This window comes from Polyodon spathula, chromosome 1 (assembly GCF_017654505.1).
Source record: "Polyodon spathula isolate WHYD16114869_AA chromosome 1, ASM1765450v1, whole genome shotgun sequence".
Lineage (NCBI taxonomy): Eukaryota > Metazoa > Chordata > Actinopteri > Acipenseriformes > Polyodontidae > Polyodon > Polyodon spathula.
Genome location: NC_054534.1, coordinates 69186049 through 69762764, shown reverse-complemented (window position 1 = coordinate 69762764; position 576716 = coordinate 69186049). Strand labels below are relative to the sequence as shown.

General features: G+C 37.8%; 9 protein-coding genes and 1 pseudogene across 19 annotated transcripts in view; 6 read left to right on the top strand and 4 right to left on the bottom strand.

Moving 5' to 3' along the window:
* The first annotated feature begins 98595 nt into the window (after positions 1 to 98595).
* LOC121321725 (collagen alpha-1(XXV) chain) lies at positions 98596 to 300345 on the top strand. 9 transcript variants are annotated; one of them, XM_041260863.1, is made up of 38 exons: positions 98596 to 99321; positions 99574 to 99643; positions 197787 to 197831; positions 202909 to 202916; positions 218790 to 218816; positions 219171 to 219197; positions 231397 to 231468; positions 232434 to 232550; positions 232923 to 232958; positions 238368 to 238394; positions 247016 to 247060; positions 248341 to 248385; positions 249152 to 249178; positions 250791 to 250835; positions 255927 to 255959; positions 256140 to 256175; positions 268516 to 268560; positions 270727 to 270789; positions 274574 to 274642; positions 275920 to 275964; positions 277125 to 277169; positions 278313 to 278390; positions 279499 to 279522; positions 280771 to 280815; positions 282131 to 282175; positions 282267 to 282347; positions 282705 to 282767; positions 283800 to 283850; positions 284367 to 284393; positions 284945 to 285025; positions 287509 to 287544; positions 288298 to 288351; positions 288960 to 289013; positions 289366 to 289392; positions 291517 to 291570; positions 293835 to 293912; positions 296850 to 296888; positions 297753 to 300345. In XM_041260863.1, the coding sequence occupies exons 1-38, from the start codon at positions 99022 to 99024 to the stop codon at positions 297753 to 297755; spliced, it is 2067 nt and encodes a 688-aa protein (XP_041116797.1). In that variant the 5' UTR covers positions 98596 to 99021; the 3' UTR covers positions 297756 to 300345. The 9 variants fall into 9 exon arrangements, with proteins under 9 accessions (XP_041116797.1, XP_041116789.1, XP_041116750.1 ...); XM_041260855.1 differs by lacking the exon at positions 293835 to 293912 and adding an exon at positions 293254 to 293340; XM_041260816.1 differs by lacking the exons at positions 293835 to 293912; positions 296850 to 296888; positions 297753 to 300345 and adding an exon at positions 293254 to 293826.
* A 12652-nt stretch (positions 300346 to 312997) lies between these two features.
* On the top strand, positions 312998 to 325353 carry LOC121321715 (ethanolamine-phosphate phospho-lyase-like). Of its 2 annotated transcripts, none has more exons than XM_041260805.1 (13): positions 312998 to 313101; positions 316197 to 316315; positions 316850 to 317009; positions 317731 to 317805; positions 317933 to 318026; positions 318545 to 318661; positions 320028 to 320110; positions 320821 to 321046; positions 321827 to 321981; positions 322518 to 322607; positions 323605 to 323735; positions 324164 to 324240; positions 324845 to 325353. In XM_041260805.1, coding segments are annotated over exons 1-13 (1470 nt in total). In that variant the 5' UTR covers positions 312998 to 313099; the 3' UTR covers positions 324986 to 325353. The 2 variants fall into 2 exon arrangements, with proteins under 2 accessions (XP_041116739.1, XP_041116731.1); XM_041260797.1 differs by lacking the exon at positions 312998 to 313101 and adding an exon at positions 313683 to 313881.
* Positions 325354 to 361422: 36069 nt separating this feature from the next.
* On the bottom strand, positions 361423 to 365241 carry LOC121321707 (oligosaccharyltransferase complex subunit ostc-like). The gene is made up of 4 exons (XM_041260784.1): positions 364823 to 365241; positions 364378 to 364471; positions 363733 to 363930; positions 361423 to 361875 (listed from the first exon to the last, which is right to left on the bottom strand). The coding sequence occupies exons 1-4, from the start codon at positions 364959 to 364961 to the stop codon at positions 361857 to 361859; spliced, it is 450 nt and encodes a 149-aa protein (XP_041116718.1). The 5' UTR covers positions 364962 to 365241; the 3' UTR covers positions 361423 to 361856.
* A 2200-nt stretch (positions 365242 to 367441) lies between these two features.
* LOC121321703 (60S ribosomal protein L34) lies at positions 367442 to 370008 on the bottom strand. Its single transcript, XM_041260769.1, has 4 exons — positions 369898 to 370008; positions 369724 to 369823; positions 368146 to 368249; positions 367442 to 367564 (listed from the first exon to the last, which is right to left on the bottom strand). The coding sequence occupies exons 1-4, from the start codon at positions 369960 to 369962 to the stop codon at positions 367480 to 367482; spliced, it is 354 nt and encodes a 117-aa protein (XP_041116703.1). The 5' UTR covers positions 369963 to 370008; the 3' UTR covers positions 367442 to 367479.
* Positions 370009 to 377765: 7757 nt separating this feature from the next.
* Positions 377766 to 381007, bottom strand: ppp1r15a (protein phosphatase 1, regulatory subunit 15A). The gene is made up of 3 exons (XM_041260753.1): positions 380748 to 381007; positions 378700 to 379702; positions 377766 to 378102 (listed from the first exon to the last, which is right to left on the bottom strand). Exons 2-3 carry the CDS (start codon positions 379681 to 379683, stop codon positions 377893 to 377895), a joined length of 1194 nt encoding a protein of 397 aa, XP_041116687.1. The 5' UTR covers positions 379684 to 379702; positions 380748 to 381007; the 3' UTR covers positions 377766 to 377892.
* A 3507-nt stretch (positions 381008 to 384514) lies between these two features.
* Positions 384515 to 387510, top strand: LOC121298445. Its single transcript, XM_041225599.1, has 4 exons — positions 384515 to 384679; positions 386208 to 386387; positions 386731 to 386804; positions 386997 to 387510. The coding sequence occupies exons 1-4, from the start codon at positions 384558 to 384560 to the stop codon at positions 387140 to 387142; spliced, it is 522 nt and encodes a 173-aa protein (XP_041081533.1). The 5' UTR covers positions 384515 to 384557; the 3' UTR covers positions 387143 to 387510.
* Positions 387511 to 390231: 2721 nt separating this feature from the next.
* On the top strand, positions 390232 to 407395 carry aco1 (aconitase 1, soluble). Of its 2 annotated transcripts, none has more exons than XM_041260727.1 (21): positions 390232 to 390318; positions 394964 to 395085; positions 395935 to 396103; positions 396216 to 396353; positions 397321 to 397390; positions 397502 to 397685; positions 398163 to 398302; positions 398624 to 398795; positions 399265 to 399365; positions 399891 to 400007; positions 401028 to 401187; positions 401612 to 401747; positions 402216 to 402300; positions 402645 to 402801; positions 403137 to 403261; positions 404011 to 404115; positions 404616 to 404758; positions 405425 to 405572; positions 405659 to 405781; positions 406313 to 406498; positions 406933 to 407395. In XM_041260727.1, exons 2-21 carry the CDS (start codon positions 394977 to 394979, stop codon positions 407047 to 407049), a joined length of 2685 nt encoding a protein of 894 aa, XP_041116661.1. In that variant the 5' UTR covers positions 390232 to 390318; positions 394964 to 394976; the 3' UTR covers positions 407050 to 407395. The 2 variants fall into 2 exon arrangements, with proteins under 2 accessions (XP_041116661.1, XP_041116671.1); XM_041260737.1 differs by lacking the exon at positions 390232 to 390318 and adding an exon at positions 391955 to 391970.
* Positions 407396 to 409849: 2454 nt separating this feature from the next.
* On the bottom strand, positions 409850 to 468225 carry LOC121321695 (FRAS1-related extracellular matrix protein 1-like). The gene is made up of 37 exons (XM_041260713.1): positions 468031 to 468225; positions 443767 to 444186; positions 440648 to 440742; positions 439964 to 440274; positions 438342 to 438538; positions 437936 to 438259; positions 437569 to 437677; positions 437106 to 437237; positions 435589 to 435933; positions 435129 to 435271; positions 434270 to 434466; positions 433798 to 433888; positions 432421 to 432588; positions 431880 to 432088; positions 431331 to 431424; positions 430175 to 430427; positions 429241 to 429435; positions 428180 to 428365; positions 427421 to 427617; positions 426958 to 427183; positions 426534 to 426678; positions 426084 to 426225; positions 425308 to 425503; positions 424561 to 424825; positions 423765 to 424179; positions 421316 to 421517; positions 421017 to 421161; positions 420485 to 420614; positions 419891 to 419963; positions 419346 to 419495; positions 418724 to 418956; positions 418047 to 418094; positions 416388 to 416558; positions 415869 to 416000; positions 415531 to 415646; positions 415023 to 415108; positions 409850 to 413537 (listed from the first exon to the last, which is right to left on the bottom strand). Exons 2-37 carry the CDS (start codon positions 443998 to 444000, stop codon positions 413335 to 413337), a joined length of 6558 nt encoding a protein of 2185 aa, XP_041116647.1. The 5' UTR covers positions 444001 to 444186; positions 468031 to 468225; the 3' UTR covers positions 409850 to 413334.
* An 18932-nt stretch (positions 468226 to 487157) lies between these two features.
* Positions 487158 to 517702, top strand: LOC121323387 (annotated as a pseudogene).
* Positions 517703 to 528057: 10355 nt separating this feature from the next.
* LOC121323312 (sodium/potassium/calcium exchanger 2-like) overlaps positions 528058 to 576716 on the top strand; it is a 138878-nt gene continuing 90219 nt past the window's right edge. Inside the window, exons 1-2 of the mRNA XM_041264342.1 lie at positions 528058 to 528401; positions 531218 to 532297. Of these exons, the coding sequence (XP_041120276.1) occupies positions 531362 to 532297 (936 nt within the window). The 5' untranslated portion in view covers positions 528058 to 528401; positions 531218 to 531361. The remainder of the gene's footprint in view (positions 528402 to 531217; positions 532298 to 576716) is intronic.

The window sequence follows — 576716 nt, the reverse complement described above, 5'->3', positions numbered from 1 at the left end:
CAAAATAAAATAGCACATTTAACACCATTGATTTTCTAGATATACAGTACGTTCAGCCTCCTGCTTTGCTCGATACACGAAACCCTTAATGTAACCTTATAAAACTTTTTCTTTCTTTTAAAACATATTTTCATTGTATTACATGTAAATACTGTTCAGAAACATCAAGCGTTCACGTCCAGCGATCTTTGAAAAAATGCAGCCGTGTCGGCGTGGAGTCATCAAGGGTACAGAATTCTATAGGGTACAGAAATCTATAGGGTACAGAATTCTATAGGGTACAGAAATCTACCACATGTAACACCTGAACTTGTATGCCAAAACACTGGCAATTTCTCTGCTCTTGAGAAAAGGGTATTTTCTTTAATGAAGCAAGTCAGTACCCATCCGATCAACAATAAACAAGGAAACATTATTGACGATTTTGCGTGCAGTAAATTGTAACTTGACTACACAACAATGTACAGGTATATTCGTTTTTTACTATTTATTTTCCGTGGTACTATTTATTGTGGAGCTACCGTTGGTGAACTTCTATATATTACCTTTTTTCAACTTCATATGGTGTTCCTTGTTTTTTTTTTTTTTTTTTAACTGTTACCTTTTTATTCAGTAAATCAGTAAACATTGTTGAGTCGTGCTACAGGATTTAACATAAATTTCAGTTTTTTCTGGGTTTATTCCGAAATTTATTTAGCACACCCCCAATTAAACCCCCTACAGTTAAATTTTCTGTCGGATTCAGTCGTTCATAATAACTTCAAACTGAGAATTATACCTGTTGTAAAAGGGTGGATGGCTAGTTATAAAGGCTAGAATGTATATAGAGGTGTGTCTGTGTCTGTGTGGCTGTGTGGCTGTTTGTTCAGGGGTAGGGGGCCCTCAAGTGTATGCTTGCCTACGGCCCAGTGATGGGTTAGTCTGGCCCTGGCTGCATTAATCCTCTTTTTGTGTCCTCAGTAGGCCATATTTAGCTCTCTGACAAGGGAATGTGCCTTGCTGTAGGAGTCTGACAGGATTCATCCTCTGCCAGATGGGGAGGCTGAGAAATTGGCAAGGAAATGAGTGTCCTTCATTTGAATATGAGGAAAAGTAATGTATATATATATCAGTATGACACGGACTCTGTATGATTTAGAGTCTGTGTCAGACAAACAAACAAACAAACATTCCTTTTAAAGAAGCTTGACAAATCTCACCAATCTCAATAAATTAAAATCATGTAGCAGCATGGAGCAGAGGGAAGGGGCAACCATGTTTTTTTATGTGACCTCTCAAAAAACAATATAGCAACCCCAATGCTCCTACTAGTTAGCCTGTGAAAACGTAAAATTCACTTATTATCAATATGTTGTATAAAGGCATCTATCAAATAAACAACTACATTAGTAATAACAACAACAACAATAATAATATAGTGCCTTGTGTCATACAGTACACAACCAGAACCATTCAGCTTTGTTTTTAAGTTCTTTTTTCTAAACCACAAGAGATAACATCTCTTATACAGTCAGGCACATATATACACAATAACTACATGTGCCTAAAACTACAGGTTTACTGCACCTGGTGCCCTTGGACCCTCTGATTAATGGCAATGTTATATAAGATAACAATGTTCACAACAAAACAAGAACTGACAGCCTTTTACCCTTCCAAAAAGTGTGAATTAGACCATGTACCACCAGTGTCTGATTAAGCCTAAGCAGAACCATTAGCAAACCAGCATTACGAGCAATTGGATTTAGAAAACAATATTCCTTTAATGTTCCTTACACAAAAGCATACTGCGATTACCAGTGTGTGGAGGTTCGTACAATTATGATACTCTTGCTAGGCGAAAATAGTGGTTCCATTCCAACAATGGCACATAACATTGTAGCTGTCCATGTGTGACATATTATCATGGTTAGGGCTGTATATTTGTCACGGTAAAAATGGCTCACAAAAATAGGTATTTCAAGATATTTCACAATTAACCATAAGTAATTAAAGCAGAAAAAATTCTGTTGTCACATTCAAAATTGATCCTTTTTCTCTAGTACAAAAAAACTCCAGTGCTTACCTAAAAAACAATACATTTTAAATGGTAGAATATTTTGTATTTTATGTCCACCTTTTGAAGACATTCTATTTTCACCATCAGTGAATTATCAAACAAAATAAAAACAGAAATACATTCTTTTACTGGATAGAGCAATCTTTACCAGAAATATTTCTGATCTTTGATGCTGCTGGTGTCTTTTTCATTGAAGACATTTGAATGAAATTGTGCTGCTCTATGCAGTGTGTTCAGTCATTTACTGGAAGCAAACTAAACTGGCTGCCAGGTTCCAACATGTGGCTGCCAGGGTTCCTAATACAGGGTAGTAAGTAATGGGTTGTCACCTTTTTCATTGAAGACATTTAAGAAATTTGTCGGCTCATACAAATGTTTGGTATTTATGTAATTAATATGTATTATATAGTGATAAAATAATATATATTGGTTATATATATATATATATATATATATATATATATATATATATATATATATATATATATATATGTGTGTGTGTGTGTGTGTGTGTGTGTGTGTGTGTGTGTGTGTGTGTGTGTGTTCCAAAATTAGAATTTTCATGGGGAACTACATATTTCGCAGCAAAAAATAAATAAAAATCACAAACCATTTTCTTCACCACACGAGTGGAATAGCATCTTTGTCTTTGTTGAAGTGCAGAAAATAGTATTGTAAAAGCACAAGCCAGACTCTAAGGGGGTGATGTAAGGATACGCTCAAATGTGATCTGTGGGTGAAAACCCCCATAATGCTGCCATAAATCGTGTTTAGCACCCATAAAGTCTGATTTTATTGGCCGCTAAAAATGCGGTGTATGTAAAGAATGGTGTTCACCTGGTGTTCTGCACCCGCTGTCAGATTTGCACTTTGCCATCATTAATCCATTAAAATATTGAAATGCATTCAAATTAAGAAAAGAGCATGGGATTGGGCAGGATCTGGATACTAAGCGGGTGCAAACATTGTGATGTAATGATTTTGCTTTGGCAATGGCTGACCCTCCAGAAAGTTTACACCTCTTCTTACAAGGTGCAAACCATTGTAGAACGAGTAACTAAGAGCTGTATAAAAGCACACACCTGCAGAGACCTGTCTTTCCAAAGGGAACGCCGCATTGCCTCTGGCTCTGTAACTGTAGCTTGCTCCTGCCTCCCTCCTGGGACACCTTTGTAAATGAGCATTTTGCAACTGATGTGGTTTTTTCCAGTGAATCCAAATTTTTAAATAAAATGTAAAAAGTTATTCAAAAGTTTAAAAGTGTATCTTTAGCATGTATCTTATATAAGCTTATATTTATTTAATGCTACACCACTAGATATAAACAGTAATTATTATTTGATTATACAGGACTGCGTTTTATTGTAAGGATGCTATGTTTTTTTTTTTTTTCAAGTGAGAAAAATAATGATAGCAAGTAGCAAGCATCACTAAGTTAAATATGTCTTCTTTGTAGTTTCAAACATTCGTTAATTACAGAGGTGGTATTCCTTTATTGAAGTACAGTGGTAATTTTTTTTTTAAAAGCATAGTGTTCTGTGATATGTAAACAAGCACTCTAATAAAATAGAGGATTGCATTCACTTATTTCACATCTTTACTACCTAAATAGAATGCTATGCCACTTGATAAAGAGGACGTACACCTACCCTAGTCGGCTCACCTTTTATTGCTATTCAATCCCAAACAGGATAACTCTTTCCCCTGGAACAACAATTTTGTAGCAGGATGAGATATCTCATTTGGCTGACATAAAGCCTTGGCGGTCGTCACAGGGGATTCCAAAGGGAGCGTTGCATTGCCTCTGCTGCTCCTGTGGGTTAGGGAGGCAAAACTGTCACAGGCCAAGTGAGTTCAGGCACACACCTGCAGGGTGGACCTTTGCCCCTCAGAGGCTGACATCTACTCTCAATTTCCTGGGTGTAAAAGAGGAAGCTGGGTTAGTCGTGAGATTGGAGGACGCCTACTGGACCTTCAGTCATGCTGAGTTGTGTTGGAAATCACTGTGGTGAGGGGCAAAAAAAAATACTGGACATTACAAGTTGGATTTTCAAATCTAAACTCTAGATTTATCATGCTGCTCCAAAATCAGTAGCTCACCATTGTCTTGATTTCTCCAATTTACATACAGTTCTTTCAAGCACACATACACTGTTTGGCTTGTAGTTTCTGTTTAGAAAGAGCACAGGCTGACTGGGATGCAGCATTTCATTTCCTGTGAAGTTCTACACTGGTACAGCTGGGAGGGACGAAGGCACAAGAAGGTCACACACTAAGGTTAAAGTATTTTGGTTGTAACTATTAGAAAGAGCACATTGCCACCACATTTGATTAATGATCTGCATTAAATTTCACTTGTAAACACGGCCATTAAGGTGAAGGATTATGGTGTTTGGAAACCTGAGAATGCAGGTTAAGTATAAGGCTGTCAGCAGCAGGACATGATACTTCCTTATCTGTGCTTCTCAATGCACTGCCAAACACTGGCCAGTCTTTTTTTCTTGGCATACAGCCTGTTTGGGACTGTCAGAGTTCAAATAAGTTGCAGTGTCAATGGTTTTTGTTTGTTTGATGCTGTTGCCAGGCTCAAGATACTGGAGCAAGAAAACATTTCACTGAGACCTTCAGTGTCTGTCTGGGAAAGAAGAAACTTGCACTTACTCCACCATATACCTCAGCAAAGGTGATTGCATTATTCATGAATAATAAGATTAGTATTGCATCACATCAGAAACAGAATCAGAGCATTCCAGAGCATCTCTTTAAATGTAAGACCATTCATTTTTCTGTTACTTGCACACAGGAAAAGGTACTGTTTTTACCAGACCTAGCAGCAGCAAAAATCTATTTTGTTGCAGTTTCCAATACCAAAGAGGCTACAATATGGAGTTTAAAATCCCATGTAGTTTTAAACTTTAGAAAGATCAAAGCTGTATTTTTTTAACTAATGTGTTTGACAATCAATACATTCCAGTTTAATCAATGGTATTTAACAGAATCCATATGCAAATATTATATGCATGCTCCATAAGTCGATGCAGTCACTAATGCTATTTATTTTGTATTAGTCTAACAGGTTTAAATTACACTGAGAGAGTACAGGGGCATGTGACAGGTAAAGATCATTGATTGTAGAGCCTAGAACTTGGCTTGAGACTTCAAAGATACAAATATACAAGAACTGCTACCAACATGACACGCAGGCAGCTGTTTTTGTTGTTGTTGTTTTTTTAATCCCAGCTTCCGTACCAAAACTATAAAGCTTTTATATCTTTAAAATAGTAATTAATACCAGGATTACAGACTTTTTTTTTAATGACTAATTGTTCCCTCACACGACCTGCAGATAGAATGTTCCTAGTGTTTTATAAAAGAAAAGTTATAGTGCCTTATTAAATCCTGTCTTCAATGTTCAGGTACTTAACAGGAATATTACATCCAGCTACCAGGTTGTTATGAACTTGCCTGATCTTAGAATTTACTACTGAAAGAAAAACGTGTTATGTTGATTTCACCAGTTTGTTTGAATCCTGTTGAAGGTGTTCTGCTCTGCTCTGCTCATTTGCAACACCTATGTATGGTGTTCTGAAGCTAATCGCAGAACAAAAGTGCCACTTTTCTCATTAAATTTATCATAATGCTATGAAGCATTTAAAATAAAACTGTATGCAACTTTTCAATTGTGTTTGATGTTATTCTGCGTTCCTGTCTATGCAGGAAAGTGTCCTTTCTCATTGGATTTGTCATAACGCAATGAAGCATTGATTACATTAACGCACCATATCTCCCAAACGGTAGGGCATAGGAAGGTGAAATTGCATATGGTTGTTAAGAGAACCATGGGGACACAAATGCCAGAGTTATTAATTTGTGTCACCTATGATACCTCTGATAATCACAAGTGTTCAATATGTGCACCTCCATGATCCAGAATGAATTGCATTCATGTGACAGTGGACATTACGGGAGCATTACACATCTCAGCAGGTATGCTTGGCCACCTCCTGGACAATGGCATCCTTGAGGTCCAGAATTGTGTGAGGGTTCCCTCGGTACATGCGTGACTTCAGGTAGACCCATAACCAGAAATCCACTGGTTTAAGGTCCGGTGAATGAGATGGCCATTCACAAGGAAAGTGATAGAAAATTATTCTATCCTGAAAGTGCTCCTCCAAGATGCGTTTCACCAGCTATCAATATGCGTAGGGGCACCATCCTGCATGAAGACTGTAGTGTCTATCACATTTCGTATAAGAATGACATGGGTTGTCAGCATGGTGTGGTATTGTTCAGTAGTGACTGTGCATGATTTAGGTCCTCTTGCTGATCAAAAAAGAATGGTCCAATAACAAAGTTAGCCGTGAAGCCACACCACACTGTCAGTTTAACATCATGTACGGGTGTGCAAATGTTGCATGTTGATTAGTCGCTGACCAGATAACACAGTTGTACGTGTTCACTTCCAGACAGGGTGAATTACGCTTCATTAGTCCACAGGATAGTAGCAGATCAGTGGTCATCCAATTCTAGTCGTGCCAAGGACTGCAACGCAAAATGGATACGTCTGATGAAATCTGTCTCCTCCAATGCTTGAACATGATGTAGCTTGTATGGAAATATCTGCAGAGTTGAATGACGAGCCTTACGAACAGTTGAAATCCAGGCGGTGGGCTGCTGTACTGCGTTGTTCTGCTACAGCATGGCTGATCTCAGTGACAACTTCGGTTGGTGTTGGTGGTCTGCCGCTACAAGGTTTATCACAAGTGCAACCTGTTTCCTCAAATTTTTGGATTAACTCGTGAACATCAACTCTTGAAAACTCTTTTTAGATTTTGGGAACTCTCCTGGTCCTTCCAGTTCCTCTCAATTTGAATCAAGCAAGGGAATAGATTTATGATTCTCCGGCCCCTTTATGCTATCACGCATGACCCCTTGGTAAGCGATTGCAGCTATCTCTATTGCTTGCAGCTGCTGCCTTGTTTACCTTCCGGGTCAATACGTTCCTGCAACGAAGACTTGTCTTCGTCAAGGCTGACCGACTTCCCGACCCAGGAAAGGAATTGTCAGGCCAGCCAATCCAAAGACTTCCCCTTTCGCTACTTAGTGCCCTCACAGGTCAGGAGGGAGATTTACAACTAGAACTTATTATATTTCTGCCACCTACCCACAGTACTGTAGCATGGAAATACGTGGCAGTAACAACAGTGGTTAATCCCCAGAGCCAGCATTGCAGCCGTTGTGTGTGCTGATGTGCTGGGGAGGCAAAATAAGCTGATCCCTGAAGCCAGCATTACACTTCAGCAATCAACACCAGACAGAAGGATATCTACATCATCAGATGGAAAACAACACAAGAGGATAGAGATGCAGATGGATCACATTAGGTTACTGTAATAAGTCTTAGTTGGTGCTTATTTTTGTGCTTATCTTGGCAAGAGCCAAGTTCAAATCAGCATAAAGCTTAACATCTACTTTTATGTAATGGAAATCATTAATAATCAAAAAATCATATTTTGTAATGGGCCAGATTCACAAAGCTCCAAGTAATTGTAAGCTTTGGGAAAAAACACACACACAAATACTACATTCTTTAGATGACCTAAAAATGTCTGAGTTGTTTCCAGTTTGATAACTTTATTGAATGCTAATGCTATTTCTGATTTGGGATAAAGATACAAGATTACTAAGCCCAATATGTATGTTCTACTTTGTAGCATTCTCCTATATTACTTTTGGGTTAAGTGAATGCAGCAGCTCAAATGAAGAAAAATGAAAATACAGGTAGTTTTTAGTTCTCTGTGTTCTGTATTATAAATAATAGGAAAGACAATATTATTAGTATTATTACAGTGAAGAATTAATAAATACTTACAAAGGTTGGTCACATTTTATTGTAGTCCTATGGTGTGTTCTGTGTAGGTCATCTATCCCATCTGTCTATTTAGTAAAGCAGGCTGGTACAGTATGTGCCTTATAACGTTACCACGTAAAGTTAAACGAGAAAGTCTTCCCAGCGACAGCGAGTGGGAGAAGTACAGGCGTGGAAAAGTACAGAGCAGTTTAGAAGCAGAAAGGAGAAATTGCATCTTGAATTGCTTTAATCAGAAAACAGAGGACATTGGGGAAACACAGCAGCAGCTCAAAGTCAAACAGCCGCGTGTGTTTTTCTGATAACAGACAAGCTGAAACTTGGAGCAGCTGATTCAAATTCAGCGCCGTTCTGAGACACTGGCGAGGGGAGGAGCCAACAGCACAGCAGAACAACGCAGTTAAACGAGGCAGTCTTCCCAGCGACAGCGAGTGGAAGCGACAGCGAGTGAAAGAAGTACAGGCGTGGAAAAGTACAGACAGTTTGAAAGCAGGTTGACGGTTGCAGAAGAAACTAAACTTAAAAAAAAAACCCTCAACATGGTCTTCAAGCCAGTAATCTGTGACACCTGCTTGATGTGGGAAATCCGCGGAGCTAAACCAAGTGTGCGTAAAGTGCCGCGCGATCCAGGATTTGCATCAACTAGTAAGTATGCTAGAAATGGAGCTGGAAGAAGTGAGACAGCAACAGGATCTTGAGGAACTGGCACACCCACAATTCATGGAAGTCTGCATCACCCCTAACAGACTGAAAGCCACCAGGGAGATAGAAGGTCAGAACAGCTGGGTTCAGGTAGGCACAAGCAGGGAAAAAAAGAAACTTCGTCAAACACAACCACCAGAAATCAAAACAACCAACAAACTTGAGTCACTTCAGAATTTTGATGAGCAGAACCAACAACAAGAGAATGAAAGGAACAACATCCAGGACCCTATTGACAGTGGTGACCAGACAGCAAAAAGAAGGGAGGTCATGATTGTTGGGGACTCCATATTGAGAAACACAGCAAGTTCAATTCGCAGTTTGGACCCCCTTACTACAACAGTGTGCTGCCTTCCGGGAGCCTCGGTCAAGCACATCACTGAGAACGTGGACAGGCTCCTAGAACGAACAGGAGACGACCCGGTAGTAGTCATCCACATCGGTACAAACAACATTGGAAGAGACAGACAAAAATCCCTGCAAAACAAATTCAGAGAGCTAGGAAGGAAATTAAAAGAGAAAAACAAAACTGTGGTATTTTCTGGTATACTACCGGCACCTTGCAAAGGACCATGTGGACAGCTGGAAATAATTAATCAAAATGCATGGCTGAAGACGTGGTGCACACGGGAAGGCTTCACCTATCTTGATCATTGGACCACATTCTACAACAAGGACTATCTGTATAGACAGGACGGACTGCACTTAAATAACAAGGGAACCAGTCTACTTGGACAAAAGATCCTTGAGCAGGTTCAGAAGCATTTAAACTAGAAAGGAAGGGGGGAGAAATCAACAAAAAAACAGAAGGGAGACCGCATCAAAACAAAAACAACAACTCAGGTAAGACAACCATTAAATGTATTTATCTAAATGCTAGAAGTATCAGAAACAAAATTCTAGAACTTGAAGCTACTGCACTAACAAGTAACTATGATGTGATAGGTGTTACAGAAACTTGGTTGAAAAAAACTGAACCAGGTAACTACAGACCAGTAAGCCTGACTTCTATTATATGCAAACTTATGGAAACTATAATAAGATCTAAAATGGAAAATTGCCTATATGGTAACAAGGTCCTGGGAGACAGTCAACATGGTTTTAGGAAAGGGAGATCGTGTCTAACTAACTTGCTTGATTTTTTTGAGGATGCAACATCGATAATGGATAATTGCAAAGCATATGACATGGTTTATTTAGATTTCCAGAAAGCTTTTGACAAAGTCCCGCACAAAAGATTAATTCTCAAACTGAACGCAGTAGGGATTCAAGGAAACACATGTACATGGATTAGGGAGTGGTATTAGGTCCTCTGCTATTCCTAATCTACATTAATGATTTAGATTCTGGTATAGTAAGCAAACTTGTTAAATTTGCAGACGACACAAAAGTAGGAGGAGTGGCAAACACTGTTGCAGCAGCAAAGGTCATTCAAAATGATCTAGACAAGATTCAGAACTGGGCAGACACATGGCAAATGACATTTAATAGAGAAAAGTGTAAGGTACTGCACGCAGGAAATAAAAATGTACATTATAAATATCATATGGGAGATACTGAAATTGGAGAAGGAATCTATGAAAAAGACCTAGGAGTTTTTGTTGACTCAGAAATGTCTTCATCTAGACAATGTGGGGAAGCTATAAAAGGCTAACAAGATGCTCGGATACATTGTGAAAAGTGTTGAATTTAAATCAAGGGAAGTAATGTTAAAACTGTACAATGCACTAGTAAGACCTCATACCCTATAGTCACCTCGCTATAAAAAAATATTTCTGCTCTAGAAAGAGTGCAAAGAAGAGCGACCAGAATTATTCCGGGCTTAAAAGGCATGTCATATGCAGACAGGCTAAAAGAATTGAATCTGTTCTGAACAAAGAAGACTACGTGGCGACCTAATTCAAGCATTCAGAATTCTAAAAGGTATTGACAGTGTCGACCCAAGGGACTTTTTCAGCCTGAAAAAAGAAACAAGGACCAGGGGTCACAAATGGAGTTTAGACAAAGGGGCATTCAGAACAGAAAATAGGAGGCACTTTTTTACACAGAGAATTGTGAGGGTCTGGAATCAACTCCCCAGTAATGTTATTGAAGCTGGCACCCTGGGATGCTTCAAGAAGCTGCTTGATGAGATTTTGGGATCAATAAACTACTAACAACCAAACGAGCAAGATGGGCCGAATTGCCTCCTCTCGTTTGTAAACTTTCTTATGTTCTTATGTTCTTAAAATGTGTATAGTAATTTCACAGTTTTCCGTACTGGCATTCTTTTAAACATTACTGTCTCTGTGTTGTTCTACAAGCTTGCTTGTGTTTGACAATGCTTTCAGTATTCTTCATTATTGCTAAGCTTTTACCTCAGTAAACCTTTATAAGGAGTGGTGAGTGTAATTAAGTGAAACGGCACTGTGGCTGTTTAGAGAACGAAGGCATGGGGACTCTGATAGGTGTGGACCATCGTGGAGTAGATGGCTTCTCTAGCACCTTCAGAGTTTTCATAGTGAAGAAAATGTACTAGAAAGGGAAAGTTCAAGCTATTGAAATAGTACTGAGGCTAAGAAAGTCCGCACAATGTAATATTAAATTGATGTTCTCCAAAAGTACTTCCTGGCAAGATAGGTTTAAAAACATCCAAATATGTTTTACTTAAATGCACAAACCCTTGATAACTGAACAGACAAGAGGTCTTGCTCTTTTAGTATAAATGCATAATAAAGTATTAATCTATCTACAGTAGACTAAAATGCATTAAAATAACAATTGTATCACCCGCTTTGTAAACCTTTTAAAGCCCATTTTTGTTGTATAATTTAAATAGGATTAGAAAACAAGGTACAAAGAGCTGGGTGGTTGTTATACTTGGCAAATGTGAGTGATTACTTGATTGCCAGCATTTTGGATCTTGCATGTTACCCTGTAAACAGAAGTATTCACAAATATCTGGACTGAATCCTTTTTCTAATGACATTATTATTTGCTAATACGCATGCTGTAACATCCATAGCCCTATTTTGAACCAAGTGCACAGTAGAAGTCACTTTCCGGGTACCTATTTAGCTAATTAATTACACAAACTAAACTTTGTTCTACCTTTTCAATCAGACTACAAGAAAATATTTCTAACCACCTTCAAAGAAGAAATTAAAAGGATGACAGGTGACAATTCCTGTGCAACTGGCTTTTAATTAAACTGCTAAATTGAGATACCAGAGTAGGAAAGGGAGCTGCTGCCTGCTTCAGATATTTATTTACAACAGACAGACATATTGGATAGAAACTATTTTAACACTCCCAAAATAATTCACACCCCTCTTTGCTGTAACTCAAATGATTCTTGTTAGTTTTGCAAAAGCCTCATCCCTGTCAGAATACAGTGGCTCTCAAAAGTATTCACCCCCTTGGACTTTTCCACATTTTATTGTGTTACAACCTGTTTTATATTTGTAATTAATTTAGAACAATTTGTAGATTTTATTTTTCACTTTGACATTATGGACTTTTTTGTGTTGATCAGTTGCAAAAACTCCTAATTAAATCCATTATGATTCCATGTTGTAACACATGTTATCCAGGTTGATTCGATCCATGGGCAGGAGATGTCAAGCCTTCATCGATGCCAATAGTGGGTATACCCGTTACTGATTTCTGTTGACCTTGAACTTTTTGACCTTTGAAAGGGACTTTTTTGAATGTCTTAATGATTTATGTACAGGTTAAGGTTCTTTGAAACTATTTTACTATGCAAACTGTCATACAAATGCTATAAAAAATACTTTCAAAACACCTATGTGTTTCTTTTTTTTAATAGTTTATACATTTTTATATATATATATATATATATATATATATATATATATATATATATATATATATATATATATATATATATATATACATACACACACACACACACACTATATAAAAATTTTATTTTGGATGTACAAATGTTTAAATGATTTAAAAAATCATTTATTTAAGAATTTTTTAAGACAAAAGACAATATAACAAGTTTACTGAACTGTTTCCTTTTCATTCTACACAGCTGAAGAAGGGCTTTTGTTCAAAACAAATTCTCTATATAATCTCCTGCCCTATGAGATGGCTATTGACAGTTGCAGTACCTGAAACAGTGATCAAGCTGACATTTACATTTTACCAGGCTGATCAATGCCAAGACACTTTTGAAAATGACTCAACTGAGAGGAAGAACAGGTTGAAACTTAAAAGTGAATACTGAGTGTTGTGTGAAATTTAATTACTTTAAATTTAAAAGGAAGTTGATGTGGAAGTAAATAAGACAATTACTTCACAGAGTAATTTTAAAAGGTCCTTTATTATTTCACACACACACACACGCAGTTACATACACAGATGCTATACTGCGAATAACGATATCCCTAACGGGACACAACCCAACAAGGTTACATACAAAGATTATATTAATCACAGATCAATACAATCCATGAGACGCAACTGAACTAATTCTTACCCTTCCAAGCGGATCGGGAGAGCCCTTCGACCCTGGTAAGAGAAAGCAGCTGTCTCCAAGAAATTACCGAGCAGGACTGCGCGCTAATCCTCACGGCTGACTCTCATCAGAGCAGGGGAGAACCCTGTCCTTTATAACTTACCAAGTTAGATTTTTGCAGGGAAATGTGAATTCCTGAATGGAGAACTTCCCACTGGATCCTGGTGAGAAGCTCTTGCTGGGAATGATTGGTTAACAAATAAGTATCATTTCCCCAGTGCCAAAGATATATGTCTGATAAACACCCAGAATAAGGCACATAAGTAAGTTGTGGATGGGCATGCACCGTACTTACACATAATTTATGAGGGCCAACTTCGTGCAAAATTTCCCTCAACGGCTCACGTCTCCATTCACACAACCCCTGTCCGTCTGTAAAACACGGGTTAGTATATCCTGTCCTTAATAAGCAAACCATGCCTTGGTCTGTCTTGTCACAATCTAGTAAATCATATGTCTGATTAGTATGTGTATCCAACCACATGCCTGTAACCTGAAGATACCAGTGAGCTCCCCCAGCAATGATGGGATGCACATAGTACTTACATACAGGCGTCACTCTCGTTACATTATGCGTAACATATCTCCCTATACACATAGTTTTGTTACACATAGTAGACTCTTTTACCACATTCACCCATAACTCTGAAATATTCCAAATTTTTGATATTCATGATTACTTTGTCGTAGAATCAATGATTGTACTTTGGTACGTTGATGAGATGCATATAACATTTGTAATGTACATTCTGTCCAGTTCATCCACTTGGTAATGTTCTGCCACTGTTGTAGAGTTACGTCAGTTATGTCCATGACCAGCTCGGATGCTACTCGGTCCCAGTACGCTTGATACACATGCATGAGCGCACCGTCGGGCATCCACTGTACAATTTTATCCAGGGCCATCCGAGTATTATAGCCCACATTTTGCAATTTATGTGCCGTTACTTGTCCGTCAATTGTGTTCATGAGTCCTAGTCCAGTCCCTGTTCCCCCCAGTAGGGTATCATACCAGGCACGTTTAGTACGCCAGGTACATTCAGGAAGTGGAGGAAACTTAATCGTAAAGTGCACATGAGTTGAGACTAGAGGATGTGCCATACGAGTACATGTATGTATGAGGGGTATTACATGAGCATTCATATTCTTTGGTCGATCAGGCATAACCCAGATGTCATACAAATATGTGGTGCGATTAGTTATCTTGGTAGCGTTCATTATCCATATCGTCTTATTAGGACATATTTGATCAGTAATGTTTTGTAAGCATGTAAGTGAGGTACGATTTGCCACACAGAGGGAAACATGACTTGATACATTCACACAGGGACCTGCCGTCACCACACACGCCGGTCGATTGTCGACATTGCAATTTTTACAGCACCACAGTGTCCCAGTGACGTTGGCGAATGAACACTTTGTATTACCATTGCAGGTGAAGTTATCTTGGGTTCGGGTTTTGGTGTAGTTATTCCAGCTCAGCGTGACCCGATCCAGCTTTGTTAATTGATGTCCTGGAGACCAGGCCTGCAGCATCCCCACCACTGCCAATATCGCCTTCGTTCACCATACCCAGTGCTTCATGGTGAATCTGCAAACAAACATACACACTCACAACTCATTAGTTTTCTCTTATATAACATTTAGTAGCTGGGACATGTTCCCAGCCCTCTTCACCAGGTTTCATTATTGCTACCGTATTATCTTTTCCTACTGCAATCACATCTGCCGATTGTGGCGGTCCTTCCGCCTGTTGTACCCACACTTTAGCTCCATTAATGTCCGTGGACCCAAACCCTCCTATTCCTCTAGCTGTGTTAGTTAAGGGTTTATTTACTTCTGTGACATCATTCATATTACATGGTTTTATCAGTAATTGTGCTATCTTGTCTCCTTTGTTTAGGACAATTGGGACCTCTGACGTGTTTTGCAATACCACCTGTAGAGGTCCTTGATAATTTCTGTCAATAATCCCTGCCATTACAATCACTCCTTTTAATGCTAACCCTGATCGAGGAAGAACATGTCCGTAAGTTCCCTCCGGACATTCCAATCCTAACCCTGTGTTTATTTTCACTACTTCATGTGGTATTAACGTATAAGTCTGCAAGCTTTTTAAATCAAGCCCTGCTGATCCTGGGGTGCCTCGAATAGGAATTGACGCTTCTGGGTCTATCTTCCACATTTTAATGGCGCCCTGTTCACACTGTGTCATCTTTATCACGGGGTGCACTAAGCGTTGCAATGGAGTTTGTCCTGCTGCCACTGGTCGATTATTTAATATTTGAACTGCTAAAACCAATCGATCCTTCCATCCTCTCAGCGTATTGTCACTACTTAATTTTCTTAATTGCATTTTCAATAACCCATTCATACGTTCAATTAATCCCGCTGCCTGAGGATAATATGGGATATGATATATCCATTCAATATGTTTGTCTGTTGCCCACGCACGTACTTTTCCTCCTGTAAAGCGCTTACTATTATCTGACTGTATTTGCAATGGCGTCCCATAATAAGTCTCTACTAACTTCAAACATGCGAGTGTACTAAATTGATTAGCTCGTCTACACGGAAGGCACACCACAATTCCCGTAAACGTGTCTACTGCAGTACAAACATATTTACATCCTTTAGATTCTGGCAGGGGTCCAATAAAATCTATCTGCCAGATTTGGTTCGGTTCTTTCCCTCGTGCAATTTGACCTTGAATGATCTGTGGTAATCCCTGTTTTCGGAAATGCTGACAAGTATCACATTGTAACACAGCCGATTTTACTTCATCTATTGACAAATAAATTCCTCGCTGTCGTGCCCATTCACGTGTAGCTTGCACTCCCCAATATCCCGATTTTATGTGTGCCCATTCAGCTACATCAGGGCACTCTGTCGGTTTCTGTACTTCAATTGGCATATTATGTACAATAGAATCTACCGTTGCATTGTGAAGAGCTTCTGCAGAAATCGAATGGGTATGTGCGTCTACATGTGTAATTGTCACCTGCATAGTTTGAACCTTCTCCCATATTTTTTCCCACAGTTCTTTTCCCCACACTTCTTTAGTTTTTATTTTCCATCCCTGTTGTTGCCAAGTTGGCATCCATACACACAGCCCATTTGCTACAGACCAGGAATCAGTATAAATTCTGCACTCAGTAATTCCTTCCTGATCTAAAGCCAACACTACTGCCTGTAATTCTGCCCATTGACTGCTATGTCCTCTCCCTACCTTTTCTAAGATCTGTTCTGTTTCTGGATTGAACGCCGCTGCTTTCCATTTTCTTTGTCCAGCGATAAACTTTGCTGAACCATCGGTAAACCATGCATGTTTCTTTTGCTCTTTACTCAATGCATCATAAGGACATCCCCATTTTACCGGTGATTCTACTAAAGGTTTAACCTCTATAGTAAGCTCTCCTGTTTCGGGTATCTCTGCTATCTGTTCATGCAATACTGATACCCCCTTTGGTCCTGGCTTGGCTCGGTCTGCCACATACCATTTCCATTTAATAATACTGCTTTCCTGAGCCCCTCCTATTCTGTGCGTAGAGGGGTTGCTATTTACCCATGTTAAAATAGGTATTTTAGGTCTTAACATTACTTCTCGTCCCACTGTTAATTGCTCAGTATCCATAAGTGCCCAATAACAAGCTAAAAGTTGTCGTTCAAACGGAGTATATCTTGCTCCGGCTTCTGGTAGTTTCCGTGACCAAAACCCCAAAGGACGTCTTTTACCCTGTTGCTTTTGCCATATAGACCAGTTGGCATACTGATTATCAGCAGACACCTGTAATTCTACTGGCCCCGATAATATCTTAGCTAAAGATACCGCCTGCTGTATAGCCTCTTGTGCTAACCGGAACACTGTGTCCTGTTCTGGTCCCCATTCAAAGGTGTTCTTTTTACGCGTTACCTTATATAGAGGCTGTAGGATTTGTCCTAAATGTGGTATGTGATGTCGCCAATATCCAAATAATCCTATAAACCTCTGCACGTCAGTTTTAGTCTGTGGTACGGCACATTCTAAGATTTTAGCTCGTGCTTTAGGTAGGATTTCTCTCTCTCCCTTGTTCCACTGTATTCCTAAAAACTTCACTACTGTTGCAGGTCCCTGTATCTTGGCGGGATTTATTTCCCACCCCTTTTCCCTCATTACAGCAATTACCAAGTTTAAAGCCTCTTGTACCTGCCCTTCTGTCATCCCCTGTATCATTATATCATCGATGTAATGTGATATCAACAACCCAGGTGGTAAGGTTATTTCATCCAAATGTTCAGCCACTATTCGATGACATCGTAGGACTATGTAAATATCCCTGTGGCAATCTAGTAAAAGTATACTGTCTTCCTTCCCACGTAAACGCAAATTGCTCTTGTCTATTTTCTGGTATTGGTATAGTAAAGAAAGCATTTGCTAAATCAATTACTCCATACCATGTGCCAGCATGCTGCTGCACCCGTTCAATAATACTAATAGTATCGGGTACTGCAGCAGTTAACGGGGGTGTATGTTTATTCAACTCACGATAATCTACTGTCATTCTCCATGTACCGTCAGATTTCTTTACTGGCCAAATCGGGTTATTCCATGCTGTAGTACAGGTTTTCAATACCCCCGCTGCCACATAGTCTTTAATTGTTTCAGTAATTTCTGTATGTCCACCAGGAATTCTGTATTGCTTCATCGCAACTCGTTTAGTGGCTATTGGTATGGGAAATGGTTCCATTTTTACCTTTCCCACTAGTACAGGTCGTGCTTGTACACTATCTCCAAATTGAAATTTACCATCAGCTAAATGTAAAGTCATACCTCTTAATATATCCATACCTATAATCCATTCTTTTACTGGAGTAACCAACACTGAGTATTCCTTGGCAGGTAACTGCCCTATTTTTAGTCGAATTATTGTTTGTGTTGCTATGATGGGGCGCCCCCCCAGCCCCGTAACTGTCACTCTAGGTCCTTTAAATCTTGCTGGATTACCATGTATTAAAGTGGCCTCCGCCCCCGTATCAATCAATGCCCCCACTTTTTGTACATTTTTACTTTTCCAATGTATTTCTAATGGTACATGTGGTCTAATATCATCATACGACCATAAAGCTCGAATTTGTTTGTTGGGGGCTTGGCCAACATCCTAGTAGTGACCTTCGCGTTTCATTTGAGCTAATTCAGGGACGTCCCCACACGACAAGAACCCTCGCAAGTGTTTCTAGGTAGAGACGTCCCTTTTTTTTTTTTCCTTTTTTTTTTTCTTTTTTTTCTTTCCTCCCTGTCTTTTTCCTCCTCACCATACGCTTACTTTCCTCATCTTCATCATCCTCATCGGATGCCGACTCCTCTTCCTCTGAGGTGGAGGATACCTCTTCCTTTCTCTTTTTATGCACATCGTGGTTTTGACAAAAACATTCAGCAGTAAAAGGTCTGACTTGTTTAAGTAACCCTTGTTGTTTACACATTTTAAACAAATCGTCTGTCGGTTTTCCGTCAATATTTTCCTTTGGCACCCCTGCTTGTATTAATTTAGACCACAAATCTGTTCGAGGGATTCTTTTACCACCTCCCCCGTTCCCCTGGTTCCCTTAGTAGTTACCACGGAATGTCCACTGTGTATTCTCTTTCTTTTCTTCCTGTGTGCTCCAGTCTCCTAAGTCACCCAGTTCTCTAATTTTAACTACCACTCTCCCTACCTCTGTGCCCACTTCTGATATTAATAAAGCCAGTATGGCTCCCTTATATGGTGGCGGCGCGTCTCGTATTACAGCAGCGCGTGCACCAGCAGTCAAAGGGAACTCATCTACTTCATGCGCGTGTCCGGTATACACAGCTTCTCTCATAGTTAACTCCCGTAAGCGCTGTATGCATTCACTCAAAGTTCCCCATGAACCCCTCATTTCAGGCCAACTTTGCAATGTAGGATATTTTTCATTTGCTCCTTCTGCCATTAAAGTAAGGAGATTAGTATCACCATTATTTCCATCCATTCGGTTATGAAAACCTCTGCACCACTGTCTAATAATGAGATCTGTGCTCAAGTCCAAAAACTCAGAGTAATCACCGACATCTACACGTACATTTCCTGCTCCTGTATCGTATAACCGTAACAACCATTTATCAATTGGTTCACCTTGCTTTTGACGATATCGTTCTCTGATATCAAGACGCTCTTGTTGTGTGTAATCCTCAGTAGACAATTGAGCAGTTATTATGTTGCCTTGTGGACCAGCAACTTGTCTGCGTCTAACAATAGGTTTAGCTTGCAAAGGGGGTGGTTTGGATTCAAGGTCTGGTTCATCATTTGGATCTGGGTCAGGATTATCCGGGTCCCAAATATAGTCCCGGTCATCCGTGTCCGAGCTCCAAATGTCACCATCCCATCGTTCCGGATCCCACCCTGCTACATTTGCACTAGCCACGAACGCACGGATCTTTTTCTTACTCGGCGTTTTCTTTTTTTTAGCATTAACTTTAGCAATATACACCGCAGCCCTCTCTGCCATTCCTGTCGTTTGCTGTAATTTTCCTCGCAAAACATCACACTGTGCCTGTGCAAGGGATGCACGTCCCATTGCATCAGACAATTCTACTATTTGCCGTTCTTGCCTTTTTTTTACTTGTTCCAACTCCTCATCCTTAATGCTTAATCTACGTTGCAATGCTCGTATTGGATCTTTATTACCAACTGGTACTTTCTTTAGACATGTTGTTAATTGTTCAGGTTTTGCTTGTTTCAATAGTTTAAACCAAGATTCTGGCAGCCCTCCGCCCTTTCTTAATTCTTGTGCCCCATCACTATAAATGGTTTCATCCCATTCAGGCAGCACCTCAGGCTCAAGCTCCTTATTCTTGCGTTCAAACATTGTGATTATTTACGTCCAAACTTCCTTTTATGATCCTGCCGACAACGCCAATAATGTTGTGTGAAATTCAATTACTTTAAATTTAAAAGGAAGTTGATGTGGAAGTAAATAAGACAATTACTTCACAGAGTAATTTTAAAAGGTCCTTTATTATTTCACACACACACACACACACACACGCAGTTACATACACAGATGCTATACTGCGAATAACGATATCCCTAACGGGACACAACCCAACAAGGTTACATACAAAGATTATATTAATCACAGATCAATACAATCCATGAGACGCAACTGAACTAATTCTTACCCTTCCAAGCGGATCGGGAGAGCCCTTCGACCCTGGTAAGAGAAAGCAGCTGTCTCCAAGAAATTACCGAGCAGGACTGCACGCTAATCCTCACGGCTGACTCTCATCAGAGCAGGGGAGAACCCTGTCCTTTATAACTTACCAAGTTAGGCTTTTGCATGCGAGAGAGTAATTGGCCAGATCACTCCCTCGAGGCTCGGCCCTCTGAATAAACCATCCCTTTCCCTAGAACATTCTAACAAAAACAAGTTATATAAACATGACAAAAACAAGTTATATAAGATACGGGGTTATTATAGGGCAAGGGCACAGATGAACTCGAACGCATTTCTAGAACTTTCTAGAACACACTTTTGTTTTATTACACTGAGTCATCAGTGCTCAGTCTTTCACTTAAACGGCAAGAGCCTTGAAGCCCAGATTTCAGCATGGCCTGATTAATTTAAAAAGAAATAGGGGCTCCTGAGTATAGCATTCGTTAAAGGCGCTCTACATGGAGTACAGGATGCGCCCTGTAGCCTGGATGTTGCCATTTCGAGTCCAGGCCATTTCACTGCCCAGTGTGGACGGGAGCTCCCAGGTGGTAGCTCACAATTGGCTGAGCGCCACCCCTGATGGCACACGCTTCGGAGGACAGCATGCGTTTGTCTTCGCCACTCCCGAGTCAGCGCAGAGGTGGTAGTAGGGTGAACTGACCTAAAAATAATTGATCTACTATAATTAGATTAGGAAAATAATTTAAAAAAAAAAAAAAAAAAAAACATTGGCAACTACTAAATTAAAATAATAACAATAATAATAATAATAATAAATAAATAAATAAATAAATAAATAAATAACTGCAGCTTTTGTGAAGTGTGCATCATTTGTGACCTATGAGAGAGGGTCTCAATGGTACACTTTCCACAAACACCAACCTCTGCAGACCTGCATTCAGTTATACACTGCAATCAGTGCCTTCAGTACAATATGTCTCATGCCTATTGCTGCTAAGGACTTTAGAGGTAAAAGCATGCAGGGGTTTCTGTGCAAAACTACACCCCTAAATGCAAATGTTACCTCTTCCAGTCATCATGGCGAAGCCATCACAGGCAGAGAAAGTGTAGAAGGTAGCAGGCCTGTGTAAAGTAAAAAACCCTCCTTCAAAAATTATTCAACATTTAAATTTATTTGTTGAAATAAAAGCAAATGACCAACATTCTGAACTAAGACAATGCTTTAACATCTGATATAATAAAATCCAAAGAAATGCAATGTAAAAGACCACTAACACTGTGGCACTTCTTTTTGCCCAATAGGTTTTTGTCTGTAGCCTAATGAGATCCTCAGGGACGGAGGTCTGTCAATCACAGAATTTCTCCTTCAACATTGCAGAACCACAGGGCATAACATAATTAGAAAGCACCAAGTTACTACTTTATTTTACAAGAAAAACTAACTCGGAACACAGGTTAATTTACATGAACAGGTCGTTTTTTTTACAGATGTGGTGTCTGGAACGCTAGGCCAGTGTGTGGAATACTGGAGGTGGAATCAAATATAATTAATCAATCTATTTTCAGGGCACATGGCATTCATAGGTATTGCTGAAAAAAAACACACCCTTCCCTCCCAGTAAAAAAAAAAAAAAAAGTATCTTTTATTTGCCATTAAATGAAGACTATTCATGCTGCTATGGCAGCAGCCTGTGTGCCTCCTCTTCTTGAGAGAAGGAAAAAAGCTCTTGCATCAAGGCTTTGTTAGTCGGGAATTCAGCATGAGGAGTGCTTCAAAGCTGAGCGGATTAGGGAGAGAATAATGCTAAATATTTAGTATTAAATATTTATAGGCCAACTATAGTAAGGAATGGTTGACAAGATATATGGAAAAAAATACATGAACACCCCCCCCCTCCCACACTCTATTGGAAAATCACCAACAAAAAACATTGATGGGATTTAGGAGGATCTGTATTTAGGAGAGTTGCTGACTTTTAAATTCACACATAAAAAAACTAAAAACAGTAAACTTTTTTTTTTTTTACTTGATTTTTGAGGTTACAATTGCGTTGATGTTTATTTTTTATTTATTTATTTTTATTACCATTGGGAGGCTATGTAAGCATTAAAGCAGTCTTGATGCTATTGAAATAAAACCAAAAAAAAAAGGCGAAGGGATCTCTTTGTTTAGTCCTTGTTAGGGATGTTCAATGGGCTGCATCTGCTTTCTTCGATTATATAAAGCTCTTCCTTGTCTACTATAGCCTCATAGTACTGTTAATACAATAGTCTCTGGCTAAAAGACACCCCTTGTGAAGCAAGCAAAGTGTTCTCTAAGACAGAGTTAGCCACCAGACACAATATGAATCAATAAATACACACACACACACACACACACACATATATATATGTATATATATTATGTGTCATGACACATGTGCATCAACATATGAAATTAGCTGAATTAGTAAAAGTAAAACAACAGGCAAGTGTATGTTAATAAACTATAATAATAAAGTTATTAAAACAGACAACTCAACTATAAACGAGGCAGTCTTCCCAGCGACAGCGAGTGGAAGCGACAGCGTGAGAGAAGTACGGGCATGGAAAAGTGCAGAGCAGTTTAGAAGCAGTAAGGAGAAATTACATATTGAATTGCTTTGATCAGAAAACACAGGCATTTGGGAGAACACTGCAGCTCAAAGTCAAACTGCTGCTTGTGTTTTTCTGTTAACAAACAAGCTGAAACTCGGAGCAGCTGATTTAAATTCAGCGCCACACGGGGAGGGGAGGAGCCAACAGCACAACGGAACAGCGCAGCTATAAGCAGTCTTTCCAGCGACAGTGAGTGGAAGCGACAGCGTGAGAGAAGTACAGGCTTGGAAAAGTGCAGAGCAGTTTAGAAGCAGTTTGAAAGCAGATTGACAGCTGCAGAAGATAAAATAAACTTCAAAAAAAAAAAAAAAAAATTTACATGGTCTTCAAGTCAATAATCCGTAACACCTGCATGATGTGGGAAATCCGAGAAAACCCAGCAGAGCTAAACCAAGTGTGCGTAAAGTGCAGCACGATCCAGGACTTGCATAAACTAGTAAGTGTGCTAGAAATGGAACTGGAAGAAATGAGACAGCAACAGGATCTTGAGAAGTTAGCACACACAGAATTCATGGAAGTCTGCACCACCCCTAACAGACTGAAAGCCACCAGGGAGATAGAAGAAGGTCAGAACAGCTGGGTTCAGGTAGGCAGAAGCAGGGAAAAAAAGAAACTTTGCCAAACACAACCACCAGAAATCAAAACATCCAACAAATTTGAGCCACTTCAAAATTTTGATGACTAAAACCAACATCAAGAGAACAAAAGGAACAACATCCAGGACCCTATTAACAGTGGTGGCCAGACAGCAAAAAGAAGGGAGGTCATGATTGTTGGGGACTCCATATTGAGAAACACAGCAAGTTCAGTTCGCAGCTTGGACCCCTTTACTACAACAGTGTGCTGCCTTCCGGGAAACGTGGACAGGCTCCTAGAACGAACAGGAGACAACCCGGTAGTAGTCGTCCACATCCGTACAAACAACATTGGAAGAGACAGACCAAAATCCCTGCAAAACAAATTCAGAGAGCTAGGAAGGAAATTAAAAGACAAGACCAAAACTGTGGTATTTTCTGGGATACTGCCGGCACCTTGCAAAGGACCATATTGACAGCTGGAAATAATTAATCTAAAGCATGGCTGAAGACGTGGTGCACATGGGAAGGCTTCACCTATCTTGATTATTGGACCACATTCTACAACAAGGACTATCTGTATAGACGGGACGGACTGCACTTAAATAAAAAGGGAACCAATCTACTTGGAGAAAAGATCCTCAAGCAGGTTCAGAAGCATTTAAACTAGAAAGGAAGGGGGGAGAAATCAACAAAAAAACAGAAGGGAGACTGCATCAAAACAAGGACAACAACTCAGGTAAGACAACCATTAAATGTATTTATCTAAATGCTAGAAGTATCAGAAACAAAATTTTAGACTTGAAGCTAATGCACTAAGAAGTAACTATGATGTGATAGGTGTTACAGAAACTTTGTTGTTTGAGAGTGATGGGGACGAATATAATATTTGTGGGTATACACTGTATAGGAAAGACAGGCAGGACAGAAGACGTGGAGGGGTAGTGCTATACATAAGAAACAGTCTTGAAGCCCAGGTGTTAAACCTGGACAAAGAAAATAAAGCCGAATCAATATGGGTCAGAATAACAGACAAAAATTCAAAGGGCATAATAATAGCAGCATGCTATAGACCGCCAGATTCAGACGAAAAATAATCTGTTATACAATCACATTAAAAGTGCGTGTAGCAAAGGAGAAGCCATACTATGGGGGATTTCAACTTCGCCCATATAAAATGGAAAAACCCGATGGGGAGCACAACAGATGAAACTGAAATGGTGGAAATGCAAATGACTGCTTCCTAACACAATTTGTCAAGGCACTGACTAGAGGGGAGGCATGCCTTGATTTAGTCTTTTCAAATAACGAAGACAGAATAACTAAAACAGAGGTCAGAGAACCACTGGCAAACTCAGACCACAACATGGTCTCATTTGAAGTGTTTTTTAAAACCTCAAAAGTAATGATTAAAGCTAAGGTTTACAATGTTAGAAAAGCAAGGAAGTTAGAAAGGCCGAGTTAAATAGAAATGAACATCTCTAAGGGGGCTAAAACCAATTCCAAAATGTTTTTCCAATATTACAACAGCAAGAGAACATTCAAAGAGGAGGTTAAATGTCTAATAGATACAAGTGGCAAAATCACGAAAAAATAGCAAATATATTAAACGATTACTTTTCACAAGTTTTTACAAGGGAGGATACGGACAACATGCCCCACATGTCAACCTGTTCCTGGCCAGTTTTAAATAACTTTAGCATAACCGAGGCAGAAGTGTTAAAGGGACTAGGAGCTCTTAAAATAAACAAATCCCCTGGGCTGGGTGAGATCCTCCTAATAGTACTTGAAGAAATGAAAGAAGTTATTTACAAACTGCTAACCAAGATCAGGCAACAGTCTCTTGACACAGAGATTGTACCGACAGACTGGAAAATCGCAAACGTAACACTGATCCACAAAAAGGGAAACAAAACTGAACCAGGTAACTACAGTCCAATAAGACTGACTTTTATTATATGCAAACTTATGGAAACTATAATAAGATCCAAAATGGAAAATTACTTATATGGTAACAGTATCCTGGGAGACAGTCAACATGGTTTTAGGAAAGGGAGATTGTGTCTAACTAACCTGCTCGATTTTTTTGAGGATGCAACATCGATAGTGGATAATTGCGAAGCATATGACATGGTTTATTTAGATTTCCAGAAAGTTTTTGACAAAGTCCCGCATAAAAGATTAATTCTCAAACTGAACACAGTTGGGATTCAAGGAAACACATGTACATGGATTAGGGAGTGGTTAACATGTAGAAAACAAAAAGTACTGATTAGAGGAGAACCCTCAAAATGGAGCGAGGTAACCAGTGGAGTATTAGTCGGGTACAAGTGGAATTAGGTCCTCTGCTATTCCTAATCTACATTAATGATTTAGATTCTGGTATAGTAAGCAAACTTGTTAAATTTGCAGATGACACAAAAATAAGAGGCGTGGCAAACATTGTTGCAACAGCAAAGGTCATTCAGTATGATCTAGACAAGATTCAGAACTGGGCAGACACATGGCAAATGACATTTAATAGAGAAAAGTTTAAGGTACTGCATGCAGGAAATAAAAATGCGCATTATAAATATCATATGGGAGATACTGAAATTGAAGAAGGAATCTATGAAAAAGACTTAGGAGTTTTGTTGACTCAGAAATGTCTTCATCTAGACAATGTGGGGAAGGTATAAAAAAAGTCCAACAAGATGCTCGGATATATTGTGAAAGTGTTGAATTTAAATCAAGGGAGGTAATGTTAAAACTGTACAATGCATTAGTAAGACCTCATCTTAGAAGAGCGACCAAAATTATTCCGGGTTTAAAAGGCATGTCATGCAGAGAAGAAGACTACGCGGTGACCTAATTCAAGCATTCAAAATTCTAAAAGGTATTGACAATTTTAAAGGGACTTTTTCAACCTGAAAAAAAATACAAGGACCAGGGGTCACAAATGAAGATTAGACAAAGGGACATTCAGAACAGAAAATAGGAGGCACTTTTTTACACAGAGAATTGTGAGGGTCTGGAACCAACTCCCCAGTAATGTTGTTGAAGCTGACGTCCTGGGATCCTTCAAGAAGCTGCTTGATGAGATTCTGGGATCAATAAGCTACTAACAACCAAACAAGCAAGATGGGCCGAATGGCCTCCTTATCATTTGTAAACTTTCTTATCTTCTTAACTGATGTTAATAAAACTAAAGCAAAACAGCACAGTCAAAAAGCTTAAATTGCTATGTACTATGAAATTAGCTGACGGGAGTTTGTTTCGGGCTATCACAATGGCAGAAGAAAAAAGAATGGGTGTTACTTATCGTTAACTTAATGTTAATAAGCTAACTGTCAAACAAAATTAACACAGCACCCCTACATATGTCACATAATACAGCAGCACTATACATGCACATTATTTAACAGAATGGTGAAGCAACTCACCAGAACAGGAAACAACAAATTGCTCGGTGACTGGTGTCTGATTCAAATTTTTTTCAAGAGCTTGAACAATGTCTAACTTTGCGTAACTAGATAAACAGCGGCACATTTTGCCATTTGTTTACATGCCATTTTATAGTGATGAGGTGCACTCGTGGAAATCAGAATACAAAACAATTAAATGATATCATGGCGGTTCTGGAAAGATATAATAAACCAATCAGACAGTCTTGTGTTGATAAGTTGTTTTTTTTTACAAAACAGTACTGTATCCATTGTGAATGAATCACTATCGGTGCCAAGAGGGTGTTCTTTTAAGTGAAGTTCCTGTTCCTTTTGCCAGAGCATTTACAATAAGGAAAAATCAGTTTCACCACAAGGGTGGTCCCTTAGGCAAAGTGTTCTCTTAGGATGTGTTCCTATATGCAGAGACCACTGGATTACGAATCGTCAGCTCCACAAAAAGGAAAATGCTAATTTGAAGAAGGATACATTATCTTCAAGCTTCATTTTAGTACCAGAGACCATGGACAAAATAATTTCAGTAAATCTCACCTAATATATATTGTGATCATTTCTTATATCAGTTTGCTCAATGAGAGTCATTGGGCTCTATTCACAGACCTAGCAATATTTTTTTTTTTGGTGGTTTTTTTTTTGTTAATATTGTTAATGAAACCATCAGTAGTCGAGAACAGTTTCATGCAAATCAAACTTGATTTTATTCATTTAAACAGACTGACAAAAATTCTTTAAATGAGCCCATTCTGAGTTTTTTTTTTTTTTTTTATTTCCAAGCAATAAAACTTCCTACTCACACTGAGCACTGATAAGTATGATTTGTTTTTAAATACAAACACAAATCAAATAGTTGGAACAAATAATAATAATAATAATAATATAATAATAAATAATAATAATAATAATAATAATGGAAATGTCCCTATATTGTGTTCAATAGACCTAGCATTCCCTGATGTGTTTCCAAGTCACATTCTTTTTGTCTTAAAATAATTTGTTGGGACACTGAGTGGATTTTTGTATTTCTATAATGAAGATCTCTGCCAAAGCATCTAAGCAGAACTACAGTAGAATCCGTTGATTCCAAAATGCCTTAAAAAAGTAGAAAAAGATCATAGAAACAGGATAAGGGGAATTTGGAAGATTTTGGGGACATTTATCTAGTGCAATTGTGATAAAGGGGGTTCTACAGTTAAACAATACAACCCAGCACTCTAGTTGTACTGTAAGAAAAACTTGTATTATGTATTCTTAATTTTCTGTTTCAGAAATCTCTGAATCCAGTACAACTGATACACTAGACTAGAGTGTAATTATTAAATTATTAACCTGGCCCCTGCAACATGCTGCCTCATGGAGAGGAGTAAGCCTGAGACTTGAAATAGGAATTATGTGCTTGTGACTTTAGGAAGATGACATGAACCAATCGGCCTGCAAGGCTGGGTATGAAGTGTTACTTCCCCCAAGTGGAAAATGAAGAGAAGGATAGCGGATACATTTAAGACTAGAAGTCGCCCCGACTAATAAGGAACGTCTATGCTTAGGGAGATCGGCACGGCCAGACCCTCGAGACAGAGCCATGTGGGGCAACAGGAATTCTAAAAGAGAATGAAATGAACATGCAAAGAAGGGGCCAGAGAGGAACACTGGCACTGATGAAAGCAATTTGTTAGTAAAAAATACAGGGTTTCCCTCTGGCTCAGAGAGAGCTGCCCTCTCTGACATGAGACTGAACTGATTGGCTTCCAAAGCTGGGAGCATGTATGATACCCCCAGGGGGAATCTAGAGTTTTTAAGATAGATTTGGCTGGGAGTCCCCTCTGGCTCTCAGAGAACCTTCTTCTTGGATGTTGAGACCAGTTCGACTGTGATTAAGGTTGGGGAAGTGAACGTCACTTGCCCCCAAAAGAGGACCCCTGGTTCCCTGCATCTGTGTCAAAGCAATAAGAAAAAATAAAGTTTAGTAAAGAAACACATGTTAAGTAGTGACAATCAATACTGGGGGATTAAAAAAATAATAAAATAATTAATGACCAATCTCATTGCTCAGCAAAATGAAATCCTGGCGAGTGAGTAGATGGACCGAGGGCAGCAGCCATGTAATGTTGAGCAGGCGTGAGGAGATTGTGAAGGGATGAATTGTCGAATATCAGATTGCTGAATTGTGTAAATTATCTTTTTCGTGAACAAGGAGAGGCAGAATGAAATCCTGTTTGAAGGGTGCAGGGCAGATACAATCTTGCTTGCAGAAGTTTGTGAAGACACACCAGCCGAATGCGTAGCAATTATGTAAGAAGAGAGCTGAGGCTGAGAATTGAATAAACATGGATCCTGGAGCTTCAGTTTTGTTATGGCGGAGAAAAGTGGCAGAGTGAGGTTCTTGAAGCTGTAGCAAAATGAAGGAGACTGTTCTAGAAGACCACTGGGACAGGAGTTGGGGAATTTAATGCGTCTTCTAAATGAATGTCTGAGAAATGAAGAATGGATAGGTGTAACCTCAGGGAGGCGGTTCCTAAAGGGAAGAGAGAATGATTGATGATCTGGAAGAATTTGAGTGAGTGAGTGAGGGGTGGCTTGAGGAAAACTGGAGATGGCAAAGCACAAAGCAGCAAGGTGTAGCAAAGCATCAAAACAAATTTCCCCAAAATAGAAATAAAATTTAAAATATATATATATATATATATATATATATATATATATATATATATATATATATATATATATATATATATATATATATTTTTTTTTTTTTTTTTAATTAAACATTTGAAAGATTTAAACATTTTAAAATAATTATGTTCACCAAAATCTGTAATGACTGGAGAGTTACACTCTTGGGACAATGGAGAACCCTAGCAGCTGAAACCGGAAACTGCTCGACTTGCGATGGTGAGCTTACAGCTTCAGTTGAGAGTTTACGGACACTGTTGAAGGAGAGTGAGAATATTGATGAATGAATTGCCTGGCCAGGTGCAGCAGATTGCATGGGGAGCATTGTAAGATAGAACGAAATGACATGAGCGCAGAATAATGGCAGCTGCAGTGCCGGACAAACACGGCAAAGGCAAGGATAGCAAAAAGAAGGATAGGACAATCAATCCCATGGTTCAATAATGCTATTCCATGATTCAATGTGCATATCACTACAGACGCCATAATTGGAGCCCACTGAGAAGTGAGGGTAACAAGTATGGGACAGAGAGCAGAAGAAATTGACCTTTCTACAATTTCTAATTTTGTAAGGTAATTTATTATCAAAATTGCATAGGGAAGTATTGAAAGCCAGAATGAGCTATCGTGAATCCACACATGGTTACAATACATCAGTAAGTAATACCACACAGGTAGTGTCTGTGATACGAAGAGTGAAAGACTAGAGGTAACCACAGAACAATTTTATAACATATTTTTGTGTTAAAGGTACTATAATAAAGGCAAACCATTTTATGAAATTGTCAAAAAATATATTAAATCTATAAATGAAAATTATTGTTCATTATTTGAATCCTTGCCAGCTTAATTTTTGCTCTGGAATTTTTATGTGTAGCTAACGTGTTTTATTTAAGCTGCTTATATAAAATTTTCAATATGTAAATGTCAATAGCCGAAGATGAGACATCACTCTCTACAAAAGTGTAAGCCTAGTTGCTTCTAATACAGTAATCCGTTACATATCTGACCTAATCGTTTATCCAACATGATCAATCTCTTCAGCAACGTTAGTTTATTATTGAGCAGAGAAGATTAGTTTAGGGATTGTAGATCCTACCAAAGTTTTTATATCAACTTCAACCTCTCGCTGTCCTGCCTGTCACTCAGCAAATGCACGCACCCACATGGCACACGGCTACTCTGTCACAAGCATTAATACTGTGTAGTAAACAAGGGATTTAGGGGAGCTCCCTAATAAAAGCTGAATTTCAAAACAATAATTATGTGACTATAGTAATTGTTCCAGCTGTGTGTAATGGTACGATTTATCCGCCTTTTTACATATCCTCCCTTACTCTGGTCCCACCTCAGTAAGATAATGCAACAGATTACTGTACTGTAGTTTCTTATTGGAACGTGACTTATAATTAGGGCTTCTGATTTTCGGTTTTAACCGATAAAACCCGATAAAACATAACAAATGAACACCAGAAAACACCGGAAAAACTGTGAAAATGGTTTATCTATTCACGTTGGCTTTACCCTTTTCCCATTACAAAAATAAAACCTACTACAAAAATAATAATAAATACATTTCCCAGTGCTGACTTGTCCCGATCATTGATTCGTTCTCAATACTTTAGACCCACCCCAACTACTGAGTGACAGCACATTCCTAAATTTCTATTGGAGACACAGCTTGCGAGATTTAAAATGAGATTATAGTCAGAAATGGAGGCTTGATAGTGGGATTTAAAGAGGTATTACGTTAAGATATGGAGGATTTAAAACAGAATTGTAGCAAAATGTACAAAAATGCCTACACACAAAAACCCCAGAAGAATGTGCCCATGACCATAGGGAGTTTGTTGTGGAAGACAGCAAAGGAAAGAAGGTACAACTTAAGTGTGCAAGTACTGCCAAATTACTAGTATAACAGCATATAAAAAATGAAAGCCCCGAAAAAAAAGATTTACATAAAACTTGAAAATAGCTAAAAATAAGCAACCAAAAATACAATTAATAAAAAACAAAAAGAACAGAAGCCCTACTTATAATGAACATTACATAGCTGTTACTGACTAAATCCTTCTGTGGCAAAGTGGTTCGTAGCGCACAGGTGTGTAGAGGTGATGCAGTGCTTAATAACAACGCTCTGTTCCTTTAAATAATAAGACTGACTATACACAGTGATCAAAACCACAGGGTTCAGTCCTGAAATAATAACAACACACCCTATGCACAGACACTCTCACGAATCCCAACAGTGAGTGCTCCTTGTGTAAGTGGTGATTCATACATTAACAGTGAAACAGTAGTGCAGTGCAGTCTGGGGTTGATGCTGGCTGAATAGTGACAGCTCTCAGATTTAGTCTTCTATGAACTCTAAGGTGGCAATTAATAGACAGACAGATACAACACGGCAAAACTCAGTTACTTTTGGCTTTTACCATCCTTTATAGGTCTATCCCAACCATAGCAAATGAACAGATCGCTCTGCCACATCCTCTCATATACCTTCAGTCACGGCCCCTTTGGTAGCGAGTGCAATCACGGCTCCTCCAATCCATGATTGACACATCGCCTACCACAGTGAGCAGCTGACTTATAGTATTGTGGCTTCACCCCATTTTTGGATGGCCGACTTCTGACTGACCCTGGATTGAACTTTCAAACCATCCAGTCCGGGGCACACTGTTCCTGTTATACCATACCCTCACAGGTTGGGAGGGAGATTGTTGACTAGGATTCATTCGTTCTCTGTCACACCTTGTCACAAGGATGGCTTGTGGGTGACATCAGACCAGAAAATGGACATTCACAGGACTGCAAGGTGAAGCACTGATGTGCAGATTTATTACAAAATGAAAGATTTAAACAAGGTCTTCTGACATTTCTATTGTTTCAATGAGCCTCCTGATAGCCCATCAATCAGCCTTGACAGCTCACGACGCCCGGCTGTCTGTCTACACTCTGGTTACTATACAAGTCACTCATTTTTCTAAGAAATTCATTGTTACCCCAATACACATTGAAAATGGATCACAGAAGATGCAGGACAGCAAAGCAGTATTTGGAATTACTGCAGAGATTACCAAACAACGATTGTGATGCATCAGAGACGGACAATGACGAATCTGGCTCTGAAGCAAACTGGGTTTACAAAGATGAATCTTCCAGCAGCAGTGACAGTGAGGAGGATGCCAGTGAAGTGCCAGGACCAAGTGCTTGAAGAGGGCACAGGAGATCCCGTGGCAGCCCCTGCAAAGATGCCAGCCACTTCATCTGCATTAGCTGCTACTTCACCTGAGGTAGCTGCTTCTCCAGCAGCAGCTCCAGCACCACCTGGCACTCAAGAGTCTGGTAATGATGGCACTGTTTGGAACACTATAAATCCTTGTTTTGAAGCTGCAGGTAGAAGGGGTGGACATGATATTTTGAGGGAAGTTCCAGGGCCCACGACCTATGCAAAACGCAACATTGATGAGAGCTCCTATTGATTGACATGCATACGCTTCACCGCATACAACGTTGCACCGAAGCAGAAGCCCACCGACAACTACAAGATGATTCCTGGTCAATTCCCTTCGAGGAATTAGAAGCTTTCATTGAACTAGTAAATGCCAGTGGAGCATTTGGTGCCAGAAGCCTGGGTTACTCTTTATAGCTGTGCCAAATGCGCAAAGACAGTCTGTGGTAAGTGCACTGCATATTTTGAAAAGCACAGGATTGTAAATGAAGCCTATTCTGTTCAAATGTTTATTTATTCATGTAATTTTGATTATAGTATGTCTGTGTATAAATGCAGAGCTTCGGTTGCATATATGGGCTTTGTTATGTAGGCAATGTAAACCCTTTTATTTTTATTTTTTGTAATACTTATTTACATCATTTCAGTTGTAAAGTTTTGTATGTACCTGTATATTCACAAATTTATTTTCAAATATTTGTTTGTTTCATTTTTTACTGTTTTTTGAGGTTGTGCTTTGTGTAATATGTCTGTATGTAAACATATCTCTGTTCAAATGTCCATTTATTTACAGTGTTTTGGTTGTGTAGATGCTTTATATGATGTTCCTGAATAAAACTACAGCTTACATTCAATTGTTTGTCCTTTAATTATAATATTTAAGTTGTTTTTTATACGGCAGTCAAACTGACTGGTCTTGGTTGTTCTCGGTATGCATATAAACGCGGTCGTTCTAGTGTTAACCGTTCTTAATCGGTATTTAAAGGAATGAAAGACTGTCGGGTGGTGAGTCTTAGCTAAAAAAGCATGCTATTCTCTGGCACCCTGACACTGTTTCGCTAAACAAACTAAGTATCACCTAAGGTGAAGAATTATTCCCAGTTAATGACTGACGGTGATAAAGTGTAACTTATTGATGAAAGTCTGTTCTGGCACAATGGCAGGAACTAGGAATTTCAACTGAACCGGAGGGGTAGTCTCTGGATGGAAGCATGTCTAGGGCCCTGGGGGCAGCCTGGAAAGAACTGATTAGAGTTAGAGGTATTTTGTATAGTATCTTGTTAAGCTGAGATGCTTTTGGACTTACTTAAAACCAAAAAAAATCTGGAGAAGGTATTTCAACTTGCGCTGACTAGCAGATCTGAGAACTTTAATGCATTTGTTATTGCTTCTGTTAAAGTTTTGACAAAAATATTTAAGTGTATGGGGAAAAAGACTTTTATGTAGACTGCTGTCTTTGAAGACTCCCGTTCACACAGAAGGATTTGATTTGTGACCTGTTGTGGGTCAACAGTGAATATGGTGTACAGTAGCACTGGAGAATAAGGCATACATTTCAAAATGAATCTACTGTTATATACAGTGCTCCCCCTTTATAAGGCAGCCTTTTTTTTTGTACTGTGATATAAAGTGGGAGCACTGTAATATGCACGTTTTATTTGTATGCCACTATACTTACAGTACATTGCAAAGCATTTTGAATCCCTTTAACACAAACATATTGTAGAAAAGCAGATGTGGTGCATATGTAGAAATGCAACATACACTGTACAATGGTGCCCAAAAGTATTGACATACTCACATTGAACTTAGGAAGTGGGGGTTGGTATATACTGAATATGAAAATCACAGTATTTAAAAATTTTCCATTAAAAGACGTGAGTCTAACATTATTAAACATATTTGCTCTGGTTTAACATTAAAATCTAGCCCTAACCTTTTGTTTCATCCACAACTTTCCTCTCAGTTGTACTTCATTATTTGTAATTGAGTTAACACATATTTAGTGACAATAGACAGGAATTTTCTTTAGCATGAAAACTTCTCAAAGGTCTGGGTAAAATGCTTTTTACTCTCCTTTGTTTTGTGATAATTTATATTATCAGGTTGAGATGTGGTGCCACTAGGAGCTTTTATAGTCTTTAAAGCCACCATGGTCCAGGGTTGTTCAATTTGGTCAGAAACAGCATGTAACAAATACCATTGATTGGGAACCAAGAGGAAGGTATCTCTTCCATTTCCAAACACCTCCCCTAGTAGTAATAATTCAGTTATCTGTAAGTTTCAAGCAGTGCAGGAGCTCCTTAGGGATTTGTGATCCGTGTTGTGTAAAAAAAAAAAAAAAACCTGCTCCTCCCACTTGCTATGAAACCACAGACAGGGTGTGGATGAGACTTTACCATGCAATTGCAGGATCTAGCCAGACACACTCTATCCTCTCTTCTCTACTGCAAGAGGATAACAAGAGCATTGTGGAGGGACTCTAAAGTTTTTAAACCCATCAATTAAAACAACAGTGTTGGATATCTCTTGTGAAGCTAAGCAGAGGCTTAGCTGAAACGCTGCAGCACTGTTGGTATAATACACCAAAATTAAATACTATAATGCCATAAATATTTGTGACAAAAATATTTGACGAATCACACCCATAAAACCTACTTTGCTATAAAAATGGTGGCAACATACAAAGCATGTATTGTTTGTGGAATTTGATATTCATGCCTAAAATGTTTTTTTCTTCAGAAACGAAAAACGCACAATAAAAGGTTTGCAAATATTTATGGCTTTACAATATATGAAATACTTTCTGATTTGGAAAAATGTATGTTTATTTTAAAATTTCTCTCTGGCCTGGAGTTTTAGTAGACCCCTGATGCATTGGGAAGGTAAGACAACTGACCCAATGGTCCCAAGGTAATGCCTGGTAATCAGGTGTGTATTGCAATTAGAAACATGTGTATGTACGCAATATACTTGATTATAGACTTAGAAAAGAACAATCTTGTGATGATGTCAGATTTACATTGGTTTTTGAAAGACAAGACAAGATTGTAGTAGAGGATATCGCGTCGTGCATTTCAACGGGGATTTGGTTAATACCAAGCAGTTGGGCAGCATTGTGAATTTTTGTTTTAATACCAAAATTTATCCTGTCTTAGTTAAGGCAGCGCACATAATTTAAACTGAATCTTCTCCTTAGTCAGAATAAGGCTCTTTATTGATCCTTTCAATAATTAAGGACATGGTTGGAACAAGGTCTCAAATATACCAAACTTGATATTACATAAGTTTTCCTTTCACCAATGCATGGCAGTGATAAGTGAATGCCTAAGTGTGCAGTGCTTACATGGATATTACTCTACACAATCCAGAGTTAAGAATTGTATAAACAGGCATATTAAAGCTAAAACTACATTAACTGGATATACAACACAGGTACTATATATCAACTACACTGGTGACTATAACCTTGTTAGATTTTTTTTTTTTGTACATTGATTTTTTATGTACATTATCAGAAGAATAACTATGTTACAGTAAATATGTGTTGTTTGTATGCATTTATAACCCAAACACAGAACTGCTTGCATATTTTGAAATGTGACATAGCTCATTTGTTGTTTAATAGTGATCATTGGGAATATATTGATTAGCTACAGAGGATAGTATGAAGGATTAATTTTCAAACCGCAACATTTTTAAATGCTTTCAAATGCCTATAGAGCACTATTAGTGTCTAATAATTTTGTTTGTTTAAATTTTTGTAATCAACTTAGGATACAATTGACCTTGGCAAGCTACTGAAGTCACTTTTATATGACAAATTAAAGAAGCTGCGTTATAAATACAAAAAATGCAGAGAATACAGCTCCAGTCTTCCATGTTCTGTTTCTCATAGGCCAAGCCAGGCTTAATGGAGCTTCAAACAGCTTGTCTGCCTGTGTCACTGCTCAAGCACAATTGGGTCTTGCTGATCATGTATCCCAGGGATTGGCACTCCACGTCAAGATCTTCATACTTACAATGTCCTAAATAATTCAATCGAACCACTCAAACCTCTTCTGACCTGGTCCTAAAGCAAAGCTTGAAGTGCTCTCTCTTTCTGCACTGGTTCACTGTCTGACTGCAAACTGTCATCCAAACGGGCAGAGCTGAACTTCATTTATACCCTTAAAGGGGCTGCATTCTGTTACTGTAGCTTAGAATCATTACAAATATCTACTATGATTTTACTAAATCTAGATCTTTTATACCTTTGTTACTGAATACCTTTTAGGTACAGCATGTATTTAAAAAAAAAACTATTATTCAAATGTGTTGCCTCTTTAGTTTGTACTGAGGGATTATTCACCTAATATCATCACTTGCTTTCACGATGCAAACAGAGTTCCTCATGGGCTTAGTCATTTTGTATGGTGGCAGCTTTTTCCAATACAGATCTCTGGTCTACAAAACCCTTTCAGCTTTTGATCTAACACTGGCCAACAGTGAAAAGGTACACTGGTGATCTACCATAATCTACCATAACAAAGAAATATCAACTGCCAATATCGGTATTGTGTTATTGCTTAATAATATACACATGGTTTCCCACTAGAGGTGTTGACAAGCTAATCTTATTCATCAGTGACTTAGACTATAATTGCAATTTTTCTTTAAAGCTTTGGTCGTGCTTTCCCCAACAAACTCACGCAATTCTGATGTGGTGGATGGGCGATACAAAATCCATTTGGGTAAACAGGTTCTAATAACATTGCTAGTACTGTACACACACAGAGTTTAACAGTATTTTCAAACCAGTCATCTCCCAGTCACCTATAAAGAATTTCTGCTAGGGTCTGGGGAATCAGAATGTGAAAAATGGATATTAACGGGTTGAGGCTGTAAATTACTGGTATGTTAGTGTGTTACTGTTGTAATAATGCCTTCATTGTTATTTTGAAAGCTGGTGATGTCAAACAAAACCAGGACAGAGAATTAAATATACTGGGATCACAATATTAAATTGCTGAGATGAACAAGGAATAATTTGATTTGCACCAGCAGATAGAACAAGAAGCATGTGAGGGTGTGACATTTCAGACTTTTATATTCAGAGTTATACATTATCAATGAATATGTACGCAGGAGTTATTGAAATAAAACCTGCCTTAGTGTGTGCATTGTACATGCCAGAGTGACCAGAAACTGCTTATTATTTCTCAACGTATTGTCTTTCAATTTGTATACACTTGTCCCAATGATGCTGTAGTTTCCAGATTCAGCACAGCGAGTGCCGTTCCAGCAGAACTGTGACTGAGTGATGCTGTCCAGGTCATGATGTTCTTCCTGCAGAACATGAAGAGAATGGCCACATACCCCTTAGAGCCCAGACACTGCCCCCAAGTGATTCCAGTTTGGTCAATTGAAAGACCATTATTTACCTTGTTTGAAGATGTCATCGTGCTTTTAAAGTATGCTTTCAAGAACAACATTGGCTAGACTGATACATTATTGAGGAACCGAGGGAACTGGCTTGTTGTTTACATAAACATGTTTTTTTGTTTGTTTTTGTTTTTTTGTTTAAATAAAGAAATTAAAAAAATAAAAAACAAACAAAAAAAAATGAAAAAAACAGTAAAAAAAAAAAAAAAAAAACCCTGACAAGGCAGCAGTTTATGTAACTCGTCCACAATTTCCAAGATCTATTATAGGGTAGACTGAGATGTCTTTTATAATTTGTACTATTTGTTTCCAAATGATATGTTCTTCACTATACATATCCGCTAAATTACAGGACATTTTTGTAAGCATCAGCATTTCCAAATATGAGCGAAGCCATAAGTTCCCAGTAATTTTGTCAATATCCTTCCAGTTGATTGCAATGAGTCATTTTGCCGTCACACATCCCACTGGTATTAATCTTTGCACATATTTGTCCCATGACTTGTCACTGAAATAGTTAAGAAGACACATCTTTGGGTCCCGCCGTACTACTCCTCCACTAATCTCAGTTAAAGTATCCACTACCAGGGACCAGCAGCTCAACAATTTTGGACAAGACCACACCATGTTAACAAATGAGCCACTTTCTTGATTACAGTGCCAGCACGTGCCGGAGTCCCTCACCCCCATTATATTTAACCTTCTAGGTGGAAGATGCACTCTGTGTATGAACTTGTAGTGTATTAGTTTATTTCTAACTGATTTTGATATTTTATGCATATCCTTCCATACCCAGGACCAGGTCTCATGGGTCAATTGTTCTTCAATATCTCTTTCCCATATTTTCTGAATTGGGTTACATATCGTGCGGTTTGGGTTTAATTGGATGCAATGTGTGAGTTTCTCTCTATAATTTCCATTAAAGTAATTTCTAATTCTGTAGTTTTTTCTTCAAGAAATTTGGTAAGATGAGATCTAATTTGTAAGTAGAAGTAGAAGTCTTTGTTTGATATATTACATTTATGATTTTATTGTTGAAACACCATTATTGCTTCATCTTCAAAAATATGTTTTAGTTTGGATATACCTTTGGATTCCCAGACAGCACTATTTAACGGCCTGCCATTACATACAATACCACCATTACACCATAAAGGAGTATTGGCAGACTGTGAGCCTTCATACTTCAGAGCTTTATGTAAGTTGCTGGCAATATCACATGACACCTTTATAATTTGGTTATTTATAGATTTCCAATATTTAGGGGTGAACCATAGAGACTTTAAGGATAAGTTACATTTATTTACTTCCAAGACATCCTGCTCTATAACCCCCTACCAGGTCTGATCAAGTTTTGTATCATAAGCCCATTTTAATGGATATCTTGCAATAAGCATTGTGTTTTTAGTATTGCTATTTATTTTATTTTTCTTGTATATTCCACATGTAAAATACATTGAGCTAGCAAAATAATGCCAGTAAATTACTTTCCCCCTTTTCACACTGGGAACACTTGTAAGTGTACTGAGTATAGTACACTTACCAAGTGTGCTTGGCGCTTTTCAGTGTAAACCTCCTCGGAACGTTTCTCTTTCAGACTGGAGGTGTGCTGAGTACACTTCGAAATGTATTGAGTTCACTTCCATCTTTTCAAGTGTACCGAAAATACGTCCCTTTCACATTACAGATCTGCAATTGTACTGAGAACACAAAAAAACAGCTAATAGCTAATAAATAGCAAATAAAACAAAACTCGATACAGTTTGATACATGATACGTAAAAACATATGAATTTAACATTTGCCAGCCTTAATTTAATATAATTTAATTTAATATAATAATAAAACGTTTTGCACTTACTGTTTCTTAAGTCACTTATGCATTTTTTTTTTTAACATATTATATTCTTGTTAGCTGTATTTATCACATACCTCTTCATAGTCGTGCATACTTATAAATCATCTCCTGGTCACTCATTTTATCACCTAACTCCTCAATAATGCGATCCAAGTCATTGTTTTATTACTATAATGTCTGTGATATTCTTTGAGCGCTGGATGCGAAAGCAGCTGTCTTGTTTGTTTATGTCTGTGGTGCAGGGTCTATGTGTATTTCTCAGATCTGCCCCTCCCCACCCCCCTTTTTTCAGCTTCTCTTGGCTCCTATCGGTCTCACTTGGCCAATGAAAGGTTTTCTAGGCTTTTTCCAGAGAAAAATCGACTAGAGATCTATGCTTGATGTCTTTTTGATGATGTCGGACAGGGTCCCACATCAGACCGGAAAAGGGAAAATTGTAATGTCGGACCTGGTCCGACATACCGGTCACTACTAACTTACCTGTAAGTGTTTGAAGAAAGTAGATTATTTTCAATGGCCTTTAATTAAAATGTTTTTAAATCCAATAATAACTGGGAATTGAACTTGTTAAGTAGAATGGGATAAAATCTTAAGATAAGGCCTGCGCTAATGCCTCTTTATTACATATGTTGTTTACTGGTTTGCATTAAGTTGTCGGGGGTATATTCATTCTATAACAGATTAGGCATTCACACCTGAAACTAAGAAATTATTTTCAGTAATATGAACACAATCAAAAACCAGAGGCATATTTAAAGAATTTAGCTGGGTGAGATTGCATATCATAAAGAAAGGACAACTCAGTGTTCATTCAGATGTATAATTACATATAATTTGATGAGACTACAAAAAAAACAAGAAACCAAATCAGAACCTTCCCCCTTCTTGTTTAGCAATGTAGCGTCAGAGTGGGTCATACTATCATTCTGTGTATGAAATTAACAGAATTGAAATATACAAAGAGGGGTCCTAAGCCATTCTCTATGTCTACTTGGTTTCTGGTCACGAACTCCCCCACTGACAAAGAATGCTTTTAAAAGAGATGTAAACTAAATACTAGACAAGTGGCTTATCTCCACCATCAGCTAAATGACAATCTGGAGATCTAGCCTGCGACTAGCCTGAACAGAGATGCTGTTTTCGGACACTCTAATATGCAATAACTATTCTAGTGTTTGCCTTGGTGTGGGAGTCCACTGCATAAGACGTCTAAAATCCTGGAAGTACTTGTAATCAAATCTCTAACTTAGCCCTGATTGATCACCGGAGAAAGAGCTGGATGAACAATTGAAGTTGACATAAATTGAAATATATTCAATTTATTGAGCTGGCAGTGCTGGAGCTTTGCAGTGGAATATCCCAGACATACCCGGACGAAGAGTGCACATATTGGTGAAGGAATTGCTGTTTCAGTGGAATATCTAAACAGTTAATGACTCTTGTTCTTTGCAAAGACATTTGATTCATACCCTGAAGTGGAGACGAAATGCGAGGAAGGCAGACCTGGAACCTGGACCTGTCCTTGCCAGCAGGAGAGCCTCCAAGCGCCTGTCTTGTTGAAGTCACGGATCAGCTGGAGGAGGCAGAAAATGCCCATTAAGTATTCAACGAGTAGTGTTTTACCTCTTATGAACTCGAGAATAAGCAAACCTTAAAGTAAAATTAACATTTTCTTTTAGGTAGAATGTAAGAAAGGTATTATTGCTCTCTATTCATGCTTTGAAGTTAATGAACAATATAGTAGCTGTTTGTACATGATTTATACAAATTGATGTGGGTTTTACAAGGCAATTATCATTCTGCGTTTAAGGCTAGAATCCAAATTTAGTTGATAATAGATAATTCTCGATAGGTTGTCTGGATGTAAAGAGCGTCTTTATCTTGCAAGAGTGAGAATTGCCTTCTGAACCAAAACTATACTGTATATATGAGACTGATTTAACGATGCTTTGATTATCAAATATTAATAAAAGTAAATATTTGTGTTACTAATGATACCCCTATTAAGACTAATCTTCATCTTAAATAGCTGTCAGGAATGCTGTTGGAACCTGTAAGGGAATCTCCCATAGATTGTGTTGGATTGCTGATCAACCAGCGGGAGTGGGGTGTTGTTGTATAAACTTTCTTTTCTGTACTGTTTAGTTTGGTTAATTCTTCCTTTCTGTATTATTTTAGTATAGTTGTTGCACCTTTAACTTTTCTTTTATTTAGTTTTATTTCTAATAAAACTGTTCCTTTGTATTCACTAGAAATGTTGTCTAGTCTGATATTTCGATCAAGGTGGGTTCTACATGACTTGAATTAAAATAAGGTATTTTATTATTACAATTTAAACTAGTCCAATTACAAATATACCTTGCACATTCCAGCAACATGTTGCGATTAGCAAAATGTTGCTTAAGCACAGCCTCTGACTTTCTTTGTGTGAAAACACCTTACTCGACAGCTTATTGAAATTGGCACCATACGGTTCAAAGGCAAACACCATTCAACTAAAGAGTAAGCTGTGGTCAAGAAATATGCGTCTTATGCTGATGTCCGTATTATTAACTCATCAGCTGCCAGAAAATAGAAGGTTTTTTTTTTTTTGTATTGAAAGATATCTTTATTTTGGTTTCTTACAGAGTTAATGTTCCCCGGCAATGCTAATAATAAATAGTTAAAGAATTTCTGTACAATAGGTACTAAAGGCTTATACCTCGGTCGCTGTTGCCAATTGTCTTCAGACAACAAGGGAGAAACCAAATAAAATAAAAATAAAAATAAAAATACAAACGTTCCAGAACTGAAATGTATAAATTAACAGTTTATTAGATTTAATTTGACACTGTCTTGTACCAATCATTTAGCTCCTTCTTCCAACCCTAAGTAAACACCTTGTATGTGAAAAAAAGCAGCCACCCACCTTCTATCAGGAGCCAGTGTGCCGAGTGTTTATTGTCTTATCAAATGAGCAATCAAAAAACCTCACTGTACGGGCCTACGATTAAGCATGACGGTGGTCTAGAGGCAACAAAGCGATCTCTCCCAGCATAACGCTAAGGATTTTGTTTACAGCTTGAAAACGAGCCCTGACAGCCGCTGAAAAGAGGAGGGCTGGGACTTAAATCAGCTTAGTCTACCCCCAGCAAGGTTCTGTGTGTGTGTTGCTCAGCATAAAGCGGGTGGGAGTAGAAGGCCTGGTACTGCAGGGCATGTTGTGCAGCTGTGTGATGTGGAATTCCCTTCAAAAGGATCAGCGCCTTTGAAAATATAGTTAATATTAGAATAAAAGGGATTCGGGCAGGCAAAGGCAAATTACTTTTTTTTTTTAGTCTGCTTGTTTTGTTACATCATAATGAAATGCAGAGTCTCCCTCCTTATTTTAGAAATTTAGAAAATGACCACTATTTAAATTCCTTGATTAGTTTAGATTTTTTTAGGAACGCTTGTCACTAATTAAATACACCCACTACAAAAGGGCCAGATATCAAAAGCACAGTATTCATGAAAAAAATATGCAGTTAAAATATGGAGTGAAGTATTAAAAACCTACTCTGAATCATTAAGCTTCTCTCACACTTCAGTACTAATCTCAGCACACAGTTTTTTTCTATAGAAAGTGCCCCTGTCTCTCATTGCGTTGTATGGTGGAATCAATATCCAGTGCTTTCAGCACATAGTCGACTGAAATAATTTATAAGACTACTTGAGAACGAACAAGAAATTAAATGTTATCAAGGGCTGTTTGGATGTGAAGACATTAAAAAAGGCTGTCTGGTGAAAACTGTAGCATTGATCATTCATCATCTCAAACAGTGCATCCAGGTATTTTAGTGTATTTCTTTGGAATGTATTTTCTGAGGAGTTAAGCTTCTTAACGGACTACTTTCAAAAAATACATGACAAGCAACAGCATTTAGATAAAATGTTCACTTACTGCTATATATGTTTCAATAAATTAAATAATTTAATAATTAAACATGTCATACTGTATGAAAACCATTTAAAAAGCCCCTGGCATACTAAGTATAGTACAATAAGTACACCCACTCTTATCTACTTATCGATGTAATCATTGGTTTTAATTAATGTTTACTACTTATGCATCATAATACATTAAGGCTTGTGTATATTTTGTGCTAAAGAATAATAAGAAAAAAAACACTGACAGAGTTCAACACTGCATTTGGATTCTGCAATGTCACCAGTTTTTCAACCAGTATTTAACATCTAACCCAGTGTCAAATTTGTAACATGAGCTGTTGAACAAATTGATATTCAGAATCAGACTTTAGTTGCACAGAGGAAAGCCGGTGGCACTTGGAGGTAAATGAAAACAATGTTAATCTAAAGGGGAAGTGATCCCCAATATTTGATTTATTTTGTGCATTAGTGGTAACTTGTAACCTCTTCTTTATCTTCCATGTTTATATTGATATTACCCCAAATGAGATCCCGCCTCCTTGTTACAGATGTACCCTGTTTATAAGGACAAACAAAAAAAGTGCTCTGGCTTTAGTGTTCCGTACCACACCATGGGTCGTTATTGCTGTGTTACCTGTTTGAAATGTGGGCAATAATCCTTACACTATCAGTGCACTACAGCGGACATTTTGAAAAGAGCTTTGAAACACACTTTAAGGTTATAAGTGTAGATGTTAACAATGAAAAAAAAATTACAGGCAAGTATTTTAAACAGTTGTAACAGTATGTAGGAATGTGTATTTTATATGTGTATATTTTTCAGAACCCTGCTATTTACTCTTTAAACATAAGTGTAGTGTTAAACCCCTTTTACAGCAATTGTTATAATCACAGCTAGTCAGAAACATCAATCAGAAATCTAGAATTGTATAATTTTGGTCCAGTAACATGTTCATTTAAAGATGTTAATTTTAAAAGGGAAATGAAAGTTTGGAGATTCAAACCTTCTTGGAGGTAGAGTTCACACTTTTATTTTCTAACATTGCTATACAATGGTTAGGTAGTTAAAAAACATATAGGATTTGGAAAGAATGAGCAATAATTGATGTTCAACCAAATTAGCTGTGGGACTGTTATTGTAGTGTGTTAGAGACACTGTGTGTTGCAACCACATGCCTTCATAAAATATATACTATTGACACCTTTGAAAATGTGCCAGATGGGTCACATTGTTTAATGTGGTTTGTTTCTGTCCCACACACTGTATAATTGTCTAATGGAATTGTTAGAAAAGAAGGAGCTTATCTTTCCCTCTATGCAGCTTTTCCTTTTAATTAAACTCCTATCTGTGGCTTTGAAGTTAATTGGTCCTTTTGGATATGTAAAAGAGAGTATGTTATTTTGATTTGGGTTTGATGCCTTACCTTTGATTCTTCTTTTATTATACATATTGTTCATATGGGTATTTGATTTTAAAAAACAATGACTGACTATACTTTGTTCAAACAATTTATATTATAGAAACTAAACAAATTTATGATAAGTTTTTCATATAGATTTACTGGGAATCAAAACTTCATTTTAATACCGAAAACATTATTTCTACTTAGATATATGCCATGGTTGAATCATCCTGGTGTTATGTCACACTCTTGTTTGTACTGATTTTGTCTGCAACCTGGAAACAGTATGCTGGCTGTCTGTTCTGCCAGCATACAGTATACTAGCTGTGCTCAAAAACAATTATGCTAATAGCTTCTGCTAAATGTCTGCCAAAACAACTGCTATTTAAAAGGACTGAAAAGCTATAGGCTTTATTTCTGTTCGTCCATTAGCTGAAAGATAATATGTGCATAAACTAAGTAGAACTGGATGAATCTGTTTACTGGGATTTCTTAATAGCCCTACCATACCACGCAACAAAAGAACAGACACACCATACGTGTCAGTTTTAAAAGGTAAAGTCCAATGTGGAGCTGCACTTGCAGAAGCTCTAGCAGCAATACTCAGCCCTTATCATGTCATGTCATGTTGCAGGGCCTTGGTTATAAACTACACTCCTTTTGATCTATGTTTGTTAGTTATATGCTTTATATTATTGTACTAGATTTTGATAGGATGCTGTCGATAAGAACAAATAATGCATTATTCACTGTAATCTTCTTATTGTACCAGTTCCAGACTTTTTAAAATTATTATTTTGTTAAACTCCATATTGTTTTTAACCCCAAATGACTGCAAAGATATACAGACATTCTAGCTTTCAGTGTGTCTTCTAAATGTGACAGCGAATGACTTCAGGGGTGCAATATTAAAACATCTACACAGGCACAACAGATGGAATGTGATCTGTCATTGACCAAAGTCACTCCAGTTTGCCAAGCTTAAAAATCTCTCTCTTCAAGCTGAAATATACAATTATACTCTTCAAACTTGAGACACACGCTGTTTTATCTTTATCTTTTTTTCAGACTTACTGCATTACATTACATTACATTACATTACATTACCCCTCTGCCTTTTTCCAACAATTTCTTATTGTTTATAACCTACAAGGCAGAGTAAGAATTAAGGCTTCTGGGTTGTTGTTAACCTTCCACTGTTTTTGGGTGTCTGTGCCCATTTCTTACTGGATAAGATCCACATCAAAAGAAGCCCATAACAATCAGCACAAGACTAATTGTCACCATCTCTCGCAGTCTCAGCTTAAGTTAGAACAAGGATCATATCGAGACAAGGACATAAGTTTTACTTAAGATTTTCAATCATTAAAGGTGGTCAAATGGTAATGGAGAAACAAAGTATAGATTCACTTATTTACCTTGATAGTAGTTTTCAGTAAGGTTATTTGGGAGTATTTGGGACCCTTCCAAAAAAATAAATAAATACCGTGTGTTATGACCCATATGATTATTAAACCGGGAAAATGTAATTTGAAGTTACCTACTCTTTAAGTTAGGGACAAACAAAGTCAACACCCTGTGACAACTAACATCAATTCCATGCATTGTTCATATGTGTATAACATTTTCCTAATACAGCACAAAATGTATGCTTGAAACGTATAGTAAAATGTTATTTTAGCAGAAGACCCAAATGTGTCTTCACTTCTTGAACCTTGTATTTGAGAACAGCCAATGTGGAGCTGTGCTTAGAAGACTTATTAATAGAGAATATCTTAAGTGAATTGGGTTTTTTGATTGATTTAGGGTCCATTTGAGGTTAAACCCTTGTGCCAGCATTGTCCCTCATTGAGTTGTAATTAAAAATGAAATTACTAACCACAACACTGGCCGTAAGAGCTAACAGCAAATTTATGTCATAGATGGAAACACTTAACGTTTATGTGTGGAGTGAGGGGCAATGCCATCTGCTATTTGTGAATCCTAGGTTTTCAGTCTGAAATGGGCAAAGGAGGCTTCCATACTTCAAAATAATTTTTGTAAGACAGATGAAAGACAGTTGGCATGGAGACTCCACAGCATCCTTTAGGATGCAAAAGCTTGACATTTTATGCTGTCTTTGCGTGTGTGTGTAAGAGTATACTATATGTAGCACGGCTATTATTTATTTATCATGTACAACAAATTGTATTGCATGGAGTGGCACTACCACTAGGGAAACAGTACATGTATTTACTGTTATTAGATGGCCTCTTAAGCTTTGTTTCAGGTCAATGAGCGGCTAAGTGGTGAGCTTATTGCCAGGTCAAACAGCTCGGGCACGTATAAGGATAGTAACCTTGGCTCAAACACAAGCACATACAGGTGCACATCAGGCTAAATAGCTTTCTTGTGAAATTAATAAAGGCCATTAAAGAAATACTTTGTTTACAAGAGTAGAACAAAAACAAACATAACATTCTGTAAATTGGCCACCGAAACAAGATGTCTTGAAAGTGCTGCCATTTTGTGTTAATAAAAAGCTCACTGTATGTTAATGTGGTGTGTTAACTATGATGCTACTAGGGTTTTTTGTTTTTTATATACATGTTTAAGAAGAAGAGACAGAATGGGTATCTGTTTATCAGAACCTATAGCTGAAAAAAATTAAATCAAAATGAAATTACTAACACTGAAAGGGACTGTAAATTGTAGACCAGTCTTTAGTTTGGCCATTCTGTTATGTCACGTTATGCTTTGAGCTTTTAACTCTGTCGGTGCCACCTGCCCATACTATACTATTAAGAATTAAGTTGAAAGGTCACATAATTACGCTATTTTTTGGAATCAGTTAAAGATCACTTAGTCCAGAACTAGGACTGGGTTTAGCTCAAAAGCTTGAAAGAGACAGCTATCGGAATAAATGGTAAAATCAGACTTTCCAGTGGAGCATCGGAATTCAGAACCATGCAGAATGATTCCAAACACCAATAAAAAGGGCAAGTTAATGTTGTTGGTATTTGAAGGCATCTACTTAAAAAATCTGTTATAAAAAAAGCATGACAGTAAGCAGCATTGCTAGAAACAACATCCCACGGACTTTATCAGAATATTGTTAATCTCCCTGGTGGGCATTATAATGTTGATGCCAGAATGGCCTCCATCGATGGGAGTGTTTGTGATGGAGATGGCATTGTGATGCCCCCAGCTTTAAGCCCAGCAGCACTGGGGCTTTGCAGGCCAGAACTGATGCCATGCGTTTTAGATCCCTTTCTGCCCCAGGGAGACTCCTGGCCTTTATCAGCATTTGGGGAGAGCGGACAGGGCAGTTTGTAGCTCTGACCAGACCTGTGTGTGGATGCCCATACTGCAGCAGAACCCCAATTAGAAGGATATAAACAGAAGGACAGAATTGAGCTCCAGTCTGGTGTCATCCTCTCAACCCTCCAGTGCTGCCAGCTCAGTTCACAGCTAATTTGTTCTGAATGTGCACCACTTCCAGAGGCAAGGATAGAGACAGAGAGGTTCATTACAGGGCAAGTTTGCAATGCAAGACAACCTCCCATTGATGCAGAAGCTGTTATCTGCTGGCACGAAATGCTAACTTTCTATCTGGGGTCTGCTCAGATTTGATTTTCAGAGTCTAACAGGTCAAAGAGTGGGGACAGATAATGCACTTTACACAGTATATGTAAAGGTCAATTGTAGGAAAATAATTGCATGCTATATACAGGATACATCTTATATACAGGGTTTGCAGTGTTTTTGCTAGGGAAGTATACAATAGGCACATGTTATGCACAGCTAGTGCTATATATTTTGAAAATTATGGCAGCCTCTCTACAAATACCCATTCATTTTTATTTATTTTTTTATTTGAGATTATTTTATGCAGTTCTCTTTGATTTATAATTGTGGGTACTAAAGTGCTGGCTTGTGGTTGAACCTATTATTTTTAGAGGTTTTTTTTTTTTTTTAATAATTATTATTTTAGTATAGAATGGCTCTATAAATAAAGACCCAATAAATACAGGCTTTCAAATTACTATGGCTCAAAAATGCAAACAAATACAAATATCACAATCAAAAATATATCAGTGTTTATATACACTCAGCTTTTGCACATATTACACATTACAATTTCTCAGTTGGTGGTAAAACATGAGCAAACTAGTCCCTTTTCTCTGAACTCTAAAAAGTATGTCTATGCTAAAGACACATACTTATTTTTATTTATTTTAAATTTAGTTGTCTTTAATTTTTTACCCTGGTTTTCTCCCCACTTTAGTGTGCCCAATTATTATCTGTATCCTCGGCTCACCGCTTGCAACCCCCCCGCCGACTTGGGGAACGGAGGCTGGAGCACGTGTCCTCCGAAACGTCATTTTTCACACTGCAGATCCACAGTGATGCCACCATGCCTATAGTGCCAGAGGGCAACACAGATCTGGAGGCTCTACTGCAGAACCACAGGCGCCCTATCGGGCGCAGCCATCGCTGATGTGCGGTTAGCAGTGGATTCCCCTGCCGACCTAAGCCCTCCCTACCCAGGCAGCGCTCGGCCAATTGTGCATCACCCCCTAGGAACTCCTGGTCACAGTCAGCTGTGACATAGCCTGGACTTGAACCTGCGATCCCCAGGCTGTAGGGCACAGCCTGCACTCCACGTGGAGCGCCTTTACTGGATGCACCGCTTGGGATCCCCTCACATGCTTATTTCTAATAAACATTTTTAAGAGCAGATGTGTTTTTTTGTCTCTAAGAATAGCCTTTTGTATAAATACTGTTGTGTTCATATTTGGTAAAATGCTAGTGTGAACATTAATAAAGTAACTCTACTTACACAGTTATATAATCTTACTAAAATTATGTGAAAACAATACATTTGATTACCACACTTTTGTTTCTGTGCATTGAGAATGTTTTATTGACAATGTTTTTAATGAGCATATCACTCAGACACGCCTATTTTCAGGATAACTCCTACGTCAGACATGGCAAGGCAATAGGAAGTTCAAATTTCAAAGATTCATATTCGATGGAGTAGTAGACTGAATGCTAATGATTGTAAAATACTGCACTCAGAGTGACGCCACTGCCTTTATCTACAATAAAGGCCTAGATAATAGGAACACATTTTTTTAAACAGCATAGCAACATTTATTACAGCAAGCACAATAAAAAACCAACACGTAAATAAAAATCAGATTATCATGCTAAAGAATGGTCATATTCTCGAAATAGGGGGGAAAAATAAGCAAATTTACTGTGAAAATGTACAACGGAAAAATGTTGTGAGGTAATAAAACAGCTAGCCTTCGCTCCACAGTGAAATTAAACGTCTGATTGTCTCTTTCAGGCTTCAAGCTAATTGACCTCTTGCTTTGTGAATACCGTAGCACTTTCTGTTGTATGACCACTGTTGTACAGAGACTGTTCTGAATTCCTGTCACATCAATGCTACCTGTAACGCTGTACCACTATTTAGATCAATTCCAGCTTAAAACCACAGAACACACCCAAAGGGGATGCTCTTTCTCTTGTTTGCATTATAATAATGTTGTTCTTGGATAGATTAATTACAGGCTGTGTTTTACGCAAGCAGCATTGAGCACAGTGTTGATACTTCCCACCCCCTAGCCCCCAACCTAATCTATCAGCACTCTGGATCAAGCTGAACTTCAAAACTCAAGGTGTGACAGCCTTTGTCTCCAGGTAGCTGGATCCTGGCACACTGCCGATCGTCTGCCTCTTTCATGTGGTGAGGGAATTATCCCTTTTTGTGTGTGCTCTCACCTCACTTTCAAGAGGCTTGCATATCGTTCATCTGGCAACAGGCCAGTCACCTGTAAAGCAGGCCTGTCTCCCCCATCTATACCTCACTGAAACCAGCCACCAGCCCCTAGCGCAAGCAAGGAAATAAAAACAAAGTGTCATAACAAAGCCATTGCCTGAAATAAAACCTGCTAGTTTTTCTCCTTCTGATTTCTGTATTTTTAGGAAAAACAAACACATGGTATTTCTTATGGTTTTTCTATCCAATACAGGGAAGGATTTTAAAGTACTGTTCCAGGACTAATCTGTTTCAAAACATGTAGTAAGGGTATTAATCCTCATTGTGGGGTGTGCAGTACCTTGATTGTGCTTACGTTAGGTTTCAGTTTTTTCCTATCAAATTTGATCAAATGTTATTGTAAACATTTTAAATATGATGAAAAACCAAACATGTATCATGGTTTAGAGAGTGTGGGAAATATAGTTGCCATGCACTACAATAGCACAGCTTCTGATCACCCGACAGCAGTGGCTTTCATCCTTTTTTTTTTATAACTGTACCCCTTCAGTCTGATAGTTTCAGCTCAAATAACCCTTTACAATTCCCGCTTTATTGAGTGGTACCACACAATAAAAGGTAGAATAATCTGATTCACAAATTAATTTTCTTTTCATTTATTTAACATATAATTTATGTTGCAAATGTTTGGGACTGACAAACTGCTGGTTTAGGACAGAATACCAAACAGTACCAGTAATTCTTAAAACTTTTAATTACAAGTCTTTGGAGGCACAGTATATTGGAATCTCTTTGGCAAAATTATTTGAAATAATCCAGAATAGCCTGCACTATAAATGTTTATCATGTTACCATTTACCTTCCTATCTCAACATAATTGTGTGCCATTTAAAATGCTTACAACATCAAACATATTAACCTCAAGAAAAAGACCTTTAATAACTATCAATGATAAACTTTTTATTAAAGCCAACTTATATAACTTTCTGTCGCTTTGCAGTTTCTGTAGACTCTTATGTTTTCTTTTTGCAAGTAAGAAATGTATACATTTTTGACTCAAGAGACAATTCACAAGATAATCTGGATGTACGGTACTGTATCAAACACAGAAAACAAATTCAACCAGTCTCTATTTTTGGTACTAAAATGCAACTGTACCTAATAAGTAAAACAAACACCGCCGAAGTCTGAGTATTGTGATTATTATTATTTATGTTTACCGGAGCATTTATAAAAAATGCAAAAAGAGTGTGCTTCACTAATTAGTATTAAATTATACGACGAGTTGAAACCTGCAAATTTCATGAGCAGCACAAAGGACTCTGAGCAGAGCTGTCCATATGCATTTGAAATCATGCATGTGTACCGGTGGATGCATTTTGAAACTATAGTCAGACTGTAACCGTTGAGCTGCTTTTTCTTTTTGAATTTCTAATTCGTCATGCGTACCCCCTATGACCACTAGAAGTACTCCAAGAGAACACGTACCTCCAGTTGAAAAGTATATCTCCAGTATATCTAGTCTTTGTTACACATCTGTAGTGACTACAGTGAACTAAGACTGTAAAACAAACAAAAAAAAGCAGTTACAGCTGAACATCCGTTCTTAAAGTCAACTCAAAGAACCTTATAGAAAAATGTAAAAATGAATAAAACTCATGGCAATCCATTGATAATTATTGCAAACATGCAAACATGGTATACACTTTGCAAAAAGTGTATACATTTACCCAGGACTGCCCTTACTCATTATCAAACCAATTTTGTAAAAAATCAGACCCATTGTCCATGGACCATGCTCTGTTCAAAGGGATGGCGATATTGTATCCAATAGCAAGGATTACATTTAGGAGCTAAGACTTAATTCCTGCTGACTGCTAAAATAAGGGCAAGTAACGAGCTGACTCCTGTCTGGGATCTGCAAGTCGTTACCAATTAATCTGGGGCTATCTTCAGAAGTCTGAGCAAAGAAAGGTAAATTAGTGTTCCAGGGAGGTGAATCTCTTAAAGGGACTGAACTGAATACTGAACACATCTTTAAAAGAGCATATATATACCGCGGTTCCTCAATGTAAGGAGCGGATTAAGAATTTTCATTAAATGTCAAGGTGTCGAGGGATTGGCAGTTTTAGGGTTAAATTCTGTAGTCTACAAAATAATTAAATGAATTAGTGTTAGCAGTTGCATGGCATACACGGTTGATATGTATCACAAAGGTTTGGGATCAAATCACTTTAAGCTGTAATGTGCTTTGTTTTCGTACTGATACTGATCCATAATAAACAATGTTGGACTGTTTTTGCTTTGTAGATGTATTGACAAACAATATGTATCACTTATGGCAAAACAAGTCAGTACATTTGCTTTACGAATACCTATTAAAATTGAAAAGCATTACTTAATACTTTCCAGAAATGTTCCAAACAGCTTACTTTTCAGTTGCTGTCTTATATAGATTTAGTTTTGAATATGCCACATATTGCTTCAGCGTCTGTTTTGGGACCCTCTTTTGGCTCTATTGAATAATCGGTATGACCTTGATGTCATACCCACATTAGAGTTTCCTGGAGCTATCACTCTACAAGGTGGTTTGCTAACAAATTAATCATACAGTTCGGTGATTAAACATTAATGTGAAACTCAAATATATTAAGATGACAGACACTCTTAAAGTACTGGCAATGCAATATCCAGGGCTTCCTTTGTACAACAGTACATTTCTATGATGGGGTTAAATGACATTGAAGAAGTACACTTGGATACTGGTCAGGTGTGTTCTTTATTATTCTTACCTTAAAAATGGAATGGTGCACTAGAAGCTGTCCTAATGGTACCCAGCAATATATCAATAGGCTACCTTAAAACATAATTTTGCAAAACTATGTTCAATCATACTCGTAAAAACTTGAGCCCTTGCATAAACCTGAGGTGTTTGTTAACATTAACAGTTACATTTTGAAAATACTGTGCCTTGATAAATGTGCTCCCATCTATCCAAATAATTGAAAAACAAGGGTAGGATATATAAATATGTAAGCTCCTCTTCATGTTCATGAAAATAACCTGTTTTCCTAATCTGTAATATTAGCCTTGCCAGCCCTACTGCAGTTTGGGAAATGACAACATGATTGAGAAGGCAGCCTCATTTTCAGTTTGTAAATGTAGGAATTCAGGACTTGATTAACAGCTTTAGAAATCAAGACCAAAACTGATGTTACCAATTAAGTATAGTACTGCAATTTCCTAAAAAAAAAAAAAAAAAAAAAAAGTTTCAGTCAAGGTTCAGGTCAGAAAAAAATACATTTAAAAAAAAAAAAGTATAATCTGTTTCATGTGTGCAATGTCAAAAGATACATTTTTGACTGCCATTGCCCAATCTCAAATGCATGGTAACGATACTGTTACCAAAACATTGTATTTAACCCTACATCCTCTCAACACTATGTAGAAAGTGTAATTAGGGCATGTCTGTTGTGGTCAGATGATGTAGATATAACAACATCAGCTTATCTAGCCAATGCTACCCTAAAAAGGCCAAAACTAGTTTGCTGCAAACAAATATAGTGGGGTTTTTTTTCCCAATGTATTTCAATTCTTCGATTGATATCTGATTTAATGGGTGGGATTCAGATAGCTGTTGAATAACCTTCAATAACCATCCACTGCTAAACATTTAATGTTATTTAATGTTCAGAAAGTTTAGCTAAGCTAATGGAAGATGATGTTGACCATTTTGTTGACATTTCTGCCGGCCTAAACTCTCTTTTATATTTCTGAAGATTGTATGATTGACTAAAGTCATAATGTTACAATTCTGAATGTTATGTGCAGTAAAGAACTCATGTTTAATACTCACATGAAAGCAGATTACTTGCTGACAAACTTACTGTTGGATACAGTGAATTCATATTAGACTTTAATTGATACTTCAAAAACAGCAATTATCTTCCAAGAAGATTCATAAACCTGCTTACTGGTATTCAGATCAGGTGACAGGGGTGGCCATCCTAGACCACCACCATGTTCACAGTAACTGAAGTTAAAATTGGTCAAATGTTAAATTCATTGGGAGCCACCCAGCTCCATTCTCAGAAATGACAAATAAGTGTTTGCAGTGTGCAGGTGTAGAGGTGATGCAGTGCTTAAACAGATGACAGACCACAAAGTTCACAGTCCAAACAATCCGGGTCGTTTGGCAACAATGTGTACTGCACAGTGAAACCTCTGGGCTCAGTCTCGAAATAATAAACACAGTATAAATGCACACAGAACACAAACCCAATCACAAGTCCAGAGTGAGTGCTATATGTGCCGTGCTGTCTGGGTTTGGTGCTGGTCTTTAGCGACAGCTCCCGGTACGTGTTAGCCATCTAACAATGACAGACGAGTACAATTAGAACGACAAACAAACACAAACCACTCACAGTCAGGGACGGATTTATTAAATCCGGGGGCCTGGGCACAAACTTACCACCCGTCACCCACCCACCAATTCACGAAGCCCCCTTGCCTCCTTGTGTAACTTTTCCACATATTAGACATTTTGTTTTGATTATGTATCATGTTTTTAGTGTTTAATTTTATGAACTAAAATGGAAATCAGGAAAAATGCAAAATCACATAGATTTCATAGGACCCTACATCTGCTAAACAAAAACAACACACACACACACACACACACACACCTCAGCATGAAAGGCAACACTATTTGCCCTCAATGCAACAATCACAAACACTCACACAGAGTATGTAACCACATGAAAACACAGCATGCTGTCTGTCTACACAACAACCCAGAGTCTGCAACAAGCAGCGATAACACCCAAAGTGATGACAGTGCACTGTTAGGTCTAAAATGACATGATGCCACTCTAGAGCACATTTTCAATGCTAACATTTAATTTTATCATCACCTGGTGTATCCTCCGGCGAAGTTGCTTTGGAATCCTTCTCCAATTTTCACTTCCTTTTCGTAGAGCCACTCAAGTAACGTTGCCGATCCATTTTTAACTAGCAGCTAGCTTTACTGTCAGCATTTAGGCGCATGCATGCGTCACTGAATGATGCCACGCTAAAGTTTGCTCAGTAGCGAATTGACACTGCGTATAATTAGGTTGGGCGGGTTTATGCAAAATATTTAACGGGACATTTCATGCACAGTTAATATTCAAAGGATTGTAAGCCTAAAATGTGTTCAGGAGAGATGAGCTAGTTACCGCTGGGAAAATAACAGTTGTTTCCATGTGTTTAAAACCTAAAAATTGACAGTATGGTCCAGTGACCGTGATGGGGATTTCTAGTTCAAAGTGGTTGTATATAAAACACACACACCAAACAAAACCTAGATTAAAAGTGTTCATTTTTTATTTGAATCAGCTCAAATTCACATTATATCTACGAAAGGACTGTTGTCGCCACAGAGCTCTTAGGGGCCCCGGGCCCCGGGGCACATGCCCCATGTGCCCAGTCGTAAATCTGCCCTTGCTCACAGTTACTCTGCGGTCCTTCAGGGGTTCTCTCGCAACCATAACAAAGGAACAGTTCGCTTTGCCACATCCCCTTTTGTAGCTTCAGCCACGCCCCCTTGGCAATTGTTAAGTGCAATTGCTTTTCCTCCAATCCATGATTGCCACATCGCCTCCCGTCTGGGGCGTTAACTTGGTGTACTGTGGCTCTGCCCCCTTTCTAGATGGCTGACTTCCACCTTTGCCTTGAATTAATTGCCAAATCCATCCAGTCCGGGGCACACTGTTTGCTTTACACCACGCCCTCACAGGCAGGGAGAGAGAGTTATAACCAAAATTCATTCTTGCTCTGTCACAGTGTGTCATCATGCTATGTGTAATTTAAAATTTCACCTGTTCATTTAAAAAGCTGAAACAGACATCTTCCAGGTGATAAGTGTTAAGTCTACATTCCATACTATCTGAAAAATCTTGCACCTGTCAACAGGACTCACCATATGTGACTATTTGTTTTGTCCTTGCTGCTAACATTACACTAATCCCATCTTCTAAGAATTAGCCTTTATCACCGATACTTTCTTTTTCTTTCACCGATACCTTGAAGCTAGGGCCCATTAAACATGCCACTCTGTTTGTGGAGGTGGCATATTCAGTGTTGCCTCATTGCGAAATCTCCTTGTACTGGTACAATGACAAATCATTTCTCTGAACTGGCACAAAACCCTTTGCATTTCTGTTTAGTATTTCAATATAGTATCAGAACAAATTTTAAGGCACCTTATGTTTGTGAACATACCAAAGCAAGTCTAAATACTCGTGCTAACTGCCTTGACCAATCTTAGTAGCTATACTTTCTTTTCTTTATTTTTGGTTTTATGTTTTGATGTTTTTTTAATATATATATATTGTGTGGTCTGTGATGAAAGGCCTCTTTCCAAGAAAATACCTTGCGCTGTGGTTTGTTTTTTAAGTTCTCCTAGGATTGTTAACTTGTATTATTATTATTATTATTATTATTATTATTATTATTATTATTATTATTATTATTATTATTATTTTACAAGTGTACTATATATTTCTTTGTGGTATTGACTGTTGAGGGAGTCTCTGTGTGCGAACAACCATCTGGCAGGCAGGCGCAGCATCCTACAATAATGTACTGTACAATTGTGTGTTAAAATATGATACGTATTTAAAACCCTATTGCATTCTTCAGTATTTCACAGTTACATTCATTCTAAATCTAAAACAGATTTTGTTCACCACTGAAGAGAAATCAGGGATCACATAATATAAATTAGAGAAGAGTCGTATTCTGGATGAAACACCTTCATAAAAACAGCCTTCATATCCCATATAATGTGAGATTAGAAAGCACACAGAATTATTTTTTTTTTTACCATGGACTCCAAAAGAAACAATCTGTTGAACCAAGCACCTGGGTATGGATGTAAAATAATAATAATATTTTTTGTAAAACATGATCTATATTATGCATATTGGTCTAAACTAAATTGAAATAAAAATAAAAACATAAAATGTGTCTGCTGTAGTGTATTCTATTAGTCAGACAAGGCACGCATTCAAAATCCATTACAGATTAGAGTGAATTATATTGAAAGGGACTTCCCTGTATTCAAACCCACAAAAATGATATACCTTTCCATTATTTATACCTTACTCTATTATATAATAACTGGCTCCCTGTAAGTAATTTGTTTTGAATTGTGCTACTGGGCAGCACTTCAAAGACATACTTAACTGTGGTAATAGACTATAGACATTTATGGTCATCTAGTCATGAAATAATGACAGTAAATTATAGCACAGTGTTCACTAGCAGTAAATCTGAATCCTGCTCTCTATTTTCTGTCCACTTACTTGTCTATTGATGTACCACAGACTACAGTGTACCTTACTTTTATATCACATAGTTTAGTAACCCTTATCCAAAAAACAGACATACACCATGTTCTATTACACACTGCCAAACATGGAAATATTGAATCTACTATGCGGCAAGAAGCCAATGGGTTCATGAGACTTGTTTACAACGACTTCGGCACCCAAAATGGAACTTTTATCATTGTGCTATAGTTTTCTAGATTTTGGAAATGCACGTTCCAAGCATGGAAAGCCTGGAGAGGGTAGGCCAGTACTAGTTTGGTAGGATTAACACTGTTCCATTGGTGAAAATGCATCAAACTCAAGGGACAAATTGAAGAATTTTCAACCTGACTGAGACAAAAATACACTTTCTTACCTCCTGTAATCCCATTGCAAATCTCATGTGAAGAAATGCATATGGTACTACATCGAAACAAATAACGCAAGGGCCAATGAAACTTAATATAACCTTTTTAAAATGGCAACCAAGACATGGCACAGAGCTACATCAGTGCTTCTCCTGAAACTCTCAGGGATTTCAAAACATATCTCTGATCTATCAATGTCAGAACTAGTTCATCTGTTAATACTGTACATGTTTGATACATATACCTTCTAAATGCAATATAATAGTTGACTGATAAATCGCTAAAATCTTAACAAATAGTGGAGTTCTCCATTTAGACCACTCAAACTCTGACAGTAAGTTTACACTCCTTATGATCATAATATTAAATCCAGCTGTTGCAAAATAGTTGATTACAAAATACATTTTTGTGAACAGGCTGGCTGTAGGGTGACGTCAGGCCAGAAAGGAGTACACAGACAGGCAGTACTGGCAGGTGAAACTGAGACGCTGCGGTGCTCAGTGCGTTTAATGAAAATAAAAGGTTTAAACAAAAACAGCACATGGCACTTGACGCCAGAATAAACAGGCAGCTAACCAAAAGGAATAGACACTAACACACAGGGACAAACACTAAACAAACAAGTACCGTGCTGGTCCTCCAGCATGACATAGCAATTGATTTTATTTACCTTACTCTCCTCACTCTCTCCTGTTCTTTCGCCCTGAACACACAACCCCGAGTGAGTGAAACGTGCATCTATATATACTGTTGTGCCGGGATTCAATTACTCATTAATTATTCACTTGTCCCAGCACGGGAACTAATTTGTACAATCCCGTGCTCACATATTATTAAATACTTTAAATGCACATGAAGTGAAGTGCAATCCTTGTGCCTAAATACAACTCTACAATTTAAATTACTTGTTTTGCACAGACACATTTATATCCCATGCACCAATAGCTATACACCAACATTAACACACCACACGCAACAGTTAACACAAAATCCACACATGGGTGGGGCACACTACCACACTCTTTTACCAGCCACATTTTTTATGAAGGTCATGTTACTGCGTAGCGATTCTAATAGTTGCAATGCGGAGTATCCAAAAATCAAAGCACATATTAACTTGCATAGTTTAATTAGTAGTGGTGGTAGTATGTTAGAACAACTTTAGTAATGCAAATAATCCTCCCTTTTGTGCTTAATTGATACTTTTGCCACAGTTAGGTAAGTCAAATTGTGGCAAGTCAAATTGTCATTACAAACACCTTTTTTTGCAGTGCACATTTAATTATTGGTACATTCTTATAGTACATGCTATTTGAAACATTAGAATAGCCCCTCCTTAATTACCATAAAAGGACACCCACTGAAGTTTGTTGTCAGAATAGAAAAACGCAGGGTCAAGGGATTTATTTTCATTGTAAATGTTGCCAATGTCATTCATGGGGAATTTTATAGAATCGAACTGATCCAAGGATGGTTCTTGTCATGTCAAAGGATATCATCTCTGCTTAAAGAACATACTAACAAACAATTTTGCATATGCACCGATAATAAATAATAATTTAGTATCAACTCCCTGTGATTCATGGTTTACTTTTATCTATCAGTCAGTTTTCATTTGAAGATGTGCACAAGATTGTCCTTATCTTTGAGAATTCAGTTCTATACCAATGTGTGAATCATGTAAATCAGAGGTTCCCAAACTTTCTTGTCCCCATGACATTAGGCACCCTGACGGAGGACCCCAGCCCAATGAATATTGCATAATGGTACAACAAGTGGAAACGAAGTGTAAAGTTGTTATAGAGCTGATGTCAAGATGTTAAGTGTTACATTCCAAACAATCCAAATCACTTTACAGCAGCATCTGTGTAAAAGATCCTAGGAATGTTGCTTTCCCAGGTGTTTTCAATTGGCAGACAATGTATAGTATGTTCTGTGGCCCCAGTTAAGCCATCTCATGTAGTAGCTCCCCAGGTTCCTAGCCTCCAGTTTGGGAAGCCCCGATTTAAGTAATTTCGATATTATTGGGTATGGTGAATATTCATCAATATCCTTGATTTGGAACAGCATCAGAAAATCATCCCCTTAACTAACAGTAACAAATGAGAGTGCATTCAATGGAATGTGTTGCCAGGAAAGAGATGCAGTTACCCTTATGTTTTTAGGAAGTTCAGAATACTGTGCTATTTTCAGAAGAAACCTCACAAAAAACTATGTTTTTCATGTTAGAGATGGTTGAGTAATCAGATTCTCCACTTGCTATGGGGTGCCTTTTGAGGCTGGGTTCATTGGATATATAAATCTAATGCTTATAGAGCAAGAATGCTGTACTGAAATACCCTAGTTGTTGTTGGTGAAATTGAGCCCTCAATTTGATGCAAGTGTCTTGAAGCAGCCAGACATCATGTCGGAATTACATGCACTGTAAAATATTATATAAGAAAATAATGTAAGAAGTGTAAGATGTGAAAATGGCATTTCTCATTAAAACTGTTATGAAGGATACATATGTGTAACAGGAGGATGACAACTTGTATTGAACTGGCCAACTGGTTTTCAAATGTGAAATAGCAAAAGGCAAAGGAACCCCTTTTTAATTAATGGTGCTTCCTGATCTTGACCTGTATTAATACCTAAAAAACTGGAACTCAAATTAAGTGGAACCAACATGATATTGCTTAATAAAATAGTGTGGATCGCATTTCAAAAGAACAGAAAGATAGGTATAGACCCCCTTGACCTTACTTGGCCTTAAAGGAACCACTTCATCACTGAAGTGCTGTGTGCAGAGAATGATTCATGTTTCACATGCTGGAGCTACAGAAGGTTGTAAATCTGGCATTAAGTTTAAATTAATCAGACACACTAGCATTATTGCAACAGAGTGATACAAAATATGTATAAGTAATATATGTACTAGGCATGAGGACCGTACCAGATCTTGTGAATGGTTTATTTCATGGAAGACTGGTATTGGTCTGATCCACCTTGAGTAGGCCATATCCACAATTACAAACAAAAGGAGGCCGTTCGGCCTATCTAAGCTTGTCTGGTTCCTAGTAGCTGACTGATCTCGGTACTTTGTCATCGAATCGTAAAGATCCAAGTGTTTCTACCTTAACAACACGCCTAGGTAGTCCATTCCATACATGCACCACCCTCTGTGTGACGTGTCTCCTTCCCTCTGTTCTAAGCCTATCTCCACGCAATTTCCAGCTTTGTCCTCTGGTCCTGGTTTCAGTACTGTGCTTAAAGTAATGGTTTGGGTTAACTATGTCAACTCCTTTTAAGATTTTAAAGACTCCAATGAGAATTCATTATACTGTCATTATATAAGATTTCAGTTCAGAAAGAATTGAGTTCAACTGTGACTTATTTTAAAATATCAGCGTCACTGGCAGTTTAGGAGCTGTAAATACACACTGTATCTAATGTATTGGAAATACTAGCTTCACTTGGTTTGATGTGTTTATTATTGAAAGAACTGATGTAGGAAAAAAAGCAATAGGTACCTACAGTATAACTGGGGAATGTAGCATCATTAGATTATCATGTCATCATTTTAACGTGTTCAGTGGCAGCCTCAATATAAAGACTATTAGTATTATTAATATTTACCATAAAGATTATTAGCATTGTTAGTATTAAGGTTTAAAAACACACTGGATTCAACCAGAAAAATTGACTCAACTAAAACTAGCCTCTCCAAAATTTAAATAAATTGAGACAATTTGAGTGAATACTTTTAAAATGTATACATATCGGTACACACAACATTTATAAATACAAAATAAGCCTTAAAAAATAAATCATACCATATAACCAGTTCACCATAAACAAAGAAGCTGAAAATACAAAAACCCTCTGCATGTATCACTCAGTCATGTATTGTAATATAACCCTTAAGTTAAACCTTAAATGATGAGTATTAATAAATATTACATTATGCAGTAACTGCTGTAGAGAGGGAGTTTTGTTTTAAGATATCCTATAAATGCTCATCCTAACAAATTATACAAACATTTCCAAGTTAGACCATGCACAATAGTGGCTAAAATACACATCTTTTTTTTATGTTCCAGGCACTACTCTTAAAAAATGATGTACTTGACATTTTAATCTCAATGGTATTCTCTGAAATCGCTGGAACTAAAAGTAGAAATGAGAAATTTGGGGGTCATCTTTGATCCTGATGTATCATTTGAGAATCAGATTAGGAAAATTGCAAAAGTATCATTTTATCATTTGAGAAATATAGTTAAGCTTAGACCTTCTATTTCTGTACCTGATGCTGAGAAGCTAATGCATGCCTTTATTTAATCAAGAACTGACTATTGCAATGCACTTTTCTATGGTATCCCAAAATGGGTTGTTTTCTAGCTTTCAGAATATGGCCACTAGAATTTCAGCTAAAACCAGGAAAAGTTAACACATTACCCCTTTTATGGCCTCTTTGCATTGGCTCCTTTAGGAGTGTAGAATTGATTTTAAGATTTAGTTGTTAACTTATAAGGCCCTGAATGGATTAGCACTCAGTTATTTGCAAGAGTTACTGATCCACAGGATGCGAGGCTATCGGTTCTTCCTAGGGTCAACAAAATCACCATGGGAGGGAGAGCTTTTTTTTTTGTAAAGCTTCTAAATTGTAGAATGCGCTGCCTGCATCTGTCAGGGAAGCTGGAACCGTTACATTTTTAAGTCAAGACTGAAAACTTACTTTTACAAAATGGCTTTTTTGTCTTAGTGTGTTTTAATGTAACTTTTATATTGCATTATTATTATTATTATTATTATTATTATTATTATTATTATTATTATTATTATTATTATTATTATGTATGTTTGTATGTAAGTATATTTATCTATGCATGCATGTGTGTGTATATGTGTATATACAGTGGCTATAGAAAGTCTACACCCCCTTGAACTTTTTTCACATTTTGTTGTGTCAGTGCCTGAGAGTTTCATGCATTTAAATTAGGATTTTTTTTCCACTTATCTACACACCATACTCCACACTGTTAAGGGGAAAAAGTTTTTATTGAGAAAAAAATTCTATATTAAAAATACAAAACTGAAAGATCATAATTAGATAAGTCTCCACCCCCCTGAGTTAATACTTGGTGGAAGCACCTTTGGCAGCAATTACAGCTATGAGTCTGTTGAGATAGGTCTCTACCAACTTTGCACACCTAGATTTGGCAATGTGACCATTCCTCTTTGCAAAACTGTTCAAGCTCTGTCAAGTTCCTTGGGGAGTGTTGATGGACAGCAATCTTCAAGTCATGCCACAAATTTTCGATTGGATTTAGGTTGGGGGTCTGACTCTGACTGTTCCTTAGCTGTTCCAGTGTAGCTTTGGCTATGTGCTTTGGGTCCTTGTCATGCTGAAAGGTGAACTTCCATCCCAGTTTCAGCTTTCTTTCAGAGGGCAGCAGGTTTTCCTCAAGAACTTCTCTGTACTTTGCTCCATTCATTTTCACTTCTATCCTGACAAGTGCCCCAGTCCCTGTCAATGAGAAACATCCCCATAACATAATGCTGCCACCACCATGCTTCACAGTAGGGATGGTGTTCTTTGGTTGATGCGCTGTGTTGGGTTTGCGCTAAACATAACGCTTTGCATTTAGGCTAAAAAGTTCCATTTTAGTTTCGTCAGACACAAAACGTTTTGCCACATGGCTACAGAATCTCCTGAGTGTTTTTTTGCATACTTCAAATGGGATTCAAGGTGGGCTTTCTTGAGTAATGGCTTCCTTCTTGCCTCCCTACCATACAGACCAGATTTGTGGAGTGCTTGGGATATTGTTGTCACATGCACACTTTGATCAGTCTTAGCCATAAAAGTCTGTAGCTCTTGTAAAGTTGCCATTGGCCTCTTGGTAGCCTTTCTGATCAGTCTCCTTCTTGCTCGGTCATCCAGTTTGGAGGGACAGCCTGATCTAGGCAGGGTCTTGGTGGTGCCATACACCTTCCACTTCTTAATAATCATCTTGATCGTGCTCCAAGGGATATTCATGGCCTTTGATATTTTTTTATACCCATCCCCTCTGATCTGTGTCTTTCAATAACTTTGTCCCGGATTTCTTTTGAAAGTGCCTTGGTGCTCATGGTTGAGTCTTTGCTTTGAAATGCACTACCCAGCAGAGGGAACCTATAGGAACTGATGAATTTATCCTGAAATCACAATTTAACACAGGTGGAGGCCACTTAACTTGGTGTGTGATTTTGAAGACTTGGTTACACCTGAGCTAATTTAGGATTGCTATTACAAAGGGGGTGGACACTTATCCAACCAAGCTATTTCAGTTTTAATTTTTTATTAATTTTCTACAAATTTCTAGAATTTTTTTTTTTCACTTGGAAGTTGTGGGGTAGGATGGGTTTTAATTTTAATTCCAGGCTAAAAGGCAACAAAAGGTGAACATTTTGAAAGGGGGTTTGTGTTTTTTTTTTTTTTTCTCTCTCTCATACTGTTTGAATATGTTATTTATATGGTATGATTGTGGTAGATGTTTCACAAATGTATTGTGGTTTGATTATTCTAATATGTACTGTACAGTTATTTGAGATATTACTGTATAAAAAGCACTATAAAAATGCAAATAAATAAATTCTTAACATTTACCTTGCAAGCTGGGCCAGTGTTTGGAAAGCATGACGCGCACATACATCTGTATCCCTGACTCACCAAATCTAAAGCAGCACTTTGTTGATCCTGTTTTTTTTATGTTAATTCCACTGTCCCACTAATCCCTTGCCATTTTAGAACATACTGGCAAGGAAATCTGTGCAATACTTTCAAATTTATGTGCACCAATGTTTGTTCAAATATTGATAGTTTCTCCGCACTTAAGAAAATATTATTTCTCCACGCTACTGTTTTTACATCACACGGCTAAAGTCTTCTCTCGCTGATCGACCAATCAGCACTGACACAAAGCGAAACGGGCAGATATTTGTGACGCTTGCCAAAATTAGATCTCATCAGAATGAAAGCTTGGCCAATCAACATGCAGTAATTATACTGACGTTAATGGTGTCCAATAGCAGTGAGAGGAAACAGAATGCAAGCTACGTGAACTGTGCTGAATGAAAGCGCATTTGAGAAACGTTGAGCTAGTAGACTGTGTGAATGGATTGAATGCATCCACATTGGATGAAAAACAGATGAAGTAGGTCCTAGTACAGAGTAAATTTCACCCCTGATTGAATCTGATCAGCCCTGTTGCTGATGCACAAGTTCATGCTTGAATTTTCAGTTCTCCCTGTGTTGTACAATACGAGCCACAGTCTGGCATATTTGCACAATGAAAGCCTTTGCAAAAAGGACCAGTTTTGCTGTGAATATCAACAATTTTACAGTACTGACTGGACCGAAATCTATTTCACACAGTCCATCTTACAGGAGCCCTTAATTCCATTCTATACCTTGACACTGACTTACTGAAGTCGAAATTAGCTATGGCTGCAGGCTCTCTGACCATGGCTTTAATAATCATGATTGGTTTCCATAAGAACAGGGCAGAAGAGTAAAGAAATGCATATTCTGACAACATACACAACCTCCTGAGCTGCAATGTATCATTCCTGAAACACATATAAGCAGCCTCTGAGATGTCTGACTTTACAGCCATTGTTTTTACCTCTTTTGTTCTTTGTTGTATAGCACCTGGAGCACAGTCAAGAATTATCAGTCTCTTCAAACCTTGCTGATAATGCCAGTCCATGGGTGGACACATTTTGCAGGACCACTTCTACTGTATCTGGGTAACAGGGTCTAGATGCTTTAAAACAACAGTTAAAGGTACATCTATAAAAGCCAAAAAGCATGGGATCTAACTGCTATGGTTTGATATAATTTTATATGACTCCTGTGTAATCATATGCTAAATTATTTATAGTTTACCTTTGTATTCTGATTCATATATCAATTTCAAATATCAAATACCATTCTAAATTACTGCAGTTGCATTTATACTGCATTTTCATAGTAGCTTTTCTGCTGTTTGTTTTTTTTTTCCCCAAATGAGGGAAATGCCCTTTCAGTTGTAACATGTTGCAGGATCCATAGTAATTGAGGATGTGGAGCAGTTTCAAAATTATAAGTCTTTGTGTATCCCGATAGTCCAGTATGATCTTGGTTGTAATCCAGTGTCTAACATATACTGACAGCATATATTTTATGAAAGCAGGTACTAAATCATCACCTGCCAGAGTTTGCATTCCACCTTTATTGGAAAGAAACAACCTTCTCAGCTTTGCAGTCAATGGATGTTTGCAAACACCACTGTTTTTGTGCATTTTAAGCAACAGAAGTGCAATTACTTTGCATAAAGCAGGAGCAGTCTACCCTTACAGCAAAGTTATCAAAACAATTCAGATATAATTATAGACACCAGGCTTCATGCTTAATTAAACTTTGGCAGATACACTGGGCTTACAGCACTCGTCTTTTTCTTCAATCTTCACTCACCCAAACCACAAGAAATAACTCAAATTACTTAAATAAAAGGTACTTTCCATTTCACTAAACCTCTGGCAAATTAAACAAATGGACCCCCTTGTAACTGGGACAGAAGCTCAAGCGCAGCAGACACCAATTACATTTTAAGTACTAAATACCATAATTAAAAAGAGATATACTTTTATCCTGTGCAAACCAAATACACAGCTAGATAAAATCAAACTCAAATTATAATGAATATGTTATAGGTGTGTCCCCGTGATACTGCTCATAATTCAACAATTAACATTTAAATAGGCTGCATTGTTTTGCACCACCTTTTTTTTTTTTTCACTTTACCATTAGATTACCAGTAATAAGGTTTTCATCTGCTTGCTGGATTTGGCTACCTACTGTATTTTGAAAACATGTTTGGCATTGGAGACAATCAAGTTTAATGAAAAGATTCAGACAAAATCCTATGTGTAAATACATTTAAAAAAAAGAGAATAACCCTTGGAAATCATTAGTGTTTCTGTAAATGTTACTAAAAAGGCTTAAATTGATCCTGTTTTAAAAGTATTTACATGCAGTCTGCAACAAGGTTTATATGTCTGAAATTGGCTATGTCACTTAAAAAAAAAAACATTTTGTTATTACCTCTGGTTGGCAAAACCCTATTCCACTTAGACCCTTTGTTTTGCTGTTTCCATACTTCATTGTAATTTAACTTTCACCCAAGTAAAGGTCATTTTACTCTGCCGTAGCGTTAAAAGATCCCTTTTCCCACTCACTTTCTGTGTTACATTAAGATCACATAGATTGGAGTTGTATAGACTACAGTGGAGGTCCTAACACATGAAACACAGAAACTGAATATATAGTGCAGTGGCAGGAAACATGACTTATACTGAGTGAAAGTGGAAATACAGTCTCGAAAACAAAGAGATTAATAGACACAATAATACGGTGTCGTACTGTATGTAGGGGAATGTTGCTGGGTAATTGAAGGTAAATATTTATGGGTAAGTTAAAAAAAAAAAAATTTGTTAGACAGTGAGGCTTGTGATAATGAGTAACAAATCGCTTGAATGTATTATTCATTTTTGGGGAACCCTCAATCAAAAGCCTTAACTGTGTACGTTAAAGTGCATCTAGTAGTACAGTGTGTGGTTTCAACTACAAAGCTAAGAACTTCAGCAGTTGCTCAGGAAAGAAAGATGGGAGACATCTATGCCTCTTGGCAGCAAGAACGAATCACATTATAATGATCAGAACCACAAGCAACAAAAGGCCACACATGGTTAAAAATAAAAAAGAGTCCCAGTCATCTAATTGAGCACAATGGAGGTCATTCATGAAAAGACCTGTGAGGGGGAGTAGAAAGTGTGAAGGATGGAAAAGAGTAATGTCTCTGTCTTGCTTTTTGAAAGCAATAGTCTATTGAATACTACTCGAAATATAGTATGGCCGATGAAAAGGCTGCCAGCAGGAAACAGCATGAATTACAGCGGGAGTGCTAAATGAAAACGACAGTATCAGTGTGCCTGCTAAGAGATACATATCAAAGCCATCTATTTAAATCCGAGCAATGCTAGTCCCAGTCTATTATATTTATTTTGTGTTATTCAAAATCAAATGAAAGTGCTGAAAGCATTAGTATGTATGTATGACATAGATTAAATGCATCCATGGAGAATGGAGCACTTCTTATTTATCCACAGAGCAGGGATGGTATAAGCAGTGGAAATGTGAGCTTCTAATACTGTCTGGCAAACATGTTGTAGTTATATAAATGTTATAAAATATCATACCGCCATTACTTTATGTACGGTATATATGAGCACTACTGGAAATACAGTGTTTCTATTTCTCAAAGCTTAGTAACTTAGTACATCTCTGCTTATAAAACACTGGAAAAATACAATTCAAATTCTGCTTAAACAACCTCACTCAACAAGTTAAAGTACAAAAATAAAGCATTGAGTACATTTTTCTCAAAGTTAGCTTACAGTGTTTTTAAAATAAACCCCTCAAACATAAAATCTAAATAAGTCTATTAAATAAATTTAGTCCAGTACATGTCTTTCACACTGGTGAAATTCACAATACAGAAATGCTTTTCAAAGGGATAAAGATTATATTACTTTGAATATATTTATAAATATACCCTCTGGATTTAAATTTGCCAATTTTAGATGTGTCCCTGGGTACCTTTATACAATATGCTGTAGCAAAAACATAACCCAAAAGAGACAGGATTATCTTGTTTTCTGAACTGACATCCTTCCCCTTCCTTGGTACGTCACCCTCATTCATTAAGGCTCTTTTCAAAGCGTATAAAAAAGATAAGGATATAAATGTAGCCTTGTTGCTTTAATCTGGATATTTTTCGTCTAGATGCTCTGTCAGATCAGTGCTGTATCTTTGACAGACTAAAGCAGATCTGAAAGGATTACCACTAGTGATTTTATTTCCTAATTCTGACCTGTAGCCCATTTCGATTGCCTCTTTTAGTCTTACATCCCAAGTAGTGTCCGACTTCAAACTTCCTGTCAGTTGTTAGTGGGCGTGTTTGTTTGCTTGTGTGGTCTTTGAAAAGGTGCATGGGGATGAATAGAGGATTCTCACACGTTCCTTGGTTTAAAGACATGAGGATTAATAATTCCTGTGTTGTAAAAGTGATTTCTAAAGCCCATATTTTACTCAGTTTTGCAGGCGCAGCCACATAGTAAATTCACCACTTTAAAGACTGCACCAAAGTCACATAGAGAAAACTGAGACCAGATTTAAGGTCTCCACACACCAGACGCGTTGTGATTTTTAAACTGGTGACGAGACACTGTCGCAGTGACATGACCATGCACTCCAGAAGTGACACAGAGACGATGCGACAGGTTTGAAAACTGCCACATCTATACAACTGTTCAAAATTGCTATTGACAAAACTATGATCAAGACTGGTACATATTTGTCAACATGACTTGAAAATTACGAATGTCTTCTCTGATGGTATTTCAACATATATGACAATAAATCATAGTACACACCCAGCTTATCCAGTGCCTTCGACATGGACTCCCATATATTGTCTTTCAAATCGGTATCTTTATAATTGTGATGCCCTTTGTCATAAAGCTCTGGGTATTTTTTCAGCGGCAAGTATTATTGTTTCCTCCGTCATTTTAGATACTGCTTCATCCTGATGGACACGTGTATTGAAGCTGTTCTCTGATTGCTCAATGCCCTAGTTGACACATGACACATAGCAAAAAACAGGATTCAATCCTATTTATTTCGCATTGCTCCAGTGCCGCTCCTGCGTCGTCTGTCGTCTCACATGTGGTGTGAAAGATACTTATCAAAAGTATAGGTTCTACTCATTTCGACCCATTGCATCTAGTGTGTACCAGCCTTTACTAATCAAAGTGCAAAGTCTGTTCTAGTTTTTTTTGTTAAAAATAAATATTTCAAAGTCAATTTTACAGAAAGCATCCTATTATTGTATTGTTACAACAAGGGTTAGTCATTTGCCTTGAAAAGGCATACACTTTTGAATCCACTGTGTTGAATTAAAATAAATCTACACTAAAATATAGTTAATAAGCACAGAACTAAAATATTTTTTACATGCAGACTTTTGATTTGTCGAATAAAAACATCTGCATCGATATCCACACAAACTTTAAATCACTTAGTTTTCTGTTTTATTGTTGTTACAGCAGCTTTTGAATGGCCCGGGGGTAGCTTCCCGAGCCTCCGCTGTGATGAACAAAGTTCACATGTGTTTGTATTATGTTATTTTAGAACAATATTTTATTTTAATTTAGTTGTCAACAATGTTTTTTTTCCCCCCAGTTTGCAATGCCCAATTATTATTTTTATCCCGGGTTCATCACTGCAACCCCCCGGCGACTCGGGGAACTGAGGTTGAAACACACGTCCTCCAAAACGTGCTCCTGCCACTCCATCATTTTTTGCTCTGCGGATCCACAGCGAAGTCACCAGACCTATAGTGCCAGAGGACAACACAGATCTGAATGGCTCCATTGCAGACCCGCAGGCGCCCTATCAGCCACAGGGGTCGCTGGTGTGCAGTGAACCGTGGATTCCCCTGCCTCCCTACCCGGGGAAGGCCCCTAGGAATCCTCAGTCTTGGTCGGCAATGACATAGCCTGGATTTGAACTTGCGATTTCAGGCTATAGGACGCATCCTGCAATCCACGCAGAGCACCTTTACTGGATGCGCCACTCAGAATATAATTTACTTTTTAATTTTAATTCCTTTACAAAGAGTTCAAGCTCCAGGGTTGAAAAAACAATAAAAAATATATATATATATATGAAAGTTTAATGGAAGACTGTTATTTTTAACAATTGATAACATTAGGTTAAGAACATATCTAAACAGAATATATACCAGGAGTATGAAATGAAATTATCAGTTTAGTTGTGGAACAGTGGATGCTCCTATAGCAGGTTGTTTAAATGCTGATGTGTTCAGTTTGTGTATAGATGCTCTTGGATCAGTGGATGTTCCCCAAAGCCTTTCTCACCTTTTTGTCAACCTTCATGTTATGCAAAAAATAAATTCCAGTTCAGACAGGAATGGTTTCATCAGTTCTCACCAGATTAATTATTTGCCTGTCATTTATTTATTTTCTGATACAAAAAAAAAGAATGCCATACAGCTGGCGTTAATGACTCACAAGTGGTGTTCCCAAACTGGCCTAGTGATAGCTTGCTTTTATTCTCCGTTGCATCAGGTTACTTTAGTCTACATCAAATGCAATCGTGCCTCATGAAAAGAATGACATTGACAACATATCAATTCTATATCAAAATCTATGATCCTAACTACATACTTTACCAGTTTCTTATTTTCTATAAGCACTGCAATTCGTAATATTTGTTCTCTGTGGAAAATAAAATGTTAATTCATTTGCAATGAACTGACATATTTCCACATTTTTGCATGTGCCTTAGAGTGACCATATGGTTTCATGTCTAACGGGAGAGAGTGTCAAGAAGTCCTATTGATGAGCAGATGCTGAAACCCAGCAAGCCAGGTGTGTGAATGTTTATAGCTCTGGATTTCCGGAGTTGGTAATGCGTGTGAAGTGAATTAGCAATAGGCTGTAAACGAGGTGCTAGCACATTTACAAACATGTATTTCTTCTTGTAATCGAGGGGTCCTTGTAAAACCATAGTTAAAAATCCAACTATAAGATATTCAGCATATTATTCAATAGATTTTGCATGTGTAAGTTGGTTGTTAGCAGCAATGTGTCCTTCCAAATCTCTTTGAGCTAATATACACACACACACACACACACACACACACACACACACACACACACACACACTGCTGTGCAAAAGGGTTAGACATGTTGCATTATGAGCATCAATAATTTACTCCAAGCCTCCACTAGTGTTTCTACTATTATAACAACCTTGACTTGCATAAAGAAGAAAAAACATTGAGTGAAATAACTCGCATCACTCGGTTTTCAAGGTGTGGTATCCGAAGCATTAAGATAATATCCTCAAGGAATAAAAATAAGACAAGCATTGAATTGACAACAGAACGGGCAGAAGGCACTGGTGTTGTTGTCCATCAAATCAACAGTATGAAGTACCTGAAATGCTGCATTTGAGGCAGTGTATTAGGTTCTATTAGGTTTATGCATTTTGATATTCTGCCTCTCTCAACAAGGAACAAACCCAGCATAAACTCTAGAAGAGAGAGTTTCATGATGGTCACAAATGAAGGGGCTTCATTATTTTTATTTTATTTAAAGAAAACAGTAGATGCATGTTGGCTGCCCCACATGCTAGAACATGTCAGGTTTCTTTGTCAAAGATGAGACATTGTATGAATGCATTCATCAGAAACATTCTATTGTGTGGAAAACAGAGCCCTAACTTTTGTTCATAAAAAAAAAGAAAAAATACTGTGATTCTGAAGTTTTCAATAGTTCTTTGTGGTTTACAATTTGTGTGGGTTGTTGTCCTTTAGAAATGTCTGATGTTTAAACCAAACTTTCTCATATGAAACTTCCCAAACAAAAGCATATAATATTTACTTACATTGGCCAGTGTTTGGGTTGTCTGTTTAAAGGTATTCTACATTCATTCCTTTAAAAAAAAGTAAACACCTTTAACACAGCTAATGAGTTGAGTAAAGGATGATTTTTTCTTTGTTCTCCTCTCCTGAAAAGTTTAGGCCATTGCGTAGTGACACCTAGTGTAAATTTCTCGTCCTGGAAATTAAAGCTACAGTGTCCCACACCATGTTCAATTTTACACTAACTGAAATACAATTCTTTTAGCTGTCTGTGCACTTAGAAGGCAGACCTGGTTTGCCATACTGTTTCTACATTTCTCAAAAGTAGATTTAACCCTTGGGACCCAGTTTTCTTCCCCAAAAACTGACTGTCACAACTCACGCACAAGACATGAACCTGCTACTTGTAAGAAGAAAAACTGCTACAGTTACTGAAGTCCCCAGTGGTTTACAGAATAAAAGCACTGCACAGCAAGGCAACAATCAAATGAGGTATTTCAAATGGAAAAGGATGTGGGTAAAAGTAATTAAAATGTGGGTAAAATGTATAAAAATTTGTACTAAAAATAAAAAATAAATCTGGGATTGTTGTTTTCCAAATTGTGTTTTACCATTATATAGGTATCATTTTGAAAGCTTAGAAGGTAACAGTCGTCTTAAGTTTTTAAAACCATTTTGAAGGGGCTCCTGAGTGGCGCATCCAGTAAAGGCGCACCATGTGGAGTGCAGGATGTGCCCCATAGCCTGGAGATCGCAGGTTCAAATCCACGCTACATCACAGCCAACCATGACTGGGAGTTCCTAGGGGGCGGCACACAATTGGCCAAGCACTGCCCTGGTAGGGAGGTCTTAGGTTGGCAGGGGAATCCACAGCTCACCGCACATCAGCAACCCCTGTGGGGCACCTGAGGTTCTGCATTGGAGCCAGATCTGTGTTGTCCTCCAGCATAGGTCTATAGGTCTGGTGGCATCACTGTGGATCCAGTGTGAAAAATGACAGAATGGCAGGAGCATGTTTAGGAGGACACTGTTTCCTCAGTCAGCAGGGGGGGTTGCAAGCAGTGAGATGAGGATACAGAGAATAATTGGACATACTAAATTTGGGAGAAAACCACAATAAAAAAAAAAAAAAAAAAAAAAAAAAAAACCTACTTGAAAGCCATAGAGAGCATAATAATTATACAATTGTTAGATGTAGTGTGACACAATAAACAAAGCACTAGCACATGGCACAATACAGACAACCAGTGTAAAGGTATCATAATGAAAACAGTGTCTGAGATTTTTGAAGACCTGTACATATACCATTAGCTGAAAGAGCTGTGCTATGCCAGCTGTTTTCATCGTCAATGTATTATTAAAGAATGTCATGCGATATAATCCCTCCTATCACATTACTCATATTTCATACCTCGCTGGAAAGTGTATTGAGATCCTGTCTGTGTGTGCAGAAATAATATACTATATTATAGTGAAATTTCAATCAACACCTTAATATCAGGTTTATAGATGCTGATCAGAAGGTACAAAGTATTGTTCTTTATAATTGGCATTTTTCACTCTAGTATACAATACTAGAGTGAAAAATGAATCTTTTACTACATGGCATGAAATAAGTCTGTTATGGTCCCTCTTTTATCATTCACCTTTTTATCATTTATTTTTTCATTATTAAAATAAAACCTGTCCTAATCATGACAAAATATATTTTGTATTATTACACTACGTAACACTACTTTTGTTCCTGGGTAGTAAGTATTATTTCCTAATTGCTTATGCCTCAAAAGTATAGACAATGGCTATTATTCCCCACAAACTTTGCTTTTGTGACCAGGACAGTGATATTTCAAAATATCACTATTTCCAATGGGAAAACATGCAAATGTGTGTCTTTTCGTTCACATAAAGTCAGAAAAAAACAACGTATGAGTCCAAATTAACATGTATTTATACTAAAGTAATACAAAAATGACTACAAAAGATTTAGAAGTGAGTAGTTTTTCGAGATTATACTGTAATTTTCTATACTTTTGAGGCATAAGCAATTAGGAAATAACACTTACTACCCAGGAACAAAAAAAAAAAAAAAATTGTTACAAGGTGTTATTGCTTTGGTCACAAATGGGACCCCCCCCAAAATAAATACTTGTTTGGATTGTGGATTAGACTCCCCTCATTGATAATAATTATCAATATGGTGTATTGTAGCTTTGTTTAATGTAATAATAAATGGCTGCTTTTTACCATGGAATAAAAGGTATCTAGGCATCTAGACTAATAAAGCCACATTTTTGCAATGTAAAAGCCTGTGCTTCTCTTGTTTTTGTATTCAACCATCTGCAAAACCCAAACATTTTGCTTTTTGAAACTCCAGTAAAATCTTTTCTTCTGTTATTTTACAGTCAGCTCATGAACGTCACAGAATCTAAGAAAATGTTGTTGCCACAAAAGTTTTCACTCACTTTCAAAGGAAACATCACATAGCTGCAGAACCTCTGAAGACTAATTCTCACTTTGTTCAATTATTAACAATCTTCTAGTTAGGAAGACTCCCAAAGCTATTGGCTCAAATGTACTGTACGAGTCGGATTGCTTTTTAGAACTCTTTGTAGCGCTCCACATTTGCTATGTGTTTACTACCACTGCTGAATAGCGACAACACCATGTCCTCGAGCATTCAACTCCAACTTTTTTATTCATTCATTATTATTATTTTTGTAAGTAGCAAACTTTTATATTACAAAAAATCAAAGAATTTTCTTTAATTGACAGGGCCTAGTGGGCTTGTAGCTACAACATTACTTATTCTAACTCCCTCCTTCCCTCAGTATTCAAATCATACCAGGCCTATTTTTCTGTCACAGAGGCAAACTATGTCCTTAGACAAGAATGTATTGCATTATAACTATTAAAAATAACACATGACTTTGGTTCAATAGAAATGTGTGTGAAGTCCTGTACTTATACAAGTGTACCTTGTTCCTCTCTCTCTCTGTGCTTTACTGTATAAAAAAGCCTCAATGATCATTTCAGTTGAGTTTGCAGCTAATAGTTTTAATATTTAAAATCTTTGACAAAAGTCTAATATTTATGCCATGGTTTCTAACAGTACCCATTTTTCAATAAACGTATAGGTCGAGCGAGTCTCTATAACAACAAGCTCTTACATGTATCACTAGGGGTTAAAAAAGGATTTGTTTCCATGAATGAAGAAGTAGTTTTGAATTTCTGAGATTATCACAGCTGTTATCATTCTGCTCAACAGAGCAGAAGCTTCAGGAATCTGTAAACTAAATTCAAATAAATTGTTTAGTTGTTTTATTCAACTATAAACTAAGGTGCCTTATACTTCAGAATGTATGATATTTTTATTAAGTGAAGTGTACATTGACAGTAATGCATGTGGAAACTGTTTAGTCAAATAATTCATTCATGACATCCACCACAACTGAAGTCAATTAGGATAAATGCATGGAAGAGATTATGCATGTTAAACTTTACGTTCAATGTGTTTTTTTCTAGACTAGACTGTAATGCCTTTTTATCTATGAAGCTGATGTTACAGATTAAATATGTCCACATCTCAAAACCGGCCCACAGTTGATCACAATTAACAGAGGAAGAATGACAGGGTATCTAATTTTCTTTGTTAAATCATCGTAACCTTTTTACTTTAATCACTGAGAAGGTTACCTCAGCCTGGAATGATACTAATATACTGTAGCTCTAAAACCGACATCTGTCCACACTTTATTAAAACATTAGCAGATGTGTTATTGACTTTTATTCTAGACACTGTAGTAGGGAAATGGAAGTTACAATGTCAGGAGTTATGGGTAGAATGGTGGTAACTTTTATATTTTGACATACCAGCACCAATGGTATCACAGTGGAATAAACTAATAAACATTGACAATTGCTGTATTATAGTAAAATGTCAGGGGTGTTTTACCATACCAGGAACAATGCAATATTTGCTCTAAATCTAGCCATTCGCCACTGCAGATAAAGCTGTGTTCAGCTAATGGTTATTTTTCTTTTTAAGGGTAACGCACTGCTACTGTAATGATATCCCAATGACAAATTTGCAGTCAGGGTATAGAGAGTTGGAAATAGATAATATTTCATAATATTAAATCAAACGTAGATTAAATGGGGTGTATACAATTGTATAATTCTCTGACCGATGCATCATTTGTGTTATTTGGTTTCCAAATCTATTTGTTTACATTTTTATAACATCTTTGAAACTTTTTTTTTTTTTTTTACAAAGTTTGAGCTCAGCATACAGTAGCATTCATAGCAAGATTTTCCCAATATTTAACTCAACTAACCCTTCACAATTGCCAGCAGGGAAACTTGCACAGGGGTAACAGGTCAGACTATCAATTCAATTAGTCTCACTCTCTTACCTTTGGTTTCTCATTAATGATGCAAAAAACCCTTGTAGGGGCTAATTAAAAGGATATTTTAATGGTCTTCAGCAGGGAAAATATTGCAGTGAACTAGGCTGAGCTCAAACATTCAAAGTTTCAAGGATATGATAAAAGATTGAAACAATATAATAATTGTAAACCAAATAACATTAATGATACCTGGGTAAGAAAACCTATTTGAGCTACCTTTTACATGTTGCTACCATGAGGACCTCCAGTTATAAACTGCCTTATGCTTCTGCTATTCTAAAGGTATTATGTAATGGCTTGGAACACCTATTGTTATTGAAGCACATAAACTAAAACAGTTCACTAGTTTAGAATATCATATCATGATTTCAATAAGGCAGGTTACTAAGGTAATTAGAGGCACTAGGTGTATTCCCTTAGAAGTGTGTTCATCAAATGTGTTTCTCTGTTGTCATACCTTATTAGTTAAATAGTGAACCATGTAGTGAAAATGCATACCAACTAGCAGTAGAAAGAAGTAAGTAAAATAAACTCAAATATACTCCTATTACAGGTACAAATGTACGTATATATTAACATATCAGTGAATAAAAATGTTTCTGATATATTAAGGCTGACAGTCTATACATTTACTGGGACCTGAAAAATTCACCTCAACCTGACAAATACTGTGTCACCAAAAGAAATAATATAGTCATGTATAATAATGTATGCGTGTGTGCATGTATATGTGTGTTTATATATACAGTTTTTAACATGGTTTAAACTACATTAAAACACTGAATGTCAAAGAAAGTGTTCTATAACATGCCAGCAAGCCAGCACAACAAAATGAATCAGAACTTTATATATTTTCTGGGTGATTATAAAACACTTTCCACCCACTTTAAATTTAAGTTGCTTATTTTTTCTTTTTTTTTGTTACAGTGCTCCCTATAACTTGAGTGGCTGTCCTAGTATTTACTGCCTAGTATCATTAAACTGCTATGAATGTATTTTTCCAAATCACCAGCATTGTAATAGAATAGTGTTGTCTTTAGGGCAGGATTTCATCTACAACACAAGTTATGGCCAGTTGAAAACTGCAAAACAAATATTGAAAGACTCACAAGATGATCTCGAACGGTGAAATTGCTCAAACACTTTGGTCATTCCACCTCTTACACAAAATAATTGGAAGTGGAAACATAAATGGCTCGAAAGCAGTTTACATTATAAGAAAATGAAGTATATCTCCACAGCAATGTTCAGCCAGGGGTCTTTGTGACATGGTGTTGGGACAACAATTACATTCTTGAGGAAACCTTTTCAGGAGCTGGAACAACACACTGCACTAATGGAATCATAATCCAAAGACAGGTAGATGTGAACAAGAACAAGAACACAGAGCTGATTTATAGATGTAGAAGCTATGTGCAAGAACTTGAGCCTGGCTGTGTGTGGAGCTCTGCCTGGAATGCATGGTTTCACAGGCCGCAACACAACCAGTGCATTCCATGGAAAGGGGACGAAACCTTATTTGACTTAATTGTCAGCAATGCAGGATATTGCAAGTCAATGAGCAAACTGGGTTAGCAGTTTGATATTAGCAAAGAACTAGTCAAGTCTTGTGAGGTTTTTGTCTCTTCCTTTAATGGTAAAGCAGGCGATGCTGATAATGAGTGCTGTTACAAACTCTTCTGCAGCAGAAATCTTCAGAGCAACCAGTTAACACCATGCAGAGCTGCCTTAAAGTAGCACATACAAAGGGCAAGCTACCAGGCTGCCATATGGAGACGTGCACTGGAAGCCAAACCAACTATACCGGACCATGTTGGACATGGGTGACCTGTGGTTGAAAGAGATCTCACTTTTAATTGGATGAGTATCTTGCCTACTCCAAATGCCCTCATGGAGCTTCTCAACTGTGGCTATTCAGTGAACTGTAATGGAGTCTGTTGCTCCTGCATCACCAACAAGCTGGCTTGCACAGAACTCACATTGCCAAAGTAACAGAGAATATGAGGGTGGCATATAACAAATCCTATCTTTGTTTTCCCACCATTGCAATTCTTCCCAAATTGTTTTGTTTTTCATTTGTGACCAGAAGAAATGTAATGCTTTATTCATTATCTGTGTTGTCTTCAGTTCTCACATTGATTTTGTGTGCCACACAGTTCCTTGCTCTGCCACCCTCTCCTGTCCCAGATATAGGTCATCTGCAGTGTTGATCAGTGGTGTCCAGCAGCTTGACCATCTGCCAGATGTAAAGGGAGGGGCTGTTACTGGAAATGCAACCTGGGTATCTCTGCTTTAGAGTCATTCACTGCAAATGGAAAGAGTTGTGGTATATTGGTATCGGTGGTTTAGTTTATTTCCGTCTGTAAAAAAATGAAAAAAATTTGGGAGGTTAGCATTTAAATGATTTATGATGGTGGTATTTAGATATGTTAAGACTAACTGAATAAATACACTATCTCAAAGAGTGCATACACAATACATGGCTACCTATTCACCTGCCTTTGAGTCTTTCAGAGATACACCTCGAATTCTTTACAATTGCTGTCATTATTTATCAATTGTAGCTAGAGGGCCTTTTAATGTGTTAGATTTATTTTTTAAGTGTTTACTTTAGTATTAATTGAATGTCAAAATAATTTAAACAGTAAATCATATCAACAACAAAAAAAAAAAAACATTCAATTATCACAAAAACTGTGCTTAACACAACAGTGACAACAACAAAAAAAACATCAAAATAATTTTAGTAATTATAATGTTAGCAAAACAGGTTCCAGGCAGAGTGCCCATTTATCCTGAGGCTTTAGAAAGCAACATCTCAGTTATCCTAACTTATGTTTTCCTGTTGTTGTTTTTTGTTTCAGTCATCACATGCTGGTGACCTTTTAGAACTTAAATGTATCACTGTGGCCTCTATAGTATGGAAGGCCAACCAGGTCAAAAATGTATTATTTAGTACGCATTTCAAATATTTAGTACACATATTGATTTGGACCAATCAGAATACACAAAATACTACATGTTCTAAATAAATGTAAATGAACTACATGTTTTCTACATAGGGACTGGTCATTTTACAGTCATGCAGCGAAATTACTAGAATAGACAATCACCTTGGGGATAACATCTTTTTAATTTCAGAGTTTCATTAAATAATTTCATTAATTACATTTTAAAAAATAATGAATAATTATAATCACGGCGGCGAGAGATTTTTTTTACGGTGCAAGTATAGATTTGCTGAGTGCTGTCGACTTCTTGAGACAGACAATGTTGACTGTGACACGGTTCAGTTTGTATTAATAATGTACACATTCAGTTTTTCTTTTATTTTCTAATTATATTTATTTCAGTTTTACACTAAAATAGTTGAGTTACTATAGCTAATATTAGATTCAATGTCAGATCTTTCAACACTTGTTTAAAATTGCATATTAGTTACAGTGGGGTTTCCACTGAATTGAAGTGATTTCTAAGGCTCTGAAACCGGTGGTTGATGCTCATCTCGGAGGGTCCGGGTCTATCCACCTTTCACTACACTTTACCCAATGCCAAATCCATATACCACCATGAATTGGGCGGGAATGGCAGATATAAGGCGACTTAATTGGATAATTTATTACATGCACTATTTTCTTTAAATTAATTGGTTCTAATTTCTTTTTCAGGGATCTGATTGGCCAAACTGGTATGTGTAAAAATTTGAATTACAACACATACTAAAGTCAAATTAGAACATGTACCAAATATTTGAAATGCGTACAAAATAAAACGTTTCTGTTGATGCTTCTGATTTGTATAAACTAAGGTACTTGGGGGTGTTGAGAGTGTCTCAGTGTTCTTTTTCTCTGGGACATCATCTATCGGTCAACACAACTATAATTTTAGATGTGCAGCACAAGAATGGCAGACTTTAAGCCTACATGCAGTGGCAACACCACCTAACTGATTCAATCTGTGGAGTTAATTGCCATGAGGATGATGTTTTTCTAGGGCTTCTTAAGGGTAATACATTTCTAGAAACACATACGAGTCTACAGAAAATCAAAGACAAAGCTAACCTTCTTCCAGAGGCAAATGGGGCTGGATCAAAGCTGCCCACTAGGGGACAAACAGGGGAATTGCTGTGCATATCTACACAGCCAGGGCTGGACGTACATTATTATGTTTTTGTATATAAAGAGACGTACAGTACATATGCTACTGTATATTATGTGGGATTATGTAGAAGTGTAAAAGTTTTCCATATGGTTACATTCTGGATGTTGCCAGTATAGCTGATTGAGAGAAATGTGGATTCCTTAGTTAAACAATATAGGTTTTCGGTGTAACTGACAGAACCAGGGTTTGTGTTCTACTTATACAACAATTGTGTCCTTTACTGTGTAATAAATAGGGAATAGACTATGAACCTTCACAGAACAGCGTAGTTATTCACCGCCTGAAGGAGATTGTGGTTATTTTCAGCCATCCTCATCAGGGAAAAAACTAAACCACTCTATAAATGCTGATGCAGTATTCAGTTTATATAACAAGTAGTGCTGGGACAAACATTTTTTTGCATGTATTCGAAGGCAAAAAATAAAATGTCTGTGTCTATCAGAAATCATCTGTGTGATTTTATATATTGTAGTGATGCGTGTTTCCTTCCCCGTATTCCCGCTCTGCATTTCCCTCCCGCCACTGTGTTTACCTCTGTGTGTGTGTAATTCTAGCCTGCTTGTGCGTGTTTGTGTCTCCCCTGTGATTGTTCCTGTCTGTGCGTGTTCCCTTGGTCCGAAGTGTGTGTAAGCTCTGCCCCTAATTTCCATATGGGGGGCAGAGCTAAGTGTATAGGAGGGTCTGTCTCCATCTTTCTGCTGACTGGGTTGCCATGGTTGTTGTCTGGGTTGCCATGGTTGTAAATGTTTCTGTATCCGGTGTTGCTGTTTAGAGCTGTGGACTCTGGGGGGGTCAAAATAAAGGATTGAAAAGGATAGGTGACAGAAAGATGGACAACTGGATCCGCTGGAACCCCAATGCTTCCCAGACCAAGTGGCATGGCGGACTGGAGGACCTCCTCAGTGGCATCGAGGACCATGGTTGATGCCTTGCCTGTGGGGAGTTCGGGCACAAGGTGGTGTGCTGCCCTTTCCAAGAGGAAGAGTGGGAGCAGTGGACGTTTCTACTTTTGGCCATGTCTACTTTTCATTAATGAGAAGAGTGTGTGGAATAAGGCAGGATACAATGATTTAAATAATTTACACAATGCCTGCAAAATTCATTAAACTAGCCAGCAACACCTAACAGCATGTATACAGAAAATGTGAACACGCTTGCTTTGATCTGCAGTTAAACAAACAACGGAGACTTGCTGTCAGACAACACAATGAAAAAGCCCATCAGAATCGTGAGAATTTGCGAAGACTAATTTGTGTTGTATGTCAGAACAAGAGCTGGCATTTCATGGGCATGATGAATATATGACTCCCTGAATCGTGGAAATTATGTCGAAACCTTACAGCTAGTCAGTGAGTTTGAGTCTTTACTGAAGCAGCATTTGGACACCTCTACTATTTTTTTTACACCTACCTGTGAATCAGATTGTCATCAATTCTACTGTACTGTGCTCCAATCCCTGTTCCTGTCTGGATCGAATCCCTTGCCTGTTTGAAGCTGACAGCCTCAGCTCCAGAGCGGGGACTGGTTTGTGAGTAACTGCTGTTAGCAGACCCGCAACACACTGATATAGCTAGTGAAAGAAAACTAAATAAATTGTAAACTGCAACACAGACTCTCCATTATCTAGTAAGAGTTTATTAAAGACACTGATCACATATTTTTTTCACTATCATTGTTTTTCAAAGAAATAGTTTTCCTTTTAGTTTTGTAATTTGTTTAAATGAGACAATATATGAAGAAAGGAGCACAAACCTCAATTTAATACATATTTTGGATTTGTAATTACCAAGATACTGGAGCAATCACCTTTGTTTTGCGGACTACACATGTTTTTCAAGATCACCACTGACATTTTTGGGAGGAGAGTAAAAGTATTTTGAGTGTTATCATTGTGATCATTTGTGGTCTTTTGCTGCCGTCTAGTGGTCAAACCTAAGAAGTGTTCAAAGATTGTATGAGATTGTATAATCTAAACCTTGAGAATTTCAATTGTTAAAAACTAGGCGTGTTGAGACTAATTTTGTTACCAGCTTTAACTGTGGGGAAACAGGATCATTGTTATTTTTGATAAGGGACATTTTTATTTCCAGAAAGAAGGCATTCCTTTAAAAGGGCATTTCATTTTTAAAGTGACTGTGACGTTGAGTAAAGTGTAATGTGGATGAATACAACCTGCATGCTGCATCTCAATTGCATTCAGAGAGTTTGGTAATTAAGTAAAACGTTACCAATTATTATTTCCTGTTTAATGTGTTTAACCTTTTGTATTTTCTTCTGCCTCCCTACCATTTGTAATAAAATAATTATTATCTGCACAGGTAAGTGTTAACTGGAGGCTCCCAAGAGGTGGAAAAAAGCATAAGATATGTGTTTCTGAACCATAGTCTCCTTTAATGTAAAATGATTTGCTGTTTCTTTCCTCTAATCTTGCTAGTCAGGTTCAGCAGAGTGGAGGCATCTCCATTTTGTTCTTGTTGCTTGTATGGTTTGGTTCCACAGGCTACATTTTCAGTTCTTGGGACAGAGAATTTGAAGAGGGAAATACACCACCCTTACCCTATTGCTTACCTATATAGAATCAGGTCCCATAGCTTTCCTTGAAGAGAAAACACAGTCATCTTGGAGAAGTGAGGTCACATACCCTTACAGACAAGTTTGAAAAAAAAAAATGAATGGGATACCATTATAATACCCTGAAGAAGCCAGAAGAACCAGTAACAGACCTCAGTAGTGAGTTGACCGAAAGCTCCACATCTCTACCACAGTTACAGAGCAAGTCAAACTCAATAAACAACTATGAAAAATATTCAATTCTAATACATTGTAAGATAGCAGGGAGAGGGTTAGATTCCTCCCTGCCTAAAAACATGTGCAAATGCACATTGGTTTATTTTAATTAGATTTCTGTTAATTGTTTTATTATTAATTATTCCCTGCACCTGGCGATCATTGTAAATTAGAGTCAGATGCAGGGTATTTAAAGAAAGCAGCCAGTGTGCTCAGGGCTGCTGCTGTATGGAAGGCCTGGTTGATGGTGTGTTCAACCGTAAGGGAAAAAGGGTACTGTGTAAAAGTGTGCCTTTTTGTGTGTTCACAGGTAAACATCTTAGCTGTCCTGTTGTGGTTAGTTATTGCTCAAAACAGAGCTAGGTGTTTGTTTTGTTTTTATTTATTTTTGTAATTAAAAAGTGCGCGGTTTCATTTGAATCCTGTGTGTGTAGTCGTGATTAAAAAAGACAAAAGAACCCGAGCAAGCCTGTGTGGCGAGTCTCCAGTTTATAACATGTTTTAAGCAGTTACCTAATTTTGAATAATTATTAGCAATACGTAACAAAAAAATGAAGAACTATTTGTTGGTGATGACGTTTGTACCAGTTCTAAAAGCATCTACTCATACTCAATTAAGTTTGTGTCCAGAAAGCTGTTGCATACAGTTTTCCACAGCATAAATAATTTAGAAATTATTAAGAAATAATAACAAAGACCGCTCAGATGGATGGAGAGGGCCAATTAAGAGGCTCCTCGCTCAATGAGCTGCCAGTAGGGGGTGATCCCAAGTACAGATCTACAGCTCTTCATCACTCAGACCAGTTAGACCCAATTACCTCCATCACTGTCTTAGCTCCTAACTTCAAAGAGCATCATTTTCTTTCTCCCATTTGTTTTTTTTCCTTGTAGCTGTCTCAGCTTGACATCTCAATCCCCCTCCAGATCCCCCCCAACACACACCACACACACACACACACACACACAGAGAGACCAGTTAATATGAGTCTGACTTATCAAATATACTTCTGGTATTTGATGTACCACCTGTCAATCATCCTCTTCAATCAGAATTTTGACGATAACCATTTTTGCTTCGAGGGGGGAAGACGTATCAGCAAATTAAACTGTTTGTAGTGCCCTACTGTAATGAAAGCGCTTGCTGAGTTTCTCCTAAACATAATTAATTGCAGAGCTTATGTAAGCACATTTCTATTCGTTACTGGAAGTGCACCATCAGGTTTCAGTTCTCAATTAGTTGATATTATTGTTTCTAGGCATGCAATTGTTGACCTCAAGAAAAGTATGTAGAGGGTTGGGGAGAGGGGGGAGTTAGTGATCTATTACCTGTCTTTTAATGATTTTTCTTGAACTCCGCGGTATCTGGTGCACACACTGAAAGTTACGGTAGGCCTGACAGATGTGAGAGGTGTACCTAAAATACATAGGTATCTGTACAGAGGCAAGGGAGTCAAGTGTGTTGTTAATCAAGAGTAATGCACACAGTAGTACAGTGAGACAGTACTCTAGTGTATAGATCTATTTTTATAGTCTTTCCAGGACATTCCAGTAGACTGGGTGGGAAGGTCGAGTGACCAACAGGCATGCCAAGGCTTGGTGATCTCAACAAGTGAGGGTGTATGGTAATGCTAAATGTGCACAGTGAGATGAACCCAGGAGGTAATAGTTTTAAAATGAGCTATTTTAATATATAAAACAAAAATAACAGACACTGTATGAATTGTACAGAGCATAACCCACTGTACTTGCCCTGACCGTTATGACACACACTGTACTACAGTATATCAGGTTCTCTTTTTGGACATCACTCCCCTTCCTCTTGATATGGTATTTGACATGTCTTCAGTAATAGTCGCATCTTCAATGACAGTATCATTACAGGGCTGAAAAAAACTTCTTGACCAAAAGACAAAATGCTAGAAATCTACTTGCCACCTACCCGTCACACAAAAGTAAAATATAACTTGCAGGATTTTGGTTTTATTTAACAGTGAACACAATCAATCAATTAGTGATTAACAGGGGCAGTTAAATTCATGTAAATCATACTTTAAGGAAATGTTTTTTTCAGTGCAGTTTGAAACACATTTGATAGTAAATTTAAGTAACATACTAAGAGTACAACCGTAACAAGCAATACTTGGGAGTTGTTAAAATCTAAAAATAGGTTCCAGTTTTTTCCACTCTTTCTTTTGGTGCGTTCCCCTTTAAGCGAGGTGGGCTGTGTTCATGTCAGTCAGCTACGTCTAGAGGTGACGTTTCAATACACCAGTCGAGAAAGCATTTTTTTTTGTGCAGTGTGTTTATGTGATGGTGCGCACGCTTGCAGGTGATGGCAGCGTGTTGTAGCTTTTAAATGCATTTAAATTAAACAAAGCAAGCTTCATAAACTTCATAAGCGCGGTTTGAACAATTTTCAAACCGAGCTGCTTATCGGCTGTTGACAATATCAAGAAAGAACGCAAAGTACCATGACAGAGATATTAAGAAAGCAGAACCAGGGAGGCAGGGACTTCTAGAGTTAAGAAAGAAGCCATCCGTTGCAGGTTACTGTACATTTACAGTTTGTATTCTTTTTTTAAAAAGCTTTGCGTGGAGATGGCTTATAGCAAACCGCATAGCAGCTCTGTGTTTGTAATTAATCTTGTTTACATTTGCTTAATTTTAAATCAAGAAAATCTCCCCATGTTTAAAGCAATTTGCTTGTTGTTTTTGTTCGCTAACCTATTTATGGATGTGGAAATGCTTTTTCTATAGATGTTTGCAAATACTTTTTAACATATCCACCTATGACCCAGTCCACAGGGGCTCGGATATGCAATGTTGTACTGTATAGGGTTATTATTTATCTTTACATGGTGTTCAGTATCATTACACTATATATCATTACTACAGTATTTACAGTATAATCATAAATCTCAAAAAACTATTCACTTCTAAATCTTTTGTAGTCATTTTTGTATTACTTTAGTATAAATACATGTTAATTTGGATTCATATGTTGTTTTTTTCTGACTATGTGAACGAAAAGACACACATTTGCCCGTTTTCCCATTGGAAATAGTGATATTTTGAAATATCACTGTCCTGGTCACAAAAGCAAAGTTTGTGGGAAATAATAGCCATTTTCTATACTTTTGAGGCATAAGCAATTAGGAAATAACACTTACTACCAAGGAATAAAAAAGAAAAAAAAATTGTTACACGGTGTTATCATTTACTGATTCCTTAGAGTTCTCACCTTGACAGGAGTATGTTTTGAATGTCGCCATAGGTCATACAAAAAATGTCTCTTTCTGTGTGTTTGGAAGTCCACATTTTTCCACAATTTGTGGAGCCCAGATACCTCCAGGACATGTATAACTCTACAGAAAGTGCATCTTCTTCAAGGTCGAATGCTCTTAATGCTTGATGTATCTCTTGCAAATAGGACTTCGTTGATGTCAGCATTTAAGCTTTATTAACTTACTAGAAAATAAACTACATGAAAAGAGCAAATTTCTAGATAATAGGCACACAAATTAAAAACATCTCCCCTAGTAGTAATTGTAAGTAACACAACACCAATCCTACAGAACAATCTAAGGAAAACATAGAAATTCTCCAGGATTTGATATTAAAAGCCACTGTTCAAATAATACAGTACTTCAAAGATTGAGGAATAAAAATACTCCATATGAGGATCAACAGCCAGTGGCTCATTAGTATAATGACTAGTGCAATTATGGTCATCATCATTGATAACAGATTAGTACCCTGGCAGTAATACACTGCACAAAATTAAACTATAGCATAAAAACATAAAAATAAAATGAATAAAAAAGCTTTGGAACGCTATCAATCAATCAATCAATCTTTATTTCGTATAGCACCTTTCATAGTGGACCACCATCACAAAGCACTTTACGAGATGCAGTAACAGCAAGAAAATCCATAATACTTAAAATACAGAGAAATGCAAAATACATGATAAACAATATAATAAAATGCATAATACTTTAAATACAGTGGAAAGTGCATAATACATGATAGTAACAATACATTAAATAGAAGCAGCAACACAGCAGCTAATAGCAGATATCAGGCATAACGAGCATGGAAAACAAAAGAGAACAGGTGGGTCTTGAGAGCTGATTTAAAGCGAGCGACGGTGCGAGCATCACGCACTAAAGTTGAGAGAGAGTTCCAAAGAGTCGGAGCCATGAAGCTAAACGAGCATTCTCCAAGTGTGGTGCACTTTTTCTTGGGGATAACAGGCAGTCCAGAGTCAGAGGACTTCAGCTTGCACTAATACCTAATGTCCCTGGATAAAATGAACATATAGGGGAGGTACTTGATTTGCATTTCCTATTTGCTGGAATTAGGCTATTCTCCAGGACAAAACTACTGCAGTTTAACAGGGGATGCTTAGTCCTAGCAAGGTAAGGTCAAGTTATTTTGGGGACTTGGTTTTACATGGTGGGACAAAAGCCTCTGAACACTTATAGGTGTGATACAATATACCTGGTTTATACACCAACTTTGTGTAATTTAATTAGTCTTTTGTTGCATTTTGATGTAATTTTTTTTAAAGGGTTTCTAATATGAAAAGAAAATATGAAGATATGATTTTGTTATAGGAAAATACAAACTTTTATTCCAAGTCCCACCATTCTGGGTTTTACCCACTCCCCTTGGAGACGACTGTCTCCCTCATTACTTGACATGCATTTTGCCTTGCTCAACCCGGGTCAAAGCGCATCGACGCACATCCTGAGGTTGGTTGCTGGGACCCAGGTTAACCTGGATACGTGGTTTCACACTACGTGGGATTGTGACTTTGGTAGCCAGGACCCAGGTAGGAGTGGTAGTGTGAAAGGGGCTTCAGGCGGTTTCAGTGCTTGTTTTTCAGAAAGCGCAGAGCACTGAATGTCCTCTCAGCACCGTAATAGGGAATGAGGGCAAGAAAAGAAAAGCAAAACTTTAGCCAGAGGCTTGTAGTTCTCTGCAAACTGATACACTGCTAGTGTTGATGGCTGTGGCAGGCTGGCGAGTATACAGAGGCCCAGAGACAGACTGCAGTTCAAAAAAATACTAATTTTATTATAAATAAACACAAAAATAAAGTGCACAAGGGCAAAAATAACAGTATTCCAACACAAATAAAGCAAAAACAAAACTTACAAAAATAAGATTTCCAGGCTGGGCGATGCCTTCACTGGATTCACAAAATTAAAAAAAAAAAAAAAAAAAAAAAAAAATCAACAACAACACACATTAACACCAACCTGCTTCCTCAGCTCCCTCCTCCTCAATGAGAAGCAGAGGCCTCCTTTTATGTCAGGTGGCTGGGCGCTGATTGATCATTAACCTAATCAACCCCAGCCACCTGAACATAATAATCCAGGCAGGTAGGGGAAATTAACCCCATCCTGCCAATTTAAAAAGGGAAGAGCTTTGCTCTGCCACACACCTCCCCCCATGTACAACATACATCGGCCGCAATTGGCCAACTCCCCCCCCCCCCAGAGTCCAATTATGTCCCTTGGGTGGGCTGTTTTGGTGGGTGGTGGTGGGCGGGGTTGATGTTGGAGCCCCCAAGCCTTCTTTGGTTGAGGGGGCCCCCGATCTCCAAGGTAGTACGGCGACGACGGCCCGGCTCCCTCTAGTGGATGAGGTGGTTGCAGCGGACCCTCGGGAGGCGACGGCGGCAGCGGACCCTCGGCAACCCTAGAAAAAAAGGAGACACCAGCAGTCCCAGGCGAAGCAGAGCAGCAGGCAACCCCAGGCGATGCGGATGCGTCATCCCTGAACGGAGCGGGCATGGCATCCCTGGGCGGTGCAAGGCAGGCATCCTTGGGCAATAGCTCCTCCCCTGTGGGCTCTGAGAGCGGCGCCTCCTCCCCTCTGGGCTCTGAGAGCGGCGCCTCCTCCCCTCTGGGCTCTGAGAGCGGCGCCTCCTCCCCTCTGGGCTCTCGGGAAGGCGGCTCACCCCTCTCTGGCTCTCGGGGAAGGCATCTCCACCCTCTTTATTGGAGTGACTGGGGCATCTCCATTGTCTACCGCCAGGTAATTAACCACCATGAGGGCAACCCCTGGGAAGGATGCCAGGTGGTGCTGTTCCTCCCACTGTTCCCACCTCTCCCCATCTCAACGCCACAGAACAGTCCTATGGGGAGATCGTGGACGAGGTCTGCCTCAGGGTGCATCAACCAGTCCCAGATCTCCTGGGATGGTGGTGAAGGTGGTGGTGCTGGAGGTAGTGGGGTGGCCCCTGATGCCCAGGGTGAACACTGCACCTCTTCCTGGGCCTGGTTGTAGGGGCATCCTGCCAGTTGTGGTCGTCCTCCTCACACCGGCCACACCAGTTTGCTGGTGGCACATCTGGGCAGGACCACCAACGATGGTCCTCCTTCCCGCACCAGGAACACCAGGGGAAGAGGCTGGCCAGGTCCTCCAGCGGTGGCTGCAGCAGCTTACATTTCTTCAGCTGCTGCTTTTCCTGCCTTTGCCGCTGTCTGCTCTTCTTTCCCATTTAAAAAAATATAATAATAATTCTCAAAAAAAAAAAAAAATTGTCCCAGGTGGCGCTATCCCACTCTAACACCAAAATGTGGCAGGCTGGCGAGTATTTAGAGGCCCAGAGACAGACTGCAGTTCAAAAAATACTAATTTTATTATAAATAAACACAAAAATAAAGTGCACAAGGGCAAAAATAACAGTATTCCAACACAAATAAAGCAAAAACAACAAAACTTACAAAAATAAGGTTTCCAGGAACACCAACACCAACACCAACACCAACACCAACACCAACACCAACACCAACACCAACACCAACACCAACACCAACACCAACCTGCTTCCTCAGCTCTCTCCTCCTCAATGAGAAGCAGAGGCCTCCTTTTACGTCAGGTGGCTGAGAGCTGATTGATCGTTAATTAACCTAATCAACTAATCAATCCCAGCCACCTGAACATAATAACCCAGGCAGGTAGGGGAAATTAACCCCATCCCTGCCAACTTAAAAAGGGCAGAGCTTTGCTCTGCCACAATGGTGTTGATACTTTTTTTCACTGTGGATTCAACCTCATCCATGGTTTTCATGGAAGCCTTACTGGCAAGAACTTCTCTGTGGGCAAAACAGTGAAACATAAAAAGCTTTTGGGGGCAACTCTCTTGGAAATAATTCAGCATGCCTATTTGTGCGCTTTGCCTAGCAGCTGCTCCGTTGGCTCCATTTTGGCTTTGAGACTCAGAAATGTGTTTGTCACCTGGCAGATCACAAAGGGTTTACCAAACCTAAAACTCTCACAAAAGCAATGGTAACAATCAAAAAAGTAACGCATATTATTACCGGGGCATTCTTTGTGACATCAGTGCTCGCATCAAGACAGTCTGTAAGGGCTGCAGGCAATTTTTTCACCTGTTTCATGTGGGATGAAATTAAACAAAACTCACTTGCTCCTTTGTAACGTGTCATTGCTCAGTAGTGCATCTCTGAAAAGTATATTGCCGCTGGCTTTGTCCCAAAATAAAAACAACTTTAAAAGTAGCCATCTGCATTTGACCCACCTTATCAAGAATTTCTGAGTTGAATTAATTTGAGTTGACAGAAGAGACAGAAAGTGTACGTTTATATTTAACAATAAAGTTAAAGAAAGGGAAAATAATTGCTGAAATACACTACTAAAGCAAAGAGCAAAAGCCTCAGTTCTCTATTCTGCTCACAGAGACAAGGATAATAAATGCAATAATGCAATATTAAATATTTTACATCTTCTCCACCTGACAGCATTTTCAAAAATTTCACAGTCAGCAACATATCACTGCTGTGATTTTCATTCAGTGGACTTACCTACAGATGTTACAGAATAATTACTGCATGAAACAATTCAAAAACTGTTTCAGACTTTCTTATGTTAGGTCTCCAGAGTACACCGATATTTGTAAAGACGTGCCCATAAGGTGGTGCTGTTGTACAACATATCAAATGTATCATGTAAAAATATATCAATAAACCTCAGTGACCCTGTTAGATTAAACGTTTAAAAACGACTACAAAAAGGTTAGATATGTTTTAGTCTGAAAAGAGCATCAGAGTAAACAGCTTAAAAACATTTTTTTTGTTATTGTAATTACTCAATTGTTATATTTTATTTGTTAAGCTGTTTTTAACTGGTGAGAAGCTGATCTTGATGCTTGCTGTAAAATGATGCAACCAACAATTGAACACCCAGCCATTTTTCAAGTTTTAAAAAATCGTGTTTCTGTTTGTATTGCAAGTAGAACAGATCCCGAAAAAAACAGAGGATAAAATCACTATTCCGATATTTAAACAGGTAAAATAGAATGTGACGGACCGTCATGGTCAAACGATTAACCAGCATCCACTGGGGTCCAGGGTGAACGAAAGAGGGACAGTGCATGGGAATAGGCAGATGTGGAACATAAAGAAAACCAGGCTGCACAAGCAAGTGAGAAAGCAGGTTTATACAATTTCCTCAGAAACACATCAACAACAAGCACTTCAATTATAAACTCTGAGGTTGAACTTTTAGGAAACTAAGGGGGTGATGTGGTGTTATATATGTTTTGTATTAAGGGTTTATATGGATGGTTAAGAATTAGGACTGTTTTTGATACTTTCTCTAATAAAAGGAGTGTCTATGCATGGAATATTAAATTAAAAGCACTAAAGACCAGGGAATCAACATGAGACATAAAGCGGTTTTCTATTTCTTGATTAAATGTAGTCATGTGGACAAACTAATGCCTTATCAGTATTCGGACAGAAAAATAAACAACTCCTGGGTTGAGTATATACTAGAAACATTTTCCCCCAAGTTATCTTTCATAAGCCTTAAAAAGTTACTATTATGTTTTTGTTTTTTTTTAACATACACTGCCACCCAAATGTTTAAAAATAGTCATTACAAATAACTGTAATGTTGTAATATAATACCATCAATCCATAACAGGTTCCATGGCAACTTCAAGTAGAAATACCATCAAGACCAGATACCACCACAGCACTATATTAACTCCTCTGTGCGACTCTAAAAATATGGCTATGAATCACTTGTTTGGTACCAATAATATTACTGTATCATTTCATTCTTTTTTAAATGATTTGCTACAGTACCTGAGCATGCATAGATAATAATTCAAAAACATGCTTAAAAAACCTTTTGTGCCTTGGTAGGAAGGGATGAAAAAGCATGACTGCAATGTAAAATTTTTAATCTGGCTCTGAGAGCATCCAAGACAGTATGCCACAAGCAGTGAAAGAGTGCTAGATAGTCAAAATGTACTAGTGTTATAACAGCAACAAGATAGACTACAACTGTAATTATTTTAACTTGGAAAGCATTACCTTGGTAGCTGACCTGGTCTCTCTGATACAGTTGGGTAATGTCTGATCAGCAGGGTTCTATTGCTTAATTAAATTCACTGTTAGAAAGCTAATCTTACCGTACCAGTAAAATAATGCATTTTATGTATTCAAATTTGTGATTTTTTGTTTTGTTTTGTTTTGTTTTTTTGCATCTGTATATGTTAAAACAGTTTTTGTGTTAACAATAGACAGTTATAGGCCCAATTCAATAAACTACTTGTAGTGGAAATATAATTTTAGGAAAATTAAACAGAATGTGGAGACCTTTTTTAATTCGATCAGGACACAAAAAATGTTATTCTCTCTAGCCATTTTACGTATTGCCTGAATGTGCAGCCTCAACCAGCTTAAATTGTGCCCTTTAATATAAAGCAGTAATACATTCTTCTCAGGGTTAACCTCTGTATATTTAAACACAGATCCACAGCAACTGGTTCTCCTCTTTTATTATGTACAATACTTACAATACTAGTAGAGCCAATGAGCTTGAGCACTGCCTCTTGTCAACTGCCAGCATGACATAACTGTTTTAATCTGGTTGGTGTCAATTCCTGAGAACTAGCAAAGACTGTATTATTCACAGTGACGTAAAATGGTGCCTAAGGGTTTTTATTGCAGCATAAATAATTTCTATACTGAGCAGATAATACTTCATAATACACCAATGCAACCTTTACAACCAATCAGATTGTCCCATTGCCTTAAGATTTGTCACGATACACTACAGCTTTTGATTTCTGTAGTTTATGAAATGGAATCTTTTAGTGTGGTTTACAAGGAGGTAAACATTCCAAATTGTAATAAATGATGAAGCTTGCCTTTGGTATGTTTACCTCCTATAAACCAATTCCAAATCCCCATAGAAGTAAGTGGGTCAGATATATCAAGAGTGTTGAAGTGTCATTACCTCAAAGTTTCCCAGAAGAATTATACCACAATAGCCAGGCATCAGATACATCATCATCTATGTACCCCCTGTTGTAAACCCTTTGGTGAAATATTGCTTTTAGACATAAGAAAGTAAACAGAAATGTTGGGAATGAGAAGAGGCAATTTGGCCCATCTAGCTGTATTACTTATAAGCACACTTACTTTCAGAGCAGTAATTATTTTGTTTATTGATCCCAGTGTACAACTTCACCTTTGTAAATTAATCCATACATGTATGACTCTCCTTGAAAAAAAACCCAAAACAAAACAAAAAAACTTTTATCTCGTCTGTGTATCTTCTGGTCCTACTTTATGTGCATCTTTGACCTACCTTATTTATCCCATTCAGGAGTAAAAAAAAACAAAAAACTTAAATTACATCTTCCAAATGTATTGTATTAAATAATAATTAAGTTATGTTTACCATGCAACTGTGTGTTGTCTTTTTCCTTACCCTATTCAGCACACTGGCTTATAAGAACTACCTCTAGTAAAGGCACTACAGCATGGTGTGCAGGGTGACTACAAAAGATTTAGAAGTGAGTAGTTTTTCAAGATTTACGATTATACTGTATTTAGAAATCTTTTGTAGTCATTTTTGTATTACTTTAGTATAAATACATGTTAATTTGGAATCATATGTTGTTTTTTTCTCACTTTATGTGAACGAAAAGACACACATTTGCTCATTTTCCCACTGGAAATAGTGATATTTTGAAATATCACTGTCCTGGTCACAAAAGCAAAGTTTGTGGGGAATAATAGCCATTTTCTATACTTTTGAGGCATAAGCAATTAGGAAATAACACTTACTACCCAGGAACAAAAATTGTGTTACATAGTGTAAACTTTGGCAGACCCCCTATCAGCACTTCACAAGCTGTGATAAGTCTTGGAGTCTTATTTGATTCTACTCTTAGTTTCAGCATCACATTTCAACTGTAGTGAAGTCTACTTATTATCATTTGTGTAAGATATCGCAAGTCAATTTGTATCTTGCAGAATCTAACGTAGAAATTTTAATTCATCCGTTTGTTTTATCCCGTCTGGACTATTGTAACACCCTATTGGCTGGTCGACCTTGTAAACTAATCCATTGCTTACAGCAGTTTCAGAATATAGGTGCACAAAGTCTCTGGAAATGGCCCTGTTACATTAATGATATGCTTTTACCTTGTCCCTGGACGCCAGCTGAGATCTGCTGATGCTGGGCTTCTGTTGACTTCAATGATAAAACGCAGCTCTTGTGGTGGAAATGCCGTTAGTCATTATGCACTGTACTATGGAACAACCTTCCAATTGAAATCCGTAAAGCTGACTCAATAAATGCATTTAAATCAAAGCTTAAAACACATCTTTACGCAGAGGCCTTTTTGTAGATTGGGTTGGGATATATATATATATATATATATATATATATATATATATATATATATATATATATATATATATATATATCCCCATTAGTTTTTGGATGTTTTTTGATATTTTATTGTATTATTATTATTAGTATATTTATTTGTAATGTGAAGCTCTTTGGGATGCCTTGGCTTGAAAGGCACTGTACTAAATAAATTTGATTGACTGATGATATAATAGAGTGAGGCTGGGGTTCTAGGAGTGAGATTGGATTATAGAAATAAATGTGAAAGGTACTAGGAAAAAGCTGACTGTTGAGAAAGGCACCATGAATCACAATTTTTTTTTTTTTAACAATTCGATAATTTGCCAATTCAGTTAGCACACGGTTAGACCATGTATACAATAAATTAGACATACACTTTACATGGCATTTACCAATTCACTGTTTTACAAAGAATAGAATAAGCCGTTCAGTTTGTGATCTGAGTCGTTTCTTTCTAGGTTTTATTTTATTAAAGTACTATTATTGCTCTCTTATAGTTTGCCTTTATGGTTGCGTCATAATAGGCCCTAATATATTACTGTATACTGTGTGCCTAAAAAAAAAAATATGATTGATTTTTATAAATGCATTACTTGTAAAATTTGCCTTCAATGAACAGAAGTGTTACAGAGCTTTGTAACATGTTGTGAAGACTAGGCTATTCACCCCTTGCTAAGACATCATTAGTTGAAGATTCCTTGAATAACCCCAGTGTGGCTTTGCTACTAAAACCTTACTAAATTCATAAAAAAGATATATAAATAAACAATTCTTAAAAGGCTCCAGATGGCTTTTCAATAGATCGTTCAGTTGTTTTAAATACTATATGCCACTGTTTGCTTTAATTTTTTTTTTGCTGGCCACTACCTGACACCATCTTGGAATGGAAGAAATATAGGCTTTCATATTCCTCTTATAAAAGTTAACCATGGTAAACTTGCATGTTAATTTTCCACTTTCCTGTAGTAGGGTTGCGAGCCCAGAGAAGAAAGGCTTCTTCTGTCATTAAGAGACAGTCTGTCAAACTGCTAAACAGTGTAAGATTAAGTGAAGAGGTGAATACTTTGGGAGGCTATTATCAAAGTTTATATACTATCAATGAACCATATTCTATATGCTTTGCTCTATTAGACTATGGTTTACCAGAACTAGCATGAAGCAACTACCATGCACATAGAAGCTGCTAGCTGAAGCTTTTTAACATGAACTTTAAAAAGTGTTTAGTTCATATTTCAGATTTTGTATTAAAAGGCCAATTTTACACAATATTAGAAAACTCTTTTTTTTTCTCCTTGGTTAAAGTCCAAGTCCTCACCTTTTTATCCAAACTATATCTGTAAACGTAGGTTGGCAGTGCAAATGAAGCACTATCATACAATCAGAAGCAACCACCAGTTAGTTCATAATGGCATTTTGAATCCACAGGGTTTTCCAGCTGATTTACCAACTCAGTCTTTCATCAAATACAGTAGTTACCAAATCACTTAACAGAAAGGGACATAATTGCTAACTAAACTGTGATGTATGTGTAATCATCCAGCCTGAAAACAAACAATACTTTGAAAAGGCAAGGACCACATTTACAATAATAATAATAATAATAATAAATACGTAATAATAATAATAAATAATAATATGACATAATAATATGACAACGCACGGTTTGCAGTTGCCAAACTATCTGTGCAAAAGTAATTGGAAAGGGTAAGCCAAACAAGTATTAGCGACAAAGCTCTACATCACTTCACACCAAAACATTAAAATAATTAAATAAAAACGCGCTTGTAGAACGTTCAAAAGGGTGCTCTTCAAGTCTGTTCACAGTGCAGCCTGACGACGACACGCCGTATCGTGCATAGCACGTATATATTATATATATATATATATATATATATATATATATATATATATATATATATATATATATATATATACTGTACAGACTCAGAAGTGCACGAGGTGCAGGCTGTAATAAATTATGTTAATGAGACACTGAGCAGGGGGGACTTGAAGGCGGGCTGCAGTATTTACTGTGGGTAGCGGGGAGACTGATCATCAGTATAGTTACTCTGCAAGAGGAATTGACACTACTGTGTTCGTGTTCTATTCACCTAATAGTAATAGCTCCAGGTCTTTCATTTACACAGCTTTCTGTTTCTTGCTTGTCATTTTGGAATCAGGTGGGGAGGTGCAACAAGTTTGCTCAGGCAGGGGTCTCCCCCCGGTGACAGGTTTTAAATAACATTTATTCTGAGAACTGGAAACGCGCGTGGGTTATTCCACTGGGCATTTTTACAACGCTGCGTGGACTTCCGTCTTTTCATTTTCTTATACATAGTTGTAGTGATGCGTATTTCCTACGTGTAAATGTCGTGTCTAGCAATATCAGTTATTTATCAGTTGGCCTGTTGAAAAAAGGGGTGTTTAACATTCAGTATTTTAAATTTGGTTCTATAATATTATTGAACTATAACATGACGGCTGCAGGATTTAAAGAAGGAGACACTAGACGTGCTGTGGATATGGAGAGTAAAACTGGCTCAGATGGACAGCGCCGTTGCAGCAGGAGTTTCCTCAATGTCCTGTCATTTATACTGTCTCTTCTGTGTGTAGCATACTGTATACTTCTCAGTGTAAGAACCTCAGAGTTCCAAGATAGGGTTTTTGCGTTAGAAACTGGAAAAGGTGAGTTGTATCACCACCGGACCCCCGCCTTTTCAGTGGATCAGCTAAATTATATGGTGCAAGAAAGAGTGGATGAACTTCTGGCGCAGGTACGTAACCATTCTTTCCATCGATACAAACGTATATGGATTATATACGCTGTTATGAATACCTGTTTTTATTAATGACTATTATAAATGTAATCTCGTATAACTTCAGTTGTAAAAATAGGCTTACATCAACTATTCGTTTTAATAGATGGTGGAATGACAGGGGTTTTTATTTTTTAACTCTTTTTCTACTTGATAATGCAAAAAAAAAAAAAATAAAAAAAAAAAATACAGTATATTATTATTCTACAGAGATCATACGAACATTTGGCAAAAATCAGGATTGCACGGGAAGCGCCGCCTGAATGCAGCTGTCCAGCAGGTAAGATAAACATTTTGCAGTCAAGACCTATGCACTAGAGCAGACAGCAAGACGTCACCGCAGCGAGGATACATCAGATTCTAAATTCTGTTTAAAAAAAAACACCCAGAATGTTTCAGCCACTACGTTAGTGTTAGATTTGCATTTGTACTTGTAGATCTTTCTGCTTTACTACTTTACAGCCACTAGAGCCTCGTATTATACCGCTCATCTAGTGAGACAGATTTTATTTTAAAAATCAAAAACATAGTCATAACATGGATTTCCAGTTCTGACAGTGATGCAGTTTACATTGAATTGCCTCAGACGCAAACTGTGCACATTCCTTTTGCCATTGTCTACCTGCCATTGAGATCTTTGTGGGGGAAGGAGGGGGGGGGGGGGGGGGGGGAGTTTGGAGAATTAAAAAAAAAATGCAACATATTACTAAAAATGCCTATTTACATTATATAGAAATTGGATCAATGGAGCGGTGAGCTCATTTTAATCCCCACCAGCATTTTTTTTAGCTTTGATTTTATAATAAGGAGACTAAATTGAAAAACCAAGCAAATTCCTCTTTTTGCATTAATGCCGTTTTTCTAGAATAAAATTACTAATATATATATATAGTCTGCAAAGAAAACTTGGGGTATTGAGCTAGTTGGGAAATGCATGTATTTTCTTTGAATTATTTTGTAAACAAACGCTTTCAATGGCCAAGTATGTACCAAACCTGGTTATGTTCCACCATGTATTTGTATGTGTGTTTATTTAATTAATTATGTTTCTTTTGATTCATTTTTTTTCCATGTGTATTATACAAAAACTGTCCATTATATCTATAAGACCACTAGCGTATACAATACGGAAGTAATAACGCGAAACGTCAGTATGATATATATACCGAGATATATAAGATATATATATATAATATATATATGCGGGACTTAATCTATATAGATATATATATATATATATATATATATATATTAGTTATATAATATATATATATATTATATATATATTACATGACTGTGTAACAGCATGCGGCACTTTGAAACCGGGAGCCATAGAATATGTTGTTGTTGACAGGTAGGAATGCCATTCTGGTGAGGCCAGAATGTTCGGCTTCCATCTTGCGTTGGAACTAACACACACAACAAGCCCAGCTAAGGGTATACTCAAGGAGAAGCCGCAAACTGATGGTTGGTGAAATAAGTAACAGTGAAGCAAGAGAGAGAAGTGAGAGAAAGGGTAAAGAACACTGCTATTATAGCATTTGTGATGTCTCATGTCAGCTGTTAATAGTTTGGAGGAAGCATGAAGCTAGCAGACAGCTGTATGATTCACCACCATTCTTAACAGAAAGTGTAGCATTTATTAGCTAAACATAGCAGCTCTGTGAACTTTTTGTCCAAGGAAAGAGTGGGATGGCTGCTCTGTAGCTTCCTGTATGAATTCTGCTGCTGTCCTTTGTTTTTTCTTTCCATGGGTTAGAACTCTGTGGCTGTAATATTCAGTTGCTTCTACAGAGCCTTTATATATCAGACAGCTTACAGATTATTAACCTGATCAAAGTGCAGAGTTGTAATTACATCCTGTGAAATTTCAATAAGGTAGGCATTCATTTGCAATGCATTCCACCCGTGTTCACGTGAGCAGCCTTATAAGAATGGTTGATTATTGTAAAATGCTACCTATTTACTGCTCATTGTTTCTCTGGTTGGTTTTAAACTTACTGCACTATGAAAGTCTCACTGAAGCGGCATATCTTGTTTTAATGAGCGCCACGGGGTGCAGCAGACAAACGCAAGATACAGCTAAGGGGGATGTATTCTGGAATTGCAAACACACATACAAGTAAAGCAAATAAACAAACAAACCAATTAAAACAGCCTTATGCAGTTTTAAAGAGTATAGACATGTGAGTTGTAAGCATTTAAAAGCTGGCAGAGAATTTAATAGTATAAGGCAAAAATGTTGCAGTAGCACCACAAAACAAAGTCTTGCTGTCGGTACAGTACAGCACTTTAACAAATCCCTTGTAGTATTTAAGATAGAAGTGGGACTGTGTTTGTCAAATAACATTTGAGATTTCGACCGTTATTCATTCCACTGAGCCCTGTTTTACGCTGCGCTGTAATCATTAAGGTCACAATATGATGGTATAGTCACACGTTCTGTAATTACATGTTACTGACATTCCTGTAGCTGCTTTCAATATAAATCACTGAAAGAGTGCCTTGTGGGACTGTCAGGTAATATAATCTGAAGTGCTATCGCTATTGGTCTGTTAGTACACTGGTTTTAACTGATTAACTGAATGCCAATGCTATTTAAAACACCCAATACATTAACAGTACTTTTATAAAATATTCTGCACATTCGTTTGTCTGTCTCCATTTATCTTAACCTGGACCAAATCAATCCTGGGAGAAACGCCTAATCTCAGTAGATTGGGTTTTCTCTGTTACATTAAATAATAGGTCTATAAACAAGTAGTTCTGACTTGGCTGTTTTCCTGGAAAAACCAAAAAAAAGTGAATCCATGGTGGTTAATTAAAAATGGTAAGTGCTCATGAGAGCTGATGGATTGGCAGCACTGTGAACTCAAGCCAGGATTGTCAGTCATTATGGTACAGCATGGGGTGGGTGAACAATGCCAGGCTTTGCCCTGCCAGACTGCCCCAAACCTGACCTGTTACACTTTCCCTAATACAAACACCATTCCTTTTCAGCCCCACTTTCACTTGTTGAACCTATGCAAAGCCAGTCGCATCATAATTGCTTGATGGTGCAATAGCAAATAAACATGAAAAAGCACATCCAGCCAAAATGGTTGTTTTTGCCTAAAAATAAGCTACTGAAAGCTTTGGACATACCTACCTTTGGACATTGCTTCAACATTAAAGGCTGTGTTTATTTTCTATATATGCCTAAAAGATTCCTCCCTAAATCTTATTAATACTATAATTTTGTTATTTTTTAACCTTTATTTATCCATTTTTATGTGTATATTTGTGTTTTGTTTTCAAAAAGTAATAAAAGCCATTATATTGCTCTGAACGCAGGCAGAGACAGCATGGCAGCAGGGGCAGGGGGTGTGGCCCATGTGTGTGTGTCTTTATTTTATAGCAATACCTTACAATATGTAACTCGTTAAAATAGAAAAATATCCCAGGAGCAAAGAATAAATTGTGTAGGACTTACTTTACCCCAGTGAATTAACTACAAAACAAAGGATGCCAAATAACACGCTTTCATAAAGTAATAACGTGCAGTTTACTTGTGCCTTTTTGTAGTTCTCAACACTCTTAGGAGAAATGTAAAAAAAAAGGCAATACCTGTCAAACAGTAAGAGAAATAAGTTGCCAAAGGAAGGGAAAAATGTCCTCCTTTTTCTTTTTTTTTTTTTACAGACCCCAGGCACTTTTATCCACTCATATGTATGTTACAGGACAGTTAACTTGTCAACATGGAAATATACTAGGGCACGCACCTATTGTGACATCTATATCATTTATATTAAATTACTTATTTCTGTTTTAAAATGAAACATTTGCCTGCAACAAATATCTTTTCTTATATAAATATAAAAAAGGTCTGACATGCGTGGGATTTGAAACTATAACCTTCAGTTTGCAAGCGTGTTGTGTTAGTTACTGTCATCAGTGCTACACAATTAGATTGAAAGAGACTTTGTTATATTTTGGAGATTTTGTGAGTCGTCATTCATCCTCCTCCTCCTCATCATCATCGTCATCATGATTATCATCATTGTGAGATTGTGATCTTGACCTTTGAAAAAAGTTGGGTTCCTGTCAGTGTAACGCTCATTGTGGTTACTACTGGCGCAAGGAAGTACATTCATCTCGATACTGGTTGATGAGAGTAACACTATTTGTGGTCCCCACTGGACAAAAAGGAACATACATTTATTTCTGAGAATTAGCTATGCTGAAGGATAGCCTATATATTTGGTAAAAATAAAACATATTGAAATAAATGAATACATAAATCAATACATAGACATTTTTTTCTTTATCTATCTTGATATTTATTTATCTATTTTTCACTATCAGATATAAACACTGCCATTTAATACTGTATGAAAGTAAAGTAAATACTCAATAGTTCTTGTTCAATTGTATATTAGTGAAGATTTTTGTACATAAATGTTGTCGTGCTTTCATATATTTTTACTTTCAAATTAAAAATATATATTGTAACGACCCGGACAGTTGCTTTGTTGCAGGACTTGCTGCCTGTTCATTTTGTCTCGTCTGTATTTTATATGTTACATGTATTGTAAGGGGAATAGGTCGTGCGTGTCATATACTCTATATAATGTCATGGGGTGGGGTATGGGGTATATTTCAAGGCCCCAGATGTAGTGTTTAAAGACAACATATAAAATATGTATAGAGAGGGGCTCCGCCTCTTCAAGGCCCAACATATAGAAGGGGGTTCCATCATGAGGAGAAGAAGGATTACCGTCACTGAGGTAACCTGACACGAAGAAGCTTGTGAACTGAAGAATGAAGAACGAATATAATCTTCAACTGCTGATGAGGTCTAGCGCCCCATATTTTTCATTAGATGCTGGTTGATATTTGCTTTTGCTGTTGATGTGGCTGCCCCTGTTCTGAATGAATGAGGTGTGTAGAATTGTGAGGGAAGTCCTGCTCTGGACAACAAAGTGGAGAGATATGAAGAAAACCAATGCCTTGGTGGAGAATAGTAATCAAGTTGCCGAGAATGTCTATAGAGTTAGGCAGGCGAGCAGGAGATAGAGTCGGAGAGCACTTGGAAATTCCTGACAAGAGGAGATGAACAACTGGGATTGATAGTATAGTTGGACAAGCGATAGACATCAAGCAAGGTGTTGAATTCCTGACCAACAGGATTTGAGTAGCTGGTGCAATATGTAGAGAGTCCTTTTGCATGAACTATGAAAGCCATGATCCAATTCTGGTTACATGGAGTAGAATGAATCCTGCTTTGGGAACAGAAAGTTACATAACAAGCCCAACCTGTAGAGAATGAGGATCTGATCGAAGGGGCAAGTGCTGAAGCCATGTAAGCTTGAGCTGAATTAAGTAGCTTATTGATAGTTGGATTCAGTTGCTGTAGGAGCTGTAGGAACCAGATTGGAAATATTTAAATGAGAAAGAGCATCAGCGGCATTATTATAAATACCTGGTAGATGTCGAGCTTGTATTCGGAAATTGTTGGAAACTGAAGTCCATGCTAGCCACCACAGTAATTGCATGACATTATTTACAATGTGCACTGTAGCTATATTATCACAGTAGAATAATAATGATTGGGTATATTTTGAGAAGAGCTGTGGATTTTAGATGTCCAGATAGATTTTTGATTTCTTGTGGCCATGTACTGGAAAACCATTGATTGTTTAAGAGACTTCCAAATCCTAAAGATGAGGCGACTGTAAACAAAGCCGGTCATGTGGTGCTCAAATTAAATCATCATAGAACATAGATAGACCATTCCAGTGCTGAATAAGAGCAGACCTCATTTTAATGTCTTTCCTAGCTTCTAAGGAAATATTAATGTAAGAGTCCACGTTTTTTGCGAGCACCAGTAGTCGGGGGATAATGTGAATTGGAAAGTTGAAATGACCCAGCAAAGAAAGCAGTGCACATTTCCTAATTGTTTTACTGATCTGAAAGTTATGAATAAGAAAACGAATATGGTTGAGTTTAGAGTCGGGTAGGCTGGATTCAATCTTTTCTGTGTCTAGAATTATTCCTAGAAATGCTGGGGGCCAATTGTTTTTTCTTCTTAAAGCGGAATGCCGACTGAAAATAAACTTTAAAGATTAGAAATTGTTTCTGCTGGCGGATCTGAAGGAGGAGAAATCAATAAAAAATCATCAAGAAAATGAAGCAGAAATGGAACGTGGTAAGCATTGAGAAGTATCCAGCATAAAGCTTTGAGAAGTATCCATTATAACGGTTGAAAAAAAAGTTTTTTAGTCCATTGATTAAGTAGCTGGTGAAATTGGTGTCAGGGTGATTCTGGAGTTTTTTGGATAGCGCCAGAATGTTTATGGGAGTGGAGACTGTGAGCATTGGAGAGAGTCACTTGCGAGCTAGTGGGCAGATTGTATTGGAATGGGCATCCCCGCAAGTATTGCAAATATGAATGCATTTACATTGCTGCTTTAGCACAAACCAGTATTAAAATTTTGCATATTTGTCACCCTCTGGAGAATCATATTGTGTGCCTGTATTTATCTTGCCTTGAGGATAACTCTGCAGGAGTTGAAGCATGGGTAGGATTATGAAAGGAGGCTCTGTTTGGGTAGTGAGACACGGAGGTGCTAGGAACTGATTCGGAGGTTGACCCTATTGTTGCTTTTGGGCAGAGGGATGTTGGATGAGCTGTGGAAGCATAAACCTCACATGCATTGGCTTTGAGAACGCCAAAAAACCCTATTAAATAAATCTGAATCAGGTTGTGCCCAGTTAATTATGTCCTTATCGGATGCCAGAATAGCTGATGCTTTTGCTGAAAAAGCTCTGTGATAATCAGAAAACATGGTACCTCCATATCTGACAGATAAATCCACCATGTAATATTCATAGGAGTCTAGTTCAGCTCTTCGGTTAGGATATGCAGAACACAGCACGTCTCTGTATAGAGAAGGCAAGGATGAATCCCCCCCAATGCTTTTATTAATTTTTAGTAATCTGAGGTCTCTGGATTTTAAAGTACTGAACTTTGTTTCTGCTGTTCCATAGTAGACACCCTTTTATCTGACAGGTTGGTACTGACCGAAAATAGTGTGTCGGCAAAAGGCTGCATAAATGATTTTATTTCGTTAAATATCAGGAAGGCTGATACTGAATTTCACTAGCTGGCATGGCTGGCTGCTGGTTAGAGGTGCTGGCTGTGGGGATGACCTGCTCTGAGACAGACTGCCTGTTGTCTGTTTGAAGACGCTGAACTGGTTCTGCTGAAATGGAACTGCAATAGAGAAGGAAGAGAGATTCTCGATCACTCCCTGCTGGAATCGCATTGCCATTTTTAAGGAGCTGTAGGAAAATGATCGGTATAGACAAGAAATCCTCAGAATCCTCTGTATCAAAAGACAGATGCTATGAGTACTCCATTGTGCTTGATTGATTATAAGTCGATGAGTCTTGAAATCCCCAAACTAAACTTAATAGGTTAACACACACACACACATATATATATATATATATATATATATATATATATATATATATATATATATATATATATATATATATATATATATATAGTGTGTGTGTGTGTGTGTGCGTGTGTGTGTGGAAAAAGTAGCTACTTGAGTAAAAGTACTGTTACTTGGAACAGTATCCTTCTAGAAAACTACTTGAGTAAAAGGACAAAAGTGTCATATCTTAAAAGTACTGTAGTATCAGAGGTAAAAAGTAGCCACCCTTAAATTCTACTCATGGAAATCCGGCTGAAAAAAAAAAAAAATTGTCCTGCAGACCTGCAGAATGTATTCTGTTCTGATGTTATTGACCTTTTCTTGCTTGATGGAAGAAAATCTCCGTTCTTAAGTAGAATGTAGAATATTTTAATTGAATACAGTACTGTGTTACATTGTTATTTACGCTGCAACTGGAAGTACCTACAGGGTCCACCGCCTGGATTAAACAAAAGAGTCTGAACAGACCAATGATGTTTTTTGAGGAAACCGCATTACTAATGGAATACTGCGGTAAATGGACCTCTGGGTTATAAGCCTGTTTCTTTAACCACCAGACCATACAGCCTCAAGTGCATTCTCCGCAGCTAAACGTTGTATTTGTTGATTGGTTATTTTAAAAATCAAAGCGGTCTCTGGTTGGGTATCAACATACTATGTCATCATCAAAGCAAGCAGACACTGCGCATGCGGCTCTGCTTTACCCAATCAGAATCCAGCACGAGTCAGTGTGCTGAAAGAACAAATAACGAGATGCTTCTGAGAAATGTAGTGGAGTAAAAAGTACAATATTTTCTAAACAAATGTACTTGAGTAAAAGTACAAGTATCCCAAAATAAAGTACTTAAGTACAGATCCCAAAAATAAATACTTAAGTAGTGTAACAAAGTATTTATTCTTTGTTACTTTCCAGGATTTGAATCCTAACTAGCGATACTTTCACTCCAATTACATAAAATCTGTGCTACACAGATTCACATCTTAACCCTTTCAACAGGCTAAGCTAATATTTACATTTACCCTATCCAAACAGCAATACATTATTTCAATATAGGTTGAACAATTTTGCTTTTCCCTTAATGTGTTTGTTATTATCCATTAAGTGAAAGAAAAAGTGATATCTGAAACAAAATCACATTGGAAATGTGAAAAAATACCAACTTATCAAAAGTGCCCAGCCATGTAAACAAAAACAAAAACACAAGCCAAGTTTCAAGAAACCATTGAGGCAACCTTGCCCAGCACAAAGCAAATAGGCGCGACTGTAAAAGTGGTGGGGTCAAGGTTGCCCCAGTTGTTTCTACTAACTTGCCTTGTGTTTTTTTCATTAAAATAACCAAAGTCAACTTCCCAAATAATATACCACAAGCCAACGAAACATGCCACCTAATTAATGAATGACAGCTTCAATTTAGCCATTTGTGTGGTTCCGTCAGTGGAGAGCCAATTGAGAGATTAAGCAGGCTCCACACCACAGCTGCTTCTGGTTAGAAGCAAGAAAGTCACTTCTAAACAGGAAAACTCAGTAATATTGAGCATTTTATATGAGTAGACTGAGTCAGACTTAAAAAGGTCAGAATTTCTGAAATGTCCTTCAAGTTGTCTGGAGAGTATACATTGTGATTGTGGTTTCAAATAATGAAAACAAAAAAAAAACTTTGATGTTCATGCTGTGCCTGAATTGAATGTACCAGATTATGCGTGTTACCCTTAAGATGGTGTAGGATTTTTAAATATTGTTTCCCCCTATTCTGCAAATTCAGCGACTCATTGTAACATGACTTCATCCCATTGTAAATTCAGTGCTGAAAGTTTAAACTGTACCATCATGTTATTTTTTTGCTATTTAGGTGCTGGTGAATTTAGTTCTCAAAAAAAAAAAGAAAACGAGCAACCAGTACAGGCTTTCACAGTACCAGTAGACATCATGACTTCCCCTTCTTCTTAACTGAGCAATAACCTGAAAACTCACTGTCATTCTGGACATGTTCCTTCCAAAAAGGAGGCTGCCAACTGTGGGGACCACACTGGGGGCTAAACTGAGACCACCTTGTTCCAGACACGCTCTCACAGAACATCACTGGGAGTAGGTAGCTTTGTATAATAGATTTGATTTGGCATTATTGATTGTTTGTTTTTTGTTTATGTTTTTTTTTTTTTTTTTTTTTTAATGAATTTTAATACTCATGGAAGCTCAGTAATTGACTGAATCACTGGATTCTGTATAGCTCTCCACAGAGCAGGGGTAGCACAAGAAGTATCAGTGTGAACTTCTGGAGATATTAGGAATTAGTTCATTCTCCAGGCCCAGTCAGTCTTTGGCCTCTCATTTTAAAGGGGTTCATTGGTTTTATTCTCATTTTTCAAAGAACCGTTTATTCAAAGAGAAGAAAAAACTGCCGCCGTGCAAACAAACTGTGTGCAGTTATTTAAATGCTGCATAAAATGGCAAAATATCAGTTCATCAAAGTTGTTTATTTAAAAAGTTAATTAAAATGTAATCCTAGGATAAAAAGAGGGAGAAATCAGTCTCAGATGATATAAGTGCAAAATTAAATAGAGTTATGGAGCCCATAGACATTTGCATCATGTGTATAAAAGAGCAAGAATAACTAGCGAGCGTGCTTTTGAGATGATCAAGGGCTTTTTGTGCATTAGCATTACAGTGTCACCCCCCCCCCCCAAGGTTGAAAGAACGAAGACAAGGCATTTTGATTTATGAGAAATGTCACCACCAGAAACAAAAAAGGTGATATAAGCAGAAGTGTGCATTAAAAATGGAAAAAACAAAACCTGTCATAGTTGTCAGAAATATTCTTCAAGTACTTCTGTCTATGCTACCACAGAATGTGTAAGAGATAGTACCTTCTAAACCCGGCTAGCAGTAATTTAATCGCATCCAGAGCCTTACAATTTGACAGGGCAACATTAAAATAATTTAAATTATGTCATTAAATATTGTCCTTCAACAGCAACTGTATTTATTTTTCAATTCATCAACTTTTTTTATGTTATTACCCCTATTTTTCCTGGCTCCACATGCTTATTCATAACTTATACAATATCGCTTGTTTTAGGGTAAATTGATATGAACCAAATGAGTTTGTGGCTATTGAATACATTAAGCATCAAACTTGCAGCAATATTGTAATAAAAATACATGCCATGTATTCAATTGTTACAATAAAAAATCAACACAGTTTTAATGGATTGTGGAAAAGTAACTGATATTATTAACTAAATTATTTGCTAAAGACATTTTGGATATGGCAGAGACTATTTCAATGTACTTATGTTGAAATAAAAGCATAAAGAAATGATTGCATGAAATACTCTGCACAATTGAACTGTTCCACATCAGTCTGAATGTCAGACCATTTCACCCTGCTGTGCATAAATAAACTATCCAAGTTATTTGCCCTTGAAGTTTGACAAGAGTAACTTGATGGCCTCAGGTTTCTGGGCTTACCATAAAGCTTTTGATCTTGACTTGTGGTTCGCAGTATTTTTAGACACATGATCACAAGATGCTTTAGCACTTTCACAATCAAATTCACTAACAAGGGACTACAGTGCAAAGTTTGCACCAGTTTTTGTGGAAGAAAAAAAACGATAAAAAAAAAGGAATCATATATTAACACAATTGAAAATGAGTTTTGTTGTTTGAATTTAAATAAATGTGGATTGGCAAGTGGATTACATAAAGAGGCTGCACTGTACCGTAGAAGACCAGCTCGTCCAAGTAGTTATGATACTGCATTATAAGATTGGTTTGCACAATGAAATGTAAAATAAGATTGTTTTTCCTTATTCTTTTTGCTTGTGGTGGTCTGATTAACACAGATGCTGTGACTACGATTTAAAATAGATTAAAAACTACTTACGTTAAAAAAGCCAGGTTCATTTTTAGGAAACAGACCATTGCAATGTATCAAGTTAATGTCTGGAACAGATGATTATGGTGAATAATTTAGTGTTGGAAGTTGAATAACCTTTGTTTTCAGCACTGCAGAGTGAATATTTTTCACGCAAATTAATGTCACTGAGAAACTGGCATGAAATCTTACAAAGGTAACAGGTTATAGGAACGCTATTATTTTCACTTGTTGTTGAATGGATTGTCTGTGTGTTATCTAGATACTGTAGAACACTGTTACTTTCACATTGTTAGAATGATTGAGCTTGGCTTTGATAAAGGGTGGAGTTTTCTCCCAAAAATTCTGCTTTTATCGTAAATTAGTCTTTGTAGTTATTATTTCCTGATTAATATTGTGTAATATCAATGATAGAAACTATATTTGGAAAGTACTAGACTTGTCATACTGTATTTATTATAGTTAATTAAGAATGCCACATCTCTTGCATATTAATTATTTTGTAAACATTGGGTGTATTTATTGCAGATCATAACAATTCATTGTTTTGTTTCTATTGTCACCTGATCAAAACATGTTAAATGTACAAAAAGCTTATACAGTTTATAAAAATCAGCTATTTCCCTTTTAAACATTATGGGGCTGGTGTACGGATAGGCACAGAGCGAACAATTGCGACAGCAAAATCCAAATTGCCTAGCGGCCAGGCAATTATTTTGGCCTAAATAAGCTCAAGAGCAGTGCAGATTACTCATCACGCACAAATAACGAGCTGCAGTCATGAAAATGAGTCGCAATAAGCACTGCCTGTGAATCGGGGTATTTAGTGGCCGCAGTTACAGCCCAGAGGTGAGGTGAGTTAGGAGTGCAGAGAGCAGTAGGCACTGTATGAGATTTGTGGAGTACGAAAATAAAACCGAACATGAAAAATATGTCACAGGAAGGGCAGCAAAGTCCTCTTGGCACACTGAAAGGAAAAGAGAAGTTTTCTGATGAGGATCTGAGAGTCCTTATGGCTGAGGTCACTCAATTGAGTTATTTGGAAAAGCCTCAGCCAACATCAGTTATCCTACCAAAGAGGCTATATAGTCCTTTATAGTGGAGAAAGTCAGTGCTGTCGGTGTTACCAGGAGGACCGTCAACCAGGTGATGAAAAGGTGTCAGGACCTGTGGCTGTGAACAAAAGCGAAACTCGCAACACAGTTCAGGCATGCAGCAGGAACAGGAGGAGGACCGCCATCCACATCACAGCCGGCACCGCTGGAGAGGCAAGCAGAGAGGACAATCCATCCCAAACAAAATGTCTTCTTGCCTGTCCTAAACAAAAGCCAACCACAGCAGCCATCAGAGTCCAGTGACAGGTCTCTGAAGGTGTGTGGATTCATACAGCACCTTGTGAGAGGAGGTGCAAAGTTTTTAGAGGGTCAGCAATTGCCCAAGTGCAGGGCAAATTCCTACATCTCACCCGCATAGTATTTTAGATCCCCACCCAATTCTATGCTCGTTTCTTAATTTGAATACATTTAAACATCACTTGATTAATGATTAATTTGATAGCTAGTGCAGAACGGCAGGTGAAAACCATTCTTTACATGCGCCGCATTTTTAGTGTAAGTCCCACTTTACGCTAGCTCAACACGTCTTTGGCAGCAATATGGGTGTTTTACAGCTGCAAATCACTTTGCACGTATCCTTACATCGGCCCCTCTATATACACCCACCCGCAAGCATGTAAACGTAAAGCTAATTCCATGGTGTTGATAACTGTCTTGCTTAAGTTACAAAAAAACTGAGTTTCCCCAGAAAATATAAGAAGGGGCTAAAACATGCCACCCCCCCCCCCCTTTAAATAAGAGGGGGTCCTAAAAAGAAGTAAGGGACCAGCCTCCCCTGCCCCCCTACTTAATGCGAGCACTGGCTATGGCTTAACTCTTAAGGTACAGTTTGTCTCAGAACATTTCTCATTATCAAATGGTAGAAATATTTCACATTGTGTTATGATTATTTTTATTAATACTGAAAATCTTTCCAGTGAAAAAAGGCATGCTATATTTAAAGGATTATATTAAGAACGGTGCAAAAATATACTTGCTAAAAGCGAATGATAAAAGTGCATTTTTATAAATTTAAAAACATATACATATATATATATATATATATATATATATATATATATATATATATATATATATATATATATTATATATATATATATATGGTACCCATGTGCAATATATTACTGTTGGATTAAAAGCATGGATTAAAAGTACACTAAAGACATTAAAACAGGGGTTCATAAGTCAAACAGAAAACTTTGAAGGGAGAATATGAAGCAAATACATTATGCAGCAGTTAGTTGCTTTTTAATTACATTTTAACAGCCATATGTAGTCACTTAGTAAGAATAGTCTGCCGCCACTAACGACTGCTTGGGTGTTCAGGCTCTTTGTAAATATTCATGGCTGTATTAAAGAACATTTGTTTCCAAGTTAGAAAAGAGCCTACAACCCCCCACCTTGGAATCCTCTTTCTTTCGACCATCAGAGACAGCCTTCTTTTCTGGATGTCTTCAGGCCCTCTGTGAAGCTTGTTGAAGGACATTACAAAGAGGGTTACTCACATCTTCTGTGTGCTGATTGTGCCCAGACACACTAACCTTTTTGTTTGACTCTGTTTGGTCACCTCTCCCTAAACCCTGTGTCGCATCTGAGTGAAATTGGCTTGAGAGGAACTGTTGGTGACAGATGGACGTCACTTCAAAGCACATTAGGGGCATCGAGAGACTGTAGTGGTCGATGGAGGAAGAGAGGGGGGTGTTTGCGGTGGACTCACTGGGGTTCCTTTCTATGGCAGACGTGGCGGGAGGGTGTTTCCTGTTCCTGAGATCACACAGAATATACAATAGGACCAGCTACTGCATCCCTGCAATGAAACGTCAGTTACTGTTTCTTGATGGAAGTGTAGACTTTTGAGAGGCACAGTGGGGAAATATTTACTCGTCCCTACTGCTACTTTTAGCCGTTTTGTTGGCCAGTCAAGGCTTCCCTTTTTAACAAAGTGTAAAAATAAGTGAAGCTTTCAATATAGCACCAGCCAAAAAAGAAAATCAAGCTTGTTTTATATCTACGGTATGTGCCAAAACATTATCAAATTATTCTGCTTAGTATGGGTAGCAGTACAGTCTCCACCGTTTAGAACGGGCACGTTTTGTGCTAACATGATTTGTCTGCAGTAACCAGTGGAGGGTATAAACTCCCACACAATAACCTGACATTCAAAGTGTCCCCCAGTCACCAGTACAAATCTTTATTAAGACACGCATTACACTAATAAAAAAATGTAAGAAAATGTAAGAAAAAATAAGTGCAAAAAAGTAATGCCAGTGCAGAAATGTACATTACAGGTAGACTACATTACTGCATATTATTTGCAGCGAAGAACTCTGATACGCATCTGGACGGTCTTTTTATTTTGCAAGTATGGAGGGCAAACTTTGTCAGCGTTTTCTAAAATATCTCAATTCAGCTCTATATCCGGCCGCTGCTCCATAGCACGCTGCAGTGTTAAAAGCGCAGCACGCACATACGTAGCCATTCATAAAAGTGTCCCCAGTCATCCAGCCAGTTCTGTTTGCACAGTAAACCACAGCCAGGTGGTGAACTCCTTTAAAACAATGTGGGGTTTTTGATTTGCCAATCACTAGCGGGTCACATTTTTCACTGCCATCCATATTGCAGGAAAGCAGGCCTGAAATGATTTCCTTTTCTCTTTCCAACCCATGCTTGCTTGCTGTTGCAGTCAGTGCTGTTTTTTCAAACTGTCAACCCGACACTGCGTACAGGGATTAAACAGCTAAGGTACAGTACAGGGGTAATCGCTCAGTAACGAAGTGCAAGCAGCTGATTGATCCATCTGTCAAGCTTTTACTATAGTAATGTGTGCTTCCTTTTGTATTGAAATCTATGTGAATGGCAAGGTAACATGGTGAAAACAGCTGATTGATGGATTAGTAAGAGTGATTACCACAGTATAAGCAGTGTGTTTGTTATTTAAATCTATGTGAATGCCACATAACAAGATCCAAACAGCGGAGTTTGCCTGAAATATACTATTATTATTGAAAGCAATTGGAATGGCAAAAGGCAAATTCTATTTGCCTGATGTAAACGGCTGCCCGGAATAACCCTGTATGGTGTAAGTGGTGGATACTGTAGTACCAATGCTTGGATTTATTTGTTTATTCGTAGAAGTTAGTATTAGTCATCTATTTCACCGGCTCTAACCCAGATGTGCTTCATGAATTTAATTTAATTCTTATGATTTTGTCAAGCAAACAACAAAGATGAGATTATTCAAAATCTACAGCCACATCTTTGTTCAGAAGCAGTAATTGTTTCTTATTAAAGGAGTTGCATTCACTGCTGGTTTTCTGTCTTATATCTACAAAAGCATCTGCAATTCCCTTATAAAACAGAAGTGGACAAGGTTAGAGCTGTAAGTGATTAAAGGTCAACTAGCCCATGGGTTTGATAAAGTGGTTATTGATTGCACACCATCAAACAAAATATGACCTTTCCAGCAGTTATTTCCTTTTTATAACTTTTGTATTCCAGACATGTGGTCTATTTTTAATGTCCCCCATTTTAAGTGTAAAACTCTGGAACTGTTCAATTAGTTTTCTTAGAGTGATCTTTCTGTAATCTTTCTAGTAAGTTACATTGAAAGAGTCAAGATTTGCTAGGTCACTTAGGGATAAATCTTTTGAAAACTGCATTAAATTTACAGAAAAGCAAATTGTAAATTTCAATTAAGGCAAAGGTGCACAACCAAACTTTTATCATGGCTTTATTTTCAGTTTAACCTAATGTTTATAGCAGGCCCGATATTGCAAAATAATAATCTTAACCCCTAGCTGCAATATACATGGGCATACGTATAGGCAATTTCCATTAGAATTACTGTTAATGTTTTTATTTGTATTTTCTTGCGAGAAGCCATCACATATGAAAGGATATGTGAGGGACTCAGTCAAGACACTGGTCAACTTAGTGTTAATCGGCAAGTAATTTTATCCTGTTTCGGATTCCTTGTTTTTAAGGTTCTGTCTTCACTATCTGCAGGGTACTTCTTGTGGAATTCTGAATAACGAGACAATAACAAACAAACCTGGCAATATGGCTTACCTTGCTTTTCAGTTACACTAAATAATTTAGCCCAATAACTCTGTTTCATTTTCACTGTTGTCTTTTCTTTTGCTAATAACAAACTTATCCATGTTCATGGCAACAGTGACTTGCTGATTTCTGAAGCGATTTTTATTTTAGCCTACGAGGTGTTCAGTTGTAGCTGGCAGCAATGGATCAAAAGCCACAGGGAAATTATTTAATTTCTAACAACAAGCCTCCTATTTTGGGAATTAGTTCTTTCAATGCAGTGGGTTTGTGCACTTGAGTAAGGGGAGGAAGACTCATGAAATTAGTTAGAGACTGAGGGGTAGGTGTACTAAGATGGGCCAGTCGCAGCGCAAACGTACCACAATTTGCATTTTCGTTGTGACACTTAGCAAAGTATACATTTTATCATATGTACTAAGAGAAAATATGTTAATGAAAAGAGCTGCAATATACTAATTTATATATTTGTTATGTCTTTTTAACGAGGTCTCTGTTGCAAGAGTCGTGCAACATTGTTCAAAGAAATAGCAGGAGTTGAGTTGTGGTTTGCTGCAAATTGATGCAATTGTAAGTGTCGCAACTGCCTGCAGCTTTCGTACATCTCATTATAACTGCACTGTCTCCGCATTTATGCAGGAACGCTCATAATTACATATTCATCTATGGTTGAACCGCAAACAGAAACTGCTGCCACAAAGGTTGCGGGTCCCTACATTAAGGAGTTATAGGTTTACAGTCAATCTAATTTTGAAAAAATGTATTTCTATGGTAATAAGAATTAGGTTTATCTCAAATCAGGTTTGCAGTTATTATTGTCACCTGTACTGCATACAAAGTAATTAGTGATAAAACCACCTAAATTGTAAAATTTAGTTTTGAAAATGTTAGTAGAACTATTCTTCTAAATGTTGGGATTTATTCTAGAGGAAGGGCACCAGCTCTGACTAAGGTTACAGTGAATTGGTAAGGATTTCAGTACCGGTGTGTGCTGTTCCAAAGTAAATGAAATGCTTTGAAACATGAACTCAATCTGTAAATACTTTCTCCTGTGCCACCACACATCATATCACATTCAAACTGTACGTGGAGAAGATGCCTGCTGGTGTCTGAAGAGTTCTTCAGTTTTGTTTCTCAAGCACTTGCTCATGCACATAGGGTAACAAGAAAAAGACCGCCTTATGGTAATACTGAAGTACTACGTCCCTTCCAGCCCAAGACTTTTGGTGAGCTTCTTTATATCAATCAATCAATCTTTATTTTATGTAGCGTCTTTCATAGTGGACCACCATCACAAAGTGCTTTACAAGATGCAGTAACAACAAGAAAATCCATAATACTTTAAATACAGAGAAATGCATAATACATGATATATAGTAAAAAACAATGCATAATACATTAAATACAGTGGAAAGTGCATAATACATGATAGTAGCTTAATACATGAAATAGTACATTAAATACAGTGGAAAGTGCATAATACATGACAGTAACATAATACGTGAAATAGTAGCAGCAACACAGCACCTAATAGCAGATCAGACCCACTATAGACCCATCAACACACAAATGAAGGAAGCTGTGCTGAATATAATATGAAATCTGACCCTTAGATGATTCTAGAACACTAACAACACCAGTTCTAACTGACCAGTGAATTGATATTGGAGTTATGAACATTGTGCCCTTTTAAGTTTTCATTTCGGTATAAGGTTTGAAATTCTATAAATCATGCATAAGATGCCAGGTGGATTATAACCTGGTTCAAGTTCCCAGTTGATTCCCCTGTATATTGTGTCATGTTGCTAGATTACTGAAAATGTGCTACTAAGGATCACCCACCCTGTCCTAAATGTATTAAGTCTCAAGCAAAGACAAAACGCCTAATGATATTAAGCACAATGACCATTACATTTTTGAAGAATGTTGCAGCTTATCTGCGTGTGTGTGGAGAAGATCTTACTGTAATCAAGTAAACAAGATAATGTAGGGTCTTTAAGGGGGGATTGTTTTCATTATTTTAGTTAATGGAGCTGCGTATCTATTAACCTTTATGAACTGTCACCTGGCACTTCATCACCAGCCTGCTGCCGCGGCTCCCTGAATAAACTGGGACGATGCTGTCCTGATTGATGCACGCTGCTGAAGAGCACTGCAGCTATTTCTGTAATGCTTCTCTTAGTACATCTTTGAGTGAGTGAGTGTGTGCACCTCATTGTCTGGCTGATGTGAGCTACAGATGATCTGAAGATATTAAATATGTGTAATTAAACAGTGTCTGTTCAAGCAGAATTTAAAGCTCCTGTGAGTTAGGGGCATTACAGTTAATTAGTGAATGTAATTAAGTAGTGGTGAGAATAATAGCCTTTCACCCTTGGGACCCAGATATGATTATGGCCATGGTGACCTTTGTTGTGTGTACTGGGTCATGTTGATCTTAACTTAACTCCTGCAAAGTTCCACTAATTCAGTGATTGCTCATTGAGATCCTGGCCTGGATCGTACCAAAACGATGGCTCTTCTATAACCATTATCAGCAAAAACATTTATATTCAGATCTAGGAGTGTGGACAAAAAAAAAAAAGTAATGATCCAGACTAAATCAGCAAATACAACCAACATCATGTTAACCCTTTCAAACTTATGAATGTTTTAATGAATACTCTGGCCCATCATTATATTAGACTAAGTAACTATGTAAACAATCATTCAATGACATGTCCTTGGTAATGATCAAGAGCTTGCTGGTTCAGTGAGCCAACTTAGCAACCTCCTCCAACAACAGTGGACAACAGGGACTGCTTTCTGTGCTGCCCTGCAGACGGGAGGTTTTTAACACAGAGTAGCCACATGATTTTCCAGACTGTCGTGTGGTTGTAGCGGCATTTACCAATGACCATTCTAAGGATTCACGCTGCAGTTCTGTTCACACTGCAACTTTGTGTGCTTGGTAAATTGCTTCTGGGTGTGTTCTTCAGGGCAGAGCAGTTTAAGTGGTAGACCTAACCTCTACATTTCACCTGCTCAGCATGAGTTTATTTATTATTATTATTTTTTACTATAATGTAAATATGGTGTAATTCCACACACACCTAAATAGATGCAACATGTATGAGACACATCTGTCTATTAATTGTTCTGTGGGAAATAGTTTAAGCGGCTTGATATTCAAATTTACAATGTCTTTCTGACAGGAACTAAACAACAAATACTGGCATAATGAAAAACGTGGAAGATTATAGTTTATAGTAAATTAACACATGTATGTTGTGGAATCTATTATACCCACCAAAGGGACTGTGTAAAGTGGTCTGATTATCTGGTAGCTTATTGAGTTTGTCACAAACAAGAAGTTTAGTGTTGAAGATTATCTGTAAATCATTCCATATACATACTTCCATGAGAGCCATCTCTTCAATCTTGCTCCAAGCTGCTTTGTTCTTGAGTAATCAGGCTAAAACGATTGGAGAAAACTAGCTATCCTGCTGTTTGCTCTTTCTTGAAAGCATTTGCATTTTTCTGTAAAGTTCACTGTTAAGAACCATGCCAACTCTGATACTCAGTATTGTTACATTTTATGCTCCTTTTGTTGTGGGCTAGAAGATTGAAGGAACCACGCAAATGCAATCAGTGGGCCTATTGACTTTTTTGTTTTTGTGCTGTTTAATTTTGGTAGTAATTGTACACTCTGGTCAAAAATGATGGAGACTGCCCCCCTAGCAGTTATTATCTTGAGGAATGTTCCACTCAGTGAAGCAATTTCAATGCTGGGGGACATTCCAATGACCAATCAGACACTAGGAAAATTGCTACACAAATTACTTAAAATAATTAGGCCTATACCTTTTTAATTGTACCTTTTAAATATGGTAGGTGACTCAGCTTAATTGCAAATGTTGTATAATTTGTATTTTTATTTGAGGTTCACCTAATAAGCTACTGATTATGAAACATTTATCACACATTTAAAGAAGTACCAAAAAAATAAATAAAATACTGTGTAAAGATAACTGACAAAAACTTAATAAATAACCTTGGCATTGATTTAGTGTCAGAATTCACACGAACAGCATACAATTAAAATGCTGCATATTATACCCATATAAATATATATATATATATATATATATATATATATATATATATATATATATATATATATATATATATATATATATATATATATATAGTATCAAACAGAAAAGTCTTGACCCAAAGGCTCAGCATTGCTGACAGGCTGAGCCAGTCTTTGTGGAGGAAGTATCTGACAGCAGCCAAAGTGGCTTCTCATTAACTCACTCTTTTCCTTTTGTGATGTGTGTATGTGTTCCAGACCATTGGTGTCTGGCTACAGAAGGTAAACTCCCTTGTGGAGACAATGGAACAATAGAGTATAATTTAAAAAACGAATCTTATCTTAAAGTCTGTTCTAGTAATAGATACCCTCTGCCTGTTATATTTTTCATTTTAATTTGTGCTTCTGATGGGAATGCATCGAGACCCACTCTAAGCTGGATTTTCTCGTATGGAGACCAGGCAAATTATATTATGTTACTGCACACAGTCTGCCCTGAAGGTGTTATGTGACAGAGAGCAGATAAGTCATGTTTTCTAAGTGACTAGCAATAATAATAAAAACATCTTAAACTGCATAGACTGTACTAAGGATATCGTCTGTCAGAGACTAGAACATTTTCATAATCCTGACCTGCTGTAGACAGTTTTTGTAAGGAAGGATTTCTCTGATATGGATCAGCCAATAATGTTATCCAATCGCATACTGAGAATTTCTTCTGATGGAGGCAAGTGAAACAGTGTTACCCTTTCTGACTGACAATCTTAACTGAGGGTTTTCTTTGATCAAAAGCAGACAGACTGTGATACCTCTTTCATACTAGCTGAAGGCTTCAACTGGTTGAAAATACAAGCACTTGATCTTAGTTTGTGAAGTTTGGTCTTAAAGTTTCCACAGTTGGGGATCAACAAGTTATCAAACATTATTCCATATTACAACAAAAAAGGAAAAAAGGAACCCTCTTTTTTTGTTGTTGTTGCAATTTTTAACTTTAAAATATATTTAAAAATTACATAGTTTATCTTTAATAGACTGAGCACTTATGTAAAGATATATTCTGCATCTCCATAAAACAGTGTTGCAGTGAGTACAACCATACGTACACTCGTACTGTTTTTCATATTTCCCCTGTTGTTCATGTTCTTTTCACTTTTGATGTGTTCTGAAGTCCTTACAGTTTCTCTTTTGAAACATGCGTTCACTCAAGGAGGACGACAGTACGATATACACAGCTACTGTATAATGATACAGTAGCTTAAACCAATATGTAATTATGTAATGATGAATATAAACTTTATTCCAAATATTCACATTTTATGCAAGGAAAAAAAAAAACAGGACAGACTTTGGAGGTTTTCGATGGTTCTCGTTTAAAATAGGAGTCTTTTCTCTTCCGTGGACAGTGCTTATCAAAGAAGAAGAGGACAGGGGCTACTGACCCCAAGTAGCCCTGTTGACTTCTTTTTTTTTTTTTTTTAACAAACAGGAAGACAAAATCCATTACAAAAATCAGCTTGAAGGAGTAGTCACACATATGTGCAGGAGGCAAGGAGAACATGTTTAAATAGAGGCAGGAAGATCTCCATTTAGAAAAAGATTTACTTTCCGATGAAGGGAATTTCCTCAGCGCTGAACACAGATCTGAGCTCCTCTGCCAAGTTGGCTGAAGCTGCCGAAAGAATTTGCTACAGTAGCTGGAGACGCTAGGCAGACCTGCCTTTGGAGACCAGGCGCACACTTTATCTTCACAGAGAGACTGGACCGTTGGGAGGAAGTCATTGAAACCAAAGGCAGGCTGCTGGCATTAAACTTGGGTCAAGTGGCCTAGTTATTAATGTCTCATAAACGAAATTCAGTTTTGTCATGCATTCAATAGATTATTGCAAAACCTAATTTTGGAGGTTCTTAACTTGCCACGTCTGGCGACAGTCCAGACCAGTAGGCAGGAATGTCTATGTGCAGCTCAGTAGCTATTACTGTAATCAGTGTTTCTCAAATGTTTTGTTACCAAACACTGGCAGTTCATGCAGTTTAGAAAGTCGATACTCTCTCTCCACAGTCATTATTTATGTAACGTAGCATGCATATTCCATGTGCTATAGGAAGTGGGAGTCTGAAACATTGAACGACTTTAAAGGGTGGGGAAATCATCTTCTCACGCTAAAAAAAAACATACAATTGACCAAAAATTCAGGTTCTTTTGCATGAAAACATGTCTGGAAGACATACGTTGTGCTTGCAAGACTTCAGCACTGAAAATCCAGTTTGTGACGTAACCTTGCTCAACTTTCTACTATACGTAATGCAGTTTTTTTATGTAACACCATTCATTCGATGTTTGAAATTATTGTCGTTTGACTCATAAAATGATAGTTTTAGTTATTTTAAAAAATACAGAAGCTACTACAAATAAAAAAATAAAACACTTTGCAATAAATACTTAAATAAATAACAAAGCCCTGTACACGTACTTTTGTTATCTTCGTGATTGGTCATGGGGTAGCTGATTGCTTTAGATGAGACTTTTCTGTCCCTTAGCAATAATATGCAATTAATTGTACACTAGCTTTAAGTAGCACATATCATGGGTACCTATGAAGAAAAAATAAATTACATTTATACCAAAATATGTAATAAATTAGTGCATCTGTATTATTTTTACATACCCAGTTTTTAACGTGGTTTAAATTACATTAATACACAGAACGCTCATACCTACAGATTGATTAAAGATTGATATGAAACATGTATGGATTTGTCAGAGAAAGGGTTATTTAATAAGTCAGCAAGCCAGCACAACAAAATGAAACAGAAAACACTGCCGGAGTGCCCAGCGCTGTTGTTCCCTCCACTGAAATTGCTGGACTGCCTCTTTCCAGTGCCTCTGCTGGGAAGTGACGTCAGTAGTAAGCCAGGGGCTTGCACTGTTGCCAGGGCCGACCTCTGGAGAGGAACCCCAAGAAGGGACAAATGGGGACACTGGGTCTAGGGGTAGACCCAGTGTTGAATGGGCACCCCCTTACAGAAGCTCGGGGGTTAAACTGGCACCCTTTTTATCACAGATGCCCAATAAATTAGCTAATGCTGGGGCGGGCTGGCATCAGACGGCAGGGTGTGCGAGTGGTTGAGAGCATCCCTGTCCGTCTGGTATTTGATAGAGGCCGGCTGAGCCCCAGCGTTCCCTCCCACCCACCCATATGTTTACTGGGGAGATTGTGGGTGGAGGGTATGTGGCAGGGCTGAAGCCTGCCCCTGTGAATAATATGTTTTGTTTGGGTTTTGTGTAATTTTGTATAATTTTGTATGGTTTAAAAATAACATTTGTTTAATTTTATAAAAACAAAGAACCAAGGACTGGCAGGTGACCAATGTTAATTGATAATCAATTATGTAATTGATACCTGGCCACCTGCTGCACATTCCATTTCAATTAGGCAGGGAAATCCTTTAAATTATACAAATTAAACCATATTTTAGAGGGGCAGGCCTCAGCCCTGCCACAGTGATGTTAATTGATGATGGCAAAAGGGTAAAGGTCTCTCTCTGCAGACTCTGTGATGCTTCTCAACACTATTAATAACTAAGACCTCAGGATAGACCATACACCCAGCAGTTTGATTATGTTAGGAAGTGGACTAGGGTGCACACCTGGTGCAAAGCTGTGGAAACAGACATCAACCAAGCTGTGGTTTTGTAAATAGGAGGGTGGTTTGGTGAGATACACAGAGAGCAAGCATATTTCAGAGACAACTGCTACTCGACTGTGCATTAGGGCAGTTACCGATAACATAATGATGGTGTAGGCTGCAAATTCAGTGTGGCAGGGTCCTACTGGAAGGCTTGGACAGCTGCTAGTGCTGCCAACATAGAGATTTATTTGCCTTTTCTCTTCAAACTGAAAACAGATGACAGTAAATCAAAGCAAACTGTGGCGACTTGCTGTTAAATGGTGGTGTTGTTTGTTTTAGTAACAAAAGAGATGTGGCACCATACTAAAAGACTGTCTCTCTTTATTTGTTGCTGCCTTAACAATAATATGAACTAAAGGGGAATTTAGACACATGGACACTTCACTGATCTTTTATGTAACTATTCCTTATAAAGCTGAAGGACACAGATCAATCACAGTTACATGACAGCCTCCTTAAGGTATGTCAGTTTTTTCAGGAAAGTACTAGAATTACAGTTCACTGTCCATGTCACAGTATGGCAAAATGCTGGAGTTACTTTGAATAACAACTACCTTCAACAAAATGTATTAATTCCATGCATGCAGTGTGTCTGTCTCAGATTCTTGGCATTTTTACTTGTCAGTGGTCTGTGTGCCTTTGAAAAACTCAGTCTATTACCATACGAGTTTGATTACACTGGACTTTTAATATAATATAATATAATGCACAGGAGAATTATTTCAATTAAGCAGTTTTGTCTTTTGGGTTATGCAACACAATGCATGTTGTAATGTTATGATTTTACTGTGGTATACCATGGTAAAAACATGTTGTAGCAAAATGTAGCAAATTTGGAGAACAGCCCATACCAGGACTAAGGCATTAATCCTCACAGTATGTATGCACACTGAACAAAAATATAAACGTAACATGCAACAATTTCAAAGATTTTACTGAGTTACAGTTCATATAAGGAAATAAGTCAATTGAAATAAATTCATTAGGCCTTCACGTGACTGGGAATACAGATATGCATCTGTTGGTCACAGATACCTTAAAAAAAAAAAGGTAGGGGCATGGACCAGAAAACCAGTCAGTATCTGGTGTGACCACCATTTGCCTCAGGCTGTTGATTGTGGCCTGTGGAATGTTGTCCCACTCCTCTTCAATGGCTGTGCGAAGTTGCTGCATATTGATGGGAACTGGAATACACTGCAGTACACGTCGATCCAGAGCATCCCAAACATGCTCAATGGGTGACATGTCTGGTGAGTATGCAGGCCATGGAAGAACTGGGACATTTTCAGCTTCCAGGAATTGTATACAGATCCTTGCGACATGGGGCCGTGCATTATCATGCTGAAACATGAAGTGATGGCGGCGGATGAATGGCACGACAATGGGCCTCAGGATCTCGTCAGTATCTCTGTGCATTCAAATTGCCATTGATAAAATGCAATTGCGTTCGTTGTCCGTAGTGTATGCCTGCCCATGCCATAACCCCACTCTGTTCACAATGTTGACATCAGCAAACAGTTCGTCCACATGACGCCATACACGCTGTCTGCCCATCTGCCCAGTACAGTTGAAACCAGGATTCATCCGTGAAGAGCACACTTCTCCAGCGTGCCAGTGGCCATCGAAGGTGAGCATTTACCCATTGAAGTCAGTTTTACGACGCCGAATTGCAGTCAGGTCAAGACCCTAGTGAGGACAATGAGCATGCAGATGAGCTTCCCTGAGATGGTTTCTGACAGTTTGTGCAGAAATTCTTTGGTTGTACGAACCCACAATTTCATCAGCTGTACGAGTGGGTGGTCTCAGACGATCCCGCAGGTGAAGAAGCCGGGTGTGGAGGTCCTAGGCTGGCGTGGTTACACTTGGTCTGCGGTTGTGAGGCCGGTCGGACGTACTGCAAAATTCACTAAAACGACGTTGGAGACGGCTTATGGTAGAGAAATGAACATTCAGTTCTCTGGCAACAGCTCTGGTGGACATTCCTGCAGTCAGCATGCCTCAAAACTTGAGATATCTGTGGCATTGTGTTGTGTGACAAAACTGCACATTTTAGAGTGGCTTTTTATTGTCCCCAGCACAAGGTGCATCTGTGTATGATCATGCTGTTTAATCAGCTTCTTGATATGCCACACCTGTCAGGTGGATGGATTATCTTGTCAAAGGAGAAATGCTCACTAACAGGGATGTAAACAAATTTGTGCACAAAATTTGAGAGAAATAAGCTTTTTGTGCGTATGGAAAATTTCTGGGATCTTTTATTTCAGCTCATAAAACATGGGACCAACACTTTACATGTTGCATTTATATTTTTGTTCAGTGTAGTATTGTGTACCAATGTGATCCTGGGCTCATACTGTGCTTATAGTAGAGTGGATCACTGTTGTTGTAGCTCCGTTGAACACACTTTGAACTTGTACACATCAGTATGTAGCAGGTTGGTTATATTTAGGGTTTCTGAATTTTGGTTTTAACCAATTAAAAACCAATAAAACACCCTTGATACAAAAAAAATGAAATCAGTGTATATTCAGTGGACAATGGAAAAGCGCTGGAAATAGTTACTCAGTTCACGTTGACTTGGTCCCATTCCCCTTGAAATAAATTAATAAAACATTTCCCAGTGCAGTTAGGTAATATCCCTCCTTTCTGACTTGTGTCTCGCATTGATTTGTTCTGAATAGTTTAAACCCACCCCTACTACTGAGTGGCAGCAAATTCCCGCATTTCTATTGGAGGATTGTGCACGCGCGCAAGATTTAAAATGAGATTACAATTAGAACTAGAGCATTGTTCTTGCTCGTGAGATTTAAGGCCATATTACAGTTTGATAAGGAGTATTTACACGCTTGTGGAATTTAGAACAGAAAGTGTGGCGAAAAGTAAAAAAATGCTCCATTAAGGATTTTGTTTTGTGGAAGCCAGCAAAGGCAAGAAGGTACAATTGGAGTGTGCAAGTACTGTTGAGTTACTGTACATATTGTGACAGAAGAAAACACCCAAGAATTTTGAAAAGTAACCGAAAACAATAATTTCATACAGTATATAAAAAGCAAAAGCCCGGAGAAACCTGATTTACATAAAACTTGAAATAGTTCAAAATAAGCACAGAGAAATTAAATTAATAAAAACAGAAGCCCTAATCAAAACCAAGGAGGGGGATGGCAGATAATCAGGCACAGGCATTACAGACCTCAGTTATGCTTTGAAAAAGTACACTTAATCTATCCATCAGGCATGACTGCCATGAGGCAAGGTGCCACGAAAGATGCCAGAGATAGTTATTGGAACTGGAACCTAAAAAACAAAATGTTGTCCACTGATCCACCTAATCTCATGCAAGTTTCTACTGTAACTAAAGGCTATACCAAGCAATTCTTTATTAATAACTGAGATCTGTTGAAAGTAGCCCTGGAAGGCTTTTTTGACCAAATAGAAAAAAAATAAGCATACAAGTGGTTTAAAGACCATTCAACATATCAGATTATTGCCATTTTGCAGTTGTTTTAAAAGTAAAGTTATACAAAAATACCGAAGCTACTACAAAGGAAGAAAAAAACACAGCCCTTTGCAAAAATAATATATTAACAATAATAATTCTAACAAAGCCCTTTTGCAAACCATAGAAAGGTATTTAGCTCCAGAATCGCTAAAGATGCCCTTTGGTAGAGGGGGGGGTGTTTAGTAGTTCTATTTTAAGGCCCATTTTAGTGGGACTACACCAGCTGTCCAAAGACAGCTGGAAAGAAATTCAAATTAGCACCCTTAGGGGTGCTAAAAAGGATGGGCCTTAAACTAATTAAACGAAAACCGGTCAAAAAGACTGCAAATTAAATATTCAAAACAAAAGGGGAGGTGGTACAGAGCACGCCCCCTAGAGTCCACTGGTCGACAAACGATGCCATGTCGCCAGCAGACTCCGCGTGGGCGTGCTCTAAATTAATCCGGGAACGGATGAGGGCCCTGAACATGGCTCCGCAGTCAAAGAGACCTTCCCCGCTCATCTTACGCTTCCTGGTCTTGTAAATGGCCAGTTTAGCAAGAGCCAGGAGCAGATTGACGAGGAGGTCTCTCTTTTTGCTGGAGCCACGAACAGGGTGCCCGAAGATGAGGAGGGTGGGGGAGAAATGCAGCCAGAACTGCAGCAGGTTCTTGAGTAGCAGGAAGAACGGCTGCAGCCTAGCGAAAAGAAAATAAATGTGGGCTACCGACTCGGACTGACCGCAGAAAGGGCACGCGGCGTCCGAGTCAGTAAAGTGACGCAGGATCTCTCCTGACGCGAGCGCTCCTTGCAGGACCTCCGGCAGTCGGAGGGTCTCCCGCCAAGCGGTGTCTCGGCGGGAGACGAGGGCTGGGAAATGGAGGGTGTGGAGCGTCATCGCGTACAGGGTCCTCCTCGACGCCGATGGCAAGGGGGTCGAGGAGAACTGCGAGATCCTGCTCAGGTTGTTCTCGAGGGCGGGCCGAGGGGGGGCTCGGGTTCGATCAGCAGGACCGGAGAGCCGGGGGTATGGGGAGGGAGGGTGGCTAGTAGTTGTAGTAATGGTGGTTAGTGCTGCTGCCACACAGCGCCAGGCTCCTGGGTTTGATTCCGGCCTAGGGGTCTGTCTGTGTGGAATTTGCATGTTCTCCCCCTGTTCATGTGGGTTTTCTCCAGGTACTCCAGTTTCCTCCTACAGTCCAAAGACATGCTGTTCAGGTTGATTGGTCAAAATTGCCCTGTGTGTGTAGTGCCCTGCAATGGACTGGTGTCCTGTCCAGGGTGTAGTCCTGCCTTGCACCCTGTGTCTGCAGGGTTAGGCTCCGGCTCACTGCGACCCTGTAAAGGATTAAGCAGGTAATGGATGGATGGATCATAATCATAATAATTTTAAATTCTCTTATTAATAATTTGAAAATGCCTAATAAAACAAAACATTCACTGAATAACGTATATCCATAATTGTAAATAATATTGTTTAAAATTAAATGTGGTTATTGAAATAAAACAAAGCTACAACGTTAATAGGTCAGCATCGGTAGCTATCTAACTTATAGTATCGTACTTAGCTTGACTCATGGGTTTGCAGCGATCCTGAATTTCTAAAAGAGTACTCTGTCGAAACTGATGGGTTTTATCTGTTGTTGTGTTGTTGATGTCTGTAGCAGAAAAACTACTAGAGTGTATTTTGAGCAGTGAAAATATATTTAGCACGCAGGTGGTACAGCAGACATGATGCATTTCAGTGATACTGGAACTCACGTTGACAGTAGTTACAAGTAACCATTTTTCTACCCAATGAACCTTCATAAAGTTAAAAAAAAAAATGTCCCATGCACAAGTCTTTCAGTTTGAGTGCTTTGCTAGATAATGTGGTTGTGTGACAAATTTTATATTCAAACATTGACTACACGCATTCAGTGCTGGCATGCACTAAAACGGCGCTGCAGTAAACTAATTATGGTATGCTAAGAGGGACAAGTCAGGAGTGCAATTAACGTGTGTTAAAAAAAAATGGATTAATTGACTGCGATTAATTGACAGCCCTAATAAATATATATGCAGTCTTATGGAATGCTGGGATCTTGGTATTTGTTTAACGCTATGTCTGGGTTTTAGTTTTGTGCTCCTTTGCTTTTTTATGTATTTATTTGGTGGCCAAATAAGGCAGGCTGCACTTGGTTTTCATCACAGGCAGCTTCTTACCGGAATTGGTGATACAGGAGGTGATGTTCTCTCAATTATTGTTCAACACTCATTTTAAAGTAGATTGGCTCATGATTTCTCAGTTTAAGCAAATTTAAAGGGCTCAAATCAATTAACACAGAGATTTAAGGAGCTGTTTGAGGGAAATTTTTAGAACTTTAGTAATAGAACTTGACCAGAACAACCACTGACAATCTTAATTCAGTGGCAAAGTCTGCATCACAAAAGCTGGGTGTTTTGTGAAATCACATCGTGTTCGGAGATTATTTTGATGCCTATTCATAACCGAGGTTGTGACACAAGTAATCTCTGTGTTTTTCCCCAAGGGCGCCTCGGTTATCCACAGACAGGTGGCCCTAAGCACTGTATCTATTCTCCTGATACCAGGCTTCCTTTGACTACACAGAAAAGAAAGAGCATTTTGAAAAGGAAAGATTCTATGGTTCACTTTCATTGTTTTAACAAGATCCTATTGATAAGTATAAGTAGATACTCCTGATAGTGCTAAGGTCATTTTCCAGCAGCTTAACCCAGTCAAGCATATCAAGCTTAATGCCGGCAAGGTCCACTTTATGACAAAGTGATACACCAATTCACAAAATTGAAAATAATCCAAAAATGATAAGCACCGAAACAAAAAATTCACTAGCCTTACAGTGCTGCCTAAAAAGCAACAAACAAAAGGTATTTATTGATTTAATTTATTTAATTTACATGTTATACTTCCACAGTTCCATCTTTTATACAATCTGCTTCATCACAAATCAGACATTCACTCCTCGGGTTGTTTATATTCCTCAAAAGACCATCCTACTGCAGGGGCACAAGCTCCCTAAATCCTACAACCTGCTTGCCATTACCACATTCTGGGAGATCATACAGTTCATGTATGCATCTGCCACTATCAACATCTGTGGGATGACTACACGTTTCATAAAAAGAAGATTGCCTTTTCACATGCAGTGTTTTGTTATGTAGATATGTGGATAATGTTATGTAGATATGTGGATAATGTAAGGGGACATTTCACCAATCATTCTTGATCAGCTTTACACATATTCTTCCACTCTGCACAGCAGTGTATATTTTTAAAACCATTTACAATAGTCTACGGCCCCGTTACACTAGGAATCTATCTTTGTGCATTCTCAAAATGTTAGATTCAATTTAAAAGTACAATATTAATAGAGTAATATTTTTGAGAGGTTCCTTTTAAAATACCAGCTTTGTGCTTGCGTCCAAGTATAAGCTGGGCAGCTACTGTGAACCGGCTTCAAGACTGTGAAGACAAAGGAAAGTGGACAGGTGTCTTTTTAGTGTTTTTTATCGAGTGGAAGTGGGAGGGGGGTTAGAGTTTAGCCTTTGAATTAATATTTGGCCACAGTGTCTTTTGGTAGATCATCTGTGCAAGTAGGCTGCTTCCTAGACAGTAGAGTATTCCCTATAATGGGAGAAGCCATAAAAGACAGCTTAGCACCTGTTCCTTCCTTAACTATCCACGCACTGTATGACAGCTGCTGTAGCTAGAGCTCACTGTAAGTCTGACAGCATACAGTACTGCAGAGTGAATCTTGATACTTCCCAGCTTAGCCTCACAAAATGCTGTAGTCCAGTATGATACAGCTTTTCTTGTATTGATAAACCACAAATATATACAGTACAGACTATCAGTAAAATTAAAATGAAATAGAAATAGAAATTTTGTAACACACTGGCCAATATGTATAAAACATACCTCCTCCTTTATCGTGCTAGTAATAGTGTTTACCATTTCATCGGGTGATTCTTAAAACCCATTTATCATCAAAAAACTTCACTCATTGCAACGTTAGAATAACGTACCCTTGGAGACCAATGTTCTTATTAACATATTATTTGTCATAATTATTACAACGCATGCTTCAGACCAGGGGGAGAATAAGATGTGTTTTATCAATTTCCTTGAGTATTTTCAGTGTTTAGAACATGTATTTAAGCCAATGGTAATAATTAAAAAGTCTATGTTTAATTTTCCAATAATTAGGTAATTTAAGTATTTTTGTTATTTGTAACACAATATTTAACTCGTCTGAACGGGATAGGCTACTTACTGGTTGGAAAATATAAATCAGGTTTGTAGCCTATTCATTGCTCTAAGAGGAGGAAATGACAGGCTTTAGTATGCTTGTGTGGGCTGTGTATCAAGAGGAGGAAGATGTGTTGGAAGATGATCCTCCCTGAAGAGCGAGGCGACACTGCAGATGTGAGCGACTTGACACTCTGGATTACTCTGGTGATGTGATTCGTAGCAGGTATCCACTTAACAGGAGCACAGTTATTCACCCTTGCAGATTACTTGCAGGAACTGAAGAACTGAACTGCTAGAAATAAAGCTGTTCTCGTATTAATTAAAGTTACACTCACTGCATGACTTCGATTATAATGTGAGTTTTTGAAGGTAAATCTATGTAAATATGATCAAGATAATAGTTATTTTACACTTGGAAACAGAAGTTACAAACAGAATGATGACAGCAATAGGCTCAGAATGAGGTATGCATTTTGCAAGCATGTATGTAGTCAAATGGGAGGAAATATTACTGAGTTAACTAGACAAGAAACCATTGGAATACATAAGATATGTGGATGACATATTTGGCATATGGACACATGGAGAAGAATCTCTTGTACAGTTTCATAAATTAGCAAATTATATCCACCCAAAATTATGATGGTCTTAAATTTTATTCTTAGACACCTTGGTTAAACGTGATCAAGGATTTATAAAAACCTACTGATATGCATCAGTACCTACATATGTCATCTGCTTATCCTATCTATGTTAAAAGAGCAATTCCTAAAAGACTGGGTATGAGGATAGAAATAATCTGTTCTGATGAAAATGACTACACAAAAGAAAAAATGAATTACAAATAAATCTTAAGAAAAGAGGATATAAAGAACAAGTTATTGAGAGAGAGTTGAGAAAAGTTGACAAACTCAATAGGAATGGACTGCTTAATTATAAGAAAAGGGAAGAGGGTTAAGAGTACCGTTAATAGTTACATATTCTAAGTTAAAAAATAGTTTGGAAGCATTTACTTCATAATTCAGAAAAAATGAACAAAATATTTTCGATATTACTGTATCGATCAGCTTTTAGAAGGAATGCAAATTTGGCAGGTGTTTTAGTCCACATTAAACATAAAGGGATCATAGATACATTAAGAGACATTGAAACCTGTAAAAGCTTATGTAAAGAATACAAATGATAAAAGTTAAATTGCAAATAAAGAAAATAAATATTCAGTCTTAAAAAATCCATCATGCAAGGATAGATATGTAGACGAGACAGGTACATCATTATATCGTAGTCAATCAATCAATATTTATTTTATATAGCGCCTTTCATAGTGGAAAACCATCACAAAGCACTTTACAAGATAGTGAGGAACAATGCATAATACATTAAATACAGTGAAATATAGGCGTAGTACATTAAATACAACAGTAAAAAACCATGCAAATATATTACTTATAGGCATAATACATTAAATGAAAGGCTAGGGTGTGAATTCTAAACGTTGTGGATGCATGTGTCAAGCAGAATTATATGAATAAGATGGAGTGAAAAACCTGAAATAACAATTTAGACAACAGCTGATAACAGATACCAGGCTTAAGAACATAAGAACATAAGAAAGTTTACAAACGAGAGGAGGCCATTTGGCCCATCTTGCTCGTTTGGTTGTTAGTAGCTTATTGATCCCAGAATCTCATCAAGCAGCTTCTTCAAGGATCCCAGGGTGTCAGCTTCAACAACATTACTGGGGAGTTGATTCCAGACCCTCACGATTCTCTGTGTAAGAAAGTGCCTCCTATTTTCTGTTCTGAATGCCCCTTTGTCTAATCTCCATTTGTGACCCCTGGTCCTTGTTTCTTTTTTCAGGTCGAAAAAGTCCCTTGGGTCAACATTGTCAATACCTTTTAGAATTTTGAATGCTTGAATTAGGTCGCCGTGTAGTCAGTCAGTCTTCTTTGTTCAAGACTGAACAGATTCAATTCTTTTAGCCTGTCTGAATATAACATGCCTTTTAAGCCTGGAATAATTCTGGTCGCTCTTCTTTGCACTCTTTCTAGAGCAGCAATATCTTTTTTATAGCGAGGTGACCAGAACTGAACACAATATTCAAGATGAGGTCTTACTAGTGCATTGTACAGTTTTAACATCACTTCCCTTGATTTAAATTCAACACTTTTCACAATGTATCTGAGCATCTTGTTAGCCTTTTTTATAGCTTCCCCACATTGTCTCGATGTCATAGATTCCTCCTCCAATTTCAGTATCTCCCATATGATATTTAGAATGTACTTTTTTTTTCCTGCATGCAGTACCTTACACTTTTCTCTATTAAATGTAATTTGCCATGTGTCTGCCCATTTCTGAATCTTGTCTAGATCTTGTCTAATAGAGAGCATTAAAAGCATAAGAGAACAAGTGGGTCTTGAGAGTTGATTTGAAGCGGGCGATTGTGGGAGCTGCACGCACTAAAGCCGGGACAGAGTTCCACAGAGTCGGGGCCATGAAGCTAAAAGAGCGCTCTCCGAGTGTGGTGCACTTTTGCTTGGGTATAACAAGCAAGCCTGAGTCAGAGGACCTCAGCTTGCATGCAGATACATAGCGGTTCAGCATGTTGGGTAATAATTTTGAATATGTAATTATTAATGGTACTCTCTTAACCCTCTCTTTCCCTATATAAAAGAAATAAAAAAGAAATAAAAAATGTAATTAACCAATAGTTCAGCAGTTTACAAGGAACAGTCACACCATGGCTGACCTAAAGTTTGTGGTTTTAGAAAAAATAAATCTAATTAAATAATGTACAGTATAGAAGAATAAAATAAAAATAAATGGATAAATAGACTAGATAACATGATCCCGGAAGGTTTAAATCGAAAAGAACAGTGGATTGTTACATCATTCGCTATATAGTGAATGACATCACAAAGACATTCGATTTAAATAGAAAATTGTGTGGTTACCATGGCATCAAAAGCCTATAAATACCTCCAATGTTTGCTGTGATTATAGTATTGCATGAAAGGCAGGATTTGTCCATTACTGGCCGGTTAAATAACCAGGCTTAGTTTTATTGATCACGTGTTAAATATCACCCAGTAATTGTTTTTAGTGGACGGAAATTATGCATGTTGGCCTATATGTGATGTACCATAATGTAAATGAAAACAATTACCCAGGTGCGAATCCTTCAAGTCTCCTCAATCCAGTACCATTTTAAATTCAAGCAAGTAGTTCTTTGAAATGCGTGTTTGCCCATTCCTAGTAAGGAGAGTAATTTATCTCAATTATCTACAGTATGTTTCTGACTAAATATTTTTGACTTTACACACGTTTCATTTTCTTCATGCTCAATTTGCATTCTGGGAGTCGAGGTTGGGGAGCTTTGGTTAATTGTCGGGTGTGTAGCAGACTGTTCCAGCAGGTGGAAGTTTCTCTTGCAGATTATTAAAATATACTTTTCACATTTATTGTATTATAACAGGGCTTGAGCCAAGTAAACACTGTTTGAATAAAGCTAAAGTTCATGATGATGGGATGGGAATGTCAGCATGGCATGAGTTAACTAATAGCATTAGTCAGCCTTACCCATAAACATGTAGGAAGGCCTGGCAAAGGACCACTGAAACTTGCATGAGGATGTCTGGTTGTCTTTGGAATGGGAGATGGAACATGCAGTGCAGCACTTAGAAAGCAGTTACTGTGTGCAGAACTGGGTCTGTGATTTAAAATGCAGCCTTTGACAGGCTATATTTATGAAGCATAATTGCTCAAGAGTCCTGTCTCAGAAAGTGTTTTTGACGATATTTTCTTTCCTTTTCTGCTTCCTCTTGACTAGAGGTGGTCACTTGGTTAGGTAGTACAAGAAAATCTGAACATGGTCCTCCCATTCAAGAATCAGTTATATTGGTCATCATTAATTCCAAAGGAGCTGTTCAAGCATAAATGTCCAACATACTGTAGCGATCCCTGTTGGATCGATACTAATCTGAGCCAATGGCAATGTATCGACCACTGTAGAGAATAAAAACGTGAAATTGTTTTTGTGTATGAAAGCAGGTTTAAAATATGTGTTTTTAGGTTTCATTTGGTACTCAGTTGCTTTAGGTTGCATGTTTTTTTAGTTCATTTTTTTTTTCACTGGCTGGAGAGAGACTTCTTATCTGTAGATGGCTAAACCAAAAACTGTTATTACATTGCTGGAAATCCTCAATTGCAAAGTAAATTTCCTATTTAAAAATATATGTAACAGTCCAGAATTGTTCAAATGTGTTGCTTCCTTTCTCATTTGTTAATTGTAAAGCTTCATAAAGCTTTAACCCCTTAACCTTGTGAAACAATAGACTATAGTACATACATATTTCTTTTTGTATGGTATCATAGCAACTTCACACTGAGCAATGCTGGTGATATGTAGAGATGGATGCCACCGTTTTATGGAAGGACAATGTTGTCAGTTTCAAGACCTACACAGCTCTTGGCTTCATCTACATTTTTCTACACAATAGTCATTATCAGATTACAGTACTAGTGGCCTCAAACTTAAGATGCTCTGTGACACCTATATACTGTATAGATAATAAAAACAAAAAACTCATGTAACCAAAAAACAGTTTTAAAATATTTTGTTAGTTCATAAAGCAAGAATTTATAAACCCAAAGCAAACCAACTCCCCCTTCAATGACTTGCCGTTCGTTGTTCAGCTTCCGGCAAATATCACATTTCAGTGCATTTCAGACTTGAAAAGCAGATACATCTTCTGAGAGAACATTTAGTCAGCATGTAGTTGACTGGCGATAGTGTTAGCTGCACAGACAGTGCCATGGCACAAAAACCTGCCAAGAACTTCCTCTTTAATTTCAGTAGCTAGACTACAACTTGATACGAAGCACTGTGACCCCAGAATATCGTATATACAACTACTGAGGCAGCTGGCAGTTTGGATTTGGGCACTTTGAAATATTTGGCACATTACCCAAAGAGGAATTTTGCTGTTCGCACAGTGCAAGGGTAAACAGGATGTTAGTGTGGTTCATTTTAGTGTCGAGTGTCAAATTCATGATGCTTATTAAAATCAATAGAGAAAGATCATTTCCTTGACAGTTTTAGGATGCAATGTGATGTGGTGGCTGTTGCCAGACACTAACGCAAAATGTTATGGTTGTCAATCTAATTCTATTACTATTACGGTATAGAGGTCCGGTCACTTCAGATGTTTGTGCTTCAATGCCAGCCAGCTAAAAGAACTAATACAAGCCAGTAAAGTCCATATGTCACCTATTTCACATTACAAGTTGATTTATATTTTTATTAAACTACACTATAATAGTGTTCTTAATATATATATATATATATATATAATACCTCCCACCCCCCTCCCGGGCCCCTCACCTGCCTGATCCCCTTCTAGCCGGGATATATATATATATATATATATATATATATATATATATATATACACACACACACACACACACACACACACACACACATACTTTTGTGCTGTAACTGTAATTAATTTATCTAAAGCTTGTTTTAAGTGTTTCTACCAAAAAGCACTGATTTAGAATCTTGACATCTGTGATGTCACTAGGGGAAACCACGACCCATAAACACGCATGCACATGTCTATGGCTTAAACAAAACGTTCATACATACAGGCCTATTTCGCAATGGTTAAACGATGTCAACGATACATTTCACCTCAGATAGGCGCAAGGGAATGCATTGCATGAAAAAAAGTAAAATCAACGAGTTCGTCAGTGCACAATGCACGATCACTTCGTACAACATGGAACACGGAGACTAAAGCTTTTGTTTGTTGGTTTCTGGCAGGTACAAATTTGATTTTTTCTCTTTTGGAAGACACTGTTACACAAGTTCACAAACACACGCAGACCATCATCAAGTGACCATTGATTCATTTTCCCCCGACAGTAGCAGAACCATTTAGAAACAGCAATTTGTTTTACCAGCCTTAATTAAACAATGTTGTACCGTTTACGTTTATATCAAAAACACATTTAAATAGCTGCATCTGTAAGACACTTCATACAGATATAAAAATGATTACTAGAGATTTTTTTATTTTTTTACCCTGTGCACTAGTGCTCAATATTACTAGGCTATTCACTGCACATAATCAGTTCTCTGCAATGTTGCATTTGTTTTTTCAGACGTCAGATATTATTATTATCATAATAATTATTATTATTATTATTATACAATGTACACACCACACTCCCACTGTCCGTATTGTAATACTGACTACTAAAAACGTCAGAGAAATTTGTAATGATCGCTTTCAAGCCATTTATGTCCCTCAGCTGTTGTGTATGTGTTCCCCTAGTGACGTCATGCCAACGTTGTGCATCTCTGGTGCATTGTCGGTATTTTCTGGAATTATTGATAGTTTTACGTCTCTCAGTGCTCTAAAATTGAGCATGGAGATTTAATTTATTGCTCATTGTGAAAGTAAACCAAGTATGACCCTGTGGAAAAGTGGTTGACAGTATGCAGGTGCAGGTGATTAAAGAACGGACAGACAATTGTAATCCAGGTGAAAAGGTTTGTTTTATTTGTTTTGCCCCGTGCCTGATGGCGAAACATACATTAAATAATAATGGAGGTGAGTAATACAGCAGCGTATATTAATTTATAATCCCCGTGTTGCCCCACAAATAATCCAGTTTTTATTGTACACCCACACAAAACACATACACAAGTCTCTTAGTGCGTGAATTAGTGTTAGTGGTGCAAATACAGTTTTATTTGTGAAAAAGGTGCAGTGTTGTCCAGTTTCATGCTGGCCCCTGGTGACAGCTCTAGAACTGTGTTAACTGTCTGGTAACGTGCAAGACAAGACTAGACAATTGCAAACAAACAAAAACACAACACTCACTGTTTTCAATAGCAACACACTTTTACTGTCCTTCTGGCTTTAACTCACTACAAACCAATGCGAAGGAACTGATTATGATTCTCTGCCCCCATTATATGCTCTCACGCATGACCCCTTGGTAAACGAATGCAGCTGCCTTTACAATCTGCGGCTGCTACATTGTTTCATTTCCAGGTCAATACGTTTCAGTAACGGAGTCTCGCCTTTTTCCAGACTGACCAACTTCCTGACCCAGGGAATGAACTGACCGCAAAGCCAAAAAATTATTTCCTATGTGAGATATGGACTTAAAAACACAGTTTACTATTTATAGGTAATTTACCAAAACTATAATTATTATTGTTTTTTTTTAAAAACTAATTTACTGTTAAAGGAAGCATTTAAAAGAGAAAAACAATCTTTATCAGCAAGGTACAATCTTTATCAGCAAGGTGTTCTGCCAAGGTTTTTCAATTATGCCTAAGTAGGACCAGTAAATTCATTCAGCTCCATAGACTAGATGACACTAGTACTTGACATTGCTTACAAGCTCAATGAAACAATTGTTGCAGAGATAGGAATTCACTTTCGTTATTGATTCGTGCAGGACAACAAGGTTCCTTTTTCCACAAGAGGAAGATCTTGAATACGTTTCTGCTGATCCTGACTAGAGAACTTTCTGATTTAAAATGAAATTGTGTAAACAAACTATATTCAAGTTTAGTTCAGTATTGATCACCAGTGCTTAAGGTTTGAAAAATGTCAACAAAGAAAATCACCATCACCCCCCAAGATGTTATATTGTCTGGTATCTTTGAAGTCTTTTCCATCTGTTATGGTTTACACAACCATCGCATGACCCCTAACTCAATGCGAAACATTAGTAAAGCAAGCTCAGTGACTTGGCCCAGAATGCTTTGCATCTAGTGCAGGAACAGGTGTTTGAGCTGGCAGCCAGACACTGTACATTTGCAGTGTCCCATTTACAGTACTCAGTGGCTACGTTTACAATGAACATAGAGGTAGCACACAATGATTGTCACGCTATTATTCCAGGAAAAAAAAATCCCTTGACCATGTCCTTTTTTATGTTGACATGGGTTTACAACAAACATCTAAGTGCTGTGCCACTGGATGTTATTTTATAGTAATTAAGGAGGGTCTGTGCTAGTATTTCATAGTGCTGGGACAAATATCCAAACTAATATTTTTTGACATGTATTTGGATATAAAAATCAGATGTTTGTCTTCGCTACAAATGACAAGAATGCCTTGCACTTATTTACTATATAAACAGCCTGTTTTGAGATTATTCAGAGAAGTCGGTTGGGAAAGTACTAGCAGTGTACTTTTAACTCTGGTGGGGGGAAGCACTGATGCAGCTCTGCGGCCTTTCGCTGGTTGGCTTTTTTCTTTAATGTCAAGTTTCATTGGCTCTTGCATTGTTTGCTCTGCAGTAAGATAACTGATTCTTCAAACAAGATTTGCAACAGGGTTACAACAGGAAAGGAAGTGTATTTCTGTCTTCAATTTGTCCCTTGAATTTCATACAATGTGACCCATGGAACGATGTTAATCATATCAAATTGGCACACTTAGAACACCCATTTCCAAAATCTAGAAAACTGTAGTACGATGATGCTATGATGACAATCTGTGGGCCAAAAGTCATTATAAACATAGCCAGTGAGGCCAATTTTAAAGACAAGATATATTGGTAACTGTCATTTATTATTGCATTCAAATGTGTCACAAAAGTAGTTGGTATTACAGTAGACTCCAGCTAAGAGAACATCCCTCGAGAAGCAAGCAAGAGTGTTCTTTTAGCTGAAGTGTTCTCTGAGATGGTGTTGACCACCAGAGACGATATGAATCAATAAATAAATAAATATGTATTACTTGTCATGACGCACATGGATCAACATATGAAATGAACAGAATAAGTAAGAGAAAAGCAATAGGCAAGTGTGTGTTAATAAACTATAGTAATAAAGTAACAGACAAACAAACCTTAATAAACTATCAAACAAAATAACACCCCTAAACACGTTAAAAATGCAATTGGTACAAATTCCAATATCCATTAATGGCAGTTATTAAATTTGTTCCAAGGCATCTATAAAACATATTAATTCCCAATCTTTTTTTTTTTTTTTAATACACATCACTTTGTAAGGTATCAGTGTACAACCAAGGGCAAGCAGGAGTTAGCTGGACAGTTTTATACTTTTGGAATCCTTTTCATTAGAACTCATCCCAGCAGAGATTTTAATCAAGACTTTAACATAGCTTTTTATCCTTCTGTATTCAAGTACAACACATGAAATGCAGTATATAACCTGGTTTATATTATGTATAACAATGTGTAACTTCTCTTAAGATAGACAATATTTATTTGTACTCCTGTGCACATACCGGTACCAGCATTTGGAATATTATAATAAACTGAAGACTATTAGCCATGAGGCTCCCCGCACCAGTTCCACAAAGCACCTGTTTTCTCGTGGGGTATTGAATTATGTATGTTCTGATCAATCATTATATAATAGTTAAAAATAACCCTGCGTAGCTGGCTGAACCTCTGATCCAAAGGACAAAGAGAGAAATCTCAGGTTGTAGCAGCCCACCTGTCCTTCACATCTGAGCTGACGTTTTGGTGCTGGCATCTCTCTGAGTTAATTTTGATGTGATTACATCAGAGAGGTGGCCTGCTTGCAATGGTGCGGACATGGGGAATGAAGGTGAAAGCTGCAGAAGAGACACACCTGTTGAAGGAAACATGTTTACTTGAAAGAGTAAAAGCTGTTCTGGAACGATCATTTCTCTTTCAGCAGCTACTTGACACTAGTTCCCTCTCTTCTTCTCACACGGCAACTGCTGACATACAAGGAATATGTCATCATTGGGCTCTGCGAATCGTTGCTTGCTTAACCAAGATATATTACACACAGCAGCTCCAAGAGACTGTTGAGGAGAAGTGCTCAGCACTGGTGAACAGCTGCCACTGGCCAAAACATGGAATGACACAAATTAATTTTAAAAGAAGACCGCAACAAGTAGCTCACCTCGTAAGCCATTTAAAAGCTCCATCTCGATTCTGAATACTATTTCACTCACAGACATTTGGAAGACGAATCAAATGTGATCCATAGGACTTTAATCCATAATTAACTTTTTAAGAAGAGTATGCCATACTTTCTGAATAGCCTTAAAACATCACCTTAAGAAAAAAAAAAACAATGTGATTTTAGATCTTAAATTTGATAAAATTTGATATTTTTATACATAGTGGGAAATTGACCTGCCTTGAAAGCAAATGATCATGTTGACTGTGGCAATGATGATTAAAGAGTACATAATTATCAAATTGTTTTTTTTTTTTTCACTGTTTGCCGTTTGAGAAATAGCTACTCTATTTTTTTTAATGTTTGTAATAATTCTTCGTAGTTCTTAGTGCCAGTGCTCTAAAATAGCTGATTTGATTTTTACAACCTCATGTTATAGTACGTCAAGGCCATGTGTTAAGTTGAAACTGTCTGGCCAGCTAGTTGTGCAATCTTTCTAGCTGCTACCATAGGTGCACACCAGGTACAAGCCACCTGGTGAGTCAATACAGCCAGCAGCTGCCAACGCCGAATCCTGGACGGTGGTTATTTAACCCGGTAAACTCGGTATCTGAGTTTGGGGTTGTGGAACCCTTGGTGGGGAAAATGCCATCAAAAGACATTTCAGGCCATCCACTGCATCCAGTACCATCTCCAGCCGTCTCGACTATGTCTTCCTTCACCTAAATCCAATTCAAAGCATGAGTCATAACACCACTGCCACTGTCATTAAGATTCTAACCATTCAAAGTCCTGTGGCGATGGGTGAACGACAAAGTAGTAGGTGTGGATACACTGGGAGCTGTAGCCGTGGACCCACACACAGGCAGCTCGGGCTATAGGGTAGTTTTTCACTGGATTGAAGCAGCAGTGGAATTCGGCAGTCCCCTGAACGTCTGAGCAGCCCTATTTAGGATTGCACTGCTCAACTCCTTACTATGAGGAAGGGGCTAGAAAAGGTACCCTAAACATTGTCTGCTTCGCATTACCCTGGCCAGCCTACCGCAGCTGGCGGGGATTCCACCACAGCGGTCGAACAAAGAAAAGAAAGAAAACCAAAGTGACACCACTCACTTTAGGAGCTTGGAATGTGTGTACACTGTTGGACACTGCTGGACCAAACAGACCAGAGAGACGCACTGCCCTTGCGGGCAGGGAACTTGCAAGATACAATGTTGACATTGCAGCCCTGAACGAGACCCGTCTGGCTGAATTGGGTCAGATTGCAGAAATTGGAGCAGGTTACACCTTCTTTTGGAGCAGGCGGGGAAAAGAGGAGAGGTGTGACGCTGGCGTTGGGTTTGCTGTAAAATCTCACCTGGTCAACCAACTGTCAGGGTTACCTAAGGGTATAAATGACCATCTGAAGACGTTGAAGCTCCTCCTCCCAGGCAAAAATCTTGCAACTATCATCAGTGCCTATGCTCCGACCACGACTAACCCTGATGGGGTTAAAGATAAATTCAGTGCCGATTTGGAATCCGAAATGACTGCTGTTCCTAACACAGTGAAACTCATAATTCTTGGCGACTTTAATGCCAGAGTTGGTACTGAACACGACGTCATAGGTGCACATGGCATAGGTAAATGCAACAGCAGTGGCCTTCTTCTACTAAGAACATGTGCTGAGCATGACCTACTTATTACAAACACGATCTTCCAACTACCAAATCGCAAGAAAACGTCATGGATGCACCCAAGGTCCAAACACTGGCACTTGATTGATTATGTCATTGTCAGGAGGAGGGACAGGCAAGATGTAAAAGTGACAAAGGCCATATGTGGTGCAGAATATTGAACAGTTCATCGACTTATCATCTCCAAATTCAACATTTGGATCAAACTTCCCAGATGTCCACAAGGCAAAAAACCCTCCAATATACTCAATATCTCTGGACTAAAACAGGAGAGCTTACAGCAGCACTTTGCTGCAACTCTTCATAGTCGCTTGGATGCCCTAAGCCTCAACTCTGAAAATGTAGAGGAAGACTGGACTTCTATGAGAAATCTGATGCACTCTACAGCACTTGAAACACTTGGTGCTATGTCACAAAGACGGCCGGAGTGGGTGACGTCAGAACCAGGAAGGGAATACACCAGGACAAAACAGATGAATTGAAATGATGAGACGCTTGCTTGCGCCCGTTTATTGTAAATATAAGGGTTTTAAACAGACAAAAGGCAGGACACGGCACATTCGCCAAAATAAAGAGATGAACAAAAAACGGACTACACTTAACAACACGGTGCATGGACAGACACACTGACAAACGCATTGAGTTTTAAAAACACAAGTATCTTGCTAGTCCCACCAGCACGTAATAGCAATTATTATTAAATTTCTCCTCCTCTCCTGTTCTCCACTCACCGAACACCCAAAAACCCTGAGTGAGTAAAACGTGCATCTATATATACTGTTGTGCTGGGGTTCAATTACCAATTAACTATTCACTTGAATTAATTATGTGCAACCTCGTGCTCACATCTTAACTACTTTAAATGCACGTGAAGTGATCTACAATCCTGTGCCTAAATACAATTATACATTTCTAAACATATGTGAAACACAGACCCGTTTATATCCCGTGTACCAATGACTATACATCAACATTTAGCACACCACACGCAACATATAACAGATAATATACACAGGGGCGGGCACTTTGTCACATGCTACCACATGCAAACACCAAGACTGGTTCGACGTAAACAACGATGAGATCCAGGCACTCCTAGATGAGAAACACCACCTTCACAGAGCCTACCTGAACAACAACAGCTCAGTGTTTAAGAAAACTGCTTTCCTAAACATCCGCAGAGCTGTTCAGTTCAAGCTTAGAGTCATGTAAGATGCATGGCTAAGTCAAAAATCAGAGAAGATTCAGTCATATGCTGACAGCAATAACACAAAGAAATTCTATGATGCACTCAAGTCTATGGTTCGCAAGCCTCAGGAACTTCACCTCTTCTGAGTGCGTATGGAACTACACTGATCACAGAAAAAGACCAAATCCTTGCAAGATGGGCCAAACACTTCAACAATATCCTTAATCAACTGTCATCCATAAAAGGTGCAGCTATCAGTAGGCTGCCTCAAATAGAGATTAACACATCTCTTGCCAAACTACCCACCCAGGAAGAAACCAAAAAAGCCATCAGTCTCCTTGCAACCGGAAAAGCTCTGGGACCTGGCGCCATACCAGCAGAAATCTACAAGGCTGGAGGGCCAAGTCTGGTTGATAAGCTCACAAACTGTTCCAGTCAATGTGGACACATGAAGCTGTCCCTCAGAAGTTTAAGGACGCCTCAATCATCCACCTTTACAAGAGGAAGGGCAATCGTCAAGCATGTAATAATCATAGGGGCATCTCGCTGCTCTCAATTGCTGGCAAGATCCTTGCAAGAATTCTTCTGAATCGCCTAGTAGAATATCTAGGCCATGACCTGCTGCCAGAGAGCCAGTGTGGCTTCAGAAAAAATCTTGGAACCATCGAAATGGTGTTTGCAATCCGCCAACTCCAAGAAAAATGTCAAGAGCAAAACTCTGACCTGTACTTGACCTTTGTTGACCTGACAAAGGCTTTTGACACGGTCAGCCATGAGAGCCTCTGAAAGATCATGGCAAAGTATGGGTGTCCAGAGAAATTAATCACAATGGTGCGTCAGTTCCACAGTGACATGATGGCTAGTGTGCAGAACCATCTTGAGTTGTCCGACCAGTTCCCAGTCACGAATGGAGTTAAGCAAGGTTGTGTCTTAGCACCAGCCCTCTTCAGTATGATGTTCTATGCTATGCTGCATGATGCATTCTGCAATGACAATATTGGGATTAGCCTCATTTACTGGTTTGACGGAGAACTGTTCAACCTGCGAAGGTTGCAAGCAAAAACAAGTGTCCAAAGTCACTGTTCGTGACTTCCTGTTTGCAGATAATTGTACACTAGCTGTTGGCTAACATGCTGACCTGCAGTTTAGCATGGACCACTTCTCATCAGCCTGTGACAACTTATGTACCAACCTTCTCTTTGACAACTGTGGCCTTACTATCAGCACAAAAAAGACTGAAGTTATGTACCAACCTTCTCCTGGAAAGCCGTACGTGAAACCAACCATCCTTGTGAAGGATCAGAAGCTGTCTGTGGTGAACAATTTCACCTATTTTGGCAGCACCCGTTCTCTTCACATTGATGATGAAATCAACAACAGGATTGCCAAGGCAAGTGCAACCTTTGGCATTCTGTGTGATACAGTGTGGGATAGGAGAGGCATCATATTGGAAACCAAACTCAAGGTTGACCAGGCAATCATTCTACCAACCTTCACTCATGGCTGTGAAACCTGGACAGTGTACAAACACCATGCCAGAAAACTAAACCACTACCATCTGAACTGTCTCAGAAAGCTTCTGAGGATCCTGAGGCAGGACAAAATCCCTGACTCAGTAGTCTTTAAACATGCTAATATGCTGAGCATTCACTCATTTCTTATGAAAGCATAACTCAGATGGGCTGGCCATGTGACCAGGATACCTGACTCTCGTCTCCCAAAGCAAATCTTCTTCGGTGAACTGAAGGATGGGAAACGATCGCAGGTGGGTAAAAGAAACGCTTCAAGGACACCCTGAAGATGTCCCTCAAGGGCTTCAAGATAGAGCTGAAGTCTTGGTAAGGTCTTGCTCTAGAGTGTCTCACCTGGTGTAACCTTATAAGGGATGGTGTAACCATCGCAGAGGGCAAAAGGGTCAGCAATGCCTTGTTGAAAAGACAGCCGCGCAAGACAAAAACCTACAACACTTCCTCAGGGAGCACCCCTACCAACATATCCTGTCCAGTGTGCCACAGAGTGTTCCGGGCTCAGATTGACCTGGTCAGCCATCTGCGACTCTCACTGTACTCCTGAGAAATCTTAATGTAAATGTGTTATGGTCTTCAACGACTTATGATGGACGAACCGATGATGACAACAGTCTTTTCCTCGTTCCTGAGTCACAGTTGGCTGTTTGAAATGTGGTTGAGACTTCCTTAATGACAAATAGATGAGAGATTACTTTTTGTATGCCAAGACTCATTTAAAAGACAGCTATCCATATAAAAGCTGATTCTCTTACAATTCAACTCACATTTCACAGGTTTGTGAAGTGCTTGACAAGACCAGACTGTATTTTATTAGGGGGAAAAAAGAAACTCCAGTGTAATTCTTTTTGAAATCCTTTTGACTCTCAGCTGTCTGATATAAAGATAAAGGCCATTTATCTCGGTACAGCTCAAATTTAGCTAGAGCAGAATAGTGAGGTATTATATTCCCACTGCTCACTGACTCTTATTAATGCGTCAGAGCTTTGAGATGATCAACCCAAAATGGGAGTCATTTTTGTGCTTTACCCCTTGAGTGCTTCTTTAGTTCCATTTAAATCAGGGCGCTATGATTTAAAATGCACTGTTTCTTTTGACCGTGCAGGAAGGTGGCAATAAAAAAAAATAAAACAATATGGTCCAGCATTTAATCTAACTACCAGATCTTAATTCTGGTTTATTCACAGACGTGTTTGTAAAGATAGCAACAATACAGAAAGATCACTGCCCAAGTCTGAACAAAGCACTCGAATAGAATGGATATGTAGAGTAATCATTTAAATCGGTAGAATTTGTTATGAACTGATGTTGCAGAAGGCAGGCATCTCCACTTATACCGCATGCACATCACTGCTTCTTACTAACAGAAATAGTCATATTGATTGTTAAAACAGAGGTAACACGATCAAACTTTTCTCAAGAGCAATTGGTCTGCCATCTCACCTAAAACAGACAGCAAAGAAAACATGTCAAGCTGTTTATCACAGAGTAATTTACCTTACTTGTTGTTTGAACAAGTTTGTGATGTCTTTTAAGAGTTTCCTAGAAAGTGGCACATTATTCCACCAGTGAAATAAAAAAAATAAAAAAACTTGGCAGTTAATCTTGGGGTTTATTTTTTTGCTGCTCAGACGATTCTCCTACCTGCTCTACCTGTAATTTTCTTTGAACGTTGACTTCTTTCAAGTGTTTCAGTTGAATTTGTTCTGTGGTACTTTATTATTGTTCTGATTGTGGATTTTGGTATTCCATATTTCTTTGACACTGTTCTGCAGCTATTTCATTTGTGTTTAGTACGAGTGCTTTTCTCAAACATGAATCCAGCTCCTTTGCCTTGACCATCATCTGCTGTATTATCAAAACGTTTTTTTTCAACAGATGTTAGTTACTGTGCAATGGTTTTCACTCAATTAATATATATTTATAATTAGTTCTATTACATTTTTACAGACTTTTATTGTAAAGGTGCCAATACTTCTGTCATGAACAAATATTTGAAATTGCTTAAGTGCTTTTTTTTAATGAAGATTGCTTGTTAAACTACTAGGAATTGTGTATTTTGGTCCTTGTCATATTAATTAATGGCTTATGTTAAGTGAATGATTGTATTTAACATGCTTTCTTAGGTGTAAGGTCTCAGTACAGTCTACCACTGTATATGGTTTCAGTTAATAAATGGTAGACTTAGCACTTGTCCACAGGCAATCTTCACTCACAGTTCTGCGTTACTCGATTGGACCAAACCTAGCTGATGAAGATCAAACAGTTGTAAACAGTAGAGGGATTATTTTTCTGTTGAGAAACTACTATAGTTTCAAACCATTAGTGTGTCTTCCAGCAGCGTATCTTCTTCTTTTGTGAGAAATGTGTATTCAACGTCACTGTTTAAGAGGACAGGGACGGCATCCCACGCTCAGCTGTTACAACTTGTCACCCTGGTCAGATATCTGAGATTCTATCATGGAGGAGCTCTCCCAGGCCTATGGGGTTTCCCTTGGAGATGCACCGCTAGGGTCAGAGGTATAACTTTCAGAGGTCTCTAATAACATGCTCTGCCAAATTATTTTCTACCAGGAAAACAGCTCCAACATAAATCATAGAGGATATTTTTAATCACCTAATTAACACCAGGGATGCTGAAATAAGCTTAGTGGTCCCAATTAGTGGCTTCCACTGGCTGTAAAAGCATGCTAGCTTACTGATCTCAGGTTATCCCCAAGGAAAAGAATGCCTCAGCCTTGTGTACTGTGTGCTATGTTTATGTGAGTGTGTGGAGGAAGGTCTGCAGTACCAGCATGAAGCCCTTTTCTTCTCCAGAGTTCAGCATCTAATATAAAGAATGTATTGCACATTGACTGCGTGTGAATTGAAAGAAACCAATAGATTAATGATAGTTACTTTAAGACTTAAATTCAGTCTTTTAATTCTCAGTTGTTTTACAGTATATCAGCATCCTACCAGAGGCTATAAAATAACCAAGATACTGTAGAAATAGTTTTTAAAACACTAGTAAAGGGGAAGAGATTTTTGCCCACCCTTATTGGTAACTGATGACAGGATCTTATTGATTATATGACTACATACATTAGAAACAATGATTTGGTAAACTGAACTTTTAACTTTGTACTTTATTTACTTCACCAGTGTATAACATATTATAATATATAACTTTAAGTAAATGTGCTATTAATTATCAGTTAGAATGCTAAAGGCAATGTGAATTTGAATGCTTGCTGATTAACTTTTTGCTGAACATTCAATGTCTGACTGGTTACTGACTCCACAATTAAGTCTGCCTTACAATTAAGTACTAGTCATCACCAATTTTTTCTACAGGATGATTATTTTTGTTGTATATATATTATATAATGTACTGCGCTAAGCACAACAAAGTCTGTTTTAATTAGGGTTAAGGTCTGAACTGCGCTTTGTCAATTCATTCAGAGCCAAATGCTCCAGTGACATTCACACATCCAGATCCATTTATACGTAAACCTAATCCTATCCCTAAATCGCTATCATATTACAAAATTGCTGTTCAGTCCTCCAGCAAGATGGTTGAAATATTATTTAAAAAAAACAACAGGTGTTATTTAAAGTGCCCAGAGAATTTAGTACCAGCCGAATCGACAACCTGTGTCTGAATAACATGCAAATGTAGCCATCTTTCACTAGAAGGGGTTGTTGCCATAGCTGCTCTACAGTTCTTAATGACAAAGAAGAGGTTAAGTCTCATTGCTCGTTTGCCTTAATAGTAGAAGGTGCTTGTAGGGCTGATTTGACAGAACACACTTTAGTTGATTGACCAAAGTAATTTATTTTTGTTAATCTTCAAATTAGATTGTAGATATAGTAGTTGTCAGTTGGTTGGAGTCTTCTGTATATCTTTGGAGTTTGGATCAGACCTGATTGTCAGTTTCACACTGGCAATTACAGCCAGTGTGGTCTATTTCACCTGATCCAAGCTAGTCCCTCGATCCGAATTTACTGACATCTCCCAGCACCGTGAAGAAATTATATGCTAATTCATCATCTGCCCTAGTTGGCTTCCCCATGAAACATTTCCAGTGTTGTAAAAATATTGACAATATTTTTTTTCATGTCTTTCTTTTCCCTTTTCTGTGCTGTGCTTTTACTGTCTGGAAAATCAATTGCTGTGCTTCCGATTACTGTGGGTCAGGTATGTGACACCTTTTTCCTTTCCTTGTACACGTGACAGTATGAATCTGGCAAGAGAGCCCAATGTTGTGGACTAACTATTTTAAATACTCTTTTTATTTATATATCTTATAATGCGTCATTGTTCATGTATAATAAGTTTATTCCTAGGTTCTGTTCTACTGTAAGATAAATGTTTGCACGCATCAAATGTTGTTATTTGCATTGTGTTTCTGAACTCTTCGCAGAACACCAGGGGATGTGGAAATATATATATATATATATATATATATATATATATATATATATATATATATATATATATATATATATATATATATATATGCACAGCAAATAACTTTAATTGGAAAAACTTCCTTGGCAGTTTAGTAAATCTGATCTACTATCTAATGGATGGACATTCAAGTAGATAAACATTTCAGTCAGCAAGCTAATAAAGCCACTAGCCAAAGGGTTTGTCTACTTGACTTGTTTCTTTTAGGTTTTACATTAAAATCTTTTAGTGTTTTTGACACTGGAACTGTATCCTATGTATTTCTTAATTGTTTCTATTAATTTGATGGGTTGAGATAAAACAAGGTTGCGAAACATCTCATTCTCTGGTTCACAACAGTTTTCAATAATAATAATAATAATTGTATGGTGACAATAATTCTTACTTTTACTGCTTGCATCTGTAAAATGGATCTAGACTATTCTCACTGACTACAAATTTCTTAAATGTGGACAGTTATTCGTTTCAAGTGACCGATAAAGTCTTTCAATGAAACGGCTTCTATAAGATTTAGCATATGCTGAATTTTTCAGAAAGCATGCTCACCCCAATGACACTGATCAAGTCAATTAGACGGTGGTAACTGAGTATCATGTGTGGATGTTAAAACTTTTTTTGCCCACAAAAAAAGTTTATTTTACAATAATAGTGAAAACTATTGTTAAAGTCATACTTAGCAGACCTAAAAACCACAAATACTTCTTGCCACCACAAAATATACAATCGCTATGAAAATGGGTTAGGCAGTTGATAACATAATGTTATTAGCAACATAATTCAAATAGCAGTAGAAAGTTGTTTTAGAATGATGGGCATATATGATTGATAGATGTTGTTTAAAATCCACGTCCTATTGCTGATTGCAAGGACACGTTTGGATAACGTGCTGTGTTACAAAAAAAAATGCAACAGCATTAAACTACAGTAGTTTAAGAACCTTTAAGATGTTAATTCCTCACCAAGGTAAATCTGCTCAAGATTACTTACATCAGTCCTTTTGGCATCCCGACACATCTCTCTTTCAGCAGTGCTAATGAATGCCACCTGTTGGACTTGGATACACATTACACCCTTTGTAATAAATTGGTGGTCGACCCTAAAACACAGTATGGCAATCAGACAAACTTAATTGGCAAGGCTTGTGCATTTCTTGGCGCCTGGCACTCATAACTGACCCAAGTTGGCCTGTACAAGCAGAATACCGAGGACGAGACAGCAGGAACTAGCAAGGCCAAGTTTATGTATCACAGACTAAATTTATAATGCTGATATAGCTAACACATTTTTCCTCAGAAATGCATCTCAATAAGAAACAGTATTTCTAAAATATCCAAATATCAGCTACCATTAATAGGAATTAAGTAACTTATTTTATTCTAAAGCCCCTTTTACACTGGCATGCTCTACACGGGTCAGAACCTACCAGGGTCAGGACCCGGTGTCATGCAGGTCGGGTACATGACTTCACACTGCTTTTGATAAAATAGGGTTGATCTGGGTGACAGTTGCAAGTACACAATGCACTTATCAATGCCCCAGAAGCAGCTTATTACTGACACTTCCATCCAAGCTTCTCTGGATTGAACCGTCTGCCCAAATGTTGATTTATAGGAAATGTTTCTACATACCTATTGAAATCTGGCTCATGCTGTGTCTCAATCAACAAAAATATGGCTAAACTGAATAAACAAATGTTCCTTGCGGAAGTGAAACCTTGACGCTGGCGCGGCTGTTTGTTGCCTCGGCGCACGAACGGCTGTCATGCATTTTGTCTCGCTCAACACGGGTCAAAGTGTATCAACCCACATTCTGAGATGGGTGGCTGGGACCCGAGTTAACGTGGGTACAATCCAGGTACGCAGTTTCACACTATATAATTGACCTTATAGTTTCAATATAGAAAGTGAATAGAGTGAAGCAATCTAATGTGGTAGAATCAGGTCCCTGGCTGTGTTCATAAATATAGTAATCCAGTAAGTAAATGTATCACAGACCATATGCTAAATGAATAAAGCTAAATGCTTGGTATTATTTGTTTGTAAGTTATACCATGATTAAAGCATAGTAAAGAACTGTAAAGCACAGGTCAGCTTGACTGGGCATAGAGGGATGTTGTAAAGTATTGTAAATGCATATTGTGAGCATGGGGAAGCATGGCAAATTCATGGACAAATTACATCAACTTAATTGGTCTAAAAACATAGGTGTTTGCACATAAGGCCATGTATATTATATATTACTGACTGAACTAGTTAATTCAATATCAATGGAAGCGAACGGATTAGGAGGTAAAAGTCAAAGCAGTGTAAAAAACCCCAAAAAACTCAATGACAGCAATGAAATCAGAAATTTAAAATGACCATACCAGACTGAAAGTGAACTCATCGACTGTGGGTCAATTCTGCAACAGGTTGTATGGAAGGCCACCTGATGAAAAGATCAGACTCCCAACTGCTTGTGCCAAAAACATAGAGGAATTCCAGGATCATCTGTTTTGTACTCCAGATCTGGAATGTGATCGGGGGGGGGGGAGTCTATCACCTTTGGTGGCCACTAAAAACCAACACAAAGAGTATATAACAAACAGAATACTAACAAGAATGTGTCAGTCTAAATATTCCACAACTTGGGTGGCGTACAACAAAATTGATGAACAAAACATGTTGGAAGCAATAGACTGCATACATGTGCCGCTAACCCCTACAGCGCATTCTGAGCATCTGTATAGGAATAGGAAACACACCTATTCTATTAATGTGCAGGTGGTTTGTAATTTTGCACAATTTAGCACTGCACCCCTGACTAACTTAAATAAAAACAGACAGCATTTAGCTTATAGGCTACTAATGATAATACGAATTAGTGGTATTATGCAAAATGTATTGCTGGTCCTTTGAAATTCGTATTAACAATGCAACAGCATAGTTTATTTTGTGTTACCATACCGGTAGCTTACAGGCTAAAATAAAAAGAAAGTCTGCTAGGTATTCATTTGATTTTACTACTGTACTCTGTACTGTATAGCTGTACTGTACAGATTCATATTTTTGTTCATATTGTAATTTGTAGCCTACCCAAAACACATCACTGTTATTTCAGCGCACTCATTTATACATTTAAAATACATTGAGCACTATAAATGTATGTGTGTGCGATTTTATTGCATTTTTTTAAACCTGACACCTAACAAAAATAATGTTGTTTTGATTTTTGCACCCTTGCATGCATAGACATTATCCTTCAGGCAGCCTTTGCTGCAGCAAACCACAACTCAACTCCTGCTATTTATTTGAACAATGTCATATGGCTCTCGCAGTAGAGATCTCGCTAAGAAGACATATATCAAATATTTAAATTAGTATATTGTGACTCTCTTCATTAACATATTTTCTCTTAGTACATGCGACAAAATGTATATTTTGCTAAGTGTCACAAAGAAAATGCAGATTGTGGTGTGTTTGTGCTGCAACTATACACCTATCCCTTGGAGTTTTTGCAGCTGTACTGGAAATACAGTAGTTAAAAAAATTATTATGGGCATTTTCTAAGAAAATGACTGATCAACACATAGACAGGGTCTATGTAGACTTTTCCACTCTTATTAATTAACCCCCTTGGTCCCACAGAAGCAACAATTAACTTTTGTCTTCATAACTGTTGCAAAAGCATTTCAAGCCTGGGTTTAATTATGTAAGTAAAGTGTGCCAACAATTTTTTAGGTAGTGGAAATCATAGCATGCTACACATATCATACAGTTCCAAACTGGACTGCTTAAAGTATGGATAATTTCGTTGAAAAGAAATAGCCAAGGTTTCTATCTTCTGAAAATATAAAATGTATTAAATTTGCAATTCTTCACAAAGTAGCCCACATGAATTTATAATGATCAAGCACTATACAAGTACAATATACAGGTAGTGGACAAAACATGGAAACACCTGGGTAAATGAGGGACACCAAGTATATTGATTATATTCCCCAGCATGCTTAGCGTCATGTATAAAAATGCTACACTGGCCTGGTTGCCTATAATTATAGCTAGCATGGCTGCAAGAGGACACCTCAGTGACTTTGAAAGAGGAGTGATTGTTGGGGCGCATTTGGCAGGAACTTTAGCGACCAAGACAGCTCAACTTTTTGATGTTTCACAAGCAATTGTGTCTACGGTGATGTCGGCATGGAACTCCGAGGGAAAGACATCAGCAAAGGGCAACAGTGGGCAGAAACGCATACTCCAGGATTGTGATATCTGTGCTTTAATTGGAAGTGCAAGGCAAAACAGACGAGCAGCTACAGATCAATTGACTGCAAATTTCAACCTGGGGCGCGAGCAGCCAGTTTTATCAAAAACGGTCAGCTGAGAACTCCACAGAGCGGGATACAATAGACGAATTGCAGTGCACAAACCACTCATCACACCTGGCAATGCACATTTGTGAGTCCAGTGGTGCAAAGAGCACATGCAATGGACTACTGAGCAGTGGAGAAATGTGATATGGTCAGATGAATCATCCTTCACCATGTTCTCGAGTGCACGTGTGGTGCTAACCTAAAGAACTCTACAGCCCTTGGTTCCAAAAATGTTTCCGGTGGTTCCAAATGTTGTGGGGCGCATTTTCCTGGCATGGTTGGGGTGCACTCATCCCTTAGAAGGCAAGGTCAATAATCGCTACTTTCTTTCCTGTCGGGGGGGTGGGGGGGGGGGGGTTGTGTTCCAGGATGACAATGCCCCCAGAGCATGTGTGGTCGCCCAATAGTTTGATGAGCCTGACACTGATGTTATCCATATCTCACAGCCTTCTCAGTCATCAGATCTGAACCCAATCGAGCATTTATGGGATATTCTGGAACAACGCCTGAGACAGAGTTTTCCACCTCCATCAACCAGGCGTGAGTTGATTGACTTTCTCGTGGAAGAATGGTGCTGCATCCCTCCTGCAGAATTTCAGAGGCTGGTAGACTCTATGCCACGGCGCATACAGGCCGTACTGGCCGCACATGGTGGCCCAGCACCCTATTAAGTGACTTTACATTGGTGTTTCCATTTTTTGTCCACTACCTGTATGTTGTTAATTCATTTAAACAGATAATCTGGTATAGTACTACATGATTGTAGAGCGACTGCCTCCAAATGTCTCTAGCCATATCTTTTCTTGGTTGGCACTGCTGTAAAACCAGTTTGAATTCAGACCCTTGTTCTCTGTATATTTACAAAATAATGTAAACTTTAGAAGTTTCATTAAAGATTTGGCTGCCAGCTATTTGCGAATAGATATATATGTTGACTTCTGAACGTAGAAGGTAGCTATTGGCTTTGGTCCTAAAAGGCTTGTTTTCATGATTTGATTACTTGCATATTTTCTTTGAATTCAGTTTCTGTGAGCGAGTCACATTTGATTTTAAAAAAATCTATATTGTTGCATGCTTTCCTTAGACTATCAGCATTTGATTGCTCACCTTTACTGTATTTATTTGTGAATGTCTCAACTATCCACTCTGTTTTATTTTCATCCGATTATATTACATCTATATGATGTAAATCAGGTGACTAATATGCATCATACAAGTATAAAAAAGTTAATCCCTCAGCTGTTTTTTGTAGCACATGATGAAAGTGCACTTTCTCTTTTGTTGTGGTCATCTTAATTTTGTTTGCAGCCAGTCAAATTCAAATGAGTTTGACAGCAGTGCCCCAAATTATTAACATCTTTAGGGTTTTGGAGGTCCATGCAGATGAATTCAAGAGTGATTCTCTTAGGTTGTTTCCTGCATAGTTCTTCTGCTAATTTCATCACAAATGAATAAGGCTGGGGTGATGCCTCATTTTTCACAATCAATATATTGATCTCCAAAAAAAGCTGATGGATCAATCCATTGACGTTCTGGTATAAGAGCATCTTACCAGTTGACTCTCAGCCAAGAATTCGGACAAGTAAAGGACATGCTAAAAAAAAAAAAAAAAAAAAAAAAAAATCATAGTTTTAACCCTTTGCTGTCCATTTATTCAGCGCTTGTCAGGCACATCAGGTCCAATTTATTTTCACGTGCGCTGTTTATTTTACACGCGCTGATAATTTTTTTTTTTTGCAGAGTAAAACAGGTTTAAAATGCATTGCATGGCAAAACGACATCAGTACTGCATCTCCAGCCAAGCCCGACCCTTTGTTTGCTGTATTTTTCACATACTTCTTTATAGACTGATAAATCCTCTCCTGATCACTCGTTGTATCATCAAACTCCTCAATAATGCGATCCAAGTCATTATTTTATTACTATAACATCTCCAAAAAGATCTGCAAATGTCTGTGATATTCTTTGAGTGCTGGATGCAGAAGCAGCTACCTCCTTTGTTATGTCCGTGTTAACTCTGTAGTTGATGGGGCTCTGAGGTACGCCCTTTTTTCGGTTTCATTTGGCTCCTATCGGTCTCACTCAGCCATTGAAAGGTTTTCTTGGCTTTTTCCAGAGCAAAAACGACTAGAGACCTGTGTTTTTCGTCTTTTGATGATGTTGGCAGGGTCCGACATTGGACGGGTAAGGGAAAATTGTAATGTCGGACCTGGTCCGACATAGGACGGCAAAGGGTTAAGACCATGGATGATGGCTGCAGGGTTTTTATTGAGAACTATTCTGACATCTTTCCTGCTTTTGCAAAAAACTTGCAGCAATTGCAATTATGATACCTGTATCTTGTGTACCAGCAGAACAGGGTTTTAGCTGAGAGTCAGAACAGAGTGCAGACCAGCAAACACTCTAGTTTGTGTGAGGATCATCTAAAACATGACAATTTCATTGGAAGTTCCTGAGAATATTTACGACTTTGATTGGAAAGCACAAATCATTTTGGACTTGGGTGCTAAAAGGAAAATTTAAAGAACCTTTAAGCAGTAAAACTGTAAATAGTTCTGATGTTGACAGCTACCCGCAGAGACATTGGTACATGTTTTACAACATGTGTTGTGAATGGGAGATTTTCAAAAGAAAACGTTTCATGGTAAGCTTGTCTATTTCTACTGCCTTTATTTATACTGTGTACTCTTTTGCATGTTAACTTCATTAATCTGAAATAGTTATAAAAGATGGTATGCTTTTTACAAATGCACATTTTTAAAGACTAGCATGACCTCTTCATCTCATTAAATAGTCATGCAAATTAGTTGTGTTACTGGAGTATCCCAAACATTACTTACTTTTCTTTCTTGCTGTCTTACTTTAGAAAATAATGTCGATACAGTATTTGTAATTCTAGCACAACACTCTCAACCTGCTCTGTTAACTCCTGCACAGATCCAATCCCAGCAGTAAACACTCACAGGGGTCGGGGCAGGGGGGAGAAGATGAGCTCAATTGCAGGCAGATTCAGTGAGCCAGACCTTAGGGGAGCAGAGAAGCTCTGCGCTCAATGCAAAAAATAAAAGCTTTCCTTTGCTTAAATCCTTAATACAAAAAAACAATGCATAGGCTTAACTATCGATAGTTGTCAAACGATACGATGCATCGCCTCAGCCTTACAAATGAATCATTACCTAACTATGTCCCCGTTTTGTGTTGCTTATTTAAATGGAAGTTTGCATTGAAAGAAAATGAAGCTTGGTCCCTGTGCATTCCTAACTGTTGGACTACGATTAAAATGTACTGTACAGTAGTTGCAAATGAATGCCCTTTCGGTTCATTTTAGTCTAGTTCTCGGTTTCAATAGTTAACACTCAGCTGCAGTCTGGCTACATTCCTTGCATGTTTTTCCCAATGCAGGTTAACTGCAGCTAAGAAAAAAAAAAGTTCATTCATAATGCCTGGGCCACTTAACCTCTTTCAGAAACAAAAGCAGGATGCTTCTGTGGCTTCTACAAATTATTTCCCTGCCGCAATACTAACCTGTTCTACTTGGCTTTTGTCCTACAGTAGCTCTACTAAGAGAAAGAATGTATAGGTGAAACAGTATGAAAATGATCGTCACAGAAAATGACAAAACCAACGAAATTACATGGGGAGTGAAACCAATTATGAGGCTAGGAAAGTAAGCATACAAATAACTTGTATACATGCAAAGCAGTAGAAAGTCCAAAACTGATTAAACTAATGAGCTCCTATGTGTTTATCAGCATGCTATTATTTGATGATTATCCTCAAAAATATAGCTTATAGTGTTTTATGAATTATTCTTTAAATTTACTTTGTTCAAATTCACTGACATTGGATGTTTAGCTGATGCATACCTGCAATATAATTTACACTTCGATGTAACAATCTCGTATTTTTATGAAGCACATGGTTCAAATTCAGGCTGCGAGGACAGCAATTAAAGAAGTGATATGATGCAATGCATGGGGCTTTGATGCTCTAAATTATTTAAAAAAATGTTTTTGTTATGAGCCAGAATATCCTCATTAACATGGATCTGGTCAGCCGGGTTAAGTCAGCCATGCAGAGAAAAATGCAAAATCTGCAGGGCTTGTCACCTCATGTTAAGTCAGAACGTAAACTTGACCTGAAATGGAGCCCAGTGCTGAAATGTGTGGACAGTACCAGTAACAGATGGCCCAGTGCTCATTTGGCTTGGAGGACAGCCCCATAGATTCCCTTGTTTAGCCGACTCGACGGTTGCTATCAAGATGAAAGGGAGATTTGCTAAGAGGATCTTGAGAATGCATTAGCAAGACTGCAGTTATCTGGACCTGTAGTTCATTGTAACCACTCACATTGCATGTTTTTGCCAGACAGCCACTACTAATGCATCGTGTGGGTATGTTCCAAATTACCATGGATACCAAAAATGACTCTGAAGTTTGTTTGAATGGAAGATTTCCAGAGTGGGTTAATACAGTATCATCCTAAAGCCATGTACAAGTTTTAAATCCAATCGAAACCAAAATCAATCAAAATACTTGTGATCCTGGTGCACAAGCACGTATTTATAATATATTAAATATAGACTGTTGATTTCCATTTCATCCTTTCTTGTTGCGTTATATCTGTTTGACAGTGTTGATTAGGTTTTCCACATTCTAATCTGTGTACATTGTGTGCTGGTGATTCACGGCTGCATTCCTAGTTGTCATGTACCCATGTAAACTAACATTGTAATTACAATCACATACACCTGCTCTCATTGACCTATCCAGGCTGCCTGTGGCTTTTGGAATTGATGTGAAATTGTTCTCTTGATGTGCAAAATAGTTCAGGGGAATTGACTGTCTTAAAATATAGTATTTTGCATTCCTTAAATCCACATTTTGCTGTCCTATTGATAAGATGCTGTGGAAGATACTGTGCCCAGGCACTGGCACTTTTTTCTTAGGCTGATAAAACCAGTTGTCCTTAGTATAATATACAATTACAGAAATCAAATTTCTTTTTGTTATGTAGAGCAGGGGTTCCCAAACTGTGGTCCGCGCTGCGGGAGCAATGACATTCTGTGTATTATTTTTTTTCTATTAATAGTGAAAAGCAGGCCCCGGGGGCAGCTGTAACTATAGAAAAATGAAGTGTAGCAAGGGAGTATTGTCAGACTGTCAGTCAAAGCAGAAATTCACAAATCAGAGCTAACAGATTGCCTACCTGTAGGTGAGATGTAGAACGAGAGCTCTGATAATAGGACAGTGTTAGGGTCATGTGATCGCTCTGCGGGAAGATGTAAAAAAATGTGTTCAGTAGTATTAATAAAATTACGATATGTCGAATTCGATACCAAAGTATATGTTTTGCAAAGTATAAAGAACAAAAAAGGCAGCTACAGGAGTTTGAATGCATTTCTACTGCAGGATCGTTTCCTTCTGTATTGTGTGCATTTGTCTTGTTTATGTGAGAGGTAATGGCTGGACGTTTTACAGTGTTCAGAAATTAGGATTTAAGAGTTATGTTTTTGTGCACATTGTACTGGTTTCACTCAAAAGTGTTTCCTGTTCAGGTATTTATGAATGGGAATAATAAGAGACATGCACTTCTTTCTTGTTTGATGACCAAGAAAAATAATTGCATTTCTATTCAATTATACAAAGGTACCTAATTTAAAGGTTTGATAAAAACGTCTGTTTAGTTTTTGCAATTGATTTTATTTACTAAAATTAAAGTGTTTATAAAATGTTATTTTTACTCCGTGCATATTCTATGTGATTTCCATCTTTATCAATGTTTATTCAAATGAATAAAGGACAGTTTGATTAGGTTTATTTATAATGTTACAGGTTTAAACGTATGAAATGTTTTTAATTTGACATTTTCCCAAGGAGTGCTAATAGTGGGCCACAGTGCCTTACAGCTGAACAGGTGGGCCTCGGGTAAAAAAGTTTGTGAACCCCTGATGTAAAGAATATTGAACGGGCCAGGAGAAAAACTACCTCACCAACTTAGACAGTGGTAGCTTCAGGCACGTTCAGCACAGCTTGTGCTGCTAATGCATTTGCCATTGCATTAAATCTTCCTAGTGCGAATCTCCAGATAAAATTTTTATCATCTGTTCCACCAAGACCAGATTCATTCACTTAACAGAATGAGTGTATTTTCACAGACACATATAAAGACAGTTTAAAATGCTGGTATGCAATGAGTGAATTTAGGCTAAACTGCAGTTTTGATTATCAGAAATATTGCTTTATTTGAAAGATTTGGGGTTCAGTTTTCAAACTTAACTATGATATATTTACAGAAACTGTGAAATAATTGCTATGGGGCAGTAGATGGGGTCATGACCTTTTGCTATGCACCACTTCTGAAAATACCTACTCTTGTAGAGGAAGCCCTAGCGTTCTGCAGTGTATTAATGACCGCATCTGAGATGCGAACAGACGGTCACGTTCAGGGGCCAGACCCACAGCTGGTCTGCCCAGTTCTGGATGCCAAAGAGTGCCTTGCGTTTGACTGAGGAGATCCATGCGCGATCTCCCAGGGCTGACCCTGCAGCAGCTGGAAAAGGTTTGAAAACCAGATTCTCCTGGGCCATCTGGAGGCCACCAGGAGAACTGTCGCTTTCTCTCTCCTGACTTCTCGAGGAAGGCAGGGAGCAGCAGGGTCGCTTGTTTCAGCACACTGGGCGCTGAGGCCGGATGATCTCAGGAGGAACGTACCTCCTCCATGAAATCCTGGTACGCTGGGAAGGGCTGAGGATGGGGAGCCACAGCCTGCGTCCTGAACATGGACCAACATGGACCAGCATTGCTCATCCGTTTGCAGTGCGTCCCATCAGGGCCAACATGGAGCTTGAAAACAGGGGCGCGCTAGCCTCTGAGGCAACCTCGGAGCTGGGCTCTGCCTCAATAGAGTGCGCAGGCTACTCTCCTTCCTCCATCTCGGTGGGAAAGGAGTCCTCGTTCCAGGAGGCCGATATTGAGAGCATGTCCTCATCCTCTACCATCCATGCAGGTAATTCCAGCTCATGCTAAACTCCCCTGGGGAGACAGAGGCTGTTACGCTATCAGAGCAGCGGCAGTCTGCTGCCACGCCAATAACTTTAGGACCTGGGCCATCTGTGCCTTCAGGTCCATGATGTCCCTCGAACGCCTCGAGCGATTGACCCGCTTCGCCGTCTGTGTAGATGGGGATCTGCTATGAAAGGGTGGCAGCTGACCCTGTGTGCATGGAATACCCTGCGAGGGGCTCTGGGACAGTTGGAGGAGGGGGAACTGTGGCTCCTAGTGCCTCTGACGACTCAGTCAAAGGGGACAAACATTTCATCCCCATGGACCTGTCAAGCCTTTTGCAAAGCACCCGGGACTGGAAAGCCACACAGATGTCGGAGAACGTCTCATCCCCTAGGGCTGAAGTTGCGTGCAACGACAGCCGGCAGAGTCACTCAAGGGCTGGGGCGGCAAGGAACTGTCCTGAAGGTGTAGACTGAAAGACAACACATGCGCACACCAATACTGCACAGGCAGTCACACTCATTCAACGGACAGCCGAGAAAAGACGGCCTGCGTCACAATCGAAGCAGACCTTAAAGAAGAAGGAAAAAAGACACTCAAAATGGAGCCACTGATTCTCAGCATGAATGCAGGAGAATTGCAGTTGACTCAGAGGAGCTCTTTCACAAAACACACTTGAGTTAGTCACACAGAAGCACACCTTGCAAAAGAGGCAAAAGAGAAAGGAGGGGCCTATCGGCAGCTCTGACATAAAATGCTCAACGAATACCTACCTAAGGCAGACATATCCCAAAACTATTGGTTGGTGGTCATCTTCGAATTGAAAGGGACCAGTTAGGACAAATAAGTTTAAGAATTTGATGTGAATAGAAGCAGATTAACAGAACACATTGGAAAACAATTGTGTTGTACAACATTCATAGTTATTTTTACTAACATAAAACAATTTACATTCCTAAAATATACCTTTGTGTGTGTATAATTAGAAATTGTTCAAGCATTGAAACCTTAGTGCTTTCCTAAACTAGATTGAATGTGTAACCTGGTCTATAAATGTTCAACTGTTTAGGACAGAAGTACTGTAGATACTGGCAGTTGCTTAAAACCTGGTAAATATTATTAAAACAAATATAAAGGAAACAGTCGGTGTCACGTGTTTGACTTATTTGTCTCCAGGAGCCAGAAACAATATAGGATGAATCTGTGTCATGCAATTGCATATGTAAAAATTAAGAAGATAATTGGTACAGAGAAAAAATAAAACCATGGCAGTGTAATTGTTTAAGGCTTCAACTGCAGTGCCAAATAAAACACTTTGTTAACATTATAGGGAAAAGGCAGGAATGGAGATGGTTATGTTATATTAAATCCTTATGCTGATGGTGAGTTTGTATAAAGTATGGAATGGTCATCTGGAGGCAAGTACTGTAGAAATGGTGAAACACAAGAACATTGTTTCTTTTTGTTTTATATTGGTGAACCACAGAACCGTAATGTCTTCCACATACTTTCCCATTTTCATACTAGCCTTAGCCAAGGCCATTATGTTTAATGTAAATTAGAAACAAACTTTGTTTTAGTAGGATTTTGCTAACAACTTGACTTTAACATTCCACAACAAAGCAATGTAAAAAGAATGATCACACTGGAAAATAGAAAATACTGGAACACGGGAAGGATATCCATCGCAATTACTTATTTCTTAACCACTTGTAACTATGACCCACAAAGTTAACACGAAAGACATTTCCCAGTACAAATTCCTTTGTAATCTACAGTCTAAACTTCAGTCTGAACAAAATTCTAAAACAATATTTTGGATCCTTATAAAAAGGTAATATCTTGTAATACATATTTCAGATGTTACACAATTCTATTTTGGCAAGAGGGTCTCAAAGCTTAGACACCCTACACAAGACGTATTATTATAAATCACAGAAATTAAGATTGTACTCAGGAGGTACTATTAAATATAAAAAAAAGTATCTTTACATTTTAAAATTGTTTCATATGTACCATTAACAAGATCTGTACACCGGATAAAATGGATGGATTTTTTTTACAAATCCTTAACAGTGATTGGTGTATTTCTCATATATTACATAATGGTGCAAGGTGGCCCTTGGTTGCTATTTTCTCATTAGTTTGCCTGAATGTTTATATAGTTATATGAGAGAAAATATGTTTGTGTTCACAGGAATACTGATATTCACAAACATGTCCAGTACAAAGCTTCACACCCTGCCTCCAGCCATTTGCACATGCTCGGTCAAAACTATTTGAATAGCCTGGTATCTGCAACCTTACATTTCATTTAACCTCCAGTGATAAAGTTCCCCTGTATTATGGACACCTTAACCGGTGAGCTTTTGAGATTCTTAAGTACAGTGAGGCTGCTCATTTTTTTAAATTATACAATAAACAGGTTTCTATAAGGCTTTCTATCACATGGAGCAAGAGAACTATTTCCCCCCAGGCTGTATTACTTATTGGCTGAGTTACAGTGAATTGATTTGGACTGGTTAGCAGTGATGTTCAATGTGCTTTGTTAAGACAAAGACATTTGATATGCTCGTGTTAAATTAGACCATTATGGTCATCTACAGGTCATTAAGGTCACAGGCAGGGAGCTAAGGGGTCAAATATCGTTCAATGCCTCATTCTGCAAGTGTCAGTCAGGTTAACAATAGACCACTCATTTGGTAATTATAGGAAGTCTGGCCCATTTGCATTGAGTTGGTGAAGGTCAACTATTCAGGAATGTACAGGTGGCATTCTTGCCAATGACAACCAGTACTTTGTGCAACAATAAGAGTACTAAGTGTGAACATTTCCTGTTTTTTTATGAAGGTCTTTATGTATTTGGTGAGTTAAAGAGTGTGAAATGTGCATGTCTTACCACTCAAGGAGCAGCTGTTATAATTACATTTATAATTTGTTTTCCAGAGATTCAATGGGAGTTCAGTTCAGTATGAAACTAAAATAAATGAATCAAGCCATGTGTATTCAAAAGGAAAAAAAATAACTTTCAGAAAATACAAACAGGGTACAGAGTAGTGAAGAGATATAATTTAGTGGTGTATTAAAATATGCTATTCTGCAGCATGTTTCTCTAATTGAAATGTGGAACTTGCACAGGCGCTGCTTGGAGGAAGGGCAGGGTAAAACAGAACCATGTTGGTAGTACTAGCACAGGCCAGAAGAAATATACTTGGCGCTTGGGAAGGATTTTCTAGTATAATAATTAATTTGCTCTGTGACTGAGGAAAGAGAACTGCGTGGGTTCTTTACACCATTATAATGTTGCATTCATTAGACTGAACAGAGGGAATGGTGGCCTTACAAGGACTGTGATTGGTGTTCTATAGTTGGACCAAATTCTGACACATTACAAGCTATAATATTTAAATGTATCGGGAGGCAAATGAAAACCATTCCTTTGATACCACCCTGAAACACAGAGAATATCATTTTAGCAATTTCTGGCAAAAACTACCTTACCGTGGTGCTCAGATTTAAATATATAGTGCGTATAGAAAGTCTACACCCCCTTGAACTTTTTTCACATTTTGTTATCTCAGTGCTTCAGAGTTTCATGCATTTAAATGAGGATTTTTTTTTCCACTTATCTATCCACCATACTCCACACTGTTAAGGGGAAAAAAGTGTTTATTGAGAAAAAGATTATATATTAAAAATACAAAACTAAGAGAGCATAATTGGATAAGTCTCCACTCCTAACGCTTTGAATTTAGGCCAAAAAGTTCCATTTTAGTTTTGTCAAACCACAAAAACTTTTGCCACGTGGCTACAGAATCTCCTGAGTGTTCTTTTGCATACTTCAAACGGGATTCAAGGTGGTCTTTCTTGAGTAAAATACAGGCCAGATTTGTGTAGTGCTTAGGATACTGTTGTCACATGCACACTTTGACCAGTCTTGGCCATAAAAGTCTGTAGCTCTTGCAAAGTTGCCATTGGCCTCTTGGTAGCCACTCTGATCAGTCTCCTTCTTGTTCAGTCATCCAGTTTAGAGGGACGGCCTGATCTACGCAGGGTCTTGGTGGTGCCATACACCTTCCACTTCTTAATAATCGTCTTGGCTGTACTCCAAGGGATATTCAAGGCCTTTGATATTTTATTATACCCATCCCCTGATATGTGCCTTTCAATAACTTTGTCCCGGAGTTCTTCTGAAAGCTCTTGGTACTCATGGTTGAGTTTTTGCTTTGAAATGCACTACCCAACAGAGGGAACCTATAGGAACTGCTGAATTTATCCTGAAATCATGTGAATCACTACAATTTAACACCGTGGAGGCCACTTAACTGTGTGTGATTTTGAAGGCAATTGGTTACACCTGAGTTTTTATTCAGTTTTTTTTTTTTTTTAATTAATTTTCAACAAATTTCTAGATTTTTTTTTTTACTTGGAAGTTGTGGGGTAGGATGTGTAGATAAATGAAAAAAAAAAAAAAAAAACTATTTGAATGCATTTTAATTCCAGGCTATAAGGCAAAAAAAGGTGAAAAATTTGAAAGGGGGTATAGACTTTCTGTACCATGTTACTTATTGTCAGTAGTTTTAGATATTGATTTAAGAGCAGGCAACACAGAATATGCTGCAGGAATGACTGAGAATAGCCTCTGAAAAATGTTAAAATCTGTAATAACAATGAGTGATGCATATCTTCAGAAAAGACTAAATATTTGTATTGTCTCTTTCTTCATTACAAATGCTAGGAGTGCTGTACAAAAATCATTCTGGAAGTTAAGCCTCTGAACGTCGCCTTTCTGTCAGCTTATCTGTATGCGGCTGCACATGGGATTGTCAGTCACAGTCAGTGATTGTTGTCTTTGGCCAGGCCACAGTTGGAGATTTCTTTTGGAATGTGTGAGACTTGAAGAAGGAGATGAAATGTGTGTGAAACTCCCTATGCAGAAGTACCAAAAAGTCCGACATACTGTAGTGATTTACCTCCCATGACTCCTTTTTGTAGATGGATGGTGGATGAATGAGTGCCCTGGACTTATCCAAGTTGATTTCAAAGGTTTTCTACTCTGTAATCGGTGTTTACTAAACCCCCATATCCCATTGTTTTGGAATATGACTGGGATAACAGAATTCATGACACTGGAATTTACTAAAGACAGAAATACACAACTGAGATACCCAAGGCCCAACTCATGAAGTATCAGCAAGCCGGCAAATACACAGGACTGCAATTCTGTTAACTTCTAATCTTCATTGTCAAATTAGTTCTAACTATTGAAACATAGGCGTATTTAGTTGGCCGATGACAGACAGAGATCAATAGATTAACTAGAAAGCTCTAAAGAATGTATTTTTTTCTCCATAACTGTTACTTATCAATTGGTCATTTTAGGATGTTTCTTTGACATGTTTTTGGAACTCACCTTTGTTTCCCGCTCAAGAGTAGCTTTCAGGTAAATGCACAGGTAACAGCTGAACAGCCCAGAGTAGAATTGTGATACAAGCCCAGTTGGAGCCATGGCTTGGATTCCCTCAGATTAGGTGCTAGGGGAAGAGTGTAACTGGCAGTGCTGTGTGATGCACTGCTGTCAATTAGGTATGCTTCTGACCCTTTAGACAAGATAAGGTAATGTGGAATTAGCTTCAGAAAACCACTCATCCAAGAAGTTCAATATTTTTCTATTTTGGCTAGCAACCAGCCTCTGCCTGTTACACCTGGAACAGATATTTGCATAATTCAATACAGTTGTAGTCAGAGACTGGTCAGTGTGTATCCATTTTCTCACCAACAAAACGTCTTACAAAAAAGATTAATTTTTATTTTATTTTTTATACATACAGTACCTCAATATAGCATGAAGACACAAATGTTTTTTAACCCTTTTATTTTTTTAAACTATATCTTTAATGTAATCATTTTGTAGTTTTTGTTGTTTACTTGATACAAAATAAAATATTTAAATTATGTTCATATAGTTTTTTGTTTTTTTTTAAATGATGTCTCAATCCTAAGTTCTAGGTGATGCAAAACTTTTGGCAAAGTGATGTTGTATGTGTGCATTTTTATTTTATTTGAGCGATTTTGCCATCAAAGGTCCTCCGGTCTGCTAAATATGCATCATTCCTTAAAAAAAAAAACACACACACACTTAAACTCAACACACAGCAGGGATACTATAATATATTATTAAAAACTATTACACTGTTACGTGATTGAAGGGGGCCTTCACTGTGGATTACATTTCCTTAATTACATTACATAAAAGTAATTCTCATACATTAGTATTAAATGTTAACTGCTTTTGCCAATAGTGATTGAAAGTTTGTAAAGTGTTTGTCACACAGTATTGATACATGTTGCTCAACAGTTGTTTTTTCTTTTTTATTATTTTATTTCTTATAATGCAGCTCAAGCCTATAGCTGCTGGGCTTCAAAACTTTTTTGACAGGAAATATTCCCTGGGGTAATGTCCGTGCATCCTGTACTTTAAAATGATTGGATGTCCTTAAATAATTAGTAGAGTTTAAACTTCCACTAAAGTAAACTCACTCAACTAGGTAATAGCCATTCCTGAGTCCTGCAAATTAGAACTCCATCAGTTATGAAGAATGTTTCAATATGTTCTTCAAATTAGCAAAATGTTTCTTTTGCCGCAATTATCACATTCAAGTCCAATATAAATCAAAGAGAATGCTTACTAGTTATAATTAAGTGCGTTCTCTTGGGGACTGTCCCTTTTTTCTGCTGTTTGATTGACATTTGTAGCGGATTGCTGAAACTCTTTAAAATGCTTTTAGAATGCAGAAACAAAAGTAGCAAAGTACCTTTATTGTGTTAGCTATTTATAAGGTAGCTTAAACAAATCTCAAGTTTTATGAAACTAGTTTGCTGTCTTCCAATTACTTGATCTGTAAACATACATTTAGCAGTATTGTTTTTAAAGCAGTTTTTGGTGAAATACTTAATAACCATAACTTAGTGATTTAAGCAGAAACAACAGTGGAGAATCAGACACAAAAAATATGCTCTTCAACATGTAATAAGTAAACTATGCAGAAAATGTAGATGATATGAGGAATCCCTTCAAAATTAAGTGTTTTAGTATTTGCCTGAAGCTTCCTTTGATTTCCCTGGGGTTTAAAAAAAACTTTTGCTTGTCTTTTGTTTTCATTATAATATTAGCAGTAGGTCAGGCTCCAAATGAGAGGGCAGTTGCAGAACATACCTCTAGCAAGAAACCACTGTTTCACAAAAAAAGAAAAAAAAAAACATTACTTAAACTAATACACATTTCATGCTGAAAAGCCTTGATTGACAACAAATATATATTCTTCAGCACAGAAAAAATAATTCATGTTCTCCCAATGGTAGAGTTTAAAAAAACTATCATTGTTGCTGTTGACTTGGCCAGCTACAGAGTGATCATGTACACCTAATTACACTTTAGGTGTTTTTTTTATATTCTATGTCTCCCAGGGTGTCCATTACTTCCCATTATTTTTTAAGTTACTTTGAGAGCAAAAGCAAAATGTCCTGTCTGATGCTTAACATAGATAAGCGCAAACTGATTTTTTCCAAAAAGCTTGTTCACCGACACACATGGTGTCCCAGCCATCCACTGTATGTCATTCAACTTTTATATCCACCACCAAGCCCTATAGGAAGGGAACTGGACTATTGTTTATGTAAAATGTTTCAAATATGAGTGAAACTACAACTAAAATGTAAGGTAACCTTAACATGCATGTACCTGTGGCATCTCCTCTTTTCAGCATTTCTTGTTGAGGTGTTTTGACATATACAGTAATCCGTTGCATATCCGACTGCAGTGGGACCAGAATAAGGGCGGACGTGAAAAAAACTTGGATGAATGAATCATGTTTTAAATACCATTATACACAGCTGTAACAATTACTATATTCACACAATTATTGTTTTGAGATTCAGCTTTTATCAGGGAGCTCCCCTAAATCTCTTGTTTAGAAAGATACAGGGTATTAATGCTTGTGACTGGGTAGCTGTCTGCCGCGTGGGTGAGTTCATTCGCTGCTGAATGACAGACAGGAGATTGAGATGGAGGTTGAAGTTGATATGCCCCACAGGCAAACAGGATTTATTTATATATCAATAAACTGAACTGCTCACATGACACTACCAGCAATGGCAGCACACTGAGGATATACAGCACAGTGTACAAAAACTTTGGTAGGATCTCAACTAATCTCGGGGGTGGGGAGGGTGGGGGTGTGTTGTTTTAATGAAAAACCCAAATTCCTTACAAATGAATAGATTGCACAATATTTGATGCTCACTTTGGGAGCACGGAAAAAGGAAGTGAATCAAGTCTTGTATAAAACATGTCTTTACCTTCTTGAGTGCAGTAGACACTTGCATGTATATTATATTCTAAAAACCTCTGCAATGCTATGCAAAAAGCTTTTGGGCATATACTGTACTGTAGCACTTTAACCTTTTTAAGGTTTTTGAAATTAAGTGGATAGGAAGTGAGGAAATGATCCTATCACCGATAGGCTAATTATTGTGCTTCTGTGAAACTGCTTGTTCTGTACATGGAACACATCACTGCCATTCCATGACAGGAATGCCACGGAGAGAAATGAATCAGGTGCCTTCAAATTGCTGGTTTAAAGCTAAGAGTTTGACCAGGGAAACCTTTGAATGGTGTTTAACGAATAAAACGAAAAGCACAGGAAGCTGTAATTGGCAAATTAATCTCTGTTATTTAGTTTGGCTTCTAAATTGGAAATTACGATAATGAAAGACTTTGTGGGACCTGCATTTGAGCATAACCAGGAGTGCTTTTGTGGAATTCCTATTTAATGAGATATATCTGCGTGACATGCTGTAGCATTTTTACCCATCTCTTTATATTAAATAAACAATGTACAGCTATGGCCAAAAGATAACTAATTTTGCTTCAAATGAAACCTGCTGAATAATGTTACATTAAAATATTGAATTATATACTTGATGAAAAACTGACAAATAAAAAATGTGACATTTTGAAATCTAACGTGAAATACTGTACTACTATTATGGCTTCAGGTTAACTTTTGCAGTATCCTTTAGTAGATTCTTTGATAACATGATGTTAAATAAAAGATCACAGTATTGTTCATATAGCTTATTTTTGTGTCTCAATCCTAAAATTGAAGGTGATGCAAACCCTTTGGCTGTAGCTGTAATTATGTGGTTGAAATGGTTCCCCTCAAAACTTTCCATGCTTTTTACACCACCTTAGGAACATCACTATTTCTCAGACAGTACTAAAATAATTTTCTTGTTGCACATATGGTTTTAGGAGTTGCTATTCTCATTTAATTTGTTTAGTGCCAATGATTAGCATGAAAATCCTATTCAATGAGTTAGTGTTAAATATTTCTTAAAGCCTACAAAATGCTAGTTTTAAACCCTAAATAATGTATTCTCCTGTGCCAGTGTGGCAGGGTGGAAGCCCTGCCAATGTGTGTTTGTGTGAGGAATGTTGGGTTGGCAGGGAGGGGGTTAAATTGCTCCCTGTCAAAATACATGGGAATGTGTCTGGAGCCAAAAATTGAATAAATTAATAAATGATTAATTAGGCTCCAGCCACAGGTGTATACAATAGGTGTTCACGGGTGTTAGTTTAGGGTTAGTAGAATTAATGTTGGTGATAGAGGTGTTGGTCCGTGATGTGTTGAGTCTCTCTCCCTGCCAATACCATCTGGACCATGATATCCCACATCCCCTTTAAAGTGTTACAGAACCCCCTGCAGTATTTACAAGGAACACATTTCTTTAGCTTTGCTGTATCCCATGTTGTTATAGCAGCAATTTTTTTTTCAACAGATTCCCAATTTGGTTTAGTATTTTAATTCACATCATAGGTAAATCAACTGGGGGATTACTTTTTTTACAGCTTTCTTTTGGAAGCGTTCACTTTTTCTTCTAAACAGTAGTCAGTTCATGCTCCCTCATAGCAAACAATGTTGGTGCTCTGATTGCAAGAGGGAACGTGATCTGGATAATCTGCGAACCTTAGAAGACATTAACTTTGGCTAATGCACCAGGGTGAAATGTATGAAGTTGAATTATAATAATCTTTATTTTTATATAGCACCTTTCATAGTAGGCCACCATCACAAAGCGCTTTACAAGATACGAGACAAGGGCGTGCGAGTCAGCTGTAAAGTCACTTACAAGAACACCTCACCCGAAAGACAGAGCACAAGGAGGTTAAGTGACTTGCTCAGGGTCGCACAGTGAGTCAGTGGCTGAGCTGGGATTCGAACCCGGGGACCTCCTGGTTACAAGCCCGTTTCTTTAACCGCTGGACCACACAGCCTTCTATGATCCATGATATGTAAGTCACTGTAACAGAGACAAAAGAGACATAGAGGGTTTGCAGTTGAACGCCTCTCAGGCATCCACGTTTTATTACAAATCACAGAGGTTGCAAGCAGTTGCAGTGGTTGGTGGCCGCCACTAGGGTACTTGTGAACTTATTTAACTTACTTAACTTGAACAATTGAACTTACTTAAAATTATGTTAACATTTGCAAAAATATAACCAACATTTGTTTGACGCTCGGTTTTGTAATGACGTTTCAATTATAACTTGCAGGACCATTCCTTGCATATGGCTCCTATCAATTACAGTGATTGAGAGTTAGAACCTTAGAGTACGCAATGCATTATTAAAAAATCATTATCTTGCAATCATGACTAATCACAAATGTCTACAATGCAACAAAACATACACAGTTGGTGCTTCTTATATAGCTTGGTCCTCAAATTTCTGTCTGGTACACAGTATGGCATAAAATACAAAGAGATTGGCTTGGCAATCTGAATTGTAACTGAATCTTTATTATTATTCAGAGCCATCAAACCTTGTTTATTGCATGTTTTCTCATATTTCTCAAACAGTTGTTATGACTCATATTCTCGACCCATGTATCAACTCCTGATTTTAAAATTCTTCCCAACTGCCTTGCTGTGTTTTAAATACATTTTACAAGTTATTTGTTTCCAAAGATATTCTACAGTACACTGTTATGGATATCTAAAGGGTTTAACATTTTGTTTCAGTAGTGCAGGTGCACTACCTTTGATAGTACAATACCTGTGCTGTGCTGCAGCACATGCTCCCTAAATGTGTAAAGTGGTCCACAGGAGGGCAATTGATTATTAAGATTCAAGTTAAAAACAGCAGATGCAAGTGGGGCTGGGAGAAGCTAAGCATCTGAATCCATAACATGCTTCAACGAAAAGTCCCTGAGCATGTGTAGATGAAGTCTTGATTTATTTTGGCTATAACTGTGTCTGAAAAGCATAACGTTTGCTTGCTGTGTATGAGAAAGCTGATTATGTGCTGCCAGGGTACAGCTGTCAACACTGTTCCAAATGAATCCATTAAGGAAGGCTTGAATGTCATAATAAACCTGAAACTGTCCATAATATTAATTGTTGTTTGAGTCCATTGGTTTCTTTTGAAGCAGATAGGGAGGTATCCTTCTTTCAGACATACTTAACATACTCTGGCGGCACAGTCTATGTTTTGAAGATTTCGCTTTGACAGTCAGAAGAATGTATCTCCCCTTTACATGTGTTAACTCATTAATAAAACTCCATGACAAGAAATCACTCAAAATGTATTCTCAATGGAAAGTCTCAGTGTCTTCCTAAATACTGTCTTACAGTCCTTTTTAGCAACAGCTAGTAGTATCTGAGCTGAAGGTTTTTTTTTTCTCAGTCTCAGAGTTATCTACTGTAAAGCAAACTTTACTGTAGGTATTGGAGCCCGAACCAGTTTTTTATGTATAATTTGGGTTTGGGATGCTTAAATGGTACAAGTATTTTATCTATAAATTTGCCTGTAATATGTTACAATTGTACTGTATTTGTGATATACTGGTAACACATATGCTTGCTTGTGACTGCTTCTGCTTGTTGCCTTGTCAGAATGTTTCAATATCTACTTGTAAATCAGGATGAACTCGCAAATGAAATATCAGTCAGGCTTTGGCTTCGTGCACATGCTTCTGTACAGTATCTATAGCCTCTGTGACACTGGCATGCTCTACCTGGATCAGAACCTACTCAGGTCAGGACCCGATGTCATGCGGGTTGGCTACGCAATTTCACACTGCTTTTGATAAAGCAGGGTTGACCTGGGTGACAGATGCAATTACATAATGAGCATATCAATGCCCCGGAAGCAACTTGTTGCAGACTCTTCCATCCAAGCTTGAACCATCGGCCCAAATGTTTCTTTATCCCTGCTGCAGTCTGGCTCATTTTTACTCACATTGAATTGTGAATTGTGAATCATTATTGTGATTGTACAGTAATGCTGCATAGTAAAAGCTACAGTAATATTTCAGTGTTTCAATTTATGAGCAGAGACAAGAACTGCAGCGGGATAACATACTTATTGTCAAAGTAGTTTTTTTTTTAAAAAAAATTTCCATTTGTTTTGCTGTACGTATTTGGGTCTGTGTCAAAACCAAATAATGAAATAAAGATGGTGGATTTTCACAAGGTAAACCAGGGTATCACATTCAGTCTCATTTATAGAATTTTTTTTTATATATTTCTGGTATCCTGTATTTATTAGCAAAATAAGAAGCTGGACATTCTAGTATTTAACTATTAGCATGTTTTTTTGAGGTAGGTTATGTGTAAACCACTGTTTAGAATGATTGTGGTGTGGCAATAATATAATAGGGGGGAAAAAGTTACTAAACAGTCCACACTCGGATAGACAACACTCAGATACACATTTCTACAGTTACATTTTACCGTCCTTTTATTAAAAATAAAATCAGTTCCCATTACAAGTCTATTTTAAATCAGAAATAATATTTCCATCTGAGAGACTTTAAGGTTAGGGTTATTCAAATGGTGTGAGGTAAAATTGTGATGTAAGGTTTCAATTGTTGATGTGTATGTACTCTTGGAGGTCTGGATGTTCCGTGAGCAGTTGGCACTAGATGAAGCAAGGACTTGCACATCCAGGATGGCCATTAGAAACACCCAGAATTGCTGTCTGTGCTTGACAGTGTTTTGTTTTCTTTTAACGCAGGATGAGTCTTGCAAACTTGAGAACTGCTTCAGTAACGGTTGCAGGTGGATATTAGCAGACTGCACTAAGACATTACTGTTTTAAAAGGTTGTGGTCTGGATCTCCTTCTCCCCCGCTGTACAAATATAGGGAACGGCTTAGGCTGGGTTCAGTCACAAACAAAGACTGAAACCAAAAGCAGAGCTACGAGAAATGTTGCTTTAGCAGAAGCTGAAAAGAAATTTAAAAAATGTATTTACCAGAAATATATGGTAAATGGAATTATTATATTACCCTTCAACAGTGTATCATTATTTATCTGTGATCAGTTTGGAAGCTGCAGTAAGATGTATCCAAAACAGGGCCTAATTAAACATCTTGACCTTTTTGACAGGCCAATTTCAAGTTACTCTAACAGAGTTGTTGCTGAATATGATTTTCATGTTTAATATTATATGTTGATTTGCCAAAACCAACACATTATAATGTGCAAAGAGTCATTGAAGCAGAATGCTTTTTTTTCAGCAGAAACATGTTTTTTGTTAATGCAAGACATTTTTACCACTATTTTTTTAGTAGTTTACAGGACTTTTTACCATGATAGTAATATGGTGTCATGTTTGTTCAAAATCTCTTGACTGATTTAAAGAAATATAGTTTGGTATGTTTTTGAAACTGTTCAAGACTGTTTTAAAACAGGCAACAACAGTCTAGAACAGTTTCATAAACAAAAGCTAAAGCTTTTTTTTAACTTTTCACTTTTACAAATGCTGGGTAAACAGTACAGTACTACAACAGTGGCTCTATATCAACTCAGTCAGTTGCCTAAAATAATAGAAGTCAATGTTTTTTTGTTGTGTCTTTTTAAAAACTAAAAAAATATACAACATTGTAGAACAAGAAAACTCAACAATATTCACTCCCCGTGGGAATGACATCCCAGAAATGACACCCTTGCACTCCTATACCTTTCAGTGTTTTGAGTTACACAGTAACACATATACCATTTACAGAGCTGGAATTCCACTACAGTGACAAAAGCTTTCTTCTTGTCTGACTTAGAAATAGCCTCCCTTGGCTCAGGCCTGGATATCCATTCCAGGCAGACCTTAGTGAGAAAAGGAAGCAGTAAAAGGCAGAGTTTTCAAATATTGCAGCAAAGTAGTTAGATTGCCATGATCCCTCTAATGTTTATGTAAAACCATACATCAGTTGCCAGCACACGGTCCTGTACATCCGATGGTCCGACAGCTGTATGCTGTAATTGCATTTAATTCTGGGGATAAGAGCTGTAATGAGACAATGTGCCACTGTGGCGGGCAGGGACCACTAAAGCCTCCAGCCCCTGATGCTGTGTCTCTACCACACATTAACCTCAGAGAAACCAATGCCTGTTAGCACCATAACAGTGTGTGCCCTATGACCTGGTCATTTTGACTGACACAGAGGAGAGATGGAGTGGCTACAGGGGGGGTGGGGGGCTCATTTGTTGCCACCTCTTTCATTACCACCGGCTTTCAAAATAAGGATTGCTTTGTTTTTTAAGAAGAATAAATATCACCAATGAACCAATTGCTTCTTAATCTTTTCACCCCTTTTGTTATTATAAGGTTCAAAGATTCTGGTCTTGCCATGGCATTGTCTGTACGCAACAGTGTACTGTTGTAGACATAAAAAAAGTGTGCAGAAAGCTTGAGGTGCTTTAAAGGAGCACAGCAGTATACCATTGTGGACAGACAGCTACTGTGCCTTATTCTGTTATGTTTTTTTTATGGTAAAGCCTTGAAAATAATGTATTTCATAGATTGTACTTCCTTTTGGCCAAGTGCAGACACTTTGCAGAAGAAGTTTGGTTGTTATTAGTAGTTTTACATTAGCTATCCAGTCTGTTATTTTTTCTTGAAAGTGACTTTTAAGGGCCGTCATTTTTTCTGTTGTTTGAGAAACATAAGGCCCCTAAGCTACAACAGAAGACCTATGGGTGAGATCCCCAAGTAAATAGTCTTCATCAGCAATGCAGTGACACAACAATATCAATACAATTATAAGGGACTGCTGTATGATAGCACAATTGCAGCTAATATCATAAAATTATAGCACAGTATAATTTTACTATTGCATATCTTGACTTGCCAACAGTGGTAGGAACCAATAGCAATCCAATACAGGACTGTATCCTGAGCAATGTGCAATAGTCACGTCAAACCCATTGTGTTGCCATTTGTGGTAAAACACTGTTATTATACTGGAATTTTTTGTTAAAACTGCTGTCTAGTAAAATGACAATGACTACCTGTTGTGTTTCTTATGCCACGGTTTGAATGATAGAAATAGCTGTATGAACAGCAGGGAGAGTTGATGCCACCTTTGGGAGCTGGTCACTAATCCCCAGGAAAGGCCCTGGACTTGGCCATTATTTCATGATTGATGTAGAAAAAAACACTTAGGATGTAAAAAGGGATAATGCTTTCAGAGTGTTTTTTCTTCAGTTGGTACATCTCCAAATAAATGTGGAACTTTCCTAGTAATTTTCCAAAAACAGTCAGGTATATATTTGGACCAGACTGCTTTGGTGTCACATTTTCATTTTCTTTCTTCAGTCCTTCAGCCTCAGACTGTGAAACACACAGACGGGCATTAAGGATGTAAAATAGAAACCACACAGAAATGCAGTTGTAAAAACAAGTCATGTTATAACACCTGAACTTTTCAGGTTCTGTTATGTGCATTACTGGCACCTCATACTGGTGGAGACTTTTTTAATAAAATATATAACTTTGTTCTGGAATCCAGGGGGTTAAAACAACAACCCCCCCCCCCCCCCCCCCATTCTGGCACTGTTCAAATGACTTACAGCTAACTGGGGAAATAAACATCAAGCTTAAGGACTGTCAACAAGTCCGGCTGCTGATTCAATGATGGCATCTTTTTTTTTTATTATTTCCACACACCAGGCCATCCTTTCTGACACACATTTCATTCACCCTCTTGAACAGCTTTACATTAGCTTATCCTAGCCTCTCAAGCTAAAAGTGACTGCGAAATGTAGTGAACAAAGATCTATAAAGGGTCGATTAAGGCCTCATGAAATCTAAATAAAGTTGTAAAACTGAGGTTAATGTATTTTTTTTTTTTGTTACTGTCTGGTTTTAAGTCCAGGAAGGCTTTTTTGTTCCCTGCTGCACTTTGTACCTTCACTTGAACAAGCTGATGTCTAAAAAGTGTTCTTTGTTCTGTCTCAATAGAACAACAATTCTCAACAAATGCAGTATCTATTCTGACTATTGCTACAGGATGCTAAAACAGTCTAAATATTGCTCTCTACCAATAAATTGTTTTCAGTAATACTAAAGATTGTTCATGCTTTCTTCTACTCATGTCTATTTAGAAAGGTATTGATATTAATTTAGCTTAATGATTGGCTAACTGTATTAGCAAAAACTAAATAAGCTTTGTTTGAACTTAAATACTTCAGACTCCCTGAATGTGCATTATATATATATATTATAATTGCTTCTTATCCCACAATTGGCAGGATTTTCAAAAAACAGTGTTATTGTATCGAACTCGTGGTATAGTAACAAGAGCTTTAGTAGCCAGTGATTTTCATTATAAATGTGTTAATTAAATCAATTCATTAATGCTTTCAAATTGAGTCGATGGGGTTGTTAATAAACGTATTTCTTGTTAAAAAAAAGCTTAATTGTCGCAGGTCACGTACATCACTTCCTGTCTTAACGACTTGATAAGAGGAAATCGTTAATCAAAATGCATGTTAACGAGATCAACAAAAATGAATGGAAGCATAATTCGCTGTTATGGAATCTACAAGAGTACAGAAAGATAGCTCTCGCACCAGCGAGCAGCAGCCAAATGTAAATAAAAAAGAATGGGAATGTCTATGTTGTATATAATTTCTAAACTTAATTTAAAACTGTGCATTTTGTCATGCAGAATGTACATTTATTTAGAACAGTACATGTCAAATGCTGATTTATGATTATCTGGCGTGGGGGTAAAAATCGGATGGAACGGATTTTAATAATAATAATAATAATAATAATAAAATAATAATAATAATAATAATAATAATAATAATAATTAAAAACCCCATTAGTCATTTACCCTCATTCTGGTGGATATTTTGCCACAGCTTACTGTATACAACTCGTTTAATGTGCATTTTTTGGTTAAAAAGAAAAAAATACCATACACCATCTATGTATATTGGTTGGAATTTATTTATTTGGTTGGAATTTATATTTATCTGATGATGACACCTACTTCCATATGTATTTTAGTATGTACTCCAGGGCCATTGGTGTTTGTAGTTGTTAGTTATTATACATGTATACCATATATGTTACACTTCATTATATACAGTGGCTGTACAAAAGCATTCACCCCCTTTGGACTTTTCCACATTTTATTGTGTTACAAAATGGATTTAATTAGGAGTTTTTGCCACTGATCAACACAAAAAAGTCCATAATGTCAAAGTGAAAAATAAAATCTACAAATTGTTCTAAATTAATTACAAATACAAAAACAAAGAAGAATTGATTGCGTAAGCATTCACCCCCTTGAGTCAATATTTGGTTGTTCAGGACACTTTTATCTCTCCCATCTGTAGTTTCATCTGCAAAAATGCAGACTGGTGTACTTGCTGGAAAACTGCTTGCATGTGTTTCTAGTATACTCTGTACAGATAGAGTTGCCTTAGTTAGAGCAGGGCTCTTCAACTATTTTTTTTTTTATTTAAGGGGGCCAGATTGGAAAGAAGTTAGGAGTAGGTGGGCCAGAGTATTTTACCTTGCACAGTTTTAAGCAATAATATATATATATATATATATATATATATATATATATATATATATATATATATATATATATATATATATATATATATATAACTTAATGTTCATATATTGAACTAGACTTACACATTTTACCATATGAATAGTACTTTAATAATAGAACAGTGTGTAATTAAGTGATATAGCCTGTCGACGAGGACTCTACCATGTGGTAGATGACCACGACTGGATATGCATCCCGAGCCGAAGGCAAGGAGTGAGGTCAAGGATTTTTGTCATTACGTTGCATCAGTCAGTACACTCCAGAAAGAAAAACAACAAACACGTCGGGCAGCGAGTGCGATTAGAGAAAAGTACAGCCTTGGGACGCAGAGAAAGTGCAGGTTCTAGTTTCTCTGGAGGTCTGGAGTCGTGTGTCAGAAATGAGAACGTTTTTGCCCGAATTTCTGATGATTTCAAGCAAATGGAGTTAAACCGCGAATGCGGTACACTTGACTCACATACTCAAGTACACAAAATTCTACCAAATTTCTCATCTTTCATCTTTATTATATTAATATATATATATAAAAAAAACATAGACATACAAGATACAGCTGTACCGTTGGTCTGTTAATCTTTGAACACCATTTGTTTGCATCTTTTCACAAACTGAGTTAATTAATAACAATAATTAATAACAACTGTCTTTGGTTGCGTATGACATCAATAGCACGGCTCGGCTCTGCAGTGGAAAAACAACCCAGGCTCCCCTTAATCACACCTCGGTACAGCCCCGGCGTGGCCTGGTTGTACGGTGGTAAAGAGGCATAATACACTTTTTTTTCAACAGGACATCAGGCACAGATGTTCAGGTAACACTATTGCAAGTTGATAACTGTGTGGTACAGTTTATCATCATGGCTTAACCCAATGTGTGTCAGCTTCGGGGTGTTCATTCATTACTCTTTAACAGAAACAGAGAGAGAGTAAATGAATCATGATACAAGTTGCTGACAGGTAAATTGACTGTGCGTAAGCCAGCCTTTACAGTAAGATCTTCAGTGAAAAGAAACTTAGCTTGAAAAGCTGATATTTTTTAAAAGCATTTTCAATATGTGGCCAAGGTTGCTTTCCTAAAATCTAACCCTTGACAGATTAAATATTTTTCTCTAACAGGAACTGCTCCCCCCACCCTGCTGTTTATATGGGATAGACTTGGAGATAAAAAATTGAACATACCTAACAGTGCAAACGTTTCTGCCCAAATTGGTAACCTGCTCTTAAAACACATACGGGTAAATATAAAGGCAATATATTTCGTTAAAACTATATGAATTTAAGTGTGTTTTTATTTTTGAGGATACACAGTTGAGTAACTTTTTATTTTAAAAAGAACAAACATTTGAAAATAAATTACTTCTGACCAAACTTAAAAACTTTCAATTTTTTCACATTCCATTAAAGATAACTGACCACAAGTAGACGTTTGCTTGTTTTTATTATGTTGGTCTTGTTTAAGTATTCTCTCAGGAGTTAATGATATATCAGTATTGCAATAAAAACATAATAGCATTCGGTGTATGCATAGGTGAAAAAAAAGTTACATTCTCTCAGATGGATATAATTTATTTTGGAATTACCTGAAAATAAACTATTTTCTTAATCGCCATACATTTGTTCAACTTCACACAAACCTGAATGTCATTTTACCTAGGCTGCTATTCATTAAGGCTGCTATTTATTTTAAAATAAATTCATCTTGTAATAACCTAATCCCTGGAATTTTTATTCAAATTCAGATAATCCTAAATTTGATAAATCCCCATCTTATTTCAGTATGAGGGTAGATTTTTAAAAAGATAGTCTCCTGTTCTATGACACTATTCAGTTGGTACACCTCTGTGAAAATAATACAAAATAAAAAAAAAAAAAAAAAAAAACATATGTAAGTTTGAAAGCAACATCTAACTGTGCCACATATTTGTGGCAAACAGAACCCATAGAATTAATCACACATCTAAGGTGACTAAGAGACTTATAGAGGACACCAGCAGAGGATTCTGATGTCTACTGAAAGGCAGCTAGAGGTTTTTAATATCTTGTTTTGTGTTGGCTTCTTGAGCTTGATGCCAGGGGCACCCCACCTTTATTTCTATTAAGATCATTTCTCTTTTACTATTAAAGACCAACACAAAATCAGAAAGGTAAGTTGTTGATTACAGCTCTGCCCCTTATTGTTACACCCCTTATTCAACAGCCTATGTAAATCACACTGAAATGAATAAAACATTACTTAACATTTACTGCTTTAATATATTTTGACATTCCAATGGTATTACCGTGGTAACAACCAGTACCGGGGACTGTACCACATATATCGGCACAGTTACCTGCGTGGCACGGTATCAGGACTACTGTGTACTATTGTGTTTGTTACAAATCCATTTTGTTGCCATTTCTGGTAATGATGTCATTCTGCTAAAGTTTTTTTTTTTTTTTTTAAATGATATTACAATGGTATCCAAATTGTGTTTTCAAACTTATCTGCAAGTGGAGACTGGGCAGTTCCATAAACAATATTTAGAAACATAGGGGCACAAAAAAAGGTGATTTGTCCTGTAGGGTTTCAACAAAATAATTGAAACATATTGGCCTGATAGCTTTTAAACTGGCTACATACAGCAGCAGAATGTTCCACATATTTGGATGCTGCTAAGTGAAGTATATGAAGTTGTAATTGCCCACCAATAAACTATAACTGATGTTTTACGATGTGTGCAAAGGCAGATGGTGAAATGTGATTCTGACACTCCCAGGGTATTTAAGAATAGGAAATGATTGTGCGTATTGCCAAGACGGGGATCAAAGCAAACTTGAAGCAAGGATGCATATTATTTGCAAGGTCAAAAACCAGTGATAGAAGTCTGCAAGAACCACTCAGCTGTCTCACCCAAACTGTACGAGATCTCTTACACATTACAGTAGGTCAGTAACATGCAAGCTAACGGTGAGATGAGAAGGTTGATGACCACGTGTGACAGGACAGCGTCACTGGCAATGGCTCGTTTACCTGGAAGGGAGACTCAGACACAGAGAAGGCACGTTGAAGCGCTAAAGCACATGTTTAATACCAAATAAATAAACGAACTACTAAACAGACACAAGGAAAACACATTAGCAAATAAAATGGCACACCGGTCAAAATAACAGGGTATACAAAAACTCACATAATACAAGACGACACAGAACACGAAAACACACACCATGTACTTCTGACACCAACATTAACTCCAAAAACTAACCCAGCTAACACCCCTGATCACCCTATTTATACGCCTGTGGCAGGAGCCTTAATTAATCATTTAATTAATTCCTGCCTCCAGCCACATTCCCACATGTTTTTGCAGAAAAGGATTTTAACCTCCTCCCTGCCACCCAATATCCCCCCCACCCCCCACCCCCCACACACACCGGTGCACCAGCAGAGCTTTCCCTGCCACACCATGGCATATATCAACAGTATGTATAGAATAGTATAGAATAAGAATGAATAATTCAATGTTTAATCACAGTCTATGAAATAAGTATAGACAGACATACAGTATGGACGGGTGTATGGACTTAATGGGGGATAATAAGGGACATCTCTGCTCACCACCTTTGAACTTATTCCAATTTATTATTGCATACTAACGTCAGATACAGTGTAATACATGGTTTCAAAGCCATAATGTGGTCTCTTTAGGGTGACACTGGTACTGCATTATGATGCAGTTACATAATATATGTTATAATATATTCTGTTTCGTACCTTGATTTACATTGATTTATAGTACATTATATTTTAAGCATGCAGATTCTGATTTTTAAATATTTTTAAAACACATACTCTATGGCTGAAAAGTCTACAATGTGTTTAAAAATAGGTACATTTAACTTCAAACAACATGACATGTACTGTTACAGTGATGAACTACCTTCCGTGCTGCAGATGCAGAGGTAGATCAACAGATGATGCAGCCTTGTTTGTACATTGTGTCAGTAACCACCTCCGTAAATGAAATTCTTTTTTTTTGTTGTTGTTGTTTATTGTACATAAGGACTGAAACTAACGAATCAACGTTTACATATCTTTGGGGAATATACTGTACTGTTCCCCTTTTATCTTCCTTTAAAGTGTCCACAAACACTACTTGAACTGATTCATCTTCATAGAAAGCTGAAAAAAAAAAATATATATATATATATATATATATATCTATATATATTATATATATAATATCTATATATAGATATATATATATATATATATATATACTGATATTTATGTTTACCCGTTTCTATATGTATAATCATCAAACACCACTTCAAGTTATCGATTCCTAGTCTAGATCAGATCTGCTGTGTTTGAAAGAAAACCTACAAGTTTATATTTTATATTCATATAAAACGTAAGTAATACCGATGCAATGTCATGGCTATTACAGTAAGATATTCTGTAATTAAAAAAATCACCTTGTGGAACATTTGACTCGTAGAGCATTTCTTTTAACTTTGTCAATTATATATATATCTATATTATATATAATATATATTATTATGAAAGAGATATATATATATATTATAATATATATATAATATATATGAATATATGTTACTGTGTATCTTGAGCTGAATCCAATGTGTACCATGAATCTAATGCATGTTAAGCCCACTTTATTTGACAACAAAAAATAAATCGTAAGTGGTGTATTTTGGCACCACAAAAAATTCAGGAAAATGTTGTGATCTGAAGATTGAGTGTACTGGTTTTGGAAAAATACACCCCTTTTTCCCTTCCGTAAAATGCCATCTGCCCGGTGGTACCTACTAGGGTTACATCTTCAGTTTTTAGGTTTCACTGTGTGTTGTAGAGAGGCTATTAGTTTAGTTGTGAGATGGATTCTAGGATGTGACTTTGCTTGCTGTGAACCTTGTCGAGTTGAGTATCTCCTTCACATGATTAAGTGACCCAGGGGAGCAAGTAGCTGCTGAAGACAAAAGGTTGCTAGAATTGAAATAACTTGAGGCCATGAATAGGTCATCATGAGCAGCGACGTTCAAATCTGAAAAGTGTTGAGTAGAGCTGTCTTACACATCACTTCCCGTGTTTGTTATTGTATTTGCTAAATAAAACAACCACTCAGTGACTTAAGACTCTAGGGCCACATACAGTGTTGTGCTTTAAAAATCTAAACATTTCATTCAGCACCTCAAACTGGCTAAACTAGTGAGTGATATGTTTATTACAGTATTCTTTCATTAGAAGTGCTTGTTGAATTTAGTTTTATTCTGGTTTATGGCAGCGTTTTACTGTCCCTTCGAGTTCTTTGTGAGGCTTTGCATCAAGGTACGTGGCAACAATGTGGTTTCCAAAAACAGTATTGTTCCAAAAGTGGTAATTGCATTTTTAATTGCATCAAATTACAAAGCAATGGTAATTATGCCCAATTATTTAATGCTAATACTACATCTGCATGACAAAAACCATGTCAGAGTTGTTGTTGTTTTTGTTGCTAATTTTGTTAAGGGGTATAGTGGCGCCATAATTACATTCAAAGTACAATTGGGAAATTTTATATTACATACTGCAGATATATTACTAAATAAAAAAAATAAAGGCATATGGCATGACGATACTGTAGATAAGAGGAGATCTGTACCATTTTATTATATACTCTTCTATATGAACCACAGAATTAAACTTTTTTTTAGTCCCCAGGACAATTGAGTGAACTTGTTTGGTTGATCACTTGAAAGTAACCCTACTGAAAAGGTCATTCGTCATGCAAACTCCAGTCCCTGCCTCAATCTAAAAGTTATTTGCAGCTCTATTGACTTTAGTAAAAGCAAATTCACTCCAGAAGGGCATGATCTTCTCAGTGTTATTGGTATCATTGAACTTACCACTGCTGTGGTAAGGAGGCTTGCTTGAATTAAAGAAAAAAAAAAGAAGAATTGGGGTTTCATGATTTGTAATCAATTTGCAACCCATTGACAGTTCAAAGTGCAGGACATTAGAGTTTTAATAACTGTTTTATGGACATCTTTCTACTAATGTTATAGCGAGGCAATGAGGAGTCATTAATTACATATGCAAGAGTCTGGAACATAAAATGGAATAAAATGCAAGCTCTTTATTGGAGAAACTGCTAAACATTTAAAACCCAGTCTATGCCATCATGAATAAATAATGATGGGTTGTAATATGCATGCCTTATGACGAAGCATGACCTTATAGGTACAGATTTTACAAAATCTGTCATCACTGCACTATTAAAACCTAATTTTTCATAATGTGTCTAAAATTATGTCTTAATCTGAAATGTTAAAATAACGTGGTCCCTGTTCAATTTGTTTTAGGTGTTGTTTGCAATTTCAAATTAAAAAATGTGTCCTGCTCTTGTACCAAAATCTTAAGTTCGTGAAATGAAGATTTTAAATGTTTCCGAAATTATTTGGATAGAATATACAATAATCGAGATTACTGGATATATATATATATATATATATATATATATATATATATATATATATATATATATATATATATATTGATGTTGACTGGTTTGAAGCTTTATTCTGTCATTTAATTAAAACCAGGGTCTATAGGCAACATTGTTTAGTTGAAAGCATTGCCAAGTCCACCTTGTTGGTAGCATGTGCAAGAGCTGATAAAAGGTACTTTTATCTAGTTGATTACGTTATCTGAACTCATTAAATCTGGCATCAGGTATTGCCGTACAGAAGCAATGACATTTTTTTTTTTATGTCACAAAGTTTAGACTTTAATGCCTTTTTGGATTCAATTGGAATCATTACCTTTTGGCATACATAAAGAGATGGTAAACAGTTAGGAAATTGTAAATTGAGACCATATAGAGTACAGCAGAGCATATATCTTTGATAGTAGCACAGGTCTACTCTTTGAAGTAGGGGTGGTAATTAGAAATTAATTGGCCTTGAAAAAGATTACATATTGTTCTGTGTAAGTAACATAACACAAATAAATAAATAAATAAATATATAAATGTAATTATGCTTCTTGTATACCAGTTCAAGATGAAAGCAGTGGGCCAGTTTTCTAGGCAGGATGAACAAGAGGATCTATAAGCAAAAGCCAGGTGTATGCATGTGTGGAAAGGAATAACATAACAGGATTAATGGATTGCAGTGTTTAGATCCATCACCTGCTATCTGTCATCTTTATAATAGACCCCATTGTCTTGAGTATGTTTGATATTTCAATACAGGTAAGTGGTCAATAGAAATGCACAAATTGAAGAAAAATGATGTATGGTTTATCCATTCATAGTAAGTTCATCCCAAATCGGAACTTGGGCCTCACCAACAAATAATTGAAGGTAAATTAGTATAAGACCTTAAACACATCCACAGAGAGCTCCAAAGTTCAGCAACAGAAGGTCCTCTGGCAACTGTAGTGAGAAAGGTCATCTGAAATCCAGCAAGGATATATGCTGCAGTGTAGGAGCTTAGCAATAGCACACCATCATAGCCCCTGCCAAATAGTTATATCAAATGCACACAAGATAACGTAATGTGTTAATGTCAGTAACTGATATAATGCCAGTGTTAAGGACAGCCAATAAAACTATATGAAATTTATGGAAACCAGATTGTCCATGATTTATATTACATTTACTTACTGAATGTATGTACTTTGACACAATATATTAATAATTTCAAAGTGGAAAACTGGAAAAGTGCAACTGTATAGTCTTTACTAAGTTAGTATACAACTGTAACTTTTTCAAATGGGACTGCCACACTTTTCCACATAAAAAATACAACACAAAATCTTTTGCTCCGTAGCATATTGCATACTTTCATATTCACATTAAAAAATGAGAACGTTGGAGATGGAGGCTGAGAGTTTTTGACAGGGTAAAAGTAAAGAAAAGTGTCTTGAAACATACACTGTAAAAACATATGGTTTTTGTCTTTATACTCAAAGGGAGCGTTCACAACACAGAAATTGTTATTTATGTGGAATATCTTTGTTATGAATATTAAAACTTTTTTTAATTATTTTTTTTCTTAGAAATAATTATTTGCACTTGACAGATGCACTATGCTAACGTAATTGGCATGGAACATAAAATAATTAAAAATAGGAATCACTGTCTTATCTTTTCTCAGTTAAAACAGCCTGTCCTGTTGAATAATGCATTATAATTGTCAATATCTTTATGCTTGTCAGGTTGAATGCAATGTTCTGTACTGAGATGTTTGTTTTTTTTTTTTTTTTTTTTTTTTTTTTTTTTTTAGTAAACCTAAAAGACTAGGACCAAAATGTGTCATCTTTTTGACGTGGCAGAATGTGTCTGTTATTTCTTGGAACTAAAAATAAGATCAGCAGTAAATAAAAGAACACTTTCTTGAAATTCAGTCTTCACAAAGAAACAGCAGACAAAATCTTAAATATTTTTTATTCATTTTTTTACATTTTGGCTGAATTGCGTAGCTCACTAATTGGGATGTGTGGTAGGTGCAACGATCGAATACAGAGTCCTGGGTTTAGGTGCAGCGCAATCATTTACTGGTGACAACAAACACATATTTACAAAACAGCACTGTGTCTCTTGTCGCCTTCTCTTCCTGGTCTTGGATTCGCTCCTCAGCAGCACTCCGAACCCCCTTGGTTCTCTGTTCCGTGGCAGTGCTTATTCCTCCTGGGAAGGCAGTTGGCAGTGGAAGACGTCTGTGGTTGGTTGGTTGGTTTGTTTGTATTTTATCAGGTTGCATTGCTCCGACTCCCTCTCGCACCAAACTCCCCTGGCTGAACCACCCACTCAGGTACACAGTTTCCTTATATGTAGCAAGTTGCACCCTGTTAACTCACTGCAGCCAATCGCTACTCAATACAACTGCCACTGAAAACTCGGTCTTAACTAGTACAAAACTCAGTACATCTGTATAGCCGACCTCCCCAGGATGGCAGCTACAACCAAGCTCTATACCTACTGTATGCGCCATCTTGTTGGGGTAATGACCGTCAGTCAGCCTTGTGCCTCCATCTGTCAGGAGCCCAGTTTTTCCTCCTTCCATCTTCCTTTACCCTGTTACAGGATGCAACATAAAGCAAAAGTGTGTACTCTTTAGTCCTCATGCATTATTATACAGCATTTTACTCTAGGTGTACGTCATGGAGACCATCTTTTATTCTTAACAGATTTGAGAATTACGATTTAAATGGGAACAATTTATCTTTTTTTAAATAGAAATTTTGAATCGGCAATTATTTTTTCTCATTTTCTCCCCAGTTTGGAAAGCCCAATTCTTTTTTTTGTATTTCAACTCAGCCCACCACTGCCACCCCCCCCTCTGACTCGGGAGAGACGAAGATGGCCACATGCGTCCTCCGAAATGTGTGCCGTCAACCATCCTCTTCTTTTCACTCTGCAGGCCTTCTTTGGAGAATTACCATAATCACCATATTTTTCCAGCCTCAGCTCAGTTTCCTGCAGCTGCTGTGCAACCCCCTACTCCAGCCCAGTTCCCATGTTTTCCTCAAGGCCTAGCGTCGCTAACACTGTTCTCCGGTCTTTTAACCTTTCAACAGCGGAGTTTACTTCCGTTCATGACACCTCATTCTGGCTTGCAATAAATCCACATGCAATGTTGGCAATAAATTTTCTTTAAAAAAATAAATAAATAAAATAAAATAAATAATAATAATAGTAGACAAGTCTGTTTCAGCTGTCTGTCTAAAGCTTGTTTACCTGGCATCCATAGCAATTGTAGTAAGTGTTTACAAAAATTGTAGGGAAAGTCTGTTTATTGAGTCTATTTATTATATTATCAAAACAGCAAAGTTAATGTCAAACAGTGCCATCAAGCAAACAGTGTGTTCATCGTACATACAACTATAGTAGTGACACTTGTTCCTTCAGACCTCTGCTTCTCTAAACATCAACCTCTCATTGTTCGTATCCAACCTTATTACCTTCTATATTCCTCGGTAATTACAGTTCAGCCATGCTCTACCAGTGCAAAGATGCCTTCTGAGGTTAATAATCGTCTCTTCTTGCCGCGGATTCCTCCGGTGCAGTGAGGTCACCTTCCGGACCCGGGCTTTCGATCCCTCTTCTGACTTCTGCATCGGAGACCACCATTTTCATCCTGAGGTCACGTATTCCATACATTTAAAGCATACATATTCCTTACATTTTAACAAAAGAACGTTGTTCGTCTTTCTCTGCTCTTTCCAGCTGCTTGTCGATGCGCCCAACGCCAGCTCATCCGAACCTCTCTTCCACACCCCAGAAGAATCAGTCGGTTCCAGGGATTGATCATGCAGCCTCCTACATTCGTCTCTCCTAAGCACTTGATTTCCTCACGATTTTTAATTCCGGACATTCTTTCAGATTGGCGCCGCCATCTCAGCAATCTTGATTTCATTCCCTTTGAATTTGTGATGGATCCAGGATAATCTGTCTACTGTGTCAATAATTAACAGCAACTGTTATCGGATTCCATACTCAGTCATATTTGTCGGGTTGCATACTGCAAATCTTATTGTAGAATGCTACTTTACTCAATACAATTCGTTTTTTGTTTGTTTTTTATGATATACGCATCAGGCTAAAATATCACTTCATGTCGACTACTCAAATTCTTCTTAATCGATGGCTTCGCTAATTAATGCAATCATGTCTCCCTACAATGTGCATAAGTAGTCGGTGCCATATCACCTAGCTACTTGCAATCAATGTAACCTCTTCCTCGGATAAATGTCGCTGTGGGACATTCAAGACTTGTCCAACCTTCATCTCCAAACCACCCATCCTACAGCCTGGCAATCGCCACCGAAACCGGTTCCTGATTCATTATCTGACCCCTCATCGAAGACCTTAAAACTTCTAGCAGGTCACAAATCATATACGTTTTAAAGCACCTAAAATATTGTACTAATTGTATTAATTGCCTTTCTGCAATAGGCTACTGTAGCTATCGAGAGTCCTGCTGCAGTTAATATAGACCTCAATGTCAATCAAAGTTACGTATTTAACATATATTTTAAAGCATGTAAAATATCTTACAATTGTATTTTCCTTTTCTGTTCCCATTAGCCAAATAACTAGGTCATGTTGCAGTTCAAGGGGAGTTTCTATCCTAAACAAGTAAATCTGCTAAATTTAAGAGAAGGAGAAACCTTGCTCATTGCTAGCACTAATTCTGTTTTGTGTTCCCACGCTTCCATGCTGAGATCTGGCCTGCAGACCCCAATCCGCATCTCCAGACGTGTTGTTTCTATGACCTTCCTTCATCAAACTGTTCGTTCCATGTCTTCAGGATCGGAGTTGTAACCAGCTGCTTCAAGGATCAATTCACCACACCTGATCAAGTCACTGGGGCGATGGACTTCTGGGGTATATGAAGTGTACATATGGAAAAATGATTCAGGCATTTCAGAGCAAAAATAAAAAAAAAAACTTTAGAAGCTTGTCAAAAAGCATTAGAGGATAAACTACATAAATAAATACCAAGAGCAGAAGTGTTGAACATGATCAACATAGTTTTAGAAAACAGTTATTTTACCTTTGTTAATAAGAATTACAAACAAAATGATGGTACAGCAATAGGATCTAAATTAGGAATGCATTTTGCCAGTACATACATGGGGAAATGGGAAGAACAATTACTTAGAAAATCGGAAAGAGAACCTTTAAAATACATTCGGTGTGTAGATTATGTTTTGGGGGTTTGGACACATGGAGAAAAATCACTTTTCCAGTTTCATAAAATGGCAAATGAAATACACAGTAATATTAAGGTGGACCTTTGATGGACAAGAAAAGAAATATAATTTTTAGATACCATGGTAAAACTTGGAGAAGGTTAACTGAGACTGACCTCTTTGTAAAGCTACTGACATGCATCATTATCTACACATTACCTCAGCACATCCAATACACACTAAAAGGGCAATCCCAAAGGGTCTAGGAATAAGAATATGAAGAATATGTTCAGATTTAAGTGACTATTGTAAAACAAAGAAATGTATTTAAAACAAATCTTAAAAAAAAGAGGATACAAAGAAAGAATTGTAGAGACAGAGTTAAGTGGATAAACTAAAAAGAGATGATGTACTAGATTATACAAATAGAGATAAAAAGGTCAAGTCCCATTAGTAATGACTTACTCTAAACTTTTGCGTAAAATTTCTAAAATAGTTTGGAAACACTTGGTGATTCTACAATGTCATAAAAATTGAAAAAATAATTTGTTAAGGCCCCAGTTGTAGCATTAAAAAAAATGCTAATTTAGATTATATTTTAGTTCACAGTAAACATAAAAGAATAATTGACAGAATAGGTTCTACAAATACTTGCACTAGTACATGTAAAGTGTGTAAATACATGGACAAAAGTAAAAATATAATTAAACATAAGAACAAACATCCACTAAAAACTAATACCTACTGTAAAAATAGCAATGTTAGTTATGGAATAGCCTGTGAAAAATGTGATGAAATAAAATATGTTGGAGAGACTGGAACAAATTTATATAAAATAATTCAGAACCACATTTTTTAAAAATTATAAATAAGAAAATTAATTAGCCAATAGTACAGCACTTCACCAGTCAAGGACATGACATAAATTATGTAAAGTTTGTAGTATTAGAACAGCTAAAATTAGACAATGCGACATAAAGAAAGTAAATGGATAAATAGACTGAACACGGTTATCCCAGCAGGACTCAACAGAAAAGAATGATCTAATTAACTCCAATAAATATATAACATTTAAATAAATAAATAAACAAAATTCATTCAGAAGTTGTGCTTGCTGATGCGCTGGGGAATGCCAGTTGGGGAGTAGAGTTTTTTCTTGAGTGCAGAGAGGTTTCATTCTGCGAGGGCAAGGAGGACCAACTTGGGCAAAATTTTAAAAAAAATCTTATTATTGCTAATAATCTAATTGAGCAAGCGATTATAGTAGTACAAGTTAGGCTGGGCAGCGCTGCTGTGTTATTTTTTTTGGGGGGTGGGGGGGTGGTAGGTGGCTTATCGCCACTCTCCGTAGCTGATATGATATGTTGGGCATAATCTCATTAGACAGTCGCAAGCCTGGGGTGGCATTGTCCTTTTTGGGGGAACGTGGCCCTGAGTGACACTGGTCCCACGCTGGCAATAGCTATCATCGAGAAATGATCATTCATCTCAGCCAGCCAGCACACAGGCAGCTCTAGAGCTCAATGGACAAGGCCACGGGCCAAAACATGTTATGTTCTCTGGTCCTTTGTCAAAACACAATAAAGATTTGGTCAAATCAATCTTTGGTGGATGTCTCCTTTCTGAACCTGAATTTCGAAATATTTTCTAAACAGTACTGTTAAAATGATTTTATTGACCATCCTATTTTTTTGTCCGAAAGCTCAGAACAGGCTTGTTTAAGATCTGTAACTGACCGTCGGCTCTTATTTTAACCTCAGTTGACAGCGTCTTATACTGATTTTTACCATTGCACTGATTTCCGTCATCACAAGGGCCCTTACTGTATTGTTAGATAGGCAGATACATTAGAGTTTCTGAACTCAGATCAGAGCTTTATTTAAAGCAGCTCATATTGTTGTTGTCTGTTGCATAATAGATTGAATATGTAAACAAATTATTTTAATAAAGATATTTACTGTATCTTCTCTTGGCAATGCCCCAGGGGCCATACATTGTATGTTGGTATGACAAGAATTAGTGTTAATATCATGCAATATAATAAAGATTGTTTTTAATTACTGAGAGAGGAGGGCATAATTGAGGAGGGAGGGGTAGGGGACACAAGTTTGAGGGCTTTGACAAGAGGTATATTATTTAACAAATGTGGTTAAAATGGTTATTTTCTGTTCCTCTTTACATGCATGACTATAAAGCCGTGAAACTGAAAAAAAAATAAAACCAATAGTAAAATAAAAGGTGCTACACTATTCCCCTACTACAAATTTGCACATTGCACTTTTCTTGTTATTACTGTATATGTACATTCTATGGGTAAATAACATTTCTGATACAAATTCAAGATCTGCTGCTTTAGTGCACAGCATTCAGCACCTGTTCCGTAGCCTATGAAATGCCAGAAGGAACATTATACGAATGTGTGCTCAAGGTTGCTGTTAATTATGGCTGTCAGAGACAGGACTATGCCATGGTCTTGGCACATTTTTCCATGCCTTTCATATGTGCTCAAAGAAAAAAAGCATCCACAGCAAGCAAGTAAGCATAGCCCAACAAATTTAAACCCATCAATGACATCTAGGTAGCAGGACATGACAGGCCAGCTTGATCTGATTGAACTGGGCATAGACCCAGGCTGTAGACATTTCAGTCATTTTGAGGGGCAAATGTTCGCGCTTATGTTTGGCTCTGAAGGTGACCTCGATATTAGATAGTATTATGCAACCTAAAGTTCCAGAAAATATGGTGTTATTGTGTTTCACATGGTGTCTTTTATAGCCTAAGAGAGTTCAGGAGCTATCGAGTTGAAACAAACAAACAGAATGCTAATACAAATCACTTTGGGACAATTACATTTTATGATTTTTTTTTTACCTAAAGGAAACAGCTCTACGCCTAGATTTGCATCCACAAACAATACCTGGGGACAGTGACTTTGCTGAGGACAAAATTATACATTAAAAATGGATTAGGAAGTACAATCTCTGCACCAGGTCAGGAGTTGGCTGTGAAAATTACTGCACTGGAAGTCATCCGAGCCTGTGGAGACTTAGTTGGTTAAATTCCAATATTGATAGCAGGAACAAGTTTAAGATTATACAATATAGTAGTATGCATGCTTTTTTTTGCCTTACATAAAACTCCCTTTATACACTTACTATAATAAATCTTTTGAGATTGAATTATACTTTAAATGGTTGAAGTCTGCAAGTACTTATTTCAAGTGAAAATGACAAAGGTCTGCGAATGTGGTAAACTGTTTGGACAAAGCAGCTGACATTAATATAAACAAAGGGTTTAGTGGCTTAAGATTCAAATTGAATATGGTAATACTAAGTCGAGCCTGCTCGAGTTCACCACTGTTTTTACAGCTGCGGAAATTATAACTGGCGAGGCAGAGAACTAGAGTTATCCCATAAACTTAGGGGTGATTTACAAAGCATTATTCGGGAACATGACACCTTGGTAGATTAATGTCTTGATAGTATATAAAAGTGCTGCTACACATTCTAGATCTTATTACAGCAGGTACAAGACAATACAGTTGTTCACATTGTTAGCCTTTTTTTAAATTTTGGAGCAGTTGGATTTTGGTACTACTCTGGTTTACCTTGTATAGGTTCAGTTCTCTTTGGCCAGAGAAATATCTAGGGATCAAACATTGTTCACATCGAGATGCTCTTTAGATAGATTCTGCACAACATTCAAAAAGTGTACCTTCAGGGGTAACAATGGGGTCTTATCCAATTCCCCAGAAATGTACTGTACATAGTGAGCTTTTACTCTTTGAGGAAAGGAACACCACATAGCATAGCGGTTCGGGTACGCCCCTGTGAGTGCACTCCTAGTAGGGTTGGGTGTACATTAAGAGACAGTCTTAGTAAAAAATAAGACTGTATTGAACAATCTATACTTTTTATTCAGAATCAGATTCAGTGTTTGTGTCACTGTGCTTGTTGGTTGACATCTTTCAGATATACTTTAACTTTCCTCGTCAGCCTCAGAACACGTGCAAATGGATCAGTTGTTTTCTTCTAGGTTGTGTGCAATTCCTTATAGCTGCATTTCAGTGTTTTTTTTTTGGTGCAGTGTGAAACAGAAATGCTTCAATAACATTCATTGATAATGACCTTCAGTTTTGCTTAATTTTACAGGCAGCTAACAACAGCTATCATGCACGGCGACACAAGTGACGCTCGTCATGGTTAAGCTCATGATGTGCCTACTTTAGTTCTTAAAATTCATGATAAAGTGGCCACCTCCTGTACATTGCAGCCACCACATATTTCTATTACTGGGAGTGTCTTTGATCCAAACACATCTTTAAAAGGTATAAAGGCACCTTAAATGCTTAACACTTGTTACCAGTAAGTTGCGCACCTGTTGTTCATTGCAGTTTTTTATTTTAAACCAGACTTGGAACGTTGTAAGCAGGTAGCCTTTAGCATGAGGCTGACCATTATGATGTCGTTACATAATTCTTTTTAGAAAAGCAAGTGACCCACCACCCATTTCTTGTAACCTCTATCCGTAAACGATTAAAAACTCAACAGTTCTGAATTTAGAAACCTAATAAATTCAATGACAAACATTGCACATTTTAGTCAAAATGTTTGGCACTGAATTTAAGTTTCTAGAAATTTTACCAGTACAAACCATTTGTGTTAAAAATGTTTAGATATCATTAAGCTGTGTCATTCCAAATAAATGTGTTGAATGTTATTCTATGCCTTGTTGTTTTTGCTGTTTGTTTGAATTCCAGAAAGGTGGTTTCAGCTTTCCGTACACAAGTCTTCTCAATCTTTTTGTCACTGTTACCTCGTAAACTAAAAAAGTACAGGTAGCAGTAGCTCAGTAAGTTTATTTTTTGTTGTTTTTGTTCTACTGGAAACATACCACAGGACAACATCTTACAGTATACTGGATTTTCATAATATGTTCAGTTGTTCTAACAGTGATTTCTGAAATTTGTAAAAAAAAAAAAAAAAAAAAATCTGTATGGGGCTGTGCTGCTTTAACAAGACACTAAATATTAGACTTTAATGAACTCACACGACCCGGGGCAGCCATTGTGTGTTTGTTTAGTGGAAATGTTAACGAGAATAAAGCGTAGAAAGGAAAATCATAACAATTACAGGAAATGCTTATTACATTTTGGAATATTTTTATGCACATTTTTTCTCTGCCGGTGTGATCCCTCTAGTGGTGGAAGGATGAAATGTAGCACAATGAATCAATTCTGGAAATACAATTTTATAAAGATAGTGGGGTTTATTCAATAATATAAACACTGTCTTTGTTTGAATCATTATTAGAAGGACTCTTTGTGAAAAGCAACAACTCCAGCAATAACTGACATATTCAGAAGCAACCCATACGTGTTAGTGCTTACGGTAACTGTGCTTTCTCAAAATGAACAACCATTAACTTCGGATTAAGTACTAATACTCAAGGGTTGTTTTTGAATATGGACATATATAGTAGGTGACTCATTGTCATTAAATGTTAGTAAAATGCTAGGGCTGGTATTGAGATCCAGTGCCATTTACTCTATCAATTCAATTGAGCCCAGTTTCTTAAAAAAAATATAATAGAGAACAAATTGGTAAACTTTATTAGAAAATAGTTTTTTTAATGTTTGAATAAAATCCCCCCTCAAATGTTAAAATTAATTAACTGGCTGTGACAAAACAGTAGCTTTTAGTTAAACAGGAATTTGGAGTGTGAAATTGAAATCACTTTAATAATAATAATAATAATAATAATAATAATAATAATAATAATAATAATAATATCTTTATTTTTATATTGCACCTTTCATAGTGGACCACCATCACAAAACGCTTTACAGAGGTAGGCTGCGAACTGTGCATTATATGCAGTCACTTACAATAGGACTTTAGTGCAGGCTTCCAAAGGGATCTTTAGAAGAGGGACTGTATAAATATATTTAATTAACATTAAAAACTTTGCACTGGTTATTTAACATATTCGGTCAGAAAACAAGCTGCCGTCAGGGAGTCTTTCATTTAATAAAAGTAGAACACATGACCTTTTTCCCATTAGGTTTGTGTAGTTGCTGCAAGACATGTTTCCTTTTTTTTACTTTATGCTGCCCTTTTGGAGCCACCAAATGGCACTGAATTGGCATCCTAGGATTTTTTTGTTTTGTTTTCTTATAGAATGTCAAGATTGTGTCAGCTTGGCCTAACCAATTTTATACTTATAGTTATAAGTTGTTTTGGGTAGCACTGGGACAAATATTAAAATATTCCAAAAAAACATTGCTTGAAGTGACTTGAAAGACAGTGAAAACAGATAGTCAGTGCGTGACTAGTCAAAGAATCTGCATTACAGACTGTGAACGCAACCAGGAGATCAAGGGCCCCTGTGTCACATCCTCTTAAAGCATGAATCCTGGAAGAAAACTGTTTTGAGAAATGTCTTTCATCAATCGATCAATGGATTACTACAGTAACCCAAACACTTAATGCAGGTGGTGAGCACGATTCATAGACAAGTGAACAGGGAGCTTTCTCCAAGTCCTGAGTGAACTAAACAATGTTGTTCCTTCTTGACTGCACTTTGAGTGCAGTTGGTTTTTTTTTTTTGTAAAGTTGATGTTGATTTTCTTTCATTTCAGGCCCTCCAGGAAAGCGAGGAAGAAGGGGCAAAAATGGTGAATCAGGTACATTTTAAATCTTGGGATTCTTGTACAAATTCCCGTAAGCTTTATGATTTGATAGTTTCCTTAACTGCATTTTTTGTTTGTCTGTGGCTGGTGCCATTCATTCAGTTTTATGTGTGTCTTTGGGCAGGACTAGTATAACATTTTCAATGTGTATCTTACAGAGGAATTGTATTTCTTGGCATTTAACGTTTGGTTGTACAGTGCCTATAGGAAGTATTCACCCCCCTTTGGACGTTTTCACGGTTTGTTGTGTTACAACCTGACATCTTGATGCAATTAAATGGGATTTTTTTCCCTTTGATTTACACAACTTACTCAGCACTTTCGATTTGTGAAAAAAATGTGTGTGGGGGGGACGGGATGACAAACCAATTAAAATAAAAACCTGAAAAGTCTTCATTAGATAAGTATTCACCCCCTTTGCTATGACACTCTTAAATAAGCTCAGGCTCAACCAATTTCCTTCAGAATTCACACAATAAGTTAAATCTGTGTGCAATAGAAGTGGTTCACATGATTTCAGATTAAATACATCTGTCTCTGTAAGGTCTCACAGTTGGGTAGTGCATTCAAAGCAAAGATACTACCATGACGACCAGGGAGCTTTCAAAACAACTCCGGGATGAAGTTGTGGAAAGGCACAGATCTGGGGAGGGGTATAGAAAGATTTCAAAGGCATTGAATATCCCATGGAGTACAGTCAAGTTGGTCATTAAGAAGTGGAAGGTATACGGCACAACCCAGAATCTGCTTAGAACAGGCCATCTTCCCAAACTGAGCAGCTGGGTAAGAAGGGCATTGGTCAGAGAAGCCACCAATAGGCCAATGACAACTCTGAAAGACCGACAGCGTTACATGGCTGAGATGGGAGAAACTGTCCATGTGTCAACAATAGCTGAGGTACTCCACAAATCTGGCCTGTATGGAAGAGTGGCAAGAAGGAAGCCATTTCTGAAAAAAGCCCATGTAAAATTCCGCTTGGAATTTGCAAAAAGGCATGTGGGAGACTCTGAAATGATGTGGCAAAATATTCTGTGGTCTGATGAAACAAAAATTTAACTATTTGGCCTAAATGCAAAGTGTTATGTCTTGCACAAACCCAACACAGTATATCACCCAGGTAGCACCATCCCTACTGTGAAGCATGGTGGTGGCAGCATCATGCTATGGGGATGCTTTTCATCGGCAGGGACTGGGAAACTTGTCAGGGTAGAGGGCAAAATGGATGGAGCTAAATACAGGCAAATCCTTGAGGAAAGCCTGCTTCAATCTGCAAAAGACCTAAGACTGGAATGGAGATTCACCTTTGACAATGATCCCAAGCACACAGCCAAAGCGACACTGGAGTGGCTTAAAAACAAGAAAGTGAATGTCCTAGAGTGGCCCAGTCAAAGTCAGAACTTGAATCTGATTTAGAATCTGTGGCAAGATTTGAAGACTGCTGTCCACCAACGATCCCCATCCAACTTGGCAGAGCATGAACAATTTTGCCAAGAAGAATGAGCGAATATTGCACAATCCAGATGTGCAAACCTGGTAGAGACTTACCCCAAAAGACTCACAGCTGTAATTGCTGCCAAAGGTGGTTCTACCAAGTATTGACTCAGGGAGCTGAATACTTATCTAACCAAGACATTTCAGTTTTTATTTTATTTTTATTTTTCATTAACTGTTGTTTCACAATAAAAATGATCTTGCCTCTTCAAAGTGTTGAGTAGGTTGTGTAAATCAAAGGAAAGAAAATCCCATTTAAATGCATCAAGATTCCAGAACAAACTCAACAAACTGTGAAAACATTCAAGGGGGTGAACACTTGTTCATATTTAGAACTGGTATTGTTATATTAATATGCTACACAGGACTTGACTACCATTCTGTAGCTTCTTTGATTACACAGTATTCAGAAAACTACAGAGTGTTATGCAATTCAATATGTTAACATAACATTATTCAGCAGGTTTCATTCAACTTTATGAAGCAAAATTTGTTAATTCTACAGGGTGATGCAAATTACTGTGGACATTAAAAATGAAAGGTTCTTCAGAACATTACCTCAGGGTACAGGCTGCATTTAAAAAGGCTCATTAAACTAGAAAAATGTACAGCACATGTTGAGCTGTCGCATGCCGCCAAGCAGTAAGCAAGAGACAGAATTGCCTTCTGAAAGCTTCAATCAACAACAAAGCAAGCCTGAAACAGGCTACTCATGGGCAGCACGCCGCCACACTGCACGCCTTCCACAGGCTTCACACCTCACATGGCGCTTACCACTTGCCATCAATTAAGATTCTAAAATTACCAGGTGCTTTTCAACCCACTGTGACCCAATGTTCTTCTATATAAAGGTGCACTAACAAAGGCTTTGAAATCATTTCACTTCTTTATTTTCCCTTGTTTTTAATATGCAATACCCTTCTAAAATGTAGCACTGTCTCACAGCTGGTTCCTGGTAGCTAATCACTTCTTGTGCTGTAGCAAATCTTACATGAATTCATGAATGTACAAAAAAACAGAATGAATGAAAATATCTTTGGCATAATAAAAGTAAAGGTAGACCAATGCTAATGTTGCTTATACTAAAACGAGGTAAGAACAGCTGATTATCATTTAAGAACAGTATTACATTAAATTGTTACAGTAGGAGTTCTATTCATGCATAAAATATAATTAATACCTGTCTATTGGCCTTAAGAAACCCTAGCAGAACAACATCATTCACCAGCAATGGCTTAACAAAGGACTTGAGTGATCTAGCTAACCACTGTCACATACTAACGGTTTCTACTGTCTAATCTTCTTTCTAACTGCTAATTAAAACCCCACACCCTGGTCCTTTCTGGGTATTCTTCATCATGCCCTATTATAAAATCCAGCAATGGGCGTACTTGTTTTCTGTTGGCTATGCAGATTTAAAAAGCCAATAAATGTACAATCTCGTTTGTATGAAAACCTCATGCCAGAAAGAAATTAAATAAATATGTGGTTTTGAGAAAACAAAAGGAGTAAGCATGGTATCTGCCACAGTGTGACACCTTGTTTCCATCTGAGCCTGGTTATACATGTGGGTGATTTTTTCCTTCATCATTTAAATGTTGTGTTCTAATTTTGACTAATATTTGGTGACCTGGAACTAATCTCTTTTCTGGACTAGAGAACATTGTGGAATGCATGGCTGTACTTCTTGTTCATTGCAGGTTCATTGTGGGTTGCATGCTGTATGTTATGCACATTGTAAGTTCTTTACAGTTTTTGTGCTGAATGTTCATGGGTGTATGACATCATGCTTCACGCCAACACTGGAATACATTAATCAAACACTCATCCAAATCTTTACACACACTTAATAAGTTCCAATGAGATGGAAACTGGAAAATGTACTGATTATAAATCCAGGTTGCACCTTGCTTGGCACCGCATCCAAAGATGGTCAGTTAATGATCAAAGGGATCGGGGTGCACATTTCATAAGTGTCAGGTGAAGAGAAATACAACAGTGTATCTCTTGGAACCTGTTGCTAGTCGTACAAAAATCTGTGACTTGTACTCAAGCAGTAAACTATTGCAGTCGGGAACCAGCCTATTGATTTAGATTTTTTTTATTTTATTTGACAATTGCATAAACGGAGCCAAGCAGCTCCAAATCATTTTACAAATTAAACAGACTGGTATGAGAAAACTGGCCTTGGCAGAGATCATCCAGACAGAAGTATCACAGATGGTGCTATTTTCTTTTTCCTGTCAGTCATATTTTTGGCATCCGAATATCAGGTTGCATGTATGGATTGTGAACGAGACATCCCTCGTTCTATGGTGGACTTCAGAAAGAACAGCAACCCAAGGAGATAATCTGCTTCTTAAGAGAACTTTCTTACTAATCTATTTGATTGGGGCTGGCCAATGCTGCATTTGCTAAAGCTTATCAGTTGGATTCGTGCTTAATGATACTACAAAAAAATAATGTACTGCCTCAATAAATTACCATTTTAGTTAAGAAAAAATATTTTAATAATTATAAACTGAGTTGAAATAACAAATTAATATTGCTCAGTGTTCACCCCAATGTTCTTTTTACCAGCTGAATACTCACAGTAGGTCCTTAATCTTTTTTTAGAAAACTAAAACCATGGAAGCTCTATTAGAATGGAATCAATCACACCTCCATGGTTAGACAACTACATTCATACTGTATCTAAAGACTATCTAGATGTGGAACGGTAGTTTGGCAATTTTTCTTTCATAGTTGCTATTGAATTATTTCTTAATAATTATTTATTAGGTGGGATAGAAGGTGCCTTCCAGATTTTACAACCACCTGAAAGAAATGTCCCAATATAAAAAAAAGTCACCTTACTTGGTGAACCGTAAAACAGTGAACTAAAAAAGAAACTTTGACAGATTCAAAATTCAAATCTAAAGTGCAGCTGTTGAAATTTTTTACCCATTTGCACTTCACCTTACCCAGAAGTCGAGGGCAACCATAAAAACGAATCCAGAGCCAATGGTTTTAGGTGCAGCAGCTGCTTTGGCTGATAAGATTGAAATATTAGATTTGATTTGCAAACTCTTTGATAGTGTTTTGAAGCAATACCATGCAGATCAGACAAATGTGGCAAATGTGGTATGACATTTTTAACAAGAGATGTACTTTTAACTGGGGAGTTAGACTGTAGTGATACATTTGAGGTTCTCGAATGGTCGGGTTACCATTGTGCGGTTTCATTTTTGGCAAAAAAAGATGTAACAAGATATAGATAAAAACATGTTGTCCTTTTGCCAAGGTTAAATGCCAAGGGTATAAATAAATCTGTAATTTAGCAGTCTAGTTGGAATTTAAGACTTCAGTGCATTGGCAATTGAAACCCAAGATATTTGTTTGTGTCTGTATGAAGTTAAAAAAGAAATGGTGTTTATTTTTTGGTTAGACATCGGATTGCGTGGGAAAGAATAAAGAGTGTGTGGTCACTCTTCATGCACTAGGTATATAAAAAAGCAATGGCAAGCATTTAATTGGTTTTTTTTTCATATGTAATATATTTTATTAATAATCTTTTGTTTCTTTTTTGTCTTTTTTTCAGGACCACCTGTAAGTACACATTCCAAGTAAATCATCCCTGATAATTAATATAACCTCTGTTTATGCTGGGCTGCTGAACAGGTTAACAAATATGGTAATTGCTAATTGTGGTGGAAATCAGCACCATTGCATTGGTTAGCAATTCTGGTAAGTAGGTACTGTATACTACAGCTGTTTAGTTGCGTGTGTGTGTGTGTGTGTGTGAATGGTATACCCTTTGACACAGATAGTCTTCTGACTGCAATTGTATTTTATTTACAGTGAATGCTATAGTTCCCATATGGAAACACACTTCAGGAATACCTGTTTTTAACCAAAAATAATTTGTTATTAATCTCATTGTACATTTAAAATAATCTTGACTTCTTTACGGACAATTTCCATTCATCAGAGGAAATCTGTTTTTCCAGGGCTTCATTACCAAGACAACTTTGTTGCCAGTTCTTCTATATAAATGTCTCACTTCGTTAAAACTGGAAGATCACACATTCTGAAACCATTCTTAAAAAATAAATATGAACATTTCTGGATTTCTTCCCACTGACAAAAAGTTTCATGTATAAGTCAAACATTTGACTTTGGGGCTGCAGAAGTAAAAGGTCAAACAAGCCTTCCGTGCACTGTTAAAATAATTTATTGAGTTTCAAAAGAGTATGATTAAATAGGTATAACTGCACATGCCTCCAGAGCTATAAAAGCTGTAAGTTAATCCGTTCGGCCTCTTTTGGTTTCCAACACACAGCTCCATGGGTCAGATCTAAGTGTTTATAGGTGGTCATTGCTCCAGCACTAGACCAGGACTTTGTTATACTGTCACAAAAGCTGAAATTGCCCATTTTGTTGCAAAGCAATTGTCAAAAGTGATTTTTCTGCAATGCTAATAGATATCAAAATGAAAGGTTGTTGATCAGAATCCACTTGATGGATGTCTTCTTAAGAATATCTGATAGAAAATAATAATCACACCAATCAGACACACAGGGGACAGGTTTTCGTTATTTTTAGTACAGGTTTAGCTTGTCAGCCAACATGCTGTTTTGCTGGTGAATCAGGCAAGTGTGTTTTTAATTAGAAATCTAGCATATGCCGGTATGCCATTGGAATTGAACATTGTTTTTACACTAAGGGAACTTAAAAGAATACGTTGTTTTTTTTGTTATGTCTACAGTTTTTAAAATGGGCATGCTTGAGGCTGCATGGCTATTTTTGATGAGAATTGTAGTCAACTGTAGTCATACCAACCTTTATAAAAGTTCACCACAGGGGTTCCAGAGAGGTGCATCCAGAAAAGGCCTGGACCCTATAGCCTGGACGTTGCCGACCGAGTGCCGCCTGGGGGGGGCGTTAGGTTGGCCTGGCTGTCCGTGGCTCACCGCGCACCAGTGACCCCTGTAGTCTGTTTTTCAATCTCTTTACATGAGAATACAATCGTGGCGTATTACTAGTTTTGTAAGTTGTATGCAAAACAAATATGTGCTACTGTTTAGAAGTCAACCTGTCATATTTAATTTTCCTACCTCATTACGTAATTTTCTTTCTATTGTCTGAGTAGTTTGTCTAATATGATCTATATAAATAGAGCTTTAAGTGGATGCTCTATGTTGTCTTTACAAAGTATAGTCCTGATGCATTTCTTCGGGTAACTTGCCATACACAACTGGCTTGCCTGTAAGCTACAGAGCTGCATTGTCCTCCGACGCTGTAGCTCTGGGTTGGCTGCATGGTGGGCCTGCAGTGTAAAAAGAAGCGGTCGGCTGACGGCACACACTTCTGAGGACAGCGTGTGTTCGCCTTCGCAGCTCCCGAGTCAGCACTGGGGTGGTAGCGGTGAGCTGAGCCTAAAAATAACTGGCTGTTCCAAATTGGGGTGAAAAAAAATTATGAAAATGAAATGCTAACTAATGCTTTCTAACATTTTGCTATGGTTTTACTATAGTAAAATTTTATAAGGGAAAGCTTGAAGTTAGGAAAACATTGTGCTCAGCAGCAATCTGTTTAAAAACAGTTGCTTTTGTAAGTCAAGCATTCTAACACTGAAAAGTATAACGTGTTTGTGATGTACAGTAAAAAATAAAAATTCAGTTCAAAAGTAATCATATCATTGTACGGTAATAATCCAGCAAACTTTCTTTAAGTCCTTTTGTAATCAATTCTTTTGTGTAGCATTTACGTGATAAACTGGAGTTCAGACCCTTTCAGTCTTTACACTTAAATCAGATTAAGGAGGAACCAACTGGAGAATTTTGGAAACCCACTCCTTTTGAAACAGCAGTTGATATGAGTCACTGAAAAGTGGGTCTCTAGAAAAATCCTTACGTGTGGCTGTCAGACATTGTAATCGCAGGTTTTTTAATCATAGGTGATAAAAAGAATTGCATTAAAACAAGTAACACAGTGCATGAATGACTTACAGTATGAGAGAGAGAGAGAGAGAGAGAGAGAGAGAGAGAGAGAGAGAGAGAGAGAGAGAGAGAATTACCATTCTTTTCCATGGCATTCATAATGACAGACTATTATCGTTGACACAGGCGAAGGCATCTGTGACCATGTGCAGTGCACTAATAGGATGCCTGTTGCTGAGTAACTTGCAGCAGAGGCAGATTATCACATGGGTGCAGTACAAATGCTTGTATAGTGTTACAGATTAACTGAGTCTGCATCACATGGACACTTCCTTGGCTGCAGCAAGAGAAATAAATAAAATGCACGTGTACATTTACAAAAGAATAGCAAACATTTTTTTCAAAGATAAAATCCCATCAAGATAAGTTACTGGTTTTGAAAGGTTTTTTTTTTTTTTTCACATTTTGTTTAACAGCTGAGTTTGATGGATGCTGCGTTTCTCAAATCCCCCCTGTACCACCTACTGCATTTACTTATTCCAAATGGTGCGAAACAATAGCATTACATAGCATTACATGTATTGCTGCTTTGAACACAGCCTTGAGTATAGCTGTTGGATTAGCCTCCAAATACATCAAGGGATTAAAAAAAAGAATCTAAGCAGTTGAACATAGAAATATAAAACATATAAGCAAGTAATATATAGCACTAGTATATCCCTATTATTGATCCCTTATATATTTTTCCACAGGAAATTCTGGTTTTCATTTGCAGACCATTTGAAAATTGCCTTGAATAGATTCCTTTGTGGGAAATATAGATTGGTACTTTACAAATTGCAACAAATATGTGCAGCATGCTACATGCAATTTAATAATATGAACTGAAGCGTAAGCCTTTCATGGTCACTAAAATACAGATGTTAGAGCCATCTATAGAATGACAAGGTGTTTAAATTGTTCTGGATGGTTATTGTATCTGACCTTTCCTCAGTGGTTACCCCTTCTAGATCTTTTCTCAAATTCCTTCAATCCCCACGGAATTATACTCTGGGCTACAGTTATTGATAAAGTATTATTTGATATTATTCATTTCTAAAAAGGTACTACTCCTATATAACTTATGAGCAGGGATCCTTGGAATCCGTTTGCTGCGGAATAACATGGAAAAACAGGGATTTCATATATGTGGTCGGAGATTTATTTGTTTTACACTTGCGGGGTGGAGGGGGCAAACAACATGCGAGGCTTTTTTTATTTATTTGATAATAACCAAATCAATACACATATCATATATAAACAACAACACAGGCAACTTTGCGTTAAATTTACGTAAACATACTTGTCTAATAAAACTGCTTCCGGTATTCAAGTATTCAGTTTTTTTCAGTCAGTAGCCACAGCTGTTCAAAAATGCTGAAAACAATAAAAATCAGCCCTGAAGATCGTGTCAAGGATTTTGACAAGGACGAATTTCACATCGATGGTAATGTGCTGTTTTGTATTTCATGCAGCAAGGCTGTGGATTACACTCGTAAGCAGACTATTGCAGACCACATGGGAAGCACTAAACATAAATTGAATGAAGAGAAACATAACAAGACGAGGCCGAAACAGCAAGGCCACCGAAAACACTGAAACAGACCACGGTTCTAGAAATATATTATAAGGGTAATTCTCATCCTGCTCATTATATCTGCGTTATGCCACACTCGCTCTAGTTCTGTTGAATACTGAGCCACATTTAACGCATTAGAAATGATTGGTTAAAACTAGAAATCCAGTTGAAGTAGGACATAGTGATGTATCAAAACCTCACTTGCAATTACATGGATGCGTAAACATTAGTGGTGCAACAATTAATCGATTATTGATCACCTGTCCTTCATTTTTCTGAGCTTCGATTATATATTGGTGAATCGATGCATCAAATTAGAACCCAGTTTGAAGTCTCATGTTGCTGGTTTGCATTAAAACCTTGAGCGAGCTTCTTTTAGTGCTATTACTGTAGATAAATAACGTCAGCATGTTGCTAAGACACACACTTTAAGCTGCATCCACACTGGACGTGAGCGAATCATTTAGAAGTCACTGCAGTCAAACGGGAGTATTCACAACAGCAGCGAACGATGCGAGCGACGTCGCTTTGAGAACATTTTGCGTCACTAAAATAGAACCTGTTTCTAATTATTTATTTATTTATTTTTTTATTACGCGACTGGAATGAAACTGACCAATCAGAAGCAAGGTTAACACCCTTGACATACGTCAAGCACACGCCTCAAAATACATCACGCCTCAAAACAGAAAAGTTATTTTATGAGGCGCAGCAGTATCCATTATTATATGACGGCAAATTGAACTACTACAAAGAAGACATCCAGAAGAAAGACAATGTCTTCACTTTGCTGGCTTTTAAAAATGACACAAAAAAGGCCCACATTTACACAGCTTACACATGTGACCTTATTTTAAGCTATGTTTTTTTTTTTGTTTTTTTGTTTTTTTGTTTTTATGGTAAATAACGTTTTGTTCATTAAATTGTTCTGTGCCGTAAATCCGCGGTGGTCTTTACATACACATACATTGAAGGGGTGTGGAGGTTTCCCAAACAAACAAAATTATTATCGAGGTCCTGCTATTCTATACGTTGTAAAACAAAGCCAGCAACACGTTTGTATTCTGTGACATCCCAGCATTACCAAGCTCCTACATAGTTTTGAAGATTACAAGCCATTTTCTGTCAAGTACACTGGACCGTTTTAAAAAGAAAAACTAAATACAAGTAAATAATAATAATACAAAGTAAGTGGTGACCAGTGCATAACACAGATAATAATAATAATAATAATAATAATAATAATAATAATAATAATAATAATAATGCACTTTAAAGTACTTAAAGTTAATAAACAAAAAGGATTAAAGAAGGAATTTGTAAAGAAACACAACTGAGATTGCAGTAAGTTGTGTAAATGTATAACAATAAAATACTTTTTTTGAAAATATCAGTTCAGCTATTCTACTATTGTCCAGCTGTCTTCTGACAGCTGCAAATGTACCGGGCTACAAATCAGATTACTACTACCACTACTACCATGAAGAAATAAATACTACGACTACATCTGTACAATTACTATTAATAATAATAATGATAACAATAAAACTGTTGGCTATATGAGGGATGTTCAATAACTCTAATCTGTAGATTTTACAAGTCCAACATTTATTTTACAACAGAGTTGCCAGAGATCAGGGTGGTAATCTTTTATCAAAACAAAACCTGCAGTGGAACAGCCCATCTCTAGTATGTCCAATAGGAATGTACGGGCGGGGTCATATATTTATTTCCAGTATTTTGGATCGTTTCCAAGTCGTGTCTGGTGTAGATTGACATTCGACGATTTCGCTTGCGTCCGGTGTGGATGCGCCTTTGGGCCTCTGCATTCGCATAGGATATAGCTTGTGTAAAATGAGCTGAGTTGCTTCACTGGTAACAAGAACACAGTATATACCGTTATGTGTAATCATTTCAAAAGAATTCCAATATTAAATCTACCGATTTACCTTATTTTGTTTCAAAGTTTGTTGTGTTTGGATTATATGACAATATTATATAAAAATAGGCCGAATTTAGTATGGTAGTTAAATTAGTCAGGATTCATAAGATTCATTAAAATGTTTTGCTTTGGATATAAAATGTTAACAGTAATGAACAGCCATAGTTCAGATAGAACTATTTTTTTCTTTTTAAATGTAGTTGTTACCAATGGTTTTTACCCTGGTTTTCTCCCCAATTTGGAATGCCCAATTATTGTTTTTATCCCAGTTCATTGCTGAAACACGTCATTTTTTCGCACTGCGGATCCACAGTGAAGCTGCCATGCCTGTAGTGTCGAAGGACAACACATGGCTCCACTACAGAGCCACAGGCGCCCTATCAGCCACAGGGGCTACTGGTGTGCAGTGAACTGTGGATTCCCCTGCTGACCTAATCCCTCCCTACCTGGGCAGCACTCGGCCAATTGTGTGCTGCTCCCAAGGAACCATCGGACACGGTCTGCAGTGACATATCCTGGATTCGAAACTACGATCTCCAGGCTATAGGGCGCATCCTGCACGCCACACGGCGTGCCTTTACTGGATGCTCCACTCAGGAGCCCCAGATAGACATGACTTCTGTTAAAATCTAGTATTTTTTATTATTACAATTTTTAAAGAACTGATGCAGACATTATTTTCAGTTGTTAAAAACTCAAGTCGTTTGTATTTCTTTTTTTTTTTTTATAGAATTGGAAGTGTTCTAATTTGAATGTAAGTTGTGCCTTTTTGTTGAACTATTATGCACAACAGTGTTTTTAGTTATTGGATCTTCTGTTGAAAAAAACAAATGTCTCTATTGTCATTTATGAATGCGCTAATTGAATAACAAATTTAGGTTGCCAATTGCACTATTAATAAACATAGCAATATTAAACACAATAAAGTAGATTCCTGTTAATCCGTGTTTCAATAATCTGTGTTTCGATAATCCGTGTGGTTTAATACAGTACACTATCACAATGTGTTTGTGGAGAAATCATCTGATCTATGTGGAAGCGGGTATTCAATCGCTTTGTAGCAATATAAGCAGAACCTATTGTTATGGATAGTGTTTCCTGATTAAAGGTTTCTAGTCTTAGCAGAAGAACTGGCTGTAGAAAATAAAGTGTTATTTGTTATTGATTGCAGTCGGGAGTTTGTCTACTTACTACCTGTGTTATCCCCATAAGCTTGAAGCATGCTTTATTAGTGCAGAAATCAGCATATCTGTGTGGAAACTGATGGTCATCATTTAATTGAATTCAGTTAAATAGAGTACACAGTATAGTTCAAGCCAACGTACAGTGCTGTATTGTAGTTACTGAAACCAGTGACAAGCAAGCAGAAAGCAGATTTAATCTTAGTCAGGCAGTCTGAATATGAAGTGCAGTTATGACAATTAAAGACATTGCAAGATCAGCGACTTTTTTAAACCAGCTCTCTCTGCCTCTGAACAACGCTGATTATGTATAGTATACATTTTGACTGTTGTCAGGACATTGTATTTTATTTGTATTATTACATTTTTTGAGTTCTCAATTAATAGCGCAAGGATTTCCCAAACAGTAAATTTTGGCTAGTCCATGTTTTTCACTAATTCAGGCTCAGGACGGTCCCAGTCTGGGTCTACTGCATTAACAAGTGTTTATGATGACCGAAAAATGAACGATAAACCAATGAAAAAACTAAAGAAAAAAAAATGCTGTCAAAACATTTGCCAGCTTGAGTGAAAGTGGGAAGTTGTAACATACAGTACAAAGTTGGTACATACAAAAATGCAATGAAAGCTTCCCTAAAAATAACATCTTACCATTGCATTACAATAGGATGAAAAGACATTACGCATTGCTGGTTATTACACTGTCGTAACTATTACATTCTTAGATCTTACCCCTTATATGTTTTACAGGCAATACAGTTCTAGCTTAATTTGTCAAGGCAATCACTTCCCAGATGGTTCTTTTCATATGCCTTGAATTAAAACTCTGGAAACGAATGTATGGAAAATGGCAACTTATCAAAGTGTCATTCTACATCAAACACTCAAGTAAAAGTGACATTTGCATTCGGTATCCATAGATAGGTTAACCATGTGTTTACTTTTTATAGGCTGTATTATTTAAAGTCTATCTGACTAGAATTATTTTCTGTTTATTTTGTGTAGAAACATTATTAGAATTGCATTCACACAATACAGGTAGCTGTATCTATAATTTCTCCAGCCATTATTCTAACTTGGCAGGTCTGAAGTGACTAGAATTTAAAAGAATTTTCTTGTAGGTTTTACATTTTGATAATCATGAAACTTTTCTAGTGACAACTTTTGATACTGTACAGTTAGGTGGTTTAATTATGACAGCAAATCCTTCGTTTGAAACAAAGTATAATTTTACAGCTATTTTAAAATGTAGAAAAACCTGAAGTAATGGAATGCGTGCAAAATATTGTTTTGTGATTTTAAAAACACCTTTCAGAATGCACAGCTAAATAAAATGAACTCAAGTTCCCTTTTAAACAAAGTGAAGTTCTGTTTAATGAGCAAATGATCAAGCCCATCCCATTCTTTTCCAAATTAACTTCGTTCACTTTCATACACAATGTCTCTGCTGGCAGCTGCTTGACCTGAATTTAAAAAAAAAGGAACAGCTGAGATTTTGAAGAATGAGGTTCAGGTGAGAAATATCAGTGTCTGAAAACAATTAGTCAGTCGATCATTAAAGTATAAGAACTGCAGCCTATATTTGGCATTTAAAAAAAGGAAAGTACTGATTTGAAACTAATAAAGGACAACATAAATAGTAGTGTGGTTGTAAGTGTTGAACCAGTGAATCACCCATTCAAAATGCATTGATGTCCCTTAAGCACCAGGTTAGTATGAACATCCCTCAGAGCTCAGCGATTGCAGGGTTAGAGTTCTAATTGTGTCACCCTGTAAAATGCAGACTGCTTAAGAGTTTGATGAGAAGCTGCTGCTGAACGTTACAACTGGAATCTCAGTTGAACAGAACACTACACTGAAACCATGTTATACTGACTTAATTGTTTCTCAGCAATATGAAACAGATGCATTATTTCATGTCACTGTTTTCCACTGTGGTATTCTATCCCTAGATAACCTTAGTTCCAGATCTCGTGTCAAACACCAGCTACTGGTGGTAGTAGTGGCTTTCCATATTGCTTTAATTATTCTTCTATAAAAATCTATTCCTTTTGCTATTTTATTTCTTCTTGTGTCAACGATATATCAAGAGCATTGTTTAAAAAATATATATAAAAGAATGGTTTCAATCAAAGATTATATTTTCCAATATTTCACACGAGCATGGGTATTCCTTTACTGGCTCTTATAATGTATAATAATGTTCCAGTTTTGTATTGTGGTTCATCACCATTTCAAAGTTCAAGTGCAATTGGAATAAGCATTAAATACCATTTGGTGCATTCATTTAAGGAAGAATGCCTTAGAAAGTCAAATAATAAATATTAATTAACTTAAGCTTTCCTGTTAACGTTATTAAAAGAAAAGTTTGGACAAGGTTAAACACATTTTGCAGTGAGTAATATGTTTATCCAATAAGGCTTGTTTTGACACACCTTTTTTCACCCTGCAGAATTAAATGTTTATTTATGCCACGTCTTTTTTCAATATCTATCCTGCAATTTTTTGGGGAAATTATCCCATTTATAATGCTCTTAGCATTAAACTACATTTATTTTTGTTTTATTTTGTAATATTTTCAATCTGTGGTTCTTATTGCAATCAATGAAATGTTGTGTTTAATTACTTTCTTGATAAACACGGTGCTAAGGTGGCTTGATCTTAATTTAGGAGTAGTTGTAGTTGTCAAATTCTCTATCACCATAGAGGTATGTTACAAGCTATATCATCAAAGTGTTTGGGTTTAAAGAGTAAGTTTCGGGGTTCCAAAAAATATAGCGTTGCATGTCCCCATGTGTTGTTAAAATTGTTTAAATAACGTACCTGTGATTTTTTTTTTCATTGTTAACATCCTAAAAACGTTTTACCCTTATAACTGTAAAGCCTGTTTCAGAGCTCTTTTCAAAATGGCTGCTCTAGTGCACTGGGGTTTGAGATATGTCCTCAATCACTGCAGGAAGAGCGATACAATTTAAAAAAAAAAAAAAAAAAACATAACAAGTGCTCTGGCTTTTCTGTTCTGTACCACATCATGAATTGTTATTGCTGTGTTACCTGTTTGACAAGATGGGCAATAATCCTTACACTGTCAGTGCATTAGAGCGGCCATTTTGAAAAGATCTTTGAAAGTTATAAGGGTCAGGATGTTATCCACTTCAACTCCAGATGTAAAAATGAAACCCCTTCCCAGCTACCAGATTTTGAAAATAATAATAATGATAATGTTTTCAGACCAGTAATTGCTATAAAATGTTAACATATGACGAATAAAACACAAATAACTGATCTAAACTGTGTTTTTCATTAAATAGTATTTCATCAGAGCACTGCTATTTCAAACCAAACAGCTTCCCTTTGCAGCTGGCTGACCTGTAAAGTAGCTGCATGCTCTTTTGTTTGTACAGTTTGTACTGTTCTTGGCTCCACGTCCTCCTCTTCATCATCGCTGAGTGATAAGTCAGCATCACTGTCGCTGGTATCGAAATCCTCCGAACCCGCTTCACTCCCGTTGCTTATTATAAAAAGACCACGTACGTTGCCATGTTTAGCTTTCGCTAAAAACTATATAAACTACAACTAAACAAGTAAAAGTAATAATAAAACTAGTGCATCAAGTAGATACTAGGAAGAATCAGGTAGATAGCAGAAAGGACAAGTCTGATGTTTGATTTGCTCACCAGCAGTGAACTTGAAAAAATTATAGATTAAAAATTAAAGCATAAAAAAATAACAAGCAAAGAATCAAAAGATGTTGCTAATGCTAATAATAGGTAAGAAAATATATTTTGAAACTGGTTAACATATGGTTAGAATTCCTTCAAAGAAAATAGGCTTATATTTGTTTAATAAAAAACAATCATTACTTACACAGTTTACAACAATTGTCACCCCTCGGTCAGCACTGGCTTAGAAATTATATTCTGCTTCCTACATCTTAACATATTTAACAGTGACCAGCTATTGAGACCCCCGGTGTTGCAAATTCAAAGGCCCTTTTTGAAGCGGGTAACCTTTCTTATTGAAGCGTGCCAGGCATATTGCTCACAGAACACATTCCTTTTTTTATATTGATCCTGAGCTTTTTATATTGGTCTTATACCCCCAGAATACCCCCTGGGCCAAAGGGGACTCAGATAAGCGTGCTTACACTTTCTTTCACTCCCCTTGATCAGACAGCTTTGCGGTGTCTTTGGTTGACATTTTTCATAGAATTATTAAGGAAAAAGGTAGAAATTAGATCAACATAAAACAAGTTGTAAACTGGTAATCATTATAAAACACATAGACCAACTATTATCCCAGGAGAGAGAGATTGGCTCCACGTGGCTGCTTGAGATCATCAGCTGTTGGTCCAGATGGAGATTTTTATAAGGTACCCAGGGAAACGCAGGTTCCTAACTATAGCACAGAGAAATAGGTTAGCTAAACGAGGGAACGCCAACTAAATTGAAGTGTTTTAACAAACACATCGTTTGTACCTGTTAGACAGCTTTGTAATAAAGCCAAATGGGATATCACAGGCTTGACTAGGCTAGTATGAGAACTTTGACACTGTTACTGGAATCAAAATCAGGTTTGAGAACAGAAAGGACTTCCATACATGTGGAATCAGTGAAAGGTTGCCAAGTTATGTTAGGCCACTCTTTGTTTTCCACCTAGAATGGGTAAATCAGCTCTGAAACAAACTACATGCAACTGCAGATGTGTTACAAATTAGTTTTTTTTGTGTTTCCTTGTATAATCAATAAATCAATAAATAGTTTAGTAAGAACAACCCATAGTGACATCTAGTGACCAGGAATAGACAGTACTTATTGCTTATTGCATCTGCACTGCTTTTGTTTATGCAAATGTAACTACCATTTAATATAAAATCCAGCTATTTCTTTACATTTTAACTCCCTTTATATTCCTCTTTGAAAGATTTCAAATATGTCATTCAATATGTATCGCAGACTTTAAAAAAATGATTGTAGCCAATTACACAAAGGATTCCATTTTTTTTTTAAGTAGAGTCTTCTTTTTCAATACACAAACAGTACAGTACATAATGTACTGAAAAAGTTATAAAACCTGCTCTATATTCAACTGTGCATTGCACGTCTGACTGCTTTGTTGTTAATAGAGGCAATTTCATTTTGTGTAATTTCTTTCTTCTGTGAATAAAATCCACAAAAGGACTTCCCTGCTCCCTGTAGTTTTACAATGTGCAGTTTTGCCAGCAGTTTGAAACCTGGCTTTCCTGTTTTATTCAGGTTTTTCAAGGGTTTGCACTGTTGCCTGTTAGCTAATGTAGACCATATGGAGAAATCAGCAACCTGCATCGAACCCCTGATTACCTAGCCTGCTTGGTTCTGCTGATAAAGAATGTTACACTTTTTTGTATTATAATGTAAGGGCCATAAAAATGTCATCATAAAATGCGTACAAAATAACAAAGATTTTTGTCCGACAAGGAGAATGAAATACATATCAGGTTCTTAACAGCCCATTTTTTCATGCCTGCCTACCTACCTTCAGATTTGGGTAGACCTGTACTTCTAATGACACCAAACATGGAATAATAACTCCATCTATACTTATGCTACCCCCACATGCACCCCTCTCAAGTCACCTATTAATTAAATACCACCTTGATGTTATGATTTACATTGTGAGTTAAAAAGGTCATAACCAATGTATTAAACATTTTCAGACCTTTATTTTCACTTTGACACTGAAGGAGTCAATTTATCCTACAACCACAATATACATTGACTTCCTGGCATCAGTTAAGAGTATAAAAGCCCTAACTGAGCCTCACGCTCTCTTCCTGTGCTGCACACATTTATGTGGAGTCTTAATGGGTCTTCATTTTCAGACCTTTATAACATAACATCTGTCTTTCAAGACTGTTTTCACTTTGACATTGGAGAAGTCCATTTATCCTGCAACCATAATATACATTTACTCTGTGTGTAGCAGGTACAGTTTTTGGGCTGCACAACATTACGTGAGTTCTTAATGCAACCTGAACAAGGAGAGAATCCACAGTGTGCAGAATGAAACAAATAACCCCCAATTTTTTCATGCCTGCCTACCCCAATAGTACCGTCTCTGCAGAGTACATAGAAGTCTGTAAGGTAATGCTTGTATGGTTCAGAGATCTCCATTGCAGTAAATAGTAGGCAATACTCATAAAGTATGGCACACGAAGAAGTCCATTACAGTCATTTCACAATGCTGTGCTAATGCTTTACGAATAAGGCAATGTTAGTACTGGCGTAAAACCATAGCCATATGTTTACACTTACAGTAGCCCAAAGGATTGGAAACACTATAATAAAAGACAGACATGTGCTTTTAAATATACTACAGATAAATGTTTAAAAAATGTCGGTTACTGGTTGGAAACCATTATCAAACCCTACTTGATTAGTGGTTGTGTGCAAAAGTATTTGTTAAAAATTTTTTTTTTTAAATGAAATGTATTAGAAACTACAATGTTGATGTTTTTTGGGGTTTTTTTATAACCCTGAATGCTATTTCTGAAGACAATTTCACAATCTCTTTTTACCATGGTCTTGTGTACCTATATGGTATAAATAAATACTAAAAAACCACAAACATTTGCGAGCCTTTTATTATGCATTTTTCGCATATGAAAAAAAACCGCAAACATTTTTGGCACAAATATCAAATTCCACTAACAATACATGCTTCGTGTATTGCAACAGGTCGCCAACATTTCTGGCGAAAAATAGGTTTTATGGGCATGATTGCGCCAAATATTTTGGTTGCAAATATTTATGGCTTTACAGTATTCAGAAATTGTTCCTCTTCCCTTTTGAACTTTTTTTTTTTTTTTTTTAATGAGTTAAAAATGATATGATGGTCTTTTTTGCTATGAATTACCTGCATTTTCACAGGCAATAGCATGCCCAAATATAATCCTGTGTGCCTGTTAATTTATATCTCACCAGGATAAAATACATTTTATTAGAGCATTTTACAGTACTTCATTTTCCTGGGATAATGACTAATAGAGATGGATGCAACCCAGGGTGATTCCCCAGTGCTGTTAACTGCTCTTATAAAATCTTGTTATGTATGGCTTATCCCAGTGGGATATAGATTGATCAGTTGGCCCCAATGCGTTATAGATTAATAATAGCAAAATGGATTTCTACTTTTACAGTATCTACTAGGATGAACTCCAGTTGTGATTTAAATTAGTTAAATTGGTGCAGACATGAAGTGGTTTAAGACAGAACCTCAAGCCTACTAAACCACAGACTGTCTGTTGGTGTAATTGATATGATTGACAGAGATGGATGGCTACCATAGGAAAAGAGGCAGTAAAAAATACATTTGTTGTATGGTGACACAATGCTTGACACATCAGATTAATAAACTCATCACTTTAAAAGCAGTTAATTTTACAAACTCATCATACTTTCAAGATATACGTTTGGATATGTTGACATTTGGGTATAATTTATGAAGCCAGAGCAGTTTTAAAGGCCTTTGAGCAATGTTTACTTGAAAAAAATAGAACTTCCTATTGATGTTTTAAAACGTGTTCTGCTTAATGTTTCAACAAATATGACTCTCTTTAAATCACGTACCCACACAGTCACAGGTCAATGCACACAAATATGTATATATAATCAATAGCCGCATTACAAGTGACAAGCAGAGTTAATCTGAAATGAAGCCTAGGCCTTCTATAGGCCGACATTTGGGTATAATTTATGAAGCAAGTGCAGTTTTAAAAGCAATGTTTACTGCTTTTGAAAACCACAACATTAAATCTGAAATAAATTAAAAAAACAACAACAAACCTCAAAGGACTGAGCTGTTAGAAGGAATCGGAGAAAGTTGTTGAACTGTTAGAATTATGTGTAGAGTCGCAGGTGCCCAGACGCCTGTGTGTCTGCATCATGATGCTTTACTTTAAAAAGAGCGGCAATTAACTGCTTATGAATACAAGTGTTACATGTGTTTGTGTTTAAGAGCTGTTATGCTCCCTTAACTTTCCTATGGCACTCTTTTAAAAAAAGTAGTTTTGGTTTATAGTAATTTCTAAAATATTAAGCTATGCATTTTTCTTTTAAGATATTACGTGCAACACATAAGAACTAGCGTTGGGAGACTACAATTATTTTTATTGTTAATGTTTTTTTTGGGGGGTTTTTCTGTTACATTTACAGTAGCTGTGCCAAAAATAATTACATGAAATCAAATAGGATAAGTTTTCCAACATGCAGGAGTGCCAAGGCATTAGCTATTGGTTACAGCAGATGTGTGAACTAGAATATTGCTTGGCTAACAAAATGTCAGCATTGAAGTCAGCTACAGTATCAGTAGTTTACCTTTTTATATAAAGGAAGAACACTTCAAAGTTATCTACTGGTAAATGCCCACGGTTTGCCACCGTGTTTGGTGTAAACGTTTATTGAAAAAAAATACCATACACTCTCAAACATTGTCACTATGCATAAAAGCAAGTAGGATTCTGGTTGTATCAGAATAATGCAATTAGTATCTCTTTCCATCCCAGCAATGCTTATTATTAGTGCAGCTGACTGTTACAGATAACTTCCCAATTAGGAACCCACCTGCCAACGATGAAGCGAGCGTCCACAAGGGCAGCACCTGGAGCTGCCAGTTATTGTTCCAGATAGCTACAGCACTGAAGAGTGGGAAAAGTCAGAGCTGCTTGCTGATTGTGGACTGTTGTATGGGTGCTTTACTGACGTGTTACCTGTCAACTGTCATGCAGTAATGTCTCTCTTTCTCTTTTCTTTTTTTTAAAAGGGCCCTCCTGGTCCAAAAGGTGATAAGGTTAGTAGTCGAAGCATATTCTTTTTTTTTTTTTTCTTGATGTGTTACCTCACTTTTTAATCAATGCAATGTAAATATCAGCATTTGATCAATCGTGAGCCGAAAGCCTTGGTCCAAGGGCAGCTACTCATCCAGCTTTGTCCCCAGTGCCCATGGTGCACCTTCTACCTTTCAGTGTCACTGTGTTATAAGTAATTTTATTCATAACCACATTGAATATTTGAGGCTTGCCTATAATGTAAGACCATTTTCACACCAATGTGTTATTAATTGTGTCAGTTACAGTGCGACAATGGTACTTTTTTTTGTTTGTTTGTGAAAACTGTTTAAAATGTATTTTCTGGTTTGTTACAGGGGGATCAAGGTGACCAAGGTCCACGGGTATGTAATTTATTATTACTATATTTACTGTTACTACTATATTTACTGTTATTAGTACTCAGGCATTTGTACTCATTTGTAATTGTTACTCATTCATCAGTATCCTAGAAAAGTATACTGCTCAAAGAAAAACAGTAAATATTATTATTTTTTTAATAAGCCCCAGTATAGTTGCCTATATGGTTAATACTCCCTTTCCTTACAAACAATTGTGTATCAAATTATAACTAATACGGCTTAGACAGTCTATAGTTTGGAAGTTTTTTTTTTTTTAAGATTATCAGACTTCTTCCCCAAATTAGGGTACTAGCTGCCGACTTCAGAAAAATCCTCTGAAAATCCTAAAATATTGAAATAGTAATGAGTAGGATAAAAGTTTGACCATTTTCTTCCTTTAGATATATTTTAAAGTGAATAAACACAGTGTGTTTATTTGGTATTGAAGCTACTTGGTGTTTAGAACAGCTTGGCAGGGCTTCATTTGAACAGTACCATCACAGATTTCCTGTCCCATAAAACTGTACTTTTTGCTTCACAAACTATTACAAGTTTATAAACTCAGTTCAGAGCATATGCCAACCCATAGATAATCAGTGTGTATGCCATATGAGAAACTTGCTTGATAAGTGATAATTGCTTCTGGGTTTTATTTTTTTTGTTTATAAAATCCTGTGGATTTTATAGTGCTTGTCTCTCCTGCACCAGGAGTATTGTTTTGTGAAAGCTGTTGTCCTTTTTCATTGGTGTCTCATTACAGAAACCCTAGCTGATAGGCGAGCATGCTCAATTAAATTACAAACCTCTAAATTCCACCATGCTGCTTAAGTTTTATATCAGTGATATAAATTATAAATGATGACACCAGACAATTGAATTAAAAAAAGAAAGCATGTAACTATGATTTGTAATTTATTCTTCAGTGGTTATGAAACCATTTACATTTATATGGAAACACTTTAAAGACACATCTGGCTGGGTGAGGAAAATCCTTTATTACAGAGGGGTGGGTGGGAGGTTGGCAACCCTCAATAGAACTTTCTTTTTTCAGCACTCCACCATGAAACGTATCTTTATTATATAAGGGAAAATTCTATTTACAGTCCAAAAAAGAATGGGCCTAGTTTTTTCTATGAGTTTACCTAAAGTGTAGGAGATTAAGATGACAGACAAACAAAAAAAAACACACACCTCTAGTTGCTAGAAACACATACAAAAAGAACCTCCTTAAAGTACACTGGGATAACAGAATAATTCCAGTAAATCTTAAATGTTAATTAATGTCATTTTGTAAGTTACGTTTCGCTCTATTAAAAAAAAAAAAATCACTATTATTAATTAAGAGGTTGCATAAAATACCTCAAAGAAAAAGACCCAACTTTCTTGAAAAGCAAACAATTTAGCAAAAACACATTAATGCCACTGAACAACCATCACTGCTATTGTTGCATGGTATTTTTGCAATTTTCCCACGCTTTTCCCATGGTGATGCCATGTGTTTACCATAGTTTACCCTGGTTTGCCATGTTTATTGATATACCATGTCTGACTATTCTTTATAATGCTTACCTATGCTTCACCATGTTTTCTCTGTGGGTTATTACACTTTGCTATGCTTTTATTATGGTAAACTTATTAAGGTTATTATGCTAAAATAAAAAATGCAATAAAAAAACACAACAATTTACAGCCATGTCATGTAGTTTAAAACAGTGTGCATCACACAAAGGATGACAAGTGAAGTTGTCGATGCTATAACTGCAGTGTTAAAACTGATTAACAAGTATCTTTTTAAATTATGTTTGACCACTTTATAAAAAGTACTTTTCAGTTTGCTTTGAAGAGCTGTTACTAGTTGTACATACAAGTGCATTCAAAAAGTCAGTTTTTTACATCCAGTTACACTGCATCATTTCACAGAGTTACTCTTAATAAATGTGGTACAATTAATTGCTTCTTGTTGATCTTTTCCCTGTTCATTTGTATTTCTTATACTATGAAGTATAGCTTGTGTTCAGTAACTAATTTATTGATTAACCAGTTGTAATGCAGTTTACAATGACCAGAAGAAATACTTTATTTTATTTCATTTTTTTTTTAGTCTTTGTTGTTTACTGTCTCCTCAGCAGAATGAAAAACAGAGACACTAACTTAGGTAGACAAGTGATTTAGCCAATGAGAAACCCAGTTGTCTTTGTTGGGACAAATCGGTCAATCAGTGATACTGGAGGAGGGTACTACATTACTACAGTAATTCCAGTTGTCCCATCCATCCATTGTAATACAAGTGTTGTTAAAATGGCGACCCAACCATCTCGGTTAGGCAGGTCTACAAAGTCTTCAAGCAGGCGGTGATATCAGGAAGTCAGGAAAACAAGAAGTACAGTTTATAGCATTTTAGGGTTATTTTGGTCTACAGTAGAGGGCATTTTTCTTAAAGTTGTTGAGTAAAAAAATTATATATATATATATATATATATACACACACACACACACACACACACACACACACACACACACACACACACACACACAGTGGCTTGCAAAAGTATTCAGACCCCTGACCAATTCTCTCATATTACCGAATTACAAATGGTACATTGAAATTTCGTTCTGTTTGATATTTTATTTTTAAACACTGAAACTCAGAATCAATTATTGTAAGGTGACGTTGGTTTTATGTTGGGAAATATTTTTAAGAAAAATAAAAAACTGAAATATCTTGCTTGCATAAGTATTCAACCCCTGTGCTGTGGAAGCTCCCAGTTTGCACCGATGAAAGAAATTGCCCTAACGAGGACACAATTACCTTGCCATTGGCCTCCACCTGTGAACCATTAAAGTTGCTGTCACATTTTCTGGATAAAAACCCCACTGTTGAAGGATCATTGGTAAGGCTGTGAATCTGAAGGAAAATGAAGACCAAAGAGCATTCTACAGAAGTTAGAGATAAAGTAATAAAAATGCATAGATTAGGGAAAGGGTACAAAATAATATCCAAGTGTTTGGATATCCCAGTGAGCACAGTTGGATCAATAATCAGGAAGTGGAAGCTGCATCACACCAATCAGGCACTGCCAAGAAAAGGCCGTCCCTCAAAACTCAGCGCTCAAACAAGAAAGAGACTTGTGAGAGAAGCCATAGAGAGGCCAACAATCACTTTGAAGGAGCTACAGAGTTCAGTGAATTGGAGTGGAGTAATGGTGCACCAGTCAACCATATCAAGAGCTCTGCATAACACTGGCCTGTATGGGAGGGTGGCAAGAAGGAAGCCGTTACTCAAAAAGTACCATCTGAAAGCACATCTGGAGTTTACCAGAAAGCATGAGAGTGACCCAGCTGCGATGTGGGAAAAGGTTTTGTGATCAGATAAGATCAAGATAGAGCTTTTTGGCCAAAACTCAAAGCACTATGTGTGGCGCAAACCTAACACTGCCCATGCCTCAAGACACACCATCCCTACAGTGAAGTATGGTGGTGGCAGAATCATGCTGTGAGGATGCTTCTCATCAGCAGGGACTGGGCCTTTTGTTACAATTGAAGGAAGAATAGATGGAGCAAAATACAGGAAAATACTGCAAGAGAATCTGCTTCAGTCCACTAAAAAACTGAAGCTTGGGAGGAAATTCACCTTTCAGCATGACAATGATCCCAAGCACAAGGCCAAAGCAACACTGGAGTGGCTCAAGAACAAAAAGGTGAATGTCCTACAGTGGCCCAGTCAAAGTCTTGATCTCAGTCCCATTGAGAATCTGTGGCACTATTTGAAAATTGCGGTCCACAAAGGTCGTCCAACCAACCTGAACAACCTGGAGCAAATCTGCCAAGAAGAATGGGTCAAAATCATTCCGACACTGTGTGCAAAGCTGGTACATACTTACCCCAAAAGACTTAAAGCTGTTATTGCAGCGAAAGGTGGCTCTACCACATATTAATGTGTGGGGGTTGAATACTTATGCAAGCAAGACATTTCAGTTTTTTTTTATTTTTCTTAAAAATATTTCCCAACATAAAACCAATGTCACCTTACAATAACTGATTTTGAGTATAAGTGTTTTAAAATAAAATATCGAAGAGAACTAAATTTCAATGTTCAATGGTCAGGGGTCTGAATACTTTTGCAAGGCACTATATATATATATATATATATATATATATATATATATATATATATATATATATATACAATACATACATACACATACATATATATATATATATATATATATATATATATATATATATATACACATACATACATACATACATATATATGTGTGTGTGTGTGTGTGTGTGTGTGTGTATGTGTGTGTGTGCCATGTTTTATGAACAGAAGCCTCAGTATCTATAGTTAGAAAAGCATTGAATTAATCACAAACAAAAGGTAGAAAATTACAAAGACAGCTGACAAAAGACCCAGTAGAATGCTCACTTGAAAAAATGGACACATCTTCATCGTGCACACAATCAGTCATTCAGCACCAAAGAGCTGCTAACTTACATTCCTTTCTAAGAACACTGAAAATGTATTTCCTTACAGCCGCAGACAAAGCCAGGGGGTCTGAAAAAACAAAGTAGTGAAATTCAGAGAGTCCTCTCCTTCCGCGCTATCCATCATTTATGACAGGCTCTCGTTCAGAAATCCAAAAGTGAATCTAATTGACTGAGGGACCGCATGCCCATGGAGAGGTTAAGCCTTAATTAATGTACATAAGACTTTATAGTTTAATTTCAGATGCTATTAAGCTGCAGTGAATTAACCTAATCAGGTTTAATGCTATCATTCCCTTCATAAACATAAACTTCATAAACATCTCCTGTTTATCTAAACCGTGGTAATTTAGTCTGGTTTGCAGAGATTTATTATGTATTATGTCAAAGTCCTCAGCCAACAGCTGGTAATAAATTAGCTTTGTGATCTCAGAGCAATAATCAGCCACCCAAGCACCACCGTTTTCTACTTCTCCTTTTCTCACAACCTGCCTAACTAAATTTCCTTAGCAGCTAGAGGTCTATGAATTGGATACCATCTCGGAATACATTCAGCAGATTTGATCAAATTGGCACATTCAGATATTAAAAAAAACAGCAAAGTTTAGCACTGTTTAATTGGTTACATTGATTACAAGGCAGAGTTTAAGGGGATTATGTTTCTTTGTTATTTTACTTTTGACTTGCCGTATTCTTAAGGACATGAAAGTTATCCACTGTGACTCTACCAGTGTTATACTCTACTTGGAATGGGTTTTACAGAGAAATGTAACCAGACCCCCAAAACAAGCATCTTTCAGTCATATTTTACTTAGTTTCACTGAGGAATATCTTGTGTTTTACAGAGTTTACTTTGTATTAAACACGACAAACGTAATCAATTTGAAACAAACCACAGAAAACACATGATGTAACTGACCTGAGACTGAATTGTGGCAGGATGTGCAGTTCAACAAATGAAACTGCCTGCCAAAATAGTTATTGACTTTGCAAATGTAATATGTAGGTAAATGAAGCATTTCAAAATGGCATATTAGCATCCCTGTTCCCCCTAATATTTTAACCTTCAAAAGAACAGGGTGTTTGCACACTTTTTCTGTATAATTATTGTCTTCCACAAAGTGTTCTGTTGAAGGTTAAAAAGAGGCGAACAAAAAGCACATATTTAAAAAAAAAAAAAAAACATATTTTAAATTGGGAAGCATCTGCATTGAACCCTGGTTTCAGTGTGAAACAATGGGCTGTATAATGAAACTGTCCCTTGACATGGTTCATATTTTATGCAGAGGCAAAGGCACATTTTCAGAGTGGTACAATAATTATAGTGGTATAAATCTAGTAAGAAGCAACTCACAACACTTTATTTTACAAGTTTTATGCCATTACAATTGTTTTATTCCTTTCAGAAAATTTGCATTTGCACTTACAGTGCATCAAAAAACATCCCAAACTCTCTTTTCCAGCAGCATACAATAGTGTATTTCTTGTTACCGGTTCTATAGGGGAAGCCACTATGACAATGGCATTACCAGGAAGCCGGGATCTCCTAGTCTGTAGTCTGATAATGTCTTCTAACCACTAGGCCAGATTCAAAGTTTCAATAAACACTGAAGGAGTTTAGACCAGTTGCTGAACAGTATACTGCATTGAGTGAAACAGTGCAAAATAAAACCTGCCTTTTGTTAATGCTTTAAGCAAGCAATAATATATATATATAAATTACTGAGCAATTACCCTAGCATTATCCTGTCATTTTGTATTATTTCAAGTACTTGTTAAGTAAGGTCCTCATTAGATTAGGGCTAGGTCAAAGGGAAAGAAAATAAAACTGAAATGATACTTTGTAACACTTAAGTACTGCTAATTGTTGACCACTGAGTTATTTATTTTATTATTTTTTTAAATGCTGACTGATTTTTACTTACTTGACAAACAACTTTCAATGTGATCCCTGAAATGTTGTAAATAAAAGAAATAAAGAGGATGTAATAGGTAGCTTCTGGAGAGAGCAGGGTGGAGGGACGAATGAGAGGGAATCCTGCACACACATATAAAGAAGCCCTTGTGTTGGTCAGGGCCATGCAGTAATTGGTTGCAGGTCTCCACTCCCGTGGATTAATTAGAAGGCAAGCCGGGGGGCACAGTGAGTGTCAGAAGCACTCGAGCACATTCGATACAGTGTGAAGTAGCAACAGCCCGCAGTAACCCTAAGGAAGTGGCAGTAAGCAGCAGGCGGTAATTCCTTTCCCAATTACCATGTCCGAAGGGTCGCTGGCCTGAGTTGCCCTGTGGAGTTTAGGTCTCTTAGTAGGTCAGGGTGCAAAGTGCATTTAAACAAATATAGTAAAATAAACAGAAACAGCCACAGCACTGCCTCTCTCATAATTTATTAAACCAGGATTATTTGACACAACTGCCTTGTAAAGGTGTGTGGTCTGGCGAAGGAAGACATTTAGTTTTTTGTTTTTATTTACAAACATCTGAAACATAGTACCTTTACTTCTTATATTTTTATTATTTTAATACAAGAACTAATAATTACATTCCAAATGGTAACCATCCCTCTTCAAAGAAACAGTTATTTTATATTGAACTCTTTCCAGATGCAACAAAATACTGTAAGGTGTACTGTTACTTTAATTACTATAGTGCTATAACTCCACCTTCATACAGTGAATGACAAATATATGTGCCTAGTTAATGGAATAGTAGGGCTACTGTACTGTCAACAAGCTATGCTGTCTAGCTGCTCAGTTATATGATTAGCTACCTTTAGCTGTATCAAGGGAAGTTATCCAAAAACTGTAAATGGTCTATGACTGTTATCAGAAGACTGAAGGATATATTCTATGTGCCTGTTTAAATCTATGACACAGTGTCAGTACATAAAGCCCATTTCTCTTTGGATTACAACTTGACTGGACTTTGTTAAAAACGTTTATCTCCAAAGTACTGGCGAGGTTTCAGCCATGACAGTACCTTATTGGACTGAGTTTTGCAATATAAAGACCTTTCTATCCACAAGCAGAGAACGTTTCATTTTGCGTAAGAGGCAGCTGATCTCTGAATCTGGAGACCAGGGTCTGAACCTCAATCGTTACATCCAATATTGTGGTAAGTGCAGCTGCAACCTTAGCTCTTCCATTCACAGGGCTTCCTGAAGATCCTGTAAATAATTGGGGCCTGGTTGCAACACAGTCTTGCAATAACCTAGGCTGTGAGAGGCTAGGGTGCCTAGCCCTGGTAAAGGGACAGCATTCCTGCCTTTTTCTATTTTAATTAACTGCCCCGGGTAGAACAAAGCCATTGAGGTCTGTAAAGGCCAAAGTAAGTCAGTCAATCTAATAGCCAACACTTTGCCATTGGCCTATCTTGATTTTAAATAAGATATTTGTTTATATTCTCAATTTTAAGAATGCACATACTGTACCAGTAAATAAAAGTACTGTATTCCTGTATTCTGCTTCTTAGGGAAAAGGTCTTGGTATGGCTCTTCTGTAACAAGCAAAGTTTTCCAATCCCTTTGACTGTCCTGATTTATTTGTTTGATGAAAACACTGTAGTTGAAAATCATGCTGTGTTCATGGCCTGACATTTTGGATTATACTGTATTCTAATGATACACAGATGCAAGTATTAGCACAATCATCCAGTGACCTTTGTTAATTCCTAAAACAGTCCAAGAAGATTTTTTCTTACTGTTATGCTTTATATAATTGCGGTACCATAAATTATATAGACTTGCCAATAATTCTTGCATTTAAGATTAATATGGCAAAGTGCAGGGTTAAGGACTAAGTAAAGAAAAGTACTCTGAAGGTACTGTGTGAAATTGGTAGCATGAATACCTACAGCTTTTAAAGTTTTTCATGTTATTTTTTAAAGGAATTCCCAGTATGATTAATCATTTTAAGATAAGGGTTTCTTTGGCCAGACATCATAATTCTTTCCATGGCAAATTGCTGAAAACAAAGTTCTGTTACCACCAAAAAGAAGAGTTTTCATTGCAAACCCATTTAAGTTGAGTGAGATCAAAATATATTGTTAATCCAAGGTGCAACTGAAACAGGCGATATACTGGGCTTTAAAGGGCTGCTGCTAATTTAGTAGGTATCGGAAAGTAATTTCAACTGTTTTTTTGTTTTTTCCTGTCCCCTGGAGTACATTTTGAATGGAAAGTTTTTGCTTAGGTTGCCATTTTTAACCTCATGTCTTTAGGATTACTATATGGATAATTACTGACCATTGTTTCACAGACAGCTGAAAATCGATCAATCAATCAAGCAAATCTTTATTTGTCTGTAGTGCCTTTCACAAAAGTTTGACTCAAAGCGCTGAACAAGAGAAAATTAAATTAAAAATCATATTTTTTAAGAAGAAATACAGAAATTAAAATACTTAAACAATACAAAAAAGTAATAAATAAGTAAGTAAATAAGTTAATAATTAAAGAGCAGTAAAAAAAGTGATACAAATACATAAAATTTACAGAACTGTAAATTGTATTGTAAAAAATCAATATAATTCACAAGACTGTGAACGCTCTGTCATAAAAGTAAGTTTTCGGTCTTACTTTTAAAACAGCAACAGATGGTGGCAAGCCATTCCACAGTTTAGGGGCTCTGTAAGAGAATGCTCTGCATCCTGCATTTTTTTTCTGTATCCTTGGAATGTTAAGCAAGGCTGCACCCTGTGATCTAAGTTGCCGACTAGGAGAACATGGAGTCAGGAGTTCTTTTAAGCATAGGGGACCACGACCATGGAGAGCTTTATATGTCAGGAGCAGGACCTTAAAATAAATCCTGAAACGAACAGGAAGCCAGTGCAGATCTGCCACAACAGGTGTGATATGTTCATATCTTTTCATTCTTGTTAAAACTCTGGCCACAGCATTTTGTACAAGTTGTAATCGTGAAATAGCGCAGCTAGAAATACCAGAGAACAGCGCATTACAGTAATCTATCCGAGGTTATAAAACCATGCATTAGTCTCACCGCATCAGACTGAGAGAAAATGCATCTAAGTTTAACAATATTTCATAAATGAAAAAAGGATATCTCAGTGACATTCCTGATATTTTGCTCAAAGGAAAGATCTTGATCAAAATAATGGCTAAATATCTAATTTCAGACTTCCAATTAGAGGGGAAGCCACTATTAGCTAAGTCAGATAAGTTTGTGTTACTTCGGCAATTTGAGGGTCCCAAAAGCATTATCTCAGTTTTATCAGAATTTAGCATCAAAACATTTTTGGTCATCCATTTTTTGATGTCAGCCAGACAACTAGTCAGAAAATGCTATAACTCCACAATTAATTGGTTGTGAGGATGACAGTCATGCCACCAAAAACATGGGGCCTAATCTTAAAATATTTCTAATCTGTAATGTACTCAAATGTTCCTTGTTAATGTTAAATAAAACAAAAAAGAAAAAAATTAAAACGTGTTTTTAGCCTTTCAAAAAATAATAAATTGCAGACAGGATTCAGCCACATTTTCTCTATTTAACGTTTCCTTGTGTAAAATCAAATGATGTGGCAATTAGTGCCAGAGTTGGTTTTGTGATAGGAAGCTCTGGGTTGAGATCACTGGAATTCATCTCACTGAGACATCAGACAGCCGAACAGTTATACATTTCACAGTCACTACTACTTGTACCTAATTCCAACCTCAGTCTCAGATACTGTATGATAATGCAAGGCACAAATTCCTAAGAACAAACATCCAGACTGCTGCATATATTTATTTTTTTGCATCAGAAATACATGACGTGTCTTTGAATGAGATGCAGAGTTTCGGCAGGCTAATCTGTTGTGAAATGAACAAAACAACTGGCCCACTGAAAATCCTTTTAAAATATTGTTGGCCTAAAGCTAACATTTCCAGATTTTGATTCAATACAAATACCGTGTTATCTTCCTTAATAACGCACACTTATAGTTTAATAGTCAGCTTGGACAGTGTCTGATTTGCTATTGAATACGTAAGTAATCATAAATACTTCTATAACAAAGAGATGTATTTATAAAGCTCTAAAACAATGAGATGTATTTAATTGCATCTGTGCACTGGTGGATTCTTAAGACTTCAAACATGTATTAATAAGTCCCAATGTTTCTTCAGTAGTAAAAAGAAAATCGGCTCTACATTCCAAGAGAAATGCCTGGAAATAATACTGCACCGGCACCAATATTCAGTTTAACAATCACTGCTTCCTTTATATGATATTGTCACTGGCCCAAGTTGTACATCATTAAATTGTAGGTGTCTGCAATATGTTTGACAATTCCAATGCAGTTTAGAGCTATGTTGTACTCCCAGTGTATATATGTCTTGCTGTGTATTGTGTTTGCCTTGTTGTTATGCTGTGTTGTGTTGCGTTGTGTTGTGTTCTCAGGGTCTGCCAGGCTTTTCTACTTTGGCGGCTTTGCACAGTAATCAGATCCTGACTGTCAAGGTTTGTGGGTAATGTGAAGATGCTTGGTCAGACCAACACCAGCATAGTCTGAAACACTGGCACCTCAGCTATGATTTGATTGCCCTGCTAAAATAGCCTTGTCCATTCAATATCAGTATCTGGCAACATATAGGATTCTGGGGTGTATTCATTAAAGTGATGAATATACACCCCATCATCATTTAAATCAACAAAAGGACTGTCAAAACCAAAATCCCTGGATATCTGTATAAAAATGATATATGAATACGAGCAGAGGTCTAGTACCCAGAAAACATGGTTGTATTTCTGTAAGAAGAATCTGCTCACTAATCAACACGTCGTGTCCAAGTGCCACAGAAACTCAGTGTGGTTTGCATTCATGTCTCTTCTTTTTTTGGGGCCTCCTCCTCCCCTGCCACCACCTTGCAACGTGCTTTGTCTATCATTAATTTGTCTGTTCAATTGCAATTTAAATCATCCGCATTGCGGATTCTCTGTCCTGAATTCTCTATATAGCTTAACTCATGCCTATAAACCTAATAAGAAGAAATGCTTGGGCAAATATGAACTTATAAACCTATGTGGTTGAACAATATTCCACTTATAAAATAGATATACCAGCTGTGTTGCATATAATATGTTTTAGAGTTTTCCAAAACTATTTATATGGGCCACATGTCCTGGAATGCATTATTTTCTTGAAAATAATGAATGATTTGTAACTGCAACTTGAAATGTATTCTTCTGCACAAAGAGAGACCTGTAAAATAATCTTGTAAGATAAAGTTTAGTTGGGTATATCAAAGACAATCACCTGTAAACAGACAGACTTAAAAAACTATGTTTGATTTGGTTACAAAACTTGCATTCTTTTCTAAATATGGTATCCAAACTATGCTGGTACCTGGGTCTGACGAAGCAATACAGTGTGCTCTTAAAAACAGTGCTTTTGTTGCAGAGGAATCTGGGCTTGCTGTAACCATAGGAACATTTATGCTCATTATGTAGTGTGCTGCACAATTTCACCTACTGGTGATATGCGCAATTATTTTAATTATTTTATTTTAAGTATTATTTTTAATATTTTTTAAAAAGAAAAAAAAACACACAGAACCCAAGTAAGCACAGAATCCACAAGAAAACCAAAGCACTGCATTTTACTGTATTAGTTCTAATCTGTTTTACCTTTATTTCTTCCTTGCGGGCTCTCTGGTATCTCTTCTCCACCTCTCTCACCTCTGAACTCCAACCTCTGACCTCACCTGCCTGATTAGATGGTCTTCCCTAAAATCAATCATGGGTTTCTTTCTGCTGATCAGCAGCTCATAAAACGGCGTCTCATTAAGGTAGTGCTAACCCTCACGGGATTCTTCTTGTGCCTCTTGCTAAACTACACTTTCAGTTATTCTATTCCTTGTTCTTATTTCTCCTCATTAAAGCTGTTGTGAAAGCATTCTATCTTAAATTAGTAAGTCATTGTATTAATGTGTTGTTTTTTTTTGTTATTATTATTATTATTTGAATACCTCTAACAAAGGCCTAAATGTGGCCCTCGCAGTTAAATATTAAAGGATTTCTATAATACCAACTATTTTAATGTAGGCTAATTTACTTTTCTAGTTGGTCAAATTAAGTATTTGGCAAAGTGGCTGTTGTGTTAGAGATATCCAAAGGTAAATTGAACTTGTGCATCTGGTTATTATTCATAAGCTGACAAAATACTTTATCTAACAGTAACTTTTCTAATTTTGGAGCAAGGCCTGAACTGATCTTCCACAGAGTTTCTCCCAACATCTTTAAACAGTTTTTTAACACCTCAGAGACTAATAAAAAAAACCTTCTGACGCAAATTTCTCAGATGCAGCAACCCTTCACAATATTCCTGACGAGTAGCAGTTATTCAGTTTATGTTATGTAGGGCCAGTAGTGTATATTTGTGTTTTTTAAAGCATAATTAAATATTAAGGATTTCAATGCCTGCCAATAATTAACAGCAATAAAAACAGTGCAGATGTCCATTATTTAATTTGCCTATGAAAAAAAAAAAAAAAAAAACCCTTCGCGAGTAAGCAGCCAGAGCAGGTTTCTGTTGATTTGGTTCACTGCTGGGTGACAAGAAAACATAATGACAATCTCTCTTCTTTACTCTGTGGAAGTCAGTACTCATCCATAATCCATTGTCATCTGAGAACGGCAATGAGACATACAGTGAATTGCATCTTAGTTTTCCCGTTATCCTTCAGTGCTATAGAGGGATTAGGGGGCAGCTGTACCTGTTTACAGCACCTATTTTTTTTCCTTCCTTGTGCAGGGGGATCAAGGTCAGGCTGGTCCTCCTGGCCCTCCAGGGCCCCCAGGACCACCAGGCCCCCGTGGCCCTCCAGGAGACACAGGAAAGGATGGACCCAGAGGTGTGCCAGGCCTGCCGGTAAGCATTGACATAGAGGTGGGCATCCCCCTAGACAGGGGCATCCTAAGTGAAATAAACAGGTTAGTAATGAGCTATCTTTAATTTTCCAGATTGGTATGCTCTTGAGATGGTTAAGTTAAATCAGCAATGCAGCCAACTGTTGCTATTTTTCAAGTAGGTTTCAAGTAGGATAAACATGGAAATGTGGTGGCTGTGTCTAGTCCCCACCACGTCTTGAATCCTGAGAGACCAACGCATATGCTTCAGATGAAGGAAGTAGTATATTATGAATCTGCTCCATCCATTTAGCTGGTAGGGATACAGTACAGGAACCCAAGTGGATGTGGTGAAAAAGCTGCTGATTTATTTATTTATTTTTTACCATTCTAGGGAGAACCAGGAAACCCAGGGGATGTAGGACCAATGGTAAGTTGTTAACTATTTTGAACCTTTGCTGATCATTTCTGAGTGGAAATACATGTCATCGCCTACTGGCCTTGTGCTTTCATTTATATACACACTAATAGGACACTGGCTATCACCTGCAGCTAGCTAGTTATGTCACTTTTGTAAGTTTCACTTATTTCAGGAAAACAGCATATTTAATTGTGATTCAACTTTTTGTTGAGGATATTCTTTAGCTCTAAGTTATTTAAGAGTATCAGAATCTGGGATATACGATATGGATAAGTAGAAAAACATATTTGACTTGTATTTAACCCTCCTATTAGGTTTCGGGTCTATTTGACCCGACTTTATTTTCCAATTAGCTTAAATGCTATTTTTCTTTACATTTTCTGTATAATATTAGATTTTTCCTAAGTTGGGGTCATGAACTTATACACAGAAAACAGAACCTTTGAGATGTTTATTTTTTTAGTCTGTGACAATGTGCTCATGTCGTGTGTGGGTAACCGCTGCTTGACCCTTTGCGGTCCATTTATTCAGCGCTTGTCAGGCGCGTCAGGTCCAGTTTATTTTCACACAAGCTGTTTATTTTACACGTGCTGCTTAATATTACAGGTTTAAAAGGCATTGAATCGCAAAAGGACTCTCAGTACTGTATCTCCAGCCAAGCCCAACCCCTTTGTTTGCTTTATTTTTCACATACCTCTTCATACTGATAAATCCTCACTAGTTCATTATCACCTGATCACTAGTTTTATCACCAAACTCCTCAAAAATGCAATCCTTGTCATTACTTTACTACTATAACATCTCAAAAAGCAATTCAGATCTTTGCAAAGAATTTCAAATCTTTGCAAAGAATTTCAATCTTTGAAATTCTTTAAGTGCCAGATGCAGAAGCAGCTATCTCCTTTGTTTATGTCCGTGTTATCTCTGTGGTGCATGGGGCTATCAGATACGCCCTTTTTTTTCGGCTCCTATCGGCTTCACTTGGCCATTAAAAGGTTTTCAAGGCTTAGTCCGGAGAAAAAACGAGTAGAGAGCTATGGTTTGCATCTTTTTGATCATGTCAGACAGAGTCCGACATCGGACTGGAAAAGGAAATTTGCAATGTCGGACCTGGTCCGACATAGGACCACAAAGGGTTAAGCAATAGAGAGACACCTGGGAGGTGGAGTTGAAACGCCGGCACAGGCACGCAGGATTTATTCATACAAACAGAAAGTAAAAAAAAAAAGTGGTCATGTGACATTGCCAGCAATGGTAACGCACAGAGGACACATGCAGCAAGCTGTACAAAAGGCAAAACAAAAACATAACAAAAACTACAAATAAAAGGTGTATCACAAGGCGAGCGCTAGTCTTATAAACGAGGCGTCCCGCTTCAGGAACCAGCTACACTACGTAACTCTCGCTATACATTACATAGGATCACTATCCCCTAAACTAACCTACTTATGAGCCAGTATTCATATGATGACTCCTGCTGCTTCATACAGCCTTGGCTGGGCATTGCCTTCACAAGCACGGCTTGCAGTTTCAGGATTGTGTAGCTGTCGTTCCTGCAGAGAGGACGCTCTCCTCCTGAGTATTCGCTGCTCCCCTCTGAAGCATGGCGTTGCAGTCTTCACGAACCATCTCCACTGGATGTTTTTATGCTGACGGACACTCATCAAGACCCGCCCATCTGCTAATTGAGGACCAGCACAGCCAATCATTTGCTGTCCTTCCCCTTAACCAAGCCTAGCAGGCAGCAAGTCTCAATTGAGCGCCTATCTGTAAACAATAATTTAATCACACATATCAACTCCACAAAGACACACAGTAAATGCATTTCCACATACAAAATTACACCAACACTAATTCCCCCATTGTGCAGGCGATCTCCTTGCCACAAGGTCATTTACACAAATAAGATGTTTCAGGTCACTGTGACCTGTGGCATTTATCTATGTAGATTTGTGTGCAAGAAAAAAACTAGACTTCTTTAATTTGTTATTGTATTATTATATTTGTATTATTATTTCTGGAACTGGTTGCACCTGTCTGGAGATATTTATAAACAAAAAAACAAACAATATATATCTACAAGGCAGAGCCTAATTTTCTCTGTCAGTATTGCAACAGCATCTCACTGGTAAAGACATTCCAAAATGAGGAGCTCCTAGTTTGGCAGTCAAAGAAGTTTTATCACAGCTCCTGGACTAAAAGAGCATAAAAGAGTAAAACCTTTGCAAATAAAACTATTTAATCAAGTGAAGTTTGTATAAATTAGATTGAAATTGCATCAGGTCATTATGACCCAAAACTTAACAGATATACCTAAATTTTGAACATAATAGGAGGGTTAAACAGCATTTGGTTTTCTAAGAAATAATACTCAACCTCAATTTATCACCATAATTTTAACTGCTTTTACCATTCAGTGATTTATAATTGTAAGCATATGTGTGTGTGTGTGTGTATGTGTGTGTGGGGGGGGGGTTCTTGATTGTCATAAGGATCTACAGCATGCTTACTTGTGGTAGAATTTGATAGAATTGTGTGTTTTTGAGTGTGTGAGTTAAGTGTACACTACCCGTGGTTTATGTCCGTTTGCTTCAAATTGTCAGAAATTCAGGCATAAACTTTCTCATTTCTGATGCACTACTTCAGATCTTCCTGAACACTTCTAACTGCCCACAGTGAAACTAGAGCCTGCACTTCCTCAGTGTCCCAAGGCTGTACTTTTCTCTCATCACATTCGCTGCCCGGCATGTTTGTTGTTTTTCTTTGTGGAGTGTACTGACTGATGCAACGTAATGACAAAAATCCTTAACACCGCCCTTGGCTCGGCTCAGCTAGGCTCACGGCCTGATTTAGATGTCTTGTGAGGCCAGAGTTTCACCGTTTGATTTTCACTCGGCTCGACAGATAAGCAGTGGAGAACCACCCATGCCCATAATGTACCTCATGGGTCGGATGTGCCAGTGGAGAAAGGGCAAAAAAACTTTGGTCAGAAGATATTAATGTATCTCTCCCCAGACTCTCTTACATAAGGACTTACAGAATATATAAATACTGGTATATATTTTGAGCAAAATTTTTGATATGATATAGGCACTCAATTTGCTACTCTCTTTTAATCACACACATTTGACTTCTATTTCTTTTTATAGTTCTACTCATTTTTCCAGCTGCCTGCAAAGATAACAATCTGCAGTAATTATGAAAAGAGAACCAGTGAGAAGGTTCATTGTACAGACATTCATCAAGATATCTTTAAAGTAGCAACGGCGCTCCCAGCTAATTTTAAGAGACATACCGGGGGCTTGCATTTCTCAACCGTTTCCCAGAAACTGCCACTTAGCGCTGCTGATTTGCCGACTTTTTAAAGTAAAAAAAATAAACGCTATTGTTAAAAAAAGCGAATTCAAGTTATCCAGACATGTGTTAATATTTAATATAATGTTCTTGTTTTAGTGCAGAGCAAAATAAGTAGAAGTTTTTGACAGATATTACTGGGATAAATTAATGATCTTCTGGTTACCGCTCTCTGTGAAGATGTCTGGCAGCAGTGAACACTGATCACTTTGGTGCAGTTGGAGGACAGGCAGCATGTGATGCTTCTATTTTACAGCAGGACTGGGATATCGTTTTAATTCCTGTTTCTGCACTAGTTCGCTAGACGTGGCGGTTCTGGCTGCTTAATAGTATTATTGCTGAGCCTAAACAGATAATATTTCATTCAGAGCAGTCTTCTGCTGCTACTGCTGCAAAAGCAGAATGACGTATATACTGTTCTCTATGCCATCAGTACAGTATAGTCAAAAAGCATTACTCACACATATGATTAATTCTGGATTTTGAAATCCACCTGACCCAAATCATTTGTATTGCTGTCACATACGTAATGTTAAAAGTAGAGTTATGGGACATAGGGCAATAAGAGGACAGATTATATTAAAAACTTTTTTTTTTTTTTCCCTATTCTGTTCTATCCATTAAATCACAGGGGCCCAATTACATTTTTAACAATGAAAAGTGCTTGATAAAACTGAAATTAACACAATAAAAGTTTATTAAAACATTATCAGTGATATGTGAATTAATATTCTTTCATAATGCCTTTTCCCTGCAAAAGTGTAACTGAATTGTGTCCAGTAGGTTCACATTTTTTCTTTCTGTCATTTCATACATGTTGTTTTCTTAACAACCTCCATCCTTTTATACCATTTCCAATTCTGTTGTTACAAAAACCAAGAGGCACACCGGGCCTCAAGGATCGGGAGCAGGGTTGGAGGCCCCTGATCTTGGGTGTTCCAAAGCGTTTTGCTTTCTAGCCTCTGCTTTTCTTTTTGTTAGCTATTTCTTCACTCACTGAAACCCTAATTTATCCCATATTACTTCACATTGTTTTAAAAACCAATGCAGCCACCCCTGAACTACCGTACAATGAATACAACAAATCAGTCATTCTCCCATCCCAAGTGATGCAGGAGATGCTACTAAAGATGCTACTAAAGTAATGTTTCATTTTGAGTTACTGGCCTTCTGCTGTAACCTACAATCTGCTGCACTAGAGTCCAGTCCACTAACCGCGGAGCTACTGACATCCAGTTGTAAAGCTGCTACTCAAATTGAATTGAACTGATTCAATTTGCCGGTGGAAAATAGTCATTATTGGTTATAACATGGTGAGAGTTTTGTTAGTTTTTTCCTAGATATTTTGGCGCCATGCAGAATTTCCAGTACGGGACTGAAATGCATTCAGTATCTCAGTGGGCCTATACTTCTGGCTTTTCCAGCAAGAACAGTTTTGGATCACTTTCACCCACCCTGTTATGATTCTTACCTCATTCCCAAATATTGACAGAATTAAATGTTTCTCCAAACGGAAATTAGAGATAGGCGACTGCATTCATAAAGCGCTGGCAGACCTCTCCCCCAATGTATTTCTTTCAGCACAGTTATAGTATGCAGTGTATCCTAATACAGACATATTTAATTACTATTCAGTAGTTGCTAGTACAGTCATACGGTTGTCTTCATGGGGCATGTATACGGCAGTAATGTGTGTCTGTCTCCTGCGTTAACCTTGTATGCAGCTGCAAAAGAGAAAGGTATGTGTTTCTGACTATGACAGATTTCTCCTGTTCTTTATAAACAGACAGCGTGCTTGCACCAAAACACTTCTTTTAAAGGATGTAATTGTATGATGGATCTTTCCACAAGTACTAAAAATAATACATAGATCCCATTGACAATGCTGTTCTTTTCACTAAACAAAAGATTGATTGTTCTTTTATGCTATTTGTTTAATCCAAAAATCTTCTACAGGATTTGAGCACCATGTGAGTACACATAAAAACAGCAAATGCTTTAATTGATCACTTATGCCTAAATTGGCCTCAGAATTGTGCAAATTACATTATCTTTCAATTCCAGGGACCTGAGGGACCTCCGGGACAAAAGGTACAGTCAAACAATAATTGTAAAATGATGCTGCATGTTCCCAATTCTCTGCTTGGACAAGTGAAGATAGTCGGCTTCCCTTGATCATAAGCATAGCATAACTGAGGCAGAAGTGTTAAAGGGACTAGGAGCTCTTAAAATAAACAAATCCCCTGGGCCGGATGAGATCCTCCCAGTAGTACTCAAAGAAATGAAAGAAGTAATTTACAAACCGCTAACCAAGATCATGCAGCAGTCTCTTGACACAGGGGTGGTACCGACAGACTGGAAAATTGCAAACGTAATACCGATCCACAAAAAGGGAAACAAAACTGAACCAGGTAACTACAGACCAGTAAGCCTGACTTCTATTATATGCAAACTTATGGAAACTATAATAAGATCCAAAATGGAAAATTACCTATATGGTAACAGGGTACTGGGAGACAGTCAACATGGTTTTAGGAAAGGGAGATCGTGCCTAACTAACTTGCTTGATTTTTTTGAGGATGCAACATCGATAATGGATAATTGCAAAGCATATGACATGGTTTATTTAGATTTCCAGAAAGCTTTTGACAAAGTCCCGCACAAAAGATTAATTCTCAAACTGAACGCAGTTGGGATTCAAGGAAACGCATGTACATGGATTAGGGAGTGGTTAACATGTAGAAAACAGAAAGTACTGATTAGAGGAAAAACCTCAGAATGGAGTGTGGTAACCAGCGGTGTACCACAGGGATCAGTATTAGGTCCTCTGCTATTCCTAATCTACATTAATGATTTAGATTCTGGTATAGTAAGCAAACTTGTTAAATTTGCAGACGACACAAAAGTAGGAGGAGTGGCAAACACTGTTGCAGCAGCAAAGGTCATTCAAAATGATCTAGACAAGATTCAGAACTGGGCAGACACATGGCAAATGACATTTAATAGAGAAAAGTGTAAGGTACTGCACGCAGGAAATAAAAATGTACATTATAAATATCATATGGGAGATATTGAAATTGGAGAAGGAATCTATGAAAAAGACCTAGGAGTTTTTGTTGACTCAGAAATGTCTTCATCTAGACAATGTGGGGAAGCTATAAAAAAGGCTAACAAGATGCTCGGATACATTGTGAAAAGTGTTGAATTTAAATCAAGGGAAGTAATGTTAAAACTGTACAATGCACTAGTAAGACCTCATCTTGAATATTGTGTTCAGTTCTGGTCACCTCGCTATAAAAAAGATATTGCTGCTCTAGAAAGAGTGCAAAGAAGAGCGACCAGAATTATTCCGGGCTTAAAAGGCATGTCATATGCAGACAGGCTAAAAGAATTGAATCTGTTCAGTCTTGAACAAAGAAGACTACGTGGCGACCTAATTCAAGCATTCAAAATTCTAAAAGGTATTGACAGTGTCGACCCAAGGGACTTTTTCAGCCTGAAAAAAGAAACAAGGACCAGGGTTCACAAATGGAGTTTAGAAAAAGGGGCATTCAGAACAGAAAATAGGAGACACTTTTTTACACAGAGAATTGTGAGGGTCTGGAATCAACTCCCCAGTAATGTTGTTGAAGCTGACACCCTGGGATCCTTCAAGAAGCTGCTTGATGAGATTTTGGGATCAATAAGCTACTAACAACCAAACAAGCAAGATGGGCCGAATGGCCTCCTCTCGTTTGTAAACTTTCTTATGTTCTTATGTTCTTATGTTCTTATGTTCTTATGATCACCTTCAACTGCTTCACTTTAGTCTGGACTTTACACAGTTTGAAATTCTGTATAATTCAATGTATGTCTGATTTCCCATCATAGGAAATACTGGCAGTCTGTTTTCAATCTCTCTTGTCTGGAAGCTTGCAGGTTAAGACAAAGTCATTACAGTTCTCCTATCCAAAGGTTGGCAAATGCATGAAAAACTGTACATAAGGAATATCACGCAACGACAGGATGGAATTTCATATTCACTGCACATATGTAAAATCATAGCCATCAATCTCATATGAATAGGGAATGCTGTTGAATGATGTTTGGCTGGCAGTAATGAGGTAGCCAACAGTGTCTTCCTGTTTCCGTGGTTCCCTTAGTACCAACTTCCTTCCATGCCTGTCAACACTACTTACAGACTTCTTAACCACCTGACGTATATAAGTGAGGCCTACAATAAGAGTGATAGCATTGCAATGCTTTGGAAATTCTGTGCGGTCAACTGTCGGTCTTTCAATGTTACGTTAGGGAATTTATTTATTTAAAAAAAAAAAAAGGTTTTGTTACGGCATGTTTATCTCTTACATGAGTCTTATGAATACCAGTTGACATGGCTCAAGGGTATTAATAACAAAGGCTTTAAAAACAAACTATCAACAGAAGAATGTTAAGATAAAGTTGCTAATGAAACATACAAAGTTGTTTTTCAATTTCTATTTGCATGTGTGTAACTTTCAGCAATGTCTAAAATTACAGCTTTCTGAGTATACTGTATACTAAGAGTTGTGCATGCGCAATTATGAAGTTTGGTGCATGTGCAAAATTGCAACATGTACAAAATGGAAGTGCACAGTGCATCTCGAAAAATGTGCGTGTGCAGATTCGTAACGGAAACATTACACCTCTGCAGCAAGCTCCAGGGAATATGCAGCATCTCGTTGGTCTCCAAGATGCTCCTGATTACATATGCAGACCAGATGCGCCTGTGCTTAATGATATGTACTAAAGTGAGCATCTAATCGATCCATTACTTGCACATGCTTAACTTAGGACTTGGAGTAAATGATGTGACAAGGCTATAAAAAGGTGTGCTTGTGTAAGTGTGTTCTCCAAACAGAGATACAGTAAGTCATGAAAAGCAATGACATATGGTATTCCTGTCATGGGCAGATAACGGATGTCATGTCATGGGCAGATGTCATGTGGCAATAACATAAAAATGCTGTATGTCATGGCCTTTAATGATACCAAGAATGCATATATCAATAATATACTGTATATACATATTTAATTTTGTTTTAAACAAATGCCTTTGGGGAAAACAAAAGTTGAGTGCCTGCATTTGTGTGGCTTAATTAGTTATGAAGGGCTATATTAAAAGAAAATTGTATATTTTATTGTAATGTAGTCAGTGTTTTTGCTGTTGCTCATCACTCTCGCCAATTCCGAATGTTTTTTGACAGTGACAAATAAAAAATCAGCCCAGTAGTCACAAGTGACGCTGCTTCTGTTTTGTATAATTTGTTTCATAATTGTTTAATAGAATATTATTAAAGCACAACCACACAAGATGATAGAGAGACAGATAAAGCGGAAGATCATTCTACTTTTTAAAGATCCATTCAAATTTGTAAAAAATTCACCAGTAAGAAAAATGGCACACTAAAATTATCAAAATTTGAGCTGGAGAGATATTTGGAGGAAACACATACAGATTAAAAAGGGCAGGAGCCTATGTCAATTCCTTCAGACATACCACCTATCAATCCACCAGAATGCCAAATGGAGGACTGTGCCTAGTGGAGTTCTGTACAGAGTATACAAGAGTGTTTCTGGAGTTCTGCGAATCCTGTGGAAATTGATGAAACTGGCATGGAAAAACATGTTGTACCAAGAGCATGGTGCTAAGCAGGTGGAGTCTTTATACCAAAAGAAAAAGATTCTACAAGAATCAGCCAGTTTTGCCCTATTTCCCTATTAAATGTAAAGGGCAAGATTTTCTTCAGCATTATTGCTCAGAGATTGTCAACTTACCTACCTACAAAGAACTGCTTCATTAACACTTCAGTACAAAAAGCGGGCATTCCAGGTTTCTCATGATGCTTAGAACACATCAGCGTGAGCTGGCAACAAATTCGATCAGCTAAAAAAAAGAGGAAGGAGCTCCATGTGACATTCCTGGATTTGGTTAATGCATATGGTTCAGTGCCACATGAACTTCTTTGGGCAGCATTTGATTTTTCCAGTGTACTGATGACAATAACAAATTTAGTGAAAGCCTACTTTGGAGATTTAGCAATTTTGTTTTTCAACTTCAGAATTCAGCACTACATAGCAATGCCTATAAGTTGGAATAATAGCAGGATACACCATTTCTCCACTGGCTTTTACCATGGCAATGGAAGTAATTATTAGGGCATCAAAATGGGTAGTGGAAGGAGAGCGCTTGGCTTCTGGAATGCGGCTACCACCAATTCAAGCATACGTCGATAACATGACAACCATGACTACAACAGTAGCCTGCACTAATCAGTTACTGGAGAAATTAACCAATAACATTGAACGGGCAGGAATGCAATTAAAGCCAACTAAACCAACTCTATAATTAAAGTTAAAGTAGTAGATAAAAGGTTCTACATTAATGGTGAGGCAATACCAACAGTGTCTGAGAAGCCACTGAAAAGTCTTGGGAGATGGTACAACGCGGAACTAAAGGACACAGTTTGTGTGGAAGAAGTTAGACAACAAGCAGTGGAAGGGTTAAAGAGCATAGACAGCAGTGCTTTACCGGGCAAACTGAAACTCTGGTGCTTTCAGTTTGGTCTACTGCCAAGGCTGCTGTGGCCACTGACTGTGTACGAGGTTTCATTGACAACAGTTGAGAAGTTGGAAGCTTTAATCAGCTTTAAAAGGGTTAGGGTTAGGATTAATGTTAGCGAAGCTTTAAAAAACTGGAAGTGGGTGGCAAAGAAAGCCATGGAAGATGCAAAGGCTGCCCTTCGAATCTGTGATATTATAGGGCAAGTTAAGCATGGAAGAGGGAGTCTTGGTCTCAGTTCAGTTCCTCCTACATGGCACAAGGCAACACCAGCTCAACGGAGGAAGCTGGTAGTCAACAAGGTGGAGGAGAGGATGAGGTGTGTAAAGGCCGTTTCACAGGCCAAGCAGGGAGAATGGATGAGAGTGTGGAACAACGCAAGATTGGCTGGCAAGACCTATGGACAGTGGAACAGAGCACGATCAGTTTCCTCATCAGATCAACGTATGATGTTCTCCCAACACCACAGAACCTAAACCTCTGGGTGGGTGAGGATCCCTCATGTCCTTTGTGTTCATCACCTGCAACATTAAGGCACACTTTGACAGGTTGTAAGGTGAGTCTTAGCCAAGGACGGTTTTCTTGACGCTATGACCAGGTGCTGCGATGTTTGGCCTTAGCATTGGAAGACAAGTGTAACATGACCAATAAGTTGCCACCAGTTCCATCAAAGCATTACACACAAAAGGCAATATTCCTCCATACAGGAGAGCAACCACCAAGAAAAGGTGTTAAAACCAAGCCTCGCCCAGGACAACTGGAAGCTGCTAGAGACTGGAAAATGCTGGCAGATGTTGGTCAACGGCTTATTTTTCCACCTGAGATTGCCACCACTAACCTTCGACCAGGCATTGTCTTGTGGTCTGGATCACCGTGTCTTGTGGTCTGGATCACCGTGCCTTCATCTGTTAGAGTTAACAGTGTGGAATGAGGATTATGAGAGGAAGAAACTTTGGTATGCTCAACTAGCTGCTGAAGCGGAACAGCGAGGGTGGAGGTGGGTTGTCGAGGATTTGTGGCACGCTCTACAACCCAGTTTCTCAGAGATGTCGGGTTCAGTGGTCAAGAGTTGCGTCGCACAGTGAAGAACTTATCTGAAGCAGCATAAAGGAGCAGCAACTGGCTGTGGTTGAGAAGGAAAGATTCTGACTGGTGATCCTAAGCACAATAGAAAGAAAGCAATGCTGAAATACCGGTAAGTAAGCTTGGCTGAATTGAGTGGAGGACGGATGGGGGTGATGCTGGGACTCCAGAATCACTGTCGAGCCCTCTTGAGATGTCGTGGGCTAGTCAATGAAACACAGAAGATTGAAGGTGCCCATTTGAAGACCCCAGAGATGTACTCTATTTAGCTCAGTCCATACGGTTGTCATGCAGATGCGCTGGGGAGACCGCGCTGTGGTTGATCCCCGGAGCAAGCATCGCAGCAGTTGTGTGTGCTGATGCGCTGGGGAGGCAAAATAGGCCGATTCCTGGAGCCAGCATTACACTTCAGCCATCAACACCAGGCAGAAGGATATCTACATCATTAGATGGTGCTAGTACTAACCATATTCCATAGTGCTCAGTGGTTCTTGCTAATTCTGCATTTCTGTCATTTGCTAATCTTAAAGAGAGTGCATCTACATGCAGAATGTATCTATTTACTGAAACAAGTTGTGTGTACAGTTCTGTAGTGACTATATCTTCCTTGTAGGGAGAGGAAAGCAAACAGTTTTGTTAAAGGAATGTATAGTTCTTTTTATTAATTTTTTTGTACATTTTATCATCGTCTAATATTCATGATGTACAGTAACTGAGATGGTTTAACAATGGCAGTGACAAAATAAAATAACTATGCCTGCTATTTTTAGCTTTTGTTAACCGATAATAGCACACTGTGGGCTGAATTGTATGGGTAGTTTGATATGTGAACTACTCTACTGAGAAACAGTTTAATGCAATCTAGCTCATTACACTTGTGGTAACACAAAGCGATAAAATGCTAAGGATAAAGAACTGCAAACTAGCTTGCAAATACATACATTTTGATAGTTAAATGATTTTATGCCAATAGTTGCAAAATGTATTTCATTGATTTACAAGTGGTAAATTACTACAAGTTGTAAAGTCTGTCAAAAACGATGGCAGTGGCATGTTTACAATCGCTGTTGAAATAATTTAGTATATCTACAGACTGCGGTTGGACCTGAAGTCTAACCAACCCATACTTCTGTTCTATTGCCAACTGAGTCACGGATTATTCTGTATAGTCTGTATACTTAAAAGCTGTCCCATTCTGTAACAGCTAGCAAAGCACAGGTCTCAGAGACATGAACAGCAGATCTGCATAGTCACAAATACATGTGTGAGTGGGCGTGTTTCTGCACATTTTGTGAAAAAGAAGAGATGTAAGCAGTCTCTTTATAACCTGTTAAATGACAGTTCTGAGTTGTTTTTCTGTTCTAGTGAATTTGAAATGAATGTCACTTGTTTTCCATTTTATGAATGTGTGGTGACATTTGATGGATGGCATCAGCCTTATCTCCCCCTCCTGTGTCTATTCATCCAGATCTCCTAAAATAATAAAACAATTTCAGTTATCAGCTGGCACACTTCGGTTGATTAATTGAACGTGGAATTGAATTTGATTATAGTACACCTGAAAAGCATTCCGAAATGGAATTGAATCGGATTGGTTCTAAAATGACTTATTCCTGTGAGTGGATTGATAGCAACATATTTCGTCTGTTTTGTTGAAATATTTTTGGTAGATACTGAAGTTCACCAGTGTAACATACATCATTCCTTTTATTACCTCTTCTCAAATGTTAATATAACTTTATCCTTAAATGTCTCTGAAAATCCAGCAGTGGCGAATAAGTTTATCACTTTTAGCTTACCTACCTTCAGAACACCTTTTTATAGCTTATATGTAGATATGACTTATACAGTGCATCGACATAAATTCACAGGACTAAGTCACAAAGTACAGCAATTTGATAGGAAAAGTTGCCATAAGATGTGCTCAGAAACCTACACTATGGCCCATAGGGGGGTGCAAAGTGTTATCCAAATGTGTTTTGTATGCAGCATGACACAGCTTCAAGTAATGTTTTTAAAATCAGGGAATAAAACATCAAACATTGATTTGGGAGAATGCTTGCACCATTCCCAGTTCCTTCATTTCATTCAGCTCCTGCCAACTAACCCAGATTTAGAAATGGGGTTACATTACAGTGCAGAGAAGAGTTTGTTCGGTAAGATGTGCCAAAATGTATTGGATTAGAGGGTGTTCTTAAAATGATGAAGATCACTGAAGTTGAAAGATTTGGACAAGGTTATTATAACAATGAAAAGAAATAGAAAGGTGAAGAGCTGGGACTCTGCTGAGAAACTCTTAAAGCAAAGCCTGTAAAGAAATGTTAGCCTTAAATACACAGTTGTAAGATTTGTTGGGGTGTGGGGGTCAGCATACCATAGATGTCAAATGACACTGGAGTTGCGATGTAGACTAATCTAAATAGACCTATTTGTAAATTAGCCATCGATGATATGAAGGAATCTCAGGGTTTGGTCTGCTTTGTAGCTGTGCTGCAACAGTGGTGTTAGTGCAGGGGTCTCCAACCCTGGTCCTGGAGAGCTCCTATCTAGCAGGTTTTATAGGTGTCTTTACATCATCAGAGGCTAAAGATCTGGAACACCTGTTAATAATAATCTTGACTAATTAATACAATAATTGGTTCAATTAAGTAACAGAGATTGGTTGAAATGAAAACCAGCAGCCAGAGTAGCTCTTCAGACCAGGGTTGGAGATCCCTGTGTTAGTAGCTAAGTTGGATGGACACTTTTGGAGGTGCCATCTTTATGAAGAGACATTTTACCCAGCGTTATATCTTGGTTTTTGACATTTAAGAGCAAGTGGCCTTATATTTAGTCACACATTTCACCAGTCCCAGAAAAAAGGAAAAGCCATCACTGGGGAGGCTGTTTATCAGTAAATCCACCCCATCTAAGTAACTTGTGATACATAATAAATAAGCTGATGCAATACAAATAAACATTTTACAAGTGGTATTTACGCAGGTTCATGATTCAGTATGAAATTGTGGATAATAATGTCTCTATTTTATTCTACTCCGGTGTTATAAAGGGCTCTCTTGGATCCCCTGGGATTGCAGGTGCGGACGGCCACAAGGTACAGTAGAATATTACTGCAGTGGTCTTTTTTTCATGCTCTTGGTTTTCAGTTTTTGTTCTTGGAAGCTGTTATTTCTCAAGCATTTAACAACACCTGGTAGACATGGCTCCAGCACAATGATCCATCTGCCTGATTAGCCTTTATTTTGCTTTTTTCCAACAGGAAATTATTTGTACCAAAAGGAAATATGTAATTTCCAAACTACTGTACTGATTGTATTTGGTCAGCAAATCAGAAATGTTTCTTAATTACGGTTACCTATCACCTCAGAACCCGTCAAACTTCAATATTAATAGCACTTTTCAAGAAACATTTATTTTCATGATATTTTCATAAACTTCATGATGAATTTGCAGGGTGTCTGTGATTTTCTCAGTACATCCCTAGCAGTCCCTAGCAGTTGTTCATTATTTCATTTTTTTCATACACTAATAAACTTTATTAAAGTAACGTTAGAGCTAAAGAAAAAAAAAAAAGGTGGTTCAATTCCCTTTTAAATTAAAAACAATATACTGTACATCACTGTCCTTTCTACTACCATGGTTAAAGTTTCCATTTTCCCAGCTACGTGCCTAACATCCTGGTCTTTTAGAGTTAGTTATTTACTTCAATTTGAAATGTGGATTTAATGAAAACCAGTAACCACTTTAACCCAACACATTTTAAACAAAGGTTCATCTTTTACTATGCGTTATTATATATACACACAGTTGACCCTGTCTTCTTAGGTGAGGGGGAATCGTGAAGTGTAACTGACTGGTTCTCTCACCCAAGTACAAAGGAGAGATTTTTATATAGCTTTGTCTGTACTTTACAACCTATTATAAATCATATGTAGTACAAGGACATGCCAAATCTGTTTCTTGTTTAGCAAAACAGGCTTATTGTGCATTTGTTTTATATTGTATGGAAAATGCTCACGCTTCCTATTTTATATATTATCGTAAGACTTATTCAACTGTTACTGGTGGTGGTCTACTGTGAACAAGTTCTGGCCTCTTTTTGTTTGTGATGAGGCCCAAATTGCTTGCCTCAATTTGAATGGAAATTATTTCACATCTTTCAACATCTACCTAGTGTTGTAATATAAATGCAGTCGTGACTCATTATTCATTCAAAACACACCCAATGTGGTTGTTGGTTGCAAAAAAAAAAAAAAAAAGGAATACAACTGAACACGTTGTCTCAGTGGCTACCACCAGTAGCTCAGCATCAGTGGCTGAGAGTTGGTCACAATACATATTGCTGACATATTCTGATTCTTTCTTACCTATTAGGGGGAACCAGGTTTGCCAGGGATAGATGGAACACCTGGAGTCAAGGTTATTCACACTTCTCCTTGTCTCATGTTCTTAATGCTTTTAATATTTGGGGAGAATGCAAAATAATTGAATTGTGCCAGTGTTGCTGTTACTGAAATCCAACACAATTTGAGATAATTGTCAGTGAGCACTCGAGTACAGGAGTGAATGTTTCTACTGTAATAAACAGTAGAATAAAGCTAAGCAATGATGACCTCTGTGAAGTGTGTTATTATTTCTTCACTTGGGAGGCTTTGTTCTGCTCAGGTATTTAAACACTTTCATGTGAGTTGAAAACATAATGTGTACAATATTTAGACCAAGAGGCTCATACAAGGAATGACAGACTACTGTGTGGAAATCTGTGCACCAATATGTAGAAAGTGTGCAGTGTAATTTAAGTTTGTACTAAAAATAAGAGAGTCAACATTTATTTATTTTTTCATTATAGTGAATCTGCTATAATTATTGTATTTCCTGCCGTGCTAAGGGAAGAATGATGTTTTGTAACATCAGCAAGACCCTGTATGTCAGGGGTTATCAAGAGTTAATCCAGTGGGTTGGATATGGTTTGCTGGATAGTGTATGTCAGATTGTGTCTGCATATGCAATTATTTATTTTAAATTACCAAACAAAAAAAGCTTTCAGGGGTTATTTCAAAACATGAGGTCCTGATATAATAGACCCAGACTTTAATCCAACAGATAGAATCTCTTCAGGATCAACAGAATGTTTTCACTTTTCACACTGCCTTTTTTAATACTCATTGTTTTGTTTGTTTGACAGGGTGAAATAGGAGAATGGGGTGAAAAGGTAAGATCTGCTTAATGTCTTTAAAGCAACTATAATATTAAAGTAGTGATTTTTTTTTTTTTTTTTTTTAAATCAAACATTTCTTAATACCATGTCTACATTCAAATTCAGAATTTGGATGTTTGCTTGTTTTGTAAATTATATTATCCCTGTCTTTTGCTTCTGAACTTGCTTAATAATAGGGCTCTATGGCTAACATTTATCATAAATATTGATATTTTTGACTATGATGAAACAGTTTGGCAAAATTATTGTAAAACTTTAAACACTTAACACTTGACTAATGCTGTTTCTCTAAACCGGTGGCTGTCATACTGCTCAATAGAATGTAATATTCAGAACTGCTGCCTGTATCCCTGATCGAAAATCTATCATCACTGGGGGGAGGGCACTGGTTTCTGTCCTCAAATTAGAGAGTTTCCAGACGACATCTCTCACACTGCAACACAATGTATCTATGAGCTATGCCACGTAAAGGCTGCATTTTGCTTGGGATGTGTAGCTGCTTACATGTCTGCTTTGAAAATTCCATTGAGCAACGAATGAGCAATTAAACTTACCAGATTCTGCTCACATTCATTCAACTCACTACCTTGTAGTGACATTTTGCAGAGAACTCCACACAAAGGCATGACAGTCATGCTTGAAGATTACGTAAAAGTCACTCTGTATTGTTGAATTCCTGGTCCAACATAAGTAAAGAAGAGCCTATTCAGGATCATTCATTTTTTGTAAATTATTTAAATGTATTGTAAAATGACTTTGCATTAATGAGCTATTTAAGGTATACATTTAAAAAAAAGAAGGGGCTCCCAAGTGGCGTGGAGCTCAGGATGCGCCCTGTAGCCTGGATGTTGCTGGTTCGAGTCCAGGCTATTCCACTGCTGACCATGGACGGGAGCTCCCAGGGAGCGGCACACAATTAGCTGCGCATCGCAAGGGTGGAGAAGGCTTTGGTCAACCAGGGTGGCCTCAGCTCACCGCACACCAGCGACCCCTGTGGACTGGCTGGGCGCATGCGGGCTTGCCTGTAAGCTGCCCAGAGCTGCGTTGTCCTAGCTCTGAGGTGGCTGCATGGTGGGCCTGCAGAGTGAAAAGAAGCGGTCGGCTGACCGCACACGCTTCAGAGGACAGCGTGCGTTTATCTTCGTCGCTCCTGAGTCAGTGCAGGGGTGGTAGCAGTGCGCTGAGCCTAAATAATTAGCTATTTCAAACTGGGTGAAAAACGGAGTAAAAATCAATTGGCAAAAAAAAAAAATGTGATCTCATGGGCTTGGTTTGTTCATTGTACATAATTAAAATGACTCTAGACTGGATGAGGGTAAGGGAGAGTTAAGGTTATTTGAATTATACTCTGTGGAACCTCAAGCCAATGGGGTTATGTATCTGCTCTTGACATACATCTAGTTCTGATTGTATATTGTATTAGAAATCAGAAGCTATAACAGTGAGTCATATCTTATTTGTAAAATATGAAACCACTTTTTATACACTTTGTTTAATACTTGCTTTGATTTCACTGCTGAGAAAAGGTGTGCAGCTGCATGATGCGCCTTAAATCTGCAGCAATAAAACATCAGATTCACAGAAGCAATCCTGTTTCCTTCCTCAGGGCGACACTGGGGAGCCTGGCCAGAAAGGGGACATGGGCGCAAAGGTAAGATGTTCAAAGCAATCATAAATTTAAGGGTCTTCATGCGATGCAGTCTTTTTTGTTCTTTAAAGCCATCTTAAAAAGCTGGCAGTCTTGCAGCGAGCTGTTTGATTTAATCTAAAACATGTGACCTGGCTACAAGATAAAAAAAATACAAAAAAACTAGCTGATGAAAAGTGCTGCTTATGAAATATAAAATCTAGCTGGAACAGGTTAGATGAATTTCAATATATGTTTCTAATTCCTACACTCTACTGTGGACCGATTTCTTCCTGATAGCCGTTTATTTTTCAAATTTTATGGAACCCATTTATCATTTAGCCTTTTTTAATGCTAAAAAAGAAAATGACTGTATTTTGCCATTAACATAACAATGTTATGTTAACTTAACATAAATGCATAACAATCTGGTTGTCGAGATATACAGTAACTGTAGTTTGGAATGTTAATCCATATTTTGGTTATTCCACATTCCTAATCTGGGAACATGATTGAACTGTTACAACCATCATTACGGATGATTTCAGACGATCATTTTTATTTAAATTTGGGTTTGATTACCAGTAAATATTTCTTTCCAGGAAAAAAAAAAACTAAAAAAAATGTACGCTTCAGTTTGTTACTTCCCTAAAATTGTCACTACTCATTTTCTCTGTAAATTCTTACTTACCCAACTTTAAAAATCAAATGAAAAAACAGAATAATAAAAGCTATTTATAATTCAACCACATGTGCATGTTTATATTGTGTACATTATCAAAATAATTTTGGTTATTTATTTGTCACACCAGCATTTTCAATAATGCTATGCAGTTAGGGACACTTCAGGGATGTGATATTACTATTCAAGTAATTTTATATTGAAGTATAGTTTATATTTCAACAAAATGATTCTTACCATTGAATCACACAACATAAAAATAAAAAAGAATAAAACAAAATTACACTGCATGTTATAATAGTGCTCAGATTACATTTGATTGTATTTTATTTTAAAAAATATTCTGGGGTGGAAATAGATAAAGCTTATTTCACATGGACAGCACTAATTCAACTGGAAGAGCCATTTATGATGAGAATACAGTACTTGCTTTGGCTTAGTGTAAAAACTTTTACACTGCATCTTGATATATTGAATTACTCCAGGCTGCCCCTTTGGGGGATTCTTGAACAATCTGATCTTCACTCATTCCCTTGTACGAGAAATTAAGATAAAATGAGTCAAGTACTTTTGAATTCATATGGCCAGTTTTCTGTTTAAACAGTGATCATTGAAGGAAGTGCAGGGATAATCCGTTTTAATACAAATCTGCAGTTATAGACATGACAAATAATGGTCGCATTTTCCCCAGGGATAATTCATTAGCCACCTATACATCACTAAATACATTGGAATAGATACAAAAAATTATCTGAAACCATGCACATGCATGTAGTATAGTTACTAAAGCTGAAAGCTAATACTCTGATGTTTTATTTAGTGCTCATAAGTAGACTTAAGTTGTTTCTTATATAAGATTTGTATATATCAAAAACAAATGTCCTTATTACAATTTGTAAAAAAAAAATATATTTAAATGCAGCTCAGTGAGTCATAGTCAAAAATGTTTTGTCTGGAAGTATAGTCTAATTTGATTTACATACACCTAGGCTTTTGTTTTATTGGCCTTGTTGAGCCCTATAAAAAATAAATAAATACAAAACAAAGTTTAATAGCATTAATGTGTTAATGGTTGACTCATGTTTTCCCATGGCTCAGACTAATGTTATATAGCATAACGATCAGCAAGGCAGTCATCAGAGCATGTTGCTGCATTTTTGACATTTACCTCCTGTGGAAAAACAGTCATAATAAAAGTCAGGTCAATAAAACTGCAGTGGTAATAACTTTGGTGGGCTTTACCTAGATGTACATTGTAATGAATGCAGGGATCCTGCATTCATCACAATCACTAAATTATTAGAACATTCATAAAAAAAAGAACTTTGAGATTCTGAAACCCCTGCAGAGAGCTAGATCCTAGAGTATATTTTAACAGTAAGCACTTATCTGAGACCAAGCAGTCAGTGGAGACATACAATTAGTTTTACAGTAGCAATAAAAATCTTTTTAAAAAAACTTCACAAGAAACTGTAGCATGCCACCCTGTGAGCTTAAATAAGCAACTTGAATTTAACCATATATATATATATATATATATATATATATATATATATATATATATATATATATATATATATATATATATGTTTGCAAAAAATAACCATTATTTTAGTTTCCCCACACTGAACATTTCTGTTCCCGTGTTGAACAAAAAGAAAAGAAAAAAAGTTATGGATTTAGTTTGCCAACTTGGGAAACAAAGCAAAATTACAATAAAGCTTACTCTGTTGAATTGAGTAATTTTTAATGCAATTTGCGGTAACTCGTGCATTGAATTTACTACAAAACATCAGTGGCACAATTGAAAGTGAATTATAAATTACAATGAAAAAAGATTAGCCACAATTAAAGAAGCACATTTTTATCTAAAAGATAAATCCTGTCCAGAATGCATTATAAACTATACACTTTTCCCAAATTACAATATTAAAATCCATATCTCTCTTTCTAGACATTAAATTATAATACCTATTACAAGAATTATAATACAAATTGTAAACAATTTTACGAAACACAATAAAGGCTATATAAAGGCTTTTATCCAAAATGTTGCATCACCAGCTTCACTAGCTCCCTTACTGACGGTACAGTCAAACTCTTACACAGTGCAAAAATACTTTCATCATTGTGCACATTAACATATATCTTATGAACTAGAATTACATTTTATATATGGCTTCAATTTCTAACAGTGGCTTTAAAAAAATAAAAATAACTGCTGACTGTTTTGCATTACCATAAAATCATTTTAAACAGTTATCGTAAGTTTTGATTTTTGCCTATTTTTAAAAGCTGCCTTAAGGAGAGTGACATTGTGATTAAAATGTAATCCTAGAGTAAGTAGTTAATTATCTGACCCAAAAGTTGCACATCTGGAAATAAAACTCACTGGGCTAAAGTATTTTGGCTTCAGAATCTGTTCACTCAGGACCTTAAGGCCGCTTCTGGAAAAAACAGGAACATCCAGCATGCTATAATACACAGTCCAAGCCATCAAATTTACCTTCAAATGCAAGTAAAATGTTAAGTGGTGATTAAAACTGTCAGCTGATGCTGTTTCATTTTGTATTTTTTTTGTTAGGTGTGTTTTTTATTTTTTTTTTACTTTCTGGACTGTAAGGCCATGACATTCCTGAAATGGGACAGGGTGGCAGTGCCTGTGTTGTATCAGTGAAACATAATTTATACATCTCTGTCTGTCATAACCTGAACTACCTCCAGGCACTATCCACATAAATCAACGACACTGTCAGCAAGGAGTGTGTAGATGATAAGCTGTGTCACTTGGCATGGGAGGCCTTCTGACTGTGAATGTCACCAGATGGTTCTGGCTGATGTTCTGTAATTAGAACATTTGATTATGTCACCAAAAGCTTATTGTTAGGTTCTTGTCATTGACGAGAATGCATATTAAATAAACCTTAAGAAGCGTTAGTGTCTCATTCCAGCTGACTATTCCAACATCTTTATTCCATTAATTATAACATAAGAATTTTGTAAAGACAGTGGTTCTCTTTATAATAAGTATATATATATATATATATATATATATATATATATATATATATATATATATATATATATATATATATATATATAATTGATTTAAAAAATATATGCAGCAGTCTGGGTCTGATGACACCTGGGAATGGCTATCGAGCAGTGGCTTAGAAAGCTTGTGTGAATTTGACAATTAGCTACCCCTGCTATTATAGCTGCTAATCTGTCAACCATTTCAGCTGCATATATTCAGTCTTATATTTTATGCCTATTTGTTTTTGTTCACAAAAATAAAATCACATTTCTAATGTTGAGCTTTGAATGTTTAACTTTTGAGCTCCACTTATACATTCAGTTCATGTAAATCTTTTGTTGAATACTGTATACATATTGTACCTTCAACCAAGTGTCTGTTTATAGCTCGAGTTCCCAGTATAAAAATATAGAAAAAGCCAGAAACAATCAACTTGACTCTGATATAAATCACAAGAGATAAATAATTTCCATCATTAACCTCTTTCTCCTTTAGAGAACTATTTTAGAAAAAGATAAAACCAAACGGATGGCAGATAAGATTCCAAGAATACCTCTTGTTTTTTTTGGTCTGCTGTATTTCATTTAAATTCTAATCCCTGTGCATTTTTTTTAAAGCCACGTCCCCTTTACACAATCACTGTGTGGTTTGTTAATGTTAACGTGTGTGAAATTATCAGTAACTAGAAGCTGAAATCCTACTGTGTATATTCTATTAAAATATGAAAGTAATTCTTGGTTAGACTTGGTTCCACTTTCAACTGGATAAAAGGATGGGAAACCTGTTGGGGGCTAAGTGGAGGCTTCCAAACTCAATTTTTCATAGTGGGCATTTCTTGCTAGGTCATGCAAATGCAAGGCTTGACAGATACAAGCTAGTTATTTATTTTGCTGGTTTGGTAGCTCAACAAGGGTAAGAACATCTCTTGATATCAGAAACCTGTACGTGAGATCTGAAACCACAGGATCAACAACAGACTGCATCTCAGTCTTGACGTCTGTATTGCCTAGATCTTGCTATTTTCCCACCAACAAGTTCCAAGTAAAACATTGATGAAGACAATTATTATTACCTTAAAGTTGTATTTATTTTTCCTGCTTAGTTGCTGATACACCTCATTAAAATTGAAGTTATTTTAACAGTGTAATTACAACGTTTAAGGTAGTGTTGATACTGCTGTTGCCTAATTTCAAAACAGTTCTGCTTAGCTGACACTATCTATAAAAATAGTTTTGTCCTTTTGCCAATGCTGTTAGTAAAGTGCAAGCACAGCAACAGATGGGAGTAGGAAAAAGCAGAGGAAATATAGCTATTAAATATCCACCCCCCCATCCCACACACACACACACTTTTTGTATGGGATAAATGTTACAAGTGTTTTTATCTGTGTTATTAGGGTGAATCTGGCTCATCTGCTGCTGGGATAAAGGTTGGTATAATTTTTGCTTTGTTTTTTCCCCATTTGTTTAATTATTATTTTTTTGTTACTGCCATGTACTGTATATTTGAGAAGAGTTGCTGTATTATTTCAGCTAATCAGGTTACCTTTTCAACCTGTTTTCTTTGTTCCAAACTTGATGTCCATTTGCTATCTCTGTCTTTCTCATAGGGTGAACCAGGAGAAACTGGGCGTTCAGCGCAAAAGGTAAAACATCCAAGCCTTTTTTTTTTTTTTTTTTTTTTTTTTATGTTTCAGGTCATCTAAGGCGGTTTTTGTTCATGCATTGGAGTTGTGTGAAATCTTTGAAACAATAGGGAATATTGCTTGGTCTTCAGATAAAGGATCTTGTTCAAAGATGAGAATCACAAAGATATAAACAAAAAATATACAAATAATAAGGAATTAACTAGACAGTCTAATAATTTTAAAAAATGAAAACATGCATGAAAATGAATAATAAATACACCTGAAATATACTGCACATTTCAAAGGGTTTTACTCCACAGTGCAAATTACTCACTAAACTAACCTAACCATATTTACTTCAGATACCACACCTTGAAAATCAAGTGGTGCGAGCTATTTCACTCAATCTTTTTTCTTCTTTATGCAAGTCAAGGTTGTTATAATAGTAGAAAACATTGGTGGAGGCTTTGAGTAAATTATTGATGCTCATAATGCATCAGAGTAGAAAAATGCAACATGTCTAAGTCTTTTGCACAGCAGTGTATATTGTATGGTAATATTATTTTCTTACAATAAGCTACAATATATTCATTATGCACATATCCGTGAGAATTGGTTATCGTTAATGTTTCAAATATATGAATGTGCCGATTATTATGTATGAATATGTGTTTCAGAGATTTCATTTTGATATATCCTAGATCTGTTTATTTTCCGTATGGGAGAGGCTTACTAACATGCTCTTTGGAAACTGTACAATAAACATGTTTGACCTTTCAAATGTTCTCACTTTTTCTGCTGCTTGTTACTATTTAATTTTAAAGCATTTTCTGGAAAAACCCTATTGTGCAGTTTATTAAAGTCATGCAAGTGGGAGGCTATGGGTTCATTTATTACTATGGAGGTTGCTGAACAGTCAGTGTCTGCAACCAACCACCTCTATCTTAAAACATTTGGGAAGTAAACAAACGACTAGCAGGCTGCCAATCACATTTCATTTAATTACACAATTTAAATGAATGTGCCACACAGCATGAATTTTATATCTTTAATTAGTTCAGGCAGAAAAGGGGCTTGTGTCAGCTTTCAGAGATTCGTCATGGAGACATGGAGTGTGACACTTGTAAGAGGAACACATTGAAGTTAATAAAACAGTTGTCTGTTGTATCAAATGACTAGCAAGAAATCAGGAGACGCAGAAAAACTTTTTGGTTTTTTTTCAGAACAAAGGTCAGTTTGATGTAGCTGAGTCATACATGTTCTGTCAGACTCAATATTATCTCTCGGAGCTGCTGATAGGTTGAATTAGCGAAGGGATAATATATTAAGAACTTGCAATTTGATTATGTTTATATCCATGGTCTGAATAAAATTGTTGCAACAAGGTTAAGTGGATTTAGCACTGCCTGCCGTATCTGATGTTTTGCTCTTAGCGCTAGTTAACAGACAGCCACCGTAATGCCTCAAAATTAAAAGATGATATTATGAAGGGAATATATATCTGAAGTGTTCTGGTTTTGTTCTGTAATCCAATAGATTTGCAATACCCTAATAAAGTTTATATATACACTGGTTCAAGTTGTTGTTCCATTGCAGCATCAAAACTAATCTTTCGGTAAAACAACCAAAGCACTTTGACCAAGGACAGTTGCAGTGAACTGTTACTTAAAACTGCTGTGAAATCAGAATGCATGTTTCTAGCTAACGTGTTACTGTACTGCAAAGCCCTCCTTTCTTCAACTAATACTAGAGATGTATAAGAACCAAGGCTGAAAGAAGTACCCAGACACAATCTGCATGGGTGAAAGTGTTCCGTCTGTAGACAGAATTCTGTCAAAATGGCCTCTCCCAGGTCTTAAGATTAGCATAGAAATGCCATCTGTGCAAAACTAATTTTTTACAAGTTCTTTAAATTGAGGTGCTATCCGTAAGGAAATTAAATGTAGTATCAGATGTCTCCATACGACAACAACAGAGACAGGTTTGGTAGCACAGTATATTTTTCTTCTGTTGAACTGTAACTTGATTGAGACCATAGGCACCTAACCCATAGAGCACAGGGGAGGCAAACTATATATTTTACCACTCTACTTTATCTGCTCAGTGTAAACACACTATTATTCTATGTTTTGTTATGGTTTTGCCTTCAAACAGTTTAAAATGTAAAAAATTAAAAATAAAATAACAGAAAGTCATTCAGAAGACACCTTAAGTCCAACATTAATAAATAAAATAAACCCAATGAAACGGTTTGGCACATAGTCCGCTCTGCACTATTTACAACAGCTAACGTTAGCAGAGGTGTGACTGCAACAAAAGATGCTGGGCAGTTTGTGGAGACTACAACAATGATTAATTAAACGTAGGCTAGGTAGTTGTTAGTGTAGTTTATTTTTATTCTCTATTCATTAAATTATATTCAGACGGTTATTTTCTTTTCAAATAAGGAAGTTAGTAGGTTCGTGTTGCTGCAGGGCCATTAACAGATTTAAGTTCAACAACACCACTAAATAAAATGTCGTTATTGTTATTAAGCACTGGTAATAATCTGAAGCAGCGGTATTTCAAAATAACAGAAGCGTGTTTTTACTTTAGCGAAGTAGGCTAGAATGTTTTGTCGTTCTTTATTGGAATACATTTTCAGTTTTCATATTGAAGCTTGCTGTATAGGTGACTACTCATTCAATCAAAGCAAGTAGGAATTTGCTTGCACCTTTTAAGACATTTTTCAGGTCAAGTAAGCTTATTTGTGTATTAAAAACAACAATAGTTTCATCTTATTTTAAAAGGCACGTACCTGAAATCGCAAGGTAATTAAAATGTTTGCTTATACTCTCCCCATCGTTCTGCTCACTGTCAGTCCTTGTTAAAGTTTTAAAATAATGTAACCGATTCGAAGTGTAAATTTATATTTAAAAAATATAAATGTTAAAGCTAGCAAGAAATGACTTGGTTGCACTAGCAGCAGTTGCATTATTGTTTTAAGTTATTTTATTATGTGCAAACTTTGCCCTCTAACTCAATGGACCATATTTAGAAGCAGGCACAAATGCAGATACACAATTTCTTAGAGGAATAAGACCATTTTTAATTTTATAAAACAAGAAACACCTCGACTGGTCCTTCATTGTTTTATTCAGCAAAAATAAATAAATAAAATGTATTTTGCATTTGCTTCATAATTAAGTCTTTTTTAATATAGTAAACAAGTGCTTCTGACAAGGCAAGTATTTTAACTGCTTACTTGGGGAATAATTACTGTCAAAACAGTACTTGATTGTCTTTGTTTGTTTAACACTTTCCTTAAATAAACTACATGTGGGAATGCCATGTTGCTACGTGTGCCGCTGTGCAGAGCTGCCATTGCTACTGGTTGTGCCATGTGGTGCTCCTTGCATGTATTTGTTATTAACGCGTGCTCAGTAAGTGCATATGGAACATTTTATGCTGAAACTTTAGTAGGCTTGCAATTACTAAAACCATAACTTCACAAGAGCAAGGTTTGCTTGGTTTATTAGAGCTGAATTGTAAAAAAAAATTAAAAAAAAAAAAAAACAAGAAAAAAACTAAAAAACAATTAAAAATAAATACATTTGGTTCTCTACGCTCAGCAGTTAGTCCATCAGTTTGCCCCCTTACTTTTTAATAAAGTTAGGCGCCTATGATTGTGACACAGAATTATATTGCTTCTGACATTGATTAAAACACAGAGGCCCAGATTTGTAAAAGGATTGTGAGTGTTTTACGACAGTAAAACAGGTGCTGAGGGTTCTGAATTCTTGGATGGGATTTATAGAACACACGCAAATCTGCATAAACACGCAATTAAGACGTGATTTGCGGGGGCAATGTCTAGGGTTGCCACCTGTTCTGGTTTTGCCTGGATTGTTCTCTTTTTGAGGCAGCTGTCCTGGGAAATGTGAAAGACTTCTAGGGACATTATGTCACCAAAGTATATGTATTTTTTTTTTTGTATGCAATGACTCTGGTGTCCCAGTTCTTTGTAAATCAGAGGTGGGAACCCTAGTAATGTCTCTGCGCTTTAGCCCTTGATGCATATGTAATTCTGGGGAGTTTCTGAACTAAACCTAAAAATTGGGAGGGGATTTTCCAAATGAGGTCTATTAAATATTCCATCTAATTTAGAAAAGGTGCAGGTAATTGCGGGCCTCATATTTGCGTGATTGTTTTAAGAACTCTGAAAAGCAGGTGTTAATTTACTGCAGTCAGACAGTAGGCTATACAAAAGGTAAGGTGATGTGGGAGACTGCAGCAAGGAGGAAACATTTAATAACATTTTGCAAGTGAGTTTGTAAATTACGGTTTGTAATACCGGTACCATATTGTTTTGCAAACTCCAATTTTCAATACATGTTTCATAGCATACTTGACAAAACAGAAAGTCTGCAAATAGAGAATATAGAATCCATGTAAAAAAGGTTTAGAAGCACCTAAAAGGTCTTCCCACAGTGACAAAGCAAGGTTCTAACGAGAGCCTTTACTTCTAGAGTGTAGGCATTATTAGAAGAATGGTGGAGGAGATTAAGAAAAGATCGAATGATATTCCGAGGCGCACGAAAGAAAAAGACTCATATACAATGAGGGCTCATCCTCCACTGTTATTTTAGTAATGCCTACAGAATGTATTTTTTGTAATGTGGCATTCTGGTATTTAACAATACTGGTTCAGGCAGTATTGTTAAATTTGAGTTGGAAAGAAAACGGTAAAAAAAAAAAAAAAAAAAGGACAGCGGGACAGATCACGCAGTTAGTTTGTATCGAGAGCAAGTACAGTTTTTTTGACCATATACACATGCTTTAAAATCATACATAGAGTAAGAAATACAGACAAACATAACAAATAGGAGAGTTGTAACTGCGTAAGACTTTAAGAAGATATGTCGTAGTTAAACTGAAGACTGTTCGTACAAAGCTGTATGGACTTATTGTTGATAAACATATTGCTGTACAACAATGGAAGGATTATCCACCCGTTTGACTGCCATGGATGTAAGTAAATAAAACTTACTGTTTCTGAAGTTTGAAAAGTCTATATGTCTGGAATTATTCTGTACGAAATAAGAAGTTGAACTAATATGTGAAGCACAGTAACTGGATGATGTGTCGTAATGTATAAGCAACCTGCTACAGACTCTGAAGTCGTACATTTGTTTATTAAGAAGCCACCGCACATTCCATATTTTATTAATTTGTCCTGGTGATGTATTTCGACCTTGTAACACATCTTCATGTGTTTCAAGTACTGCTTGTACCAAAATCTCCACATCCATATTGATAAATTTCAGTTTTCGCTTCCGAGCATCCTCATCACCGCGGCTAGTACCAGGCTGAGGTCTTTGTGTGCCATTCGTTTCTTTTGGAATGCGTAGCCTACACATGCAAGATTGACCCAAACACGTTATTTGTTGTGGTAGGTGTGTAATTCTCCATTGCTAATTGCGGTGAGGGGTATTTAAATTAGTTGATTGCTGAATCGCCTGCTTTACCCAATTAGTCTTATAAAATATGTTGTTATTTTGACGATGAGTGTGGCTGTACTGAGCACGCACAGCAGGTGGCTTTTTGCGGTCGGTTTTTCCCCTTTAGAAATTTGGGACTGAATTGTTGTACTGCTTTTAGAATGACTGTGTGTTACTGAATAAGAAAGGTACTGGTCCAGAGCTTATCTATACTCAGAGTACAACTGAGATTTGTGTTATTATACAGTTAAATGTACTGTTAATGCAAAAGTTTTATTTTTTTTACAGCTGGTTATTAGTTATCAACATTGAAAATGGTCAAACTCCTTAAATTATATCTTTGAAAGTGGTCCTTTAAAAAGTCCTTGAAATTTATACAAACCTAATATTTACGGCATACGATGGAGGTAAGCAGATATTGTATGATTTTTGCAGTTTAGTTTTTACAAAATTATTATGTGAATTGAGCATACATGTAAAAGGTTTGATCAGTGACATTTATAAAAACTATGTCTCGTGTGATTTATCATGTTGATCCATCGAGTAAAATGACAAGTTGTTAGTGAAGTAATTTCTGAATTTCTTTTTCTACAAAGTCAAGTTTTGAATTATAAATAAGTCGACTGGAGGCAGGTCTTTTTCCAAAAGTAAAAAAACAAAAAAAACACAAACAGTTCTTAGTAGTCTTGCCACAATGTCCACAGGCTGCTGTTCATTCACCATACCTCCAGTATTTCTCTTCCAATGAGATATTTCCACGTTTATCTGGCATTTCACCACTCTGTACAGATGAGCCAAACCTTTCCCCGAACACAGAAAACTAACCTTTTATAAAGGATCTCTATTGTGACCCAGATAGGCCACAGGTGCTGACCAAATGAGGCAATTACTAATTAATAAGCCAACCCTATGTCCTGTGCTAGCAGCACCTGTTGCTTATTCAATTAACTCCTCAAACTCATGGCAGGCTGATTCCAAGCCAGCCAAGGATCATTCCAGCTGTCCCCTGTTGTGTGGACCGGCTTAGTTTCAGCCTGCCACAAGCACCTGCTGCTGGTTGTTCTGTGAGCCGGATCGCTCGATCGATAGATTTTTTTTATTTTTTAATATCCTTTATTTCAATCAATCAATCAACATTAACAGTACAAAATAAATAAATAGCACAGATGTCCATACAAAACTCTCTATTACAATAATTACAAACACATTCTTAATTTATTATCTTCCACCAAACACACCACCTCCTCAATTGCTCAAATTGTCTGAAATATTTCTAGCTGATGCACCAATTTATAAAAAGTAAAATCAACTTTAATCCTTGAGGTTACCGACACTTTAAAAATAGGGACTACTGCATCAGTTAAAACTCCATTCATTTTGTTTTTCCTACTTTTCAAAATTGCCATTTTTGCCTGGCCCAGTAGAAAATTTGTCAATTGACAAAGATTTTTATTTCCTTTAGTGTTCTTCATCCCAAAAATAAAAGTAATTTGAGTAAAACTCAGACCCAATTCACTAAACAAATCATTCAGTAACTCAAACAAAGGCTTTAACTGACGACAAAACAAATAACAATGAAAAACCGTTTCCCTAATCAAGCAAAATTTTCTCCCCCCCGGCAGAATAATGGAGAGGAATTAGTTGGTGGCCACAGTGGTGTGCAATATTCTCCACTGCAGATCCCCCACTCTTTTAGGAACTGGTGATCCATACAGATTCCTCCATGCAGGTCTGATGGAGTCCTCTACCTGTAGCCTCTCTCTCCGACGTGTAGCAGGCAAGTTTTTCAACTTTTGAAAATGCAACACTTTCACACACGTCCGATATATATCTTTTTTTTGTATTCCCCCCCCCCCCCCCCCCCCCCCCGAACTGAACCTTATATCCGCACTCTATTGCAGGTTCAATTTGCAGGTCCAACTCTGGCGGTTCTATATCTAGCTGGCTTTTTCCTAGGAAAAATTGACTCAACTGCTGCAACCCATCTGCAGGCAAAACAGCTTTAAGCTGCACTAAAAAAAAACCTCCATCACACGTACTGACTTGACACCCAGCTCACTTACTAGTGATTCTGCAGTTTTCCAGGCTTGGTTATCAAAATTAATTAAATTACCAACCTTCACTAATCCACTGGAAATTAAAAGTAAAACAAAACTCTTTGATTCTAAAAGATTTAATTTTAACTCTGAGTTATAAATTAGGGGCTCTTCAAGCAACCAATACAACCCTACAGACTTCAAATCTCTGTTAATTCTATAAACCTTCCAAGCATTCAGCATCCCTCCTATAAGAAACAGGTAAGACAGAGAGATTTAACTTTCCAGCATCCAATAAGAACAGATGCCTATCAAAATTCAACCTCCCTACTAAACGAAGGAAAGCAAAAGCCACTGTTCTCCAGGGTACTGATTCGTGAAAGTACAGCAGCCTCTGAAGTGACTGGTGTCTAAAAGCTGTTATTCTGCTTCTTATGTCCATCAGTCCCTGTCCTCCTCCTTCTACAGACAAGTACAGCACCCCCTGCTTTATCCAATGCAGCCCATCCCAAAAGAAACTTAGCAGTAATCTCTGAATTTCCAACAGCAGAGACGGAGGGGGATCCCCACACATTAATCTGTGCCACAGCATTGACGTGACCAGGTTATTAATAATTAAAACTCTTCCTCTATAGGAAAGTTTAATTAGAAGCCACCGCCATTTATCCAATCGGGCTTTCACCTGATACAGTACTCCTTCCCAATTCTCTTTAGCCAGTCCCTGCACTCCCAAGTAAACACCCAGATGTCTGAAAACCTCCCTATTCCATTTAAGCCCTGATGATAAATCTGGTGGTCTGCTGCCCTCCCACTTTCCAGTTAAAAAGACATTACTTTTGTCCCAATTTATCCAAGCTGAGGACACTCTTTCAAATACCCTCAAGCTCTCCTCTTTGATCTGAATGTATTTCTTATTTGTTACTAAGATACAAAGATCATCAATGTAAGCCACCACCTTAACAGGCTCCATTGTCACAGTAGGGATAGACAACTCATTCAATATCTTTCTCAATTTTACCATCAGGGGTTCAAATGACAGAGAATATAACATTCCTGATAGGGAACAACCCTAGTGAATTCCCCTTTGGACTTTAAAAGGAGAACATAATACATCATTTATTTTAAGTACACTAAAAATGCTACTGTAGAGCAACTTAATTTTTCCCAGAAACCTGGAACCAAAGCCAAATGACCTAATAACATCAAAAAGATACCGGTGGTCTACCCGGTCAAAAGCCCTCTCTTGTTCAAGAGTAAGGAAACTAGCTTTAAAACCAAAGAGCTTGGAGGGAACTATTAAGTCCCGCACTAAAAATTTATTGTCAGCTATTGTTCGGCCAGGTACACAGTACATTTGGTCTGAATGCACAATAGTGCTCATTACTCTGCTTAGTCTATTTGTCAATACCTTTGACAAGATTTTATAGTCAGTGCAAAGAATACTTACAGGTCTCCAGTTCTTAATAAGACACAAGTCCCCTTTCTTAGGCAGCAGAGTCAGTACTGCACGCCAGCAGCTCAGTGGCAGTTCATTTTCCACAGTGCATTCCTCCGTCATTTCCAAAAGGTCACTTCCCACCTCAGACCAAAAAGTCTTAGAAAACTCAACAGGTATTCCATCGATTCCGGGCGTTTTGCCCATGTTGAGCCCTTCCAGAGCTTTAGAAAGTTCTTGCAATGTCAGTGCACTCTCCAGCTTCTCTTTCTCTTCTTCTGGAACCTGTGTCAGCCCCTGGAGGAACTGCTCAGTTCCCTCAGATCCATCCACAGCCTCCGTCGTATACAGCTGTGAAAAGAAACCCACAGTATGCTCCCTGATAGCCACAGGCTCACACAGCAACTGACCATTTGCTGTTCTAAGGCAGTTTGTATTGTTTTACTCTGAGTCACTTTCTTTTCCAATGCAAAAAAATATTAAGTTGGAGCATCCATCTGAGACAGTTTTAAAAACCTTGAACATACCAGTGCTCCCTGTACCTGTGAGTCCAACAACTCAGCCAAACTCCTCTTTTTGAGCTTCAGGACTTGATAAAGCCTGTCACTGTATGTAGCCTCCAGTGCATTATGGAGTTTAGTAATCTCCTCCTCCAGCTCTCTCATCGTGCTAGTGCTCTTTGTAGCATTCATAGTGTACTGTTGACAAAACGGTCAGGTCTGAATTTTACTCACGTCCCACTATTGCCTTATTGATAAAAACGCTTTTTTCTGCCTCCTCCACTGTTCCTAAAAGAATCTAAAACATTTTAAAAAATGACTATTTTTTAAAAGTTTAGTATTAAAATGCCAATAAGATGATTAAACTTGTGCAATAGGGATACTCATATTCAAACTGACCAAACTATGATCAGATAGACCTGTGGGGTGAATAGTACATTTAGAATAACAATTTAATTGATGCTTAAAAACATAAAATGTATCTAGTCGAGCTAAACATATATTCCCATCACTCCTCTTAGTCCAGGTATACTGCTTCACATTAGGATTCATTACTCTCCACACATCCTCCATATCCTGTGCTGTTAGAACAGTAACCAGCTCCTTAACTGACCTGGGGTGAGGCTCTGGGCCATTTCTGTCTAGCTTGTCATCAACTGTACAGTTAAAATCACCAGCTAATAAAATCACCTCTTCAGCCTGACTCTGGGCAGTAACTCCATTGAGAGTCTGAAAAAACAGCACCCTCTCTCTCCCATCATTTGGTGCATACATATTAACAAATACTAAATTTCTACCTTCTACAGATACTTGCACTTTTAACAAGCACCCTTTAATGATCTAATTTACATTGATAGAGTCATACTTAAACCCCTTTGCAAATAATATGGCAACTCCAGCACTAAAATTCATTCCATGACTAAAAATAACCTCCCCTTCCCAATCCTGAATCCATTCAGATTTATTATTGTCATCTGTGTGGGTCTCCTGGAGCAAGGCAGCGTTAACTTTCTTTTGATTTAAATATCCAAATAGAGCTGCTCTCTTTGCACAATCTCTACCTCCATTAATATTTAATGTTCCTTTATTTAGAGTCTGCATTTTAGGGTTTAAAGGAGAGATACACTGGAATTTACAAACACCAATAAAAATGCGCACAATAAATAATGCTTGTGTAGACTTATTTATCATTACTTTTTTAGAGAGGCACGAACTTTGCTTATTATATTTGTTAATTTATCTCTTTCTGTTTGCTCCATTCCCAATACAGCTGCATTACGCCTAATTTGCTCTGCCGAACTTAAAAAACAATTTTAAATCAGGGAAGTACTCAATAACTTCAATCACTCTTTTCCCTTTAATGGAGCTTAGAAATGCCCGAATGCTTTCAGCACTATACCCCCCTCTCGCTTGTTGACTAGCCGACATATCAGAGCTAATCGAGGAGTCAGTATCACTGCCCCCATCTTCACTAAAATCACCACCACTGACTGCTGTGCTGTGTGTTTGAGCACAATCCACTCTCACAGGTAGCTCGCTCACTGATTCACCAGCCTGACTGACTCCTTCCTCAGAAACGAGGCTGCGTTTTGCTGCAAAACTGTGTCTAATTTTAGCCTTTCTTTTTCCTTTGGGGAATTTAAACTACCATCCACTTCCATCTCCTTTTCTAACTCTAAAACTGCACCCTCATTCTGCTTGGCGCTTTCCTCAATCTGCTCTCTCCCCTCACTACCCTGTCTGTCAACTACCACAGGTATCCCTCCAGCCTCAGCTTCAATCACAGCTTCTCCCATCTTCCTGTCTATTTCGAATGATTCCTGCAGCTCACTCTCCCCATCTACCCCACCAGACTCGACCAAACCAGGTTGGAGCTTTTCAGCCTCTCGCTCTGCTCTTCCTTTTACAGCACTATGATCCGAAGGACCATCAACCTGGCTCCCCGGTTCAGCTGTGCTCTCTCTCGCCTCAATGGCTTCTTCCCCCTTGCTTTCAGTTTCTCCTACAGTCGTGCAGTTCTTCGCAATATGCCCTTTAGTCACATTTAATACATTTCATTAAATCAGAAGAAGCAACATATTCACTACCATCCACCCGAAACCTAAACGATACATTTAGCTCTCCAGTCGGGTCATTCAGAAGTATATATAACTGTCTTCTGAAAGAAACGACGTGCTTTAAATCCGGTGATTTACAACCCAGAGGAATCATTGTAATGCTTGACATTATTTGACCATGATGTCTTAGCTCTCTCTCTATAAGTTCATTTTTCAGAAAAGGCGGAATATTTGAAATTGTTAATTTCCTGGCGGGAGTCGCAAGAGGAAATACCAGTACAGCCTTATTCATATGTGACGCAGACTTGATATTCTCACACCCAATTACTTTTCCAAGGTCAACCACACATTTTTCAACCAGGACAGACACATCCACTACAACTTTTATGCCATTTCTCTGTGTTATATTTTTAAAGTTAGGAACTTAACCCCTCGGGATTCCCCCAACTTTGGCCATCACGGCCAAAAATTATAAGAGACCCAACTATTAAACCTTTTTTGTTTTTAAACAAAACCTAACACATAAGAAATAAAGGATGGAATGTGAAAAAGAAAAAGAAAAAATAACAGGGGAGAAAACCCCTCACTCACGCTGAGCTCCTCACTCTACACACACGCTGCAAGCACTCCCATCACACACAGCGACAGCCAGACATCAAGAGTAGATAGATAGATAGATATTTTTTGAGTATATGAGAATTATATTTGTTGGACATTCTTTGCTATTTAATAACAGAATGTCCTCCCTTTTACATCTTCTACTGGTACCTTCTGGAAGAACCCTGTGAGTCCATGCAGTACCACAATGCTAGAGTAAGATTCTGTAATGTTTTATTCTTTTCCTGTGTAGGGTGAACCAGGTCTACCTGGGCTTCCTGGACTTCCTGGCATAAAGGTAAATAACACTGCCTTCTTTATCATGCAGGCCTTTCTATGAGAGACCCACTGGAAGTGCTAGTAACTGAATATGCAGATTATTAAACTTTAGAAGTAAATACTGTATGTTTCACCAGTTTGCTCAAAAAAAAAAAAAAAAAAGCTAAGCAAAATGACATTGTTCTAAATACGATAGATTTCATTACAAATATAGAAATGTTCTCTTTATGTCCAGCTCAGTTTATAAGTCTGTAAATCACGAATATGGATTCCAAAATTGTCGAATAGACCAATTTTCTGCAATTTAATCCAAACTACTTTACCTTACTGTAAGAGTCAAGTATCGCTTATTGTTATGTTTAATATTCAATATAGTCGAAAGAAGTTTGACATTTTCAAATTTGCTGCACTCTTATGTTTGAACACGTAATAACTTCGCACTAGACATCAAAGTTGCCAGTTTGTTTGATGACAGTTACATTTAAAATACACAACAGAATCTGCTTTATACTGACATATTAAAATGTTGCCATTTTTCTTTAAATAGTGTATGATTTACAAACTAAATGTTGCCAGAGTGTTATGATTAATTATTATGGTAAATTTTGCATATGCTTTACTATCTTGAAGGCACATATTGTGCTGACTTGAATTTTAAAGCCCCTTTGTCTGGAAGTGCAGTGTGGCTAATGTATGCAGGGTCACGATGTATCACATCCTTTCTCTCTCAGCATGGTAGCATCATTGAAAACAGCTCTCATGCTGCAAATGTTTTTAATACAAATAAGACACTTTGTTCCTGCAGGTTCTAGCATCAGTAAAAACAATCACATTATAGAAGCTGTCAAAGAGAATATGGTTGTGATCGTTTTAGAAAAGAAGGAAAATCACATCAAAAGTTCCCAGTGCACAACTTTTCTAATCTGTCCAAAGCTGTGCTAGCCAAGCCTATGAGGAATCATCGTAGGCCTTACTTTTAGCATGTCCTAATGATCTGGGAGCTGTAACCCCAGAATATTGAAACCTGTTGAAAAAGAGCAGGCACAATGTAGACAACCCACTCTGGAAACTAATATGCACATTCTAGTTACTAGGTTTAGAATTTAGTATGGCAGAACAGTGTCTCTTTTGTGGAACACCGATTTATGTCTTAGTAATTTATTACCTTAAACAGGCATCAAAAATAGCCACATATTTCTAGGTACACATAGTTCAAAATAAAACAAATCTTTGTGGTTCTGTCTGTTTAAGTATTTCACTCTTAACACTCTTTTAAGTCCCTTTCACACTGGCACTCGGGTCATACCCGGGTTAACCTGGATCCCATTGACTCACCTCAGGGTTTGCAGGATTTGCACTTTGACCTGGGTTGAGCGAGACAAAATGCTTGACAGCCGTTCGTGAGCTGACGCAATAACAAACAGCCACGCCTGCGTGAAGGTTTCACTTCCGCAAGGAATGTTTCTGTTTATTCTGTTTAGCCATGTTTTTGTTGTTTGAGACACAGCATGAGCCAGATTGCAGCAGGGATGTAGAAACATTTGCTCTAATCAACGTTTGGGCAGACGGTTCAATCCAGAGAAGCTTGGATGGAAGTGTCTGTAACAAGCTGCTTCCGGGGCATTGATACACGCATTGTGTACTTACGTCTGTCACCCAGGCCAACCCTGCTTTATCAAAAGCAGTGTGAAGTCACGTACCCTGACCCGGTAGAGCATGCCAGTGTGAAAGGGGCTTTAAATATGTAATTGCTATTGGAACTTGGATTCATTGAATTTTAAAAACATACACACACACAAAAAAAAAATGTATTCATTTTTAAAATGGTACAGAAAAGCAATCTAATAGAAGTGAATTATAATGTTTCCTAAGATCATGAAAAGCTTAAATAATGCACATCGGAATGAGTTTGCTGTAGGTTGCTGTGATTTGATTTATTTTCTAGTGTGCTTGCTATACTGGTTTGCTCAATCTGTTTTTAGAAAATCTATATTATATTTTCTTAGTTCAGCCCTATACTTGGATGCTTGAGTGCTAAACCAAAAGGCCATAATAGTTGTACAGGTTTAAAGGATTACTACACCAGATAAAGAAATTAGAGATGGTGGTCAGGGTCTGTTTTGTTATGTATTATTTGTAAGCTGATAAATTTAATATATCTCTTTCTATGCTTTAAATCTTTAAGGGCGAGCCAGGTTTTATGGGTCCTCAGGGCGAGCCTGGGTTACCAGGGTTACCAGGAACAAAGGTAATCAAATGTATATAAATCTAATAACACAGTTATGGCTCATACTCGTAATTGCCTTGAAGAAGTATTCATCGGAAGGTATTAAATAAATCCATTAATGAATCTGTTAATTTCAAAACAAGGAAAGCAGTCCTTCCGTCACCTTTCAATTGAGAACTAATCAATGGCAGTTAAGGTCTGCACTGAGTGTTTTAAAAGGTGATTGGAAGTGAATATTCCTCTTAACGAGGGCGCTAACATTTTTACTGCCGTACTACCATACAGAGGACATAAATTGGTTTTCATTGTCAGTCTAAGGCCTCGATACAGCCTGTTTCTTAGACAAACCCATGGAGCATCATTTTGAGAGTTTGTTTAAGTCTCTCCACCAACCCATCCATCTGTGGATGGTAGTGAGCAGTGTGTATGCCTTTTACATTAAGCTTTTGCTTATGGCTCGTGTCTCATCGTCTTTCTAAAATTGTGTGGCAATTCAGTGTCTAGCATTAAGCCAGATGCCAATTTTGACTGCTTCATTGCATTTATGACATTCTGTCTAAGCTTTTTAGATTTATGTGCTTTACTGGACATTACCTCCAGGTTAGCCTCTGCAAATGGCAATTGAGACCAATCCTGCTTCTGCTTTGCCTACTTCAGAGCTACCACAGCATTACACTGACCTTTCACCAACTCAATCAATATGGCCATATCTTGCCCCAACACAACTTCATATGGCAAACTTTCTACAACTCCCACTGTCACAATATACTGCTGCTGTTTCCCAGTTAAATAAACCTCTGCAGTTGCATAGGAGTGTTCATCACCATGTACACACCTAACATTTAGTCTTGGCTCACTTATTACCCCACTATCAATTCAATCTGTCCTCCAGGGTCCAGCTGCTACCGATATCTATGAGGGCGTGTACTGGCGTACCATTCAATAACACCTCACACATTTGTTCAGTGATATAAGCTACCATACCATTATGCGTTACTCTAGGCACATAACACAGATTACTAGGTCTATTTTGCCACATTCTGCATTGAGCCACTAGATGGCCCTGTTTCCCACAATTATAACACAATTGATACATCCCTGATCCGACTTGATCTATTATATTGACTGTTTAAGCACATACATATTACCACCACGTACCACACAACTTACGGCTCCATGGTTGGTGGGGGGCCTCTGGAGTGGTATTCACATTGGCTTCTCCCTCTGTCCTGGGTCCTAAGGTAGGTATCAGTCCATCATCCTTGGATAGCTGAGCTAACTTTGGTTAAAGGCCTGCTGCCTCTGCGGACTCTCAGGTTCCATTCTTGCTCTTATGAGATTTGTATTCTCCTAGTCTGGGCACCGGGCTTTACTGTCCACCGCTCCCTGGAGTTCATTAGCATCATCAAATCGTTTTTCCAAGCCTTTCAACATCTGTCTTGCTGCGCCATTAGCCATTCAATGCACTGTTCTCTCCTTTCTTGCATGTCCTGTTGTTTTCTTTGTTGATCAATTTGTGTTCTCTGTACCTCCATAAGTGTCTCCATCATAGTACTAACTTCCACCATAGTACTTTTTTCTGTTGCTCGACTCACTGTTGGGGTAGGAATTGTATGCAGTAACGCTCGGACAGGTGTATCATGATCCAGCCTCCTGATCATCTCTGGCAGGTGTACTGCTGCAACCAGTGTCTGATCTCCCATCTCTGTCCTGCACATCTTCAGCTTTGCACCAGCATCCATTCCACGGCTTAATTTCTTGGATCTCTCCTTTATGCAAGCCACTATCACTAGATTACCGGACAAAGTTCAATCAAAATATTTTCTTTAATTAATAAAATTCAAACTTTATTCTTTTATCCCAAACTTCCCTTCAGGCAGTCAGATAACAACAGCAAAAAGTCACTTTCTATACGTTACAACAGTGGTGTTTTTTTCTCTCCCATTCGGACATACAATACCTGTTAGCTTTATTATTATTTGTTTATTTGGCAGATGCCTTTATCCAAGGTGACTTACAGAGACTTAGGGTGTATGAGCTATGCATCAGCTGCAGAGTCACAATAACGTCTCACCCAAAAGATGGAGCACAAGGAGGTTAAGTGACTTGCTCAGGGTCACACAATGAGTCAGTGGCCAAGCCGAGATTTGAAACGCGGACCTCCTGTTTACAAGCTCTTTTCTTTAACCAGTGTCTAACTAACCTGCTTGATTTTTTTTGAGGATGCAACATCGATAATGGATAATTGCAAAGCATATGGCATGGTATATTTAGATTTCCAGAAAGCTTTTGACAAAGTCCCGCATAAAAGATTAATTCTCAAACTGAATGCAGTAGGGATTCAAGGAAACACATGTCCATGGATTAGGGAGTGGTAGAAAACAGAAAGTACTGATTAGAAGAGAAACCTCAGAATGGAGTGTGGTAACCAGTGGAATACCATAGGGATCAGTATTGGGTCCTCTGCTATTCCTAATCTACATTAATGATTTAGATTCTAGTATAGTAAGCAAACTTGTTAAATTCGCAGATGACACAAAAATAGAAGGAGTGGCAAACACTGTTGCAGCAGCAAAGGTCATTCAAAATTATCTAGACAAGATTCAGAACTGGGCAGACACATGGCAAATGACATTTAATAGAGAAAAGTGTAAGGTACTGCACGCAGGAAATAAAAATGTGCATTATAAATATCATATGAGAGATACTGAAATTGGAGAAGGAATCTATGAAAAAGACCAAGGAGTTTTTGTTGACTCAGAAATGTCTTCATCTAGACAATGTGGGGAAGCTATAAAAATGGCCAACAAGATGCTCGGATACATTATGAAAAGTGTTGAATTTAAATCAATGGAAGTAATGTTAAAACTGTACAATGCATTAGTAAGACCTCATCTTGAGTATTGTATTCAGTTCTGGTCACCTCGCTACAAAAAGGATATTGCTACTCTAGAAAGAGTGCAAAGAAGATCAACCAGAATTATTCTGGGTTTAAAAGGCATGTCATATGCAGACAGGCTAAAAGAATTGAATCTGTTCAGTCTTGAACAAAGAAGACTACGCGGCGACCTAATTCAAGCATTCAAAATTCTAAAAGGTATTGACAATGTCGACCCAAGGGACTTTTTCGACCTGAAAAAAGAAACAAGGACCAGGGGTCACAAATGGAGATTAGACAAAGGGGCTTTCAGAACAGAAAATAGGAGGCACTTTTTTACACAGAGAATCGTGAGGGTCTGGAATCAACTCCCCAGTAATGTTGTTGAAGCTGACACCCTGGGATCCTTCAAGAAGCTGCTTGATGAGATTCTGGGATCAATAAGCTACTAACAACCAAACAAGCAAGATATGCCGAATGGCCTCCTCTTGTTTGTAAACTTTCTTATGTTCTTATGACCACACAGCCTCCTATCTCGCTCCCACCACACTCTGGTAGCTTGGGAGCTTCCCTTTTAAACTCCATACCCCCTCCTTAACAGGTAATCAATTTCCGGATGAGAGGAAAATTCACTTCCAATCATCTTTTAAAACATTAATGTGGAAGTTAATTGACATTGATTGGTACTCAATTGTAAAGGGAAGGGAAAACATATGTTCTTGTTTTGAAATTAATACATTGATAGATTTATTCAATACATGCTGATAAATACCTTTTAAGGGATTGTAATTAAATGAAAAAAAATGAGTTATTGGAATTATGATAGTTACATTGTTAAACGGTCTTTATCCCAACTCATTCCTTATGACACCTCCAGCATCTGATATCACATGTCATCTCTGTGCTAACATCTTGTGTGATTCCCAGGGAGAAAGGGGAGAATCTGGCCCACCTGGGATAGGGGAGCGAGGAGAAAGCGGTCCTCATGGGCCAAAGGTCAGTATGCTGGTCAAACTGAACAACACACGGGCAGTGGTTGTTCTAGTGAGGGAGATCATAGTCTCCAAGTACAGGTGATGTGCCCTGTAGTTCTAGCTACACCACCCACTTGACATGTCGCGGGTTTCGGGGTCCAGTGTAAATCCGCTGTATATCAAGAGCCGCGATATATTGATAGACCCATAGAAAAACAAATAGGCTAATAACAAATACTGTACAACCACTCCCTCATTTTATCGGGTGTGTCAGGCTCCAATATAAATCCTCTACGCAACCTGGTTTTTCTCATTTTTCATATAAAAAGCAGCACACCATTTTACTAAATCTTTGCTCTTTACCTTCTTTTTCCTCTATTGTCTGTTAACTTACATAGAGATAAGACCCTTGAATCATCGTTCAGGCCTGCTAAAGGACGCAGAGCACATATATAAAACTAAACTGAATAATCCCTCTGGTTTTGGTATTCTGTAGGAAAGGGTTTAGGGCGAACCTAAAAATTGTATATTCATGGTATTCCGTTTTATGTATGTGCTGAACTTTGTTTTTCAGATGAAAAATAATTAATTCTAGAGCTTTATCTGAAACATAATCAGATGTGTTGTGGTATGTTTCAGATACCGTGTAACGGGAAATTTTGATGAGGATTTTATTTTGGCTTTTATTTGGCTAACTAGTTTTAAATTTAAATAATTTTTGTTTTGTCTTTATTGTTAAAGATTTCACACGTGCAATAATGTCCTACAATTACTAAATGATATTGTGATCATTCCACTGTGTTAGTGAACCATTACTACACTTTAAAACTGAGAGTTAGCAAATTCCTGTCGTTAAAGTGTACTGCAGCTACTAATCCTTTCTAATTAAGGACTATATAACGATAATGCTGTAACTCATTTTTAGAAGGCCTTCTTTGTTCTTATCCAAGTAGCTGCAGTGATATTGTAGATGCTATAACGAGTTACTGTAAATGAGATACTGTTTTAGACAGATTTCATTAAGTAATCATGTATTTTAATGTTTTTGAAATTAAAAGTAGAAATACAAAACTGGCATTTTGTGAACGTGCCAAGTGAAAAACGCCAATTCAAAAACCGTCAAAATCTACAAAGGTAGCAAATCCGTCTTATTTAATTCCAGCCAAACTTTCCCATTATATGGTATAGAGGTCATTATTTTTCATAAGGCTATTCCTGAATCACCTGTCTGTAGTTTTAAACCTCCGTTCTCGTCCCTGTGTTTCCCTGTTGCTTATTTTCCTCTCCTCACTGCTGCAGGGGGTTCCTGGGGAGGCTGGAGCCACAGGCCCCAAGGGGTCAAAGGTCAGTTTTCACTATTGGTCTTTACCTGAGTATTTGTGAGTCCAGCTACTCTTATATGTTAATAAATACAAGTGACCCTATCAGGTGCAAAGCTGTTTTCCGTTAAACAACAGTACTGTATACAGTGTATATGTGTAAAAGCTTTAGGTAGATGGTGAATAATTGCTCAGTCGTTAAACAAACAATTTCCAAGGCTAAGCAGCAGGTTTATCAAAACCATGATGCATTGTGGGATTAAACACTGTTTCTGAAAGCAGCGTTAGAATGCATTCAAGTTAAGGCTGGTTCCTGCTTCAATTTCCTGATTGATTTCTAGTCTAATGAATTGTTCTCAGTTGGCTAGAGATTTGAAGCCATCAGTGCATGTGCAGGTTATCTCGAGTTAGAAGTATCTTAACTTCCTATGCGTTTCAGCACCAGTGCTTCAAGAACATGATATTGTGTATGTTTCTTTTATTTTTTTCACATTTAAACGTTGACAGATCAATCAATAGAAGAAAAAAACAAGCATATTAATAAAGTGTAAGTGTATTTGTTTTCAGCTTGTAGCTTATCATCTTTCAAGAGAAGTTTCCTCTGCACTTTACTCTCCCTATGTCATATGGATGCCTTTGGTGACATCAGACCAGGAAGAGACAGATACTGTACTGGGAGTGAAGTGCTGAGGCATGTCTTAATAATAAATAAAAACATTTAAACACAACAAAAACACTTGAGCTCAAAACAAAAGGCATGGTTGCCAAAACAAACAGACAAAACAGCTACAAAACAAACAGTGAACAAACAAGTATCGTGCTGGTCCAAATCCAGCACAAATAACAATTGTTTATCTTTCTTTTTAACTCGCGTCTCTCTCGTTCTTAAGCCCTTAACAGAGCCTAGACTCCCTGCCTCTTTTATGCAGCTGTGCCCGAGCTCGATTGCTTGTTAATTGGGTTCAGGCATGTTCTGCATGTGAAGTGATTTGGCAGGGAAGGCAATTAACCCTTCTGTGCCGACCTAAAACAACAGTGCACGAAAAACATTGAATTCATGACACAGTAATACATAATACAAACACAAAATACGCACAGGTGCAGGGTGCACTCCGCCACACCCTCTAATTAATATATTAAGAAATATCCATGTCTGACAGCTGCCCCTTGTTTTTTGTGTTACAGGGTGATTCTGGAGAGACTGGTAAATTAGGAGCCATGGGGCCCAGGGTAAGTTGATAATTATATCAGTCTTTTGCTTATCACATCAATTCAGTGCCCAGTGGCCCTTCTTCACGTCAGAACTACAGTACAAAGGCTAAAGCAGTGTTTTGATAGTTACTGAAATAGTTTGCTGCAGCACCGACAAGACTAAAGGTCAGTTACTGCAGCCTAAGCTATCAGAACTCTGTTGTATGTTTTCTGACTCAGAGTGAGGAATGTTTGCTTTGAAAGAAAAGTCAATGACTGCCTTTAGCCTTCTGAGGGCAGTGTTTCCCCTAGTAAGATTAGAGTATGACTAGAGCAATGTTAATCACTCAAAGCTACAGCCCATTAATGGGTATCTACACAGTACATCAACCAACTGTTCAGGAGACCATTTAAAGACCTTTACATTAAGGTCATTACTGATGGCAAGTCCACTGTATGTGGGATTCATCAAAATGGTCATTTGACAAAGTTATTCTATTTATTAACTATATTTATATGACAAAAAGTTGCAGCACTTACAGTTAATATAATAAAAGTGTTTTTGATTGATTACTTTTGACGTGTACTGTCTTTTTTTATTTTGATGTTTATTAAATAGAGAAATGTATGCCAAACCTTAGCGCAATGATACAATAGGAGAATTACCAACACTGAGTCATAAGCCAACTCGCTAAAACGCCTACTACTACAGCTATGGCTAAAAGTTTTGCATAACATGGAATTTTAGGATTGAGAGATAATTTTAAATAAAAACTAGATCATTTAGATTTTTTATTTAACACAGTGTAATCAAAGAACTATCGCAACAGTCAACAGGACGCCATAATAGTAGCACAGTATTTCATGTTAGATTTCAAAAAAGTACATATTTTTCAATATGTTTTTCAATAAGTATATGGAAAACTACAAAGTGCTATGTAATTCAATATGTTAATCTTTATTCAGCCGGTTTCATTTGACTTTATGAAGCAAAATTAAATAATTCTATAGGGTGATGCTAAACTTTTGGCCATAACTGTACAGTACCTTTACTTTAGAGGTCAACGTGTTTAGATTTTTTGATACATGAAACTGACACAAGATGGTAAAATGTTTGTGTTTATTTTACCTGAATTGTCACATAATAGTTTTTTTTTTCAATCTTTTAATGCTACAAAACAGGGTCCACCGGGGCAAAAGGGTGACCAAGGAGCCACAGAGATAATTGATTATAATGGAAACATCCATGAAGCACTGCAGGTATGCATAAATAAGGATAGCCATTATCATGACCTGTCCTTCGCCTGCAACCACTGAGCAGACATCCAAAAGTACTAAAATCCTTGCTGTGCATCAGTCTCAAAGGATGCAGTGTGTTATGTGAAATAGCCAATGCTAATAACCCATCAGACCTACACATTTTGCGTCAAAAGCCTTGAGAAACAAATTAATAAATGATGGTACTTGGCAGACTCTAAAAAGGTCTTGCTTCTCCTCATTCGGAAATAAATATTTGTCCAATTTTATAAAAAAAAAAAAAAAAAAAAAAAGGTAGGGGCAATATTTTTATTTATAGGCAAAAAAGTAAAAATTTCCAGCTATGATAGTTATAAAAAAATGACTCTGACTTTCAACGTTTAATAATTAAATGTGAAAGGCAACCTCCAGATAAATAATTTCACTGTGCATATCAGCAAGTATCAGGTGTCTACAGTAGTAAAGCTAGCCTCCGGTTTCAAGTTAACAGCCAATGCTTGGTAGATTTCTGCAAGCTGGATAACTGCTTCACTCACCCTGTCTTACAGGGGAACAATAAGTGCGTTTGAGGGGCCTGTGCAAATTGGTATCGGCATAATATTTCCTGTATAATCTGTTAAATATCCCATAATGCGTGTCCTTAATTATCCCTTTTTACCGTTTCTGCACTAATGTATGTTTGACATGTGTAATAAAGTCATCAACATATTTTACCTGAGCAGTTTTGAGCAAGGTGGATTTCTATAATGAAAAAAAAATAATAATGCACTTCATGATTAAAAACACATATCATGGAATAATAAACAGATACAAAATAATGTTATGTGCATTGAGAAGGTATATATTATTATTCCATGCAACTCACACACCAATAACAATGTGGGTGATCTATAACAGCTGTTAGTTATGCACCCCTGAAAAAAGTGTTTTCTCAGACCGATCTAAGGGAGTTTTTATTACATGCAGCAGCATAATAATCAAATAGTCCATGGTACAGTTAATACATTAAAAAAACAGTTATGTGGATGCTTTTATGGGACATGTTAAAACAAATAGATATATTGATGTGTAAATTGTAATCTCATCTTTCACTATTACATTTTGCCAACAGAGGATTACCACTCTAACAGTCACGGTAATTCACATACTCAAGCTGCATGAGTGATGTTTTTAGTGTTTTACCTTTGTACTGCATGGTACATTCTATGTTCTCATTATGTAAGCAGAATGCAAAGTTTACTGTACTTACAAAAACATACAGTAGCAATCTGTCCTGGATAGGAAATTAGCAGCATATGAGATGTCAGCAACCAAATTAAGATCTGTGCCATTTTGTGTAGAATTGGCACTTTGTAACATGAATCATTATGAGTAAAGTTTGTCTATATAAATAGTAGTGCTTCTAAGTATTAGATACTATTTCAATTAATTGTTTATCTGAATGTACTACATTTCTTATTAAATTGTCATTGACCATGCATATTTCTGTTATCATTAGTTCAAAAATGGAAAGGAAGAATAATATCTGTAGTACGTTCAGTGTCATCCAATTACTTAGTAATTTGGTATGACCTGCTTTGACTTCATCATAACTTCTAAATGACAATTTTGTCATGGCACGTACAAGCTTTTTGCACAAGTCCTGTGGATATATTTTGACGCTGTTCTTAATTGATCAGTTTCAGCTGCCCAATACTTGAAGGGGACAATGTCTTCTTTTCACCCCCTTTTTTTAGATCAATCCAGCTATGCTTGATTGGATTGATAACTGGAGTTAGTCTGGGCCAATGGCCAAGAACCACAGTGTTAAAACAATCAATCAAATCAGCATTTATTGCATGCTACTCAGGGCAATTTAGTGTTATATTTGTGATTGATAATCAACAAAATAATCTTGTGGAAAAGTATCTTAAATTGGATAGACAGCATATAACATTCAATACATCACTAAGTAACTAGTAACCCATAAACATAACCCAGTAACACACCATTGTGTTGCATGTGCATTCCCAACCCACTGTCTCTTCTGCCAAAGCAGAACAAACAAGCAGAAATGCCTCATCCAAAAGCTATAAATTAGCCCCCTCAGCCAAGCTGGTTGGCAGCTAAATTCAATACATTCTTATTCACTCATGGGGTTGTCCTGAACTTTTGTATTTCACTTGTTTTGGGCAAGTAGGCATAGGCATGATTACAATGGGGTTGTTGTATGTTTTGCTTTCACTGTCAATTTTTCCACCCATTAAATATTTGTCAATAAATAATGCCTTAATTGTGTAGTTTATTGTGTCTGCTGTCACTTGTAAGTGTCTACAGTACTATGCAAATTCACTACAGAAATCTGAATAGTTATATTAATGCATCTTGTTTGTTTCATAACTAGGGTCCCCCAGGACCACCAGGACTGCCAGGGCAGCAAGGAATAAAGGTGACCAAGCATCGTTGTACATTGGGAAATGAAGCTTTTAGAGCCTATGGCTGTTAGAAACCAATTAAACAACATAACTCTGGTCAGTGGTCATTACAGTGTAGTACAACACTGAGAAGGTGAGGGCACACACAGAGGGTCAACTGCAAAAGTTATACCAGCTAACCAAGTTTTTATTACAATGATCCTATTATACTGTATGTAAAAAAAATATATATATATATATATATATATATATATATATATATATATAATATATATTATATATATATATATTATATATATAATTATATATCTATAATTTCAAATTAAAAACATTATTTTTTGGATTGAGGTAACATTCTTTATATTTATATATTTCACTCCATAAAATGAAAAGCTAATATGGTAATTGACTTTGGTATTTCCTTTGTAAACCTGTTTACAGTGACATCTATTTAACCTGTAGTTAGTTAGCTAGTCTGCAAAGCATTTTTTACAGTTTTACCATGCTTTCCTCATGGTTATACTGTGCATTTACCATAATTTACTGCTGTTTGCCATGTTTATTAATATACTTTATCATACCTTTTTATCACGCTTTCACCATGCTTTATTACACTTTGCTAGGCTGTTACTATTGTAAACCTTAATAAGGGCCTGTCACAAAGACAGCTGCAGTGGGTGACGTCAGACCAGAAACAGGAACCAACACAAAATTAACAGAGAGGTGGAATTTAGATGAAGCTGAGCTGTGCTCAGCATTTAATAATTGAACGGACAGAAAATAAAAGGTTGTAAAGACAAACAAAACACAGGACACGGCACTGGCAGCCAAAACAAAGTGACAAACAAAAACGAACCACACAGACAAACACGGTGAGCTTCTATTATAACTACTGTTACCTCCGCCTCCAATCCCGTTCTCCATTCACCGAACACACAACCCCAAGTGAGTGAAAACATGCTGCTTTTATGCAGCTGTACTGAGACCCGATTGCTAATCAGTCGTTCAAATGGAGTCTCGGTACAACTGCACACGAATTAATGAAAGTGCAATTCCCCGTGCTCACATATTATTGCATTTTACTTGCACATGAAGTGCTGTGCAATCCTCGTGCCTAAATACAAATATACATTTTAAACGCTTGTGTTACACAGACCCATTTATATCCCGTGTACCAATGACTATACACCAACATTAACACACTACACGTAGCATACAACACAAATAAATAGCCTAGGGGAGGGGCACTTTGCCACAGGGCCGTTACATGATAAATGTATTATCGATACCATTAGGCCATATCATATCATGTGATTGTCTTGATTACAGGGAGAGACAGGAGCCCAAGGGAAGCCTGGGCTGGATGGTGAGCAGGTATGATACTCTGAATCAATGTCAAATGCAAGCAAATGTAGTGTTATTGATGATGTTTGAATCTAATATGATTCTGTGATTAATATTTCAGGGTCCCAAAGGCTCAAAAGGTGACATGGGTATCCCAGGCATGTCAGGAGAGAAAGGAGAAATAGGTCTACCTGGATTGCCAGTAAGTGCATTTGAGAAGTTCATTTTTGTTGTGGTGTACATATCTGTCTCACAAGAAAGTAAAAAAAAAAACATGCGAGTACAAGAGATAACAGGAACAGTAAATGTCAGTCAAGGAGAGGTGGAGATAATAACACCACCTTAATATTGTACTCCATTTATCAAACCACTGGAAAATAATGTAACTCGCTTTATTGTGTCTAAGCGCATCCATTAGTCCCTGTGGCCTACCAGTGTGGTATTCTGCATTAATTCTACAGAAAGTTTTCTTGGGTTCATGTCTGGGCTCTTAGCAGAGCGTTCAGCTACAAACTAAGTGGGACCTGGTTTAAAGTAAACTGGTTTACTTGTGTTGCAGGGCGCTAATGGCATGAAAGCAGAAAAGGGAGATTCTGGTTTACCTGGTCCTCAAGGTCAATCTGTAAGTGATGGATGCGATCTTTCCTTTAGTTGCTTTTGGGGGCTATGGATAAAAACAAATCTAAAAACTCATTGCCCACCCTTAAATGTTATGGTGTATGGGCGGGAACAGTAGAGTAATATTGCACTGTCTAACTTGAAAGCATTGCTGTTCACTTAAAGCTCATGCTGGGATAATAAGAATATCATTGCTCCAATATATATATATATCTCAAGACTTTTTTTCAGTTTGTCATTTTTAGTTATTTGTATCACTCAGCGCTAGTAATAACGCTGTTTATTATCAGTGTCTAACTATCCTTTAATAATCTATATGTTAAGTGTAGGGTTGCAAAATGAAGTGCAGAGATGATCAGAGACAGTCAATCACACCGATCGTTGCATCAAAGGTTTATTGCAGTGGTCATCAAAATACAGAGCTCTCTGGAGAATAACAGTCACTTCATCAGTAACTAGTGTATTCTGCAGGGGTAAAGCATGTACATGGGCTATATAGTTTCTACATAAAATCCCCTGCTCCTATCAGAATTTGGCATGCCTAAACCCCCCCCCCCCCCCCACACACACACTCCCCCCCGTTGCATTTGATATATTCATTTCAGAAACCAGTTAAGATTAAGCAAGCATTTTATGGTTAAGCAAACATAGCACTTCTCCTTCTACCCTTCTTCTGTCCCCAGTCATCTAGCTCTGACTCAACCTAAGGGTGTGATGAAACATTCTGTCCTTTCTTTCACCTTTCACAAGTTCTTCATATTGCAAAACTGCACCCCAATGATCGTTGGTTGATCCTGTTATCCTGTTTGGTTCCTTCATTAAGTAATGTACAGAATTCAACTTGTAAAATCTGCTACAGATGAGATAGTCATAAGAAAAGGAATAATTGAAACAGACAAATAGTATTTTTTCCAGTTTAGTAGCTAAAAGTTAAGTGACCTGTTTTAAATGTTTTTAACACACATGAAAGGGAACCATTCTCTGTGGGTGGTAATGATTTTTAAGAGCAGTAAATCATTCTATGTGTTTCACACAGCTTATTGGTCCTCCTGGAGCGCCTGGCCCCCATGGCTTACCAGGCCCAATGGTGAGTGTTCAGGCATGCAGGGGATATACTGTTTGTTCAATTCTACATGCAACCTCATTACTGTCACCCTCGAACCAGCTTTAGTGAAGAGTCGATGTACTAGCCTGGTTTGGCGACCTCAACCAGACTATTATTGATTAGTTGTCCACCACGCAGTTTGGCACAATTGCCACTGGGTACCTTATTATACCTTTTTATCAGCAGTCTCAAATGAGATGGAGACTGAGGAGGGAACTGTTCCCTCATCTTCTTCAATAGGATTTGTTGTTGAAATGGTGCAGGGCTCAGGTGCTTGTTTTCATGGAAGCAAACTGTAATGTGGAATTCCAGTGTGTGTTGGGTGTATGAACATAATTGTAGTTCAATTATGGTTCTGGTGGCAGGTGTGCAGTTTAAAGTGCTGGGGAGTTGCCCTATTTTTCATGGAATGTGTATTTTAAAACTGGTTCAGCTAGTTATCACAAATTCTTGTTAGGTGATTTTTACTAATTTGCCTTTTGCATTGTGTTCTTGCAGGGACCTAATGGTTTACCTGGACCCAAGGTAATTTTTTTAATAACAAATACAGTGGATTATGTTGCATCCTCTGTGTTTATTGCTGTTATTAATTCTGCATGCACCAGTCCATTTGTCTGTGACTAATAAAGTTAACGTGAATGGGTCACTTTTAAACATATAAGCTCAGCGGTTTAAAAAAAAAAAAAACATGAAACACTTTTTTTCTTTACAAATCAGAATAAACAGAACAATTATAAACCCATCGCTTTACTTCTGAGCTTCGTGGTTTAAAAGTACTGTAATAATATCATTAAATAATTCACTGCACAGTTCCAGTACGTTCAAGGAAAATAGATATTTGATGATTAACACAAAACCTTTAACACTGACTTAATTAAAAATCAAACTCATACACTATAGTGCCACTGTTATGTTTACCTACATTTAAAGAACCTATCCTACAATTTTATTGTGGCTTGCCATAGCCTTTTTTCATTGCATGTACTGGAAAATGCATTGGGTTCCAAGATGACTTAACTATCTGAAGTTTAACAGTATTTGTAGTACACAAGGTCGAACTTTGCTTTTACCTTTAGGGTGAACCAGGGTTGCATGGTGTTAAAGGAGTGAAGGGTGAGCCAGGGCATAAGGGTGACAGAGGACCCCTTGGTCTCCCAGTAAGTACAGTAAAAGATTTTCAATGCCAATCACATACATTTTATTATTTTCATCAGCTGCCACAAAACTCTGGTTTACTCGGTAACTAAGGCCCCACCCCCCATCCCCCATCATTGTACCGGTGCTAAACCTCATTCAGTAACATGCCATATTTTCCTTTGTATAATGTAGTAACGTTCATCCATTGTTTGTTTTGTTTTCATTTATTATTTGTCTACATGATTACTCTCATGACATCCCTGCCTTGCCAGCACTTCTAACAATTCTCCGACAAGTCTCTTACAGTTTGTAAGAATATTCACCTTATAATCTTTTATCTGATGATAAATTTCTTATTTGTAGACATAGTGCAAGTTTTGCATTTTTAGACAGATTGGGGGGATTTTCAAAAAACAGTGTTATTGTATCAAACTCGCTGTATAGCAACGACAACTTTAGTAGCAAGTGATATTCTAACAGAATTTATTAATAAAATCAATCCGTTAATGCTTTCAAATTGAGTTGATGAGGTCATTAATGATCGCATTTTTTGTTAAAGTCTAATTGTTGCAGGTCGTATACATCACTTCCTGTCTCAACAACTAGATAAGGGGAACTGCATGTTAACGAAATCAAGGAAAGTGAATGGAAGCATAATTCGCTGTTATTGAAACTACTAGCGTACAGGGAAATGGAAATAAAAAATAATGAATATCTATTTTGTGTATAATTTGTGAACTTCATTTAAAATTGTGCATTTTGTCATCCAGAATATACATGTATTTAAAACACTTCACATATAAAATACTAATTTCAGATTATCTGGTGTGTGTAAACTCCACTAGTCATTTACACTCATTCCGGGGGATATTTTGCCACAGATTATTATATACAGCTCTATTAATGTGAATTTTACAATGTTGTTTGGAGCCATTAAGTAGGCCTGGTTAGAATTTATTTTCTTATGTTGACATCTACTTTTGTATGTATTTTAGTACGATTGTAGGCTATAAATAAATACATTTGAAGTGCTGTTTGTGTTTGTAGTTGTTAGTTATTATACATGTATACCATGTATGTAACATTTAATTATCTATTTATTGAGCTTTTAAAATTACAATAGAACTCCCTAACAAGGACGCATTGCAAATCCACAATCAAGTGTAAGGACACTTTATTGTAAATAGAATGCCATTTTCTATACTAAGATGTAATTATTTACTCTTTTTATTTGTGTAATTAATATAAAACCTACAGTAGAGGTCAGCTGTCACATAATGTATGTATCCAGAGTTCAGACTACAGTTGCACTGATAATTTCTTGGTAGTAATGGGGATTACGGCATGGACCCTTTTTGTAGACAATTTAAGGTCCTCTCGCGGAGTCTGACAGAGATCAATAAAATGCCCTATACAGAAGCAATCAAGTTTTTAGATCGTCATCTAGTAAATCTAAGGCATTAACCCTGATCCGGTACATTCTCTCTGTGTATCGTCGGCGTCGCAGCCAGCGTCTGTTCATCTCTGGCTCGCACTTAAACTCAAATTAAATTTGCTGCTGTATCTGCAGCCACTCCCAGCAAACCCATACTGTAGTTAGTTTATTCTGTCTTTTGTTTTTTGTTTTTTGATCACCAAAGAACTTAAATACTGTTTCAAGGTGAGTTATATACTTTTTCTTTAAGTAAAACCCTCATTTTCCAAGTGCAAATTAACTCCTGATAAATTATGACAATTAACATAGATTTCTTTTTAAATAGTTGTAAGAAGCACTGCTCGTTAAGCTATTAACATTATTTCAGAAATCAACATAATTTCAGAAATCACATTAAAATGTAATAATAGGCATGACGACCATTTGAAAATGCCAAAATCAGTGCTACATACCGATTTGTTCATTAACACTGGAGTTATCAATTACAAATTTTTGAAAATCCCCCCATCATTTTTTATTTAAGACAGTCCTGTACTATATAAACATTTACTTGCATCTGCATGTTTGCTGTGTGAGCTGAAAGAACTTTGAAACCCAGTAAAATCTGTCTAAAAAGTGTAGATATACAATATATAGCTTAATGTTATTTGTTTATATAAATAACATAGTTGTGAAGTAGTGCCATGCATTTACATTTAATGCATGTAAATGCCCCAAACGCAATGACTTAAAACAACATATTAAATTCTCACCCACTTACTCTATAAAACTATATAACTAGATTATTCTGCTCAATACATGACACATATCAAATACTTATTTGTGCCCTCTTAATATGTGCTAATTGAGGAGTGATGCAAAACCTAATGTAATTGACAGTCACAGTAGATTTAATGTTGTATCTGTAACTGAAATTTTAACTGTAAACCATAAGTGTGTTTTAAGAGAATGTGCCCCATCCCAATAAACACTTTTGAATAACCGTGTCTATAATTGTGTCCATTTCATTGTTTCAATGTGTACTAATCCCATATTCATCTCACTCATGTTACCCTCATAACCACACAGGGAGCGTCTGGCTTAGATGGCAAGCCAGGACCCAGGGTGAGTTCCTTAAGTTGCACCTTCTGCACTCCTTTGAATGCCATCCTCGCCACTTGCTCTCTCCTTTCTTTTAAGTATTTAACATTGGAAAGTGATACCTGGATTAGATAAAAAGCTTAGAAGATAAAACTCTTTGTGTGATTATGTTTTTGCCAACTGAACAGGGAAATTTCAGAACAAACATAAGAGATGTATTCAATGAATCTGAACAGTGACATATATGAATACCACCATCTGGCATCTTATGAGAACTAACACCTCTCAGTTTTGTCCCAACACATGTCTGATTTTACATGGCTGTGGTATTTAGATTCTCCACTGTTTGGATCAGTTTAATACACCCCAAGGAGTCATAAATAATGGCATTATTAAAATTAGCCACTATTAGGAACATGTTTTGAGAGTCCAGGTTTTAGGCCCACAGAAGCCTGCCCCTTATTGGTGGATCTATCTGAAGTTGTTCTGCACAGTGTAAATATAGATCATTGTGACCTACAGTATTTTTTCAAGGCATTGTCACATGATACAGTAGCTGAACTTTGAAGTTATTGGAAGTTATATCCTGGGAACAGCTTGTCCAGTTCTGATGAAATGATGTATGGGTTGTTATTAGTAAAAGTTTAGTAAACCTTATGTTACTTAATGTTGTATATATCAGTAATAGGTAGTTCTACTATTATTGAGCATCACAAGTCATTTGAACTGTTTAAAATGGCATGCAACAACATTAACTGGACTATGTTCAATTCACAGGGTATGGATGGTCCAGTAGGTCCTTCAGGCCCGGCTGGCCCAAAAGGTGACAGAGTAAGTACAGGAAATCCATCCTTCGTCCCTTCTCAAGGTGTTCCTGAAGGGCTATCCATGCATCTTGACTTGATGAACTGTAAAAGTAACAGTTAAGGTGGTAAAGAGACTCTATAAACTACTATAGGGAACATTTGAAAATGGTTAGAATATGACATTACAGACACCAAATTATATTACTGAACATGATAGCAGGACACTTTATAACAGTGCTGGCCTAATGTATTTCATTTATACATTGTGTGATACAGATCCAAGTCACAAAACTTTAACTTTCTCTTCACATCTATTCTTGTTGTAGTCTAATGTTTCAGAAACAGTTAACAATAAATACTTTATATATATATATATATATATATATATATATATATATAGATAGAGAGAGAGAGAGAGAGAGAGAGAGAGAGAGAGATATTTTAAAAACTACTCAGAAAGAAACTGTTGTAAAAAGTCAACTTATGGCTTGTTTCTTGGAAAAGTCAGAAGTCAGCAATATCAGAGAACATAAGCAGCCTCTTATCCAGTGACGGATGGCTTGTAAATCTACTGTACTTCCTTGTGTTCTGTAGAAAGTTCTAACTGAGTGTGTTTCCATTGTGTTTTCTAAGGGTGAAAGGGGACCAGCTGGTGAACCTGGGCCAAGAGGACCATATGGATTACCTGTAAGTATTAACTGATGTAGATTTGCTTACCTACTGTACACACAGTACATTGTTCAAAGATATACTATACTCTAAATTAGAAGTTCGTTTTTTTTTTTTTTGTTCTGAAGAAAGTTAAAGTAAGCGTGTTTTATGGCTGTGACATGAAACCAACAAGATGAAAAACTGGGTGTATATATTTTATGACAGTCATATTTAGATAAGGAACTATAAACTACTCATGGAAATGTGTTGCCAAGTCTTAGTACAGTGTATTCTGCTGTGTCTGTGCTATGAAGTCCTACATAAGTGGCTTTAGAGTAACTGCAGCTATAGCCTCTGACAAGGTAATGTTTCTTTCTTTCTTTTTAAGGGCACAGAGGGGGCACCTGGCTTGGATGTAAGTATACAGAGGGTCCTTTTTATAATATACAGAATGCCTCCATAGTCTGTCTGAAAGAATGTCCTTAGCAAGTTTCAGCACAACTGGACGAGCAGTTCTCTCTCCATATATATATATATGCAATCCTCTATAGTGTTACATATAGCATGTACATGCAACCATTTTAAATGTGCGGTTCTTAAGAGCGGTGTTATTGTCATTGCTTGCGCTCCGGCACCTCTTTCTTTACAAATTAAGCCCGCAATACAACTACCTGCATGATAATATGCATCCCCAGCAAGGGGATAATAGGTAAGAAAATGGCCTCCACCCTGTTAGATCCCAGTAATATTTTTATAGCCTTAGATATTCTTTTTTTTTTTTTTTTATAGTGGTAATGGTTATACAAAGAAGTCACATAATAATACATACAGTTGTAGTCAAAGTTTACATACCCCAGTGGAAATGTACAATTTCAAGAAATTTCTAGAAAACAAAGAATTTTAGGAAAAAATATTTTGTAGAAAAAGTTTTGCTTTTGTGGATGAGGAAAAAAGTTACAAGAAATTGATATGTACAATTATTTATTTCAGTTTTTTTGTTTTTTTTAAGCAAAATTCCAAAAATGCAAATTTTTTTCCTATGATAGTATTGTCTTCAACATGATAATGCAGGACCTAATTCTAGAAAAGTCTCAAATGCTGGATTGTAGATGATTGTTCTTAGAGAGTATAAATGTTCCTTTAATTATTTGTTGATGAGAAATTTCTAGAAATTATAAATTACCATTGGGTTATGTAAACTTTTGACTACAACTGTATGTATAAGAAACCAGTTAATTACAATTAAACTTGGCTGCTGCATTCTTTAACTGTTATTGAGAGTATCCGAATTTAAAGGTTGAGCAAAGAAGAGGTCAGAATTAATACTGTGCACTTCCACTGTACACTGCAATCAATGGGCCTAATTTTCAAAACTATACAGTAGTCTCATCATATAGGAACACCTGCTAAGAGAACACTTTGCCTAAGGGAACACCCTAGTGGTGAAATGGATTTTTCCCATTGTACTGTAAATGCTTCGGCTAAAGGAACAGGAACTTCACTTAACATTAGAGCCGCCACAGCTGTCATTTTGACGGTTCTCACTTTTTAAATTTTATTTACTCTGTGCGTGTGAAAAATACGCTATTGTTCATTCTTGACTTTTCTTAAATACCTGCATTAAATACCTTGATGGCGTTTTGAAAGGCAGGATCGCAAAAATAAAAAAATTATAATCCCCTCTACCAAGAACCGCTAGAGCAGTCATTTTGACCGCCTTTTATAATACATGTTTGTATTCTGAATATAACCTACAATATTCTATTTTATTTTTATATACAAGCCTGTTGTTATCTCTGCTGGACCTGGCAGCCATCAATTCTTCATTTTATACAAGGAATGCCCCTGGGAAAATATCATTAGGAGAGATTTCATCTTGAAGCTAGCCACAGCGCTTCGGCAGAAACATTTTGATGAGAAAACTGCAAAGCAGCAGGCTGCAGTAGCTCAGCTTGGAGTCTGTGCTGCACCGAGTGACAGACGCAAGAGAAAATATATATTACTTTCATTTTAAATTAAAAACTAGTTTCATTTTTACAGTTCTGTATGTGCATATACCTGTTGTCACACTAGTTTCTAGTTTCTTTTGAAATGTTTATTTTATATATATATATATATATATATATATATATATATATATATATTATATTTTTTTTTTTTTTTTTTTTTTTTTTTTTAAGTATTGCTTTATATGTGGTAAGCTAGAAAATAAACCCTTTAATGTTTAATTGTTCATTTAAATATGTTGTTTAATGGGGGGGGGGGGGGGGGGGGGGGTGTAGTTATGAGTATAACGGCTCTAGTGTTAAAAGAACGATTCATTCACAACGGATACAGTACTGTTTTGTAACCTGATAACTCGTCATCATCAAATTTTAAATTAAAATGTTTTTTTCTGTATTTTCAAAAGCAACTTGTTATCGCTTTAATTATTATCATAGCTTGAGTTAAAATCCTTTGTACATATAGTTCCAAAACATGTTGATTACTCACAAGTTACTGTGTACTCTGTATTGTCATGGCTGTTGTTGTTTTTCAGGGATTACCAGGCCTGAAGGGAGAGAAAGGAGATCCTGGTGAAAGGGGAGAAAAGGTGCAGCATGTTATATTAATTGAACAGGCTCTTCTATCTGCATGATAGTGAACTTTTCACTGTCAGGTACCACTGGACTCAACAACACACCCACAATTATTTATTAATTACTTTATGATTGTAAAAAAAAAAAAAAAAAAGTTCCACATAAATAGGTAGCTATTAACATAAATGATTGTTTATGCAGGAATATCTAATGGAAAACCAGTTAAACAAGCGACATTTGAAGGGTAACCTGGCCTTCCATTTTTAGTACTCATGTCTGTTTATTACAGAGGTGTTTTATGATGTATGATTCAAAGGCTATGGGTGTTTAGCGCCAATTGTTTCTTGTTTAACTTAGCCCTATTGGTAAGATTGTGTACAGATTTTTAACAAAGCGCAAGAACTGATGGTAAAGAGAGAAAAGGTGTCTGAACCTTATAGTAGCCTTTAATTCCCAGGTATGTATTTAGTTCATTGGTGCCTGACAGTGGATATTAATGTTACTACCCTAATATTACTAACCTATTATATAGATTTTTTGTTTGTTTTTCATTTGTAGTTATTTTTAATAGTATGGATCTTTTAGCTTAGGTTGCATGTTGTTTATTTTCTCTAACTTGACTATAAAAACATTAATGAACACTAACCCAAAGTTCTAGAAATGATATCATCCCTTTTTTGCTGATGACCAAACATTCTCTCCAGCTGAAGCGTACATCGGTAAACATATTAAGAGAGCAGTGCAGCAGTTCTGAAATGCTGGCAGTTGGAGAGTGTTTTGAAAAGAATTAACTCTGAATACCCAAAGCAAGTAACAACAACAAGCGCAAAACTAATTTATGTTGCACGTTTAAATATTCTGGAAATTTGAAAGCTGTTGCTCGCATTATCATTTGTTAGTCTTTTCTTCACGTGGAAAAAAAGGGATACAAACATTTTACTTTTTTCTGTGACAGAGGCATGTTCCCTGCTACTCCTTCTCTTCCCTACTGCCCTCTGATAAACTTTACACACTGGCTTCCTCCTAATCCCCCTTTCCCTTCTCTCTTAAGAAGAAAATTCCTTCAAAGTACAACCTGTGTCATCTTGCTTTCAGTCACTTTCCCTGCTTAACTGTCCTTGTATCTTATCACACATTCTCTGTCTCCTTAAAACACTGAAGACAAAATCTCCTTTAATCCAACCCACATACAGTACAGTGAGGACGCCCTTTAAAACCTGCTTACCACTATGTGCTTTGAGTTATGTGATACATGGTCAAAGTCCATGCTGCCTGCTTACTTTTAAAGATTTCTTTGATAGCAGTGATGTTAACATTGAAAGAACATTTTTGATTGCCCATCTGTATTGAGAAACTGCTTTGCTGTACATGTAGCATAAAAAATACATTTTGGTACCATACTAAAAGACTGTAAACCCTACCCAAACTAAAAGAAATAAAAAAAAAAATTTAAAAAAAGGTATCTTATTCATGGCTTAGGCAAACACCTGGCTAAATTCCTGTTTCCTTTTATGTATTATTTTCTTTTCTTTAAAGGGAATGTGACATCCAGATTTGTTGCCCCCCTACTTACAATTTCCAAACACCACCTGCCCCAAATCGTTTTCTGCCTCATTGTACCTGATGGATATTTGCTGCAGGTGTCCTTTATAAGAAGAGAGAGAAATGTTGTTCTCATCACACCATTGTGTCCACAGGGGGAAAAGGGAAAGAAGGCCAAAAAAGGGCCTAAAGGGGAGAAAGGAGAACAGGGTGCTCCTGGATTAGATGCACCTTGCCCATTGGTATGTCAGCTATGCTCTAAAGACTCATCTCGTTATGATCCAAAACCAATGGAACCAAAGAGAGGAGCAAGTCACTGCCTTTACTGATTTGGAATATGCCCATCTTTAATCCATCCTTATTGAGGTCTCTGACTGCAGTCAAAAGCAAAACAAGATCAAAGTGTTAATGAGGCAATAGCTGGCAAGAATTACAGAGTAATTATCTTAGTAATGTAACCTGTGATTTCCTCTGTGCCAGTAAATGCCAGTACTATATATCTTCCTAGATGCATTTCAAAACTGTAAACAAAATCATTGTCTATAATAAATGTCTTGCACTTTAAGTCACTCCCACAAAAATTGAAGTTTGACCAAATGCTGAGATTTCACTAGAAGGGCTGATGTCTAAATCAGTGATGCCAGGGATTGCTCCTCTACATGCTGTGTTGCTGCCCCGTTGAAGAGCCATACTAATGCCTCTCTCAGTAACAATGCCAGTTACTCTTTACAAACAGGGATTCCGGGGATTTAAGGGTGAAAAGGGGGAGCCAGGTCAGCCTGGCCTGGATGGGCTGGATGCCCCCTGCCAATTGGTACAGTATTCTCTTTCCTTCCAACCCTGCATGCACATTCTTCCTACCTGACAATACAAAGAGGGCTTTGCCAAGCAGCCAGCCTTGTATTTCCATTGATGCATGACCTATGCATGAATGAACATAACATTTCTAATTGTACATTGCCCATCTTAACACGATAGCTTCTGAGACAGACATGGTCTCCAGTCATAGTCTTTTTTAACAAATGCCAGCTGATTTTTTAAAGAGAGACTATGGTGTTTAACTAATGTGATGTTAGTCCTTTATTCAGGTTAGAAGAAAGCCTTTCCTTTAAAAACAAACCTTACCTAAATCTTCTGGACCCTTCTTAATACAATACCCTACAGCCAATGCTAACACTTCCTAGCTATTGGTTCAAATGCCATTGTATTGATTGTTTTATGTTATTTGCAAACAGTCTGTGTAGGTGCAGTTCTATTGCTCCAGTGTTGAGTTTTATTAATTTTGACAATGGCTCTGTTTCTATGAAATTTCTACTCTGTTTCTACTAAAGTTGTTGAATAGGAAGGTTCCCCAGAACTTGTGTTAGGTTTCCTCAGTCCACCTGCTCCATACCATTCTGTAGGTCAGAAGGAGCCAATTGAATTGAACAGTCACTGCCTCACATGACTTTGTGGAATGAAGGAATCAAACACTATGATAAAGCACCTAGAATTCCACAATGCTCCGTGAATTTAGCAGGGAAAAGACTCAATTATTACAGTAAAAGAACTCAACAAAATGACTCCATGATTTGAAACATCATATAAAATTTGATGTAAACAATAACATGGTGTTTGAGGCTGCTTACTTTTAAAGTAATGTAATCTTTCCCCCAAAGTAGTCCCTAATATTTCTTCTCACTGTGTGCCCCAGATACAAGCATGAACCTCCTTCTCTAATGTGTACTAGACCTCTGCTCCCAACCTTCTCCCTTGTACCAATTTGGCAGTTTTAGTTTCAATGGCATATTAAGGTAAAGGTGTGCTATACGCAAAAGTGGTTGACAATTACATATCCACAGATTGTTTTTTATTTGTAGTCTTGTAGAGAATAAAACTATAATTTTAGTCGAAGGAATTAGAAGCTCCAAGTACAGTAATGAAAATATATACAGTCAGCACTCGGATATCCGTTACCCAGATGCGCGTTACTCGCGTTTTACCACCCTTGTATTAGAATAAAATCAATCACACATATATATATATATATATATATATATATATATATATATATATATATATATATATATATATATATATAGTATGTAACCCGTCACATGCAATTTCCACCTCCGTCACCAGTTTTCTGATACAAAGCCCATCTCTTCAACGCTACAATGTACTTGTTTATCTGTCACAGCCTGCGTTTTCTTTTTTTCTCGCATGCCAAATCAGTGTGTTTATTGTACAGTTACTTATTGTGCAGTTACACAGTGCTTCCTCCAATTTCACATGACGAAAATGGAGCAAAAACAAAGTGAACGAGACAAGCTACGGTAATGTAAAAGTTAATCATTAAACAGTTTTAGATACTGCGATGCATTTTTTTTTTTTTTAATCAGTGATCTTTAGTTGCTTTTGTGCATTTTCATTTGCAAGTGAACTGAGACATTAGGGCCTTATCGAGCACTATATTCTCCTATTTTGAATGCTGACTTTGGATACTGTTTTAATTCTGGAAACTGGTGTTTTTTTTGTCTTTTTCTAAATTGCATTGCTTTTTACATTGTACGCAGTTCTGTGCATGGGTAACAGTTTGATTTCATTTTGCTGTTGGGTCGTTAATGGGGAATTTTACATACTGCTACAATACGTACCAGATTTAAAAGTATGTGCTGTAATAGTTCAGGTGTCCACAGTTGTCTCTTTTGCCAATTGATATTTTCAGACTCATATCGTTCTGAATTAAAATACTTGTGTTGAAAATATAGTACTGCACCAACAAAACCAGCTGCAGTACATCTAAATGGAAGTGTATTTATTTTAAAACGTAGTCCTTTCACGTACATATTTTTCACATTTTATCTTTTTTGTATTCCCTGAAAAAACAGACAAGGGTTACAACAGGCCAAAATGAAATAATCACATATGCGTCACGCTCATTTCACCGTCGGTGAAGACAAAGGTCGGATATGTGCTGACTGTACTGTACATTAAGTAATGTATGATTGTACTCCATTCTTAATTTCTATATGCTTGAAAAACCTGTATATTATACAAATGATTGGAGTTCAAGGTGGGTATTATTGTGATATGTTGGCTTATTTTTTAATTCATCTGGTTTACCTCAACGTCATGTTTTTGCATGGAACACATGAAGGTTTATAAATATGACTAGATCACAAGATGATTGTACTTAACTACTATTGAACCAGAAACTATATGATAATAGAATACCACCGCATGATAAAGCATTTTTGTATTTGATCTGCATGGAAATGGGTATTACTTAATGGGTATTATAAGATTAAAAAATCTTTATTACTTTAATGCATATTTTTCAAGTACCACATTGTTGCTTTTATAGGTTTAAACCACAGCTTCCTGGTAGTCAATCACTTCCTTTACTGAAATTTGCCTCCAGGTGATATGGTATCAAGAAGTAGTTTAAAGGGCAACTCTGAAGTGTTAATGTTTGCCTACTGAAACTATTCACTCCTTACTGAAGAAATAGACGTTTGTTAACTTTTTACATTCAGAAATATCCACACCCTGGTATTTAAAACACAGTGTTCTTCTAGTTGCTGTTTTGTTCCCTGGAAAGTTACAGAACAGATATGATAGTACCTTGGCTTTTTTTTTTTTTTTGCAATCACATTGAAGGATGTATAGTCAATGAGGAATACACAAATGAATGACATTCAGAATTCTATTTCTAATGTAAGGGTTTCAAGAAGATTCTCAAATGATATTTCTCTTTTTTTCATCCCAGGGTCCAGATGGACTACCAATGCCTGGATGCTGGCAGAAGGTAAATGGAAGATCAAACCGTTCTAATTCTAGTTAATTAACATAATTGATTATTTTCCTCGGCGCTCATATGATACTAATAGCTCTGATAGACAGAGAACATGTGTAGGGATCAGATTAGGGTTTAGGTTAGGGTATAACCTGTTGCACAGAAAGTTAACTTTTTCAGAGGAATAAAAGCATTTGTAACAATATAAAACTAGCAAGAAACAATGTTTTGTTGCGGGAAGGAACAGTTTAAAATAAATGTATTTAGGTTTGAAACTTGTGATAATGTTGTTATGGAAACGAGAAGTAACCAAATGTTGCAACCAGCATCATCAGCTCTGAAAGCTGTTAAAGTGACAACACAGCTAAATGTTAACTGTTTACTATACTTATGTTAATATTTAAATTCAGCTGTACAAACGGATCATAATATATAGTTTACTATTTATTCTTCACAGCAAGGAGCTTAGACCAAATAACATTGTCTGTTAAAGAGAACTGTATGGTTTTCTATTGTGGTTCCTGCTTAGATCATTATTCCAGACAAAATGCTTCGGGTGTTGCACTATGCACTTAGATCCACTGGTAAAGCCTGAAGCCTGTGCAACAATGATATGCTTCCGTGCCTCACTGCATAAAGTCAGCCTTGACAAGTCTTTCCAGAATTATTTATTTATTTATTTATTTATTTTTTACTGGAACAGTCCAATGATGATCGAAGCAGAAACAACAACAAATTATTTTACAGATCACACATACTAGGATATAGAAGTTAAATATTAAGAAAAGGCAGGTGCCATCTGTTTTTAAGTAACTGTACAGATCCTTTAACAAGATTGTAGTTGTCTGATGCCTTGTCTTTTGTGTTTTCTTGCAGTAATGCGTCTAACCCAAAAGCATGGAGTTTGTACATAATGCTTCATTTTTTTTTTTGTATTTATAGTTTTGTAAATGTAAAATATAAATATATAAATATAAATAAAAGAACAACGAACAAATGTTTACATGTAGCTGCTTCAACTCACCTACAGTAACAAAGTGTGTACCATCGCATCAGCATTATGACTTTGTAACTAAGAGGAAGAAACTGTAGGCTTGTGTCAAACACAGGGATCAACCTTGTTTGCTTTTTGCATGGACAGAAGCCGAGCAACAGTAAGAAATTGTGCCCAAAAGGACTAAAAACCATTGGAATCTTTGGAATGTACTGTACTTGATGTCATTGGATATTACTGGTGTTTGTGTTTGTGTTCATCTCAAGTCTGTCATCCATTCATGCTGTCATACAAACTCTAAAGACTAAAAACAAAGAAACAAAAAAAAAATCAGCATGAATAATGTGCCAAAAAATAATAAAAAAAAGTTATCGCTTGTGGTGTGCTAGATTTATGGCTTCAGACACTAACTGGCTGTTGGTTTATTGCAGTTTTTTAAAACACAGATCACTGAAATTATTTTCTTTTGTCATCTTCCAAAGGGAGTCACACCATGGCTGGTGGCTTGAAAAGATATAATCCCAGATTTTGTAAAATCTTCAGCAATTTAAACCTGCAGTTCTTCAACTCCAGTTGTGTGGGCCATCTGCCCCCATCTGCATTTCTTCCTTTATGCATGCCTAGCAGTCAAGCAGATGCAACAAGCAACATTTGTTATTTTGGCAAGGATACAAAATGGGTGCTGACCCTACAGTATGGCTCAGCAAGGATTGATTTAGACTCAAGAGGATTTGGAAGAGCATCTGCAGTACTGAAGTGGAAGAAGATCCGCAATGGATTCACAATGCTTGAGTTTCACAGGTTTGGCCATGGATTGCATGCATCACAGACCAAAAGAAGGGTTTTGCTGTCACTTGTGAAGCAAATGTTAGGTTGAAAGAAATTGAAACGAGTAGTGTTTACCAGCTTCTATGAGAAACAAAAGGGATGGTCTTACTTTTGTCACTTGTGAAGCAAATGTTAGGTTGAAAGAAATTGAAACGAGTAGTGTTTACCAGCTTCTATGAGAAACAAAAGGGATGGTCTTACTGCCTTTTAGGAGTGAGGGTTGAACTGTTAAAATGAAAAGGCCTTGAAGGATTATCACAGGATTGCAGTGGTGCATTTTTTTATTCATGATGCATAATGGCCTCAAGGACGTGTAAGTCTTTTATTTTGTTGGAAACATACAGCAAACTTCACAAACATTTCTGTTTGAGGAATGGTGCTTTTTATTGTATAACATGTTACAGTATTAAACCATCTAAATTTACTGTATTATGTTCTTTAAAGACGCTCCGATTTAAAAAAGAAAAAATATATTGATTATTAATCATATTATTATTTCAAGCTTTGACAGAAAATGGTGGAGCTGCAAGGAACTCTAAAAGGAAGTGTATAGCAGTGGCTACCAAGTAGTGGTGGTTACTGCAGCTTCAGCTCTCTTTACAAGAAGATTGGACTGAATGCACACTTAAGGACTAAAAGAAGCAGGTGCTGCTTGAATCGATTTAACAGCCAGCTACTCTGAGATTTAGAACGAATCAGCAGAAATGTCAAAGTATCATAGGCTTAATGACAGGTATTATTTTTTTTCTGTTTACACATTTATTAGCCTATATTTGCTTTCCTGATTTCCCATATGGTATGCATTAGTCAGGCCTTCTTCAATTGACCACTCAGTGCACCACAGAAAAGTGGTATCTATACAACAGATAGGCTAGCTTTTTATCCAGGTGATTCAACATAGAAATTCACTATAGACAATAGATTGACTGTAATTACTGCATCATTTAAGTCATGCTTGTATTGCTTTATTCCCAAACTAATAAATCGTATTTAGTAAATTAACATTTAGAGAACAGGGTTATGTTGTTCAGTGATTGAGTAGAGCTAAGCTTACTCAATGGCAGTGTTTTCATTCCTATCTCATCTGAGTTAGTTGAGAGCTGTGCTATCATAGATTGGAAATGTAACTGGTCTATAGTGTATTTCAAAACGTGGGAATAGAAAAACTGAGTGATTATTAGATCCACGGAAAGGGAAAGGCAATTGTCATGGGCAGTGCACGCACAACACTTTCAACACAACTGTGCATTTAAGTTGTGCCTTCGTAGTCACATATCTCTGGACTTTTGTGAACACTAGCGGTGACAGCACCCATTTCTTAACACAACAGGAAACAGACAGAAATTTTTAGTCAGTCAGTGAGCATTCTAGAGTCAAATCCAGGCAAAAATTAATGAACAGGCCTGTGTATAAATACACTAAAGAGATTGAACAACATTTACTGTTTAGCTTAAACAATGCACTTCTCTAGAAGCCATTTGGAAAGCTCGCTGCAGTCAGACAGGGCCCTTAAACCAGGGAAACAGATACAGATTAGTGTTGGTTTTTTTGGGGGTTTTTTTTGTTTTTTTTTAATTACTGGTATTTATATATATTTGGGGGTGTTGGGTCTTTTTTAAATTTGCGAACCATGTTGATTATTTTTTGACAATTACCATTGTTAATGTATTATTTCAAATAATCATTCCTTGTGACTTTTAACATTTCTTCATATTTTTGAGAAAGAGTGGTTCAAATACCATCTTTTCAAAATTACAAACCAAAAGGTTTTAACTTTTAATAGCATTATTTTCTTGCATCTTGATTTTCTAGTACTTTTCAGCATAGGCTTTATTTATAACATCTGTTTTCCCATTTAGGAATCATTATTAATCACAGCTACTTTTAGATCACTAGTGCTTATTTAATAGTTTGTGTCACTAAAAGGAAGCACTGTACAGTACATATGCTTACACCTTTAAAAAAAATCTCAGTTCCTACATAGTGTAGTTTTGAATTTGTTATTTTAACTGAAGTTGCCAACCATTTTCATATTTGATAAATATAATTTTTACAAAGTATGCTTGTATTTCAAAATGTATGCTGTGCGTGGTATATTTAATATAATTAGTGCCACTCACATGCATTAACAGTACTCCATTACTGCGTGGCAGACGACATTATAAATTGAATACAATAATGTTTAAGTTTATTATTACCCAAGAAAAACAGGTTGTCATACTCAAAATGAAAAGCAGTCCTTTTGGTTTTGAGTAGTAGAACATAGTTATTAAAATGTCGATGTTTAATAACCAAGGCTGACTTTAAAAAACACAGACATAAATCAAATGTGAACCACTGCAAGTCAGGTTCTTACCTCAGCACTGTTTCTTAACAGCTATTTGGTTTCATTTGTATTCAGGTTAGAGGGCTTGCTGAGTTATTTTTTGTGAAGCTAAAATTATGAACATGTTTCAGTTTATATTTTTAAAGCTTTTTATATGTACTTTTTTCTTTACAATTATGATGGTTCTGGCCATCTTTTTTTCATATACAAGGAAGGCAAGAGGAAAACAGTATTTTAACCAACATAGAAGAACAGTAACTTGCATTTGTGTCGCAATGTAGACATGGAAAAACAAACATATCAGGTACCATTTTTTGTAACATCTTTTGTAATAGTGTTACACAGTTTCTTTACATAATCTGATAGGGTTTGTCGATCTGTATTTTAAGGAATTATAAAATGGGTTAACAGAGAAGTATTTTGTTCTACACTTTTTTTTTGTTTGAGTTTCTTATTTGTATTGTCTTCAGTCAAGTTTATTTTTTTTATTTCATTTGACTGAAGTCTATCCTCAAAACATGTTTTACACCATGTACAGCTGTTTTCATCACAATGTGTGTACTGTTACAGCTGCTTTTCACTATGACTTGATACTTATAATTATGTTGCAAAATGTTCTGTATTGATGGTGGTTATTATTCAAAACACAGAAAGCAATTGTTTGTATCCCATTAATCCATTGGCTGCTGAGTCTAAAATAAATGCACTGTTATGTCCATAAATTGTACTCACAGCTGTATTCACAATGGAAAGAAATGGAAAGCATTGCACAATGTTATTTATTCACTAAAATAGGAATGTAAGCACAGGGGTGTGCAAAGGATAGGGCAGTTAACAGAGTGGTGTCCAGTTTTAAGTGCTTTTTAATCACTATGTATTGTGGCTTTGCAGCAGCAGTCAATGGAGTTTTGCTCATCCTGTTGTAACTCTTTGGATGACCATATTGTTTTCTGATGTCCAATAAATATTACTCCAAACCTTTTTTTTTCTTTATTTGTTTATTGTAACACCTTTATCCAAGGCAACTTACAGAGACAAGGGTGTTTGAACTATGCATCAGTTGCAGAGTTACTTGAGTCGGAGCACAAGGAGGATAAGTGACTTGCTCATGGTCACATAATGAGTGAGCCAGGATTTGAACAAGGGGCATCTTGGTTACAAGCCCTTTTTTTAACCACTGGACCACACAGCCTACTTTTGTTGGGACTGTTTTAATTAAAATTCAAAACTCATAAAAAACAATAGAATGATACACTTCCAATTTTACAAGTCTAATGCCCACAGCAAACATACTCTGTATATGGATTTATTTATGCATGTTATCTGAACCCTTTGCGATTCATGGCTCTTTTCAGTTATGGTTCTGGAAGGAAGCAACAGCACACACCCAGTGATAATGTACAGAAACAGATTTTATTTAATGAGAAAAAAGCATCCATATTGAAAATACTGTTATCTCACAATAAACTAACACTTATTACTAGTAAGTATACATTTCATGTAAGATTCATGCCTAACATTCCCAACCTCCCCCCTCCTCATCCTCCTCCTCATCCCTATCCTGACCATCACTTCCATGGTGTAACATTACCATCACTTGGTGATGCTGTGTATGTATTGTAAAATAGTGGGACTTTAATGTATTTTGATAAATTCAAATTTCTACAAAGGTAAAACAAAAGCATTTTTAAAACATCTGACAGTAGCCATATTTGGTCACATTGTAATTGCCAAGATATGTGTCATATTTAAAAAGATACAATTGGACAAGTAGTTCTCTAAATAAATACATACTTAATTTATGGACATACAGACATATCCCCACTTCCACCATATTCAGTAACCAGGGATATACAGGGGTAATAATTAGTATTCAACTAACAAATAGCAGGTAGCTAATTATATGCAGCACAATAATGTGGCAAGTCATGTGGTTCCTTTACATAAGAACAAAAGAAAGTTTACAAACGAGAGGAGACCGTTCGGCCCATCTTGCTCGTTTGGTTGTTAGTAGCTTATTGATCCCAGAATCTCATCAAGCAGCTTCTTCAAGGATCCCAGGGTTTCTCTGTGCGATTCTCTGTGTAAGAAAGTGCCTCCTATTTTCTGTTCTGAATGCCCCTTTGTCTAATCTCCATTTGTGACCCCTGGTCCTTGTTTCTTTTTTCAGGTCGAAAAAGTCCCTTGGGTCGACATTGTCAATACCTTTTAGAATTTTGAATGCTTGAATTAGGTCGCCACGTAGTCAGTCTTCTTTGTTCAAGACTGAACAGATTCAATTCTTTTAGCCTGTCTGCATATAACATGCCTTTTAAGCCTGGAATAATTCTGGTCGCTCTTCTTTGCACTCTTTCTAGAGCAGCAATATCTTTTTTATAGCGAGGTGACCAGAACTGAACACAATATTCAAGATGAGGTCTTACTAGTGCATTGTACAGTTTTAACATTACTTCCCTTGATTTAAATTCAACACTTTTCACAATGTATCCAAGCATCTTGTTAGCCTTTTTTATAGCTTCCCCACATTATCTAGATGAAGACATTTCTGAGTCAACAAAAACTCCTAGGTCTTTTTCATAGATTCCTTCTCCAATTTCAGTATCTCCCATATGATATTTATAATGTACATTTTTATTTCCTGCGTGCAGTACCTTACACTTTTCTCTATTAAATGTCATTTGCCATGTGTCTGCCCAGTTCTGAATCTTGTCTAGATCATTTTGAATGACCTTTGCTGCTGCAACAGTGTTTGCCACTCCTTCTATTTTTGTGTCGTCTGCAAATTTAACAAGTTTGCTTACTATACCACAATCTAAATCATTAATGTAGATTAGGAATAGCAGAGAACCTAATACTGATCCATGTGGTACACCGCTGGTTACCACACTCCATTCTGAGGTTTTTCGTCTAATCAGTACTTTCTGTTTTCTACATGTTAACCACTTCCTAATCCATGTACATGTGTTTCCTTGAATCCCTACTGCGTTCAGTTTGAGAATTAATCTTTTGTGCGGGACTTTGTCAAAAGCTTTCTGGAAATCTAAATAAACCATGTCATATGCTTTGCAGTTATCCATTATCGATGTTGCATCCTCAAAAAAATCAAGCAAGTTAGTTAGACACGATTTCCTTTTCCTAAAACCATGTTGACTGTCTCCCAGGACACTGTTACCATATAGGTAATTTTCCATTTTGGATCTTATTATAGTTTCCATAAGTTTGCATATAATAGAAGTCAGGCTTACTGGTCTGTAGTTACCTGGTTCAGTTTTTTTTCCCTTTTTACGTTTGCAATTTTTCCAGTCTGTCGGTACCACCCCTGTGTCAAGAGACTTCTGCATGATCTTGGTTAGCGGTTTGTAAATAACTTCTTTCATTTCTTTGAATACTATTGGGAGGATCTCATCCGGCCCAGGGGATTTGTTTATTTTAAGAGCTTCTAGTTCCTTTAGCACTTCTGCCTCGGTTATGCTAAAGTTATTTAAAACTGGATAGGAACTGGGTGACATGTGGGGCATGTTGTCCGTATCTTCCTTTGTAAAAACTTGTGAAAAGTAATCATTTAATATATTTGCTATTTTTTTTTCTTCATCTACGATTTTGCCATTTGTATCTCTTAGACATTTAACCTCCTCTTTGAATGTTCTCTTGCTGTTGTAATATTGGAAAAACATTTTGGAATTGGTTTTATCCCCCTTAGCAATGTTCATTTCTATTTCTCTCTTGGCCTTTCTAACTTCCTTTTTGACTTGTGTTTGCAGTTCCGTGTACTCTTTCTGTGTACTTTCTTTTTGGTCCCTTTTTAATGCTCTGTAAAGTGCCTTTTTTCGCTGAATATTTTTTTTAATTGATCTATTAAACCATTTTGGCAATTTAGTTTTACATTTAGATGTGTCTACTTTAGGGATGTCATTGTTTTGCGCCTCTAGTACTACATTTTTGAAGAACAACCATCCTTTTTCTGTGGATGTTTTCTCTATTTTACTCCAATCTACTTCTGTTAGTCTCTGTTTCATACCTTCATAGTTTGCTTTTCTAAAATTATAAACCTTAGCTTTAGTTGTTACTTTTGAGGTTTTAAAAAACACTTCAAATGAGACCATGTTGTCATAACTTTGCATCACTCCTGTGATGGGTTGACTTTTAAATTCTGCTTGCTGCTTCTACAGTCTTTCATGGTTCGGGGCCTTTATATTTACTGGAACTGTTAGTACCTTAGACTCCTTGTTGCACCTTGAGATCAGTGAATGCTGAACTATTGGTAGTTCCAAGAAGTCATCTAAAATCGGGAGTGGCAAAGGAATGCTGGCACAGTCGAGTCATTTGTTATCATAAATTTATAAATGAAGAAAAAAAAATTAATAAATACAGATACATGTAATAATTATTGTTTTATGCCTAACCAAAAAATGCTGCATATATAAAATGCATTGGATAAGATAACAATTTTATGATCAAATCCTTGTTCTAAATAATGGACGGGTCACTTTTGAGCTGCACAACAGAAGAAGCATTTTGTTTCAGAAAAGCAATTACTTTCAGACAAATGTTGGACCTGTCTTTCAAACTAATAATGTGTTAAAACCTTAGACCACTAGGTGACTCCAAGTGACTTTTCAACTTGAGCCCCATATGATTTATTCTGATGAATTTATTTGTCAAGAAATTTAATGATAAACATTAATTCAAAGTATATGAATGTCAACTACAGAAGAAATTACATACTTTTAATATGTTAATCTTGCTGTGCCACAACCACAAACAATAGTGTGGATGAACTGTAGCCATGTGTTGAGACATAATTAGTGCAGTCTGCATTGCACCACCATAATAAGCAACAAACATTAAGTAATTATATGGATAGAGCTATTATGAATGACTATGTAGCAATTGCAATCTCCAAGTGCCTTATGTAATGTTTCATCATGGGAGATTTTTTAGGGGGAGTGATTATAGGGAAACTCCTAACATGCATCACCTGGTCATGGTTTACTAGAGTACCCTCAAAATGATATTAAGATTTGCAAGTCGGTGTGTTGTAGTATTGTATATATTCAATATTTTGGACACAGTGGCTGTATAAAGTATAACTGTAATACAATGAGATAATAATACTGCAGTGCCTTGTTACAACTAATCAACTACTAGTCTACAACAGCTGGCGCAGCACAGTCAGGGTGCAGCTAGCGGGCGATACAATTAAATTTGCGTTGCGTTTGAACACCTCTCTCTTCCCAGGTCACGTTCTTCCATTCTTGGGCGAGTTGCAGAGCAGTCTGTAGTGATCGGGGCTTTGCAAGGTGCAGGTACTTGCGGAGCTCACCAGGTCCCATGGATTCAACGAAGTGGAACCGTGCTTGCTCCTCTTGCTCTCGGGTGGCAACGTCTGCGTACACCTGCCAGGCTACCCTCTCCAGATCTGTGGCTAATCGGGCCAGGGTCTCCCCTGTCATCCGTGTATGCCTTTGGAGCCTGGCCCGAAGCAGTTCTGGTTCCCCTGTGTTGCCGAACCAGCGTTAGCGGGTGGCCAACAGGATGAGGTAGTTACTTCCTTGGCCAGGTTCAGCAGCACCATCTGGGCTTCCCCTCTCAGCAATGCCATCAGCTGTTGTGCCTTGTCCTCTCTGCTCCACTTGCACAGTATCTGGAGCAGCGCTCTGTAGGACCCAACTGGGCCCCATACGCTCTCCCTCCAGCGACCGCTGCCTCCCAGCATGGCTCTTGAGTTGTTCTTCCAGCTGGGAGCTCCACCTCGCGTTCCTAGATATACCAGCACCCCCACTCTCAAAAAATAAAAATAGGGAAGCGAAATCGAGCTTAAACATGATGCATGATTTTAACAATTTTTATGTAAAGATTAAGCTAGGTTTCTATCGTTCATCACAAACAGTTCTACGCCATATTGTCACAATCAAGAGAGCTGCAAACAACACTTTACAGACAAGGATCTCGTTTATCAACAGCTGCACCTGCACTAACCTGAGCGTTTGAAATGGAAGGATCGTCTCACACTCATGCTTTAATAACATTCCTGACTATGCCAGAGTTAGGTTTGGGTTTTGTTGATGTCTCTGGCGTTTAGCTTTTTTGTTGTAGATAAACTCCAAATGTAGCTGTCTTTTTGCCATTGTACAGGGTTACATCAAATTCATTCCGTTTTAGCACATATTTTCGCTGACTGACACTCTTTGGTTATGTTATTAAGGGGTGAAAGTTTGAAATAAACTGAACACTTACATATTCTCTACCCACTTACGAAAAACATAAAAATATATATTTTATTTTTAAGTAATAAGCCCTGGCAGCAGTGGCGTAACCAGGATTTTTTTTTTCGGGAGGGGATGAAAATGGTAACTTTAAGGTGAGTAATCAGAGTCTTGCAATTGGCAACCTGATTTCTTATTTATGTATTTTCGAAAGAACAATTCTTTTTTTAACATTAGACCACATACACCGTTGTGCAAAATAGTTAAAAAAAATTATTCAGTTTAGAACACTTATGATTAAAAAAAAAAGGAAATACAAAGCAAATTACTCGAACTTTTAACATGTGCATCAGATTTAAACTTCACATTATGATAATAAATAAAAATAACTATTTTATTTTAAACTTCACATTATGATAATAAATAAAAATAACTATTTTATTTTCCTTAAAGTATATCACACTGTGAATTACTTTCATCAGCTCCGTGCATTTGGTTACTATGGCAATGTGGTCAAAGAAATACCGATTTCATGATTGGTGTTCGAGTCATACTGTACAATGACCTAGTGAGTCAACAATATGTATGATGTTACAATTTATTAATAATTTGAAGGTATCTGTGGTTTTAAAACTTCATAATTATTCTACGTAGTAAAGCTATACAAAAACTTGTGTTTTGTTTTTAAAGTTTGCCGTTAACTTTTCTCCCTTGTATAAGATTTATGGAAATTGCTTCATTAGCGTGTCAACAGAATTTTAAAAGTTTTACAAAACTTGAAAAATGTTGCTGAATTTGTCACTTAAGGCTGTTTTTAAAAACAATCTATTTTTGTCTGTTACATTTTTTGCAGCCAACGCAATATCTTTGTTTAGCTGTACCTGAGAGAATGCAGTGAAAACGAAAGCCAGCCATATTTAACTGGAAACGATGTATTCTCAGCACAGCTAAGATTTCAGTTTTGGTTTGAAGGCAGCAAGAGCTTAGCCTGATTTTTCATTTTTGCTTGTCAGACTTCCTTATGCAAGGCGAGTTACAGAGGTAACAAGTTATTACAACATAGATAAATGATTACAATACAGCTAAGAAAAAAGCAATAGAGTTTTTTGTTTTGGGATTTTTTTAGTTTGTTTACACTTTTTTTGTCAAATATGTGCTTTGTATTTGTAGTGTATACGTGCAACTACTGTTCCCTTTCAATTCGAATGACAACCATTACCGAATGGGAAAGAGCCTCACTGACCGTCAATCTCTGAGCAAATATACAAAAGCTGCCCTATCAGGGCTCTGCTATGAGGGGGAAGTCCTGCCCACCTCCTGCTGAAGAGGGACGTCCTCACAGCAGCATGTTGCCATTTTCTGTCTCATATCTCTGAGACAGGTCGTGAATTGCTTCGGCGCTTGCGTCTGAATTTGGCTAACCCTAACCCCCCCCCCGTTGCATTTGTTATATTCATTTCAGAAACCAGTTAAGATTAAGCAAAGCAAGCATTTTCTGGTTAAGCAAACATAGCACTTCTCCTTCTCCCCATCCTCTGTCCCCAGTCATCTGACTCTAATTCAACCTAAGGCTGTGATGGAACATTCTGTCCTTTCTTTCGTCTTTCACAAGTTCTTCATATTGCAAAACTGCACCCCAATGAACATTGGTTGATCCTGTTTCGTTCCTTCAGATGCAGCATCATGCTCATGCACTCATGCTGTGGGGTATTTGGATTCTAAACTATCTGGACAATTGGTTGATTTGCGCGCAGTCAAAAGCACGCTCAGAGGCGCACACAAAACAGGTCATAGATCATGTGGCGAAGTTGGGGCTCTCAATACATCAACAGAAGAGCAACTTCGTACCTTCTCAGTCCACAGTGTTCCTAGGGATCAAACTGAACTCTGTGAGCATGCTTGCCTCACTGTTGGAAGACAGGATTCGGTCGTTGGAGACCACACTCTCCCTATTCAGAGAGGACGCACTCCTACAGGTTAAACTATATCAAAGGTTGTTGGGGATGATGGCAGCTGCCTCGAGAATCCTTCCACTAGGGCTGCTGAGAATGCGCCTGCTTCAAGCCTGGGTGAATACGCTCAAGGTGCACCTGGTTCGAGATCAGTACCAGCTGGTGCAAGTGTCCAGACAATGCCGGAAGACACTGGACTGGTGGCTCCGTCCCGGCAATCTGCGCCTCTGATCTCCCCTCGGATCCCCTCACAGAAGGGAAGTGATCACTACAGACGCCTCCAGTCTGGGATGGGGGGCAGTCTGGAACGGGAGAGGAATAAGAGGTCAGTGGAAGGGACATTTGCAGCAAGCGCACATAAATGTGCAAGAGCTACAATAAGTGAGCCTGGCGTTATCACATTTTCACCAGGAATTAGCGCACAAACACGTGCTGGTCCGGACAGACAACACCTCAGTGGTAGCCTACATAAATCACCAAGGCGGCCTGCTCTCACCGGGCCTTCACCACACAGTGCATAGACTCCTGTCCTGGACGCACAGAAACTTGCGTTCCATCAGGGAAGTTCACCTCCTCGGTGTGGACAACAAGGCAGCAGACCTGTCCAGAGGAGCTCCAGACAACTCGGATTGGAGGCTGCATCCTCAAGTGGTGGAACAAATTTGGGAAAGGTTTCGGCCAGCATGAGTCAACCTCTTTGCCACAGCCGAGTCCACTCGTTGCCCTCTATGGTTCTCCATGGAGAGAGGTGGGGGTCCTGGGAGTAGATGCGCTAGCTCACCCCTGGCCGCAGGGGCTCTTGTATGCGTTCCCTCCGCTACCATTAATACCCCTGACACTAGAGAGGATCAGAGTGGAGAGAGCACAGGTTCTGCTGGTAGTACCCAGATGGCCGAGACGCCCCTGGTTTGCTCTCCTCTCCGACATGTTATCGTATCAGCCGTGGCAGCTCCCACTGCACAAGGACCTCCTGAGCCAAGCGGAGGGGCTATTATGGCACCCGAACCCAGCCCAGCTCCAACTCTGGGTCTGGCCATTGAACGGAGCCGTCTATTTAGACAAGGTTTGCCAGATGCTGCAGTAGAGACACTACAGTCTGCTAGGGCACCGAGCGCTAGAGCCCAGTACTCATATAAATGGAAAGTTTTCCAAGACTGGTGCCTATTGAGACGATATTACAACACTTGTTTGACGCAGGAAAATCAGCGTCCACTTTGAAGGTATACCTGGCACCAATATCAGTGTGCCATGACAAAATTGACTCAGTATCCCCTGGGGCACAGTTCCTGGCAGTGCAATTTCTTAAAGGGGCTCGGAGGCTTCGTCCTCCCATGAAAAGTATGGTCTCTAAATGGAATCTAGAACCTGTACTGCGGGCCTTTATGGGTCCCCCATTTGAGCCTATGACGTCAGCAGAACTGCGACCTGTTTCATTAAAAGTGCCATTTTTAATAGCTATTAATCTGCCAGACGAGTAACTGAGCTTCATGCGCTGTCCATCGATGACACATGTATGGCTTTCACTGAAAGTGACTCGCGGGTAACATTAATAACAAATCCATCCTTTTTGCCAAAGGTGGAATCCTCATTCCATATTTTCCATACTTTCAGACCTCCCTCGCACGAGTCAGAGTAGGACCGTAGACAACACATGTGTCCTGGAGACACTCCAGCCAGCTGTTTGTCTGCTATGGGTGCCACTCTAGCGGTCACGCCCTATCGAAGCAACGTCTAGCGCACTGGGTAACAGATGCGATACTCTTGGCATATGAACAGACAGACTCCCTGTTACCGGGGGACATTACGGCCCATTCTACCAGGGGCCAGGCAACTTCGTGGGCTTTCCTTCATGGCGCCTCCTTAGATGAGTTATGCAATGCTGCTACATGGACAGGTAGTCAGACATTTGTGCATTTTTACCGCCTTGATGTGACAAACCAAAGAGACCCTCTCTGGGCTCTAGAGTTTTGCAGGCGGCATGCCCTTAGGCGTCATGTGGTCTCTGTTGTTATTGCCGTGGTGCTGTATAGTTGATAATCTGGAGCCACAACAGCTTTGGTACAGCTTTCCCATTCAGTAATGGTTGTCATTCGAATTGAAAGGGAACGTTAGGTTATGACCATAACCCTGGTTCCCTGAAAAAGAATGACAACCATTACCCTTCAAGGTCATGTCCTCAGCTGACCTCCGATTTCAAAAGAAAATGGCAATCTGCTACAGTGAGGATGTCCCTCTTCAACAGGAGGTGGGAGGGACTTCCCCCTAACAGCAGGGCCCTGATAGAGCAGCTTTTGTATATTTGCTCAGAGATTGACAGTCAGAGAGGCTCTTTCCCATTCGATAATGATTGTCATTCTCTTTCAGGGAACCAGGGTTATGGTAATAACCTAACGTTATAAACTGCAGAAAATGTTTGCCTTGCTTCTCTCGACACCATACATTTTCAGACTTGGCTACTTTGCTCTGCTCAAACCCAGCGGAGATATTTGGTGTATTCAGAGTTTTAATTGATTTAAATCATGTTTGTAATGTAAACTATTTCCTGTGACGTCAGACCTTATGTACTTGCCCGTCCACCCGAAGTTGGGGCCCATCCAAATTATCATTCTTAGCTAAGACCCTGGTAGGAACACAGTACAAAACATAATTGCAGAGATCGGTACAATACGCTTCTTTAGTTTGACGTCACATCGGCGGTGATTGTTGCAAGGTGGTTCCAAACAAACAGACGAGTCTATAGTAAAATAAATTAGTGCGTTTTACATTGCATAGTAAAAGGGTCCGTGTTCATCCGGCAACTCGTTTTTGCATTCTAAATCGGAAAACCAGAAAACGACTCGTTTTTCTATTTCTGTTTTTTATAAAAACAAAACTCGACCCGTTTTCCATTTTCCAATTCCTGAGTTTAAAGTACAAAAACTGATTCAGGCTTGTTTTCCCATTTTTCACATTGCTTTTTTGTAACAAAGTATTCGAAATGGAATAATCTGTAATACAAAAATAAATAATAGACCATTAAAAAAGAAAGTAATAAGCCCTGCTCAACTCGTATCGAATGTGTCTCGGTGTTATGACATTTTCTGCATCATACAATGAAATATATATTATATATATATATATATATATATATATATATATATATATATATAATATATATATATATATATATATATATATATATATGGGATACAAATTGGGTACCCGTGAAAGGGGAGCTCTAAAGCGCCCTGGACCTGTTCCTGTATTATGCTATATATATATATATATATATATATATATATATATATATATATATATAATATATATATAATATATAATATAATCCAGTTAAGTTTTTAAAGCCAGATATAAATACCTGGATTTCACGCCTTCCCCCCTTCCGCCTCTTGTGTGTGGAGGCTTATTATTTTTTGTATTATTATAATGCACTGAGTGATACAAGGGTGATTATATTAACTTAGCGTAGACCTAAAGCTGTGTTGTAGTACAGTACTTTGTAACAACTGCTAAATTAATTACTATATAAATAATGTTGGTAAACAGACCGTACACTTCTAAGACAATAAGTACCGGCGTGAAATTATTGCATCTTCCTAACAACGGGACACAGAGAGCTGGTCGTGTCTGACATTTTTTTAAAGGTCTTGATGGAGCGAAATCATTTAAGATATTAAATGTTGTGGTGTTTTCATGCTGCAGTGGGTAATGAGGGGGGGGGGGGGGGGGGGGTCTTTTGTAACAGCATATGGTGAAGGGTGGGGGTTAATTCTGTTTACAGTTTCGTACTGTGTCGCAGTTCCTTCTTTTGTAAGAGCTGCAAACCGCAGGGAGAGGAGATGTTAGCATCTTAGAGCTTGCAATAGGATGACTAAAGGGGGCTGACGCGCTTGGTTGAATTGGTCTGTCCCTCTTCCGATATGTGAGTATATCTACAATTGTTTAAGTGTGTACCTGTCAGAGAAACATTAACAGATTGCCGGTGAAGTGTTGTCTCTCCAGATACCTGCTTGAATAAAGACTACCTTCTTTATCACCGACAAATGGAGATTGATTTCATTTTTCGTCACTACAGTCTATTATTTATTTTTGTATTACATATTATAGTATTCAATTTCGAATATTTTGTTGCAAAAAACAGTATGAAAAAATGTGAAAACAAGTCTAAATCAGAAATTGTTAAATGAAAAACGTGTCGATTTTTGTTTTTATGAAAAACCGAAATGCAAAAACGATTGATGTACACGGAACATACTGGCATAAACTGTGTACTCTCATGTAAGAATGGTGGAAAATTCTCTCATTTGAGAGAGTTTTCTCCCTTTTTAATTAGATGTTCTTCCCTTTAAAAAAAGTGAGCACTCTGAAAGTGCTGTGTTGTTTGGAACCAGGTAGCAACCATAAGTGAGTGTCAGTGACGAAAGCACTAAAGAGTCGTATGTCTTTGGTAAAAGGAGCATGTATCAGGGGCGGAGAAGAGGTGTGCTTCAAGCACGTGTTAGTTACGTTAACACGACAGCTGTATAAACCGGCAGGACAGTTGTAGTTTCTATATCTGAGCATTAAATATATATTCCAGACGGAAATTACTTCTGATACAAACTGAACAACCAAACACCGCTGATTCAAAACCAGAGTTTACAATGGCTACTGAAATTTTTAACAAAGACACAACCATTCAACTTAGGAAGAAGCACATTGGGTAAGATTAGAGGTAGCCTTTTAGGATGATCTAGTTGTACCCGACCTTTTAGTTTTTTGGTAGATTGAATATGTTTTATAGTTCAAAAAGATGGAAGCAGGGTTTTGGGATAGCCAACTTAAATTACTGGGTTATTTAAAGTGACAAGAATTGTGGAAATTTATTTTCTATTAATATTTAGCATTAGTATTCATTTACATTTTATCTTGGTCAGAATGGTAATGTGTTGGCCCTTCTGTTGTATCGTGTAGTGTTATATGTATTACAATATGTTATACTGCCGTACAGAGGGAATTTACATGCAAATAGTTGCAGTACACCAAGCAACGACGTGGATGGATTGTTACATTAACAAATTAGTTAGGCTGCATACTGTCCTAGGGCTTTATCTATCTTGACTTGTGCAAATTCAGTAGGCTACTTTTTCTAACTTGAAACACATTAGAAAAAAAAAGTTTACCGGTACAGTACTGAAATTGATTCATAAAAGCAGACAAACAGTAAACAGATCTGACTTGTCAATGTAGCATATTTAAAACTGTTATATGTATGTGCTGAATTTATAAATTACCATGGTGTGAAAAATTGTTATAAAGAATTAGCGATATGCGCGATTAGAAACAAGCTTTAGACGTCAACAAAATACTTCACTATTCTATGCCAGTGAATGTGCAGGGTGTTTTTGCAGTTTTCCCGTGCTTAGGTTTGCCATGTTTTTAATATACTTTACCCTAGCTCTCTGGGCTTTTACTATGGTAAACGTGTATAACACAAAGGTCAATGTCCTGAATTTGTTTGCTGTTGATACGAGCCAGCAGTTTTCTAACAGATGTGCGAGTTATGGGAATGATGGGCTTGCAATCCTATATACTGCAGACAAATATGTAACGACAGTACTTCTGTATTATGTTTTCCTGTATTAAGCCTAGAAATGAGCAGGTGTTCTATCCGGTGTCATCTGGTTTAAGGCTTGTATTGTACATCATATGGACATAATATAACAGCATTCGAATACATCATGTACCAAATACTGTCTGTTATATATAATAAAAGCCATGCACATGGGTAAAAGTATCTGATACTAAATTGAAAAAATAAAGGAAAAAACTTTTTTTTTTTTTTTTTATAGTTTAAAAACCCATCTAACCAACAGTACATCAATACCTAACAGTGAAATACAATGTTATTCTGTTCAACAGTGTTCCAAGTTTCTTTATATATATATATTACAAATATGCCAGTTTATTTTAGGAATCCATTAATAATAACCTCACAAATTCAGGGTGAATTGCTGATTTGCGTAGGTTTTATGTACACTGTTGATATTGTCCCAATTTGTATTTGAACAGATGACGCTAGCTGCACGTATACAGATAGTAATCTGCTTAGTGTACATGCACAAATGGTAATCAGAGTACATTGCTTCAAGTGTGTTTTTAATTGTGTTTGCATCAGTACTTTCTGTAAAAACAAACTGTAATTAATTGCACTGTAAGTACAGAGATGTATCCATTACCAAATGATCTTCAATGACAATGCATGGTTCTGTACTAAAAGACAATGGTAGCACAAGGGCAGGTACAGTGATCCACTTTTAGAATTATACTACAGTGGTGACATTGTCAAAGTTCGTTCATGAATCTGTACCCTCTGCAGTGCTACAATACTAGAGGACCACTGTAACATACCCTATATCTGCACCCGATCCATTGCATTGCCATTGCTGGTGATGCTGTGGCCTGCATGGCCTGCTAGGATTTCACAGTGCTTGGTTACTGTAATTTTCCATTTACCTTTTTTTGTTTGAATGCACTTTTTCAACGAAAGCCCTGTGTTGTTACTGATTTAGCACTTGGTTGCATAGTTGTTCTTTGGTATTTTAAAACATTTTTCATTTCACTAGTAACTTTTTTTTTTTTTTTTAAACTCAGTAGTTGAAAGAACCCCTGTAGCTTCTCAAACATATCTTATCTCCAAGTACAGCTGGCACAAAGTGTAACCATTAACCTGCCCTGACATTAACCTGACCAAGTTGATGGATGATACCACATTTTTTCTACGTGATTTTTCTTATGAAGGTATTTCCCAAATCCACTTGGGGAAGAGTTTTGCAGGGGGACAGTTACATGATGTACCAGCTGCACTTTGAGAGAAGACATGAAGTCACCAGGATATGATGACTGAAAAAGAAAACGATATTATATCTAAAACAGAAGAAGCATACATACATTATTAGTTCATATCTGTACCAATTTGCTTATTTTTATTTAAATGACACCACTATAATACTTTTTAAAATGTTTTGGTCACTTCAGGCCTTCCTGCAAGGTGTTTTTCGGCAAGGATCCCATTAAGATAATCCGTGCCAAAGGCCAGTACATGTTTAATGAGAAAGGTGAAAGGTACCTGGACTGTATCAACAATGTTGCTCATGGTAAGAACCTAAATATAGTAAGTTTTATAGTGATTAAGACTTGAAGTGTCAGTTTAATGAGATGATTGCACAAGCACAGCCACTGGCAGAAATGTGTCATAATGGTATAAAAACCTACACATGGTTACCATTGCAGTACCATATCAGCATTTTTTTCTTTTAACTGTATCAAGAAAAAACCCTGCTATATTTGTTCCATATCCATTATGTCGTCTCTGTTGTTATTGCTTTGATCTGTTAATAGTTTTGGTTGGGTTTTAATTGAGTTATAATGATATTCTGATGTAAGTTCAAAATCATATATTCTCTAATGTATACTGTAGAATAACAAACTATTTGAACACTACTGTTCATATGTCGATATTTTCCAGTGCTATCTCAAAAATATGGAGTGTATACTGTACAATTACACTGTTGGTTATTTAACAAATATGATTTTCACACACATTTTTAATTATTCATACTATCTGTAACAACTAAGCAAATGTGAGCCTAAGCAGGAGATGGTGCTTATTTTCTGTGTTTGTTATTCAGTGGGACACAGCCATCCATATGTAGTGAATGCTGCAGTCAAACAAATGGAGATGCTGAACACCAACTCTCGCTTCCTGCACGACAACCTTGTCCAATACGCCCAGCGCCTTACAGCCACTCTGCCAGAGCAGCTCTCTGTCTGCTACTTTGTGAATTCAGGGTATGTCCTTATATGCTTTTTATGTGCTTTCTGCCACATGTTGTAAAATGGCAGCTGACAGTGACAGTAATGGCTATATTTTTAAAGTATTTACTGCAGTCTTCAATTTTTTTGGATGGAGAAAAATAAATGCTAAAAAGACAAAGCTAGAACCAAACCAGTTAGATTTTTTTTTTATCCTTTCTAAAAATACAGTCGGAGTTAATGAAACAATGGAAGAAAAGCTTTGAAAATATGTTCCAAAATGTCTAAAACCTCCAATGGAAATGAAATGTGACGCATTCAGAATTTACAGAGACAAAGGCTCAGAAGTTCTTCTAATGGGGAGAGGACGTATATTTAAAATAATCAGTGACTATATAACTAGTCATCACTGTATAACTAGTTAAAAACAGTCAAGAAGTTACATTTTAAAATCAAAACCCATGCATAGGTATTCATTAATCTTTGTTTGTTTTGTCAGTTTTTTTTTTTTTGCTTTTGTTCCTGCTTGTCTTGTCTTAAGAATGTTTATTCATGAACTACTTAAGATTGCTTTCACAGATTGTTCACATTTTCTGCCCAACATATTAGTCATGAATTCACACTAGCAGTTGCTCCATCAAGTATTTGATCCAGGTGTACTGGTACTTGTTTGTGTGTTGAATAAGGAAACCCAGCTTTATAACTTAGCAAATTCCTTGGCTTTTGGGTCCTGGCTAATAAAACACTGTCTTTGCAGCTCTGAAGCTAATGATCTTGCCCTTCGACTGGCTCGACAGCACACTGGTAACGAGGACATCATAACACTCAACCAGTAAGTGATGAAAAACTCTTCTTGAACCTTTTCCTTTACTGTTTATTCACCAGAAATGCTATTGAATTTTATCATTAAAACCTTAATTATACAAATTTTAACCTCTTATAACTTTTTATTTTTCAAGTGCATACCATGGTCATGTGTCGTCACTGATTGATATCAGCCCTTATAAATTCCTTCAGCTTGACAAAAGTGCAAAGAAGGATTTTGTACACGTGGTGAGTGTTTAATGACGTCGACATGAAATACTGCATGGCGTGAGATAAGGTTTACAACCATCTATACACACACTTCTTATATTAACTTTAAACACTCAATCATCAAGAAGTAAACAAATGTTTCAGCTGATGTCTTTATCAATGTAATGCCAGCCTTAGTGTAAATCATGTTTTAAAATGATAGTAAAGCCTGATTAATGTTTACTGTTTATTCTTTTGAAAAAGTATGGTAAACTTTTATTATCCCCTGCTGGTGAGGCATAACCCAGGGGAAATAGTGGATGTCACGATGCCTGTACTGCTATCACACTTTGCTTTGCATATGCATTGGGACCCAATTGTGATGAAACTTGTTAAGGAACCTCTTTATCACCAGTGATTGAGCGTGTCTGATCTGGGAGTACGTGGTTTCTGACATGCTTGTTTTGTATGGTATTTCTCGCAATAGGTTGAGACTAAACAAGCTGCTGTTCAGATTTGCAATCCATACGGAAATAATGGAATTCTTTTTGTTTCAGGCCTCTGCTCCTGACATATATAGAGGGCAGTTCAGGGAGGACCACCCAGACCCTGCTACTGCTTATGCAGATGAAGTAAAGGACATTATGCAGGAAGCCCACAAAAATGGTCGAAAGGTTTGTTTCTACTCCTACAGTATTTTTTTCTAAAAGCCACAAATGCTGCATTCTCTGCGGAAAACAAAGAGAGCTATCAAATGCCAGCCGAAATGGAAATTATAGTGCATTACAAAGCATTTGCGTAAGTATAATACATACTGTGTATATTGCTGAGCCTGGGCTTGATGCCATTTCAGATGTGTGGTTTTGGGTCATTGTTTTGTTTTTGTTTCTTTGCTAAAACAGATGTTATGCAGCTGCCATTGTCCTTTCCTGTGCACCTTTGCAGTACACATCAAACTACAGATACCTTCCACATTCCAATCCTCTGTCAATATATTTTCATCCATACTTTGTGTTTCTTAAACATGATTCATTGACCTTTCACATTCCTAACCAGTTGGTATCAACTCCATTAAGTAAACACTGTACGTCAGAGGCTTCTAAGTGACATTTGAGTAAAAAATAAATCAAAACTACAAAGACAGTTTGATGCCGTTTTATATGAAGCAGCACTGTTTTGTGTGTGTTTCATTATTCAAAATTGGATAAAGCCAATGAAGTGTGATGGTTCAACTTTAAATGGATTAATAATCTTGTCTTTCAAGTAAATTATTTTTTTTTTGTACTAAAGTACAGTTCTTTTTTTTCTTCTTTTTCTCCCACTGTTGTTTGTTTTTGCAGGTGTACCCAATGTGAAAGGCTTGTGCTAAGGGCTAGCGAGTGTCATTAACAGACACCCTGTGGGGGTACCGCGTGCGGATTTGTTGCAGCGTACAACCCCCAGGTGTTGTGTAACTTCTTTACCAAGGCCGCAGACACTCCAGCTAACCTTATTTCCAGGAAGATGGCAGCGGGCTAACCTTCTTTCCAGGAGACCCTTGTTGAATCGTTCCACATGACACAGATATTTTCTGGGCAGGGCTATTTAAGCTTTGTGGGAGCCACTGTGATAGCTAACCATTTTAAAACAGACAAGCTCTGTGGACATTGTCAGTAGATTGCATCACAGTGGTATTTTCAGAAACAAATGTAAGATTTGTGTTCAATGAAATCCAAACTCTTGTTTTTGTTTTTTTATACCCCACTTGACATGCACTGGGTGCAGTGACTGTATAACTGTATTTCCCTTTCCAGCTGCTTTAACTACCAGTAGACTTGTCTTAAGTGAGTCTACGCCCAGGATGGAAGTTCTATAAATCCTTGAAGACCCCGGAGGAAGACTTGAGAGAGCGTCCGTTTTTCTGGTGTCCATTTGCATCGCTCCCTAGCAGTTGCTGAAGTTTTTCTCCCCCCACCACCAACCCCACACCCCGTCGTACATTTGCGCACACTTTTGTCGTTTGAGTTGGAGATGTATTTGATATCGTCTTCTTTTGTGTAGATTGCTGCCTTTATTGCTGAGTCCTTGCAGAGTTGCGGAGGTCAAATAATTCCACCAGCAGGCTACTTCCAGAAAGTGGCACAGTACGTACAAAATGCTTGTGCACGCTTCAGATATGCTGCTTAATTCCTAGCCTTTACTTCCAGTCTTCTACAAATCAATACCTTTGGCACTAAAAAATGGTTTTGTCAACATTGCTATGCCAGAGCTGAGGTACACTGTTGAACCAGTGTGAGGGGAAGCCCAGCATTGAGATCAACCTGTGCTGAAGCTTGAAAGGGATTCAGTCCCTCTAGTGCTGTAATGCACTCTACCTCTACCTCTTACTTTGTTCATCATGAATTATGCAATTATATTCACTAAATAAGTTGGAAAAGCCAGTATTAATGCATATTATGATTATTTTAAAAATGTAGGTTTAATATGGCTTTCTGTTTCTCTTTTAAAACTGAACTACTAAAATTTTCCTGTTTTTGGTGCAAGCAATATCTTCTAAAGTGGGTACCCAGTAACGCTACTTTTGGTATGTCTTTGGATTTCCATTAATTGCCAAATCAATTTATTAACAAAACCTAGCTTCCCCCAACACCCTGAATCAATATTGTTAAACACTAAGAAGTTACATGTTTTAGTTCATATTATAATACATTTTAACAAAAATTATGTGATATATAGATGCCAACAGGTGGAGATGAATTCATTTCCTATCCCACTGGATTCTGTGATATTCTCCCTGTTGTGTTTGCTGTTAGGTCCAGTAGATGGATCTGTATACTCTTGCTCTTGTTTCCAGGCACGTGCGTAAAGCAGGAGGAGTGTTTATAGCAGATGAAGTACAGGTTGGCTTTGGCCGGGTCGGGAAACACTTCTGGGCCTTTCAGCTTCAAGGGGAAGACTTTACACCAGACATTGTCACCATGGGGAAACCCATCGGCAATGGTCACCCATTGTCCTGCGTGGTCACCACCAAGGAAATTGCTGAATCCTTCATGTCGTCCGGGATGGAGTACTTCAACACAGTGAGTGTCTGTCTGCCATGGTAAAGTGCTTCTTATGCCTTTGATTAACAGGATTTGTAACATCTAGTTTAACTTAAGCCAGACATTTAGCATCCAATAGCTTCAATTATTTTATGGTTTGCCATCATTAAGACCAGCAACCAGATTTAAGAACATAAGAACATAAGAAAGTTTACAAACGAGAGGAGGCCATTCGGCCCATCTTGCTCGTTTGGTTGTTAGTAGCTTATTGATCCCAAAATCTCATCAAGCAGCTTCTTGAAGGATCCCAGGGTGTCAGCTTCATGTCTACCAGTTAGCATGAGTGCCTTCTGATAGAAAACAGGATTTAGTTTAAACCTTTTCCTCTGTCATTCTAAAAGTTACTGTTGGGACATACATGAGATAAACTAACATTAGAAAGTGGAAACAAAATGTATTTGTGCCAACACAAATTGTGAAAGAAAGATAAACGTCTTAGATATATTTCCTAAAGCTGGTCGTGTTCGTTTAAGTAATTTACATTAAAAAAAAAAAGAAAACATTACTCCAGCTTTTGAAAACCACTTGAATGACCAGGTATAACAGAAGAGGTTAAAGAAGATGTGTACACCCCCTGTAGCACAAGCCTATAGACATTTAATGTTCAGTGCACCCCTGTGAGATGAAACGGTATATGATCAGAAAAAAGCAAACTATGCAGTACAGAAAGCTGGGAGGACAAGTTACTGTTGGACTGAGGTATACATATATGTATATATTTTTTATGTATATACTTTTCAGTATTGATTTGACTTTCAGTTTGGAGGGAACCCAGTGTCCTGTGCAATTGGGAATGCCGTTCTGGATGTCATTGAAAAACAGGACCTCCAGGGTAACGCAGACAAAGTGGGGAATTACTTAATCAAGCTGCTGAACGAGCAGAAAGAAAAGCACCCTCTTATTGGAGACATCAGGTAAGCAAGCAGTCTCGCCAACCAATTAGTTTATTTTATGTAGCTTGGTGATGCTGGCAGCTGCATCTCATGTTTTTATCGTGCGTGATATTTTCAAGGATTGTTTAGAAGATCATCCACTAACAGTCCAAGAGGCAGCACTGAGATGACTATTGTGTTTATGCACTCCAAGTTTGCTTGGTTTGGGATAGACAGTGGCTTGCTATTTGTTATGATTAATACTGTACTACTATTAACCCAATAAGAAACTTTAGAGATCTATCATAAGTTTGTTATTAAGACAATAAAACCTGATACAGAGGGGCTTACTGTTTGTTTGCTACAAGTTGTGCCAAAGTCTGTGTTTCTCTTAACTGACTGAAGCAACACAACCAAATACACCAACATCGAGTGTCTTATTGCCATTGCACAGAGGAATGGCACTAGAGGAAATCTATGTCTGTATATGAGGCGATCAAACCCTGTACCTTACTTTACTTTATACTTATACTAGAATGGCAATCCAGAATTCTGTGAAACTGTGTCTTGCTTTTCAGGGGTGTTGGCTTGTTTGTTGGTGTGGATATGGTGACGGACCGAGTGAAAAGGACTCCTGCCACAGCAGAAGCACAGCACGTCATTTACAAGTACGTATTCCATTGAAAACTAGCTTCTGTCCTCAGTTGGGCCTTATGTATTTATCCTTGCCATTGACACTTCTATAAAGACAATAGGGTATATCCAAGGTTGAGTACTGGTTAAACAATCTTTGTTTCCCAATGGTATGAAAAACATAATCTCTTAACAGTGCATTGGATTTTCTGTTGTGTATTTTTGTAAAATGCCAGGGAAGGCCCTATTCTATTGAATAAAATCAGCAACAATATTTAGAATCAATCTAGATAATTATACAGTAAAACCTGCACAATCCAGCGTTGTTTGAGTCCCAAAGTTGTCCCAAATTAGAGTGTGTTTTTATACTACCAAATGGTGGTGGATTGCACATTCAGATTTAAATTGATTTTAGGCAGAAGAGACTTAAAAGTCATGCTGGAATCCAGAATAGACAGGTTCTGGATTGTAGAGGGTATCATACAATTCATTGCAACAAGGATTTGTTCAGGACCCAAAAATCACGCCAAATTATACAGAATGCTGGTATGTAGGGGCTGGATTAGACAGGTTTTACTGTAGTAGACCTCAATGGCTCTAAATAAGTTTAGTCAATGCTGAATTCCAAGTGAAAATAAAATACACTTATTTTTACCGTTCAGACAGTTTCAATGACATAAAATGTTGCCAACTGAGAGCAGCCCCTGGTCTCCCTCACTTTCTTTTTAAGCGATTGTATATTTAAAATCTCAAAGTAAAGCAATCTTTATTTCAGTTTTGAGGGGATATAGAATGGGTATAATCACCATAAGGCAGTGACATTTTTTAGTGAATGTCTATTGTAAATATCCTTTGGTCTTTTTTAATCATATTGGATAAGTTTAGTCTTGTTACATACTGTGGTATAAGACAATGTGAAATTGCAATGTGAAGTAGCTGCTCTGTTTCTGCTTTTTTTTAAAACATGAGTGAGGCACATAAACTGTTCTAAGGAAAATGATACTGTGATGGAGCACTACATCTGTTTTGCAGGCTTAAAGAACAGAATATCCTCCTGAGTGCAGACGGTCCTCACAGGAACATCTTGAAGTTCAAACCGCCTATGTGCTTCTCTGAAGAAGACGCCAAGTTTGCAGTGGATAACATAGATGAGATTCTAACAGGTATGCTGGATATTTCTGACTTGTGAAAGTTAACCATGGTAATTTTCAGGGAAATGTATCAGTCTGCCATTGTACACTACGCACTTACCACAGTTTTCGCTCTGTGATTTACCATGTTTTCAGTCTACTTTTACTGTGGTTTACTGCACTTCCTATGCTATTGCATGGCAGTAAACTTTATAGTGGAGTTTATCGTATGTACTTACTGTAATTTATTGGCACATATCCCATATCTGCAGGGGCCAATGTCTTTCCAATGGAGTACAATGAGTTCATAATCTGTACAGTTTGTTTTCTTCTTTTTGGTCCTATTGACTGTTTAGAATCATGACTTTGCTTGAATTCTGTAGCACAGTTTAAATTAATTCTCATTCTTAAAACGTGAATTCTACAGTTTACCATTTACATTCATTGTATATTATTTATAGCTATTGAAAGTGCAACCATGGTGAAAACAGAGAACATGGATTCAAATGCTGCTGAAAATGGAGCTTGCAAGCGAAAGGTAAGGGTAATCGCCATTTCCAAAAAGTACTTTTGTGTGGACTTTTGGAATTGTACCATACTTTTTTTTTTAAACTTTATTATAAGACAGAGTGTGGTTGTTAAGTCTAAATATCTTTGCACAGCTGGTTTTGTAGCAATATGTTGTCACAAACAAAATTATTTCAGATTGCTTTGTCTGACTATCAAAACCTCCAATAAAAAAAAGGTGTCATCAGAGCCCAGTACTTCATGCAGTACAACTTACACTGCCCAAGTTACATAGCTTTATGTCTCTCAGGATTGGGAGCAGGGGCCATAAAGCTCCACCCCCTAATTTGTTAATTGAGCGGATCGACTAGAGTAAACCTTGAAGGCTAGACTTGTACACCACTTAACTAGATTTAAGCACCAACATTGAATTCCCATGTGAAGCTCCAATAAATCATTTAAACTGCAACTTAACATATTGTCAAATTGTACCAAAGTTACATGTATGTACACTGACACATTAGATATATATATAATATATATACATATAGAATATATATATAGATATATATATATATATATATATATATAAATCATTTACAAATGCATTTACCAGAAACTTTGCTGGTTTGCAGATGGCTTCTTATGATAATGAACACAGCAGTGGAGAAAATGGATACCATGAACACGCACATGGAAATGGAGCTGCATGCGGACAGCAGATTGTATATTCCCATGACAGCCACAAAGTGTCTTGCAAAAGAATTAGAACGTAATATATATATAATCTAAGAACTTTTAAAATATTGTTGTCCATGAGAGTATATAGGCATGTATGAAGTTAAGAATGCCAACTTTTTACATGATGTAAGGTGCATTTAATTTCAGAGCAATGTGTATAACATTAATTACATTTTATTTCCATGTGTTAATGGTGTTACAATATGCAATTTGACATTTTGTTGCATATAATTGGAAATTAGTACTTCATTTTTTATGTATTTTACATAAGTTTTTAGTTTGACCTGCTGTATAACCTCCATAATCTTTTTACATAGTATGTCCAGTAAGATCACAAAAAATGTATGGCACAAAAAAATTGTTATTTAATGGTTTTGAATAAAGATGTTTAAATTTTTGTCCATTACTTGCCTTATATGTGCTAATTTTCAATCGTAAATGACAGCATTCTTCAAATGTCATTTCTATGTAGCTGTTCTTTTTATTTCATTTGAAATGAATATTGACCCAGGGCTGGATCATAGATTGTCAGTGTTTCGAAGGGTGCAACTTTTGACACTCAAAAAATTGCATTGGAAAACTTTAGAAAACGCTATATTATTTGATTACCTGCCCACCAAAACCACTGCGGTCTCCTTTGGGGGTAATAAAAACAAAATAAACATTTACATACAGTACTGTGCAAAAGTTTTAGGAAGGTGTGAAAAAATGCTGTAAAGTAAGAATGCTTTCAAAAATAGACATGTTGATAGTTTATATTTATCAATTAACAAAATGCAAAGTGAGTGAACAGAAGAAAAATCTATATCAAATCAATATTTGGTGTGACCACCCTTTGCCTTCAAAACAGCATCAATTCTTCTAGGTACACTTGCACACAGTTTTTGAAGGAACTCGGCAGGTCGGTTGGCCCAAACATCTTGGAGAACTAACCACAGTTCTTCTGTGGATTTAGGCAGCCTCAATTGCTTCTCTCTCTTCATTTAATCCCAGACAGACTCGATGATGTTGAGATCAGGGCTCTGTGGGGGCCATACCATCACTTTCAGGACTCCTTGTTCTTCTTTACGCTGAAGATAGTTCTCAATGGCTTTCGCTGTATGTTTGTATGTCTGCCTGTACTTCTCAGCATTGAGGAGACCATTAATTCTGACCAAATCCCCAATTCCATTTGCAGAAATGCTGCCCCAAACTTGAACCTCCTCCATGCTTCACTGTTGCCTGCAGACACTCATTCGTGTACCGCTCTCCAGCTCTTCTGCAAACAAACTGTCTTCTGCTACAGCCAAATATTTCAAATTTTGACTCATCAGTCCAGAGCACCTGCTGCCATTTTTCTGCACCCCAGTTCCTGTGTTTTCATGCATAGTTGAGTCGCTTGGCCTTGTTTCCACATCAGAGTTATGGCTTTTTGGCCGCAAGTCTTCCATGAAGGCCACTTCTGACCAGACTTCTCCAGACAGTAGATGGGTGTACCAGGGTCCCACTGTTTTCTGCCAATTCTGAGCTGATGGCATTGCTGGACATCTTCCGATTATGAAGGGAAGTAAGCATGATGTGTCTTTCATCTGCTGCAGTAAGTTTCCTTGGCCGACCACTGCATCTGTGGTCCTCAGCGTTGCCCGTTTTTTTGTGCTTCTTCAAAAGAGCTTGGACAGCAATCTGGAAACCCCTGTCTGCCTTGAAATTTCTACCTGGGAGAGACCTTGCTAATGCAGTATAACTACCTTGTGTCTTGTTGCTGTGCTCAGTCTTGCCATGGTGTATGACTTTTGACAGTAAACTGTCTTCAGCAACCTCACCTTGTTAGCTGGGTTTGGCTGTTCCTCACCCAGTTTTATTCCTCCTACACAGCTGTTTCTGTTTCAGTTATGATTGTGTTTCAACCTACATATTGAATTGATGATCATTACCACCTGTTTGGTGTAATTGTTTAATCATCCACCTGACTATATGCCTACAAAATCCCTGACTTTGTGCAAGTGTACCTAGAAGAATTGATACTGTTTTGAAGGCAAAGGGTGGTCACACCAAATATGGATTTGATTTAGATTTTTCTTCTGTTCACTCACTTTGCATTTAGTTAATTGACAAATATAAACTGTGTCTTTTTTAAAGCATTCTTACTTTATAGCATTTTTTCATACCTGCCTAAAACTTTTGCACAGTACTGTGCATCTACCTTAAAACTATAATAATGTATTCATTTATCTGCAACCGTTACCTTGTATGAAAACCAGTGCAGGCTCATACAAAGGGTTATCATAATCACGCAAGTGAAAGAGTACAGTCAAATGCAATCCAAAATGTATATACAAGTCTAGGATTGAATAATAAAATAAAAGATTGGTACAAAGCCAAGGCAGCTCTCACATGCTTTCCATCACATGAGAGTAGATGTTAAAACTTCATGCTGATTTGAACTCGGCTCTCGCCAAGGCTCTCGCCATCCTTCAGCCTGGTGTTGATGGCTGAAGTGTAATGCTGGATCAAGGGATCAGTTTAGATCTGCCTCCCCAGCGCATCAGCACACACAACAGCAGCAATAATGGCTCCGGTGATCAACCACAGTGCGATCTCCCCAGCGCATCAGCATGACAACCGTCTGGATTTAGCTAAGTAGGGTACATCTCTGGGGTCTTCAAATGGTCACCTTCCATCCTCAGTATTTCATCGACTAGCCCACGACACCTCAAGTGGGCTCAACAGCGATTCTGGCATCCCAGCATCACCCACCTCCGTCCTCAACTCAACCCAGCTTACTTACCACTACATCAGTGCTTCTATTGTGCTTGAGGTCCCTAACCAGAATCTTTCCATCTCAACCACAGCAGTTGCTGCTCCTCTCTGCTGCTTCATATAAGTTCTTCACTGTGCGATGCAACTCTTGTCTCTTGTCCACTGAATCTGACGTATGTGAGTACCGGGTTGTAAAGTGTGCAGCAAATCTTCGACAGCCCACCTCCACTGGGTAAACCCGGACTCTCCATCCTCGCTGTTCCGCTTCAGCAGCTAGTTGAGCATACCGAAGTTTCTTCCTCTCATCCACAGCATCCTCCCATGGCACTGTTAACTCTACCATATGAACAAGGCGTGCTGATCCAGACCACAAGACAATGTCTGGTCGAAGGTCAGTGGTGGCAATCTCAGATGGAAAAATAAGCCGTTGACCAACATCTGCCAACATTTTCCAGTCTCTCGCTGCTTCCAGTTGTCCTGGGCGAGGCTTGGTTTTCACACATTTCCTTGGCAGTTGCTCTTCTTGGCGGAGGAATATTGTCTTTGCGTAATGTTTTCATGGAACTGTTGGCAACTTATTGGTCAGGTTACACTTGTCTTCCAGTGCTAAGGCCAAACATTGCAGCACCTGGTCATGGCGTCAAGTAAACCGTCCTTGACTAAGACCCACCTTATATCCTGTCAAAATATGCCTTAATGTTGCAGGTGATGAACACAAAGGACTTGAGGGATCCTCTCCTACCCAGAGGTTTAGGTTATGTGGTGATGGGAGAACATCTTATGTTGATCTGATGAGGAAACTGATCCTGCTCTGTTCCATTGTCCATAGGTCTTGTCAGCCGATCTTGCATTGTTCCACATTCTCCCATCTCATCCAGTCTCCCTGCTTGGCCTGGGAAGCGACTTTTACATATTTCATCCTTTCCTCCTGCTTTTGCACCTCGTTGACTACCAATTTTCTCCACTGAGCTGGGGCTGCCTTGTGCCATGTAGGAGGAGCTGAACTCATACCAAGACCCCCCCTTTCATACTGAACGTGCCCCATGATATCACCGATTCAAAGGGCAGCCTTTGCATCTTCCAGGGCTTTCTTTACTGCCCACTTTCTTCCAGTTTTCTTCTAGTTTGTCTCCCTTACGTATCTGTCGCGTGACTCTACTAATGTAATTTCCAGTCGGACCTTGGCGCACTTGAACTCCTCAGTTAGAGCAGAGATTGGTAGCTGCAGTATCCCTTTACCATAAAGTCCCACTTTGCCAAAGCAGCATGGAACTCCCAACCATTTCCTGACATATTAACTTATTAAAGCTTCCAGCTTCTCAACTGTTGTCAAATAAACCTCGTACACAGTCAGTTGCCACAGTAGCCTTGGCAGTAGACCATACTATTCAAACCCCTGACCGTTGTCCTCTTGCTGCAGCTGAAGACACAGACCTGGAGTTCCATGTCTTTGCTAACTGCACACTGTAGTGTGTGACAGACAGACAGTTAAATAATGTAATGTTATGTAAATTATAGTAAAATTTAATATATGTCATACTAGATACTGAACTTTATAAAACATTGATTCTATCCATGTAAATTTCAGTTTAGGTGCTTGTGGCAGGGCAGAAGCCCTGCTGCTGTAAATAGTGTGTGTGGGTGGAATGTAAGGTTGACAGGGAGGGGGGTAAATCTGTCCCTGCCAGCTGTAGGGTCGCAAAATAAAGTGCAGGGATGTTCAGAGACAATCACACCGATTGTTGCATCAAAGGTTTATTGCAGTGGTCATCAAACAACAGAGCGCTCCGGAGAGTAACGGTCACTTTATCAGTAACCAGTGTATTCTGCCGGGGTAAAGCACGTACATGAGTTATATATGTTTCACACAAAATTCCTCGCTCCTATCAGGATTTGGCACGCAGCACACAATTCCTTTGTCTTTACCCCCTAAACCTGTCTCCTCTCTCAGTTTAACCAATGGATAGCAACTGTAGGGCTTGATTGCCCCCTCTGTTGCGCTTGTTACGTTCATCTCTATATGCCTTAGTCTACCTGTGTGAGGAAAGGGTCATTTTAGTATTATGCACCCTGCTTTGTGGGGTCTGGATAAAAACTGTCAAGTCAAATGTATTAAACTTTACAGAAATCAAAAGTATACAGTCAGCACTCAGATATCCGTTACCCAGATACACGTCAGTAGCATTTTACCACATATATAAAACCAATCCCCGTAAAATACATATATATATATATATATATATATATATATATATATATATATATATATATATATATATATATATATATATATATATATATATGCACTTACCTGTCACACACGATTTACGACTCCATCACCAGTTTTATGATACAATTTGTCTGAATATCCTTCATAGCCTGTGTTTTTATGTTTGTTTTATTTTTATTTTTGTCTTGTGCAGTTACACAGGGCTTCCACCAATTTCACACGATAAAAATGCAGCAAAACAAAGCAAACAAGACAAGCTACAATAATGTAAAAGTCAATCATTAACAGTTTTAGATACTGCGATGCATTTTTAAAAAAATCTTTAGTTGCTTTTGTGCATTGTCATTTGCAAGTGAACTGAGACATTAGGCCTTATCGAGCACAGTTCTGAATGCTGACTTTGGATACTGTTTTAATTCTGGAAACTGGTGTTGTTTTTTAATCTTTTGCTAGATTGCATTGCCTTTTACATTGTACGCAGTTCTGTGCATGGGTAACATTTTGATTTCATTTTGATGTTGGGTCGTTAATGGGGAATTTTACATACTGCCTCAATACGTACCGGATTTAAAAGTATGTACTGTATTACAGTTCACGTATCCAGAATCCAGTATTTTCAGAATCATATCATTCTGAATTAAAATAATTAAAATATTACTTCTGTTGAAAATATAGTACTGTACCAACAAAACCAACTACAGTACATCTAAATGGAAGCCTACTTATTTTAAAGTTATGTATTTTTGACTGTGGCAGAGCAAAGCTCTGCCCTTTAAATTGGCAGGGATGGGGTTAACTTCCCCTACCTGCCTGGGTTTATTATGTTCAGGTGGCTGGGGTTGATTAGTTGATTAGGTTGATTAACGATCAATCAGCGCCCAGCCACCTGATATAAAAGGAGGCCTCTGCTTCTCATTTGGGGAGAGGGAGCTGAGGAAGCAGGTTGGTTTTTTTTTTGGGTTGTTTAGAAAGTTTGAATCCAGTGAAGGCATCGCCCAGCCTGGAAACTGTTATTTTTGTAAGTTTTGCTTTTTATCTTTTTTGTGTTTAAATTGCTTTGTTTTGGCCCTTGTGCCCTTTCATTTTGTGTTTATTTATAATAAAATAGTTATTTTTTTGAACTGCAGTCTGTCTCTGGGCCTCTATCCACTCGCCAGACTGCCACATTGACATTGTATCTTTTTTGTATTCCCTGAAATACAAGCCAAAATGAAATAATCAGATATGTGTCACACTCGTTTAAGCATCACTGAATTAAAAATATTATAGGGTGGGAAATGTGAGTGCTGAATGTAATAACAATAGGACTTCACGTTTGTCACAGTTTATTGGTGACTTTTGAAAGCACAGCATGGACAAATGACTAACTATTCTGAGCTCTGGTGCACATGTAATCTGCAAGGGCTCTGCAGTGCTACTAATTAAGGCTTTACAAAGAGGTTGCAGTGAGGTCATTGTACAGCAAACAGTTTTCCATTACAGGACTATAACGTAGGACAGCCAATTTGGCTGGGGAAAATGTTTACCTCCCCCTGTTAATATCCATGCCAATTACTGATACATTACTGTTAATGCTGATATCAGCAGGCTAGAGCCTTCACATTTACTAGAAAGGAAAATGGTTTCCAGATGGGAGTATATTATTATAAGGAAGAAAAAAAATTGCATTAGAAAAAAAATGAGAACGTCGATCCCGTAGGTTAGCAACAGCACCATACAAACGCACCACAAATGTTCATACAAATGTTAATTACAATTAGAAATGGTAAATAAGAAACTTTGTCAGTTGCCAGAATTGCAGAGGTGGCAAAAGTTATGGTTTCATACACTTAGTGGTCATTTGTACAACCACCTCACTTAAGAAATTCAGCTTCTCCGAAGTAGCAGCTGTGGTTGAAAACACATATTTCTTGCAAAATTGTTCATGAAACACTAGCGCATTTCTTAATTACTCCTCCAGTACCTCACACATCTCTAACATTCCCAAGACATGTAAATCTTCAACGGTAAGGATCACCTAAAACTAAGTAGAATTCAGAAGACTGAAGGTGCCCAGTGCCAATTTGGTGGTAGCTATGTGAGATAAGTAACTTTCCCTCTAGGGCTTAATTGAGATCACCTAGCAAGATGGTTTCACTTATGTACGAAGCAAGATTTGAGACCAGGACTCGAAAGTAGGCACCTTTATTCTTTTACCAGGTGTAATGAACCCCATATTATATTTATATCTCTGCCTATAAGAAGGAATCTGACCTGCCCAGTAAAGCAGTACATCATGGCCAGAGAGAGTAGGACCATGTTCACAATACTGTGCTGGCACAGGGCCGTCTCAGGGGCTGCCTCAGAGCTGCCCCATATTTAGGTCTGCAACCTCGTTCACATTTGTGTTTTAAGGCGCCTTTGCCCGTTCACATATGAAAAGCAGGCCTAAAATGTGGCGAATTGCTTTATTTTATTTTATTTTTTTTAATGGAACGATAGCCTGCAATCAGAATGGAAGTAGTTTCTTATTAATATATTTTTTTCAATGCAGCACAGTTGCAATTTTATGGCATTTATTATATTATATATATATATATATATATATATATATATATATATATTTTTTTTTATTATTATTGGCTATTTTGACTTAATGTTATCGTGCATCAGCTATCTTAATATTTGTGGATGAGAACAGCATTCTGTGTGTGTTTAAAAGCAAACAGCTAAAACAAATATCTCCATTTTAATGTAAAGATGCACACTTCTGTATATCGTTGCGTGAAAGTAAACAGTGGTGGCTGAATATGCCAAATCGCTGCATTAATAATTATAATTGAGATCGATGTTGTTCTTATATTTATCACTTAGTTACTAAACAGAAAGAAAAGGTAATTGTGATAAAATAAGCTTAATTATGAATGCATTGCAACTCATATATTTTCTGAAAGAAAGAACTTGAACGTTAACCCGATAGACTTTTTTTCATTTCGGATTTTTTATAATTAAAATATTACAATTAAAGTTTTATTATATAGAAATAAGTACCATTCAATGTTTATCCAGTGGCATCATGGCTAGCACACCTTTTTATTTACCCTTTGCGGGCGTGGAGTTTTTGTGAGTACTGAGCTACGTAACCAAATTGGTCATGTGACACAAAAAGGCGGCCCTAAGTCTGCTTTGCATTCATATATATGTAAACGCCGGCCCTGGTCCTGGATTGCCTTTTCTTTTTTGGAGTGTTCACACATGATAAAAATAAATCGCAAGTGTGAATGGTGTCTAAGAGGCTGGTTGAGTGTGCAAGATAACAAAAAAGTCAAGGCTTTAGACTTTTACACCAGCACATGTTTACTTAGATGGCCATAAGTCGATGTATGGTTACTATTGTCTCTCTTCATCTAACCCTAGATACTGACTAAGAACTCCTTGCAGCCTCACATTTTTTTGTTATTTGTAGTAATAAGTATGATACAAAAATGAAAGTGTTCATTAAAAAAAAAAAAATCTGGTTTGTGCTAGATTGAGAGGAGATTATTATAGCTGAATAAACTGTTAAATACAGTTAGTTTCTGTGTCAACAGCCTCCCACCAACTAGGCCAAGGACAGTGTAAGTTGTAATGACCAACAAAGAGTCCTGTGATTCTCATGCATTGATAAAGGTTATGTAATGTGTAGCAGCTTTACTGAAAGATTGAATGATGGAGATTTTTTTATTTAGTTAAAATTTTCCTCATGAAAACACATCCACCTTTATTTAAGAGTGTATGCAAACTTTCTCTTATGTTAGAGAGAGTGCTCTGCAAATCAAATCATGTGCTGTGGCCAATAATCAGTGCACATTGCAGACACGTGCAGGTCACGTGCAGAGCCAGATTAACCCATCACTGGGCTCTAGGTAAGCATACACTTGCGGACCCCCTACCCCTGAACAAATAGCCACACACACATACATACAAACATACATATACACGTACATACACACACATCTATATACATTACAGCCTTTATAACTAGCCCTCCACCCTTTTATAACAGGTACAGTTCTCAGTTTGAAGTTATTATGAACAACTGAATGACTCTGACAGAAAGTTAAACTAGGTGGTGTACTAAGTACATTTCAGAGTAAAACCAGAAAAAACTAAAACCTATCTTAAATCCTATAGCACAGCTCGACAATGACTGATTTACTGAATAAAAAGGCAACAGTTCAAACAAACAAGGATCACCATATAAAGTTGAAAGAGGTAATATATAGAAGGGTGCTCAAACTTTTTTTCACTAACGGTAGCTCCCAATAGTCCACGAAAATAAATAGTAAAAAACTGTTGCCTGTACGTTGTTGTGTAGTCAAATACGTTACAGTTTACTGCACGCAAAAACTTCAGTGTTTCCTTTTTTTTTTTTTTTTTTTGTTGATCGGGTGAGTATGGACTTGCTTCATTAAAGAAAATGCCCTTTTCTCAAGAGCAGAGAAATCGCCAATGTTTTGGCATACAAGTTCAGGTGTTACATGTGGTAGATGTCTGTACCTTATAGAATTCTCTATACTATAGAATTCTGTACCCTTGATGATTCCACGCCGACACAACTGCATTTTTTCGAAGATCGCTGGACGTGAACGCTTGATGTTTCTGAACAGTATTTACATGTAATACAATGAAAATGTGTTTTAAAAGAAAGAAAAAGTTTTATAAGGTTACATTAATTAAGGGTTTCGTGTATCGAGCAACGCAGGAGGCTGAACGTACTGTATATCTAGAAAATCAATGGTGTTAAATGTGTTATTTTTTTTTGACACAGAATTAGTTTTGTCTTGTTCACAATATGTGTTGCAAGCTGCAGCAGAACTCCATGGAGAACACAATGCGTCTTGGGCACAGAAATATTGCGCGTGCACGTTCAGCGATCTTTTAGAAATTGCATTTGCACAAGCATGAATTAATGTGGGGATGCATAATTCTGCCTAATACCTGTCAGAACAATTAGATTTTGAGATACAATTTGATTTTGAGATTCCAGTCAAAACAAAAAAAACTAAAAAAACAACAACTTATAACAGTTTTGGCCTCTCCTCCCCCACCCCACCCCACCCCCCTTTAGTTTGGGCCCTAGGCACATGCTTAGTTTCAAAACTCAAACACATTAATCTGCTATGCATTTGTATTTCAACTGAAATGTAATGTTGTATACTCATTATACTGTTTAAGTAAATACTGTATATTTAAGGTTAAGGGTCACCCCTTCTCCAGTCTCTTAAATATAAAAAAACAAAGTTTGTAATCACAGGTATCAGTGGGTTGTCTACAATTACAAACACTTTCTTATAAACATGTGCTTTTAATTGAGACACGTAGTATAGATGGAGGAGTGGAGGAGAAAATTAGTTTCTACCACAGATCACCATACCAATACTCCCACATGTTGCCAGTTTGATAAAGGAGGCTCTGTGGTCTGGTGGTTAAAGTAAAGGGTTTGTAACCAGGAGGTCCCTGGTTTAAATCCCAGTTCACTCATTGACTCACTGTGTGTCCCTGAGCAAGTCACTTAACCTCCTTGTGCTCTGTTTTTCGGGGAAGACGTTAACTTATGGTGTTCCCTTTTAAGTACGAAATGTAACCATTACCATATGGGTATTTACCTCCAGACCCGAAACCTCCGAAACCTGAATATTGTATAAGCTGCTTCATAAGTGCCAACAGTCCTTTTATGGTCAGGACAATCACAATTTTCTAGCAAATGTCCCGCGTCCTGATGCATAGGAAGAAAGTCCAGGTATTTACTTATAGAAAAAAATCATTTATTCTATACAGTAGAGTTAGTGAAAAACACCATTGTGCTCTTTGTGCGGCTGGCACATCTGCTAACTTATACAAAGGTAAAAACGCTTCATTATGTCTCCGAACTGGTACCAAACTGGCCTGGTATGATCCCAGTAATGATGCAGTGCTGACCTGGTGCTACACTCACCGAACCGGTACCGACCCAGTCCTACACGGTGGTCCGCTACCGACCAGTGCTCCAGTCACCAGTCCGGTACCAAACAGGTCCCGCTGGGGACTTGACCTGCCCTATTGATATCTATAAACAGATTGAGGCATCAGCTATACAATTGTATATTGTACACTGCATTGCTTGCTCCTTGCATCATGCCTGTGTGTAATCTCTGTGACACATGTTCTGGGGCCAGAGCACGCCAAGGAGGCACTGACTGATCACAGTTTTTGCGAGTTTTGTGCACCTTTCTCCAAGTGCGTGCTTGAGAAGCAGCTATTCTTCAGCTCTACGGAGCACTCTGTGTCCTACTCCTGCTCAGCGCTCTTCCCCATTACCCTCTGTTAGGGTGGTGGCTGCGTCCTCACCCTATGGCTCTATGCCAAGAGAGAGTGGATAATGCACCCTGGAAAGCCCAGGCTGAAGGCTGTCCTCCGGGTCTTCCTCATCCTCCTCTGCTTCTCCTCCCCTGAGGAGGAAGAATTGTCACCGTTCCATGTGATCGGCATACTCGGAGCAATTGGAAAAGCCTTGGGCAGCTGTTTCCCACCAAGGAACTGTTCTTGCAGAATTACAACGAGAACGTTCAGCACCGCCTGCCCGTCTGTCCCCTTGGGGCCTGTGATCCAGGTGGCTTGTGGGTGATGTCAGACCAGGAAGAGAATGGAACAACACATATAAAGTACTGCAAGGTATGAAGTCCTGCTGCGGTGATTTATTTTAAATAAAGCAATTAAACAAAACAAAACCACACAAAACAAAACAAAAGGCACAATAGCCACAACAGACATCGAACAAACAAGTATCATGTTGGATTTGGACTAGTAGCAATTGCTTATATTTTATAATTTTTAGTTCTTACTTTTCTTTGAGTTCCACCTCTCTTAACAACCAATGTCAAAACAACAAAAGCTGCTTATTTTTATACTGTGGTCAAGGGATTAATTGTCTATGAATTACCTAGTTTATTCCTCAACCCCATTTGGCATGGGTTTTCTCATACTCACGGGCAGCAGCCAGTTTGTCAATAATCACTCGCTGCTTACCACGCATTCTCATGATTTTATCTGGATGGGGCATTTGCACTCCATCCAGGCTGTAAAACAATAACAATAAAACAGTGTTTAAAATAAACACAAAACAGCACATTTAAATCATAATAATATAAATGCACACATGGTCACACGGCCCCAGGGGGCTACTAGCGTAGATTGGCCACAAGATGACATGCAGTCCATCACCGCCTCTGAGGAGGAAGGCGAACAGGAGCTGGCGTTCCAGTCTGAGGACATGAAGTCTGATATCGCATCCCCTGCAGTTAAGCTCTCCCTGTCGGCAGAGCTTCTGCTGCTGATCAGCAGGGTCACTGCACTATTGCAAGTGCCCTGGCCTACAGAAGATGAAACAAGGCAGTCGATTTTCAATGATGAGTCTCTCCCATATCCTCCCAACCCAGTACGTCTTCCTGGGATCATCCGGCAACAGCTTCTGCTGTTTCTCAGTCGATGGATGTCGCATATAGGGTGCATGATGTGGAGAAGCTGGGCCTGGCCCATTTTCCTTGTTAACTGAGCATGGTTAACAAGAACCTGCTCTGTGTGTCTAAGCTCAGTGGGTAGGAACCTGGCAGTGCTGGTAGCTGCACGTAGCACCTTTGGATTTCCCAGGCACACGTGCCAGATGGGGACAAAGCACCGCTGTTACATGCTCCGATTACACCAGGGCATACGTTCGGTCCCGCAGTGGATGAGATGCTGCAGTGTTCACACAGCTTGTGGGAATCCACGAAGCTGGTTCACCTGCTTCCGAAGTGACCACCTCCAGTGTGTAAACCAGCAGCAAACTGGCAACCTAGGCCCCAGCAGTGTACTGGCATCAATGCACCACGGACATCTGGGTGCTTACTATCATTCAGACCAGCTATTCTTTGCAATTCAAGCATGGTCCCCCTGCAGTTCGGGGAGTGACTACAACATTAGTCACGGACCCGCAAGACACCACTGTGGTGTCTCAGGAGGTAGCAGCTCTGCTGCAAAAACAGGCATTATAGACCCACTTCAATGGGAGGAGGGGTTCTACTCCAGGTACTTCCTAATGCCAAAGCGGCATGGTGGCCTCAGACAGATCCTCAACCTCAGACAGGTCAACCTGTATCAGCCGAAGGAGGTTCAAAATGTTGACGATGTAACAGCTATTGCAGTCAATTAGGCCAGGCGACTGGTTCACTACAGTGGATTTCAAAGATACCTCTTGCCACATCCCCATAAAACCAGTGCAAAGGAGGTACCTGCAGTTAGCCTTTCAGGGAACAGCGTGAGAGTTCTGTGGCTTGCCATTTGGCCTCTCCCTAGCTCCCTGTGCCTTCTCGAAGAGCGTGGAAGCTATTCTGGCCCCATTGAGACTCAAAGGCATCAGAGTGCTCAATTATCTGGACGAGTCGCTCTTCTGTGCCCAGTCTCCAGCACAAGCAGAGGCCCACACGGAACTTATTACTGGCCACCTTTCATAGTTGGGACTTGAGGTGAATCATGCAAAGAGCCAGCTCACGCCTTCTCAGACAGCCTCTTATCTAGGAGTGTGCTTGGACCAGGTCCATGCTGTCCACTCTGTCAGATGGCAGAGTGCAAAGAATATAGCCACTTGTTTGAAGTTCTTTCATCTCAACAGAGTGCTCATGGTAGTGACATTCTAGAAACTTCTGGGCTTGATGGCAGCAGCTTCCCAAACCCTTTGCAGGCCTGGTTCAAAGGCAGGGTTTTTCAGCCTGCGTTGTACGTGTCCCATCACTGTCTAAAGGAACTCTCTTGGTGGAAAGAGCTGGCCCATCCAAGCCTTGGCAAAGTGCTGGGCAGTGTCACCAGAAGGGAGGTTTGTCGCGTCCAGCCTGGGCTGGGGATCTGTGTGGAATGGCAGGGTGTGTAGAACCCCCTTGGCAAGGTCTCCACATAAATTGTTTGCAGGAGGTTCGAGGGAGACATGTGCTTGTCCGTACAGACAGCACAACAGTTGTGGCTTACATCAACCACCAGGGCAGTCTCAGGTCACCCTGTCTGCATCGTGTGGTCTGCAAGCTTGGCTCTGGGCACACAAGAACCTCATTTCACTAAGGAGAGTCCCCAGCAGCTCAGTGTGGAGGCTTCACCCCGAGGTGGTGAGCCTCATAATAGGAAGTGGAGACCCGCTGACAATAGATGCCTTGGCACACCAGTGTCCGAGGCAACTATTACATGCCTTCTCACTGCTTGCCTTGCTCCTGCTGCGTCTGGAGAAAATCAGGCAGGACTGGGCCAAGGTGCTCCTAATATCCCCTTATTGGCCCAAGAGACTGGTTTTCAACCCCGATGCAGCTCCTGAGCGGCAGCCGTGGAGACTGCCGAAGCACTGTGACCTGCAGCTTTAGGTCCTGCCCCTGAACGGCTGCATTTGAGCCATCTGAGGTTTTTAAATAGGGTCATTTACACCCTGCAGAATGCCAGCGCACTGTCCACGAGTTCCCAGTACGAGTACAAGTGGGCTGTTTTCCAGATGTGGTATCGACCTCACAATATCAATAAAATGAAACAATAATGTTTTGTAACAATTTTTTTGTAAGATTGTAGTGCCGTGCTTGTTTTTTTTTTAGACACAGTCTCTGGAAAAAAACAAACAAAAGCTGTGGTTCCTGCTTGGACCTGAAGTGTGACAGGGTGTGAACCATAGTTGAGTGAGAGCAGTAATTGTTGTCTTTATCTCTATCACCTGCTCAGAGCCTGGAGCCGCAGTCTGCCATGCCACTAGTAAAACTGGTCCAACAGCTATTTGCACACTGACTGGGGCTGTAGACATGGATGGATACTCTACGTTTCACAGAGGGGAGTCTCCACTCTGGGTCTTTGTAATTATACACGTAAAACAATCACATTTAGATAACTTATTACTAATAATTTGGTGTGTAGATATATATATATATATATATATATATATATATATATATATATATATATATATATATATATATATATACAGTGTGTGTGTCTGTATGTGTGTATATGTATATGTATTATATATATATATATATATAATTTGACAAGTACTATCCTGGGATTTACAAATTGAGATCCTGACATTTTGGCAAAGTGCTATAATAAAATCATAATCATTATTTACTTTGGCAAATAAGTGATACATAATAATAATATAATTATAAACATATTATAAAAATAGCTTATCAATAAATAAAATTAAAAAAAAGGTTACTTACAACTCCTGTTCATCAGATGACAGCAAATAATTGTCAGAACTGTCCCTTTCTGACTGGTGAAAAAGCATTTTTCTGCTGTAAATTGCTGTCCTGAAGTGCCAGCTTTTGTTTTCTGGGCTTGTTTTGAAGCCATGGTTTCAAAATAGGAAATTAAGTTCTCTGTGCTGTTTACGCATAGTGTCTCACTGAACACCATTTTTCGTCTGCCTATATATTTATTATATGGCAACCTTAATGTATTGACCCCATCTGTCTATTTCCGATGTTCCTATCCTGAGCTATTGAAAGCAATGTAAATGAGCACCAGCGGTCAAAATGCAATGGGGCAGAGTGTAAAGGGTTTAAAGCAGCTTTCTTGCTTGCTGTCAGCTCCGCAAAGCAGGTGAGTGAGATGCAGGCATTCTCCATTATGAAAGCTTGCTTAATTTTTACAGAGGCCAGGACAAAGGTCACGCTCCATACCAATCCTGCCTTTTTGCCAAAGATGATCTCGGCATTCCATGTCAAACAGTCTGTGGAATTGGAGGCTTTCCATCCACCTCCTTTCCAGTCTATCAGACAGTGGCAGCTCTATATACTCTGCCCGGTGCGGGCCCTGGTGTGCTACGTTGACAGGACGGAAGTTGGAGGCAGTCCAAACTATTTTTTGTCTGCTTTTGGGCGAAGTCCTATCGTCAAGCCCTGCTTAAGCAGCGTCTGTCCAAGTGGATAGCAGACACGGTCAGGACTGCTTATGAGCTGCCAATTCCACCAGGGGCATGGCAACTTCGTGGGCTCTATTCAAATGCTGCAGTGTGGGCTACTCCCCATACCTCCACTAGGGTCTACAGGCTGAATGACGTAGATCCTAAAAATCCTGGTTTTGGAACTAGAGGGTTAAGGGCAGCTTCTCAGTCAACCCTTACAACACAGACATAGAGATGAGTTTCTCACTCAATTTTTTAGCCCTAGCTATTTGTTACTGGGGTTCCGTATGGTAACACACAAGTCAGCCTCTCGACTTATCCTTGTAGCATTCCAGTCGTTCTGCAATATTGTCCTTGCGATGGCTTTGGTACACTCACCAATACGGTAATACACTGAAAAAAAATATAAATGCAACATGCAACAATTTCAAAGATTTTATTGAGTTACAGTTCATATAATGAAATCCGTCAATTGAAATAAACTCATTAGGCCCTAATCTATGGATTTCACATGACTGGGAATACAGATATGCATCTGTTGGTCACAGATACCTTAAAAAAAGGTAGGGGCATGGATCAGAAAACCAGTCAGTATCTGGTGTTACCATCATTTGCCCCATCAGCGCAACACATCTCCTTCGCATAGAGTTGATCAGACTGCTGATTGTGGCTGTGGAATGTTGTCCCACTCCTCTTCAGTGGCTGTCTGGTGAGTATGCAGGCCATGGAAGAACTGGGACATTTTCAGCTTCCAGGAATTGTGTACAGATCCTTGCGACATGGGGCCGTACATTATCATGCTGAAACATGAGGTGATGGCGGCGGATGAATGGCACGACAATGGGTCTCAGGATCTCGTCACGGTATCTCTGTGCATTCAAATTGCCATCGATAAAATGCAATTGTGTTCGTTGTCCATAGCTTATGCCTGCCCATACCATAACCCCACCACCACCATGGGGCACTCTGTTCACAACGTTGACATCAGCAAACCGCTTGCCCACACGACGCCACACACGCTGTCTGCCATCTGCCCGGTACAGTTGAAACTGGGATTTATCCGTGAAGAGCACACTTCTCCAGCGTGCCAGTGGCCATTGAAGGTGAGCATTTGCCCACTGAAGTTGGTTACGACGCCGAACTGCAGTCAGATCTAGACCCTGGTGAGGACGACGAGCACGCAGATGAGCTTCCCTGTGATGGTTTCTGACAGTTTGTGCAGAAATTCTTTGGTTGTGCAAACCCACAGTTTCATCAGCTGTCCGAGTGGCTGGTCTCAGACGATCCCGCAGGTGAAGAAGCCGGATGTGGAGGTCCTGGGCTGGTGTGGATACATGTGGCCTGCGGTTATGAGGTCGGTTGGACGTACTACCAAATTCGCTAAAACAACGTTTGAGGCGGCTTATGGTAGAGAAATGAACATTCAATTCTCTGGCAACAGCTCTGGTGCATTCTTGCAGACAGCATGCCAATTGCCTGCTCCCTCAAAACTTGAGACATCTGTGGCATTGTGTTGTGTGACAAAACTGCACATTTTAGAGTGGCCTTTTATTGTCCCTAGCACAAAGTGCACCTGTGTAATGATCATGCTCTTTAATTTGCTTCTTGATTTGCCACACCTGTCAGGTAGATGGATTATCTTGGCAAAGGAGAAATGCTCACTAACTGGGATGTAAACAAATTTGTGCACAAAATTTGAGAGAAATAAGCTTTTTGTGTGTATGAAAATTTCTGGGATCTTTTATTTCAGTTCATGAAGCATGGGACCAACACTTTACATGTTGCGTTTATATTTTTTTTCAGTGTAGTTACATTTCATTCTTGAAAGGGAACATTAGGTCCATGATTGCAGGAGGCTTGAAGGAAAAGATCTGTGAGTGGTAAGAAAGTTTACAAACTCGGCCCATCTTGCTCGTTTGGTTGTTACCAGCTTATTGATCCCAGAATCTCATCAAGCAGCTTCTTGAAGGATCCCAGGGTGTCAGCTTCAACAATATTACTGGGGAGTTGATTCCAGACCCTCATAATTCTCTGTGTAAAAAAGTGCCTCCTATTTTCTGTTCTGAATGCCCATTTGTCTAATCTCCATTTGTGACCCCTGGACCTTTTTTTCTTTTTTCAGGTTGAAAAAGTCCCTTGGGTCGACATTGTCAATACCTTTTAGAATTTTGAACACTTGAATCAGGTCGCCATGTAATCTTCTTTGTTCAAGACTAAATAGATTCAGTTCTTTTAGCCTGTCTGCATATGCATGTCTTTTAAACCCGGAATAATTCCGGTTGCTTTTCTGTGCTCTCTTTCTAGAGCAGCAGTATCCTTTTTTAGCGAGGTGACCAGAACTGAACACAATATTCTAAATGAGGTCTTACCAATGCGTGGTAAAGTTTTAATATTACTTCCCTTGATTTATCCGAGGATCTTGTTGGCCTTTTTTATAGCTTCTCCACATTGTCCAGATGAAGACATTTCTGAGTCAACAAAAACTCCTAGGCCTTTTTCACAGATTCCTTCTTCAATTAAAGTATCTCCCATATAATATTTATAATGCACATTTTTATTGCCTGCGTGCAGTACCTTACATTTTTCAGTTCTGAATGCTATTTAGAACATTTTGGTACTTCACTGGTTACCATTTTGAGGGTTCTCCTCTAATCAGTACTTTCTGTTTTCTACATGTTAACCACCCCCTAATCCACGTACATGTGTTTCCTTGAATCCCTATTGTGTTCAGTTTGAGAATTAATCTTTTATGCAGAACTTTGTCAAAAGCTTTCTGGAAATCTAAATAAACCATGGCATATGCTTTGCAATTACCCATTACCGATGTTGCACCCTCCAAAAAAATCAAGCAGGTTAGTTAGACACGATCTCCCTTTCCTAAAACCATGTTGACTGTCTCCCAGGATACTGTTACCATATAGGTGATTTTCCATTTTGGATCTTATTATAGTTTCCATAAGTTTGCATATAATAGAAGTCAGGCTTACTGGTCTGTAGTTACCTGGTTTGCTTTTGTTTTCCTTTTTGTGGATGAGTATTACGTTTGCAATATTCCAGTCTGTCTGTACAGCCCGTGACAGGAGATTGTTGTATGATCTTGGTTAGTGGTTTGTAAATAATTTTTTTAATTTCTCACAGTTTGGTTCAAGCCGAGATTGAACCAAACTGTGAAACTCCAGCTGATGAGGCGAGCCAAGCCAGGGGCGGGGTTACAAATTTTCTTCATTACGTTGCATCAGTCAGTACACTCCAGAAAGAAAAACAACAAACATGGAGGGCAGCGAGTGTGATGAGAGAAAAGTACAGCCTTTGGACACTGAGGAAGTGCAGGCTCTAGTTTCTCTCACAGAGAAACTAGAGCCTGCACTTTCTTTAGTGTCCAAAGGCTGTACTTTTTTTAAAAACAAAACATAGAGGTCCAATGAAGGCGATTGCCCAGCCTGACCTAGGTTTTGATATTATTTTTGTGGTTATTTTGGTTTAAATCTTTTCTTTTGTGCTCTGTGAGCAAAAGTTTTCTTTTTGAGTATTTTATTTATTTTTGTTCTTTAATAAACGGTGCACCACACATCTTTTGCACTGCAGTACTGGTGTCTTTGTTTTGGTTCCTGCATCTGGCCTGACGTCACCACTCGTCAACCTGTCACACACCCAAACCAAAAAAATAAACTACTAGAAAAAACAACAATCCTTAAACAAAATACTTTGACATATCATATTTTTAAAACCTTATTTTTTCCCCTTCAACAGAACTAATTTAACTTTGGTAAGTCAATATTATCAGTAAAATTTGTTGATTATGTTGATTATAAAGACATTTCGAAATCTATTTACAAAATCTAACGATACAAGATACAGCTGTACCGTTGGCAAAACGAGCTAATTAATAACAATAATTAATAACAACTATCTTTCATTGCATGTGACGTCAGTAGCATGGCTCAGCTCGGCAGTGGAAAGACAACCCAGGCTCTCCTTAACTGCACCGTGAGGGCTCGGTACGGACCATGTGCGGCTTGGTTATACAATAAAAAGAGGCATTTCAGACCAATATCTCAGAATGCCACTAGCTTTGTAATTGTCTCCGGTCTTCTGTGGAGCAACACCACAGGCTCCTCGCCTAGCCCCTTTGCAGACATAAGGTGCACAGCAAGGCAAGGCCATGTGACTCCATCCTTCTTGTTTCCAACATGGATTTCACATTCTTGTCAACTTGAAGACATTTGCTCAGATACTGTATAAAAAACAACAGATAGCTTATGGAAAAAAAAAAACTTGGAAGCTGTTCACGACAGGCTGCTTATATAACTCACAAAAGAACATGTAAAGTATTGAATCACGGTTTGGGCAAGTCAATCGCCATAACTTTGTACACTTATGTTTAAGTACTACCTTTAAAGGGGAATTCTGTCTGAAAACTGATTGGTCAAGAGAGCTGTAAACATTTGTTAAGGTTTGCTACATACCTATATTGACAAAAGCTGTTTTCAGGCAACACACAATAGTATTTATTAATTCATGAATTATTAAAAATAATTTTCACCACAGCTACACCGTACTAGAGAAGTCAAAATCATGTTGGTTTTAGTGGACTAGGATCATAAAAAAACATGACCTTACAATTTTACAATATTTTGTTTTTTAAACAGGGCTGTGGAAAAGAAACAACATATAATCTTTTCTGTTTCATGTTAGGTGGCATGGGGCCTTGTCTTTGTAAAACAAATTATTTGTTATTTTAAAAGGGAACAGACAGAGCACAGATGTTCCAATTATCTATGTGTCTCTTTCTGTGATATCAATCTTTTTTCTTTTAAGAATTTTACTGGGAAACAAGCTTGGTACAGTAGTCGCTTGATATAAATATGCCGCCACCTTTGGTTATCTTGTCAGATGTATTCTTTGGCATGCTACACTCACTTCACTACATATACGTGACTGTTTCTAATTTTATCAGCAATCCCTACTTGTGGAACTTGATCACTTCTGTCAGCAAGCAAAAGGTTAACTAAGATGCTCAAGTTCTCCTGCATTTAAAAAGCAGCCATGAGGCTATTTATGGTCTGCAGCTTAATCTGCTGTGGAAGTAAGAGGATGCATCAGCTTTAAAAGATAATGGGTACTTCAAGTGAATAAGGCTGAAATATTTGTGTTTTTTTTTCCAGAAAATAGTTTTTGATAGTAAAATTTAAAAACCCAAGAATATTTTTTCTCTCTTTTTGTATTTGTTGGCAGACAGGTGTGTTTATTGGAAACCAGTTCCTGCAATTAAATAATAGATGTCTGAAAAAACGAGTTTAAAATGCCTTCTTGCATAATCCACAAAAAAGGGAAGACTTTAAAGAGGCTGCCTGTCTAAAAATTATATTACTGATTAATAGTGGCATATGTTAAATCAAATGGGACATATTTCATACTCTTAACTTTTATAGTATGCAATTGTCTAATATCAATTAATAGGAATGGAACTTGATTTTCAAATCGAAGCATTACATATATTTTCTGAAACATGTACATGTAGAGTGTTGAGTTGTTTATTCAGAATTACATCTACTGTACTTGTATATTATGTTACACTCACCTTATTTGGGACAATTCCACTTAAATAGAGTGAATCAGCACCACCCCAAAGGTATTTCTACATATAACTACACTAAACAAGGTGGCTGTTATAATTGGCATCCAATTTATTTTCAATATCTCTGCACTGGAAATAATTCACTCCGGAGCAGTTGTCCGAGGCTAGATATAGCATATATTTCAAACACATATATCAATGAAAACTATAGCAGAACAGAAAGCAATAACTGTTGTGTTCAGATTTTCATTTTCACTTGATCTATTTTGTTTTGATTTTGTTATACTGTTTTGATGTCTAAAAACTACACAAATGACAATAATGCAAAATACCAAAACCTCAGTGCACTAGCGTCTCAGGTGACTCATGCAATCCTTTTATATCGTATATATTTAGAGACTAAAATTAAAGGTAGACTAATTTCAATTAATCTAACATGTTTTGCAAATGTTGGTAACCTATGAAGTATGTATTGTTATTGTTAAGTATGTATTGGTACTTTTTAAACCTCAGAACAGTATAACAACATGAAAGCACAACATAGAAAATATAAACACATCAGTTATTGCTTTCTGTTCTGCTATAGTTGAAATATACGCTATATCCAGCCTCAGATAACTCATGTAATTTAGCTTTGCTAGCTCCTGCTCCGGCGTGGCCCCAGCAGCTCCACAGCCACTAAAACCTTTAATCAGTAATGTATGTAATCCACTATCATAGTAACTTCCTATTTAAGTTTTTTTTTTTTAATTGCTCAGTCAGGCGAAGGTAGGGCTAAGGAAATACTTAACAAATAATTAACAGCTAGAATTTTTTTTTTCCATTTTCTCACCATTCATTATCTAAAATGTCTAAAGTAAATTACCAGCAAATAATTAAGACTGGATCATTTCAAATGCATTCTGGGACCAAGAAGTCAAAATCCAGGGTAATGCATTTTAACAAGGCCAATTACAATACGTATACCAGTGATTTTTGTCTGAAAAACTTGACTGTACATTGAATTTTGTTTTGTGCCCTTTTACATACACATCCAAAAAAAACAAAAAAACACAAATTGCCAAAATATTGCTTTTTTCAACTGTATTGCCTCAGTTTGCACATAGTGCATAATTAATCTGAAATATCTTTTTACAAATCGATGAAATCTCATACAGTACACTGTACTATACAAAAAAAAAAGCGTTTTGTATGCCCTCAAAAAATACAGCAAGGTAGCAAAATCCTGCCTGTCATGCAATACTACTCGGTTTCATTACAAAATCAGCATAGAAAACATGACGTTTTTCTTGCAGTTTATTTATAGTTGCTAAAATATAACCTCTTGAACTAACTAAGGCTACAAGAATACAATCCCGTTTGACATTAATATGTATTTTCCAATTTAAATAGTAAACACACTGTAATAAAATGTAATTTACCTTAAAATGACTATTGTAATTACATTTTGAAAACCTAGGGCCTACTTCTGATGTCAGCATTTTATATATGGATGTCATTGTCACACAAGTAGACTCATATATAAAGATTTTGAGAAACTTCAGACTTTTGAATTGCAGGTCACGGTAATAGAATACTAGCCTGTCTTTTTGAGGGTTTATATGCCACTTACCAAAATATAATCACATAGAAATCTTTCACTCACTTTCCTCTTAAAATGCGATTATGAGGACCCTCTCTCTATTAAAAGGTAATGGCTGCAGATACCAGATTACATGACTAGTTGATAATTTTGGACAACCCTTTATATCAATAGAAAAATCATGTACATTAAAGCACTTCTGTATTTACATTTAGGTATTTTATATACTTATGTATTTTGTTCATTCAAATGTTTGAAATGAATAATTACTTAAGAACTTTTTAAAATATGAAAGGCAGGAAATAGTGGAGCTGCTCTGGAACCTCAGCTCTGGGGTGTTCCAGTGACCCAGCTTCAGCTCTGCTCTGGCTCCAGCATCCCCATCTCTAGCTCTGCTCGGGCACTGGAGCTCAGCTCGGAAAACTGGCAAACATTTTCCAGTCAGGTCTTGGACCCCCTGATAACCTTGTCCTGCCCCTCTAAGGGGGATACACCCCCCAGTTTGAAAACCTCTGTTCTAGTTTGATATGAGCACAACTGTTTTTATCTAAGAAAAAGACCCTTTGCACTCACTTATGTAACTGTCATTTTGCTCAATTTCAAGAGGTATAGGTCAGGCCAATGTTGGAGAACAACATAAAGAACATACAGAACTTTCAATGTTGGTTATTAACCCTTACTGTGAGTAATTTACAAGCTTTGGAAAAATCTGATCCATTGTGTCTAAATTGGAAAGTAAATTATTCAATTACCCAAAACCTTATCTGGAACGTTGACTACACATGAAGGTCATGAGTTGTTTTTTTTTTTTAAGGCAAAATATTATCTAACAAAACAGGTTGAGCCTTTCCACATAGCTCAAGAGGGAGCATCAAAGTGAAGTATGAGGTGTGACACATGCCAGAAGCCTCAATGAACTATGTTGCACTATATAATTCTAACAAAGTAACAAAAGTAACATATAATTTATCACGCGTGTGTCACTTGCAGCACAGAATCCAGAGTCTTGTGTGTGTGTGTGTGTGTGTGTGTGTGTGTGTGTATATATATATATATATATACAATGCCTTGCAAAAATATTCAGACCCCTGACCAATTTTCTCATATTACTGAATTACAAATGGTACATTGAAATTTCGTTCTGTTCAATATTTTATTTTAAAATGAATTCAAATGAATTACTGTAAGGTGACATTGGTTTTATGTTGGGAAATATTTTTAAGAAAAATAAAAAACTGAAATATCTTGCTTGCATAAGTATTCAACCCCTGTGCTGTGGAAGCTCCCAGTTTGCACCGATGAAAGAAATTGCACTAACGAGGACACAATTACCTTACCATTGGCCTCCACCTGTGAACCATTGAAGTTGCTGTCACATTTTCTGGATAAAACCCCACTGTTGAAGGATCATTGGTAAGGCTGTGAATCTGAAGGAAAATGAAGACCAAAGAGCATTCTACAGAAGTTAGAGATAAAGTAATAAAAATGCATAGATTAGGGAAAGGGTACAAAATAATATCCAAGTGTTTGGATATCCCAGTGAGCACAGTTGGATCAATAATCAGGAAGTGGAAGCTGCATCACACCAATCAGGCACTGCCAGTAAAAGGCCATCCCTCAAAACTCAGCGCTCAAACAAGAAGGAGACTTGTGAGAGAAGCCACAGAGAGGCCAACAATCACTTTTCAGGAGCTACAGAGTTCAGTGGCTGGGAGTGGAGTAATGGTGCACCAGTCAACCATATCAAGAGCTCTGCATAACACTGGCCTGTATGGGAGGGTGGCAAGAAAGAAGCTGTTACTCAAAAAGTACCATTTGAAAGCATGTCTGGAGTTTTCCAGAAAGCATGAGAGTGACCCAGCTGTGATGTGGGAAAAGGTTTTGTGGTCAGATGAGACCAAGATAGAGCTTTTTGGCCAAAACTCAAAGCACTTTGTGTGGCGCAAACCTAACACTGCCCATGCCTCAAGACACACTATCCCTATAGTGAAGTATGGTGGTGGCAGCATCATGCTGTGAGGATGCTTCTCATCAGCAGGGACTGGGCATTTTGTTACAATTGAAGGAAGAATGGATGGAGCAAAATACAGGAAAATACTGCAAGAGAATCTGCCTCAGTCCACTAAAAAACTGAAGCTTGGGAGGAAATTCACCTTTCAGCAGGACAATGATCCCAAGCACAAGGCCAAAGCAACATTGGAGTGGCAAAAAGGTAAATGCCCCAGTCAAAGTCTTGATCTCAGTCCCATTGAGAATCTGTGGCACTATTTGAAAATTGCGGTCCACAAGTGTCGTCCAATCAACCTGAACAACCTGGAGCAAATCTGCCAAGAAGAATGGGCCAAAATCACTCCGACACTGTGTGCAAAGCTGGTACATACTTACCCCAAAAGACTTAAAGCTGTTATTGCAGCAAAATATGTCTCTACCAAATATTAATGTATGGGGGTTGAATACTTATGCAAGCAAGATATTTCAGTTTTTTATTTTTCTTAAAAATATTTCCCAACATAAAACCAATGTCACCTTACAATAATTGATTTTGAGTTCAAGTGTTTTAAAATAAAATATTGAACAGTACGAAATTTCAATGTACCATTTGTAATTCAGTAATATGAAAGAATTGGTCAGGGGTCTGAATACTTTTGCAAGGCACTGTGTGTATATATATATATATATATATATATATATATATATATATATATATATATATATATACACACACACACACACACACACACACACACACACACACACACACACAAGACTCTGGATTCTGTGCTGCAAGTGACACACGCGTGATAAATTATATGTTACTTTTGTTACTTTGTTAGAATTATATAGTGCAACATAGTTCATTGAGGCTTCTGGCATGTGTCACACCTCATACTTCACTTTGATGCTCCCTCTTGAGCTATGTGGAAATATATATATATATTTGAATATTGTAGATTATATTCAAAGTAAAAACATGTATTGTAAAAGCCAGTTCTAGTGTTAATGAAATGTCATTTTTAGATGATCCACAAACACACACAAACATAAATTCTATGTAGTAAAACTCATAGAAATAATTTTTTATATAATTTTGTGTGTGTGTGTGTGTGTGTGTGTTGAAAAGGTAACCAGACTAACAAATAGCTAATGGCACACAGGAGATAAAATATTTTCAACTTTCGCTGTGCCGTGACGTAAACTACCAGCAACCAATCAGGGGAAAGTAGGAGGCTCTTTTGCGAGGAAGAAAAAAAGAAAAGTACAAGAGGAAAAGCTTGTGGTTCTGATTTCTGATTTTCCAGAGTTGTATAATGCAGCTTTAAGTAGGTTTGAAATCTACTTTCATCAAACCGGAGCTCCTGTATCAGCCGATGATATTCACTGTACCTTTCTCTTTTCTTGAGGATGCCTTTTTTCTTTCTCCAGTAGAACAGGGGGATCGCAGTTATCTCTCTTTTTTTTTGTTTGCTGTTCATTGTTCCAGGTGTTGTGTTGCTGATGCACAGCACCAATGATTGTTGCTACGTTTACAGTCGCCCCCCCCCCCCCCCCCCCCCCCCCCCCAAAAAAAAAAAGTTTGATATGATGGGATGACAGTAGTTGCATTTTTTAATTGTGTATAATGCTCAATAATATCAATGCATAATGATGCCTTTAACTCACACTGTTTTTGCCTATACCCAGCAAACCAGACAAAAGTCACAAAGAAAGAAAATCAACATGTTTTTATAACATAACCTCTTACAGTACAGAACCAACCACGATAATGCTTTTTATTTTGACAGTCACTGCTTTAATCTGCCGTAATCATCAAAAGGGACATCTCGTACAAAAACACTTAATTGTGCCTCTAAGCTAAATCCATGATGGGCATACAGTATAAGGTTTGGGAGCTTGTAATTGGAAGTCAGTTTCTTGTTATCTGATATACCCCGCAAGCATGGTGTTAGATATTGGATGTGACTAGGTAATGACAGGTAGAGATATTCGTAGCACTGAAGATGGGTATGCTTTTAAAACATTCTATAACATGAATAAGAAGAGGAAACCTTTTCATGCCATCCAGCTGCCTACCAACAAGGAGAAGCAGCATCATTTATGAAATTAAAAGGTTTTGTTGCATCCATGGCCACTCAATTCTTTGACGTTTGAACTCTACTGCATGGACTTGGTGTTGGGTACTGTCCTTGAGCTGTTTATGGAGATGAACTCAAAGCCCACACAGTCTTGTAATAATCATTTCCAGGAGCTGTAACCTAAGCTGTTTGTGTCAGGCAGTTTGTGAAGCTACTATGATGTAAAGAAAGAACAGTTCAAGGACAAACCACCGTTGGGATACAATTGGAACACCAGAGAATTCCAGCTATGGCCAAACATTTTGCATCACCTGGACTTTTAGGATTGAGACATAATTTAAAAAAAAAACTATATGAACATAATTTAGTTTTTTTAGTTAACACCATGTAATCAAAGAAACTACAACATAATATTGTAAAAGTCTACTGGAAGACATAATAGTACAACATTTCATGTTAGATTTTGAAATGTAAACTTTTTTCTATTTATGTGAGCTTTTTGTAATGGAAAACTACAAAGCAGTGTATAATTTATTAAGTTATCGTAACATTATTCTGCAGGGTTTTTTTTTTTCAACTTTATGAAGCAGAATTAGTTCATTCTACAGGGTCATTCAAAAAGCTTGGCCATAGCTATACATCTGATGAAACCTTAGCAGAACGTCTGCATTCTAAGCAGTGATACCACAAGAATTTGGAAGAAATATAGCACGTTGCTTATGGTTGACACAATAGCACACTAGTACAGATAAGATTTGTTGGAACTGCAAAAGTGTACTATGTATTGCTCCCTAACATTAGCGTGTCAAAGTATGAAAATGTTACCACTTTTGGGGCCATTCCACCAAAGATTCATATCGTTGTACTTTTGTTTTCATTGTTCGAACAAAACTACTGCATTACCAGTAAAGAACATTTGGAAATGGCACACAGACACTTGCATTTAGATTTCAGATGCTGATAGGGATCCTTTTTCCAGCTTAAATTCTAAGTGAAAAAAAGGAATACTGCTCACCACAGACTACCTAAGGTAGCCCACAAAAATAAAAAATAATATCAAACATTTTCAAACACAGAAAAACATACCAGTAATACAAATATTTGCAGACTTTGAGTTTGAGCAATTGCAGTGTTATTGGGAGCTACTGTAAAATACAATATGAGGACTGCTCATTGTATAACACAATTAAAATGTAAGGTTGGTGTGTTTTTATGTGACAGTTTTCATATGAAGCAGTTTCACTTTCACAAAGCTTTTACGCAGGAGTTTTCTTTTTTTATCCCTCAGCTGTTTAATGTGCAGCTTAGAAATGTACTGAATCTCAGGCTATGTGTAGCGTGCGAATGCTCTGGGGCACCACGTGGGGATTGTTTCGTAACCATGAAGATACTTGGAACACGCTCTCAACATGCCAGCACAGAGGTCAGTTTAGTTGAGTAATACTGTATGGCCAAATCAGTTCAGCCATGGGGTGGAACCCACTGTCCCATTTAAAAAACATTTTCCACTTAACCTGCAGAAGTCGTGGGATGGCATTTCTTTGTTACACAGAGAACGTAGAAAAGTTTACAACAAAACTCTAGTACGGCACAATGAAAACATGGTAATCACAGACAAGAATGCACAGTAAAAAGCACACTTAATCATATTGAAGCATTCATAGCAAAAGCATGAGAAACTGCAAACCTACTCTGTAGATTTATGATGGTAAAGTGAGAACGCAGTTTAAGCTACCTCTAATAGCAATTAAAATCTGTTATAAGTTTATAGGTTTGGGTGTTGTGCTCCATTAGGTTTTATATAGCAGAGGCTGCAGTTACAGTCCTAACTACAACTGTTTCATCTATCAACATTCCTAGCTGGAAACAATGGCACACACATGCGACAAAAGCACAGACACTGTTCTAATATACATTTCAGAATTTCATATGGGTCTGTTAATTGTGTGCTTGATTTGCCAGCCATTGCTTTCACGCAGGGTACATCAGAACCCTGATAAAAGCTAACTGTGGTATTCCATGGAAGAAGCATAAGGAAAACAAAGGAAAAGACAAACACATAAATAGTCAGAGAAATATAGTAAAGTCAAAGATTGTTACATAGTTTAAACATGGAAAAACATACAACATGTTTGTGCAAATTTACAATGGCAAACTTTTATAAAGAAACAATAGTTAAAGACTTTCTTCCATGTTTTGTAATGGTGTCCAGAACATTTCATGAGCAACACAGTGAAAAGAAAATAAGCAAAAGCAAAAAAAAAAAAGTCCAGCTGAAACAAGTCTTTTCTTTTGCGTGATATGTCTTCAAACTGTAAAACAATGTGTGTGTGTGTCACTTCATAAAGCATACAATATTTACATTGATCAGGGAACACAAGGCTTTTTCCAATGAGATAACACGCTGTGGATTACCCACCATAAATTTAAGGTCAGTGCCTGTTCTGTTATCGTTTACTTTACAACAGAACAGCTAACAAGCGGGCTTCCATCACAATCCTAAGGTCAACACAGAACTGCAGTTTACATGATGGGGTGTGAGCAGGTAGCTATGAGTCATGTCACATATTTCAAATGTGATTGGCCAAAAGAACGGGTGTATCAGACATGCTTCCTTGGCTTGGACAAACATATTCTGACACTGAGTATCTCAGAAAATAAGAAATTATTAGTCAAGAAAAGAACATAAATGAGAACAATTGTTAACCTGGCATACATGGTTTAAATATACATTATTACTGATACTGTAGTTTATACTCACCATTCTAAGACTCATTTAATTAGAATTTTACATGGTGTAAGCTTGGAATTAAAAAAGGTCATAAAATTGGGTTTATGTGTGTATAAGGGGGGTGAGAAATAGGAGAAAAGGAAGGGGGGGTTTATGGTTTTGGGTGTAAGTGTTATGTGATTTTCTGCACGTAGGCTTAAAATGTGGTTGTAAAGCTGGCATATATATATATATATATATATATATATATATATATATATATATATATATATATATATATATATATACACACACACACACACACACACACACATATATATATATATATATATATATATATATATATATATATATATATATATATATATATATATGCATACAGTGCCTATAGAAAGTCTACACCCTCTTGAACTTTTTTTCACATTTTGTTGTGTCAGTGCCTCAGAGTTTCATGCATTTAAATGAGGATCTTTTTCCACTTATCTACACACCATACTCCACACTGTTAAGGGGAAAAATGGTTATATATATATATATATATATATATATATATATATATATATATATATATATATATATATATATATTAAAAATACAAAACTGAAAGATCGTAATTGAATAAGTCTCCACCCTCCTGAGTTAATACTTGGTGGATATTTTTTTTCATTAGAATATTTTTTGTAAAGAAGAATGGTCAAATATTGTCAAATCTAGGTGTGTAAAGTTGGTAGAGACCTATCCCAAAGACTCACAGCTGTATTTGCTGTCAAAGGTCCTTCCACCAAGTATTAATTCAGGGTGGTGGAGACTTATCCAATTATGGTCTTTCAGTTTTGTACACTGCAATTAATTGAGGCTAAAAAGACCTATTAATACTGAACATACCAATTCAATTAATAACAAATTATAGAACAAAATAAGACGAGTCAACCCAGATTAATTATGGAGCGAGTGAGAGTCTTAACTTCAGCTATTGCTGTATCTGTAAACACGTGTTCCTTGCAGCAGCGGGGGGGAACTTCTGGAGGACAAGGAAAACTGCCTGCAACTCCAGCATGTTTATGTGCAGGGATGTCTATTAGCCCGACCATTATCTGCAGACTCCTCTGCATTCCCAGCCAAGTTAGGGGTGTCCATCTTCACCACCTGCCAGTTTAACACCACTCCCATCTGCACACCTTTGTCGTCCTCAACCAGTGCAGGGCTGCCGAGCATGTATGAGATGGTGTCTGTCGTGCTTGGGATGTAATCGAAACGCATTGAACCCATCTTGCTGCGGGCGCATGTGTAGTGTTAAGGAAATTCGTTGTTAAATTAATTTTAATATAAGCTTTTTCCAGATATTTAAGTCAGACTCTTGTGTGTGTGACATGATGTGGTGATTGGGTTGTTAACACCAACTCCAGCACATTCTTAACCAGATCTACTTCAAAGCTTATAAATTAGACCAAGGCAAAGGCCACAAACTGCGTTAACTCTTTGAAGCTCGCCTTCCAAAATGCTATCTGATTATATCTAACTATTTTTGAATATTATCCTTTGATTGTATTATGATGTGCTTTATATGCTTGTAATCATAATTTCGTATAGATAATGAAACTGAAATGTATATGCTTCACTAATGAATGGCACTAAAGTTATATTGAATAGGAGGTTTAAATGATAAATGTAAAATCCTTTGACAACGAAATGGGTGGATACGTTGCATTTCCAACACACCGTTTTGTGTGACATGCAACTATCTATCAAATACTGTGAACCAATGGAAGGACCGACAAGGATTTGTTTACAGTACAAGGGAACGCCTATATATCGTGTTATTTAAACTCAAAACAAGGATTTTCGTTCTCTGTGCTGTCTTTGGAATCACTCTCTGGATTCTTCAAAGCTGTGCCAGAGAAAATGGGCTCCCTCCGGAACGATGAAAGCTTTTGCCTACAGACTTCATGGAGATACTGTACTGTGCTGCTGCACAGCTAACCTCCACAGAGAGGACGACTGTGTTAAGAAGAATTTGTTAAACATTGCACCAACAGAATAAGTATCAAACTTATATTGTGTGTTTACAAGTAACTGATCTGAAGCCATTCTATTGAAATCGTCACAATATGTAATCATGTCTATTCAACTAGATGCTGAACATTGTACATGCGTACTTAGCCATATGGAAGCTAGTGCATGTATATGTAATACGTGACTGAACCAAACAATGCATGATGAACAATTAAGACTTCTTCACTAATGCAGAACTCTATGACCAGAGAGCACATCAAGGATTCATTATGAACATTTAACAATGCATTACTTTTCCTTAAATGTTTTATTTAGTTTCTTCTTTATACACATGTTTTTAACTATGAAGCTTAACCTTTATTCTTCTTCCATTGAGAATATGAATAAATGTAATAATAATTTGGATTGTTAGGTTTCTTTTTGTGCTACAACAAATATACATTTATGATTGATTTGAAATACTTAAACATACATAATATTAATTGTTAATCTTTTCATCATGAATCTAGGGATAATTAAGCCAGAATTGTTAGTTCTTATTGAGGTATTGTGTTTATTATGGTTAATAATTACATTATGAGCTATAATGGGTATTTTCTTTAATGGTAATTGGCGAGGACACAGTTGTAACATAAATCCTAGCTATATAACGTAAATATGCATGACAGTAGTAAACCCAGCTCGATAGCTGACACGGCTGCGGCCATCAGAACCAATAGTTTCTGGCTCAACACCAAAGCAACCTCCAGTCCCTGTCAAAACAGGGAGAGGCGACTTCAAATAGCTGCCACTCTGTCGTCCGACAGGCATGCACGCATCGTACTGGAGTCCAGCCAGAGCCTCAAGTACATCGTGCACTGCACCAGTGTAAGCCAACTCTTTGCATCGTTGATGGTGAGGCCCATACTCACCTGATGCTCTGTCACAACCACCATCTCGGCCACTGCTCCCTTGCGACTGGGAACAGATCAACCAGTCATCGAGATGGTTCATTACTCTGATCCCCTGCAACCGCAAGGGGGCCATGATAGCGTCTACGCACTTTGAAAATGTACGAGGAGCTAACGTGAGGCCAAACGGATCGTAAACACTTTGCTGAAAGGCGAAGCAGAGGTACTTCCTGTGCTCTGGATGAATGGGAACGTGAAAATACGCGTTCCGTAAGTCCACGGTGGTGAACCAGTCACACGGCATCTGGAACCTCCTTTCTTTCAGGAACCCATTGTGGAACCTCAAGTCTAGGATGGGGTGAAGCCCATTATCATTCTTGGGCACCAGAAAATACTTTGAGTAGAATTTCTCTCCATGGTTGGGGTCTACGAGACAGATGGCTCGCTTGCACAGCAAGGTGGCCACTTCCTTCTGAAGTGCTGAGACCTGGAGAAGGTCTGTCACGAAAGTATTTGTGACTCCTCGGAAGGGAGGAGGTCCCAAGCGGAACTGAAGTGCATAACCGTTGTGCACAGTGGCGAGCACCCAGTTGTCTGAGGTGCAAACATGCCATTAATGCAGCTGGTGTGAAGAAAAGGGGTGGGTGTGAGGCCGCAAGCCTTCAGGGCTCCTGCTGGGGTTGCCCAGGGCAGCGGCCCTGGAATCACCTCCTGGTATGCTGCTGCATGGACTCGCCACGTCTACGGGAGGGCCAGTTGCTTGCTGCTGCTGTGGCTTGTAGGCAGCACCTCAGGTTACCCAGCAGAGTCACGGGAACTGGAACTGTCCTGGTGATAATCCATGCCAGAGGAGCCAGCCAACGGTTGAACCTGCTCCGCGACAGACCTCAGGGAGGAAGTAACGCAGCAACTTGTTGAGATCCCTCACGTTCTCAGAGGGATCACTGCACGATCTCCTTCGTGACTGGCCCAAAAGTATCCCTCTGGGATATCGGTGCGTCAAGCAGCGCAGCCTTATCTGTGACGGTGACCCTCGCTTGCGACAGCCACAGTTATCAATTCAGTAGCCACCAGCTCCGGGAGTGAGGCCTCTCACAGTATGCCATCCATGTAGGCTAACAGTACACCCATCGTGTTTGCCAGGTGGGTTACCTGTGCCCTTCATATGCCTACACTTCATATGTCTTTCTCAGGTGTGTCTCCATAACCCTGTATTGCGGATTTGGGCACACAAGGTCTTTGCGCAATCCCCCCACCGGCGGAGCATTGACCAAGGCCACGATGGTGTCTACTGGGGGAAATTCCGCCAGGCCTAGTTTCTTCACACCTTCCAAAGAAGCAAGCTGCGAGGCTTGCTTCAGCACATTTGGCACCGAGGCCAGACAATCACAGTAGGAGCATAAAGTGAAGTCCATGGAAAGGCTGAGGGCGAGAAACCACACCCTGCGCCTGGAACACAGACTGGCATGGTTCGGCCACTGTTGTCCAGGGGACCTGCAAAAACGTTGCAGTGCGTCCCATCAGTGCTGACGTAAAGCTCGATTATGATGGCACACCAGTTTCTGAGGCCACCTCGAAGCTAAGTTCAATATCTTATTGTGCAAATGTCTATAAAGCTGAATTGTACAATGTGAAATGTAATGCATATTTTAGACAGGGCTGAGGGAATTTAGCTACAAAATATTTTGATTATGATGTCATTTATAAAAATTAATTAATTTAGGCTGGAAATAGTCATATAATCATGTTCACAAAATATGAGGACCTCGTTAAAGGATTGCACTTAGATGACAATAATGTATCTCATTTGAGAATTTAGGGAACAGCACCCCCTTCTGATCCTTTAGCTTTTATCAGGGTTACTGACTGTAACGTGTGCCTACTTGTCTTAAGTTTTACCTGTGATGTTTTCTGTATGAAGTCATGGGGGTTGTGTGGCTGAAGGTTAATGCATTCCTTGGGTGTTGCTTGAATTGGTGATTGAACAAATAATGGGGACTTTGTGCCATCTGTTTCAATTATTTCTTACTTTAACATACACAGAAGGAACCAGTTCACAATCAAAAGGAGAAGCTCATAATTGAAAGTGTAAATTGCAGAAAGCCAGCCACAGAAACATAAACTGCAAGCATAATAATTTCAACAGAATGAATGTACCCGTCTTTGTGTAAAAAAGTACAGCAAAACGAGAATTAATCTGTCAGCAAACGGGCTGAATATCTGTGTCTACTTATAACAGGTGGCTGCTTATTCAACATACTTTACTGCTATTTTTTTTTATTTAAACAAGGGTGTTTACTCTGGTCAGAGCAGTTAAACATTTAGTACAGAGGCTGTAAATAAATGTTTTTCTATAAATCTGTAAGATTGGAGCCTGCTAAAATGCTGGCGTATAGTCTCTTGAAGTATATCCAGTATGTGACTTATCTAGCCAGAGTAAACTACTGAATTTCGGTACTAGCACAAAACAAGCAATGGGGAACACAATCATCACTGTGTCACTTTGTTCCCCATGACTTGATCTGCGAGTTAAGTAAGTCACGTCATGTGTACATATAGTCCCAAGATACAGTCCCCATGTATTAATTTTAGTTTAAACTGTTTCAATAATTGTATAGCTGAAAATGTAGCATTTTACATATAACATTAAAAGCACCTCAGTTCTCGCCCCTGTTGTATTTGTATGTCCTTTTTCTGTATAAAATTGAAGATTATTTTTCTATACTGTAAAATCAGAGGTCAGCTAACAGAGACATCTTGTGGGCACACAGAGCACAATCAGCTTGGTGAACATGTGAACTTGTCTGAACAATATCCAATGGCTGATGGTTTTGTTCAACAAAAACTGGGCTCACCATACTGTGATAACACGAGACAACCACCATGGCAGTGAAAATAGACACAATGAAGCGTTCTTACCTTTGTATAAGTTAATGATCCGCAGATGTGCCAGCCACACGAAGAGCAGTGTGTGGTTTTCACTAGGGCTACTGTGCGGAATAAACTAATTTTTTTCTATGGGTAAATATCGGGACTTTCTTCCTATGCATCGGGACACAGGGCATTTGTTAAGAAATCGGGACTGTTGGCATGTATGTGTGTAATGCATTTAATTGAATATGGAAAAGACACTAAATAAATATTGAATATGAAATAAATTAGCATACACTTTACATTTACTACTAATTTTTACTTACCTTGAAACTTGAGATGGATTTGAAGATATTAGCATAATTTGGTGTGCATGAAGAAGTGTTCCACTGCCTCTTCTGCAACTGTAGAAATTCTACAATTCCTGTCATATCGTAGCTTTAGTGTAAGTTGCCTTTGCTCATGTTATGCATTTATTTTGTCCACAAAATGTGTCAAATACCACAACATTAAAACACAAAAAAACAGCATATTCTGCATGGCTGTAAACAGTTTAACTTCCCACCTTGCACTTCACTGAGATCATGCGTTTTTTGTTCTCAGTACTCTTGCTGATGTGTAGTGTGAAAAGGACATGTTCTCAGTACACTTCAAAAGACTTAAGTGTATCAGAGCACATCCAGTGTGAAATAGAGTACAGTACTTTTACTATCAATGTACACCTACAACTAACTAATTTTAGTACAGGACACAAGGACAAAGTATTTCAAGTAAAAACTATTTTATTTCTGTTTTTCTGTACAAAAAAAAACACCCCTTTATAGTACACTATATTTAGGCAAACCCTTGGCTCTATCTCAAGAATGTATAATTCACAAACTTACTAAAAAAAACTGCCCAAAAAAACTTTTTAAAAGATGATATACTTACATTTTACATCACAAGTGTTCAGCGCTCTCATTTTTAGTAAACAGGCTAGTTATTTCACCTATTCCCAAAACATATTTTCAATTAATATTAATTTTACAGTTTAGCACTAACGTCTGAATAGCAAAGTTAATATTAAAAATTACATATTTTGGGTTGTTCTTTTTAGGGTCTAATCAATAACTGATTTTTTTGTAAGGTTTTTTTTTTTTTTTTTTTTTTTTTTAATACACCCCTGAAATAAAGGGAACTGGGTTTGTTTCTACAGGTATCCGACAGTTGTTTCTTCTGCCTCCAAAATCTCTTTTTCACGATTCAAGTGCTTCCAAAAATGATGCTCATGTTAATTTTCAGGAAAGGAAATCTTTAACCCATTAGGTATCCCCTGAAAATTTGAAAGAAAAAAAAATATGCATCAAGGTACAAAACAGAGCAAGATTTTATATTAAATTGCATACATACAGTATTAATTGTTACAATCGCTACCCTGGATGTTTAATTTGCTTATAGCAAATGTTTCATTCAGTATGTTTACAAGTACTCAGAATATTAAGTATTTGGAATACTAGAATATTTTCCAAATGCTCTGTATACATGCAGGCAGAATTCTCTTATTCCTTTCATATTCCGTATTTATATGGTAAACAGAATATTCCTTTTTCGCCATTAATGCATGCGTACCTTGTTTCCCACTGCAAATCAAGAGTGCTGAATGTAGTAAAATAGTTTGTTATTTATTGTAAAGAGCTGGTGGTGTGGGTGTATATTTCTGTTATTTGTTTTTTCAGATATGGAATCTGATATTTTGAGATTGTGTAATTCAGTGCAATGTGTTCACACAGATATGTCTTTACATTGAAGATGAGTTGCCCGTTTAGCCAAGCACATCACCAACAGAGCCTACAGTAAACAAAAGTACAGTAGAATAACCAGAATATATAAAGCAAATACTGTGTGTGTGTATATATATATAGAGAGAGAGAGACAGAGAGTAACACAGCAGGGAGGGGGTTAACATTCTCCCTGCATAAAACGTGTATTTGTTTAATTTTTTTTTTTTTTTTTTTTGTTAATTGTTAATTATCACCTGCACCTGGCTATCATTGTAAATTAGACCCAGGTGCAGCGTATTTAAAGAAAGCAGTCAGTCTGCTCAGGGCTGCTGTGTGGAGAGCCCGACTGACAGTGTGCTAATTCATAACAAAAAAAAGATAATGTGTGACGGACTTGCTCCACAGTTCTCTCAAATCCCCCTTCATGATTTTGTCCTCCATCCTTTTAAACACTTCTACACATCTCTGTTTCTTGCCATCAAGCTGTTTTACTAAGAAGGGATGCCTCCTCATCAGACCAAAAGTAGCTGTGTTTTCTCGCACGTGCCGTCACGTTTACGGCTGTATTTGTTATTGTGCGCGTCTGTTGTGGGTTACGCTTCAGTCGGAATATGCTGTTTAGATGGCTTTAGATTCCACATACTAGTGGAATATGCCACCTCCAATATTCCAAATATGCAGAGTTGGAATATTCTCCTTTATAATCCGAATATGCTGTTTACATGGTGGAATATATATTCTGATTATTCAGTATTCCAAATACTAGTGGAACATTACTGGCCATGTAAACGCACTGAATGATCCTAAAGTCTTGTGGGCAGCCGATCCGGTGCTGGAGCTATTCCATGAAAAATGTGGTATTTGTTACTGGATAAGTCATCAATATCAGACTACTGGTAAAACATTTTGACGATCAAACTTACATAGTGTACTAGGATATACCCATCACTATATAAATCTTGCCATTACTCTAATATTTCTCCCTCATTCTATATATTTAAGATGGTCTTAATCAAGGTTCAGCCTAGTGTCCATACTGTAAAAGAAAACACAACAATACTGGTACCACAAGTGTCAGACTTAAGAATTATGACCAACTGTGCATCAATTCACTGTGCCATCAGTTATTAATTTTTAACAGAGTAACGTGCATAATATAAAACGTTCACCCTTATTTTATGATCCAGAAAGATACAAGTCACATGATCACTGGCAAGTAGTCAATTGTATACACATAATCTGCATTAACCAAGAGATCTGATCTACAATGTGAACCACGGCAATAATGAAATGCTAATAGAAGCTGTAGAAACAAGGCATTTTTAGTAAGGTCCTCTGAACAAGTACAATCTACTGTAAACGTTTTGCTATTTTTACACTGACAAATAAATTACAAAAAAGAAACTTACGGCAGCTTCATCCTCATAAATACTCTGGCCATGAAAAAACTGAGCAAGACACTGACGAATCCGATAAACAGGAGCAGGAATCTGTTTAGCTTTGGAATGTTTGGTGCATTGGAACGGTCCATTACTATAAACCCAAGCCCTCCCATTGTGAACAGAAAACTGGAAGCAAGGCCTTCCATGATGTACTGCCCATTCACTCTGAAAGAAGACATTTAAAACTATATTAGTTCCAAACAATATGAACAAAATGGTCACTTGACCTTGAAACACATTCAAATTGGCCCCTCTAAAAGACATAAACGGGACTAAAAAGACCGAAATTTTCTTTATATCTATCTTCAGTACATAGTTCTTTAATGGTCTTTTTAATGTCCAAATAAAACGGTATCTAGTGCAGAAAAGAGTTGCAACAAATTAAACAAGAATGTACCTAACTCTGTTTAAAGCACGTTGCAATAATGTATGAATATGTGCACTGTATATGTATATTTGCTTGATTAGTTAAACCACACCTCAGTATTATTATTATTTTCTATAAAGGGAAGCAGTCAACAGTATAACCTCTGGCTGTCATCATGTAGTAATATGTGCATTCACATACTACTGTATAACCTTGTGTAGAGTGTAGGTACAGTACTGTCATACCTGTATGCCAAAAAGGCTACTGGTCTCTGGTGACCATGTTCGTCAGTCATAGAGCCAACACTTGGGGGTTCCACAATTACATCGTAAATGATTCCTATAAAAGATTAAGTTTCAGTTATGTAGAAAAATGTATTGATACAATAATAATACATAAATAATCCTTGTAAATATTTACATCCCATTAGGACTCACACAGATATGTAAATTTAAGAGGTGACTCGCACATCATTTACATTAACACTGCATACTTCTGGTGCTCAGGTATTTTCAAGTAATATATGTATTTGTACATTCGCTATCGTACAGTATTTAACTAGATACCTCAATTCGTCCCCTTATAAAAACATACACTTAATACATGACCGTTGTTTTTAACTCAATTTTTACTTCTGTAAAAATCAGATTCTTTAATTTTGTTTTGTTTTTATTTGAACTGCATACTCACCCCCTGTGATGAGAAAGTAAGAGACAATAACTAAAGCATAAACAGTCATTGCTGAGGGCATATGGAGCCAAGACGGCTTTTTCAGTTTTATATTGGCGCATTCCAGCACCGTGAAAGGAATTCCGTACATGGTCTCCATTTAAAAAATTGTACTATACAAGCAAGAGATACAGATAGACTTCTTTCCCTATCAGACACACTGCATTCAATGGGACGTGTCTCGGAAGTAGAGGAAATCTGGTGGTTGGTTTTCCTAAAAATAACAACTATTGTTCAAATGTCTTCAGGAAAAAAATCTCAATATTGAAATAGGCGTTACCAGTGTATTTAAATTTTCAAAAAATTGACAAAGAAAGCATGCTTTGGCATTCATATTTTATACACTAGACAGGACCTTTTGTTTCGGACGTGGCTAAATTAACGCCTGCCCGCTCTGTGTTTACCATTTTGGCTCAAGATTACAAACCAGTTTCACAATTCTGGGTCTAAACTGGAGCCACAATGGCGTCCGGTCAATCTTAATTGAACGGATGGGATGGGATTTCAATGGAATTCGTTTCCGTACAACTGTAAGTCTATTTCACTTTCTGCTGTCAATGTTTTCAGTGAAATGTTCGGGCTAATTAGCATCTTCAGGAACCGTTCAGAATTGCGCTTTAATTAATTGAAATAATAATAATAATAATAATAATAATAATAATAATAATAATAATAATAATAACACACGTATGGTAAATTTGTATTGCTTACACAATTATTCAGTGTTTAATGTTCAGTCAATAGTGAAATATAATTACTGCATATATGTTTGATACATTATTACATGCTTTACACATTTCCTCTATTTAAAACAAAAACAGCTTGTTGGCTGAAAAGTTTGTTTATATTCTTTAAAAGCTAGTTCCAGTCACTTTCCCTCTCCAAGGAAATTAATTTGTTATTTGTTTACTTTTAACAGACGCTTTTATTGAAGGTGACTTACAGAAACTAGGGTGAGTGAAATATGCATCAGCTGCAGCCACTTACAACGTGTCACTCGAAAGACGGAGCACAAGGAGGTTAAGTGACTTGCTCATGGTCACAAAGTGAGTCAGTGACTGAGCCTGGATTTGAAACACGGACCTCCTAGTTACAAGCCCTTTTCTTTACCACCGGTTCCTCCAAAAAATGACTAGTTAAAAGGATATTCAGCTGGTTCCACAGTATCTAATATACTACTTTACCTGTTATAGTGATAATGTGGGTCTGTGAAGCCAGATGTAGGTGTACACTGCGGGGGGTCAGGCTTCACCTCAGGTTCCCTTCATTACCATGTCATGAATGGTTCTGTTAATGTTTTCTTATTTCTAATTATCTTATATTGTTTTGACAAATACAAAAACATAGCCCCATCTATTCATAACATTCATTTTCCTAGATAACGGACCTCTACACTTTTTTTTTTTTTTTTAAATGTGTTTCTTCCAGATCATGTCAAGAAGAGTCAGGATATATAACCCCCTTGCCAAGGCTGCAATACAAAACTAGAGCTACTAAATAAACATGTAGATCCCAATGACGTACACCTACAGTAGGTAGAGAATAGAACATTAGAAATAGCCAATCCCATGGAGGTCAGTACCATGAAAAATATATGCACTGCATGCAGAATCTCGAGTAAAGAGGCATGCTCTTCATTATGACAACAAAGGTCCAGAAGTCATGCCAAAGCAGGTTTCCGTGACCTCGTTATCAACTGCACATGGATCAAACTGTAAATGTGGAATTTACAGATGTCTCCGTACAACTTAAGATTCTTACTACGACAATGAACAGTTTTATGAACACTTTATGATCAAAAATCCTGTAACAAGTATTACATTTTAAATTTCTGCAAATATACCCTATGGTAGTTGTATTAAATATGAACCTCCTATTCACATCCTATTGTATATACCCTTATCTTTTGTTTACCTACCATATAGGAAGCTATACCCCAAAAAACATGCTTACACATACCCCCAATGAGCAATAATCTTTGACAAAATAATTAACCAGTACTCCAAGTATTAATTGAGGGAGTCATTGAAAATGTAAATTCAAAGACACAAGGAGCAGCAGGACCACGCTTATTATACAGCAAAAACTGCCTTTGGGGATTGGAATAAAACAAGGTCTGCTTACTAATATTGCATGCAAAGAGGCCTCAACCTCCCTGCAATGTCAGGTCTGTTGCTTCATTTTAAATGGGGTCACCCACCTGAACAATTACGAAGCACAAGCTGTGACAGTTGCATTACGCTAAACTTCAATAGTTGTATGTTGTGTTGGGACTGTAAACTTTACACAAAAGTTAAATTCCTCCAAAAAAATGTAAACAAAAAAATGCCTCTTGAATATGAAGTCTTTTAATAGACCCAACTTTGGTTTAAAAAAAAAAAAGAGTATATCCACGTTATCAAAGTGGATGGTAAGCACATGGCTAAAAACAATTACTAAGCTTAAATTAAGCAGTTTCCATGCAAAAAGACAAAACTTCAATGTCAATTTAATGATAAATCAACGTGTGTAGGAAATCTGAAAGGCCAAGGCACAGTTTCACTAACAATCAGGCTTATTCAAAGACGCAGGACTCAATCCTCTTTTTTATTCATTTATTGATGGTACAAATCAAACATTTATTTAGTTTTTTGGCTTTGTGCCTGTGCCTTCAGTACTTTGACAACAATCTTCTGCTCTTCAATAAGGAAAGCACGCTTGATCCTAGGAGGAAAGAAAAAAAAAGGTAGTGGTTAAAAACATGTTCCACACATTCACACACATCCCCAAACTTGCTTTCAAGCTTCAAGGTATACTTTAAAAACAGAAATGTACTATATCCACCTGCACCCCCATTCCCAGTAACAAATGCAGAATTTCATTGTTTCAGGTTTCAAAACATGCTTTCAGAATGTGCACACTATGCCAGTACAAGTATTTAATATTTTGAATAGCAGAATATACATCTTATTCAGAAAATGTAATGCAAATACTGTTCACTATGAATCAATATGCACTTAAGATTTTAGACTAGTTATGTGCAAACCTTAATTCAATACTTGCACTTATATAAAAACAAACAGAACACCTTAATTTCAGAGAATGCTTCAATCAGAATATCATGCTACCTAATGCATCATTCACAAAATAGGTTCTAACGTTATTTATCCTGAACAATGGAAAACAATGTCCATTTGAAAGCCTTAGTAAATCCCTTGCCAGTGATCACTTCATGTCAGATGAAGAAACCCTAAAAGTTGCATCTGTCCCACCCACAAAATGAGTACACATGCTGGTCTGCTTACCGGTCACGCAAACATTTAGCGCACATGGAACCACCATAAGCTCTGCTAACATGCTTCTTTGTCTTTGAGAGCCTCATCAGGACCTTGGGTCTGACAGCACGCACCTGAAGAGAAAGCAGTGCAAAAATGACATGAAATTGAATGGCACTGCCAAAAAATAAATCCACATATTATAACAAAATTCCAGGAATTTAAACAAGCTTTCCAGAAATGGAAATAAAGTAACAAATGTTATTAACATACACCCCTCCTCCATGTTCAATGTGACTTGCAGTATATACATAACACGCTAAAGATCTTACCAAATCACAGTAAGTCCAGATGTGAAAATGAAAACAACATTGTTCATACATTTGTCAATGGGATAAAAATCAGTGGCAACACATTATCATCTAAAGTCATGTTATACAGTACTGTCTTAGTTCATACCATCAAACAGACAAATGTTGGCTTATGCCACCACTGATGATAAAAGCATAAATGACCTTGCAATCATAATTACAAATGTGTAACTTGAAAATGAATTGAAAAACTAAGGCATTCTGATGTTACACCCATGAAATTCTGTTGGAATTTACAGCCACTGTAAAAAGTTTAGTTAGTGGATATGAACTTGAGATTTGCCAATTAGCTTTTACCATCAATTTTTCAAAGGGTGCCCTTCCAAATATTCTGCACATCTTAGCCCAGGCTCAAGAACACTACCTGAACCACATCCCCATTATATTTTCAAACTAACTTTGAAAATATGTTAATAAATGATTAGCACATGATATCTGTACTGCATTAATCCATCAGTAACATTTGTGGATAACTGAGTATTTCACTAGAAAATGAAAACATTTAGCTTCACAGCTCCAACTCTTTGGAAAACTCTCCCAGCTTTGGTGTGTGATGCTCCCACCGTCACTCGCTTTAAATCAACTCTCAAGACCCACCTGTTCTCGCTTGCTTTCCATGCTGTTTAGGCCAGATATCTGCTATTAGCAGCTGTAAAGCTGCTACTATTTCATGTATTATGCTACTATTTTTCATGTATTATGCACTTTCCACTGTATTTAATGTATTATGCATTTCTCTATTTAAAGTATTATGACTTTCTTGTTACTGCATCTGGTAAAGCACTTTGTGACGGTGGTCCACTATGAAAGGCACTATATAAATAGACTGACTGATTGATCATATTATCCATACTATCATGCGATTAAATAATGCATTCCTACAGCAGCATTACAATGAGATGATATAACTGTGAGATGTGTAAAACATTTACAATAGGGTACTAGTGATTTGATGAAAAACAAAAACTCAAGACTTAACTATTCACAGCTTTTTACACATAGTAAACCTTGGCCTGACACTTGTCAAATTTAAGGTGGTATATTACACATGGCAATACTTAAAGGGTCTATTCCTAAAACTTCTTAAAAGGATCACCCCAAACAGAATAATTCAACTCTGTCTTTCAGCCAATAGTCTATTGGTATTTATTGTTTGCCAAAACAAACCAACAGTGTCACTGTTCTAATGCATGATTACAACACATACACAGGTAAAATGTGAAAAACCAACACTTACACCACGGAGTCTTCCGGGGCAGATGCCACAGGCAGACTTGGGAGCTTTGCCAACCTTCTTGGTGTACAGATACACAATCCGGTTACCAGGGGTTCGTGACCTATTAAAGGGATACGTGTTTGTATTTGTCGTTTGACATACACATTCGATTATTTAATAATGTAATGTACTTACAGCCTAGTCTTGTTGGAGGTTGTGTTGTAGGACAACCTGCGACGGTATGTCAGGCGTTGAACCATGTTTAAACCTGAAACAAAGTTCAGATCATCATACAGAACCCAGATATTTTCCCACATTTAACTTGCACCATTATCTATACGTGGTCTCATCGACATAGATTATTGACTTACAAATTCCATTTATCCCATCACTTAAAATTAACAACCGATACTGTACTTCTGCCAAAGTAAAAAAAACGCATTGCTCTGTTTTGAGGCCTTATAAAGTGGTGCGTCTGTCTGAGTGACGAGCAATATATTTGTTTGTAACACAGTTGTTATTCATTTCAGTTTGCGGTCCTAATTAGAGTTGCCCAATATATCTGGAACACATCTCTATCCCTTTGTAATTGCGCGTACTGTCGTATTTTCTACCAACCAGCATAAAACACACAGTAAACCCAGTTACTAGTACCTAGAGCACCCGCTAGCTTTATGTTACAAAGCCGATCCATTTGAAAAAATACAATAAACACGGAAACATAACTGTAATGCTTTCTGTGGCCTACGTTATTTATGGGTTTGGAGCCCCTCTCGCATGAACCAACTTTTAACCGATGTATCCCAAATGTAATCCAAACAATATAACAAGAAATATGCCTATAACACTTCATAGATACAGACTTAAAAAACACTAATGTAGCGGGAATCGTTTTAATAACAGATTAAATGGGATTTTTGCGCCTTTAAAATCTCCCGGAGCTTCAACCACACTTCCATACCTGGAGCCGACGTTAACCGGAAGAGAAAGAACGACAGCGAGGGTGAGAGTTGAAGTCATCTGCCATCCGGAAATGGAACGACACTATAGACACCATCTTGTACGGCAAGTGGAAGCTTTTCTTAAGTACACATCCAGCACGCGTCCAAACACTTAATTTTCCTGTTGGATAACAATATATACATTTTACAACTCGTAAACGAACTTGAAATATATGTTTTCTTGGACCAGCTTACCAATATTGAACCAGCACGACCAGTTGAATACCTGCAAAATGCCAGCTCTGGCCAGGATTGACACCAGATCATAGCTGGATTTTTTTTAACATTGACTGCATGCAAGTTGTTATTTTTGAATAATTTGAGAGATCAAAGAAAGAAAGAAAAATCTTTTGTCAAGTTTCTTTTTAGAAATGTGAGTGATTAACTGCTATATTTTGTTGTTGTTGATATTGTAACCATAAAGCATTAGATTAGATGGTAAAAAATAAATAAATAAATAGGATGATGTAAACAGATCTTGTCCACATTTTAATTTCTTCAGAAAGTGACACATCCTACAACATACCACCTCCTAAACACACATGTTCACATTTTCTAATACTACCTGGTAAGTATAGTTTCAAAAGGGGTGCATCACACACACTGCTTGTTACAACTGCTGTACAGTAGAACCTAGTTACATAACTTCCAACATTTGAGAGATGAAAATAGGTCCACTTGTGTGGAATTAAGAGAGCAAGCGACTCGTAGTGTGGTAGCGAGGGACCTGCTTCCATGGGGTCTGGCGACATGCCCCTCTCAGTGAATCTTTTAAATGTTAACTTTAAAATATATGTATGTTTCATTATGTCTCACTAACAAATAACATCATGCTGAATAGCCTTCCCTGTCTTCTTAACCTTGAGCTCAGTTGCCCAGTCCTAGCACACACTTAATTTGTTTTTAAAGTAGTATAAACTGACTAACTACTCAGTAGGTTACCAATTTCTGGCTCCTTAAACTGTAGAGTTGACATGTGATCTGAATTTCACTTAGGCCCTGTCCACACTACATAACTGATCTCGAGAACCGTACTCAAAAACGTTTTATTTAATCCAGCTCAAAGCGTCAACATTAAAAGTACAGGTTCATGTTTAGTCTGGCTTAATGTGTAAACACACTATTAAAATAGTCCGGGTACAGACAGTTCCTAGCAGCACAATGGACTGTGGGACTTGACATGACATTATCCCATCATGCACTGGATTTTATGTTTACAACCCGGCAAATATGGAGCCCGTGCCCATGGAAGACACAGCGCTTCTAGCATATACACAAGGTACATTTTATCATAATGTCTGTGTTTTGTTTTGAACTCTGATGTTGTCCTTGACCGATTTCATCGCTCCAGATATCAATGTGCCTTGATTTCGGCATCTGATCACGTTGCTCCATGATCCACCATTTTACAACAAGCCTTAGAAATTGTATACAATACAGCAATATTGATAGTCGGAAAGCATTTGGGGATATTGGAGGATACACAAAAAATGTAGGTTTACAGCGTCCATACTTCTGACAAACCTCACTACCTGGAGCAATCTAATTTAGAACCGATGTCACGTAATTTTCTGGTATATCGCCGAAACTGGTATACAAACTACTGCACTTGCCCAGTTACCGGTCTCACAAACGCACAAATCAGTTTAGTGGCTGAATACAGGGACCGCCCATTTGAAATATGGTACATCATGATTTTATTGAACTTATTGATTTAATTATGTATTGATAAAGATGTTTATTAAATGTACATTATGTTAGAATTGTTTTCTATAGTAAAATACAGCCAATGTTTAATGTTGGACTAGTCGACGGCTAATAAAAACACATTTAAAAAGTTGTTTTGGATTATTTTTGTAAATACAAGACAAATCATGAGAATGTTGCCTGCCTACTACTCAGGGGGAAAAAAATCCTACCAGAATCACGTTGTTTTAACTTATTGAATTACACTTATATATATATATATATATATATATATATATATATAGATATATATATATATAAAGTTTCTGGCTCAGCTCTGTTCACAGTCATCACGACCCCAGCCAGTTTTTACAAATCCCCAGTGTTTATTGGCAGCTATGAAGTGTCAATCAATAAACCCTGTCCAGTTGATAAGCTTTTTTTTTCTTTTTTCATTGAAATAAAACAATTGTCACACCAGGTACATATACTTGAATTGGACTTTAGTGCAGGGGAAAGTGGTTTCAGTTGTACAGTATAATGCCTTCAGAAACATTTTGTACAGAAGTAAAATGCAAAGCAGGTATGCGCTAAAGGTACTGTAACACATTTTTGTATGAGGAGTAAAGCCGTAATTTTCTGTTTAAGAAATTGCAAAAATCATTAATAAGACACTTTACCAAATATGTCAAATGTGTAGATAAATGCACTGGATAAGCTTCCATTTAGTACAAATTGGAGAATTTAAAAAATCTAAACTGTGCTTAGTTGTGTTTTAAGTTAAAACTGCATATGATTTTTAGATAGATAGGAAACATAATTTAAAGTGTGTTTATTTTGTTTTTACATTCAGTATAACAGATGTTTGAGATGGGCCCATCTAGACTGCATTTCCAAGCAAGAAACTTCAGAGGACTTCAAGCAAGAAAAAAATCACTACACCTGTAATAAGTGCCGCTGGAGTTCAGTCTAGGTGTGTGCCAAATCATACAAAAATATGTATAGTTGTAGATATTTGTTAAATTATAAATATTGTTTCTCTTGTTTGTCCTCATTCTATTACAGCAGTATATAAAATAGTATTTTAAATGGAAGCACACTGTACAGGCACCTTAGAAACACCCATCAGCTCTCTTTTGACAGTTGTAGAAACATGTACATGCATTAGAAATGGTTCAAATACAAATATACCACTTTTTATACCACAGGGTACTCATCAGAAACTGGTAAGTGTATGAAAATTGTTTAAATGTAAATTACCAATTTTTGACAGCAGTAAAACACTCATCAGAAACATATGCACATAAAAAAATGTTTCAAACATACATGTATTGTTTACTTGTCTAGATTTTTGTGTGACCTTATTGGTATCCTTGAAGTTAATATTTTTCTTCATAAACATACATTTCTAGTTGGCTTTTTTGGGGGGGTGCTAATATGTGTTGTAGATGATAGATGCCTCTTTTGTTGGTGGATGCTATAGAGCATGGTTTCCCAATCCTGACTGACTGTTGGTTTTAATTCCAACTGAGCTTTCATTTACTTAACTAGACCCTTAATTGAACTGATAATTTGCTTAATTAGACAAGTTTAATTGTTTTCAGCTCTTACAATTGCAGAGTTCAAGTTAGCTATACCATTTTATAAGTAACTTGAGCTCTGCAACTGTAAGAGCTGAAAACAATTAAAGGGTCCAGGGTGGAGAACCACTGCTATAGAGAACAACTGTACTTCTTCAGTACATACAGGACTCCAGATGAATATTATAATAATAATGCTTCAAATTAGCATAACATTTGTGAAAATGGCACGTTAGATTTTGATAGAACATTGAACATACCTGGATAAAGCTACATTAGGAAAAATGCTAAGTGTAGCTCTCTACTCTAGTTTCTGATATGTGATAGGTTAAACTTCAGCAAGTAACAAGCTTGTGGACTGTGAGTGAAGTGCAGGTGTTCCTGCAATATTGAGTCTGTATTCCTAGGCTATGCGTGTGCTTGAAAAATGATAATCACCTACACTACCTTTCACGTAGTGCCTTAAAGTTATGCCTTTACACAACACTGTGTGAAATGATCCATGTTGCTGGTGCTCCTTCACTTTATGAGTGGCTCCTCGCCCCCAACACTATACATCCCCTTTTGTCCAATTACTTTCACTATTAATCTGTATGTGCCTTCTTGTGCAAACTTTTTCAATTGCTTCAAAACAATTACACCTTATTCAGCAAGGCAGGGCTCACAGTTTAGTTACACATTGACTACCTGAGTTAATAGTCACAGTAAATAGCAAAAATAGGTAGTAAATAGAAAACCTCTTAAATCGAAAAAAAAGCAGATGAGATTCAAAATACAAACAAGTGAACAGGTTAATTCAACTTCTACGAATGTAATAAACATTTCATTTCAGCGTCTAAATCACTTTCCACACATAACTTTTTAACTGATGTTGTATTAATACTTTTAATATTAAAATGCACAGCCAATTAACTCATCTTTTAGGGATCATGGTAACAAAGAAACTATCCAAAGGAAAAGTGCACATGCAGTTTTAAAACATTTTATACAATAACAATAGTACTTTCATTTCTGTACAATTGCTGGTCTTGTAATTTGGTAAATTATTTATTTTTCTTTGCACCTGATATGCAGCTTTTACTTAGAAAGCCAAATCATTTAGCATGTTGTAAATTTACATGCTCAATTAATTTGAACTTGCAGTTCTTCATTGATCATTTCATATTTACCATAGTGTTGGCCTCTTCAATTCCAAAATTCTATCTCGATTTCGGTAGAAAAAATGTTGAAATTAATCCATGTAGTGTATCGTTAACATACAAACAATAACATGAATACATAATTACATAATAGGGCCTTGCTTTCCTCCAATACAAGATAATGAAGAAAAAAGGTTTCTGTCCTAGAGAAAGGGAGGAGCAGAGCAACGCCTTTGCAAATCAGACTTTAAGTCTACTAAGAAAGTAGGTAATGTACTAGAATTAGTTTAAATATAAATGTACCACTTCTGTAGCACTTAAACACCTGTTAGAAACTTTAAGTGCTGGAAATACAAACATACCCATTTTTGAAGGCAGAAAAACACCAGTCAGACATTGGTACATGTCATTAAGTACTTGAAAAATAAATTCACTTCTTTTTAACAACAGCAAAACACTTATGATAAACTGGTATGCAGATGTAAAGAGGAATAGTTTTACAGCAGTACAACAGCCACCAGATCTCTATTTGTTACAAACACCAAAATATGACAACATACCATTTCTTGACATTACATGGGTCATGTTTTGATACACATACTGCATTCCAAGAATATAACAGTTTCTAACGTTACACCGGTGTAGTGTTAGAAAGTGGTATACATACCAAGATCTGACCTGTGTATGTCATAAATTTTGGTACATGTGCAATCAATTGTGATCTGACGGGTGTTTCGATAATGTGAAAAGAAGTCACATTTTTCACTTTCTAATGAGTGTTTTGCAGCTGTGCGTAAGTGGTAAATGCTTATTTAACCCTTTCAGGACCAAGCATTTTTCAGTGGGATGCTCCCCCAGGACCAGGCATTTTTTGGCTGTATTTGACTCTTCCTATAAAATTTCACTAAAAATCTACATTTTTACAGTAGCATCTTGGAAATGGCATCCTTTTTTCAGGACACTCTGGGGAATGTATAAAGTACTTCAGAAACCACACAAACATTTCGCCCCCCCCCCCCCCCCCCCCCAACAATATTTTTTATAAAATATTTTTTTATTATGTATTCTGCTTAGAGATACATTGATAAAAACATGTTATTCTGTAAACCGACAGATGTTACAATACTTCCTGAAAGTTTTGTTGAAAATTATTGATGTCTGGGCAAATCACAAGACATTATTTAAACTGAGCGATTGCAATGACATACACGTTTATTCTTAGGGTCTTTCTAAACAATAATGGACACTACTCTTGATTTATTTTCTCAAAATAAACATTCATAAATAAAATAATAGTTATTCATTCCATTATTATCAGTAGTAAGAAAAATAACATAAGAAAATAAGAATGTTTACAAACGAGAGCAGGCCATTCAGCCCATCTTGCTCATTTGGTTGTTAGTAGCTTATAGATCCCAGAATTTCATTAAGCAGCTTCTTGAAGGATCCCATGGTGTCAGCTTCAACAACATTACTGGCAAATTGGTTTCAGACTCTCACAATTCTCTGTGTAAAAAAGTGACCCCTATTTTCTGTTCTGAATGCCCCTTTGTCTAATCTCATTTGTGACTCCTGGTCCTTGTTTCTTTTTTCAGGTTGAAAAAGTCCCTTGGGTCGATATTGTCAATACTTTTTAGGATTTAGAATGCTTGAATCAGATCGCCAAGGAGACAATCAATCAATTTCTCCAAAAAGAAAAAAAAAAAAAAACAATTCACGACCACTGTCTTGCATATAACAAATATTTGCACAGAATTTTCTTGATGGTAGAACAATATGATAAATTAAATTTAAAAAGAGGAAAAAGACCGAAACCAGGATAAGGTAGATTTGAACAGGCACTTCTGTGTTTTCAAAGCAGAAGTCGTTTATAAGTTGTTTAGGCATGCATGTGCAAGCGCAGTGCACTGCGTACTACTTTTTTCCCCCCACGCACCTGAAAACACTACACCAAGGTGGTCTTGAGTACGGTATTAAACACTGCGTAGTGTAGACAATAACCAGATTTAGCACTTTTAAGCTCATTTAAAAGGCAACTAATATGGTTTAAAGGTATAGTGTGGACAGGGCCTATAACCCAATAGGTACTTATTTAAAATACTGTTTCATTGCATTCCTCTTTCTTACCAATGATTTGAACGTGTGCGAGTGACGGGTAAAAAACAAAACAAAGTAAAAACAACTGATACATATGCAGGAAGCACCGTGCTTGTTTGGTGGCGGTATATTTTGTTTAAGATTTGTTTTTGTTTCAACTTTATTTTGCTCTGTGTGCGTTGTTTTTGTTTAAATAAATACATGTGTTTCAGCGCTTTCACTCGCATGTACCTGTCTGCCTCGGTCAGCTTCCTGGTCTGGGGACCTTATGACTCAGCCATCCCGTCATGTAAAGAACACATTCAAATGTACATAAGGCTGGTATATCATTTTTATTCCATATCCAACTACACAGCATATAAGATGGTTATGGATCTTTAGGTCCTAGCAAAACATGTTACCCTGGCACAGAACCTTACACACAAATCAAGAATAAAACAAATACTGTGATTTAAATTATTTTATTTACATTAAATATTTTTGGAAATAGAAAAAAAAAAACATCTTGTACAAAAATTAAAGAATTTCAGAGACTAAAATACAAACAATAACAAAAATAGAGATGCAAAATGTTTAATTTATAGCAGTGCTTTTAAACAGTTATAAAACTAACTTTAGTGTTTGTTTAAACATTAAATTAAAGCATTCTAAACTGAAGCAATTTTGACCCATCGCAAATCAGAATTTTCACACAGGGTTTGACTGCAGCCTCTTCCAGACTCTCTCTCTGTGCTCTGACTGCAGGCAGCAGTCAATCTGCTCGCTAATTTGTTGGACTCTTCTCTGAAAGCGCAGGCGGTCTCTTGCCATCTCTTCCCAGCATGCTCCACTCCGAGCAGCGTGATCAAATGCACACTCTGGCAAATGGTGCACCTGAACCGCCAGACTGAATCTCACCTGAGAGATAGATACGGTTATTCAAATACTGGATAATACAATTTAACTACTGTCTTTTTGCCTATATGCATCTTCAAATTTTGGTTATGCCCATACAATAACATTTTCATGGAAGTTAAAACATGTATTATTGCAGTTAAAACACTTCTACTCCACTAACAGTTTAAAAAAAAAAAAAAACCCTAAGTATTTCGTTTTTATTGCATTTATTGGTGAAGACCTTGCCAACATAATATGCTGGTTGTTAAATCTGTTTGGTTATTCAAAAAAAAAAAACACACACAACTAAAAAAGCCCCCTTTATTTTAGGATTTTGTAACTGCTTGTGTAAACAGAAGCCTGTTGCTATGGCAGCAGGCTAAAATTACATTCCATGTATGTTTCATAAGGAACAAGCTGACTCACTCCCCACCAAGATTACATACGTCATCCTCCCAGGATATCCATTCATATTATAGACCATTATTAGCACCACACTCAGATCTGACTCAGACTCCCCTATTCTCTCTCTTGCATCAGGATTGCAGCAGAATTACAACTGTGTATACATTCATCATGAAACAACACTTAAACCCCCCGTTCTCTTACACCCTTTACCTTTTTGTGTTTGCACTCTCTAGGCTCCTCTTTGTCATCTTCAACCTTTGCTCCATCGGTCTCCAGTCTCAACTCTGGTGTCTCTCTCCCCATTCCCCTCTTTTCTTCCCTGGAGTCTTGCCCCATTCTACAGGGTGCTGAGAATCCCATGGGGTTATAAGGGTCATCGTTGTGGAAGAAAGATTCCCAAAGCTCTGAATTCCTTTTTGAATCACCATTTGTTATGGAGTCATCATCCCAATCTGACTCCTCAGAATTGTCTGACCAATCAGAATCATCATCTTCCTCCACCTTATCCTCCTGCTCAGTTGAAAGAGCAGACTGGCTGTTCTGAACCCTGTGAAATGAATCTTTTTCCACTGGTGAGGCACAGACTTTAAACACAACTGGCTGAATTTCCCAGTCAGAATCCAAGTCCAGTTCATCTTCAGAATCAGAGCTGTAACAGTCATCTTCCGAGTCTACTTCCAGCCAATCACAAGTCTCTTCAAGTTCAGAATCTGTATCCTCTAGCCCAGATTCCCACTGCTTCTCTCCCTCCTCCTCCTCCTCCTCGCTGCGAAAATCCCACCTTACATCTTGTAGGCTGAATTTATCTTTGCAATTCATGGACTCTCCAAGGGGATTTCCACAAAAAGCATAACTACGATATTGGGGGAAAAGGTATTCTGGAATGTGGTGGGCAGCCTTCCCTGATGGGAAGAGTTTTCTTCCTGATATGAACTCCATGGCAGTCGTCCAGTGGCTTGCAATGGGAGAAAATGCTCCTCTAAAGAGGGACATCGCTAGCTGGAAAGGTCGGAACACCAGTGTACTCTGGAATTTTCCTCCAGACTTGTTTCCAGAAAGGAGGGCATCATTCATTTCTACTGGGGAAAGGGAGCTATCTCCCTCACTCTCAATCAGATTCCTGCCTGGCATTAGCAATTTCAGTGGGCAGAGATGTGAACCCGGACAGTGCCAAAGAGTGGTGTATGGAGTCATGGTCTCCAGCTAGATCATTCTGATGGAGAAGAGCAGACAGATGGGGAAAGAAACGAGAGAATATTAACAAAAACATTCACAATTCTACTCTACTCTGTTATTCCAGTTTTTGCCACTTTATTTTCCACCCTGTTAAGCATGTAATATACAAAATATTTATTGAGATACACAAAAATTACAGGCAATTAGTTTTTTGGTTTTTTTTTTTAAGTATCTGTAAAGGCCTAAAACTAGCCAACTTTGTTAACGTATACAGTATATTAGGGCTGCAACGAAGTGCACATTTTAACCTTCGAAGGTTCGGAACACATTACCGAAAAAAGGTTCGAACCTTCGATGGTACTAATTTGCATAATTTCCATGCCTACCTGTTTATCTGATTGAAAATCCTATTATTTTACAGGTAAGCTATATAAATGTAATAAAAACATGTACATGTAGTTTAAAAATGCATTATGTAGAACATGAATCATGTTTTTATAATGTAAATAAAAATACACGTTGTTTACTTGCACGTAATTGATGCTGCTTGTGAGTAAACTTGCATGGCAGCACTAACTACAGCGGACTAGGCAAAACAAATTTAACTTAACAGTCACCGTTCCAATCAGGTATCAGTCAGACACATTTAACTACGACTACGACTAATAATAACATTTAACAAGTGTTTTGGATAATACCCTGCTCCACACACGGCAGCGGCACACAGAGTTGCTACGTATAAAGATTTGGGTGAATTTTAATACAACAACTTTTGTTTAAGTAATATGGATTAGGCAAATAAAAATGTTGCATGTGAGCGACATTTAATGTGTGATTTACAGTATTCACACATTATAAAACGATTTCTGTTAAACAGTATGTGAATGGCGTCTGACAAACCAAAAGGTTTAAAACAATCCTATCCCTGGCTAGCGAACGAACCTTCTAACACAGCCCTGCAGTATATCGTGTGCAAATATAAATACCAATCGCTTAGTTTTTGTCTCAACATATAATTACAAATACATTTTTTTTTAAAAAATATATAAATAATATAAAAAAAAAAAAAACACAATACTTACTATTGGTTAGCTGGTTTGAATGTGGTTCAAGCGTAGATTTGATGCCTTGTTCCTGTTCAATGTTACGTCGAACACAAGATCAACAAGCTGCTTCTTCTGGGTAAAAACTCGTTCGTCCACTCTTTCAGGCGAAAACACCATTTTCTTCTCTTTCTCTGCGTGGCTTCTCCAAAATGACATTCTCGGGCTGCTAGTTATTACTCTCGTCTTGTTCAGTAAATCTTAATGTCGTCTTTCAGCTTTGCATATAAAAAAAATGACTGCTCGCCTTCCCTAAGAGTTTTTATAGCCAACCCGTCAACGCTCTTACGTCATAGGTACAGTATGTACAGGAGGGATAATGTGAAACCAATCAGAGTATCGAGGGGCGTGCACTTTCGGGATGTTTACGTGCAGGTCGTGTGGGAAGTACAATGACGTAACCTGTTTTTAGGGGAGGAGGGAGATAATAGAAAGTGACGAGGACAGTGATTTTTATTTGGGGATTTCTTTGTTTAGTGAGTAACCAAATGTGATCACGTGTAACCCGCAGTGGAACTTCCAAAAAGTTAGTTGCTTGTACATGTCTAAAGACTGGAACCCAAAACACCACAACTGGGAAAGTTACCTGTGTTTTGTTTTGCCCCACAAAAGTGCTACATTTTCATTTATATGCCCTATTGTTAATTTAATTTATTTTAATATACCTCGCTTAAAAAACGTAATTTGTTGAAGCAGTATGTATGTTTGTAGATCGTAATATGTTTGTTATCGTTTTTATTGTATATAATTTTTGTCATGTTTACAGGTTATTTTTATGTTTTTTTTTTGTTGTTGTTGTTTTTTTTTTTAAACGTGAAAGGCAATCACTTGACAATACAGAAACTGCAATTCATGATCTAAAGTGGAAAGAAGAGTGGGGTCCTATGCAGAAAGCAGAAATGGACCATTTCACTTCTTGGTCTGTTGTTTGTTCAGGGTGTTTCAGTGATCTGGGAAAAAAAAAATATTCGCATAAATAATTGACACCTAAAATTGAAATCTAGTACAGCCTTTGAATTATTTATTTATCTTTTTTTTTTTTTTTTTTTTTTTTTTTGCCTGTTTAGTAAATACAGCATATGGAAATGTTTATATAATACCAGAGCTGTCAGTTGAAGGTTGTGTAGATAAAATATAACATAAAGTGATCTTGTGTAACAGCCAAAGTGGAATTTCCAGAAGATTCTACTAGTTTCATCATAAATGTTTAATGGCTGACACCCCAATCACTTTTTTTTTTTTTTTAATATAGCACTGGGTTTATGATAAGGATTTGGTATTGTTTACTGCACTGACTAATTTGTTATGCAAATAGTTTACCTCTTGTTTCATCCCTGTAAACAGTGATTTATGCCAGCCCTGTATATACAGTTACAGTACACAGTGGGGAATCTCCCTCACTTATTTCAGTCCTAATCCAGGGATAAACATTTCCTGGTGCTGTAAAAGGTTCCAATAAAATCCAGTTGTGGCATATTCTGGCTGGATAGATTGAGTGCATCAACCTCCAAAAATAGAATTTGCTCTAACACATACCCATTGCTTTTAATTTATTTAGATTTTTTTTTTTAACTGTGAATGGAACATTTCATTGTTTTGAATCCTCTTCTAGAAAATGTTGTGACTGAGTTACCCTTTGTTCCCATGTGATTTGTTCGCATAGATCATGTTCTGCATGAAAACCCCTAGGGCTATCTGTTGTACTTTCCTCCTACAGTAGAATATATGACAGCTTTACTTTCCTCCTACAATAGAATTCTACATACAGTACTTGAGTATAAACTACCACAAAAAGGTTTAGGTTAATTGTACAATATGTGCTCCTCGAATAGGCTAATAATCTATAGCTTATTCTCCTGTTTCAAAACATTTACAAACAAAACAGAACAAAAATAAAAATAAGAGACCAAAATGTTTAATACATTTCTTGTACCTCAGTTGCAACATTTTATCCTCTCCCCTTTTTACTAGGACTGTGGAAAACTTAATTTTATTTTAGTTGTTTAGAATTAGCCAGGACATAGTTGTGTTGATTGTGTTTATTGCTCTTTTTTTGCAAAACACAGAACCTCCTTGCAGCACAATGTCCCCTAACACCACCCTGGAGTACTGGCTCAGAAAGAAGACTGCTATCACCCTAACTCCTTTTTACTTGCAGATCCTTAAGCAATATGAAGGATCAAATTCAGTGAAGGCAAATCAGAACCAACATATACTGTGGGTTTCTTTGTTTCTGTGACTTATATTAGAATATTATATATATATATAATATATATATACGTATATAGATATATATAATATATTATATATATAATAATCTAGCATAGAGTGTTAAAATAGGCAAATAGAAAATGTTGCTGTTAGTAAACATCTGTCATATAGAATTCCAATGCCTTCCTTCCCTCCTACTCCATCCCTGCAGTATTCAGCCTGCATAATAGCAAGGGTTAAAGTGGAATTATCCAGATCATGCTTTCTACTTGTGATACCTCTTCTTGCCATGAAAAGCTTTAATTTGCAGCAGAGGGTTACCCCGGGAGAGAGCTGTGCACAGGAGACTAGGCTTGTTCTTTTCTTTCCTTTGAAACTTTTAAAAATAAGGTGGGGTGGGGTATATATATATATATATATATATATATATATATATATATATATATATATATATACACACACACACACACACACACTGGTAATTGTTTTACTTGTTAAACCTTTACATTGACTTATTTTTGTATATACCCTATTACCATTACTGATTCCTTATTTAGGGGTAAGTGTGTCATACTGTAGTAAAAGAATAGCAAAATATAGTAAAGAACAAGTAAATAAACTCTTTCAAACTATGGCAAACCATGTATTATTTTTTCTTTAATATAGATGTAATATACTAGTGAGGTTGTTGTCGTAACGCAAGCCATTTAAAATTGATCAAAGTCATGGGTTCTTTGCTAAGCCAAATTCAAATCTAAAATTATTTCTAGTACAGGACAAACCAGACATAATCGTCAAACCAAATCTAACAAAATCATTCTGTACATTATAGAAAAGTAAATTTTAAAAAAAGTAACGGGAAATTATGTTTGAATTGTTCTAGTCTAGTGTTACAGTCAAGCATACAAAAATGCAACATCCCCCCCCCTCAAAATTCCTGATGAAATAACATTTTCTGTTAAGGAACTAATTGCATGATTTAGATAAATTCTGCCTCGTTGGATGTGCTAGCTATAGGTTTCATTACAGTAGATACATTCTAACAGATCACACATTCTCACAGCACATTTCAGCTTTACACTGAGTGACTATGATCACTGGAATGAATCAAAACCAGTCTCCTTTAAGTCAAGTTTGTTATTATGGTATAAATTATAGTTTTTTACATAAAGTCTGACATGTGGACAGGGCTTTGTTTCTATGGTCATTTAAAGTGCAGCTTGGTAGGAGTCTGAAATATCCTAGTTATCTTAATAATTGTAATATTCATCTCGCTATGATTCCCATTGCATATCATTTTCTGTTACTGTCATCATATTCAGAAATTTAAAACACTCTTGTGGCTTGAGTGTCGTTTTTAAGCATGTCTTCTCTCTAAACACAGTTGGTACACCAGAATGAAATTACAAAATATGATATACACAGCGATTTTAAATGGCAGGAAGAAGAATTGAGTCAATTAAAATGTTTAACTGAGTACATAAACCTAAAGGAAGAATCCGCTAATGAATATATATAATTGTCTTTTCAGGCAGTTTGTGATTGAGGGCTGTAGGCTGTACTTGTCTGGTTTCCTACATGTTGGGATTGCGGTACCTGTCCTTTGCTTACCAGGACCTTGAAGAGATCCCCTACAGCTCAATACTCCAGCACCAAGACACCCTGGAAGTACTGGACCTGAGCTACAATCTCCTGGAGGAGTATCCTTTACATACCTGTTAGAACTATATTTTATATTCATTTGTTACTTTTTTCTTTATATAATTTTAGAGTGCCCAATTACTTCACACCGATCTCAGGAGAGCTAAAGGTCAGTGGGTGTCCTACTGGCCACTGGAGGACAAAGGCCAGACTTGCAGGTGTCCGCTCTGGCCAGCAGTGTCTGCTGTTCTGCATTTAGAAGAAAGAGTCCGATTTTGCTTTCCTAATATGCAAGAGCACCACTGCCAATCTGAAGCTCATTGTGGAATCCCCATGGACTTGAAACAACCAGCATTCAAACCTGTGTTCCTCTGACTGTGACTCACTTGTGGTCGTTCCTTTAGCAAGGGAGCCGCTCGAGGATCGTATTTTAGATTAATCTCAACATTTTGGTTTGGTTACCAAGGCTTCCTCAAGGAGTGTGTGTTAAGTGGTCTTCGGCGATGTCCCTAATACAGATGCAAGCAATCATAGCCATTATAACTAACAGATAACTCTAGGCCCTAACAGAACACGGTCCAACTCCTGTGCATAATACAATGATTTATTTCTTTTCAGTTCCTAATAAAATGGTGTGACAGGCTGGCATTGTGGTGACGTCAGTCCTGAAGCAGGAACAAAAATACTGACATCAGTACTGCAGGAAAAAAGACGCGCTGTGCTCCGTTTATTCAAACAAAAATAAATTGAAAGGTTTTACAAAATCGCTACTCCCAGTGCAAAATAAACATTTAAACAAAATAAATCACAAACTCGAAAACACAGGTCAGGCTGGGCAGATCGCCTTCACTGTTCCTGTTTTTACTTTAGGTTCTCGTTCTCGTTCTCGTTCTCCACTAGATACTCCTCACAATCCTCCTCTGAACACCCACTCTGAGGGGGTAGAGAGCTGCAGGCTTTTATGCAGATGACCATCTCCCGATTAGCAACAAATTAATCACTTAATTAATTCGGGAGATGGCCACCTTCTGCACAAGGTTTTTTAATTATTCCTGGTAGAGGACAAGCTGATCCCTTGTCTCTGCCAGAACACACCAAACAAAAACAACAAAACAACATGGCGCTTCGCCGTCATATATACATAAATACACAGTAAGACGGCTTTCGTCATCATAAATACAATACATAAATCACAATAAACAAACACAATAAGACAGGGGCGGAGGGGGAGACCCCGTTCTAACAATAAGCAAACAATACTGTTCCCTCGCCCTGTTACAAATGGCCACAGACTATTTGCTACACAGTGGCGCCAAAAAAGGCAGTTATTCTAAATTTCAATATACCTCTCTATATATATATATATATATATATATATATATATATATATATATATATATATATATATATATATATATATATACAGTCTAGCATGTCAAACATAGCATGTAAAAAATCAATTACAATTTTAGAGGGAACTCTTGTTTGTTTAAATGAATTGTCTATGACTATGGGAAGTGACGGGGTCTGAATACAGTTTCAGGTCAATGCAACAGTTGTTATTCTTTAGTGGCAATATCAACGGAGCCCAGCTCTACTGGGAGAGCTGGAGAAGCTCACCACGTTGATTCTGGACTGCAACAACTACACGTCACATGTGAAATTCCCATTCATGCCCAGTGTCACGACGGTGTGGGTAAACAAAAACAAAATAAAAAACCTGCCCACATTTGTCGAAGAAGTAAGAAGGAAGTTCCCTAACATCAGGTAACCAGTGGTATCTAGCTTTAACATCTCCATGTATGGGGTGCTTTATTGGATTTAGTAGAGATGGTGCATTCGAGTAACATTTGAGAACTGGTTTGTATAAAAAAAAAAATTAAATTTGGCTTTCTTGCTTTGAGGCAATTTGAAATCTTGTAATACCCAAATGAAAGCCTAGTGGACATTTGTTTCTGATCAAAATCTGCACCGCAATAGAAATGTCATGTCTAGTCATTTTTTTTTATGTTATCTCCCAAATTATGGTTATAGTTGTCAGAATTGCCATGCAGTGAAAATAAATTCTGTGGTATGAATATTTGAACCAGCAAGCTCTTTCATCTTTCAGAATTCTCAGTATGATGAACAATGAAGCTGCACCAAGTTATTTTAATGGAAGGAGTCTGCATCAGTCATCTGATAATGTCCATTACGTATGGGGTATCGGAAGTCAGTACCCTTTCAGTAAAAATTTTTCAACCCCCCCCCGCCCCCCCCCCCCCCCCCCCCACCACCACCACCACCACCACCACCAACTCGAACTTGACTAGATTAGATTTCTGGTTCTTTGGTGATTGCATGACTGTAATGACTGTGTGTTTTCCTGTCTCCCACACAGACAGTATGTTATCAGCCAGATCCCAGGTTTGGAGGTCCTGGATGATAAGGAAGTTTTGGAAGAGGAGCGCGTTGAAGCTCAAAAGGTATATAAGCTCCAGAGGTCAAGTGTGTCCAAGAAGAAAAAGGACATAAGAAAATAACCCCACTTGAGGCTGATCTTCGCAATCTTCCTACTTCATACATTACACTGCCCTGCAGCCTGCAGCAGCCATACAAAAGTCTGGGCACACCAGTATGTATAAATAGTAATGGCACCTTGTTTGTTACGTGCAACCCCTTTGCTGTATTGTGCTCTAAAAAATTTATTTGAGACCTAGCCTAGCAGAGTATTAATTGATCAAACCAACCCTTTACAGCTGTAAACTTTTAACAGCTCTTGCATGCTTTTAAAAAAAGGAGGTTATTTTGCACAATCTATTTATTCATTCCTTTCTTTTCCCTGTTTTCCTTAATTTATCTACCAAAAGTTTGGCTTTAGATATGACGTTAAAACAAGTATCGACTTGGAGTGGCCTAAATTTTTATATATATATATATATATATATATATATATATATATATATATATATATATATATATATATATCAGTTAGCTGGTTTACAATTTAGAGCTAAATGATCTTTCCTAGACCTGTATACAGGTCTGCAGTGTTGAAAGAGTTGAATGTTGTTTGTAAAAATGTGTTTTGGTAGATTGAGTATAGCTTTACTTTTATAAAATGTTTTTAAATAAATCATGATATCACTCTTTATTGTATTCTGTTCAAATAGTTCCTATGGATGTACTGATTCCTGCCTACTGGGAACCATCATTTGGACTGACAGAGTCTCAGTTCTAATATTTTATGATGGAAACTAACATTGATTCAAATCAGTACAAGTGGTAGATAGAAACATGTCATTTCAGTTTAATTTCCATAAATCTCACTTATAACTACATGATAAACAGTGTTTTCAAGCCTGTTCTTTCATGAATTAATTTTGAATACAATTTAAAAAAATGCTAACGGTATATACAGTGGCATCTATATGACATCTATTTGTTCATATTCAGTATATTCATATCAATTTTGGACTACAGCATTAGGTTCAGAGTTTACAAGGCTGCATCGTACCAGCAGAGGGCACTGATGGATGCGAGACAAGAACGTTAAGGTTGCTGAGCGATGTGTTTATGTTGCTTATATTTACAATGTTTAGGTGCTGAATACCTTAAATGATATATTTCCACCTCATGTGCTACAATAAAGACCCTCAACCCTCTTGAATCAGTTTGTATTTCTAGTGTGACATCAAATTGTAAAGTATGAACCTACAAGATATTCATCTAATACTTGTCCAGTAAGTAAGCAGAGCTCATACCCACTGAATAGACAATCACACCAGTCATTATTTCCTAAACAGTACTGGCTTTGATTGGACAGTTAGTTGCAGTCTGCACACACCCCAAAATCAGAGATACTGCAATCATCACAGTTGGAAGGCATTAAACACATTGTGCAAGACATCTGATGAATTGTGTGCTAAGGTTGCTTTTTGTAAGTCCTTGTTTTAACAGTTGCAAGTATTCCACAGGATCAAATAACCCACCATTCATGTATTCATTTATTCAGCACTTTCTCTTCTCTAAAGCTGGTATGGACTGCTGCTTTTCTGTTTTTGCCTATGTTGCTTATGTGCTAATGGCACTCGTGCTGATTCTTATTGGCAGGCAGCAGGTGGGTTCATCATTCTGTACATTAAGAGAGTTTGTATGAAATCTAGCTCTGTAAGAACATGCAATTGTATAGAAACATTTTCATGTTTATTGCCTTAAGACTATTTGAAAAATAATAAGGGCAGTTATCCTTTTCCCAAATTTTGTCACAGTACAGACCGTTAGCCTAGTGCAGGCCACCCATGTTGTACAGCTCCAGAAAAACTTGTTAATGCAAGCATAAGTGAAGAAAATGGCATACAGGAGTTAAATACTTGTTAGAACAGGCCAACCCGGTTTATATACAGACTGTTCCACAAACAACAATAACATTAAAATAGTGATGTACATTTAAAACTGGGCTGGGCCAAAAGGCTGACTTTAGCATCCTACTGGGTGTGCTGTGGAAGAAATAGCAAAAATAATAATCTTTATATAGCACCACCATCACAAAGCGCTTTACAAGATACAAGATTAGGGTTTGTGAACTATGCATCAGCTGTACAGTCACTTACAACAACATCTCATCTGAAAGACAGAGCACAACAAGGTTAAGTGATTTGCTCAGGGTCACACAATCAGTCAATGGCTGAACTGGGGACCTCAGGGTTACAAGCCTGTTTCTTTAACCACTGGACAACACAGCCTCCTAAAATGTCTTGGGCTGAAAAAAGGCTGCATAGATGATACACTTGGATAATACAGCAGGAGATGGCTGGCTTCAATTGATTTATCTCTCAGCACAAAGATAAACCCAGAGCAATTACTGAGACACCAACACCTAATTTTACTTGGTCATCCATCTTTGTACTGGATGCCTCACCTAGCTTATTAAAGCTGAAAAGATTAAATTACATTGGAGCACTTCAACACAGCACAGTGTGTTTACATTCCAATGGCTCCAAATCTAGTCCAGCAGCCTTGTTCATTTAATTGCAAGAAAGTGCAATATTTCTATTTACATTGAGCAAGCCTTGCAAACATGCAAAATATCCACGAGTGCAGAGACACTAATACAATGTAATTAGATATACATCATTGCGTAATAATAAGATAACATAATGTCCAGCAAATTCAGAGGGTATAACTTTTATGTAAAGTGTTACCCTCACTCAATTAATAACTTCTGTGACTCATCTGGAAAAGAATTGAGTGTAAACGTTACATTAGCGTTGAACTTTGGTAGAGTTTCACCATCCGCTGTTCCATAAAATCGTAAGAGCTACAGCTGAGCTTTTGTGTCTATAGCAGTATTAGCTGAATCATTACCACATTATTTAGAATATAGGTTCAGCAATGGGATCGAAGCTTGCAGGGGACTTTGTAAAAGTCCAGACCTTTTTTTGATGGTGAATTATGGCGGAAAAAATTATAAGGTGATGTAATATTCGTGAGTGACTACTTCTGTAAACGATAAGACTGCATTTTTAAAAATGTTTTTATTTCAATTAATTTACGCACATTGTTCATGTCTTATTCAAGAAGTTAGACAGTGGGACACTGCCCCTTTAAAATATTCGATTTGCCCCTTTACCGTATTACTGCGTATAGAAAGAAACCGACTGTGTGTGTTGTGCACCACTCAGAAGTCGCCTGATAGAAAACAAGCAGACAGTCGCTGGTAAGTGTTGACAATGTGAGATTATTTTAAACATGAAAACATTAAAAAAAAAAAAAAAAGAAATAGTAAACTGCTGTTATTGGACTCTATGGAGAAGTGGTTCTAGTTTCACGAAGCAGAATAATACTGTGTGTTTTAACAAGTTGTTATGATTGATTTTGAAATAAAAAGTAGGCCTGAGAGTAACAGAAGTTACCTACACGATATATTAAATGTCAAATTAGTTTCTGATATATATATACACACACACACACACACACACACACACACACACACATATATATATATATATATATATATATATATATATATATATACGTGTGTGTACATGTAAAAATGACTGCGCCTTTTATTTTTATTTCATTGATTAATTGTACAATAACATAGGTCTGTGAACTTGAACTTGATTTTATTAATTAATTTATTTATTTGTTTTATTTTTATACACCACCAGCATAGTAATCTATAGCAAATACAACAGGTCTTTCTTTACCAGGTTCCTAAAAAAAGTTGTTCATTTAGATTTCAAACGAAACGATAGAAGTTTAAATTTTACGGCAATTCAAGTTTTAGTCCACCACGGGACAAGAGTAGCGATTAATACTTAGTTATTTGCTGATTTGGTAATACAGCAGAAAACCGTGTAACTACGCAGAACGAAAACAGACATGCTTTGCGGGTAAAGTCCACAATGAATCTGTGAATCGTCTACGTTAGCTTTGCCAGGTAAACATACCAGATTTGTAATTACCTCGAAAGTTATTGATTTTCAAATATTATTTTATTAGTTTAACAAATTTATCCATTGTATCTTAATATAACAAGTATATAAAAATAAGTGTTTATTTATATATATATATATATATATATATATATATATATATATATATATATATATATATATATATATATATATAATACACACACACACACACACACGTTTGGTCACAGAAGATGGCCTACAGACGTATTTAATAATAATACTAGACCAACGAGGTGGCTGGATAGTTGTTAAAGCCAGCCGCATCTGTTGAAAAACTACTGCAAGTTAAGTTTCTTTTGAATTCAAAGGGTGTTAATTGGATTGGCTTTTGAGCTGCATAGAAAGTTTGCTGATCTAGGGCAGCAAATCAGAAAGTGAAAAAACACAGTATTTGCAATATAAACCCATTGCCAGGTATTAATGACCATATTTTGACTGATCAGGTTAAATGAAGTCTCTGATCCATTTACAATAACTGCACAAGTTCAGGGTTCAAAAATAAGACGACTTTGATATGCTGATATTTATTTATTTATTATTTTTTTGAGAATCTACACAACCCTCATTCATTATTTTCAATGTAAGGTAACACTCTTCTGAAAAGACTACTTTTTAAAACAGTTTGGGGCACTAGGCCTATGTCAAAACTTGCATGGATAGAGAAAAGCAGCCAATGGTTTCTGCTGGAGGTTTCATTTAAGGTGAAGGGGTGTAATCGCCTGAGACTCACTGAGAGATTTAGGCCAATTAAATTGATGTTACAGTAATGTACTGAGTAAATAGAAAAACACGTGATGATTGCTTCAGAGTCACTATCTGTCTAGACTGGATACAGAAATTTTCATTGCTCAAGATTATTGTTAAGCTGTGCAGAAGTGCTTGATAATTGGTAAGAAACATCTAAAATATGATATTGTTGGTATTGTCAGTTTACAAGAAATTAAATGATCTCTGTGGTTAGCTATACATTGTTGTTATTGGCAGTTTAGTAATCTAATATAAAAGTAATGCATTTTATAGGTTTCTCCTTCTAAATGTGGATCACTGTAATCAGGTCCTCTACATGAACATTACTGACTTTTTCTTCTTTTAAAGCTATTATGGTTGCATTTGGATATAATCCAATAAACTGTTGGTGTGAATGACTAAACTACTTTTTAACCTATAGATGAATGTTGTCAGAGATTACAGGAGTCCCTCCCCGTTTATGAACTGTTTTTACCGTGTTATGTGTTGTAAATTACTATAATTTATGCCAGTACAGGATAGTGAAAGAAGCAAAGGTAGATATATTTAAGTAATAGATCCCTGGTTAGAGGGCATTTGTTCTTGGGTCCTTTCACGCATAGTTTGTTTTGAGAGGATAATTCGCACTAGAGTTAAGTTGACGCCTAAGCTCGGTTAGTTTGTGCAGGTGTGAAACATCAGAAATATTAGTTTCGCATCAGAGTGCGCAGTAAAGAAGAGGACTAGGATTCACTTGAAAGGGTGGTCTCGGCTTGACTGAGGGGGAACTGTAATGCGTTTCCCTCAAAGTCGCCCAGTATGAAAGCAACAGCGTTAGAATTCACAATGCAACGAACTGATTGGTGGTGATGTAATGCATAATCACTGTATATATTATAACCTATAATTATTATTTTTACATTACATATATAAATAGCTCAGTCTCTCGCATAATTGGTCTTTCTTCCTTGACACACTTTTTGTGCGTTTGTGTCGTTACAATACAATCATTGAGATGAGAAAGGATGATAAACAGGGATTGATAGGGACAGCTTACATTTCGTCAATGTCGGGATAATGCCACTGGCAACGCAACAGCAGACAGAAATTGAAAAAAGAAAACATTCCTACTCATCATTTAGCGGCTTACACTTTGTATGCTGTCAGCTGTAGTACACATACGGATTTGCCTTTTATTCTTTATTTTGGGTATTCAAATACATGAAAATGCTGGCCCCTGTGTATTCGAATAGGAAACTGTTCAAAATTCCCATCATTAAGCAGTACTGCATAGTTTCCCTAGAGAAATGTATTGCAGTGTCAAAGTAGTTCAGTGGGGTAAGAATATTGGGCTGGCTATTCCACTTCCCCTTATTAGGTAGTGTTGAAAATGCCCCTGCATTGAAGTTAAAATATTGTAATTCAGTGTTACAACTTTAAGTCAGTCATGCTTTATTGCAGTACATTGGAAAATGGCGCCCAGTGTACCCTGACAGATAACGTTATTAAACGATAGACAAACTGGACAATTGGCAATGCTTGTGTGCAGATTGCTGCAAAATGTATTTTTGCAGTAGTAATCTCCTCGGTAGTACGTTCACTATTTCTCCACCTCAGCTAATCCGGTTCTGATTATGATGGTCTTTATCCTGTGGGTCTAATGAGACTTGAAACCTGCATTGTACAGGGAAATACAGGGATGGAAATAAGACTGATATTAATAACAATTTCACCCATTGCAGGTTTTACACAAGCTTGATCAGCCCCAGTGTAGGTAACAAGCTCAGATGTGTTCTGTTACTCGGATTGGTAAAACCAGGAATGGATCAAACTGCTACGCAGTGGAAGTCCTGTTTCAATCCCTGGGAATGCCTTTCAAGCAGCCTGACTGATCCAGTCCAGAAAAAAACTAAAAACAAATTCAAAATATCATGGTTGATAATCTGTTTGCCCCATGATGCCATTACACTTAGCACTTTTATTTTTGTTATAAAGCTGCTGTCTACAGCCTTAAAGGGGGAGGGCTGTATTTGGTTTTGACAAAACATATGTGGTCAAAAGTAATTGTTTTAGACAAATTATTATTTTAATTTGAGACACTTAATATTTTACATTCCACTGTATGAAGAAATAAGGCTGTCGCCAAACTGTTTTATTTGTTCTCTTTTCAAAGGAAGGTAACATGAATGGTGCCAGTGAGACTAACCTACTCTACAGTTTGTTCTACAAAGGACTTTTTTTTTTTTTTTTTTTTTTTTTTTTTTAAATTCTGATTTGGATCTTTTCCTTCTCATTTTAGATTTTTATTTTCTTTCACAACATCCCAAAATAAACTATGCTATAAAAATCTTCTTTTCCCGGATGGCCTCTTGCTATCTGTGATCACGCAGCTTTCAAAGTGGCGCGTACCACAGTTGGAGATTCTGGCAGTTTATCAAGAGCTTTAAGTTAAATAGAGACCGAATACAGAGGCGTCTCTCACAGCCTCTGGTTTGTTTGCATGTTTACAAGAATTGCAGCACCAAAGCAAAAAATATATATATAAGATGCTGTGAAGTAGAGCATGTACAGTAATATCTTGGAGAAATGTTTTCATTGGCTGTACCAGTGTATGCATCTTTACCTGCTGTAAATTTGTATGTACCAACATGGATGGAATTAAGACTCCTAATGCATAGCAGTTTCACCTATTCCAGCTTTTGATGCAGGCTTGATCAGCCCCAGTAGGTGGCAAGCTCAGGTGTGTCTGATTAAAGTCCTAGTACAGCCATGAAAGGATCAAACAGCTGTGTAGTGTGGTGGTCTTATTTCCATCCCTGTTACCAGTATATGTAGGTAGTGGGAATATAAATAAAATTTCACATGTGAAGACCTGCAGCTTCAGTGCACTCACGTTTTCTACTTCAGTGGCAATTTTCAAGGCGCGCTGTTTTATTATCAACCTAGTGTATGGCATAACGACATGGCAGATGTTTGTTTCTAAGCAACCAGGTTTTATTCATGGTTTAAATTTAGTTGTGCTTTGTTTAAACCAGATTGAATGTTAATGGTTTGTGAATGTGGAGGTTATGTAGTAAGCTGGTGGTAGTGATATTTCACCTGCAGTTAATCCGGTTATTGTTCTGTGTGGTTTGATATGTTTCCCAATTCCTTCAGGTGAAAGAAAGGGATGCCTCAAACCATAAGCAACCCGTATGCACACCTTGTAGAGCCCCTGGACCCCAAGGAGCCAGAAAAGAAGTTCTACAATCTGTGCAAGTTGGGAGATCCCAGATATGGTAAGATACAGTAAATTGTTCATTATACTGGTGACAAAGTGTGTTTTTTTTTATGGTACTACTGGCATCTGTAATGCATTTCTTACAGTAATCCTCCCTTTTCTGGGAGTTTGACTGCACAGGCAGAACACCAGGCAGACAAGCGGGAATCACACAAATAAATACAATAAGCCCGGTTTGTGCAATTTTATTGGTCTACCAGAATAACAAAAATCGAAACTAGTCAACAAAAGGTGGCCTATAGTGAGTGTAAAACATAAAAAGGGAGTAGGCTTAAACAATTCTACACAACAATGTACTACAATTGTCCTTACAATGAGCAAAGCAAACATAAACAAAAATAAATTGTCCAACATTGTCTGCTTTTTACAATGTACCATCTCCTGCTGTAAATCCATCTGAATTTTGCACGCAGCTTCATACCCAGTTTCAAAGCCACGATTCTACACGAGTCTACCAGAAATCAGCAGTTGTGAAGTCAGTGTGTTATAAAAGCTGCATGAGGTATGCGCATAAATCATGCAAGTGCGCTCTGTAGCACTGGCAACTAGTAATAAAGTTGTCAATAAGCAGCGTGCAGTTGCTTATATCAGAATTCCATTAACATTAAAGTCTATGGGGCGGGATTGGTTCCTGGGAAAAAGTTGTTAATAACCAAATGTTGCCTTTATCACGGTTGCTAATAACCAGCATCTAGTGTGTGTGTGTGTGTGTGTGTGTGTGTGTGTGTGTTATATATATATATATATATATATATATATATATCACCCATTCCATTCATGTTTTAAAATCCACCTAATTGAGAGGAGTTACTGTATCGATGCTACTGACACAGGCTGCTTTCTCCAGGCCGCCTCCCATTCTCCGTCCGGGTGCTTTTGGAAGCTGCTGTCCGAAACTGCGACGAGTTTCTAGTGAGGAAAGAGGATGTTGAGAGCATCCTGAACTGGAAAGTGACGCAGCAGCAGAGTGTGGAAGTGCCCTTCAGACCTGCGAGGGTCATCCTGCAGGATTTCACGTGAGTGTAGCAGACTGCGAACTGGAGCATGTTCTGTAACTGCTTGGAAATGTCAGGTGGCTAGCTGGACAGGGAGTAAAATTATTATTATTTTTTTTTTTTCTACTTTCAGTGGGGTGCCTGCCGTGGTGGACTTTGCAGCCATGCGAGATGCTGTTAAAAAGTTAGGAGGAGATCCAGGGAAGATCAATCCTGTGTGTCCGGCTGACTTAGTGATTGACCACTCCATCCAAGTGGATTTCAACAGGAAGTAAGTATACGGTTATCCATGACCTTTAAAACACAAATTAAGCATGCCTCGCTTTGAGATTCAAAAATAAATTAATAAAACTAATGTCAAAAACAGAAATCACATATGGTAAATTCTCTCATACAGCTGTACATATTTAATTGTAGAGAATAATACAGAACACACATAATAGAATATATAAATTAAAGTCAAGACATAAGGAGTGTGCTTACAACAGCTTTGCATTACCTTAGCCTGTAATGTTTGGTGACAGTAATACAGTGTGTGTATAAAAGGTTAAAGTTACAGAATTTGTTGATTTTATATTTAGTGTTTGTTTCAAAACTCTACGTGACTAAAGTCCCTGTTTCGACTAACAACATTCTCCTTCAGATAAGGGTCTCCTTTCATGCTGGGCCCCAATCTTGTGATAAAACAGGGTCAACTGGGAAGCAAAAGGACAGGAAGTGAGGCGTTTCAATTATCAGCAGTGGCTGACAAGCATAACTAGGCATATCTAGATTTGGAGGCTTTACAGGAGAAACAAAGATCTGTTTAAAGTTGAATTCAAGTGCAAACATTAAATAACGCATCAACAAATTAGCAGTTGTTTGCTAGTGCTGTCTGTGAGCTATGCTAATTAGCCAACATTAATTGGTCCATGTACAGTTATCGGAAATGCTGAAGAATAAAAACAGTAGGGTTAAATCCAAAGGTTTCGTGAATACTTTTATTTATTTATTCCTCTAACTTTACCCGGGCAGGATGGAAAATTGCTAGTTAGAAAGCAAGGTTGAAATGTGTGTCTCCTCCAAAGGTCCCTAGAGATTCCTCGCTGAAAAGGGAGCTCGTTAATCCAAACCAGGGTCATGTGGGTTGTGGGAGATTTCTGTTGTGATACGTTTTCAGAAACTGGTCTATGTTGTCATGAGCATCTTATTTGAAACTTCTGCTTGAATATAAAAACAAAATCTATATTATTTTGCAGGGCTGAAAGTTTACAGAAGAATGAGGAGTTGGAGTTTGAAAGAAACAAAGAGAGATTTGAGTTTTTAAAGGTAGCTTTTTGCTTATTAAAATAAGGCATTTTTCTGTAAAGCTGCAATTGCCTTGAATAGTGTGAGTTTGAGGCCCAGTTGTGTAATTTTGTGATTCTGCTTGATGTCTAGTGGGGATCTAAAGCTTTCCGCAATATGAGGATTATTCCCCCCGGATCAGGAATCATTCACCAGGTGAATTTGGAGTACCTGGCGAGGGTGGTGTTTGAACAGGATGGCTTCTATTACCCAGACAGCGTTGTGGGTACTGACTCGCACACAACCATGATTGACGGACTTGGTGTTCTAGGCTGGGGTAAAAACATTTCTCAGACTTTTACAATACACTGTGTTGATCAGAACTCATCGCTAAAACCTACCAAAATCATTTACTTTCTCATAAAACCAGCATATTTAATCTGCACTCATGGTGCAATTTGTGTTATATCAAAATTATATTTGAATTATGTCTGTTACCATACCTGGTATTTTTCCTTTTTTCAATATATATTTTAGATGATGATGTGAAAAGTCATGTTACTCCAACTGTGCCTGAGAAAAAAAAACAAAAGGACAGTACCAGATAAAATTTCAAAATAACCAGACCGAGGCTTACCTAATGCATCCAACTTTTTCTTCCATTTATACAAAAATGTGTGATCATGAAATCCTTGATGGCACTTGTAAGATGCAACCAGAACTGATTGGTGAATACTATTGTTACAGTTGGATATACCTGAGCGGTCTGTTCTCTAAATAATGCGCAGCCATGTATCCTTCTGTAAACGTTTAGGTGTGGGTGGCATCGAAGCTGAGGCAGTGATGTTGGGGCAGCCAATCAGCATGGTGCTTCCTGAAGTAGTCGGGTACAAGCTGTTGGGAACCATTGACCCATTGGTCACGTCGACTGACATTGTCTTAACCGTCACCAAGGTAGGAACTTATATAGACACACATACATTTTATTTATTTACAGTGTCGTAGAATTTTTATTTTTGTATTAGTGTATTTTGTTTAACATCCAATATACAGGACAGTTGTGAGATGTCCAGTCTACAAACATTGTAACCAGTTTCATCCAGTGCATTTCCACCTTTACGTACCCCTATAACACTTTTTTTTTCTCAACCAATTCATTTTTTTCTGTCATTTGTGTTGTAATCTGGTGTATAGTTTGAAAATTAGTGTTGATCACACATCTACTAAAGAATTATACATGTTGCTCATGTTGAAATGGTTGCTCTTTCCCTGCAGCATCTGCGACAGGTTGGCGTGGTTGGTAAATTTGTGGAGTTCTTTGGGCCCGGAGTGTCTCGGCTCTCTATCGCTGACAGAGCCACCATTGCTAACATGTGTCCAGAGTATGGAGCGACTGCAGCCTTCTTCCCAGTTGACCACATCAGCATGAAGTATCTGGAGCAAACAGGTGAGGACTGAGAGACATATACTATAACTGTGCCTCACTGCTGCTGTCTTATATAATTCAATTGGAAATGGTAGGAATTTGAGTATTCCAAATTCTCTGAATGTTTTGTAATCCCGTACTCTTCCCTCAAGTATGTCTGCAGGACTAAAAAAATAAGATGATTAGGGACTGTATTCAGAAAGCATTGAAGTCAAGTACAGTAAGCACGCTTCTGCCATGTGAAATAGGTTCGTTTACTTTTAGAGATATCTTTCACCTTTTGTAGAGTCGAGTAGCATTTTTTAGTAATATTTATTTGTCTTGTGACACTTTTAAACTGTATGAGCCAAAATATCACTATATCCCTGGGACCTGTGGTGAACAGTGACCTTATGTGGTAGAAAATGGCATTTTAGTAAAAACCGTTATATAGTAATGATTTAATGAATAAGCTGTAATGGTTTTTTTTTTTATTATTATTTTGCTTCAGGAAGAGACAAAGACAAGCTAAGTTACATTACCAGGTATCTCAAAGCGGTCGGGATGTTCAGAGACTTCACCGACTCTTCTCAGGACCCCGACTTTACCCAGGTACTGCTGTTAAACTGCTAAAGGTGCTTCCTGTTGCATTGATTCTGATATGACACGTCAATGCGAGCTTCTCCATAGCATTCCCTGGAGAGCCCAAGTAAGCAGTTCATGCCTCTCCTGTCCTGGGTCTCTCTTTTTCAATCTGCCTGTGAAGCCACCTAATCGTGATGAATTGTTTGGTTTTGTGATTCTTGAAACCAGTGAAATTGTTTCAAAGGATTCAAATACAGGCCTCCAAAGGTAAAATCTAGTTTTAACATTTGGTCATTGTACCAGCTATGTTACTTTCTTGCAAGTGATGCTGTTACTCTTATAATCGCAATGTACGTTTGAACCAAATGGTGTTGCTGCCATGAGAGCTTCAAAAACTTTCCTTGTCACTTTACAGAAAAAAAACAAAACAAAAAAAACAACAACAAATGGAATAAATCATGAATACTTTATGTACAGTTTAATTTAAAAATAATTTATACCTTTTGAAGCGTCCAAACAGATCCTTATTTTATCTTCCTTGTTTTCCTCCAGGTGGTGGAGTTGGACCTCGGCACTGTAGTCCCCTGCTGCAGTGGCCCCAAACGACCCCAGGATAAAGTAGTTATTTCTGAAATGAAGAAAGATTTTGAAAGCTGTTTAGGTACAAAGGTAAGAATCTGGAGTAAGTGCTGTAATCACTAAGAAGAACACCTGTGTGTTTTTCCAAGATAAAGCAAGCAAACAAGAAAAAAAAAACAGAGCTGTCAAGGAGGTAAAACAACCCCAAAATAAACAAATTGGTAGAAATATAATCTAGACAATTGTAAATGTAAAAGCATTGTGCTGTCCACTATTTACTTTGTATTATTAATAGCTATTGTGTTGGCATTGTTTACAGTTAGTGTATAACTTTTTTTTCTGTCAAACTACTTTTTTAACCAGCTCCATACAAATGGAAAAACCTGTAGTACAATTGTGATGACTAACCGTGACCACAGACGTCCTTGTTAGTGGGCTAAATAGCTATTCACACACAACTAGTGTTTATTTATTTGGTGGCTGTCATTTATCGTTTTGTTAAACACCCACCCTCTTCTATCAAACAGCTATGTGACGGCTGACAAATGATTAATAGGTTGGACGTTCCATTTAACATAACACTTGTTCTTCCAGTGAGATGCTAGTCAGAACTGTAAATGTTTTTAAAACCTTTTTTTGTGAAATATTCATTTCTAATTTTCAAGTTGTCTGTTCCATCACTATATGTGGCCCACCTATCTTGCCCAGAGATCTACAGTATTGAATTTAAACATTCAGGACAGTTAATTTCAAGACAACTGACCTGTCAGCCGTAGTAAGCTAATTAACAAATGAACACTGTTCTCAATAATGCCTTCACATATAGTACCGCCAAACAGTCACATTTTTTATGGTTGTTTTTTAGGGATTTTAAAGTTGGAACATTTCACAGAAATATATGCAGTACACCCTTGTTATTCCCAGATTGACGAGTCATAAATTTGTTTAATTCACAGTTAAGATATGTTTACAGCAAATTTCTGTCCTTTTTAATGAATTTACCCTATATTAGTGCAAGTCAGATATTGAAATAACAAGGGAGAACTTATTTCTAATAGAATAATAATGTTTTATCTTTTTTTTTTTTTTTTTTTTTTTTTTTTTTTGTAGCAAGGATTTAAAGGTTTCCAAATCCCACCTGAACGCCATGCAGCCAAAGTCAATTTTAAATACAAAGACCAGGAGTTTGTCCTCTCCCATGGGTCTGTGGTGATAGCAGCCATCACCAGCTGTACCAACACCAGCAACCCATCCGTCATGCTGGGCGCAGGTATCCATCCCCATTTCACGTGCCCATTGTTTTAAACGCTCATAATTTCCCATTCAGCACCAAAATTTTATACCACAAAACAATTATAAAAATACTCAAATTGGTATTACAAGAAACTATTAACTTAGCAGGGCTACTAGAGGGGAAACAAGTAAAAGCAGATCAACAGCTTTTGCAATAAAAATAAAAATAAAAATAAATTTTAATATTTGAAATTGCTAGTTAATTTTGTCTTCTAATTTTCAATACCTTGGATTGAAACATGTTTTTTTTTTTAAAACCCCTTTTTTAAGTGACAAGAAACATTTTTAAAACCAATACATACATACTAGAATGTCAGAAGACCCTGACAAAAAGATGTAAGTATCAATAAGAGTCAGAAGCTGCTTGTAGTGATTTTAAATATATATTTTTTCTTTTTAAGGATTGTTGGCTAAGAAGGCCGTTGAAGCAGGACTCAGTGTGAAGCCTTATGTGAAAACCAGCCTGTCGCCTGGAAGTGGGGTTGTCACTCACTACCTGAAAAAGAGCGGAGTGATGCCTTTCCTCTCACAGCTGGGGTATTTGTACTTGTGAATTATTCACTTTATCTAATTAATAAACCTCTACCAGAGTTTAGTCTATAAAAGGACTGAAAGCCAAAATGCACTTATGTATAGCTTTTCCAGATTGATCCTTTGTATTTGATCTTTTTTTTTTATGCTGACCACTGCCCTTAAATCCTGATAATTACAAATTTGACTGCGAAATGGAACAGTGTGTACCAGCTGAGATTTATGGGAGTCTGTCTCTGTAGAAGATAATTTAAATTTGTGGAAATATTATGTTTTAGTTTAATTTCATGTCTGCACATCTTGTGACTAAAGCTAAAATTTGTGTGATGATATGTGCGTTTGCTTGAAAAAAAAAAAATTTATAATTCCACCCTTTGGAAAACACAAATGACAGATGTTTCCCAAATGGCCTTGCAAAAGCTCAAATAACATCCCTCTGTGACTGCCCGTTGTATTTTTCACCCTCCCCAACAGATTTGAAGTGGTCGGCTATGGCTGCATGACATGTATTGGAAACAGCGGGCCTATCCCAGACCCAGTTGTGGAAGCCATTACTAAGGTAAATTTGTAACAAATACAATAAAAACAAATAAATGAAAGTTTTCAACCTGCAAACGCTTTCTATAAAGGCCTTTTAAACCAAAATGCAGTTTCTGTGAAAGAAAAACAATCTGTTAATATTTTCAAATCTAACAACATCTTAAATTAGCCTCCTGAATTGCTTGTCACTAGCTTTATAACATTCATTGTTGTTAATGTTCATTCTTTTATAAATTAAAAAACATTAAAAAAAAAAAAAAAAAAAAAGTATATAATCCAATATTTAGTTTTATTCTTACGGTTTCATAATTTCTGGAAACACATATTGGTGTTTCAATATGTTTTATCTATCGGTGTATATAGGGGGATCTTGTGGCTGTGGGGATACTATCTGGAAACAGGAACTTTGAAGGGCGTGTCCACCCCAACACCCGCGCCAACTACCTAGCGTCTCCTCCACTGGTCATTGCTTATGCCATTGCTGGGACCGTACAGATAGACTTTGACAAAGAGCCTGTGGGTAAGATGCCTAGACACTATGGGCACTGGGTAACTCTGTGGTTTGGCAATGTTGTTGTTTGACAGTGTCTGGAAGCCTGCTCTGCAGCAGTGTAGGCTCTACAGTTGGAGCACAATGTAAATCTTGTTGTCTTCCAGTAGTATTCAGATTTCTGTTTCACACATTTACACTTGAATTGGGCTGCAGAGTGTAGATCGATACTGAGTTTTAATTAAGAGCCTATTTGAATGGTACTGTGTGTTCGGTGTAGTGACTTAGTGTCCGAGAGCAAACTGTTTGTATTAAAAAAGTTGAATCCAAATTAACCATAACAAAAAATACGTCTGTGGTTGTAGGTGTCAACCCCCAAGGAAAAGAAGTCTTTTTGAGGGACATCTGGCCAACCAGGGAAGAAATCCAAATGGTTGAATGTCAGTTTGTCATTCCAGCAATGTTCAGGGAGGTTTACAAAAAAATCGAGGTGGGTTACTTGAGAGTTCTCAGTATGCAGCTGAAGTTAATTGTAGGCGGAGAGGGAATTGCATTTGAGTTCTACTTTAAATCCACACTTGTCCAATCTCTGCACATATTGTTGTGACAGTACATACTTGAGCCTACCCATTTGATGTTCTTGGGGTGTTGTGGCACATACTCATTTTACTCAAGTTTTGTTTGACACTGACCTATATATAGGCCTAGATTGGCCCCTTTTGGTGGTCAAAATTTAGTATTTGTCATTTCAAGAGAGATCATAATATCTAAATGTCCCAAAAGAAATTAAATCTAAGTTATATGCTCCGCCTTAACTAAGGCAGGATAATTGTTGATATGAAAACAAAAAATCGAAGCGTTACACAAGGGCGTGAGGTGTGTTGTTTTAACATGTTTATTACCTGGCACAGCTGTCTGGTCCCAAGCGATGTCTTGGTTATATATCTCTTCCCATTTTGTGCTTTTATTTTTACATTTCAAAAATGGTTTGCTTTGACCAACCGTAAACTGGAAAACTGCACAATTTTCTCAGCTTCTCAAAATGCACATGCACCTTTTATGGTTAGATTGAATCTATACTCATGTCCTGGCACACAAATGGACACCAGTAAAAACACACTGGGGTTGGTTTTGCAAAAGCATTTTTACTCTTTGTGACAAAGTGAACAATACAAATAATAAGTACATTGCTAAAATCTGGGCTTTAATGAAATTGTTTTTTCCGGTCTTTTTCTGTAGACAGCCAATGAACGTTGGAATGCTTTAAAGGCACCCTCTGATGAGCTGTACACCTGGGACCCCAAATCAACATACATCAAGTCACCACCTTTCTTTGAAAATCTTGTGAGTACTGTATGTTATTTTCTCATACGTCAATATTCTGGCACCACTTAATTAGTAAATTAGCTTAACCTTATGCGATGATCAGGCAGTTTTACATCTTCAGTTAACACAAACAAATAATCTAGTGTGTTTTTCTAAACTAATTGTTTAAATTAGATTAAATCTGTTTAGTTGTGTTTTTTAAATCAGTTTCTGGAAAATACCCCATATTTCTGCCTATTGGATGCTACCTGAAAATCTTCAAATCAGTTTGGCTCAATAACATTAAATGTTTTCCCAGAAATGTGTCTAATGTCAGAATGTTCAATAACACATGAGGCAGGAGTCAGACATGGTATATCCCCTTCCTACCTCTAATCCACAGGTTTTGGAATTTGTTGTTTTGTCTTTCCCCATTGAGATAGTTTTGGGAATAAGAAACTGTTTTGTTTTGTTGTTTTTTTTTCTCCTGAAGTAGTTTTTATTGAAATGTTTCTAACGACCTAGTTTTACTTTTGCAGACTTTAGGTCTCCAGACCCCTAAGTCGATAACTGATGCATATGTGCTGTTAAACTTGGGAGACTCTGTGACAACAGACCACATCTCCCCTGCTGGGAATATTGCGAGAAACAGCCCTGCAGCACGCTATCTATCTAGCAGAGGGTAAGACGGGTTTCAATAAAAAGTATTTATTGAACCTTTTGTTAACAGATTTGGAATATGCTTAATAATCTTTTACTGTTTTTTTGTAAGCAGAAAAATATGTACAGCTGGTAACATTAGGTCTGGTCTGTCAGGTAATGCTTCAGAAATAGCAAGTAACAGCTATGATAATGTTATGAGCTATGGGTTCAATATTATTATTATTATTATTATTATTATTGTGATCTATTATTTTTTGCTGTTGTTTCTTCTTAGATAGTTGCCAACTACTCCAGCAAATATGTCCCTTTTAACATTTTAAAAGCTGAGTTTCTAAATTGTAATTTTTTTGCCTTCTACAACTGTGAGTTAGTAAACTGACAATCTCTATTGGACCAAAGTTTTGGGGAGGATAGAAATTGCAGCCATTGTGGTCATTTTTTAAATTCAGCTTTTGATTTTGGATAAAAAGGGTCTTTTTGCATGGTTAATTAATGACCTAACATGAACAATAATACGAGTGATAGAGAGCACAATGAATAGGGTTTTAATCAGGTAAAAAATTTAACATTAGGAAAATATAGATGGTATTTCTTTTACCGTTTTCCTTTTAGGGGGAAAAAACAAATTCTTAGTGAATTTGGTCCCGTTTTCCATTAGCATCTTTTTCTCTCTGACCTCTTGCAGTCTTGCATCCCGAGAATTCAACTCCTATGGGTCTCGTCGCGGCAACGATGCAGTCATGGCGAGGGGCACTTTCGCAAATATCCGTCTCTTTAACAAGTTCCTGAGCAAACAAGCGCCACAAACCATTCATTTACCTTCTGGAGAAACGGTGAGAAAACCTTCTCTTTTATTCAGCATGTAGTGATGTGTCGCATACAGTAGAATGTCATGAATGGTTTTATTTCCTCCTGACAGCTTGATGTGTTTGATGCTGCTGAGAGATACCAACAGGCTGGCCTTCCTCTTATCATCCTAGCAGGGAAGGAGTATGGATCAGGTAGCTCAAGAGACTGGGCAGCAAAAGGACCATTCCTTCTGGTAGGACACTTTAAATAAAAAAAAAAAATAGAGATTAAATTGGTGCATAATGTTGTTTAGGGAACTAATGGTATTATTTGACATTTTATTCTATCCTTATTTTTTTATGTTATGAATTCTATTTTTCAAATATTGAGTTAGCATAGATTTTTTTTTTTTTTCTCCCATTATTTGTGGGGAATGTAGTCTATACCTTTGCCACCGACACCCCTTCCTAGATGTTCTTTTTTTTTTTTCTTTGGATTTCACCCATCCAATCTTGCTTAGCCTTTGAGTCCCCTTACAGATACTGTATACATATATACAGAGAATTGTTTTCAGTGCAATTCCCTCGGTCGGACTGAATGATTTTGTGTATAGCACACAGTGCAGTTATGTGGCTAAATGCTCAATTTGTGGCAATGATCTTATGAAAAAGTACCTCCAGACATAAATATTAGCTGTCTTTACAGTGTGACATAAGTGCAGCACTTAGATAGCTGCTTATCTGCCTAATTTAAACTTTTCTCTCTCTCTCTCGTTCGCTCTCAGGGAATCAAAGCTGTTCTGGCTGAGAGCTATGAGCGTATTCATCGCAGTAACCTGGTAGGAATGGGAGTGATCCCTCTGGAGTACCTCCCTGAAGACACTGCAGAATCACTGGGCCTCACTGGCCAGGAGCGCTACACTATCATCATTCCTGATGAGCTCACACCCAGAATGATGGTTGATATTAAGGTAAAAAAAAAACAGAAAACACACACTTACATAGGTTTTTCGCATGATAAGTCCTGAAACTTTGACTTCCACTGTCTCACGAACCAGTTCTAAGATAATTCTGTGAAACTAAGTGACCGTGTAGATCAGGAAAGTATGAGGTGCGACATTTTTTAAATGTCTTTGTTATGTTTTTTTGTTTTCTTTGGTCCTTTGTTTAGCTTCACATGCACTTGCTTCACATTTACTAACAGCCACCATGGAAAGTGAAATAGAAAAGGATGACAGGATGTTTTGAATACTGGTGTGATGTCACCAGCACAAAGAATAACACAATTTAGCTCCAGTACAAAGTGTCCCTGAAAAATTGTATACCTAGCAAAGAGTCCACCTAAGTAATTCCTCTAGCTTTTAAAGGGAGTGACTTGTGTTCTGTTCTGGTCTTATTTACATAGCTGGACACAGGGAAGACCATCAAGGCTCGGATGAGGTTTGACACGGACGTGGAACTCGCCTACTTTCGCAACGGAGGCATCCTCAACTACATGATTCGCAAAATGCTAGAAAAATGATTGAATTATTCAGATGGATCGTTGTTGCCCAGTTCACCCGGTGTCTCTCAAATGAAAATGCACATTAACCAGAGCAAGGAGAAGAAAAAAAGGAGAGAGAATAATATTTATTATTTATTAATAATAATAATAATAATAATAATAATAATAATAATAATAATAAACTTTATTTTGTATGTGATCTAGATTTAGATTCAGATTCAGTGATAAGTGGAAAGGCATATTTTCTGAAATAACCATTTTAACAAGAAAACAAGAACACACATCAAGAACAGGACTTACTGTATTTACAACTAAGCTGTTTCTTACTTGGTTTTATACCATTAAAGTAGTTGTATTCTTTTCAGAAAACCTACCTTTGTCTTTTACTCCTTGCTACATAAATAAGGACCTCTGTATGAAGATCCACAGGTCTCTTTTGTCATTGATTTTATTTCAAATTCAGCTGTACATAACTTTTTTTTAAAAGAGATGACAAAATGTAATTAGTATGTATGCAGTTTAGATTTACAATACATAAATATTTATTTGCATTTTTTTTGTAGTGGTCCAAAATGCAAACCATGGCAGTAAGCCATGAACACAAGCAGACAGATATTTCAAATGGAAAATAACTATTTGTCATTCAGTTTTAAGTACAGTGGGTACAGAAAGTGAAGTGTGTATAGTATTTACAATAATAACAAATTTACATAATATCAATATAACGGCAATTAAATGCCTAGTTTACAATTAATTTCAATACAACACCTGAAACGGTGTTTGAAATTGTGTTTACATTGTTTACAATCTATTTCTTAATATACGGAACATTTAAGCACAGTAGTTGAACTGCGATGTGACAAACAGAATATAGGTTCAGGTTCTACTGCTAATCCACTTCTGCTTGGTTGGTGAAGATGCCTAAACTCGCCCCAGCTGTGGAGGTTGGCCTTTCTGTGCCTCGCACTGACACTTCCACCAGTATGACCAGCTTGGTAACGCTGACTGAACCCTTGCAGTTCAGTTCCACTGTCTTCGAGGTGAACTTGGTGGGGACGCAATAGGAACAGCTGGTGTAGGTATGGTCTTTGTTTCTGGGAACATGGATAGAGCTGCACCTCCCGAAAGACAGGCTGTTCTTCAGCACTACCTTCTCACAGTTCTCATGGACTACACTCTAGTATTAAGAAAAAATATTGATTATATTAGTAATTAATGCATTTAATTACATAGGCGTACTGTATTTAAACTGCATATTAGTTACCAGAGGAGCGTATATCTGAACAGCTGAACCACAGGTACCAGAAGAACACAGATTAGGACTACAGGTTGGTTATTGGACTTTAATAAAATAACTTAAACCACAACATTTTCACATAACCCATTTCATGCAAATATAGTCAGTGGTTATAGGCTACTTTCTCCCCTAATGGTGTATATTGGTTACACTATACCTGAAAGTGTAGAATATGCACACGTGACCATTCGTAATCCTAAATGAAAGTAGGCAAATGGCAGGATTTCTATTAGTGTTCTTACCTGTAAAAATGGCAACGCCTTACAAGTTTGCTATTGGATCTCTGTGGTTTTGATAGGCACGATCGCTTCTTGGGGGTCTGGCCTTCTCTTGAACGCGAAGTGGTTCCAGAATTGTTTGGCATGTTTGAAAGGAGGAGGGTGTGGCGCCCTATGAAAGCTATCTGGTACCTGCTAAGATGGTGGTGATCGCTGCGTAATTCATGGTTTCTCTTATTCCACGACCAGGACCACCGTCCAAACTGAGTTCCTGGGGCCAAGATCCAGATAAGGGGATCCTGGCGAAAGTGTGCCTGCTGTCTTCGTTATTGTTGTTCTGTGTTTGGTTCATGACTGTTTCGATCGCTTGTTTCAGTTTTAACTCTAAGTCTTCGTTAATGCTCATGTCGGTCAAATCCATTGCAGTCACACCAGCAGACCTAACCTGCCGCAGTCGGTTTTCAATATCCGAGGCAGTTATATTCCGCCTGTGGTGGTTGCGTAAGGTCCACCCATGACTTATTGTTCTGGTTAGGACGCTGAGCACCAGCAAACGAAGCAGCATCAGACACGTTTCTTTGCATGACTCTGTCGTTGTTGTCCTGTTGACTGGTCAACTTAGCTGTAGCAAGTCGGGTATGAAAGTGAACCTTCAGTCAGGGTATCTGGCTGCTGTCAGTGGGGTGGGGTGGGGTGGGGGGGGCTTAGCCTGCCAAACTTCACAAACAAACTTGCTAGACATTTTAATTATGATAAAGTACGCGCTAATTCAACTCAGATGTCACATCAGTGCTATTAGTCAGAAACCCCATCATTTGAAGTGGCTGTCCCCATAGAGAGCAATGGAAAGCAATATGTTTATTGTGATGTCTGAGACTCGTCGATGTGTATTTCCTAAATTAACATCTTCAAAGAAAACTACCATTCGGAGCTCCTTGTCATAAATACAATATTTGCGTTGGTAGTTAGACGTGCTTTAATATTGTCAATGTGGTTTTAGTGCTTTGAAAATTTAGGGATAGTTTGTGTTTTTATGATATATATATTATATTATATATAATCCAGTGTGGATTTTGACATAATCAGTTTCATTTAAAGATTTAGATTTCTAAATCTTTTGTAGCCATCTTTGTATTACTTTAGTATAAATACATGTTAATTTGGATTCATATGTTGTTTTTTTCTGACTTTATGTGAACGAAAGACACACATTTGCCCATTTTCCCATTGGAAATAGTGATATTTTGAAATATCACTGTCCTGGTCACAAAAGCAAAGTTTGTGGGGAATAATAGCCATTTTCTATACTTTTGAGGCATAAGCAATTAGGAAATAACACTTACTACCCAGGAACAAAAATTGTGTTACATAGTATTATATCTGTGTATTCCTGACGCTTGCATTTTCCAATCCTAAGAAAAATAACCAGCTTATTTCTAATAATATTTCTGTTTAGCACTTCATAAGTTTATGAAATCATATCATACAGCAAATATAAAAGTCATGGCAATACATATTGGGCAAGGCGCATTGTAATGCAGCGTTAATGTAGGAGACGGTCGTTACTCTGTCTAGATGTGGAAATATTTGACTATTTTCATGCTCTTGCCTATCTGGCCTACAAACGAAAATGTACGTAAAAATACGGCCCAATACTTTTTAAAAGCAATTTCTAATGCTTTGCTGCACACTGTCAAAACCAAAAAAGCAAGTAACAACACCATTTACAAATATCAAGTTGTATTTATTGTTAAGGTTTGAAACAATGTTTTTTTCTTTTTTTAAACCAGAAAACAGGCTTATTGTTGGTACATCTTTTGTTAATGCAATGTAATAAAGACACTGCCATTTATAGCGGCTTTTAAAAGGTACAAAACTAAGATTGGATATAATTATGTAATGCTAGCACTGTATAAAATGTCCACAACCATCAGTGATCACCATCAGTTGTTTGTTTAGTTGGTTGTAACTCACATTGTTTGTCTGTTTCTTTAAAGCTTTCTTTTTAAGACATTCAATAAGGATTGTTATTCATAAAGTTTTTCTCAGTGCTTTTTAAAGGGGGGGTTGGAGGTTATGCTCCTGTTTCAAATTACTTTGTGCTTTGAGAAAGTTTATAGACACTGAAAACACTTCTAAATAAAGTGAGACTTTAGTTCCTTGGGGGAACATCAAAGCTCTTTAACACTGATTTTAAATGCTGCATTTCCATGTTGTGTTTACTGTGCAGATGCAGATCCTAGTTACATCAGCCAATAAGCTGTTACTGAAGCAGTTCCTATTTAACAGCAGGATTAATTAATTTATTAAGCTAAAGGCATTAATTGCTAGCCTGAAGCAAATGGATAAGTGGTTTCTTTGTTGTAGCATACTAATTAAAAGGTCAAGAACATCGATAGTCAGTATACTGTGTTATAATTTAGAACAAATTCCATTGTCAAATACACACAAACATGGTGTTATAAATGAAAAAATAAAACAAACAGAAATTCACACTTTTTATAAAATTTAAATAAACCGATGTATGTATTTATTTATTTATTTATTTTGGGGGGGGCTGCTTCAGTTTGGGTGGTGATAATACAGACAAAACTATTGTAACCCAGCAAATAATTCTGTTGTGTCTTTGTTTAGTGCAAAAGAGAAAGCTGAAACTACTGTACCTTAAATGTAAATGTCCTAACCAATTTTAAAAGGAGACTGTGGCGTTAACCAAAACCTCATGTCATAAAATGTCATGACTCAACAGTCAGTATTGAGTCTTCTTTACACTCTGCAGAGCATATCTGAGCCCCATATCAATCAGGCAAGAATATATGGAATAAACTGACAGGAAGACTGTAAACCCATTATTTGATAAAAAATATAATGGAGATTAAATACACAGAAAGCCTGGTCCTTAAGTACAACTACATATACATATTGCATGATTAAAGTTAGGTTGTCTCTCTCTAATCTAATCGGGGGTTATCGTGCGCTTACACATGTAATCAAATTCATGAGTGACTGTCCCCTTGACTGTTTTACAAACTACATAAAACACCAGAAACTAGTAACAAAAATGTATATAAAAACAATATTAACACACATTAAAATATTTTTGGTTTAATTACATTTCGATTACATTCTTAAACATTAATACAGTGCATATTTATACATAACTGTAATATAAAAGTAACATAGAACTTTGATAAATGGACAAATAGAATAGAAAGTAAGCCAACATAGTAGTTTTGCTGCAGAGTTAAGTTTACCACATTTGATTAAACAAATTACAAATGAACCTTTTCATTTTGCTACACTGACAAATTTTGCACTGAAGCTAAAGCTTAGTGAACTGGACACATTATCTTTGGCAAAACCTGATGAAAATGTAATTAGTTTAATTTAGCACCATGTTCAGTTTCAATCTGAAATAGAGAAAAATGAAAAGGCAATATACATTTAGACAAAAAATTGCTCTGGGAATACCTGGTTCTATAGGACAGTATTGTTGAGATACTGTACACATTTCATTTCTATTGGGTCCAAGTAACATTAGCCAGGCAGCAAGTATAGGCATGTTAACAATGGCACAAAAGCGCTATTATTTTAGTTTTTATTCATAGATCAAAAGCACATCTTCATGAGCTATCTGGTTTAGGTCACAAGTGTAATGTCTTGTGACACGTATGAGAATGGCATTCCATGAGAAATTTGTGACTTTGCTACTCGTGTTCGTGAGTCATCCTCACTTTGAGATTGTGTGTTATTATGTATTGAGCCATGCAGTGTCTGCAGTTAATCTGCAAGTCAGACATCACACTATTTTTTTTTTATGTTTTGCTGACATTATGCATCCTTGTATACCGTGTGTATAATATCAAGCCTATGGAACAATGAAAATGTAAATTTCCAATCAAAAAGGATGATTTGGCAAAAGTACCATGGTAAGTTGCCAAAGAGATTTGTCCACAGTGAAATGGTGTCTGTTCAGAACCAGTTGTATGGGATACGAGAGGTTCATGGCCCTTTGATACCAAGCATTACAACTTAATTCAATTACAAACATACCTTTATAATATATTGTGAAACCTGTATAAAAGACAAATGGTCTATAGTAACCACCCTGGTATTTCTTGTGTTAAATAACATGATTATGTTTGACACACACAAAAAAAAAACTTTTAGTTAGTACATCACAAATGCGGCCTGCAAAGTATTTTAGACTTTCTACTATTGTAGATGTTTTACTACTTTCCAATCACAAAACATAAAGCAGTACTGGACAGTCACTCTTGTCACAGTGTTAAAACATTTATGAATGTCAAAGGCACCAGAATCACCACCATGTAAAATGTAGTTTAACAAACACACTAGTTACACAAAGCTCGTCTTTTAGCATTGTGTGCTTGATTAAAAATAAATACAAGTAGAATAAAATATATACAAGTAACAGTTTTTAATTTAACAAAATATTCTAGTTACCTTTAACCAAGTAGACCATGGCTACATAAATAGTTTGGGTCTTTTATTTAAAGTATAAACCCATTTCCTTTTTCTAAAGGATGACACTGGACACTTCTGGGTACTGCTATACACAGACCTAAAAAAGGTTCTTCTTTGGTTATGGAATTAGTAACCCTGTTCAAAGTGTCATACAGTTTATTACAATAATCACAGATAGCCCCCTAACTTAAAGGGGTGCCTGTTTTATTAACAAACCTTCAGGCCGCTGTTTTATACTAGATCCCTGAATTGTATTCTTAATGTCCTTTTTGTGTCCCACAGACGGTCAGGCTTCCTCATTTATGTTTTCACATAGCAGATGTAGTTATGGCTTTTTCCTTTCTTGCAATCTTTCTCTTGCCACTTCCCTCTTCTCCAAGCTAACACACAGTTCTTTGCGGCCTTCCTTGATGCCCGTGGGGGTCCTTTCCTCCAGTTCGTGAAGGACACTGGCTCTCCACCAAGCCACTCCCACTTCCCTGCCTTCACTCTGTCATTCAGGCCTGCGGGAAATGTGAAAGCATTCATTCTTGATATTACCGACAACTAATTTTACTGGTGCCAACTGCTGGAGATTGTATTCATTCAAATAATTATCAATAACAGTCTTTATTATGTTTTGGTAGATGGTTATAAAATCTCTTATAGTTCAGTCACAAACCACTTGTAAAAATATACATTTTATGGTTTAGATGATGCAGTGTGTTCTCTGTCATTATCTGTTGGGTTTGTTTTCAGCTTATACCATATTGTAAGATATTTTACAAATGTTTCCAGCAAAAATGTCCTTTTTCAACAACTTTCAAGAGCAGTTTCTGAAGTGAGGTAGTTAAAATCTCTCATTTTTAATGAGAGATTTTCCATATACAGTCATCGCCGCCTAATGGGGATAATGTGCTTAAATGGGTCAGCTCTGGCAGATGGTTCTTCCCTATGCTATTTGTGTTGTTTAATTGGGATATAGTATTTTCAAAAGCTGATCGATTTTCAGACAAGACAGGTCGCGTAGCACGGTGCAGTGAGTACGTGATTACGGTGTGACTTGCCTAAACCACTGTGCCTCTCCTGTGGCTTCTCAGGCTGCCGTTGCAACAAAAGTTGGCGTGTCAACATCGCAGCTGCCTCGCCTTGTGAAAAGATGTGATTTCATTCTTTTTCATTTCATGTAGAAATAAAAAAACAGCGATTAATTTTGTTTCGGAATAAAAAAAAAAAAACTTGTATTTTAAATGATGTGTTTAACATGTAATCATAATGTGATGTGATTTCATTCTTTTTCCGTTCATTAAGAAACAATAAAACGAGGCAACAAAAGGTCTCAACTGCCTCTCGTTTAATTGGGATAACTGCTTATTCAGGATATTTTTCCTTCTCCCAAGGAGTCCCGATAAAGCAGCGCCGACTGTACTGTCTCAGTGTTGTCACTTGGGAATATAATACAGCTGCACACTCCTAATGGTCATTTCTAAATGTTCTTCACTGCAGCTATTCATTACAATTTGTTGAAAAAGGACACTTGCTATAACCCTGATGATCTCATCAAACGCAGCAATATAGACTGATACAGCACATGCAAAATAGGGTATTAAACAGGTAAGAAATGAAATATTAGCTAAATGCTGAAGATATAAAGTATTCCTTTAATGAACTAGTTGATTACCACTGGATATCTGGGTTCAAAAGTGGCTCACTTTGTCACTGCTTATGCTAGTCATTTTTCTGCTGATAAAATGCTAAAATTGGCAGCAAATACCAGTCCTCCTTAACAGTACAAAATTTAATTATAGATGGGATCGCATGAATTTTAAATCATAAGCTTGTGAGAGCCTACAAGAATTCTTGTGTAATTCATGACAAAGCATTTTGCAGAAAAAAAATATTCTGGCTTCATAATAATGTTGTGATTGACACAATATCTATTACAATTTACTGACACAGTATCTATTACACACTACTGTATATTACACTCCATTGTCTAAAATCCATACCAATCCAAAATGGCTTCCTTCCGCTGAAGTCCCACAGCCACATCATGTCAGGTTTTGAGAGAACACTAACCAGATTGCCACGATGTCTGTCCAAAAATAAACAATAAAAAATAAAGATTCTCCTCCAGCCACATAAATAATAAATGTTCAATAACTTATTGCAGCAAATATCCATGCAAAGATTGATCAAAATCAGACAAACTATCCCTGTGATACACTGTTTCAACACAATTTGATAAGCAGTTTTGAAGGTATGTAAAACCTCTATTAACCAAACAATCACTAGTCAGAATACGTAGGGCACCATGGCCCTAAGTCTGATACTCTCATGAACTGAATGACTGGTTGTCCACACATACCTTAAAAACAGTGCCTATTGCATCTCTGTTGCTGGAAATATACACCCCGAGCAGGAGTAACACAATACACAATCATGCAACAAACCAAGAGTATAACAGCTTTTCAGAAGGATATAGTATTTGCATGATCAATACAATGCTGCCCTTACATTTCTTTGCAAGCCCTTGCAGCTGAATTCCATGTTGATTTGTGGTCAGTGCTGATGTAGTAGCAATGGGTTCCATGGTAGGTCCATCCAGGAGGACATTTATTAGCACTGATGTCCTGAAATAAAATAGTCAATTTCTTTATAGGAAAGTCACTAGAATGAACTACCCTGTATTTTTAAACTAAAAACAATCCCATCAGTTTAAACTGATCGTCTTAATTGAATAATCTGTCCAGCTGTTTATAAAGCATGCTTTAAGGGTGCATTGGAAACTGGCAGCAGCAAATATAATATACTGCAACAAGAAGGCAAATCATTTAAAGCAGAAAGGTAATTACATCATTGGTTGGCTTCCATGGTTTCCAAGAAATCCCATCACAATCAAATAGTTTTTGGGCACTCTGGTCAAAATGAAGAAGGCCTTTCAGGTCAGGTGTGCAGGGCTTGGGAAAGGATCTGCTGTAGTCATCCTACAAAGAGAACCAATATCAGCTTAACTGTATTCCAGTGTGTAATCAGTAATACATTTCTGATCTCATCAGATGGCTTTCAGTTTTAACCATTCTTGATACACCACCAATCATAAGTAACTACACTTGATATGTGTATTTGTACTATTGTGATAACATTTGTCTGTCAAAACATGAAAAGACTACCTCTGTGGTACCAGTCTAACAAAGTCTCATACCAGTGTAGCTGCATTGTGTGACCACTGTCCCTTAGTACAAGACCATTGCCATACAGGATTTAGTAAGGCATGGCAATTATACGAGTTTGCAATAAAGAAGTAATAAAAAGTATAGGAGTGGATTTTGTAGTTTAATTTGTGCTTAAAATGACTTGTTGTGTTTCAGTACCTGTTTTGTGGAGTGGGCAGCTGCTCTGTCAGCATGGAGGAGCTCAGTTGATCGAGGAGAACCAACAGGATGCCTCTGCTGCCCTCTCCTGGTCACCAGTACCTTGGCTTTTTTACCAGAGCTAGATGTAGAGGTATCATCCTCCACTCTGAGTGACATGATCCCATGGTACTGAATTCAAAGAGGAAAACCCGTTCAAGGGAGAACAAAACAGTTAGAATGATGACAGTGAATCAAGCGAGACAAGACAAAAATACAGGAATAGTTACTTGATGGTAACAGCGGAAAGATTACCTGGGGGTAGCAGAAATGATCTTGGTTGCAAGTACATTACAGAATGTGCCTTGAGATATATGTACAAATCTCCTGCAACAATGTTTATTGTTTCCTCAACAATGTACACATTTCAATCAGAGCACCAGAACACTGTTGCAGGAATGAGCACAATCTGGAAACAGTAAGATGTGTGAATAAAGATGTCAAAGCACCTGGCCAAAGCAAGAAAAGTATCTTCTATTTAAATTTTTGATTTGATTTGATTTTTTAACTTTTTTTTGTATTTAATCCTGACTTCCTGGTAACTTGGGGTCCAACCAGACCCCAGCAATAAAACAACATATAACTAACAACTGGAGTAAATGAATGAATGAAAATGTGTATATGAACACTATTTAGCTTTTCCTTTACGTCTAGTCATCGTTTGGTATACTGTTTTGTTCATGCTATGCAAAATGGATAAGACCCCCAATGCCCACAGCTGTCTCCTAGCAAGTGAAGGCCCCACTGTATTCTGCGTGCTGTCGTTTACTCTGTTCCTAGCTCTTCCTGTTTTTGAGTTACAGGCACTTGAACACACCTACCGATTTGCTGCCCGTCACAGTACTGGAGCACTGAATGAGGGGGTGGTAGAATGTACGCATACGGTCATGCCTGACATCGGTGGAAAGCGCAAAGTCTGCACTTTTAAATGACATTGAAACCGGCATGCTGCTATCTGTTGAAGCAACCGAGTAATAGGTAACAAACGAAACTTAGGAGACGACTTACATCAAATGACTCAAGCCTCAGATTCGGTTTGCTTTTGATTTCGCTTAGGAACGTCTGTTCAGGACATACGATACACCACTGGAAAGCTCTAATTCCATACTTTCAAACCAGGAAGCTAGCTATTACGGTGCCTGAGATATTCACACGAGAAGGTCGGACCCGCTGATACACTACGCCTGGGGTCCTTATGGACCCCAAACCTAAAACAATTTGGGAAATTCAACCAGGCTACCTGGACTAGAATGATCCTTTACATAGTGTAACAGGATGGGTGCCTAACAACTACCTAAAAGGAAACAAAAATCAAGTTGCCAGATCCACATGATAACTGATACTAAAGCACTGTGAGGTCTGAATGGACCCCAGGTTACCTTATGAGTGTTAAAACATCTGCAGATTAATGTTTTAGTAGTTAATCATGTAGAGCCCTGATCTAATTTCAATATGGTTTTGTATTGTACACTGTAATGTATTTTGGGTTTTTTTGCACTTTTTCAAAAGACAATAATGCCCTCAGACAGGGCATGGAAAACTTAGTAGTAATTAGAATGAACCTTTAGCCAAGAGCATGAATAATGTAAAAAAATAGTGTTACCAAAGAAATTAACTTACTGTAAACACTGCATCTGTCCCATTTTGTGCAGCATATGAAGGACGGACCTGTTAGAAAGAAATGAGTACTTAAGTAAGATGCTAAATAATGGAGGCAAAGAAAACATTTGTAATCATTTCCAGGTGTAAGTTTAGTAAATCTAACTTTTTTAAAATTTAAATGTTACAGTATGGCCTTTACCAATATTGTACTCCAAAATCCTGATTTTCTCAAAAATTGTTTTGTTTTTAGCAATTTTCACCCACAAACAACACAATCCATGACATTTAATTAGTAATAGTTGGTGGAATTAGATGTAGGCTTAAATAATGCATTTGTTTGAATGCTATATTACAGGTTTTACAATTCTTCTTAAAAGCCGTGAGTTATGGTTGATAAAATGACATAAAACCTGTACATTCTGGTTTCCTCACAGTCCATCGAAAATTGTAGAAATATGCAAGCTTCTACAGCTTCATTAATATCTTGACCATTTTCCCATTCACTCTCAATATCTCCCCTCCCCATGCTTACCTAAGAAACACAATCGTTGTATTGATTTTGACCCTTTCTTTATACAAGAACATCTCACCTTGAAATACAGTAGGATTTGTCACCGTTTGCAGTCACCCAAAACGCTTTTGAAAAATCACATACATTATTCTTAATGCCATCAAAATTGTTGCCAGTTGCTTACCGTTTTCCCATTTCCGATGACCCTGAGTCTTTTCCTTGGTGGAGGTGGTTCGTATTCCTGTGGTATGTCGCCTCTTGTCCACCCAGTGCCCTCCACAGGGGTAAGTGGGATTTTTTCCACCTGAATTACACCATGGCTGGGGGGAGGATACTCAGCAGAGACTGGGGTTAGCTGACCTCTTAGTTGAGGGATAGCTGGGACCTGGCCAGTGTTTCTACTGTTACTACACTGACCTGTGTGCAAAAAATAAGATCCGCTTGGTTCAGAATAAGGTTCAACACGCATTCACATACTGATTTTATTGTTACCCTACAACCCAGCTCCAAAAAACACATTGGAGATGCGATACTTCCAAATTAAAATACATTTCGATTTATTTATTTTTTTCCCCTAAATAAAGATGGCTGTATTGTGCTGGCAAAAATAAAGTGTTAAAATAGAGTTCATAATGGAAACTAATTACACTATGTAGAACTACATGATAAAAATGTGGTGGTATTAAGATCGACCACTGTTTTGATCAACTGCATACAAACCCCATTGTCCTCTATACTGTGCACAGACGTTTGCAGTCCAAGCTAGTTCACAGTCAGGGATGGGTGCCTTCGCATCCAATTCATACCTTTCTTTGAGTCAATGATTTTCACCACTAATTTTGTCTTGCTTCCCAGCACAGTGTTAACAGGGGAGTTGAGAACCACCTCAAACACCTCCTCAGCTTCTTCCAGTCTGTCACTTGTAATCCCTATGTTCCAAGTCCTGGCTGAAACCCCTGGGAATGAAAGAAAAACACATCTTTGACTCTCAGCCACATCATTCCAGCACTACCTGTAAAGACTGGAGGTTACTGTAATTGTCATCTGCCAGCACTTGCTGTGTTCATCGTGAGAGAATCTGCTAGATTGTAGCAGCAACTTATCTTAAAATTCAAATACTTTTTTTTTAGATTTGCATGACATTTGAAGGAAAAATAGTTGAATGAACATCTAAACAGCAATCCCACTGCTAAGCCTCTTGACTCTGAAAAACAAAGGCCAGCCCTGTAGGAGTCCACTTTGAGCTCAGCGGGTGCCCAAGGAGAGAGACTGCTGACTTTGCCTCCCAGATCCAGTCCTGCAATGGACAAATTTACTCTTGAAACGAAAGGGAAACACATTAGTAACGTACCAGGATCAAACTGGATCAAGCTGGAGGGGCTGATAGTAAAATCCTTCCCCTCAGAAGCAGAGATCTCATTGACCTGAATAATAAAATAGCAACACAATAAGATTAACAAACAAGAGCTCTATGTTCTCTGTCCATCTACAATACATACAGCCACACCTGTAATGTGTTTAAGGACTGCACACGAGCTCTGTGAAAATCACATTAAGAGTAAGCAGATTGAGTTGAAGTAAGATCTCTGAAGTCAAGATGGAAAGTCACATTTGTGGATATGATTTCCCTTATTAATGATAACCTGCAATTACACTCATTATCCACTAGAGGAAGACACACACTATTGATGTCTGCATTCTCCATGCAATTTCTGTAAGAATGTGAAGGCAGTGTACATTTTCATATAGTAACAGCTTCTAATTTAAATTCCTTTCATGAAGGTGTCTAATGTGTGTCTTTTGTCAAGCAATTATGAAGCTCATTTCAAATGTATGTTGAAGCAAATGCCAATTGGTTGTCACATTAGTTTTGTATTAAGATAACAAATTGCACTGAATTGAAAACATTCTCTTGAATTGTGAGACAGCCAAGATTAGCATTTACCTTGATTCCAATGAAAGAAGAATCCATCGCATAGCCCTCTCTAGTGATTGGCAATGAAAGTGTCCCTACATCTTCACACACCACATACTCAGACTGGGAGAACTCGATTCGAGACCACTTCAGTTCAAGCCTGTAGTAAATTCAATTTCATGTGAAAAATAAGTTTATACAGTTTCAATTTTATTATTGTTAATAATTAGTGTAACAAACTCATTTTAGGATGCTGTCCACCAAGCCTCCACAACCTGCCTTCATACTGCAGCAACGACATGGTGATTATGACTTTGCCTTTAAATGTAATTTCTGTTATATTTACTGCTCTTAAAACATTGTAGACCGAAGTCTCTTTGTCCACAGAGCAGGGATAACACAAGCAGTGACAATTTTTACTTCCTCTGTCCTGGAGGAATACTATTGGTGACTGCCTGCAAATGGGCTCAAAAACCAATCATAAGTAATTGTTTGGTGATTTAAGAGTGCTATATTCAGTTTTCATTCAGATAGAAAAAAAAAAAGAACGAAAGTGTCTTACGTTTCTGGAATGCCAGTATTTCCTGTTGGGTCTGAGATCAAAACCTCCAGGCTGTCAGACAGGGCCTCCAGGGATGGGTTGATGACATAAAGGATATGTCTTCTGTTTAAATCCTTCTGAGTAAACCGCTGTCGAATAAAGTCTCCTTGAAACCAATAATAGTTAGAAAGTCTGTCTCACACCTTTTAATATTTCATCATACTTCCTTTTCAAAGCTAATTTAATTCTTAATTTGTTAGTGGTTAGTTTCTGTGATAACAGCTGATGCGGAGAGGTGGGTTTTCCTGTTGCAACCTTACCCTTTGTTGTGTTTTCCAGGTAACCAAAAGACGGAGGCCGTAGGATATGAAAGATGATCTCCTCGTCCTTGGTATCAGCGTCTGTTGCTTTTAAGTCTCTGGAGGAGATGTAGCTCCCGTAACGGCCATCCTTCAACAATTCCACCTTTGATATGCACTGGAGGTGAACGATTCTAGGAGAAGACTTGTCTAGTTGCTCTACCTAGATGACAAAAAGCAAATAAGCAGCGGACTGGTGGCTTGGGACTGACTGGGTGCTACATGGCTTTAAATACAGAATTTACATCACTGGACAAATTATAGGTAATTAGAGGTAGTGTAATTTGTAAATTTATGATGCAAATATGAACTTTTCAAATGATACTCAAAATGTGCAACCATTATTTTATATTTAAAGAAAGCTATAATCAATTACACTGTGTAACAATTTTTTTTTTTTTTTTGGTTCCTGGGTAGTAAGTGTTATTTCCTAATTGCTTATGCCTCAAAAGTATAGAAAATGGCTATTATTCCCCACAAACTTTGCTTTTGTGACCAGGACAGTGATATTTTGAAATTTACCTATTTTTCAGAACATTCCAGATAGATTCAGTGCTGAGTAAACTTGGAGTAACTTCTAGAACTTTCTAGAACTTTCCAGTAATATAAATAGTAGTATAAATACAGGGGCCTTAAGCCCACCAGTTCAGTTTAGTTCCAGCTGCCTAAGTGGATACATATCTGCATTTTTCTGAGATGGCATCAAGAAGCTGCAATGGTGGCATTCCTGATGGGTCTCCAAGGCGGTTTTACCAAGTTTCCCTGCTATCTTTGCCTTTGGGACAGCAGGGACACCAAGGCGCACTACCACAGGCGGGACTGGCCAGAGCGAGTTCTCTGTGGGGAGGAACAACGTCAAGTGGGAGCCACTGGTGGACCCCCGGAAGGTGCTGATGCCACCACTGCACATCAAATTGGGCCTTATGAAACAATTTGTCAGAGCTCTAGATAAGGAGTCGGCAGCCTTCAAGTACCTTCAAGACTTCTTCCCTAAGCTGTCTGAGGCAAAGGTCAAAGCCGGTGTCTTTGTCGGACCACAGATAAAGAAGATCCTGGAGTGCAATGAATTCCCCAAGAAGCTCACTAGTAAGGAGAAAGCGGCTTGGAACAGCTTTGTCGCAGTGGTTCGGGGCTTCCTGGGCAATCACAAGGCCGAAAACTATGTGGAGCTGGTTGAGACTCTGGTGAAGAACTACAGCACAATGGGCTGTAGGATGTCCCTCAAAGTCTATATCCTTGATGCTTATCTTAATAAATTCAAGGAGAACATGGGAGCATACTCGGAGGAGCAAGGCGAGCGCTTCCACCAGGATATACTGGACTTTGAACGCCGCTACCAAGGACAGTATAATGAGAACATGATGGGAGACTACATTTGGGGGCTGATTAGTGAAAGTGATTTACAGTATAATCGTAAATCTCGAAAAACTACTCACTTCTAAATCTTTTGTAGTCATTTTTGTATTACTTTAGTATAAATACATGTTAATTTGGATTCATATATTGTTTTTTTCTGACTTTATGTGAACGAAAAGACACAAATTCGCCTGTTTTCTCATTGGAAATAGGTAAATTTCAAAATATCACTGTCCTGGTCACAAAAGCAAAGTTTGTGGGGAATAATAGCCATTTTCTATACTTTTGAGGCATAATCAATTAGGAAATAACACTTACTACCCAGGAACAAAAATTGTGTTACATGGTGTTATAAAAGGTCATTGGTTTTACAGAAACTGATATTATACCGCAGACAGTAATATGAATCCTGCTTTTTTTGTTTGTTTACCATTTAATGTCTTCAAGGTATTATTTCTTGTGACCCAATATATTTCTGTTGATTGGATTTCACAAGAAGGATTATAAACTTTATTAAATTTAGTAGTCTCCAATTGTTTTTATCATTTTCTCCCCAATTTGGAATAGCCAATTATTTTTAGGCTCAGCTCACCGCTACCATCCCTGCGTTGACTAGGAAGTGGCAAAGACGAACACGCGCTGTCCTCTAAAGCGTGTGCCATCAGTCAACCACTTATTTTACACACTGCAGGTCTACCATGCAGCCACTTCAGAGCTACAGCATTGGAGGACAACACAGATCTGGGCAGTTTACAGGCAAGCCCGCAGGCTCCCGGCCAGACCACAGGGGTCCCTGGTGCGCGGTAAGCCGAGGACACCCTGGCCGCCATAAGCCCTCGTCCCCTAGGAGCTCCCATCCATGGTCGGCAGTGGAATAGCCTGGACTTGAACCGGTGATGTCCAAGCTATAGGGTGCATCCTGCACTCCACATGGAGAGCCTTTACTGGATGTGCTACTCGGGAACCCCTATAAACTTTATTATGTCATTGTAGTACCTCTTTACCAATACTTAATGATATATTGCTCATTAAAATGATGGATTTGTGTTAGTACCTGAATAGTGAAGAAGACTGGCTCTGTCTGCTTTTTCCCATCAACGAGGAAACCATGGTTGGTCCCATCAGATGCCACAAAGCTGAAGTGGTCGATCTGGGAGTCCCCTCCAGCGTGTTTGTAGGCCAGGTCCATGCTGTTCACATCGAGCTGGGTGAAGCTGTGCTGAAGAAGCGGGGAGCCGCGCAGGGAGAGCTGCCCATACCGGGGGAGCTGTGCCAGCTGGAAAGTAAGGCTGTGTGCTGGGGTGTCTGGGTCAGAGAGCTGCAGGGCCTCAGGTGGAATCACCATCATCGAGCCCTCCAGCACGTGCAGGCCCGCGTTGCGGGAGACCGTAGGCAGGACACGGTCAGAGGTCTCAATGGTAATCTCCACCGCCCCATTTCGAGTGGACATGCCGTTGCTGACAACGAATCTGGCAAGGAGACAGGCAAGGCATGCCTTCAGCATGTGTGTATGTTTGTTTTTCACTGCATCTACCAAAACTAAATGATAATGCACACCTATTACTACAGGGGGTGTCTGCCATCTAAATTCTCAAAACAGTCAGGGGCTTTGGCCCAGTCCTGGTCCTTTTTAATAAGGCATATGATGTGCTATGCCATGCTAGTACTATATTAAAGATCTTGTTTCTAGTTAAATTATTTAGTATCTCAAACCTTTTAGTAGGTCATGTGGACTTAAACAACATTTTAATGTTAATAAATACACCTTTTTATCTTTACAGTATTTTGTCAGTAATACCTTTCATTTTGACAGTGCCTTTAAATTCCAAGCACATACCTTGCAGTCTTACCTGAACACCTCCTTCAGCGAATCTGCTCTGTTGTCATGAACAAAGCAGACAGTCTGTGCGGCGATATCCATCTGACTGAAAGTGGTGATGGGCACCCTGGGGTAACTAACATACTCGATGTGGCCACCGGCAGGCGGAGAGGTAATGACATACATCAGCTCTTCAGGCTTGTCAGTGCCATCCATGGAAAGCAAAGTATCAGTGGTCAACATGACCCGCTCTCCTTTGGAGATTTTGAGGGGTTTAACAAAAATCGCAATGTCTCCTAGAAGGAAACATAAAAAAGGGTCACAGTGCAGTTCAGCAGTGTTTCTGTTGCACAGAAAAATGCTAAAGTAATCTGTGCATATGAGACCCACAGTAAATGTTCCCAACATTTGGAAGCAGGATTCACATGAAATAGATGTGTCGGCACATCACAGTATATTCAAGGCAAACTTTAGGACATTAATTAAACTGAAACTTGTTAATACAAAATATATTTATATTTGATTGCTAGGTGGATGGTGTATGAATCTGTCATTCACTGGAACTCTTGCACAGTATGTGTACTTTTTACATTTGTTATTTATGAGGTAGACTAGCATAGTCCAGTTATCATTTTGGGCCATGATGACCACACAAGTACATTCCACATTATTATTGTTGCTGTGGATTCATCAGTTTAATACCAATATCAACACACATACTAGGCAGGCTGAGAAGGACTATGCTAGTCTATTTAAAAGGCAAGATACATTTTTCTACCTTTTTCCATGTCCTTGACTGTGATGTAGAAGTGCTGAGCTGGAGACTGGTTGCTCCCATCCCATAGATGAAAGCTGAAGGAATCCTGGCCGACGGATCCTACAGTTCCTGTGTGCAAGTACCTCAGGAGGTTCATATCAATGTCCTCTTGAGTGCAGTTCATCCCAGCAGAGACAGTAACCCAGTCAGAGCCTACCTGAGACAGCGATAAGAAGAAATAGGCATGTTGCTATAATAACAAAACTACACAAAAACAGCACCGGGTTGGGGGGCTTGTTTATTATTTTGGATGGATCAGTTGAGATGTAAAAATAGAAACAGTAACAGTTTTTTTTTTTTTTTTGTGGGGTAGGGGATGTCTCGTTCTTGACACCTGCATTTCCCACTTGTTAGCAGGTACCTTAGTCCAGCTGAAGACAATATGTAAAAGGAAAACAAAGGGGCGAATTCAAAGCTTTAACTCAATAGTTGGTTTACTCCCTGGTCCCACCTTTCATGATCATATCACTGAAAGTGGGCTAACTCATTCGCAGGTTTATGTTTTTCAGAAAAGTTTCTGCTATACTATAAAAAGATTATTGCCTTCTGCAGTGTGCTAAATTATATAGATCTGAATAATATCTCAAATATTCTTCCTTAAGGATGACAATGATAAATCTACAGGAATAGTTGAAGACAACAGTAATGTTGTGGCAGACCCCTTAGAAAACAACATCACATTTTCTTAATTATACCCTTGAACGTCATACTTTGTATAGTTCTCGGCATCCACTGACCTTCTTCTGGAGTACTCCTTGCCCTGGAATGCCATCAAATACAAAGTAGAGATGTTCCCCAGGAGAATCATTATCTTCTGCAGAGAGGGTTGCACTGGAGATAATCCTGGACTCTCCCATCACCACATCCAATCCATTATTCCTAAGCAAGTCAAAACAGTGCAGTTGTTTAGCTATTGCATTAACTAGACAGAATATTATATTATACACATTTACAAGTCAAGTCAACCAAATGTTTTAAGTAGACCAATACCTGTATAAATAAGTTCCTAGTATTGTGGACCAAAGTTTCTTAAAAAGTTTTTTGATATATTTACAGTTATGAAATCATGAGATGAAATGTTTCCCTACTCGGGCAAATTGTACTGTCATGTGGCTTTTTAAGTACATTATTAATTATTAGGAAACAAGATTAAACAAAACTAAACAGAGAATATCAAATAAATGTACTTTATAACTTGGGGCTTCTCGTCATTGACGGGAAAGATCTTGACTGAAATAAATCTGCGGACATCGTGTTTTCCATCCGACAGCTGAATCGTGAAGCCATCATCCATGTTCTCTGAGTCATCATGTATGTACATGAGCTTCATTCCTGGAAAGTGAAAATGAAAAAGTCTGTTTTTCCAAGCCTAGACCAACAATTGTTCTCCATTCTATGACAAACAAATACTTGTTCTAGAATGTTTGTCCTAGAATTTTAAAGTGTCTTTTGGTATCACTAACTATATAACTGGAGTGTACAATACAATATTTAAAGGGGAATGAGATCCAGATTGTGTGTCTATCTCTGGTTAAAAAAGGAGTACTTTGCCTACTAATGCCCAGTATGTTGAGTATAAAGAAATCTAGGACGCTTGCTATTATACAGTACCATGCTTCAGGTTGTCCATTGTGAAACCATGCACAGGAAGCTCATGATTGTGGTGACCATGGATATGTTGTTTATAGCGTGTGATGTCATTTTCATAGATTCCATTCATAATCATTCCATGCTGTGGCTGTTGAATTATGGTGAATTCCAGGTTGTCTTGGGGGATATCTAAGTCCACTACGTTAATTATAGATGGGCCCAGTTCCTTCATTTGGCCCTCTTGCACCTGCAGGGTAGTAAAACAAGCATGTCAGAAATATACATCCTCCGCTGCTAATACAAAATAAGAGCTATCAGTAACATGAAAAAATTACTTGCATCTATTTTCTATACATGTGAACAAATGACACCGACAAATAGACATATACCTCAACAAACCCGCATAGTATGAAACATAATAACCTGTCGCATAGAACTCCAGTCACAATAAGTAATTTGTTAAAAAACAGCCTCTCAAACTTACAGTGATGTTCCTTGCCAAAAAATGTGGGACTTCATCATTAGCTGGGTTGATTATGACGTAAAAGGGTGTTTCAATGGAACGGTGTTTGCCATCCGTGACATAGAGCAGGAACTGGTCTGCAGTGGGTTCGGTCCCCTTGTGTCGAGACTGCACATAGTTAATCTGGAGTTCCTTCACGTGTTTCATGGTAAATGAGCCTAGCAGACACAACAACAAACCAATATGCAGCAGTGAGTACCTGCACTGAGCTGTGAAAGCCAGGAGATCCTGCGTTTCAGTCCCAGTACAGTCACACGGTTAGTGATTCTGGGGCCCCTTCCTGTGCTTTGGACCCACTCCAGCAGTAAAATCGGTTGCATGCAGGACTTAGCAAAATAAATAGACACAGTTCCTACTTTACATATAATGTGAGATTATAACAGATTAGAAATGGCAGGATTTCAAAATGTAAAAGCTTGTAAAATAAGTGGCTACTGAGGTTTATAGTAAAGTCATTGTAGCTAAGAAAATAATGACATGAATCTTAGCCATTTCCAATGATCCGCTAATATGTCTGGAATATGCAGTTTTAAAAGAAACACATATTACTGTGCATTTGAGACCTATAAACTGAATAAATGTGCAAGGCGGGTTCATTTTTTTTATTTTGTTAGCTACAATTACTTTAAGGGTTATAATATTAGGGAATATTCATTTATTTAATACTCCAAACACAATCCTAACTAATAGTTCACATCACATTTTTTTTAACACACTTACCTATGCTGATGCCCATATTACTCTTTTCAAACCCTGGAGTTGGCAGAATGTTTTCTATGTAGCCAAACTGTGGAGGAGAAGCCAGGACACACTCTAACTCTTCCAGAGGAGTATCAGAATCGCTGGCGTTCAAGTGATTGATAGATATTGCGGCTGAAGATCCTTCATCAACAACAAACATTTCCCCTGTGGAATACAGAGTCACAAGGGTTTATCTACATGGCCGTTTTCAATACCAATGTTGACTGTATGGTTGCTGTGCACAAACCAGAGCATTTGGAGAAGTCTCCACTAGGTGTCACTGTTTTGAGTGTGCAGCTAAATGACTCCTTTTATAGCAAAGCCTGAAAACTGACCTTGAAATGTTAAGGTTTATATTAGCAGCTGTTTCGCAATCTATATCCCTATATAAATCACAATAAACCCTGTTGCTCATTCATGGCCTATTTGGTGATCCTCAGCTCTTAATTCAACCCTCAGGCAATTTTTTTCATGATGGATAGTCAGACATTGTTCTTATATATTATCAAAGCATTTGAAATGCAGCTTCAACTTAAAGGGTACATAAGGACCTTTTTATTTTATTGTGCTACATGTTCCTATGTGTTGCTACAACTGTTTACGTAAGGTGCATGTATTGTTTTAATTAATTTATTTATTTTTTACATTTTGACCACTTTTTAAAACTTTTACATTGCATTCCCTGTCTCAAGATGGCTTCCCATGTTCCTGCATGGTCCTCTCAGAACTACATTTCCCATCATCCTCCTGCTCACTGGTAAATCAATCTCAGTTACATATGTGAGCAGGAGGATGATGGAAAATGTAATTTTGAGAGGTCCATGCGGGTACATGAGAAGCCATCTTGAAGCAGGAAATGCGATTTAAAAGTTTAAAAAAGTGGTCAAAATGTAAAAATAAAAAAAATGCACCCTTTAATTATGACACGTATATTATATATACTGTATTGTAATGTTAACACCTTTGTTTCTTTGTTTCTGGTTCTTTAGATACACACAAGACCATGATCTCCCAGGATATGTTCAAATGAAGACACTTACCAATGATGATGGTGGGAGGCTGGTTATCAACAGGTAAGACAGTGATGTTAAGGTCGTACACAGGAAGCAAATCATGAAGCCGTACTGAGGGTGGAATAGGCCCGTCATAGCAGCAGCTCTGATGCGTGCTGGCTTCCTCATCAGAAATAACAAAGGTTATGGAGTCAAACCGGGGACTCAGTCCAATCTCCCCTCCTAGAACAGGAAATTAACCAATAAATATCCACTGTATAAACTCCTGCCAATTGTGGATAGATTTATAATGGTGTGACTGCTGAGTGTGTATGCACATTTGTTTAGCTTAATTATTGTTTTATCATTAATTATCCCCTGCACCTGGCTGTCATTGTAAATTAGAGCTGGGTGCAGGATACGTAAGGAAAGCAGCCAGTCTCTTCAGGGCTGGTGTGTGTGAAAAAGCCTGACTGCACGTGTGAACAGCCGTAACTAAAGAACAAAGGTAGTGTGTAAACCTTTTTTGTTTTGTGGGTTAAACTGTATTTGTTTTGTTTCATTTGTGCCGGTAAACAGAGAAGGTTCCAGTTTGTGTTTTGAAGTGCTCATAAGAGCTAAGTGTTTGTTTTTGTTTTTCATTTTATTTTTATAATTAAAAATCGCGTATCAGAACTTTAAAACCTTCAAATTTGTGTCTGGGTCTGCATTCAAAAGGGTGAAATGAACCCAAGCCGCAAGGCTTGTTTACTCTATATATATATGAATGAGTATGCTTTTATCTGGACAACAATGAGGTAGAAAAAGAAAACTTTCATTTAAAGTTTTCACATTTTCTCACAGGGAGTGACCACCAAGCATATTGCAGCATCTCAATTATTTTTTATCTAAAACAGTGATTTAAATGTTAGGCAACTGAAGAATAGAAGCTTCATGTTTCAAGCAACAGTTTCAGTCCTGATACTTGCCTATATGCTCCTACCTGTGTGCCTGAATGTGACAGCCCCAGCAACAAGATCAGCCTGGATGAACCGATCCACAATGTTACCATTCTTCAGCACTACTCCGTGGTATGGCTGACGTGCAATCATGTACGTGAGCTTCTGGTCATCACTGTCACTGTCGGTGGAGTAGATGTATTCGGAAGTGATAATCACTTCCTGGCCCTCTGCGCAATGCAACATGGGATTAAGGCCTGGTTTTACCACCGGCACTTCATCATTTACCGGGAACACCTACAAACAACATTAACATCTTATAGAGATATACATGCCAACAGTCCCTATATGGCCAGGACAGTGCTGATTTCCTAGCAAATGTCCCGCGTCCGTATGCATAGGAAGAAAGTCCCGATATGTATCCTTTGAAATTCTTCACAGCTAGTCTAGGACTTATTGTCCCCCCCCACCTCTCTTTAGCAGCTGCTGACCCTCGTGCCTGCCTGGCAGGGATTGTGTTCACATGACTAGATCTCAGTTTATTGATAGTGTTTAAATGTTGGCATGTATGATATTGAGATGAATTTTTCTCCCATTAAGCTGTGTGGAAAATTTTCAGTTATTTATCTTAAATATTCTAGTTTAAGTGATTTAGGAGTTTAAATAAAATATGAATTTTTTTTTTTTTACCTTACCAAATTAAATAAGATGTGCCTTATCATTATAGCACAGTGAGAAATAGCACAAAAGCTTATTTCATGACTTAATAACTTCATTTATAAAAGACATAACAGTAATAAGAAAAACAACAGGAGAGTGGTGTTATAAAATTCCCTTGGTCTCACCTTCACATATTTTACAGTTGCCAGGATCTTGTTTTCGGTTTCAAAAGGTGTCTTTGGTTGACAGCTCGTAATTGTGGGGTTTGAAACTTTGAGTAATAATAAAACAACTCTAGGGTAAAACTGTGACACAATTTGATATTATGAAGCTGTATCGGATCATTCAAGGAGCTCAACTAGCTGTGGGCTTACAAAGAAAATCCAGATCATGTTGAGTTCTGACACCTGTCTTTATTAATCATCTAAGAGACTTTAACAAATAATATACCATTCATGGGGTTCCTCTCATAAGTTATACAATATTGGACAGATCATTCACAAGTTAACAGGGATTAAGATACAAGAGTCTTGAACTGACCTTGACTTGCAGAACAAAATCTACAGAATTGATACCATCTGAAGCAACTAAGAGAAGGTCATCCTGAAGCGTCTCAGAGCTGTCATGGCGATATCTGTGAGAGAGAAAAAAAAACAGCCCTTAGAAAAGATTGACAACTTTGCCTTTTAACCTTCATCTGGTCCTTTGGGGTGTAAATGTAGACATTGACAACTAACAGTTACAATATGTCAACAATCACCTGTTAACTTCTACACATTAGTACTGCATCCATTTCCTAAGGATTGTTCTTTGCACACAACACACGTCAGCAGGCTATCAGCATCTCCTCCAAGAAAACTTGACTATAACAGTTTTTTTTTTGTGTATTTCTTAACATCTTATCTGTACAGACTGCAGTAGGAACACTATTATAATCATATTTCAACGTGTCTTCTTCATTGACCTACCCTGCAACTGGTCATGAATATATCTGAAAAAACATTCCCATTCCAGTAAACAACACATCTTATAAGCTCTACAAAATGTGCATAGAAAGGAAGAGGTCTGAAATAAGCTCAAATGTCTGACCTAACTTTTTGGTTTTTGATGTCCTGCAAAGTGAAGGTTCCCCCCTCCTTGATGGGGAAGCCATCCAGCTCCATCTCCCCGTGATGGGGCTTTCTCTCCACTCGAACCCGTATCTTCTCCTCTCTTGTATCCCGGTCCGTTACCAGCAGGTGGTGCACAGATACTTGACACACCCCTCCTTCCTCCACCTTCAGCTGGTTGGTGAACACCTAAGAAGACAACCCCCAGGTTTGGGGGTAAGACCTTTACACAGGGAATATCCACAATAAACGTTGTTATCCGGTCCAAATGTAACAAAATAAGAAAACATTTTCTAGTTTATTTCTATTTTTCTTTCAAGAAAAAAAAAAATGCTTACAAAAAACCTCATTGTATCATAATTGTACATTGTTGTGACCCTTTTTTAAAAATAAAATCATTAAGAGAAATACATTGTAAATTTCCTGTTACCAGTTCAAAGCAATCTGTAGTTGTTTCTGGATTTGCCAGCAAACCCTTGTAAAGAGCCTAATGATATAGTTTGTGACCTAGACTGGAGTACCTCGGGTGGCTGGTTATCCACTGGCAGGACTGTGATGTTGAAGCAGATGCCAATTATTGTGCCTCCATGTTGGTTAGTGACAGAGAACACAAACTGTATGTGCTGAGGGTCGGGTCCTATATCCTGGATTGGAGGCATGTAGGCCACCTTCATGTAGTTCACAGCATGCTGGAAACAAAAAAGGAAGCACACGATACAGAGGTATTAGAGTTCAAAAAGAGTTTAATCGCTTCATATGAAAGAGATTGGTCAACAGTATCTGAAAAAAACTTGAACTGTAGTGTCAAAGGTGTCTTTGTTGAAACAGATTGTTTTAGTATTACTGACAATCTCATAATTAAGTATTTAATATCATGGTGTGGCAGGACGATTGCCCTGCACAATGGTAAACTAGTGTTGGTGTGCTTTTATATGTGGGAATGGGTTTGTTTTGTGTCGTTTTGGGAGTTGATTTGTTTGATTGAATTATTGTTTACAGACGGGCGCTCTATTGAGACTTGCTGCCTGCTATGCTTGCTTGAGGGGAAGGGCAGCAAGTGATTGGCTGTGTTGGTCCTCAATCAGCAGGTTGGCGGGTCTCGACCGAGTGTCCGTCAGGTTAAAAACATCCGTGGGATGTTTTCACGGCACCTTTTGATTTATAGTTTGTTGTACTGTGTTTTATTTTACACTTTTTGTACAGCTTGATGTACTAGTCCTCTGTGCGTTACCATCGCTAGTAACGTCACATGACCACCTTCTATTTACTTTCGTTTGTGTTTGTGTTAATAAATCCTGCGCGCCTGTGCCGGCGTTTCAACATCAACACCCCGTCTGTCTCTGTGTGCTTGAACAGTGGCGACCCACACGCGTGACACAAGGAAGACCCTGTCACACATGGATGTAAAAGATTATTTTTATTTACACCTTATTTAATGTTCCTCCTACATTTGTTTTATTTATTTTTATTTGTATGCTGTTGTTTTTTTTCTTTTTTAATGTATGTATTCACACACAAGTACAGCTAAGTAAAAAGACACATTTCAATACACTATGGGCCAAATCATATTGTCAAAGCTATTTACTTCCAAATTGCCATTAGAATTATTCAGGATGGAAAAAAACTTCAATTACAATTCTAGAAGAATTAAAAAAAAAAAAAAAAAAAAAAAAAAAAAAAACATAAGATTACTAACAAGCCCCCAAACTGAAATGTTTGAGTTGTTTATTTTGGTTTGGTAACTTCATTAGTTGCATTTTTCTTTTCTGAAAATAATGTGCGAATAATGATTTGGTGTAAAGAGTTTTCAGAGTCTAGCCCTGTAAGTTGTCTCTTCTCGCTGAGTAATTCTGGGGCTTTTGCCTGTTAAACTGCAACTAAAACCCAAAAGCACCCACCTGTGTGAACGACCTCAGCATGGCAGCAGCCGGATCTTTTGTAAATTTAGAGATGCTGTCTACTAGGAACAGTTTCCCAGCATCCGGTCTCCTGCAGAACACAAAATCTTGAAATATAACCAGAACTGTAAAAGCTAAGCACAATTTAATTAAAGTAACAAAAGCTCATCTTTAAAGGACTTATTTGAGATGCAACCTTCAATTTTCAAAATGTCATTCATGATCATTTGTACACATTTGTATTACCAGAAGTTGCAAAAAAGAATAAATATAGGTTTGTGCTTGGGGCTTGTGTGAAAGGTTTGTACTTGCAGGTACAGCAGCCAGTGCCCTATTTACAGTCAGCTCTACTCTTTCTGTGAAATTGGAAATGTAAAACTCCCAAAGAAATAAGCACTGTTTTGGATAAGCCCATTTTATGCCCAGTGACCTCAAGCACTTTTTTATGTTGCTAAAATGGTAAAAGACCCACCCATAAATAGAGATAAAGAATGGCGGCGTGGTGATGGTGTAGGTGAGCTCTCTGTGAGGTGACTCTACATTTGTGAAGTGCAGCTGCTTCTTGGTCAGGTGCACAACCTCTGTCTCCTTGACAACCAGATACCGGACAACCCCAGGTACTTCTTTAGGCAGCTGATCATCCACAGGAGTTATGTGCACTATGACAACCTGGAGTGAATACAAATAAATAAATATAAATATATATATATATATATATATATATATATATATATATATATATATATATATATATATATATATATATATATATATAAAAAAATGCTATGCTATTTGAGTTGCATGAGGTTGTATCATTTTTTTTCGTCTAGAGTAGTGCCATTAGCATGTTTTAAAATGAAAATACATGTTTGCTAAAACGTGTTTATTTCAAAACTGCACATTTGAGAGCTTGGCAGAGAACATTTCTGAAACTATTTTCTTAGCTACAAGTACTTTTATATTGAATAAACATCAGGGGTCTGTTGCTTCAAACAGTATGTAAAAACCTTGAGGACTGCTTTGAGGACTTTCTGTAATTGACAGTTTTTTTATGATGCAGTGCCATTTGCACCCCTGTAAGTGTAACAAGGTTATAAGCTTTATAACTGCTCGTGGAAACAAGCCTAACTCTTTTGTGCAATGGCCAAGACACTCTCTCTGGGAGTGGATGACCCCGTCTCTTGTTGTTACTGTGTATTCAGCCATTAATAGCTTGGTAATTCATTTTGTTATTGTATTTGATTATTTCAGTTTTGTCTGAATAACAGTACTTTGTGTGATGCAAAATCCACAACTGTAGTAAAAACAATGTTTTTGTGCCGTCGGTGTACCTGTGGTTCTGATAGATTGGGTGGGTCATGGCTGTCTGAGAGAATAAACTCAAAGGAATCCTCAAACACTTCATTTCCCAAGTGCCGGTAATGCACAATGTCATTGAACAGATCTCTCTGAAGGAACCGACGCACAGGATAACCTGGTCAAAAATAAAAAGGAAAGTCAATTCAACAGTAGATAGCAATTAGGGCTGAGCCTGAACCCTGATTTGTTTCATTTCATTTAAGAGCTTTGTTGCATTTCCCTTACTGTTTTTATAACAGCCTCCATATAATCCCAGATTATGACACACACAATGACTTGTGCTAAAGAATGTCTTTGCAAGAACTGGCCTAGAGGTATGTGAGATGCATGCAAAACTATTGTGTCTCCACTATATCCACTCCATTATATCCCCCTGCGTGGATATGCATTCCTAAATGAAATAATAATAGAAAGCAGTCCTCTGACTCTTGCCTATGAGGTCAGGGCCTGGTTTCTTCAGGATCTCCCCGGCCTGTGGTGGGCGGGTGATGTTGAAGACAATGTAGTCATCGCTGGAGTCCATGTCAGAAGCCTGCAGCATGGAGCGCTGGATGAGGGCTGTCTGGCCCTCACACAGCTCCAGCACCACATTGGTGATGAGGAAGGGCGGGCTGTCATCCTTCGGCAGGATGTTGATGGGGAACTTGTGGCGCGTGCTGTGGCGCCCATCAAATATCCTGAAGACTACAAAGTCTTTAGTGGTGTCACTGTCATCATGGTGGTAATGCACAACTCCATCTTTGATGTCGCTCACGGTGAACATAAAGCCTTTGCCCCCTAGAAATAAGCAACCAGTATGAAATATTTTCTCAAAAACAACATTTATGCTTTTTTTCAAAATATGCCATTTCTTGCCAAACAGCTGTATAAGCAGAACTGCAATCACATGTACAATCATCTGCCAAGCAAAAGCGGAGTAAATAAACATGTGATTATTAAACCAAAAAGGAAGAAAGATACTACAAAGGATGGATAGAGTTCCGACTTAATTATGATTTCCCTAATGACTTGGTTATTTCTGCATTACTGGCACTATATTCTATGAATAACGTACTTTCAAATCAATACTTGTAATTTGAATGAGTTTGCTTTCCATAGACAGCTATGCCTAAGACACAATTTGCCAATTGAAATAAGCTGACTAAATGTTTGTGACAAGATTTATGACTCATGTCTTTCATCTAGCCTTAAAGTGAATGGTGTCTGTATCTTGAATACATTAAGGCAGGACATTTCAAAGATTAGCTGTAAATGGACAGGTAATTGTTAATGACATGCTGCTCTCTGCTTACATTACATTTGATATAAATGTATGTATGAATCAGTGCTGGAAATTTCTGGCCTGTGAAAAAACCTCACATAGGAGCAAAAATAGATTTTTTACTATTGCCCTAACTATTGCTCTAACTATTTCCCTAACATCCTTACACCACTGGACAATAGTCTCCCTGTGAAATATGACGGCCAGAATCTGAACTGTAGTATGCAGCAGTCAGCAAGCCAGACAGAGAGAAAAAAAAAAAAAAAAAAAAAAACATGGATAACTATGCTGTATGAACTTCAAAAACATTTTCTGTTATTTATTTATGTTATTTATTTACTTACTTATACTGTATCAGTTATGTTTAAACAAAATATATAGTCATATTTACTATTCAACCTTGCCTCACTTATTTTCTTGATTGATTGATATTTTAAATATGTACTGCAGACTCAACCAGAGTAGAAAATTAAATGCCCCTCGGGAAGACTATTGTTACCTCCAGATCTGTGGCTTTAGGCATTATAGCCCCCTGTCGGTAAAAGGGCAATCACTTATCAGTATGGTCCTGCTATCCAGTCCATATTTACTATATATATATATATATATATATATATATATATATATATATATATATATATATATATATATATATATATATATATATAAGTGAATGTTAAAATGTTACCTCTTACAGTAAGTCTGCCATGCTGTAGCCCATCCACAGTGATCAGCCAAACTGCTTTAATATTATCATTGTCTACAATCTGAAACTGGTCCCAGGTGATAGGCCTGGACTGTCCTTCAAGGAGATCAAGACCTGACAGGAAAAAAAATAGTTAAGCAACAGAGATATTAATAAAAGTGAAATCTGAATAATTACATATAGATAAACTGTCCGGTTAATCACTTCCAATGAAAATCAAGGTTCATCATGCTCTGTATTTTACAATGACAATTGAGCTGCCTCAACCTGGACTTGGGCTTGAACCATCATGACGAAATGTCATTGATCTTGAGGTAGGGCGTTTCCAGTGAGTGGTATACAACTAATGAGGTGAAATGTAGAATAAAAGTAGAACACATACATTCCAATCACATAAAAAAAACCAGTAAAAAAACACTGCAGGAATGGAGCAATAAAAACTCACCCATGTTCCAAGAAACTCTGGGAGCATTGGTGTCTGCTGTTCTGATTGAGATATGCACTATAATCGGTGAACTTCTCTCGAAGAAGAAATCGTGGACCTCAAACTCTACCTGTTTGTGAGATAACACAATAGTTTTGAGTTTCTCGGTACTTGAAAAGAAATTAAGTAAATCCAACCTGGATGCTTGACTACTTTGAAATGTAATATAATTTTGTAGCTCCCATCATCCCTCATATCCCTTGTAAGACTGCGCCCTGGCTAGCTGTTGTTTTTTTTTTTTTATATATACCTGGCTCTGAATAAAATCTATTGTACCATCTTAGCATCAATAAACTTTCCTAAAAGATCAGCACTATTTATTTGCTACCTCATAGTTCCTCCGCTCTGTGTGACTGCTGTTTGGGGGCTGGTAGGCTATCAGCATTTCGTTGAGGTCATTCCAGGTGAAGGATGAGATTGGTTTTGTGTGGTCAGACAAGTGGGTGATGTAGCCCTGAGGCGGAGGCCTGGTGATGTTGAAGATGAGCAGAGACTTGGGGGTCTCGCTGTCTTCAGCGTCTAGTGCACCTGTAGTCAAAGGGGTGAGAATGAACTGATCCACCTCCAGGATGAACATGGACATGAAGGCCGGTTTGGGAGGCTGGTTTGGGATTGCGTTCTTGATGTGGACAGGGATCCAAGCATGCTCAGACTAGAAAAAAGAGAACACAAATTTGAGAAACATTAACAGGAAAATCAGGAGAAAGAGTACAAAACTAGAAAGATAAGATTACCTTGTGAATATTTCTGCTTCTGGTGTCAGTGAGGTCCAGCCTTATAGCAATATAGTCAATATCAGGTGAGGGTGGATCCAGGTGCTGGTACCTCAGGCCCATCAGTAGGAAGTCGTCACAGTTCACTTTGGTGGTCTGAACCAGTTTCAGTCCCTGCCGGCAGATCTCATCTTTACACTTTGCTCCTGCCCTATTCACTGTGGAAAGCAGGAATACATGGTTCAGCAGGAAGTTTTTTTTTTTTCCCAGTGTCAAGTATAGTCTGTTTATCGGGACACCTCAGGAGAAGGAAAACTATCCTGAATAAGTGGCTGTCCCAATTAATCAAGGTATTTTTTTTTTTTTTAATGATTTGTATTAATTTTCCAATTTTCTCCAAATTTAAGAATGTCCAATTATTATTTAACCTGGCTTACCGCTGCAACCCCTGAACTGACTCAGGAGAGACGAAGACGAGCACTCTCATCCTCCGAAACAAGTGCCGTCAGCAATCCGCTTTTTTTTTTATCTGTGAGCCAGACGTGCAGCCATATTCTGAACTTAGAGAGTCAGAGGATCACACGGTTCTGAATTGTGTAGAGGCCGGCCTTCACACACAAGGGTCTCTGGTGTGTGGTGAGCCAAGGACTCCCCAGCTGACCTAACCCCTACCCCGACTTGACCAATTGTGTGCCGCCCCCTGGGAACTCCCCTCCAGCTATCTCCAAGCTATAGGAAGCATCCTGCACTTGGGGCTGAGTGCTTTTACCTGATGAGACAACCTTAGTCACACTTTTTGGCTCCTCGATGAAAAGAAAAAGAATGAAATCACATCACATTAGGATTAAATGTTAAATACATCATTTAAAATATGAGTCGCTGTTCTTTTTTATTCCTAAACAAAATGAATCGCTGTTTTTATTTCTACGTGAAATCACATCTATCACAAGCTGAGGCAGCTGCGATGTTGACACCCCAACTTTCTTTGGAACAGCTGCCTGAGAAGCCACAGGAGACTCCTGGTTTAAGCAATTTATGCTCGTCAATTTACCTTGCTACACGACCTGTCTTGCTCTGAAAAGCAATCTTTGTTCATCATCAAAATACTATATCCCAATTAAACAAAGTGATGTCCCAGTTAAATTACATAAACAGCATTGGGAAGAACCGTCTCCCAGAGTTCTGTCCCATTATCACTATCCCAATTAGACGGTGCGGACTGTATTTCAGTCTTTGCAGTTCAATTCCCCAGATTATTATGCAAAAAGATTTCCAAAGATTTCTACAAGTCTATGTGACATAATCGTTTCTTTAGACTTTAAATTATTATTATATTTTTCTTACATAAGTAGTAATCAGGGTCTGAGAAAAACATACTTAGGTACTTAGGAATGTTTGTAAAGTTTACAAAATTATTTTTAGAAACAGGAAACAGTAATTATTATTAAGAGTTTATCTGTAAAAAGCATAATGTCTTGACCATTTTCCACAGTATACTATGTTTTCATACTATAAACTGTAAACAGTAAATAGTCTTATTATTATTATTATTATTATTATTATTATTATTATTATTATTATTATTATTATTATTATTATTATTATTAAATTGACTTGTTTTTACATAAAATCCAAGCACTTACTTATTCTCTGGCCTATGGGGACAAAACTGTGTGGCTCGTCTCCTCTTGGCTCTGTCCTCTCGGGTTCCCCGATGACTAGCTGTCCGTGAACAGGAAGAAGGGTCTCCTGAGTGGCCACCCTGACTGTGCACTCTAAATTCAGCTTCCGGTCATAGTCGAAGGACAGCAAGTTCCTATCAATCACGTTGGAGATGCCATAGAACTCTGGCACCTCCAAGGACTTGGGTCCAAGCGTGATGATGTTGCAGTCAGGTTCAATCAGCTTCACGTGCAGGTGGAAAACTTCTGTGAATGTTGCTGTCTCAGTAAACCTGAAATTAAGTCCACAAGTTGATGAGGTAAACTCTGATTTGGGTCACACTTTCCTTCAAGGCAAAAAATATGTATGCATCCTGCAACATGTGTGAAGAAAATCTTAAATTTTAATCTAAAATTTCCTAAAAGATATAATTCCTTTCTTGGTTAATATCCCATTATGTAAGTAATGAACGATGCTCAGAATTATGTATGCATTGAACGATTCTCATAATTATGTGGATATTGAACGATTCTCTATTGTTTTTGCTTAGACCATTATTTGCTATGCTTACTAACATGCATAAAATCTTTTCAGGATTGATTATTGTGCACTGAAGCCCTACCCAAATCAAAAACCTATATTTTTATCCCTGTTGTATAAAATACCTGTATAGCCGAAGTAAGATGCCATCTTCATTGAGAATTGGACAGCCATTGTGGACATATTTCACTTCATCTGGGAGGAAATGACAATCAAACACCTGCAAAGTAACAAAAGAAAACTTCAGGGCACTACTCAATAACTCACCTACCGTGAAGTTACCTCACTAATATAACTATAATATTATCTATCCAATACATGAAAACAGTGCTTTCGTTTCTAAAATGAGAAAAAAAATCTACCACCTTTATATGTGTGAAATTGGTGTCTTTTTGGAAACTAGACTCCATTCAAAGTTAAGTCAAATTTCAAATGTGCTAATTCTGTTACTACTGCAGTAGAGTTGTCCCCACACGACAGAAAAACAACAAAATAAGTGTCGGTCTTGCAATTCACAAAAATGTAGGCTGGTTTGAGGTTGTACCCAGAATTTAAAAACAAAACAAAAAAAACAGACATTTAAATTGTTCTCTGTGTAACCAAACCTATTAACATGAGCCCACAGTCCACTCTGTTCTGTCTTGATCTAACATTTTAACCATTGCGCAGTGTTGGTAGTGGGTTATAAAGAATTCTAATTAAAGAATAATCAGATTCACATGTAACTGTATTTCCTGTTAAAGATGTCCCTATTGTATGGTGGTTGCAATCATTAAGAGTGGTTCTAAGTTCTGTTGTTACACAATGGCTTCAAATCATATGACAATATGCCAGTCCCACAAAGATTTTTATAGAGAGTAGGTGGGTCTGGAGGTCACATTGTCACAGACATACCCCCCATAGAGCCTAAAAATTGAATACTCAGTATCTTACACTAAATAATGTTAATCGGGTAAACTGTTTTCCAGGTACAGTCACAGACGAAAGTATTGGCACCCTACACTTAAAATAAAATAATTCAAGAAAACTACAATTCAACCATTATCCATGAATAAATATGGCAAAAACAAAACATACATTTTCTGGTAGTTTAACAAACAATCTTTATAAAAACAAAAACAAAAGTACTTAAGAAATTTCAAATATTTGTTCATGACAGAAGTATTGGCACCTTTACAATAAAAGTCTGTAAAAATGTAATATAACTCATTAAAATATATTAATTGATTGAAAACCTTTAGACAGCCAATGGCCAGAAAAAGAGATAGTTATTTCCAACATCTGTTGAGGTAGAACATTTTGGCAACACAATAGGCAATGATTAAGACAAAGGAGTTGGATTCACGTCTGAGAAAAGCATGTGTAGCAAACTACAACAGAGGAAGTAGCTACAGAACAGTATCAGAGAAATATGGAATACCAAAATCCACACTCAGAGCAATAATCGAGAAGTACCACAGAACAAATTCAACTGAAACACTTGAAAGAAGTGGATGTCCAAAGAAAATTACAGGTACAGCATGAAGGAGAATCATCCCAGCAGTTAAAAGCCAAGGACTCAGAGAAAGATTTAGAAGTATCAGGTTAATAGTACATGAAAGAACTGCACAAAGGACACAGAACACAGAAGAGTTGCATACACGTAGACCTCATTGCAAACCACTTTTCAACAAAATTAATCAGCCAAGAAATATTAACATGAACCTGTAGCAATCTTCCACAAAATTCTCTAGTCTGGTGTGTCTAAAATATACATTTTCCCAAAAAACGGACCACAGTATGTTTGGAGAAAAAAATGGAAACCCTTTAATGAAGAAAATCTTGTACCTACAGTTAAACATGGTGGTGGTTTGATTAGGTCATAGTGGTTCTCAACCCTGGTCCTGGGGACCCACTGTCCTGCTGGTTTTTGCTCCTACCGATCTCTCAATTACTTAATTGAAACCTTAATTGAACTAATAATTTGCTTAATTTGACTTTAGATTGATTAGCTTACAAAATGTTGGCGAATTCAAGTTCTTTATATAATTTTATGTTTAACTTGAAATCTCCAACTTTTAAAAATAAGTAAAAAGCTCTGATTAGTTCCATTAAGGCTTCAATTAAGTAACTGAGGATTGGTTGGAACAAAAACCACCAGGACGGTGGGTCCCCAGGACCAGGGTTGAGAACCACTAGATGAAGATATTGGGGTGATCTAGCACAGGAGACATTGATGTGATTGAAGATTGAATGAATGCAGCCATCTAGCAAAACATTCTATAAAATACAATAATGCCATCTGCTCATAGGTTGTTTGGCTGGCAGTTTACCTTCCAGCGCGACAAAGGCCCAAAGCATTCAGCTAAGTCAACACTGAAATTCTTGAAGAAACAATGTTTTGGACTGATCTGAAAAAAATCTGTAGCGAAGCACTGTGTATCCAATCTGTCTTAGCTGAAGGAAATATGCAAGACAGAATGGGCCCAGATTTCCTCAACATATTGTTAAAAATGATAATAAACGTCTCAAAAGCAAAAAGAAGACACAAAATACTAAAGCAGGGGAGCCAATACTTTTGTCATGAACAAATATTTGAAACTGCTTAATTGCTTTTGTGTTTTTTATAAAGATTACCAGAAATTTGGTATTTTGGTCTCTGTCATATCAATTAATAGATCATGTTCAATAAATGGTTGTATTTAACAAATGTTCTTGAATGATCTTATATTAAAGGTAGGGTTGCCAATACTTTTGTCAGTGACTGTCTATGTTGTAGTAAACATGTTTTTCTTTCTTTGTTTTTTTTTTAAATGGTGATATATGTAACTCATTTTCCATGCAATTCTTTTAGTCATTTCACCTCAGCCTTATCTTCTGAGTCAATGCATACTACATGCTGAAAGTAAGTCAGTCAATAGGGGATGCAGCTGGTTGGTTAATAGCAAAAAAGGCATTGAAGGGGTGTGGACAATTTTACTCTTGGGGTGAAATGACCAAGGAAATGCAACACTACCAGCAAATAGAGATGTATTTACACTTATGTAGCACCAGATATCTGCTTTTAAAATAATAATAATAAAAAAGCTTTTTGCTTTAACATGTTTTTCTTTCAAAACTCCACATAAGAATGGAAGTAAACAACAAGTTCAATAAATTACTTTGAGCAGCCACAAATGAGCAGTCCTTTTGTGATAAAAGCTGAGGTAACTGAAGGGACAAATGTATCAGAATGAAGCCTTGTAAGAAGAATAAGAAGACGTACCTGTGGTGTTAGCCTGCCCACTCGTTGGGTGATGGGCTCATTGGTGACCACCTCTACCTTGCATGCGTCCTTCTCTTTGGGGATGTCAAACTGTAGGTCTTCCTCTGCCAGGAAGGCTGAATGCCCTTTCATTACCTTCAGCCCTTTGTTGACTCTCAGAAAGGAGCCCTCCGCCCAGCGTGTGGTGCAGAGCAGACACACCAGCACCTCTAGGCTGGAAATCAGTGTCACCATGTCAGCTTCTCACCAAGTCTCCTCATGCATAGAAGATAGTTCCTTTGCTGTACGCTCCCTTCCAGTTAAGGCTATATCTAGCTGAGCATGTGTTTGTTGCTCGTGTGGGGTGGTGTCATATGCTTGTAATATCAGGGCTCTGATTTACTGGTTGATGAGAATGCCTTTCGAGATTCAACAAATAGTCTGCAAATGAAACAGTAATCTACAATCAGTTCTGCTTCATCATTCCAAACATTTTACTGCATTCTGGATTTAGCAGGACAAATTAACTTATGATGTTACTACCCTAAGATTGTGCACGTACCTAAATTCAACGGTACTGTTGAGCGTTGTCACACAATTACGGGTATTTTGAAAAGCTTTGTTGCATTCCCAAACTAAATGGCAAATTTAAATTGAGCGATTGTGCATATCAGCCTGCATCTTCAGAATCTAAAAAGAATATTACAAAATCTGCATTACTTCGTAATATATATATACACACACACACACACACACACACACACACACTCACACATATACAACACAATATGTTGTAGTTATTTGTCATATTTGCTGCATAATATAAATAATATATATATATATATATATATATATATATATATATATATATATATATATATATATATATATATATATATATATATGTGTAAAGGATGTAGCAGGACAGGGGGCCTGCAAACTGAAAAATTTTGTTTATGGCAGGGACAGAGTTAAAGCCTCCCTGCCAAGGTAATTGTTTTGTTTAACTGTTTAATTATCACCTGCACCTGGCAATTATTAAAAATTAGAGCCAGGTGCAGGATATAAAATGAAAGCAGTCAGTCTGCTTGGGGCTGCTGTTGTGGAGTGTAGAGCCCGACTGGAAGTTGTAAAGGTCTGTGAAAAACATATGTTTGGTTTTATAAAAATCTGTGTTAGTGTTTTGTTTTGGTGTTATATGTCAGGTAAACAGCTTAGCTGTCCTGTGTGTTAGTCAGGGACCTGCATATGTTTAGTTAGTGCTCCAAATAGGATCTAGGTGTTTGTTTTGTTTATTTCATTTTTGTTTATTAAAAGTGTGCATGAGCGCTGTTTCTTTCAATCCTGTGTGTTGGGTCTTTACTTTGAAGGGAAAAGAACCTGTGCGAGCTTGTGTGGCAAGCCGCAAGTTCACTATATGTATGTGTGTGTGTGTGTGTGTGTGTGTATATTAACAATTACTGTTTTGAAGACTGATTGTGGTATCAGTATCTACATTTAAATTGCATTCTATCATTTTTTTATATAGCGGCTTGATCGCGGTTGTGATTGTCGTTATCTTTCTGTTGAGCAGCTCAGCAGCTCTGAGAGTCGGTGAGTTCGTTGAGTCCGCGTTGAGCCAACTCGGCACGTCACTAGCTCTCAACGGTGAGTTTAGGAACAATTGTGGGAGTTGTTGCTTCTCAGCGTTGAATTTAGGAATGCAGCCATTGTGATTATTATAAGTTATTTTGATGTCGCCACAGCAGAAACCTTTCAAATCTGCAATACCACTTGAAAATAGTTGATCAAGGCCTACAAAAATGGAATAAACTTATTGTATTTAACAAATGAAGGGAGGCAAATTTGAATTTAAAGCTGTAAAGTATGTAAAAACAAATTCACACCCAAAAATGCCTTTTTTTTTTTTTGATGGCAATAAATTTCCCTGTTGTCAATTTGTTTTTAATTAATAAGTGAAGGAAATATGTAGAGACATGGATTCAAGAATGTTTGAACAATTGAAAATCTAACTTTATTTCAATAGCTATTCTGTGAATGTTCCAAGAGAATGTGTGATTTATTTCACACACAGTTTTACTACCCTAATAATTATATTATAAAACTAGCAAGCAAACACAATTCTAAACAAGATTGTTTCTTTGCCTAATACTACAGTTATTGTAGGTAACTTTCTTTTGTTCTCCCTTAAATCTAATTTACTACATTTTAATTAATTCATAAAATGTGACAATAGAATTTCAGTAGGGGTTTCCAATAAAGCACAAATGGACGCAAACCTACTTTTCACCTACATTGGTGTAGGTATGAAGTAATTACCAGGAGAAGTCTTTACATTTTGATACAACCCCAAAACATATACATTTCATTACTAACATTTCCAGATTCTTGGAAGAAACAAGAACATCTTTATTGCACCCTCACGGCACTGTACTGTAAATGAAAATGTACAATACATACGTTATCTAAATGCAGTAGAACTGAACTGAGTGCTGTGCACAGGTATAATGCACCTTTTCATTTAAAGAGGGATTGAAGTGCTAGAGAGTAACAAGCCAGTGTTATTGCTTGGATTTCTTTCCCCTGCCCAGTAACGTGTGTATGTTTTAAATGAACTGTATACATTGTATGTGACAGGTGGCAGCAGAGAAGACAATGCTTGTTTGTCTTTTGTTATGAGTCATTACAAAACTGTAATGCAGTCTCCTTGTGGGTTCCACTGCAGTCTCTCAGGTTACCTCCATAGCATTTTAATTACATTCATATGAAGTTATATTAAAAAAGCAACTCTTTGTGAACCCACAGGAGAAAAAGATACTTGGATAGACTGCACATACTGTAGGGGTTCAATACTGTGTACTGAAGTAACGTAGAGTGTAACACTAATCATAAGGCCACTCTGATAACCCCTCATACCCCAAAAGAAAGGCAGATGTTTCTGAATGAACATCTATCAGTGTACAGAGCTAGGTACCTGATGAAGCATATTTGTTATACACACTGGTTGATAAAAGCTGAGCATTGCAATAAATGGACAAAACACTAAAATAATGGGTACATAATATAACTTAATTAGACTCTATTAAACTACAAAACACCTGCAATGTGTCATGTGCAACAGGTTCAGCCCACTTCAAAGCATTATTTTTCTCAATAAACAACTTGGGTAAGAGCAGGTTTAGAACATTTTGACCTATTGCTTTGCTAGTTTTATATTAATGCAATTAAAAATAAAACAAATTAATTTGAGGAATGTGTGATCAAAATGACTAGATCCAGGATACTAGACAAGGTTTTTTTTTTTTTTTTTTTTTTTTTTTTTTTTTTTCCCAAGGAATCTCAAATGTTCATCTAAAAGTATTACCGCTGGCTCAGACTGTTTGCAAAGCCTAGTCATTTTGTGAAAAAGGTTTTCAGTATGAGACTATGGCAAATAGATTTTTCAATGGTTATAAACTGAAAAAAAACAACCAAGAACCAGAGTAAGAGGCACACTTATTAGCATGTATTTACGTCGGTAGACTACCAGAAAAATCTTGTGTTGTAAAAGTGTGCCCTGCAGACACAAAAATGTAAAGCTATTAAATTGCAATTATTTTTTTCCACTGTTGTCTCCAACAGACACTTATTAGTATAGCAGTCTGTTCTGGGTGTTTGTTTTTTAATAGGGCCAACAAAAAGGTTCCAGGTCATTCTGGGGATTCACAATTTGTTTCGCATTCGGTTTAGGAGTGTTAAAAGCGGGACGGATATATCTCATGCCTCTCTCGAGATATTTACAGTCTTTACACCCATGGTTGTAAAAAGGTTTGGTTTACTGCAGCTTTACTCCTACTTACTCATTAAAGAGTCAATTAACCAACCTCACAAAAGTCTCACGTCCATTGATCTTTCCTTTTTGGTTGGTGTCAAGGTAGAATGTGGTCAGGTCATCCAGTGCACTTCGAGTGTCTTTTCTTTTTGGTTTGTTTGTCTAATCCACGAAAATATCAAAGCAATTGCAAAGAAAAAAAACTCAGAATTGGTACCGTCACTGACCTCTTAAACCATTATCAAAATACAGTGATCAGTTTGTAAAAATGGATTGTACTCATTTAAATAAACTACCTATCCTCCTTCTAAAGGCAGGATGCACAGGGAATAAAACCCAAGTATGTTGTATGAGGCAAAGCAAGACACCAACAATATGCAGTGAAAACTGTGATTTCTGGAAATGCTGCTTTTCTTTCTTAAGGATTTTTAAAAAGTAAAGTAAAACAGAAGAAAATAAGTTACTCACACACAGGAATAGTCCCCAGACAACAGAGATAGAGGGATCCCAGTGATGAAAGGATAAGTAGCTACCAAGCAGTAATATGTGGTTTGAACAGTCTTGCAAAAAATGACAGAGAAGGGAGATTGGCTATAAAGAAAGCTGGAATTCCAGTCTTTCTGGACAGCTTGGTTTTGAACCTCCTTTGTGCTTTACAAAACTGCTTGTTATCAGTGTCTGTGGGACGGGTGACTTGAGACTTTCCAGGAGGTTGGGGGTTCTGAACTTCCTCAGATAACTACAACATTCTGAAGATGTCTTGGATTGCTTGTTTACATAATTCAGTGTCTCCTGGCAGACACCCCTAAATCATGGTTATGGATGGATGTTTCCCACTACTGTGAATGGCTGTGGGTGATAATAGTTTAGTGTTTGAAGGGGTGAGGGGGTAGGGTGCTGGGAGTTACTTTTGAAAAAAAAAAAAAAGTAAAATATTAAACACAGAGGCCCAGATTTATAAGGATTGAGCATGTTTTACGACCATAAAATAGGCACTGAGGGTTTTGAATTATTGGATGGGATTTATAAAACACACACAATGGCATAAACACACAATTAATATGTGATTTGCGGGGGCAATGTCTCTGTGTGCTTTAGCCCTTGATGCATATGTAATTCTGTATATGCATACTGTATGTAATTCTGGGGCGTTTCTGAACGAAATAGACAATATAGAATCCATGTAAAAAAGGTTCTTAAAATCACCTAAAAAGGTCTCCCCACAGTGGCAAAGCAAGGTTCTAACGAGAGCCTTTACTTTATACTAGAGTGTAGGCACTATTAAAAGAACGGTGGTGGAGATTAAGAAAAGATGGAACGATATTCCGAGGAGCATGAAAGAAAGTCTCGCATACAATGAGGACTCATCTTCCACTGTTATTTTAGTAATGCCTACAGAATGTATTTTTTGTAAAATGGCATTCTGGTATTTAACAATACTGGTTCAGACAGTATTGTTCAATTTAAGTTGAAAAGAAAATGGTACAAAAATAAAAAGGACAGAGGGACAGATGATGCAGTTAGTTTGTAACTAGAGTAAGTACAGATTTTCGACCATATATACCATACAGATATGCATAGAGTAAGAAATATAGGCAAATATAACAAATAGGAGAGTTGTAACTGCATAACACTTGAAGATATAAGTCGTAGTTAAGCTGAAGACTGTTCATATGCAGCTGAATTGTTGCTGAACATATTGTTGTACAACAATGGAAGGATTATCCACCCGTTTGACTGCCATGGATGTAAGTAAATAAAACTTATTGTTTCTGAAGTTTGTAAAGTCTATATGTCTGGAATTATTCTGTACGAAATAAGAAGTTAAACTAATATGTGAAGCACAGTAACTGGATGATGTGTTGTAATGTATAAGCAACCTACTACAAACTCTGAAGTGGTATATTTGTTTATTAAGAAGCCACCGCACTTTCCATATTTTATTCATTTGTCCTGATGATGTATTTCAAGCTTGGAACACATCTTCATGTGTTACAAGTACTGCTTGTACCAAAATCTCTACTTCCATATTGATAAATTTCAGTTTTTTGCTTCTGAGCATCCAACAAGACACAAATGGAGCCAACAGAAATGGATCCTCAGTAACCACCAGAGGTGCTGCTGAGGAAAATAGAACCTGTGCTGCTGGAGCATGCACAGCTGGAGCCTGCAATAATGGAGTACCCTTAGTTGCTGCCAGCACTTCCACTGCTGGAGTACCCTGAGTTGCTGCCAGCACTTCCACTGCTGGAGTACCCTGAGTTGCTGCCAGTACTTCCACTGCTGGAGTACCCTGAGTTGTTGCCAACAGCGCCACTGCTGGAGTGCCCTTTATTGTAGCCAGCATGACCAACAGTAAGCCTGGGACTACTATGGAGCCCCAAGAAGGGACAAAGGGGACAATGGGTTTAGGGGGTAGTCTGAGGGTTAAAAGAGCACCTCCTTATTGAAGCCCAGTAGAAAACGTGGTGCTAATGTTAGGGTCAGATGGTATCAGAGGGCTGGTCTTTGATTGGGGCTGGCTGAGCCTCAACATTCCCTCCCAACCACCCAAAATGTGCAAATTAACCCTTTACAGTCCTATGTCGGAGCAGGTCTGACATTAGTTTTCCCTTTCCAGTCCGATGCCGAACCCTGTCAAACATCATCAAAAAGACGTAAAGCACAGGTCTCTACTCGTTTTTCTCTTCGGAAAAAGCCGAGAAAACCTTTCAATGGCCGAGTGAGACCGTTAGGAGACGAATGAAACCAAAAAAAAAAAAAAAAAAAAAAGGGTGTATCTCATAGCCCCATGCACTACAGAGATAACACGGACACGACAAAGGAAATAGCTGCTTCTGCATCCAGCGCTCAAAGAATATCACAGAATATAAACGAGTGATCAGGAGAGGATTTATCAGTATGCACATTTATAAAGAGGTATGTGAAAAATACAGTGAACAAAGAGTGAAGCTTGGCTGGAGATACAGTGTCCTTTTACGATTCAATGTCTTTTAAACCTGTTTTACTCTGAAAAAAAATATTTGAAACAGCGCGTGCGAAAATAAATTGGACCTGACGCGCCTGACAAGCACTGAGTAAATGGACTGCAAACGGTAAAGGGGAAGGGAGGTAGCTTTGTAATGGCCATGTGTGCTGAGCGCAAGAGGGAGGATATGTGGTAAAGTAGGGGGAAGATGTGTGGAGAGCAGAGGTTCTGCACATTAAACTTTTTAACAAGAAATGCGTTCATTAATGACCTCATTTCAAAGAATGAATGGATTTATTTAATTAACACATTTCATTTGAAAATCACTGGCTACTAAAGCTCTTGTTACTATATCATGAGTTCAATACAATAACACTGGTTTTTGAAAATCCTGCCCTTCAAATCTTGTGTCTGGGTCTGTTTTTAAGGGTTGACAAACCTTAAATTACGTGAACTCTTTCTTTCAGACTGTTGAACTCTTATCACTATATATATATATATATATATATATATATATATATATATATATATATATATATATATATATCCCCCAAGGTAAATCATCAGTGAAACACAGTAAACATTGACATTGAAAACTCCTGCGGTTTTTCCATTCTTTTAGTGTTCTTCTTGACATTAACAATCTCTACAGTCCTCGTTGCTCAAAAAGCCATTGTTTATTTATTCCAATTTTGGAACATTTCCCTATCCTCTTCAACAACCCCCTCTCTTCCTGTAGTCTAGAAGGATGAGTTGATCTTTCATTTGTAAGGCCTGCTAGTTGTCAGTGCTTGTGTTGTCTGTCTCATTATCAATTTGTGTTCTGCTTCCAGGAGAGCCTTGGCCAAAACTAAACAAGTAAAAGAAGTCATTCTTCAGACACAGATAAAATTATGGTACCGTTGACATCCATCTTTCTATTTAATCCAAATTGGAGCAGTAGTAGTTTCTTGTATGCACAGCATACAAGAAAAAAAGGGAATATGTTTTGCTTCATGCTTCTAGGAACATTTTGCTGACATAAAAGATCCTTTTAGTATGTGACTCTTTGATCATGTGATGCATGCATGATGGATACATGATGGCAACTCCCACATGGCTTTGACAGCTCACTGGAATATTATTGTGTATTCTGGGAAAAGAGGTAAAACCTCCACCACCTATCTTTAGTTGACCTCTGAGTAATCTGGGTATCACTTAACAAGGCTCCCATCAGGCAACAAAGAGTGAGATGCAGGGAGAAATTAATAAATATCATTCTGGATTTCAAATGACTGGATGCTTCTGTTGACTTTGCAATGTTGACTGTAGCCCACTGAGGGCTAAGGTAAAACCTCCAAGCCAATTCTAGATTGAAACCACTGTGCCACCAAGAACCCTCCACCCATCTAAAATATCTTCAGCTTGGTCACTATGAAAAACAAATGCTGAACAAAGTCCTTGTTCTGGCTCTGCACTGGCTGTTCTTCATCATCTTTAAGGTTCTTCAAGAACATGCAAAGCCTTCAGGACTGATGTCCCAGATACAAACAGGGTTTAGCAGCTTCCACTTTTGGTTAAAGGGTTGTTCCTCATATGGATAAATAATTAATTATGTAATCAACATCTCTGCTTTGTATTTTGTAATATATAAAAGTCTTCTGTTACACTTGCAGCATACAAGAACTGCATCTCGGCTCCTGAGTGGTACATCCGGTAAAGGCACTCCACCCGGGGTAGGGGTTAGGTCAGCTGGGGAGTCCTTGGCTCACTGCACACCAGTGACCCCTGTGGCTGACTGGGCACCTGCAGGCTGGCCTACACGCAATTCAGAACTGCGTGGTCCTCCAACGCTGTAAGTTCTGGATATTGTTGCACGTCGGGCTTGCAGAGTGAAAAAAAGCAGACGGCCGACGGCACTCGTTTCAGAGGATGTGAGTGCTCGTCTTCATCTCTCCCGAGTTAGTTCGGGGGTTGCAGGGGTGAGCCAGGTTGAATAATAATTGGACATTCCGAAATGTGGAGAAAATTGGAAAATTAATAATTGTAAAAAAAAAAAAAAAAAAAAAAAAAAAAAAAATGCAAAAAAAAAATACCTTGATTAAACTGCATCTCAATTATGCATAGCTATAGGGGTGTAGCACTGTAGAAGAATTTGGTTTGATTTACTATAAATTTCTATTCTAAACAAAGAACTGGTGGAAAAGGGAACTGGGACTGTTTACTTTGCTCTCTCGTGCAAAGCTTCTGAAAATAACTGTGTAATACCACACCCCCCCCAATAACGTTCCTATTTTTAGCTTCTTAAAAACTGTATCCTGTTACACTGTTGCTTGTAGTCAGATACATTCAAATGAAAAGCATTAGAGTATTGTGTAGAATCTGTTTTCATTATACAGTGCCACTCATTGCTAGCATTCTCGCTTTCATGTCCCTGTTCAGTTTAGTTGTACACTAGAAATATAAAATTAGTCAGGCAGGGCAGGTTTAGCCAGGATCATTAAAAAAAATAAATAGATCTGGGGTAGACCTGAACCTAAACCTGAATTTTGTTTTCGGACTTGTAAAGAATATGATCTTTTCAGAATATTTTACAATAATTATCATCACTGAATGATCCCTGTACCAGAAAATTTGACTGGAAGGAAAGAACGACTGGACTGAGTCACTCAATGGGATATTGAATCAAAACCCAGCAGCATACTACCCTTCTAAAAGTTTACCATGGTAGAGTTTTGATGTTTACAATGTGCTTTTTGGGGTCTTTCCTGCCACATGCTTTCCTTAACACTGTAAACATACATAGGGTAATACAAATTGCAATGTACTAAAATCATAACTTTCAGTTATGTGCTGTTTGTGCTCTGAGTCAGACTTCAACCAAATCAGTTATTTGGCTCTGCAACAGGCTGCTGTCGCTATGGACCATTGCTTGTCGAAATTGTACATATGTCACAATGAAAGTGAATGGTTGGGAGATTCTGCTGAAATCAAGAGATTGAGTCATTTTCTTCTTTAATGGCTTTATTAATAGTTATTTTTATAGCAATTTTATAGTCAGGGAGTGGGAGAGCCCTATATGAACACACTTCTATTTTAGTCTCCTGTTACTCAAACCTTATTGAATAAAATGTCAAAATAAGGTTCCCTGAGCACATTTCATGTTGTGGCATTGTTGGAGTCCTGTCCCAGAGTACACATTACTGAGCACCCAATACCAGTTACCCTTTTAAAAGTTTACCACGGTATTTTTGTGTGGTATATTTGCAGTTTTACCAAGCTTTCACCATGGTTATACTATGCATTTACCATAGTTCACCCTGGTTTGCCATGTTTATTAATATTCTTTATCATACCTAGCTATTTTTTATAATGCCCATCTATGCTTTACCATGATTCCACTTTGCTTTATTACACTTTGCTTTGCTTTTACTATGGTACATTTTTTTTATAAGGGTAAGTAGACCTGATATTTCTTAATCCATCCCAAGTATTGACCAATCTTGCTTGGCTTCTGAGGTTTAAAGTGATCAGAGCTGATACACTGCAGCCATGCAGTGAAAACAATTCCAGGAAATACTTCCTGTCACGTTGATCTTTGGGATATGCAACACCACAGTAATGGTTGATAAACATCATGAAAACCCTGCTCCTTAATGTTTATGTTTTGCTCTTTTGTAAATTCCACCCTGAGGGAACAGATTTTCTTTGGATGTCTATGTTCAATGTTTGCTATATAAACACAGAATTACTCCTTCTAAACACCAGGTCCAACTTTTGATCAGCCATAGACCAGTTGTTTGGAGGGATTCACCATGCTTAAAAATGATAGAAAGGATGAGTGCTTTGAAAAATAAGGTAGGTATTTATTTATGAAAATACTTTGTAGCGCTGGTAGTGATAATGTTTTTCAACCACCCTCACCCTCACGGATGCTCATGCACATTTGATCTTATTTTATTCTACTCTTTGAATGGGAGTCTCAATCACGACCAGGCATTTTAGAATGAAAAGTTGCAATCTCCTGTTTTACAGCATTACATTTATCTTAGCCTGTAACAGAAACTAATATAAAACTTTACAGGAGATGATTGATGTGATTATTCTGAGATCAGAGATGTTTTTTTTAATGTATTTTCACTGTAGTAGCGCCTGTAGTAGAGATAATAGGCAGGCAAGCTTCTGATGGCTAAGGGTAGTAGTAAACTTTAAAGCTCCACTATAATGTCTCCACTTACTAGCTTGTCTTATATTCTGGGGTCATCCATGCAAAACTGTATTATTTCAACATCTCATGGTCACCCTTTTCAATTACTTTAACGAGAGGTTGTAGCAGCATCTTTAAATGACAACTATCCAGCCATGTGTGGTTCCTTTTTGATCTTATTGGGAAAATGAAATCTTGTGAGGCAGGTTTAAAATGGAGAAGGGAAAGGTAACTGTAAAGGCTTATCTGAGGACTATTTTCCAGAAAGACAATACTGAAAATAATATTAATTCTTATAGTATAAAGCACACATTAAAAATCATCGTTCTTACAATGTAATTTTTTATATAAATATGTCCAAGTGGAATTGATAGCGCAGTTTCTAAGACTGCCAGCACATACAGTCATAAACTTCTTTGTTACAACAGAGTTCTGATTGTCCTTTCAAATCTATATCACAGTGTTTTCTTTTATATTATATTAAACATTTTATGTTGTGTGTGTGTGTTTACTTTAACAAAGATTTTAGTAGAACAATGCCAATTTACCGTGGCACAGCAGGAACACAAACATTCTATTTGCTTGGCATGTAAATGGCTATGGTTGCCCTGAGGATAGATCCAAATTGTTAATTTCTTAAAGCATTACATACAGTACATGGCATTTTAGCCAAACAATGAATCTTTATCCAAAGAAACAACAACTTACTGTTCTACTGTATACACTTCTTTGAGAAAGACAGTGCCACTTGTTTATATATGAAAGTCTATCTGTTTTTTGAGCATTGTTATATTAGATAGTAAGCCTTTAAAAAAAAAGAAAATAATAATCTAATATTCCTAATTTCAATAGTTTACTGTCACAAAAACATGAATTACAGTATACAGATTTTTTTAACAGACTCCAGTCTCCTGGGGACTTGAAGTTACAGAACATTATTGATAGCAGAACAGAAACAAAATGGCCTTAGACCTTGAGTTTTGTCAGTCTTGGAACAATTATAGTGCTGCAGCTTCATGCAGATGTTTAAGTGTAAATATGCCACAGGCTTTTTAATTTTTTTTTACTTTCTGCGGAAATGTCAAGCACCCTTTTGAAGCATTGTGTCAAGCTCAAGTTGGGTGTTAGGAAATATAACAAGAGAGATCAATGGTTTACAGCAGCTAGATCCACTCAAGTGTAATGCAGAATGACAATCAATTAGCTTTAAAAGATACAGAAAATGGACTTTAAACGTTTTTATTTTGCATTTATTTAAGCCACAGCAGGAATTTTTAACTGTCTGAAGCATACAGTTTCATTTATGTGTGTTTTGTGTTGATTGTTATGCGCTACAGCTCCTTCTGGTATGACCTCAGCCTTTAAGACATGATGTCAAGGAGATTGAGGAGTAGGCATGTTTCCTGCATGTTATCTGCTGATGATAGTCGCACAAGGACAGCCCAGGTTAATCAAAACATTTAGAAAGAACACAGTGGTACCTTTGTGAATGTTAATGACCATAGCTTCAGGTTCTCAGGTCCTCACTCAGACTGGCAATGAAAATGCAAGGATGCAAGGAAAACGTCAAGTCCTACATCTGAGGACTTTTCTTTTTTTATTTTGTCTACATAACTCATACACATCAGAGTAGCCATAATGATGATTTGCAAGGTATGTATTTCTGATATAAAAATTAGGCTACTGTACTATCTTGTAAAAACCTCTCCTCTTCAGTTTCCCAACATTGACAGAATTGTTAAATGAAGAAGCTAACTATATTTGAAAGCAGTCTTGCTTCAGCAAAGACATTTTCATATAAATAAAATACACAAATGCATATTTGTATCCCCAGATTATGAACAAAGACTATACTTAATTTTTCAATCAGCAATTAGCTTCACCCACTTCCCTTTTCTCAATAAACAAGTGCCAAGAATATAATTTGCCTGCAAAAAAAGATAGCAGCCACTTGGATAAGGCATTGGAGAAAAAAATATGAACATCTCTGTATTGGAACAACAGAAATGAATCCATTTAAAATAATCTATAACATAAGAGAGCTTCAAATCATTTTCAAAGCACTTTTTTCTGAAAGGTTCTTATTGATTTTTTTTTGTGCATTTTCCAGTCTTAGTCAGTTGGTTTTGAAACTGAGATCTGAAACCGTCAGTACATACGTTGTAGCGTGTTAGCCAGCGGCTGCAAGCCAATGGCTACATTGAATGTAGCCATTTAATGAAATACCTTTATGTAAGATTATTGAACTCACATAACCTTGTGTATTTTCAATTAACAGATATATAAGTTGCAAAAAGTAGGAACTAGGAGAGATAGTGTACGGGAACGTTCCAGGTCAAGCAGTAACTGGAGAGATACTAATTGTATCTGTTCACTACATCAAATGAGGTCAACAGACTCAAAAATATGCAGACTGCATGTTTACGGCATGTAACAAGAAATAACAAGCACTTAAAGGAAAAGTAAAAAGACAATGGAATTTGAAGCTACTTAATCTTTAATTTTTATTATTTCTTATTTGTTTCTAATGTGTTTTTCATTCGCTATGTGTGGCTTATTGCTTCAGGACAACAACATGCTGTGCCAGGTGAAAATGCTTTCTGTGTAAATCCAGCAAAAGACAGGCCTAAAAAATGTAAACATTACTGACCTACATGAAGTTTTGACCAGTGGCTATCTCTACATCTCAAATATACTGTAACACTAAACTTTCCACGCTCTCAGATGGAGGACCGTAAAGTTGACAACAAAAAAACCCAAAACATTTCCAGATCCAACGGTTTGAACCTGCGGGTCCTGCTATTGCCCAAGAGGTGGACTTTGTCTCCATTCCCTTATCATTTCAGATGGTCAGCCTTCAATCTCAATGAATCCCTCAACAACAAAGAGCCCCCTAGGAAAACATGAATCTGGAGCGGATCCAGATACTTTGCTGTCTGGCATATAATTTAATTAGGACAAGCTGTCAGTTTGGATAGGGAAAAAGACCTTCCATATGCTAGCAATCAAAGGCTCTCTGTTAGCTGTTTCCTAGTACTCTCAAGGCCATCTTTCAAATACATCCATCTTTCCAATTGGTTTATTAATCATATGCCATAAGATGTTAGATTTGTATGATTGATGGCAGGGAAGCTTTTTTACTCAATGCATTCTTCAAAAGGAACAAAGGTCAGGGATAATGTCAAGCAGGAAAGAAATGATGGATGTAAAAAATGTTCTGGACATTGCCCCTCGAAGGGATTGGACCAAAAACTTTTTTTTTTTAAAGTATAATTTAATTATCGCCTGCCGAAGATGCATATCTCTGTCAGGGGATATAGTGGAGAGCCCTACTACAGTATGTTACTGTTTAAAGTTTTGCATATCTAGAGAAATGCTTGTCCATTTGTCAGGAAACTTGCTGAGGATCTTCTTTAGCACAAGTTATAAAATGTGTCATATTCTCTGGGAATACAGAGGCTGTTTGTCAGTCTGTCCAGCTGTCTTTTTCGTATGTAAATTTAAAATTTTGCATTAATCTAGAGAACTGCTTGTCCCAATTAGCATAAATCTTGCTAATGACCTTCTTTAGCATAAAATGTTGCGTGTATCCCAGTCCCACGGTATTCAGTATAGAGGCTCTGTCATTTGTCTCACACTTACGTATTATCTTGAGAACTGCTTATCCTATTGTGATTATACATAGTAAGAGTATCAGAATCTGGGGGTACTGTATATTGAGGCTCCATCTGTCTGTATATCCCATGGCTGATGGCTGTAATTTTCAATTTACAGTTGTGATTAATGTCACTCACATGCTTGTTCAGTGAGGGCCCTACTCCACAATGCTCTGCCAAACCACAGATACAGGAGATCAAACTTTCATGTCTCTAACCAGACTCATAGTGGTAGTCAGAATCCATAACGGTAGTTCATCACACAATCGAAGTGGGCTGAACCCCTTTTTTGGGATATCACCATTCATTCAAGCTGTTTTTTAATTATTATATTAGAGTTCCACAACTACTTAGATGTTGGGCATTTTTTTCTTTACTCTTTGTTGTGATGACACACTCAGAACAACAAGACGAGTTCACATGACATATTATAAGTTTTAGAAGTAATTATAATAAACAAAATCTGCTGTAATAGACATGAAGATGTTTAGTAAAATGAAAACTCCCCTTTTCTGTTGAATTGGTTCAATCCGCTGTGCAGGTATTCAAGGTAATCAAGTCTTCAGAAGGAGGATACAACTAGTACACAGTTTGATATTATTTGTTTTATTGTGAAAAAATGCCAAAAGTTTTTTTTTGAATCTCCATTTATGTTCTGGAAATTTAATTAACGTTTTTTTAAGCTGTTTTTTTTTTTTGTGGAATATTTAATGTATTAACCTTTCAGGTTTTTTTTTTTTTTTTTTTTTTTTTTTTTTCAGTGAAACTCTACAGATGACTGCAAAAAAAAAACACCCCTTTCGGTTCCCTCAAAGACTCCCAGGCAGCCAGTGTATTTTGATCTTCTTCAATCCGTAGACAGTGCCAAGAGTAATTACATGGAAGGGAGTTACACAGAGCATCAAAGAGCTCTTACCTGTGTGACAGAGAAGCTCTAGCTGAGCTCTTCTAATTATAATGTGCAGTGAATTTCATTGCTCTGAGGCTTTAATGCCTATTTGCATCTTGGAGGGGAGGAGGATTAAGAAGTGTGTGTAATAAATTCAAACAGAGGCTTCTTGAAGAGTGATGGGCTGGGGTGTGATCTTATCAAGCCCCGGAGGGGTATGAAGATGTAACCCCATGCTTGGTAACACCATCCCTTCCTGTTAACAAGGTGTGGTACTCAGATTTAATAGAGATTTACTAGTTTCTATCTGGGATTTGTTTCCAAGTTCTGTTCTGCTGGAGCGAATCAATGAAAATGAATAAACTATTCCATTTAAACCACCAGTATTTTTTTTTATTGTTTAGCTGCTAACCAAGGTTTAAAATCAGTGTTCTTACCTCCTATTTGCACCATGAGATTCTTAGTATATTTGATACTACAATTTGGGAATATGCAGATATATCATGCAATAAGCTAAAAAGTTGCAGCTTATTCCTCATATCGAATCATTTCATGTTCAAATTTATTCTAGCTGCAATCAGACCACGAGACCTAAAGGAAAGGTACAAATATGAAGGAGTTTACTGTATTTGAGAGATTTTCATATACTGAATTGACAAGGGAAGAATGAAACAGTAAACAGGGAACAGTAATAATGTCAATATAGCTCATTCCTTTTAAGCACTGGTAAGCAATTCTTTAAAAATCATAGTCAGAAAAAAGTAATCACTTTCAACTCTTGACATCAGTTCGTAATTTTAACAGGTGTATAGTGTAGTGATGATCTTCCTGTTCTCTTTCATATGTACAATGCGGCAGGGGGCACAGGGCAGGCATTAACTCTTTCAAAGTAACGCATTAAATAAAACTCCCTTGTGGTTTTGTAAAACAAGCTACTAAACTTACTTTAGTGGTTCCAGTGTAAAGAGGATTAGATATGTTTAAATTTATTTTTTCAAACTCTTGAAGAGATTTACATTGAATCCTTTCCCACAACTTTCCCCCACTACCCCAACAAAAAACGACACCTGACATGATGCTTGCATGCATGTTCTGGCAAAAGATCAATGAAACATCTGTTTGTGTGAATGAAGTATTAAAGAAAATATATATCCAGGCTAGATTATATCAAAAGTGACAGCTTTCTTTCCAGTTGGAAAGCACCACTATAATATAGTATCCTGAACACAAATAAGACCCCAGTGTAATGTATGTGATTTGTGCTATTGGTTAGGAGCACTACTCCTCGTGGCGTGAGGTTGCCACAGATCCGGTCTGAGGTTCGATAGTGTAATGATACAGTATGAGTGTTTTGTGGTACACAGGTTTTGAGGAATAAAACAAGGATTCCAGTAATCAGCGTGTCCGTCTCTTTACTAAAGTACAATCATATTAACAGAGTAACATACACAACACCCAGCATTACCAACAATAAGAAGTTTACATGTAGGAGGTGCAGTTTGACAAAGGGTCATTCCCAAAAGCGTGTATACAGTTCTGTAGCATCTACATTTGTCCAGTTAATGAAAACGAAAAGCACAATAAAACCTTTTTTTTTTTTTTTTTTTGTAATTTAATAAAGCCTGAATAGCCATTGCTCCAAATTATCTCAGTCGTCTGTTTTCTGTATTACAAATCACAATTGAGAAGACTGAAATACCACGGCGAGGAGCGGGTGGAGAACAGATGTTCCGAAATTAGCAAGGCACTCCAATGCAGCAGATGTGTAGAGACACTCAATCTCACCTTGCTCAGCAAGTAACTTACTAGTTTATTTACCAAGAGATTCAAGCAGCTGAAAACATCTCAACATGACATATAAGCTGCCGGGGCAAACAGTAGACGGGACCAGAAATTAGAATCTACAGATCAAGCAATCACCATAGATCAGGGAACAATGGATTTGAAACCCCCAAAATTACACTGACTAACCCTTCCTAACACCTATATTAAACAGGCAAATAGTGTATATAATGGATTCTTTCCACATGCTGTTTATGTAATAGAGGGGGACTGTCATCAAAAAATATAACACCTTGTCTCGTCATTATCAACAACAAGGGGGGGCATTACCAAGCACGACACAATCTGTTACATTCTACAAGCCAAATCGTTGCACTTTGCAAACTTTTAATCTTATTTTTTTGTTTTGTTTTCCTAACCTGGTGTTTACCACACAATCTTTTTTTTTTTTTTTATGATGGCCTGCCCTAAACCTCTGGTACACACATGATGAAAGATGTGCCTGTATCTGGATAGCACTCAGTGATGGGGGTTGAATAGTACAAAGTGATATAAGAGAAAGTTTAAGGTTTTGCCAGTAAAAAAAACACCAGAACATTTGCAGTGGTCTGGTTCATGGGTGGACTTTTAACTGTAATCTTGACAGCAAATGGTCTGTACCTACAGTTCTGTATTATATGTGTATTGACAATATTTGTCTTGTTAAGGTTGGAAATACATGTTGTACTCTTGACCTACACATCACACTACACAACTGAATTCTAGGCTTTTGCTGAGAGAATTGATGAGGGTTTCGTGCATAAAACAAGACATGCTGGAATGAAAACCTGTTAGCTGTAAATTAAAAAGGCTCAAAGAGAAATAAATGACCCCTCTATATATGTGGCAATCTATCTATCCACCAAAGTTTTTTTTGGTGACAAAATAGTGTAGCACTTGGGAAATGACATTTTGATTACCTTTTTCAAAATGTAATGTAATACAAGTCTACTTAGCAGCACATGGTAAATTAAAAAAAGAAAATCGTAATGAAGCAAAAAATAAAATAATACAAACACATACTCCCACCAAATGAGACTTCTTGAAGGATACCCTACACTTTGGATTGGAACATTTAAAAGGAGGGTCAGTGGAACTGCAGGGAACTTTCAACCCCATAAGATTCAAAAACACAGACATCTACCAAACTAAACAAAGAATACAATGGCTAAATCCTATGAAAAGTCTCATCTTTCACAGCTGTAAATCGTCCAGTTGTTATTGCAAACTCCGTAGCCCTAAATCCATGACTAATGCATGTGTGACACTAAAACACTATTTAAGCATTTTGATAACTGGCGTGACCTTGAAAGAAGAGCAATTAACTCTGTAAAACAAACTATGAATCAATGAATGTATTATCCTGCCTGAACACATAAATGTTATCCAGTTCAGCTTTTCCTTAGGCTATACATTTTTCCAAAACAAGTAAGTAAAGAAGCGAGCCTCAATGCTGACAAGTCGCTTGAACATGCTGTCTCTCCTGTCATTTGAAAGAGACCTGTACGATTCTCTGGAGTATGAGTCTATATTTGCAATATTAGCAGGAAGCCTCGACACTGTACCCTGTTACTAACTAGGCAACGGTAAGTCATTTTACTAGCTTTCTCTTTATTTAATAATTGCTTACAATGTAATATTGCTGTGTTCTCGCTGGTTTGGTGACACTGCCCGTTTGGCTTTTTAAAGCACATTCGCTGCGGATGTATGTAAATGTATTTTTGTGTCTACTTCAAACACTTTAAATGGATTTACAGGGGAAATATTTGATATATTCATGGTTTTAATGGATTTAAATAATTTTTGCAAACTATTTCCTGTGACGTCAGACCTTTGGTCATTGCCCGTCAGCCCTAAGTTGGGGCCCACATGCAATTTCAAGCCTAGCTACGCCACTGGATCAGACCCCCATATTTTTCGACATGCCAAGCAATACTACAGTTCACAAATTGGGAGAAAAACAGGTGTGAGTAATGAGAAGCAGCACATAACTGAAATGTTCGGTGTTATAGCAGACGGACACAAACTGTTTCCATATGTGCAATTGAGGTTGTATCTTTGTAAAACCATATTTATTTGATGTTTTATTTTTTCCTCAAATTGAGGGTGGGAAATTTGGGCTGCGTCTTAAATTCGAGAGCATCTTAAATTCAAAGCAATACAATATTCGCCTTTAAAAATCCGATGATTAATGACAAATCTTACTGTCTTTATATGAACAAAGTAAATCTTCTCCAAAATACTAAAAGCTAAAAATGCTTAATTAATTGTAATAGAAAGCTTTCTACAGTACATAAAAAAGTAGTGCCTTATAAATAACATTTTTCATCATTACTTTTGAAAGGTCATCCATAATCTTAAACATTGATGAATCATAGGGCTGCATTAAAAATAAACATTATTTGTCAGTGTCTACATTGTGGTTGTATTATAACACCAAGCAGCCTTAGAATCATGCTCCATTTCTTTTTTTGAGGGGGGGGGGGGGGGGGGGGGGTCTGTTTATCTGAACATTGCCTTTAGGAATGTTGAACTGACAGATCCTACTTGCCACCACTGTGAAAAGACATCTGTTTCTGACCGATAGCGACAGATGTTTGTGCCAACAGCAGCTGCCTCTAGTCGAGTACATCGAATGCAATCAAAAAAAGGATTGTTTTCAAATATTCTTTGAGCTGTTTTTTTTTTTTTTTTTTTTAAATTATTTAGATGTTTTTATTAATATTATTATTATTTGTATGATATTGGAATTAATCTTCTCCAGTTAATAATACTGACATCATCTCAAGACACATACTTCCCACTCAATGACAGAGCTTGCTCTTTAGTTGAATGGTAAGGCATTTGTTTTTGAACCACATGGTCTCCAGTGATTGTCCAGCCCTTGCCTTTCCATTCAATTCAATGGGCTGAGGTGCAAATTCATTACAATATCATGAAAGAAACCCTTTTTAACCCTAAAAAATCTAACAAAAACCTGATGAATAAAAAATAAAGCAGCAGCATTGTTTATAAATGAACTGGGACGGGTTCAGGCACGATCTAAGCCTGCCAGTGTCCAATCCCTAGGGAAGCACCAGAGATATTTTTGATATTTTCAGCATTACAGTGATTTGGAAATCCAATTCTTACCCGATCACATTAGATGAATTTAGATTGGTAACAGCACCAATCTTCACAGGAGGAATAAAATATTTTGGAAAGTACAAAACCAGCAAGAAACTACACATGACAATAATTTACAAGCCAGTTTTATGATGTTACAAGGTTGTTTTATTCTTCTCCGAAACAAATGCATTTCTTCAAGACACCGTAGGGTTCTAAATGTTTTTTTTTTCATGTTCTAAATCTTTTTTTCATGCTCTAAATGTATTTTTCATGATCTTTTTTTCTTGTTCTAAATGTTTTTTTCATTTTCTAAATGTATTTTTTATGTTCTAAATCTTTTTTTTTATGTTCTAAATCTTTTTTTTTTATTTTCTAAATGTTTTTTTCATGTTCTAAATCTTTTTTTTCATGTTCTAAATGTTTTTTGTTGTTGTTGTTGTTGTTGATTTGTGTCAATATGTCAATTCCAAACCCATGAACCATAAAAAAAAGAATGAAAGAGGCTGTTAATAAATCTGCTAATTAGTACTGCCTTCAGTCAGTGATGTTCCAAGTCACCTAACACAGGAGATACACAGTACTAATACTTTTTGGGACGGTGCAGTATACATTCATCAATGAGTGGCATTCCTAACTCGTTGGAGCCGTTTGTAGTAGAAATCTGTGTGCTGAGAAGGACTTGCAAACTTGTAAACAGAGACAAGAATGTTGCAAGCAATTACCAAATCTTTCAACCAGGGAAGGGACTATCAAGATGCAATTCACAGAGCAGAGCGAATGCTTGGCCTAAAGTAGGCGACTCTTATCTGGATTAATTCAAAATGACTGCTCTGCAATGATTGTGTCTAAAGAGACGTGGATACTGCTGTAACATTCTATGAATAAATATATATATAAGGAAATGCAGTTGCACTAAACAATAAGATATGTCTTTCTATTTGTACATTGTGCTTTTTTAAAGTATCATATACTGAAAAGGATATCCATCTCTACAAAACAAAATTATCATTAGTTTTATTTAGACATGCAATCTACATTGATTGTGTCATTTGATAATGGCTTTGATAGCCCACACAATGAGCAGCTTCCAAAACATTATGCAAGTCGAAACAGGCGTGTCTTGTTAGGTATTGAAGGTTTCTGTAATTTAGGTCACTGTGGCCCACCTACTGCTTGTCATTGAAATCATTCTGCTTCCTCGGTATTATTGCTGAATAGTTGCACACAACGCTTACACAGCATATGCAGGTCAAGTGAATCGCATACATTGCAGGCTTTGGGCTTTTCTATTTTTACTTACATTTTCCAATTTTTTGGCCAGTAAGTTTGGACAGTAGTTTCTAGTTAATGCATTTTTTCCCCAGGGGATCTGAAGTACTCAGGAGGCAATGTGGTCTTTAATCTGGCTTCTTGTTTCACCTTTGTGGTTTGGAAAACTTGGCTTGTACTTTACTTCCTTATTGGAGAGAAGACAAGAGCTGGATGGCCTGTGAAACAAGACATCAGATCTAAATCTCCAGTAAGCAAACTAAAGGAATCCCAGCTGTGCATCAGGCTGTAGTTAAAAGAAAATCCAGTATATTCCTACTAGACCAAAATTGTATATCCCAGAAGTGTAGACTCTACGAACAAATGGTGGCAGCGGAAATTATGGTTTTTCAGTTCTAGCTTGCTTTGAAGCACCACAGTAATTATTAATATAATAACAAGCGTGATATGTATCATCACAAAAGGATTTGACTTCATGTTCTTTGCTGAAGATTTTCAGTAGCTGGAGGAAATATCAGAGAACTAATCCTTCTCATCTTATGCTATAATCAGTGACGGTAATGTAAGAAGTATCCTTTGTAGATAGTGGTTGTTATCACTTAGTTTTCTCCAACATAATCTAATGAAGAATGGTATGCAATGTTCCCATTGCTGCTTCCAAACAGGATGTAATAAGTGTACTATGCAATATGTAAACCATATTGATTTTAGATCACGGAATATCAATAATATATATGTTTACAGTTGAATGTATAGGGAGTTTTGTATTTTACTCATTTTTTTTTAATAATGTTTTCAGTTATTCCTAATGGTTCCAAGTTATAATACTGGTGAATTGAGACTTACTCAAAGGAGGGTCAAAGGAGATATTCCAACCCAAACCACGGACAGATTTAATCTCTGCAGTGCTGGGCTCCCACCCAGAGCCCACCCACTCTGAATGTTCCAAACCAGGGCTTTGCTGGGCCTCCCACCGTGAATGTCCTGAAGCCAGGGTTAGACAATACAATACACTGATGGAATCCACCAAAGTAAAATGATTTTGCACATTCAAGCAAAATGAAAGAAAGTTAGTTGAATATATTTTTTTTTTTTTAAACGGAAACAAGATACTATATATGTCATTTTCTTTCATACGAAGCCATTTTAGAAGCTATTTTGTATATTTAATTTTTAAATTTTATTATTTTATAATTTGCAAAATAAAATAATGATAATAAAATTACTAAACACCATTGGTGCATCATAATGACCAGTTACCTGATGAAACCCTAGCACATCCATTGACTGAACACAGCATTGCCAGTAATGGCACCAAGTTTGATTTACTGCAAGTAACTGCAGAAAATATGTATTGATTCATATCAATGGTATGTGAAAATATGACTAATAAGACTATTGCAGCACTGCAATACTGTTTTACAGACCATTTTAGCATTGCTTTGCACAATCATCAAAATTATTGCATCGCCATTACAACTGCATAGCAACTAATGATATGCGATCACTACTGAAACACTACTGAAATTACGGACCTCTATTCAATTGATCTAAACACAGCTGCCATTAAAATAGGACAAAATCCCAAACTTTAGCTTTTAAAGTCTATTTTGAAGCAGTTGTATAAAGGGGTTAAAATAACTTCTACATAAACTTGAACAACAATGCAATGGTTTATGACCAAAGTTATATTAACTACAAATATTGTTAAATGGCAATTCATACAAAAGTCATTCTTTAAATATCTGTCATTATTACTCGTATAACATTTCTACACAGCCCATAAACCACGCAAAGCTGCATTAATACCATGGTCGTAAAAGAACATTGTATGAGTAATATATATATACAATGAAACTAAATAACATTTTACAGGGATCTCCTATTTATAGAAACAACCTTCTTAAATATGTAAACACATATGAGACACTGCACATTTCAACAGGCAAGTTATCCAGTATTAAAATGCATGAAATCATATTGCACCTCAAAGAGAATCGTATGTAGTGCAACACTAATCAGGAGCAAACAGACAAAGAACTTAGCATTAAGTAGTTTGTATCCCTTACCTTCAATAACCTTCCACTAATATTAAACAGTAGCCTGAGGGTACATCAAGTTCACAAAGTAAGATCCATCTCTCTAGAGAGTTTGTACCATTCTGTATCACAGATGACCAATTTGGAATTGCCATAGAATGAACTACAACAATGATCCACTAGACTAGACTCGCTTGCACTATAAAAAGACCCACTATACTGTATCATATAGAAATATAATATAATACATGACAACACATACATGTGGTGTATTCTGCTACAAGTCAATAGTTAATAGAAATAAAAGTTACAAATGTTTTTCTCGTCCTACATAAACATTCAAGAGGTATCAAAACCAGTACAATAAATTATTTGTACAGAATACATATTCTCTATATGAGTACCTCACATTGAAAAATAATTCGTCAAAACACATTCAGTATGTACTGGATAGTATAATGATAGATTTGCTTACCAGTGTGCCACACTAATAGCTATAATACACAACCATTGATCTATGCAGTAACTACACTCTTACCTGATCAGTGCACAGCTGCCACAGGAAAAGCATGAATAAGCCCACACTCTGTTTTTGAGAAGAAAAAAAAAAGAATAAAGCTTAAGGTGCAGCCTCTCTTTCTCCAAACCTTGCTTGTTATCACAAAGCCTTGCCCTCACTCAGAGACCAAAATAATGCATGGGGGCTTCCCACCCTGAGTAAAATCTGAGTGGAAAGAAGTAAAGATAAACAGCGAGGCCCCAGATCAAAGGCTCCTCCTTCCTTTCTTTGAGAGCTCTGGGTTGTGACAACACCTTCACCACTCCATAATTAGAGGCACACGGATGGTGACTTCTATCTGATTAAACTAGAGTTAGTTTATGGGTCAGGAGGAGGAATGGGAGCCAGCATAACTGAGACAGCTTTTAGAGTGTGTGTGGGTGTCTGGCTTAGAATAATATTCATTTTTTTATCCCAGCTCTTTGGTGAGAAACTGTTGTTCGTTTTGTAAATGAGATAACCCTACTTTGTAAAGTAATTATCTACTTAACCCCCCTCCCAAATGATCTTACCTGGCATTGTTTACAGATCGGATCAGATCAGCAGCAGACAGCGAGTAAAGCAACCACCAGGGTAGAACCTATTCTTTTCAATGTTTTTTTCAAAGTAGTTTTAGCTTAAGCTTAAGAGACAATGCTGAAAGATGAGGGTGTGAGCCCCCAAAAAATGTATATTACTGTGAGCTTTTGAAATAGAATAAAATATTACTTTTAATCGGTTATTTCTGTGGGTGTCCTTTTGGACTAGTCTGTATTCTCAGTGACACACTCCATAACTGTTTTATCTCTCTCTCTCACCAGGGGTTTAAGAAAGGAAGTACAAAGATGTTGTGAGTCAACTTGTTACTTTATGCTACTTCTGTAGATGGAGATGTTGAATCAGAGGCCCTCCTCCTTTAAGTATACTGTGATGCACAGTTGCATACACATTATGTTAAAATGGTATCTAAAGGTATGTCCTCGTATTTACCAAATACACATATGAAGACGTTGTCTGACTGAACACAGCCACTGCAAGTGTCTAGTGGCCCGCTGGGAAAAAGTACTTGTGCAGCTAAATGATCCAGTGTTTTATACAAAAATGTTCCATAGGCTGGAAGACCTCCTCCAAAGGAACGGTGCTCATTTTTTTTCCCCATTTTTTTACAAGAATGAGCTACAGCACCCCATACAGCCATAGTGTTACCCATAGAGTTTTGTTATACATTTTCCTGGACTTTCCTATACCTTTTGTTGGTAGGAATTTGCTGGACATGACTTTGCTCTAACCTGTATTTTATCCCTGACCAAGACCTGAAGACTTTCTTTTTCAGGGGGAAATATAAAACTATCATAAAAGTAAGTTGCATGTATGTATTATTATTAAACACACAGAATGTCGTGAACATGGAATTACAGGGTTCTAACTAACAAATTGGTAGAAATTTAAATATTGTTGTGGGAAGCTTCTAGCTAAAGTTTTTGTCCTGTACAACATGTTCAATACATGGGATCTAGTTTAATTAGAAGGTAAAATGTATTTGTAAAATGCTCTAACTTCATATCCCTCTCTAAGGAGTTTGAATTATAAGGGTTTATCTGGACCTGTCAACTCGGGAGTCTCACATATTTTGGACCCTTCTCCCAGTCATCTCCCTGGACAGATTTTCTCCCGTAGTTTGCTGTTAAACCCCCTTATGTCAGCAAGCCTTTAATATCTACAAAAGTGGCTACTGCAATCCAGTCTGTACCTAGCAGGGTTTAGGACCCAGGGGAGCCCTGTGGCAGGCATGCATTCAGTGCACGAGGCATGTTCACATACCTAGCCCCCCCCCTGGTAATAAAAGGGATCACAGACTGAACACCCCTCCACCCCGGTTTTGTATTTTCAAAAGTTGATAGGTATGTTTATCTGCTCCACCAATCAGAAAGCCCCTTAGAAGCTCAACAACGAATTAACTGAGTTTTTAGAAAAGTGCCACCAGAAAGGATCTAGCAATCATGTCGAGCAGTCCACAACATAATGCTGCCCTGTAATGCAGTTGTGAACACTGGTGAAGCAGTTTAATAGACTACAGGTACAGGGAATGCATGAAGAGATGGGTTGGGCTGTTAGAAGGTCTGGAAAGGGTGCTTACCAATTAAATTCATGAGTTTAATTTTGTCAAGGCAGAAAATAACAGCATGAGTAAAAGAGCCCCAGAAAACTATTTAAATCTTAGCATGTTCTCAGGTATGTTTAATAAACCTGACTTATTGCCTTTCAGGTGATGAACACACAGGGATAGAGTAGACAAAGATGTTACATTCAGATGTGGTCTGTGAAACCTTTTGATGACTCAAAACTATACTTTTGACAGTTAGAACCCTGTAATTCCAAACTCACAATGTGTACAATATTTATACGTAAACGTATAGTTAAACACTTTTCTGATAAACACAGCAGGGTGTTCTGTACTACTAATTTAAAGTCTGAAGTCTGTTTTAATGGCAGTCGAATGAACCAAGCAGCTGTAAAGCCTTGCTGAGCTTACATATGGTAACAGTAAAAGAGGAAAGTTTGGATTGAAGAGGGTGTTTGTTTTGAAGATGAATATATTCTGGTTAATGGTCCTGTGGATAAAGAGGGTGTTGGGGTGGAAAGGGAGAGTTGACAGAGTGTGTTTCTGCTGGGGATTCAGCTTCCAGGGCTGTTTAACATCTGGGAGCACCTTGCTGATGAGACGTGTCAGATAACCTCTGGGAATGAAGAAATAATCCATAGTTGGGACTTGAAGTCATCCTCATTCTGCATAACCTCAGTCAGACGAGAATGGACTGCTAGTGTATATTTGGGGTGAAAGAAGCTGTGATGGGGAAAAGGGGAACATTTCACAAGTCGGATATGGCAGAAAGAGAACTGGAATTGTACATTCACAGATTTCACATTTTGTTGCCTTATAGCCTGGAATTAAAATGCATTAAAATAAATATATTTTTAAATTTTTTTTCCACATCCTATCCCACAACTTCCAAGTGAAAAAATATTCTAGAAATTTGTAGAAAATTAATTAAAAATAAAAACTGAAATAGCTTGGTTGGATAAGTGTCCACCCCCCTTGTAATAGCAATCCTAAATTAGCTCAGGTGTAACCAGCCGTCTTTAAAATCACACACCAAGTTAAGAGCCCTCCACCAGTGTTAAGTTGTAGTGATTCACATGATTTCAGGATAAATTCAGCAGTTCCTGTAGGTTCCCTCTGCTGGCTAGTGCATTTCAAAGCAAAGACTCAACCATGAGCACCAAGGCATTTTCAAAAGAACTCCAGGACAAAGTTGTTGAAAGGCACAGATCAGGGGATGGGTATAAAAAAAAATCAAAGTCCTTGAATATCTCTTGGAGCATGGTCAAGACGATTATTAAGAAGTGGAAGGTGTATGGCACCACCAAGACCCTGCATAGATCAGGCCGTCCCTCCAAAGTGGATGACTGAGCAAGAAAGAGACTGATCACAGAGGCTACCAAAAGGCCAATGGGAACTTTGCAAGAGCTACAGGCTTTTATGGCCAAGACTGTTGAAAGTGTGCATGTGACAACAATATCCCAAGAACTCGACAAATCTGGCCTGGATGGTAAGGTGGCAAGAAGGACGCCATTACTCAAGAAAGCCCGCCTTGAATCCCATTTGAAGTATGCAAAAAAACACTCAGGAGATTCTGTAACACACACACACACACACACACACACACACACACACACACACACACACACACACACACACATATATATATATATATATATATATATATATATATATATATATATATATATAGTACACGGCAGGGAGAGGGTTAATATCCTCCCTGCCAAAAACATGTGCAAATGCATGTTTTGTTTAAGCATTTAATTTATTTGATTGTTCATTTTCCCCTGCAGCAGGGAGTAATTGTAAATTAGAGCCAGGTGCAGGGTATATAAAGAGAGCAGCCAGGCCCTTCCTGGCTGCTGCTGTGTGAAGGAGCCCAATTGAAGGTGTGCTCAATCATAATAAAAATAGGTACTGTGTAAAAGCCTTTGTTTTTGTGAAAATGTAGTTGTAAAACTGTGTGTGTTGTTTTTATGCCAGGTAAATAGTTTAGCCATCCTGTGAGCTAGTCAAGGACCTGCATCAAAATGTAGTTAGAGCTCCAAACGAGCTAGGTGTTTATTTTCGTTTTGTTTATTTTGTATAATTAAAAGTGTGTATCAGCGCTTATTTTTTCAAATCATGTGTGTTGGGTCATGATTTTAGAAGGGGAAAGAACCTGAGTGAGCCTGTGTGGCGAGCTGGCTTTTACATATGATGTCAGAAGTGCCCTTCTGACTCAACTCACAATTTAAAAATGGATTTGAAAGATCTAATAGAACAAATAAATAAAAACACCGCTGCTCAGAGCAAAATGAAAAGTGGAGACTGGAGCAAGGGCTACCAGAGCGGAAGTCAACAGAGCTGGAGCTGCTGCTCCACGAGTGGGAGCAGGCAAAAGAAGCCCTGCTGTCTCCAGCGACCGAGGAAGAAGCCCCGCTGTCTCCAGCGCCTGAGGGAAAGGCAACAAACAAGGGGGAGGAGGTGAAGAAGATACCTCCATCTCAGGCGCAATCACCACCCCAGAAAGCATGTCCTGCACAGGTCCCAGTACAGGTCCCTCAACCCGTACTCCCAGACACCTTGCCAGAGTGCCCTGATCTCCAGCCGCTGGACCTAGAGATCAGGCCAGAACACCATCAGACATAGTCCCTCACCTGGTCTCCTGTTCCGCTTCCCCTGAAGCCCCAGACGCCGCGTCGCGGTGGACAGACATCGCTTGGGCTCCCCCTGCCTGTTGCTGTGTTCCCCCTGGAGACTTGTTACACATGGAACAAGCCTCAAGCCCCTGCCTGTTGCTGTTCTAGCCAGCTCACTGGCCTGCACACCTGTCACCCCTGTCACGCTGTTTGGTTCCCTCATCGCTGGGTCGCTGTCCCTATCCTGAAGCGCCAGAGGGACCAACCCATCCTCAAGCCCACCCGAACGATCAGTAGAAGATGGGACTTTATGGACTTGAGGGTGGGTGGTTGTGTTTTGGGGGTGGGGGGTGGCCTTGGAACAGCCGATCAGGAGGATGTGTAACACGGCAGGGAGGGGGCTAATATCCTCCCTGCCAAAAACATGTGCAAGTGCACGTTTTGTTTAAGTATTTCATTTATTTGATTGTTCATTTTCCCCTGCACCAGGGAGTAGTTGTAAATTAGAGCCAGGTGCAGGGTATATAAAGAGAGCAGCCAGTCCCTTCAGGGCTGCTGCTGTGTGAAGGAGCCCGATTGAAGGTGTGCTCAATCATAATAGAAAAGGGTACTGTGTAAAAGCCTTTGTTTTTGTGAAAATCTAGTTGTAAAACTGTGTGAGTTGTTTTTATGCCAGGTAAATGGCTTAACCATCCTGCGAGCTAGTCAGGGACCTGCATCAAAGTGTAGTTAGTGCTCCGAACAAGCTAGGTGTTTATTTTCTTTTTGTTTATTTTGTATAATTAAAAGTGTGTGTCAGCACTTATTCTTTCAAATCATGTGTGTTGGGTCATGATAGAAGGGGAAAGAACCTGAGCGAGCCTGTGTGGCGAGTCAGCCAGTTACTAATATATATATATATATATATATATATATATATATATATATATATATATATATATATATATATATATATATATATATATATATATATATATATGTCAAATGTGTGGGGTGTAGTCTCACTATCATATGAGTGATTTTGCAAAATACAAGTGTTGCATACAGCTTCATGTTCTATATTTTACTCATATCAGGTCTAAATATGTTCTCTAAATAATTACTATTAAAATAAAAATTGGTCAGCATTTACAGAAGGAAAGTGAGACAACGTAATAATGATGTCATTGATTGTTAGTGAATAATAAACACACACATGCATTGTCACCAATGTATAGTCTATCCATTCTATTTCTTTTCCCACAGGCAATTTTCACTTGGCACAAATACACACTGCACACTACAAATTAAACACTTGATAAAAAAAATCCCTTCCCAGAATTATAACATGTGTCCTGTAGTTTTCAGGTGTTTACTTAGTGAATAAATTCAGCTCCCTTGCTGGTTACTGTTGGATACAAAGCAGACCTGTATGAGCCTCACAGGCAGCATATGAATAGAAAGGTAGTGAAACGCTAAAAAACAAAAACGATTAGGTTGAAACACAGACAGCCCCAATATGTTGCTGTTAATATAATATTTTAGCCCTGTCAGTACCGTTTAAAAACATTTACCACATTAAATTAACAAAGTAACCTTGCTGTTTTTCCACAGTTTTATTAGGGATATACCTGAAAAAAAATCACATTATAACTGTCTTACTCATGTGCAAAAATATACGATACCATGTCAGTGTGCCATTGTCAAATATAAATAAAATATAACTTAAAATTGTAAAAGTAGTTCATACAAACCAGAGGGTAACAATTTACTGTTTTTATTCCTGTAAAATATAGTAATAAAAATCAATCAAACAATAAGCATTACCCTTGATGACCCATGACTGCAGAATCTTAATGTCCATAAGCATTTGGGGACTCCATCTGCCGAGCTTTATTTATTTGCAGTTCTGATGTTGGCTCGGTTACTGCTGGTGTCCTTCAAGGCTCTGTCCTGGGTCCTTTTCTATTCGGTATCGATATGCTCCCTCTTGTTGAAATAATTCATCGTCATGGCATTAGTTTTCATTGCTATGCTGACGACACACAAATCTACTTGCAGACTAAACCTGATACTGCTTTGGCTGTTTCTGTTCTTAATAACTGCCTGACTGAAATTAAAACTTGGATGCAGCAGAATTTTCTGCAATTAAATCTTAGCAACACAGAGGTCATGCTATTGGGTTCTCCAAACCAGCTGCATAAAATTTTTGTTTAGTTTAGTCATTGATGGGCTTGAGATTAGTTTTACATCTGAGGTTAAAAATCTAGGTGTTAAACTCTACATTGTCTCTGAGGCCCACATTAGAAATATCTGTAGAGTTTTTTTTTCAACTACTAAATATCGTTTGCCTTAGAGTATCTTTGTCAATGTTTGATGCGAAGAAACTGAATGACTTTATTTCATCGAGAATTGACAACTGTAATGCCTTGCTTGCTGGTGTTTCCACTAATGTTCTTAATAGGTTGCAATACATTCAAAATTCTGCTGATCGAGTTTTAACAAGAAAAGAAAGCATGACCTCATAATAGCAGTTTTAGCATCTCTCCACTGGTTACCGGTTAAATATAAAACTGGCTCTAAGATCTTGCTGCTGACCTTCAAGTTGAATAGCCTGGGTCCATCTTACATCAAGGATCTGCTTTGCTGCTGCATTCCCCAACGCAACTTGTGGTCGGCTAAAAATTATCTCCTTTCCGTGCCAAGAACAAAATTATGAACTATGTGAGATCATGCCTTTTGTGGTATAACATTATTTGTAGAATCACTGAATTTGTGGACCCACATGCTTCTTAAAATCTAGGAGAAGATATGGATGTTCTATACTGTATATTTAGAGATACCATGATATTTAGAAGACAGACAGGACAGACATAACTCTCACTTCTCTGAGGACCTAGATGAGCTTCCTCGCTCGGTCTGGAAAACAGATACCCATGAGAGCACAGAGGTTCTATGTGGTTGGAACCGAAAACATATAGGACAGGGAGAGCCCCTATTGCTTGGAACACCACGTTCTAGTGGCCTGAGTAGGCTTGGCTTTCCAAGGGGCAGAAAGGTCTTGGACATGGGAACAGAAAGAGGTCGTGCCAGGCATCTGGTGAGCCCCAAAGGGACCTGAGAATAAGATGACAGTGCTGGCCAGGCCAGAGCTACGAGAGTTGAGCTTGGCTAGTAGAGACAGGATTAGGATACAGCCTATGTAGAAGCAAGCATATGAGCTGCGAAAGTACTGGTGTGGCTGGGGATCCCCTCTGGCTTCTCGTGACAGCCTCTGTTGTATTGGCATATGGGCGGTGCGGCCAGAATCCGAGGCTGGAGGAGTGAGCTTCACTGCTTCCCCAAACCTCACCATGAAAAAAAGACTGCTTGCTGCACACATAGAATAAAAGTTAGAAATAACAACATAAAAGGTTAGTAAAGCGACTATGGATTGGAGGCCATCTGCACTGTGGAGAGGAAAAAAAAGCTTTCTTAACTTTTAAAATGGGGGAAAACCTCTGGTGGACCTGGCAGAGAGGCCACCCCCACTCCAGGCATGCTAACAATGAATTGCTGGGCTACTGCAATGTCTGAGGGAGATGTTCTGATGTAAGTCTCTACAGCTGCTGAAGACCAGAGCCCCTCATGTTCTTGATAATGTGTTGGTTTACTCCTGTGCTTGCTGCTGAGGTAGCTGCTCCTATCCGAAAAGAGTGTGGTGTATAGAATTGAGGGGGCAAGGCTGCCCTTGAGGTGAGTACAGATAAATGAGAGGAGAACCAGTGTCTTGTGATAATTGTTCTGGATACATCTGTGAACAGTGGGTCTGATGGGAGAGCATAATTCCTTGTGGCTAGATATTTAGATAGGGATGAAAACGGGCATAACGGAGTGTCAATTTTTGAAAGCTGAATAAGCTGCCCTTGCCAGAGTTGATCAGTCTTAGATATTCTGAGATATAGAAGGAAGCAACTGTCAGGGACCAGTGACAAGTCACAGTGAAGCATGCCTAAAGATGGAAAACTGTTCACTGATTGAACTGTGAACGCGCCACATCGTATGAAGCCAAAAAATACAGTTAAATAGTGTTTCTGTCAAACCTTCTTTATTTTGTTTCACTGTGTGTTTGTTTCTTTTTGTATATTACTTCACTGTGTGTTTTCTGCACGAGTGAATCTGCTGCACCAAAACACTCACTTGTTTTCTCTTTGTTGCACTATTTGTTTCTGCCACTGCACATTCACCAAGGCTGATGGCGATGCGGACTCTTCTTGGGATCAAGGATTACCTATGCAGGGCTATTAATAATTCTATTTGGCCACAAAGGTCCTTGACCTTTTAAAACACAAAGTGGTGTAGCCAGCACTACAACTGCAAGCATTTTTTTTAACTACCTGTTTTGTTACCGCTGTCATCCTACCTGTGTCTCTATCGTGAGATCAACATCATTGTCTGTCTAGTTGGACAGGATGCAGGCCGGCTCTTTTCTATCCCTCAGAGCGTTAGGTGTACTGCTGAAATTGAAAACAAGTGTGGAGATGAAATGGACTTGAGGTGGTACTGGTACTGGATGCTGGAGATGTATGACCAGACTGATGATGGAGCCAGTTTGAGAATGTCTCTGAGATAGACTATAAATGCTAGCAGGATTTCTTGATTGAATGAATTAAGAGGGATCCAATTCTGAGCACAGAAGTTGGGGAAGGCTGCCCATTCTGTCGCGTAGATAACTGGTAGATGGAGCCAGAGCTGCAGACATGTATTGGTGCACTGAGTGAAGCAGGTTGGATAGAGTTCAGTTCATCGGAATGTCAGACAGCTGAAGGGCGGGCTCTTGGAGTGGTGACAGATCTACTGCTGGAACCAGGCTGTGGAATTTCCAAATCTGAAAACGGGACAAAGCATCGGCAGCATTGAAGATGCCCGGTATGTGGCGAGCTTGAATAATAAAGTTACTGATATCCAGACTAAGCGTCTGAGTAGTTGCATGATTATCTGTGAAGAGGAGCACACTTTATTGAGTATGTGCACCGTGGATGTATTGTCACTGAAAAACAAAACTGATTTCCAGGACCGTAGATGACCCCATAGAGAGGCGGCCACGACAATGGGGTATAATTCCAGCAAAGGTGATGATTTTAGATGAGGTGGGAGCTATTGAATCACCTGTGGCCTTGAGCCGAAGAACCATTGGGACCCAAAGAGACTATTGATTTGTAAAATAGTGATCGACCGTTCCAGTTTTCAAGCAATGTTATCCACATCTCTATATCCCTCCCTGCTTCTGCAGAGATATGGATGGAGGCGTTGATTTTGTGTGGTTGTAGAGAGGGCTAGGAGACGTGATATGAAGGTCCTGCCTTGGGGGATGATGCGTATCGCATAATTGAAGTGTCCAAAGAGAGAGAGGTGTTCTCTCTTTTTGATTGCTTTTGCTTTTTGGTCTCAAACTTGATTGTGTCAAGGGTAATTCCTAGGAATTCAAGGCAGTTGGTGGGTCCAATGGTTTTCTAATCTGAGAGTGGAACGCCCAAGGTGGAGAACAGCGTTTTTAGTGAGATAGCTTGAGTTGGAGGGTGCGATACTGGAGATATGAGCAGGAAATCATCCAGGAGGTGCAAGAGAAACGTTATGTGGTTGGATCGAGCAGAGCGCTTCCGAAAGTGAATCAAATATTTTGGGGCTGCTGCAGCAGCCGGAGGTGAATTGTGTGGAAAAGTAATACGCTTCTTGTCAGAAAATTCCGAATAGGTGTCTTAGAGAGGGATGGATGGGCATCAGTTTAAATGCGTCTGTGATATCAGCTTTTGCCAGCCATGTGCCGTTCCCTGCTGTTTTTATGAATTTAATGGCATCTGATAGAGTGATGTATTGTAGTGAGAACTTTTCATGGGGGATTAGTGCATTAATGCTGCAGGTGGATTGACCACAAGGATCTGAGAGATCGATCATCAGGCGCTTCTTTCCTGATATTTTCGTGTAGCTATTCCAATTGGGTTGATTCTATATTCCGGGAATAGTGGGGGGGGGAAGGGGCCCGACATAAAGCCCTTTTTGATTTATTTTTGAATGAGGGTGGAGACGACTTGTGGTTCCAAAGTGGCGGATGTTAGGTTTTTGCAAATGAAAGAGGAAGAAGGGAGGCTGGTAATACCTGTGTGGAAGCCGTGTTGTAGCCTGTTTATTAGGTGCTGTGTGAACTACTGGTTGGGGTGCGAGTGGAGAGCTTCAGTGAGAGCGTCTGTGTTGATGGGTGTGGAAACTGTCAGTGCAGATTGTCATTTTTTGCAGAGGGCAGATGATCCTGGAGTGTGCGTCGCCACAGAAATTGCATATATGCAGGAATCTGCGGTTGGAGTTAAAACTGGTCGACCTGTTAAACCTGTCCTCCATATTTGTCCCTGTTATATGAGGCTGTGGTAGGAGGGGTTGTGCAGATGTGTGGATCGGATTTGCGGCTGACAGTCTGTTACTGAAGTGAGAGGGGGTCCTAGGAGGTTGGGTAGTGCTGGTACCAGTTGCAATGGCTGATTTCGGGAAGAGGTTAGTAGGGTGTGCTGTAGATACGCAGACCCCTCATGAGTGTGCAAGCCTACAAAGATCCGGTTAAATAATGTGATCAAGTGCACCCCAGTTGCTGATGTTGTCCGATGCAAGGAAAGCTGCTGCCTTGGCTGAAAAACTTTTATGACATTTGTAAAACATTGTTCCTCCGTATCTCATTGATAGCTCTACTACATATGTCAAATATGAATCTAGCTCCTCGCAGGTATGGGGAAATGCAGTGCACAAAATGTCCCGGTATAAGGAAAATGCTAAAACAAATTCACCCAAAGTGAGATCTTTCAGCAGACGGGGATCACTGGATTTTAAGGTGTCAGATATGTCTCCGCAGTTTACCACCCAGTGTTCAGTGAATCTGGTTGTTGCAAAGAGAATTGATACAAGATTAACATCCTTACCCTTAATGATTTGGCGACGGAGTGGAGCAGATATGATGTGGCGCCTGGGAGCAGAGCTTAGCTGAAATCCTGCATCAGTAGCAGATGACAAGCTGAACACTGGTGTAATCTCTGGTTCATTGGTAGATGAGGAAGGAGTTCTGCTTGAGGGTAGGAGGGAGCTGAAATGGTCATCCATGGCATCAAGATGAGTATTTATGGTTGAGGTGTTATCTGCAAATGGCTGCATAAATGCTTTAATGTCCTTGAATATTTGCTGATGAGATATGTTGAGTTCTGCTGCTTTGGCTGTAGGTGAAATCTGTCTGGAGGTTTGAATCTGAGTCGGACAGGTTGATTTGTAGTTAAATTGGGGCTATATTAGCTTCCATTGCTGGACCTGGAGCAGGGGTGGCTGCTGGTGCTTGGATGGAGGTGGGTAGATGGGCTCTGCCTCAATGCTTTTGCACAGCGTCAGGAGTAGAGCCTCACTTCCTGAGTTCGGGGTTGTTTGGGTCCCGGAGTCAAAGATGGCTTTCAAGATCCTGGCGACTGGCCAGTCTTTATACATGAAGTGTTTTGGCGCTGGAGCCAGCCTTTGCCTGGAACCCCATCATTTCGGACAGGACAGAGCCAGATGGGGTTTAGTATTGCAGGTGAATGATTGTATTGGAGCAGCCGCAGCGTTGAGTTGCAGGTTGGAGATGGCTGCTTGGGCTGAATATCCTCGGACTCTGCCAAGGATAGATCAAACAGGTTGTCCATATCACTGTCTTGCTATTCAAGATGTTCTTCGATAGGAGATGTTGTTTCAGCTTATTTTTCAATAGCTCAACCGGTCAAGGCAAATTTAACTGCAGAATGCTAAAAGACAAAAGCAAGACGAAACCCAGTAGTTGCGATCAAGGAGTCAGGAATAAAAGATGGGATTCAGGGATGCTGTGGACCTTGTTTCTGGAACAGTGCACATCAACTTAGCCAGAGTGTTTGGGAAAGGCTGCATCGAACCAGAATTGAGGTAAGGATAAGAATCATAGTGGGAAAGAGGCCCTCTCCTGCGCTCCCTGAATTATGCCTTAATTCTGACATTAAGCAAGAGGACTGAGTGAAGTAAAGCCGGTAACAAATGCCCTACCCCTTCTTTTTTTCTTCAAGATTAAATTCTACAGAATTTCTGTAGTTATGGAAAGTGTATATATGTAAGCCATTTTCATGAGCTTTTTGTGCCTTTATTGCATTTTTAAAGCAAAAAAAAAGTTATAAAGATTGTGTGATACATTGTGATTTTAATAACAGTTAATAGGTTATACTGCTCAGAGGGATTTGATATTTTGACACATTACTAAGCCTGCCTTTTAAACAAACTACTTCAACAATTTGGGCTATTTTTTTTTTATGTCGGTGAGCATAAAAAAGGATCTGCTTTAGAAACTCATTAAAACTTATAACATCCCTTTTATGTTTGATGTGTGCTGAGCAGGCAATATTACGGAGCAGAAACAAACATGTTATTTTGACAAGTTCCAGTGGGCCATTTAGTCATAGTGGTTTATTATTCCTACTAACTGGTAGGAGGGACAGCATTTCATGAACAACCGAGACTAATTTCAAGAGACAGATCATGTCAGGTCATTCCTTCCAGTAGTCTGCACTTGGTGCGCTAAAACAGTGTATATGCATTCTATAACATGTGAAGAGAAGTTTAAAAGGCAGTTTTTCAAAGATCATGTCTATCTGTAATTGTTTCCTTTTTAATTTAGGGCTTCTTGTTCCTTGAATTGGCCTCATGTTTGTTTCCAAGTAGGTATCCTTAGCAACCCCCTGGACCAATGTTGAGCTCTGAAGCAAGGCTAATCCCTCAGCTGTCTAATAAAATAATGCAGATTAATGATTAATACGGATTTGGTTAATGTTCATTTTTGGAGACAAGTATTTTTTACTCTTTATTTTAAATATACTACAACATTTATCTTTTTTGTGTTATTTTCTATACCAGTACAACTCTGAGCTTTACATTGTAGAACTGAATGTTTAAGAATTAAACACTACCAATGTATTGTAGGCCCACAAAAAAAATGCAGCGTTATTAAAATAAACGTAACAACATAAATACTAAAAGATGTGTTTAAAATCTGTTGCCTAGGTTTATGTTTAATGTTTACTAATGGAGGGTTTTACTCCTGTTCTGTTGAAGCTCACAGGTCACCATTTTGCAAACAGAGGGGACCTCACTTGTCAACTGTATGTAAATGTATATCTACGGCTAGCCAAAAGTTTAGCATCACCCTATAGAACTTTATCTAATTTTGCTTCATAAAGTCAAATGAAACCTGATGAATAATGTTAAGTTAACAATTTGAATTACATACCACTTTGTAGTTTTCCATATAAATTGACAAAGATTGAAAAATGTGACATTTCAAAATCTAACATGATGTTAAATAACAGATCTAAATTATGTTCTCATAGGGTTTTTTTGTAATTATGTCTCAAATTTTAAAATTGTAGGTTGATGCAAAACTTTTGGCCATATATTTATATATATATATATATATATATATATATATATATATATATATATATATATATATATATATAACTTTTAGCTTCAATTAAATATTGGTGTGGAAAACTTAATTGTTGTATTGTGTAACAGTGTTCAAGAAAGGTGCAGTTTTGATGGCACTGGAAACTGAAGACCTTCCTTATACACACACTACCCCCACCCCACCAATGGGCTTTAAACCTGCCTTAGTTAGCCTCCCTGCCCAACCAAACTGCATGCTAAGGTACATAGGCTATATCTGTGTGAGAAGTGTGTATCTCATTTCGCTGTGTCGATATGACTTTTGCTCACTACAACCTGATAAAAATCCATTTATCCATCAAGGGCACATATACTTTAAAAACAGAACTCTGTGCTGTTACAGCACATGTACACTAACCATGGAAGCAGCCAGTTAAAGAAAATGTATTGTACTGTAGATGAAGGAGGTATTGCATGCATGTTATTTACATTTTTCTTCTAAAGGCAATAATCCTTTTTTTTTTTCCTCTGATGAAAGCATACCACAGCTGTTGAAATTTGCCTACCCTGCGATTGTTACCCAACCATTAGACCCTGCGCTTGCTTCACAGCCTGTTATTTGTCTGCTTGCGGTGTTGAGGAAAACATTTGCTAAACATCTGCTGCTAATGGACAAACAAGACAAGTACTCAGTTCATAATCTTATTACATACTGTATAACTGAAACAAAGTAAAACTGGTGCATTTAATCTCTGTGTGTTATTCAAGGAATAAGGACTGCAATTTAGACCATATTTTGCAGAATTTGAAAAGTGCATGTTTCAATTTGTTTTGTTACGTTAATTTTCATAATTTCATATTTAATAGAGTATTTCAAAATGTGGGGTTTGGAAACAAAACAGTTAATAACTGCCAGGTAAAAAGGATCAGAAACGTGTACACTCAATGTGCTGATAAACTCAATGTAATCTCACTGGTACAGTCTGCCATAGAGTTGCTTGATTGTGTTCCTGTATTACAATAATAATATGAGACATTGCAAATGGTGTCAGCTGAGAAGTAAATGGTTCAAATTGTCATGGTGTTGTGGCATTTTTACAGGAATTAGAGAACACCCCCTTGCTAACAGCATACTGTTGGATACTTTTCTTTCAGCAGGACATAAAATAAAGCAAACTCAGACCAATTTTCTAAGCAGTATGCGCTGACTGAGATGCTTTTGCAAATGTAGCACCCGGGAAGGGCCCTCACTCTTTTCGATCTTGGTGGGATCAGTCAGGCAGAATACCGGAAGGGAATAAACTTAGACCGCAACAATACGCAGGGCAATGAACACTGTCTTATTAAATACAATACAAAATAATACTTTAAAAACTCCCAGTCTCCAGCACTCCTCTAAAACCCCAATGCCTTAAAATACTAATTTCTAAAACTGTTAAAAACACACACACATACATGGGGAAAAGGGAAGCACAGCAGGAGCCTCACTCTAAATGCCTGTGGCTGTTTCTTTCATTTTTCTCCCCAACCCACCGCAGAACACAAACAAGTCGAATTCCTTCTTTGCCCCTGCTGGCTGTGCGTCCAACCTCCACTCCAGACAAACCCGGGCTCATGTCACAATGACAAAATTCAATCTCTCGAAGGGATGAAATCAGGAACTTTTATATAACTGCTCAGCTTCTTCAAATTTTTCAATTATTTAGCACCAGTGGGGCTGAGAACAGGAGAGCATCAACGTGCCAGTGAGATAGATCTGTGCAATTCTACAAGAAGTAATGTGCCAAAATTAAACGTGTTTTATAAACGTGTTAAAATAAAACAAGCTCACTACCATGAAACCAAATGTGACAAATCAAAACGTGAATATACTACAATAACAAGATCAAACATAAATAAAGTGACGTGAGTCACCCCGTTACACAGATAAGGAAGCATTTATTTTTCAATTCTAGCGGTGTATTGAATGTCTTGTGTATGAATGTAATCACTGTTGGTAATTTAGGCTGCATTTCTCCCCACTGGGTTTTTTTTTCATATTGGTTTTTTTTGGGAGCACCTTTTTTTTTTATAAAACACACAACACTGCTGGTCTTCCAAACCTAACTCTTATTCGGCTGAGGAAATGTGCTCTTTTTATAAGACTAGGCAAGGCAAGACCAACCCTAATCCTAACCCCAACCCTGAGCCGCTCTTTCACTAGCTAGCCTCTGTCATTTGTCCCTGTGATATATTGTTCCAATACATTAGAAAGGTAACAGACAAATGGAGGCTATTTAGCCCACATATTGCTTGCATTCATAGACCTATTAGTTGACTGATCCCTGAAAAAAGTATTCTGTTATTAAACCTCCTCACTTTGATTTTACACTTGGTTCAATAATATGTCATTTAAATCTTAAAATACACACTGGCCTTTATATATGTTTATCGATACATATGAGTCATCATGAGGTCTCCATTTTGCAGAGGATGAACACAGCCACTCAGAAGTACTGTACTTTGCCACAGCATTCATCAGTTGGACTACACTGTCCATATTGCCTGTTAATAGGCCTTTTACCAAAGGGAAAGTCTCATGTACAGTATCATAGTATTATGTTAGATATGTAGTATATACATATATAGTATATACATATATATATACTATCCACGAGGTCAATGTGCTATTAGCTGGGGGTTTAATATTTTCATAGAAATGAACTAAATACATAGCCAAGGACTCTGGGTGAGTATTAAGAGGGATACTAAGCAAATGATCTTCTACAGGGAGGGAAAATCACAATGTATTTGCCACTTAAATTAAAGGTAAATTGGGACTGTGGAAATAAGTTATGAATATGCTCTCATAACTGTGGAAACCGCTGTTAACAAATGTTACAGTGAACTTTAAACAGCTAAAGAAATACGCGGCTACAGTATGGATTGCTGCACAAACGCAAAACAAAAGTTTGAAAGGACAAGGGAAGAACTGCAAGCCGCCAACGACTCCATCTAGTGGTAAAAGGCATGTAGTGCAACACAGTGATTCAACAAGAAAGTGAGCTTCATGGAGTAAATAGAATACAATTGCAACACAAATACATTTCACCTATAACAATACTAATACCAATGCTACCACTACTAGTTTTACTACTAATAATATTAATATTCAAGATTTCAGTTTGTAACATATCCTAAAGGACTATTGTTAATATAATATAACGGGGGGGGGGGGGATACAATATATCTCATATATATATATATATATATATATATATATATATATATATATATATATATATATATATATATATATATATACCTAGATATATATATAATATATAGATATAGATACCGAGGTTATATAATATCTGTGGATAGAGGTTACAAAAATATAGTTATTTGCATTTTCTAATTTTCTGTGACAGAAATGTAAGCCTTTTTATACAGAGCAATTGCCTGGGGTCGTACCATCATTTAAACCTGCTGCAGAATTTTGTAGACTTAAACTGGAAAAGGAAAACTAAAAGAATCAAGCATTCAAAATAATTTTTGAACATATGAGGCATTCATCAGTATGTCATGTTTTTAAAAGACAGTTCTGATATTGACCAGTTCACCGGTGTCTGTGAATGTCAGTGCAGGTTTACTTTGGTAAATATATTTGATGGCCACAAATACAAAAATAAAATAAAATTGTGATATATTTGGTTAACAGTGTTTAAAATAGACCCCTTCGTTTGTATGTGATTTTAAGCATAATGGGACTGATCTCCAACATCATGAGACATGCATCCATTTTCTCAGAACAGTTCTGTGCAGCTGATGTTTTCTTTTCTGCCTTTTCCTAATATAAAAAAATCTATTCCATCATGAATTCACATACAGTTAACAGTGAAATATATATGTAGTACAGTCTATACATTTGAATTTAAGTTTCTCTGGAGGACACGGGGACTGTTTACATGCACTTTCTCTATTTCTATATAATGCCTGTGCACTAAACTGGCAAATGAACTGTAAACCACACCAGCATTCCCTATAGTTATAGGGTAAAAAACTGCAAAAATGTTAGGAAACTATTTAAAGACAGACAGATAATTAAAACACAGACAGCCAGCCAGGTGCAAGGTTCAGTAGGTCATTCTAAGGCATCATTGTGAAATAAAACAAAATTTGTAAAAATGTATTTTAACAATGAAATAGGCAACCATTTTCTAAGTGTAGGAAAAAAATATGAACCACTCCAAGTGCAAACAACAGTCTGTAGGTCACTATACATATTGGGAATTTGAGCCCAAACTGACAATAAAGGAGGTTGATTAACACACACACACACACACACACACACACACCACACACACACACACACACACACACACACACACACAAACACACACCAGCAGAGATGGTATTTATTAACCCCCTGAACTCAATAAGCGAGGCCAGCACCTCAGGCCCAGCCTCTCACCCAGCACGATTCATCTTCAGTCAAAACACAATACAAGGGTCCCCACCCCCCACTCCCGCAGTATATTGCTTTTCATAAGATACCATAAAAATTTTTAAAAGCATGTGACCTTAATTGTCTTCATTAAAAAATAAAAATTAATAAAAAAGAAAAAGGAAAAGGCTGTCATTGTTTGGTGAATGGAGTGTGAAATTCCAGTAACCTTCTGTTACCGGTAATTGGTTTTCCAATCCAAGCCAATGGACCTATAAGCATTTACAACAAATTAGCAACAGCCTCCTGGCTCAAGATTATGATCCCCCCCCTCCCCCAGTCAGCTAGCCAGTCATGAGGCACACATAGGGAATCGGCTCAGAGGTCCTCAAATTCCACAATCAAAAACATAAACATGGGTTTGGGAAGCATCGTTTTATACACCCATTCAGGGATTCTACTGTTTCTCTATGGCTCGTTTCTAGGGACGATGGGAGATGAAATGAATGGTTTTGGGGATTACCAGCTAAGCAAGGCCATCCCGGAGATGCTACACATTAACAAACTGGCAGTACCTCACAGGACCAGGCCTCACCCCTATATGAAACTAGTATACCAGTTCCTTGACTCGCCAGCTACCAGGGATTTCACAAACTCAGAAGGAACCCTGGTCCAAAGCTTCAGAAGTATCCAAGGTAGGAGATGCCTTTTTCGGGGGGTATAAATCTAGACCATAACAGAAACATTAATGTTACCACCAAGCATTTTAAAAGTCAATGGGGAAAAGTAAAAGAATAAACAAGAAATGCTTTATATTATAACAGCCATCAATAAAGTTTGTAGAAACTGCTTTTCACAATGCTCTCTCCTGAGGTTTGGACTGTATCGTTTTAAAAACATACTTTCAAACAAAACTCATTACTGAATTAAAATGGTTCACCTGAAATGTATAACGGCCCCCATTAAATGATGCATTTTGTTCAAATTAGCCAAAAACTTTGAAAAACACATTGCAAATAAACACTGCATGTGAATTGTTGCAGTTAGGAAGAATGCAAATATTTTACTCCATCTAAAATAATATGTGTATAAATTGTTGTACTATTAAAACAAACTTTAATACACTAAACACTAAAAATAGGCTTATATGAACTGTATTAGTCTAATATAATCTTAGTAAAATGTTTTGCTTTTACTTGTTTTTTCAATTTATATAAATACCATTGACACTGTGACCTGGATTGGAGTCTGTCAGAATTCTTTGGTGTCCTGTGTATGAAAAAAAAAAAAAAAATCAGTTCCTCACCGCTACCTTGTTATGCTTTTAAAGCTTCAGAACATCCTTTGCTTTGCAGATCAAAACTATGGTACCCCAGGCTGGATTTGGCTCAATGTCTCTTGCCTGAAACCTTCAATGAAAATTGCAGAGTTGGTGCTGTTGCGTAAAACAATCCACCCAGAGCCTCTGACAGTCAACGTGGCTGTGCACAGCATCTCCGTGGTGGGCAACGTGACAGTAAGCAAGTCCCTGGATGAAAAGGTATTGACACTGGACGAGCGTCCCTCATCCGGTTATGACATTTTCAACGTCTCTGCGGTCCTTGCTCAAAGAGTCGATGACATGGTGGGCTTTCAGTAACGCTACACTGATGAAAGTGGGAGCTTGGTTTTGCACGAGGCTTTAACCCAGAGCCTTTACTGCCTGAACACAAGTTCTCAGAATGAACCCCTGCAGGTTGTCTACCAGTTTCATAAGCATGACCCTAATGGAACCCCAAGGACTCCTGACAGGAGGCAGCAACAGCATTGCAGAATTGCCAGAAGAAGTAGAAGACAGCTGCTCCAAGAGCCTGCTTATAAAGAGACCTCTTCCCTAGAGTGCGGACTCCTTCAGCACTATGTCAACTTCCATTCTATGAGGCTGGATCGCTGGATACTTGAACCGCCTGGGTTCCATGCAAGCTTTTGCAAGTAAGTGGATATGTACAGTATATACTTAAAGTAACTATCAAGAACAGTTAGATAATTTGCATTTTAAAGTAGGGCCAAGCTTAAGAGCATGTGGGTGTGAAATATCAGAGTAATCTTAACTAATGCATTTTTTGTTAACAGTCATCACATCTTGGAGACTTTATAAAAGTTTAAAGCACCGCTGTGGCCTCAACTTAAATACTTCTGACACACTATGCTCTAACCCTTAATATTTTCCCAACACTGACTCTAGTGGATGTACGAAACACGCCAATAAGAAATGCACATAGAACAAATGTGGTATTTTTTAGATCCACTAGGGGTCAGTGTTGCAGGAGGACAGGTTAATGGTTGCACTCTTATGTATCAGATGTACTTGGAGTGTATGATTATGAGAGTTATATTGAGCCCACGTGGGTGTTTTAAACATTTCAAAAATGACCAGGATGTAATGACTGAAATTGAAAATAATACAAGTTTGTTATGACAACTCTAATATTTCACACCCATACTAAGCTGCTCTTTTAGAAAGAGTTTTAGAAAGATAATTCAGCTATAATTCTACTTCAAAAAGACTGCATAACTAAACAAAAGCTTTATCAGTAGAGATTGCTCCATCTAAAATATTTGTTTTATGCTGGGCCAGAAATACACTTTTTGTGTTTTTGAGAGGCACTCTTCAATTCGAACAGGATAAAAGGGATAAGGGGTATTTGTAGTGTGAATATAAACCCTCTTTGATTAGTCTGTTTAGGAGGGATAAACATCTGGCAGACAGTATCTGAGCATCCTCAGTTCCGGATAACAACATTTATTTATTTATTTATTTCATTTATATAGCGTCTTTGATACCGGAGTATCACAAGGCACTGTACATAAATACACAAAAATATAATAAAATACAAAATATGCAAATAATAATAATAAAGTAATCATTAAAAGCTAGCAATTATGTTGCATTAAAGCCACTAAGATAAAAATGCCATTTTATAAAAATGTGTTTTAAGTTTAGACTTAAAAATACCCACAGACCCAGCTTCCCTAACACAAGGAGGCAGGGCATTTCATAGTTTAGGGGCTCTGAAAGAAAAAGCCCTCCGTACCGTATTGCTTTTATTGACTCTGGGAACAACGAGCAGCCCGGCTTTCTGTAATCTAAGAGTGTGATTTGGGAGATACGCGGTCAGTATCTCCTGCAAACAGCTAGGTGTGGCTCCATTCAAGGCTTTACAGGTCAGTGATAAGATTTTAAAGTCAATTCTATATTTAACAGGGAGCCAGTGCAAAGAGGTTAAAACATGGGGTGAGATGTTAATTTTAACATCGCTCCATAAATTGTACCCGTTTCTCACTTCCGTGAGTTACATAGTTCTGAAACATGCTGTTTTTAGTTTATATGCTGTTTTCTCATGATACCTGTCTCACTTGCTCTTTTTGGGTAATTTTACCTGTATCTTCTGGTTTAAAGCATGTTACTGGCTGAAAGCCTGTCATTCAACAGGGGAAGCAGCTGGTTGGTTAATAACAGGAAAGAAGCCATTTATGGGGTGGGGACTATTTCACCTACCAGGATAAAAGACCAAGCAACTAACTGAAAGCATTGTTTGCGAACAAAGATTTCTCAAACCTAATACAGATAACATGTTCACCATTTCATTTGATTTCAAAACTGGACATCTAAGACCTATATAGTCTAATGATTGGAAATGCACAACAGGTAGGATTTATGGAATGATTCTGTTACTGTAACTACAGTAATTTGAAATACTTAATGGACCAGAAAGCAAATTAAACTGATCTGTATTTCAATGTCTTTCAGAGGTTTTTGCTACCCCAGAAATCCTGTAGCAAACCAAGGTGCTGAACAAGGCACCCGCAGGACAGCAGGCAGTGTAAATTGGACTGCCAATGTGTAAGTTGTACATCAATTAGCATGGATTATGTTATTAGGTGTAATAAGCAAAGATCTTTCTTTTCTGTGTATCATTTTTTCCCATACCTTATACAAAACATTAGGAACACCATCCTAATATTGAGTTTCACCCCCTTTTGCCCTCAGAACAGCTTCAATTCATCAGGGCATGGACTCTACAAGGTGTCGAAAGCGTTCCACAGGGATGCTGGCCCATGTTGACTTCAGTGCTTCCCACAGTTGTGTCAAGTTGGCTGGTAGTGGATCTCTACTCCGAATAGCTCATTTCATCTCATCCCACAGATGCTCAATTGGATTGAGATCTGGTGACTGGGCAGGCCACTGGAGTAAGCTGAATTCACTGTCATGTTCATGGAACCATTCCTGGAAAATCCTAGTTGTGGCATGGGGCATTATCCTGCTGAAAAAATCCATTAACAGATGGTTTCACTGCTGCCATGAAGGGATGTACCTGATTGGCAATGATGTTCAGATATCCTGTGGCATTCAAACACACCCCACACCATCACACCACCACCACCAGCCTGCAATGTTGACACGCGGCATGATGGATGCATGTACTTATGTGGTTTTCTCCATACCCTAGTCCTCCCATCAGCGTGAAACAGCAGGAACCAGGATTCATCAGACCAGGCAATGTTTTTCCAATCCTCCAGTGTCCAGTGTTTTCGTTCTTTAGCCCACTGCAACCGCAGTTTCTTGTGTTTTGCTGAAAGAAGTGGAACTCTGTTAGGTCATCAGCTGCCATACCCCATTCGTGTCAAGGTCCGACGAATTGTGCATTCTTTTATGGGTCTTTCGGCACCAATATTGTACTGGACTGTCTGTTGACTAACGGTAGCCCGTCTGTTGCTCTGCACAATTCGTGTCAGCCTCCTTTGGCCTCTTTCTTCAATGAGCCATTTACGACCACTGGCCTGCCTTTGGCTGGATGTCCTTTGTGTGGTGGACCATCCTTGATACACACAGGAAACTATTAAGCGTGAAAAACCCAGCAGCGTTGCAGTTCTTGACACACTCAAACCGGCATGCCTGGCACCTACTACCATACCCCGTTCAAAGGCACTTAAATCTTTTGTCTTGCCCATTTACCCTCTGAATGGCACACATACACAATCCATGTCTCAGTTGTGTCACGGCTTAAAAGTACTTCTTGCCTGTCTCCACTTCATCTACACTGATTGAAGTGGATTTAACAGGTTACATCAATAAAGGATCATAGCTTTCACCTGGATTCACCTTGTCAGTCTATTTCATGGAAAGAGCAGGTGTTCCTAATGTTTTGTACACTCAGTGTATATGTTTTCACTCACTTTTATCTTGCTATATTGCCACATAACTGCCACTGGGACAGACTTGAAAGCCTTTTGAAATAATTTTGTTAATTTCCATCAGCAGCAGATCAAGATAAAAGTGGTTTCAATTTGCACTCTTTTATGCCTAGTTAAGATTATGGAATGTCCAAATCTGATCTCTCCAACTGATGGTGGAAGTTACCAAATAAGTGTCCAATGCAAAGGACATGAGATGCAGGTTTTAAATGTTGGAGAACCGGAAAAAAATACATATGTTGCCAGAACAGGGAAATAACTGGACTGTAGACTAGCAGCAGCCCAAATTTGGTATTAGAACAATATGAGATTGAATCTTACAGTGTGCAGATGGAAATGTATCGCAACTTCTGAGCATTTCATATGCAATATGTTTAGCACCTCACCTGACCCCAGTGCATTGTACTGCAAACAAAGTGGGCGAGTTTCTAAAACCTGTTCCACATGATGTGTTTTCATTCCATTTAATTTTGTGTCAGGATGAATACAACTATAATGTCATGTCACCCGTGGTTAGCAACCCATACCCCTAAAACCCATATAGCAAGGAATGGCATTTCTATTATTTTAATTGTGTCACTTCAACTACAGTACAGTCACTTGGTTCAAACACAGTTAAAAAATTACAATATGACTTGATTCCTCAGCAATCAGGAACCAAAGACGCCTGGTAAAACAGCTTACCCTTAAATGCAGCCATTTAGATTGAGCAACAGAAAAATATAAATCTCAACATTGGAGCAACTGGACCATTGAGAAGGACTGTAAACATTATAAAATGGTAAGGTGTATATATAAAGGTTTTTAAAAAATGTACCTACAAAGTTTAAAAGATTAAAAAATATTTTATTTTTAGGATGTTTTGGGCAAAAGCCCTTCTTCAGCTGTTTAAAAAGAAAAGTAAACAAAGTGCAGTAAACTTCTTTCATATGCCTTCAATTTTGTACACTGCAGTATAAATCTAAATAACAAGGATGCATTAGTTAACATAACTCTGATACAGTGTTTGACATCCATCCCAAGCTTCTCTTACTGATGTTTATCGTTCAAACAAGGGCTAAAAAAGAAATGCTTTCTTCAATTGTTTGTATCTGTCTGTTTTCTTATTTTCAGGCCTCACTGTACCCCACAGGGATTAAAGCCAGTAGGTGTGATGTATATACCAGAATCAGAAGACATCGTCATTGAAAACCTCAAAGATATGAGAGCAGAAAGCTGTGTATGCAAACTACAGCCGCTTCAGTGATACCTGAGGACACTGTGTAATGACTTAAAAAAAAATGACAAGTCATTCCTTTAAACTAACTAGACAGCTGTTCTTAAATTTAGAAAATCAATTCTTTGTTATGCCCAAGAACTTTCGATTTTCCCTTATCGTATACTTTCCAAGTCTACTAAACATAAGTAACAGTATTATGCCATTGCATTTAACATCATGAGTTATAATCTTCCACGCATCTGCCATGTGTATTCCTGACAGTTTAAATACTGCATCGGTGTATTCCTGACAGTTTAAATACTGCATCGGTGTATTCCTGACAGTTTAAATACTGCATCAATCTATTTCAGTTTATTACATCATCTGTCTAAAGCATTTTAATTTTACATATAACCACACAATCCCCCCCACTCAACATTTATACTCACACTTTATCATATTATAGAAGCTTAACAATTTTGGAGCATGTTATGCAGTATACTGTAAAAACAGCATGTTATATTATAGTATATTCTTCTGATGCCTTTGGAAAGCCGTCTTGAAAAGCTCTGCTCCTTTGTTAAATAAATGTTCTCTGGTATAAAAAAAAAAAAAAAAAAACTTCAATATATAATCTCAGTACAACAAGAAGTGGAGAGTAAATGATATGGTATACAGACAGTGTTACAACAACATTAACTGAATTGGCAAAAATGACAGTGCAAAGTCAGTGGGTGGTCAAACTAAATCTAACACTCATATTGTGTCTAAAGTATATCTTCTTTATGGGGATGCTGCTGGTAAAGAGAGTGTCTTTAAAAAAAAACAAAAGCTCAGAACTATAGAACGATTGAGAATGCCATGAAGCAAAAAGGGAAAGTTTTTAAAAAAAAACTGTTAAAATGTCATTTTAAAGGCAGTATGTCCCTGGATCATATGACAATACTATACAACTATAAATAAACCAATCCAATAATTTCTCTTCCATTTTTTGGTAGCTTTAGTTGATAGTAATGTTACAATATTTGTATTCCTCTCAAAAAAAGTGATCGTGCTGTAACTTCAAATTAGGTCTTTGCACCTCACAACCCCACAATAGAAACACAATGTAGTATCTTGATCATCACTGAGCCTTAGTATACAGCATGATGCTGCAGGATGAGTGATAACAGTTACCAGTAAGTAACACTGATAACACTGAAATAAGTATTACATTGATATTCAAATACCCATTTATTGAAGTTCAGTTACATGTTAATACACAATCAATAGATATGAAATAGGAGAAATGAAATTGTGTGCATCCAGTATTATTAAATGGATAGAAACAGTTAGTGAAAATACTAGATTCTGATTGGCTGAGACCTTCTCCCTAGCCATTAGATATCTGGTGATAACACAACAGTGTGGAACTTCTTTCTCCGAAGCGACCTCATCACAGTAAACAAAATTAATACGCCAACTGCAACTGTATGCCTGGGTAAGCAAAACTACTCAAGTCAGTCAGTATGACAGCAATCCCAGAGATTAACTACAAAAATGCCGCAGCTGAAAACATTGAACAAGAAAAGATCAACATCTCACCATACTGAGGTAAATGAAGCAGATTCAGACAACTTAGAAATGAATGCAACTGAAGAAAACACCAAGCGCCAGACAAAATGGACTATGAAAGTTTTCAGTGACTGGCTAATTGAAAAGAACATTGACATTGATTTAAAAACAACATTTCACAATAGCAGCAGCAGCTCCGTCTACAGGACAAAACCCATAAATGCATGTTGAAACAATAAATGGCAACATCCAGTTCAACATCTACAAAGCCTAAACAAGAAATTATTATCAAAGCCCCAAAAAAGAAAATATTACACAATTAAAATCAAATGTTTTATTGTTAAGCTAACAATTGTATTTACTGTAGAACTATTTTTTCTCTCAGTGGAAGGTTACACAAATAAAAATTATTAAAAAAAAAAAAAAAAGTCTTCTTTATTTACCAACAACAACACACTTTCATAGACACATATAATAACAGCAATAATACACTTCAGTGTCTGTGTGTTATCATGACATATCACCACTTCTTGGGTGGTTGAAGGCCCTTGACTTTGTCTCGTGCCTCACAACGCACCCAAGGCGTAGTGATATCTCATGGTAACACACATCATGTTGTGTACTATTGCCACTACACATATACCATGTATAAGAAGTATGTTTAGTAATAACAGTAGTTGTCTGAAATCAAATATTTAAGAAATAAAAAGACATCTATGTAAAAACAATATTAAGATTTGGGGGTTTCCAAGTGGCTCACCTGGTAAAAGCACAGGGTGTGCAGGGTGAGCCATAGAGTGCCTTCTCTGGGGATTCTGAAGGGTGCGTCACATTGGCTCTAGCACTCACGTGGGTTAGGGAGGCAAAACAGGCAGGTACTGTTTCTCTTCATCGCGCTATAGCGAACCCTGCTGGCCAGGCAGCCAGGGAACTCAAAAGTGCACACCTGCAGGGCTGGTCTTTGTCCTCCAAAGGTTGGTAGCTCGCTGGTCATGCCCACTGAACCTTCAGTTCTCCTATGTGGGGAATTGCTGTGGTAAAATAATTGGGCACACTAAATAAACAAATTAAAATAAAAAGATTTGAAATAATACTGACAAATCTATTGACTCTTTATTAACATGTAACAGAACTTCAATAAACGGGTATGTATCAATTACACTCTTATTAATGACACATAATATAAAGTGTTCCAGTAGCATTTGACACATACAAATATATTTTTATACAGAAGGGTATATGGGTTGTCTAAACGTTCAATATTGAGAGGTCCTGGCCTCTCGCTGCAAACAGCCTTGCTATATAGTTCACAGAACTGAATTAAGAGAAAAGTGGCTGAACATATGTTTTTTTATTTACTGTTTAAGGAACATTTGCATTACTTCAGCAAGAGAATAATGTAAAGCCTGCATTTGGAGGCAAAGTGCAATCCAGAGTTCTTGTCCGGTCAACAATTACTGTGCGGCTGACATTGTAACTATTGATCAGATTCATTTCACACTTGGTAATTGCACACCCAATATTGATTATAGATAATATGATCAATCTATATCCATCACATGCCATCTGAGTATTAAAAGTCCAAAGTTATTTTGTTCTTGATTGTAGTCTTTCTTTTACATGCAGTCTGAATGACCAGACAAACCCTCTCCCCCTGTGCCCTATCTCCTTTCTGCTCTCTCCTCTCCCCTACATCCTTCTCCTCTCTTCCCTCTCCCCCATGGTAGGGAATGTACTGCAGTAGGGATTATTTTAATGATTTGTAATTTCATACAGTACACAAAAGAAAGTAAATGGGTTATGTGTGTTTTTTTTGTTTTGTTTTTTTTTAAATATCAAAGGCTTTGGACAAGTTCACTCTAGGGTGTATTTTCTATGCATATTATACTTGAGAATAAAACAACAGATTTTTTTTTTTTTTTCTAGAGCTAATCAAACAAAAATGACATGTTTTCCACAGGGTTTCATTTTGAGACCCCTCGTCCTCAGCATCTTTGTGAAGCGTGTACTAGTATGAGTGTGGCAAGAATTACATTTTAACTTGGGTGTTGTTTTGAAGTATATAAATAACAACTACAAAACTATTTGCTATAATAAAATTTCTAGCCTGTGTCGGGAACTTGTTTATCTCCAGATGAGTTACTGTTGTCCTCTTTTATGGTTCAATGCCTAAGCAATTTTTCTGAAAAAGGATTGTCAACTATCTGGTCATTTTTTTTAACTAAAATATGTTTTTTTTTAGGTTACAATGGTGTTATGCTTAAAGTGGTCAGGCAAGGCACTTTCAGTAGTTTTTGGTTTTGAAAAGCATCCTGGTTATTTTCAATGTGAGGGTTATTCAGTAAAATACTCGCCATTAGTTACTTGAACTGTAAGTTTAATGTAGTGACAAAAAAATAACAAAAAAAATTACCCAAGCATTGAACCGATGATATAGCTCAATGGAAAGGGGTGGAAATCAAGCTTGTGATGATGGTTGATGATGAGGAAGAGTGTGGGGATGTAATATTCTACCTGGACATTTCCTGGGTAACACAGTTAATTTTAATTTAGACTACAGCTCAGTGGTTATCATCTCCAGTAGGTAAGAGTGGTTTGCCACTAGATGGCACAATGCACATGCACATACCGATGACTTCTGATGAGTTATTTTATTTAAAAAAAAAGAGTGATTTACTAATGTTGCTTCATAAAGTCGAATGAAACCTGCTGAATAATGTTACATTAATATATTGTATTACATACCGCTTTGTAGTTTTCCATATACTTAACAAAAAAACTGACAAATTCAAAAGTGACTTTTTGAAATCTAACATGAATTTAAAATATCTAAATTATGTTCATATAGTTGTTTTTTTTAATTTTTTTATTAATGTCTCAAGCTAAAAATTCTAACTTTTGGCATAGCTGTAACTGTAGATAGTGTTGTAGTAGTATTAGAGTTATAAATTGTTCAGAACTCCTTTGTGAAAACAATAACATCTTCTTCCTGTAGTGCAAAATGCAATGTCTCAACATGTGCACCTGAAAATTGGTAAAGAGATTCGTGTTTTATAACCTGACAGCTAATGTGTGGCCTCATTAATATTTTGTATACAAAGTACCTGTAGCAAAAGGATTTTCCAGAGATTCTAAGCAGATTTTTCCAAACCGAATCCATATTTATGGAAATTTTGATGGAGTCATATTACGTGTCATTGAAGACAAAAATAAAGATTTAGCTAGTCACTTAGGGACATATTCTCAAAGGACTTACGCGAATCATAAAGGTATTAAAACGCATGAAGAATGGTTAAAGGTAGAAAATGCGAACGCGGGCCAGGAACCGAAGCACTAAAACAACTAGTCAAAGACACATACAAAACTGACGAGGTTGGAAACAGTAGCTGCCTCTTCTCAGCTTACTAAACCACACGGCCGTGTGATATAGTGCTATTTGAAGAAAAAGAACTACCGTCGCATCCAAAGAATGGGAAAGCCAGGAATAGCGATGTATTTTACTCTCTCGAAAGAGAAAGAGATTCTCACGATAACGGAGCAAGTGGTTACACGTTCTCTCAGGTTGGAGTGAGAATCAAATGGCGAAGGTTGCTGTGTGGCATAGTGTCTTGTTTCAGGCTGTAAGACATGTGGTCACACCAGGCCAATCAAGCAGCTTTTTAAATATGTCCTCAAGTCATGTGACTCATAATGGTTGAAATTTCAAGATTGAAAGAGAATGAGAGTGAGAAAAACATGCAAACATCTGGAGCACTGATACTCGCTTCGGGGCCCGCTGGATTAAAAGTTGGCGTGGCTTAGTGAAAAATAGGAGTTCCCACAGATATGTGGAAGATATTCTCATTCTGAAATGGCAAAAGACGAGGTGACATCATGGCCTTAGAGCAGGAGTAAGGGGCACGTAAGAGCTTCAACCTAGAGGCCATGAGTAGAAAACACAGTTGAAGACAACCAAAATGAAGACTAAAACACAAACGTTGGATGGACACTTCTGTGTTGTCTGTTGATGTATTTTATAGCAATGTACATGTTTACTTATGTTTTAAATGTTTCAAACTCTGTTGACTTTTGTATATGTTTTTCGGAGCTAGCAAAAAAAGTCACGTCCATTCATTCTTATAGTGAAGCTGCTGCTATCGCCTACTGAATATGATCAAGCCTTATACTTCACAGGGATCCTTTTGTTTTTCTCCAGGTAAAGTCAGCCATCATCATATTACAATCCAACATGCTATATTTGTCATTGAGCCAAGGGCTAATTACTAAACTAAGGTAGGGGTGTTATTATTATGATTGTGAAACTAAAGCTGATAAGTGTTTGGTGTATCAAGTTTATCCATTTTTTACAAGCGCTAATGTGCATGCTTAACTGTGAATTATATTGGGGTTTTTTTTCACTGGAGGGTTGCATTTACCTTTACATAATGGTGCAAAAGTACTATGATACAAAACTGCAGGATTTCTTATCCGGAAGAAGCCACTTGTTCTGTATTCAAACGTCGCCATTGTGTGAAATCAACAGAATATTTTGGGAGTGTTATGTTAACCCTTCTTTGAGTGATGACGTTCGCTTTGCGTGCTTGCCATTACTATTGTTAGTGTGTTCTTCTGTGTAATTATAAAATTAAATACATCACATTCAATTTAAGATGTTACAAAATAGTACTGGATTGTTTTTTTATGGGGGTTTTCTAGCATTGCTGATACAATACTGTAAAATCCTCCAAAATGTATTTTTATTTGTGTATTTAACCTACTTTTTCAGCATACTTTCAGCAAAGTATATTTTTTTGGCCAGACTTATGTTTGTTGTTAAAATGAATTTTTCTTTCGAGCTTTAAAACAAATGTTATAGTTCAAAGTATAGTTGACATGTTAAATATTATTAGTTGTGTGAGAAATGCTAGTCAAACGTAAACTCTGGGCACATTTACTTGGCCATTCAGAGGGGTGTCTTTGTTCAAGCCATATTTGTATTCCAGAGTTCATGGAGTGGCACTCCCCAGCCACAGCTACGAGGTAGAGATTTCTGTATGAGAATGCGTGTATTGTTGGGGTGCGTATCTCACGCACAGCAACAAGCACGTAGATCCAGGCTACGCGGATGAAGGAATAAAAGTCAGAGATTGTCTTTGGGTATATTCAAGCAGATAGGTCTTTCTTTATTACACACTGCTGTATGGAGTCTACGTCTGCTTGCTAGGCTCAATAGAGTAGGGGTCAATAGGGGTCCCATAGGAGGAGTGAAGCGACAAGGTGGGAGTTCTTGAGCCCCTGGATAGGTTCTAGCAGCAAGACAACATGAGCCCACAAGCCAATAAACTACAAGTTACAATAGTGCTCCTCCCAGGGGCAAAACAGTAAGCCAGTAACATGTGACAGACAAAGGTCTGATTTGTTCAGGTCTGGAATTCTTCCATCTGCAAAGGAGCCAGCCATAGGTCATCCTCCCAACCTCCCTATGCCACCTGTGACCTTGTACCTTGAGAAACAAGCGTTACACCAGGAAAGGAGAAACACCTTATCTTCCATGGTACCAGAAGGAGAGAGGCCACCTGCAAGAGAACCAGACATTCCAGAAAGAAAAAAAAGCCATGCTGCTGAGAACAGCATAGAAAGATTCATTGAAGGCCGTTACTATGCCAACGACAAAGTTCTAGGGAGAAAGTTTGAGAATGACGTGAGAGAGTTTAACAATATTAGGAATAATAAGAATTTAACCCTTTTTGAGAATAGACCCCTTAGTGAGGAGCAAGCTCATTCCACCATGACCTGCATACGACCAGGGTAGTGACGGTGGTTGTCATTCCCGGAGCTCCCAGGAGACTGTCCTAATGGACACTTTGAGTTTGCGTTTTATATTGGTTCGTTTGTCCGCAATGATTTAGGAAAACTTTTTAAATCTGCATGGCTTTATTCAAGTTCAGTGCATTGCCCAGGACACAGAACATAACTGAAACTCAGTCTGCTTAAATGTTGCCATTTATAATAATGGGAATTCGACAGAACATGTGCAATGCAATGCCTTCTTCACAGGGATTTCTGCCTCACCAACCCATGCCTCATCCACTGTGGGAGTCACGAAAGTGAGCAGATGATATTCATAACCTCCCCCTGGTTGGAATACATTTCAGGTAGTAGCAAGGACCTGCCTGTTCAGTTCAGTTCAGTGACAAAGTTGTAAGAACATTTTGCAAGGGGCACAAGGCTTGTGTGTCTACAACTCAAACTAGCGTACCTTTAAAACTGGGTAGCAAACAGTTTGCTTTATGATAGTAACTAAGGACAGTGCAAAGAGAAGAGAGCTGTGAAAAAATGTAGGAAACAGTCAGACAATTAATTAATTAATTAAACAATTATTATAATTATAATAATTATTAGTAACTCATTAATTAATTACACACATCTAAACTGAATGCCTTGTTATAGTTGACTATTTTTCTTTTAATACCAGTAAATACAGAGTAACAGCAGTGTTTTCGACAAATAAATATGCAAAACTGCAAAATATTACGAATGTGGTACCTTAAGTGCACTTGGTTACTCAATGCTGATCTGCTTGGGGTCAGTGCTAATCCCCTAAAAGATCTGGACCTGCTGCTTTTGTTTACTAAAGTCTACGGCGATTAAAATAGGATTACAGCTCATCTTCTGGCAATAATAGCATCAGCACCTACAACCTTTTTTCTTCCTTCTGCAAAATACTTTGACAGGTTAGGCCACTTACTTTGTCATTTACACCCTGGCTTTATACCTGTAAAACAATGCCTTTTTAAAATTGTAAGTCTCTTGGCAGGTTCTGGCAATATATTCTATTTGTGTTTGAAGTCACCTTTGTATAATGGTCACACATGCAGTTTAACCTTCAGGAATGTACAGTGTATCAAATGGCAGGAAGGTTAATGCTTCTGTGATTGGCAGTGTTCTCTGCTTTTAGATTACCCACAGACGTGAAGGATTTCAGAGTTTCTGATCCAATTGCCAAGTGTCAGCATGTACAGTACAGTAAGACAACAATAGAAAAATACAATTTAAAATGTCTTTATTTCTTTTAAAGTGAAAGTCCCTGTGGCAAAGTGGTTATAGTGTGCAGGTGCAGGTGATCAAAGAACAGACAGATAATTGTAATCCAGGTGCAAAAGTTTAGTGCTTGAATTAGTGATTGTGGTACAAATACAGTTTATAGTGATACAAGTGAAGTGCTGTTTCGGGTTTGTGCTGGCCTCTTGTGACAGCTCCGGAACATTTTAGCTGTTTACTGATTCAAGCAAACAAATAGACAGAACAAATCAAACACTCACAATTATTCACAACAACACAGGTCCTTCCAGGTCACTCATGACCCCACGGTAACCGATTGCAGCCGCTCCTCCAATCCGCGGCTGCCACATCATTTCCCTTCCATGTCAATGAGTTAGGGGACTGAAGATCTGTCTCTTTTCTACATGATTAACTTCCTTTTAACCCTCAGAACTAATTGTCAGGCCAAGAAGGCCAGAGTATTCTGTTCCCATTACTTAGTGCCCTTCCAACATGTCCCATACCACTTTGTGAATGCCACTTTGTCGACTTTCTGGGATCCGGTAAGGTCTCTCTCATACTGTGACACCTGGTGGAGAGATATTGTCATATTCAACTAAGTTAGTTCTGCTGGACAAGTCAGAAAAAAACATTGCTGTACTCCTCAATAAGCTTGAGCAGCTCCCATTGCTGATCTGGAACCAATTGTTCCCCCATCGAAATTATTTTAGTGCTAGGGGTCTCTGGACCTACTTCACCTGGGGCTATAGATTGCCAGGGCTTTAATAAATTTATATGATAAATTTCATGTTCATTATGGCGATTGGGCTGTCTTATTTCATAATTCACCTTTCTTTTAGCCCGAATCACTTCATATGGCCCCTGCCATTTAGCACATAATTTCGATTCTAAGAGGGAAGCAGCAGCATTTGAGGTTGTCCTGGGCCAAACGATCGACCAAATCCAGACGACCTCTTAGTAAGAGCACACGCTGCACTACATTTTTGGATGAGCCTTTGTGCTCCTTCCACCCCTCTCTCAACAAATCGAGGATGCCACGAGGCTGTCGGCCGTACAAGAGGTGAAGGGGGAGAACCCTGTCAAACTCTCTGGTACCTCTCTCACTGCAAAAAGTAGGTAGGGAAGAAGCAATGCCCAATATTTTTGCTCTTGGTTTATAAAACGTTTCAGCATCTGCTTTATGGTCTGATTAAAACGTTCCACCAAACCATCTGTCTGTGGATGATTGGCAGATGTCCTGATGGGACGTATTCTTAATATTTTATACACTTGCTGTAGCATGTTAGACAGAAAGTTGGTTTCATGATCAGTCAAAATCTCCTTGGGGATCCCTACTCTAGCCATAATCTGCATAAATTTTTTAGGTAATTGCAGCTGCACTGGCGGACCTCAATAGAACTGCCTCCGGGTATCACATTTGTGTAATCTACCACCCCTAATATATGCATATAACTGGAGTCAGAAGGTAGCAAAGAGCCCACTATGTCCATTGCAGTGCATTCAAAGTGGGTGGAAATAATCGGCGGTGGATCTAAAGGGATGGGGCACACTCGACCCGGCGCTATTCGCTGGCAGTCTGGGTATGTGGCTACATATTTTGACACATCAGTATGAAGCCCTACCCAACAGAATCGAGCCAATATCCGTTCCCTTGTTTTGTCAGCTCCGAGGTGCCCCACAAAAGGGATATCATGCGCCAGCCTCATGACATCAGGCCGACAAAACGGGGGAACCAATAATTGTGTTACAGGCTGTCAAATTACAAAAAGAAACAGAAAAGGTCAATTCAAATCAAAGTCAGACTTCCACACTGGCCTTGCAAAATGCAAAAAGATGACAAGAGAAAGGCTCAACATTGCAGAATCCATTTTGTGTGGTAAAACACAAGTCACTCACAGTTATTTATCTTTGGCAGTTACATATATTGATGTACATTTTCTCACTATCAGCATATTCAGAAGCATAAATCTGCTTTGTTTTTGAGTTTTAGTTTCCTCAATTCAGTTCTGTTGTTTAAGTAAATTTGTGATTTGTTATTTCAACTCCAGACTAGGGTTGTGCTGATACTTGTATTTTTTTGAGTAATTGACTTTAAGAAGTATTTGTTGACAGGTGTTACATAAATTAAAACTCATCTATTTATGTATATGTTGATTTCAAAACAAGAAAAGCTGTTCCTGTCTTTACAACAAGCACCAATTACTAACAAATAACTTCTCTACTGATTGTTTTAAAAGCCGCCTGGAAGTTAATTTTCCTCTTTTTTTGGGCACTGACATTTTTACTGCTGTCCTGCCATACCAAGGCTGTAGACTGACAATGACAATATATTGAAAAACTAGCAAATGCAACTGATTTTTCAAGCAAAGAGGACCTTTCCTTTAACCTGACATGAGCTACCGCTATGGAAACTGGGACATGCATTTCTTTGTCAGAGTTTAATCAGAGATAATACTCACACAATTCAGTGCAGAGATGATGCATTTCTAAGGAAAGTCAAACTTTGTTTTTCACTGTACTGTATATATTTAGCTTGCATTGTAACCTTGTATTGATCTGTAACACCTGTAAGTCTAGAACCTATTTCTGTGGACGGAAAATTAATAATAATAATAATAATAATAATAATAATAATAATAATAATAATAATAATAATAATAAAGGATTGTGTAAACAAGGGAAACTGAGGGACCGCATTATTTTACAAGCTCAACAAAGTGCAATGTTCGCATGCCAGGTCACGGTGGCCTGTTTATATGTCTCTTCTGAATGAATAAAAAAGAGAGAACATTGTTTGAAGGAATGTTTTATTTTAAACATTAGTTTTGGTTAGACAGGACTTTGTTTTATTTTAAACATTAGTTTTGGTTAGACAGGACTTTGTAAGATTTGAAAGGGTTTTGTGAACTAAAAATGTGATTTACATTTTTAAACAAGCCCCCATTACATTTTGTGTTCACCTGTAGGACATCCGAGTCTCCACTGTGACGCTCAAGGTGACGTTTCACCATTGGGCTCATAACCATGACCACTCGCTGTCTCGAAAGCCAGCATTCATACTGTAGCTCATAATAATGCAAAGAACATGTAATAACCTGTTTCAACTTCATCTTTGGTACCACTGCAATGAACTGTCATCTCAGCTATTGAATCAAATGGAAAGGAAAGAGCCAGACGCAAACTGCAAACCATACAGTTCAAAGACGGATGTCTCACCATTCAACTTACCATAGTAGTCGAGAGGTAAGTACGGGTCTCAGTATTATTAACTCATCAGCTACTAGCTGGCCATATATGCCATATGAATATTATAATGTTATATTATACTGTTTGATAATAAAATCAAACAGTAAAATATTGATGCAGCTCTTTCTGATGATTTGCTTATTCAGAGGTTGCTTATTCAGAAATGTTATATTTGCCACTTCTTAAACCAGATCCATTAAGCTGTTGAAACAAAGGCATCTGGTGAACGCCATCATTTTTGCAAATGGGTCATTCCAAATCATAGTGGGAGATATGGTGGGTGCTCAACAGTCACACACTAGCAAGAAGATCATTGTGATTCCTGGTGCGTTAGTAGGAAAAGCCCACCAATAATTATTTTGTTTATTACAAAATGATTAACTGTTTTGTTATTTTTCACAATACACATGCTTTTGGGGGCTTTAGATTAATCTAATCTAAAGCCCCTTTCACACACAATGTCAGTCTCAGATCAATCCTCACACACTGGCATGCCCTGCACAATGGGAAATTAGTGATGGTGTAATTTGTATGTGGAAGTGGGTTTATTGTGTATCGTTTGGAGTTGATTTTTGTGATTGAATTACTGTTTACAGACAGGCGCTCGATTGAGACTTGGTGCCTGCTAGGCTTGGTTGAGGGGAAGTGCACCTAGTGATTGGCTGTGCTTCCTTCCATGGGGGGCTTCACCACGTTTTCTAGCACCTTGCCCATAGTACGGATAACTGCTTCTGCGCTTGACAGGGACGACTCTTCAACAGTGCATATCTTACTGACATCATGGAGCATCTTTCTCTCTGCTTGCAGTAAACAAGCTAGCTTAGCTGTATAATCCATGGTTTTGCTAACTGTTGGGTGTGGAGGAACTCTCCCAGCAACCACCATGGCCCAGGGAGTGGCCCCTTCTGCTGGCAGTACCTCAGATGGAACCCTCTGCAGGTCTATAGGTTGGCTATACTCACATAATACCATTAAACTGCCACTGCTTGAGCAAAAGTTTTTCCTTTGTTCATCACTTTCCCCAGTACTTTGGAATGTAATGCCACTAGGATGTAATCATTATTAACATTCTCTGGGACATTAGTAACCAACACAGCATGTGTAGTCTCTAACTCTTTGTCACCACTCAAGTAGATGGGTCTGGTTGATGTCACTTGCCATCATATAGCTCTTGGTCCTGGGTGATGTGACCACTGTTGGATAAGATGGGGGAAATCCCAGCGATGCCTCCAATGTAACACCTATCTGGATCAGTGTTGATAAAGGCCAGCAAATAGTTAGCTAGATTCCCTTTTTCTCACCGGTGACTGGTGCTCCTGGATTCTTGTGAACAATCCTGAAGATAACTTCTGTTCCCCCAACTCAGTGGTATCACAATAGGTTATTTCTAATTGGCGATGCCTCCACCTAGGTATGGGGCTGCAGTACTGTATGCCCCTCACTAGGAAATAGTAACTGTATACGCTCAGTTGAATAACCCACGCAGGACAAAGATAATGAGTTAACCACATAGAATTCTATTGGGCTACATAAGGCAGTCAGATACAGATTTATGTTGGATAATGGTAACACAATATTAAGTGCAAGCCAGTACCAGCAAATGGAATACCTTCATAGACATATATTTTACATGCACACCCAGAATAGCAATAGTAATAACAACAACAGGCAACAATAATGGTCTTAGAGAGATTGCATCAAAATAATCATATTAGTTGCATCTGAAATCCAATACATACATGAACTACACGTGTATTACATCTATGAACCCCCTTATTTATGTCATCAGAAACAAACGTTTTCTGCCCAAGCAAGAAAAACAAAACAAAAACATCCGTAACAGTGCACTGAGGGTAATGAAATAGGCGTTAGTGTTGCAGGCCTGAATCGTGGCTGGAGGTCATTGTGGCTGGAAAATGCCCCTTCAGCTTATTCGTCCCTCTGAAAGCTTTATTAAACACATGGTAACACTACTAGCTAGGCTAACTAAATGGTAAAATATATTTCCATGGGTATAAACACAGTACTTACACCTCTTCGGTATATCCATGCCTCAATCTGCGAAATGACGTCTCCCTCTGCTAATGGCATATCTTTCAGTTACTCTGCGCCAAACAAGATTCCAAGCAGCTATGTTCAGTGGGCATTACAGTTGCGGCTGCCTTTCATAATGTCAGTCTCAGATCAATCCTCACACACATCAATGCTCTTTGTAAAAATGAAGATCTTTACTTAATATATGCAGCTGGCATGTTTCCAATGTAATAGTAATGTTGTACGGAGTATACAAACTGTGCTCTATTTAGTTTCAGTTATATCCATACTCTAAGTAGATGTCTCATGCACATACTGTACATAGATAACCCTGTCTCTAGTATTTATTAGTAGGGAAACTAAATACTTGCTTTTCGTATTTTTAATTTTAGCCGAATCCAAAATGTGTCCGTCTCTTCTCACAGCTCCTTCTCACCGGTCTTCAGCACCTCTCTCTCCTTACGCAGTCTGTCCAATGTCCCGCCCCTAATCCAATTTCACTATGAAACTGAGTAGTATTGTGTGATGGGCAGGATTTTTCAATGTAGATGTATTTATTTATTTTAATTTTAAAGAAGCTTTTTGTATGTTAAAATGTACTGTATGAGAAACAGATTTGAGATGCTATTGTATGCATTGTATTTGAATGAAAAGTGCAGGTATTTGCAAACTGAATGAATACAGCAACACATAAAAGCATAGGTGATTTCTCTTGCCATTTAACAATTACTTATAATTTAATGTAACTGTGCGGTGCTGTCTTTCCGTCATATTCAAACATAAGTTTTAAACATATTATCAGAAAAATAACCAAAGCTTGCTGACTTTCTTGTGTACTGTAAAGGAAATGTGTGCTAACATGAGAGGATCCTTTTTTCACAACCAAAAGCAAAATATCATGAGCTTTGATAACACATTAAATTGTTAGTGGTTACAGTTCTTTTCCAGGAAGGCATGTGCATATGCTATGTAAAAATTATGTTTTTTTATTATCAAAAAGCTGATACTGCACCTACCGTAACCTCTCACTTGCACCCAACACCTGCGCGTGCAATTATTATTATATTTAAAACTGTGTGGGACATATTCACTGAATATGATATAAATACCTGAACATGTATTAATGATATAACTGTCTTAGGAAAAGAACAGACTGCTGTGTCTTAAGAAAAGGGCCCCTTGGTTCCTGGCAGGAACACTGAACTGAAGATGACCAGGGCTGGGAGGGGAGCATCTGGACTGGGTGAGGCTAAAAGGACAGAAAAAGACCGTAAAACTGCAACCACATGCGGTTTGGTGCAGGAAGACAGTAGATGTCAATAAGTCCCAACTGCAACAAGAAGTTGTTGGACGAAAGGAAGCAGGCAAAAGATAAATCTCAAAGATCTGCGAGTTAAAAAGGTGAGGTACACAAGTGACCTCATGAAAGTGGCTACTCAGCAGAGTGAAAAGACTATAAGTATCCAAGCAAAACTAAACTTTTGCTCTCCACATCGAATGCTAAACAAGGTGCTGTCACTCTGCTAAGCGAAGCTGCAACTCCAGGACTCTACAAACAGACCCAAGTAGAGGAAGTAAGCTGCAAGCAAGTCACTACCACAAGCAACAAGACTGAGGCCCGGCTGGAGGAGTGCCATAAAACTTCCAGCGACTATACAAACCAGTCTGGGTCTGCTGTACACCTAAAACCACAGTATCCAAAAGAAACTGTGCCCTGCTACCTGCATAGCTAAAAGAGTCAGCAAAGAGGACAGAGTGGACGGGCACTGTTGTGGATCCTATACCGACGACTGAAAACTTTTTCAGCTGTTTATTGATTCTGTTGAGAATTGAAAGGTTTGTTGCAGAGTTTAATCCAATGTGGGATTGAAGACTTTGTTGCTAAGAAGAGAGCCTTCCGTACTGGGCACTTCAACAGTTGAGTTTCCAAACCAGTGGACCAAAAGTCTAAGCTTCAAGGAACCATTGAGTATAATTCCAGTTGCATTTTCCTTTCATGGAACTAAATTAATTAATTGTAACACATTCATCTAGCACTTAACTGTTAATTATTTAGTTTGCACACTTTGTGTGTGAAATAACTTTTAGTGAAACTTGATGAAGTAACTATAAGTAATCTACCTCATATTGCTGTAGAAGAATTTCTTTAAAATTAAACTTTCTATATCCTTAATCTATATACCATTAATAAGCTTAATGCGATATATTCTAAGATTGTCTGCATCATTCAGTTTAGACTGTGTGTGTATGTGTGTGAACAAGTTACTGTCTACGTCACAGCCTGCTTGGTGTGTGAGGAGATAGACAGTGTCATATTTCAATTGACCTGCTACCCACATGAATGCAGTGAAAGCTTTTGACTTGTGTTTTGTTAGGGTGACTAGACATCCCAATAAAATCCAGATTGCCCCAATATTAGGGGCTTTGTACCGCGTCCCGATCGAGGTACGGTTGGGACGCCATTTGTCCCGATTTTTAGCGTAAACGTTGAAAACCCAGGCGTAAAATGTGATTTTTTTAATTTTCTCGTTAGGAAATTTCGTATATGTGGCTGCTGTACTGTTTTGCATACTCTACTGGTTTATGGCGTGTTGTTTAAGTGAATTGTTGCATTGCATCTATGCGCCTATCCAATCACATTAACCTGTAGTCATGCAGTATGCCATGTGGTTTTTTTTGGTACTTGTGCCTGTGTGTCCGATGTTACTGGCGAAGTATCATGGTGACTGGTGTTGTTGACAAGCCTGTCACTAAAAAGCAAAAAAGACAGTGCAAGTATCGAACACAGTGGGAAAAAAATTGATTCAAATCATATGCCCATGGTCAAGTCATTCAATTAGGATTATGATTATAATTAGGATTTCACTGACATTTCGCTGACCTGTTTATACATTACATACACCTAATATTTCAGAGGACTACAAAGCCTAAAAATAGTGGTACTTGCTTCCTTACTAAAACAGAATGCTGTCATTTGTTAAAAGGCAAGCATGCAACATCCGCCAGCAGTTGTTCATTCAGCAGCAACATTCTCTGTCTGGTGTGGATTTGCCCATACATTGAGACTGCACGTTCTGCACCCACTGAATTGGTTGGAAGTATAAGGCAAAGCTTTGCCAAGTTATACAGATGTGGAAACCAATTAGAAACAGTTCCAAAACTCAGTTACCCAAAGGTGTCTTGCATTCTTTAATAAACTCCATATATGCAGCACGTTCATTGTCATGTTATTTGTCCCATCCAGGAATTTATTTATTTATTTTACATCTAATGCTGAAAACTAGATTTTTGCAACCTAAATCAAAACAACGCAGCACTGACTTTGTCACACCCCCTACTGTACAGTACAGGTCACAGAAAAGCCAGTACAGATGCACAGTAAACAAGAAAGTTAACCGCTTTGGAGTATTTTTTTTAAAAATTACGTTTCTCTCTAAGTTTTTGTTTTTGCCTAAGTGCAATGCACACAAGAAGGTGAAGGAATAAAAAAAGCCTATCTACAGAAGCAAGATACGTAGCTTGCGTTGTTTGCATTATGCTGTAGTTCACGAGGTTTCTTTCTTCCCCTCACCATGTGTCCTGATTTTTCACTCTTGCTATCTTGTCACCCTATGTTTTGTGCTTACAGACTAAGAGATTTACTTTCTGACTTTTCTGATTTCTGTTTAATATTTGTGTACTTAATAAAGTACTTCTATTTATTAAACATTCCTTGTGTCTAAGCGTGTGTATGTGTGTTCACAGTAAATCCTCGATATTTGTAACACACCAATTCAATATTATTAATAAGAGAATTAATCAACCCAGATAAACTCTGAATTAACAATTATTGAATTGTTCCTACAACTGGCATCCCGATATTTTGGACAACCTGCCAGTTTCCAGACATGTTCCTTAGCCATAACATGATGGTGTAAAGAGACGGTGTATGCAAGCAGGGGGCACGGCTCATTTATATACCCCTGTTAATTGGTTACATAAAAACTATCCATAACGGAAAATTCATATGTAAAACCATTACCGGTTGGTAATATATCCAGCCCATAGTTTCATCAATCACATTTTAAACACTGCATAGTAAATTTTTTTTACTGCCCGGAAATTACGGCCCTCTTTTATGAATATGGGTCCTTGTGTGTTAATGTTTAGAATTAGTCCTGGGCAAGATTTTACCTCTGATTAGACTCAATAAAGAAATACATATGTGCAGCGGTGTCTCCTAAGGAAGGGCTAAGGAAAGGTTTAATGTATACTACATTTGTGGCAGGACAGCAGTAGAAATGTCACTTTCATGGATGAAAGGATGGTTTAATTTAATTTATTACTGCCGACAAAAAAAAAAAAAAAAAAAAAAAAAAACAAAAAAAACCTTACAATGATTTTAGACTCATAACGTCTGAGTAATCTGCAGAAAAAACATATATGTATACCCCAACGGGGTGTTGCCACAATACTATAATCTGATTACATTTCAATTTGTCTCTCTCTCTCTCTCTCTCTCTCTCTCTTTCTCTCTCTCTCTAGATGGGAGGGCAAACCAGGAGGTGCCGTTTTAACAATGCTACAAATCAACATGAACAGAAGGGTGCAAATGGTCTTATACTGTAAATGCCAGAGGCTTTCACTTTTAGAAGCATAGCCTGAAAATGGTATTTTGCCAGTACATGTAAATACAGAATCACTGAACTGCAAAGCTTCTTTCCACATTTCAAGGGAAATAACTAAAAGCATGATACAATATGCATGATCTCAATCCAAAAATGGAATGTTCAATATTTATTAGAGCGCAAAGTATTGGACATGATCTGAGCAGCTGAGCAGACGGTTTTATTTATGGTACTTCCATTAATTTAATACCTTGGGTAATGGTCAGCTGCAAGAGATATATGATGTTGAAAACACTGGGGGACTGCAGGTCTCCATCATTCTGAAGCTCTGGTACAATTAGCCAGGCATGGAGCTAGATTTGCAGAAACTAATTCATATGACACTTGTACAGTGGAGTGGCTTTCAAAGTAAAAAATGGAGCAATCTGACAAGAAGGTTTAGAGAGAAGCTGTCAAGGCAGGCTCTGTTCATAAAAGGCATCCTTACTAGCTTTAAAAAAAACATAATTTTCCTAGCTTATATTAAGCTTCCCCTAGCCTTGTGTATTCAGACTTTCCAGTTCAAGAACCGTGCAAAGTGTCTTTTTTCGTACAACAATTCAGGTTCGCGTTCCACAGGTATTAGACTTATTTGTGATTTTATTGTCTTTGTGTCCCTTCATATGATCTCATGAAAAAGAAATGTTGGGACGAGGAAGTGTACCAGTGTGGTTTAAGTGCATCTTCTATGACAACGGGAGAGAAGAGCATTGCACACAATATAACACATGCCAGTTCATCAGGGTGGCTGTTCAGATAGGTATTGTTCTTAAAGTGTGGATAACAAATACCCTTGTTCACATTGACCAGTTTAGTGCACAATAAACCAAGTTATACTTGATTACATTTAGACACTATTCCAAGTACTTGAAATAATTCAAAATTGGCCCTGTCCCATTTTAATTTCTAATGATGAGTTACACCCTAGGATTAAGACAAATACCAAGTCAATTTACACAAGCTCTTTCAGATGTATTTAACATTTGAGTACATACTTTTACCCAAACTTTAGTGGACACAGATGGAGATCACATCCTTTTTGGCTATTCAAAGCTATGCATCATTCAACTAACAGATGCCAGTATACAGTATGTGTGTGATGATTTGGATATAAAGAGAAAAATGAGGCAGTGTTAAATGCACCTTTGAGAGACATTTTGATTAACAGGAGCAGGTGTTAAAGTTGTTCCTCAGTCAGCAGAACACTGCAAGTGGCTATCCAAAAACAAAACTACGGGGTGGATGGAATCTAAGATCCTATAGAATTATAATTTTTTTGTAGATTCACAGTTTGGAAATTGTTTGTATAGACATCTTTTTGCATTTTCTGTTGTTGTTTTTTAAATAAAGTCATTAATTTTCAATCAAAATGAAAGTAAAAGGTTAACAAAATTTTACAATTAAGTGAGCATTTTACTAGTCATTAATTATAAAAATGGCTCAGACCATTATAGAGTCACTTTTGATATTTTACTTTTGTTTGAGAAAAATAACCCTATTAGCACACTTGGGTGTTTTTAACTGTAAATGCATCAATAAAAATAAATTAAATGCATCTCTCCTTAACTTTGTTTTAGAGACCTCTTACAATACTTGAAAGACTCCAAATTATCTTGAGGGAAGCAATGCATCCTTATGACATACTACTACAATCTTTGTTTTATATAGTACCTTTCATAGTGGACTGCCATCACAAAGCACTTTCCAGAGGTATGCTGTGAACTGTGCATTATATGCAGAGTCACTTACAATAGGACATTGTTTTAACTTCTCATCTGCAGGATGGAGCACAAGGAGGTTAAGTGACTTGTTCAGGGTCACACAGTGAGTCAGTCAGTGGTAGAGGTGGGATTTGATCCGGTGACCTTTTGGTTACAAGCCCCTGGATTTTAACCACTGGACCACACTGCCTTTGCAACATGTATTTTGTGAATACATTTGTTATTTTATATTTTAAGCTACTTCCTATTTTATAACAAACATTTGTAATGATATGATCCTATTTACGGTGTAATTTTTATTTACAGTGTAATTTTTTGACACAAAGGGTCAAATTCTCATTTATAATACAACAAATGTGCTGTGTGCATTATAAAAACAGGCTATCCATAAGAAAGCCTTCATCCAGATTGCTCTGAATTAAGAAAGTGTATTAACCCTAATTATGTGATAATATGGCAATATGTTTGATGAGTTTACTTGTACATATAGCAAGTCTTTTATCCTTCTTATCAGAATAGAAAAGAAGGGTGTTTCTGGCAACTTGGGTCCAAGTTTGCAAAATAAAAACATCCAGAAATACCTGTTAGGCTGTATGCAAATATCGATAAAACTCACTGGCCTCAATTTTCAAAGCTATTTTTTCCAATCAGCATCATTTTTGTTTTCACAAAGGAAAAAAAACACCCATTAAGTGTAAATAAAAACAACCAAGTACACCACTAATGACGAATTGGAGCAAATAACTTTGAGAATCTAGCTGATTTTTGAGAAACAGCACTATATTTTTACTTGCCTGCTTTAGGTCAGATAAAATAGCTTTCACCAGTTATGTTTAAAACATGTATAATCAGTTCAGATTCTGAAAAAGTTTGGTTACATTGGTATTGAAAGCCTGATAAAAAACGTACTTGTTGTATATGTTTCCAAAACCAAGAGTATCCAGTTCAACAATAAATAGAGAAACAAAGACATTCGTATGACGTTTCGTAGGAAACAAACATGAACACCGAATGAACATTCGTAAACCATTAGCTTCAGTATTTATCAGAAGTGGTAATCTCTTTTTCTTCCCTCTGTCCATAAATTAGTTCCCACCCCCCAAAAAAAGCATTGTCAGGAAGTAAAAGCCGCTTGTTCTTTCCTTTCCTGTAGGGCTGCTCTTATTCTCAGTACCTTGCAGGTTTTAACAAGCCAGTCAATTTCAGCTCTCCTCCTACAGAGTTTAAGGACAGTTACTTCAGGAGAATTTCCGACATGAACATTTTGTAAATTATGCAACTGACTCATTGAAAGAACAGTAAGTACCACTGCTCACTACTAATGGGAGATAATGTAGGCTGTAGGCTTCCAGTTCTTCTGATGTTTAACTTTTCAATTGGATTGAGTACTGGGAAAGTTAGTATGGGCATGAAATATTACAGTCATCTTGATATGGGTGTAAAATCACAATTGTTGGTTAGATTCACTTTGTATCATTTTTCATTTCATCACCATAAACTGGTGACTCTTTAAAATGCATCTGAAGCACCCCTGTGGGCTCAATCATCTTGTACACCATAAAACTGTCCCTCTATAAGAAATACATCAGTAGTAAATACTGTAGTGTGGTTTTCTTGTTATCAAGGGCGACAGGTTAATGGTTACACTCTGGTGTAGTGTGCCAGATACATTTGAAGTGTAGACATGATTCTAAGAGTAAACATGAGTACAGTTGTTAATATAACTGATATTTTATATCCATGCTAGGTATTGAAACAATACAACAGTCAAGGCACTGTGCTGGTTTTGGTTTCTGGTCTAAGCATTTAAAGAATCAGTACCATATTTGTACCTGCTCACTTCAATAGAAGTTAACCTGCCATTCAAATTCTGCTGTGTGAAGGAGAACACTAACGACACTTTTTAAACTTGTCTTTGCGTTACGTTAGTAATACACCTGTTCAAATATTATACACTTTAAATGTAAGTTTGTATTAAACTTACATTTGTCCAAAGGTATCATAATTTCTATAAAAAAACGTACAAAGCATGCTCTGAGTTTGAACTATTCCTTCTTGTAATTGTACTGCATCCACCAGAGATGTCTCTTTTATCAGTCAATTTTTATATTTTACTTTTGTTTGAGAAAAAGGATCCTGTTAGCACACGTGGGTCTTTAACATGGATTTAAGCAGTTCCAATAACCCAGATGCAAAGATTCATTATGAAAACAGCTAATTTATTTGTATTTATGCCAACACAAACAACAATGAAAAGCAAGCAACTAGATTGGTTCAGACAAAGCCATTCTTTGTTTGCAATGTTATGCATAAATCATTGTACTTGATTTATTATGAATACATCTCGGAAAACAAAATGCTTGATTCACAAAAATGCTAACACATACAAGGAAAACAATCGTTTGACATAAATGCTACAGCAGACGCTATTTATAGGTTAAAGTTATTGAGTTTACTGCCAGAAATCTTGTGTTCTATCCATTTTTTGCCCCTAATCTGAAAGCATGGTTGCAGTTTTCTCTTAAAATGTATTATGTATTTATTATAGAATTTTTGTTTATCCCACCACAATATTCCTCCACATTGTCCAGTAAGAAACGTACAACCAGGCAACTGGCACAACAGCACAGTACAATGTCAGTCACAACATGTAGCATTTAAAACACAATTAAATAGGGCCATAGGTTCGGCTACTCAGTTTGATTGAAAAAAAGACCATGTAAGAGACAGTCAAACCCTTAATATCACAACACTAGGACTTAGTGGAATGCACCAACAACCTGGCAAAATAAGCATTTAAGCACAGATTGTTGATAATAAAACATATGCATATTTTGCTGTGTGGATAGAAGGAAAGGAGATGGCAACACACACTGCTATGACAGCTCTGGAGAGGATGTTTATACAAGGGCTGTGAAGATACTTGAATTTTCCAAGTTATTCCCTTTAGCGTGTTTTTTTTTTTTTTTTTTTTTTTGCAAGCAGGTAGTAAATTCAACTGAAACAAAACCTCTGAAAAGGTGTCGATTTCACAACAAGAAAAGCAGCATTTCCCTTATCAATACAATTAGGTGCCAACCAATGGCAATAAACGTCTGCATTCAGTAATTTAAAAACTCTTTGAAAGTGAAGTTTCCTTTCACCTTGGGCACTTACATTTTTACTGCCTTACCACAGGTAGAACCACAAACTGATGCAAATTAGCAAAAGCCACTAGCGTATCACATACATGTGACCTTTCCTTAGTTCTACTTTAAGAGCTACCAGTGTTGTGTACTGGGAGATGTATTTGCGTAAATTTGCCCTTGTCTACAATGCCACAATTCATAGCAGAGATGCAGGCACACATTGGGAGATTGACATGTTTCTAAGTGAAAAACACTGAAATTGTGTGAAAAAGTTAAACCTTTAGAATTATATGTCAAACGAATAAAAGAAAGGTAGGACAAATAATCACAGATAAAATATGAGTTATTTTGATGATGACAGGTCCTGTGTTAAATCACACTGTCAGAATGTTATCGATGGTACTCAGTAATTGTGTTGACAAACAAGGAAAAGCTTTGTTTTCAGTTGTGTAATAAACTTGTATTTAAGAGGTTTCATTCCCTACAATTTAGAATTTGCTTAGAAGTATCTGCACAACACTAGTTTATATATGGTATAAATGGCATAGGTTAAATGATTGATTCATTGATTGCTGTGTCTGGTATGTAAACGAATTCACTACTCAGAATAAAAACCATCACTAAATAATTATTGTGCATGCTGTTAAGAGACAGAGTAATGATAATCTGATTTAATTCAGCATTAACACAATTATACATAAGTAATGAGTATATAAATAAGTTATTCACAGCTCCTAATCCATTCAAAATCATTTCTTATTTATTTATGAATCATTAATGCAGCACATATGCACTAGCAAGACAGATTGGGATGAGAAGGGAGAGAAGATTACATTCTATAATTAAGATTTTATACTCAAAAAGCCTAAAGAAATAATTTACTGTGTTCCTAATACTTTGCATTTAAAGCATGTACATCCCCTGCCACGGTTGTAAATTTAAATTTGCAGCCTCAGTATAATAAAAAAGTTGACCATGATGCATATTAACAGTATGTAGAGAACAGTATAAAAAAGTGCAATGAATAGTTTAATGAGAATGGCATGATGTAAGTGGTAATTAAGACCTAAAGGTAAGCAAATGATAAAGTATATTAAAATGAGTGATTTACAGTGAGTGAAATAACATCTTGTACTCTCAGATATAAAAATGTGAGTGTGGCATACAGATGGATGGATGTGCAGACAGACAGACCCCTATATCCCCAGGTGAAGGTGAAGGTGAAGGTGAAGGTAGAGGTGGAGATGAAGGGGATGTGGAGGTGGAGGTAAAGGGGAGGTAGAGGTGGAGTTGGAGGAGGTGGAGGTGGAGGTGGAGGTGAAGGTGGAGGTGAAAGGGATGTGGAGGTGGAGGTAAAGGGGAAGTAGAGGTGCGAGTTGAGAGGAGGTGAAGGTGGAGGTGGAGGTCACCTCCCCTCCAGAGGTGAAGGTGGAGGTGAAAGTGTGAAGGGGTGGTGGAGGTGGTGGAGGTGGAGCACCTCCAAGGTGGAGGTGGAGGTGGAGGTGAAGGTCCAGGTCCAGGTGAAGGTGGAGTGGAGGTGATGGGTGGAGGTGAGGTGGAGGTGGAGGTGAGGTGGAGTGGGTGTACAACCTCCCCGGTGGAAGTGAGAGAGTGGAGTTGGAGAAGGGGAGGTGGAGGTGGAGGTGGAGTGTGGTGGAGGTGGAGCTGGAAGGTGGAGTTTGGAGTTGAAGGTGAGTTGGAGGTGGAGGTGAAGGGGAGGTGGAGGTGAAGGTGGAAGTGAGGTTGGAGGTGGTTGAGTTTGGAGGTGAAGGGAGGTGGAGGTGGAGGTCAAGGGGAGGTAGAGGTCCACCTTCAGTTGGATGAGCACGGAGGTGGAGGTCCAGAGAGATTTGAAGGTGTGACCTGGAGGTGCAGGTGTGTCAGGTTCCAGGTGGAGGTGGCAACCTGGAGGTGGTGGGGAGGTGGTCCGCCAGGTGAAGGACCGGTGGAGGTGAGACTCCACCAAGGTGGAGGTGAAGGTGGTGGGTGTGAGGTCAAACCCCCCGACCAGTTGGAGGTGAAGTGGATGTTGGAGGTTAAAGGCTGGAGGTAGGACCTGGAGTGGTGAGGTGGAAGGGGAGTGGGAGGTGAAGGGCCACCGCTGGAGGTGGAGGTGGAGGTGGGTGGAGGTGGAGGTGGAGGTGGAGTTGGAGGTGAAGGTGGAGGTGGAGGTGGAGGTGGTGGTAAAGGTGGAGGTGGAGGTGAAGGTGAAGGTGAAGGTGGAGGTGGAGGTGAAGGTGGAGGTGGAGGTGGAGGTGGAGGTGAGGTGGGTGGAGGTGGAGGTGAAGGTGGAGGTGGAGGTGGAGGTGGAGGTGGAGGTGAAGGTGGAGGTGGAGGTGGAGGTGGAGGTGGAGGTGGAGGTGGAGGTGAAGGTGGAGGTGGAGGTAGAGGTGGAGGTGGAGGTGGAGGTGGAGGTGAGGTGGAGGTGGAGGTGAAGGTGGAGGTGGAGGTGGAGGTGGAGTTGGTGGAGGTGGAGGTGGAGGTGGAGGTGGAGGTGGAGGTGGAGGTGGAGGTGAAGGTGGAAGTAAAGGTGGAGTTAGAGGTGGAGTTGGAGGTGGAGGTGAAGGTGGAGGTGGAGGTGGAGGTGGAGGTGGAGGTGGAGGTGGAGGTGAAGGGGAGGTGGAGGTGGAGGTGAAGCTGGAGGTGAAGGTGGAGGTGGAGGTGAAGGTGAAAGTGTACGGTGAAAGGTTGAGGTGGGGTGCGCCTCCAGGTGAACAGGTGGAGGTGGAGGCACTTTGACTTCCCCCGAGGTGGAGTCCAGGGAAAGGATGAGGTCGAGGTTGGACTTCCCGCTGGAGGTGGAGTTCCAAGTCCGAGGTCTCAGGTGGCGCTGGAGGTTGGGTTGAAGGTGGACCTGAAGTTGGAGGTCGAGGTCCACTTGCAGGTTCAGAGGTGGAGGTGAGAGGTGAAGTGGAGAGGTAAAGGTGTCCACCTCCCTTGGAAGTGGAGGACAGGGAGGTCCCTGGAGTTGGAGGTGGAGGTGGAGGTGAAGGTGAAGATGGAGGTGGAGGTGGAGGTGGAGGTGGAGGAGGTGAAGGTGAAGGTGAAGGTGGAGGTGGAGGTGGAGGTGGAGGTGGAGGTGAAGGTGGAGGTGGAGGTGAAGGGAGGTGAAGGTGGAAGTGGAGGTGGAGGTGGAGGTGGTGGAGGTGGAGGTGGAGGTGGAGGTGAAGGTGTAAAGGTGTGAAGGTGGAGGTGGAGGTGAAGGTGGAGGTGGAGGTGGAGGTGGAGGTGGAGGTAAAGTGGAGGTAGAGGTGGAATTGGAGGGGAAGGTGGAGGTGGAGGTGGAGGTGGAGGTGTGGAGGTAGAAGTGAAGTTGAAGAGGAGGTGGAGGTGGAGGTGGAGGTGGAGGTGGAGGTGGAGGTGGAGGTGGAGGTGGAGGTGGAGGGGTTGGAGGTGGAGGTGGAGGTGGAGGGGATGGAAGCGGAGGTGGAGGTCGAGGTGGAGGTAAAGCCGAGGTAGAGGTGGAATTAGAGAAGGTGGAGGTGGAGGTGGAGGTGGAGGTGGAGGTGGAGGTGGAAGGTGGAGGTGGAAGGTGGAAGTGGAGGTGGAGGTGGAGGTGGAGGTGGAGGTGGAGGAGGTGGAGGTGGAGGTGGAGGTGGAGGTGGAAGGTGGAGGTGGAGGTGGAGGTGGAGGTGGAGGTGAAGGTGGAGGTGGAGGTGGAGGTGGAGGTGAAGTTGTAGGTGGAGGTGAAGGTGGAGGTGGAGGTGGAGGTGGAAGTGAAGGGGGTGGAGGTGGAGGTGAAGGTCAAGATGGAAGTGGAGGTAGAGTTGAAGGTGGAGGTGGAGGTTGGGCCAATGGGCCCCGCCTCCTAGGTTAGCCCCATCGTCCCTATCAAGTCAAACTGATAACGATTGGCTAATAAAAAAGTATGGACTAAACTAAACAATTTTTATTTTTTAAAACATTTCGTGTCCTGTTGGCATGCTGTAGTTATTTGACGCAATAAAAAAATCTTATGCTAGCTCAACTAAAATATGCTAAGATGGGACGTTGATAAGAATTGTGGAATATGTGGGATCGAGTCATAGCAGCAAAGGTATATTTCAAGGTTTTAAAATTATATTTCCCACAATTCTTTTCAATGTCCCATCCCTGCCTATTGGCTTAGCACCGCAGAGCAAACAGGGGCGGCACATTCAAATTTCAAACTGCACAGATAGACAAGGAGCCTGTAGCTTATTTGTTTTTAATTTACTGAGTGTCTCTGTTGAACCGAATACTGTTTTGTTTTCAGCCATATTTTTATTTTCATCAGCAGAAGCGCTCTGGATGCAAGTATAGTGCTGACATGTCATTTCCTAAAATTATATTAAACAAGGTTTCGGGTAAATATATAAACAAAAAAGGCTGTGTATATTTTAGCACCAGTACAACAAGACCATGTAAGTAATTAAAATTAATGGACTATAGAATAGTAGTTTTTTGTAACAATTTAATTGGTTTAAAAGTGCAAGGTTTCGAGTAAATATATAAAGAAAAGAAAGGCAAAGGGAGTCTCATCTTCCGGAATATCAGCCTAATTCTGTGTGCTTTTGAAGACGTGGATTTCTATAGCAACTTTCTTGTTGAAGGCTGTCAAAAGAGGAGGAGTGGGGGGGAGCGGTTGTTTTCAAAGTTGGCACTGATTAAGCACCGGCTTAGGTCCACTATGGGCCAACAGAGACTCAGTCATTTAAGTCTCATGTCGATTGAACATCACCTTCTTCACCAACTGGACTTCACGGACATTACTAAGGAATTCTCAACTTTGAAGGCAAGAAAGCATACGATCTAGCAGTGATAAGTTAAATGTGTCTTTATACTTTGTAAAGTCAAGGAGACTTGAGAGTAGCACCAACTAATTGTCTACTGTAGGCCACACGGTTAGAGTAGCGCTGACTACACTATGTTTTTGTCTACTGAGATATTGTGCTGCACTGTCTGATAACAGTGGAGGTGAAGGGGGGGTGGAGGTGGAGGTGAAGGTGAAGGAGGAGGTGAAGATGGTGGTGTAGGTGGAGGTGAAGGTGGAGGTGGAGGTGGAGGTGGAGGTGGAGGTGAAGGTGGAGGTGGAGGTGGAGGTGGAGGTGGAGGTGGAGGTGAAGGTGAAGGTGGAGGTGGAGGTGAAGGTGGAGAGGTGGAGGTGGAGGTGGAGGTGGAGGTGGAGGTGGAGGTGGAGGTGGAGGTGGTGAAGGTGAAGGTGAAGGTGAAGGTGGAGGTGGAGGTGGAGATGAAGTTGAAGGTGGAGGTGAATACCCAGCCTGAAGGTAAAGAGTTGTTTTGGTGTGTGACTTGTGTTTTGTTTAAACATTTTTATTGTAATTATCTACCATATTTAGCCTTTCATGTTTGACTATCTCTTTTCAGCATAGTCACATCAAAACTACATACCAGTATTTAAATCATTTTTTGCAGTAGTCACTGAAAACATAAGTTGTACCCATCTTCACCTTTGCCGGTACTAATCTGACCTTTAAACCTCATTTGGGGTCTAAATGGAGGTCACAGAACAAAAACTACAGGGGGTTATATACTGTGCCATAGCGCAGATGGCGTTAACATAAATAAATTGACATCTCGGTTGCCTATTTGGAATTGATTCAGCTCACCCAGAGAAATGTGCATTTATGTGACCGCTATCCATCTTTAAGCATTAGTGCTAGTCGACCAAGCCCTGCAAACATATTGACCTCTATCAAAGTGATACTATAGCTTATTATCTGACTACATTTCACAAGGCTGGATCAACGTACTATAAAGACAAAACTATTATGTAATCTGGGTTGGGTACTAATTGGTTTATTGGAGACCCTTTAGGAAACTGCTCCAGGATTATACTGTAAACTCCAGTTGCAATTGTTATTTTTAATAGCAAAATCTACCACCCGTGTACATGAACACAGCAACACACTGTCAATACCAAAACAAACAACAATGGCCTGCAGTTTTTGTTTTTTTTCTGTAGAAGATTGGGAAGAGTAGAAAACTGTAGGTTCTCTTAGAAGTGACATCAATTTAATAAGAAATTACCTCTACCACACACCCTCCGTGGGATGTTAGATTTCCTCGTCACCCAAAAGCCTCTGCTTTCTTCAGTGTAGAGGCTTTTGGGTGATGAGGAAATCATCGTAGTCTACCCTTCTAGAATAAAACAAGCACATTTTCTACTTAGATTCTTATTAATAATGCATGTAGTGGGGTTATGTAACCAGGCTGCGTGTCAACTTGGGGTGTTGTGTGTGTGTGATGCCTGCTAATAAAGGAGCTGTCTGTTTTGGAAGATAAAAGTTGTCAGCTTAGATTCTTACCTCCATTACAATATGTCAGCAGAAACCCTCAATAGAATTAAAGCCCTATTAAACAAAACTGGGTGTATATTATTATTATTATTATTATTATTATTATTATTATTATTATTATTATTATTATTATTATTATTATTATAATAATAATAATAATAAACCAAAAACATTACAAAGAAATGTGTCTTAGTGAACCTAGCACTTACTCAACAGACATTCAACTTTTCTTTACGTGTGCTACTTTACATAGTAAAATGCCACAAACTTCACATTCTGTTATTACTGTATATTATTTGTTTGGAGAAACTTTACTCCTCTTACCATAACAGAAGCATTATATCTTAAATAAATGCATACATAGCAACATAATGTGGTAGGAAAAACATGCTTGACTTTTATTCATTCATTTTAAGTGATTTAAATTGTTAAAAAATATATACAACAATCCAACAACACCTGTATTTTGGCCAGTTCAATATAAGGAATGTCTAACCATTGTGACAATTCTTTGTCAAGTTTCTTTCAATTTGGTAAAGGCCTGAATTTCTTCTTCTATTAGGATCATACTCCTTGGATCACATACTGTAGTGCTATTTTGCCCTGCTGGTACAGTAGCACAGCTACTGTGCCCACCCATTAGGCACAGCCTATCTTAGTTTCCAAAACAACCCCAAAATAACCACTCTCATAAGAATACCCCAAAGGTAATTTTGAGCTTTACAGCTCTTTCTATAAAGGTTACAGGTTACCCCATATTCCTGGCTCTTCTCATGAGTTCAGGAAACTGTGTTGGTTGATGAACTGGTTGAGCTGATCCAAGAAAAAATATGTTCCATAGAAACATTAGTTTATCTACCATAAACCTAGTTCCCTGAAAGAGAAGATGGCCATCAAAACATTGTTATGGGATACACTCCTGCCTATTGGTAGGTGTCACTGAGCTCTTTCTATCAAAGCTGCTAATAGGCCCTCTCCCCTCGTTGACCGCCTCGGTCCCGCCTCCCAAGAGTAATTAATCGTCATGCAGGGGAGATTCATTCTCTTTCGCGACGAAATTGTGATGTCGACCGAAGCGACCTCGCGGTTGGTAGCCATCTTCTCTTTCAGGGAACCAGGTTTACAGTAGGTAAACTAACGTTCCCTTTTTCAATTATAAGATGGCCACCAAAACATTGTTATGGGAAACGTGTACCAGAGCCATCACGAGTGAAGAAAGAACGGCAGCATATGAGGGACTCTTTGTCCTGCCTGACCAAGGTCAGCGGCGTGTGCGTGCAACCTCGAGGACCCTAGTGCCCACAAAGGGCAATGAGGGATCTACCACATTCAGGAGGTAGAGCTTGGAAAAAGTATGCGGGGTAGCCCAGCTAGCTGCACCATAAATCTCAGCCATGGAGGCACCTCAAAAGAGGGCCCATGACGTAGCCACACCTCTTGCGGAATGTGCGGCTATTTGCCTGGGTGGGGGTAAGCCAGCACCATCATACGCAGTCGAGACTGTGTCTGCAATCCAACGTGACAGTCGCTGCTTCGAGAGGGGCTGTCTCAGGGTCCGTGTTCCATGGCAGACGAAGAGCTGGTCAGACTGATGCAGCGCTCTCCTATCCACATAACATTTCAATGCCCGAACTGGGCAGAGACGGTTCAACTTCTTATCCTCCTCCGTCGCAAATGACGGAAGATGAAAGGACTCTAGTTCCACGGACTGATTCACGTGGAAGACTGTAACCACCTTGGGGAGAAAAGCATGGTTTGCACTCAGTGACACTCTGCTACCGTCATCCCAAATAAGCACACGGGAACTATGCACAGACAGCGACTGCAGCTCACTAACCCGTTTTGTGGAGGTGATAGCCAAGAAGAAGGCTGTCTTCATGGACAGGTGCTTCAACTCGATGGAGTATATAGGCTCAAACAGGGCCTGTATGAGAGCCTCCAGTACAATCTCAAGGCTCCATTCGGGGAGAGTGGCCCACCTAGAAGGGTGCAATCGGCAAGTGCCCGGAAAAACCGGGTAGCCAAAAAATTCGCACTCTGGGACATTGAGTCAACGGGGGCATGGTAAGCAGAAATAGCCGCTAGGTAAACCTTCAGTGTAGAAGGCAATCTACTAGCCTCAAGCAGATCTTGCAGAAACTGCAAGATGGCAGGCATGAGACAGGAGATTGGATCATGACCGTTAGTACGGCACCAATCTTGAAAATATTTCCACTTATTGGCATACGGTGACCTAGTGGAATGCCCTCCAGCATTTTGCAGCATACCCACGAGTGTGTCTGACAGCCCTAAGGCTGATCAGCCGTCCCTTTCAGGGGCCAGACCCATAGCTGGAGCCTGCCTGGCTCCAGGTGCCGAAGTGTGCCTCGCGCCTACTGAGACAATCCCGGTGAAGTGGGATTTCCCAGGGCAGGCCGTTCAATAGCTGGCACAGGGATCAAAACCAGATTCTCCTGGGCCACCTGGGGGCCACTAAGAGAACTGATGCCTTCTCCGACCGGACCTTTTCGAGAAAGGCTGGCAGCAATGGCAGATGCGGGAACACGTAAAGAAGCTCTTTGGGCCATACGTGGGCTAGGGCATCGAAGTCAAGTGGACCGACCACAGCGGTGGAGGGAGTACCATAGGGAGCAGGGTGTCGTCTCCGCCAAGGCGAAGAGATCAATTTGCGTCTTCCTGAAACGTTCCCAAATGCGCTCCACCACCTGAGGGTGGAGCAGCCACTCCGATGGATGCGGGACTTCCCTCGAGAGGAGGTCCACTGTCTGATTCTCCACGCCCGGAATATCCTTCACCCAAAGGTAAGGTAGGTTCTGTTGGCCCCAAATCAGAAGCCTGAAGGCTAGGCAATGCAACCCCGGGGACCGAAGGCCACCCTGGTGGTTGAGATATGCCACCACTGATGTATTGTCTGTGTGGATCAGCACATGTCTGTTCTGCACCACAGGTAGGAAGTGCTAGAGGGCAAGGAATACTGCCTGCAGCTCCAGCATGTTGATTTGCAGAGATGTCCAACGGTCCGACCAGGGTCCGCTTACTCTTCTGCCTTCGCACACCGCGCCCCAACCCGAGTTGGAGGTGTCCGTTGTCACCCTCCTGTGGTTGTAAACCAATCCCATTTGGACTCTTTGGCGCCAGTGACAGGGAATCTTCCACCAGCGCAGGGCTGCCATACAAGCGAGGCACACTGTCAACCGATAGTGCCTGTCTCGTTTGGGATGTAACCGGAACGCATTGAGCAACACCTGTAGCAGGCACATGCGCAGTAAACCCAACTTAATGGCTGATATCACTGCTGCCATCAGACCAAATAGTTGCTGACACAAAACAAGGGGCACCCTCGATCCCTGTCAAAACAGAGAGAGGTGGTGTTGTAGAGCTGCTACCCTGTCGTCCAAAAGGGATGCACGTATCATAGTGGAGTCCAGCCAGAGCCCCACATACGTTATGCACTGCACCGGCGTCGTTGACGGTGAGGCCCAACCTCCATCACTAGTGCCGTGTGGGCCACCGCTCCCTCCCGCGACTGGGAACAGATCAACCAGTCGTCGAGGTAATTCATCACTCTGACTTGTTGCAGCCACAAGGGGGCGAGGATAGCGTCTACACACTTTGAAAACGTACGGGGAGCTAGGGAGAGGCTGAAAAACAGCAAGAAAAACTTGTACACGTTGCCCTGAAAGGCGAAGCAGAGATATTTCCTGTGCTGTGGACGAATGGGAACGTGAAAATACGCATCCCGTAAGTCCACCGTGGTGAACCAGTCACCCGGCCGGACAGACTGGAGTATGTGACGATGAGTCAGCATGTGGAACCCTTTCTGTTTTAGAAACCGGTTGAGAAACCGCAGGTCCAGGATGGGGAGAGAGCCACCGTCCCACTTCGGTACCAGAAAGTATCTCAAGTAGAACCCATCTCCGAGAGAGGTGGGATCTACGAAACGAATGGCGCGCTTGCCCTGCAAGGCTGCTACTTTGGTCTGGAGCACCGAGGCCTGAAGCGGATCTATCACGAAAGTAGTCGTGACGCTGCGAAAAGGAGGGGGTCCCAAATGAAACTGAAGCGTGTAACCTTATTGTACGGTTGCGAGCACCCACACATCGGAGGTGCAAGCGAGCCAGTAGTGCAGCTGGTGTGACATGAATTGGGTCTGAGGCCGCCAGCCTTCATGGGCCCTGTTGGGGCAGCTGAGGCTGGGGCGGGGCTAGCAGTGACGGTTTTCTAGGGCAGAAACCCTGGAACCGCCTTCTCGGTTGTTGCTGCGTGGGCTGGCTATGGCCACGTCCACCACGTTGAGGGAGGGTCCTACCTCTTGCCTGAGATGAGGCCTGTAGGCGGTGCCTAAGGTCACCTGGCGGGGCTGTGGGAACTGGCACTGTCTGGGTGACCGTACGCGTCTGCGCCGTGCCAGCGGCTCAACCTGAACCGCACAGGAGCCGGGGGAGAAAGCAACGCAGCTACCTGTCTCGAGGTCTACTTGTCTACCAGACTCTACTGTAGGATCTCCTCCACTGCTGCACGGAGTATTAAAAAACACCAGGGCAGCTAGGCATGGTGCCTACCCTAACCGTGTGGTCCCACGTCTGTGCAGCGTGTAACGTGTAACAGGGGGACACAGCCGAAGCCGCAGCAGGTTTATAGTCAATAAGCATCAATATGCTTTGATAGAAAGCGTTCAGTGACACATGCCAATAGGCAGGAGTGTATCCCATAATGATGTTTTGGTGGCCATCTTCGAATTGAAAGGGAAGCATCTTTCATGTACAGTTCTACAGTCAGCTGCTTGTGTCTACGCACTCAATGAATCTATTTGCTGTAAATCTTGTCCGTGCTTTTTTATTTATACAGGCTGGCTGCCCAGTAAGAGGGCAATAAACATTTGTTCCAAATCCCAACTCTTAGCTGCTCACCATCTCACCAGCAATTGCTGGAATTTTTAGCTGAGGCTGCAATGTTTCAGATGATTCTACTGAACATACAAATGATACAAAATAAACCATTTTAATAATAATGGTATCTATAGTGAACATTGTATTTGTATTTATCATTACCTCTTGGTGAGAACAAATATTTAAAGTTTGTCTGGCAAAAGTGACAATTATCTGAATTTTATATATATATATATGTGTGTGTGTGTGTGTGTGTGTGTGCGTTTGTGTGTGTGTGTGTGTGTGTGTGTGTGTGTGTGTGTGCATTTGTAAACACACAGACAATGCCTCTTACACATCTGTATTTTGTTCACTTAAATAACGCGCACTGGTAACCACGGCAACCTTCTCCTCCACCCATTCCGTGCGGTTTTTTTTTTTTTTTTTTCTGAGCACCGAGGACCAATTTATTTTCAACCTGTTCCTCCCAGATTCATGTTTCAGCAACAGGGGGATCATCCTGAAAAAAGAAATCTAGACAAACTCAACCGATACAACGAGACCACGTGGCAAAACCGGTCCAAGCATTTGGATGGTTAAACTAGATTAGAGATTTATTTTAGTCAGTGAGGATTTCACGGTGAAGGAGAGGAGGGATAAGGTCCTGACCGGTGGAGTGAATGCAGTTTGCAGTCAGTGTCTAGGAGCTCCTCCTCTATCGCTGAAGAGGACAGTAAAACCACATCCACTCAATGAGACCAGGAGGGCACGAGAAAGGATTGCATTCTCCATTTCAACCGACTGCTGTTGCCGCCGTTGCTGAGGTAAGGTTCACATTCCAAAACCTTGCCGGTTTGTAATGATGCTCAATGCTGTGTATTATTATTATTATTATTATTATTATTATTATTATTATTATTATTATATTGATCGTTGTTGTTTATTCTAATGTAACTGTTAAAGGATGAGAAGTTACTGTTTGCAACACACCTATATAGCGTTCTGTGTCAAGCGTTACCTGTTTTTGTTTTTGTTTTATTATTATTTTTTTTAATTATGTACAATACATTAAAATCCATTTTTTAACTACATGTAGGCTATACCTTAACACAAGTTTTGTTTTAAGAGCACGTATTGGCTTTAAAAACAGACATCAGTGGTTGAATTCTTATATTTCACTTTTTTCAAAGTACCATAATAAAGTTGCATTGTTTGGTTAATTGTATAGATACATACCAGTAATAATAATAATGCTAATACTAATAATTTTTTTATTGTAATTAGTGTGATTGTTTTTTTTTTTTGTTTTTTTTTAAAGAAGTAACGGTATTTTGCTATACCAGTGAATACAAATATAACAAAGAAAGTGTTATGTATCTACCAAACGTTTCAGCCTATTGTCACGAAACATACAATTGATTATTAATCTGCATATATCAGGGATCAATTGATACAGATTATTGCATTGCACTCATAAACGCCTTAATACTGCAGCATACATAAGGATTAGCCTAAGTTAAAATAAATAAATACATAAATAAATAAATAATAATAAATATACTTATGGCTATCTTTAATAATAATAATAATAATAATAATAATAATAATAATAATAATAATAATAATAATCGTAAACACTGCTTCTATGGCTTTCGGTATTCAAAGTGTACAACAGCTGTTTTCTTTAGCCCTGAGTTAAGTGGAAATCAAGCAGTTTAATCTGCCCTGCAATTTTATACTCTTTACAGAAACAGCAGCAAACAAACGTACATGTTACCCAGGAAAATAATACTTGAAAAAAATATGGTGACACTGATTAATATTCAGTATTATCGTAATTCAGAGAATATGTTTTTTATGAAATGTAGTGTACGTTTTTCAAAAATATATACAAGCGGTGAAACATGTTGCCATGGGTAATTGCATTTGTCTTTAAGAAGGTAAGGATTGTTATTTCTGGGGATTGAGCTATACATGCATTATATCATGTTAAGAGCATGCAGTCCAGTATTCATTGTACACTAAAATAAACACATATTTTATATTCAAGTATGTGTAGAGTGAAATATAATGTAATGTACAAGTTAATAGACAGTAGTTTCTGATATAGCAGTCAGAAGAAACCAAATATGAGTCCATATTTTAAACATGCGTTCCCTTCATATTAAAACAAAAAAACCAAAACTGATTTGCTAGGCAATAGTCATCAGAATAAGCATCAGCAGAGATTGTGGCAGAGATACAATAAATATCTCACATAGTTGTGTTGTCCTGTATAGTTTACCTGCGGCGTCACTCATTAGATCATGTATCGTATTGCACGTAGTACTATTGTGTTATAATCATACAACAAACCTACATTTTTATTGTAAAGAGTTTGTGTTTTGTAAGGGTAGAGGATTGAAGCAAAACTGTTTTTTTTTTTTTTTTTTGTTTTTTTTTAAATAACATTTTACTAAAACAGAAACAAATCTTTTATGAAATAGTGACAAATGCTTCAGCCTATAATAATAATAATAATAATAATAATAATAATAATAATAATAATAATACATTTCCAGTAATGACATTTAGTCAGGTAGCACACAGTGTGCAAAGTTTAACATTTGACCGGTGGTGGTTAAAGATCCAATTAGAAATTACAGGAAATAAAAAATGTGAAATGGAAAATACAGGGATTCATTTAAAAACAATGAGGCATTTCAAATAAGAGGACCAGGAGAAATGTTTTGGTCTGAACTGAGATCAATATCCCATCAGAAACAAGAGTTTTCAGAGCAAATAATGTATTAGATAATACAGCACATTGTGTCTCTTATTAGATCAGTCATCTTGTGCAGTTTGGGTCTGTCTGCTCAAGCTGTGCAAAATGATGTCTCTAATAACAGTCACCCTACACACAAAGCATCAAAGAGCACATTTTCCTTGGTGTATGCCATGCTATTTCACAAAAAAATTACATTTTTCAGCACAACCATACCATATTGAGTTTCTACCATGCTATGCTCTCAATATCGGTATGGTTAGAGTTGCCTGCTTTAAAAACATCTGAGGCACCTCATGGAATTCTCTTGAACTACAAAGTCAATTCAAAATAAAGACATCAAAATCAGTCAGCTCTCCCTCTTTACGGTACTCTCTTCAACCTTTTAAAAATATTAGAAGCACAGATTTTTTCTTTAACTGTAGAAGGAAGTAGTAAATAATTTAACCTTGATACAACATTCTTATATATCAAGGGCACGCACCAGAGCCATGATCTCATTTCAGAATATGAAATTGGCAAATTTTGTACTGACTTCTTTCACATATTAACAAGTTACATTTTTGCTAATGATGATGTCTTTAAAGCTCAAATTGCTCAGATTAGCTTGATTGTCTTGTCTGACTTGGGTAGAAGTTCATGTTGGGGTTGATTGGAGATCAATGAATGGGATGTCATGACTGCTTTAGGAGCAGTGTAAGGTCCATGTATGATTGAAAAATCCCCAAATAATGTGAGGATTGCTCTTTTTTCCTAAAACAAAACATGGCCTGCATGTGCGGTTACAATAGTTTTTGAATAACTGCATATTTACCTGAATGATTATGAACACCATCCCATAATATAATATTTTGGCTTGTGTTTTGTTTTTTCCAGCTTATTATGAGGAAACTTTTCTTCACTTCAGAACCTGGAAAGAGCACATCTGAGATCATCAATCCTAAGATAAAAGTCATGATTGTATAAAAAAAACAAAAACATTATTTCTCCATCCAACCGTTACTAACACTACCTACAGCAATGGGCTTAAATCCACTAAAGTCTGACATCTTGGTGAAGGACTCTTTCCTGGAAATGCAGTCCTTAAGTTGCAGGAGACATCAGCACCTCAAAAAAAAACTAAGGCCTGTGCGTATTCTGGGGATGGTCTTGAGTCTATTAGCAATAAGCACTTTTTCATTGTTCTTCAGTGCCTTCACTTGGACCACACATTATAGCACAAAGCTGTTCAGCAATCCGGACAGCCTGCAGGCCATGCCTATACCACACAGAACTTTGCTGGGCACAGATGAGAAGCAGGACCAAAATGTTTCAACAGGTTCACCAGTTGCCATGAAAATGAAAGTCGAAGATAACAAAACCGAACCTGCCCATCAAGGAGACTATCCAGAAGACCTCTTCAGCCTGGAAGAAAGAAAAAAGGGTGCTATTGTTCTGCATATGTTTGGGATGTTATACATGTTCATATCGTTGGCCATTGTATGTGATGAGTTTTTTGTACCATCGTTGACTGCCATCACTGAGAAACTTGCCATCTCCGATGATGTGGCAGGAGCAACATTCATGGCTGCAGGAGGCTCGGCCCCAGAACTCTTTACTTCTATTATAGGGGTTTTCATCTCTCATAGCAACGTTGGCATTGGGACAATAGTAGGTTCTGCAGTATTCAACATCCTTTTTGTCATTGGGATGTGTGCTTTGTTCTCCAGGGAGATTTTAAATCTCACCTGGTGGCCACTCTTCAGAGATGTGTCCTTTTACATCATTGACTTGATTATGCTAATTATCTTTTTCTTGGATAACATCATCAACTGGTGGGAAAGTGTGTTACTGTTGTCGGCTTACGCAACCTATGTGATCTTCATGAAGTTCAATGTGCAAATTGAGGGATTCGTGAAATCAAAATTGAACAGGAATAAAGTTGTAGAAGTTTCATCAGCAGAGGCCCAACCAAAGGTAAGTTTAGCCTCTCTTCATTATTCTAACCTGCAACCAAATGCCAGTTACTGTGTCATTGGGAACCTACAGCTAAAGTTAACATTCAGTTGGAAAAGCAACCCTTGTGTTGGCTGTACAAGAAGGTTTAAAAAAATACAGCCTTCTTATTACACATTATTTTGCAGACGCTTAATGTGTCCTTTGCCAAAGCTTAAATTGACAGCTCTGGTAAACATATAAGGCAAAGCATGCTGGGATACTGTGGCAGCATTGAAACTGGTGCTCAATTCAAATCTGGTTACGCATCAGATAAAGAATGTAAATTGTTTGTGGCAGCAGAGACATGACTGACAGAATTAATTTAACTTCAAATGTTGATTGTATACATGCTTGTTAAGGTAACTTTCTTAACAAAAGGAAAGTGTCATACAGAATGCATTTGACCTGTAACAGTCACATGAAAAACCGTGCAAAAATATATGAAGGTCTGATTATCAATGCTGGTTTAACCCACTGATTACTATCATGAGTAAACATCTTTCATTTCCAATCCCTTTCTCTTTATCCCCAGCCTTTTGTCAATGCCAATAACAGAGACGGTGCTGCACTTGCTGAAAACCTGCATTACACTTTGATTCAACATAAAAAGACATATGCAGAGAGAAAATATTCTAATATTAATAATAAATACAAGCATAACACATGATACTATTTTAAATATTTTCCCAAGCAATATTTTACATTTTGAATGGGCTGTATTCAAGGTCTGATGAATCAGAAATATAAAGCACATACTTATCTACAGCAAAACATGCATTTTACAAACAGAAAATGCCTAAAATGTAATGTGTTTCTATTTTGTTCTCAAGGCCACTTACATTGACATTTCTGTATGGAGATAGGAAAGGTCAATTATTAGGTATGTCAATATTGAGCAGTAGCTAAACTGGTTAGCCTGTTGCAAATCTATGATTAGTAAACCCTCTAAAGCAGGGACACACAACCCGCTGCCCATGGGCCGCAAGCAGCCTGTTTATCGTCTGACTGCGGCTCAGTGTATTAATTCCATTTCACTTATGAATATATAGTCAATATTTTTTTAAACTGTTGACTTTTTTGTTGACTTGAGCAGCACACCATTTTAATTCCTACTGCGGAGGGTAATTTCTTCTCATCAGCTTGTCTTCAACTAATTTCACGAGTGTTCCTCTCCTTTCTCAAATGCACAAACCCGTTGCATTGAAAGAACCCATTCCCAACACAGGAGTCTTGTTGCTAGGGACGTGACATCACTGCCCTGTGTCTTTTGCTACATTGCTGCCTGCTACAGCTGAACATCTTGTCGGCTAAAATAAAAAACGCTTCAGCAAGTAGATATTTAATTTGTTTTGTGTTGTTGTGCAATACATGTGTATATGGTACAATGCTAATGCTTTGTTTTTAATTGTTTTGTATATTTTTGTTTGTGATATGTATTGTGCAGTACGAAATAAAATGAACATTAATTCTAAGGGAAATTGCTTATATGTATATTGTGGCTAAGGGTTAAACTCGGATTATTCTTTAGTAATGTGCGAACCGATATACACATTAGGTTAAACTAGTTTGATAAAAGTTTGGTTGTGCACCTTTGCTCTAAAGCCTTAGATCCAATGAGCTGACCTATACATAGATTTTGCCTTTTACAGTTTCTTTAGGACAAGCCAAGCAAATAAGACAGGGCTTAGCTCTGAAAGCCAAATATATTGTTGGATAGGTATATTGAAGGTGCAGTCTCTATAGCTTTCTAGCACTGTGTGTGTACAGTACCATTCTCCAATGTAGTATTGGATTATTGTTGAAAATGTATCCACATTTTAATAACAAGTCAGAGTAATCATACATAATTATATTAAGGCTTCAATCCAGTTTTATCCCTCGTTAACCTCTTACTGCTGGTTAGGACAACCTGCAATACAGCAAATACTCTTAGGCATGATGGTTTACGTAACCTGCTGTTGAGGCTGCTTTAACAGGAACCACTAATGTAAAATTGCTCTCAGTCTTCCATTTGCTGGCAGCGAATAAATATGGTGATGTTTTATTTGAAATTACATTGCATAACTTCCAGGCTAAGCTGTGCCCTTCATACATAAAGCTCAAGAATATGAGGTTGAAAAGTAATCTGTGCTGTCATTACAGTGCATCGCCCTGTCAGTGCATACTGGTCTTTTATTGCTTGTGGGGACTTGTGTTCGTATAGTAGTTTAGTGATATTCAGCTACAATAATGTACTAAGCATTCCTAATATACGTTTCAGAGTTTTTTTGTTTTTTTTTAATCTACTTTATATTGATTACCAAACAGTTTACAAAAACAGTTTTGGCAATATTGACAAAGCATTTACCACTGTGCTAAGTTAACACAATTTTTTTGTGTGTGTTTTTTTTTTAGGTTAAAAATCTTCAAATAAAAAACTAAATTTAGAAGCTCCTCCTACCTTAGTTGTTTCTTGCTAGTTCTGTTACATTAGCAGTTTGATTTTCATTTCACCAAAAATGGTGCATGGTAGTAAGTGCTTTGTGAAAATGGCCTAAACTTGGGAAGAATTATGTATATATGTATCAGTAAGTAATTATTAAAGTGTTGGGTAAGCACCTGTAGACATTATAGGTTACAAATGTTGAAATGTACCTTTTTTTTTACATTAAAAGTATATAAAGTCTCGGCAATAATCCTAAAATAATAGAATTTCAATGCAAAGGTGAAACGTGAGGCTAAAAACTAAGGTTTTTTGCATGCCAGCTAGTTTGAAAGCTGTACCATATGTTCATTCATTTGTGAGGTAGCCTTGCACAACATTCTACTAAAAGGCCATGACAAGCAATAAAGAAAAACTGAGAAAGTCACTCCGGAAAGCTTCCTTGACCAAATATCAATAAATAAGCATACAAAGGAGACTTGTGGTTTTGAGATCAATTAGTTCAGTATGTTTTTTTTATTTATTCATTTGATACTATTTATATAACGTTTCAAACTATTGACCTTTGCAGTTGGTGCTTTATAATTGTGTTGTTCTATAAACAAGATCTTAAAAAAATACTGCAGTTCAAAGTGTTTAGTAAAAAAATGCATGGATGGTTGGTTTTTATTTTCCTCGTTTTTTGATTTTTGATTTTTTTCAAAATAGGCAGACTGTATGTGGCATGGTTCTTCAACACAATCTGAAATCTTCTTGTAAACACAGTTTAAGAAAGAGAACAATAGCAGTGGCTGCACGAGACCAATTTGGAATTTGATATTAATTAGGTCATTTGAATTTCGATGGAGAATTTCTCTCCTTAAAATCAGTTTTCTAGTGACACCACTACTCGGCTACAGACTGACAACAGTTGCCTTTGCTTACAATCTGATTGTCCCTATGGAGTTTTGACATATATTTTTATTTAGTTTGTCCAACTCTGTATATGTTGCAGTTTGGAAAAATACCATGTAATTTAAATGAATAAGCAAAAAAATAGGATGGATTCCAGGGAATATACAGTATAAATAACAGGGCCCGAGAAATTTAACATGTTGTGAATACAATGCCAGACTCTTGCCTGAGCTGTAACTTGAAGAGTTCATGAGCAAAGTTAGGAATTAAAGTTCTAAATGTGTTTATCTCTTTCAATTAATCTTCTTAGAGACTTGTTGCTTGTGAGCTTACACATGGTCCTAGAATGAGATATAGAGAGCTTTGACTTCTGTCCTTAGCAATAGCCTTATACTACATGCTGCAAAAGTTAAGTTCTAATTTTTAAGCACACATTTGAGTATGAGATATATCATTTTTTGGAAAAGATTTAAGATATCTCAAAAATAGCTAAAAATAAACACCGTAAAATGAAATGAATAAAAACTGAAAAACAGAAGCCCTTATTATATGCAGAAAGCTTATAATGCCAGCATAATATGGTTTTACCTTTCCCTTACCCATGTGTTGTGTTGGCAATAATGATACGTTCTGTTACTTCAGTATTACAATTGAATGATTTTTACCCCTTATCTGTTTTTTACAAGCTAATTTCCCTGGTCTGTAGATTGCCTGGTCAGCCATTTCGTAATTCCAAAATGCCATGTGATGACTTGAGCTTCCAGCACTGTTGTTATATTTTGAACAGGTTTTCAAGGCATTGCGTGCCATTTTGTAATGAAGAAATGACAGCACAGGTCAAACATTATAGTCGACCATAACCAGTTTCAACGCTTGTTAGAGAAAACAACTGGGATAAATTACAACATATAAGTATTCAGAGTGACACACAACGTCATAATGTAAAAAATAAAAAAAAGGTGTGAAGTAGCATTTAAAGTTAATTACCCATTTATTTTATCATGGAGGTGTTTTTATCTGTTAAAAAAATGATTGGGAGCAGTCACAGTGGCAAAAATGTGAAGATTTGTTTGCGAGCAGACTGCTCTACTTGATTTTAGATTGCTTTATCTGAAAGTTAATCCCTCTAGATTAATGAAGGTCTTGTCTGATGGAACCAGTTTATTAATGCCCCGTCTTTTGACCTGTCTGTACTCCAGATGCTCATTGGAGATCTGGGGAAGAATGTTTCAATTGTCCCTGGCTGCAAAGACAGCTATTGAGAAGATTTCTTAATACTTTTTGTATTTCTCTTACGTCTATATTTGTTAAAATGACAACAGATATTGCAGAAATTATAGCAACTTATATCATCAGCTTCAAATATTTCTTTTTATACACATACCATTGCCAAACGGCAGATGAACATGGAACATAAGGATAAAATGTCTAACTTAAAAAAAGAAAACATTGAAAAGTAAAAAAACAAAAATGACATGGTCAACAGACTTTAAAATTATAAAGTTAAAAAGTTGTAAGGATGTTAACAATGAAAAGAAGAACATTTTTTTAAACAGTTGTAGCAACACATGGGGACGCGTAACGCTATATTTTTTGGAACCCCGCTACTTATTCTTTAAGACAAAGGCTTCTAAATGTGCTTCACAGTAGAAATATGGTATAAAAATACAGATACATTTAAGTCAATAAAAATATATTTAATTGAATTGTAATATAGCACTGTATTAAGGTAGAGAAATATCTAAGGAGATAAATGTTTCCTGTTACTCTTCGAAATTATCCACGAAAACAAATAAAGAGAAACGTTGACATTCAGTAGAATGTATTTTATTTATGATGTCAGTTATTCACAAATTGCATTTCACAATACTTCATGGCCATTTTTGCCTCTAAATTCTTTGAATATTGATCCCAGCACTACTGAAAAATATTCCCAGAATTACCATGGCAGATGGTGGTCTCGCTAATCTGCTGTAAGCATATTGACAGAGGCTGGCAGCAGGCATTACCATGATGTATATAAAGGGTCGCCAGGCTCCTATCTTTTAAAACATTGCACTGAATTTATAAATAAGAAATAAAGGCTAGGGCCACCAAAGCAGTGGGAAGTGATGTCTCTGTCATTTGCAGCAAGGTTAAGCACTGACTCCCGCAGGCAGGAGAGGAACCCAATTTCACAGGTGTCAAAAGTGTGATATTCCATTTGTTCTGTAGAACAGCCTCCCTTGGCTAATTGACGCAGACTCCTGTTGATGGCTTCCTAGTGCACAGATAGAAGTGCAGCTTGGTCCTGGGAGAGCGCTTTGCGAAATATAGACACATGTATAGCACAGGGTTGCATGTGCTAATTACACTGCGACTGCAGTTTATTCCTGTAGTAAATTAAGTGTTACTTTCATCATAACAACCAATGAGTTTCCTAGGGTGTTATTTATTTATTTGTATATTTTAATTGTATTTCCCTTGTTTTTGTTTCATTGAGTTGTACGATGTGATAATAAAGCAGGTGACCACCTCACATTGAGTAGTAGAAATACCTTTTAACCAGAGACCGGTGCATTTTGGTATTTGGAGGCCCTAAATGTCAGGCAGAAAGATTCTAGGCCAGCACATATACGTTTTGTTGCATTAATTGATTAATAATATGACTACAGTGCATCCTGACAAGGTGCTTTGAAACAGCACATGCTGCAGTTTCACAGATTCACCTCAAACATTTTGGTGATGGCCTCCTTCAATTTGATTCAGAACATTTTTTCTACCAAAGTCGCCAATTATTAACTTCTACAGTACTGTATACCCAGTACATATATACCCTTTTCAAGAGAGACTGGGCATCAGCGGCAACAAAAGGCAAATGTAAAATACACATTCATGAATCATTTTGTAATTTAGATTTAATCCAGGCAATAGTCATACCTGTATATTAAAATGACATGAATACATTACAGGTTGTATTTAGTTACAGTACGTTTAACAAGTTTGACAGTATCTTGAATATAATATGAGGTACCAATTCAATAACGTTGTGAATTGAATAATCCAAAAATAGTATGAAAAGAATACACACCAAAGAAATTACATGTAAAAGCTGTGTTTCCATAAGCTCTCTATTGCAACACATTTTACTCTCCTGTAAGGTGTAATGCATAATAAACGTATAAGAGGTTTATCTCTTTCTATCTATGTCGAAAATGTATTATTATTACATTAAAGCTCTTATTCATTTATGTGTATACCACAAGCGTAGGTATATCTAGCATACGATAGATTTTGGTTATTCCACTTAAGTGGAATAACATGCTTACCAGGACTAGTTTTTATTAGCTGTCATTCAGTAGTTCAAACAATACTGCCACTTATATGTGTTTTATAACAACTTTAAAATGTCTGAAATAATTCCAGATTTATTTTGTTGTTTTGATTTGGACCCCAATTTCCTTAAGAGTTTAGTCAAGAAATGCCAGTTACCGATCTGCCTGCATCTGACTTACCCAAACAGCCTGTAGCCCCTTCATTAATACCGGTAAAGGTAGGAAACAACAGAGTGGCTGCAAACTGACAGACTGAGCTCAAGGTTCTATCTAAAAAGAAGGTTGAGAAGAGACCATAAACAGGGTTTGAAATTAATCTGTGTCGAAGCATAGTCAGTTGACAATGAAAGTAAAGACCCACCAGGTAATATAATCCCAAAATTTATTTTTTTAATAAATAAAATATATTAATTTTATTGCTATTTATTTAAAAAATATACTTGTGGTATAAACAGAATATTTAATGATCGTTTATGGAATATGGTTTTTATTCACTGGGAGGATGACCTTACATAAACCACTTTCTGCAAATAAAAAATGTATACCATGAATGATCATTCAATATCCTCTATTTATTATTTTGTTATTAGTTTGGCCACTCATCAGCACCTCAGTGTTTAATAAATAAGTTAAAAACAAAATGAAATCAATAGATACAAATAAATAAAAATGCTTTTTACTTCACTCATAATTGAACTGAAGCTGTAACTACACAAAGTAATGTTTTTCTTCATTTTGAAACATTTTCTGTAATAAAAAACACTGACAGATGTGACTTTTGAAATTGAACTTCCAGAAAGACATGGCCAGACACTGCACTTGTTCTGGCCTTGCTTTCAAAACCTGGCCGCTTGGCCCCATTCTGGAGGCGAGTGGGATGGAATGTATAAAAACAGGCAGGCGCAGGCATAAACAGCAAGAGTGTGGAAACACCAGCACCTGGACATATGAAAGAGGGGTCCCCGTCTCTTGGGGGGCCCCGTACATAAATAGAAACTCGAGAACCTGAAAGGAAGGAAGAAAGGGGAACTTTGGCTCGGAGAGCTGTCCTCGATGAGATGAATTATAGAATTCCAAAGTGGGGACAGAGACATACCCCCAGAGAGCCTTGTGTTATAAAGGAAGAGCTCCTACAGTGAAGTTTAGCAAGAATAAGCTTAGCTCCTCAGATTGCATGGGTAATGATAGATCACGAGATGCTAAAAGGTTGGGTTTGGCTGGGGGTCCCCTCTGACTCGTGGGGAACCCTTCTTGCGGAGGTAAAGGAAGCAGAGCTTAACCAAGGACTGGAGAAAGTGAGATCACTAACCTCTCAGAGGAGACTGATGCAAAGGCAGTTGAGTTGTAGAGGAGGAGGAGGAGGAGGAGGAGGAGGAGGAGGAGGAAGAGGAAAACGAAAAACACAAGACAGCTGCATAGGGTGTGACTAAAATAGGAGATGAAAGGATAGGGTGGAGCCCAGTTTCCTCCCCCTGAACCACACTTAATAGGTTAACATAAATCCAGACACATTTACAGCAGTAAATCCAATACAACTATCAAAGCATATTATTTCATTTTGGGGGGGGGGGGTCACCATGAAGAGGTGTACATTACCATTCTATGTTCCTCTAGCTGCTACGCAAACTCCCCCCTTATTCCAAAGATAGAATTGTCCTGTTGTCTCAAACTGAAATTTGTCTGCGTTAGCCTTCAATGTTTCTGTACACAGCACGTCATTACTCGGACAGTCGAAGAAGAGGCTGTCAGACTGTCACTGTGTCGTTCACACAGAAATTACCACAGAAATAAAAGAGAAATGGACATCAATGAGAATTTTTCAAGTCAAAAAATACAATGTTCTTTATAATGCCAGTGTCAGTGATTATAAAGACAATACAAAGAAAGATGCCATATGGTAAGAAATAACAGAACAATTGAAAATTGATGGAATGTCTCTCTCTCTTTACTTCACCTTAATTTTAGTCAAAGTGACGTGGAGCACCACACACTGGTTTCGTACATCTGTAAAATGATGCTAGTTTGTTTTAATAATGTTGACCAATAATAATAATAATAATAATAATAATAATAATAATCACCTGCACACACTAACTGAAGATTTTATTAAAATTGAAAATCAATTAAACAAAAAGTATATTAAACTATTTTTCTCAGTATTTACAAAGAAATATGTGTAGATGTATTCTTTTTGAATGATTTACATGTTAAATCAGATCACATATAAACATTCACTGTTAAATGTCATTTTTTTTAGTGTGTGGTGTACCCAGACTATTTCTTTGTTTTATTTATTTTATTTTGTCTCCACAAAAGGAGCAAAAGCAGACAGTGTTTTCTTTTCATGACTAGCTACAGGTGTTTTCTTTACATGACTAGCTACAATTGTTTTTTTTTTTATGTACTCATTCTGTATTCATGTTGTTTGCTTCGCTTCTGGTGTGCTTAGCGCTTCTAGGTCAGTGGCATAGCTGTCAGTCATGTCTAAAAATCTTGATCTGTCATCAGCACCACCCCTCAGCCCTCTAGTGGTCTAAAAAATCTAGTGGTCTAGGTTAAGGTTTTTCATCAATCCCAAGGTTTTTTAGCAGGGGTTTCACTGGTATGAACACTTAGGGGTTGACATGTATGGATAGGGGTCAACGCTGGTGCAAGTTGTATTCATAGCCCAGTGTGGTAACCAGTCTCTGCAATTAGGAGAAGGCACTCTTGCACACTGACAAGAATGGGCGCAGCCTGTGAGAGTTACGTGCATAGCCACATGGTGGTTCAGCAGCACAGTCCAACAGTGCTGCAGCAACATAACACCCAGACCAAGGTTACACCTGTAGCCCGTTATTAATATATATACAGTGCCTTGCAAAAGTATTCAGACCCCTGACCAATTCTTTCATATTAATGAATTACAAATGGTACATTGAAATTTCGTTCTGTTTGATATTTTATTTTAAAACACTTAAACTCAAACTCAATTATTGTAAGGTGACATTGGTTTTATGTTGGGAAATATTTTTAAGAAAAATAAAAAACTGAAATATCAAGCTTGCATAAGTATTCAACCCCTGTGCTGTGGAAGCTCCCAGTTTGTACCGATGAAAGAAATTGCACTAACGAGGACACAATTACCTTACCATTGGCCTCCACCTGTGAACCATTAAAGTTCCTGTCACATTTTCTGGATAAAAACCCCACCATCATTGGTACGTCTGTGAATCTGAAGGAAAATGAAGACCAAAGAGCATTCTACAGAAGTTAGAGATAAAGTAATACAAATGCATAGATTAGAGAAAGGGTACAAAATAATATCCAAGTATTTGGATATCCCAGTGAGCACAGTTGGATCAATAATCAGGAAGTGGAAGCTGCATCACACCACCCAGGCACTGCCAAGAAAAGGCCGTCCCTCAAAACTCAGCGCTCAAACAAGAAGGAGACTTCTGAGAGAAGCCACAGAGAGGCCAACAATCACTTTGAAGGAGCTACAGAGTTGAGTGGCTGGGAGGGAGTAATGGTGCACCTGTCAACCATATCAAGTGCTCTGCACAACACTGGCCTGTATGGGAGGGTGCCAAGAAAGAAGCCATTACTCAAAAATTACCATCTGAAAGCACGTCTGGAGTTTGCCAGAAAGTATGAGAGTGACCCAGCTGCGATGTGGGAAAAGGTTTTGTGGTCAGATGAGACCAAGATAGAGCTTTTTGGCCAAATCTCAAAGCGCTATGTGGGCGCAAACCTAACACTGCCCATGCCTGAAGACATACCATCCTTACAGTGAAGTATGGTGTTGGCAGCATCATGCTGTGGGAATGCTTCTCATCAGCAGGGACTGGGCATCTTGTTACAATTGAAGGAAGAATGGATGGAGCAGAATACAGGAAAATACTGCAAGAGAATCTGCTTCAGTCCATTAAAAAAACTGAAGCTTGGGGGGAAATTCACCTTTCAGCAGGAAAATGACCCCAAGCACAAGGCCAAAGCAACATTGGAGTGGCTCAAGAACAAAAATGTGAATGTCCTACAGTGGCCCAGTCAAAGTCCTGATCTCAATCCCACTGAGAATCTGTGGCAGTATTTGAAAATTGCGGTCCACAAGCGTTGACCCACCAACCTAAACAACCTGTAGCAAATCTGCCAAGAAGAATGGGCCAAAATCAATCCGACACTGTGTGCAAAGCTGGTACATACTTACCCCAAAAGACTTAAAGCTGTTATTGCAGCGAAAGGTGGCTCTACCAAATATTAATGTGTGGGGGTTGAATACTTATGCAAGCAAGATATTTCAGTTTTTTATTTTTCTTAAAAATATTTCCCAACATAAAACCAATGTCACCTTAAAATAATTGAGTTTTGAGTTTAAGTGTTTTAAAATAAAATATCTAACAGAACGACATTTCAATGTACCATTTGTAATTCAGTAATATGAGAGAATTGGTCAGGGGTCTGAATACTTTTGCAAGGCACTGCAGAGAGAGAGAGAGAGAGAGAGAGAGAGAGAGAGAGAGAGAGGGAGAGGGAGAGGGAGAGAATATGCACACACATAATCAAGATTAATTCTATCCTCATTACTTACAGTATGTATGTATTCTGTTTTCTTGTAATATTGTATTTACTACAGCTGCTGGTAAACAATGCACCCTTGTAAACATGAGATTTATCCTCTGTGATCTATAACTATTTTAGTTAACAAATAGTATGAGAAGTTAAAAGGTACATAAACAGGAAAAGGCCCACTCCCAGTATAATAATGTCATAGGTTTGTTGACACTGTTGCTGTGATGCTTTTGAAGGGCAGACAAAGACAGCTGTGGCTAGAAGCCCATTTGTATTAAACTAAGCGCAAGCCATTAATTATACCCTGCAGGGAATGCATATCCCTTGCGAAAGGAACTGCTCCTGCAGATGTGAGGAAACTCAATATGGACATAGTTTTTAAGGGTCTCTGAATCATGGTGATCAAGTAATTCTGACCTACCCTATGGCATTTATATATACTTATATAATATATATATATATATATATATATATAATATATATATATATATATATATATATATATATATATATATATATATATATCATGATAGTACTGCGACTACGGTCCTCAACTTTGCCACGTTTCTTTGTGCTTCTTAAAAAGAGCTTGGACAGCACATCTGGAAACCCCTGTCTGCGTTGAAATTTCTGCCTGGGAGAGACCTTGCTGATGCAGTATAACTACCTTGTGTCTTGTTGCTGTGCTCAGTCTTGCCATGGTGTATGACTTTTGACAGTAAACTGTCTTCAGCAACCTCACCTTGTTAGCTGAGTTTGGCTGTTCCTCACCCAGTTTTATTCCTCCTACACAGCTGTTTCTGTTTCAGTTAATGATTGTGTTTCAACCTACATATTGAATTGATGATCATTAGCACCTGTTTGGTATAATTGTTTAATCATACACCTGACTATATGCCTACAAAATCCCTGACTTTGTGCAAGTTTACCTAGAAGAATTGATGCTGTTTTGAAGGCAAAGGGTGGTCACACCAAATATGGATTTGATGTAGATTTTTCTTCTGTTCACTCACTTTGCATTTTGTTAATTGATAAATATAAACTATTAACATGTCTATTTTTGAAAGCATTCTTGCTTTACAGCATTTTTTCACACCTGCCTAAAACTTTTGCATAGTACTGTGTGTGTGTGTGTGTGTGTGTGTGTATGTGTGTGTGTGTGTGTGTGTGTGTGTGTGTGTGTGTATATATATATATATATATATATATATATATATATATATATATATATATATATTCATCTTAGAAATGAAAGTAGGACAATGTCGGGATGTTAAATGTCAAACATAACTTTTTACGTAATATAAGAATAATATGTTTGCAGCTAAAAGGGTACTCTAAAGCACAGGACCAAATGTAGGGGCAGAAATAGGAAGACTAATATCAGCAGCAACCAATATAAGGAAGGTTTTGAGAAAAGAAAGTTTTCCAGGAGAGCTTTCCAAATTGCAGTCTTTTGGATTGATGACTGTTGTATTGGTTGTCACTGTATCTCTGGGAGCATTTGTTGTATTTACTTAACGTTGTTGACGATAACAATTACCAAAGGGCATATTTGTTGAGTGACCTTGACCTTTTTCCAGTATGACTGTCTGGAAGCCATCTTGGAGTTTTTTGTTTTTTTCTCAATAACATGAACGATCCATAATGGCAGAGTGAATTTCTTTTAAATATTATTGAGCGATGACCCTTTAAACATATAGAAAAGTGTAATAAAGCACATTCAATTCAAACTGAAAACAAGTTAAAGCAATTGATAACGAACAATAAAATAATAAACATGATTAACCACTATATGGGTAAATGCATAAAACATGCATGGGGGGTTAGCAAGGAGAGTTTCAAAATAATCTTGCATATTTACTTTCATAAAGCATAAAGGTGTGCTGGATAGATTTTGGAAAGGTGTCTGACTGGCAGCAACCTTTGGTGTTTTATTTGGATTCATAGCTTTTTACCCAAATGTACATTAGAACAGGAATTGTTGCTGTACTGTACTTAATTCCTACTTACGTACCTCTATAACATGATCAAGTGACTTTATTACCATGCCATTACCACATGCCAATGATATTTTTGTTACTCTCCACTGTGTGGTATTTTGATGTATTGATGCACTTATTTTAGGATGCGTTGGTATTTGGGTCAGATAGTTAGCTCTCAAATCCATAACTCAGTAACAGAAAAAATATGACAATATATTGTTCAGATGATAAATTAAGTTGACCTTCACTCTTAATGTAAAAATGATGCTTGTTATGCTGGGGGTTGTGCAATATAAAACCATTTTGCTCCTATGGGTGTATTGAATTGCTGTGGTTCAGAAGCAATACAGGAAAGCAAAGGCTCTGAAAACTGAAAATACACCACAATTTTGTAAAGGGAAAACATATCTTAAATTACTCACTGCCATCACTTGCATTGGGCCATATCCATGTATTTACATAGATGTGTAAAGTTTATGTCCTGCAAAAAAAAAAAAAAAAAAAACTAGCTGCTCTATGTAACAATTTATATTGTAAATCAGATTTAACACACTTATATGTGACAGTAAGTAAAGCAAATTCAACATAATCTAAATTTGTAATTACTTTTTAAAGTCTAGTCTACAGGAACGTAACAATCTTCCAAATGGATACATTCTGAGACAGTCTACTGTAGGTTTGTATGTAAGTAGGAGGTGGTTGTCTCCAAGTACACTTGATGTGTCCTCTAGTTATGATCATTAAATGATGTGTCCAGTAGCTGTAGCTCTTACAAGTGATGTGCCACTCTTGGTCTCACGCCATCTGGCTGCTGTGGTATACTGTCAGTGAGAGCCTTTTGTGATTTTTGCTTATCAAAACTAAGATAACAGGATTTGGAATTCCAATGAAAGTGAAGGGCAGAAAGGTACCATTATCAGATAATAAATAAAAAACACAATAGTCAAGTGTATCATTACAAGAATTGCTGACAGTTTGAGCTTGCCTGGACCCACATTGTATAGATCAGAAGAATGTTGCATTAGGCTGCATTGAATTTTCTGTCCTTGCTATATCATTTCCTGCTTTAGCTATCAGCATGTGAATTGCTGCTCATCGGAATGGCCCATCTTCCAGTCTAATTAAAAAGGAAATAGAACTTATGCCTTGTGAGATTCTGCTATTGATTCCAAATTACACATTCGTTACACTGATAAAGGACCTTTGAGTTTTGAAAACTTAAGAAAGAAGGTTTCTTGGGAATGTGAACTAAGGTGCATAGATATTGTCGGAACATGTGTTCAAGATGTTGTGTTAGTTTAATCATCTAACTGAACTCTTACTAGGGCACATGCTATATTGCATCTATGCCAAAACCAGGCCAGTTTAGTGGAGTACCCTGCTAATTTGTAATAACCATTTTGTGAGAAGTGTGATTAAACTAATTGGAACTGATCAGCCTTAGTCTAATGCCTTCCCTATGTTGGTTGCTTATGCTTATATTATAATATTGCCATTTTCAGCAGTACAGCTAACTGTAACCGATCTGGATATACAGCAATCATTGGTTAAAGTTTTAGCAGCTCAAGTTTGTTACAGCCAATAAAGTACTTAACATCTGCCAATCATGTTTGCACATTACTTATCTGCAATACTTGAAGCCGCTGATGGGTTTATGAGAAAGCAGTTTATAATGGCTTGCTTCCCAGGAAATAATTTGTTGCCTTGTCAAAACCTCTTCACAAGTTTGATTACTCTTCTTGGGGAACTTGCATCTGTTCAGTATTATGTCTAAAGCCTTGCAGTTTGTATTTGTATAATTCTAGTACATGTAAATATTATAAATCATGTACAAGAAATAAAATGTATGTCACAGTTCCTGTAGGCAGTTGTCAGAATTCCAGTACATCTTATCGTGTACAAAGATGTCATCCCTCGCATAGAACATGCAGCACAATTGTTAAGTAAAAGATAAATAAATAAATAAGACCCGTGTTATGTCTAATAGAAGTTTCTGAGTCCTGTGCCCCAGGGTTATATTTTAGGTCCCTTATTACTAACCTCTGGATAATGTTCTTATAGTGCTCTGAATAATGTTTTTAGTTTATGCTGATTGCTGTAGACCCCATTATCCCCAGACCATTTTTTTTTTCCAAGAAGCTCAAAATTAGGATTCATATATTTTAGTGATGAAGGACAATCAACACTTTTCTCTGCAGTATGTACAATAAATATAAGGAAAAGTTAAGAAATACAATATGTAGTTTATGAAAACAAGAGTATTCCTTGTCAACGCTTATAATGGTAAATATGTACTGATGGCTGTTTGCCACAGAAAATGTTCGCATCAGTGTTTTCAGTTAATGCTGTTAGCACAAAATAGGTGGAAAATATTGGACAGCATTTTATTCAGCACTTTTTTTTTAATTTAGTGCTTTTAAAAAAATACCACGAGTAGTAAACATGTTCTTCATGCAAGGGGAAAACTTTGGTAATATTCCATAGCTCAAAAAAAAGGGTTTTAATTATGGGCGGAAAGTAAGTTCTGAGTAAAACATCAGTTAATGTTACAAATAAATTGACTTAGGTTAGGCCTGTTGTGCAATGGGTCCTACCCTTGTTTATTAAAATAACCGACTTCCCAATATCATCCCCAGGACAAGTCTTTTCTTGCTCCTCCACTACCTTTGCAAAGATTTTTTTCCTCTAGGCGTCTTTAACTCCTGCCAACCTCTCTTGGGAGCTGTCTGGGCTCACTTCACAGAGGGCAGCTATTCACCAAGAGAGAGCAGTCAAATACCAAGTCTCACTGCTTTATCTAACACAGACAGAGCCCTATACCTTTGAAGAGACAACTGTTTAGTACTGCCAGTCAAAGCTGAATCAAACTTTCCCTCAGTGCATTTCATTTTTAAGGTTCTTATGCCAGTTTAGAAATTATGCACATTGGAATGAAATTACTTTTTTCCCCCTAACACCGATTAATTTAAATGATATCAAAATCAGCCTTGGATAGATAGAAATGGTTTACTCAGGACTTGACAAAAGTAGCATGTTTTCCACAGATATCATTGAATCAGTTGAAATAAGGAGATAGAAGGTCATTTAAAACAAGTCTCTTAAATTAAAGTGTGACAGGATTGAAAGGAGTCCCTGTCGTAATTTGCCCTCCCGACCACAGGCAGCGCTGTGTAGGGTTGACCATGATTGGATCAGGAGGCTGAACTCTGATCATACAGGAAGTTCTGGGTCAGGCGGCCATCTTGTCCCAAGGTAGAACCATGCGGCCGTCGGGTCCCATCATTGCAATCATCTGTGCTGTTCTCGTTGATTGGCTGACGTGGGGCAGCGTGCTGATTGCAGGGGTGGGACTTGGCAGTATTTAAGCAGTATGGTTTTGCCATTCGGTCTCCCTGGGCTGAATTGAAAACACATGCTGTGCTTGTTATGTTGCTTTTATTCACTGCTGTTATTCACAGAAGCTTGAAAACCTTGGACACTGTGTTGGATTACCGGAGTGAGGAACTGAGGACTGGCCATTAATCTGTGGAAGGGAGCTAAGAGGCAGTGAGAGGAAACCCACTGCAGTAGCACAAAGAAACCCAGTTCTTCCTTTTTTGTTATTTATTTTGTAATCGCAACATTTTTTTGTTTACTCTTTTTATTTCAAACCTGAGTTTACCATTGCTGGTATTCCAGGTGGTTTTCTTGTTTATTTCTTGCAATACTGGACTGTTCTATTTTTTATTGTTTGGTAAAATAAAACCCTGCCCTGATACCATTGATGGTACAGGGCTCTAAGGACTAAACTCCATTTCCGGCTCCTGTGTGCTGTCATTTCTGGTCCTTTCCCAAAGCTCCACCCACTACCCTCCCACATAAAGTTTCTAAAATAGTTTGTTTTAGAAATGATGCTGACATCTTACACAAATTCCTGAAATAAACTATTTTAAAGCTAATTATGTGAATACTTTTATTGTACAGGCAAAACATAAGTAACTAAATTTAGCTGATGAGACAGTTGCTTTCAGGGTTAAAATACTTCACTTGTTGATTTGACGGTACTAGAGTGCTTCCTTAAATTACTTTTGTGAGTTTCTGTGTTGTCTGGGAAAACATTTTTTTTTTTTTATCAGTGCATCTATAGTATGCCTCCTACACATCTTATAATGATAACACTACTCTGTACTAGCCATAAACATTGTTTTCTAATTGATCAATTCAGTACATTGTTATAGACTGTTGAGTCCCTTTCAGCCAATCAGAGCAGCAGTTTTGTGTGTATGCCATGACACAACACATCAACCTACCATTGGGTTCCTACCTGCTTTATTCTTGGTTGACAAATACATAATGCACCACTTGAAATTCCCTATAACTGCAAAGTCTGTTCAAAATGGAAACACAATCGGCCACGTACCTCAACCCCTTAACAGATTTCCTTTCATCAACCTTTCTCTGTTTTGAATGAAAGTACCAATGGATTACATTTTCCAGCTGCACATACCATGGTACAAAAAAAAAGAAAAAGTAGAGTTCATTACATTGCACAGCACATGCATCCTTTTGCTAAGTCTGCACTTGAAAGTATACTACAACACACATTCAAAAATGCCTGTAATGTTTTCTGTGGTATTGAAGTTTTGGTACATGTTTATAAGACGTTTGTTTAAATAAGGATGATACACAAATAAATCTGTGATGAACTAGTTGCACATATGACCCAAGTCATCCTTTACCAGGATCAGTCCAACATGACCTAGTCTGGCATTATAGTTACATCTGTCTCCCTGTGTTCATATGAATCAGCCCTCACGTTAGTAAAGCTGCACGTACACAGGGTTTCTTGTCTGTATATAAATAGTTCATCCTGTTCCAGAGTACAATTTCCTTTAGGAACATTCATTGCAGGTGTTCCTGTGTGTCTCCTGTCTCCTGCCAAATAAAAGTGTAAAAAAATAAAATATTTAATATGGTTCTTCAATTAAAGAAGACTTTAAAACTCTAATTGTATCAGTAATGATGAATAGCCCTCACTGGTAAAAAGTAATATTCTGTTTGATGGCAGATTTATTTATTGCTTTTTCTATATTAATGTGCTCACCAGTGATGGTAAAAATGAATTAATTAGCTAACCATTGCTGCTACTTGTATAAATTAGGCAATTTAAATGGGGCATTTCAAAGCGCTGTAATATAGTACCCAAGAGCATTGCATTCATCACTTGATGATGGCATTGGGTTGGCTGGTGAAACTACTGCTTTAGGTAGTGGTGCGATTTACTTTACTTTTTAGCACCTTTATATACGTATCCATACATCTTTCAACCCGGATGTCACCAGGACCAATCAGAATGTATAAATATTATTGCTGCTGAAAATGCTTATGGACTTGCTGCACACATAAAATACATTTGTGTGTTAAGTTATTGTCCAGCTCCTACGAGCACATTTTATTTTATTATTGGGGGTGGGGGGATGATATTACAGTATACTGTAGTGTACCTCTTGCATGTCAAAATCAGTTTTCAGGACCATGGACAGAAGTCCAGTAGGAAACAGTGCAGTACTGCTTAAAGAAAACTCTTAGGTCAAGGGTGATTGCTCTTGCAAGCTCAAATAAAAAGTATTTTGAAACAAAAGGTGACGTTTGAAATGTTGTAGCCTATTAGCAATGGAAGTTTGAATCATACCTTTGAAGTTACCCAACACTATTCATTGTAAGCGCTTAGGTGATTTAATCTCTTTATGAATATTGTGATATGATTACAGATAGCAGATTTTGTATTCTCTTTTTTCAATGAAAGTGATTTACATGTTTTACATTTGTAACACGTGTCCACCTTTTGAACACAATATCATTTTTATATTCAAGTAGTATTTCAAGTTCTTCTGTAAAGACAAAAAAACAACAATGTATGCTGGCTAATATGGTATCTACTTAGTGGAATTGATTATGTTTAAGTGAAATAGTGCTACATTAAATGATCATTAGTATTAAAAGGGTAAATTATTAGTTTGAATTTGAAAAGTACTTTTGGAATCTACAGAAAATGAATTTTCCAGCAGACATGTAACTGTTGGATAACTACTTTCTTCCATAGTTAAGTCTTTGACAGTCCAGCTTGAATTGATTTTAGCTGAAGGGGCACAAGCTTCCTCCACCTGGTCATTTAATTTACTCTGTGCAGCTGTAGTTGCACCACAAAATCTACCCATGTTGATGTGATGTAATTTATGTTGTGTTTATCTGCATAGTTACAGAGACAATATTATCAGCCTGTTGCAGAATTAAAACAAGATCTAGAGAGACATTCAAGATCATCCATGTGGACAGCTGTTTTCTTATTGCCCTAATAAATATTTACTCTTTGAATCCATTAGAAAAGCCCAATTAAAATATCAATCAAAAATCAGGGTAAACACTTACAGGGCAGGTTTTATTGCTTGTAAAACAGCAGTAGAACTGTACTGTTACAGTGGTTAAGCAGTGTTGTAAAATGGTTTCTTAATCCAGCAGGCCAACATTGTATCTTGGTATTACAATATGAAATGCTGATTGACATTTTCGTTGTTGCTATTCTAGCATTATTTGTTTGTGTACTTTGTTTGAATTTAAGGTAAGAATTTTCTGTGGCATTCTACAATTTAAAACAATGACAGCAGAATTGCAGGTACATAATTATCAAGTTTAGTATCCATGCTTATATCATAAAATGTACTTCTAACCTTTTAAACTGTATTAATAATAATATTGGTTGTGGTTGAAAACCTGAAGCTAGATAAGTTTTGATGATAACACCATTGCTGTCCTTTTGTGACAATTAAGATGTAAACAAGTTGGGTATAAATAAAGCATAGTTAAGAGTCTATTAGTAGATCAGAGGAAGAAGAGAAGACACTACACTGGAATTGGTAGATATGCATATCTTTACCTTTTCTGTCGTGGTTACTGTTAATCTAAGTTTTAAAAAGTATTAATAGTGAACTTATTTACTCTTGTTGTATTGAGTGAATACTTTGCCTCAACAATTGGCACCCCAGATGTGACTCATTTTAATTTGTATCAATACACTTAAGTGAGTCGCTTAACAACTGGCACCCCAGACGGGACTCAATTTAATTTGTATCAATACAACCTACTGGGATTTAAAGGGTTACAAACCTTTCTCATTAGTTCAATGGTAGATAAAAAGGTAGAGCATAACTACTGTATTTTAGCACATCTATGGGCTGATGTAAGGATAGGCGCAGTGCAAACAATCCCTGCAAAATCCAAATTGCATAGTGGCTAGGTAATTATTTTGCACTGCGGTCTATGTAAGCTTAAGAGCAATGCAAATTACTCAGCACACACAAATATCTTGTTAATGAGGGTCGCAATGAGCGGTGCCTGTACATCTGGGTATTTAGCGGCCACACTTCCATCCCAGAAGTGAGGTTAGTAAGCAGTACAGAGAGCAGTAAACGCTGTATGAGATTTGTGGAGCATGACAATCAAACCAAAGAAAAAAAATATGTCAGAGGAAGGGCAGCAAAGTCCTCTTTGTGCACGGAAAAGAAAATAAAAGTTTTCTGAGGAGGAGCTGAGAGTCATTGCAGGTGTAATACACTCAAAATATTCACTTAACATACTCTACTTCTACATTGAAAACAACATGCTCAAAACACTCTACAGTACATTAAGTTCACGGTATTTATGTTGCTTTTTACAGTTATGATATTACATTTGTATTTTCTCCAAACATTTTTCAGCTAAAGTGAACTGAATTAACCAACATAACAATTTACTATTGTAAACTGTAACTGTACAAACGTACTGTGTATATGAAATACAAAGCAAACCAAAAAAAATACAAAAATGAACTGTGTACACATTAAAGAAAAAAACACAATACTAGATCTAGAAACACATGCACACACACAATGACCAGGGGTCAATAGATCTTGAAGATAAGGTCTAACACCATGTAAGGCCTTATAGGTAATAAGAAGAACTTTAATAATAATAATAATAATAATAATAATAATAATAATAATAATATATTATATGATTATTATTTCTAATTGATTCTAATAAAAAAACATTAACGAACTGACCCTATTTTATATATATATATATATATATCTATATATATATATATATATATATATATATATATATATATATATATATGTGTGTGTGTGTATGTGTGTATATATATATATATATATATATATGTGTGTATATATATATATATATATATATATATATATATATATATATATATATATATATATATATATATATATTAAACAAGGTTTTATATCCTGGGTAAGCAAGCACCATTTCTAAAATTATCAGTGACAACAATGGTTGATGACAGGTTGGTCATTGAAAGAGAAATAACTTTTTTCTAAGAAACGCTTTTAAACAATATCATGTGGAATCAGTTATTTAACACATATCTTGAATGTCACAAAAAATGTATGAGTTTATCTATTTATTTTGCTCTAACAGAAAGGGCGCTGAAGATGTTCTAGGGTCCTCTGTTCTCAATTCATTAACTAAAGGTGATGTTAACTAAAATGTTATTTATTGTGATAACTGAATCAAGTTTTTGAAAAACTAATGAGTAAAAAAATGTGTGAACAGTGCCATTATTATGAGTTTTTATAAACCCACCCCTGCCAGCTCTGTCACCACTTCTATTTCAGCCATAACTGGCTCATCATTTGTCACCAGGATGGATTTGCCTGGTCTATAAGCTAGAATTCCAGTTAATTGCGTTCATGTTTCAAGGTCAAATGGATCCTCCAGGTCAAAATATCCCACGTGACCTCACACGTGTAAGGGAATACTATTTGCCTGGATGTTTTCAAGAACCATGAAGTCTGGTAGCATGCTGAACCTCTGTTTTCAAGGAGACACGTCGGAGCGCATAGGAAATATGAGAAAACACAATCAATAAAGGCTGTTTTAAAATAAATGTATTAGTCATTGCAAAGGGCTTCAAGGGCATTTGTTCTTTTTTACAGGAATATGATAGTTATTTTATTTCAGGTCCTTAACTGTGGCTCTAGCTGTCATCCTAATAGTTTACTGCAGGGAAATAATGCATCTATCCTAATTTATTGTTTTATTTTAAATGCCCCGCTGTCACAGAAAATATAAATTAGATTAAACATGATTTTTTAAAAGCAAAGTTTCCCAGGTTGGCTGTTTACCTGGTTGTCTCCTTTTTCACATCACATGCAACTGGTTGGCCCTTGTAGATACTGTCCTAAAATCTTATGACAAAAAAGATGCTGGTTACTATGGATCATGGTGGCTACTGAGGTGGTGTTGCAGAACCTGATGAATATCATTAGATTTTGAACAACAAGAAACACATCTTGAAACAGTGTTTAGGCATTTACACATTCAAACACCAATTTGAAGGGGATTTTGTCAAAGTTGCTTTTTTTTTGTCTCATTGATAGCACACTTGGTTACAGGGTCGCCAGTTCAGTCCCCTTTAACCCCTATTTTCTGTCTGTATATATAACGCCATTATGTCTCTATATTTATGTCATTGTTTAATTATAATTAGGGCTTCTGTTTTTCGTTTTTTATTCATTTCATTTTTTAGTGCTTATTTTTAGCTCTTTTCGAGTTTATTTTTTTTTGGGGCATTTGCTTTTTATATACTGTATGAAATTATTGTTTTCGGTTACTTTCCAAAATGTTTGTTCTGTCAAAATATCTACAGACAGTTACGACACAATTGGTTCCTGGAAGTCGCGTTGTAAGTCGAAGCACATTTTCCCATAGAAACAATGTTATAAATTGGGGTTACGTTCCTGACTCTTCAGCCAGATAATACAGTTTTACAAAAATGACCCGTTATATTGTACTCATTCAAATATTTATTTTACTCTACACTCAGACACCTTCCTGGCTTGTTTAAAAGTACAGACTCGGGGCTTTCCAGTGACGTGTTCAATGTGTGTATGTGGAACTCCTAGCAGGAAAACGATCGCCTGAGGTTAAGCCCCTCATCATGTGACAGAGTTCACAGCTTAGGTTTCGTTTTGAGTCAATTGCTCTTATCAGACATTGTTAACGGCAAAAATAAATGAATAAATAAATAAATAAGCAAACAATTACCTGCATTAAAACAAACAAACAAACAAACAAAAACAATAGACTAAGTCAGGGCGACCACGGCAGGTACTGCAGTTCGGACACCGAGCATGCGCACATGGCCGCGTGTGGTCTCGCCACGAGACCAAGAGCGGTACAGCATTTACGGTATAGCTAAGCATTTCAGCTTAAGACATTATTACATTCTCAGCTTTCACGGCACGCAGCACAGCTCATCGAGGCATTTAGCTCCTAGCATGTATAGTAGCAACTCGACAGTACTTGCACACTTAAATTGTACCTTGTTTCCTTTGCTGTCTTCCACAATGAAATCCTTATGGTCACAGGCACATTCTTCTTGTGTTTTTGAGCGTAGGCATTTTTTTACATTTTGCCACAATTCGCAATTCTGTTTTAAGTCCTCTGTGTTTTAAGTGTAATACATCTTTAAATCCCACGAACAAGCCTCCAATCCTAATTGTAATCTCGTTTTAAATCTTGCAAGCGGAGTCTCCAATAAAACTGTGTTTGGGGTGGGTTTAAAGTATTCATAACAAATCAGTGATAGATACAAGCCAGGAAGGAGGGACATTACCCAGCTGCACTAGGAAAGGTAGTTTATTTATTTATTTATTTTTTAATGGGAAAGGGGTGGTCAACGTGAATTGAGTAACCATTTCCACAGTTTTTCCGATGGTTTCCGGTGTTTATTGGCTATACATCGATTCCACACACACACACACACACACACACACATATATATATATATATATATATATATATATATATATATATATATATATATTTTTTTTTTTTTTTTTTTTTTTTACCAAAAATCAGACTTGGTTTACAGCATCCATTCAATTCCAATCAACTATCAATATCTGGAACTAATCATTTTTTGAATGACCAGGCTTGTCAATAAAACTGCTTTTTTCCACCAAACTCTTGAGTGGTTAATTCAGAAAAGGAGCTTGTTCTGCCTTTTAGAGAGCTGCAGAGATGATTGCTAAGGGTGTACTTTGCTGTGGAAACAGATTATTTTTTTTTTGTTTGCTAGCACTTGAGTTTTACCTTGTCACTACAATAAGCTTTGATGTTCTGAAACATTTGTAGTATCAGGAATGCAACTCTGATTACAAGAAACCTGAATATAAAACTGGCAGGTTCACAGTGGAGCCAGTAGAGCTCTCTTAATATTTAATACCCCAATTTTAAGTTTCCCGCTAATCGTTTAGCATGAATATTGGTAAAGAATTGAGGTTAATCAAAATGCAGTGGCTACTGCAGTTAATGAAGGCAACATAAAACAATATTGATTAAACATTGATTACACTTAGGATAGTTACATTTTAATATCAAAGCTTTTATAAAATTAAGTTGAACTTTTTACTTGACGTGATTGCAACATCTATTTCAAATATCAAAAGGTAAATAATAATAAAATGGCTTAAAAGTGCTAAATACAGTTAACGTCTACACTATGCAGCATAGCATCTACACTTCCTCCAGCATGTCTTCAGAGGATGGTTAAAAAACATGGTATAAAACCTAAACTAACTGCATAGTATGCAATGGAAGACTGACTGTAACTGCTTCTACAGTCGAATCCTTTCAAACCATATACCAACAAAAAGATCCTGATTAGTTGACAGTCTCAATTGTCCTTAACTTTGAAGTAATACAGTTTACACTATTTGATGTGCAGATCCCTTGAGTCAAGGGACATGATGGAAAGATCACAATAGTGCTTTTTGACAGTTTTCAACGCAAAACAGCTTGGTGTAAAAATAATTATATTTATAGTAGGTATTGTCTAACATCCTATCAAAAAAAAATGACACATTTTATAGAGGTCTTCTTTAAATGAAATAGCCCTTCATACAATATTTTGAGAGCGACATGAGCAATTCTGTTGTATTCATGATCCGTATGAAAACAGTGGCATCAAAGAATGTATGGATATGAGGCTTTTTCACAGAAAATAAAGTCATATTGAGGTAATGTTACCATTTGACATGACCTCTTATGGACTCAGTACATAATGTCACACATCTTCAAGACACAACATCGTACCAGTAGGCAATACTGTCCATTTCTTAGTACAATGGTTTTATTTTCACCCTAAAAACAACACTGAGACCAATTAATTTGATTATTAACCCCAGAAAAGTCATCCGATGCCAATACTGTACCAGCCTTTTCCTCTGACCGGGCACACGAGCTGATTCCCTTCATTCAGTATTCACACAGCTTTCCCACTATGAGCTGAAAGGCTGTATAATGAACAAACAGATGATGACTGGTTTCATGCTGAAAAAGACACAACGTGTTACATAGATAGGCTGAAGAATAAAGGATTATCATCGCAGTGTGATGCTGACTGAGTCTAGTAGTGAAACAGCTAGAATCCTTAAAACAAATACTGCTGACTGAGGTGTGGCCATGTTGATGTTTCTGGACATGCTGCCACACTTCTGCTTCTAGTTGGTGACTGAACAACATTTTTCTTGCATCTTTAGATTGCAAGATGCATCAATCTTCTTTGCTTTGTTTACAAAAAGAACGACCTGCCCTCCCTTTCAGAAAAATACCACTGTATTTCACAACATTAATAGCAATGGCAGCAAAATGGATTAGAAAATTAGGAACAACTATTACAAAGTGGTCCCAATATGATTATCATTAAAAAGTAAAAAGGTATAATAGGGGGAACCACTCTACTAATGAGTCATGACTACAATTCTGCTACCGTTGCCATTGTAGAATCACTGCATGTTAACATTCTTATTTATTATTTACTGCAGGGTATAGTCAATTTAATAAGAACTATAAGGAAATAATCTAGACACAACATTAGGCAGACAAGTTGAATCACAACAACTAGCACTGTTGTGTGATACACTAAGGTTACTGATTCTGCTGTATGTGAAGCAAGGTGATGGGATACTATCTTGACAAAACACTTGTCCAGGGGAATGATCCTTTTGTCCTTCTATATGGCGGTTAATATGTTTGTTTGGGAACCACAAAGTCACTGGTTTATTATCGAGCACTGTATTTTGTATAGGACCTGAAGCAGTTAAGGTAATTGTCCTTAAAGTGGGTACAATCAAAGACTGATGAATATTTGATAGGAAGACTTAAGTGGTTGCATGGAAAGTCAAGGGCCACATAAAAAAGGTCAAAATGTTTATTTCCAAAGAACGCCTCTAGCTTTTTTTCATATTTTGATGTTAAAATACAGCACTCTATCAAACTAACTATTCTGCACAGCCTCTCATTCGTAAGAACATCCTTAATCAGAGGAACTGATTCAGACTGGATTCACTTGGCTTATGCTTTAATTAGCACGTCTAAGGGGTTCTAGTGGGAAATCAGTATTGTGGCCGCTGCTCCATTAATTAGTTCTTCTTGTTATTAAATGAAGGGGCTACTAATTAGCTACTGGTAGGTTCTGGTCATGTTTTTTTTTAAGCAGGTTTAAGGCCTGTTGGAAAAGGTTTAATATTGCGACAGCATATTTTGTTACAAAGGAAGATGCATAGCACTGTAATTTACTTAAGAAAATGTGCAATATAAATATATTAAACTTACTGGTAAACAACACTTAAATGGCAATAAAAAACATCACATATCATCATGCTGTAGATTACTTTTTTATTGGTATCTAAGGCATGATAGGCCTTCAAAAAGCGTATTTGATAAGAAAAATTTAATTTTTTACCATGTTTTTGCTTCTGTTAAACCGGACCATTTTAGTGTTGCTTCTAGAGATGGTTCCTACAGATTTACATTTGTGTTCACTTTATCCCAAAAAAGATTGACCAAAGACAAATCTGGTACTGTGTTTGCCATATAATTCCAGGTGTCACCACACTTGGACTGCTATTTGTGTTTTTGTGCATTGTTTCCAGTATTGTATTGTGATGTGAGAAAAACTTGGTGCCAATATTTATAACATCTCTACACTTAGGGTTATTACAGCAGTTAGCTGGTCAGTGAGGCTGTTTTGAATATTGTTTTTGAGCTGTAACCTTGTATTGTCCTGTAAGTCGTGTGGCGCCTGCCAAATAAACTACTACTAATAATAATAATAATAATAATAATAATAATAATAATAATAATAATAATAATAATAATAATAATAATAATAATAATAGTTAAATTTGACATTCATAATGTTAAAATGCGAAATCAAGTTTTCATAAAGGAAACAAGCTGGAAATGGTTAAATATTTCTTTAAGCAGTATAGCTTGTCTTCTGAATCTTTAAAGATTATTTGAATAACCTCAGCACTGAGTTGTATTTTTCTTATAAAGCATTGGACACATAAACCAAACGTAGTTTTGCCAGTCAAAATTTGTTTAAATTTCTTCTTAACCTCATATTATACAACATTTTAGATAGAAGCAGATGTCAGGACACTCCCTGCTGTATCAAACAATTTCTTCAACTTTTGTTGTACTCTTCAGCATTTGCCGTTTTCATTTCCATTTCCTTGTTGTACTGAAAATGTTTATTAGATTGAAGGTTGGTCATAGCAGGACATGGTCTCTTGAAAACAGTCTGCCAGTGTGCAGAGTGTTGTCGTCTCATATAACAGATGTTTCATTGTTTTCCTGAGATTATTTCTGGTTTAAGGGCTGACACAAGCAGGTTGTACAAAGAAATGCATTATTGTGTGTTTCCAAGACAGGTGGACTTGTAGGTGAGACAGTATAGAACCCTGAGTATCTAATTTCTTAGACACCCAGACACATGAACTGCTTCCTGTCAACTCAAGTGTTGATGAATGTACATAGACAATATTGCAAGGCATTCAATCATGACATGAAGACTAAAGCATAAAGTCTGTGTGTCCTTCTAACCACCAAGTAGTTGTAGATTGTGAGAAAGTTTCTGTGCACAATTTATTTGACATCTACAGTAATCCGTCCTGTATCCATCCATCACATATACACCATGATCAACCTCTTCAGCAACGTTAGTTTATTATTTAACAGAAAAGATTGTTTCAGATATTGTAGATCCTACTGTGTTGTATGTACTCTGTGTGCTGCCACTGCTGGTGATTTGTTGTATATTGGTTTTCATAATCATTGTAAGCACTTTTAAATAAGTTGACACTTGCCAGCATCTTGGATTCCAAGGTGTCCTTCTACAATCCATGTCATTTCTTTCTTTTTTGATGCTGTTAGTTAGACAATATGGTAGACAGTGGAACCCAGAAAGTCTCTGTCCTCTTTCAAAAGACAGAAAAATAATTGCAGCAATAATCTTTGCTGTTGCTTTACTGTAGCACGTAACTTCTGAAATTCTCCTGAATTCTCAGGAAAGAATCGCATATGAAAAGATTTTGTCCTTTGAGTAGCATTGAGCCACATTGAGTATTTTGCAATAAAGTGAATTGCCATAATCTCTCAACTCAAACGACATTGAATCACACCCCATCCCTTAACACTAAAGTATTGCTCAACTATTGAAAACAGTCACACCTCGAATCAGAATCCTTTAGTAAGGTTTTTGTAACTCCCAGTTCTCTGTTCAATACAAAAAATACAATCCAATGCAATTTCTTCCCAAAGCCTTTGTAAACTACAGTATACAATAAATATGACATGCATTTATAGTGTTTTCTGATGTACTGTACAATTAATATTTTAATGGCTAGCATAGAAGAGAAACCGACTGGGAATCAGGTCAATTGCAACACAATAGCTTTGTTTGACTCGTCGCAAATTGCTTTGACAAGCTAAACCCATGATTTAATTTACAGTTACAATAATGGAAAATCTGCATAATCATAGTAATAAACAGTTGTCTGACTAATATGTCGTTAAGAGTCCACAGGTGCCCAGGTGCATTAAGTACGAGTTCTCTAACCATGCTTATTTAAACAGAAATGAGCACTAGCCAGACACAGTAAATAAAAAAAAAAAATTAAAAATAACATTTCAGAAGGAACTTCCTAAAACATTTGTTTCTGGGCTTTTTAAAAAGAAGTCCTTGTTAAAGAGTCTATAGTGTGTCTTTAAAAAATAATAAATGTAGGAATTTATGGTTACTGCCGTGACGTCAGCTCTAGTTCTGTCTCTTAGATAAGAACCACAGATGAGTACTGCAGTGCCCTTCAAATGACCCCTGTGAAATGCAACACAAACTGTGCAATTCAAAGCATCAAAATCTAGTACGGAAGCAGCTAGAATTCTTAAAACAATGTGATATAGACACAGTGCTCACGGGAGGCATGTTCCACTTGTGTTACAACCTGACTGACAAGGTTGTAATGAACTCTGTATAGGTAATTATTACACAAGAATTTCCAATATTTTTGGCTGTATGCTAGCTTATGCATTGCTCCCCATGTGCCTGCATTTGACATTTGAGTTTATTTTTTATTATACCATTCATTTCTGTATTTATTGAGTTGCAAAGATTGAAATGAGTCATCTGAATATATTAGTTTAATAGACTGTTTTTAAAGGAAAATTTATTAGAAACACTCCCCAAAACATGTTTGAGGATTCCAATTTGGATGTGTGCATCACATAATCTTGTGGTCTAAGTGAAGATTATATTCAGCTTATTATGCTGTATCTGACGTTTTTATTAGAAACAAGAAATGTAACCCAAAGTTGCTCAGTTGTGCATTTTATTATAAATTATAAGTGTGGTGGTACTGCATCCTATGCCTTTAAGCAGTGCAAACCCCCACTTGCTCAGCAGACATTATGGATCAGATTGTGGGCAATTTGCCTACAAGCCCCATAGTGGAAAATACAGGCCTGTGAGGTTTAAAACAGCTCATAACTAAAGGTAGGCAATTACATCAGCAGAGACTTGGCAGAACTAATAGACATCAGACATTGCTGACAATAATCAGTTTCATCAGTGTATGCTTTTAAAGCAAAGGACAGGTGGTAGAGCATTGAGTTATAGGGCACCTGAACTCTGGAATGCTCTGCCATGGACAGTAAGATACGCACCTACATTTGCAATTTTTGAAAATAAATTAATTTTAATAAATTAAAAACATACTTTTATAATAGGGTTTTTATATCTTTATAATACAGCATGCAAAGAAATTAACAGGATTGGTATTCATAGGTATATACCACAAATGAAATCTGCCATCAGTGGACTGAACAAAGAATTTGTAGTAGGACATAATGTTTTACATTTACCTGGATGGAAAAGGCATTTCCCAGTTTCAGCATCTGGAGCTAAAACAACTAATTCCTAATCATCCGTGGCACACCGGCTCTGTACTTAGCTTAAAAGGTTCAGAGGGCTGTTCCTAATGAAGTGGTAGGAGTAATCATGTTTTCCGAGATAAGCTTTCTAAATAGTGTATTTTCAAATACAGTTTATGGTTATGTTTGAGAAGATGTATGCACAATAGAGCAGTTACAGTAGCAACGTAGACCATTGGGAAGAGGATGGTGTGGTATAATTCTATTTTATTTTCACCACACACACACAACATTCATTTTATTTGTCTTTAAGGTTGAAGATACAGCCTGTGCTTGTTAGTATATTCACCTATAGGTTTTAGGTGTCTTAATAACAGCAAGGTGTTTATGTGGCTTTTCTCAAGTTGTCTTGATTAAAGATGGTGAGCAGCTTACTAATTAAGCTTTAAGGTCGTAGTTGGCAATGGTTTTACCCACCAGTAAATGTGTGCTGCAGACAGGACCAGATTAACCCATCTGTAGCAGGGGGAGATCTGTGTTGACTCTGCTGGCATGTTCATAGTGCTGCAGGAAGAGGGCATTAGTCGTCCAATAACCGCCTGTGAGTCATGGCAGTGACATGGGGAGGTGGGAAAGGGGGTGTGTGGACTTTACCTCTCTCTGAATGGCTGGGAGGCGGGTCTTGGGGAGATTGTTAGCCCTATAAGATAATGCTCTACTTCTCAGCTCTGCCCTTTTAGACGCGCTGAATGTGTGGAAGCGCTGATCGAGGACAGAGAACCAGCTGGGAGAAAGAAAAGAACCCAACAGCAAGACAGTGACAGCGGGAAACCCTTGGGCAGACCCCCAAAATATTGTTTAGAGCAGGCTAGGGAGCCGCTAGTGTAGGTCGGTGCTTCGGGTCGTACGGGTAGCAGCGACCGGGATAACGCTGCCGAGTGCAGCACCTTTTATTTGTAGTTTTATTACTGTTTTATTTTCCTTTTTTCGCATTCTGTTTTTGAATTATTCTTTGGCGCACCTGTAAGTGTGCCGGCACTGTGAACTGTTTACCGTCGTTTGGTATTCCCGTGGTTCTGTTTACCATAGTTGGTAAGCAGACCACGGACAACAGCGCCCTCTGGGGGCTAAAAAGAAAAAGTTCGACTTGAAAATAAAACTGGGCACCTGTGTGGTGTTTTCAAGTACACCTGTCTGTTTCCTGTGTCAGTGAATTACCCACCACCCTTCCACGCGTGGTTTTAGAAGTGGGATTCACTGGCGTTGCCATAAAAGCAGAGCACCCACAGAAGGAGCAAAAGAAAAATGGATGCCACACAGTTTGCAGCTATGATGGACCTCCTGCGCCAGACTCTCACTGACACAGGAGACAGACAGGTGTACTTGAAAAGGAAGAGGGCAGCAGTATGAACACGCCAGCAGAGTCAGCACAGATCTCCCCCTGCTACACCATTACTGAGCCATAGGCAAGCATACACTTGCGGGCCCTCTACCTCTGAACAAACAGCCACACACTAACATACATACAAACATACATATACTGCGCACACACATACACCTCTGTATACATTACAGCCTTTATAACTAGCCTTCTGCCCTTTTACAACAGGTAGAATTCTCAATTTGAAGTTATTATGAACGACTGAATGAATCTGACAGAAAATTTAAGGGAGTGTGCTAAATACATTTCAAAATAAAACCAGAATAAAACCGAAGCCTATCTTAAATCCTGTAGCACAGCTTGACAATGACTGATTTACTGAATAAAAAGGCAACAGCTAAAACAAATAAGGATCAGCATATGAAGTTGAAAAAGGTAATATATAAAAGGGTGCCCAAAGTTTTTTTTCACTAACGGTAGCTCGCAATAGTCCATGAAAATAAATAGTAAAAAACTGTTGCCTGTACATTGTTGTGTAGTCAAATAAGTTACAGTTTACTGCACGCAAAAACTTCAATGTTTCCTTGTTTTTTTTGTTGATCGGGTGGGTATGGACTTGCTTCATTAAAGAAAATGCCCTTTTCTCAAGAGCAGAGAAAAATTGCCAATGTTTTGGCATATAAGTTCAGGTGTTACGTGTGGTAGAATTCTGTACCCTATATATTTCTGTACCCTGTAGCATTCTGTACCCTTGATGACTCCACGCCGACACGGCTGCATTTTTTCAAAGATCACTGGACGTTAACGCTTGATGTTTCTGAACAGCATTTACATGTAATACAATGAAAATGTGTTTTAAAAGAAAACAAAGTTTTATAAGGTTACATTAATTAAGGGTTTCGTGTATCGAGCAACACAGGAGGCTGAACGTACTGTATATCTAGAAAATCAGTGGTGTTAAATGTGTTTTTTTTTCTGACACAGAATTAGTTTTGTCTTGTTGACAATATTTGTTGCAAGCTGCAGCAGAACTCAATGGAGAACACAATGCGTCTTGGGCACAGAAATATAGCCCGTGCGCGCTCAGCGATCTTTTAAAAACTGCATCTGCACAAGCATGGAATAATGTGCGGATACAGAATTATGTGGGGTAATATTACAGAAATCTACTCAAAACCTGTCAGAAGAATTTGATTTTGAGATAGATGCCTCGGTTCGAATGTTAGTAACCACATAATGTTGGGACCACCCCCAACCCCCACCAACCCCCACAGTAACCTCTACATGAGGTATGGAGAATATTAAACTAATGATAACTATTACAATGGGGGACATGTTTCAGCGTTTGCAATGGCGTTAAGGCCTTAGCGCCGAGTTTACGCTGGCCTTAAAATTGCCCTGTATGTTTCATGACACTTTTGACAAGTTAAGGCCGTGTTAGCACCGCCAAAGTACTCTCGGATGCTCATTAGCCATGCATTTTAAGGTGTGTCAAGCCTTAATTATATGGATGTGCAAATTGTAAATGAATTCTGTGATGTTAAAATGAGATTCATGAAGCGGCAGAACAGCAGCGCCATACCTAAAAGGGTCCACAAATAAGACAGATTTCAAATTGTTCTTATTTGGGCGTAAAGAAAAAGCTGCTGATAGTAAAGAGTATTATGGCAGCAGTCACAGGGGCATGGAAAATTCACTGCGTTTTTAAAAGAAATTCAAGAATGACAATAGAAAAAACAAGGAATTTCACGGAATGTCATGAAACCAACGTGTGAGGCGAGAGTGTATTAAATGGAATGTCCAGACAGTAATTTATGTGTACAGAAATAAAATAATTTATTTTTATTTTCTATACACAACAAAAAGGATTAAATAACAAAACGAAAACAAAATGGTGTGAGGGAAGGAGTGCAGGGGTGAAATCCAAAACAAACTGTGATGACTCGTCTTTAATTTGTCTTCGTGGTGACCATAAACAAAAAAAAGACAAAAGAAATGTTAGTATTTCAAAAAAATCCCGCTGCACAAAACCAGTCTCTCCCTCCACCCGTTACTCCTCCTACTTTACTTTCGGACCAACCCCGAACACAGTAGTACGTTCCCTTTAGTATGTAATGTCCCGCCTCTGTAGTCAGTGGAACACCAATCCCCAACTGACAAGTGTCCTTATCCTTCACTTGACTCCAGTGGCTGGAATTTACATACTCGTACTTCCGCCCCTCACCAAGGTGCCGCCCCTCAAAAGATGACTTTTGCCATGGTCACGAGATCTTGGTAAGGGAAGTCCCGAGTTGGTTTGATGCCATCTACTGTCGGGAGGCTGAATCACAGACCGAAACCCCTTTGACTCATCACACCAACATTTTATTAAAAAAATAAATAAACAAACACATTTCCTATTTACATTATATTCTACCGATGTAAGTTGCCTAAAATGTGTTATCATTGATAGTTCATCAAGAACATCAGCCAAAAACCAAGGCTGAAACATTTTACCATGATTTCCTTTACATGAGAAAATCATGTTAAAAGTAAACTCCTTAATAATGTACATTGTAACTTGATTCGCTGTTGAAACAATCTTTAAAAATATAACAAACTTGAAACACACTGCTGGAAACAAGATGTTTAAAGTGGTCTGTGTTCGCAGCAAAAAAAGTAACAAGCAGACAAAATAGATTTTTTAAGAACAATGTTGAATGACAACATTTTTGAGTTTTGTAAACCTTTAAAACTTATGTTGGCACATCAATTAAAATGATTGTTTAAATTATAGCTTATTTTGCTGCCTCTAATCCCACAATATTAAACATGGGAGAAACGTTAACTGCAAATCTAAAATTACAAAAATTAAGCTTTAGTGTTTTTTTTTTCTTTATACACACTGTACATTAACAGTACTGTATATAGAAATGTCATTGTACAGTATGAGGAATTCACCAATCATGAAACCGGTATTTGTTGGACCCCATTGCCGTAGTAACCAAATGCATGGCATTGAGCCTGACCGCGTACAGCTACTGTAGCGCTGCTTCTACTTGATAAAAGTATGATATTAACAGGGGAGGTGAAGAGTACAGTAATGTAAAAAACTGTAAGGAAAATAAAATGCATACTTTTCACGTTAGGCAGTCAAATACGTGATTTCCGTGAAATTAGTGATATCGTGAATGTTCAGGGGCATTTCTTACGACAGTGAGTAGAGGTTCCTAACCATCCTGAACAACCCAGGAACAGAGAGAGAGAATACTGAGAAAAAGGGAGAGTATTTAGGGTCAGCATTACCTTTTTTCATCTCCCTGAGGATGAAATTATAGCTTGATACTGGCTATTTCATTATGAACAATTGCTTATTGGTCATATAATAAACTTTATTCATTATATCTTTTTCATTATGTATATTTTGTTTTATTTGTCGTATAATAATAATCTAATATAAAATCAAGACACTCTGGCCCAAATTTATAAAGTGGAAAAACCAACCGCAAAAAGCCACGTAATGTGCGTGTTCAGTACGGCCGCACTCATCCTCAAAATAACAATCTATTTTATAAGACTAATTAGGTGAAGCAGGCAATCAAGCAATTTAAATATCCCTTGCTGCAATTAACGATGAAGAATTACAGTCTAACGGGTGGAAAATCCTTTTATTATACAGCAATATGTTCAACAACAATAACTCCATACAGCTTCATACGAACAGTCTTCAGTTTAACTACGACTTATATCTTCTTAAAGTCTTATGCAGTTACAACTCTCCTATTTCTTATGTATGTCTGTATTTCTGACTCTATGTATGATTTTAAAGCATATCTGTATGATCTATAATATAGGTGCATTATTCAGATGTGCCTACAACCAGCTGAGCTGTATTTGCTATAGCTACAAACTGTGTCAACTGTCCCTCTCCTTTTTTTATCATTTTCTTTCAAACTCAAATTTAACAATACTGCCTGAACCAGTATTGTTAAATACCTGAATGTCATTTTACAAAAAATAAATTCTGTAGGCATTACTACAATAATGGTGGAGGATGAGCCCTCATTGTATTACATGTATATGAGACTTTTTCTTTAGTGCGCCTCAGAATATCGTTCCATCTTTTCTTAATCTCCTCCACCATTCTTATAGTAATGTCAACACTCCAGAAGTAAAGGATCTTGTTAGAACCTTGCTTTGCCACTGTGGGGAGACCTTTTTAGGTGCTTCTAAGAACCTTTTTTACATGGATTCTATATTCTCTATTTGCAGGCTTTCTTTTTTGTCATATAAATGTAGACCAGGCAGGAACGCCAGTGTTTGGATTGAACGACTAAAATAGACAAGCACGGATGAGAAGACGGCCAGCCTAGAGAAAGAAGACCATATAAAATAAATTATTACGTACCCAAGGGGACGTGTGTAGCTATACGGGGACCTCTAGCCACCCCAGTGTATAGAGAATAGCCAAGCGTAGGATGGAGACCCGAGCTGACTGGCATAGTGGCAGTGGGGGCACTGCGAAAGCAGCACTTTTGTTTTGTAGTTTTATTACTGTGTTTTATTTTCCCTTTTTCTTTCGCCTTTTGTTTTCATTATTTTTTTGAGCACCTGTGAGCGCGAAAGCAGTGGACTGTACCGGTATTGGTAATACTGTGGGCCTGACAACTGTTGTTGGTATTCAAGCCACGGACAACAAAGCCCTCTGTGGTCTACAGAGAAAATAAAGATAAAAAGAAAATAATAAGACTGGGCACTAGTGCGGTGTTGCAACGAATCCTTTTGTCTCCCATGTGTGTCAGTGAATTGCCCACCACCCTTTCACAGTCCTTGAAAACGATGTCTCTTTCTTGCCGCAGACAACTCTCCTGCATCACCTTGCCTTTTATGTAGCCTACTGTCTGACTGCAGCAAATTAACGGCTGCTTTTCAGAGTTCTTAAAATAATCAAGGAAATACGAGGCCCGCAATTACCGGCAGCTTTAATACATTAGACAGAATATTTAATAGACCTCATTTGTAAAATCCCCTCCCAATTTTAGCGGTTTCGTTCAGAAATGCCCCAGAATTACGTTTTCATATACAGAATTACATATGCATCAAGGGCTAAAGCGAGACATTGCCCCCGCAAATCATGTATTAATTAAGTGTTTATGCCATTGCGTGTGTTTTATAAATCCCATCCAAGAATTCAGAACCCTCAGTGCCCATTTTACAGTCGTAAAACATGCGCAATCTTTTTATTAATTTGGGACTTAGTCAACACAGGGCATTGCCTCTCTAAATGACCTACCTATTGTTCAATTGAGGTAGCCCATTTGGAGGGGAGGTGCTATTTTTCAGATTGATCTGTTTGTTTGTGCTACCATAGCCCATGTTTAGGGTTTCAGAACAATGGTGTAGCGGAATTTTCACATTTAAATGTGCCAGCCTAAGCCATGCCTCATTAATTTTGGACCAGTTAATACATTCGGGATGGGGTAAATTTTGTGCCACAGTAGAGCGCTACTTTACACTCTGCCAATTTAGCGCTGCGTCAGTTGATCTTGATACATGTCCTCCAATATGTTGATATATGGTAAAAAGGTGCTAAATAAAATACCAGCAGGTATTATATGGAGTTAAATGATACTTGTATCTGTTTATTATCCCATTGCATGGGTTCTCAGTCTTCATTTATTCATATTTCTGCACTCATGGATATAAAGATATTTTTAAAAAGACCACACAGGGTGGAAATCAAGGGCTGCCAAGAGTATTGAAAAACTGAAAGCACTATTCAAAGTGTGACCTTTCTGCACTGACGTGTAAGCCCGTCCCCCTGGGAGCTTACAATGCACAGTGCGCGGAGACTGTCATCCTCTTTTGCTCTTCAGGCCGTGAAGGCTTCCGGAGCGACCTCGCGGCTTGATGGTTATTTTCTCTTTCAGGGAACCAGGGTTGCATCCGCAACCTATCGTGCGGAGCTGCGCCTCAGCGTCTATGCTCGCAATGACACCTGTCCTAAGGTGGGGTATTAACCACTACATTGGCAACCTGAGGTGCCATAGAGTGCAATACAGGTGCTCCAAACAATGGAGCAGAGGAATCCAGCACGTTTAGTCTGTAAAACCTCGTAAAGGTATGCAGTGTAGCCCAACTGGCTGCCGCGCAAATATCAGACACTGGTACCCCTCTAAAGAGGGCCCAGGACGTTGCCATACCCCTAGTGGAATGCGCCTTCAACTGCCCTGGCGGCGGAAGGCCTACAGACTCATAGGCTAATTTAATAGCATCCACTATCCAGTGGGAAAGGTGTTGTTTTGACAACGGCTGACCAAGGTCTTAGATCCATGGCATATGAACAGTTGTTCTGTTTGCCTCACGGTCTTTGTATGGTCAATATAACACCTCAATGTCCGCACAGGGCAGAGCATGTTTAACCGTCGTTCCTCTGGAGAGGAAAAGGGAGGAGGATGGAACGCCATCAACTCGACCGGCTGGTTCATGTGGAACGGAGATATAACCTTTGGCAAAAAGGCTGGATTTGGGCGCATGGAGACCTTAGAACCGTCTCCTGCGAAGCGGATACATGAAGGATGCACTGACAGTGCATGTAACTCGCTGACGCGTTTTGCTGACACTACCGACAGCAAAAACATGATTTTCATAGACATGAGTTTCATATCCACTGTGTGGAGAGGCTCGAACGATGCCTTGGTAAGGGCTTCTAGCACCACGTCAAGGCTCCATGACGGTAAGTTGGTCATCCTTGGAGGTCACAAGCGTCTTGCGCCTTTAAGGAACTGAGATGCCAGAAAATGGCAGCCTGGTGATAACCCGTCAATGCGTACATGGCAGGCTGATATGGCGGCTAAATACACTTTAAGTGTAGAGGGAGATTTCCCTTCATCTAATAGTTTCTGCAGAAACTGTAATATTACTGCCATAGGACAAGATATTGGGTCATGACCCCCTGCCAGACACCAATCTTGGAACAACTGCCATTTGTACATGTATTGTGACCTGGTAGAGGGCGCTCTGGCGCTCTGAATGGTCGAAATTACCGCTGTTGAAAGCCCTAAGGCTGACAGGCGCACTCGCTCAGGGGCCAAGCCCATAGCTGCATGAGCTTGGGGTTCGGGTGCCAAAGCTGTCCTTCGGCCTGTGACAATAGGTCTGCTCGCAGGGGAAGCTCCCGTGGTTGACCGTGCAGCAACTGCACCACGCTCGGGAACCATACTCTCCGAGGCCACCGAGGAGCGATCAGAATCACTGTCGCTCGCTCTACCCTGACCTTCTCTAAGAGGGCGGGGAGCATCGGAGTCGGTGGAAATGCATATAGGAGGACTGGCGGCCAATTGTGAGCCAGTGCGTCGACTCCTAGGGGGCTGTCGGGATCCCTCACCGAGAACCATAGGGGGCAGTGCGTGGTCTCTCGCGAAGCGAAGAGATCTACCTGCGCTCTGCCGAACCATTCCCAAATGCGCTCTACCACCTGAGGGTGGAGACGTCATTATCCTGCGAGAGGGCCTCCTCTGGATAGGAGGTCCGCTGCGTAATTGTCCGGCAAGAAGTGCCGGAGGGCGAGGTCCACTGCCCTGAGTTCCAGAGCATTGATGTGGGCTGACCTCCAGGGTCCTGACCACACTCTGCGGGTCCCTGAGCCGTTCCAGACTGCTCCCCAACCTTGGTTGGAAGCGTCGGTCGTAACCACTTCCCTCCGGAAGATGGGACCCAGGCGAACGCCCTGGCGGATGTTTGCCGGAACTTTCCACCAGCGTAGCGCTTCCCAGCAGGTTCGGGATACCGTCAACCTGCGGTGTTTGTCTCTCCGCGGATGTAACGCGAAGGCATTGAACCAGGCCTGTAGAGGTCTCTGGTGTAATAAGCCCAAGGGAAGGGCTTGTGAGGCGGCAGCCATCAGCCCCAGCATGCTCTGACACAGCTCCATGCTGATTGTTTCTCTCAACCTGAACAGGGAGAGACACCATTCCAGCGAGGCAACTCTTTGTTTTGACAAGGTCGCTTCCATGGACACTGAGTCCAGATGCAGACCCACAAATTCAGTCTATTGGCTTGGCACGAGGCGGCTCTTCCCTGAGTTGTCCTTCTGACCCAGCCGCTGCAGGTGTTTTGTAACCATCACTGTGTGCTGTGCCAGCTGCTCCTTCGACTGCGTGCAGATGAGCCAGTCGTCTAGGTAGTTCAGCAGTCGGACGCCCTGAGCCCGCAAGTGGGCCAGGATAGCGTCCATACACTTCGAAAAGGTTCAAGGAGCTAGAGACAGACCGAATGGGAGAACACAGAACTCGTACACCCTGCTCTGGAATTCGAAACGCAGATACTTCCTGTGACCCAGGCAGATGGGAACGTGAAAGTACGCATCTGTCAGGTCCACGGTGGTAAACCAGTCGCCCCCCCCAAACTGACTGGATAATGTGCCTGTGCGTAAGCATCCTGAATGATAACCGCCATAGGTATCTGTTCAGTGCTCGCAGATCTAGAATAGGGTGGAAACCATCGTCCTTTTTGGGCACTAGGAAGTATTTGGAATAGTATTTGGGGGCTTTAACCGGAATTGAAGGGTGTACCCAGTGGAAATGGTCTTGTGCACCCAGATGTCGTTGGCGCGCTGTTGCCAGAACTGGAGTTGTGGAACAGTGTAGGGGTGGGCCGATAGCTGCCTGGGTGTCTCAGGGCTGCTTCGGTTGCGCTCGCTCACGAGGGGCCTGGCCAGCACCAAGAGAGCGCGACCTGCCACCTCCTCTAGGGCGCCATTCTACGCGCCGCGGTCTAGAAAATGGAGGCTGACCGTGCGCTGCTGCAGCTGACGGAGGTGTTTTAGCATCCCGCGGCCACGGTAGGTGCTGTGGTGGTGTCTTTCGCCACTGATGTTCCTGCTGGTGCTTAGGCTGAAAGGGCTTATGTGGCCACATCTTTGCCATTTGCTGGGAAGCCTCCTGGGCTTTAGCAGAACGCTGCAGCATCTCCTCCACCGCTGGGCCAAACGTGTGCCCCGGTGTGATGGGGACATTTAACAACGGGGCCTTGTCAAACTCTTGGACTCTCGCCTGCGAGAGCCAGAGCTGCCTTCTGGCGACCACTAGGGACGCAATACTCCTGCCCTGGGCCCGAGAATTTAGCTGAGCTATTTTGACCAGGAATTGGGTGATCAACACCAATTCCGCCCTCAAGGACACCGAAAGGTGTTCAGGGAGGTCTTTTACCAGCGATGCCTGGTAGACTGACAGGAGGCTGGCCACTTTGGACAGTCTGACTGCCTCTGTAGCCGCTGCGTAGCCCTTTTTTAAATGAACCTCCGTGATCCTGCACTGTCGATTAGAACATGCAGGGTCCTTAGTTAGGCCCGAGAGGGTCGGTGTTTTGACCAGGGCCGCGAAGGCGACATCGACTGGTGGAAAAGACGCCAGTCCCGCCTCACTTGCTCCCAGCATGGCAAACGTGGAAGCTTTCCGCGAGGTTGCCGGTGAAGAAGCTGGGGCCCCCCAGGTGGATTGCACCTCCTTAATAAAGTCCGGGAAGGCTGGAAGCGTCCTGGGCTGCGGAGATCGCACAGAGGGGGACTCAAACAGTGACCGCCGGGGTGGTTCTATGGCTGGCCACTCAACCCCTAGGTGGCGAGTTGCTCGCTCCACAAGTGACCACAAGGGGTCGTTCGTGTCCAACACCTCCGATTCAGTGTCCAGCTCAGAATTGTGAGAGGTTAGTTCGGCTTCCAAACTATCCTCCTCAGTGGGAGGCTCACTTTCTGACGCGTCTCTAGAGATTGCATCTGCATCCCAAGCCCCTTGGGGTTGCTGGATGACCGGGGCGGGCAGAGCCGGTTGGGCGGTTGTTAACCCAATCTGAGCGTCGGTGGTTTGTGGTGCCCTGTTAGTCAGTGACATGAGCAGTGATTGCTGACCCATCATCACCTCCATGAACTGGGACATCTTAGATGTCAGCTCTGCCACGTCTGACCTATCCTTGTGGCATCTGTCCCAGTGAGGGGAACTAGAGCGCCCCCTATGACGGAGTGAAATGGAGAGAGACCGCGACCGGCGAGGGCGTTCCCTGCGAGAGGATGGGCTTCGGCGTCGGATAGGCGGGCTACAGGAGCGTTCCCGAGCACGTCTATGCTCTGGAGATCTGCACTGAGCGCAGAATATGGTAGTGTAGCTACCGAAGACAACGACCACGCGGTGGGGTGAACACAAGCCACGGGTGGTAGTTTTGAGTGACTGCGAGTAGCAGTCTAACTCCGGGTCTGGCGCGGGGCGAGACCGAGGCTGCAAGAAATCCGTGGCCTTACAGGCGCACAACGTGTCCTCTAAATTCTATTCAATGCCTGTTAGGGAGAATAGACAGCACAAAAAAAAAAAAAACAACAAAAATATAGATAAAAATATAAATATATATATCTATCTATATATATATATATATATATATATATATATATATAATATATTAATATAGATAGACGAAGGTCCAACGCGGAAAGAACGCTATGCAGGAGCAAAGCGTGAAAGGAAATATAATATATATATATATATATATATATATATATATATATATATATATATATATATATATATATATATATATATAAGCTTAAGGAGCGAACACTGAAATCAACTCAGAGAAGGGGCAGTAGCCAGCTTCTTAAGCTCAAGGCTGTTAAGTACAATCAGTGAAAATAAATCTCACAGAGAGAACTTACGTGCTCAGACTCCTACGAAGGCTGAAGGCAAAAGAGGATGAGAGTCTCCGCGCGCTGCGTATTGTAAGTTCCCAGGGGGGCGGGCTTACACGTCAGCTCACGCGGAGGCCTATCAGCCTATCTGACGGCAATGTCCCATACGTTGATGGTTATTTTCGAATTGAAAGGGAACTTGTTGTGGTACAGTAAGCTGCATTTTGGAGATGGATGGAGGGCAATATGGGACAGTTTGTCTTTTATGTCTTTGAAATATTCTGTAATAGTAGACTGACTAATGCAGCCCAAGGGCATGTAGCAGAAGATTCTAAGTTTTTTAATTTGGTGATAACACACATATGAAGCTACACAGAATTACCAAACAACCCTTCCAAAACTTTCCTAGTTCTCATTCTCACTAGTCTGGTAAAGCAGTGCTCATGCACGTTTTCGTAATGAGACAACGAATTAGGCGTCCATTGTTTAGCTTAAAAAGCCTTGGTCTGACAAAAATACTGTCACTTTAATTCATTTGCATGGTAATAGTGCTCAACCATGCTAAGCTGTGCTTTAAAGTGCCTTTAATATGGTTTTGCAAAATATTATTATGCATTAAATGTAAATTATTGCATTTCTGTTATGCCACATCCAAACATAAAATTTACTTGCAGTTTGAGGGTAGGGCCTGGGATACATAATTTGTGATCCATTTGATGTCGCACAAATGGAGTCTGTTGGTAAAGTGCAATTTTGCTTCAGATTACACTAACTTTTATTGCAAGTTTCCAAGTTAGATGAAATAGTTAGCAGAAATGGCTTTGAACTCTGTTACCCAAATGACATTTTAAAGCTGTTATGTTTGTTTATTCTAGCCATAGGGGCTCTATTCTGATGAAATGATGCAGTCACAAACACAGTGGTTAAAGTCAATAGCGTCTGCCCCGCAGGGAGTGGCTTCTCCAAAAGTGTGATTCTGATCAAAATAAAAACACCAGCGCAAGACAGCGCCCAGCCATTCTGAGTAGAATCAATGCCAATCTGAGGCTCGACTAGTGTTCGAAAGGGAGTCTTTTTTTTTTACGCACCACACTTGCTCTCCGCTTCACAGCACTGTTTCAAAATGATTATGCCAGAGAATATGTTCTTGTGTGAGTATATATTTATGTTAAACATTTTCCTTCATATAAAGCTACAGATTTTTATTTATTTATTTTTTCAAAATAGGCAGTGTTAATCACGGGTATATCAAACTGTACAACAGAGCAAGTGTAGTAGTAAATAACTTATGAATAGCAGGTTGACGCTCAGGACTGATGAAAACTTTATGCTAATGAGGTAATCGTTAACCTTTCTCTCAATTCGTTAAAAACATGCTTTCTTAGATGAAAATCATTGGGGCTTAACGACACATCTGAATGATCTCTTATGAATAGTAACTGCCGTTAAATAGACGGCAATGGGTGAAATCCGATCGTGTGCTCCTGCTTTCTCATTTCGACAGGTGTTAACCCTTTATGAATAGACCGTGTAATCATTACACTACACATCGTTTGTTTAATAAAGACACATCTCTTTTTCAATTTAGCAAATAACAAGGCAGAATTAGCAAAAAAAAAACTGTTGGGAGGATTAATTATACGTTTACAGTAAAAGGGGCGTTATTTAAATTACAATTGGATGTTACACAGCACTGAACCAGTGTAGAGCAACGAGTCAGTCAACACGGCTTTTTTTGTATCAAAGTGTTTCATTTTTTTATCGTTGTTGTAATGCCTGCAATAACAGGTCTTTTCAAAACACTTGAATTTGTAGACTGAACTACAGTGTTGGTAAAAGACTGTAAATGTGATGGTCTTGCAAAAGCGCTGGACATTTGTTTTCTGAACTGTTGTAATATAATTATTATTTTAATGC

Coding starts and splice junctions, on each gene's coding strand:
- LOC121321725 (XM_041260816.1), top strand. CDS start 99,022: ATGACGGCTGCAGGATTTAAAGAAGGAGACACTAGACGTGCTGTGGAT. Junction 279,523..280,770: donor TTACCACTCTAACAGTCACG/GTAATTCACATA, acceptor TTTCATAACTAG/GGTCCCCCAGGACCACCAGG. Junction 291,571..293,253: donor CTGGTGAAAGGGGAGAAAAG/GTGCAGCATGTT, acceptor TTGTGTCCACAG/GGGGAAAAGGGAAAGAAGGC.
- LOC121321715 (XM_041260797.1), top strand. CDS start 313,823: ATGGCTACTGAAATTTTTAACAAAGACACAACCATTCAACTTAGGAAG. Junction 317,010..317,730: donor TGCTACTTTGTGAATTCAGG/GTATGTCCTTAT, acceptor CTGTCTTTGCAG/CTCTGAAGCTAATGATCTTG. Junction 318,027..318,544: donor AGAAGGATTTTGTACACGTG/GTGAGTGTTTAA, acceptor TTTTTGTTTCAG/GCCTCTGCTCCTGACATATA.
- LOC121321707 (XM_041260784.1), bottom strand. CDS start 364,961: ATGGAGACCATGTACGGAATTCCTTTCACGGTGCTGGAATGCGCCAAT. Junction 364,472..364,822: donor TTACTTTCTCATCACAGGGG/GTGAGTATGCAG, acceptor AATCTTTTATAG/GAATCATTTACGATGTAATT. Junction 363,931..364,377: donor GTAGCCTTTTTGGCATACAG/GTATGACAGTAC, acceptor GTCTTCTTTCAG/AGTGAATGGGCAGTACATCA.
- LOC121321703 (XM_041260769.1), bottom strand. CDS start 369,962: ATGGTTCAACGCCTGACATACCGTCGCAGGTTGTCCTACAACACAACC. Junction 368,250..369,723: donor GCCCCGGAAGACTCCGTGGT/GTAAGTGTTGGT, acceptor CTTTCTCTTCAG/GTGCGTGCTGTCAGACCCAA. Junction 367,565..368,145: donor GCTAAATGTTTGCGTGACCG/GTAAGCAGACCA, acceptor CTTTCCTCCTAG/GATCAAGCGTGCTTTCCTTA.
- ppp1r15a (XM_041260753.1), bottom strand. CDS start 379,683: ATGACTCCATACACCACTCTTTGGCACTGTCCGGGTTCACATCTCTGC. Junction 378,103..378,699: donor GAGAGTGCAAACACAAAAAG/GTAAAGGGTGTA, acceptor TCTATCTCTCAG/GTGAGATTCAGTCTGGCGGT.
- LOC121298445 (XM_041225599.1), top strand. CDS start 384,558: ATGTTGGGATTGCGGTACCTGTCCTTTGCTTACCAGGACCTTGAAGAG. Junction 384,680..386,207: donor AGCTACAATCTCCTGGAGGA/GTATCCTTTACA, acceptor ATATCAACGGAG/CCCAGCTCTACTGGGAGAGC. Junction 386,805..386,996: donor TCTGCATCAGTCATCTGATA/ATGTCCATTACG, acceptor CCTGTCTCCCAC/ACAGACAGTATGTTATCAGC.
- aco1 (XM_041260727.1), top strand. CDS start 394,977: ATGCCTCAAACCATAAGCAACCCGTATGCACACCTTGTAGAGCCCCTG. Junction 398,796..399,264: donor GAAGTATCTGGAGCAAACAG/GTGAGGACTGAG, acceptor ATTTTGCTTCAG/GAAGAGACAAAGACAAGCTA. Junction 402,802..403,136: donor CTTTGACAAAGAGCCTGTGG/GTAAGATGCCTA, acceptor CTGTGGTTGTAG/GTGTCAACCCCCAAGGAAAA.
- LOC121321695 (XM_041260713.1), bottom strand. CDS start 444,000: ATGGTGACACTGATTTCCAGCCTAGAGGTGCTGGTGTGTCTGCTCTGC. Junction 435,934..437,105: donor TGGCAGACTTACTGTAAGAG/GTAACATTTTAA, acceptor GCTTATTTCTAG/GGGGCAAAGGCTTTATGTTC. Junction 420,615..421,016: donor AATACTGGCATTCCAGAAAC/GTAAGACACTTT, acceptor AATTTACTACAG/GCTTGAACTGAAGTGGTCTC.